The 485,640-nt window shown below is 49.2% G+C and overlaps 160 protein-coding genes across 160 annotated transcripts; 86 read left to right on the top strand and 74 right to left on the bottom strand.

The window, feature by feature from the left end:
- Positions 1 to 14,555: 14,555 nt before the first annotated feature.
- On the top strand, positions 14,556 to 14,909 carry MRS44_008447 (uncharacterized protein; the record flags this gene model as incomplete). Its single annotated transcript, XM_046284461.2, has 1 exon — positions 14,556 to 14,909. The coding sequence occupies one exon, from the start codon at positions 14,556 to 14,558 to the stop codon at positions 14,907 to 14,909; it is 354 nt and encodes a 117-aa protein (XP_046123246.2).
- A 1,409-nt stretch (positions 14,910 to 16,318) lies between these two features.
- Positions 16,319 to 17,654, bottom strand: MRS44_008448 (uncharacterized protein; the record flags this gene model as incomplete). The annotated part of the gene is made up of 3 exons (XM_046278083.2): positions 16,319 to 16,701; positions 16,937 to 17,392; positions 17,612 to 17,654. The coding sequence occupies 3 exons, from the start codon at positions 17,652 to 17,654 to the stop codon at positions 16,319 to 16,321; spliced, it is 882 nt and encodes a 293-aa protein (XP_046123245.2).
- A 22,653-nt stretch (positions 17,655 to 40,307) lies between these two features.
- Positions 40,308 to 42,030, top strand: MRS44_008449 (uncharacterized protein; the record flags this gene model as incomplete). Its single annotated transcript, XM_065620927.1, has 2 exons — positions 40,308 to 40,563; positions 40,619 to 42,030. The coding sequence occupies 2 exons, from the start codon at positions 40,308 to 40,310 to the stop codon at positions 42,028 to 42,030; spliced, it is 1,668 nt and encodes a 555-aa protein (XP_065476999.1).
- Positions 42,031 to 42,173: 143 nt separating this feature from the next.
- MRS44_008450 (uncharacterized protein) lies at positions 42,174 to 44,835 on the bottom strand (the record flags this gene model as incomplete). Its single annotated transcript, XM_065620928.1, has 4 exons — positions 42,174 to 42,199; positions 42,273 to 42,803; positions 42,887 to 43,061; positions 43,384 to 44,835. 4 exons carry the CDS (start codon positions 44,833 to 44,835, stop codon positions 42,174 to 42,176), a joined length of 2,184 nt encoding a protein of 727 aa, XP_065477000.1.
- A 424-nt stretch (positions 44,836 to 45,259) lies between these two features.
- On the bottom strand, positions 45,260 to 46,269 carry MRS44_008451 (uncharacterized protein; the record flags this gene model as incomplete). Its single annotated transcript, XM_065620929.1, has 2 exons — positions 45,260 to 46,182; positions 46,221 to 46,269. The coding sequence occupies 2 exons, from the start codon at positions 46,267 to 46,269 to the stop codon at positions 45,260 to 45,262; spliced, it is 972 nt and encodes a 323-aa protein (XP_065477001.1).
- Positions 46,270 to 48,571: 2,302 nt separating this feature from the next.
- On the bottom strand, positions 48,572 to 49,776 carry MRS44_008452 (uncharacterized protein; the record flags this gene model as incomplete). Its single annotated transcript, XM_046269585.2, has 2 exons — positions 48,572 to 49,310; positions 49,361 to 49,776. The coding sequence occupies 2 exons, from the start codon at positions 49,774 to 49,776 to the stop codon at positions 48,572 to 48,574; spliced, it is 1,155 nt and encodes a 384-aa protein (XP_046131894.1).
- A 1,297-nt stretch (positions 49,777 to 51,073) lies between these two features.
- MRS44_008453 (uncharacterized protein) lies at positions 51,074 to 52,463 on the bottom strand (the record flags this gene model as incomplete). Its single annotated transcript, XM_065620930.1, has 3 exons — positions 51,074 to 51,127; positions 51,172 to 51,991; positions 52,048 to 52,463. 3 exons carry the CDS (start codon positions 52,461 to 52,463, stop codon positions 51,074 to 51,076), a joined length of 1,290 nt encoding a protein of 429 aa, XP_065477002.1.
- A 1,014-nt stretch (positions 52,464 to 53,477) lies between these two features.
- MRS44_008454 (uncharacterized protein) lies at positions 53,478 to 55,033 on the bottom strand (the record flags this gene model as incomplete). The annotated part of the gene is made up of 2 exons (XM_046284071.2): positions 53,478 to 54,124; positions 54,211 to 55,033. The coding sequence occupies 2 exons, from the start codon at positions 55,031 to 55,033 to the stop codon at positions 53,478 to 53,480; spliced, it is 1,470 nt and encodes a 489-aa protein (XP_046131896.1).
- A 1,742-nt stretch (positions 55,034 to 56,775) lies between these two features.
- Positions 56,776 to 57,815, bottom strand: MRS44_008455 (uncharacterized protein; the record flags this gene model as incomplete). The annotated part of the gene is made up of 2 exons (XM_065620931.1): positions 56,776 to 57,453; positions 57,708 to 57,815. The coding sequence occupies 2 exons, from the start codon at positions 57,813 to 57,815 to the stop codon at positions 56,776 to 56,778; spliced, it is 786 nt and encodes a 261-aa protein (XP_065477003.1).
- A 378-nt stretch (positions 57,816 to 58,193) lies between these two features.
- Positions 58,194 to 60,327, top strand: MRS44_008456 (uncharacterized protein; the record flags this gene model as incomplete). Its single annotated transcript, XM_065620932.1, has 6 exons — positions 58,194 to 58,298; positions 58,341 to 58,437; positions 58,542 to 59,353; positions 59,419 to 60,011; positions 60,090 to 60,095; positions 60,156 to 60,327. The coding sequence occupies 6 exons, from the start codon at positions 58,194 to 58,196 to the stop codon at positions 60,325 to 60,327; spliced, it is 1,785 nt and encodes a 594-aa protein (XP_065477004.1).
- Positions 60,328 to 61,166: 839 nt separating this feature from the next.
- Positions 61,167 to 62,905, top strand: MRS44_008457 (uncharacterized protein; the record flags this gene model as incomplete). Its single annotated transcript, XM_065620933.1, has 3 exons — positions 61,167 to 61,613; positions 61,672 to 62,655; positions 62,714 to 62,905. 3 exons carry the CDS (start codon positions 61,167 to 61,169, stop codon positions 62,903 to 62,905), a joined length of 1,623 nt encoding a protein of 540 aa, XP_065477005.1.
- Positions 62,906 to 64,138: 1,233 nt separating this feature from the next.
- On the top strand, positions 64,139 to 66,828 carry MRS44_008458 (uncharacterized protein; the record flags this gene model as incomplete). The annotated part of the gene is made up of 4 exons (XM_065620934.1): positions 64,139 to 64,329; positions 64,392 to 65,792; positions 65,856 to 66,038; positions 66,096 to 66,828. 4 exons carry the CDS (start codon positions 64,139 to 64,141, stop codon positions 66,826 to 66,828), a joined length of 2,508 nt encoding a protein of 835 aa, XP_065477006.1.
- Positions 66,829 to 67,458: 630 nt separating this feature from the next.
- Positions 67,459 to 69,030, top strand: MRS44_008459 (uncharacterized protein; the record flags this gene model as incomplete). Its single annotated transcript, XM_046281179.2, has 3 exons — positions 67,459 to 67,804; positions 67,864 to 68,664; positions 68,726 to 69,030. 3 exons carry the CDS (start codon positions 67,459 to 67,461, stop codon positions 69,028 to 69,030), a joined length of 1,452 nt encoding a protein of 483 aa, XP_046131901.1.
- Positions 69,031 to 69,401: 371 nt separating this feature from the next.
- On the bottom strand, positions 69,402 to 71,171 carry MRS44_008460 (uncharacterized protein; the record flags this gene model as incomplete). Its single annotated transcript, XM_065620935.1, has 4 exons — positions 69,402 to 69,956; positions 70,022 to 70,288; positions 70,347 to 70,751; positions 70,812 to 71,171. The coding sequence occupies 4 exons, from the start codon at positions 71,169 to 71,171 to the stop codon at positions 69,402 to 69,404; spliced, it is 1,587 nt and encodes a 528-aa protein (XP_065477007.1).
- A 104-nt stretch (positions 71,172 to 71,275) lies between these two features.
- Positions 71,276 to 72,583, bottom strand: MRS44_008461 (uncharacterized protein; the record flags this gene model as incomplete). Its single annotated transcript, XM_065620936.1, has 5 exons — positions 71,276 to 71,628; positions 71,693 to 71,754; positions 71,904 to 72,247; positions 72,420 to 72,474; positions 72,528 to 72,583. The coding sequence occupies 5 exons, from the start codon at positions 72,581 to 72,583 to the stop codon at positions 71,276 to 71,278; spliced, it is 870 nt and encodes a 289-aa protein (XP_065477008.1).
- Positions 72,584 to 73,747: 1,164 nt separating this feature from the next.
- MRS44_008462 (uncharacterized protein) lies at positions 73,748 to 77,032 on the bottom strand (the record flags this gene model as incomplete). Its single annotated transcript, XM_065620937.1, has 7 exons — positions 73,748 to 74,816; positions 74,878 to 74,999; positions 75,062 to 75,112; positions 75,171 to 75,254; positions 75,650 to 76,800; positions 76,891 to 76,945; positions 77,021 to 77,032. The coding sequence occupies 7 exons, from the start codon at positions 77,030 to 77,032 to the stop codon at positions 73,748 to 73,750; spliced, it is 2,544 nt and encodes an 847-aa protein (XP_065477009.1).
- A 1,631-nt stretch (positions 77,033 to 78,663) lies between these two features.
- MRS44_008463 (uncharacterized protein) lies at positions 78,664 to 82,222 on the top strand (the record flags this gene model as incomplete). Its single annotated transcript, XM_046280068.2, has 9 exons — positions 78,664 to 79,003; positions 79,072 to 79,263; positions 79,323 to 79,493; positions 79,552 to 79,640; positions 79,700 to 80,017; positions 80,072 to 80,348; positions 80,420 to 80,508; positions 80,563 to 80,731; positions 81,225 to 82,222. 9 exons carry the CDS (start codon positions 78,664 to 78,666, stop codon positions 82,220 to 82,222), a joined length of 2,643 nt encoding a protein of 880 aa, XP_046131904.2.
- Positions 82,223 to 82,775: 553 nt separating this feature from the next.
- MRS44_008464 (uncharacterized protein) lies at positions 82,776 to 84,875 on the bottom strand (the record flags this gene model as incomplete). The annotated part of the gene is made up of 4 exons (XM_065620938.1): positions 82,776 to 83,058; positions 83,317 to 83,845; positions 83,902 to 84,404; positions 84,478 to 84,875. 4 exons carry the CDS (start codon positions 84,873 to 84,875, stop codon positions 82,776 to 82,778), a joined length of 1,713 nt encoding a protein of 570 aa, XP_065477010.1.
- Positions 84,876 to 86,101: 1,226 nt separating this feature from the next.
- On the top strand, positions 86,102 to 88,677 carry MRS44_008465 (uncharacterized protein; the record flags this gene model as incomplete). Its single annotated transcript, XM_065620939.1, has 7 exons — positions 86,102 to 86,117; positions 86,197 to 86,545; positions 86,669 to 86,893; positions 86,950 to 87,182; positions 87,240 to 87,585; positions 87,636 to 88,200; positions 88,276 to 88,677. The coding sequence occupies 7 exons, from the start codon at positions 86,102 to 86,104 to the stop codon at positions 88,675 to 88,677; spliced, it is 2,136 nt and encodes a 711-aa protein (XP_065477011.1).
- An 806-nt stretch (positions 88,678 to 89,483) lies between these two features.
- Positions 89,484 to 90,836, top strand: MRS44_008466 (uncharacterized protein; the record flags this gene model as incomplete). Its single annotated transcript, XM_065620940.1, has 2 exons — positions 89,484 to 90,574; positions 90,764 to 90,836. The coding sequence occupies 2 exons, from the start codon at positions 89,484 to 89,486 to the stop codon at positions 90,834 to 90,836; spliced, it is 1,164 nt and encodes a 387-aa protein (XP_065477012.1).
- A 3,289-nt stretch (positions 90,837 to 94,125) lies between these two features.
- Positions 94,126 to 95,219, top strand: MRS44_008467 (uncharacterized protein; the record flags this gene model as incomplete). Its single annotated transcript, XM_046284072.2, has 2 exons — positions 94,126 to 94,590; positions 94,659 to 95,219. 2 exons carry the CDS (start codon positions 94,126 to 94,128, stop codon positions 95,217 to 95,219), a joined length of 1,026 nt encoding a protein of 341 aa, XP_046131909.1.
- Positions 95,220 to 95,512: 293 nt separating this feature from the next.
- Positions 95,513 to 97,690, bottom strand: MRS44_008468 (uncharacterized protein; the record flags this gene model as incomplete). The annotated part of the gene is made up of 1 exon (XM_065620941.1): positions 95,513 to 97,690. One exon carries the CDS (start codon positions 97,688 to 97,690, stop codon positions 95,513 to 95,515), a length of 2,178 nt encoding a protein of 725 aa, XP_065477013.1.
- Positions 97,691 to 98,999: 1,309 nt separating this feature from the next.
- MRS44_008469 (uncharacterized protein) lies at positions 99,000 to 100,825 on the top strand (the record flags this gene model as incomplete). Its single annotated transcript, XM_046283618.2, has 3 exons — positions 99,000 to 99,287; positions 99,347 to 100,470; positions 100,531 to 100,825. 3 exons carry the CDS (start codon positions 99,000 to 99,002, stop codon positions 100,823 to 100,825), a joined length of 1,707 nt encoding a protein of 568 aa, XP_046131911.2.
- A 119-nt stretch (positions 100,826 to 100,944) lies between these two features.
- MRS44_008470 (uncharacterized protein) lies at positions 100,945 to 102,243 on the bottom strand (the record flags this gene model as incomplete). The annotated part of the gene is made up of 3 exons (XM_046279486.2): positions 100,945 to 101,460; positions 101,512 to 102,133; positions 102,182 to 102,243. 3 exons carry the CDS (start codon positions 102,241 to 102,243, stop codon positions 100,945 to 100,947), a joined length of 1,200 nt encoding a protein of 399 aa, XP_046131912.2.
- A 552-nt stretch (positions 102,244 to 102,795) lies between these two features.
- On the bottom strand, positions 102,796 to 104,532 carry MRS44_008471 (uncharacterized protein; the record flags this gene model as incomplete). Its single annotated transcript, XM_065620942.1, has 1 exon — positions 102,796 to 104,532. One exon carries the CDS (start codon positions 104,530 to 104,532, stop codon positions 102,796 to 102,798), a length of 1,737 nt encoding a protein of 578 aa, XP_065477014.1.
- Positions 104,533 to 105,232: 700 nt separating this feature from the next.
- On the top strand, positions 105,233 to 107,242 carry MRS44_008472 (uncharacterized protein; the record flags this gene model as incomplete). Its single annotated transcript, XM_065620943.1, has 6 exons — positions 105,233 to 105,513; positions 105,575 to 105,585; positions 105,635 to 106,394; positions 106,450 to 106,596; positions 106,663 to 106,876; positions 106,955 to 107,242. 6 exons carry the CDS (start codon positions 105,233 to 105,235, stop codon positions 107,240 to 107,242), a joined length of 1,701 nt encoding a protein of 566 aa, XP_065477015.1.
- Positions 107,243 to 108,165: 923 nt separating this feature from the next.
- MRS44_008473 (uncharacterized protein) lies at positions 108,166 to 109,670 on the bottom strand (the record flags this gene model as incomplete). The annotated part of the gene is made up of 4 exons (XM_065620944.1): positions 108,166 to 108,601; positions 108,652 to 108,913; positions 109,033 to 109,285; positions 109,365 to 109,670. 4 exons carry the CDS (start codon positions 109,668 to 109,670, stop codon positions 108,166 to 108,168), a joined length of 1,257 nt encoding a protein of 418 aa, XP_065477016.1.
- Positions 109,671 to 110,199: 529 nt separating this feature from the next.
- MRS44_008474 (uncharacterized protein) lies at positions 110,200 to 111,763 on the top strand (the record flags this gene model as incomplete). The annotated part of the gene is made up of 2 exons (XM_046284073.2): positions 110,200 to 110,844; positions 110,897 to 111,763. The coding sequence occupies 2 exons, from the start codon at positions 110,200 to 110,202 to the stop codon at positions 111,761 to 111,763; spliced, it is 1,512 nt and encodes a 503-aa protein (XP_046131916.2).
- A 220-nt stretch (positions 111,764 to 111,983) lies between these two features.
- Positions 111,984 to 112,503, bottom strand: MRS44_008475 (uncharacterized protein; the record flags this gene model as incomplete). The annotated part of the gene is made up of 3 exons (XM_065620945.1): positions 111,984 to 112,134; positions 112,195 to 112,374; positions 112,427 to 112,503. The coding sequence occupies 3 exons, from the start codon at positions 112,501 to 112,503 to the stop codon at positions 111,984 to 111,986; spliced, it is 408 nt and encodes a 135-aa protein (XP_065477017.1).
- Positions 112,504 to 114,011: 1,508 nt separating this feature from the next.
- Positions 114,012 to 115,733, top strand: MRS44_008476 (uncharacterized protein; the record flags this gene model as incomplete). Its single annotated transcript, XM_046272114.2, has 3 exons — positions 114,012 to 115,017; positions 115,074 to 115,352; positions 115,399 to 115,733. 3 exons carry the CDS (start codon positions 114,012 to 114,014, stop codon positions 115,731 to 115,733), a joined length of 1,620 nt encoding a protein of 539 aa, XP_046131918.2.
- Positions 115,734 to 116,273: 540 nt separating this feature from the next.
- MRS44_008477 (uncharacterized protein) lies at positions 116,274 to 117,597 on the bottom strand (the record flags this gene model as incomplete). The annotated part of the gene is made up of 4 exons (XM_046276257.2): positions 116,274 to 116,800; positions 116,864 to 117,179; positions 117,233 to 117,273; positions 117,324 to 117,597. 4 exons carry the CDS (start codon positions 117,595 to 117,597, stop codon positions 116,274 to 116,276), a joined length of 1,158 nt encoding a protein of 385 aa, XP_046131919.2.
- A 531-nt stretch (positions 117,598 to 118,128) lies between these two features.
- MRS44_008478 (uncharacterized protein) lies at positions 118,129 to 119,404 on the top strand (the record flags this gene model as incomplete). The annotated part of the gene is made up of 6 exons (XM_065620946.1): positions 118,129 to 118,189; positions 118,237 to 118,348; positions 118,412 to 118,577; positions 118,643 to 118,672; positions 118,734 to 119,031; positions 119,115 to 119,404. 6 exons carry the CDS (start codon positions 118,129 to 118,131, stop codon positions 119,402 to 119,404), a joined length of 957 nt encoding a protein of 318 aa, XP_065477018.1.
- A 499-nt stretch (positions 119,405 to 119,903) lies between these two features.
- Positions 119,904 to 121,946, bottom strand: MRS44_008479 (uncharacterized protein; the record flags this gene model as incomplete). The annotated part of the gene is made up of 3 exons (XM_046272740.2): positions 119,904 to 121,125; positions 121,177 to 121,585; positions 121,637 to 121,946. 3 exons carry the CDS (start codon positions 121,944 to 121,946, stop codon positions 119,904 to 119,906), a joined length of 1,941 nt encoding a protein of 646 aa, XP_046131921.2.
- A 49-nt stretch (positions 121,947 to 121,995) lies between these two features.
- MRS44_008480 (uncharacterized protein) lies at positions 121,996 to 125,838 on the top strand (the record flags this gene model as incomplete). Its single annotated transcript, XM_065620947.1, has 14 exons — positions 121,996 to 122,491; positions 122,707 to 123,212; positions 123,262 to 123,497; positions 123,545 to 123,748; positions 123,927 to 123,999; positions 124,053 to 124,174; positions 124,238 to 124,351; positions 124,408 to 124,476; positions 124,530 to 124,671; positions 124,723 to 124,842; positions 124,913 to 124,984; positions 125,038 to 125,574; positions 125,626 to 125,691; positions 125,782 to 125,838. 14 exons carry the CDS (start codon positions 121,996 to 121,998, stop codon positions 125,836 to 125,838), a joined length of 2,814 nt encoding a protein of 937 aa, XP_065477019.1.
- Positions 125,839 to 125,970: 132 nt separating this feature from the next.
- Positions 125,971 to 127,325, bottom strand: MRS44_008481 (uncharacterized protein; the record flags this gene model as incomplete). Its single annotated transcript, XM_046283621.2, has 5 exons — positions 125,971 to 126,513; positions 126,580 to 126,641; positions 126,716 to 126,817; positions 126,876 to 126,987; positions 127,041 to 127,325. The coding sequence occupies 5 exons, from the start codon at positions 127,323 to 127,325 to the stop codon at positions 125,971 to 125,973; spliced, it is 1,104 nt and encodes a 367-aa protein (XP_046131923.2).
- Positions 127,326 to 128,020: 695 nt separating this feature from the next.
- On the top strand, positions 128,021 to 128,637 carry MRS44_008482 (uncharacterized protein; the record flags this gene model as incomplete). The annotated part of the gene is made up of 2 exons (XM_065620948.1): positions 128,021 to 128,119; positions 128,215 to 128,637. 2 exons carry the CDS (start codon positions 128,021 to 128,023, stop codon positions 128,635 to 128,637), a joined length of 522 nt encoding a protein of 173 aa, XP_065477020.1.
- Positions 128,638 to 128,698: 61 nt separating this feature from the next.
- On the bottom strand, positions 128,699 to 129,547 carry MRS44_008483 (uncharacterized protein; the record flags this gene model as incomplete). The annotated part of the gene is made up of 1 exon (XM_046281181.2): positions 128,699 to 129,547. One exon carries the CDS (start codon positions 129,545 to 129,547, stop codon positions 128,699 to 128,701), a length of 849 nt encoding a protein of 282 aa, XP_046131925.2.
- Positions 129,548 to 131,108: 1,561 nt separating this feature from the next.
- MRS44_008484 (uncharacterized protein) lies at positions 131,109 to 132,730 on the top strand (the record flags this gene model as incomplete). The annotated part of the gene is made up of 2 exons (XM_065620949.1): positions 131,109 to 132,103; positions 132,154 to 132,730. 2 exons carry the CDS (start codon positions 131,109 to 131,111, stop codon positions 132,728 to 132,730), a joined length of 1,572 nt encoding a protein of 523 aa, XP_065477021.1.
- A 1,334-nt stretch (positions 132,731 to 134,064) lies between these two features.
- MRS44_008485 (uncharacterized protein) lies at positions 134,065 to 136,784 on the bottom strand (the record flags this gene model as incomplete). Its single annotated transcript, XM_065620950.1, has 6 exons — positions 134,065 to 134,468; positions 134,525 to 134,913; positions 135,428 to 136,068; positions 136,135 to 136,368; positions 136,424 to 136,510; positions 136,593 to 136,784. The coding sequence occupies 6 exons, from the start codon at positions 136,782 to 136,784 to the stop codon at positions 134,065 to 134,067; spliced, it is 1,947 nt and encodes a 648-aa protein (XP_065477022.1).
- A 1,042-nt stretch (positions 136,785 to 137,826) lies between these two features.
- On the top strand, positions 137,827 to 139,591 carry MRS44_008486 (uncharacterized protein; the record flags this gene model as incomplete). The annotated part of the gene is made up of 4 exons (XM_065620951.1): positions 137,827 to 137,964; positions 138,028 to 138,098; positions 138,162 to 138,275; positions 138,346 to 139,591. The coding sequence occupies 4 exons, from the start codon at positions 137,827 to 137,829 to the stop codon at positions 139,589 to 139,591; spliced, it is 1,569 nt and encodes a 522-aa protein (XP_065477023.1).
- Positions 139,592 to 140,677: 1,086 nt separating this feature from the next.
- On the bottom strand, positions 140,678 to 141,105 carry MRS44_008487 (uncharacterized protein; the record flags this gene model as incomplete). The annotated part of the gene is made up of 3 exons (XM_046276262.2): positions 140,678 to 140,750; positions 140,806 to 141,028; positions 141,087 to 141,105. 3 exons carry the CDS (start codon positions 141,103 to 141,105, stop codon positions 140,678 to 140,680), a joined length of 315 nt encoding a protein of 104 aa, XP_046131930.1.
- Positions 141,106 to 141,632: 527 nt separating this feature from the next.
- On the bottom strand, positions 141,633 to 144,100 carry MRS44_008488 (uncharacterized protein; the record flags this gene model as incomplete). Its single annotated transcript, XM_065620952.1, has 2 exons — positions 141,633 to 142,271; positions 142,325 to 144,100. 2 exons carry the CDS (start codon positions 144,098 to 144,100, stop codon positions 141,633 to 141,635), a joined length of 2,415 nt encoding a protein of 804 aa, XP_065477024.1.
- A 549-nt stretch (positions 144,101 to 144,649) lies between these two features.
- Positions 144,650 to 146,419, top strand: MRS44_008489 (uncharacterized protein; the record flags this gene model as incomplete). Its single annotated transcript, XM_046276263.2, has 1 exon — positions 144,650 to 146,419. One exon carries the CDS (start codon positions 144,650 to 144,652, stop codon positions 146,417 to 146,419), a length of 1,770 nt encoding a protein of 589 aa, XP_046131932.2.
- Positions 146,420 to 146,536: 117 nt separating this feature from the next.
- Positions 146,537 to 147,690, bottom strand: MRS44_008490 (uncharacterized protein; the record flags this gene model as incomplete). Its single annotated transcript, XM_046276265.2, has 3 exons — positions 146,537 to 146,588; positions 146,720 to 146,949; positions 147,007 to 147,690. 3 exons carry the CDS (start codon positions 147,688 to 147,690, stop codon positions 146,537 to 146,539), a joined length of 966 nt encoding a protein of 321 aa, XP_046131934.2.
- Positions 147,691 to 148,193: 503 nt separating this feature from the next.
- On the top strand, positions 148,194 to 150,598 carry MRS44_008491 (uncharacterized protein; the record flags this gene model as incomplete). Its single annotated transcript, XM_046272115.2, has 4 exons — positions 148,194 to 148,690; positions 148,741 to 148,859; positions 148,910 to 149,348; positions 149,404 to 150,598. 4 exons carry the CDS (start codon positions 148,194 to 148,196, stop codon positions 150,596 to 150,598), a joined length of 2,250 nt encoding a protein of 749 aa, XP_046131935.2.
- Positions 150,599 to 151,208: 610 nt separating this feature from the next.
- MRS44_008492 (uncharacterized protein) lies at positions 151,209 to 152,914 on the bottom strand (the record flags this gene model as incomplete). Its single annotated transcript, XM_046279487.2, has 2 exons — positions 151,209 to 152,301; positions 152,358 to 152,914. The coding sequence occupies 2 exons, from the start codon at positions 152,912 to 152,914 to the stop codon at positions 151,209 to 151,211; spliced, it is 1,650 nt and encodes a 549-aa protein (XP_046131936.2).
- Positions 152,915 to 153,483: 569 nt separating this feature from the next.
- On the top strand, positions 153,484 to 155,286 carry MRS44_008493 (uncharacterized protein; the record flags this gene model as incomplete). The annotated part of the gene is made up of 5 exons (XM_046284075.2): positions 153,484 to 153,850; positions 153,901 to 154,506; positions 154,563 to 154,625; positions 154,683 to 154,887; positions 154,938 to 155,286. 5 exons carry the CDS (start codon positions 153,484 to 153,486, stop codon positions 155,284 to 155,286), a joined length of 1,590 nt encoding a protein of 529 aa, XP_046131937.2.
- Positions 155,287 to 156,624: 1,338 nt separating this feature from the next.
- MRS44_008494 (uncharacterized protein) lies at positions 156,625 to 158,020 on the top strand (the record flags this gene model as incomplete). Its single annotated transcript, XM_065620953.1, has 3 exons — positions 156,625 to 156,736; positions 157,088 to 157,355; positions 157,552 to 158,020. 3 exons carry the CDS (start codon positions 156,625 to 156,627, stop codon positions 158,018 to 158,020), a joined length of 849 nt encoding a protein of 282 aa, XP_065477025.1.
- A 1,977-nt stretch (positions 158,021 to 159,997) lies between these two features.
- On the bottom strand, positions 159,998 to 160,834 carry MRS44_008495 (uncharacterized protein; the record flags this gene model as incomplete). Its single annotated transcript, XM_046281182.2, has 2 exons — positions 159,998 to 160,516; positions 160,562 to 160,834. The coding sequence occupies 2 exons, from the start codon at positions 160,832 to 160,834 to the stop codon at positions 159,998 to 160,000; spliced, it is 792 nt and encodes a 263-aa protein (XP_046131940.2).
- A 1,121-nt stretch (positions 160,835 to 161,955) lies between these two features.
- On the top strand, positions 161,956 to 162,753 carry MRS44_008496 (uncharacterized protein; the record flags this gene model as incomplete). The annotated part of the gene is made up of 2 exons (XM_046280071.2): positions 161,956 to 162,210; positions 162,310 to 162,753. 2 exons carry the CDS (start codon positions 161,956 to 161,958, stop codon positions 162,751 to 162,753), a joined length of 699 nt encoding a protein of 232 aa, XP_046131941.2.
- Positions 162,754 to 163,222: 469 nt separating this feature from the next.
- Positions 163,223 to 167,219, bottom strand: MRS44_008497 (uncharacterized protein; the record flags this gene model as incomplete). Its single annotated transcript, XM_065620954.1, has 6 exons — positions 163,223 to 163,589; positions 163,660 to 164,336; positions 164,398 to 165,584; positions 165,643 to 165,816; positions 165,871 to 166,726; positions 166,773 to 167,219. 6 exons carry the CDS (start codon positions 167,217 to 167,219, stop codon positions 163,223 to 163,225), a joined length of 3,708 nt encoding a protein of 1,235 aa, XP_065477026.1.
- Positions 167,220 to 168,502: 1,283 nt separating this feature from the next.
- On the top strand, positions 168,503 to 172,990 carry MRS44_008498 (uncharacterized protein; the record flags this gene model as incomplete). Its single annotated transcript, XM_065620955.1, has 6 exons — positions 168,503 to 169,154; positions 169,232 to 169,544; positions 169,600 to 170,111; positions 170,178 to 170,229; positions 171,214 to 172,721; positions 172,926 to 172,990. 6 exons carry the CDS (start codon positions 168,503 to 168,505, stop codon positions 172,988 to 172,990), a joined length of 3,102 nt encoding a protein of 1,033 aa, XP_065477027.1.
- Positions 172,991 to 173,115: 125 nt separating this feature from the next.
- MRS44_008499 (uncharacterized protein) lies at positions 173,116 to 174,193 on the bottom strand (the record flags this gene model as incomplete). Its single annotated transcript, XM_065620956.1, has 3 exons — positions 173,116 to 173,454; positions 173,498 to 173,803; positions 173,849 to 174,193. 3 exons carry the CDS (start codon positions 174,191 to 174,193, stop codon positions 173,116 to 173,118), a joined length of 990 nt encoding a protein of 329 aa, XP_065477028.1.
- Positions 174,194 to 175,211: 1,018 nt separating this feature from the next.
- On the top strand, positions 175,212 to 176,330 carry MRS44_008500 (uncharacterized protein; the record flags this gene model as incomplete). Its single annotated transcript, XM_046278551.2, has 1 exon — positions 175,212 to 176,330. One exon carries the CDS (start codon positions 175,212 to 175,214, stop codon positions 176,328 to 176,330), a length of 1,119 nt encoding a protein of 372 aa, XP_046131946.2.
- Positions 176,331 to 176,434: 104 nt separating this feature from the next.
- MRS44_008501 (uncharacterized protein) lies at positions 176,435 to 177,655 on the bottom strand (the record flags this gene model as incomplete). The annotated part of the gene is made up of 1 exon (XM_046283625.2): positions 176,435 to 177,655. The coding sequence occupies one exon, from the start codon at positions 177,653 to 177,655 to the stop codon at positions 176,435 to 176,437; it is 1,221 nt and encodes a 406-aa protein (XP_046131947.2).
- A 623-nt stretch (positions 177,656 to 178,278) lies between these two features.
- Positions 178,279 to 179,250, bottom strand: MRS44_008502 (uncharacterized protein; the record flags this gene model as incomplete). Its single annotated transcript, XM_046279489.2, has 1 exon — positions 178,279 to 179,250. One exon carries the CDS (start codon positions 179,248 to 179,250, stop codon positions 178,279 to 178,281), a length of 972 nt encoding a protein of 323 aa, XP_046131948.2.
- Positions 179,251 to 179,895: 645 nt separating this feature from the next.
- Positions 179,896 to 184,192, top strand: MRS44_008503 (uncharacterized protein; the record flags this gene model as incomplete). The annotated part of the gene is made up of 5 exons (XM_046269588.2): positions 179,896 to 179,922; positions 179,976 to 182,237; positions 182,289 to 182,943; positions 182,994 to 183,509; positions 183,561 to 184,192. The coding sequence occupies 5 exons, from the start codon at positions 179,896 to 179,898 to the stop codon at positions 184,190 to 184,192; spliced, it is 4,092 nt and encodes a 1,363-aa protein (XP_046131950.2).
- Positions 184,193 to 185,097: 905 nt separating this feature from the next.
- Positions 185,098 to 186,484, top strand: MRS44_008504 (uncharacterized protein; the record flags this gene model as incomplete). The annotated part of the gene is made up of 3 exons (XM_065620957.1): positions 185,098 to 185,397; positions 185,460 to 185,936; positions 185,990 to 186,484. 3 exons carry the CDS (start codon positions 185,098 to 185,100, stop codon positions 186,482 to 186,484), a joined length of 1,272 nt encoding a protein of 423 aa, XP_065477029.1.
- A 367-nt stretch (positions 186,485 to 186,851) lies between these two features.
- MRS44_008505 (uncharacterized protein) lies at positions 186,852 to 189,059 on the bottom strand (the record flags this gene model as incomplete). The annotated part of the gene is made up of 1 exon (XM_046284077.2): positions 186,852 to 189,059. The coding sequence occupies one exon, from the start codon at positions 189,057 to 189,059 to the stop codon at positions 186,852 to 186,854; it is 2,208 nt and encodes a 735-aa protein (XP_046131952.2).
- A 635-nt stretch (positions 189,060 to 189,694) lies between these two features.
- On the bottom strand, positions 189,695 to 191,237 carry MRS44_008506 (uncharacterized protein; the record flags this gene model as incomplete). Its single annotated transcript, XM_046280072.2, has 3 exons — positions 189,695 to 190,791; positions 190,848 to 191,155; positions 191,212 to 191,237. The coding sequence occupies 3 exons, from the start codon at positions 191,235 to 191,237 to the stop codon at positions 189,695 to 189,697; spliced, it is 1,431 nt and encodes a 476-aa protein (XP_046131953.2).
- A 490-nt stretch (positions 191,238 to 191,727) lies between these two features.
- Positions 191,728 to 193,357, bottom strand: MRS44_008507 (uncharacterized protein; the record flags this gene model as incomplete). Its single annotated transcript, XM_046279490.2, has 5 exons — positions 191,728 to 191,943; positions 191,996 to 192,158; positions 192,217 to 192,875; positions 192,924 to 193,010; positions 193,061 to 193,357. 5 exons carry the CDS (start codon positions 193,355 to 193,357, stop codon positions 191,728 to 191,730), a joined length of 1,422 nt encoding a protein of 473 aa, XP_046131954.2.
- A 570-nt stretch (positions 193,358 to 193,927) lies between these two features.
- MRS44_008508 (uncharacterized protein) lies at positions 193,928 to 197,871 on the top strand (the record flags this gene model as incomplete). Its single annotated transcript, XM_065620958.1, has 8 exons — positions 193,928 to 194,106; positions 194,510 to 194,684; positions 194,744 to 194,915; positions 194,961 to 195,091; positions 195,144 to 195,704; positions 195,967 to 195,996; positions 196,126 to 197,068; positions 197,120 to 197,871. The coding sequence occupies 8 exons, from the start codon at positions 193,928 to 193,930 to the stop codon at positions 197,869 to 197,871; spliced, it is 2,943 nt and encodes a 980-aa protein (XP_065477030.1).
- A 369-nt stretch (positions 197,872 to 198,240) lies between these two features.
- MRS44_008509 (uncharacterized protein) lies at positions 198,241 to 199,124 on the top strand (the record flags this gene model as incomplete). Its single annotated transcript, XM_065620959.1, has 3 exons — positions 198,241 to 198,310; positions 198,363 to 198,444; positions 198,500 to 199,124. 3 exons carry the CDS (start codon positions 198,241 to 198,243, stop codon positions 199,122 to 199,124), a joined length of 777 nt encoding a protein of 258 aa, XP_065477031.1.
- A 450-nt stretch (positions 199,125 to 199,574) lies between these two features.
- MRS44_008510 (uncharacterized protein) lies at positions 199,575 to 199,945 on the bottom strand (the record flags this gene model as incomplete). Its single annotated transcript, XM_046283627.2, has 2 exons — positions 199,575 to 199,762; positions 199,831 to 199,945. 2 exons carry the CDS (start codon positions 199,943 to 199,945, stop codon positions 199,575 to 199,577), a joined length of 303 nt encoding a protein of 100 aa, XP_046131958.2.
- Positions 199,946 to 200,487: 542 nt separating this feature from the next.
- On the bottom strand, positions 200,488 to 202,210 carry MRS44_008511 (uncharacterized protein; the record flags this gene model as incomplete). Its single annotated transcript, XM_046283628.2, has 2 exons — positions 200,488 to 201,357; positions 201,410 to 202,210. The coding sequence occupies 2 exons, from the start codon at positions 202,208 to 202,210 to the stop codon at positions 200,488 to 200,490; spliced, it is 1,671 nt and encodes a 556-aa protein (XP_046131959.2).
- Positions 202,211 to 202,727: 517 nt separating this feature from the next.
- Positions 202,728 to 206,633, bottom strand: MRS44_008512 (uncharacterized protein; the record flags this gene model as incomplete). The annotated part of the gene is made up of 9 exons (XM_065620960.1): positions 202,728 to 202,855; positions 202,904 to 203,097; positions 203,149 to 203,963; positions 204,320 to 204,368; positions 204,423 to 205,132; positions 205,182 to 205,433; positions 205,484 to 205,980; positions 206,034 to 206,408; positions 206,612 to 206,633. The coding sequence occupies 9 exons, from the start codon at positions 206,631 to 206,633 to the stop codon at positions 202,728 to 202,730; spliced, it is 3,042 nt and encodes a 1,013-aa protein (XP_065477032.1).
- Positions 206,634 to 206,998: 365 nt separating this feature from the next.
- Positions 206,999 to 208,590, top strand: MRS44_008513 (uncharacterized protein; the record flags this gene model as incomplete). The annotated part of the gene is made up of 3 exons (XM_046269590.2): positions 206,999 to 207,049; positions 207,108 to 207,177; positions 207,242 to 208,590. 3 exons carry the CDS (start codon positions 206,999 to 207,001, stop codon positions 208,588 to 208,590), a joined length of 1,470 nt encoding a protein of 489 aa, XP_046131962.1.
- Positions 208,591 to 208,920: 330 nt separating this feature from the next.
- MRS44_008514 (uncharacterized protein) lies at positions 208,921 to 210,413 on the bottom strand (the record flags this gene model as incomplete). The annotated part of the gene is made up of 4 exons (XM_065620961.1): positions 208,921 to 209,176; positions 209,237 to 209,719; positions 209,771 to 209,883; positions 209,943 to 210,413. 4 exons carry the CDS (start codon positions 210,411 to 210,413, stop codon positions 208,921 to 208,923), a joined length of 1,323 nt encoding a protein of 440 aa, XP_065477033.1.
- Positions 210,414 to 210,762: 349 nt separating this feature from the next.
- MRS44_008515 (uncharacterized protein) lies at positions 210,763 to 211,877 on the top strand (the record flags this gene model as incomplete). The annotated part of the gene is made up of 2 exons (XM_046279491.2): positions 210,763 to 210,847; positions 210,907 to 211,877. The coding sequence occupies 2 exons, from the start codon at positions 210,763 to 210,765 to the stop codon at positions 211,875 to 211,877; spliced, it is 1,056 nt and encodes a 351-aa protein (XP_046131964.2).
- Positions 211,878 to 212,592: 715 nt separating this feature from the next.
- On the top strand, positions 212,593 to 214,418 carry MRS44_008516 (uncharacterized protein; the record flags this gene model as incomplete). Its single annotated transcript, XM_046272117.2, has 6 exons — positions 212,593 to 212,733; positions 212,807 to 213,160; positions 213,212 to 213,593; positions 213,650 to 213,918; positions 213,969 to 214,238; positions 214,299 to 214,418. 6 exons carry the CDS (start codon positions 212,593 to 212,595, stop codon positions 214,416 to 214,418), a joined length of 1,536 nt encoding a protein of 511 aa, XP_046131965.1.
- A 147-nt stretch (positions 214,419 to 214,565) lies between these two features.
- MRS44_008517 (uncharacterized protein) lies at positions 214,566 to 215,872 on the bottom strand (the record flags this gene model as incomplete). The annotated part of the gene is made up of 5 exons (XM_065620962.1): positions 214,566 to 214,971; positions 215,021 to 215,061; positions 215,118 to 215,482; positions 215,529 to 215,551; positions 215,682 to 215,872. 5 exons carry the CDS (start codon positions 215,870 to 215,872, stop codon positions 214,566 to 214,568), a joined length of 1,026 nt encoding a protein of 341 aa, XP_065477034.1.
- Positions 215,873 to 220,483: 4,611 nt separating this feature from the next.
- MRS44_008518 (uncharacterized protein) lies at positions 220,484 to 225,082 on the top strand (the record flags this gene model as incomplete). Its single annotated transcript, XM_046276271.2, has 11 exons — positions 220,484 to 220,624; positions 220,673 to 220,789; positions 220,838 to 221,793; positions 221,845 to 222,314; positions 222,362 to 222,437; positions 222,491 to 222,761; positions 222,812 to 223,407; positions 223,458 to 223,899; positions 223,953 to 224,234; positions 224,290 to 224,701; positions 224,757 to 225,082. 11 exons carry the CDS (start codon positions 220,484 to 220,486, stop codon positions 225,080 to 225,082), a joined length of 4,089 nt encoding a protein of 1,362 aa, XP_046131967.2.
- A 361-nt stretch (positions 225,083 to 225,443) lies between these two features.
- On the top strand, positions 225,444 to 226,566 carry MRS44_008519 (uncharacterized protein; the record flags this gene model as incomplete). Its single annotated transcript, XM_046283629.2, has 3 exons — positions 225,444 to 226,334; positions 226,385 to 226,477; positions 226,528 to 226,566. The coding sequence occupies 3 exons, from the start codon at positions 225,444 to 225,446 to the stop codon at positions 226,564 to 226,566; spliced, it is 1,023 nt and encodes a 340-aa protein (XP_046131968.2).
- A 141-nt stretch (positions 226,567 to 226,707) lies between these two features.
- On the bottom strand, positions 226,708 to 228,677 carry MRS44_008520 (uncharacterized protein; the record flags this gene model as incomplete). The annotated part of the gene is made up of 6 exons (XM_065620963.1): positions 226,708 to 226,856; positions 226,912 to 227,011; positions 227,063 to 227,175; positions 227,226 to 227,946; positions 227,996 to 228,540; positions 228,587 to 228,677. 6 exons carry the CDS (start codon positions 228,675 to 228,677, stop codon positions 226,708 to 226,710), a joined length of 1,719 nt encoding a protein of 572 aa, XP_065477035.1.
- An 836-nt stretch (positions 228,678 to 229,513) lies between these two features.
- MRS44_008521 (uncharacterized protein) lies at positions 229,514 to 231,093 on the top strand (the record flags this gene model as incomplete). The annotated part of the gene is made up of 5 exons (XM_046276273.2): positions 229,514 to 229,762; positions 229,828 to 229,842; positions 229,896 to 230,297; positions 230,352 to 230,535; positions 230,594 to 231,093. 5 exons carry the CDS (start codon positions 229,514 to 229,516, stop codon positions 231,091 to 231,093), a joined length of 1,350 nt encoding a protein of 449 aa, XP_046131970.1.
- Positions 231,094 to 231,954: 861 nt separating this feature from the next.
- On the top strand, positions 231,955 to 233,041 carry MRS44_008522 (uncharacterized protein; the record flags this gene model as incomplete). Its single annotated transcript, XM_046284079.2, has 2 exons — positions 231,955 to 232,261; positions 232,311 to 233,041. The coding sequence occupies 2 exons, from the start codon at positions 231,955 to 231,957 to the stop codon at positions 233,039 to 233,041; spliced, it is 1,038 nt and encodes a 345-aa protein (XP_046131971.2).
- Positions 233,042 to 234,031: 990 nt separating this feature from the next.
- Positions 234,032 to 235,384, top strand: MRS44_008523 (uncharacterized protein; the record flags this gene model as incomplete). Its single annotated transcript, XM_046270949.2, has 1 exon — positions 234,032 to 235,384. One exon carries the CDS (start codon positions 234,032 to 234,034, stop codon positions 235,382 to 235,384), a length of 1,353 nt encoding a protein of 450 aa, XP_046131972.2.
- Positions 235,385 to 236,148: 764 nt separating this feature from the next.
- On the top strand, positions 236,149 to 236,774 carry MRS44_008524 (uncharacterized protein; the record flags this gene model as incomplete). Its single annotated transcript, XM_065620964.1, has 2 exons — positions 236,149 to 236,285; positions 236,369 to 236,774. The coding sequence occupies 2 exons, from the start codon at positions 236,149 to 236,151 to the stop codon at positions 236,772 to 236,774; spliced, it is 543 nt and encodes a 180-aa protein (XP_065477036.1).
- Positions 236,775 to 237,820: 1,046 nt separating this feature from the next.
- Positions 237,821 to 238,729, top strand: MRS44_008525 (uncharacterized protein; the record flags this gene model as incomplete). The annotated part of the gene is made up of 1 exon (XM_046281184.2): positions 237,821 to 238,729. The coding sequence occupies one exon, from the start codon at positions 237,821 to 237,823 to the stop codon at positions 238,727 to 238,729; it is 909 nt and encodes a 302-aa protein (XP_046131974.2).
- Positions 238,730 to 239,190: 461 nt separating this feature from the next.
- On the bottom strand, positions 239,191 to 240,966 carry MRS44_008526 (uncharacterized protein; the record flags this gene model as incomplete). The annotated part of the gene is made up of 1 exon (XM_046272118.2): positions 239,191 to 240,966. The coding sequence occupies one exon, from the start codon at positions 240,964 to 240,966 to the stop codon at positions 239,191 to 239,193; it is 1,776 nt and encodes a 591-aa protein (XP_046131975.2).
- Positions 240,967 to 241,640: 674 nt separating this feature from the next.
- MRS44_008527 (uncharacterized protein) lies at positions 241,641 to 242,162 on the top strand (the record flags this gene model as incomplete). The annotated part of the gene is made up of 2 exons (XM_046276274.2): positions 241,641 to 241,676; positions 241,728 to 242,162. 2 exons carry the CDS (start codon positions 241,641 to 241,643, stop codon positions 242,160 to 242,162), a joined length of 471 nt encoding a protein of 156 aa, XP_046131976.1.
- A 9,305-nt stretch (positions 242,163 to 251,467) lies between these two features.
- On the bottom strand, positions 251,468 to 252,733 carry MRS44_008528 (uncharacterized protein; the record flags this gene model as incomplete). The annotated part of the gene is made up of 3 exons (XM_046273844.2): positions 251,468 to 252,007; positions 252,058 to 252,279; positions 252,329 to 252,733. 3 exons carry the CDS (start codon positions 252,731 to 252,733, stop codon positions 251,468 to 251,470), a joined length of 1,167 nt encoding a protein of 388 aa, XP_046131979.2.
- An 853-nt stretch (positions 252,734 to 253,586) lies between these two features.
- On the top strand, positions 253,587 to 256,269 carry MRS44_008529 (uncharacterized protein; the record flags this gene model as incomplete). Its single annotated transcript, XM_046279492.2, has 9 exons — positions 253,587 to 253,822; positions 253,872 to 254,001; positions 254,049 to 254,407; positions 254,461 to 254,929; positions 254,978 to 255,151; positions 255,203 to 255,442; positions 255,501 to 255,731; positions 255,779 to 256,009; positions 256,063 to 256,269. The coding sequence occupies 9 exons, from the start codon at positions 253,587 to 253,589 to the stop codon at positions 256,267 to 256,269; spliced, it is 2,277 nt and encodes a 758-aa protein (XP_046131980.2).
- Positions 256,270 to 256,774: 505 nt separating this feature from the next.
- On the bottom strand, positions 256,775 to 259,257 carry MRS44_008530 (uncharacterized protein; the record flags this gene model as incomplete). Its single annotated transcript, XM_065620965.1, has 3 exons — positions 256,775 to 257,532; positions 257,637 to 259,063; positions 259,121 to 259,257. 3 exons carry the CDS (start codon positions 259,255 to 259,257, stop codon positions 256,775 to 256,777), a joined length of 2,322 nt encoding a protein of 773 aa, XP_065477037.1.
- Positions 259,258 to 260,239: 982 nt separating this feature from the next.
- MRS44_008531 (uncharacterized protein) lies at positions 260,240 to 261,488 on the top strand (the record flags this gene model as incomplete). The annotated part of the gene is made up of 3 exons (XM_065620966.1): positions 260,240 to 260,257; positions 260,306 to 260,994; positions 261,050 to 261,488. 3 exons carry the CDS (start codon positions 260,240 to 260,242, stop codon positions 261,486 to 261,488), a joined length of 1,146 nt encoding a protein of 381 aa, XP_065477038.1.
- A 652-nt stretch (positions 261,489 to 262,140) lies between these two features.
- On the bottom strand, positions 262,141 to 262,517 carry MRS44_008532 (uncharacterized protein; the record flags this gene model as incomplete). The annotated part of the gene is made up of 2 exons (XM_065620967.1): positions 262,141 to 262,375; positions 262,432 to 262,517. The coding sequence occupies 2 exons, from the start codon at positions 262,515 to 262,517 to the stop codon at positions 262,141 to 262,143; spliced, it is 321 nt and encodes a 106-aa protein (XP_065477039.1).
- Positions 262,518 to 264,498: 1,981 nt separating this feature from the next.
- Positions 264,499 to 265,023, top strand: MRS44_008533 (uncharacterized protein; the record flags this gene model as incomplete). The annotated part of the gene is made up of 1 exon (XM_065620968.1): positions 264,499 to 265,023. One exon carries the CDS (start codon positions 264,499 to 264,501, stop codon positions 265,021 to 265,023), a length of 525 nt encoding a protein of 174 aa, XP_065477040.1.
- A 241-nt stretch (positions 265,024 to 265,264) lies between these two features.
- Positions 265,265 to 266,721, top strand: MRS44_008534 (uncharacterized protein; the record flags this gene model as incomplete). The annotated part of the gene is made up of 6 exons (XM_046269592.2): positions 265,265 to 265,332; positions 265,391 to 265,463; positions 265,531 to 265,739; positions 265,795 to 265,931; positions 265,984 to 266,147; positions 266,200 to 266,721. 6 exons carry the CDS (start codon positions 265,265 to 265,267, stop codon positions 266,719 to 266,721), a joined length of 1,173 nt encoding a protein of 390 aa, XP_046131984.2.
- Positions 266,722 to 267,065: 344 nt separating this feature from the next.
- On the bottom strand, positions 267,066 to 269,056 carry MRS44_008535 (uncharacterized protein; the record flags this gene model as incomplete). The annotated part of the gene is made up of 6 exons (XM_046279493.2): positions 267,066 to 267,512; positions 267,570 to 267,699; positions 267,747 to 268,065; positions 268,120 to 268,225; positions 268,279 to 268,668; positions 268,748 to 269,056. The coding sequence occupies 6 exons, from the start codon at positions 269,054 to 269,056 to the stop codon at positions 267,066 to 267,068; spliced, it is 1,701 nt and encodes a 566-aa protein (XP_046131985.1).
- A 1,592-nt stretch (positions 269,057 to 270,648) lies between these two features.
- On the top strand, positions 270,649 to 271,854 carry MRS44_008536 (uncharacterized protein; the record flags this gene model as incomplete). The annotated part of the gene is made up of 1 exon (XM_046269593.2): positions 270,649 to 271,854. The coding sequence occupies one exon, from the start codon at positions 270,649 to 270,651 to the stop codon at positions 271,852 to 271,854; it is 1,206 nt and encodes a 401-aa protein (XP_046131986.2).
- Positions 271,855 to 273,061: 1,207 nt separating this feature from the next.
- Positions 273,062 to 274,807, top strand: MRS44_008537 (uncharacterized protein; the record flags this gene model as incomplete). Its single annotated transcript, XM_046276276.2, has 6 exons — positions 273,062 to 273,244; positions 273,295 to 273,397; positions 273,460 to 273,557; positions 273,617 to 274,121; positions 274,177 to 274,214; positions 274,271 to 274,807. 6 exons carry the CDS (start codon positions 273,062 to 273,064, stop codon positions 274,805 to 274,807), a joined length of 1,464 nt encoding a protein of 487 aa, XP_046131987.2.
- A 3,371-nt stretch (positions 274,808 to 278,178) lies between these two features.
- MRS44_008538 (uncharacterized protein) lies at positions 278,179 to 280,667 on the top strand (the record flags this gene model as incomplete). The annotated part of the gene is made up of 6 exons (XM_065620969.1): positions 278,179 to 278,603; positions 278,655 to 278,990; positions 279,149 to 279,299; positions 279,358 to 279,919; positions 279,989 to 280,010; positions 280,469 to 280,667. 6 exons carry the CDS (start codon positions 278,179 to 278,181, stop codon positions 280,665 to 280,667), a joined length of 1,695 nt encoding a protein of 564 aa, XP_065477041.1.
- A 2,002-nt stretch (positions 280,668 to 282,669) lies between these two features.
- MRS44_008539 (uncharacterized protein) lies at positions 282,670 to 286,592 on the bottom strand (the record flags this gene model as incomplete). Its single annotated transcript, XM_065620970.1, has 10 exons — positions 282,670 to 282,926; positions 283,478 to 283,634; positions 283,692 to 284,191; positions 284,253 to 284,507; positions 284,560 to 284,762; positions 285,072 to 285,309; positions 285,377 to 285,399; positions 285,514 to 285,943; positions 286,127 to 286,203; positions 286,438 to 286,592. 10 exons carry the CDS (start codon positions 286,590 to 286,592, stop codon positions 282,670 to 282,672), a joined length of 2,295 nt encoding a protein of 764 aa, XP_065477042.1.
- Positions 286,593 to 287,210: 618 nt separating this feature from the next.
- MRS44_008540 (uncharacterized protein) lies at positions 287,211 to 288,218 on the bottom strand (the record flags this gene model as incomplete). Its single annotated transcript, XM_046279494.2, has 1 exon — positions 287,211 to 288,218. The coding sequence occupies one exon, from the start codon at positions 288,216 to 288,218 to the stop codon at positions 287,211 to 287,213; it is 1,008 nt and encodes a 335-aa protein (XP_046131992.2).
- Positions 288,219 to 290,907: 2,689 nt separating this feature from the next.
- MRS44_008541 (uncharacterized protein) lies at positions 290,908 to 291,437 on the top strand (the record flags this gene model as incomplete). The annotated part of the gene is made up of 2 exons (XM_046281185.2): positions 290,908 to 291,074; positions 291,122 to 291,437. 2 exons carry the CDS (start codon positions 290,908 to 290,910, stop codon positions 291,435 to 291,437), a joined length of 483 nt encoding a protein of 160 aa, XP_046131993.2.
- A 447-nt stretch (positions 291,438 to 291,884) lies between these two features.
- Positions 291,885 to 293,710, top strand: MRS44_008542 (uncharacterized protein; the record flags this gene model as incomplete). The annotated part of the gene is made up of 5 exons (XM_065620971.1): positions 291,885 to 291,916; positions 292,079 to 292,502; positions 292,849 to 293,013; positions 293,070 to 293,128; positions 293,179 to 293,710. 5 exons carry the CDS (start codon positions 291,885 to 291,887, stop codon positions 293,708 to 293,710), a joined length of 1,212 nt encoding a protein of 403 aa, XP_065477043.1.
- A 1,547-nt stretch (positions 293,711 to 295,257) lies between these two features.
- MRS44_008543 (uncharacterized protein) lies at positions 295,258 to 297,690 on the top strand (the record flags this gene model as incomplete). The annotated part of the gene is made up of 1 exon (XM_065620972.1): positions 295,258 to 297,690. The coding sequence occupies one exon, from the start codon at positions 295,258 to 295,260 to the stop codon at positions 297,688 to 297,690; it is 2,433 nt and encodes an 810-aa protein (XP_065477044.1).
- Positions 297,691 to 299,560: 1,870 nt separating this feature from the next.
- On the bottom strand, positions 299,561 to 299,911 carry MRS44_008544 (uncharacterized protein; the record flags this gene model as incomplete). The annotated part of the gene is made up of 1 exon (XM_065620973.1): positions 299,561 to 299,911. One exon carries the CDS (start codon positions 299,909 to 299,911, stop codon positions 299,561 to 299,563), a length of 351 nt encoding a protein of 116 aa, XP_065477045.1.
- An 859-nt stretch (positions 299,912 to 300,770) lies between these two features.
- On the top strand, positions 300,771 to 305,428 carry MRS44_008545 (uncharacterized protein; the record flags this gene model as incomplete). The annotated part of the gene is made up of 4 exons (XM_046272741.2): positions 300,771 to 301,482; positions 301,535 to 302,574; positions 302,629 to 303,558; positions 303,608 to 305,428. 4 exons carry the CDS (start codon positions 300,771 to 300,773, stop codon positions 305,426 to 305,428), a joined length of 4,503 nt encoding a protein of 1,500 aa, XP_046131996.2.
- Positions 305,429 to 307,866: 2,438 nt separating this feature from the next.
- On the top strand, positions 307,867 to 309,105 carry MRS44_008546 (uncharacterized protein; the record flags this gene model as incomplete). The annotated part of the gene is made up of 1 exon (XM_065620974.1): positions 307,867 to 309,105. One exon carries the CDS (start codon positions 307,867 to 307,869, stop codon positions 309,103 to 309,105), a length of 1,239 nt encoding a protein of 412 aa, XP_065477046.1.
- Positions 309,106 to 309,740: 635 nt separating this feature from the next.
- Positions 309,741 to 310,325, bottom strand: MRS44_008547 (uncharacterized protein; the record flags this gene model as incomplete). Its single annotated transcript, XM_065620975.1, has 1 exon — positions 309,741 to 310,325. The coding sequence occupies one exon, from the start codon at positions 310,323 to 310,325 to the stop codon at positions 309,741 to 309,743; it is 585 nt and encodes a 194-aa protein (XP_065477047.1).
- A 1,693-nt stretch (positions 310,326 to 312,018) lies between these two features.
- Positions 312,019 to 313,917, top strand: MRS44_008548 (uncharacterized protein; the record flags this gene model as incomplete). The annotated part of the gene is made up of 6 exons (XM_065620976.1): positions 312,019 to 312,564; positions 312,620 to 313,058; positions 313,100 to 313,154; positions 313,207 to 313,246; positions 313,405 to 313,502; positions 313,713 to 313,917. The coding sequence occupies 6 exons, from the start codon at positions 312,019 to 312,021 to the stop codon at positions 313,915 to 313,917; spliced, it is 1,383 nt and encodes a 460-aa protein (XP_065477048.1).
- Positions 313,918 to 317,791: 3,874 nt separating this feature from the next.
- MRS44_008549 (uncharacterized protein) lies at positions 317,792 to 319,814 on the bottom strand (the record flags this gene model as incomplete). The annotated part of the gene is made up of 5 exons (XM_046279495.2): positions 317,792 to 318,557; positions 318,617 to 318,831; positions 319,128 to 319,466; positions 319,522 to 319,568; positions 319,760 to 319,814. The coding sequence occupies 5 exons, from the start codon at positions 319,812 to 319,814 to the stop codon at positions 317,792 to 317,794; spliced, it is 1,422 nt and encodes a 473-aa protein (XP_046131997.2).
- A 571-nt stretch (positions 319,815 to 320,385) lies between these two features.
- Positions 320,386 to 322,657, bottom strand: MRS44_008550 (uncharacterized protein; the record flags this gene model as incomplete). The annotated part of the gene is made up of 3 exons (XM_065620977.1): positions 320,386 to 321,504; positions 321,552 to 322,107; positions 322,296 to 322,657. The coding sequence occupies 3 exons, from the start codon at positions 322,655 to 322,657 to the stop codon at positions 320,386 to 320,388; spliced, it is 2,037 nt and encodes a 678-aa protein (XP_065477049.1).
- A 1,366-nt stretch (positions 322,658 to 324,023) lies between these two features.
- Positions 324,024 to 324,326, bottom strand: MRS44_008551 (uncharacterized protein; the record flags this gene model as incomplete). The annotated part of the gene is made up of 1 exon (XM_065620978.1): positions 324,024 to 324,326. The coding sequence occupies one exon, from the start codon at positions 324,324 to 324,326 to the stop codon at positions 324,024 to 324,026; it is 303 nt and encodes a 100-aa protein (XP_065477050.1).
- Positions 324,327 to 324,454: 128 nt separating this feature from the next.
- MRS44_008552 (uncharacterized protein) lies at positions 324,455 to 325,438 on the top strand (the record flags this gene model as incomplete). The annotated part of the gene is made up of 2 exons (XM_065620979.1): positions 324,455 to 324,759; positions 324,811 to 325,438. 2 exons carry the CDS (start codon positions 324,455 to 324,457, stop codon positions 325,436 to 325,438), a joined length of 933 nt encoding a protein of 310 aa, XP_065477051.1.
- Positions 325,439 to 338,016: 12,578 nt separating this feature from the next.
- MRS44_008553 (uncharacterized protein) lies at positions 338,017 to 338,598 on the top strand (the record flags this gene model as incomplete). The annotated part of the gene is made up of 2 exons (XM_046281187.2): positions 338,017 to 338,056; positions 338,108 to 338,598. The coding sequence occupies 2 exons, from the start codon at positions 338,017 to 338,019 to the stop codon at positions 338,596 to 338,598; spliced, it is 531 nt and encodes a 176-aa protein (XP_046132006.1).
- A 1,091-nt stretch (positions 338,599 to 339,689) lies between these two features.
- Positions 339,690 to 340,908, bottom strand: MRS44_008554 (uncharacterized protein; the record flags this gene model as incomplete). Its single annotated transcript, XM_046276280.2, has 2 exons — positions 339,690 to 340,350; positions 340,397 to 340,908. 2 exons carry the CDS (start codon positions 340,906 to 340,908, stop codon positions 339,690 to 339,692), a joined length of 1,173 nt encoding a protein of 390 aa, XP_046132007.2.
- Positions 340,909 to 341,321: 413 nt separating this feature from the next.
- Positions 341,322 to 342,882, bottom strand: MRS44_008555 (uncharacterized protein; the record flags this gene model as incomplete). Its single annotated transcript, XM_046276281.2, has 10 exons — positions 341,322 to 341,355; positions 341,402 to 341,959; positions 342,013 to 342,050; positions 342,104 to 342,126; positions 342,173 to 342,304; positions 342,354 to 342,372; positions 342,443 to 342,468; positions 342,522 to 342,615; positions 342,688 to 342,726; positions 342,781 to 342,882. 10 exons carry the CDS (start codon positions 342,880 to 342,882, stop codon positions 341,322 to 341,324), a joined length of 1,065 nt encoding a protein of 354 aa, XP_046132008.1.
- A 912-nt stretch (positions 342,883 to 343,794) lies between these two features.
- MRS44_008556 (uncharacterized protein) lies at positions 343,795 to 348,205 on the top strand (the record flags this gene model as incomplete). Its single annotated transcript, XM_046278554.2, has 7 exons — positions 343,795 to 344,032; positions 344,110 to 344,306; positions 344,354 to 344,700; positions 344,749 to 344,874; positions 344,929 to 345,412; positions 345,848 to 347,741; positions 347,799 to 348,205. 7 exons carry the CDS (start codon positions 343,795 to 343,797, stop codon positions 348,203 to 348,205), a joined length of 3,693 nt encoding a protein of 1,230 aa, XP_046132009.2.
- Positions 348,206 to 348,331: 126 nt separating this feature from the next.
- Positions 348,332 to 350,040, bottom strand: MRS44_008557 (uncharacterized protein; the record flags this gene model as incomplete). The annotated part of the gene is made up of 4 exons (XM_065620980.1): positions 348,332 to 348,688; positions 348,737 to 349,330; positions 349,394 to 349,744; positions 349,795 to 350,040. 4 exons carry the CDS (start codon positions 350,038 to 350,040, stop codon positions 348,332 to 348,334), a joined length of 1,548 nt encoding a protein of 515 aa, XP_065477052.1.
- A 981-nt stretch (positions 350,041 to 351,021) lies between these two features.
- Positions 351,022 to 352,356, top strand: MRS44_008558 (uncharacterized protein; the record flags this gene model as incomplete). Its single annotated transcript, XM_065620981.1, has 1 exon — positions 351,022 to 352,356. One exon carries the CDS (start codon positions 351,022 to 351,024, stop codon positions 352,354 to 352,356), a length of 1,335 nt encoding a protein of 444 aa, XP_065477053.1.
- A 377-nt stretch (positions 352,357 to 352,733) lies between these two features.
- Positions 352,734 to 353,569, top strand: MRS44_008559 (uncharacterized protein; the record flags this gene model as incomplete). Its single annotated transcript, XM_065620982.1, has 4 exons — positions 352,734 to 352,957; positions 353,051 to 353,153; positions 353,232 to 353,383; positions 353,428 to 353,569. 4 exons carry the CDS (start codon positions 352,734 to 352,736, stop codon positions 353,567 to 353,569), a joined length of 621 nt encoding a protein of 206 aa, XP_065477054.1.
- A 736-nt stretch (positions 353,570 to 354,305) lies between these two features.
- On the top strand, positions 354,306 to 355,197 carry MRS44_008560 (uncharacterized protein; the record flags this gene model as incomplete). Its single annotated transcript, XM_046284080.2, has 2 exons — positions 354,306 to 354,501; positions 354,551 to 355,197. The coding sequence occupies 2 exons, from the start codon at positions 354,306 to 354,308 to the stop codon at positions 355,195 to 355,197; spliced, it is 843 nt and encodes a 280-aa protein (XP_046132014.2).
- Positions 355,198 to 355,812: 615 nt separating this feature from the next.
- MRS44_008561 (uncharacterized protein) lies at positions 355,813 to 356,757 on the bottom strand (the record flags this gene model as incomplete). The annotated part of the gene is made up of 1 exon (XM_046276283.2): positions 355,813 to 356,757. The coding sequence occupies one exon, from the start codon at positions 356,755 to 356,757 to the stop codon at positions 355,813 to 355,815; it is 945 nt and encodes a 314-aa protein (XP_046132015.2).
- A 601-nt stretch (positions 356,758 to 357,358) lies between these two features.
- MRS44_008562 (uncharacterized protein) lies at positions 357,359 to 358,378 on the bottom strand (the record flags this gene model as incomplete). Its single annotated transcript, XM_046269601.2, has 1 exon — positions 357,359 to 358,378. The coding sequence occupies one exon, from the start codon at positions 358,376 to 358,378 to the stop codon at positions 357,359 to 357,361; it is 1,020 nt and encodes a 339-aa protein (XP_046132016.2).
- Positions 358,379 to 362,535: 4,157 nt separating this feature from the next.
- MRS44_008563 (uncharacterized protein) lies at positions 362,536 to 364,438 on the top strand (the record flags this gene model as incomplete). The annotated part of the gene is made up of 4 exons (XM_046269602.2): positions 362,536 to 362,608; positions 362,679 to 363,981; positions 364,033 to 364,187; positions 364,236 to 364,438. 4 exons carry the CDS (start codon positions 362,536 to 362,538, stop codon positions 364,436 to 364,438), a joined length of 1,734 nt encoding a protein of 577 aa, XP_046132017.1.
- Positions 364,439 to 365,064: 626 nt separating this feature from the next.
- Positions 365,065 to 366,912, top strand: MRS44_008564 (uncharacterized protein; the record flags this gene model as incomplete). Its single annotated transcript, XM_046281188.2, has 4 exons — positions 365,065 to 365,850; positions 365,906 to 365,929; positions 365,985 to 366,038; positions 366,094 to 366,912. 4 exons carry the CDS (start codon positions 365,065 to 365,067, stop codon positions 366,910 to 366,912), a joined length of 1,683 nt encoding a protein of 560 aa, XP_046132018.2.
- A 1,291-nt stretch (positions 366,913 to 368,203) lies between these two features.
- MRS44_008565 (uncharacterized protein) lies at positions 368,204 to 369,424 on the top strand (the record flags this gene model as incomplete). The annotated part of the gene is made up of 1 exon (XM_046283637.2): positions 368,204 to 369,424. The coding sequence occupies one exon, from the start codon at positions 368,204 to 368,206 to the stop codon at positions 369,422 to 369,424; it is 1,221 nt and encodes a 406-aa protein (XP_046132019.2).
- Positions 369,425 to 369,796: 372 nt separating this feature from the next.
- Positions 369,797 to 370,390, bottom strand: MRS44_008566 (uncharacterized protein; the record flags this gene model as incomplete). The annotated part of the gene is made up of 1 exon (XM_046276284.2): positions 369,797 to 370,390. One exon carries the CDS (start codon positions 370,388 to 370,390, stop codon positions 369,797 to 369,799), a length of 594 nt encoding a protein of 197 aa, XP_046132020.1.
- An 803-nt stretch (positions 370,391 to 371,193) lies between these two features.
- Positions 371,194 to 372,861, top strand: MRS44_008567 (uncharacterized protein; the record flags this gene model as incomplete). Its single annotated transcript, XM_046276285.2, has 4 exons — positions 371,194 to 371,250; positions 371,322 to 371,855; positions 371,903 to 372,037; positions 372,088 to 372,861. The coding sequence occupies 4 exons, from the start codon at positions 371,194 to 371,196 to the stop codon at positions 372,859 to 372,861; spliced, it is 1,500 nt and encodes a 499-aa protein (XP_046132021.2).
- A 226-nt stretch (positions 372,862 to 373,087) lies between these two features.
- Positions 373,088 to 374,520, bottom strand: MRS44_008568 (uncharacterized protein; the record flags this gene model as incomplete). The annotated part of the gene is made up of 4 exons (XM_046281189.2): positions 373,088 to 373,492; positions 373,542 to 373,650; positions 373,700 to 374,173; positions 374,225 to 374,520. The coding sequence occupies 4 exons, from the start codon at positions 374,518 to 374,520 to the stop codon at positions 373,088 to 373,090; spliced, it is 1,284 nt and encodes a 427-aa protein (XP_046132022.1).
- Positions 374,521 to 375,480: 960 nt separating this feature from the next.
- On the top strand, positions 375,481 to 377,010 carry MRS44_008569 (uncharacterized protein; the record flags this gene model as incomplete). Its single annotated transcript, XM_046283638.2, has 3 exons — positions 375,481 to 375,693; positions 375,743 to 376,083; positions 376,131 to 377,010. The coding sequence occupies 3 exons, from the start codon at positions 375,481 to 375,483 to the stop codon at positions 377,008 to 377,010; spliced, it is 1,434 nt and encodes a 477-aa protein (XP_046132023.1).
- Positions 377,011 to 377,431: 421 nt separating this feature from the next.
- Positions 377,432 to 377,818, top strand: MRS44_008570 (uncharacterized protein; the record flags this gene model as incomplete). The annotated part of the gene is made up of 1 exon (XM_065620983.1): positions 377,432 to 377,818. One exon carries the CDS (start codon positions 377,432 to 377,434, stop codon positions 377,816 to 377,818), a length of 387 nt encoding a protein of 128 aa, XP_065477055.1.
- Positions 377,819 to 378,409: 591 nt separating this feature from the next.
- Positions 378,410 to 379,326, top strand: MRS44_008571 (uncharacterized protein; the record flags this gene model as incomplete). The annotated part of the gene is made up of 2 exons (XM_046278555.2): positions 378,410 to 378,462; positions 378,519 to 379,326. The coding sequence occupies 2 exons, from the start codon at positions 378,410 to 378,412 to the stop codon at positions 379,324 to 379,326; spliced, it is 861 nt and encodes a 286-aa protein (XP_046132024.2).
- A 147-nt stretch (positions 379,327 to 379,473) lies between these two features.
- MRS44_008572 (uncharacterized protein) lies at positions 379,474 to 380,455 on the bottom strand (the record flags this gene model as incomplete). Its single annotated transcript, XM_046276286.2, has 2 exons — positions 379,474 to 380,239; positions 380,289 to 380,455. 2 exons carry the CDS (start codon positions 380,453 to 380,455, stop codon positions 379,474 to 379,476), a joined length of 933 nt encoding a protein of 310 aa, XP_046132025.2.
- Positions 380,456 to 381,097: 642 nt separating this feature from the next.
- Positions 381,098 to 382,117, bottom strand: MRS44_008573 (uncharacterized protein; the record flags this gene model as incomplete). The annotated part of the gene is made up of 1 exon (XM_046270977.2): positions 381,098 to 382,117. The coding sequence occupies one exon, from the start codon at positions 382,115 to 382,117 to the stop codon at positions 381,098 to 381,100; it is 1,020 nt and encodes a 339-aa protein (XP_046132026.2).
- Positions 382,118 to 382,567: 450 nt separating this feature from the next.
- On the bottom strand, positions 382,568 to 383,963 carry MRS44_008574 (uncharacterized protein; the record flags this gene model as incomplete). The annotated part of the gene is made up of 2 exons (XM_065620984.1): positions 382,568 to 383,553; positions 383,855 to 383,963. The coding sequence occupies 2 exons, from the start codon at positions 383,961 to 383,963 to the stop codon at positions 382,568 to 382,570; spliced, it is 1,095 nt and encodes a 364-aa protein (XP_065477056.1).
- Positions 383,964 to 386,590: 2,627 nt separating this feature from the next.
- Positions 386,591 to 387,406, top strand: MRS44_008575 (uncharacterized protein; the record flags this gene model as incomplete). The annotated part of the gene is made up of 3 exons (XM_046269604.2): positions 386,591 to 386,892; positions 386,941 to 387,252; positions 387,298 to 387,406. The coding sequence occupies 3 exons, from the start codon at positions 386,591 to 386,593 to the stop codon at positions 387,404 to 387,406; spliced, it is 723 nt and encodes a 240-aa protein (XP_046132029.2).
- Positions 387,407 to 389,765: 2,359 nt separating this feature from the next.
- Positions 389,766 to 391,364, top strand: MRS44_008576 (uncharacterized protein; the record flags this gene model as incomplete). Its single annotated transcript, XM_046284081.2, has 1 exon — positions 389,766 to 391,364. One exon carries the CDS (start codon positions 389,766 to 389,768, stop codon positions 391,362 to 391,364), a length of 1,599 nt encoding a protein of 532 aa, XP_046132030.2.
- Positions 391,365 to 391,789: 425 nt separating this feature from the next.
- Positions 391,790 to 393,070, top strand: MRS44_008577 (uncharacterized protein; the record flags this gene model as incomplete). Its single annotated transcript, XM_065620985.1, has 3 exons — positions 391,790 to 392,648; positions 392,719 to 392,727; positions 392,778 to 393,070. 3 exons carry the CDS (start codon positions 391,790 to 391,792, stop codon positions 393,068 to 393,070), a joined length of 1,161 nt encoding a protein of 386 aa, XP_065477057.1.
- Positions 393,071 to 393,244: 174 nt separating this feature from the next.
- On the bottom strand, positions 393,245 to 395,474 carry MRS44_008578 (uncharacterized protein; the record flags this gene model as incomplete). The annotated part of the gene is made up of 5 exons (XM_046272742.2): positions 393,245 to 393,707; positions 393,754 to 394,352; positions 394,401 to 395,163; positions 395,217 to 395,376; positions 395,423 to 395,474. The coding sequence occupies 5 exons, from the start codon at positions 395,472 to 395,474 to the stop codon at positions 393,245 to 393,247; spliced, it is 2,037 nt and encodes a 678-aa protein (XP_046132032.2).
- Positions 395,475 to 395,811: 337 nt separating this feature from the next.
- Positions 395,812 to 397,275, bottom strand: MRS44_008579 (uncharacterized protein; the record flags this gene model as incomplete). Its single annotated transcript, XM_046276288.2, has 3 exons — positions 395,812 to 396,719; positions 396,770 to 397,029; positions 397,079 to 397,275. 3 exons carry the CDS (start codon positions 397,273 to 397,275, stop codon positions 395,812 to 395,814), a joined length of 1,365 nt encoding a protein of 454 aa, XP_046132033.2.
- Positions 397,276 to 397,915: 640 nt separating this feature from the next.
- On the top strand, positions 397,916 to 400,071 carry MRS44_008580 (uncharacterized protein; the record flags this gene model as incomplete). Its single annotated transcript, XM_046269605.2, has 2 exons — positions 397,916 to 397,976; positions 398,027 to 400,071. 2 exons carry the CDS (start codon positions 397,916 to 397,918, stop codon positions 400,069 to 400,071), a joined length of 2,106 nt encoding a protein of 701 aa, XP_046132034.2.
- Positions 400,072 to 400,372: 301 nt separating this feature from the next.
- On the bottom strand, positions 400,373 to 403,312 carry MRS44_008581 (uncharacterized protein; the record flags this gene model as incomplete). Its single annotated transcript, XM_065620986.1, has 5 exons — positions 400,373 to 402,331; positions 402,517 to 402,726; positions 402,788 to 403,014; positions 403,065 to 403,093; positions 403,305 to 403,312. The coding sequence occupies 5 exons, from the start codon at positions 403,310 to 403,312 to the stop codon at positions 400,373 to 400,375; spliced, it is 2,433 nt and encodes an 810-aa protein (XP_065477058.1).
- A 636-nt stretch (positions 403,313 to 403,948) lies between these two features.
- Positions 403,949 to 405,444, bottom strand: MRS44_008582 (uncharacterized protein; the record flags this gene model as incomplete). Its single annotated transcript, XM_065620987.1, has 4 exons — positions 403,949 to 404,227; positions 404,273 to 404,751; positions 404,799 to 405,242; positions 405,288 to 405,444. 4 exons carry the CDS (start codon positions 405,442 to 405,444, stop codon positions 403,949 to 403,951), a joined length of 1,359 nt encoding a protein of 452 aa, XP_065477059.1.
- A 775-nt stretch (positions 405,445 to 406,219) lies between these two features.
- On the bottom strand, positions 406,220 to 410,768 carry MRS44_008583 (uncharacterized protein; the record flags this gene model as incomplete). The annotated part of the gene is made up of 7 exons (XM_065620988.1): positions 406,220 to 407,619; positions 407,669 to 408,054; positions 408,112 to 408,186; positions 408,650 to 409,591; positions 409,644 to 410,524; positions 410,581 to 410,649; positions 410,742 to 410,768. The coding sequence occupies 7 exons, from the start codon at positions 410,766 to 410,768 to the stop codon at positions 406,220 to 406,222; spliced, it is 3,780 nt and encodes a 1,259-aa protein (XP_065477060.1).
- A 441-nt stretch (positions 410,769 to 411,209) lies between these two features.
- Positions 411,210 to 412,891, top strand: MRS44_008584 (uncharacterized protein; the record flags this gene model as incomplete). The annotated part of the gene is made up of 5 exons (XM_046284082.2): positions 411,210 to 411,329; positions 411,388 to 412,168; positions 412,228 to 412,275; positions 412,335 to 412,473; positions 412,522 to 412,891. 5 exons carry the CDS (start codon positions 411,210 to 411,212, stop codon positions 412,889 to 412,891), a joined length of 1,458 nt encoding a protein of 485 aa, XP_046132039.2.
- A 585-nt stretch (positions 412,892 to 413,476) lies between these two features.
- Positions 413,477 to 414,184, top strand: MRS44_008585 (uncharacterized protein; the record flags this gene model as incomplete). The annotated part of the gene is made up of 1 exon (XM_046283640.2): positions 413,477 to 414,184. The coding sequence occupies one exon, from the start codon at positions 413,477 to 413,479 to the stop codon at positions 414,182 to 414,184; it is 708 nt and encodes a 235-aa protein (XP_046132040.2).
- A 346-nt stretch (positions 414,185 to 414,530) lies between these two features.
- Positions 414,531 to 418,264, bottom strand: MRS44_008586 (uncharacterized protein; the record flags this gene model as incomplete). Its single annotated transcript, XM_046269607.2, has 2 exons — positions 414,531 to 416,531; positions 416,585 to 418,264. 2 exons carry the CDS (start codon positions 418,262 to 418,264, stop codon positions 414,531 to 414,533), a joined length of 3,681 nt encoding a protein of 1,226 aa, XP_046132041.2.
- Positions 418,265 to 418,530: 266 nt separating this feature from the next.
- On the top strand, positions 418,531 to 419,081 carry MRS44_008587 (uncharacterized protein; the record flags this gene model as incomplete). The annotated part of the gene is made up of 2 exons (XM_065620989.1): positions 418,531 to 418,687; positions 418,768 to 419,081. The coding sequence occupies 2 exons, from the start codon at positions 418,531 to 418,533 to the stop codon at positions 419,079 to 419,081; spliced, it is 471 nt and encodes a 156-aa protein (XP_065477061.1).
- A 758-nt stretch (positions 419,082 to 419,839) lies between these two features.
- Positions 419,840 to 421,958, top strand: MRS44_008588 (uncharacterized protein; the record flags this gene model as incomplete). Its single annotated transcript, XM_065620990.1, has 4 exons — positions 419,840 to 420,030; positions 420,208 to 420,485; positions 420,535 to 420,669; positions 421,357 to 421,958. 4 exons carry the CDS (start codon positions 419,840 to 419,842, stop codon positions 421,956 to 421,958), a joined length of 1,206 nt encoding a protein of 401 aa, XP_065477062.1.
- A 210-nt stretch (positions 421,959 to 422,168) lies between these two features.
- Positions 422,169 to 423,134, bottom strand: MRS44_008589 (uncharacterized protein; the record flags this gene model as incomplete). Its single annotated transcript, XM_046273847.2, has 1 exon — positions 422,169 to 423,134. One exon carries the CDS (start codon positions 423,132 to 423,134, stop codon positions 422,169 to 422,171), a length of 966 nt encoding a protein of 321 aa, XP_046132044.2.
- Positions 423,135 to 423,581: 447 nt separating this feature from the next.
- On the top strand, positions 423,582 to 425,035 carry MRS44_008590 (uncharacterized protein; the record flags this gene model as incomplete). Its single annotated transcript, XM_046283641.2, has 2 exons — positions 423,582 to 424,016; positions 424,070 to 425,035. 2 exons carry the CDS (start codon positions 423,582 to 423,584, stop codon positions 425,033 to 425,035), a joined length of 1,401 nt encoding a protein of 466 aa, XP_046132045.2.
- Positions 425,036 to 425,092: 57 nt separating this feature from the next.
- On the bottom strand, positions 425,093 to 425,863 carry MRS44_008591 (uncharacterized protein; the record flags this gene model as incomplete). The annotated part of the gene is made up of 1 exon (XM_046276291.2): positions 425,093 to 425,863. The coding sequence occupies one exon, from the start codon at positions 425,861 to 425,863 to the stop codon at positions 425,093 to 425,095; it is 771 nt and encodes a 256-aa protein (XP_046132046.2).
- Positions 425,864 to 426,836: 973 nt separating this feature from the next.
- MRS44_008592 (uncharacterized protein) lies at positions 426,837 to 432,499 on the top strand (the record flags this gene model as incomplete). The annotated part of the gene is made up of 10 exons (XM_065620991.1): positions 426,837 to 426,842; positions 426,984 to 427,582; positions 427,629 to 427,689; positions 427,754 to 428,392; positions 428,877 to 429,556; positions 429,953 to 430,465; positions 430,557 to 430,596; positions 431,051 to 431,078; positions 431,606 to 432,067; positions 432,264 to 432,499. The coding sequence occupies 10 exons, from the start codon at positions 426,837 to 426,839 to the stop codon at positions 432,497 to 432,499; spliced, it is 3,264 nt and encodes a 1,087-aa protein (XP_065477063.1).
- A 219-nt stretch (positions 432,500 to 432,718) lies between these two features.
- On the bottom strand, positions 432,719 to 434,813 carry MRS44_008593 (uncharacterized protein; the record flags this gene model as incomplete). Its single annotated transcript, XM_065620992.1, has 9 exons — positions 432,719 to 432,739; positions 432,867 to 433,044; positions 433,098 to 433,276; positions 433,327 to 433,731; positions 433,797 to 433,907; positions 433,963 to 434,069; positions 434,122 to 434,303; positions 434,538 to 434,704; positions 434,754 to 434,813. The coding sequence occupies 9 exons, from the start codon at positions 434,811 to 434,813 to the stop codon at positions 432,719 to 432,721; spliced, it is 1,410 nt and encodes a 469-aa protein (XP_065477064.1).
- A 629-nt stretch (positions 434,814 to 435,442) lies between these two features.
- Positions 435,443 to 437,559, top strand: MRS44_008594 (uncharacterized protein; the record flags this gene model as incomplete). Its single annotated transcript, XM_046283642.2, has 9 exons — positions 435,443 to 435,544; positions 435,687 to 435,735; positions 435,783 to 435,858; positions 435,910 to 436,100; positions 436,156 to 436,190; positions 436,250 to 436,370; positions 436,422 to 436,765; positions 436,826 to 436,948; positions 437,002 to 437,559. The coding sequence occupies 9 exons, from the start codon at positions 435,443 to 435,445 to the stop codon at positions 437,557 to 437,559; spliced, it is 1,599 nt and encodes a 532-aa protein (XP_046132049.1).
- A 518-nt stretch (positions 437,560 to 438,077) lies between these two features.
- On the top strand, positions 438,078 to 439,241 carry MRS44_008595 (uncharacterized protein; the record flags this gene model as incomplete). Its single annotated transcript, XM_046269609.2, has 1 exon — positions 438,078 to 439,241. The coding sequence occupies one exon, from the start codon at positions 438,078 to 438,080 to the stop codon at positions 439,239 to 439,241; it is 1,164 nt and encodes a 387-aa protein (XP_046132050.2).
- Positions 439,242 to 440,061: 820 nt separating this feature from the next.
- Positions 440,062 to 442,565, bottom strand: MRS44_008596 (uncharacterized protein; the record flags this gene model as incomplete). The annotated part of the gene is made up of 2 exons (XM_046278558.2): positions 440,062 to 440,313; positions 440,367 to 442,565. The coding sequence occupies 2 exons, from the start codon at positions 442,563 to 442,565 to the stop codon at positions 440,062 to 440,064; spliced, it is 2,451 nt and encodes an 816-aa protein (XP_046132051.2).
- Positions 442,566 to 443,309: 744 nt separating this feature from the next.
- Positions 443,310 to 445,099, top strand: MRS44_008597 (uncharacterized protein; the record flags this gene model as incomplete). Its single annotated transcript, XM_046284084.2, has 3 exons — positions 443,310 to 443,425; positions 443,495 to 443,549; positions 443,606 to 445,099. 3 exons carry the CDS (start codon positions 443,310 to 443,312, stop codon positions 445,097 to 445,099), a joined length of 1,665 nt encoding a protein of 554 aa, XP_046132052.2.
- Positions 445,100 to 445,707: 608 nt separating this feature from the next.
- MRS44_008598 (uncharacterized protein) lies at positions 445,708 to 446,945 on the bottom strand (the record flags this gene model as incomplete). Its single annotated transcript, XM_046269608.2, has 2 exons — positions 445,708 to 446,399; positions 446,468 to 446,945. 2 exons carry the CDS (start codon positions 446,943 to 446,945, stop codon positions 445,708 to 445,710), a joined length of 1,170 nt encoding a protein of 389 aa, XP_046132053.2.
- Positions 446,946 to 447,488: 543 nt separating this feature from the next.
- MRS44_008599 (uncharacterized protein) lies at positions 447,489 to 451,489 on the bottom strand (the record flags this gene model as incomplete). The annotated part of the gene is made up of 5 exons (XM_065620993.1): positions 447,489 to 449,526; positions 449,586 to 450,176; positions 450,739 to 450,872; positions 451,292 to 451,415; positions 451,467 to 451,489. The coding sequence occupies 5 exons, from the start codon at positions 451,487 to 451,489 to the stop codon at positions 447,489 to 447,491; spliced, it is 2,910 nt and encodes a 969-aa protein (XP_065477065.1).
- Positions 451,490 to 453,946: 2,457 nt separating this feature from the next.
- MRS44_008600 (uncharacterized protein) lies at positions 453,947 to 455,877 on the top strand (the record flags this gene model as incomplete). Its single annotated transcript, XM_046281191.2, has 3 exons — positions 453,947 to 454,013; positions 454,063 to 454,630; positions 454,686 to 455,877. The coding sequence occupies 3 exons, from the start codon at positions 453,947 to 453,949 to the stop codon at positions 455,875 to 455,877; spliced, it is 1,827 nt and encodes a 608-aa protein (XP_046132055.2).
- A 3,173-nt stretch (positions 455,878 to 459,050) lies between these two features.
- Positions 459,051 to 461,342, top strand: MRS44_008601 (uncharacterized protein; the record flags this gene model as incomplete). Its single annotated transcript, XM_065620994.1, has 5 exons — positions 459,051 to 459,122; positions 459,291 to 459,373; positions 459,478 to 459,911; positions 459,969 to 460,377; positions 460,460 to 461,342. The coding sequence occupies 5 exons, from the start codon at positions 459,051 to 459,053 to the stop codon at positions 461,340 to 461,342; spliced, it is 1,881 nt and encodes a 626-aa protein (XP_065477066.1).
- Positions 461,343 to 461,687: 345 nt separating this feature from the next.
- On the top strand, positions 461,688 to 463,153 carry MRS44_008602 (uncharacterized protein; the record flags this gene model as incomplete). Its single annotated transcript, XM_065620995.1, has 2 exons — positions 461,688 to 461,804; positions 461,861 to 463,153. The coding sequence occupies 2 exons, from the start codon at positions 461,688 to 461,690 to the stop codon at positions 463,151 to 463,153; spliced, it is 1,410 nt and encodes a 469-aa protein (XP_065477067.1).
- A 4,764-nt stretch (positions 463,154 to 467,917) lies between these two features.
- Positions 467,918 to 469,008, top strand: MRS44_008603 (uncharacterized protein; the record flags this gene model as incomplete). Its single annotated transcript, XM_046269610.2, has 2 exons — positions 467,918 to 467,977; positions 468,031 to 469,008. 2 exons carry the CDS (start codon positions 467,918 to 467,920, stop codon positions 469,006 to 469,008), a joined length of 1,038 nt encoding a protein of 345 aa, XP_046132057.2.
- Positions 469,009 to 469,123: 115 nt separating this feature from the next.
- Positions 469,124 to 469,896, bottom strand: MRS44_008604 (uncharacterized protein; the record flags this gene model as incomplete). The annotated part of the gene is made up of 3 exons (XM_046269611.2): positions 469,124 to 469,484; positions 469,566 to 469,616; positions 469,811 to 469,896. The coding sequence occupies 3 exons, from the start codon at positions 469,894 to 469,896 to the stop codon at positions 469,124 to 469,126; spliced, it is 498 nt and encodes a 165-aa protein (XP_046132058.1).
- A 1,282-nt stretch (positions 469,897 to 471,178) lies between these two features.
- Positions 471,179 to 472,762, top strand: MRS44_008605 (uncharacterized protein; the record flags this gene model as incomplete). The annotated part of the gene is made up of 1 exon (XM_046270965.2): positions 471,179 to 472,762. One exon carries the CDS (start codon positions 471,179 to 471,181, stop codon positions 472,760 to 472,762), a length of 1,584 nt encoding a protein of 527 aa, XP_046132059.2.
- A 4,166-nt stretch (positions 472,763 to 476,928) lies between these two features.
- MRS44_008606 (uncharacterized protein) lies at positions 476,929 to 480,013 on the top strand (the record flags this gene model as incomplete). The annotated part of the gene is made up of 5 exons (XM_046278559.2): positions 476,929 to 477,155; positions 477,439 to 477,844; positions 477,993 to 478,368; positions 478,462 to 479,106; positions 479,166 to 480,013. 5 exons carry the CDS (start codon positions 476,929 to 476,931, stop codon positions 480,011 to 480,013), a joined length of 2,502 nt encoding a protein of 833 aa, XP_046132060.2.
- Positions 480,014 to 485,640: the final 5,627 nt, after the last annotated feature.

Here is a 485,640-nt window from a genome sequence, read left to right on the forward strand (position 1 = left end):
GCTTTTAAAGAGTTTATTTAAGAAGCTATAAGCCTTATAGCTTTTAATAAGATTTCTTTAAATACTTTCTTTAAGATTAATTAATAAGATATTTTATAGTTAATAAAAAAACATTTTAATTATAAGTATAAAAAGGCAATATAAGATTATTATTTTATAATAATAAAGTCGCTTTTAGTTTATACTTTTTATTCCCTTAACTTAAAGGTTATAAAAAAGTTATTTTTTAAAACAAGCTAATAATAGCTAATTAGTTATAAGGCTTTATTTAATAATCTTAATAACTTAAAAGAGGCTTAGCTCTTAGCTAAAAGTAATTTCTTTAATTATAAGATTATAAGGCTTTATAAAAAAGTAAAAAAAAAAAAAACCTTAATATTATTTATTTTAATCTTAAATTATTAAATTAAAAGTAATATATTTAATAATATTATAATATATTTTTATATTATACTTAATATATCTCTTAATAACTCTTAGCTAGCTTTAAGACTTTTATTTTTTTTTATTTTAATATTTATTTCTAAGTTATATATTTTTTAAAAAGTAATTAAAAAAGAAATAAAGTTATTTAATAATATATTAAGCTTAATAACTTTATTTTAAAAGCTTAAAAAGCTAGCCTTAATTATTTTAAGCTAGTATAATAGCTTATAACTAGGTATATATTAAATAGCTTAGCTAGGGCTAATATAACTCTTATATAGTTTATCTTTTAGCTATATAACTATAAAATAGTTATTAAAGCTAATATAGCTTAGCTTAGCTATATTAGCTAAGAAGAGGAGATTATTTTTTATAAAGGTAATTAACTTAGTCTTCCTAGCTTATAATATATATTATAAGCTATCTTAAATAAAGCTTAGCTTTTTTTCTTTTAAGGGCTTTTTATATAAAAGAGCTATACCTTAGAGGATAACTAATTAGCCTTAATACCTTTTATCCCTTAGGACTTTATTTAAGATAACTCTATTAATAATTTGATAAATTATTCTTTTTTAAATAGCTTTTATAAAATAACTAAGAGAGGTATTAAGAGTTATTTTTATTTTCTTTAAGAAGATTTTATTTTTAAGGCTTATTAATTTAAAAGCTCTAGTAGCTTTTTTATAACCTTAGAACCTAAGGCTATATTTTTTTATAGCTAAAGTATTAAAAAGCTACTTAAGTTATTATTTTTTTTTAATTTATTTAAGTAATAATCTTTTAATTAAATTAAATAAGCTTTTAATTCTTTAATATTATAATACTATTATAAGAGATATTTATAATACTTTCTTAAAATAAAGATTATTTATATTAATTATTAAAATTTATAAAGGCTTTTTTAAGTTAAAGAGACTTAAGGTTATTTATTATTTTCTCTCTTAAAAGGTTAATACCTTTTTAATTTATTATTTTTAATTTATTGTATTTTTTTTAAAAAGCTATATATGCTAATTTTAACCTTAGCTCTTAAGGCTTTTTTATTTTTTTTTAAAAGATTTTTAACTTAAATAATAATAAGGCTGTTAATAAAAAAATAAAAGTCCTAAGAGATAACCCCTAGCTATAATAACTATAAGCTAAGCTAAGCTTTTATAGCCTTAAAAAAACTTTTTTAAGACCCTAAGAAGTAATTAAGCTAATAGCCCTAGGCTATATATAAGGCTTATAATAAGCTCTTAAAATTTAATTAAGCTTAGTTAAGTCCTTAAGTACTAAGATAAATTAATTAATATTAAGTCTCTTAGTATTAATAGCTAATAATATATAATTATTACTCTAGGTTATTATTATATTTATAATATAATTATTATTAACTAAGGGTTATATAATAAAATTAATTATAATAATAATAAAAATAAGTTTAATAAACAAAGCCTTAAAGAATATTATTTTTTATAAATAAATTAGCTATAATAATATAACTTTTAATTAAATTTATAATTAATAACTTATAAAAGCTTATTTTAAGATTTTTTAATATAAATAAAGCTTTTAATTTTATAATAAAAAATAATATTTATTACTTAATTTTTTTTTTACTCTTAGCTTCTTAAAAGTAATTATCCCCTTAAGCTTAAAAAATAACTTAGTTATTATTAACCTTAAGTATTCCTTAGAGCTTTAAGTAACTTACTAAAAGTAATTATATAAGATTAATCTTAACCTTAAGCTATAAAGGTTACTTAGCTTTAATATTACCTTTTAATAAGGGTAAAAGGGAATTTTAAAAGTTATTATAAGTAATAAAAATCTAATCTTAATTATTATACTTATTAATAATAATAAGAGCCTTTTATTTTAATTATTAGCTATTAATTACTTAAATAATATAATTATAATAATTATATTATTAGCCTTATTATTAAATAACTTCTTAGATTATTATTAAGTTATAAATATTTTTATTACTTAATAATAAGCTTATAAGGTATTAAGAGAGGCTTTTATTATTTTTATAGTATTTAAGTAAATTATAATAAAGTAATTTTAGGCTTATTTAAATAGCCTTTAAGCCTTTACTTACCTTAATTATATAATTATTAATATATATTATATAATTTTAAACCCTAGCTCTTAGTTTAAGCTAAAGCTAAGGTAATTAAGCTTATTAGCCTTATATAATATATAAATAATATACCTAATTATAATATTACTTATAGCTAAAAAATATAAGTTATTAAGCTTAGTTTATATTAATACTAAGGATATTATTATCTTTTAAGTTTTTATAACTTAGTTTAATATTAATTATAAAGTAATTAAATATATTATATTTCTTAAAAAAAGCAATTTATTATTTATTTATAATACCTTAAGGTAATTACTTAATAATAAGCTTAATATATATAATAAGTATATAATATATCTAAGTATATAATATATTTTTTATTACCTTAAAGAATTTACATTATAATAAAAATATAATTAATTAATTAATTAATTAATATTACTTATTATATTCTTTCTTAAATATCTTAATTATTATATAATATATTCTTATATTATACCTAGGCTTATTATATATATTATATTATTAAATACTTAATTTAATTAATCTTTCTTAATTATTACCTCTTAATAATTTTATAATTACTTATATATTAATATCTATCTAATTAATTACTTATTTTACTTAATTTATTATTATTACCTCTTTTTTTTATAATTTAATCTTTTTAACCCTTTAATATTAACTTAATATTATATTTATTTATTAAAAGTTATAATTTTTAATAATTAATAAAATAACCTTATATATACTTTCTTTTATTTCTTTTTTAAGAGACTTTATAGCTATAATAATTAACTCTAAAGAGTTATTATAATACCTTTTAATTTATCTTTTAAGGTATTTAAACTAAGATCTAGCCTTAAATATAATCTTTAAGGTCTTTAAGACCTAAGGGGTTATAAGGCTAATTACTTTCTTAATAGGTATTAAAGTTTATAGCTATATATTAAGCTTTAAGATTATATTTTCTAAGTTAAGATAAATAAACTTAGCTTTTTTAAAAACTAATTTAATATTTTCTTTTATTATAATAACTTAATATATAATATAAAAGGCTAAAAAAAACTTAGTTTTAAAAATATAAGTTATAAAGTATTTAATTAAATATTTAATTTTTTAATTATAAGCTTATTTAAATAAATTAAAATACTTAATATTAAAAAATTAAAGTAAATAAGATAAAATAAATAATATATAAAATATAATAATTTTCTTTTTTTTATAATATCTTTTAAAATTAATAAAATAATAACTTTTATAGCTATTAAGAATTAAAAAATAATAAAAATTAATTAATTAATTATTTATATATTAATTAAAATATTTTAATTACTTAAGACTAATATATTATTAATTTAATTATTTTAGCTTATTATAATAACTTAATTACCTAAGAGGTTATTTTAATATTAATTAATAAAATAATATTAGCTTATATTAATAATAAATAATTAAATTACTTAGTCTTTTATATTAATTACTTAAATAATTATAATTTATTCTTAATTTTTAAATTATATTAATTTTAGCTTTTTATATTTATTTATACTTATAATAATTATTTTATTTTAAATTATATTTATTATAAAATTAATTTTATTTAAGTTTTAAATATTATTTAATTAAATATTATATTTATAATTATTTTTATTATAAGCTTAAATTAATTATAAATAATAATTAAATCTTTATATTTAGCTTTTTAATAATTATATTTATTAAAAAAATATATTTTAAGCTCTTAATATTATATAATAAAGTTATAAGCCTAATACTTATTAATAAGTACTATATTATAATTAATAATTAATTAATTAATTATTTCTTTAATAAAATATAATTATAAAAGAAATCCTTATAAATTTAAGTTAAGAATAAACTAAATTAAGATTTATTTCTCTAGATTAAATAATTAATATAACTTTAAGATCTAATTATATTATAATTAAATACCTTATCTATAATAATATAGCCTTAGCTTAAAGATGTTATAAATCTTTATAGCATATTAGATACTTAGCTTTAGGTTATTTTAAATAGCCTAAAGGGTAAGAAAGGTTCTAGCCTTTATATTTAGGTCTAATATAATTAGTAGTTATAAAATTAATTAATTAAGTAAAAGGTTAGGTATAAGATAGAAAAATATATTATATACTTAAATGTATTATATACTTATTATATATATTACCTTTAATTTTTATTTAATTAATATTATAATTTATTATAAGATTATAATTCTAATTTAAGCCTTAGCTTAAGCCCTAGGGTATTATACTTATTATAATATACTTAATACTTAAGATAATAAAGTAAAAGACTTAAGTTTAAATAAAAAAGTCTTAAAAGACTCTTTATAGTAATAATAAGGTTGTAATTATAATTAATACCCTTAGTCTTAGGATTATTATCCCTAATATTAGGGGTATTATATATCTTAAGATATTAAAAACCCTAGTAAATTATAAGTAAGAAAGTAGTTATATTAATTAAAATAAGCTTCTTAGTAAGGCTATTACCCTTAGGCTCTTATAAAGCTTAACTTAAGAAGTTTAATCTTCTAGGTTTTTAATTATTAATAATAAAGAATTTCTTTTTATTAATTAATATTATAAAATAGCCTTAAATAAGGCTTTAAATAGCTAAGTTAATTAATAAATATATATAAAAAAAAAATAATATACTTAATAAATAAGCGCTATAATTAAATAAGTATTATACTTTTTTTAATCCCCTCTAGAGTTATTATAATAAAAATACTATAAATTATTTAATTAATTAAAACTACTTATTATACTTTTCCCTAGATATCTTAATTATTACCTAATATATCCTTATATTATAATTAGGTTTATTATAAATATTATAATATTAAATACCTAATTATATTAACCTTTATAAAATATTACTTTTTAATAATTTACTTATTAATTATATATTTATATCTATTTAATTAATTACTTACCTTTCTTTCTTTATTATTATTACCTCTCTTTTTTATAATTTAATCCTTTTTACCTTTTAATATTAACTTAATATCTTATTTACCTCTTGAAGGTCTCTAACCTTAGCTATTAATAAGATAACTTAATGCATAATAGCCTTTATCGTCTTTATAAGAGACTATAAAGCCTCTAAGATTAACTTTAGTAAGCTACTTTAATGCCTTTTAATTTAGCTTTTAATGTATTTAAATTAAGATCTAGCCTTAATTATAATCTTTAAGGTCCTTAAAGCCTAAGAGATTAATAATTTAGTTACCTCCTTAATTAATATTAATATCTATAGCTAAATATTAAGCTTTAAGACTATAATTTTTAAATTAAAAGGAATAAAATTAGCTTCTTTAAAAGCCCCTTTAATATTTCTTTTTATTATAATAGCCTTATATATAATATAAAAAGCTAAAAAAAACTTAGTCTTTAAAATATAAATTATAAAGTATTTAATTAAATATTTTATTTCTTAATTATAAGCTTTCTTTAATATATTAAAGTACTTAATATTAAAGGGCTAAAATAAATATAAAAAATAAAATAATATATAAAGCTAAATAATTTTCTTTTTCTTATAATATCTCTTAAATTTAATAAAATAATAATTTTTATAGCTATTAAGGATTAAAAGATAATAATAATTATTTAATTACTTAGCTATATATTAATTAAAGTATTTTAATTACTTTAAATTAATTTAATTATTAGTTTAGTTATTTTAAGTTATTATAATAATTTAATTACTTAAAAGATTACTTTTTTAATATTAATTAATAAAGTAATATTAGCTTATATTAATAATAAATAACTAAATTACTTAGCCTTTTATATTAATTACTTAAATAATTATAATTTATTTTTAATTTCTAAGTTATATTAATTTTAGTTTTAAATACCTTTTTAAACTTATAATAATTATTTTACTTATAATTATACCTATAAGAAAGCTAATCTTATTAAAATTATAAAAATTATTTAATTAAATATTATACTTTATAATTATATTCCTTATAAGCTTAAAATAATTATAAATAATTATTAAGTCTTTATATTTAGCTCTCTAATAATTATATTTATAAAAGAAATATATCTTAAGGTTTAAGTATTACTTAATAAAGTTATAAGCCTAATATATATTAATTAGTAATATATTATAATTAATAAGTAATTAATTAGTTATTTCTTTTATATTATAAAGCTTAAAAGGAAATCTATATAAATCTAAATTAAGAATAAAATATATAAAAATCTCTTTTTTTAGATTAAATAACTTATATAATTTCTAAATAATATTATATTAAGATTAAATACCTTATTAGTAGTAATATAATTATTACTTATTAATTATATAAGTACTTATAGCATATTAAATACTTAGTTTTAGGTTATTTTAAAGGGCCTAAAGGGTAAGAAGGGTTCTAGCTTTAATAGTAGTAGCTAATATATTAAGTTATTAAGAATTAATGAATTAAATAAATAGTTAGGTATAAGGTAGAAAAGTATAGTACTTGCTTAACTGCGGCGCTTACTTATTAAGTATATTATATTATTTTTACTATTAAAATTATTATTAAAATTACTATTATTTATATATTTATATAAGCTAAGATGTTTAAACTCTAATACTAACTCTAAGAACTAATCCCTTTGAGTAAACCTATAATACTAATAACCTCTATTTCTTAATATTATCCTTATAGCTATATAGCTAAATCTAAGCTAGCTAACTTCTTTAATCTTTTTATTTAATATTATAAAAGGTATAAATATTAATATTAAGGGTTATAAGTTATATTTTATATTAGTTATTATCTTATAAGTCCTCGAGGAATATAATATTTCTATTAATAAGATTTCTTTTTTTTAAATTTTTTTAAGAGCTTTTAATAAAAAAAGCTTTTTTTTAATAATATTAAACCTTTTATAAATATTATAATTAAGTAAAAAAAAAACTAAGAAAAGAAAATTTTATAATTAAAGATTATAAGTTTAATTTATATTAATTAATTAAGCTCTATATTTAATTTAATACTTTAAATAGCTTTATTTAATATTAGCTTTTATAACTTATTATAAGTTTTTTTAATATCTTTATAAAGCTTATAAATTACCTTAGTAAAGTTATTTTAATTATATTATAATTTATATTAATAGGTATTAATAATATTATTTTAATTATTTAATTAAAAGTCTTTATAAAAAGTATTAAAATCTTATTATTAATATATTATTACTTAATTAGCTAATTATAAATAAATTAATTTATTAATTATTATTATAATTAAATCTCTTTTAATAAAGATAATAAAAACAATTTTAGCTTTTTTAAGTAATTAAGAATTATAAGGATAATTAAAATATTAATATTAAAGGCGAGAGCTATTATATAAAGGGGTTAGATCTTAACCTCTTTAGCTAATTAAGATATAACTTATTTATTATAAATAGAGCTAATTTTAATATATTATTAAAGTTATTAATAATTATATATATAAACCTTATTAATTTAAGCTTATTAAGACCTTAGGCTTTAGGCATAGAGCCTTAATTATTAAAATTTTTAAGATATTAACTAAAATATTTTAATACTTATTTTAAGTAATATAAAATTTAAAAATAATAATAATATTATTATTAATAAAGCTAAGATAAGTTAATTTTTTATACATATTATTAATAAACTTAAGTATATAATAAAGGTTATAATTATTACCTTTAAGGATTATAAAAAGGCTTTTTTATTAATTAATTAAAATCTTAATAAAAGAAATATATATAAATATAAAATTAAAATAATATATACTTAATATAAGTATTACTATAAGTATTATAGTTAATATAATAAAAAGAAGTTATATCTTAATAATTATATTTAATTAATAAGTATTTAAAGAGATATATAATATAGTTCTTAAAATTAATAATCTTAGCTTTATTCTTTAATAATAAATAAAAGTATTATATATATTAATTATTTATTTTAATAAAGTTAAAGTAAAATATATATTTAGTCTTTTAATAAAGAAAATATTATATTAATAAGATATTAATATAAAATTAAAGGGTTATTATTAAAAAAAGATTTATATAAATATATTAATAATAAAATAAAAACCTATTTTAATATAATAAACTTAATTAATTATTAAGTTAAAATAATCTATAAATAATTATAATTACTTATTATAATTACTTTACCTTATATTACTTATAAGGCTAGCTTATATAAAAATCTATACCTTATAATAAGTTATACTATAATTACTTCCCTTTTATAAAGGTATAACCTTAGGCCTAGGTTATAAAGGCTCTTTCTTTATAGCTTAGGAGCTATTACCTTATAAGTTAGCTATTAATTACCTAACTTTAATACTAATTATTAATTACTAAGTTATATAATTAATTAATATATTAAAGCTATTATATATATTCTTAATTACTTAATTTAATTAATATAAGGCCTAGTTATTATAACTTAAAATACTTAGTAATATAAACCCCTAAGACCTTATATAAGTCTTATAAGCCTCTTATATATAAGGTATAAGACTTTATTAAATTAAACCCTATATAATAGCTCAGAGGGTAATTATATGCCTTTAATATTAGGCTAAGTAATCTCTAAATTATTAATATATTAGTCCTAATTAGGAAGGCCACGTAATAGCCTAAAAGGGAAAAAAGGGATTCCTATAAGAATAATAATATAAGTAATATATATAAGTTTAAGGATAAGCCTAACTTATTAATAATTAAGAGTCTTAGAGGGGCATATTATATACCTATAACTACTAAAAAGAGCTAGCTTACTACCCCTAAGAGAGCTAAGCATTTAATCCCTAGGTATAAGATAGGAAAGAAGAGAGTATTAATATAGCCCCTAGATAGCTAGCACTAAAGGGGCATATTAAATTAATAGCATAGTAAGTAATAAGGGAAGTATTACTAATTAGAGTAGCGCGCTATGCTTTTTAGCCTAGTAATTACTATTAATAAAATTAAACTCTTAACCTTTATATTATAAGTATTAATAAGTTAGGCCTAATATATATATTAAGTATATAATATATCTAAGTATATAATATACTTTTCCCTCTTATATCTAAATTTTTACTTAATTAATTAATTTTATAATTACTAATTATATTAGACTTAAATATAAAGGCTAGAACCTTTCTTGCCCTTTAGGCTATTTAAAATAACTTAAAGCTAAGTATTTAAGGGGCTATAAAGATCTATAAGGTCTTTAAGCTAAGGCTATATTATTATAAATAAGGTATTTAATTATAATATAATAAAAGCTTAAAGTAATACTAATTATTTAATCTAGAAGAATAAATCCTAATTTAATTTATTTATAACTTAGATTTATAAGGATTTTGTTTATAGTTATATTTTATTAAAAGAATAATTAATTAATTACTTATTAATTATAATATAGTACTTATTAATAAGTATTAGGCTTATAACTTTATTATATAATATTAAGAGCTTAAAATATATTTTTTTAATAAATATAATTATTAAAAAGCTAAATATAAAGATTTAATTATTATTTATAATTAATTTAAGCTTATAATAAAAATAATTATAAAGTATAATATTTAATTAAATAATATTTAAAACTTTAATAAAATTAGCTTTATAATAAGTATAATTTAAAATAAAATAATTATTATAAGTATAAATAAGTATAAAAAGCTAAGATTAATATAAATTAAAAAATAAAAATAAATTATAATTATTTAAATAATTAATATAAAAGGCTAAGTAATTTAATTATTTATTATTAATATAAGCTAATATTACCTTATTAATAAATACTAAGAAAATAACCTCTTAAGTAATTAAGTTATTATAATAAATTAAAATAATTAAATTAATAATAATATTAATCTTAAGTAATTAAAATACTTTAATTAATATATAAGTAATTAATTAATTTATTTTTATTATTTTTTAATTCTTAATAATTATAAAAATTATTATTTTATTAACTTTAAGAGATATTATAAAAAAAAGAAAATTATTATATTTTATATATCGCCTTATTTATTTTATTTATTTTAATCTCTTAATATTAAATACTTTAATTTATTTAAGTAAGCTTATAATTAAAAAATAAAGTATTTAATTAAATACTTTATAACTTATATTTCTAAGATTAAGTTCTTTTTAGCCTTTTATACTATATATTAAGTTATTATAATAAAAAAATATTAAATTAGCCTTTAAAAAAGCTAGGCTTATTTCTCTTAACTTAAAAAATATAATCTTAAAGCTTAATATATAATTATAAATTTTAATACTTACTAAGAAAGTAATTAGCCTTATAACCCCTTAGGTCTTAAAGACCTTAAAGACTATACTTAAGGCTAAATCTTAGTTTAAATACCTTAAAAAATAAATTAAAAGGTATTATAATAGCTCTCTAGAGTTAATTATTATAGCTATAAAGTCTCTTAAGAAAAAGATAAAAGTAATTATATATAAGGTTATCTTATTAGTTATTAAAAACTAAGACTTTTAATAAGTAAATAAGATATTAAGTTAGCGCTAAAGGGTTAAAAGGATTAAATTATAAAAAGAAAAGGTAATAATAATAGATTAAATAAGATAAGTAATTAATTAAATAAATATTAATATATAAATAATTATAAAATAATTAAGAGGTAATAATTAAAGAAGGTTAATTAGATTAAGTATATAATAATATAATATATATAATAAGCATAGGTATAATATAAAAATATATTAGGTAATAATTAAGATATCTAGGGAAGAATATAATAAGTAATATTTATTAATTAATTAATTTATTATATTTTTATTATAATTTAAATCTTTTAAGGTAATAAAAAGTATATTATATACTTAAATATATTATATATTTATTATATATATTATCCTTAAACTTATATATATTACTTATTATTATTTTTATAAAAATCCTTTTTTTCCTTTTTAAGTTATAATATAACGTACATGATAAGCAAGTGCACCGGACAAGTGAGTGCACCAGCATACTGTATAACCTAAAATCACAAAATCCTAAGTCTCTAAAAATAGCTATAAAATAGCTATGAAGTTAAAAAAAGCATTTCTATAAATATAACTCTATATAATATCTAAAAATGATTTTTTAATATTTTTAAAAAAATTCGTTTATAAAGAAATAGCTATATATACAGTGCGAATATGAGTTTTTCTAAACTAGCTTACTAAGGGATTTTTAAAAAACTTATAAAAAATAATAAATACTTTTCTCATTTTATATAATCAAAATCTAAAATTATAGCTTTTTAAGGTTTTTCCTTAATTTTAGAGAATTTTTTAAAGAGATTAAAAATTAAGGTGTAAATCCTAAGAACTTTCAAAGTGGTGCACTCACTTGTCCGGTGCACTCGCTTATCATGTACGTTATATAAAGCTAAATAATTTTATTTTTTTTATAATATCTCTTAAAATTAATTAATTAATAATTTTTATAATTATTAAGAATTAAAAGATAATAAAAATTAATTAATTAATTAATTATATATTAATAAAAATACTTAAGTTATTAGAGATTAGTCTTATTATTAGTTTAGTTATTTTAAGTTATTATAATAGCTTAATTACCTAAGAGGTTACTTTCTTAATATTAATTAATAAAATAATATTAATTTATATTAATAATTAATAATTAAATTACTTAGCCTTTTATATTAATTACTTAAATAATTATAATTTATTTTTAAGTTATATTAATTTTAACTTTAAATACCTTTTTAAGCTTATAATAATTATTTTACTTATAATTATACTTATAAAAAAGCTAATCTTATTAAAGTTATAAATATTATTTAATTAGATATTATATTTTATAATTATATTTATTATAAATTAAAACTAAATATAAATAATAATTAAATCTTTATATTTAGCTCTTTAGTAATTATATTTTTAAAAAAAATACATCTTAAGGTCTAGATATTACTTAATAAAGTTTAAGGCTTAGCGCATATTAATTAATAATATATTATAATTAATAAGTAATTAATTAGTTATTTCTTTTATATTATAAAGCTAAGAGGGAAATCCTTATAAATCTAAGTTAAAAATAAAATAAAAAAGGATCTCTTTTTCTAGATTAAATAACTTATATAATTTAGGAATAATATTAGCTCGGGCTTAAATGCCTTAATTATAGTTAAAGAAAGTATTATAATTAACTTTATAGATTTTTATAGCTCGCTAGAGACTTAAATTTAAGGTATTTTAATAAGCCTAAAGGGTAAGAAGAATTCTAGCCTTTTTATTTCCTTTTAATATATTAGGTAATTAAGAATTAATTAATTAAATAATAATATTATAAGTTAAGGGATTTTTAATTATCTTACTTATCTAATTATCTTACTTATTAAGTATACTATTATTATATTTATTTATTTATTATACTTACTTAATAAATATATTATAAGAAAGTATATTAAATATATTTTATATATATATAACTTCTTTTAAGACTAAATCCTAAGATAATTAGTCTAAGGTAAGACTATAAGGTCCTAACTTTAGTCCTATTAGTCCTAGGTAGTAAGACTATTTATCTCTTCCTTTAATCCTACCTTAGTAATTATTCCGCTAGATTTCCCCGCTCGTGCTATATAATAGTTATAATAGGTTATATATAGAATGCTATACTTACTAATAGCTGCGCGCACGGGCATACCGCAAGCAATGCTATATAGGGCATTTTAGCTATCTTTCTCAGCCTAATTACGCATAACGATTTTAAAAATAGAAAAATATCATAATAGTTTTAGATACGCGAGAACAGGTGGTCTAAAATGTAATTGAGTTTGAGATGTTAGTAGGAAAAAAGGGTAGGCCGATTCTGGGGTGGGGGCTTACCGGAAGGGCCGATTCTGGGGTGTGGGGCTTACCGGAAGGGCCGATTCTGGGGTGTGGGGCTTACCAGAAGTTTGTGAACACCACCAGCCGATATTGACTAGACACCGAAAATAGACACAGGTTCGCGCTCGCGGTGCCGTGAGAAAGCCATCCGCGGCTGGGTAGAGTGCCATGGAAACGTTGCAGCTACTAGCCGTTTGTAAAAGAGCCAATCATGAAGTAATGCAGACTTCGGGTTAGCGCCACCAGGTGAGAGCCTTTTCCTCCCATACCTGACTACCGGCAGTGCCGATTATTACCTTAGTAATATAATATTCTAGGCTCATTGGCATCGAAGTTATGAGAGCTATGGCTACGAGAGCGCTGACCGCATTAATCACGTAACACATTATTATAGCGATATGTATAATATTTGTGATGCGAAATTAGAACTGTGGTGCTAATAAATTTACTCTATCGGCAGTCTACTATGCTAAATCGGAGCAACTCTTAATGACAGAGCCTGAAACAGTCGAATGAGTTCATCTGCATTGCAGTCAAAGTCTCAGAACATCACCACTATAACACACACAATACGATTGCTGGATCTTGCCAACCTTGAGCGAGTCCCTTGGTTCGTGTAATATAAACTGGAGCTAGTTGAATCGGGAAATTAGACAGTTATCTCACGTCAGGGCTAGTATAATCGCCACCAAATAGAGCTTACTAGCCAATATAACATCAGAGGCTGATAGCCATCTCTGATGTAAAGGCAATTCGATCAGCGAGAGCCGGTAGTGGTGGCATTAAAAAACTTTATCCCTCTTAGAACCCTTTCATAGCCAAGCTGGGCTCTCATTATGATGATTCCCCATCTCGCGTCTCCCGAGGGGCGTGATATTCGGGCCCTTTAGCTCGGGGCATATCCGGCTGACACCGCTTTGTTCTATTCGCAGAACTTCAATATTCGTCATCATTAGGGTCCTCTATAGCCTCAATACGGCTATTCTCGTCTATAAATACAAGTCAATACCCGGCACCAAATGGATTAACTCAATAGCTCCCAACAACACCAACATAAGAGTCAAACATATCACTATTAGAGAAAAGTCGACAAGACTCTATCGCATCTTTCTACTCTTTAAATATATCAACGCCTCTACATCAACATTACAACACTCTTCAATATGATCTTCAACTACGCCACCATCGCCTTCGCTCTTAGCGTCGCTGTCAACGCCCTTCCCCAGACATACCCCAATAAGTGCGGCGACCAAGTCTGCCCCGCCGATAAAGCCAAGTGCTGCGAAGTCATTATCGACGGAGTCGCTGAGCTTGGGTGCTTTGCTGAATGCCCACCTGTTCAAGCTCTTCAGCGCCGCGAGCAACCCACCGCCACTACTGCTGCATCTCCGTCCATTCCCACCTTTGGTCCCAAGTGCGGAGATTCTTTCTTCTGCCCTGTCGGCCAGGTCTGCTGCCCTAATGCGCTCTACCACTGTGCCGATCCTGACAAGGTCGGCCAGCAGTGCCCTCAGTAATCAGCAGATAAACAAATATTTGCGAACTTTCTGAGCCAATAAATAAGACAGTCTGTTCTAGCATTGGACAAATATTGCAACACAAAGAGGGATCGGGTTATATTTTCGAGTTTTTCTTTCTGTTTGGTTGTATTTGTAGAGGTGTTACATGAAAGACAAGATATGGAAAGGGCTGCTATGACATTTGACAAGACTTATTGCTTCCGCCGCCCTAAGGGCATAGTCACGTTATAGAACACTTTCTTTAATCGAATTCATTATACTCTTCACATGTTTCTCCCAGCTTAAGTCTGCTACACAAATGAGTAACGGGAGAGGGGTGTAGAATATACTAACACTTACGCCTTGTGCTAGCGAGTCTCAAGTAATTAATTTCAAATAGGGCTTTTTTTTTAACGCTTGCAAGACTTAGGATATACGCCAGGTGAGTCCAAGACAGGGGCCTAGAGAACCATCTCTAGCCTACCAATCTCCCAGGGTTTTCATTATTTGCCCCTTTCTAAGTCGTCCAGATCTGTAAAAAAAAAAAAAAAAAAAGGCTGCAGTTCTATAGCATCAGCGCCTTACAGAAGGGCCAACTCAGTTATAGATATCCATCGGCCATAGTGCAAGCAGTATTGACTTTGACCAGTCGCGCGGCGTACCGTATCGGTCCGGATTGGTTCAAGTCGGCAGTGGATTGGATCGTCATACTGAGCAACGGGCCCAGACCTTGACTCTATGTTTCAACTTTTGCATTGACGACTTGATGTTCGAGGTCTTCTTTCACCGCGTTAGGGATCCGTAATAGCGCGGATCCTTTGGGGTAGTTGATAACGGTCTGGAAGACTTTACCGTCTCGGTTCTCATGCAAAGTCGCGCTTGCAAAGAAGCAATATATTCTTCCTCCTGACGACTACGCCCCCTCTGAGAAGATTGTTGCGGCAATGAACTCTCGGAAGCCGATTTCGCACACCGGAAAGTATCTTGCTATTGCCGGCCCCCCCATGAGATGCAATCTGACTTCAATCGTAGGGTACGGAAGGGTGAAGTGTTTATATTCGTCCGTGAGGGCCAGAGAGTACCGGTTCATAAAATCATATGCAGGCAGTCCCGGTCTTCCACGCCGTTTGCACTGATTTACCGCCTAGCTATAATTCTCCTCTCGCACCGCTAAGTAACTCAGCTAGCTAAATAAACCCCTTCTTAGCTTTTAGATTACTCGCTTGCATATGTCATAAGTATTACTAAATGCATAATAGCTGCGTGACTTTATTTAGGCACCTAGGTGCCCATATATTAGCCGCCTTTCATTAAGCTTTAATCCGACAATTATTTCAAACTCTAATAACTCATACCACTAGGTAGTAAAAAATATAGAACTAGGTTTATTTAGCTATAGCTATCGCGTTCTATATCTAATATTAATCTTATCTTGTTCTGAAAAACTTTTGTTCTCTAAACACCCCGTCATCCTTGGCCCCAATATTGCCATATGAGGCCCTCCCCTTGTCGATGACCTTGTTTGCGTCTTCCGGCCTCATGAACTCGATTATGACTGAAGAGGCTGATTTTGTGGGTGAAAGCTTCGTAAGCCAGCCTATGTACTTGATCTCTGCAGTTGGTATGAAGGGTTTGTTCTCGAGTAGTAACCTGTCTCTGATGAACTCAAAGTTGTCCATATCCATCGAGCTAGTGCGGACGCCGTGTGCTAGGACGCCGTAGGTCGGAATGCGCACTGTGGCACCGTTACCAATCCTATGCTCCCAGTCGTCTGCGACCTGTCTGAGTGCGGTCATGTCCGCGGTGGTGGCTGTTTTGACGCTTAGGTCGCCACTTTTAAGCTGGTTGGACGTGTTCGTTGCTGCTCTGTTAGATGGCGTGATCTATGTGTGACTTGAGGCTGCGTGGGCTCATCGCCCTGATGTTGGCTATGGTGACTGGGTCCCTGATATTCACAATGATTTCACGCAGAGTTTAAACAGATGAAGCCCTCTCATCCTGCGGGTTATGCATGCTCGACGCTAGTCCTCCCCTTGCCACTATACTAGCATAGGTTAGCGCGGTGTTGGGTAGGCCATGCTGGCTCGCTGACTTCATGTCCCGAATCATTTTCATGGTTGCTTTACCGATTTCAGTGGCCTCCTTTGCAGCAGCATTTGCCTCCAAGGCCATGTCCATAATCTGCTCGACTTTGACCATGGTTTGTTGGGCTGTCGTGTTTGTGTTGTCACAGTCGGTTTTGGGGCCGTTGATGGCGCGCATTAAATTTTCCGCCGCGGTCTTTGTCTCAGTCTGACCGCTGCGTACGGCTTCGTCAACGTGACCGAGGTCGGGTGTGATCGGTATTTTGACGATGAGTGAAAGCGCTCCAATGAGTGCGATTTTAACCCCATGAGGCGCGAAGGGTTGGCCGTTTCCACTGTCGATACTCGACAGCGCTCTCTGAAGGTATTTGCTCAAATTTGTGGCGTGCTCTCGGTGATCGGTGGGCCAGACACCCGCTAGTGATGATGTTTGTTTTTCTTTGGCGAGAATGGTTAATGATGCATCTTTAGGTTCCCCTCATGTACTGTTATGTGACAGGGGTCATATGGGGCAAGGTACTTTCGGGAGCATTTCGACAATTGAGGGGATAAACTCAAATTAATCGATGAGTAACAGGGACTTCAGTTACCATGCCCAAGTTATTAAGATGCGTGCAGGGTGCGGGCAACCCCTACGTGCACCGCCGGCGGTGTAAATAGAATTATGTAATAATCGCATCGCCGGCGGTATAAATAAAATCTATTATATAAGCTAAAAAGGGGTAATAGATTATAAATTAGCCCTTTAATTTAATAAATAAAAGCTTATTTATTATTAATTAAATAATTAATTATTTCCTTAATTTTAATTTAACTTACTATACCTTTCTATTACTATATTAAACCTAATTAAGGCTCCTTATAGCTTCCCTAATAATACCTTTCTTCCTAAGGGCTAATATTACTCTCTCGAGGACTTATATATAGTAGCTAATACTTAGGTAAGGCCACGAGGTTATATCTTTATTATTAGGAGATTAAGGAAGACTCTTAATAAAAAGAAAGTTATTATCTTTTAATATAACTAAAAAAGAGAGCCCTCTCTTAAAGTATTAAATAAGTAATAATAAGTTATTTTAATATATTATATAGGCTATTATTTCTTTATTATAGTAAAGGAAAGCTTATATAAGGCTAAATAAAGTCTAAGGTATTATCTTAAGCCTAGCTTTAATTAATATAATTATTAATTAAGCTTTAATTAAGTAATATATCTAATACTTTATTAGCTCTTAAGCTAAGAGAAATTAATAATTTATTAATTTATTAATATTAATATTTAGCTAAAAGAGATTAAATCCTTTTTATATATAACCTTTAATATACTTATTATATAAAAAGATATTTATAATTATATTATATATAATAAGTAAGAGCTTATTAAAGGCTAAAGTATTATATATACCCTTAATAATTAGGTTAAAAATAAGGGCTTTTAGAGTTAAATATATCTTAATAAAAATAATAAAGTTATAATAATATTATTTATATATCTAGAGTTATTAATATATCTTAAATTATATCTTAATATACTTATATTAGATTATATATATAAGATTAATAAATATAAGATATCTCTTTTTAATATAATTAATATTAATATTTATTAATAATATTTTTATATTATATTTATTTTTCTTAATAATAAAATTTTTTTTTTTATTTAAGTTCTTAAATAATTATAATATATATATAAGCTTTATAAAATAGCCCTTTTATTTATAATACTTATAGATTACTACCTTACTTATATAAATATTATTTCTTTCTTATTTTATTTTTCTTATTTAAGCGTATTACTATACTTATAATATATTAATAAGGCGGTTTTAAGTTATTATATATTTACCTTCTTTTAAGACTAAAATAATCTTTAAGGAAAGAAAAAATAAGAGGAATTTTATAGCTATTAATATAAGATAATAGGCTTATTAATTAAAAATATCTATAATAAAAGGCTTAACGAGTTTAAGTAGTATTATATTCTTAGTTATATTAATAAGGTTAATTATATTATAGAGACTTAGCTAAATCTCTATAAAGGGAGGTTTATTAAAGTATAAGTTAATAAATATCTATATTTTAAATACTATATTATATTATAATATAAAGGTATTTATAGGCTTATTAAAAAGTATTTAAAAACCTTATAAGTTAACCTCTTTAAGGCCTAGAGGAGTATTAAGCTAGTTAGAGTAAATTAGCTTATTAAGCTTATAGTAAATTAAGCTAAGTAATATATTATTATACCTCTTTAACTCTCTAGGGCATTAATATTAGCCCCTGCCCTTGTATATACCCCCTCTTCTATGTAAAATCGTAATTTAAGGCTATAATAATAAAGCTATATTTCTCTATTAAAATAATATATATTAATTAGCTACGCCTAGAATTAACTTATTATATTATTTATCATAAAATTATTAATTTCTTCTATAATCTACTTTATTATAAGTTATATATTTGCCTATTTCTAGTATTTTTATTACTTCTTCTTCTTATTATACCTTTTTATCTTCTTAGCTATAAGAAATTTACCTATAGGGTTATAATTTACTGCTTTCTTCTTAGTATACTGAGTTGGGGGAAAGAGGTGCTAAGCCGTTTTGGGCCATTGGGCAATTTCCTGTACGTAGAAAAAGGTCGGAGGCCAAGATGCCTCCAACCACGATCATTATCTTCGTGACGGTCAATGAGAAATAAGCAGCTTTTGGGGCTCTTTCTCTGGCCAGATTTTCATTGCCATCAATTGATTATTTGCCCTTATTATTTTATATTATATTTGCCTCACTGAGAAGTATGTGAGATCCCTCTTTAAAATCCCTGAGAAGAGTCACGAAGCGTTTAAATCTGGCTGTGGTTGGTGTGTTCTGTTTCTCTAATAAAATACTTCTAAGAGTCTTATAATACCTTTATTTATATATATCTCGCTTTCTACTAGGCTAATTCCGCCTTAAGAGTCTTATAATTATTCTTAGTCCTTTCTATTATTAAATTTATATTATATTTAAAGTTCTTAGGGTTCTTATAGAGGGAAAAAAGCTATATTTAAAGCCTAGTCTTATTCCTCGGCGTATTAAGGATAAAATCTGATTATATGCGGCAGCGTTTTAATATTCTTAGTAATATTTTTAGTTTAAGTAATAGCTTAGTAGTAATAACTTATAAAAGCGGCTTTTCTATATTAATAGGCTATATTCTAGCACCTAAAAAACCATATTAGATATTCTTCTTACTTATAGCTTTCTTTAAAGCTATTTTATATACTTCTAAGAAGTATTATTTTATAATAAGAGAGGTTATTATAAATAATATATATTTATATATAAGATCCTTAAAAGCCTACTTAAAATAGCTAAAAATACTTATATTAAGTAGCTATATAATATAAGAAAAATAAAAAAGTAAGTAAATAATATATATAATAAGTATATAATATATCTAAGTATATAATATATTTTTCCCTCTTATACTTAACTTTTTACTTAATTAATTAATTTTATAACTACTAATTATATTAGACCTAAATATAAAGGCTAAAACCCTTCTTACCTTTTAGGCTATTTAAAATAACTTAAAGCTAAGTATTTAATATACTATAAAGATTTATAAGGTCTTTAAGCTAAGGCTATATTATTATAGATAAGGTATTTAATTATAATATAATTAGATCCTAAAGTTATATTAATTATTTAATCTAGAGAAATAAATCTTAATTTAGTTTATTCTTAACTTAAATTTATAAGGATTTCTTTTATAATTATATTTTATTAAAAAAATAATTAATTAATTAATTATTAATTATAATATATTACTTATTAATAAGCGCTAAGCTTATAACTTTATTATATAATACTAAGAGCTTAAGATATATTTTTTTTATAAATATAATTATTAAAAAGCTAAATATAAAGATTTAATTATTATTTATAATTAATTTAAGCTTATAATAAATATAATTATAAAGTATAATATTTAATTAGATAATATCTAAAACTTTAATAAGATTAGCTTTATAATAAATATAATTTAAAATAAAATAATTATTATAGGTATAAATAAATATAAAAAATCTAAAATTAATATGACTTAGAAATTAAAAATAAATTATAATTATTTAAGTAATTAATATAAAAAGGTAAGTAATTTAATTATTTATTATTAATATAAGCTAATATTACTTTATTAATTAATATTAAAAAAGTAACCTCTTAAGTAATTAAGCTATTATAATAAGCTAAAATAATTAAATAAATAATAATATTAATTTTAAGTAATTAAAATACTTTAATTAATATATAAGTAATTAATTAATTAATTTTTATTATCTTTTAATTCTTAATAGCTATAAAAATTATTATTTTATTAACTTTAAGAAATATTATAAAAAAAAAAAAATTATTATATTTTTTATATTACTTTATTTATTTTATTTATTTTAACCTTTTAATATTAAATACTTTAATTTATTTAAGTAAACTTATAATTAAGAAATAAAATATTTAATTAAATATTTTATAATTTATATTTCTAAGACTAAGTTCTTTTTAGCTTTTTATATTATATATTAGGCTATTATAATAAAAAGAAAAATTAGGTTAATCTTTAAAGGCGCTAGGCTTATTTCTTTTAACCTAAAAAATATAATCTTAAAGCTTAATATATAGCTATAGACTTTAATGCCTACTAAGTAGGTAATTAGCCCTATAACCCCTTAGGTTTTAAAGACCTTAAAGATTATACTTAAGGCTAGATCTTAATTTAAATACCTTAAAAGATAAATTAAGAGGTATTATAATAACTCTCTAGAGTTAATTATTATAGCTATAAAGTCTTTTAAGAAAGAAATAAAAGTAATTATATATAAGGTTACCTTATTAATTATTAAAAACTAAGACTTTTAATAAATAAATAAGATACTAAGTTAGCATTAAAAAATTAAAAAGATTAAATTATAAAAAAAAGAGATTATAATAATAAATTAAGTAAAATAAGTAATTAATTAAATAGATATTAATATATAAGTAATTATAGAATTATTAAGAGGTAATAATTAAGAAAGATTAATTAAACTAGGTATTTAGTAATATAATATATATAATAAGCCTAGGTATAATATAAGAATATATTAAGTAATAATTAAGATATTTAAGAAAAAATATAATAAGTAATATTAATTAATTAATTAATTTATTATATTTTTATTATAATTTAAATCCTTTAAGGTAATAAAAAGTATATTATATATTTAGCTATATTATATACTTATTATATATATTAAGTTAAATTTAATAAAATATAATATAAAATTAAAATTAAAGAGAAATATAATTATAAAATTTATTAAAAACTAAAATCCTTTAAGAGTTAACTTATAATAGCTTTATCTTTAATATAAATACCTCTTTTAATTATTTATTATATATCTAAGAGTTTAATTAGCTTATAGCTAAATAATTATAAGCCTAGTTTAAAGGATTTTCTAGAAACTATTATTATTAAAGGTTAATACCTATAAATACTATATATAACTTAATTTATCCTTTAATAATATTAATAGCTTTTAATATAGAGACCTAATATCATAGCTAAGTAATAGACTAGGCGGTCTAATATAGTAGAACCCCGTTATATAACTAGGCTATTATAAAAGTAAGTAGGGCCTATTATAATATAAGTAAGCGCTCCTATGCGATGCTTATTCTTAATAACCCTACCTAGGTAAGTAAATAAGTACTATAGGTTTTTTATTTATAAGTACTCTAAGTATATAAAATATACTTATTATATTTTCTTATATAATAATTACCTTAGCTATTAATATAACTTAGTTATACTTAATACCTTAAGTATATTACTAGATATAACTTATACTCCTTATTTAAGATAATATATTTAATCCCTTATTAATATAAACCTAATATAACTAGTTTATCCCTTAAGAATATATATAATTATTATATATTAATATCTTTTATTTAATAAATTACTTATATTACCTTAAATAATATTAAATATAATAGCTACTTAAGTAACTCTTACTAATAACTATTAATAGGCTTTACCTATTAATTACCTACTTATTATACCTATATAAGCTACTTTAACTAATAAAAATATAAAAAATAAAAATAATAATAAGAAGGATATTAAATAACTCTATATATAAATTATTATTATAAGTATTAAAATAAATATTATATATAAACTTATTAAAAGAATAAATAAAATATAAAAAATATAAAATACCTAGTATATAAATAATATCTAAGAAATTAATAATATAATAATTATTACTATAAAAGGTAAGGATATAAGAGAAATCTTAAAGCTAAACCCCTTAGAGAAATTTAATAAAACTACCTATAAGTTACTTATATTCCTTATATAGCTATATGCCTTTATAACCTATTACTTAATATAATTTAACTTAGTATCTAGTAAGGTCTAATACGCCGCGGGGTAGCTTACTAAGTATATTATAGCCTAGTTTAAACCTATTATAAAGAAATACTTTATTACCCTCTTTATTAAACTCTTACCTAAGACTATTAATCTTTATTTAAGCTTTAAGACCTTTAAGGCTATATTTTAATAAGTATTTAAAATAATTAATAAAAAGATATAATTTAAAAAAGAGATTAAAGTATTTTAATAAACTTATTTAGCCTTTAAATATAAAATAAAATACTTCTAATTTACCTTAAAGCTTAATTAAGATTAAAAACCCCTAATATTATTTTTTTTTAATAATCTTAAAAAAAAAAGTCTAAGTAGAATTATATAAAGAAAACTAACTTAATAACCTAATTAATTATATTAATAAAGTAATTAAGATTAATAATTAATAATTTTTATAAAAAAAAACTATAAAACCCTAAGTTTAATAGTAATAAGGCTAATAACTTATAATTTAATACTAACTAATATAAAAAAAAATAATAATACCTCTTATAATATTAAAGCTAGTCTTATAATACTTAGAGCTATATAAAAGGGCAAATAAGATTACTAAGGCCTTAAATATTATTATTATTATAAGATAAATTATATTAAGAAGGTTTATTATAAGAAATAATAAGATATTTAAGAAAGATATTATTAACCTAATTAATAATAATCCCTCTTAGAAAGTAAGAAATATATTAATATAGCTTATTAAGCTTAATAGGAAAATAAAAAACCTTAAATTATAATTTAATTAATTAAACTTATTATAATATTATAAAGTAAATATAATATATTAATAAGGTAAGGTTAAGATAAATATAAATAAAAATTAAATAAGAAAGTATTTTATAGCTAAGTAAAATACCTTAGAAAGTAATTAAAAGAAACTTAAAATAAGTAATAATAATTACTCTTAGAATTAATAAAATAAGGAAACCTTATATTAGATATAATAAATAGTAAGAAGGTTATTATCGCGGTTACTTAAAAACTTAATTAGAAAGAAGAAGTAATAATAATAAAATAAGGATAATAAATATCCTTAATATTAATTAAATAAGTAAACTATAAAGAAGCTGCTATAAAAGGCTTTAACTATAAGAACTAGGTTATAAAATATAATAAATAATTAATATTATTATTTATTATATACTATAAGGATTATTAGTAAAATAACCTTATATAATATAATTATAATTTATGCCTATAATATTAAATTAAAGTATTATAAGAATATAATAAAACCTATAAATAATAGGAATAAGCCTATAACAATAAAAAACCCTAATAAATAGATTAGCTTATTAAGGCGAGTAATGCTAATATTAACTAAATTAGGTTTAAATATAAGATAAAGAAACTATAGAGGGAGCTATGCGAGTTATATACTTAATAATAAAAGGTAAGAAAAAGCAATAAAGAACTATAAAAAAAGAAAACTATTTTTATTTATATAATAAAAATAATAATTAATACTAAAATAACTTATAAGAGAGATATATCTAGACCGCATAAGAATATATAAATATAGTAGATATATAAGAGATTTATATCTAAGCTTACTATAAGGAACTAGCTAAGAACCCGTGATATTAAAAAGTATTATTTAACCTATAAGATAATATAAGGATATACCTAATATATAAGGAATACCTTAATATCTCCTAGATATTCTATTAATATTATTAATATAAAGAATATAAGGAGAAAAAGTAAGAGTAAAATTACTTTTTTATTGCCTTATTAGCTTAATTAAATAATAAACCTTATATATAATATAAGATAAAAGGTTATTAAGTATTTTATTAATATAATACTATTAGTATTATATATATATAATATTATAAAGACTTATATTAAGCTATTTAGAAGTATAAATAAATTATTTATAAGGTAAAAGATTAATAAAAGTAAGTTAATTAAAAGAAAGTATTAAAAAAATAAGAACTAATAGCTTAATTAGAAAATAAAAAAGACTTAAAATAAAAATAAAAATAATAATACTAAGACTAGTTATATAGCTAAGATAATATATATAATTATAAAGTATATAATAATAATAAATATAAGTATAATTATATTAGCTATATATTATTAAAAAACTAAGAAATTTATTTATAAAAGAGCTATAAGTAGAAAAATAACTTATAATACTATAGAGGGCCTTATATATTATTAAAAAAGGATTAATATAAAGATATTTTAAAATACTAGTATAAGTTAAAAGAGAATAGCTATATACTTTAATAAATAATAAAGCTAAGTAGAATTTATTTAACCTAAGGATAGTAAATAGGCTTAAGCTATTATAGAGGTATAAGATAAAGCCTTATATAATAATTAACCTTAAAGGGAAAATATTTAAGTATAATAATAGAGTTATTAATAATAAGATTAATTATCTTAAAGTTTTTATTAAAAAAAAAAACTAAGGAATCTTATTTAATATTATACCTATAGAGAGCTATAACCTAGTACTTAGGTACTTATAATTACGCTAATATAATTTATATTTTAATTAAAGGACTAGCTAAGTATTTTTTTTTTAATAATAAGGTATTTTTTATAATAAATAATAACTTAGAAGATAATATAAGATCTTAAACTTTTATTAAAGATATTAAAGAAGTTAAGTAAAGATAAATATAAAATACCTCTTTACTTAAAGGAATATAATATAAATATTATAATAAATAAAATAATAAAATTAGTAAATAATTATATATATTATATAATAATTCTAATAACTAGAAAAAGACCTTAAGTAAATTAAGAGAATATTAAAAAGAAAATAACTTAAGAATATATTATTAAAATACTATATTTATAAGAAAATCTTTGCGAAAGAACTTAAAATAAGTCTATTATTATATATATATTATAATTTAGAAATTAAATTTATTAATAAGAAATAACTTAGCTTTAATAAACTTTACTTACTTAATGCGGTATAATTATTAGTATTAAAAGAATATATTAAAGAAATATTATATTATAAATATATTAAGGAAAATAAGTTATTTATTAGATACCTTATTATATTTATCTTAAAGAAAAATAAAAAACTTTATCTTTATATTAACTTTAAAATATTTAATATTATTATAATTAAGGATTATATATTATTGCCTTTTATTAATAAGTTAAATAATTAATTTTTTAAAATAAAGTATTTTATTATACTTAACCTTAAAAGAGCCTATAACCTTATTTAAATTAAAAAAAGATAGAAATAAAAAACCGCTTTTTATATTAAATATAGATTATTTAAGTACCTTATTATGCTTTTTAGACTTATGAATATACTTATTATATTTTAATAAATAATTAATAATATATTATAAAAATATCTAGATATATTTATTATATATTACCTAAATAATATTTTTATTTTCTTTAAAATAAAAGAAAAATATATAAAATATATTTATAAGGTATTATAAATACTATAAGATACTAACTTATTACTAAAACCTAAGAAAAATAAGTTTTATATATTAAAGGTAGAATTTCTTAGATATATTATTTCTTATAATAAGATATATATAAACCCTAAGAAAGTCTTAGTAATCTAAGAGTAGAAGAAATTAATTAATATTAAGGAAGTATAAGCCTTTCTTAGTTTTATAAATTATTACTATAAATTCTTTAAATAATTTAAGAAAATTATAATATTATTAATTAAACTTATAAAGAAAGATAAGATATTTATATTTAGGGATAAGATATAAAAAGTCTTTTATATAATTAAGGAACTTATCTTAAGGAAATTAATACTTAAGATATTTAATTTATTTTAATTAATAAAACTTAAAATAAATACCTTAGATTTTATATTAAGAGCCTAGATTAATTAATAAGATAATAAAAGACTTTTATACCTAATTATATTTTATTCCTATAAGCTATATAGAGTAAAACTTAATTACCTTATTTATAATAAAGAATTCCTTATAATTATTAATACTTTTAAGGAATTTTAATATTATCTCTTTAGAAGTAAATACTAGATTAAGGTATATATAGATTATAAGAATATTACTTATTTCGCGAAAATATAAGAACTTAGTAGATAATAATTATAATATATTAAATACCTTTTAGAATTTAATTATATTATTATTTATATTAAAGAAATAAAAAATAGCTAAGTTAATATTATTAGCTAATAACTTAACTTAGATATTAAAAAGATTAAAGCTAAAAAATAATTATTATATTTTACCTTAGAGGAATACCTTAAATAAAAGTTTATTAAATAAATATAAAAGTTAATACCTTTATTAAAATACCTTATACTTATTAAAAAATATAAATAATAGGTTATAAACTTTATTAATTATATATAAGGATATTAATAAAAAAAGATAAATTATAGACTTATAAAAGAAAACTCTTTATCCTTAATAAAATATTTTAAAATATCTTTAATTATTATTATTATTAAGCTATATATTATAAGAGTTTAAAAGAAATAACTTAAGCTATATAATAATATTATAATAACTATAAACTTTTATATAAAATATAAGGATATATATTTTATTATAAGAAATACTATAAATAAATTAATTAATAAATCTAAGAATAATAAAAGAAATTAAGACTCTATAAATAGTCTAGAGTTACTAAAGCACTATATTAGACTAATAGAGCCGCTTATATAATAAAATAAGGTAATTTACTCTTAGAATAAATCCTAGAATATAATAAATAACTCTTAGACGCTAAAAAAATAAATAAATAATAAGTCTTAGATAAACTATAATATAGACTTATATATAAGATATATAATTATTAGTTATATAAATACTAAGGAATTAATAAAACCTTAAAATAAGTTAAAATAATATTTATTTTTCTTAAAATAAAGAAGATTATTATAATAATTATTAATTAATATAATCTCTATGCGAAAACTAAGGCATAATACTATAAACCTTATGGGAAATTATAATTACTCTTAGTTATATAATAACTATAGGACTTTATTACTATAGATTTTATTATTAAATTACCTCTATTAGAAAAACTAGCTATTAGAAACTTTTATAATAATATTCTTATTATTTTAAATAAACTTATAAAATTTTCTTATTTTATATTTTATAGAGAATTAATAATAATAAAAGAGTTTACTTATTTTTTCTATTTTTATATTGCTAAGATATATAGCTTATTACTAGAGATTATTATAGATTAAGGACTGCTATTTACCTTAAAATTTTAGCAAAGCCTTATAAAATACTTAAGAATTAATTATAAACTCTTTATTATATATTATAAGAAAATAAATAGATAAATAAAATATATAAATTAGATATTAGAATAATACCTTTAATATTATATTAATTATAAATAAACTAACTAGGTTAAGAAGCTACTAGTTATATAGCTAGCCTATAATATAGCTATAAATAAAAATATAAAGATTATAATAGCCTATATTAACTTTAGATTTATATTAAATATATATTATTAAATATAAGATATTATTATTAACCTTAAGGTAATCCTTATTAATAACTAATTAAAAAACCTATATATAGAAATAAAAATAGAACTTAAATTTATTAGAAAAAAGATAATAAATTATATTAATAAAAAAAAAATTAAGGAATTAATCTTCTTAGAGAGAGATATAATCTTACTTATAATAAAAAATATTAAAATAAAATAATAAATTAAAAAATTTAATTATAAATATATTAAACCTTATAAAATTAAGTAAAAAATCTTAAGATATAATTATAAATTAGACTTACCCCCTAAGGTTAAGCTTTATTTAATTTTTTATATTTTATTACTTAAATTAGCTAATATTATAATTATTAAAACTAGTAATAAACTAAAAGCTAAAATTAATAAATTAGAAGAATATATTATAAAAAGTATTCTTAATATAAATAAAATTAATAATAAAATAATATATTTTATTAAATAAAGAAATTACTTAGACTTAGAAAATATATAAGAATTATTAAAATACCTTATTAATATATAATACCTTTTAAAGGATTTCTATTAGTAATTTTAAAAGAAGGCAAAAAGAAATTATTTAAACCTAATAAACTTTAGTTAATAAGATTAAAATATACTAAGGATTATATATCTATTATAGCCTTAGACTCTATTAGTACCTCTAGCTTATTTAAATTATTTATTAATTTAAGGTTTTAATAAATTAGCTTAATCTCTTTTAAAATTAGGAAATAATACTAGGTATATAAATAAAATACATAAATTAAGGACTCTTTTAGCTCTTATTAATAAATTAATAACTCTTTTTATACCTATGCTAGAGACTTATATTAAGACTAAAAAAGCTCCTTTGCTATTAGCTCCTTAGTATTAATTTACTTTGCCTTATAAATAATCCTTAATACTAAGAAATTAGCTATTACTTAATTAGTAGTTATAAGGAATATATATAAGAATTTAGAGGGACCCTTATTATATTATAAGAATAGCCTAAATAAGTATATAAATTATATTTCTTATTACCTTTAATTATTTTATAAATAGCTCTATAAGCCTAATAATAAATATAAGGTATTACTTTAAAATTAATATACTTAATAAATTCTATAAAAATATAGTAATAATAAGTTAAATTAATAATCTTAGTATTTTTAAATTTCTTTTATTTTTTAGAAATATAATTAGATATTATATTAATATATATTAATAAGAATTAAGGAAATAAAAGAAAAGGGATTAATTAAATTAAGAATAATAGCTATTTATATAGCCTTAGGGATAAAATTAATAAAGGGGAGATATTATATTATAGCTAAGTAATAGACTAGGCGGTTTAATATAGTAAAACCCCGTTATATAATTAGGCTATTATAAAAGTAAGTAAGGCTTATTATAATATAAGTAAGTGCTCTTATGCGATGCTTACTTTTAATAACCTTACCTAGGTAAGTAAATAAGCACTATAGGTTTTCTATTAGTAAATACTCTAAGTATATAAAATATATTAATTATATTTTCTTATATAATAATTACCTTAATTATTAATATAACTTAGTTATATTTAATACCTTAAGTATATTACTAGATATAACTTATACTCCTTATTTAAGATAATACGCTTAATCCCCTACTAATATAAACCTAGTATAACTAGTTTATCCCTTAGAAATATATATAATCGTTATACCTAGGTATAATTATTACTTTATAAGATAAAAGACTAATAAGTAAAGGTATTATTAAATACTTTTCTAGCCTTAGTTTTCCCCTCTATAAGGCTATATTTATCTATAATATATATATAATCTAGTATGATATTCTTCTTAATTATTTAGGTCTCTAGATTACTAGAAAAATAATAGATTTACTTAGGAATTACTTCTTTAGCTTAGGGGGCCTTAATAGGTATAGATAGCTTTAATTTAATATCTAAGTTACGTTAGAGAAAGTAATCTAGCTAGTTCTTTTTAATTATAATATCTTTCCTTTCTAGGTCTGAAATCTCCTATATAATCTTATAGATATTACGCTGCGATAAGCCCTAGCTAATAGTCTCTTCTTTAAGAAGGTAATTAGCTAAGAATTTCTCTTATAAAAGTAATAGTTTTTAAGTCCTAATTTACGCTATATATATATCTTTTACGCCCTTTTTTTAACCACGTAATATACCCTTATCTAAGTTATATAATATACTAAGAGTATATATTTTCTTACTATTTTAATTCTTATAAAGAACTTTAATTATATTATTCTTATAAGTGGCTTTAAATAAACTTATAATAAAGATTTAATATAGATTAAATAAGAATTAGAAATATTATAATAGTTTAATTAAGGTAGGATTATTAAAGCGTATTGCGAAAAAACGCATGGGAGGGGGGGTATATAGAAAGGCGGTGAGCGATATTATATAATAATATCTATAGTTAAGTATTATATAAAGCTTTATAGAAGGTTAAGGCCTAATAATAATAGTTATTAAAAGAGTATCTTTTATATATAGAGGTATTTATTATAACTCTTAGTCTACTTTATGCTTATAGCTTAAAGCCTTTATTAGATTAATATAAGCCCTTTTAGTTATATTATTTCTATTTATATTAATATCTTAAGTGCCTAAAAAGCCCTTAGATTATAATAGAGCCTTATAAGCTATTTAATTATATAATAGCTAACTTAATAATAGTACTAATAAGTATATAATAAAAGCCTTATATATTTAAGGCTATTAAGAAAGTAATATAGCTAAAGGTATTATTAAAGTATTTTAAGTATTATTAATATAGCTATAATATAAGGTTAAAAGTATATCTCTTATATTATAAGTATTTATTATAGGCTTTTATTTAAACCTTTATAATTATATATATAATAATATATATATTTACTTACTTTATAACCCACTTATTATCCTTATTAAGATCTAAGATTATAGTTATTATAATAATATATATAGAAATATATATAATAACCTATATAATATCTTCTTTAATAGCTATAATATCTCTTTTAATAACTAGACTAATAATCCTTATTTTAATAAGTATAGTCATAGCGCCTATATTATAAGTTAATGACCCCTATGCTATATTTTAATAATATAAAGAAGTATAAAAGGCTTAATATATTATATTGCCTTAAGGAGCTATTAAGATTAATTAATAATATAAAAAGGCTATATAGCTATTTATATATTATTTTAAAGTAAAATATAATTAATATTATAACTATAAGTAAATAAGGAGGTATTATAAAAAGAGAAATAATATTAGGGATTAAACTAAGGAGGAAATAATAAGTTATTTTAATTAAGATAAGATTAAGGCTAAGTAGGTTAAATATAATATAAAGTAAGAGATAATAAAATAGCCGTTTATTTAGTAATAAGGGATATAATATATCTAGGATATTATTAAAAGAAATTATATATTATAAGAGGATTATTATAGAAGTAAGAACCCCCTCTTTTAATATTTATAAAGTTAATAAGAGATATAATTAATATATATTATTTAAAAAAAATATTTTTTAAATATATCTCTTATAATCTAATAGCTTATATTAATAAAGTTATAAATAAATTATATTATTAGGTTAAGTAGGCCTAATAATAATTAATTATATAAATAATAAATTTATTATAGCTAAGAGATTATTATTTTTCTTATTAATATTATTAAATATAGCTATTTTAATTAATATTTATAATATAAATCCCTATATTCTCTAAGGCTATAAGGGTTAACTAATAAGTAATTATCCCTATAATTAATAATAACTAAATTATGCCTAAGATTATAACTAGCTAATTCTAATTTTAATATATTTTATTTCTAGCTTAAAAGTTATATATACTTTAATAGGGGTTAATATTAGGGTTAACCCTTTATTATTACTATTAAAGATATTAATTCTAATATGTAATATATTACTTTTTCTTAACTTAATATCCCTATAGGCATAATAATATAATAATAAGGGCCCCTTAAGGAAGATATTAAGTATTTTAAGCTCTTATAAGGGCTTAAAGATTCTAGGTATATAAAGTATTAGAGGTAATAAGATTATTTAGTAATATATATTAAACCTATTAACTATATATAGATAGAGGCTTAGCTCCTAGATAAGGATTATTAAGGCGCTGCTTTTATTATTAGTTACTAGTAATAATATGAAATAGCTAAGATATTTATATTTATAAGATATATTACCCCTATTAATATTACTATATTATTAATAAAAATATAAAAGTCCTAAGAGTTTTAATACTAGCTTTAATTATAATTATATATCTTTATAATATTATTTAATAAAAAAATAAAGCTTTCTTTAATAAAAAAAGCCCTATTTTATATTATATATATTAAAGAAATTTACTTAAGAGTTATAATATTAAGTAATATAAGAGGAGATATTATATATTCTTTATAGCCTTAGGCAGATTAATATATTATTAATAAATAATTTATTATATATTAAATAGCTATATATATAGTAAGTCTTTATATCCCCTTAATTATATATGTAGATATTATTTTAATAGATAGGGGAGGGATATCTCTTGCTTATATATATATATAGATTAGGCTTATATAATAGATTTTATTTATACCGCCAGCAGTGCACGTAGGGGTTGCCGCAGGGTGCTCGGTGCGTTATGTAAGGGGCCTAGCTAATTAAGGAGCTAGAATCCCACTTTGATAAGATAGTTTAATTAGGGAGTTATATTAAGAGATATCTTTCTAGTGAAAGTGGACTATGGGCAATCACAGGGGTTATAAGCTAATAATAGGGCGAAATAACTACTTTTAGTAAAAGTAAGAGGAGCGATAGGGATATAAATTTTATTAATAGTTAATATTTATTTTTACTTATAATATAATAAAAAAATAAAATAAAAGTAAATAAAGTTATAATAGCTTTTATAAATATAAATATAAGGTAAGCCCTTAGGAACTCTAAGAAATCTTTAAAAAAATAAAAAATTATATATAATATTTTTATAATAATTAATAAAAATAACTTAGAAAAGGTACTTAAGTTTAAATAATAAAAGAGTTATTTTAAAAAAAACTATAAAAAAGTAAAAAAAAAGTTAAAAGATTAAAAATAAAAATAAATAATATATTTAATAAGTAAATATATTAAATAAATAAATATCTTAAAAATCTTAATTCTTAGGATAAAAATTATAATAAAAATACTATAAATTATTTAATTAATTTAAATTATTTATTATATTCTTTCTTAGGTATCTTAATTATTACTTAATAAATCCTTATATTATAATTAGGCTTATTATAAATATTATAATATTAAACTCCTAGTTATATTAACCTCCCTTGGTTATTACTTCTTAATAATTTAGCTATTACTTATATATTAATATCTATTTAATTAATTACTTATTTTTTATTTTTTATTATTCTTTTCTTTTTTTATAATTTAATTATTTTTATTCTTTAATATTAGCTTAATATTTTAATTACTTCTTAAAGGTCTTTAACCTTAGCCCTTAATAATATTATTTTATATATATTTCTCTTTATTACCTTTATAAGAGACTTATAGCTTTTATACTTAACTCTAAGTAATTATTATAATACTTTTTAATTTATTTTTTAAGGTATTTAAATTAAGATTTAGCCGTAAGTATAATCTTTAAGATACGTAAGACCTAAGAAATAAAAGATTTAATTTTTTCTTTAATAAGTATTAAAATTTATATTTATATATTAAGCTTTAAGGTTATAGCTTTTAGGTTAAAAGAAATAAAACTAACTTTTTTAAAAGCCCTTTTAATATTTCTTTTTATGATAAGAGTTTTATATATAATTTAAAAAGCTAAAAGAAACTTAGTTTTTAAAATATATATTATAAAGTATTTAATTAATTACTTTATTTCTTAATTATAGGCCTTTTTAAGATATATAAAATATTTAATATTAAGAGACTAAAATAAATAAAAAAATAATATAATATATAAAACTAAATAATTTTATTTATTTTATAATATCTCTTAAAATTAATAAATTAATAATTTTTATAAGTATTAATAATTAAAAGATAATAAAAATTAATTTATTAATTAATTATATATTAATTAAAGTATATAAATTACTTAAAATTAATCTTATTATTAATTTAATTATTTTAAGCTATTATAATAACTTAATTACTTAAGAGATTATTTTCTTAATATTAATAAATAAAGTAATTTTAATTTATATTAATAATAAATAAATAAATTATTTAGTTTTTTATATTTATTACTTAAATAATTATAATTTATTCTTAGTTTTTAAGTTATATTAATTTTAACTTTAAATACCTTTTTAAGCTTATAATAATTATTTTACTTATAATTATACCTATAAAAAAGCTAATTTTATTAAAGTTATAAATATTATTTAACTATATATTATACTTTATAATTATATTTATTATAAGTTAAAATTAATTATAAATAATAATTAAATTTTTATACTTAGCTCTTTAATAATTATATTTCTAAAAGAAATATATTCTAAGGTCTAAGTATTACTTAATAAAATTTAAAGCTTAATATATATTAATTAATAATATATATTAATTAATAAGTAATTAATTAATTATTTCTTAAATATTATATAGCCTAGGTAGAAGTCCTTATAAATCTAAGTTAAAAATAATATAATTAAAAATCTTTTTTTTTAGATTAAATAATTAATATAATTTCTAAATAATAATATATTAAGATTAAATACCTTTTTATTAATAACTAAAGGTCTTTTAAGAGATTATATATATACTTATAGTACGCTAAAGACTTAAACTTAAGTTATTTTAAAAGATATAAAAAATAAAAAGTATTTTAGCTTTATAATTAAATTCTAATATACTAAGTAATTAAAAATTAATAAATTAAATAATAATAATAAAAGTTAAGAGATTTTTAAGAGATTTACTTATTTAAGATATTTACTTATTAAGTATATTAATTAATATATTAAATATTTCTAATAAGTAAATAAACTAGTTAAGTAAGTAAATGAAAAATCTCTTAACTTATATTTTTTTTATTTAATTAAATAAATTTTAATTACTTAGTATATAATAATTTAATTATAAAGCTAAAATACTTTTTATTTTTTATATCTTTTAAAATAACTTAAGTTTAAGTCTTTAATATATTATACATATATATAAAGTAACTTAAATAATATTATATTACTAATAATATAATATTAAATTTTAATATAATATAATATAAAAATTATATTAATTATTTAATTTAATAAAATATATTTTAACTTATTTTTAATTTAAATAAAAATAAATTCCTTTCTTAGCTTAATTATATTATAAAAATAACTAATTAATTATATATTAATTATATTAAATTATTAATTAATATATATTAAGCTTTAAACTTTATTAAGTAATATTTAATACTTAAGATATATTATCTTTATAATATAATTATTAAAAAGCTAAATATTAAGATTTAATTATTATTTAAAAATAGTTTTAACTTATAATAAATATAAATATAAAGTATAATACTTAAGTAAATAATATTTATTATTATTCTTAGACTTTATTTTACCTAAAGTAAGAAGTAAAATATACTAATTAATATCTTAATAATTTTAATAATATAAGCTCTATGCTTAAAGCTTAAGGTCTTAATAGGCTTAAATTAATAAGGTTTATTTATATAATATTAATAATTTTAATAATATATTAAAACTAACTTTATTTATACTAAATAAGTTATATTTTAATTAGTTATAAAAATTAAAATCCTTTTTATATAATAATTTTTTTTTAATATTAATATTTTAATTATTTTTATATTTTATAATTACTTAAAGATATTAAAATCTTAAAAGATTATATTTTTATTATTTTTATAAAAAGAGGTTTAATTATAATTAATAATATATTAATTATAAGATTATAATTAGTATTTTTTATAAAGACCTTTAATTAAAGAATTATAATAATATAATTAATACTTATTAATATAACTTTTAATATAACTAAGATAACCTTACTAAGATAATTTATAAGCTTTATAAAAGTATTAAAAGTATTTATAATAAGCTATAATTATTATTAAAATTACTATTAAAATTATTATTATTTATATATTTATATAAGCTAAGATATATATATTATATATTTAATTAAATAAATTTAATTAATTATACCTATAAATCTCTATTTACCGCTAAGTCTAGCGCTAATACTTTTTAGGTTTATAAAACTCTAATGCTAACTCTAAGAACTAATCCCTCTAAGTAAACCTATAACGCTAATAACCTCTATTTCCTAATATTACGCCTATAGCTATATAGCTAGATCTTAGCTAGCTATAAGACTTCTTTAATCTTCTTATTTAGCGTTATAAAAGGTATTAATATTAATAATAAGGGTTATAAGTTATACTTTATATTAGTTATTATCTTATAAGTCCTCGAGGAATATAATATCTCTACTAATAAGATTTTTCTTTTTTCTAGCTTCCTTTTAAGAACTTCTAATAGAAAAAGCTTTTCTTTAATAAAATTAAACCTTTTATTAATATTATAATTAAGTAAAAAAAGCTAAGAAAAAACAAGGATATTATAATTAAAGATTATAAGTTTAATATATATTAATTAGCTAAGTTTTATATTTAAGTTAATACTCTAAAGGGCTTTATTTAATATTATTTTCTATAGCTTATTATAAATACTTTTAGCGCCCTTATAAAGCTTATAAATCGCTTTAATAAAATTATTTTAATTATATTAAAAGTTATATTAATAAGTATTAGCTATATTATTTTAATTATTTAATTAAAGGTTTTTATAAAAAATAGCTATTATAATCTTATTATTAATATATTATTAATTAATTAGCTAATTATAGATTAGTTAATTAATTAATTATTATTAGTTATAATTAAACCTCTTTTAATAAAGATAATAAAAGTATAATTCTTTAAGATTTTAGCCTCTTTAAGTAGTTAAGAATTATAAAGATAATTAGAAAGTTAATATTAAAGGGAGAGCTATTATATAAAGGGGTTAGATTTTAACCTCTTTAGCTAGTTAAGATATAACCTATTTATTATAAATAAAGCTAGTTTTAATATATTATTAAAGCTATTAATAATTATATAAATAAACCTTATTAATTTAAGCCTATTAAGACCTTAGGCTTTAAGCATAGAGCCTTTATTATTAAAATTATTAAGATATTAACTAAGATATTTTAATCCTTATTTTAGGTAAAATAAAGTCTAAGAATAATAATAATAAGTTATAAAAATAATATTAATTAAAGCTCTTTAAAGTATTATATTAATTATAAAGCTTAATTAATTAATATAAATTAAACTTATAATTATTAATTATAATATTATTTTTTTTTAATTTTATTTTATTTAATTATAATATTAATAAAAGATTTAAATTTATTAAAAAAACTTTTTTTATTAAAAGCTTTTAAAAAAGAATTAAAAAAAATTATATTAATAAAAAAATTATATTACTTAAGGACTTATAAAATAATAACTAATATAAAGTATAATATATAACCCTTATTATTAATATTAATATCTTTTATAATATTAAATAAAAAGATTAAAAAACTCTTATTATTAGTAAAGATCTAATTATATAGCTATAAGTATAATATTAAGAAATAAAAATTATTAATATTATAAGTTTACTTAGAGGGATTAGTTTTTAGAGTTAATATTAAAGTTTTATAAAGTTAAAAAGTATTAATATTAGGCTTAATAATAAATAAAAGTTTATAGGTTTAATTAATTAAATATATATAATTAAATATATAATATATATATCTTATCTTATATAAATATATTAATAATAATAATATAAATAATAACTTTAATAATAAAACCTTATTAATTATATTTACCTCTTTAAGTCCTTCCCCTAGTTGCTCTATAAGTAATAAAGCCCTAGTAATAGTAATTAGCTTAAGGACTTATTACTTATATATACCCTAACTGCTCCTCTTAATTAATTACCTTTTTATATAAAAAAGTAATTTTTTTAAATAATTAGTAAAAATAGCTATAAATATATAGCTTATATATAAAATTCTATAGAAGATTAATTAAAATAATAAAAAAACGTTTTTCTTATTATATATATATTTTAACTTAATTATAAAAATTTAAAGTAATTTTAATATATAAGACTAAGTTTTTAAATTAAGCTTATATAATATAATAAAAATATAAGTATATTTTAACAAGTTTAAAAGATATAAGAAATATTTCTTATATATTCTTTACTTATATCTATAAAATACTATTAAGAATTATTTATAACTATTATATTAGTTTTTATAAGTATAATTACTAAGCTTATATAATAAAACATTTATTTAATAAAACTTATTTTAGTTTATTTAAAGAGCTATATAGCTATAATCGAAAACTCTATATGAAAACTATTTTTTCTTAATTAATTATAGAATTTTTAATCTTACTAAAAAAAGGTAGTCAGTTATAGGGGGTGGTCAGTTATGGGGGGTTTGACATTAAGCTTAGACTATGCTTTCGTCTCGATACCGAGTTAGATACTTTCTTTTGCGAATTTTTTTAGCTTATAATAAATAAAAAATAGCTCTATAGAGATTAATTAATTACTTACTTTCTTCTCTATTATTTATATATATATCGCTAGATGCATCGTTATGGTTGAATTTTGACAAAATAAAATGCCTTTGTCGCGCGAATTCCATCAAGCCCCCTAGGACTCAAGCCTAGGGGGAGCCCGATTCGCATGTCCCATGTGTCCTGCGTTGGGGTTCTCCTGAGAACGGGCTAGACTTCGGACTAGAAGCACCGGACGCCCCGGTGGCAGAAGACTTATCTAAAAGGGGTAATACTCGGACTCTGCTAGTCAAAGGCCCGGTGGCGTCGACTGTCCCCGTGCTTCCCCAGAAAATCGGTACAGAGACTGCAGAGTCTCCCCATGGGGAACATGAGCTACCAGCCGTGAACCAGCTCCCGCCTCTCACGACCTGGACGATCGTTGTTCTTCATTGTCTCAGCCGATCAGCTGCTTTGTCGATCCTTGGCGAGGGGACATGTCGGTCTGACAAACTTAATTCCTCCAGGTGCTCGATGCCTCTGTCCGAATAATTCCCCTTCGGTTCTGTGGCGAGACTATCTTCCCATCAGTCGACTGGGCAAAACAGCGTCGTTTGGAGTCGGCAGTCATCCCAAAGCCAGCAACACCACATTGATCTCCTTCACTTTCGTTGACCACCAATTCATATATATATGTGCCCCAGATCATCGAAAATAGTTTTCTCCAGATCGACACCACCCACCTCGATTCGGATTCGAACCTTCTTCAACATTGAATTGCCTGACACCACTCCCTACACGATGGAGAAGCACGATTCGCCCTCGGTCAACCAAGTTGAACTCGAGACGACCTTGACCGAAGTTGCCAAGGTAGCGACAATCCATAACACCAAGCTCCAAAAGGCTGCTTTGGAAGGCACTGCCGATGAACACGAACTCAGCATTCGTGATGCCATCCGAGCCTATCCCCAGGCCATCATGTGGGCGCTTGTGTCGTCTACCTGTGTCATCATGGAAGGCTACGACACGAACCTCCTTTCCAATTTCTTTGCCTATCGTAAGTACTGTCTCGAACGTGAAGATGCAAACTGGTTGCTGACTGCGAACTCTAGCGTCGTTCTTGATCAGGTACGGCCGATACGTGGGAGTTACTCCAGAGACCCCAACGGGATACCAGTTGACCCCGGCTTGGCAAGCCGGACTATCTCAGGGCGGAGGAGTCGGCTCTGTGTTTGGCTGCCTGATGTGCGGCTACTTCGTGTCCAAGTATGGCTCTCGACGGGTGCAGCTAGCAGCTCTGGCTGCCCTCACTGCCTTCATCTTCGTCGTCTTTTTCGCCCCCAACTTGCCCACGTTGGTTGTTGGCGAGATTCTCTGCGGTATCCCATGGGGCATTCTCGCCACAACGGCCCCGGCCTACGCTTCGGAAGTTCTACCACCAGTTCTCCGGACCTACATGACGTCGTATACGAATATGTGCTTCATCATTGGCCAGCTGATTTCTGCTGGTGTTCTCAAAGGACTCTCCACGCGCACCGATGCATGGGGCTACAAAATTCCCTTTGCCTTGCAATGGGTCTGGCCCGTGGTTCTCATTCCTCTCATCTGGATGTCGCCCGAATCCCCCTGGTATCTGGTCAGAATGGGCAAGCTGCACGAAGCCGAAGAGTCTCTGCGCCGCCTACAGTCGTCAAAGGCCACCAACGTCGATCCTCAGAAGACACTTTCCACCATCATTTACACCAACAACCTCGAGCAGCAGTTGCAGGTCGGAACCAGCTACTGGGACTGCTTCAAGGGCTTTGAGCTCCGCCGTACCGAGATTGCTTGCGTCGTCTTTGCTGGTCAGATCCTGTGTGGAATCTGCTTCGCCTACAACAGCTCCTACTTTTTCTCCCAAGTTGGTCTCGGAACGAGCACGACCTACTCTCTTGCGCTTGGAGGAACCGGCTTGGCATTCTTTGGCTGTCTGATCAACTGGTTCGTCCTCATGCCAAACTTTGGCCGACGCACGATTTACGTCTGGGGCATGGGCGGCATGTGTTTTGTACTCATTCTCATCGGTATTCTCAACGTCTGGACTCACATCTCGGCCGTCGCCATGACACAGGCCTGCCTCACCCTCCTTTGGACTTTCATCTTTCAGCTGTCTGCCGGCCAGCTTGGCTGGGCTCTCCCTGCCGAAATGGGCTCGACTCGTCTTCGACAAAAGACCATTTGTCTCGCTCGCGACTCGTCTAACATTATGGGCACCATTGGCGGCACTCTTCAGCAGTACTTCATGAACCCGCAGGCATGGAACCTCAAGGGTTATACTGGGTTCGTCTGGGGCGGTACTTGCTTTTGCATGTTTGTCTGGAGCTACTTCCGTCTGCCTGAGACCTGGAACCGCTCGTACCACGAGCTCGATATTCTGTTTGCGAAGAAGGTGCCGGCGCGCCAGTTTGCGACTACCGTTGTCGATCCTTTTGATACAACTGTCATTGATGGCATCACTGGTAAAATCAACAACGAGGCCGTCTAATTCCTCGGTGTACAGTCTAGGGTATGAGTTGATCGGAGCTGAGCGTGGATATCTTTAAGGAGAGGTGGGGGTAAGCTACCAGAGTATAGCACAGAATAAACCTTTTATCACTGACTGATTGGCAAGCTTACTCATTCATTAATTTATTCCGGGTACTGCTGAAGGTAAGCTAGTGACGTCAGATACAAATATTTAACCATAACACGAATTCAGAGCTTTTAGTAACGTTCAGCACGGCTCACATTGAACGCCGCTGAAGGTAAGAGGTTTAAACCAGGAAGTGTATATATAATATACTATGCAGTATCCAGATGAGTACACCAGAAAGGAAATCTCCTGTTCCGGGTTCTTGATGGCCGAAACATGGGCAGCACGTACGGGAAACGACAACAAGTTGGGCAGCCACACTTTGCTGGTGGCATCGTCGTCTAGCACAATGATCATGCTGGGAGGCAAGCCCATGTCTCTTGTAGCCTCTAGGACAGCTGCATAGCTGTCTTTCTGGGTTACCACCGCTTTTGAGCCCGCGCTCTTGAGGTAGCTGGCAAGCTCATGGATTGTAAGGGCAGGATTGAGTGGGTTCACGACGATTTCCTCCGAAAGGGCACCCCATATCACAGCGGGAACCTCGATGCTGTTACTTGCAACGACGCTGAGCACGTCTCCCTTGCTGAGGCCACATCGGGATTGGAGCAAATGGCCGATGTACGGGGTCAATGTGAGTAGATCGGAAAAAGTGTATGAGCGTTCAGTCGCGGCATCAGTTAGGATCACTATGTTTTGCCATTAATTCGGGCTCCGTCGTCACAAGGGGATGCCCACCGGAAGCTAGACAGATGAGTAAGTGTTAACGTACCATGCGAATCAGGGAACTTTCGGTTGGGTCGACGGAACAGAAAGGTCCAGAGATCCGTCTTTGGGAAGCTCGCATCAGCGCGCGTGTTTTCGACGGCCATTGCCTTTGGTTGCCCGGGATGGCCCGACGTTGAACGGATGGATGGGATATCTGGCGCAGATACAATCGTACCATTCTGCAAGGGTTCGGTGGGTTTAATGGTTTGCGGGGATTTTGGTCAGCAGCTAGCTACAGCCGATCCCTCGGTTCGAGGATGGCCGTGACGGTTTGCGCGGAGGATCCGGACCTTGGGGCTAGAGGCTGAATTAGGACATCGCCGAGTCAGTCCAAGTTACCGAGCATGCTGCTTCACGCGGATACGTCACTATGTCCAGCGCCTTGCGTCGGGAGATATATCATAGCAGATCTTCGTGAAGTTACCTAGGTGGCGATTCTGGCACAACGCACTCATCCTTTCCCATGGTCACTAGCCCTTTCAATCAACTTGATACCCTTACCACTACAAATCCAGCACCATGTCTTCCAGGGGCGTAGGTGCCAACTCCCACTATCCCGTCGCCATCGTGGGCGGCAGCTCTATTGGGCTCATGTCGTCCATCTTGCTCTCCCTTCAGGGCGTCCCCCATATCCTCTTTGAGCGACAGCCGAACACGGCCATCCACCCCAAGGCTACCAACCTGAGCCAGCACACAATGGAGCTCCTGTTCAAGGCCGGCGTGGGCGAGCAGGTTGCCAGTATAGCGGCCCCGATCGAACGTGTCGCTTACACCGCGTGGTACACCAGCCTGGGGCCGCAGGAGGGCACCTGGAGAGGCCGCTAGATCGCCAAGCGCGCCACCTCTCGCGGAGCGGAGCATGCAGAAATGGTCCAGAAAGGAAGCTTTGCTCCTACGTGCATCATCCCTCAGATCCGGCTTGACCCCATCTTGAAACGCAGGGCTCAAGAGCTGGCGCCCAACAGGGTCTTGTTCAACTACGACGTCCTGGACGTGGTGGAAGATGAGACGGCGGATCGCGTACGTCTGACGGTGCAAAGAAGGGACACCGGAGAAACGTTCCACATGACCTCTGACTACGTCGTCGGTACAGATGGCGGTCGCCCTATGCCTGAGAAGATTGACGCCAAGTGGAACGGCGAAACCGACATGGCCGAGATGCTGTCCGTCCACATCAAGGCTCCGCTCTCCGTCTATCACCCGGACCATACCGTCTACATTTCCTGGTTCGTGAGCCCAGAGCTCGGGGGCAGCATCAGCACCGGGTTCCTGTACCCGCTGGGCCCGTAGCCGAGCAGCCCCGAGACCGAGGAATGGGTCTTTGGGTTCGCGCTGTTCGGCGATGAGAAAGGCAGACGCCTGGATGAGCAGGGGGCGAGGGCGCGTATCAAGAAGGTGCTCAAGGTGGATAATGCTGTCATCGACGATGCCGAGGTCCTCAGCATCGGGAGGTGGTTCCTCAACGCTCGCGTAGTCGATCGATACCGCAGCAAAGGCGGCCGCATCTTTCTGGTAGGTGACGCAGCTTACAAGGTTCCTCCGTGGGGTGCCTTCGGCCTCAACAGCGGCTTCGGCGACGTCCACAACCTGATGTGGAAGCTGGCGCTCGCCGTCAAGTCGCCCAAGCAGGACTGGAATGCCCTGCTGGACACTTACCAGGACGAGAGAAAGCCCATTGCAGACTTTGTCGCCCGCACCAGCCTGGCCAACATTCGAACGCACAACGGCCGCATCGACGTTGCGCTTGGCGTTACACAAAGAGCCACCACTGAAGAGAACGTGAAGGAGTTGGAGACCTTCTTCCACGGGTCCGGTCCTGAGGTTGATGCGAAACGCTAAAAGGTGCAGGAGGCCGTTGCCTCCATGGATGGAGAATTCAAGGCCTATGGCTGTCACCATGGCTGGTTCTACCCGAGCGTTGACAAAAAGGGCGAGGGCAAGAATTCGTACCATGACGGGCAAGTCGATAGCAACTATGAGCTGAAGATCTCAGAGTATTTCCCCCAAGCTGGATGTTGTGTCGTTCGATGCTGGCGATGACGGCTGGGAAAATGTTGACAGGTCCTGGGAGACACAGCGCGGTGTTGGACGCACTGGCGCTGTATTGGTTCGGCCAGATGGCATCGTTGGTCTGCGATTCCCAGATGATTCCTTCACGCAGCGACCAAGTTTCTCCAACGGCCTAGACGCTTTGCGAGATGAAATCTTGCTTGTGTAAAGTCATTAAGCAGTAGTAGAACTAGCTTTAGATAACAAAGAGTGGTTTTAGAAATCACAGTTTAACACTGTTGTTGAATATAAGAAGGAGTTACTGAATGGACTATAAAATCATACTTGAGACCTCCCCTGTAAATAGAGGTGATGGTCTAACTTGTGTTTACTTAGTCAATGCTTGTACAAAGGAACGTGGTTCACTATCGTAATCTCGCCTAATCAGCGCCCCCCTTGTCTGATCATCATGCTCAGAGGTAGTCTCTAGCAACGGGTCCAAGGAGATATCTGTTCCCAGGTTGCCACACAGGCAACTACTTGGCTCGATAGTGTGTGATTCATCTTGATCGTGCAGAACACTCTTGGACGCTGGAGAATGGCTTGTCCGTCGAGAAAGGAAGTCACCGCTTCGAGCGCTCAGGCCACGACCCTCAACACGCTCTTCCACAGAGTTCAGGTTAGGTGTGAGCAGCCCTCTAAGGTCGACTGGGAAATCCGCATCATGGACCAGTCGACCCCTTGAGAGACTCATGTCCAGCCCCAAGACTAGGCGAAGATACAACCCTGGTCGGAAGGTAAAGATTCCCACCCAGTTAGTCCCCAAGTTCATCTTTTGTAACCTCGGCTTGTGTACTTGGGCGAGGTTGACGATATGGCGGATTATGGCCGTGATCCAATCGATCCCTTCGTATAGGGTCCTATATGTCGTCATACACTCAGAGAAGACACTGAGCTGAAGCTGCGTTGAGATGTAAGGCTGCTGCAAGCCGTCCATTGCTGGTGGCGATAGCTCCGAATCAAGCAAGGTGAGCAGGAATGGCAAGATACTGAACCCCATAGCCGAGTAAGGTATCCATCGAGTAAGCTTGAGGTGAAGCAGCTCACGTCGGGTTTCTGAAGTTCTCAGTGGGCCTCTGGCCAGCGGCAAAGTCATACCGGGACCTCCAGCAACCAAACAGAGCGCTTCGTCATGGCAAAGGTTGATGCGAGCGGTGTGGTAATACATGAACATGAGGTTCCTGTATAGAGTGACCGACTCATGTCTGCTGGGCTTTTCGATTTGCAGCAGCGCTTCCAAGTCGGCGGGGCCTTGGTGGTCTTGCAATCTCGAGGCGGCCACCAAATACCAGTTTCGTAAATCTGATTTGCATCTGTAAAGCCGAAGGAGAGACTCATAGTGCTCTTGCTTTGTTGATGGTTGCCCTGTGGTGGGTACAGAAGCGCAATAATGTCTGTGAGCTTGATAAAAAGCAGGATAGTCTGAGAGAGAATCTCAGCAAGTTTGGACTTGGTTGGGAGATCATAAACCCTCGATCGCTGGAGCTCATCCTCCAAGTCATTTGAGTCAAGGAAATCATGGCTGAAGCTGAACTGGTCTTTAGTGATTTGCACTGGGCGTTTTAGCAAGAGGCCCACGGAGCGGTCTCGAATGATGCAACACCACTAAAGCCTCTTCAAGAGGTTCTGCTGTTTGGAATGAGAGGTAGGTTCTGAAGCTTTGTAGAGATGGGCTTCAGCAAGTTTCGCATTCCCGATAGCGAAGGCTAGCCAAATAGTATTCAGCTTTCCCGATGGCAAAAGTGAAGCTGTCGAAAGAAGGATTGAAGCCTGGGCGATGATGAAAGGTGATGCTTCACTCTGCAAGTCATGGAGCAGATTGGCGCGTCTTAGGAGTCTAGCTCGCATGGATTGAAGATCTGGGTAGCCAAGAGATAAAACGGTGTACGGAGTAAAAAATGGGGAAGCTGCAAATAGCATCGCCTAGAGTAGTAAGAGAGGGATCTTTTCCTTTGGAGAGTTTTCATCTGCAGTGTCATAAATGTCCCAGAAGTCGCCTTCATTGACCACTGGCAAGGTTGGATGAACGTGAAGAAAGTACTGGCGAATAAACTCGTCAAGGAGAGGCCGGACTGGCACTTTCAGACACCCTTGTAGCTCGAGAAAACTAAAATCTGCTTGTGGAATCTGGTGAATGTTAGTGCCCATCAGGCACGAGTAGTAGCAGTAGACTACTTATGCATCGATTGGCGATGCCCTTGTCAAACTCAAATATCCATATGGTGGTTTCCTCAATGGAAGAACCATGTGGTCGCCTCATACGCGCTCTGGCTCAACCAAGATCATGGGGCCAGCTGTGACGGTCAAGATGGTAGATTCTCTGGCTGCTGCCTTCGTCTCGTTCTATACTTTAGGTCTCTCCCGAATTCCTTCCAATTCCTATTAGCTCGTATTCTCTATATATTTAATTTCTATCTTAATATTATTAGGAGCCTATATTATGCTTTGTGCTATGATCTATAATTTAGTTCTCGCTATATAGAGTGAGTTATATGCACCATCGAGGTTTAGGATGCCATAGATCTTATTAACGAGGGGTAATGCACTCATATTTGTGACTTTTCCTAGGTCTTAGGGAATAGGCTGGTATTTTGCGCTTTTGATACGCAGGAAGGTATCTCTGAGGTATTGCCGAGTTGCGTGGTGTAGCCCCAGAATTCGGCGGACCAGGCTCTTAGTGCAACGAGGTCGCCATAGTGGTCTAAAAAAGCACCGGGTGATGAGTTAGACCTTAGATCACTACTTCACTAGCCTGTCCGAGAGTCAGGCGGCGTGGACTGGACATTTTGTGGGGGCGCGTAGTAATGTTAAATGTTTGCAGAGAACATTTGCTTCACAAAGGTCACGTCCGGGTGTATACATGTTTAATTTGGCACGGATTTAAGTCTTTCAGGCATAAGGTATGGAGCTACGGAGTAACCTAGAGTCCCAGACAGCTACTTCGTGTAACTGTAGAATCCAGCTTAGCTCATTATCTTATCTTATCAGTACAGCTGTGGCGGGGTTTTTCAGGCTTCTCGGAGATAAGGTCACATCAGAAACAAGTCCACGTCACGGGACATATCCATATTCCGCCATCTCTGGTGTACTGCCAACAACTCAAAATCCCTCAATTACCAACGACAAAACGCTCGGATCATGCTAGCTGCGTGCCTCCCTTAGCAACCACTTTGCAGTATGAATCAAGACGTCGGCCTCGACCCTCCAGGCTCACCGAGCTCACCCAATCTGTCGGGTGGTGGCCCCCCATCTCAGCGCGAACCTCAAACACCACCCGACCAAACCGCCACTCCGACCCACCATACCCACGACGTGAAGCTTCGCACAGACGCGGTACAGCTATTGGTGTCGACGGAAAGTCACCTCTATGATACACGTCGCGTGGAACTCGAAGATTCCGCTTGGCAATGCAAGGGAACAATGAACGACGCGTCAATTCAGGGGCTTATAGAGGCTGTCAAGAATCGACGAACAGGTTCACAATCGCACACCAGTGACAAACCTGAACCTGCGCCGCGTTCCTTTCAAGGCTTCGAGCGGCCACTCGGGACCGGAGGAAGGCATGCAAACAGTTAAGCGTCAAGGATTGGTTGCATTGGGCTAGTTTTGGCCATCGCTTGTTGTTGAAGCTTCAATCGACTTATCTTCTGCTCTGCGCCCTGAACAACTCTTGCAACGACGTGTCGGAAGACGATGCAACGATCTGCATCGCTCCCTCGCCCAGCTGTACTCGTCTCGCGTCAAAAAGCTCCCCGAGCGTAGCAATCAGCATCTGCTTTCCATGTTTGCCTATAGTGATGTTCTCCAGGATGTGCACCTTTCCAGAGTTGACCCTAGCGGATGCGTCAGAGCAGATAGTGAGGCACTGCCGTGCACTGTCAAACTCCCTCGCGAGGCTTTGGGCCTCCTTGCCCGAGCTTATCGTGTTGCTCTGCTCAGGCGTCACCTCAACCGCCTGTAGCCTAGCCTTGGTGTCTTCTTCGAGGGCTCGAAGTCGGCCCAACGTGTCACTGAGTTTGTCGCAACAATCTTTCAGCGTCGAGAAGGTCATGATGCGCGCATGGGTCAGATCCTGGATAGATAACCCTGCGGACGTAGTACCACGCGTTGCCTCCCCTGTCCCCACTGGCAAGAGCCTTAGTCCGTTGATATGTGATAACACCTGTGAGCAAATTTCAAGACACTGCTCGGTTGTCTTGCGTTCATTTCGAAAGCGCTCTATGTCGACGGGTTCCGCTCTGGTGGGGATGTCGTTTTGTCTGGCCAAAGTCTGCAATTTGACGGTGATCTCTTCGAGATGGTCCTCAAGATCTTGCTTTGTGTTACGAATCATGTCTTTATATTCGTTGAGAACTTGGAGGGTAACCGTGCTTGATCGTCTGATCGTCTGGTCAGCCAAGTAGCTGGCACAGGGAAATGGTTATCTTACAGGTTTGCATCGGCGAGAGCGATAGCAATGGTGGCTTTATACCCAGCCAACATCGCCGTGAAACCATTGATGTCATTGTCCATGTATCTGAGCCTTGCCCAGTCTCTGAAGCTGGTGTTTCCCTGCCCCCCAGAGTGTTTAGTGCATCTGTCTATCAGGTTGCGAAAATCCACGCAGGCTTCAGTACACCGCTCAAGTGGAAGCTTCAGCGGAACGAGGATGGAAGGTTCACGTCCCGCAGAACCTTCCAGGCAATGGAGGACACCGGCGAGGGCGTCGAGCTCGTCTACCAGCTGCCGAACAGACCGGGGGTGGTCCCTGAAACTCTGGACCGTCTGGTAAAGCACTTTGCTAGACTGGATGGTGGCGGTAACAATGGCTAGAAGCCCAGAAACGACACTTAGCGGGTCCGCCATCACCAGTTATCATGTGTCAAGAACGTGAGGGAATAAAGAGTCGGTCGGCCTCCCGCATGGTGATCACCCCTCACTGTTGGTGCGGCCACTCCTTGTCCATGCAGGTTTGAGGCGACACCTATCACTCTAATCTGTATTGGTCAGCTGTGACTCGGTGGATCTTGCCTGGCCATATCAAAGCCCAATCCTGTTGCCCACCCGCCATGATCATTCCGCTTTCGCTCACGCTTTCTCACTTTTGGTAAACGCCGATTGGCTGTCTCGCAGATATCCAGACCAAGCAGCCACTAACCTAAACCACGTATTGTCCTTAAATTCGAAAATTATGTGTGACTGGCTGAACGAGAGGCCGATAAAGCCAGCCCGTGGCAATATTGAACAACAGGGTAGCCAGAGGCCTCGTCTAGACACTTCCCTTTAGTACAAGCCATACCCCTTTTCATCTTCTGATATCGGGGAAATGTCATGGAACTCCTATTAAGATTAACCTTTCCACCACACTTCCATAGGGACCATCGTCAAGTTAATCCCATATGACCTTAATCTTCCGCATGTGTTGTAGGAGATCGTCAAGGTTTTACGCATATTCCAGTTTCCCTTCACCCATACGCTCCTTCCTTACTATGCCCTCTTGCATCAATAAAACCAGCTCACTGTTGCCCCTCTTATCGTCATCGTCACTGGCCATAGACTCGCCCGAATTGGCATCATAATGGGCCGCTATCGCCTAACTCCCGCCCACTAGAGGCCCAGTATAGTGGTTCGTAAAATTCAGACCATTTACGGGGGTTCATGCCTAGCGTACGAGGGCGGTTATGCCGCACTGATCGGGCATAGCACCGCAAAAGAGGATATGGATATGCTAGAACTCGTAGTTAAGAGATAGACTCATATCGAGGATCTTCTACTTAGTAGCAGTCAGAGGCCGTCAGATATTAAGCCTGCGTATCATTCTGACGCTGATGTCAAAGAAGAGCGGGACGGGGGGATAAGTAGGAGAAGGAGGCTCCATCAGAAGCCAAAATCGCTGACCGAGAGAACTGAGAGGGGAATTGAACGAGAGAATGGAAGAGGGTAATGATTTATTGGTTAAGGGCGGTATCAATAACACCACTGAGTCGGTACCTGCCTCGAGCTATCTCTTGTATCACACAATCTTATGATTTTAAATCCACTTTGTGCTGTAATCATTCTGGGATGTATAGGTAGCCCTTGCTTTAAGGGTGGAGAAAATGGAAGCTAAAAGAAGACTCTAAGGCCCCGTGACGGCTATGTACGACTATCTACCAAGTGATGTCTAACTACCCGTAGATGAACCGGATGGCAGGTCCTGGTTTGGAAACGGGTTAATCTGTACTGTACGGTCAGAGTAAGACGTGGAACTGAGCTTGTGACCTCCCCCCAACGATCGCTGAACTTGGATACGTCTTGATCATTAGGGATAGGTCTAGGACGTGAAGGAGTGTGGTCCTGACTTTGAGATTCATCGTTCTTGCCGTATCGTGTGACCGGTTTGAAGGCGTCCTGGGAAAGCTGCCGTATAGTCTCGTTGTCGAAATGCCCACCGATCTGCCGCTGGGCCCACCCAAATCCGGTGTTTTTTCCATTTATGGTCTTTTCGTTCGCCGAGGCTAAGAGTTGAACGGTCTGATCTCCAGTGGCGTAATTTTCGATTACGCTCATGTTTTGTTGCAAGCGCATTTCGGCCCGGTTGCAGATATTTATCGATTGGCGAGTGGTTTCCAACTCACTTCGGAGTCTTTCGAGATCAGCTCCATCCTCATCAGTCATTGCCAATTTTGACTTGGCCATCAACCGGTCCATCACCTTCCGCTCGTATCCTTCTAATTGTTCAGTAGCAACTCTGAGGCTTCCCGTGCACTCCTGCAAAGATTCGTTGACGATTCTGTTGGGTAGAGGGCCGGAATCTAGGATCCTTTGTGAGTCCGTGCCTGTCCCAGCATAGCTGAGCTGTATCTCCTTGATATGATCTGAGAGCTGGCGACAGATTTGAAGGCCCTTCTCTGTGCTAACTCGCTCATTCTGTATACGACGTAAGTCGGCTGCATCGGTATCAGAAGCTGGCACAGTGCGTTCGATCATTGCCTCGAGTTTCTCATTGATGCTCTCGAGATGAGCCTCCAAATCATCAGTAGCGTTCCTGATTAGCTCTTTGTGATCCTCGAGAGTCTTCGTCGTGATAGATGACACGCGACTAATAGACTGTTAGAAAGCTCGTCCAAATATCCACGCAGATATGCAAAAACTGACAGGCTTGCATCTGTCAGGGCGATATTGATCGTAGATTTATAGCTAGCCAGCTGCTGCCGGAAGCCATCAATATCGTTACCCATGTACTTCATCTTAGCCCAGTCGCGGAAACTTGTTCGATCCGCATTGGACCGCGCGCAGCACTTGGTTAGCTCTTGGCCAAACTCCTCACAGGCTTCGCGACATCGTTGCAAAGGGACACCGAGTGCTGAGAAATCCACGTCGGTAGCAGCGCCAGCGGTTTTCATGAGCATTTCCAAGACCCCTCTCAGAGCATGCAGTTCTTCAAGGAGATCACGGACTTTCTTAGGATGGGTGCGGAAAGTGTTGACATCATCGTAGAGTGAGACGGTGGCCTTCAACGCAAAGGTGGCAAGTGCTAAGATCGCGGAAGCGAGGCCCACTGGCTCTGCCATCTTGTTGGTCGTCTAGTGAATATTTGGAAAAGGGTGCGTAAGGTGACAAGTGACCGTGGAAACCACTCTATGGATTCTCGAACCAAAGAGGAGGATAAGGGTATCGGTGCAATTTTTGATAGTATGAAGGATTTGCCTCATCATGGAGGCCATTAATAATCTTTATGCACAAGATTGTGGGCCCCGTATCCAGGACTCAACTGTTAGAGAGGGCTTAGTGGTCGGTCTTGCCGCGCGGCTACGTTCTGCTATCACCTGTGACAAGAGCTTGTGGATGCATGTTGGGCAAAGACAGTGGTTAAACTTGGTTTCCGGAAGGCTTGCCTGCAGTCCGTATCACAGCACCCCCACCCCAACCAGTCATGTTGCGAAAATGTCACACCACCGGCGTACTCATGCTAACGCACTCAAGTTTGGTTGTTCTATCACCCAGCAGTCTCCGTTGAGATGCACAACGAGATCTACGTCGCACTCTTTCTCTCCCCTTCAGTCACTCAACTCCGTTTCATTATTCTGTCTACATCTAATGCAGAACGCGCTGCTCGCAGAGCTTTCTTGGAGCACAGCTTGCAATCAGTCAGTGTCTTGGCCTACCCTCCCAAACGAAACCCCAGCGCATTGTAACGCCCGCCGCGCCAGGCGACCCACTTGGCCATCATAGCATGTCCGTGCGGGGCTTCCGTGCGCTTCAGGGGGACAGTACCGCGTTTGCCTCAGGTAATGTATAAGAAAAGCGTTGAAATTATTATAATTATAATTTCTTAGGTTATAAAAAGCTAAGTAGGTAAAATAGTTATATTATATCAAAGCTTACTAAAATCAGAGTAACAATAGCTATAACGAAGGATAAAGGATTCCTTTGAGGTACCCCGCTGAAAGGCCTGGGGCATATGAGCCCGTTGGCCCGAACAAAGCCTGCATGTGCGTGCTCACCCGAGCCTGAAATGCACCACAAATTTTACCAAGATATGAGATATTTGTAATTAGTAGCCCCCCCTTAAGCTAATCAACAGGTCAAGTGCATGGTGCCACGCTGACCGCTGTCGATGTCAGCGTCATTCTGCTCATCAGACTCGACAGCACCTCTTCTTGACCCATCGCCCTAATAGCATCCTCCTCGTCCAGCAGGAGATTCCAAAGTAGTGTCTCGGTATTGACAGCCAAGTCAAGAAAGGCATCGCATGCTCTGTTCAAGTTGAGGGTATACTCGAGTCCATTGCCGCCAGCATTTGTGACACATTTGAGAATAGACCAGGCTCCTTGCTGAACGGTCTTTAAGAGCTGCGCCTCGACCTCGTTCTTCGTAGCTTTGAGTAAATCCACGGCAAAGTGGTTTGTGTCAGTTGCGGCATCCCTTAGAGCTTTCTCATTCTTCCAAGATACGACGTCGGGCCAGCCTCTGCGCTGGAGACGCAACATTTGCCGCAGGATCAGCGATACGTCGTTACAAATCTCGCTCAAACCACTAGAAAGCAGAGTGTTATAACGCATTCCAGGTGAGCTGCCTGACCTTTGGCTCGAAATGACCCGCTTGGCACAGTTGCACAGTTTAAGCAGTGCGTCAGAATAAAGCTCTTGGTATTCTGGTAGATATTTGGTGCAACTGCGTTTGGTTGAGCGTTGGTCGGGACTTTTTGGTGGAGGAGAAATAGGCGATGACCCTATTATGGTATATTATTAGTACGGGTATGATGCGTTGCGACGAATATCAGGACGGCTTGGGGTATAAGTGAAAATTGTCACTCACCTGAGAGTGATTTAGAAATCTCCATGCACCGACGTCTCATTTCAGCCATCCATGGCTCGTCTTTCCAATCACCCTTCAACATGCCGCAAGTTTCAGCTCCGATCAAAATCTGCAGCTGCCTCAGAAGACTGGCATGGGAGTGGTAATTCATCGCGTGGCTTGGATGGAAGCCATTGACTCTTGGAATGGTAATGAATCCACGCCCTTCTGGAGGACGGACCCTCACTTTAACGGGCAACTTCGGTGTACTACCAAATCTCTCCCCGAGCCTGAGACTCTCAAATTTCCAGGCGTCTCCCTTGCGGTTATCGGACTTGCCCGCCTCCGGCAACCATATCTTGCCAGCACAGAGCAGGACAGCGGGCTCCTTGTCGCAAATGATCTGCGTTGACGCGCGAAATGACTCTTTAAGCTCGTCATTTCGGATTCTTGCAATGTCTTCAGATACATACGGCAGCATGTCGACGATGGTTATGTTGGTCCGAATATCGAGGGTCCCACAGGATACCGTCCTGAAAACGTCGTACAGGGCATAAAGGGACTCACAATCTTCGATCACGGTGTCGAGGCCCTTCTCAAATGGGTGATTATGTCGGGGTTGCTGTAGGGTGATGGCGATGCCGCCCTTGACTGCTGGGCCTGCAAGCTTTGCAGTGGTTTTTATCTCGTTGCTAGATCGCCCGAGGGACTGTCCCAAAGCCTCGATGCGGGAGACATGATTAGAGTGCCCTGTTTGATAGTGATTAACGGGCTCGAAGAGTCGTCGAATTCGGTGGTCGATAGCCACATCAAGGCAGACTCTAGGCCTTGTTTCCGAACTCATTGGATTTGCTTTGCGAGAGGATCGCAGTAGGAAGGAAAGAAAGGAAGAGGGGAACACATTTCAAGTAAACGCGGAGGAAGGTCAGAGCCTGATGTGTCTCTTGGCACCGAGTTTCATGTCGTTCCGTCACACCAACGGTCTATTCCGCTCTAAAAATGGATGCACATCCTGCAGGGTATCGTCATGGCACACCAAATAGCCGCCGTGGCTGCAAGATTCCCTCACGGTTCGCTCTAACATTCACAATGCACATGCGGCCCATCGAGCCAATTATTGCCCTGGCCTCCCACCCGGCTGCCTTCTTGAAACCCAATGATACGAGATTCAAGTAGGGCTTAGCAATTTTCCACCGCCATTAATTCTCCTCGTTCAACACCATACACTGGAGAAGACACAAAGCAAATGGCGAAGAAGCAGCCGAACAAACAGCGACGGCGTGTAATATGTCTAGCCTTTTTCAAAAGCCCCTCCAATCTTGTTGAGCATTGTTTGGAAACTGGGCATCAAGCCGATCAGTACTGTCAACAATGCCTCGAATGGTTTGGAAGCAAGGAATATCTGGCGCAGCATAGAATTGACAAACACTGAGCCCCGCGCAGTCGTGCCATCACCGAACCTCTCTTCAGTAGCGGACATAAGTGCTGGCACACTTTTATCCCGCCCCATGCCTGGATTATATACTTCTGGATACTGAGAATACAAACGCTCGTCACCGCTGGACATAAGCGCCGTTTACCATCTGCTCCTCGTCACTTGCCGTTCGCAAGACCGCCACAGAAGGGAGGGGTATATTCTGCTAGATGACCTGAGCAAGGAGTCTCGGAGTGGAAAGAAGTAAGCTAGGATCTTGAGGCAATATCTTCCTACCCCTGTTTGTGAATCCTTGTACCTAAAAAGAAAGGCAGTCGTTGTTGATTGAGAGATGGCAGGTATTGAGGGTGGGAGTAGTGAAGCGGTATTAATCTGCGCTATTGACCTCTTCACCGGAGAAGTATTGATGAATTTCCTCGTTGAGCCATGGGATCCCATTCTTGAATGGTGCGGCCATATAAATGGTATAATACCCTCAAGTATGTCGATAGCCGTCACTCGTCGGCAGGCTCTTGACGGCCGGGAGGCAGCGCGCGAAGAACCCCGGAAGCACGTCAATGAGTATACCGTGCTTGTGGAATAGTCTATATAACGATCTGAAGGCTCTACGAGTGGTACACGCCAGGGTTATCGATATTGCCATTGTTTCTACTGAAATTTCTTTCGGTAAGACTTACTGTTCCCACACACATAGACGTCACCGCAACCCTGCCCCCAGTGCGCTTCAACTCAGCCAAGGCTGTGACAATCTGACGCGCGCCTGTGCAGCCCAGAGGATGCCCGAAGGCTCTGGCAATGGGAACATATTAGCATCCCAACACCGTGATCTGCAGCAGCTCCAACAATAGTGACTTACATGGCCCCGCCTGGCGGGTTGACTTTGCGTGGGCCCAGTTCAAGCGTGTCCATGCAGTAGACCAGCTGGAGTTTCAATCAGCTCACAGATGGGGAAAAGGGGGGACGGGGTCAAGTGTCCTACCATGTACGCGAAAGCTTTATTAATCTGAAAGATTTCAACATCATCCTTTCGGATTCCCACCTTTGCCAGGAGCTTAGGGATAGCATAGACTGGTCCGACTCCCATACTTCGTGGCTCCAGTCCCGTCACTGTGGACAGCACGAACTTCCCCAGCACTGGCTGTTGAAGCCTCTCAGCTATATCGCGACGCATAATAAAGCAGAGCTGCCGCGCCGTCGGTGATCTGGGCCGCGTTTCCACCTGTCGTTGTGGTGGGTGGCCACTGCGGGAATGCCGACCGGACTTTGGAGAGAGCCTGCTTAGTGGTGCCGTAGTGGATACCATCATCATATTCGGCAAGCACGTTGCGCACCTCGCCGCTCTTAGGATCTATCCAGCTCGTGGCAATAGGCACGATCTCGTCTGCAAAGAAGCCTGCCTTCTGCGTCGCCTCTGCCTTGCAGAAGGATGCCGCAGCCTGCTCGTCCTGTCTCTCACGTGTGATGCCAAAGTCCCGTGCAACGTTTTCAGCCGTCCAGGGCATGGGCTGCGTGACATCTTGTATGGTAGGGTCTTCCATGAACCTCGATGGGAAGACAGGCGCCCCGTTATTTGGGTTGCAGCTCATCCTTTCCGCGCCAACGGCGATGCCAATGTTGATGCTGCCTACCGCGGCTTTCTGCGCCACGGCCTCGACGGCTAAGAGACCCGAGGAGCACCAGCGGCTGACAGTTGAGATTGCGGTGGTGGCAGGGTAGCCGGCTGCCAGGGCAGAGGCGCGCGTGACGAAGGGTGCGTCTTTGTGAAGCAAGTTGCCCACGACGATCTCCTCCACTAGATTGGGCTTGATTGCGGAAGCTTGTCGGACGTGCTTTTTTTTTTTTGTCAGCTAGGACCTATATGCAGACCACAATGTGAATGTCTTCTCAAAAGAAGATCTCACCTGTAGCAAGGGAACCAAGAGTCCCTCGAGTTGGGTGTGTTTAAGGAACCCTTTCTTGGCTTTGGTCAAGGGTGTACGCATTGCCTATGTTATCACCTTGCGGTGCAACAAGTGTCAGCACCCATGTTTAGAAGCGCATAAATAGTCTATGGGCACAAGATGGCATTATCACCGATACTAACCACATCACTTGGGCTCTTGCCAAAGATGTGAGCTGACGAAGACTTGCCACCATCTTTGCCATGGAGTTGGTGAGATATTCGGCTGAGTCGTTGGGTTGCGGAAGACATTTTTGCGGCCACGGTAAACGAGACTGAGGACGTTGATCAGCGTTGAAACTTCCCTCCAAGTAAACGAGAAAGATGTCCGAGAAAGATGTCCGAGCGATAGTGAACGAGGGATAGGTCCAAGGGTGCTAGTAGTCTATCTACTTACAGGAAGCGGAGAAATTGAAAAAAAAAAAAAAAAAAAAAAAAAGAGTGCCACATGGGATCCAGCCCCCCTTTTGGTGGGTGAGGTCTTAATATTGAAAACGACCTTGCTCGCTCTCTAAGAGCCTACACGTATTGTATTTGACTCCGAACACTCGACCAAGACACTCTTTTTGTCCGATTACTTTGAAGAGAGAAGCAAGTCTCGAAAAGAAAAAGAAAAGGAAACCCATCATCATGCCATCCAACCTGCCCGTCCAGGTCCCCGTGACTGCAAGCAAAGTGGCCCTCGCTGCAACCGCTACTATCGCTGGAGCTTTCTTTGCTCCACCAGGAGAAGGAGTTTGGCAAGCGACTACAGGATAGAATTCGTACGCTAGGCAGGACCCTTCGCTGCATCACATGCTGGAACTCGCAGACCCCGGGGCAGAGGCTCTGTGGTTTGAAGGACGAAGATGGAGTTATTCTGAGCTTATCCTAGGTGAGTGTTTGCATTTCTGAGAAGCCATGACAGTACCGACGAGACGGATATGCTGACATGGATGATGCAAAGAATCCAACAAGCTTGCTACGATACTCCATCAGAAAGGAGTGGTCGCTGGAGATGCTGTGACGCTGTCCCGCTTTCCCAAGACTCAAGACAAGATGGCATGGTCCCACATCTCCACATCCCCACGTTCACACACCCGCCTCCCTCCAACTTCGCATCCTCCCTCACCTTGAGACGCCACGCCACAGCTGCACAGCTAACCCCTCACAGCCGAAACCCTGCAGCATTGCTTCCAGATCGCTCGGCCCAAACTCGCCCTTTGCACCCCAGATCTGGCTTCCAACATAGCCGAGCTCGAGGGCTTCGACCATACCTTCCATATCTTGTCACGGTCATTGTCATCCTTCCCTCCCCTGGAGCTCCCTGCAGAAGCCTGCGCTGCCGCCAACATCTTTCAGCTACGTTCTACGCTGCTGCCTACGACGCAGGGCCTCGGCCATCTCGTCTCCTCAAAGATGTCGGAACTCTGATATTCACCTCGGGGACCAGCGGGAAGCCAAAAGCCGTCGCTGTCAAGAATTTCCTCCTGGTTGTCGTCTCAACGCCATTTATCGTTGACGCGAAGAATGTGGCGAGATATCTGCCCCTTCGTACATTCTCCTGCCTGCCTCTCTTCCACACCACCTGTCTGTTCACCGGCCTGTACTATTCCACAGGTCTTTCTGGTTCATTCTACCTAGCCCGCAAGTTCTCTGCTTCGCGTTTCACCGCGCAGCTAGTTGAGAGTGGTGCCACGCGAATGCTCTACGTTGGAGAGCTCTGCAGATATCTCGTCGCCCGCCCCCCCTCGTCATTCGACCAAGCCCATCGATGCATAGTGACGCTCGGGAATGGTCTTCGCCGCGACGTGCGGATCAAGTTCCATTAGCGGTTCCGTATTCCTGAGTCCGCGAAGTCTACCGCTCCACCGAGGGCATCACCAAATTCGACAACTTCACCTACCGCAAAGCGGGAGCAGGCATGATCAGCTTTGCTGGACCGGTCAAGCTTTACTCCGAGAAAGATTTCCTCCTAGCGAAATATGATCCTTCGACGCAGTCGCTATACCGGGACCTTGAGGCTGGATTCTGCGTGCTGGCCAAGGCTAGAGAACCAGGAGAGGCTATCGGCCGTGTTCGGTCCATGGATTTTTACAACAAGTACTATAACGATCCTGCCGCTACGCAGCTCAAGCTGGTATCCAGCGTTTTTGAAAAGGGAGGTTTATTTCAGCGAACTGGTGATATGTTGATGCACCAAAAGTCGGGATGGATTCGCTTCATGCTCGGTCTGGAGATACTTTCAAGTGGCACAGAGAGAACGTCGGTGTCAGCGAGGTTCAAGACCACATCAGCAAGCTTCCAGGCGTGCAGGACTGTTCTGTCTATGCTGTCAAACTCCCAGCATAAGGTGCCAACGTCATTCTCCCCTTTCCTCACCTCTTCGGCAAGGCTAACGGATCTTAGATACGATGGCCAAGCAGGCGCTGCTGCCATCACGCTCGCGGATCCCCAGGCTAAGACGGAGTTTGTCCAGCAGCTCTACCCATCCCTCCATTCCAGCGGTCTGGCCTTGTATTAACTACTTAAGCTGGTTCACTTTAGACTAGTGTAAGTCAAGTCGCTGTTCCCCCCTCCATAATGTGATGGTTGCTAACTGTTCCCCAACAGTATCGAGACCACTGCCACCTTCACGCAGCCAAAGGCAATCCTGCAAAGCCTCCCTTGTAGCCCCGATATCGATAATCAGCAGTATAGCCTTTTCTGGCTCAACGGCGAGCAGTACAGGAGAATCGATACGGATTCTTGGGCGCAGATTGAGTTAGGCAAGGCACGGCTGTAGCTGCTGATGCTTGGCGTAGAGGAGATGTGTCGCTGCATTGTCTAGTGTGCTTGTTTCTACTTGTTTAGATTTAGATGGCGCCGTCGTTTCGTCAAATGTCTGGCTCTAATGTCAATCTTGATTTCCTTGACACTGGCTGCTTAATGGTTACCAATGTCTCGCAACAAGAACACCCACCAGCAGGACAAATGTGGTTACCGTCCTCAATGCTAATACTGTAAACGTTGAACGATCGATAAATAAATAGTATATGTATATATCTAACCTATAGGTTATTATAGGACACAAGCATGCGCTTGGATCTACTCAACACATCATTCATTTTATCGCATTATCTCACATGAAAAGAGCTCTCAACCGATTGGCTTATTACACGCAAGTTGTGGCGAAAAATTCCCATCCCTTAACATTCATAGCACGCACTGTCCTTGTGACCTGTACGTAGATACTCGTTATGCCCACCACTCTGGTGCCCAACCAAGCAACCCACCCCCAGAACCGCCACTGGCTCCCTCCATCATTGCCCAGACTCCCACATTGCCCACTCCTAATCAACGATTGCCAACTGGCTAGTGAGAAAATCCCCGATGTAGCGGTCCCCACAGACTCGTCAACAGGCTAGAGTTGCTCGACACCCATCGTGGGATCTCCCCGCAGGGCCCCGCAAGCAGCATTTTGGATTGGCGGCAGAGAAAGTCAGCCGCTGTTTGCCTGGGGAGGTGTAGAATGAGATATAAGACTGACTTATGTTCTCGTTCTCGTACAAACCCAGACAAGCCCTTCCAGTCACGTTCACATCGTTCTCCTTTTTTTTTTGCCATTATTATCTACGGCTCACAATGGCCCTCTCCAGCTACCTGAAGCAGACCGAGGTATCCAGAGATTCTCTGTATCTCTATGGTCTGCTAGCCCTACTAGCATCCCCTCTCATCTGGCTCGCAGCAGACTATGTACGCATTCTTCGTCTGAGGCGGAATATGCCACCGGGACCCTTTCCACTGCCTCTGGTAGGTAACTTCTTCCAGCTTCCAAAGCACCAACCATGGATCGAGTGGGAGACATGGTCGGATACCTACAAGAGCTCCATGATCACAATCTGGAATGGCCATCGACCTGTCATCATCTGCAATGACATCTGGTCAATCTCAGAGTTGCTGGACAAGCGTGCTGCCATCTACTCTTCCAGGCCACATCATGTCGTCATGGGCGACATGATGAACATGTCGGAGACGAACCAGGTCTGCCAGAAATATGGTGATGCATGGAGGCTTCACAGACGCCTCATGGTACGTTCCTCCCTCGATCTCCCTGATGCCTCGTCTTTGCTTTCTAAGCCTCGTATAGCATACCATTGTTGGGTCCCAATCAGTGCGAAACTATCGTTCGCATCAGTCCAACGAGTCCAAGGTGTTGCTTCGAGACCTGCTGCTCAGCCCAGACGACTTTGACATGTCCATCGAGCGATACTCGTGCTCAGTTGTCTCCATCCTCGGATGGGGTCGTCGCATTGATCGCATGAACGACGCAGTCGCACAGGTAGCTCTCAGCTTCATGGAGGGCGTAAACTTTGTCGTCCCCGGCCTCTACATCATGGAAGCAATTCCCTGGCTCGCCAAGCTGCCAGAGTGGCTGTATCCTCTGCCTTCCATCATCCTTAAGAGCTCCAAGCATATGCAGAGGTACTTTGCAGCCCTAGCCAAGGAGGCAGCTGCCAACTCCACCGAGGACAATTTCTCAAAGAGCCTGCTGGCTGCTCAACGGGAGCACGGCATCACCGACGAGGACATCAGCTCTCTCACAGCCAACATGATCGGCGGTGGCGTTGATACCACTACGAGCTCCACGCTAACCCTGATCTTGGCCATGTGCGTGTTCCCCGAAGTGCAGCGCAAAGCGCAAGAGGAGCTAGATCGCGTCGTGGGCCAAGACCGCTACCCCGAGTGGGCGGATGAGGAGCACCTACCTTATATCCGTGCTGTGGTGAACGAGACGCTCCGCTGGCGTACTGTCACCATTCTCGGCGGCATCCCCCACGCGCCCATCCGCGATGATGAATACAACGGCTACGTTATTCCAAAGGACACCGCCATCACTGGCAACCTGTGGGCTATACACAGAAACCCGCGGGAGTTCCCAGAGCCAGACGTCTTCAGACCAGAGAGGTTCCTCGATGGGCTGGAGAGGCCATATCCTAACAAGAAAGGACACAATGCCTTTGGATGGGGACGGCGCCAGTGCAGCGGCCAGCCGCTGGCCGAGCAGGGACTGTTCATTACCATTGCCCGCATGATTTGGGCATTCAATATGCAACCTGGCTTGGACGAGAACGTAAGTTTGCTCAAGACCTATCGCCCATGGATCTATAGCCACACTAACGAGGTTTCAGAATCGACCAGCGAAGCTCGACATCTTTGCCTACTCGGACTGTGAGAATATGCGCCCTGAGAAGTTCAAGGCCCGCTTCACCCCGAGAACGCAACAAATCAAGGACTTGATCCTTCGCGAGGCTGCTGAAGCACGAGAGCTGTTGAGGCCGCTCGATGGCGAGACAGCAATAACCATGGCGAGCGTTGCCTGAGAGGTGTGGGCTGTTTCAAACATGCTTCGTTTCCTTGACAGGAGTGACGCTGAGAGGGATGCCATGAGACGAGATGTTGGTTTATGGAATGCCGGGATTTTCGGGTTTGATTTTCCTGTTTTCTCAGTCAAGCCTAGATCCACAGAATCCAGGCCCCAATAGCATGGTAGAGAACTATTTCCAGATTACAATGATCAACAGTCGATGCTGAGGATGTAATCTTACGGCCTGAAGTCTTGGAATCTTGCATACCTATAGAAGTTGCATCCATATTGGCTGTCTACGTAGATAAAAGCTTGGAAAGAGATGAAAAACCCTTCAATGAGTACCATACATAAATTTTGCACCACCCGTGTAGGCTATTTGCCAGACGGTCTTCTGGCTCAGTTATCCCATGGAGGGTCGGACTTCAACTATAACAAAGACCACATTGAGGGAGTCCAAATTTTCTGGTAACCCCTTGACTGCTGTTTCGCTCCCTATCATCCCTTCAGATGGAATTGTAAGGGGGACTCCTGCTCGACGACGCTGCCAGCGTGGCCTGTTTCTCTTGGCCAGCCTTGACAGAGGTGTCGAATAGAGAGACAGCTGGCAGAGAGATGCAGCTGGTCTCGCCGAGGGGGCACCAAGTGGTCCAAGCTGATGGCCTTTGGCATGTCTGGCACCGAGGGGAACCCCACAAGACACACCACGCATCACCTGGCTGCGCCTGGTGTCGAGCTTCGAGATATTATAGCAACGCTTTGCACCACAGCAGGGCGCAAAAAGCCTGAAGAGTCCTCTCCGGGCCCTCCCGTCAGCGTCTGGTCTTTTCTGGAGCGAGCAAAGTGTCTCAACGCAGTGGTTGATAGACTTGGGCTTTTGCCAGTGAAAATCATCCGTAGGTCACGTTCCACACAAAGAACCCCTCTCCGCGATAATCTTCCCGAGCCAGTGCTGACTAAAGGCAAGCGCTGTGCTCGTGCCGGCACATGGACAATGGATGTAGTCATGCGTGTGGGGAATCGTGGGGCCCCGCAAGATGGATCTTGTCCGAGTGCGCCGTGGATGTGGGGCAGTTTCGAAACAGCGCCTATTAACTAACCAGGTAAGTTAGCTTGGTGCAGTTCATGTATGATGCATGATCGGGCAGGACAGGAAGGTGTGATTAGAGGCCTTGATATCAACCCTCCTCACCACCAAAGAGAATCACTCGGTCTTGCTTCTCACATGTGCACCATGAGGTTTATCAACATGTCTTGTCAAGACCAAGACCAATCAGAAAAGCCCACCCGTGGGAGAAAGACACGCAGTCGAGCCTCCAAGGCGTGTCTCGTCTGTCGACGACGCAAAGTCAGATGCAACGTCTCGATCGTCGGAAAACCCTGCCTGAATTGTGCCTTAGACAACGAGACCTGCCATATTCCAGAAAAAGAACCTTACCGGTATGTTTCACAGGCATGCTGTTGGGCTGAAAGCTGATGGACCGTTTTGCACCCCCAAAAAGGCATGTTCCTAAGACGAGCGAACGCGCAACCTTCAAGATTATTCAGGAGCACAAGGACCTTGGAAATCAGTCAAGTAATGGTCATCCGCATGACTGTGACGCCAACTCAAATCGCGATCCTCAGACTGCAAGCACGTCCCAGGATAAGGATGACAGCTCGAGCATGGCTTCCTGCGAAGACAATGTCAAGCGTAAGGCGCCCATTCAAGGTAGGACCCGCTCAGATATACTCATCGCTCTGTTACGGTATCCAACATGTCACGCCGGCGATTCGTACGCCTCCACCCCACCTCCACGTCAATTTGACGGCCCTGGTTCCTTTGGACAGAGTACCCTTCAAAGGAGGGTATTTGCCGCCGAAGTTCCGTACTCAGCATACTCCTTCGTGGTTGCATCGAACCTGCCAGACATGCTGCCAGAAGATATCAACTACCTCGAACTCAAGGGATGTCTACGGATCCCTGCGCGGAAGCATCTTGACGAATTCATCAAGCAGTACTTTCGATACGTCCACCCTTTCCTGCCGCTCATCAACGAGGCCGTCTTTTGGAAGATGTACTCCGGAACCAGCCAAGGATTGGGCCCCAAGATGCCACTGCTGGTCCTCCAGTCCATGATATTCGCGGCCAGCGCCCACGTCTCTTCCGAGACCCTCGAGAGCCTGGGCTTCTCGAGCACCCGTATCGCCCGGCGTATCATGTACCAGCGAGCTAAGACCCTTTACGATCTCGAGACCGAGTCATCACGTCTCCACATCGCGCAGGCGGCACTGCTCATATCCTACTGGTCTCCATCGTTCGCAAAGGCAGCCAGCAGGCCAAACACCACGTGGCTCAGCATTGCCATCGAAAACGCAAAGTCTGTCAAGGCCCACATGTCCGGGCTCGAGTCTGCCGTCGTAAAGGATGAGTCCCAGGAGCAGAGGCGCTGCTCACTGAAGCGGCTCTGGGGTTGCTGCATCGTTCGAGACAGTACCTTGTCCATCGCGCTGAGGCGAAGCTGCCAGATCACAGCAGCAGACCGCAACTCCGAGGTCAAGTTCGTCCTCAAGTATGCGGATCTTGAAGAGGAATTGTCCCGGTCTGAAGTGTACGATGCGCCCACCAAGAAGTATCTTATCATGGCCTTCCTCCACCTAGCCGAGTTGTGCCGCAGGATGGCGCATGTTTCCAAGCTGCTGTTCCCATTTGAGAATGGCGCTCCTGAAGACGCCATTCTCGCCTCTACGACGGATGATAAGCAAACAATAGGAACGTTCAAATATTTTTTGTCGGGGTGGTGCGACACGGCCAAGTTGTGGCTTCAGTGCCCCGATCCGGGTGATAAACCCAAGCTGGTGAACAGTGAGTTGTCGCATTCTTCAGTCGCACTCTTTACCAACTTGATGTACATTTACTACTAGTATGTTGATCCTAAAGCTCGGGAAAGTGCAGACACACCCTGACAGCTGACTTTGTCGAAAAGCTCCCTGAGAATTGCTTTGGCCAACCGCCAGCTGCTGGCTTTTGCAGAAACGCAAACTCCTCATGGCAGACTGCCTGACACCCACACGCACAGAGAAGATATCCAGGACGCACAAACTGGAATCAGCTGGTGCATAAAGACACTGGCTGATCGGCAGCTCATAAGATTTCTCCCGGTAAGCGCGTAAGTCATTTCACAAAAAGACCACCGTAACTACTGCGCAGCTCACATCCACCACAGAATCGCTTGCTCCGCCTTGCCACTCGCCCTCCACATGATCAACGGCAGGCTCAACGGATCGTTTCAAGACTCCAGGCTAGTCGTCCTGTTTCAGGCCATGCGGACGTACGAGTACCTATACGACGGTGTGGAGTGGGTTGCCGAGACTATCAAGCTGATCATGGGACAAAAGCAACTGGCCCACCTGCTGGAGTCTGCGCTATCAAGAACTTCCTTGGCCAGTGAATCTTGGGAGAGCTTCCTTGCTTCAAATCCGACGGGCTATCTGAGAGTCGCTGTGACGATGGACCTCAGCTTTAGTCAAGGCCGCTTACCTGAAGAGAACGACTTCCCTACCAGACTTCGAGATGTCGAGGAGAAGCCAATTCCAGCGACTTTGTTGAAAGGAAATTTGACAGTCACATCTTTTCAACCAGAATGTCCAGCCCGAGACCCTCTAGCTGCTGAAACCGCCACGCTGGAGACCACGTTGGCGAGCCCCCTTGACCTGGTCCCACAGAGCGATCTTGCAAAGGCGCCGAATGAGGGTTACTCTGTGGATGATCTACTGAACCTAGAAGGGGCGGATGTAGTGATGGAGCAGAGTCTCGATTTTCCAGACATGTGTTTGTCCATATGTGACGAGACGGCGCTGGATCCCTTCTTAATCTCTCATGCCAATGAAGGACTAATGGAGAACGTGGGCGACGAGACATTGAGTACCGAGATGTTGGATAAGTCTGATTGGTTTTGAATGCTTAGCATCATTCTTCTTGTATTACACTCTTGCTATTATGCTCTTGGTATGGGCTATCACGCGTAGTTATTGTCGAGAGAGTCCCTGACACCCCATAAGCGAGATTGTATCAGGGTGTTGACACCAGCAGCACTTGGTGTCATTTCAAAGGTCAGACTAACCTTGCCTTTGAATCAATGAGAGATTTTACGATTGCTTGCTTTAATCAACAACGCTTTGCTTACCCTAGGTCACCAGCTACTGCGTGCAATACTCAGAGGACGTGGGAAGATTGAGAAGTAGTACGAATTCTGACTAGCACCCTTGACAAATTCGGGACTCGTATTCCGTTCAAGGGTAGAGGCTGACAGGACGTAGGACCCATGCTTGGGAATCGTAGAAGGATTTCATGTTCAGTCCACATTTCAATGTGGGACTCCTAGCTCCCCACACCAAGATCTCTCCCAAGTCCCACTTCTCAAGCTCACCCCCAGGATCCCGTGGGGCGTAGTTTATTGACTTGGCATCTTCCCACCAGAGCCTGGGCGAGCACTTCATTAATCGTAGATGAGCCTCATCAGGGCGATACACTGATCACCCACGAGCAACGCCACCCACGCGCAACGCTACCCGCCATCTGCCTTCAAGATGAGTACCGTCGACTTCCACGCCTTCAGCAATGTGATTGCGGGAGCTCTCCGATCGTCTGCCCATCTGGGCCACGGGATCAATCCCTCAACCCGCGAGCCCCTCTGGAACGTCCCCATCGCTACAGCCCAGGATCTGGAGGATGCTGTCTCTGCAGCCCAAGAGGCCTCGACAAAGTGGTCTTCGACTCCGTGGGAAAAGAGACAGGATTGTCTGGGCCGGGCAAAAGTCTTGCTCGAACAGCACAGGACGAGCATTGCTCAGTTGCTGTCTCTTGAAGGCGGAAAACCACCGCAATTTGGAGATCTCGAAGTCCAGCACGCCCTCGACTTTTTCAACTTTTACTGTATGAACTCCTGAACAAATTTGCCGTACGCCGTATCTTAACATGAGTTCATCTGGTAGCCACGTTGCCCCAACCGCAGCCAGAAATCATCCAGGACGACGCTGATCTTCGCCTCACGTTGACCTATGGCCCCATCGGCGTTGTGGGCGCTATCTGCCCATGGAACTACCCTCTCGTCCTCGCAGTCGGCAAGATTGTCCCCGCCTTGCTTGCGGGCAACTGCGTCATCACGAAGCCGTCGCCATATACCCCCTACAGCATCATCAAGTTCACCGAGATAATCTGCCACATTTTCCCCGCGGGCGTGATCCAGGCCATGCACGGAGGCGATGATCTGGGGCCGAGGATGTGTAACCATCCGGCCATCCAGAAGATCAGCTTCACTGGGTCAACAGCCACGGGTAAGAAGATCATGGCTAGCGCGAGCTCTGGCCTAAAGAACATCACTCTTGAGCTAGGAGGTAACAGCGCAAGTATCATTTTTCCAGATGTCGATATCGATATTGTCGCGCCCCAGGTGGCTCTTGGGTCATTCTTTAACTCTGGCCAGCTATGCGTTGCTAGTAAGCGGGTCTATGTCCATAAGGATATATATGATGCTTTCCTCAGGAAGATGGTTGAGGTGGTTAAGTCGTGGAAAGTAGGGTCTCCAACTACGCCTGGTGGCGTGATGCTGGGGCCTGTGCAGAATGAGATGCAATACAACGTGGTGAGATCCATTCTGAAAGATTCTATAGACAAGGGATACAGGTTTGCTCTAGGCGGGCAGCTCCCAGCCGACGCTTCAAGCTTCATTATTCCCCCATCCATCGTTGACAACCCCCCGGACGATTCTCTCGTTGTCAAAGCCGAGGCATTTGGTACGTTTGATACATCTATGTTTGAAACTCGGCCACAGAAGTTCTAATTGCCCTTTCTCAGGACCTATCGTTCCGGTTCTGTCCTGGTCAGACGAAGACGAGTTGCTCTCTCGAGTGAATAACACGACGACCGGCCTTGGAGGAGCTGTCTGGTCGTCTGACATTGACCGAGCACACCGAATCGCCTCTCGCATCCACGCCGGGACTGTTTGGATCAACAGCTTTGAGAAACCTCTTCCTCAAGCTTATCTGGCGGGCCACAAGGAGTCGGGCGTCGGTGGTGAATGGGGGAGGCACGGCCTCCTGTCTTTTTGCAACCCCCAAATCTTTCACTACTACAAAAGTTCTGTGGCATCTAAGCTGTAACACTGGTCATTGTAAATCTAGGAGAGTTACAAATAGTACCCCTTGGAGCATGCATGCAACCCATTTTTGCAAGCCAATGTCAGGCTGTAGCTATCCTTGTTCTCGTCTGTACTCTTCGTCAGAGGTCTCAGAATAAAGTCACTGTGTGGCATGATCAGTATCATGGGCATGACAATAGTCCAGGCCGTTAGGAGTGGCAGAAGTCCTAACTAAGCCAAGATAGCAAGACTAAACCTCTCTCTTTTTGTAGTCCCATTACTTAGATCCATTATCTAGTAAAGTAAAAACTCCAGATATGACTCTAAAAATCTATTCATCCCAACTTTGCAGTCGCAAAATCTCCAGGAGCCCTTTCTATTTGCCGTTCAAATCTACAAAAAAGAAGCCCCTCGCAAATAAAGCTCTACTGCGCCTCCACTAATAGCCTTCTTACCCGTCTCCTTCACCAAGACTTGAAAGACGACCTTGTTATTCTCCTTCCACATTTCGGTCTGTAGGGTCTGCCCAGGAAGAACTACACTTGTAAATCTGGCCTTCACACTCCTGTATGACCCGTAGGTCTGGAAGATATGCTTCCCAGCAATGCCGAGGGAGCAGAGCCCATGCAGAATGGGCACCTTGAAGCCACCCTTCTGACTGAACTCGGGATCAATATGCAAGGGATTCAGATCTCCGTTGAGCCGGTACAGCGCGGCCTGTCCTTCGTGAGTCTTCTCCTCAACCATGACATCCGGCGCTCGCGAGGGCGGGTTGTTCCTTGCCGTTGCGGCTCCACGGTCTGCGAGCACACTGTCGCCGCCGAAGCCGCCTGACCCACGGACAAGCACAGTAGTCTCGTTGAAGAAGACTTCTTGGTTCTTGTCTGTAACGGTCGTGAAGCCCTGGACCACCATGGCGTCTCTGCCCTTGTCGACGACCTGGATGAGCTTGGGGAACGTGCGCAGCTCTCCCGAGGGGGAATGGGTGAGCGGATCTCCAGGTACTGATCCACGTGGAGGAGCATGCGTTGGTCGTAGCCGAGCATGAGGTCTTCCATCTTGTATGGGAGCTTTGCGTTGAAGAAGGGGATGAGTCCGAACACTGGCAGAGCCGTGAAGTCCTTGTGGCCTTCCCAGACGAGCGGGAGGTTGCTGTGATGGGCACCAATAGAAAGGGCATAAAGGATCAGGTCGCGTTCAGTATAAGTGTAAATGGATCCTTGGGGCTTTGCTTCTTTAGCTCGTCGGATGTTGGCAAGGACCTTCTCGGCAGAGGTGGACTGTCACACTTCAGTTGAGCTCCTTGTGCTGCGAAAAGGGGTAGAGATATAGACTTACCTGGGAATTAGACGCCTCACGGGATATAATACGCATATGATCTTCTACACTGGTAGGATACGTAGGCTGAGAGGCGGCAAAGCTTGACAACTTGGCCAGAATGTCATCGAGACTTGTGCCATCGGTCACAAGAGACCAGCCAGGTTGCCTCTCCCACCGCGTCTTGCCGAACCAGCCGCTGCCCACCTCGTAGACTCCCCCTGTTGGGTCAGAAGGGGCAGCGTCGCCAGAGAGAGCAGACACAAGAGGTGCCACGTGGTCCGGCTTGAGTGCCTTGGACACTTCGTCACTGAGGATGCTCTTGGTCATGTTTGTCCCAGCGTTAGGGGCAATAACGTTTGCTAGAATATTATGCTGCGCGCCCTCACGAGCCAGCGCCCGTGTGAGGCCTATGATGGCTGATTTCTAAGAGGTCAAGCGTGTCAATAGTGCCTGCAGAGATGTATAGGGCCGACTGGTACTTACAGCCGCAGCGTAGTTAGCTTGGCCAAACGAGCCGTAGATGCCGGTCACGCTGGTGGTGTTTACGATGCGCCCATGTTTCTGCTTGACAAAGTACGGCCACGCGGCGCGACACGTGTTGTAGGTTCCTTGAAGATGGACAGAGAGAACGGGGTCCCACATGGATTCACTCATGTTGTGGAACGCCTTATCCCGCAAGATGCCAGCGTTGTTGACGACCACGTCGATTCTCCCAAAGGCTTCGATTGTAGCCTGGACGTGCTTCTGGCCCTCTTCTGCAGAGCCCACCGTCCCAGCGGCGATGCCGCCCATTTGGTGGATTTCGTCGACGACGCTCGAGGGGTCCGCGATGTCGTTGACCATGACGGACGCGCCAAGTCGAGCAAAATGTAGTGCATACGCACGTCCGAGGCTTAGTAGCTCATTAGACAATCTGGGGAGCTAGGAGACGTTGGGGGGTGGAGAGCTCACCCTGAGCCAGCACCTGTTATCAGGACGGCTCTGTCCTTGAAAGAAATGGATGCTGGATACTTTTCGACGGGCAGTTTCAGACCAACGTTGAGAAGATCTAGAAACTTGTTGGGACCCGATGGATACTCTGGTCTCTCAAAATCAACCACTCTCGACCACCCCTTGATGACAGCTTCAGGTCCTAGGGAATCGTCTGCGCGCAGCAACAAACCGCCTGATCTCTGCCAGCGCAGCTTAGCAACTCGACCGCCCCCAAGTTCATAAGCGCCTCCGTTCTCTGTCTTGTTTCGCTCGTGGACCAGGAACGAGACGAAGGCAGCAGCAGATGCCTCGTTGTCAGTAGGGCCACCTGGGAGATGGTATGTCAGCCATCTTTTTTCTCGGCTCTGAGAAAAGCACAGGACGTTTCATACCGACAGGGAACACGACGTTGACAAAGATGTTCTTTTTGGCGCCTTCTTTGGCGAGAGTGAAACTATAGCCAATTTGCGAATGATTGGTCGCTTTTGATCCTCGAAGTTAGAGGCTGTTTGAACCGACCAAGTGAATGTGAGGGATCAACTCACTGCATTCGACAGCCTGTTGTGGGAGTCCATGAAGAGCAGCGAGGGACGACACGTTTACCACGCGGCCATATCCCTGCGCTCTAAAGTGCTTCCAGGCTGCGTTGATGGTCTTTGTCTCACAGTCAGCTCCACCGAACCCTTCATGCTTGACGGTGCCGATCTCTTGATTACCTTGTAGCTTCCCTTGATTTGAACGTCTTTTGACACATCCCAGTCACGGCCATTTACACCGACAATGCTTCCTGTTTTTGGACTATAAACGGCTGCGTTGATCAAGATGTCAATCGACCCAAGGGCGGCAATGGCGGTTTCGATGATGGTATCGCCAGCCAAGACACTGTTCCCGTTCGCTACCGCAGTGCCACCACGGCTTCGAATCAACTCGACGACCGCCAGAGCATCCTATCCATACTGTTAGCGACTATTGTAATAACCGCAAAAAAGGGGGAAAAAAGAATGAAAGGCTAGGAACGGTCCCAAAGTCAGCCTACCTTGCCCCCATTGCGTTCATCGTTCACAAAAACGGAGGCTCCTATCAAGATCTCCGGTTAGTTGGAGGGGTTAGATGCCTAACATGGGTCTGGACTTTACCCTGTGACCCCAGGAGCTCTGCGCAAGCTTTACCAAGCCTATATCTCGTCAATAATCAGGGCAAAGGTGAAAGGACGACGATGGGCCTTACCCGCTGCCTCCTCCTGTAACGACGGCAACTTTTCCCTGAAACTCACGACGAGACATGTTGTAGAGTATTTCTTTTTAGTATATCTTAGTGTACACACTTGTTCAGCACAAAAATATACGTCTAGAGTAAAACACGAGCCCCAGCTAGAAGTAGTTATGATGTTTCTGTGGCAGCGTTTGTGGGAGAAGAAAAGGGGCCCCACGTGCGTGTGGTACGGACGTGGGGCCGTTCTCAGGGGAGCTGGAACTGCCCCGCAAAGTTAAAGTTGACGCTAGATGCTGCCTTGGGTAGGACGTCCGGCATGTACGGAGTGTTGAGGTGGTTCAGCGCTTGTTGCCTGGGGAGCTTGGGACTGCTAGTTGAGGGCGAACCGTGTAGAGTAGCTGTATCTGTACATGCTCTATCAGGCTCAAAAGATGGCGGCCCCACATCCAAACGTCTTCAGAAAGAAACATGACCTGCCCTGATTTTCACGTCCATATTCCTTCCTGTGGAACCTCAAATGTGCTCCACCCTCTCTATCTCGGCCGATCCATAGCCTCATTCACATAAAACCAACAGCCAGAGCTACTGCGTGCTCTGCCTGTCCTCAAGATAACCCAGGGACGCGTCCCAACGAATGATCCGCAAAAGAGTATGACTTGACCAGTTTACCTCGCAGAACGCCATATTATTAGTGGACCACATCGACCCCTCTACTAATAACGTCTCGATGGCTAAGTCGAGAGACTCTGATGTGCCCTTTGCAGTGCCTCTGGTTTGGACCTCACCACGATGTAGCGTCTAACTCGTTCCGTCTGCCCTACTTCCATCACAACTCAGCCTCTGAGTTCCGAGCCTACCTCTACGGCAGTGGACTTGGCCGCTCTAATGACTTCTATCCCGGCGGCGGCAGCTACGAAGGGGGACACAGTTTTTTTTTTAACGATGCCTACTTCCACCTCACATCTTTTGCCTCTGCACACACGCGGTGGGAACAGATCAAATGAGCATCATGGTCGAGACCAGCAGCTACTACCACCGTTCCGAGAAGCGAAAAATATAACAAAGGAAGAGATGCGTCCTGGCTGGTGGCCATTCCTGGAAATCTGAAGCGTCTTGTAAACAAATGGCAGAGTTCGCACCGTTATCATTTTTTACGTTGGATAGAATCAACAGGCCCAAGATCCAGCCCTGTGATTCTCTGCGTGTGAAATAAACGAGCAGGGCGGCTTTCAAAATCAGAGATCAGTCACGCTGTCGCTCATGAGGCGGAGTATGTGACACAACTTTCCCGCCTTCCACTTTCCCACCTCCTCTAGAAGACTCACGAAGTCGACCAACACCCTCCTAGCTGAGTTGAGCCCTCCCGGAAGCACCATGCTGTTGAAAGAAACCGGCCCGCCCATAGACACGAACCGGACAGCGAGCGAGCTCTTGGCTGCGTTGGAGGACGAGGACACGTAGCCAGCAAAACCCTCCTCGGCAAGCTCACTCCAGTCGACGTCTTCCAGCAGTTCAAACGGCTCTGTTTCGCCGCCCTCCTGCAGCGAGTCCGGACCTACCAGGAGGTAGAGGCCAAGCACGAGCGCGGCGTTGAAGATTGCATCCTCTGACAGGAACGTGGTCCCATCGCTGACTTTTCTCCTTGACATGGCTGCGTAAATGTGGGCTGCGTGCAAACACGCCCGCCTTGCCGAGGGACTCTGCGCCCAGCCTACGATACTCTCGAGTGCCTCTTTCCCAGCATGGATACCCTCGCGCCCAGCAGCAATCTCCAAAATATCCATGTTGGTCGTAATGCTGATGCACATGACATGCCAAAACGAGACGTTGTTTGGATTGCTCCGTACCAGGTCAGCTTTGTATGTTGTGTAGATGTCTCTCAGCAGTGGCACCAGCAACGCCCCGGCTTCATCTTTCTGGTACAGCTCTCCTGGAATGAGAGGGGTCGGTGTTGGGTCCTGCAGGAAAAGTCGATATTTCACGTCAGTAAGCCGCAGCCACACGGCCGACAGGAGCGAGTATAGTCCGATCGAGCTCGACGGGACGTCTGCCGGTAGGAAGGTCTGGTTGGGTTGAAGGTTCAGCATGCTGGGCTTCATGCACTGGCCGGCCGAGTCCAGCCTCGCCCACCGATTCGCGTCAGGGGCTTCAAAGAGCGCTGTCGAGCACGGGGTGTAGAAGCGCATCGTGTCTAGGCGGATTATGGGGTGAGTTCCCATGCCAGAGGAGAAGAACGAGTCCACCATGATGAGGCAGGCGATCAATCTGAGAGAGCACCACATCAGCACTGCTCTAATTAAACAACTGCATCACGTCAGAGTACATGACAGGGCAGTCTCTGCGTCAGCCCGGCAAGTGGGCTTACCTCTTTGTTGACTCAACTCTTGCCCAAGCCTTCCAGGCTGAGTTGTCTGACCTTCCTTGGGGGAGCACCGAAGCAAGCGGCGGTCCTTTGCCAGCCTCAAAGAGACCATTCTGCTGTGCAACCTGTTTCAAGTCGTCCATGATTAGGCAGCAGTCCACTGTACAGGCGAACAAAGCCAACGTACCGAGAGAACTTTGGAGTAAAGTGCGTGAGTCTGCTCAGAATGAACACGTTCCTACTGCTGTGTTAGCGTACTTTGCACCCCGAGTCGGCCACCGCGATCGTGTACAGACCTCCATGGCAGCTGCGCATGACAGCGCCAACGTAGATGATGCCAGGACGACAAGCAAGGACCTAGAATCGGATCTTGACCACGGCTTGGAGAGAATAGTGTTACAGTTGCTCATCACTTTCTGAGGTAAAGTGTCAATGTGCTGCAATCTCGGGTGTCAAGTGGGCGAGATGGAGAGAGCAGTCTTGGTCATGAACTCACTGATAAGTGTCTGGCAACGAAGCCACGAGTCCTTGCCGGGTCCAAGTGAAAAAGGCCAATCAGGCATATAGGAAACACAACCATGTTCGGGCTGTGTTTAGGGGAAAAGGTCGGTTTATGGATAAACGGCATGAGCGGGTGGAACCTGTGGAAGTAGATTTCGATGCAGATTTCCAACATGTCGAGGGTGGGAAAACGTATCTCTTGAGACAATCGTGCCTGTTGTGAGAAATATCAGCACACCGCAACAAATCACTCACGTTTCTGCGCGGGTATTACCACTGAAGGACACTCCACCCCGTACTCTTGACTCATGCTCATCCGTCGCTGGTCGTCGAGCCTACCTTCAGCCGACTTGGGACCGGCGGCAACATAAGAGTCGTCGGTATGTTCAGTACCAGAGAAGAGATTGCTGCCTCTGTGGGAGACAGCATCTGACCACAGTGTCTGCATAAGCTGCCAGGGCTGGTCGCCCCTCTTGGGCCACAGCTGGGCCATCTCAGCAAAGCGCTCGTCGGGAATCTCAGATGTGAAGCTCGCGGTTTTCCTCCTCCTCTTTATGGGATGATCCAGAGGGGCAGTGACATCGAAGCTGAGTAAGGGGTTATTTCCCCAGCTACGCCAGTCGAGATTTGGCATCGCCAACTCTGTGTCCAAGCCGGGGAGCCAGTCTGGTTCAGCGGGTGGCCATGTTCTGTCGGCATACTGCCCCAGGAGATGGCCCAGGTCCTGGTCCGATAGAGCACTGGTGTCGTGGCCGTGCAGACTGTCGCGTCGAAAGGTGGTTGCGGGTTGCGTCTCGTCGGGGAAGCTCAGGTGGGCGGTCGCGGAATCTACACTGTTGCTCATGAGCGCATCGGGTTCGGCTTGGCTGTGAGCCATGGAATTGGAGAGCTCATGATCGGCGATGGAATTTTCCGAGATGGGCGGCATGGCGTATGAAAAAGAGAAGCGAGCTTGCATCTCGTCATCTTCCTGGCCAACTCTCGGGGTCGTTCCAAGACGACCCAGCGTGATCGGATTATGAATCTCATGGCCTAAGGGGGGTTTCTCTGATTGCCGGACATCGTGGGAGGGAGTCGGGGACGCGGTCTGTTGGTCCAGCGAGCCGAGGTCAGCCCGGGCGGAAGGTTCGGGATTCGGAGCAACAGGAATCTCCTGAGCATTCGGGATGACGATATCAGGGTCTAAAGCGTCGATGCTAGAGACGGCGGCATTGTTCGGGGCACTGTCAGAGCCACTGGGGGCCTCATCTACCCCGGGCTGCTGAGGGCTGTGACGGGACGAGCGTGAGGGCGAAGACGCGGAGCCCAAGGGCCACACAACGACAGCGTTGCCAGTTGGAGATTCGGGGTCGTGTTGCCTCTCTTGCAACCGCACCTGGGTTGATTTGGAGGCGTTCTTGTGGCCCTTGTCGTTGTCGCCGTGTCCTTTTAGATGCCGACTCAGAACGTCTCTACACGTCGCACACAGCAGTCAGCGTCGGCGCCCACAGGCAAGGTCAGGTTGTCACAACATACCCTCGCGAGAATCTCTTGTGGCATTTCTGACATTCAAAGGGCTTCTCACCCGTGTCTGGCAGACTCATCAGTGACTTGCTGCAAAGACGGCCACGGACCGGGATGGTTGTGCAAGACACATGCTACTCACGCGAGCGCTCATGGCGCTTTAGATGCTCAATCTTTGAAAAGCTGCTGTCACAGTATGAACAAGTTCTGGTTGGCATGGAGACACCGGCAGTTCGTCTGTGTTTTGAGAAGGCCCAGCTAAATCGATTCGCTCACGCGAGATGAGGATAATCCAATCGCTGCAATAAGAGATGAGGGAAGAAAAGCGAACGGGGAAAATAGGGGGCAAATAGGGGGAAAGGATAAGTGACCCCGGGGCCTCAAGATGATGACTATAGAACACAAGAGTCCTATTTTTACTTTTATTTTATTTTGCATGGAGAACAAGAAGCAAGAGGAAAAGGAAGAGGTGAAGAGGGGAAAGCCCAGCACTGACGTTCATAAAAACGGCCATCTGCACCAATGACTAAGGTAGGTCAAGTGCCTCCCCCGCGCTATCCCTTTCCTTCTTTTTCTGGGGAAGTGCGGGGTAGAGCGTCGCCGGATCTGAGGTACAGACTCTCTGGGCAAAAGTCCGCTGTAGGGTCAAGTCACCTGCTGACTAGCTCGTTGCGGTCTAGCTCAAAGCGCCCAAAACTAGAACAACCTGCGATTGGCTGTCTAGTCCCCGTCTGCCTCCAATCAGCGTCTCGCTAGCGCTCCACTCACGTGCATTTGTGATTCGCTGCTGTACCGAGCAATTGGTCGCGTCTCCGTCCAGTGACGAATGAGTTCTCCCGTGATTTTTGTGTCCCAATAATCCAAGAGCAACTGTTGCGGCTAAGCCACCGACGCCTGGAAAGTCCAGCATCTATTTGGTCACCCGCTCGACAAGTTTGCAATCTCACCTGCACTGCGGAGTCCTGTCAGCGTTGTCACCCTAAATGGCATGCGCTCTCACAAAGCCAACGATGATGATCTCTAGGGTAGGTACACGGGGCACGTTGTGTACCAACGATGGCGATCAACCTGAGAAATCACTCTGTTAGCATTGGGATATGATGCTATGATGCGTTGACATTGTGTTTTGTTGATATCAGTTGAAGCCCGACCGTGGGTGTGATAACTGAGCCAGAAGCCCACCGAGGAAGCCCACCCGGAAAGATGTAGAGAGAATCACTTTGCCTTTGAGAGGTGCAGGGTCAGAAGTTCCGATCGAAAAGAAGCCCTCGAGTGGTTCGAGGCGGAAGGCTCAGACTGTGTAGTAGAAGCCAAGGTGACGAACACCAAGGCCCGAAGTGGGAGCCTCATCACCCTGATATTTGACCTCTGCCCCCTCGCCTGACCATCTTGAAGCTGAGAGCGTCAAATCGTGGGGATGTTCCACTTCAGGCTAGCCCCTTTTAATTCGGTGGGGGTTCAAGTCTGGGGTTGGTGTGGTGACTTTGTGGGGTCGAGTCTGGAGGGTCCCACGGACCCACATTCACCACCGGACTACCGAGAGGATTCGGCTTCGTGTTCGGGCCCGGATATGGGGCACGACGGCTCTGCCAGGAGGCAAATGGCAGACTCAAAGACCCTCAGGACCCGTCTCTTTTTTTGCCATCTCTCTCAAATAGACACTGAGTCATTCCCGTCTTGTCTACGCATCAGTTTCTACCACACCAGTTTCGATCTTCTGGCTCAGGTATCCCATCAAGAGCCGGGCTTCAACTATATAAAAAAAAACCTACCACACCAGTTTCAATGGCCTCCATCAACGGCCTTGGCTCCCTTGAGGACAGCGTCCTGGTCCTTCCACCTGATGTGTCGGCCAGTGCTTTCCGTGAGGTGCTGTTGGAGATGGCCAAAGTTGTCGGGAACGACAATGTGACCGTTCATACACGCCAGTCCATGAAGCCGGACGAGCAGGGTCATTACTACAACCTTCCCAAGGAACATGACTTGTTCTACGTCTTGGAGAAGGAGCATTTTCTCGCTGGAGCCGTTGTGTGCCCTGGGAGCACCGAGGAAGTGAGTGCTGTTGTCAAGCTCGCGAACAAGTACCTCGCGCCACTCTGGCCAGTGTCGATAGGCCGCAACCTCGGTAAGTCAGCCGTTGGCTCCCATGGCTAGCCTCAACTCAGCAATGGATGCTGACATCTTTGTGACAAGGATACGGCGGTGCAGCCCCTCGCCTTCGCGGGAGCATCGTCCTTGATCTTGGAGCCCGCATGAACAAGGTCCTTGACGTCAGCAGCCGAGATTGCACGTGCCTCCTTGAGCCCGGTGTCACGTATTTTGCCTTGTATGAACATCTCCAGAAGAATGGGTTTCAAAACCTGTGGATTGACAATCCCGATCTCGGTGAGCTACTTGAGAGAACTCCGCTCGCGTTCCCCACAATGTGCTGACCGAGTGTCCAGGTGGGGGCTCCGTCGTTGGTAACGCCCTCGAGCGCGGTGCCGGATACACGCCTTACGGGGAGCACTTCTCCTTTCACTGTGGCATGGAAGTTGTCCTGCCCTCTGGCGAGGTGATGCGTACAGGCATGGGCGCCCTGCCTGGCAACAACACCTGGCAAACGTTCCAGTATGGTCAGTCTTTTTCTCATCTCTTATCCACATTCGTGCCACTCACATGAGAGAATTATAGGTTATGGTCCCTACCCGGATGGCATCTTCACTCAGTCCAACTTTGGAATTGTTACCAAGATGGGTGTCTGGCTCATGCCTGATCCTGGTGTGAGTTGTTACTTATGCCCGATTTCTCAAACACAGTGCGTGCTGACGGCATTGTCCAGGGTTATCAAGCATACCTCTTCTCGTTCCCCAAAGAGGCAGACCTGCCTGAGATCGTAGAGCGTGTTCGTGTTCTTCGCATCTCTGGTGTCATCCAGAATGCTCCTACCATCAGAAACACCCTCATCGACGCTGCCGTGTATGGTCCGAAGAGTGACTACACTAGTAACAAGGACGTGCTTTCCAGCTCTGAGATCGACGAAATCGCCAGGAAGATTAACGTAGGCCGGTGGAACATTTACGGCGCCATGTATGGACCGAAGCCTATGCGAGATGTGCAGTGGGAAGCTTTAAAGGCGTCCTTTATGCAAATTCCCGGGGTACGTGTTCTTGACATTCTCCTCCACGACTTCACCCTCTGAAACTTGCTTTAGGCCAGATACGAGTTTCCCAAGCCCAGGGCAGAGGGCGAAAAACGGACCGTTCTCCACATGCGGGAGGAAACCCTCAAGGGTTTGCCCAACACTTACGAGCTGGGCTGGCTCAACTGGTCGTGCGAGAGGGGGTCTCTGCTTGGCTTCTCTCCCATCTCGCCCGCGACGGGCTTTGACGCAAACAAGCAGTGCGAGATGGTCAAGCGTCGGTTTAAGGAGTTTGGATTCGACTATATTGGAACATTCGTCGTCGGGTGGCGAGAGCTACACCACATTGGTATGTTTGACAGGATCACCATCTCCACCCTTGAAGTTGGATCAGAGCTGACGCATCAAAAATGAAAACAGTCTGCCTGACATTTGACAAGACCGACCCCAAGCAGCGTAAGAAGGCTCACCGATGTATTGAGCTCCTGATCGACGACGCGGCAGCTGAAGTGAGCTTCTTTGAGACGTGGCCGGACTGAGCACCAGCTGACACAGACTCGCAGGGCTACGGCGAGTATCGAACTCATCTCTGCTACATGGATCAGATCGCCAGCGTGTACAACTGGAATGGAAATGCCGCACTCAAATTCAACCAGCAGCTCAAGGACACGCTGGACCCCAATGGCATCCTGGCTCCAGGGAAGAGTGGCATCTGGCCAGCCCGCCTGCGAGGTAGGGGATTTGAGTTGAAAAGGAGTATCGAGCCTGGCAGGCTATAGCTTTGGCTGCCACGGTAGAGATCCAGATTCGGACAACCGACTCGGGATCATGAGTGCCGCTGGGCGAGATGAGGTGTGAGTTGTGGGGCCTACCTACCGAGGGATGTGGGGAAATCAGACATCGTGGGGTCGCGGAGAGTAGGTAAGGTACATTGCGCTGTAGGCTCATTGAAGAGTACATCTACTTAGAGCATGGCCTAGCCTTAAGTACCTGGGCTATCCCAAGGCTCTCCGCCCTCTCTTCAAGTTAGCTCAGCTCTGTCTTTTCCTGTGCAAAGTCAAGTTCCCGCCTTAGCTTTCATCTTCTTAGTCTGCAGCGCAACGTCAAGTGAAACCATCCATCGTGAAGAAGATGTCTTCTCTCCCAGCGTCGATGCGAGCTGCAGTGGTTGTGGCAAGTTCTCCCCCTCCTGGGATCATGTCCACTCCAATCTGACTCGAGCAAGAACAGCGCTCCAAGGGCTGCTTCAAGTTCCAGATCACCCATGTCCAACGGCCGGAGCCGGGTCCGACGGATGTGCTCGTCCAACTCTCCGTGAGCGGCGTCTGCGGCACAGACATGGGTTTGGCGACCGGCGAGCTGGGCCCCACGCGAGACATCCTGGGCCACGAGGGCGTCGGCTACGTCATGCAGCTGGGCAGTGCCGTGCCGTCGGCGCAGGTCAAGGTCGGCGACAGGATCGGTATCTCCTGGCTTCGCGACGTCTGCGACGTATGCGAGTTCTGCCTTCACGCGGGCGGCGAGACGCGGTGTAAGGAGCAGCTCAACTCAGGCCGCAAGAGGGACGGCACCTTTGCCGAGTACGCCCTTGTGCCGAGCCGCTACCTGTTGCGCATCCCCGCCCACATCACCGTGCCCGACGAGCTGATCGCCCCGATCCTGTGCGGCGGCGTCACTGCTTACGCCGCGATCAAGAATGCCGGCGTCGTCGGCGGAAAGTGGGTTGCGGTTTCAGGGGCTGGCGGCGGTGTGGGCGCGCTGGCGGTTCAGTACGCCAAGGCCATGGGCTATCGTGTCCTGGGGATCGATGTGGGCGATACAAAGCGGGATATGTGCCTCTCGTCCGGGGCAGATTGCTTTGTCGATGCGGCCCAGAGCCAGGATTTACGGCGGGACGCTGAAGCTGCCATGGGACAGACGGGTGCTGAACTGGTGCTCGTCTGTGCAGCTTCAGGCGGCGCATATAATGCAGCGTTGGGCATTGTCGCGGCCTTTGGCACCCTGGTTAGTGTTGGAATACCGTCCCCTGACCAACTGGTTTCTTTCCATCCACTGCTTCTTATCGACATGGGCATCAACATTGTGGGATCTGCGGTCGGAACAAAGGAGGACATCCTGGAAGCCATTGGGTTTGTTCAGAGGGGTCTAGTCAAGCCCGTTGTGAATATTCAACGCCTAGAAGACCTGCCTGGGCTGGCCTCACGGTTTGGAGAGGTGAGTTGAGGTTCTAACTCGTGTCTATTTTGCGAAATTAAGCTTGAAGCAACTCTGGCTAACAGTTTTCTTTTCAGTATAATGGTAAGGCGGTTATTAAATTTGAAAACTCTTCTAGTCCCTGCAAACTTTAACCGCCTGCATCGAGAGGTTGTGTCAGGCGGAAACACGCCATAATGTGGTGTGCTGTACAACTGCTACGACTACATAGGTCTTGTTTAAGCTATAACTGCTAGGAAGATATATATATATATATATACGCGACTATCCCCTCTGCTGATATAAACCCAGCACCACCGGTTTATCCCTCGGGAATCCCACGATTATCACACCACCTGCATCGACCCGTTGCGTGAAAAGCAATCTCACTATGTAATTACATCTTTGGCAAGCCATCCATCTCAATCCGTGGCAAATCTGCTGTTGCCCCTGATCCTCTTACCGTACCTAAAGAACAGATATGGGAACGGCAGCATGGCAAGCGTCAGGAAGCCAAGGAGAGATGAGGCCCACTGATATCCGAGCTTGTCGTACATCTGGTTCCCGAACAAGGGGAATGTGGCTAAAGCGGCGACTTCCTGGTTAATAGGTTCTCAGCTGACTGGCCGGTGTCTGCGATGGACTCACCTGCGAACAGACAGCGCACAAAAGCATTGGCCGCAAGTGCGCTCGCCGCATAGAGGGGATACGCGTCGACCTGTGCCTCATCGTCAGCCCCAACCTTTCGTCCGCGCCCCCACACGGTCCACACAGCACAACTCAAGGCACTGGGCTGTTGCGAAGCTCTTGGCTCGACGACACTGCTTACTAGGAAGGTAAAGATACCGGTAAAAACCAGCAGATTCCTGCAAGAATGCACAGTTAGTGGCATAACTCGTGCAGTGTCCATGGTAGAAGTCCAAGAACACCACCCTTCCGAACCCCATCGGTGCTGGTAACCGAGACAGCACTAAGTTGTGGCGAGCTGCCGTCAAATTCAGTGTACAGAGGTCTTTGTTAGACCGGGAAATAGGCGCCCACCCTATATCCCGCTCGCTGCCATGCTGGCGGACTGGCGTGTAATTGAACGACAAAGGGCAATCGGAGTGGGGGCCAGCACTCACCCTGCACCAAATATGCTTGACCCGATGATGGGCACGATCCAGTGAACATGAGGGAAAGTTGTCCATCCGAAGGTGAATAACCCAATGGTAACAAGGAATGAGCCGCAGATGGCGGGTGGGAGCCGAAATTCGGGCTCGCTGGACACCTGAGTACCCGTCTCTTTCTCGAGGTGAGCGACAAGGCAGCAGCGAATGCCGTGAAACATCGGGTCCGCAGCCCCGGCTATGAGCGTGCCAACTAGGATACCCAGGAAGCTGAGGCCGACCTGCCACAGGTTGAAGTCGTGGGCGTTGCGGAAGACGAGGGGGAAGGCGCCGAAGAAGAGGTAGAGAATGCCGAGGAGGATGGCGGAGAAGACGCACAGGTTGAGGACCATGAACTCAAAGATGAGCAGCTGGAAGGGCCGAAGGAGAGAGAGGCCGATAGTCCTGGCAATGGACTTGTTGACTTTTTCCATAGGGGCTTTCCAACGGTCGTCACCAGTTTTCTTTCTCCTCGCCCTAGCCATGTCACGGAGAATGACGGGGTCTGCGGCCATTGATATCAGCAATCCAGCAGCAACTCGAGGATTAATTGGCACTCACGATACGTCTCTGGCACCAGGAAGACGACCAGAACGAGCTGGATAAACGCCCAGATGAGCAGGACGTAGTACGTCCACCGCCAGTTGACATGAGAGTTGATGAAGCCACCCAAGACCGGGCCTAGGGCGGGCCCAAGAAACTGGACCAAGGAGTAGAACAGCATGGGGGCCTGTAGTTCATCGCGGTTGAAGAGGTCGCTGACGGTGCCGCCGGAGACGGCGAGGAAGGCGCTGCCTGCCAGCCCGTCGAAGAGGCGGGCGACGAGCATGGTGGCGATGTTGTGGGCGACGGCCTGGGGAATGATCCAAAGGACGTACAGAGTCCAAGCGATGAGGTATATCAGGCGACGGCCAAAGAACTCGCTCAGGGGACCAAGGAACATGGGGCCGAAACCGATGCCCAGCACGTATGTGGAGATGCCGAGCGTCGAAACGATACGAGAACAGTTAAACTCTGCGTCCATCTGAGCGTACGTGGAGCTGTAGATGGAGCTAGCAGTTGTGCTGGGACAACGTTGGTATGACTTTTACATCGTATACTGGCGCATCGTATGCCGGCGGAAAAGGAATCACTTACAAGCACAGGCCCGCCCCTGAAAGAACGCTCAGGATCAACCATTTGCGTGCCGTCTTCATACTCCGTGGAGACATGGGGTCGGCATCGCCACCGTCAAATACCACCTCAAACGGGTCCTTGTCATTCGGGGTCCAGGAACCCGGGGTACCGGCTCCCCCATTGGCGATGTTGTTGTTCTCACCGGGGTAGCTGTCGCATCGGTATCCGTTCTGGGACACTGGGTAAAAGACGGCGGGAGCCGTGGAGGGCCCGATGTGGGTGCTTTTTCGGGCCCTGGTAAGCTCGAAGGCATGGTCCTCCGATTTCTGCTCCATATTGGAACTGGTGTCGGTCTCGGTGGTGGCTGGCGTGGTGCCCTGTCGCTTGACCCTTTCGCCATCGGCCTCGGCTGCCGTCATGATGGTAATATCAGGGTGTTCAAGCCCAGGTTTGGGTCATGGGCTTTGTGCTTAGAACCAAGTGATGAGTGTTCTTCTCAACGATACTGAAAACAAGGGAAAGCAAGAAGGAAAGAGAAATCAGGCTTGGCCACTAGGTGGTGATCCAAGTGTTGTGGTTTGTGGCCCTCAAGCTCGAATAATCTTCCTACAGATACCGACCTTATAAGGGCTGCGAAGTTCATTGCATTTAGATGGACTCGCATAATTTACGGTCCGAACAACAAACCGGATGGCTCTCAGGTCGTGTCAGACAATCCATACCTGTTCAGCTGTTCATTTACCACCGAGGTACGGGATACTGTGCTTGGTACGCGCTCCGACGATGACCCTGCAAATTTCCGGGCTTCGCTTGTGGTCCGGCCTGTGGCGCCGAACGAACGTGGGGCTCGGCCCGAACTTGACATCGAAGGACCATGTTTCGGAGATACTGAGGTATCGATCGATGACAGGGTACCGCTCCCAAAACACCGAAAGAAGGGAGCAGGGAAACCGTTCTTTATTGTAGCGGGAAGTCAAGGGCAGATTTAAAAGCAGGTCCTCGTTGTTCGGTCGCCTATGAATCTCCAGTATGTGAGACGGGGCGGCTCAACCCCAATTCGAAAAGGGGGTTGCAGACCTCGGAGGAAGGCATGTCTGTACTATGTAGGACGCCAATACCATTCACGCCTCTGTACGATAGAGCCTTTGTCAATGTTCCTTTGTGAATTATCTGAACGGCGGATTCCTCCTCAGGTTTGTGATGGCTTCGATCGCAGAGCTTTCACCTGGGGAATCCAGATGCCTCGGCCACATTGGTGTGAATAAGGGAGCGCACGGACCGCCAAGCCGGCGAAGTGGGCCAGTTCCAGCGAGGTTCAGCCAGTTCTGGGTGCCCAGAAGTAGGGCTCCCCGCAAGACCGGTTGAATCAACCAAAACAAAACAACCACAACTCCATCAACTTGAGACCGAACCCATCGTGCCCTACGCTTGCACGCACCGTTCAATCAACAACATTCCGTCTCCATCAAGGCTCTCGAACATGGAGCTTGGCGTCCCCAAGAAGCCTTCCTTCAAATAGACGCTTATCTGGATGAGCTATTCGATGGAGGAGAATAATCGGTAAGCTGTTTTGTCTGGTTTCCAAAGAGACTGTTGCGGAACCATTGTCTCATTGGCTTGACAGGTCTGTGACCGCTTGCCAGCGATGCCGGGACCAAAAGGTGAGAAGGAAAGCATGATACCGTGCCCAGAGCCGCACTGTCGCTGATCAGATTATCGCCTGTCACAGCTAAAATGCAGTCGCCAACGGCCGATATGTGTGCGATGCAGACGGTTGGGCGCCTGCTGCATCTATCCGGCTCTGGCAGACCGCAGACGTACCAATCCGGCTCGCCGATCGTCAAGGCCACGGACCTCTTTGCACAGCACAACAAGGCGTGCTCTTCACGGAAATAGCCCTGGCTCTCTGGATCGGGACGCTGAAGCCAACCGGTCTCTGGTGGAAGAACTACAACGTAGCAAAGTCACTACGGAGTTGCCTCGCCAACCACAAGATGCCACAGGGGACCAGGGCCACCTTTTCTCTGCCACTAATTCCCAAGATGAAGTTCCTTATCTGGACAAGCTCCCCAATAGCTTCAATTTCGAGGTATGTTGTACGCCATCTCCTGATTCACTACGCCAAAGCCTATAACCATCCCCAGCCCACCACTCGAACAACAGACAGGGCTAAGTATCGCGACTCCATGTAGTCATACTCGACACACCTCAGGAACACCGGCCCATCCATTTCGAGTGCAAGCCCGGATCGAGGCAGCGTACCAAATGCCTGTTCGCCGCTCCCTTCACGGGCTGTGGGGCTTTCTTTGCTCGAAATCTACTTTGCCAGAATCTACAACGCTTCACTTCTCTTTTGCAAGCCGATGCTCTTCCAGGAATACATTGAAGGGAAATTGCCAGACTACCTACTGAAGGGGATATTTGCGCTGGCTTCGCTGTAGGTCCTCTTTGCTACTTGACATGACCAGGAGGCTAACTCCACGACTGGGATAGATTCCTAGCCCCCCAAAATGCCGGCGATGCTCGAGGTGACATGTCCGAGTTTTCCGAGCTCAGAGCCCTGAGTGTTTTCCACGTGTGCAGCGTGCCATGGGCAGAGGACTCCATGAGGGATGTTATGGGACTGATCATGCATGAACCGACATTGCACATGGTTCAAGCGCTGGAATGTCTCACTCTGTACTGGTTCGGGCGTGGAGACGCGTGGAAGGGGGATATGTGTCACGGTATGATCCTCTCGAACCTTCTGGGCACACACACTAGCTAATCGTCTTGTTTCCTAGCCCTGGCGTATCGCAGCTGCCGCGCTTTGGCATACGGCCAGAGAAATAAGGGTCGCAGCGCCAACTCTCCGCCTCCGCTACATGCAGAGCTGGAACGACGGTGCTTCTGGTCATGCTGGGCTTCCATGTGCATTATTGCACAGCCAGAGCCGTATCTCAGATCGGCCTGGCTGGAGACGGAAGGAATCCCACTGCCAGGACGGATTGACAACACGTCAGTCGGTTGGAGAGTTGTTCTCGGCGTAACCATGACCACGGAGTGGAGGCCCTCTGTGTCGGGCCAGAGCCAAGACGCCACAAGGTGCCTACCATTCTCTGCGTCCTTGGTGAAGGTGGTGGGAGTGTGGTAAGCTCTGGTTATAGCCAGTCAAGTACCCAGGCTAACTTTGAGTTTAGGGCAAAGATCCAGCAATTCGTTGTTGAATCCAAAAGACTGACAGTCGCAACGAAGTTCGGGAGATTGTCCGATCTGTCGTCACTTGCCTCGGCTATCTACCAGGAGTTGCCTCGTCAGGATCACCCAACGTCGGCAAACACCACCTTCACAGACACCCACCTTTTCCACATGTTGGACGCACTGTGCTACATGTGCCAAATGGCTTTGCACTCCACTGTTGTCCCTCTGTTTTCTGGCTCATCGCTCGATCCAGGGGCAAGGCCCGAGGAAGTGCGAAACAGTGCAAGGAAGGTTCTCACCTACGCACAACGATTCGCGACATTGCTCGACTCCTATCTCCGAGCTCCACTTGATGTTTCCTACATCAGCCCTCTCGTTGGCTATGGTGCATTTATTACAGGAGGGGTCATCATCGCCCACGAGATGGCAATTCGGAACAGCTGTTCTAGCGGAGATTCATTCCGGTGCTCTGCAACTTCAGGGGGGGCTGGTCTATCGACTGTGCGAGCCATTCTTGACCTTTTGGGCGCGCTCTCTGTGTATTGGAGAGTTTTGCAAACTCCTGTAAGTCTATCAACTTGTCTCATGTCTGTCCTCGCTCGACCTTTATGCTAATGCTGATTTCTACGTTGCATCTAGAGGGAAAGGCTTCGTGCAGCTCTGGCACAAATCCCAACTGAAGCCGCATGTCAAAGCGCGCCGATGGCTGGGGCAACAAACATACCAGAAAATGTTGTCACGGATCATGTAAGGAATCAAGCCCTGGTCGGATCCGATCTTTCCGTACTTCACCAAGGTGGAATGCCGCTGCAGCCTTTGGCAACGATTGATAGTGCCGGAGTCGGGGCCCAAGAAGGCCTTGCAGGCTTTACTCCGATCTCAACCGATCTCAGGGGGCAGGATATCGACCAACCCAAAGATTCAATGGAGGACCTGAATCTGGACCAACAGGGACTGGAGTGGTGGAACTTGACTTTCGCAGAGGCTGGATTTGCGCATTTTGAAGGGCTGGAGCCCTTGAGTGGTTTTTTGGGGGGGTGAAGGCACAGTTCCAGAGCAGACCCGGCTTTGACCCAAATACCGACTGTACCGCAGCGGGAGTCTGCAGTGGGTGGCATGCGGTGTTGGCGTTGATATTCGGTGCAAACGACGTCTTGCATGCCCACTTTAGTAGCTAATCGTTGCACCGGTTGGTCAGGATTTACGGTACAATACAATGCTAGTAGTACTGTGTATACACAAGGCCTTTAAAAAGAGGATGGCCTGAAGGGCCCCTGAAGCTCCCGAGGTTCAGCACCTATCACTTGAGGCCAATTGCTAGGCTTAGAAGGCGAGGGCGGCGGAGAAAATCATTGTGCAGTCACGAATTGAACAGGGCACGCGCGAAAGAAGAATCATTTGTACTAACTACTTGGCTATCTACATTTGGAAGTCGAACTGCTTGTTCTTTCCTCCGGCTTGTTGATATCTTGGGAAATGACGAAGTTGTCGCGAAGGGGTGGAGCGTTGGCATGTAAGGCCCAACAAGACGTACCATGTCCGATATTTTCCCGCCATGGTAATTAACCCCGCCTCCAACCCAAAATCCCGAGCTCTAACCCCGACCGAATGGCGCTCGGCCCGAAATAGGGAGCGTTTGCTAGTACATCGCTGTTCCGAACTGGTCTTGACTCGATACGCAAAAGTTGGATATAAATGGGTTGTCCGCGTGAGCTCTCCTCCACATTCACGTCACCTCCACACTTGGTTTTGGCTCGCGATCCTGACTCGACACGCACGTCTCCTCTTCACTTATCTCACTCACCCCTTTCATCTCCATACTCGACACTTGGCAGTCTTTGCCCGCCATGGCCTTCCTGATGAAACATTTCTTTCCGCGTGATAGCTCCTTTGGCTACGAAGCCCTGAGAGCAGCCGCCTACAGCAACTACGGAGGCGCCGACGTGGCAGAGGTCATCGCCATATGCTCTCTCATCTCTCCCGGCGACGAAGAGAGCTGGATGCGCGAATGGAGAGTGGCAGCCGACCGCGCTGTTCGCGGTGCCGAGGCGAGTTTGTCCGCGGGCAACAACATGAGTGCGCAGGAGGCCTTCCTACGCGCCTCTAACTACTACCGGACGGCCGAGTTCTACCGACGACGGGATCCGAAGAACGACGAGGTGGCCGAAGAGCTGACCCGGCTGTCCACCGAGAGTTTCACCTCAGCCATGAAGCTGACAGCGCACAACTTTGACGAGATCCGGATACCATACGAGAAGACGATACTGCCTGGCTTTTTCGTCAGTCCGCCTGGACCTCCGGTCCCGCGCCCCACCATCATCTTCAACGGCGGGTTCGACTCGGTCAAGGAGGAAGCATGGTTCGCCATCGCAGCGCCAGCATTGGAGCGCGGGTTCAACGTCCTCGCCTTTGACGGTCCAGGGCAAGGCGAAGCCTTGAGACGTCAGGGCTTGGTTTTCCTGCCGGATTGGGAATGCGTATTGTCCCCCGTCGTGGACTACGCTCTCAGCCGGCCCGAGACGGCACCGGACAAGATCGTCATCTTCGGTTGGAGCATGGGCGGCTACCTTGTTGCGCGAGCCGCTGCCGCTGAGCACCGCGCGGCCGCCATCGTTCTCGACGACGGCGTTTTCGATTTTGGAAGCGCCTTCCACCAAGAACTGCCGGGCCCGGCCCGCTGGATGCTCAACCGGCACTGGGACTTCCCGATCGAGCTTATGACAAAAATCATGATGAGCCTCTCGACAGGCTTGAGATGGGGGATCCTGAATGCAAAATGGACCCTGGGGGTGGACTCGGCTGCCGAGGTGTTCCGTGAGGTCACCAAGTACACCGTGAAGGGCCTGGTCGAGAACATTACGACTCCGATGCTGATTTTGGATGCACCAGATGACCATTTTCTAAAGGGGCAACCACAGATCCTGTTTGACAAGTTGAGGTGTGAAAAAACCCTGGCCCAAATTACAAGAGTCGAGGGTGGAAGCACGCACTGCCACCAGGGAACCTCGTCAAGGCTGCACCAGGTCATATTTGACTACCTTGTGCCAAGAATGTTTAAAGCTTAGGTATTGGAGTTGTTGAGCTGATCCAACTATTGCAAGTTGTGTGTAATATACTATAACCTTAGCCTTCAAGGTGCGCGGCGAATCTGCCGGTTCTACGAGAAGCATCACATCGTCAACCTGGCTCGCAACGTGTGACGATCGTGGGGTCCCCAGGGGATAATCCGGTCGTGCTGGGTTTATGTTAGCAGAGGGGATACTAGCGTTATCTTAAATAGGGTATAAGTCACGTCTGGTAATATGCTCAAAGGTATTGAGTGTAACTAAGTTGTATTGATAGCTGAGGTAGCTCGTATATAAGAAAGTGCAAGTGAGCGTGTTCTATATACTTAAGTGTTTAGCCTTGGGCCGACTATGCTTGGGAGCGATGTCGTTCCTGGCCCGCGTCGGTCCTAGGCCGACATCGGTCTTATGTCTTGTCGGTCTTCCTCTTGATAGGTCCGTTGCTTCCTTTGGGTGTGGAGGCGACGTGACGTAACCGCGAGGGTCGTAATAGGACTAGCGACAATGAGGAGTGCCTTCATAAATTCCTCGCTCACGAGAATGCCATCCTTGGGCAAGTCTACAGTCCCGTTAGATCTGTAGGTATGAAGGTCGTTCTGTAATTCGACTGAGAAAAGGGTACCAAAGTATTGGTGCGGGATGATTCGGATGTCGATTGTATCTATGCTGGGTCTGATAACAACGAGATCTAGGTCTACCGGCCGGATGGCCACTATCTATCTATCTTCTGGCGCAGCTATCCCATAAAGAGCTAGGCTTCAACTATGTAAAAGAACACTATCAACACCTCATAGCATCATAGGCAGCTGCAGACATTCTGGCAAAGAACCGAGTTTGACTCAGAGGTAACGCGTCTCGCGGTAAGCCAGGTGTACTCAGAAGTAATCCGGGATCCAGGACGGGAATACAGGGTAGAGGCGGATGAGAAACACTCTCGCTCAGTGAGCAAATGACGATAGGGGATATCGGATGCCATCTTGCCCGGGAATTTGCAAGCCAGGGGCGGGCTGGCTCGACAGCGTACACGATATCGTTGGAGCCAACGTAGTTTCTGCTGAATGTGTTCTTTATTATAGTTGAAGCCCGGCCCTTGATGGAATAACTGCGCCAGAAGACAGAAGACAGGTCAAGGGCTCGAACAAGCGGTGGGGGGTGGGCTTCCGAGCAACCCAACGGAAACAACACAGGCGTAACTCCAGGAGGGCACTTCTTCTTAGCACTGGTATTACTATCTCAATTCAGGAGAGGCAAAAAGTGGATATTCAGTGAGGTGATTTAGCCGAGGACAAAGAATACGGAACGTCCGTCTAAGTTTGGGATCGTCGTCATAATGGTGTGCCAAGCCAGAGCTGAGCCGTCTTGGATGTGCTTGGCAACCTTGTGGTCGGAGCTACCGGCTCAGTGACGTTGCAATGCCTAGGGGAGACAAAAAACACGAAACTGGCCCATGAGCTTCAGGATAGCCATAACACCTTTAATAATGTCTTAATTCATATGAAGATTGACCAGATAATACTTTAAGATCTGCTATTGATGAATATTTAGATTTTAAATAATATTCTTTGTGGAAAAGTAGTTAAATCAGTGACCAATGTCAACACAATAGCGGTGATTTGGTAGCGTCCGTCTCCTGTTTTTTGTTACCCAGAGGAATGCGTGATGAGCTGAGCCTCGGCGCTGAGACAAAGTTTCCATCTAACGCCAGCCCCAACTCAATTTCTATCCAGCCAAAGCTGAGCCTAGAGAATTCGTTTGAGGGACATCGGCGTTGCGCGATTGTGTGGCGTCATTATCGAACGCTTACCGAAGCTGGTTCATTCTGCTTTGGCGTCATTCGTCCTGCTTGTTATGGGCAAAGCAAGATATCTGGAAAACTATATATGATCTACAATCCCCCCTCTTCATTCTTTCATAATCATCACAACCACCAATCACCCCTGAAATACAACCTGAAACAACTCATTACAATCAGACCTCTTCAAAAGGATATTCTGCCAGAACAACCATAAAGACCCACTTCTACCCAATCCCGACAAGCAACTCTCAATCAACCACACAAAACAAACACTGAAAACCACTTCAATATTCACAATGTGCCTCCCCGTTCCACGAAGACAGCCCCGCGGCGTCATGGTGGGCCCTCGTCCAGTCACTGTGGTTCACCACCATCATCACGGAGGCCATATGGGCGGAGGACGTATGGGTATGGGAGGTCCACGGATGGGCGGCCCTCGCATGGGTGGAGGAATGATGGGAGGAGGGCGACGTATGGGTGGACGTCGCTGCTGAGCGCCTTGCTTCTAGCCTGAGTATCAGCGGCGATCAAGAGCTTGAGATACATGTTCTTTTTGTGTATTATTATAGAGCTTTCAGGATGGGAATCGAATGTAACGCGTTTTATTTGAGTAAATATCGTTCCTGAATATCGTGTTCCTTGTCATGGACCGTTAGTTGCGGAAACATAAATAGAGGAGATTCTCGATTGATATGAATGCGCATTAGATAGTGACAAAAATTGATATAAAAGTGAAAAACACAAGATTTCGGAAACCATAAGTACGCTCTGAACATTCAATACTATTTATATCCATTATAATGGGATATTCCGGCGTGATGGGCGTTGCATGATGCTGAAGTGGCGCTTTATGATCCCGAAGTGGCTGTGTATCGGATCGGAAGCCGGGGGGGCAAAGCCGATCCGATCCGGCTTGATTTATGGAACGAGTCCGAAGCCAACGCCGGTTTCGATCCGGCCTCCCGGATTGAAGTTTCAAGTCTTGTGGCTCGGGTGCGCAATTCATCAGTCACGGAGGCATCTTTCCAAAGTTTTACCGTGGCCGTTAATCCCTTACGGTACCTGGAATACTTTGACTGAAATCTCTTTGGTTTTTGACTCCCTGAAGCTATTTGGAGATTTCCTGTAGTATAGAAGTATGGAACGAAGCCTCGTAGATCTCTTTAGATAACATAGGCTTCAAAAGTAAATATATTAGTATTAATATGCCGATATATCGTAGTTCTCTTTGTATCTCTTGTTACTGGTTAATCTTTTACTATAAAATATCAGCGAGGATACAACTTCTAACAGTGACATTTTCATACTGGGTGGAGTTGGCGATCCTCCTGAAGCAGCGCGGCCCGTTGCTACCCTTGTACCACACCATGGCTGCATGATACCCGAAGACATAAAGAGTTTCAACTTCGGCTAAGGGCTTCCCGAAAAGCTGCAATTAAGAGGTCTCTTGGTCCTGTCCTAGCGTTAGAAGAGATAGTCTTGGTCCTTCCTCGTGCCATACATATTTAACTTTCTATTCCTTCTCAAGAGCAGGCAAAGTCCCATATTAGCCTCCTCGAAATTACAGCCTACTCATTCTAAACCTACGCCTTTAATATTCCATCTCAATTACCATTACCTTACGTCAACATGAACTTCTCTCCTTCGTGGCTCAAGGCAAGTTTTTTTCGCCCCGGAAAGAATAACCAGCATGGGTCTAACAGTTTGAAGGTGGAGGAAGGGCTGGGCGGTACCCGTCCCGTGCTTAGAGGAGACGCGGAGGAGATGACTTCTCAGTTCGCCGGTCTCCAGGCTCTCCTGGCCCCAGCCGATCCCCAGCCGTACAGCACAGTATCGACTCAAGACAACACTTACGAAGGCACCAAGTATCGCATCTATAGTCCACACCGCGAAACCAACGCCCAAGACAGGCTTCCCATAGGCGTTTTCTTCCATGGCGGTGGCTTCGTCCTGGGAGATCTTGAGACTGAGGATGCGCTTTGCCGAGCAATTGCTCAGAATGCAAACACTTTGATCATCAGCGTGAACTACAGAAAAGCGCCAGCCCACAAATCACCAGCACAGCTGCAGGACGCTCTCAAAATGTTCCAATGGGTGTGTTGCTCTGATCTTATCCCATGAGTGGCCGAAATGTAAACGCTAACAACACCAACACCAAAAAGGCATACCACAATGCGACGGCTTTGGGTGGTGAACCAAACAAACTCTATACCATTGGTACCTCGGCTGGTGGCGCCCTTGCCTTTGCAGTGGCACGCAAAGTCGCACTTGGCTCTGCGGAACTGCCCAAGGACGCCGTGAAAGGCATCGCTGCCTTCAGCCCGGTCATGTTCCACCCGGATAATGTGCCGGAGAGATATCACTTACAGCATACAGCATTCAAGGACAACGCGAAAGACACCCCGATCATCGACGTGGCATCCCTGATGTCCTTCTTCAATGAATGCAATGCGAAAGCAGACGACACCGACTACTTTGTTGGCCTCGATCAAGCCAGTCACGGCCTTTTACCCACGACGTATATAGTGACCTGTGGTTTGGACCCTTTGAGAGACGATGGGAAGATCGTGGCCGGTTCGATGAAGAGCCAAGGCGTCCATGTCAGAACTGACCATTATGACGGTCTGCCGCATTGTTTTTGGATGTTCCCTACCCTACCTGAGACTAGAGAGTTCCTGCGAAATGCCTTCTCGGGCGTTAAGTGGGTTATTGGGAACATGTAAGAGACTGATGTGATCATAAGAATAGCGGACAAGAGTGAGCCTGGAACAAACATCGTTTTCATCTTGCATTTCAAGATCTCTTTGAAAATGTGTGATGTCTCTGCTACTGACCATCCGTCTCGCATAACGTGATTCTGGGAAATTTCAACCCTGAGATACGATGTCTCAGGGTCTCAAACACCCAAACCTCGCCACTTCCGATAATCAAGGTACATGGCTCTAACTCTCGCTTCGGGGCAGGGAATCATCTTGGGACCGGATGTCGAGTAGATAATTGAAGTTGACCTCTTAGATTAAATAAGAAGTTCTCCTTCATTTTCCTGCCCTAAATCCCATGCAGGGTGTCTCGCATCTACGGTGGGGAAGAGAGGAATATCTTTATCGAATGTCTCAAACATCAGTGTCCTCGGGTACATGGGCAGTATCAGATCATCCATGCCTTGGAGATCGGTGCTCAAGCCAATCATCGGCTCGGTTCCGGAGCTGATGGACGATAGAGAGTTGCCGTTACTGCAACTAGGCAACCTTCCCGGGTTTATGAAGGGTGCATGGTCCAGTCTGGGTAGCCTGGTACAGTCCTGCTGCTCCTCGTGGGCCTCCTCCCTTTCTACCGCGACAGGGTAGTCCGTCGTTGTATCATCATGGACAACGCCGAAAAGCCCTCCAACGAGGATGCTCTGCCGTTCCATCCTGCGAGATTCCATCTTCTCGAGATACAGGCTGCATGCTGTCTGGAGATTATCGACGATGGCCAAGTTCCTGCTCGCCACAGCATCATGGCGGCCGAAAATGGCGAGCAATGCCCTTGCACAAGATAGGCTCTTCTCAAGGGGGAACAGGCGGCTCATGTCGCCGAGCTGCGCTAACCCAATGACCAAGGCTGCCATGAACAGCGAGTTGACCACAACTGGCAACCGTTTTGGAACTTCCTCACTCGTCTGGAGCACTCGAAGAAGGTCTACGGTGCGGATGGCGGAGTCAACGCAGGCGCGGGTCACAACCAAGTCGGAGGAAGACTCGGCTACTCCATTCTCAGCTTCGAGTGGATCGTCTGCAGCCACCTTTGACAGGTGTCTAGATACGTTCTCAATCAAGAAAGGTCGTGCGAGGAGCATTATCGTCCAGTAGTAAGCCTCTTTTAGGTGAAAGAGGCCAATGTTGGGAATCGTCCTCCCTCCGTCCACCTCGATAAATTGAGTCGGTTGGATATCATCAACCGCCAAGCCTGTAAGAAATTTGTTGGTCCATTGCCGGTGGTGTTCGGTTATTCTCTCTAGGATATCCGTCGAGACCATGCGCTTCGAGTATACATCGGTGAGAATGTCCTCGAAGATGGCGCATAGGTCATTGCAGGCAGAGTAGTTGGCCTTGGCAGACGTATCTCGTGTCTCGTGCGTCGAGGGCGGGCGACCAAGAGACGCACTCATGAACAAGTCAAGTATGCGTAAGGCTTTCCAAAGCTTCTCGCGTGCCGTATAATCGGCCAGGTCGAAAAGGGCGTTGATGTCACGCCGATGGATACCCAGTGCGTAAGCAGCACGCACCGCAGTCCCCAAGTACATAAAAGCTGCGTTCCTCCGCGAGGCCGCCAGAAGGTACATGGTTATGAGGATATTGGCCCGAACAGTCGAGAGACCTGGTTCTTCCATGATGCCCGAGATAGTCAAGAATCGCCCGTAGTTGAAGTATCGCTCGGCATCGTCGTCTCGATCGTCTGGGCAGGCCTGGGCTCCGATGGCGAATATGAGGAATAAGATGGCGCTCACTGCCTTTGGCTCCCGTCCGTCATCTATGGCTTGTATCCATCGAGACCAAACTTGGTACAGTTCCCGTTCGTCATATAGATTGAGCAAACAGTTGGTGGCGCGTAGATACCAGGTGATGAGATACTGGGCGTCGGCTGGCTCAGGTCTGGTTGGTGGCCGGCTCACCATCTCTAGGATCCAGTCTGACTGGTTGGGAGGTGTCGTCTCAATCAAGAGGTGACCCAATGGATCCTCTGCAAATTGGCAGGGCCCTAGGGACTCGCGGACCAAGCGACGGATGATTTGTAGGAAGGCAAGATTGGCGGAATCGCCGATGAACATGACTTTTCCATGGCCATCTTGGATCAGCCTTGATACCTGTGGGATGTGGGTGATGTCGAGGCCGTTGAAGCCGTGCAAAAGAGGACTGCTACTTGAGTGGGCTGCAGCAGAAGGCTCCTCGTGGCTGGCTGTCCACCTCAAACCAGACAAATTGTCCTGAGCGGGGATGTCGTGGACTTCGGGAAGAGCCCCCGGTCTGCTGATGATCGGGTTGATGCTTGAAAGCCGCGGCGAAGAAGTGAAGGTGCAGTCATCGGAGACATGGCGACTGCGACAGCGTCCGCACGGGTGGCAGCCATCACAGCGTTCCTTGCGGCGTTTGCAGTTGTCACAGGCCTTTGCGCACCGGCGACGCTCGCTTCTTTTGACTTTCCGCGTGGGCATGGCAGTGCTCATAGTTCGGATATTGTCGTTTACGATGGGAAACAGCGTAACAACAGGGGCGGTCTGCTCATCGTAGGTAGTGTTGGATGCTGGGGACGGGGCAAACGCGGATCCAGCACGGCGTTTATGGGACGCCCGAGTACCAAGTGCCCGTTAACCGACATGGGTGCTCACTTGCTGTATTCCTAGGCATGGATCTAAGCCAATTACTGTTAGTCTGGATCAGCCCGTTGTGGTAGCAATAGTGCACAAACAGATTGCCATTATAGTATCCTGATGCTCTGATAGCACTCTAGCAGTGGGTGGAAGTCCCCGCGCAAGTAACTCGGCAGGGATTTAGTCCCACAAGCTCCGAGTACTGGTGACACTCCTACGCTGCACTCTCTTTCTTGGCATTACCAGGCATCGTGGAAGCTGCATTTTACGATGAGATCTGACTGATTTTCCGCGATCAAGTAGGATACATGCGTCTAGACGACACAATGCCACGAAATGCTATGGCATACTCTGCGGGCTACTGTAGAAGCCACGGGTGATGTACTTGACTGAGCCACATAAGAGATGAGGGGGCGGGTACTGGAGTGAACTTGAAGAAATCAAGAAATCAATCACCTTTATCGCCACTGGCTGGACCACTCAACTTTCAGGTACGCTACCCCGGAAACGGCTAGGATCCTCGCCACTCCGGGGTCTGGGGTCTGGGGGACCGCCCTCTGGGGGCGGGGTTCTTGGCCAGCATGTCTCGCAGATGAGAAGCTGAGGGGTATCCCGATCCCGGATTTATCAAAGAAGGGGTCCCGACGAGACCCGGCTTCCGATCCGGGGTTCTGGCAAGTGCGTCGCTCCGAAGGGCCAGCGCCCCCATGACCAGTGGGATTGTGTGTTGCCCTGCGTTCATTGTCGACTAGTTAGTCCTTTCCCTGCTTTGGATCTGTCTCCCTTGTGGGTTTACATTTCCGAAATGTGCATCGGGAAGAATGTCCACGTACTTTGCGGGCTGGCCCGAACAAGCAAACACCCCCCTAACAAGCGTTTCGGATCCAGTTCAGCGAGGCCATAACTGCAGTGAAATCTAGACTCGGCGTGTTAGTCTCGACCTTCTCCGGTGATGTAGCTGAGACTGCTGAGCCGATGAATCGGCGTGCTAGAATCATGGTCTCGGACACACGTCTACATGACAGTTTACATGTATATATGTAATGTGATTTCTTCGAAAATGCTCTTCTTCCCAACTTCCAACCAAGCCTTCATTCAATCGTCACTTCACTGCTGCGCTCGAAATTCTCAATTCAGAACCCCATTCTCAAAGATGACTCCGAGCCTCGAAGCGACCTACAAAGCCACTGCCGCTGGCACGCAACGGGAATCAGGTCTTGATAATCCCTCCAACTGGGTTCCCGTCTTGGAAAAGCCGGTTTACAAACCTCGCAAGCTCCGAGTTGTTTGTGTCGGAGCTGGCTACTCTGGCTTGATGATGGCGTACAAGTACAAGCACCAACTGGAAATGAAAGAGCACATGGATCTGGTTATTTACGAAAAGAACTCCGACATAGGCGGAACATGGCTGGAAAACAGATACCCAGGTGTGGCGTGCGACGTAGGTGCTACCAAGTAAAGCAAAACTGGATCATGCCAATTAACATCCATCCCATCCAGGTTCCAGCTCATATTTACACCTTCCCCTTCGAACCAAATCCCGATTGGACTAGCTTTTATGCCGCGGGCCCAGAAATTTGGGAGTACATCAAGAGGACCACGGATAAATATCAACTCGATGAGCGTGTCCAGCTGAACAGCAAGGTTACTTCAACCATCTGGGATGAGGCTTCGGGGAAGTGGAGGATTGAGGTCAACCAGAACGGAACCGTCATCAAGGATGAGGCAGATGTGTTAGTCAATGGGTCCGGCATCCTCCATAAATGGCGTTGGCCGGAAATCAAAGGGCTGGACTCTTTCAAGGGCAGACGACTACACAGTGCTGCTTGGGACACATCTTTTGATTGGACCGGCAAGCGTGTCGCCATTATCGGCAATGGTTCCTCGGCAATCCAGATCTTGCCCAAGATGCAACCAGCGGCGGCCAAGATTGTCAACTATATCAGATCGCCCACTTGGATTTCGTCCAACTTCGCGGCAGAGCTCACTCCTGAAGGAAAGAACTTTCAGTACACTGAAGAGCAGAAGAAGGAGTTCCGGGAAAATCCCGAAAAGCTGCGCGAGATGCGCAAGCTCATCGAGCATCACTTCAACCAATTTTTCTACGCCCTTGTCGTCGATACTCCTCAGCAGAAAGCCGCGGCCAAGGTGTTTCAGGACGAAATGCAAAGAAGACTCAACCACGACCCCGACCTCTGCGCCAAGTTGATCCCTGACTGGAAGGTGGGCTGCCGCCGACTTACTCCTGGCGAAGGCTATCTTGAAGCACTCCAGGAGCCAAATGTGGCCATAGAGTTCTCGGGCATCAAGAAGGTCACCGAGACTGGAATTGTGGCTGCAAATGGTTCCGAGGAGGAGTTTGATATCATTGTTTGCGCTACCGGCTTCGATGTCAGCTTCACCCCATTCTGGGAAGTGGTTGGTAAGAATGGTGTCAAGCTTGCAGACCAGTGGCGGGACGATCCAGCAGCCTACTTTGGTATCTGCGCTCCCAACATGCCAAACTATTTCATTTTCAACGGACCCAACTGCCCGGTCGGCCATGGGAGCCTGTTGTCAGTTATGGATTGGACAGCCAACTACATTATGAGGTGGATCAAAAAGATCTCAACGGGCGATATCAAGTATGTACCCTCACTCTTACCTCTACTCATACGGAGATGCTCATACTAAATCTCAAATAGGTCTGTCACAGTCGATACTGATGCAACGGCTGACTACAACGCCTACACCCACGAGTTCTTGAAGCGAACCGTCTGGACAAGTGGCTGCCGATCCTGGTACAAGAACAACAAGGTGGACGGCAAGGTAACCGCCATGTATGCAGGGAGCATCATTCACTACAAGGAAATTTTGGAGAGCTTCAGGACTGAGGACTTCAACTTTGAGTACAACAGCCGGAACAGATTCAGGTTCATGGGCAATGGACTCACAGTCCTTGAAGAGAAGGGGGAGCATCTCGGGTTTTATGTCAAGTAGAAAAGAAGGTTACCTGTAGTGAAACTTGGAAGTTATGCTCTTAATACATTAACACTTCTTAATATTCTCCTACGGAGGCAATTCTGTAGCCAGAACCCCGGTAACTCTACGCCCGACTCTCATCGCCCGATGGACATAGGGTAGTCTGTCGTCTCAATCTTCTCCGGGTAGACCAAACCACCCTGACGACGCACCTCATCCATGACATCCATCACAGCAATAGTTTCACTCAAATCCATCTGCCTTCCCTCCTTCCTCCCTTCAACAATGGCAAACGCCGCCTCATCAGCCTCCCAGAACATACCCTGGCCCTCACCCTCCGGGTTCATGAAAGTCAAGAATCCATTGAACCAACCACTGCCCTTGCCGGGACCGGGCTGCGTCCACTTCTTTTCTTCGACACTCCCGTCGTTGAGTACGATCCTTGTAGTGTTGGGGCACTGTGGGACGTCGAAGAGCTGCAGCTCGCCTAGCTCTCCTTGGATCCGCACGCAGGGTTGGGGCTTGGGATCGCTACGAACACTTCCAATCCGGATGGACGTTGTAGCGATGGCGTGGGCGTCGCCACCAGAGGCAACGTCTCGGGGAAAAGTCAGAAGAATGGTGGTGCTCTCGTCCGCAGATGTTTGCTCATACTATTGCTATTAGTACGCGAGGCCTTGAAAGTATATGGCTCAAGAACTTACCTTGGTAATAGCAGCAGCGACCTTTGGGGGAGTCTTCTTAGCCTGGGTCTGCCAGAATACCAGGAACGGCCAAGTAAGACTGTAAACTCCAAGATCCAACAACGCACCGCCAGCAAGATCTGCGTTCACCATTCTGTGCTTTCCATCGCTAAAGTTGGCCTCGGGGGATAGCCTGGCACTGGCATCTGAAAACACCCTGTAGATCGTTCCCAGCTTGCCCGAGCTGATAGTCTCTCTGACATAGTTCGTCAAGGGAAAGTATCTCGTCCAGAACGCTTCCATCAGCAATAGACCCTTCTCCTTTGCTATCTCCACCAGAATACGCGCCTGCTTGGCATTCACCGTGAAAGCCTTTTCGCACAGCACATGCTTGCCGGCTTCTAAGCAAAGCCTGACATTCTGGTAGTGGTGTGAGTGGGGGGTAGCAACGTAGATGATTTCAACGTTGGGGTCCTTGACGAGTTCATCGTACGAGCCGTAGGCCTTTGCAGTCGAAGGGGCTCCAACATCCTTGAGGAAGGATTCGGCGCGTGCGGCTGAGCTGGATGAAGCTGCTGCGACGACGGTGTGCTTGATGTTGCTGACGTCTCGAGTCTTGGGATCAACTAGGAGATCTTTGGTGCTAGGGCTTGTCAGTCAATGGCTTCATTTTTAGCGGAGATGAGCATACAATGTAATTGAGATTGCACCAGTGGCAAGGATTCCCCAGCGGATTTCACGTGGAGCTGCCATTTTGTCTAAGTTTTCAGATAGATGGGAGGACAGAGGAGCAGTAACTAAACAATGTCAGGGGACATTATGTTGTCAAAAGGATCTTTCTCCTGAAAAGGCGCGTCGTCGCCCTTTTTAAAAGACGAAGCCCCTCACTCCCAGGGGTTGCTTGGAAGCCCCCCGCCGCTTCTTCGAGCCCTTTGACCAGCCCCTCACTCCCGAGATTGAACCGATTTTGCCGTTGTCAAATCAGCTTGCATAGAGTTGTGGGGATAGAGTAACCGGCCGAGAGTCCGCGAGAGCTAATGCCATATCTCCGACACTCCGCGAAAATGGTGCGAGGGAACCTCAAATCCTGATGACGTCGACAGCTCATTGTAACCGGCCGGCTAAATTCAACCATCCAAAGCAGATGAAGCCTGGGCGAACTTAAGGAAAGATAAGAGTTCGGTGTGACTCATGGTTAATAAATCATCAAAATCTCTTCTCTTCCAGGATCTAACTCTAAACTCTGGTCGTGAACGCCATACACCTACCTACCTATTTCCAGCTACTAACTAGGACATTCCTTTGTCACACAAGGCCCATTTGCAGCAGCCGGTTCCCAAACGCAACTAGATAATAGTCCCCATATACCAATCCATGGTTGGCATACCGCCTTTTAGAGTACTGATTGTTATTAGCCGTGCCATATTTTAAGATGCCATCAAACGTCTGGAGAGTCTCATCTTCCACCTCGATGGCATTGATGGATCCCTTGACCAAACGCGCCTTCTCGGGTGCCTGTGCAAAGCCCAGCAACTGCCTGACGATGTCAATAGCTGCTCGGCGGTACCGCCCGGCGAGGTCGTCCTGGCCCAGTGCCGCCATCGCCTGGGAGAGCACTAACAGGCCGTTGGCAGCGATGGAACCGGCCGAAGAGTCGCGGAGAGGACTCTCACTGTCGTTGATGGGCGCGTCAAAGTCCCAAAGCGGCACGTAGCGACTATCTATGGGTAGGCATTCGGGGGCCGTCTCTAACCGGTACAGGAAGTACTCGGCGAGACCGCATGCTGCCCGTACGAATATCCTATCCTTTGTTGATATGAACGTCTGTGCATAGCCAAGGATGGCCCACGCCTGGCCCCGTGCCCATGTAGATTCGTTGTCATAGCCCTGGTGCGTGAGACGAGCCTTTAGTTCGCCGGTTCGAGGGTCGATGTTGGCGACGTGACAGGTAGAGTACCATGGCCCTGTGTAGCATCTCTTGGACAAAGGAATAGGCTTCTCTTCGCGGAGATGCGACCGGAGCAGAACGTTTGCATGCGAAGTGGCTATATCGTAGAGTTCCTGCCCGTCAGAACAGTGTTCAGCAGCGTAGTAGAGTAGGTCCAGGTTACACAGGCTGTCAATGATGATGATCATATTCTCTGTCTGGTCGCGGATTTCAAGGTTCTTCTTTAGCAGCAAGTCCCAACTACGGATCGCCCCCGAGGTAGGGACGTATCTTGCGGCTAGGCTCCGTGCAGCGCGGATAATGGAGTTGAGACTCTGGACATTCCCATTGAGCTCCCAGTCCAGCCTCAAGGACGGCATGACGATGAACCCGATGTCATGGGTGTCGGTACGGTTAGCCATGCAGTGGAGTGGCCTGGTCCAGGTGTCACAGAGGGTTTGAAGGTGCAGCCGGATTGTCTCGATACTGATGTTATCCGCCTTTGGTGCGTCCTCATTGGAGATGCAGATCTTGCGAGGAAACCTGATGGTGCGCTCGAGCAGTAGGGATAGTGTGCCTGGGAAGAAGCCGCAGGTCCAAAATTCGGCCTCGCGTAGTGTGTAGTTGCCAGAATCTTCTCCCTCCTGGGGCACGTACTCGGGGAAGTAGTCTGGGAAGCGCTTCTCCCCCATCAGAGACTTTGTCGCCGTCCGGTAGACCTTGGCGAGGATATTCTCGTCATAGAGACCGGCAAGTTCATCACCGATACTTGCGCCTTCAGTCAACTCAGGACCGCTCTGGATTGGTCCATCTGGTTCCGTGGGAGAGCTGATTGGAGTAGAATTTCCTACCAGGGAGTCCTCGTCGCTGGCTGGTTGCGTTTGCGGAGATTGGATCAAAGGAGATTGCTCTCCAGGAGGCTGCTCATGTGGAAGCTGGGGAAGCTGTGGCGTCTCAGGCTGTACTATCGGGGGGACTTGAGATGAGAAAGGAATAGGATTCTCGAGTGATCCTTGATGATGGACAACAGCGACTGGTTGAGCTGGCTCTTGTTGCAGCACAACCTCTGGCAACGGAGGCTCCTGGGCAATACCGTTACTCTCCCCTTCGGACATCTTGCTGCCTTCGACGTCTTCCGTAGGGATTGAGCTTGTAAGAAAATAATGCAGACAGAAAGGAGATAGCTATAATAGCTTTGGGGAGATATTTGGGGCTTGCCAAGTCAACGAAGTCGGCGAAATCAAGGAGCACGCGGAAGCTGGGGGCCGGCTACTTGATGCTTCCTGTCCAGTGGCTCTTATTCAAAACGAGAGCAATTCGGCTTACCTATCGAATCTCCCCGCTCCGTATGCCCCCACTCCTCCGGAGTTGACATGCTCCGGGGTCCGGCGCCATTGCTCCGCCATCCATGGTCCAAACGCCGACGCCAAGCATCCTACGACGATTTCTCCGCGACAATTCCTCCGTGGTCATTGCCCCGAGAAGCATCCACCTGCAGTTCAGAGTGGTATTCGCATCTCTGGGATGGTAGCCCAGCTCTGCACCGAGCAAGGCAAGGCCTGGACTCTGCGGGGAAGCCGGGGAAGGTCGCCGTGTGACCGCCGTCGCTGCCCCATAACCCCGGACGACAACGGCGGGGCCCCGCAGGCGCGAGTAGAGGGGTCTTGGTGATGGAATATTAAAACTCCATCTCGTCCCACCACTGCCACAGATTCTTGGACGATCACCAGATCCCGCAGCCAAAAACCCTGGGCCTCGTTTCTATCCATTTCCCCTGTTCACCTCAGAACAAGAAAGCAACACGGCTCGTCAAAGATGGCGACTCAACCGCACAAGGCCAATGATGACATCGCCATCCAGCCCGCCCCGGCGCCAGAGCAGGAGAACCACCACCAGCCACCTCCTCCGGCGGACGATGCGAATGTTGGCCCCAAGCAGGTGATCAAGAACGGCGTTGTGGTGAGCTCCGCCACAAAGCCTCCAAAGAGGGATCTCCGACTTGCCTGGCTCTACATCTTTGACTGGTACCCTAGCCACTACAGCAAGGAGGAGATTGCTCTTGTCAAGAAGCAGGACCGCATCATTCTTCCCCTCATGTAAGTCTACATTGTGCACGCCAGCCCGCTCCACTTGGACCCAGCATGCTAACCGCAGTAGTTGCTTGCTATGTAGGCTTTCCCGACAATATTCTCAACCTCACAATCTAACCAGTTCTAGTCTTCATCAAGTGGCTTGACCAATCCAACATCACTAATGCTTACAATTCGGGAATGAAGGAGGACCTCAACATCCAGGGAATCCAGTACAACCTGTTCAGCACCTTCTACAACATCGGCTACCTTGTCCTCGAAATCCCCTCCATGATGATCATCTCCCGTCCAAAGCTAGCACGGTGGTACCTCCCTATCTGTGAGACACTCTGGTCTATCGTCACCTTCATCCAATCCCGCAATAACAGCGTCGAGATGATTTACGGCATGCGGTTCCTCATGGGTCTTTTCGAGACGCCTGCCGCCACTGGCTCCCTCTACCTTCTCGCGTCGTGGTATCGCTCAGACGAGGTATTTAAGCGCGCAGGTGTCTGGTATGTGTCTAGCAACATTGGCGCCGCCTTCGCTGGATATATGCAAGCTGCTGCGCATGCTGGACTTGACGGAAAGCTTGGAATGCAAGGATGGTCGGTACCCGTTCCCCTTCTGCTCATGCGTATCGATCTAATGTTTCCCCCTTCCCGTAGGCGCTGGGTCTTCATCGTGGATGGAGTCATCAGTCTCCCCATTGCGATCGCTGGCTTCTTCCTCTTCCCTGGTCTGCCTACTAGCCCTCGCATCTGGTGGCTCAAGGAGGAGGAGCAGAAGCTCGCCATAGCACGCATGCAGGACGACGGTGTCAGGAAGAGCTCCAAGATTGGCAAGCGCATGCTCAAGCGTGTCTTCACTCATTGGCACTTCTACTTCGCTGTGGCTACCTACGTCTGGTAAGTTGTCATCCACACGTCATGGAGATGCACTGCTAATCACATTGACTGGCAGCTACCAGCTCACAACCTGGGTTGCTGGTCAGATGGGTATTTGGGTCAAGTCTACTGGTCAATACTCGATCGAGTTGATTAACATCCTGCCCACCGGCACCCAACTTATGGCCATTGTTGTTGGAATTCTTGTTCCCCAGTTCGTCATGTGAGTCCCAGTTCAACTTCCCTGTGCTGGATTCTGGGAGACAGTGCTAACCCCCGACTCCTGTAGGGTGTACCCCATTTGGATGCCGGTCCTCTTCACCGGCACCGTCCTCATCTTTTCAAACATCTGCCTCCGGATCTGGTATATCCCCGTTGGTATGAAGTTCGCTGCCTGGTTTCTCATGGGTTTCAATTCTTGCGTCACCCCAATGCTCTTCCCTTTCGTCCATCTTATCATGAAGGATGATAATGAAGCCAAGAGTTTTACGACTGGCGCCATGGTTAGTTGGCCTCTTTGCTTTACATCTCGGGGGGACACGGGAATCCTTAAGCTAACAATGTGACTTTCTTTTCGATAGATGACTGTCGGCTGGTCCTTCTTCACCTGGTACAACGTCGTCGTGTTCCCCGTCACTGAGGGACCCCAGTGGACGAGGGGCTTTACTGCTAGCATCTGTCTCTGTGTCATCTGGGTCTCCTTGTTTCTGACTGGCTACGTGCTGTGGCAGCGTGATATCAAGAGGGGCCTGTACAAGCATGCCATCGAGGAGGAGGAGAATGAGGAGATTCTCAATGAGAAGGTCGAGCAGGTTCAGGCAGAATCCACCCACCTTGAAGAGAAGGAAAAGGACAAGGAACTAAGATAAGAGGTTTAATCGCTGGTCTCTGGAATATTGCCTTGATCCTGGCTTGCATTAAGTTGGTAACTGATCTGTGGTGCCTTTCAGGTCTGGGTTGGCACGCATATATAGCTATAGCCGTGGGTCTTAGTAAAACTTTTCTTATTTTTAACAACTAGCTTTAAGAGGTACTGGCACGATGGTGAAGGCAAGGCAGTCCTTGTGGCGTGATTCCAACGTGGGGCGACGACGGGGCGTCTCTCAGAAGACGGGAACATGAATCTTGAATTGCCGGGCCTAGAATGCCTCAAGCTCTCTCCTTTCCCGTTATGAGAATCGATTGGTCGACTCCAAGCTGCCATTCGACTCCCTCCTTCACAAAATCTTGCCCGGTGCAACTCCCGGCCCTTGCTTTCTGCCAATTGGGAGGCTTATGCGCAAGCCGCCAGGCCCTAGCCAATCACAATTGGTTCGTGCTGACACGCGACATATCGGAGAGATATCGGAAGCCCTTTGTTAGATGTTATCGGTAAGAGGTTATCCCGCCGGGTGATTGAAATGCACCGCACTGATATGGAAAGTTTCCAGTCTCTCATTAATATAGACTACGAAATCTATCTTTCTCTCTTGCTATGTGCATTCTCCAACAGGTGGTTTCTCTCTCTTCCAGGAGTGGTGCTTCTTAAAGATGAAACATGGGTTGCCAATAAGTCGACATAATAGTCTTGGTAGGACAGTGGCCTGGCATCTTAATCAAACATAAGTTCAATAATAGAACATAAAATCAACTTTCAATTAAGGTGGTGTGGAAATAGCTGCATGCAATCGGTTAGGGGTGAGGCGTGAGGGCACAGAAGTAATGCCAATCTTGTATCTTCCTTTTTGATAAGAAAAACAAATGAATATTACCTTTTTCCTTCATCCAACTAGAACCAAGGCTCAAGAACATCTTACTTTGCCTGCTTACCCAAAGCCGCAATAACCTCCTTGCCTCCTCGAACCCCCGACCTCACAGCACCATCCATATAGCCCCTCCATATCGGCGACGTCTCAGTCCCAACAAAGTGAATGTTTCCAAACGGCTCAGAGATAGACTTGCCCGCTTCGCCGGCCAAAACCCCAGGCCGCATGACCGGACCGGGAGCTCCTCGCGCCCACTCATCCTTGGTCCACTCCTTCTCTATGACGCTGATCGGATCAGGGACATTGCCGACGACTTTGCCGAAGGCGGCACGGAAGTCGCGGAGGACAGTCTGTTTCCTCTCGTCCGCTGACAGCTTTGACCATTTCCGACCTGGGTCTCCGGCGTGGAAGCAGGTGATACTGTACTGGCCGTCTGAGGGAGAGCAGGTATCACGGGTGAACGCGATAGGGCCGTCGGCGGAGCTGTACTCGCCGGAAAGGTTGGGCGCATGCCACCAGGGTTCGTCAAATACCAGGACTGTCTTTGAGTAGTAGCCCCCTCGGTGGACTCGCTGAGGGCTTTCTTGGAAGATGGAAGGTCAGGGTCGAAGCGAATCAGCGGGTAGAGCGGCGTGGGCACTGAGACGATGACCTTTTCTGCCCTATAGGAGGTGCCGTCGCTTGTTTCGACGACACAGCCGCCATCTTTCTGAGTGATGCTCCACACAGCTGCGGAGACCTTGACGCTGCCGGGGTTGAGTCCTTCCACAAGTCGATGGCAGAAGGCTTGGTTGCCTGTTAGCCAGAGTTAGCATGAGATAAGGTGGCCAGAGCAAGGTATCACTCGCCTTGTCGGTTCCGCAGATACTGTCCTCCTTCTTTGTGGTCAGACAAGACATTCTGCAATCCGGTACCGCGCTTCAAAATATCCAAGAAAAAGAGCGCGCTGAGCTCGTGGCTCTCCACTCCTATGAGACTTCGAGTGATGGCGTTGATGAGCATGGACGCTCCTGCGTCGTTGAACTGATCGGCAAAATCCCTGACCGTGATTGAATCGAGATGTTTGGCGTCAGGCCCCTCAGAAGGATTCTCGAGGTCGCACTTCTCAGCGTACTCTCCAATCGTAGCCAGAAGCTGTTCGGCTTGTTCAAGTTGATCCGGATCCATCTAGATGGTGTTAGTTGGTGCCTAGCACAAGGGACGAGGAACTTGCCTTTGCTAGCATGCCAAACGGAATGGCATGAACTTCTCCCTCGTGGTCCTGATACAGGCTGACTCCTCCTACGCGCTGCTCAACGAGGTCGAATCCAAACTCAGTGACCAGGCCGTAGATCGCGGACTGGCTCGTATCGTTGAGCCAGGCTGCGCCCATATCAACAACGCCCTTGCCATTGGAAGATGCTTTCACGGACAGCGTCTTGCCGCCGACGTGGTCCATGGCTTCGAGGACGATGTATGATAGACCAGCATTGTGGACTTCTCTTGCAGCTCTAAGGCCGCTCAGTCCAGCACCGACGATGATGACTTGGAAGGGTTGAGAATCTGATGCCATGATGCCACTGAGTTCTGTGAAAGATGATTGTTGAATTTCTTAATGGATTTAGGCTGATTGAGAGAGATGTTTTGGCCCTTATATACGCCTTCGCCAGCAACCGAGTTCAACTTGGTAAGTTGCAGCAACTGTCATCGATCTCCCGAAGCTATTCTTATCGAGCCGCTATCTTGCCGATGGACGATCAACAGCCACGATTCACCCCAAGCCGTCCACGGAATCCGCAATTCGAAAAGCCAAGAAACTTAGCCCAGTCCCACAACGTTAAATATTGTGACGAATGACGATACGTTAGCGTCATATTCCCCCACCATCGCGGCTAGATAAGATACGAGATTTACCTTAGAGATGGTTGCAAGTGAACAACGGCCGGAGAAGCCGTCGACCTCGGATGGGACCCTCCTCAACAAGCCCAGCCGGGGATCTTTTTTGATCTCAGTTGCTACAAATCAGGCGATTTCTTTGACGATATCCAAGCAGTATCTTGCCGAACTCGACCTTGAACGCCCGCTATCTTGGCGCCGTCACCATGGCTGCGAGCTCTGTCGCCTCCACCGGGGGACCACTCCCACCCCTACGCCCAACTGCCCGGTACCCGACCGCATTCAGGCTCCGGCATGCCCGCACAAAGACCGGATGCCTTACATGCCGCACCAGAAAGAAGAAGTGCAACGAGGCCAAGCCATGCTGTGCGGACTGTCTGCGCGGTGGCCTGAACTGTATCTGGCCGCGAGAGGTTGGCTCGGACTTTAGCCTCGAGACCCCTAGTCGAGAACTGACACGAGATTCTCCCGATGGGATTTTACGACAGCTCTCCGCCGTCAAATCGAATGCCGCATACACCTTGACTACAGAATCTAGTCTGTTTTTGCAACACTATCTCTCCGAGACAGCGGTGCTCCTTCCAGCAGGGACCCCCGCACAGAACCCCTTCATTGTTTATGTTCTTCCCCTAGCACAGAATGATACTCTTCTCATGCATTCGGTGCTGGCTGTGAGCGGCGCACACCTAGCGTATAAACTGCAAAACGCGGCTAGTGTGGAAACTGCAACGAGCCGACACTATCTACACACGCTAAGGGGAGTTCAAGAGATGATTGCCGGCGGCCAAGTCGACGAAAGGCGTTCCATTCAACGGTTAACGCTGATTCTGGCTTTCTTGTGCCAGTACGAGGTAGGTCAATTCGCAGATGCGAAGCGACCAGAAGCTGAACGGTTGATCTTAGGTTCTGACGAACGCACCCACAGCTACGCTGTCACTACATCTCCGCGCCATCCGACAACTATTCCTCTGCCTGCTTGAGAGAGGATACAACCCTTCAATACCGCTAGACGAATTGGACGATTTCTTGAGCTTTGTGTATGAAGGGTACACATTTCTTGTCTGCTGCAACAGCATCACTCCAACTTCCGAAGAGAATGATTTGCTGCCTTACGAGGAGTCACTGCAAGCTCTGAGACAGTCCTCTTGCTTTGGGTCCATCTTTGGTGGCGCTCATGGACTCTTCGAGCTCATTCCCCACGTGCAAAACCTGTACCTCCGTCGCCTGACCGAAGAAGCCTTGGAGATGACGAGCCCCTCTCCCGAGTTCCAGGTCTTATACGATGAGTTGAGTCGCCTTATTGAATCTTGGAGTATGGAATCATTACCTGGGTCAACCTCAACAACCTTTGAAGATGCCCATGGCACCCTGGACTCAAATCAGCGGAGCATGGCTGCCGAAGTTATCCGCAACGGCCTCCGCATCTACCTATCCACATCAATATGCGGCTCAGCACCGCCTACTCCCGAGACCCTAGACTTTATCGAAGAAATCGCAAAGACCGTCGTCGATACAGCTGCAGTCCTGGAGGACTCGCCATATGCCTCCCACACGGTCTGGGCTCTGGTCATCGCAGGGTCTTGTTTGATGGATGAGGAGTATCGCGGCAGACTTGCCGAGTCTCTGACCCGGTCACGATACAAAATGCGACATCTATCGGCTGTACGCAGGGTCTTGGAGTTGATGTGGGCTGATGATACGGAGACATACGGACCTTATGGGTTGCAGCTGATTATGCAGAAGCACGATGTGTCTCTGTCGATTATGTAGGGAATAAAAGCAGAAGGTGATCTGTTCAGACGCACCTTCAACATGCCTAGCTCAGTGAACGCCCTGAGGGAGGCTTAGCGCCGGCCCGTGACGCAAGAAACTCCCAATGTGCTGCGTGCAAGATGCCCAGCTGCTGCCCCCCCTTAGCAGTGTTGCCACTATAGCGCTTAGTCTCGATGCTTACGGCCAGCGGGTACTGCTGCAGCAGCCGGTCCACCGTCTAGTTGAAGCACGGCGCCATATCCGGGGCCAGCGCCTCATGTGATCTGTTGGTTGTCGGATCGCGCTCGGGCAGCAGCTGGAGGACGTAGTCAACACGGCTAGCGGCGTCGGGAAAGCGCTGATACGCTGAGTCGATGTTGGTCGTCGTGCTGTAAGACGTCTGGGTCAGGGTCAGCTGCTACGAGACAGGAGGCACAACTGCGACCTACCAAGACAGAAACTCCAAAATATCCTGGCCCAGGCCATCCCGCATATCATACACAAGCATGTCGAGTAGCGGGGAGTGCACAAGTTTGTTCCAGGCCGACTCGTCGCTGAGCATGCGGGAGCAGTCGCTGGACCGGGCGGCGATGCACAGAGCGCGGCGAACCAGCTCCTCACCACTGGCGCTATCATGCCGTGTCTGCTCGCTTCCAGTGCTTGTTGTATCGTCAAAAGAACATGTATTCGTGCAATCGGTCGAACTGGCCCGTGGCCTCGAGGTGTTCCTCTAGGGCCGCCTTGATCCTTCGCGGCATGATGCAGTGTCTGCCCGCTGGTGGTACGTCTCACATTACCCAGTCACCGAGAAGCTCAGTGCTTTTGAGACTCTCCAACCTTCACCGACATACACACAAGGAGAATTTGACTGAGTAGTCTCTGGCTACCGCACTTGACGTCGACTACTACCTCAACAAACACATACCGCTTGCCCGAGACGCATGGTCCAAGTACGGCTTGACAAAATGGTCGGTCGTCAAGCTCAGCCCCGACACCGGCTATGCACTACAGACCATCATGACTTGGGATAGCCCGCAAAGTCTCGGCAAGGCAATGCAGGAGGCGGGCGCCGAGATCATGGGCGATCTCAAAAACTTTAGCACCGAGCAGCCAGTGGTCATCCAGGGAGTAATTGCTGCTGGAAACATGGACTGAAGAATTGAGTTCCACGGAACAGGAGTATGGCATGTCAAGGAGAGGTTAAAAGGTCAAAGGCGAACAAGGCATTCAGCCAATACCCTCTGCTGACCTAGTAGCTCAGTGATAGGCATAATACCACAATTGTTTCCTAGAGTCGAGTCTATGGGGGCGCCAATAATTGTCTCATTAAGCAGTCCCTTTGTCCAACTATGTAACAAGCGATATGCCAACCAAGCTGTGATGAAGGGATTCCGTAGTTCTGAATCGGATGGGCTGGAGCGAGATGTGAATGTCATCAGAGCCATCTAAAACACTCAGATGGTTAATAGAATGTCGATGGCTACCGGACAGCTCTCCAAGAACGCCTATTACATAGTCCGAGGCTGAGATCATCGATCGTCTCATGATTCATGGCACACTGCTGGCCTAGATCTTAATCAAGGTCCTTTGTGTCAAGGGAATTACCAATGATCCCAGAAGACATGTGGCGGAGCGGGCTCCCAAGGTGGTCCTTTGTTAGACCGACTGACAGACCATGTCCAACTTGCAGACCGGCCGACCGGTAACTCTAGGGCATCAGACCGATGGACCAGAGCCGCTTGTCGGATTGAGTGACCTGGACCGGTCTGAGTCGGGGTGCTGTCTCGGGCTGCCATTGGCCCATTGATCAGCTCGAGCAAGCGAGAGCGAACGGTCTCTGGTCCATGGTCCGAAAATGGTTCTCCGCCAATGCAGGCGCACGTCACATGAGGGCTAACCAGTTCGTCAGGGAGTACCTACATTATGTCCGACGCTCTGACTCGTCATAAAGCCGATCTGTTAGCGGATCCGCTTGTTTATGTCCGATCTGTCGCCTCTGTACGACGTACTCCAATTTCCCCAGCCTTGCCGAACAACCCCATGGGGGACTAATTAGTCAAACAACAAGATTCAACAGCATTCCCCGTGGGGGGGCCATACTCACGCGATTTATCAATCTGGGTGCGTAGATAAGTCTGGCTGAAACCCCCTATCATCTACTTGCTTTTCTTGCCATCATTCTCATTGACCTCCATCAAGGACTCTTATTCGAAAGCACTTCTATTGCCGTCCTCATATCTTTCAAGTCTGTTTGACAGTGGTCACCATGTCGGATGACAAGAGTCTCAACCAAGCTGGCATTGATGACAGCAATGGCAAAACTACCACGTCCGATACTCCCGAACACGTCGAAGATGGCTTCTCCAACGCCCAGATCAGCTATGACAACAACGGAATAGCCGGGATCATTCGATCTCCCTACGTTTTTGGCGCTGCCCTTCTTGCCTCCTTCGGTGGTTTCTCCTTTGGGTACGATCAGGGGGTCATCTCCATTATCCTCACGATGCCTCAATTCCAACAAACCTTCCCCGAAATCGCCCCAGGCCACTCTCGATACGGATTCAACACTGGCTTTATGACGGGGATGTTGGAATTCGGGGCATTCGTTGGCTGTCTGTTCTTCCCTATTCTTGCCGATCGATACTCCCGCAAACTGGGTCTTGCTGTAGCTACGGCATTCTTCTGTGTCGGTGCTATCATCCAGACGGCTGCACACAACTATGGCACCCTTGTGGCCGGACGTACTATTGGTGGCGTTGGTGTTGGCACACTCGCCATGGGAGCACCTTTATATATCTCTGAGATTGCACCTCCCAACCTGAGAGGCTCTCTCCTTGTACTTGAAGCCATCTCGATCGTCATTGGGGCTATCATTGCCTATTGGATTACATACGGCAGCCGTGATATTTCGGGTGACTGGGCTTTCAGATTGCCTTTCCTTCTGCAGATGGCTCCAGCCCTCGCGGTTGGCATTGGCATTCAGTTCTTCCCCTTTTCCCCGAGATGGCTGGCCATGCGTCACCGCAACCAGGACGCCTTGGATTCCCTTTCCAAGCTTCGTCGTCTCCCTGGAACCGATGCTCGTATTCAACAAGAATGGAAGGGTATTATGCGCGAGGTTGAAATACAGGAACTCCTGCTGGAGCGTGAGCATGGTGCCAGGACTAACCCTGTCTTGCTCGAGTTCCAGCAGTGGGGTGATCTCTTCAAGCCCAAGTACATTCGACGCACGACTGTTGCGCTTGCTATTCCGTTCTTCCAACAGTTTTCGGGTAATTATGAACAGCCTTGGAGTCTCTCTTTTGTCCTTTGGCTAACTTGTGCATAGGTATCAACGCTTTTGTATACTACGCACCTATCTTCTTCGCTGCGCTCGGGCAGGATTACGAAATGTCTCTCATCCTGAGCGGTATGGTCAATATTTGCCAGTTTGTGGCGGGTATTCCTACTTTTCTGTTCCTTGACAAGGTTGGCCGACGCAAGCTTGCCATTTTTGGAGGCATCGCGATGGGTATCCCGCACATCATCATGGCCGGCATCGTCAACAAGTACAACAACAAGTGGGTCGACCACCCGGGCATGGGCTGGTTTGGCGTAGCTCTCATCTGTAAGTACATCTCACACATCGTTTTTACTCTTTACTGATCATCTAGATATCTACGTTCTCGCTTACGCTTCGTCTTATGGACCTCTGGCGTGGACACTGCCTGCAGAAGTTTTCCCTAGTTCCAAGCGAGCAAAGGGTGTCGGAGCTGCCACTGCCATGGTGTGGCTTGCAAATTTCATCATCGGCGTGGTCGTCCCCGAGATGCAGATCAAGCTTGGTTGGGGTACTTATCTTTTCTTTGGCTGCTTTTGTTTTGCGGCTTCTGTCTTTTCTTTCTTCCTCGTTCCCGAGACTGCGGGCAAGAGTCTGGAGCAGATTGCGGGTGCTTTTGGCGATAGACTCGAGGATGAGGAAGGTGAGTTGGAATCACGGGCTCACTAGAGTTGTTGATGTACGGAGGACCTTTTCGGGGTGTGCTCATTACAACGTGCAAATAAGACAAGTGCCTCAACTGGCTAAGTGAGAAGGATACCAAACCCTTTTGTACGAGTAATGTAGCTAGCTTGAATATTCCAGCCCTAGATGTGTTTTCTGTCGAGAAAGCAGTCCCCAGGCGGTCACATGGAAGATGTGGCGTGAGTAACCAAGAGCCGCTGGGCATGGTTCGGATGGCAGGGGGTTGAATCCTGTTAGCCATTCTTCGGCCAGCGGCCATTCAACATCCTTATTCCCTTCTACCTACGTAGGAAACATTTTGCGTCCTTTTTGCGCTCACAATACCAACATCAAGGCCAATACAACCAGGCGTCGAAAGAGTTTGGCAGGCCTTTCGGAGCTAGTCAAGTCTAGCAGACATTTTGTCACTTGGCGCAATCCTACAAAGCAGAGGGCAAAGGGGGATTGACTTGAAGCCATAATAATCAGCCAAACTGAGGTAGGCGTAGATCATGTATGTTCCAGTGATGGAATCATGAATCTTAATTAAATCCACACTACGTGCTTGATACCGCTGTCTAGACCCTCTCTCAGACTGGCTGTAAGAGTCCATTCGTCGCCTCGTAAGCCTCCGATACGGTACATTTCAATCCCACCTCCCTCTTGTCCCGCTACTACAACGTAATTTCCATCATCACTAAGCCGGAACCCGCGGATCGTATCGAGATTGGTCCGTACGTGTTTGGTCTCTTGGACTCTTTTGCCATCGTCCGAGAGAAGAATGATGACAATCGTATCACCTTGCGGCAGTTCTGTGGGGACGTTTTTCAGATGCGGTTCGCGGTTCGCGATATGTCTTTCCCATCTGTTGCTGGCATACAAGACGTTTGGGATCTTGGGGTGGGGAGAGAGTTCGGCCGAGTCCATCATGAATTGGTGATCGCGGTGAACAGTCGGTGGGATGATGTTAACCGAAAAGCCGTCGATAGGCTGGACGTCGGTGGCAGGGCAATTCGACAAATCAAAGGCAACAACGTTATGTGAGAGTTCGCCAAGGACATACATGATTTTCTCTGTCAGACATTAGTTGGCTGTACCCTGTGGTAAGTCAAATACAAGAGAATCTGTTGACGTACCATCAGGTGTGAAAACAGCGTGTCGAGCACCCGTTCCAGGGGGGCATTGGAGCCAGCCGCATACTTCCAGTTCCAGGTTGTTCCGAGCCAAAATCCATACGCGATCAGTACCTAAGTCAGGTGCATACAGCAGTCCTCTCTTGTCTTCAAGCACTTGATGTAAATGACATTGCTGTTGGCGACCTTTGTTAGGGCCGTGCCCAGCCGCTTTATAGGGAAAGTCGAGTAGGAGCTCCGTTCGAGATACATCCTTAAGCCTAAGCCCGTCGCTTTCGGTGATGGATACGGGATATAGAGCAGCAGATCCTCCAAGATACTATAGAGTATAAGCGTGAAATGCAAAAGAAATGAACTCTAGTCATTACTCACAGTGCCTATCGCCAGGGCGGACTTGTCTTGCAGCGTGATAACTAAAGAATGAGCATGGCTTGCCGAACGCAACAGACTCGAGTTCACTTACTGTGTGCAGGTGCACCTAGGGTCGGCTGCTGACTCGTGATGCGACAAGTTTCTTGTGCATGGTCGACTTCGAAAGTGAACAAGAGACCAGATTCTTCGCCTTCTGACAGCCCGACCAAACGATCAATGTTTCCGTGTGAAGATACAGGTTCTGCCCAGGAAACATTGTAAGGTGCTGGATAATTGGCGAGAACCTTCAGCTCGCCCTTCTCAAGGTCAACGGCAACCGTGGTAAAGTTGGCCCTGTCGCCCGAGAGCAGAAGCATGGGCTTCATGGTGAACAAAGCGGTTCGCTTACAGAGAACGGAGCTAAGTGATGTTGGTCAGAGTCTAGGGTAAGGAGTGGTGGGTGTCAAAGCTGAACTGACCAAAGCAGCAGCAGCAATAGAGATGTGAAAGTGGCCCGGAGTCAATCATATTCATGCTTCTTGTTGAAATCGGTTTACAACTGAATGTCATGAACATCACACACCGTCCCCTACCGGACTTCACCAGTGTCTAAACCCACTCACCAAATGACAATTCTGTTACCGAGGCAATGCGGGCCCCAATACCCACATCGGACATAATTCTTGGGCCCCAGAAATCGGCCGACAGGGGAGCAGATGTCCGATCGGGTCCACCTGTTCACTAAAGCCATGCCCGATGACATATGTCCGACATTTGGGATCACCCATGTCGTTTTTACCTAAAACGACAACCTCTTTGACGAAAGAACCAAGGTTGAGACTTTTACATCTTTCATATTGGCTCTTCTTCCAGCTTCGGTTGACCACGGCAGAGAAACAATAATCACACCTAGCATAATGGCCCCTTCCACTCATTTCACGCTCAACACGGGCGCCAAGATTCCCGCTGTTGGTCTCGGTATGTGAGAGTTCACGCGTGTCTCAACAATTATGTACTTCATTCAGTGCCTAACAATATGCGCGCGTTGATAGGAACATGGCAATCGAAGCCTGGTGAGGTTCGTAAAGCTGTGGCTTACGCCCTCCAGGATGGGTACCGTCATATCGACGCAGCACTGTACGTTCAAATTTACTTTAACGGCCAGCCCAATCCAGTTTCACTCAAGTTGACATGATACAGTATCTACGGCAACGAGAACGAAGTCGGCCAGGGCATCAAGGATAGTGGAGTGCCACGTGAGGAGATCTTCCTTACCAGCAAGCTTTGGAACACCCACCAGCCCAACGTTGCTGAGGGACTACAAAAATCCCTTGATGCTCTGGGTGTGGACTACCTCGATCTCTACGTAAGTCTGATTGTTCCTGGAGACCGTCAGATTACTCCAAACCAGGCTAACAACTTGCTCACCAGCTCATCCACTGGCCTGTTCGACTGGTTCCCGTAAGCACATTATCTTCCGGCTTTTAAACTATTGAGGCTCTAATCGCATCGATATCTATAGAACGAGACAAGTGACCTCCTCCCCGTGAACCCCGATGGCACTCGATCAGTTGATCGATCCTGGGACCAGAGCGAGACCTGGCGCCAAATGGAAGAAGTCTACAAGTCCGGCAAGGTCAAGGCCATCGGTGTTGCCAACTGGTCCATTCCTTATCTTGAGGAGCTTCGCAAGACGTGGAAGGTCGTCCCAGCCGTAAACCAGGTTGAGCTACACCCCTTTCTCCCTCAGCACGAACTCCGAGAGTATTGCGAGAAGCTGGGCATCCTTCTTGAGGCTTACTCTCCTCTTGGCTCCACTGGTGAGCCCCCTAATTTTGTGGCGCAATTGATGACACGGGTGATGGAACATTGTTGATCGAGACTAATGGATTGAACCTTGTAGGTGCACCTATCATGTCGGATGACGAAATCCAAAAGATTGCCGACAAGAACGGTGTATCAGCTGCCACAATTCTCATCAGCTACCATGTCAATAAGGGTGTTGTGGTTCTTCCCAAGTCGGTAACGGAGAAGCGCATCTCCTCTAACAAGGAGGTCATCTCACTGTCGGAGGAGGACTTGGCTGCACTTGACAGCTTGGCCAGTAAAGGCAAAGCCAAGCGTATTAACACTCCTCTCTGGGGCTTCGACCTGGGCTTCGCTGACTGGTATGGACCTGTGAAGTCAGAATGAACTGGGCGTGGAGACGTAGCAATAGGAACATAAAAGGAGAATTGAGTATTTATGCTTCAACTCATTAACCACACTTTTGTGAAATGCCATATCATCTGTAACTGTCATTCAATATTATCTTGACCTTTGTGATGTGTGTGACTTTCATTCACTCATCTCAAGAAAAGATGTGTTGTTCTCACGCGAAGGTGATCACGGTAGGTTTGATTATGAACAAGACCGAAACATCTTTTGGCACGTATATCGGGGAATCTAATTAGTTCTAGCTAACATAAAGGTATTAATAGCTGCATAGAATACGTCCGCAATGTCATGCCTGATGATCGCTCAAGAGGAGTCATCAGCGGTCAGGAGTATCTAAGGGAAAGGAACCAAACAAAGTTCACTGGAGACATGGCAGGATATATTCCAGTTCGTAATCACAATATGCTAGATCGCTAGCGTCTTCTCATCATTATCGCTTTTGACTAGATACTCAGAACCATGGAGCCAAACATATCTATGCAGTATAAGGAGCTTGAGTAATGCCTTCCTTCAGAGCCTTCAACCGCATCGCAAGCAACTTGGAATGGAATCGAGTGTAGGGGAGGTAGCCAACAAAGATCCAGAGATTAGGCACACCGGTCTCCCTGTACGCGGTCTTGAACTCGCCCTCATCGTCAATACCCCAGATAGGGGTGACTTGATCAGCAATCTTATCGCCCAGTGTGGAACGGACCGAGTCGATTGTGTTGGTGAAGCCAGTTGCAAAGACGACCAGGTCAAAGTCGCGCTCACGTCCGCCGCTCAGGATAACCTTGTTCTCAGTGAAGCGCTCAATGTATCCCGGCTCAACCTTGATGTTGCCGTTGATGATGTGCTCGCATGCACCAGCATCGAAGTAGAAACCACCGTTTCGAGTCTGGCCCAGGGTAGAATTGCCGGTATTACGTTGGCCACGCCACGTGCGCAGGCCACGAGCATGCAAAGCATCTAGCAGGGGACGGTCGAGATCCTCAAGAATTTTTGCGTTGCGCCTACCAAACTCCTCTCCTGGACCAGTGGGTGTGGCAAAGAACAGGCGATCCTGCTCCTCTAGATCAGGGCGCTTTTGTTCAGCATCAGGGCCGTAGTTGCCAATGATACGTGGGACAGAGTGAGTCAACGACATGATGTAAGTGGGGGACCGTTGAAGGAGAGTGACGTCGATACCACGTCGAGCGCAATCATAGGCGGTGTCAAAGCCCGAAGAGGAGGTTCCAACGACGCAGACCTTCTTGCCGACGAAATCGCGAGAACTGTCGTGGGCAGTCGAGTGTCGGATAGTGCCCTTGAAGTCAGACATGCCAGGGACATCAGGAAGCATGGGAGTTCCGCAGAGCGAGGTGGCCATGACGACCTGTTTGGGGTGCAGTGTGCGGGCCTCCTTGCCCTCCTTGTCGATCACAACAGTCCAGTTGCCCTGTTCATCCTGCTCTGCCTTGGCGACTGATGACTTGGTCCAGACGTTGAGCTCCAGAGCAGAGGCGTACCACTGCATATAGATGCCCTGCTTCTGGGAAGGGGTATAGGTGGGCCAGTGCTTGGGGTAGGGGAAGTAGGGCAAGTCGTCAGCCCAGTGAGGAAAGTGAAGAGACAGGTATTCGTATCGCTTCTTCCAGACATCGCCAATCTCTTCGGCGTGGTCAATAATGAGGTTCTTCATCCCCAAGGCGTTGAGTCGAGCAGCCAAAGCCAGTCCACTGAGCAAGCGTTAGTGATGTAGAATGGGCTTGCGTAATGGGGGCACATACTTCTGACCACCTCCAATGATCAACACTTCAGGCTCGACGGAGTCGACATCCTGAGCCCTCTGATTCTCCCAGCTGATGGCTCCAGTCATGTGTCCGTCAGCGGGAGGAATCTCAGGGAATTGCTTGAGCTTCTCCGCGACGGTGTGCAAAGTGTAGAGCTTCCAGCCATCCTTTGTCAGAACGGCGTTGGCAACAGCCGAAGCATTCACAGCCTCCGTCTCGAAGGAGACGATAAACTGCAATTGTGCGTAATCGGGGTACGGTCGGTCGATCTTGGGAGCAGGCGCAAGGAACTTGAAGTTGGTTGCTTTAGTTGTAGGGAAAAGGTCGGTGGCGGCCTTGAGGATGGCAGGCCTAAAGTTGAAGGTGCGATAATCCCAAGTGAAGGAAAGCTTGTCTCGCCAAACACCTACAAAGCCAAGTTAGCCAGTGATCAAGTTATTGTGGTCTCACAGCATACCATAGTCTAGGAACAAGTCGGCAAAGCCTTGAGCATCACCCTTGGCCAGGACATTGGAAAGGCTGTCAACAATGCCTTGGGCTTCCTTCTGCGGATCGGCATCGGCGGGGATGTCGATGCCGAGGACATCGGTAGTGGGGAGCGCATGGTTGTACTTAAAGTCGTACATGTAATCATCGGCGACAGGGGGTTTGTCATTGACCTCAAGCTTGACCTCGGCAACGCCAACCTTGTCCTTGAGGTTGGCGAGGTTGGCGAGGTCGGTCTTGGTGTCAATGCCAGACTGGGGGGTGTTGATGTAGGGTGCCATGGCTGCTGCTTTGCGAAAGAAGATGATGGTTCAGACAATTCGAACTGGAATGAGCAAACCTATAATAAATCCCAATCTTCTCTTGATCTTCAAATCCATTGGATTGCTCAATGGCCACTTGACATGCCCAAGTCTTGTCAAATCCGATGGCGTAGAGGTACCACCGGACATAATCGAATTTGGAAAAGCGCCCACAACTGGTCATGGCGTGGATTTGCCCCAGACTCGTGACCCAATTCGTCTACCCCCGCCCATCATCTCCGGTCCGTCCATTTCAGCAACACATCATCTCAACACGGCCGACACCGACGACCGGAGAAACTGTGTATCAGCCCATTGCGTCGGACACAACATGCGACGCCTCCGCGATGACGATGACGATAGGTCCGAAGAGGGATTCAGAGCCCGGAAGCAGCGCAAACAGCGCCCGTGTTTCAGTTGCGCAGGTGAGACGAGCTTTGCTGGTGTCCGAGCCGGGCATGGGAGGCTGGCTAATCTGGGGAACCTAGAATGTCGGAGACTCAAGATGAAGTGTGATCGACAAGGTAAGCGGCCATTGCCTAACTCTTTACCGCGCATTGTGAGATTATCCAGAGGCTAGAATAGTGCTACAGTGCCATGCTCGAATTGCCTTCGCCGACACCGAGTTGAATTTTGTGTTGCCGCTACGAATAACCCAGGGACCTCCAAGTCAGCTCTACACTCCATCCTCTTGTGTAAATCAGATGTCATTGAGCTAAATGAGACTGCAATAGCCAAGATTCCGCCGCACAGTCTGGGCACCAGAAGGATTCTCAGAATGATCAATTCCAGGAGGCCCAACAACCCGAACCTCAAGGTCGCGCAGGTCTCCAGGATCAGCAGCAAGGATACCAAGGGCCTCTCGAGACGAACACAACTCGCCACGAAAATTCTCAGCCGTTTGACCCGAACTTGAATCAACATACCATAAACCGTTCGCATCACGTCCCTTCGCACTCCAACGCCGGCGATCCCAACCTAGTCAACCCTCTTACTCTTCTTGCCCATGCGCTCGAACCATACACTGCTCAGGCTCCCTCTCCTCGTACTCCGGCTTCGGCGCCTTCTGGTAGGCTGGAGGAATCTGCACATAGCATCAATACTGGAACCAGTGCTTCCAGCAACCCTGCCCGCTATGCTGTCGAGGATGACCGGGAAAACGGCTCTTACGGCACTTTGATGCTGGGAAAGAGAGGTCGATCAAAGTATCTTGGCCCTACAGCAGGGAGTGAATGGTTGAAGGAGGTAATATTCCCTTTTATTTGATTAGTTCAAGCAAGCTTACTTGTCGTAGTCGGAAACACAAGATGTACCAGACACACCATGTATGACGCGTGCCCCTTCCCCAGCGCTCCCTCAAGACTTGCTTGCCACCCAGCCCAGTGTCTTAGGTATTGGTACTACCATCGTAGGCTTTCCCTTCAGTGCGTCGCCGGCTCATATCAGTACTCGGGAGCTGTTAGCTTGCCTGCCGTCGAGAGACGAGGCATGGACCTTGGTAGAGTCATACTATCGCTATTGCGCCTGGCAGTGAGTATTGCAGAACCGAAGACCTAGTTCGTGGCTAACAAACGCAGTCACAATGTAGCTCCCAAGCCATCGTTCGAGAAGACATTCGATCGAGTCTTTAAGCGTGCAGAAAGCGGTTCCTCTTCTCCGCCCATTAATGCCCAGGAGATCGCGCTTGTCTTCATCATCATGGCCCAAGGAACCATGTTCAACATCGAGATGCCCAATTGTGATTCTTCTGCTGAAGAATGGCTACACCTTTCGGAAAGAGCGTTAGTGAAAGGAGAGTTTCTGTCAAATAATACCGTCGCTGGACTGCAAACTCTGGTGAGCTTGTATTGAACCTATGGCTGGCTTTTGATCCACAGCTAATGTTGTAGCATCTAATGGCGCATCTACGATTGTGCGTAGAATCCTCCAACCACTCTTTCAGTGCTGACTTGTGAGCAGGCAACTTGATGAAGGCCGACGCGGTGATAGTGCTTGGCCTCTATGGGGCTTGGTCATGCGTTTAATCCAAGCGGTATGCATTGGTTTTCACTTCGGGCACTGGCCAAAGCTGACAAGATTGGACAGATGGGTATGCATAGGGACGGTGATCGCTGGAATCTGCCTCAAGATGTTGTCGAGGAGAGACGTAAAGTATTCTGGGAGTGTAATTCTGCCGACATCTTTCAGGCGCACTGCTTCTCACGGCCGTATGTCTATAATATCTGTATGCATATATGTCAATCCTGTTCCAATGCTAAGACTAGATACAGATCCGCCATAAATCCCGAGCATTGCGATACCGCTTTTCCATCTGAGCCTGTCAGACCCAACGGGGAAAAGAGCTATTCGATCCTCCGGTTTGAACTGTCTCAAATTTCCTCAGAGTGAGTCTGCGTCTTGCATCGTCCTTGGGTTACAGTGAAAGCTAACTGGACCTCAGGATTCTCAATATGGCCATGAAGGTGCGGAGGCCAGCATATTCCGAAGTCACCGATCTAGACCTCAGACTGTAAGGACTAGGTACTCTACAATGACATGTTTCCTAAAGCTGAATGACCACAGTTCCGAGTTTGAGCACAACATCCCCTATTCTCTCCGCTGTAGAGCAGCACTCTTGGCTACTCCGTCCCGCTACCCTCAACTCGAAACCGCGATCAGTGCCTCTCCAGAACCATCTCGCATGTCTCTTACCATTTCTTTCCAGGTCAGTCGCTTTTTTCCCATGGAAAATGCCGCGCTCACCTGAAATAAATAGCAAACAAACCTCGCCTTGAATGTCTCCGAGACCATCATCAACCTTCACCGACCCTATTATGCGAGAGTACTCCACGACGCCGACCACGGCGAGTCGGTATACAAACCGTCGTTCTACATTGTAATTGAACGCTGTGCCGTAGGAACATGTGTCAAGCACCGTCAACCGATAACGAGCTAATAATGAGCAGATAATTATCAGTATTGTCACCGACATCCACACTCGCTTCCCGGCGGTCACCACCAGGCAGTGGAACTTCTGGGTGAGAAAGTGTATCTTTTTGCCATGTGCTAATAATGCTTACATTTACTCCAGTATCACGTCTTTGGTTCAGCCTTATGCCTTGGTACCTTGGTCCTGCGCGACCCGGCCAACGTCATGGCTAGTTTCGCTCTTACGCAAATCGATGCCGCCATTAGCCTATTCACCTCACTCCTCCAGCATGGCGCCCACCCTCTGCGCTACAAGCGTAATTTGCAGTGGCTTCTGAATTTGCGCACTCGTGCTTTATCAAAAATCTCCTCGGTATCCGCTTCGCAGAGGGGCAATTCGCGGCGAGACACCGATGCGGTTGGACAGAATGATGGTGAGGACGCCGGCGGTGATAGAGAGGATGATGAGGATGTTGAATTGCTCGGATGGCGTACCAGGCTTATTGAGCGTATGGGTCAAGGACACCAAAAGACGATCAGGACCATTCGCCTTTCTGAGACCCCATATGTGTCACCAAACATGAACGTCACGAGTACGTCTGTGAATAGTTTCCATCCTCAAGGCCAGATGGGACTATCCGATATGGCCAACTCGAACCCATCTCTGCCTGCGGTGAATCTTGATTCTACAAATGAACTAGTAAGGTGTAGCCTTGGGGACTTCAACGTTCTGAGCTAACATGCTTCACAGCTTCATGACTTTTGGGATCCCGTGCTTCTGCAAGATGTCTTTGGCCCTTCTCAAGATCACCAAACTGTAAGTCAAGCCTCTCCCGCTTACAACACTTGTCATTTGTTTCACTTTGCTTTGAACACTGGCTTCTCGGGTCGCTTACACTCTTTACAGTCCTTGATGAATACATGGTGGGACAACATGCCCAATCCATCTCAATCACGGGGATGATCATAGACTCATGATGATATCGATATGAAAGGGTGCAAAAGGAATATTCATTTGCCTTAGAATTCTGCTTTTGATGATAAGAAAATCCAGAATCGAAGCTGGCCAATGGTCCAACACTGTTCATTACCTATCCTAATGTGCCCCATTCACCTTGGGTGTCTCCAAGATGGGTCGGCCTTCGTCGTCAAAGTAAACAGGGACACCATTTCGGAAAGAATACTGCAGAGCAGTTGCGATCTTGGCAGCCTCGTATGCATCTTCCGGTGTGCAAGTGAGAGGCTTGTCGTCGAGGACAGCAGTTGCGAACTCGGCAAGATCGTTCAGGAAGGACTTGTCGTAGAGGACAAACGCATCGGGAGTAGTGGCTGTTCGTACGCCGTGGGCATCACGAACCTCGACGCGGTTAATGGTCGAGTTTCCGTTGATGACAGAGTGTGCCTTTGTACCGCACACGCGAGTGGTGCTTTCAAAACCGTTCGTGAGGGTGCGCCCCAGGTGGGAGGTGAGAACTTTGCCGTTGGCGAATTCAACCAACGCCCATCCGTTATCACAGTCACCATACTCGGCGAGCTTTCCATATACAGCCTGTTGTCCCATCGCAACAACGCGGTTGACCTGTTTCTTGGGGTTCGAGAGTCCTGACTTGACGTCGAGGTAGTATCGGCCGATATCGATCTAATCAGTCACGTCACCGTCAGCGATGCTGCCTTGATTAAAAGCTGTAGAGGTGGGCCGACCTACATCATGAACACCCATGTCTACAAAGATACCTCCAGATTGAGCGGAGAAGGTAACAAAGAATCCTGGAAAGCACGGTCAGTTTATCCGTTGCGCAAAAGGAAGGCAAATGTGAAGCAGGGCTTGTTAGAAAACTTACCAGTAGGATCCTGTTGATCGAGGCAGTTGGTTTCGACAGCGTGAATCTCGCCTAGTGAGCCACTTTCGACCAACTCTTTGGCGGCACGGTATGAATCATCATCTCGATGCAAGTTAGCAACACGAGTTGAGGCCCGATCAGAGACATTGGTACAACTCACATCGTCGGCAGAAAGGAACAAGGAACTTGAGCTCAGGCTTGGACTTTGCCTTGGCAAGGACCTCTTCAGTAGTGATGACATCGACAGAGATGGGCTTCTCGCACATGACATGCTAGGAGCCTGTTAGTAATTCCGGCGAATTCAACTGTCCGAGCAAATACTAACCAGACCGAGATCAAGACCCAAGATGATCAAGGGAGCATGTGTAGCGGTTGCTGTAGAGATGAGGACAGCCTGAGCACCGCTGTTCTTCATACAATCCTCAGGATCGGCATAGTACTTGACAGTGGGAGGCAGGTTCTCAGCCACCCACTTGTCGCTACCCGGTTTTGTGTCACAGGCCGCAACTAGCTCAATTCGAGGTTGTTGGAAGGCCAGGATACGAGCGCGAATGGCACCGAGACGGCCGAGACCAATCAAGGCAATCTTGAGACGAGGTTGCGAGGCCATCTTGCGTATGTGTGTGTGTACGTAAGTGTGGGAAGCACGAGAAAAAGGATAGAGGGAGGGTGCGTATGGTATGATACAGGCAAATTCTCGAACGATTCGAATGCCCCAGAAACTCTTTTATTATCGTCGGTCGATGTTCTTTGTCAACAAAGTTATCGGGCAGATCGGACAGAATCCGGGGTTCCGCTCTGTTTCCCCCGATCTGTTCCCCAATCCCGGCGAAAGACGAGCGGCATCTCCGCTTGTTTGTGGGCAGTATCTAACTATCTTGGGCCTCTGGAGGTCAGCCGGAGCATCTAGAACACCTTAACCCCTCAGATTCCCCTCAATCATAGATGTCCGACTCCTCCTTTCCATTAGGTTTCATCCGACGGTTGAAGCTAGAGTCTGCTATGTCCGATCTTGGCACCCACGCTAAATCACTCGCACTAACCTTGTTGAACAGAAGACAGCCACCTCAAATCCACCTGAAGATTGTTATGTCCGATCTACGATGCCGAGGACTTGCATCGTCCAGAAGCTGGCTTTCGAGACTACTTGAATGGCCAAGAGTGGGAGCTTGGTTGCAAGAGTGTGTTGGCTTGTATATTGTCCAGACTTTCATGATACGCGCGACTATGGCACACTGTTTTCCTGCCCCTCTGTCACTCTCTGGGCCAAACTCCGTGAATTGCAACAGAACTCTACAACAAGCCATGACGGTGCAAACGATCCCAAACAAAACAATATTCGTTGTCAGCGGCCCAGCTGGCTCCGGCAAGTCGACAGTCGCAACCTACGTCTCTCAGCAATCCGTAATCCCGTATCTTGAAGGGGATGATGTACACTTTCCCTTCTCTCTTGACTAGATGTCTATTTCTCCAGCCTTGTACTGACTTGACTTATACAGTTCCACCCCCCAGCCAACATCGCCAAGATGGGCAATGGCATACCGTTGACTGATGGCGACCGATGGGACTGGCTAGTCACATTACGCAACGCGGCTACTGAACAACTAAAAAGTTCAAACGCTGTGATTGTGACCTGCTCTTCTTTACGACGCAAATATCGTGATGTCTTCAGAGTGGTACCTTATCATGACCCAACCGTGCAACTATGTTTCATCTACCTCAAGGTTGGCGAGGAACAACTACAAGCAAGGGTTAGAGCACGTGGAGGCCACTATATGAAGGAGACTATGGTACGCAGCCAGTTGGAGGATCTCGAAGAGCCTGCCGGCGACGAAGTTGATGCAATCACGTTTGATGTGCAAAGAGACCCGGCGACGGTCTGCAAAGATGTTTTGAATCGGGTTCGGACAATACTGCATTAGCACAAAAAGACACAAGGTGGTAGTAATTCAAGTCTAATACATGTCCGGTGGACCAACTATGCTAGATAACCGCGATACTTCCTCCATTCGCGCTGATCTTACTTCCAGTGACCCATCTACCTTCTCTACTGCATAGAAATCCCACCACATCAGCCACATCCTCGGGCTTTCCTAGGCGTGGTATGACTTGCTTTACCACCCAAAACTCTTGCAATTCTTGCCACACCTGTTCACCATACTGCTGGACTCCTCCCGTCTCTGTCAAACCCGTGAGCACGCTGTTGGCCGTGGTGCCAGCCATGAAGTCGAAGGCGGCATTCTTTCCGCCAAAGGCATTGGCATATGAGCGAGCCATAGCCTCGTTGGCTGCTTTGGTTGAGGCGTAGATGGCAACGTCAGGCTCGCAGTTGACGCTCTCGGCGCTACTGAGAAAGATGATTCTGCTCTCTTTTCTGAAGTACCGTCTCTTGACCAACTCATCCACCACCAGTGCCGGTGTCCGAATGTTGCAGGTCAACAATTTGTCCAATGTCGTTGCCTTGAGCTCGCCAGGGAAGGTGCGGTCTGTTATCGCGGCATTGTTGATAAAGATGTCCAAGTTGCCGTCGAATTCCCTCTTGATGGCGTCCGCTACCTTGACGTGTGCTTCCGGATTTTCCAAGGAAACGATTTGGTGAGCGATTTTTGGAGGCTGGATGTTCAAGTGGGCATAGCCAGACTCGATCTCGGCACGCAATTCATCGATATGCTTGCTGGCACTTGTAGATGTGGCCAGGATCCCTGCACCGCGTTTGGCAAGATGCAACGCAATTGCATAGCCGATGCCTCTGCTCGATCCTGTGACAATGGCCACTTTCCCTGCGAGATCTTGCCGTTGGTCAAGAGATGGTGGGCTCTGATGGTCTGTCATCTTGCGTTCAAGGGTTGTTGGCATGAGACGGGCGCTGAGTCTCTCGTGATGGTGGCTTGTCGACCTATACTGAAAAGCCAATATCCACGTCTGATAAACGAGGTCGAAACAGGCTTTTATGAACCCATCCACTCCTGTTCGAGTCGGACTAGTACAACTGCTCGGCCGAAGAAAGATGTTGGCGGGGGTGGTTTTAAGTCCGATGCAGAAGACCGGTGACGTCGGAGGAATCTGAGCGGGGTAGTGAAGCGTTGTTTCGTTTCTAGCTACCACCTCAAGCTCTCCTCGCTTCAACCTGGCACTGTCTCACAAGACGGTCAACAAAATACGATTGAGAATTATCTAATAAAGAACACTTCTGCTTAGGCATCGCTAAGGTAGGTGCGGAAGACGGCATCGGTCGCAATAACAAAGGGCAAGACTATCCATCTTTTGGCTCAATTAACCCATCAAGGGACGGGCTTCAACGATAATAAAGAACACATTGGGGCACTACTATCAATATATGACTGCATCAACGTAACCTGGATATCTCGGCTCCGTATGACTGTTACTATAAGAATTCAAAAACAAAGAAGATGAGTCTTGCGGTACAAGATACCACCTTCGCTTAGACCCACGTTTCCTTGGGTAGGTAGATTGAGACTGGATCAGACCTCACTGTCGAGCTTGCCAGTTATTTAAACCTCCATCACACTAACCAAGTAACTGTCCAGGTGTAACTTAAAACAGTGTAGGCATCTAATTCTTCTCAGGCCGTGGTCGAAGTCGGATTGCTTCCACACCACGTCAAAGGTTTTGCAACAGGCCACAGCCTAGGACCACCAGATACGGCAACTCGCCGATTTGTCAACGTCTATTTTCGGAATGTCAACAGGGCACGCCGCTTTGAGGGCCAGGGCAAGATACTTGATCGTTTAGAGATCTTGGGTGGCTTTTCCCAGTCCAAATCATAATGATGGTGGCAGTCGACGCACATCTTGTTACCCTTGCCTCATCACTAAGGAAGCAGGGGCGTGTCGAAGGCTTGTTGGATAATTGCTGGTATAACTATATAGCGGACTGGAAGTTAGGTAAGTCTCCTGAAGATGATAATAAAACTTCGGTTATTGTTGTTTTTTTTTTTTGTTGCAATCTCGTGAACTTGGTGAGGCTCCAAAGGAAGCCACAACGATAAAGAACGGGGCTTATCGATACATGCTGGCGGTTAAACCCAATCGAAAACCACCATAACGTAGAAACAAAACCACACAAGCCAATCCATGGAACCCCTTTCAATCTTGGAGCTCTATTCCGCGGCTCTGAAGACGCCATGTGATTGGCTTTTTCGTATTCACCGCCCCGGCCTGACTCATGTGCCCTGCGCCCCATTGGCCCAGAGCATACGAGGATTTCCTAATCGGGCTTTTGACAAGATCGTCGGTTATGCAATCCTGCTTCATGTCACCCGTGCAACCAGGCAGCGACGGCTGGAGTGGTCTACGTGGAAGGTATAAAGGAAGCTCTCGGGCTCATATTCCTCTCCCCTCTTCTTCATCTCCTTCAACGTACCGAGTTTGACATGATGGACTCTCATTCCTCGCCCAGCATGGAAGACGGCGTCATGGGCCAGGGCCTCTTCATCGGGCTGTTGGAGATGCTCTTCCCAGGCCTGACATACCTTCCCTACCTTGCCGCCTTCAGCTTCCTTGCCAAGTACATCCTCGAGTCCTGGTCCGAATCCATTACCGCCCGTTTCATCTCAACCATTGAGATCCGTGCCCAAGACGAGACATATAACTTCCTCATGAACTGGGTTTCCCGAAACAGCCTCTCGCAAAACAACTACCGCCTGCATGCCTCCACCACCCTTACCAACGAATGTTTCAATTGGGGTGATGAGGGGCAAGAGAAGCGTGATGTCGACAACGACGACGAGGGCGACCCTGTGGCGAGACAAGTCAGTGACCTGCGACCAAAAATATCGATGTATAATGCCAAGCCACTGCACTGGACGCCGGCTTTTGGGACGCACTTCTTCCGCTATGAGAACCGCATCTTAGCTTTCACGAGGTCCCTCGAGAGCGGGAACTATACCTCCATGCCCCGACAACCTGAAAGGCTCTCCATATCGTGCTTTGGACGAGACGCCACGGTGCTAAAGCGACTGCTCTATAATGCCCGCATTGACTTTCTGGAGAAGCAAAAGGGGAGAACGAGTATTTTCAGAGCGACCAAGTTCAGCGACGACGATGAGATGTCATGGACACGATGCATGTCGAAAGCGACAAGGCCGATGTCTACCATCGCACTTGAGGAATCTCTCAAACAGGGCCTAGTTAAGGACCTTCGCCGATACCTCGACCCCCAGACTAAGCATTGGTATGCTAATAGGGGCATCCCTTATCGCCGCGGCTATCTCTTCTCTGGCCCTCCAGGCACCGGCAAGACAAGTCTCACTCTTGCTGCGGCTGGCCTAATGGGCTTGGACATTTACATGGTTAATTTGAACTCTCCCCGCCTGGATGAAGACAACCTCGCCTCGCTCTTTCAGTCCCTACCCTACTCATGTGTCGTGTTACTGGAGGATATTGATGCCACAGGATTGACTCAGAAACGCGGCATAGAGACGACGAACACGAGGTTTCAAAGGCGGAAGAAGCGGGATCGAGAACGCATCTCACTTTTTCGGGTCTGCTCAACACCATTGATGGTGTCGCGGCTCAAGAGGGCCGCATATTCATGACTTCAAACCACACCGAGAACATCGATCCAGCGCTTCTCCGTCCGGGGAGAATTGACTTTACTATCAAGTTTGGGCTAGCGACGTCGGAGACGGCTATCACTCTCTTCACTCAGATGTACGATGCCCCGGGCTTGGAAGGTGAAGATCCCGGAGCGGAGAGGAAGGCCATCAGGAGAGACGAAGTGGCTGCGAGCACGTCTTTGAGATCACAGGCGCTGGAGTTTGGAAAGAAGATTCCCAATCTGGCCCTTAGTCCTGCTGCTATTCAAGGCTTCCTCTTGACACATCAAGAAGATCCCGATGGGGCTATTGCCGCTGTAGATGAGTGGGTACAACAAACCATTGCTGAGAAGGAAACCAAAGTGTCTACGCCCGAAGAGGTTTCTGAGTCTGGCGAAGAGTCAGACTCTGAAGGGGATGATGTCGGTGATGAGGGCTCTGATGGTCAGCCTTTTTGATGACTATTGGATGTAGTTAAGAGTGGTTCTGATAATAGAACAATATCAAACGTTGTGAAGTCGCATCTATTGGGTTCTTTGTTATTGTCGAAGCGCGGCCGTCAATGGATAATTGCGCCAGTTGATAGCGAAGTCGCAGCAGAGTTACTGGTCTAATTCGTATAGCGTCACAGCAGGACATCACGGCCTCCGAATATACCAATGCTTCATTGCTTTGTAGGTCTATCTCAACACACATGTCCCTGCTTTTTTCTTAGTTATATACCCCCTACAGTCCATCGAGTCGCATCCAATGCCTAATTATCGTAGTTACGAATTCAGGGATCCAGATAAGGGTATGGATAAGGATATGATGTATGACCTTGTGGCAATATCCCGTCGGGTAACCTAGACGGCACAGTCAGCGTTTTACTTCCGAGCCAGTGACGAGATAGCGGCTACACTGTCATTCATGGAAGCGTCCCAACAGCAGTGTTGCCTGGCGTACCAAGCGACAGAAGTGGTGTGTCAGCTTGGGGATATCAACTCGAACGGAATCACAGCCTTCTCAGATGACGTAGTGTCCTTATCAGGGGCTACGCTAGGTGCCGCTACCACTTTAACGGGAACAACGCTGGAAGAGACGTTTCCGGTGGCCAAGAGAGAATCACTGCTTTGACAGGCTTGCGTTATGGGATTGAAATCCCTGATGCGGGAGTTAATGGTGAACTAAACGTGCTTCCAGTTCGTCGTCGAGTGTCCATCCGATGACAACAAGCGACCGGATAGTCTGAGGGTAGCTGTACCTTGACAGCAACAGTACCCCTGGCAGAAGGTCGCTTCGCTGGGAACAAATCATATAACCACAAACCGAGATGAGACAGATGGCATAAAGTAGGGTAGTACAAGGGATGACGACATCATCAGCCATGGTTGAGGCACTTGAGCTTTGGGGTTTTTCTAACCGAGCCAGAAGTTACAGTAGACTATTTCAGAATACATATGATCTATGCTATATCTAACTTGTGGCTAGCTGAAGCCCAGGGGTCGCGAGTATGAAGCCACAGGCGACATTGCCCAAGAGGTTAGCTGGTATGAGGTGAATCCTGAAGCGACAACCAGGGCCAATCATGAAGCTGGTTATTATAGAATTAATAGATCCCTCAAGACCTGCAATTAGTGCCTACCTAAGACAAGTTAAAACCGAAATGGAAGGTCGGTTAAAACGGGCTGCCCATTGCGTAAGCTGGGCCTCGCCTCCAGACCTCATATATTTCATTCCAAACCTGTCGTGAGGCTCCGTTCATGGTTTTGAGCCTCTTCAAGGGTCTAAAAAGAAAGTCCTCGTAGACTTCCTATTTAGACTTGGGCCATTTCCAGAACATATTAGCACCTTCGGTGTCTGCAAGAGGATTTCCCTCGCCCTGTCTAGCGCAGCCATACTGCTCGTTAAACCCACACTTGGTGTAGAATTCGTCCTTGCCCAAGGCGCTAACCACGGAAGCGCAGATCCCCTCGACCTCGGCCTGTTCGAGTCCCCACTGCACAAGCTTCTGTCCTACTTTCTTCCCCTGCAAGTCTGGGCGCACTGCTAATCCTTCGAGGTACCACGTTTCAGCGCGCTTGCCGCTCCATATGTCCTCGAAGTAAGGGTACGCCCGCTCTATGATGTCCTCTTCCTTGGGGTCGCTTGCGCGGTTAGGCCAGATCCAAGCATGAAGCTTCATAGCAACAGAAGACAGAGGCTTGAGCAAGTTTCCTGGACAATGGCTTAGCTTGGATCAACTAAATGCACCATGAGAAACAAGAACTCACGAGGATCCAGGGCCCAACACTCCAGCTTTCGGCCACCGTCTCCCAATCTCGCCCATTGCGCAATCCCAGCAATAATGTCCCGACCACTATCATCCTTTTTCACGGCGACGAGCCATTTCCATCGGTAGTCCCAAAAGTTGACGCGTGCCCGCCGCAGCCAGTATAGGTCTACATCGTCAGGATGCTCGTTGCGATGAGGGTGTATAAGCTCGCCAAACAGGTTATCCTCCCAAAATGCCTGTGCCATCACGTGGGCAATCTCCGGGAGTTCCGAGTAACGTGCATCGCGTAAAACAATCTCAGACATGTCTTGCACGAGTATCCGTACCAGGTGAATGTTGTTGTAGGATCGATGGTGAAATGGTGCGGCTGGGGAGCGTGTCGTTCTCCTGATGATGACCTTTTATTTTCACATGCATCTTCTACATCCACCGCAATGCAAGTTTTAGGGGACTTATACCCTCTTCAAGAATTGGCCAGTCACTCGGCAAAATTCCACTCCCTGACCTGAAGTGGTGGCAGTGCGCGATTTCAGGGATCACCCATCATGTAACTGCATCCGACTGGACCGGGGCGTTTATGCCCTGGTCACCCGGCCGCTGCCGACCCTGGTGATGGATCCTGCAAGCGAAGTTGCCAACGTCGGAGGTGTTTCCGCGAGTCTGGCCACGCCCATGGCCAGGCTCATCAATCAACTTTTACTTTTCTCCCATGCTAATTAGCGGAGCCCTTCGACATGGCTGTTGGCGCTAGAAGACGCTGCAGCTGGTGACATGGAAAGTGATGAAATGGAAATCTATTCTATGAACACATGCTTTTCCCGTCCCTGTAAACCTTCGTCCCATCCAGCGCGTTCGTTACCTGTTGACCAGCAATTCTACGATTTATGTGTGACCCTCGTACGTGACCTGCCACGCAACCTCCTTGTTGATAATCATCTCCTGACTACCAGTCCTGGAGATTTCCTCTTCTTCTGATATGTTGTCTCGAATAGTATTCCCGTAGTTATTCGTCGCCGTCGTTTGCGTCGAGACTTGGTCCGGCCTCCAGTTGTGCGGTCGACCACGGGGCTCGCCATCGGAGTGGTGGACCCTAACGGAGGTCGATGTAACCCCAGCTGCCGCTGCAGACGTGGTAGCCTGGGAATGATCGTTTCCTAGTGACTGGAGTGCGTACACGTTGCTTGATCCGTATATGCTGAGGTCGAAGGCAAGCGGAAAGCCCATGCCTATGGAGAATGATTTCAAAAAGTTCTTCAAGTTCGGCACAGTCGCAGAAATCAGGGACCAAGCGATCATCGTTTGCTGGAAGAGTAGACTGTTCGTGACGGCGAATTGAGGCTCGGTCGCATCTGGGTACTTGCTGAAATATGCCAAATGAATGGCTGAGAGGGCGATAAGCGGTATGCGGAATGAGAAGGCCATGGCGACCTGACATTTGCGGGCAAACGACATGCTGACAGACCAAGACAGTTGCACAACGAGGAGCCAGGTAAAGATCTCGGTCAAGATATCGATCGTGGTGACCACGGCCCAACGCGTAACCTAAAGTTGATCTTGTGGTTAGGTGTCTGATACCGGGGTCCCAGGAGTTACATATCTCTTGCATACCTGGTTGGGGCATTGCTTGACGTTGTCAGGAGTCAACAAAGTATCGGCGCGGCAGTTGACGAGAAATGCGACGGAGGACCCTATACCCCATACTACACTGATCACCATGAGGCCAATACAAAATATTCTGTTTTTTCCAGTCTTAGTGCCGATGATGCGAAGAACGAGGGCGAGGACAGAGCATTTGGCGAGGCTCAGGGACAAAACGCAGAGAATAACGGATGCGAGAGTGGACTGGTGGTGGATGTGTTAGCTGGTGAGAGTGGTAGCGAGCCACGGAGAGGCTCACTTTGGAAGATGTCGCCCATTGTTCCGGCGAGGTGATGGAGTTGTACTTGGCAAGGCCATGACTCAAGCCAACGAATATGGCAATCGACTGAGCTAATTGTAAGACCTAGGTGACCACCACTTGGTTAGCATCGACATCAAATGCGCCTCAGATGAAGTCAGTCCCTTACCGTGGCTAAAGCAATCAAAATGTCATCGAACCCGAACATCTGGTACTTGATGTATGCCCTTGCAGTCGCCACAAGCGCGCTGTAGATCAGCGACAAGATCGTCACGATCCACAGCTGTCCGGCATGGTCGTTGAATGTAACAGGCGAGAACCGATGTGAGCCGTCCTCCGGTATTCCTATTCCTGGATTCATGGCTGGGGGAGAGCTGTTGGTCGGGTTGGAGAGAGGCGACGAGTTGACGGCATTTCACAATCGAGAAAAGCGTGGAGCAGACATTCTCAAGCGACAACGCAAGAGTCTTAATTTGTTTTTTTGCTTTCATCATTGCGGCCTGGCTCATCCAGTCAGGTCGGTACAAACAACTTCGGCTTGACAGGTGGTGAAAACTCCGACGCCCGTTAACGAATGTTCAAAGGTTCGAACTAATGCTGCAGGACGACGCCACTGGTATCCAGGCCCCTGGAATCAGGTCAGACAGCGGCCTATCCTCGTCCCGGTTAAATGCAGAGTTTGCCTTTTTCATACGAGTCCAGGGTGTGAAGGATTTTCTAGTTCATGATGGAAACGGGGGTGCGTGGGTGCGTTGCACCATGTTGCGCCAAACAAAAGCAACAAGATCCATCGTGTCGGCTGTTCTGCTGCATGGATTCGCTCGAGTCTTTACGGAACTTTAATAAGACATGAACCAACTCCTCCGAGAGTTCCTTCGCTTAGATATCCCGTACCGGACACCCGAAAGTCGGGGAATAACCGTGCTAATCACTGAGGGCATGGCGATCCCCCATCTGGTCATAGCTCCGGGCCGTCCAGGGCGACCCAACCACCGGCATCTGGAACTCTCCCGACAGCTTTGACTTGCTTTTTTACCCTGAAGGATGCCCCCTTACCACCTGCATGATGCTACACCATGGTCCCACAACTGCCTGTGGCACAGCACAGGGACCAGGATGAACACGCCGTGCACCAGGCAATGTGGGAGGACTCGAGCTGATGGGTCAGATTCACGTCCGGGTGAAGATGCCGTGATCCCTACCTGATCATTGCAGTTCCTCTCGTTGTGGCTGTCTGGTCATGCATGACTACCGTGCGATCCCCCGTTCTTGCATGACTTTCCCGCGCAAAGCCGGTTGCAGCTTCATATTCACCTCGTTCGTTCTCTTTCTTTTCTTTCTTTTCTTCAGTTATTTCTGGTAAAACTCGGTGCTGTCACAAGTCACCGGGAAGCATCTACAAGATGTCAATTGGCGACAAAGAATCCCCCGGCGCCCACGATGCTGCCATTGGCCTCAACGAAGACCATGTTGACGAGAAAAGAGGAAACGCGGCCGACCGCGCCGACATGTACCGTATGGGCAAGGTCCAAGAAATGAGGGTTCGTACACGCAGCTCTTGGTATTTCTTTCCGTTGGAATTGAGTTGACGTGACGTGGCATAGAGAAACTTTCGCTTCTTATCCATCTTTGGCTTTTCCATGATTCTAATGGCGTCGTGGGAGTTTTCTCTGAGGTAAGTCGTGCTCCCAAAGGCGCCATGGGCCGTTTGTCAACTGACCAAGCCTGCTACTCACAGTGTTTCTACCATCGGACTTGTCAACGGTGGCACCGCTGGATTGATCTGGATGTTCTTCGTCTGTTGGGTGGGCTTCCTGCTGGTGAATACGTCCATGGCCGAGATGGCTTCAATGTGAGTCGTGCCCAATCTCCAAGACACCCCGCGACACACCCATGTCCGCATTACTGACGCGGACCTACAGGGCCCCGACGACCGGAGGTCAGTATCATTGGATCTCAGAATTCGCGCCGCCCCAACACCAAAAGTTCATTAGCTATCTCATGGGATGGATGTGTGTACTCGGCTGGCAGACTTCGTGTGCCTCTTCATCCTTCATTGCTGGCACCCAGATCCAAGGCCTTGTCGTCCTGAACTACCCGAACTACGTCCCCGAACCCTGGCACGGCACACTCCTTACCATTGCTGTTGCTGCTTTCTCGGTCCTCTTCAATACTTTCCTGGCCCGGAAGCTGCCCTTGATCGAGGCCCTGGTCCTCATCATTCACATATTCGCCTTCTTTGGTATCCTAGTCACTCTCTGGGTTCTTTCCCCGACAGCCGACGCCAAAGCTGTGTTCACTGAGTTCACTGATGGTGGAGGCTGGGGCAGCCTGGGTGGATCGACTCTCGTTGGTATTCTTGCGGGCATTCTGCCACTACTGGGTGCAGATGCTGCCGTCCACATGTCCGAAGAGCTGCGCGATGCCAGTCGCACACTACCGCGTTCCATGATCATGACCACAGTCTTCAATGGCGCTTTCGGATGGATCATGGTCATCACCTATTGCTTCTGCATTGGCAATCTCGAGGAGGTCATCATGTCACCAACCGGCTATCCCTTCATGCAGGTCTTCTACAACTCGACCAAGTCGGCGAGCAGTGCTACCGCCATGTCATCCTTCATCGTTGCCATGACCGGCTTCTCTAACCTGACCATGGTAGCTACGTCGTCACGTCAGCTCTTCGCATTCGCACGAGACCATGCTGTTCCATTCAGCCCTTGGTTCTCCAAGGTCCAACCAGGATGGGACGTGCCTCTCAATGCCATCCTGACGACCTTCCTCATCTCGAGTCTCCTTTCTCTCATCAACATCGGCTCGGCTGTCGCACTGAACTCAATCACATCCTTGGCGACAACATCACTTCTCTCCAGCTACATCGTCTCCATTGGCTGCATGATCTGGCGACGATGGACCAATAACCCCCTTCTCCGTGGAAAGTTCTCCCTCGGTCAATGGGGTCTGGCCATTAACATCGCCTCCGAAGCCTTCCTGATTGTCATTTTTGTCTTGGCCTTCATGCCTGGCAACCCTAACCCCACGCCCGCAGAGATGAACTGGAACATTCTGATTTACGGCGCTGTTGTCGTTTTCTCCTTGATCTACTACTTCTTCCGTGGAACCGAACGGTATGAGGGTCCTGTAGCTTACGTGAGAAAACTTCAGTAGTCAGGACCGAGAAAACCATAACTGTCAGAGATAGTCTGAGTTTAATAAAGGCTGTGAGAAGTTGGTCTCCTTCATTGGATAGCTAGTGAAAAGGCGTCGAGGCGCCAGTCACCTCCGTCACTTACAAGATATAATAACATGCTTCTCGCAAGGGTGACCCATGGTAGGCCCAGGCCAACTTCCCTTTTTAATAGACAAAATCGTTATTGTTCACACGTTCTCTCCAGTCATCGCAAGAAGAAGGAGATGGACGAAGGTGTCATAGTCCAATGTCCTAGCATCATAACGGAACCTGGGGTTAGCAGAAGACTGATTGTGCAAAAACTAATCATCACTTGAAGCCGTGTTTTTAGGAAAGGAGGCTTATATGCAGCCTCAACACAAGAAACAATCGGTAAATTCTACGAATACAGCTTATTTGGGCCTCCGAATGAAGAGGCATCCGACTACTGAAAAGATGGCTGTGAACATTGATCGTTGGTCATTGACTACGAGAAGATGGTCAGGAACCAAACCTCTCTGGATCAAAAGTGGTTTCAGAACTCAAGCACACCACTTTGCATAAGCTCAAAGATCGTGGTGTGTGAAGCGGTCTGGAGCTATACAACCTGGTGATTTCGTGGGGATCCCATTCAACGGGAAAGCTCTTTATATAATTAGGCAATTAGGACTAAAGAGGAACATTGCCTGTTTATTGGAGAAGCTCATATCATTAGCAGTATACTTACCGGACTAGGGTTCCAGTCTCCAGGGTGGGATGGGTGATATCTACAGCTTACCTAAATGGCATGCATGGGCAACAGGTACCTAGTCAACATGCCATTAGAGCTGCACAAATAGAAACCTTGTCAGACGTCCAACTACTCTGTCCTAGGGATGCAATCCTCACATCGTCCCTATGTGAAATCTAACATTACGGAGCATAGTAAGTTTCCCCGAGCACTAGCATTATGGACGGAAGGAGACAGCATTGGGATGCAACGTTTTGGTTCCTGTAGACTCGAGACTACGTGGACACGTTTTGCTCTCTGTTCATTGAGCTACTCGCATTTTTGGACATTCAATAGGTGCCATCCGTCTGCCGACCTAAGCCACGTCAGGCACCTCCAAGTCATAGGCCAACGTCTCTGCAGCGACAGCTTCCCGAATTTTGTTGACCCTATACCCGAGATCAGTGCTTAATCAATGATTGTAAGAGGATAACGAGAACTTACACCTGATGAGCTGGGTGCGGACCGTAAGCGAGGACATCCGCTTCGGTATCCAACACAGCGATCAAGCCGAGATCGAAGCCTTGAGCACGGTGCGCAGTGCTGGCGAGGGGAGGCCCAAACTCGAAGGACCTCAAGCCTGGCACAACTCCAAGCATGGCCTTACCAGCAGCGCGCATCTCGTCGATGCTTTGCTGAGGCACATTGGGCTTCAGCTTGAAGAGGACTGCGAGGGTTAGTACTAGACTTTGGGGTCGTAGGTGGCCGTGAGGGAGGGTACCAACCGACGTGGTAAATGGCCATGTTTCTGAACAATAATTGTGATCTTGATAGTATTAGAGAGGTCTTGTGCGCATTGACGGTTTGATAGGGAGGTACCTAGGTAGACAATGTGAGGATGGTTTGTGATGGGTAGAGGAAAAATAACGCATCTGTCATTGGTCAGAGGGAAGCCGAGTGAGGGGTCCACGTCCCCGACTGATTCCGCCATCTTCTCGGAATTCTATTGGGGAGATTGATGATTCATTGGGTCATCTCGAGGTTCGAGTATCACAATCGGGGGTCTCATACTTACAGGCGAGTTAAACCACCGATGTCCCGACACCAATCTGTCCATATGTTGGTGACATTATACCCTGTTATCATCATGTGTTGGCAGCTATGTTCTTTGAGATTGTGGCTGATAGGCTCGTTTTAGACATGTCATTGATAACAAGGAGAATTGAATATCACTTCTGAGGTCTGGTGCTACATGATGTGAGAGACAAATCAACAGAACGAACCCTAAGACCTGAAAAGCAAAGATAATGATTTTCCTTGGAATTTAACCCTTATGCTAGTCTAGTGTCGGCAGACAAAAGCTCGAACAAGGGCCCAGCCAGACTCTTGTCCAAAGCCATGCTTTGCAAGTGTGCTAACTTGGAGGTGTTGCTCTGCTTGGACGTAACAACCTTCCATACCGCATCCTTGACAGCGAACTCGACTTGCGAGTCCAGAAGAAGCGCTTCAACCTCATCCTCAGGCGAGACCACGCTGATTTGGGGATCAGATCCCAGCTCGATCCTAATCTCATCATCATATGGGGATGTGTCAGCGAGTTGAACTAGTAGACCACTCTTGAATGAGCCATCTTGAAATGAGGCAGCAGCGCCGCTGTTTCTTTCAACGCGGACAGAGGCACTCTCGCAGGGAGCATTGTTGACGAAGACACGAACGTCCTCCGGTCGGATATCGTATACACCAGGGAAGCGAAATGCCCACAGCTTGCCCCAGCCCTTGGTGGTAACTCGCCCAGCGGCTTGCTCGTACTGAACATGCATTTGACGGTGTCCGGGAACAAGGCTGTCAGGATCCTCCACTTTCTCCATAATGCCAGTGGCATCATCTCGGGGATCCTCCCAAATGTCGAACTTCCCATCAGCACCAACTACGACAAGGACTTCGAGGCTCTCCGGGTTCTTGCAGCCGTTCTCGGGTACCCGAGCATGGTCGAGGGGATAATAGCTCCTTCTTCAGCCAGGACAGGGTAAGTGGTGAGGGCTCGGTGCAAATCAATGACACGCCCTGAGCTGTAAACTCTGCCAGAAAAGATGTCGACGAAACGGCCGCGTTTCTCAGGCAACCAAGCTGTGACCTTGGCAAGATTCGTTTTAGGGTCAACGGGATCGACGATAGGACATACAATCAGCTCAGAGCCGAACTTGTACTGGTTCAAATGCTGATAAGCCTCATCTTCCATCGGGTGGTCCCAGTACATGGGCTGAACGAGGGGCTGCGGGATGAGGAGCGAATTGGCCACATTGTGAGAATAAATATAGGGAACAAGCCTATGACGCAGCTGCATTGCTGAGCGCATAGCCTCACGAGCTTCTCCACGATACTTCCAAGGCTCCTTGCCAGACCACCTGCTGTCGGAAGAGTGAAGGCGGAGCAATGGGGACCAGGCTCCCAACTGAACCCATCTCGCAGACAGCTCGTCATCGCGATAGCCGAACATATGACCACCGATATCATGACTCCACCATCCGTAGCCAATGTTGGAGGCTGTTGCTGTAAATTCGGGCTGGAAGCGGAGGGAGTCCCAGGTGATGATAGTGTCGCCGGAGAAGCCCACGGGATATCTGTGACTACCCGGGCCAGCGTATCGTGAGAAGATCAACGGCTGAGTTTCCTTGGTGGTCTTCTGGTGATCAACATAGTTGAAGTGGTTGAGCAGCCACAGAGGGTCGAGACCTGGCACCTTGGAGTGCGGACCTTGTTGCCAATCAATCCACCAAAAGTCGCAACCCATGTCCTCAAGGTTACGGTGAAGCACTTGGAGGAATGCGCGCATGAAGTCAGGGTCTGTGGGGTCGAACAGGATGGGGGCGTTCTCAGAGGTATCGTGGCCCAAAACAGCGGCCATCTGACAGTAGATTTCCTCGTGATGATGAATGCCTTCGTGGGGATGGTCGTTGAGGGTCATGCGCAGTCCCCTCTTGCGTAGCTCGGCAGCGAAGCCAACAGGGTCAGGAAATAGCTTCTTGTCCCATGTGTAGCCGGTCCAGCCAGCATGAGGGACCTCGTCGCCATGGACCAAGTGCCAATCCATGTCGATGACGGCGACTGATAGCGGGATCTCTTCCTGCTGGAACCGGTCCATGAGTTCGAGATATTCCGATGCGGTGTATGCATAGTATCGACTAAACCAGCAGCCCAGGGAGTATCGAGGCACGAGCGGTTGACGACCAGAAATGGCGTAGAAGGAAGCCATCGCACCGCGGTAGTCTGGGCCGTAGCAAAACAGGTAGCCGTCGATGCGGTCTCCTTCACGACGAGGGCTCACAAAGCCATCATTCTCAAAGAGCATGGAGTCGCTGTCATCAAGGGCCGAGTAACCCTGACGCGACAAAATTCCATGGCCCATGTCACATCGTCCGTCAACAAGATCCAAGGTTCTGGACGTACCACCGAGGTTACCTCCCTGCTCTTGTCCATAGCGCCAGTAAGAACCCCACAGGGTCATTTTGCCCACTATGCTGGCGCTGAGACCATTTGTGCTGAATCGTTTCTTGTCGTAGGAGAGATGGAAGGTGGAGGAGATGATGTCGAGCTTATTGTCGGCCTCGACGACGCGGAACTTGGGGGTGGGCAGGTTACGGTTGACAGCAAATGTTGAAGCGCGGTCTTCGAAAACGCCGTCTGCCGCCCACTCATATCGCAGAACACCCTCACTGATGACCGTGAATCGCCATTGAGACCTTTGGACAATCGACTCGGGGCGCGCGACCGGGTTGTAGTCTGCCTGACTTGGGCTCATGATGAAGTGAAGGCTATTTGCAAGACCAAGATCTTGCGACTTTGCGAGAGGCCTAGGGGACGATAGCCGCCATTCTATTATATCTTGCCATCATGACTGAAAACATCTGGTCGACCCGAGTGACGTGATCATCTCGCTCTACATTTTGGCATAATCCGCAGAGCCGTAGATGAGCGTTCTTACTTGGGACCAAAGAGGCAATGAACTAGCGATGCGTGATTCCAACTGGACCCGCTCGTTGTCGGGCGCTCGTCTGCAAGAAGCTCCATTGGACTGATGTCGGATCGTCTTTGTACATGGTGGTGGCTCGTTGTCGGATCGGAAACTGAGATGTTGCGTATGCGGATTTATTTAAGTACCTGGCCTCGTCTTCTAATGCACGTGGGGCAACCTACATCTGACGCTCGTGATTGTCAATCTCGAACTTCCCTGCCATTTCTTGGGACGTTTCAATTTCGGATCGACTAAAGGCCAGTGAGCCTTTGATAACTCACCATCAACCTCTCTCTCTCTCTTCGGTGATACCCCTCAACTACGGGCCGAGCACAAATGCCCCGCATAAGCCCCATGCAACCCAAGATTCCGATCCGAGTTCCCCAGGCATGCGATGCTTGCCGAGCTCGCAAGGTCAAGTGCAACGGTCAGCAGCCTTGTCCACAGTGTGAACATTTGAACTTGCATTGCAAGTTCTCGGGGCAAAGAGACAGCGCTGGCGGCAGCAAGGCACGACCGGCGCGTAGGCGAAATCGGGTTCTCGCGCAGCTGAGGAGCACACAAGCAGGTGGCCGACCAAGGCTTCGCGATTTGCGTGCTTCTATCGTGGTTCCATCCTTGGCTAGCTCTAAGGTGGGAGCATCTAATCCGTCACTCGTAGCAGTGATTGAGGATAGGGCCAGAGAGAGAACATGGCTTCTGTCGCTACTGCCCTTGTACGAACAATTGGTATATGTTATGAACCCAGTCATAACATGTGCCGAGTTGCGCGAGTCCATTGGCCGAATACATGCTGAGCCTGAAGAACATGGAGCTTTCGTGTACGCTGCCGCGGCTGTTGCCATACATTCCACACCGCTTACATCGGATCAAGACTCCCCGCAAACACCACTTGGTCTTGGTAGTGGTGTCTTTGAGTGCCGTACGGAGGCTAGCAGGTATAACCAGCTAAGGGACATGGTTAATAAGAGTTTTGCTGCACGCTTCCAAGGCCACAGCAAGGATGCTATGGATCATCTTGCGCAGCAAGATGTGACCGTACGCAAAATCATGACCTGCGTCTTCTTGGCTGTGTGTCTGATGGGTCTTCGACGCAAAGAAAGAGCTTTTACATCCCTTAGAGAGGCAATCAACATGATGCAGCTCTTGCCCTATGAAGAAGGAGACAAAGATCTCCCACGAAAGCAGCGACTGTACTGGCAACTGTTCATCCACGAGCGTTTTGCTGCTATTGCCCTTGGTTTACCTCCTGTACTCACGACATGTGGATATCCACAGCCTGACGTGACCCTTCCGACATATATTCAGACGGGATTTGGATCGCTATGTCGGCTGTTCAGCATCCTGGATAACGACTTCATGCACTACTGGACAAAGTACCAAGGCAGCTCCGAGAAGATGGGCATCATGTTCTGGAACCCTGAGCCTCGCCATGACGAGATAACGGCATCATGGATTGAGCGGAAGCACCAAGAGCTTGACGCACATGAGCGCAGCCAGCATCCAAATGATATCGATATCTTGTATAGTGTCGAAAATGACCGGGACAGTTATAGCAGCGCAAGTCCTGAAGACACCGGGCCCAGCTGGTCCACAAACGTTTCTGAGTTGCAAAACATTGATCTGCAAGTAACAAGACTATGGATCCGCACACTCTTATGGCAATTGGCTGCTTCACGCATGCTCCTGAGCAGCAGCCTGCGCTCAACAGCCCACCAGGCCATGTCTTTGACTTTTCCTGCACGAGACGTGGTCATCCAGCTGCGGGATCATGTTGGTCGATTGGGGAGTAAGACTAGTTTCAGTCCCCATGGTTCCGGCATCCTGGACAAATTATTTGAGATTACCAACTCCATAGCTGACGTCCTGCTTTTGGTGCCTAGAGACCAGTTGGATTGGTTTTACCACGGAAACGAGACTGGACCAAGCAGTGGAGATGTGGAATTCGGACACAAACAAGTCGGGGGTCAGTTACGTCAAGACTTTGAGTTCTTGGTTCATTTTCTATTCTCATTTGGTCGGATCGATCATATCCAAGGGAAGATCATTACGCAGAAGTATACATCTCTGGGGATGCAGAGTTCGGGCTTAGAGCTATCGGTATAATGTTAACAGCTATTGGAATTCTCATAGAATAGATGCAAAATAGTTGCTTACTGGCCAACTCCCCATACATGTTGGTTACACAGCAGGCGCGTGTCCAATGGGGCACCTCTGTAACTGCTAGAGGGCTAGCCAGGTTGCCTTGCGCGCGAAGAATGGTTTCAGGCCCATCCTACTTCGTTATAGGAGTGGCTTAGAACTGCGCGTAAGTTTTCAATGAAACGTCCAGGGGTGTTCAGGCATTTGGTTGGTAAACGTGCATCCCAGTGACATTATTCCTTTGTTTGCATCTAGCTTTCTTACAGCATCACAGCCCACGCAGCAAGTGCCCAAACAATTGCCAACATACTAACAAGGCTTTTTGGCGCAGCAACACTGGACTCGGGAGTCCAAGTACTTTCGATCTGAATACAGCTCATTCGTCCAACAGTTTTGTTGACTACATTTTTGCTGTTGGATTTCGCCATGAAGAGGGTGAGTACCGGGGTAATCTTGTGCACTTCATCGTACGCGGATTGAGGAAAAGGACCCCCCTATTGCAAGATCAAGAGTTAGTAGGTGCACTTCGAGCCAAGGCAGATATTTCTCACATCCCAAGATCTGAATGAATAGAAAAGTGGTGCCAGGTTGGCAGATTTGGGCAGTATAGGCCAGCAGTCGCTCGTGGCGTTTTCCTGGCCCTCAATGTTGGTGAGGTTGGAGAGGCTTATGGCAAAGACGCTTCTTCTGATGCCTTCGCCCGTGCCAGTGTAGTTGTTGCATGCGCTGATATTGCTGTCCTCAAGCTCCCTCTGTAAATCTCGACAGATACCATCAACGTATTTGTAAGTGAGTGCGGACGCCGCGACCTCTTGGATGCCGTCAATGCATTCCGGATCGATAATATCAGAGCAGGTGCCTGTGGTGTTCTCTGGAAATGTTTTCCCAGGAGGGTCGAAGAAGACAGCGCAACCGTGGACTTCATCCAGCGAGACGTTCTGGGGGTACCCGAGATAGTAGACGCTAGTGAACAACTCGTCACCCTTCTTGGTGGTGGAAATATTGACTCCTTTGACGATGGAGAAATCCTCTAGGGCATCTGGGACATCCGGAATGCGGGTCAGCCCGATGTCGAGGAATGTGTCGTTCCCAACCTGGCAGTGATGCTCATCATTGACCACAGGACATTGGACCGCGTCGCAGCCGACAATGATATCGTCTAGTTCCTGAGCAAGCGCCTGAGAGGCTAGTATGAAGACGAGCAGTGGGGCGACGAGGCCTGTCGGTGAGGGCATGTTGACAGAGCCCTATATCTAGTCATGAGGTGGGCGACAAAGTATAGTCGATGGGTCGCGCAAAACGGTAAACGACGCCTCAGCCAGAAAATCGCGAGATATCAGCCCCTTTTCAAGCACGTTAAGTGGGAAATTGGATGGTTAGCTGACAGGGGTATGCCACGTCTGTGAGACACTTCAGTCTTGGCCTGCCAAGATGGGCTAACCTCTTGTAGGAACAGGAGCACGGGAGCAAAAGCTGGCTCTGGTCCCTTGGTCATTATAACCGTCAGGAAATAATAAGGATGGAACAACTAGACGTACATCTTGAAGAGAAAAGGTCCAACAGTAAAGAATTGTAGATTTTCCAGCTTGAACGTTGACGCTTTTACAAGCAAAGAGGGAAATACCTCCGATCCGAAGCGAGCTTAGCGCTCTGCATGGACCTCACATCATTTTTCCTTAGCCCAGGATGCAATTCCGAGAATCGGCCCATGAGCTTTATTCCAACATCACCTTTAACCATGTGTCTCTGTATTACGGTCCGCCAACTGGCAAAAGAATATGATGAGACCAAAGCCGAAAGCATAGCTTCTGAACTTAATCACCATTTATCAGCCGTTCGATCGATCTTATCCAAGTCGAAATTACTTGCTCGCACCACTCACTATCACATCACGCCCACAAATCAACGTACGGCAAAGATCCTGTCCATACAATCGTTGGACTCGGATCGCATCAATGCCGTCTATGAAAGATTCAGGTTTGACTTGGAAGGCTTCTGGACGCCCTCTGATACCTCGGCCCATGTGGAATTACATCGTCGGCTAGCTTGCATCGTCATATTCCTAAGATCCGAGTTGAACGCTCCAGTCTTGGTGCCACCGCGCATCGCCCGCTTCTTCGAGGGCCAGAAAGATTCTGAACTTCGGCATGCCGGGAGGAAGTATATCAAGATGGCCCGTCGACTTGGCAATATCGGATCGGTCTTGTGGTTGCCCCTGGATGTCCCGGTTTCTACGTGAGTGAATAACCACCGTCCGAGGTTGAGAGCCTAGTTAACAAACTTAGATACGAGAGATATGTCAATATCAACGATGAGGAGATCTTTCCTCACCTCAAGGCTATTTTCTCAGGGGCTCCAAACCGTGATGAATTTGTGCGAAACCTGATTCTCGGCCAACTCAAAGGTATGATCGCCGCTCCCCTTCACTCGTCCTCTAGCTCATATGCAAAATAGATCCCTCTCTGCCATTATCATATCATAATCTCTTTGTCAACTACGCCGACTTTCTAGCGGATACGGATATACTGCTCCTTCTTCTAGAAGCTCTTGGTGGACACAACGTCCCCGATACTCTTCTACGGAGCGTGACTTCTCCTCAAAGGCGGTGGAATGCAGCCGGCGAGATACAAACTACCGATGCCAATCAATTTAGTCTACCATCTGAGTTGGTAGATGTGTTGTCAGATAATGCCCGGCTTGCCCAGTCTCTCACTTCTGTATACATCAAGAAGCACACACTCGACGATGGGACTGTAACATGGTCCATTGACCCTGTGTCTAACCCCCAGCTCTTTTCCACTCTTCTACCCGAGGCAGCGGAAGCTTTAAGGAGTGTTGCCCTTAAACTCTTGTGCTTTGCTTGTCCACCTTGCTACGAAGGCAATACCGCTTGGTAAGAGGCCCTTATCAACAACGTCAACCCTCAGTTACTAATACCTGCTGCGTAGGTCCCCACAAACCAAGAGTCTGGTATGGGACTTGATGCATAAATTGATCCAAGAAAACAACAAGATCGCCATCTCACTCAAAGATCAATTTCTCGATGCCCTACTCTACTTCTCCGAGCGGGACTCTTTCTCGATCCGTTGCCTAGCTACCCATGTTGCCAAGGCCTTTTTGCGGCCCTCGATGCCGTATTACTTGCATGCTTCGGTGACATTGTTCCAGAGTATCTTGTACCGCCTTGAAGGGGATTTTATAGAGTCAGATGCTCACATACGCCATTTTCTCTGCCAAACTCGCCGTCCTACCACCCGCAGGGACCACGCATTAAAAGGCAGACTTCACCTCGTTGTGATCGAGAACAAGATCCAACGCCACGACAGCGATACAGCGTTACGCATCTACGAATGGAAGGCGGAACACCCGCCTTCGAACCTTGAGCTTGAAGTCACACGTCGCCTCCAGGGTGTCGCGGCGAGTTTCTTTCAGTCTATGGGCGATTTTGACAATGCAAGAGAATCACTGGAGCAGTATTTAAATCTTGGCACTGTCCAGCCCATCCGAACGACGACACGGCGTCTCATCGTCGCCAGGCTAGCAGACATTTATTGTGAGATCGGCTGGTACGACAAAGCAAATGAACTTCTCGGAGCAGAGCTGGAGAATATGCGAGAACCTGACAAGAAGAGCCGGCCCTGCCGAAGACTGCTGTTGGCATCAGTGGAAGCCAACATTGGACAAGGCAGAACAGATATTGCTGCGTCGACTATCCAAGGCCTAGCTGCCATCGAACCAACGAGGCTAGAAGAAATGAACGACCAGTTACTGCGTATGCGAAGACTCATGGCCACCTCTCGCGTGGCTCACCAAAAAGGTCATTTCCAAGACGCTCTTCATCTATGGAAATCCACGCTGCAAGAAATGGAACAGTTCACGGCATTCTATGCCAAGTACGGCTTCATCCCGGTGGTAATTCATCTTTCTATCGCCCATGCCCAAATTGAGTTGGGTGAGGTGGAAGATGGCAAGAGGTCATGGGACATCGCGGCAGACATGCTCAAAAGCCAGCGGTGTGAATACGGTATTCCCATAGTGGCTACGAGGTGGTTGAAGAACGTTGCTGGAGCAATCCACCAATTAAAGGGATGGCCGTTGAGGGTGATGCTGCCTGGCAACAAACCCGATCTCACATGGGTGTAGGGTAGTGACGGAGCACACCAGACTGCTCCGTTATGAGAAGCAATGAACTCCCTAGGAACTATCTCATCGTGATAGACCTATAGTGACTATCTAATATGAAGTATTGATGCAATTTTGACAAGGTTAAAGAAAATTTGCGGAGTGTATCTTGTTTGAAGCATTTATAAGAGGTTGGTGTCTAAAAAGACCGCAAGTTGAAAAGTGATTTTCCAGTCATGGCAATCTAAGATATGATATTCTAAAATTCCCAAACTTCACCTCATGTGATCCACACTAGCCATTATCGATCTTCAAGAGTGTAAATATGACATGATTCTCTTCCCGTCGGTGTGGATTACGCGGCAATGAAGTCCAGAGTTCCTCATCTTCCCACCTGACCCCCAATGCCCCCATCCTAAAAAGCACCGTGACTGGCGGGATGAACGAGCGAAGAGTGGGCCGGAGGAATTAGCTTCTCACCGTGAGAAAACAAATGTGCCTCAGATCCCTGTCAGCGGGGACTGCTTTCAGCTAGCTGGTTTTGATGGCTGGGCATGAATTCACGCTGGACTTGGAGCTAGAGAGCTTCATAGTATGTATTCAGTGTTGACCAGAATACCTCACAGCCAACTCATGAGGCATCCGAATCCTTCACCAACAACAGAAGACTGAAGTTTATCAAAGCAATGAAAGCCATTCCCCAGAACGGAATTCCAACGAGATTGTTTGCCAAACCCCATCCCAAAACAGTGCCCCCGACCGTTGGGCCCAGGATGCGAGCAGCACTTGATGTGCTTGAAGCAAAACCATGGATTGTGCCCAGTAAAGATGGGTCGGGGCATGACCCGTCAACCAGCATCATTGTTGCTGGCGTAACAAAGACTCGAGATACCACATGCAACGATAGTACAGCCGTCATGCAAGCCCAGACAATGACATAGTCATCCGGTAGTAGAGTCAGGTAGGGTAGTATGCAGTAAACCACAATGCTGAGTGGCAGGAAGATCCGGTACGACCTCAAAAGGCCAAGTCGGACACTCAGTTTTGGAAATAAGAATAGCTGCAGGGGAATACCGATAGTTCCGATTGTGCTCGTCGCCATGGCTACTTTCTTGGTAGATAACCCAAGGCCTCCAGAAAATTGAAAGGGTAAATCGATTTTGGAAGGATCTCCCCTAGGAGTTGGCAGGAGAACAATCAAGGCCGAGTTGAATGTCGCGACGTGAAGAGCTTGAAGGAAATGTTGCAACAGCGTCAAGCAAACGTTCCTGGATAAAATCGAGGTAAATCGGGCTGGCTTTGCACTGGCTGATTCCGAATCCACATCCGTTGCCTCACGGATCTGTTCAGGCTCATCATCTGTAGCAATAGATTGGTAGGAGGGCTTGGCGTTGCGCCTCTTGAGAATGCCCCCAAGGAGACCCTCTCCAAGCCGTCGTCGCTGGCCTGGCTTGTCGTGCCGAAGCAGAGGATGAGTCTCGCCCAAAGCAAAGATAACACCAAATGCTGATGTGATCAATAGAAGAGCGCAAACAACGTTGGGGAGTGCATAGGGGAATCTGCTCATCCACTGAACGCCGTCACGGCCGCCGAAAAAGGAGCCTGGCCCGAATAAGCTTGGCAGCGAGTCGATAGGGTTGGCTAAGACGCCGCTCATCAGTGGTCCTACAATGTTGCCAACATTAAAACACATTGGTAGAAGAAGGAATGCACGAGAGCGGTATCTGCGGAGTTGAAAAATGTGAGTCTCAAGGAACGGAGCTCATGGGAACCAGCATACCTGTTGTCGACAACAACCTCTGACACCATTGTCCTGAGAACGGTAACATTGCCATTCAGTGCACCGGCTAGCATCCTCAACAACATGGCAGACCGATATGTAGTTGAGAACCCCATGCCGAGTGCTGAAACCGCTGAACCTAGGAGGCCAATGACGAGAACGCCCTTCCTCCCTAGCACCGGGCTATCGGCTGCCCGTCCCCACCACATCGATGTTACGCATTGAGAAGCGGCAAAGGCTGCAGTCAGATGCCCGGCCTGCTTCGCGATCGACGACGCATCCAGGGACTTGTCGAACCATTGTAGCTGGTAGAAGAGATATGCTGTGAGAGACCGCTCACTGATTGGCTCAGCGAGGCGGACCAGCATTATGACAGCTAGTTGGCCTTTGCTAGGCATGGATGCCCAGGAAACGGATAGTGGCATTTTTGCCTCATCGGAGGATTGTGTCGTCGGCTGTTGGGCAATTCCATGCTCAGAATCTGATCGCCCTTGCTCATGGAGCATGAGTGGTGTGTCTTCGTCGGGCGTGGCCCTAGCGTGTTGATGGCCATACATTTCGATGTAGGTACCCAGCAACGATAGGCTCTGATGTTGTTAGGGAGAGAAGTGACAAAGGTGAAAGACGGATTAAGTGAAAACCATCACCATCTCTCAACCGCCAAACTTTTCGCAAAGCCCGAGCCGACGGGGTCGTCCCTGGCCTCCCATCGGACCGGCAACCACTAGCGACATCGGACATGCAGGGAAGGCAGACTTCTCACAGTGAGAGAATGACCCCTAGTCAGAATCCCTGTCTTTGTAAACTTATCAGATCTTTCTTGTGGGCTCCAGGTGGAGGCTTGGGTTCGCGGCGTACCTCGTATAGGGCTAGTGTCGGTGGTATTGCCCCGTTGGCTCTTATCAATCTCATCTGATTAGGTTTATCCACCTCTGACTTAGTGGAGCAAAACTTGTTAGTTACGATTTCTTCGTTTGGTTCAAAAGCAGTGTTTTTTCCTCGACATGATCGACATCCTGTCTCTGAACAACACCACTCCCGACACTGGGCACTCTCTCGCCATCTTATTGCTCTTCGTTATTCATCTCTACCCCTGTTTTTGTCTTGTTCTCCCACCCTGGCCACAATGGCTCAACCTCCATCCCCGAGCTCTTCAAGCTCAAATATAGAGCCTGAGAATGGCCTGGCGCGACCCTATGGAGAGAAGATCGCAGGAGCAGTAGTTGAGGCATCCGGAGAGTCAGATGACTCCAGCTCTGATGGCCGTCAACCGGTCCCCCTGTCCTGGAAGATTGCATCTGTTGCCCTCGTGACGGCGATCGGCTTCGGGTCTCAATGGAGTTCAGGCATCACTGCTGCCATGAAAAGCACCATTAAGAAAGAAATGGGCATCACTAATACGCAATTCTCACTCTTGGAAGCTAGTGAGGACTTCATGGTCACGGCCCTCATGATGGTGAGCGGTATTGTTACTGACCGGATTGGAGGCGCTGGTAAGAGGTCTATTAGCATCATGGTGACATTCTCTGATAACATCTCTTAGGTGCCATGCTGTACGGAAACTTGATCTACTCTGTCGGCTCGATTTTGGTTGCAGGCGCAGCTCAAACTCGTTCCTACAAGTTCATGATAGCTGGACGAGTCGTTCGAGCTTTGGGCGACATCGCAACCCAGATCGCCCAGTACAAGGTATTCTCATCATGGTTTGCCCCCGGAAATGGCTTTGGGTCGACCCTCGGCTTCGAGCTGGGCGTCGGAAAGATGGGTGCGTTTGCCGGCAAGTCATCCGCCAATATCATCGCCAAGAGGACCGGGAACTTTGCCTGGGTATTCTGGGTCGCCGTCTTCATGAACATCTTTACCAACGTAATGACTGTCGTTTTCTATTGGTTCACCAAGGTGGCCAACCGCAAGTTCCATGGCATCAACGACCCGGCAACTGGCGAGAAGCTGAGCGAGAAGAGCAAAAAGTTTGAGATCCGCAAGGTGCTCAAGTTGCCGTGGTCCTTTTGGGCTGTCATGGCCTTTTCTCTCTTCGAAACAAGCACTGCCATCGTTTTCCTCCAGAACGCTACTGAACTCGCTGAACAACGGTTTGGAACTGACTCTATTGCGGCTGGTTGGTATAGCTCGGTCTTGCAGTATGCTGGTAAGAAGCGAAAATGGTCCCACCAGATCACATCGGATGCTAATCTCTCCGGGCAGGCTTCTTCGTTGTTCCTCTGCTGGGTATTTTCATTGACCTTTACGGACACCGAATTTCAATCTGTGAGTACCAAGTCGACACCTTTACAAGAACAATTCCATGCTAACCAAATGCCCCAGTGGTTTTCTGCGGCCTCGGAGTCTTCACGTCCATGCTCCTCGTCAACTTTTCTGGCGCCGTCAAAGGAACAGCGGCATCCTTCGGTGTCTTTGCCTTTGCGTATTGCTTTGGACCTACTACTATCATCGACAGCACTCGTACATCTATGTGGGATAGCACAGTATTTGGCTCGGCCTACTCGATCAAGATCACATTGAACAATGCGTAAGAGAAGTGACGACCATGACATACCAAGTTGCTAACTCGTATCACAGAATGAACATCATCGTGCGAGTCATCACCGGAAGAATCCAAGATGCTGACAACAACTCGTACGATAGAGTCACTATCGTCTATGTCATTCTTGCTGGATGCTCAGTCGCTGTCTCCTTGATCCTTGGTTTCGTGGCCTGGCGATCTGTGGATCTTGGACACTTGCAGTGGACGAGGAAGATGCGCATTGCTCGAGGCCATATTCTCAACTCTCGGAAGCAGAGATTCTACGAGGAGAATGGAGGCAGGAACAAGAAGATCTCTCTCTTTTGTTTTGCTTCTCTGATCCTTTTGATCCTGGGAAGTTGGTGTGGTTACTTCTGGGGCATTGCCACTGGAAACAATGGCTAAAGGGGGATGCGGATGGCGTTCTGGAGACACTCTGTTTAGCTTGGATCTGGAAAGGATGACTACATGCCTCCTGTTGCATAGTTTCATCGAACGAGGGAGCAGAACCCAACCTTTGATTTCAAAAGCAATTTATTAAGGCATCGTTGGCTACTATACTTGACCCTCCTGCTAGTCCGTCCGCCTGTTTTGGGATGCCACTTGAGCTTGCACCTTGGGCAATAATAAGTAGCGCTGTCTTCGGTGCTGAGTTACATTAAAACGATTAATATTGGCCTGAAACTCACCCCGAAACCTTAGAATTAAGTTTAATTGAGGGTCAACTATACAACCTCTCCTCATCGAGATCAACGAGGTTACTATTACTCCCCAGTACTGTCAAGGCGATGTGACCTAGTCGACAGTCAAACTCAACATTACCCAACCCGATACCCACTACCTTGGTGAGGCAAGATCTCCGTAGGCCGTCAAGCAGTTCTTTGCACACCTTTAAAAGTTGGGAGTCGGGTCTTCTGGGACAAGTGCCTGCGTTGGCGTAGAGTGAGTTTCCGACTACCGACGAAAGGTCATCTGTCCTTGCTATGTGTCGGCTTCCTCGACTAGGGAGTGCCGTTGGCGCAACGGTTGAAACTCAGCCAATGTCATCGCCTGTGCAGAAAATGTTCGACTGCTAAATGCATCATAGGAAATGCACACTTTCATCATTATTCGGGCATATAATCACGTTCTACTCTTCTACTGTTCAGTATGAAAGGCTTCACTCCCTAGGGCATGCTTCTAGGAAGCAAAGATTAGACGGTACGGTTCAGTTTCCACAATAACATATTATCAAAAAGTCGTGCATGAATGCCAGACATACTGACAGAAATTTGTGGAGCGTGCTGCAGTTGATGAGGTGCTGATGCTGGAAGAGCGCCGGTATGACCTACAGCTGGCGTTGCACGAGTTGCTTCAGCTCTTGCCGTGACACTGTTCCGGCCGAGGTGTTCAACTGATTGTAATTACAGCTACGGAGTAGTAAGTAGCTGTATCAGCTAGTAGGTAATCTTTGAGGATGGGCGAGCGCTACCATCACTTAACAGGGATCTAAGCCGACCACGGCCACGATCTATATTTAGTTACAATAATGCGAAAGCAGGCTTGCACTGAGTTTTCTGCCGAATCGGATAGTGCCCTAGCAGTGGGACTCAGCATGTGACTCGAGCCATTCATGGCTGCACTCGTGCAGCCCAAGAGGCTGCCGAGGTTACACTGCGGAGCTGGTGGTTATGCTTCCCTGGAGGCAGCCTGAGACACAACCACTCCTCGGGGGACTGAACATGTCAGCGACGTTGGGCACCCATGGTGCCCCTCCTTCCCCGAACGATGGAGGAGAGGCGGGCGGCGCCGCCGTTAGTCCTCCCGCAGCCCGATAACTTAAATCCCACTACACTCGAGGTCCCCCTGAAAATGGGTTGGATGGTAGAGGTAGAGACTGATCCTCGAGTGCGAAGCCAAGGCCGACCTCACGGCTTGAAACTTGGCAGAGCATGAAATTGGCGACGTCAGCAGCAATGACGCCGGACAGGCTTCTTGTGTGACAATGTACGTCCTGTAGTTTCCAGTTTCTTCTTCGGTCTGGTGCTACAGGCTGTAGGCACAACGATAACCAAACGATCCAGCCACATCCCAAAACGGTCGCCCACGTAGGTCCCACGTGAGCGGTGATGAGGTTGAGTCACAGCTGTGTCTGGTCTGCCTACCCGGGCATCTCTTTCTGCGCAGTTCTGTCGTTCGAAGTCAACGGCATGCTACATTGAAGCAGACAAACAGTACGCTTCGATCGAATCTACTTATCAACTGAATTTCTTTATCAACACACTCATTGACCTCATCACAACGATACGCCATTCCTTCGCCATCACTGTTACCACTGCCGTCACCAACGAAGTCCCCATGTCCGACACTCTTTGCCAACCCAATCCACGACGACACGGACGACAACAGACGGCACATCCCAAGCAAAGCTGGTTGCGGAGGTTTGAGGAGAGACTTAAAGAACTTTCTGAAACCTTGAGTCGAAAGGCGAGGAGGTAAGCTGAGAAAGTCGGAAGAGCCCTTGTCAGAAAGGCCGCTCTCCGAGAGTCGATCTGCAAACAACGGCGACGCTCTTCGGGCGGCCGCAAACGCCACTACCGTCGCGGAACGAAGCCACCGTCGTCGAACCTGACCCATCTGGTTCGAGCGATAGTCGCGAGAGAGATGTCAGTAAAGCCCTCTCGGGTTTAGACATCAACCAAAAAAGGACATCGACATTGCCATCCCATATATTCCAAGTGATGGTCGCAATAGCGATGTCAACGAACCCCTCTCTCGCCCAGAAGGCTCCAAGGCAGAGCTTGCATCAAGCCATAGCACCTCTGAAACTGAGAGTCCTGGCACGCCGCCGCAGTCGTCTTCTTCGGACAAGCTACCTGATTATCTCTTTGTGGGATCGTTTGTCCGGAGAAAAGGATCGAAGCATGACGCCCATCCTTATCTCATCATCCGAATCGAAGAGCACGAGAATGGAAAGACAATCATTTGGGCATGTCTTTGCACGAGTCGTCCCAAGCTCAAGAAGCTTAGAGAGCAATACGAGAATCGGGAGAAGAAACATTTCATCTACCTTGGGGGAGAAGAGGCCACCCAAGAACCCTTCGAACCCGGTGTGACATTACATTGCCAACGAAGCCCGAACTCGACATCCAAGGCGTAATGTCCCTTTACACCTACCTCGAACTTGACGAGTACGGCCCTTTTAAACCTGACGATTTTAAAACATTGTCAGGTCAGCCGTGCCACTTGACTACGTCAAGTTTGGACGAGGTTTTGAACCAATGTAAACTACATGGTTGCAAAAAGAGTCCTCTGCGAGCGTCCCCGCCGCGCAACCGGAAATACCCATGAAGAATCTTCGAGCTGTCACAAGTGTGCCTTGGGCCCAACAGGCCCCTCCTATCTCCAAGCGTCATCGCTGTCGGAGATAGGAGGAGAGAGCCAAAGGCTCACTGCACACTTCGTGTTCAGCACGTGGACCGCCGATCATCTCACCAGATTTTCGACAAGGTCTTGACCAACAACTCGGATACCCTTTTGTTCATTCGACATGAGTAGCCAATCTCAGAGGTTATGGCTTTGCCAATATGGGCGATTCCATTATTACTACCGTTGATTTCGCCACGGCAGTTTTCACATCGTCAAGGATGAGAAAACACGCCCTGATCCAATTGGTATCGAAAACGAATACATTGAAAAGAAAGAAAATAACCTTAGATCCGGAAATGAAGGATCTACCACTATCAGCGACGGTTTGGCCAAAACAAACCAGAGACGATAGAAACGCAATAAACCGGTTGCGCTGGAGGGCTATGTATTGCATCACATGGGACACATTCGCGGGGCTGTGGTCATGTTTTACATAAGGCTTAAGGGCCATGGCCTAGATAATTAAAGGCTGTTTTGCTGTGAATGTTGGCTAGTTTTTAGATTGACAATCAATAAATCTTTTGTCTGTCAAGTGTTCATTACTCTTCTCCATGTCCGCTCTGTTCCTCTCCCGTGTGCGCAATGGCGACACCACCGACAAACCTAGTTAAATGCCCTTTCGGGAATGGTTACGGCCGACGGATGGTGACCTAGTGCCACTGCAGGTCTAGACTGCTGAGGATCCGCGATCCATGCCGCCAGACACATAGTGGACTCGTACTGGACGACCGTAATCACAGTCGCCATCACTCCTTCAAGTCTTGTGCTGGATAAAGTAGTCAATCTTTAAAGTTGGTGAGCCGGCCAGGTGATATAAATTCTTATCAACGTCGCTATCGGCGCTTGACTTGGCGCCGTAATTGGACATTAATTACAAGTGAGGCTATCACGAGATGGTTTTTTGGTGTCCGTGCATGAGAAGGTGGAGGTTTTGCTGCTCAGAAATGAACTCACGTGCCCTCGCACGTGCCAAGCGCTGTGCGAACAAAAATGATTTGAAGTACCAAGTTCGCAATGACTGTAAGACACCCTGCCAGCTTCGACGAATAAACAAAAAGAAATTTGGAATTTCGGGAATAAAATAACCGAGGCTATCAGAAATGGCTTGGACAATACCAGCCAGAAAGGATGGAAACGAAATCAGGCTGCTTTGTTTGGAGGCCACAGAATTGCACACTCATTGGCACGCACGGGAACAGAATTCCATATGTGCACTTACTTTCGTTAACGCACTGACTTTTAATATATATTTCCTGCATGAAATAGACCTATCCTAGCTCTCAGAATCTGACTCCAAGATGAGCTCATGTGCTTCCCATGGCGCTTCAAGCTGTTTGGAGGAACAATTGGGTATGCATTTGGAAAAGGGAACCTCCTTGTGAACTAATCATTAGGCGGTTGGAACCTACTAATACACCAGCTGCCAACACGCCGGTGCAAGGGCCAGGAGCAGACCACGAGCCGCTACAACGCAACGTGTGAGGGCAAGCTGGCCGTCAAAGGTCATCACGACCCTTGCGCTGTTATGCTTCGTGCTACGCTGTTTTAAAATATTTGGGTTTCATGTTGTTAGGCATGAATAACTATGTGCTTTGCTATGATGGCCAATGCCAGTAGGCATCGACATCAACTAACACGGTCGGGATCTGAGATGCCGTGGCCAAGGACTATATCCGGTAGATATGGTAGGGCTATAATAGTTCGGTCCCTAACGGCTCCCATTGTCATCTTCCGCCATAGTTTCTTCATCGTCAGTGCAGTCTTCCCAGTCCTCCGAATCACTTGTAACGGCACCAGACTCGTGATCTTGACCCTCGACAGAAATTCCACTATCTTCCTCCTCCCCATGTCCATGCTCTATGCTGTCGCCAATAACATCCCTAAACAGTTCTGGCTCCATAGTGTCTCTAAGAGAAGTGCCTCGACTGAAGCTTGCCTCAGTGCCCGTCTGCTGAGAAGACCCCTCAGCCTGAAAAGCGCTGACGGCGTCTTCGAACGAGTCCAGAGACATTGTTTCGAGAGCTTTGGTTATTGTCTTGGACTGGGCTTGAATGATCTTGGAACTTTCTTCCATATCCTTGACAATTTCGATGACTGCCGGTTCCGTGATGGCATCTAGTTCCTTGATACGTCTTGCTAGTTCCTCGTCAGGCCTCAGCCTCTCATTCGCACGGAGTTCTGGAGAGTCCCTTGCGTCGCCTGGATGACGGCGATGGTGATGAGACTCCTAGGAATCTGTGCTAGTCTCAACCCCCCTTCGAGGTGCCGGTACCTGGCCCGGTGCGGTCGACTGAGGAGCTGACGGTATAGGTGGAGTTGCTGGTGTTCCAGAGCGCTGGTGGCTGCCATCGCCAGGCGAGGTCCTGTGGGTGGTTCCAGTATTATTGTCCACGAGATATGGCCTTCCTGAGGCACCTGCTTTGACTTCCCATCGAGCTGGTACTGGTGGTCTCAGCCCTGGAACGTTGGTCGGCACATGGCGAGGCGGTATTGGCGCCTTGAGCACTCCCGGAGGTGGCGACTTGTCTATGGACCATATGTTCATCGTAATCATCATCCCTGGCCTTCCGACCTTACCCCAGATGCTTGGCAGGATTATCTCACCATCTGGGCTCATCAAGTCATAATGTCCCTGTACCACATGCGGCCCAAGTACGTCCACCTGGATAAAGGCCTGTTTGATGAGCTCCTCCATAGCCTGGGGACCAAGATTAGTAACGCTCTCCCGCGAGAATGAGTGAAGTATTGTATATATGCCAGGGAAATAAAAACTTCCTTCCAACTGCATCTTTGAACCGGATTGGATCCTCCTGCTCTGGCGTTAGAGACGATGAAACTAGATTTTGATCACCACCTTAATATTAGGCCACAATGGCTAGGAGAAGTGTACAGATGGATACGGCAGCGAAATCTTGCTCAGTAGCCTGGCCTTGGTTGTGTGGCATCTTACTAAGAAGCTGCAGACAGGATGACTTGATACAAACTTAATTTGTTTATAATATATATAAATAAAGCTTGCTAATATTTGTAATTATATTTTATGTATTATTTAGCCTATAATCAATTGTTAATACTCTTTCTATTTAACTAATGTAAAGGAAAATGGTAAGCGGACTTTAGAGGTAGGTAGACTTTTAGTAAATTTTATTAGTACCTAGGCAGTGACTTGCCGCTTGGGCACATGGCGAATTGCCTTATTTAGGCATAAACACGCGGTCGGAAACCTCATCGTGGAGATTGCCGTATTTGGTTAGCCAAAGCTTGTTGGAGTGTGCAGGTTAATCAAGGCGACCATATTCTAAAGGGGACAACTACACGACAGACGTGCAAGTCGGCGTAGCGGAAGCTGGCAAAGGAACGAGCTACCAAGTTCATCTCTTTAAGTACTCCTTGTCTTGATAAGCCCACTCTTCCCTCAGTGTCCCCAGCCAACAAGTGGCAACTGTTCACCTCCTGTAACTTTTCTGTACACCGCAACCAGTCCTCATCATGTCAACAACATCCCCAAAATGGGCCTCCAAATCCATTGGAATCCATTGTGATATGGGTGAAGCGTTTGGAAACTGGGCAATGGCATGTCTCCCTCACATCATACTTGACATACCATGATTGGGGCTTTATCAGCTAACATTTTCTCGCACCTGACAGGGAGATGACGAGGCAATCATGCCGTACATCTCGGCCTGTTCTATTGCCTGTGGTTTCCACGCTGGCGACCCTCTGGTTATGTACAAGACGGTGAAAGCGGCCAAGAAACACAATATCAAAGTTGGCGCGCACCCGTCGTTCCCCGACCTGCAAGGCTTCGGCCGCCGAGAGATGAAGATGGATGCCATTGAGTGCGAGAAAATGGTCATCTACCAAATTGGCGCCTTGAAAGCGTTCCTAGATATCGAAGGTCTCCCATTGTCGCACGTCAGCGTACGTATCATGGTCTGATCCAGGCCCTGTTCCTTGTCTCTATAGATGATACACATGGTATGAATTCTCTGAACATCAGCTAACCCTCACGCTCTGCAGCCTCATGGCTCTCTCTATGGTGTCATGTGCAAGGACAAGTCAATCTGCGAAGCTGTTTGTCGGGCCAGCATTCAGTTTACTGACTCGGCTGGGCTGCCAGTTCCTATGATTGGAGCACCCAACACCATCATGGAGAGCACATGCGCCGAGATGGGCATCCCCTTTGTGCAGGAGATCATTGGGGACCTGGAGTATAACAAGCATGGTGATTGCATCATTTCACGCTCCCACGAGCGTCCGGACCTTGCCGCACTGCGGTCGCGGCTGGGTTATGCTTTGCGCACCGGGGCTATCGAGTGCAAGGAAACGGACGGCTTTGTTGATCTAAAACTGAGCGCCGCGCCGCTGAGTCTTTGCATTCATAGCGATACTCCGGGGGCGTCTGAAGTTGCTGCTGCAACGAGAGAGGTTGTGAATGCCTTCAATGAGGAATGGCGCGTTTAGGTGATGGTTACGGGATTGTTTCTCAAATTCTCTAAATGAATTACCGAGATCCAGGCATTTCAAATATACCGTTGATCGAGAGGCTTATCACTTGCCAACACCAGTGGCCACCTGTATCTTACTCGCGATATAATGCTATGATGTGTTGATATTGTGTTCTTTGTTATAGCTGAAGCCCGCTCCCTAGCGGGATAACCGAGCTAGATGATAGTTTATGTTACTCGCGGCCGATCTGCACCTGTTGCTCTGAGAGGTAAATGCTCTCCGATGAAGGGATTATTGAGAGTCGTGTAAGGAATCAAGGCGAGAGAATTAATGGAAAACATTTTCAAGCTGGAATTTTTCTATCGGGTGAATGGATCTCACGTGTGGCGTTTATTCGTTCACAACAAGAGTACCTCCCTTCCCAGTTGATGGACATTAGAAGCGCGACCAATGTGTAGACTAAACTCCTTGCCGTGGCTTAACCCTAATAGGCAAGGACTAGACAATCTCCAGGCGTAACAATATCACCAGGCAGAACGGTGGCTGCTTTGACCTTGAGACCCTCATAGCCTGGCGGAGTGCAAACCTTGACCTCCATCTTCATCGCCTCCAGAACGAGCAATGTCTCACCCTCAACAAGAATCTGATCTTTCTCAACGAGGACCTTGTACACGCTTGCATGCATCGGAGACTCCACCTGTTGAGCTGCTGAGGCGCCTAGAAAGAGTGTCTTAGAAACATTGTCAAAGATTGGAATAGTCTTGTTACTTGCCCTGCTCTTCCTCGTCCTGTGAGGCCAACTGATTCTGACGTCTTGCCAGCTGTTCTTCTTCCCATTGTCTGACCAGTTCCTTTTCTCTAGTGCACATTGTTAGTCACCGGCATGTCCTCGCATCATGGGAAGGACTAGTATATGAATACCTGTTCGCCTCGCGTTCACTGGCCTCATGCTGCTTAGACTTGAAAGCTGCAACCTCGTCCTTCATATCCAGGCAGAACTGCTGGTATTGCTCGATATCGAAGGTGGCTTCTTGGATGTCGAAAACGAACTGTCCAGCCTGAAACTTGGCGTACATGTCATCGAACTCGTCTTCAGTGACTTGGTAGAAGGACAGCTGGTCGAAGTTGCGGAAGATCCAAGGTTGGTCGCCGAAGCTGGCCCTGTTCCGGCAGAACTGGTCCCAGCCCGGGATGGTTCTAGCAAAGTTCACATAACCGCCGGGCGCGTCAACTGGGTCGCAGCACAGGTACGAGCCGCCAAATCCCAAGCCGCCGGCCGGTGATGAGGTACGCGAGGGGTTGAACTTGGGTACTGTGAGCTGCGAGCGAGGGTCCAGCGGGACTGCCAAGGGTGTGCCGCTGAAGAAGCCGACGCCAACTACCAGGAATCGGGTCTCCAGGACGATGCGCAAGACATCATCTCGGGACTCGAGGCCGTTGGCCTTGGCAATGAACTCGATGGGGTCTGGGAGATACGAAGCATACGGCCGCTGCAGTTTGATGTACTTTTCAATCGCTTCCCGATTGGCCCGGTCATCAAAGACCATGGGCAGCCGAATAACACGGCTGGGTAGCAGTCGCTTGCCGCTGTCGTTGAGCTGCAGGAACAGTAGAAGTCGCTGGACCAGTTCCGCTTGTGGGATGATGAGGCTGTCGTACTGCACCAGCCAGGCTGATAAGAGGGAGAGGTGTCAGTATGGGTGCTTCTGCTAGGGCTAGCCGCGACAAGGGCCAGGTTGACTCACCACACCCCATGGGTTGTACCAAAACAATACCCGGCACCTGGGCGGCGCTCACCAGTTCGACTAGTGCCTGGACCTTGCACCGTACACCGAGATCGAGGGTCTGGGGGTAGTCCACCAAGAGGAACTGGTCACCTCCCTGGCGAATAGTGGCATCTTGAAAACGTGCTAGAATCCCTGTCGTGGAGGCACTGCTAGTACTTTCCGTCAGAGAAAGATCGGTCACTGGCCTCCCCTGTACCGATTCTAAGCTAGAAACTTTAGCAACGTGCCGTAATAGGGCCTCTTGACACTTGTCGAGCTCAACGGCCTGTTGATAGTCAACCTCGACAAAGCAAAACTTGCTCCCTGGCTTGAGCTGTCCAAGCTTGAATATCTCTCCCTTTGGTACAACGTGAGACGTTACAAAGCCACCAAGGGAAGGGCAATCGGCGGGGAGAATGGCGGCCTCGTCTCCGGTCCAGATGACGCCGCCAACGGGGTAAGGGTAGTCGACCGTGTTGGACGGATGGGAGCCACCTTGACCACCAGATGTCCTGGACCACTCCAGCTTCGGTCCAATGAGGCGGATGCCGACACGGGAAGATTGATGCGACACAGTCCATTCGCTTGACGTGACAGTCCTCCAGTCGTTCTCGGTGATTATGTCTGCGGACCCGTGGGGACCTCGAAGGCAATAAAGTACAGACATGTCGTATTGCGGTACAAGGTAGCGAGGAAGCTGGAATGGGACGAATGGTGATAGCTTGGTTGAGGCCACAATGTCGATAAAGTCACCAATCGCCAGCGGCCGGCCGTTCTGCCCACCCATCCCGATGACAGGGCTCGTTGATTTGGAACCCAGTCGTGGAGCAATTCCTGGAAATCCGCCCTTGATGGCGAGATATGAACATGCTCCAGAGGTGACGCCACCAAGCTTCAAGACTGAACCTGATGGGACCTGTAGCCTAGTCCACATAGGTTGTGTCTTCTGATCGAGTGAAATCTCAATGTCAGCACCGGCTATAGCGACCACGGCCGCATCGTGGAATTTGATAGTGGGCCCATTGAACACAAGTTCTAGCATTTCAGTGCCTTCCTCATTGCCGACAATCAGATTCGCCACTATCGAGAGTCAGTACAGTTCCGCAGCCTTGGGCACAAGTTTGTGGTGGCAGCTCACGTCTGGCGTGGAGAGAATCGGCGGGGCCCGAGGGCGGAATACCGAATCCAACACCCTTTCTCGCTGGGTAATCCTGAATAGTGGTGTAAGAGCCTGGCGAGAGGATTTCAATTGCCGGATGGGTAAATGAGAACGAGTTGAGAAATGACGTGGTGGTATTGCCCATTCGAAAGTCTTGATGCCGTGGCCATGTCAGCGCCTGATCCTACCACGGGAAAGCAAACTTACCGTCCGAGTCTAAGATGGCCTTGCAATAGAGAAGATTGCTGGCGACTCCCTGCAATTGGGTCTTCTCAAGGGCTTTAGTAAGGACATCGGCTGCCGAGGACCTTTCGGCACCGTAGGACATGACCTTGGCGAGGAGCGGATCATATAGCGGCGATACCTTTGTCCCAGACATGACCCATGTATCGACTCTGATGTTATCCCCATCGGGAAATCTCACTTGCTGAAGCAACCCTGGAGAGGGAGTAAAATTCTTGATGGGGTTCTCGGAATACAATCTGGCCTCAATAGCGGCGCCATGAGGTCTGATATCGCGGTAGAGAGACAGGTCGAGTGGAGCTTCGGCCTGCCTGAGCATCATCTCGACCAGGTCAATGTCGAAACGAAGCTCGGTGACGCCGTGCTCGACCTGAAGCCTGGTGTTCATCTCGAGGAAAAAGAAATCTCCAGTGGCGTCGTCTACTAGGTACTCGACTGTACCGGCCGAACGGTACTTGACACTGCACGCCAACGAGTGGGCAGTCTCGAGCAACCTCTCCCTCAGGCCTGGCTTGCCATCGACAAAAGGGCTCGGTGACTCCTCGATGACCTTCTGGTGTCTTCTCTGAATCGAGCACTCTCGTTCACCAAAGACAACGCAGTCACCTCGGCCGTCGCCAAACACCTGGGCTTCGATGTGTCTGGAGACTGGGAAGTATCTCTCGAGAAATACGCCGGCGTTGGAAAACAGGGTCTGCCCTCTGCTGACCACTGCGTCGTAGGCGGACTGTAGCTGCAAGCGGTCGTGGCAAATTTGCAAACCCATGCCTCCGCCTCCGGCCGTTGCTTTCATCATGATCTGGCCGCGGCAGCTAGTTAGCTGAGGTCTTGTCGAGTATTTGGCCTCAAAGGTACAGTGAACTTACCGGGTACCCAATTCTGTCTGCCTCGGCTTCGGCCTCTTCGATCGACTCGACAAGATCCGATCCTGGCACAATCGGCACCCCAGCTTTTGCGGCCAGGATCCTTGCCTGGTCCTTGAGGCCGAATGCACGGATATGCTCGTCAGAAGGCCCCACGAAGCGGGCGCCGTGCTGTTCGACATGGGAGGCAAACTCTGCGTTCTCCGATAGGAAGCCGTACCCTGGAATGACGTATTGTATCTTGAAGGATTCGATGACAGCCGTGATTTCCTTGATGGAGATGTATGATGAAACCAGGGCCGCCGCATCCGCTTCAGACACGTGAGGACTCGCGGAATCTTCGCTGGTGTAAATGGCGACGATGAAGTATCCAAGCTTTCGTGCCGTGCGCAAGATGCGACATGCAATCTCGCCACGGTTGGCGATGAGGAGGCGCTTTGCGGCAGTCATGGTGGGTAAACCAGGTTAATTTTGCGAGAAACGAGACTGGCAATTTGTGCTGGTATCACTCCGAAGCCAGGGAGCAGGAGAAGTAGGGGGTAAAAGGGGTAAAGGGACCTTGTTGGGGCTGGAAAGCAGAGGGTAAGACAGGGATAATGAAGTCTTGGTGACGCCGCCAGCGTATAGCAGACTCCTCTCCACTGACAATGAGGTAGCTTGAACATGGGGAAGAGGAACGTTCTACTTGGATTAAACCGAGTATGGCAATCTCCACGAGCGAATCCACTTTTAGACATTTGATGAATTCCACGAGGCAAGGTTAAGGTTTCACAGAGATCTCGGCAGAGCCAAGCACATTCTAGAGGGTAGCAACAGATGCTTTACTGATTGAAGACCGAGGTTTTGGTCTCTCAATCGACCTTCCGGGCCCGGGTACTGAGTGGGAAAAGGGCGTTGGAGACATTCATAGGGAGGTGTATGCCACAACTTCCCCCTCATTGAAGCTTGGAGTGCATTAATTTGCCACGTTCCAGCTAATTTTCCAATTCTCTTCACGGCCTCGTCAGCCGCCGTCTACTTGCTGTAGAAATGCAAGGGCTTTCTCGCAGTCTTCGCATTCGTCTAAGGTCCAACCTGTGCCCACCCATGTTTTGTTTGCGTCTATCTCCAGAACATGGCGTACCCTCCTCTTTCCCGATTACTTCCCTGTGACGGGACTGGCGAAGGTTCTGTCCAGTCTTGATAATCGTGGACTGTCGCAAGTGGGGCTTCAGCCAACTGAACTTGGGTTGAACAGAGCTATCCGAAATAGGAAATCTCCACGACCTCATCGTCGGCTCACTGATCTATCCACCCCTGATCCTGGGCTAGCCCTCTTGCTGATCAGGCTCGGAACCGAGCTAGTCTTATTAGGATGGTATATTATTAACTCGGGTTTTTTTCGTTATCGGTGCAAGGGACGTGAATAACACTATCATTCAAGCAAGCTAGACTCTATCAAGACATCTAAACGATTAAAGGCGATTCATGATATTCCTCAATCCTGTCGGCCACCGTTGTACGCAGTCTCTTTGCAACCTGCCACAATATAACATTCTAGTTGCCCACATAACACCACAGTAACATCGCATTTTGCATGCCTTTTTTTCAGCTTGACTCTCACTTGCCGCCCTCATAACGTCCCTCTCGTCGAAACTGGCCCAGGACGAAAACCTTAACCACCGTCTCAAAAACTCAGCCTCTCTTCTCAACAAGCGACCGAGGAACAGCTTCACAGGCCCACCTGCTTGGCCATGGCGCAGCGTAAGACGACATTCAGGACTCCAGCCAGCATTACTAACATAGTCCTGCCCATTCTAGAGCCGACCGAACTCGATCTCGCCAAACTGGCCCCAGTCGACGACGTACCTCCCAAAGACTTGGCGACCGGTCAGGTACAGCTCGTTCAACTCGGCCACCAAGCTGCTCGCCGCGACATTGGATTTCTGGGCATCATTGCCATTGGCTTCAATGTCCCAAACAGTTGGGTGGCCATTCTTGCGAGCTTCTCCATCGCCATCGCTGCTGGGGGCCCGGTCAGCCTCATCTACGGCACTTTTATCTCTTGCGCCTTCTACGCCTGCGCCGCCGTCACCCTCGCCGAACTGGCTAGTGTCTACCCGACTGCGGGAGGGCAATACCATTTTACGAGTATCTTGGCCCCGGAGAAAGCGAACCGTTCACTTGCATACGTCTGCGGCATCCTGTCCAATCTGTCATGGACAATAAACGCAGCAGGTATTACCCTGATCGGCAGCCAGCTCATCACGGCCTTCCCGCAATTCTACAACGGCTATATCGCGAAACAGTGGCATTTATTCCTTCTAAGCCAGGCCCTTAACCTATTCGCCCTGTTGTACAACTTGTTTCTGCTCAAGCGCACCAACCGGATTCATGATGCTGCGTGTTAGTATCTGCATTTCTACGTTAGACCCTGCAGCCCCCTGCTAACTCATCAATCCTCGTAGTCATATTAACTTTAGTGACGTTCGTCGTCTCATGCATTACGTGCCTGGCCCGGAGCGAGAAGCAACCGTCTTCCTGGGTCTGGACCAAGTTTGAGGCCAACACAGGTTGGTCCGCCGGCGTATCATTCTTGACCGGGCTTACAACGCCGTGCTACATGTATGGCGGCCTGGACGCTGCCCTGCACCTTGCCGAGGAGACCCTGAACGCATCGTATGCGGTGCCCAGGGCTCTCATGGCTACCATCGGCATCGGCTTCCTCACTGGCTTCGTCTTCTCAGTGGTCATGGCATACTGCATCGTTGACTTGGACAGCCTCCTCGGTGAGACGTAAGTTTCAGTCTCAACCCTGACCTAAAAAGGCGTTTTCTAACGTGGCTAAAAGCGTGCCCATCTATCCGCTCTGGCGCGTTGCCATGAAGTCTGATACCGCCGGCACGGTGTTTCTCGTTGCTGTGACAATTATCATAGTCTTTATCCTCATCGCTGTACAACAAACGTCATCCAGACTGCTCTGGTCGTTTGCCTGTGACCGTGGCGTCTTCATGTCTAAGCAGCTGTCGTCACTATCGCCGTCTCTTGGCAGCATCCCGGCAAATGCCCTGATGTTCAACTCGATTCTTGTTTTCATCTGTGGCTGTCTGTACCTGGGCTCAACCACTGCCTTCAATGCCCTGGTCAACTCGCTTCTTCTCATGCAGATGATATCGTTCGCTCTTCCAGCAGCTCTACTTATATATCAGAAGCGCGATTCCAGGCTGCTCCCTCGGAATCGACCATTTAGGGTGCCTGAACCCGTGGGGTGGTTTTGCAACATTGGCACCGTGGTGGCAGCGACCATCGAGACTGTTTTCTTCTCCTTCCCCACCGCTTTACCTGTTTCAGCGGGAACAATGAGTAAGACAGGCCCAGAAGAGAGACCTAACTTCCATGCAAAAACAATGGGCTGACCAACTACTGTAGACTACGCTGTGGCAGTCCTCGCTGTGATTGCCATCTTGGCTGCAATTAACTGGTTTGCGCACGCAAGAAAACATTACCAAGGACCAAGAGTGGAGCTTTCTCTTTGAGCGGTGCAAAGCGCGGATTACTGAATAGTGGCAACGCATTTGTTGGCTCTGTTATACTATTTACTCTTATGTGTGACTTTCTCCCCCTTCCTACATGTATTTATCATTTTTACGGTTATGTACACGGGAAAGAGGATAATTAGATAAAGAGCTCTTCTCTGATTGCCTGATATACCAGCGTCAACTCCCCAGGCAGGCGCCCAGAGATATCGGGCTTGAGAGTTATTCCGAATAAGATAGAAGATCTGCAGCAAATAATAATAACGAGCGCATCGTCACGCACAGCTAAGCCAGTCTCAACAATTACCAAATGCCTCGGCTCCAGCGTCCGTTCAAGAGGTGATGACTAACTAGCGGCGTCCGTGACGAGGAAATCGAGATAAGACCCTTGAAAAGGACCAATGATGATGAATGCGGGGGAGCCGTCCAACCATCATCCATCCCTTCCATCCCTTATCTTTCCAGGCCTCCCGCCCAACTCTTCCTTCAACTACAGTCAGGGGCTGGGGCCACGCTGACTACGTGCAATCAATCATACTCGGCAGAATGGGTGACGACCCTTCCTCTACAGCTATGTTGTCGGTTGAAAGACCACCGGAAGCACCACCAGATGCAGCATCGTCGCTTGTAAAAGCACCGCAGACTGCGTCGCAGACACAGCTAGGGACGCGGAAACGGCAAAGGAAGTGGCACCCCCGCGTCTTCACAGGGTGTTTGAATTGCCGTAGGCGGCATGTGAGATGTGACGAGCAGACCCCTTCCTGCGCCAGCTGTAGCCGCCTGTCCCTGTCCTGTGCCTACGACAGCGACAATCGCTTTGGCAAATTCGTGTTTAGGGTTGTTGGGCCGCCAAGGGACTGCAGACAACCCGTGGCTCGGCCTTCTTTGCCATCCACTGAAGAATTTCAGTATGCGCGAACCCCTCGCAGGGCCTCGTCCGACAATAATCTTGATCAAGGCGCCTCAAGATTCGGCGACGAGGCTTCGTCCGGCCCAGCTACTCCCGCCAGCACATCTCCGCAACACGACAATCCCCCAAATACCGAAGGAGAAGTTGACTCTAGTTTGGTCGTCGGATCTGACCACCTGGCTTGGTTGGACGACATTCTCCATCTCTGGGAGCCTCAGTCGCCTTCTTCGTTCAGCGACATGATTTCCATGCCTTCCCCCACAGCAACTAGCCTTATACTGCGGCAAGCTGTATATTATAACCACTTTCTAACTGACGTCGCCACCATCCTCATCGTCTTCGATACAGAATCCAACGCCAATCCTTATCGCATATTTCCCCAGCTCGCAGGGGCATCCAATCTCCTTCAAGATACCATGGTGGCCCTCGGTGCCATGCACCTGGCCAATCTACCTGGGACTCGGGACAAGGCTGTGCATTACCGGGCAGCCATGGAAGTCTACGGCTCCGTCATGACGCGCCTCGGCGATGTCCTGCATGGGCAGTCTTGTTTTGAGCTGGAGCCTCTGGCCACGAGTCTCCTACTCTGCATGTTCGAAACGATGTACTCCACGGACTGCACCTGGAAAGTCCACCTTGCAGGCGCCGGCCGGATCCTTGAAGCCATATACAGCCCCGCCCTGCTCGGTATGACGGGACGAGGACAGCACGGCTGTAGCGCTGACGGCTCCGGCCCTGACTTGGTACGCCCCATGCGTCGGTTTCTAGCGTCACTCCTGGCTTATCTTGACGTTGCTGGCGCTTGTGCCACAGGGGAGGGCACTGTCATTCAAGGCGACTACTGGGAAACCTTGGGCGGCGGGTGGGAATACAACCTCGGTGCCCCGAGTTTTCATCCTTGTCGCACTCCTGCAGACAGAATCCTCGCCCAGATCCGCCATTCTTGGTCCCGCCTCATGTCGGTGCAGGCGGCCATCAGTGCCTTTGCCAAGATGCAGTCCAGTGGAAGTCTCGATGTCTCCCAGGAGAATATGATGCGCGATGACCTTGCCTATCGAATCTCGAACTGGCACAATAGTACACCGGATATCTTCCTCTACTTATCCAAAGATGGCGGAAGGCAGAGTACTCCTATGGACCACAGTGAAAGCCATGAGGAGCTCCTAGCAGCGGCAGCATGTGTTGAGTGCTACGCAATGGCCTGCAAAGTGTATCTTGATCGCGTCGCCACCCAAAAACTTAGCCGTGCAGCTCAAGATCCCACCATTGCTGCTGCCACCAGTCGTATCCTTACTCTGACCTCGACCTTTTCAAGTGGCCTCACCCGGCTTGGGTACCTTTGGTCCGTCTTCACGGCGGGCACCGCTACAATCGAGGAGGGGGAGAAGGCCAGCGTCAGGGAGTTCTTGACCGACATGAAGAATTTCGGGTTCAAGGCAAGTACCAAGATCGCCGCTCTGGCATGGATCGCTGCTTTGCTAATAACAAAGGATTTTAGCATGTCACACGAGCCTTGGATATGCTGGAGTATGCCTGGCTACAGTATAGACTCTTTGGCGAGGCTGATTATGATGCCTTCCAAAAGCTGGCTGCTACTGTATTGCTTCCTTGATTTTGCTATAATAGTTGGGGGCATGGCGTTGTACTTAGAAGTAAGGGAATTACGCAAGGTAAGAATAAGGCTGTATACTGATTTTATATTACTTAAAGCGCTTAGTAATTTGTGTGCAGTCTCACTACAGCCTTTGCGCACGTCGATGTATCCTGCATGGGAAGCTCATCTCGAGCATATGTAACCGTCCGTTCGCCACTCCGGCAAGCTTTCTGCATTGTTTGTAGCTTACATAACAGCTCACTTTCTAGGAGTTTTATACAAAACAGAAGCCAGAGCACATTTTGATAGATTCTACCTATTCAGAGTTTAGAACGAAGGTGAGCGTTCTCGTAGCCCTGGCAGCGCAATCCTGAGTTGTTTATTGACCCGAAACACTTCCTCAGCAAGCTCAGGGTAATCAAGATCTGACTTTGGCCGCCTTTCCATGGTCAGTTCCTCCTCCACCGTGAGAGGCTTGCGTTCCCAGATGTCTCGGTAGATGTTGTGATTGGTGATAGCAACCTCCGAGTCGACACGGACTCGATTTTGCGCGCTACTCAAGACGGGCAGTGGGTTTGGCTCTGGAGGAGGAGAATCCGTCTCGGCAAGTAGAAAATTGAAGAGGGCCTCTTGTTGATCGTCGCGGAGTTGATATACGCGATGAGTCTGACGACGTGGCTGCTGCGTCTTCGGCGCCACGATCAAATACTGCCACACCCCCAAGGATACGATCTTCAGCCCAGTACCCAACAATGTCGGCGACGCCCTCGGGGTAGATGTCTGCGTCGAGATATGCGTGATGGTTGAAAAGGGTTGGTCGCGGAGGCACATCGACGAGCCCCTCTATAGGCGGCATCCTCCAATTGACGATGCTGTCTATATCTCCTTGATGCATTCGTAAATCAAGTTGAAATAACAACACTCCGACCTGATGAAGTGTCACTGCCACAAGCTCAACTAAACGCACGTTGAAGGACTTGGAGCCAAACTCTGCAACCTGGTAATCCGCAATCACCTAAGGCACGTTAGCACCGGAAGATTAGACAGTATACAAGCATACCTTCGGATCAAACATCAGGATCTCGGGATTCCATTGTTCGTAATAGTCATGGTCTCTCTCCATGGCACCAGGGCACAGTTCATCATGATCTGAGTCTATGGGATGCTCGCCAAACACGCCGGGGTATCTACGGTCAAAACAAACGTCTCCTGTGGGAAGGCCATCCATGATTTGGGCATACGTGAACTGCACGAGCTCGGTAGACAAGACATTCTTGATGGCGCTATCCAGGGCGTTACGATGGTGGTCTGAGCGAACATGTCCAAATGGAACCCGTTGCGCATGTGCAACGCAAGCTACGCGTCGTAGCTTCTCGGTGTGGGCTTTGAGTTCTTGGGAGTCCATGATGCAGAGTCAAAAGACTGAATATGAGGTTTTCGAGGGTGGGAGCGAAAATGCGACCTCAGCAGCGATAGGTCCCGTGGAGGCTGGGGCCGCTTTATCCTGTCGCTGTGGTGTGTTAGCGGGGGCTACATGAAGTCCGGGTATTCGGAGCACTTTAACCGCGTGTCAGTAGGATCACGGATGCTTTGTTACTGCAGTATCTAATACCTCAGTTATCCCATAAAGGGCCGGGCTTCAAATCACAAAGAACACAATATCAACGCATCATACATAACACAGCATCATATCCCAATGCTAAAACAGTGACCTCTGTGCTTTGTACAATATCTAGTCTCCCGATTAACCGCAAGTGTCTTACTTTCACATCGACGGGGGAACGGAACAGCACAAGAGTGACTTGAGGGTGGCTCCGCTTCATTGCGTGGTCATCACCCTGCTTGTTGTGGATATCCCGGCCTCTTGCGGCTTAACCAAGGAGGTCATAATAAGTCTTGGGAAAGAAGAGGCAAGGGATAGCGTCGCCACGTGGGCCGTTAGATAAGCTACCACCGTATCTTAGGTAGGTACCATATACCGACGATTGGGCAGCATGGTCCCTAGACTTTCCCCCGCGTGTGCGGTGATGGCGATGCGGGGAGCCCGCCGACATGGCGCTTAGACTAACCCCTTTTTTACACAGGTGACTACTAACTATGGGACAAGGCGCATCAAGATATGGCAAGAACAACTGACCGCCCCGAACCGGGATTTGAAGCGGTTAAGCTAACTCTTAACCATTTATCCATGAAGAATATGCTACATGCCTATGTGCTATGCTCTCCGTTCTCGGCCCATTAATATCTAGCTCCATGCCAATATAAGAGTACCGGTAATCACTCTTCTCCTGCTCTAGATGAGGACGTCTGTGTTTCTATTCCGATTCTTTTCGCGCTCCCTGCCTGTTACAAGACGTACAGGCGTGTCTATCTTCTCCTCTAGACCATTCTTAACCCCCTCTCGCGCCCTTCAAACACACAAGATGGAAAACGTTCAGGTCCTCAGCAACGATGTCATTTACCACATGCTCATCAACCTCACCAAAGATGAGGTGATTACTTTTCAAAACATCATCGAGCAAACCTTTGAAGACTTCTCTGTCGGTGACGAACGCCAGTATCAACCCAGTCCCAGCGCCACATCTCGTCCAAATGGGCAACGAACTCTCTTCCGACCCTTCACTTCGGACTCTAGCGTCGGCGTCAAGTTCGTTGTCGAGCCTGCCCCTAGGCCTGATGGTACCAAGGATCCCCTACATGGTATCATTGTCATAGCAGATGGGCAAGGCAACGTGACCGGCGTTCTCGGTGCTGAGGAAGTAACCGGCTATCGAACGTCGATGAATGTCATGGTGCCCTTCTCTTGGAGGAGACATGTCGACAATATTGTCATCTTTGGTGGTGGCATGCAGGCTCTATGGCACACCCGTCTTATCCTGACCTTGAGAGGATCCGAGGTCAAGGCTATTACCTACGTCAATCCAGTTAAGGATCAGATCGATGACCTCATCGCCAAGATTTCCAATGAGAATGAGGCTCGTTGGAAGTCTACCTGCTCCTTCCACTTCATCAACACCACTTCCCCAGACTTTCAGCAACAGATTGAGGCTCGCCTGTCCGACACTGACTGTGTCTTCTGCACCACCCCCTCTAGGAAGCCTCTATTCCCTGCTCGTTGCCTAACTCAGCAGAGGAGTGACGGCCGCCTGCCACTCATCTCCGCGATAGGTTCCTGGCAGTCTGACATGATCGAGTTGGATCCCGGCCTGCTGCACCACGCTATCGCCACTAACAGCGGATACAACCCTGTAAGCGGAGAAGCCAAGGGAGTTGTTCTCGTCGATGACCGCGATTATGCCCTAGAGAACTCGGGAGAGGTCATCCAAAGCAAGATTGATGCCGAGGACATGGTCGAGCTTGGCCACATCATTGCTCTGAGGAAGGGAAGGATTCAGCCTCTGAACGACAAACACGTCGAGGACGCAACCCGCTTCATCTCGGAGGGGTTTGTAGTTTACAAGAGCATTGGTGTGAGCCTTACTGACCTAACGGCTGGCAATGCCATTCTGGCTCTCGCTCAGAAGAAGCAGCACCGTCTGTAAAGGAGTCGATGTAGAATCGCTCAAGTTAAATAAGGTCATGTCATATTAGGGTTGAAACATCTATAACTCAACGCTGTGTATTACGTCATGCTCGTGTTTCCTATCTACTGCTTTCCCTTCCATGCGGCGCGTTTGCGATAGATATCCTTGCGGAACACTTGCTTAAGATCAGACACCAACTTCCCGTCCACTCCTCCAGCCAAGGCAGCCTGAACAGCACCAACACCACATAGATCATTCTTTCGATCGATGAACCACGTAAGGGTAAGGCCTCCTCCCCAGGTAAGTGTATGAGCACCGTACCATCCATCAACATCCTCCAGAGTCAAGAGACCTCCCAGCCCGTAACCCACTTTTGTCTCTGGGTCAACACCACAACGGAAGAAGATACCTGCAGGGCCCGCCAGTGCAGCCTGGTGACCGGCCGTTGATTCGGGAGAGAGATGATTTTGGAACATGTCGTCAACGGTGGCGGGTTTAAGAATCTTTCCGTCGTTGGCGAGCAAGGATTTTAGGATTTTGATGTAATAGTTGCCGGGAATGAACATGCCATGGCCTCCAAAATCTCCCCTGCCACGAAGATTCATCTCTCCGCCACCACCAAGAACGGCACGACCAAGACCCTCCGGATCGTCAGGATTCAAGTCGACCAAACGATCCCGCAAGTCTTCTCGAGTGACTGGAAAAAACTGAGCGTCTTTCTTCAGTCCAAGGGGAGCCAGAATGCGTTCGTTGACGTGCTCAGAAAGTGTGCGCTTGGTCACTCGTTCCACGATGCGACCTGCCCAGTCCAGCCCAGGCCCATACATCCAACCTCCTCCTGGTTGATGTGCAAGTGGGTAGACAAAGAGCTCTTCGACTGTTTTCTTTCGACCTGGCTCAGGAGGGGAGAACTTTTCACGCCACTTTCCCATAAGAGGGTGCAGAAAATCGTAGGCAGTTCCAGCGCTGTGTGTGACCAACATTTCGAGAGTAACAGGGCCAGCGGCTGGTTCCAAGTTAGGTTCTTCCTCTTCAGAGAAACCTTTGAGAACTTGCTTTTCAGCCAGCTCAGGTGCGATGGTTGACAGATCTCCCTTGAGAGACAGGAGGCCTTCCTCGACGCACTGTAGAGCAGCGATTGTGGCAATCAGCTTGGTTGCCGAGGCCAGAAACAAGACATCGCCAAGTTCCTGAGGACGCTTCTCTCCGGACAGTAGAGTGCGCTGCCCCATCGCGTTGTTATACACAAAGTCGCCATTGGCGTCGGTGGCATAGAGAACAGCGCCGTTGATCTTGCCGGAATCAATGGCGGTTTGAAAGCTGGTTTCGATGTCTTCGGACATGACGGTGATGGAGTGTTGGTCTTGAACTTGAAGGTAAATGTATGAATATAAAATGGCTTGAGGTGAATGTTTTGGAGGGGAGGTTGATGAGCCGAGAAATTCCAGACTTTGACACGGCAGACCGCGATAGATATACTTCCCGCTCCGCACGAGATCACCGGAGCATGGTTATTCACTCGGTGCATGTTTGACCAATCAGAGTGAAGAGCTTCCGAACAAGCCAATCAGGAGCTTGGATTCTTAGCTTCCGTGCCGGGCCTCCCTTAGCCTCCGGACTCCGTATCCGGATACCGGCAGATATTGTTGTCTGACCACCGAAGGATTCATCCCGGCCATGGAATTACTTACTAGAAACCGAAAATTTTGAGGTCAATTCAGAGCGAAGGTATAGCAGTGTCTACTTATCGATGGATAACCCGTACTACGGCTGATGCCTTTGCTCGCTCTTGGCCTTTTCCAAGCAAGCAATGTCAGGTCAAAAAGATCCCAGATTTCCCAACCTTACAAGAGACAGAAATTTTCCTCGCAGTTCGACTGACATGTGTCAATGGATTTCTTTGTGGGATTATAATTCAATCTCCTCTCGTTCTGAATTCTTTCTACTTCAAACTCTCCATGCCTTTTTAATCCTGTGCATTTCTCGCTGCCAACATGCCAACCACCTCTTCGGTAAGTTTTTCTACCATCTCCAACCCCGGATCATGATCCGGATTGACTTCAGCAATCGTCAGTCCGCCAACCTTTTCACTCGTCAAAAATACCCTCAATGCACGCATCATCTCTTCAAATTTTACGCCGGTGAAATTTGGCACGTTGGCCAGTGGAAACATCTGCGGATCAATGGCATCCACATCCAAATGTACCATGATGATATCAACGTTATCGTTGAGGTATTCCAGTGCCTCTTTGGCCCGTTGCTCTGGCTCGCGGGCCACCGAGGCTGAGCTAACAACTTTGTAGTTGTTGTCGAAGAGGTACGCAAAATGCTCCGGCTTGTTTCCTGAAAACGACGTGTTGGTGCCGAAGAGAGTCATGTTGGAGGCGTTGCAGACCGGCTCGCCAGAGGGTTGAGAGAATTGCTTCATGCTCTTTAGTGCCCCCGGAGTTTGTATGAGATGGGTCATGTTCATTCCTGCGAAGGCACCGGTAGAACTTGAATCAATTGGAGATGTCAAGTCGGTGTCGGCGTCGATATAGATGAGGCCGACCCGCTTGGGAGGAGACTGCGAGTCTGCATGCTGCCAGAAGGCAGAAAGGATAGCCGGTAGCATGCAACACTCGCCACCAAGAATGAGCTGAAAGGGGGCCTTGCTGGTAGAGGGGCTGAGATTCTGTGAGATGGCGCGGTAGACTTGTTGGCATACTGAGATATTGAGTTGCTCATTACGCACGCCTCCAGGTGAAAGGCTTGTGATTGAGTATCTTGCAGGCGATTCCAGTGCGTCATGCTCTGACACAGACTGGAGTCCCGCATCTCGAAGCTTGGATGCAATGCCCACGTCTTGAAAAGCTTCAGGAGCCTTGGACTTGCCAGGGATGATAGAGCCACAGTCTGCCGGAACGTAGGTGATAGAGACTGAACGAGAGGCCGCCATGATGACTAAACAAAGAAGGTACTAATTGAAGTTTGAGCTCTGAATTCGTCAGTACTATGGGCTCATTCTGGTTTTATAGCCATCATGCGATCCACAGTCCACGGTCAATGGAAGGGCGTGGTTGAGTAATTGTGGTTTTGTAACCCACGTTCGAGCGAGCATCAATTGTCAGCATTACGCCTTACAATGGACCTGTGTCTTGATTTTGGTTTTCGCGTCGTTTTAGCTTAGCACTGACTTGGAATACCATTGCTTTAGCCCGTCAATGCCCGCCTCATTATGTTCAGGGCACTCTTCCGAACTCAAAGGGAGGATGAGGCGTGAAACGACAATGAATCCAGCAACACTGTAGGGTACGGCCGATGACAAAAGGTGGAGCACTGAGAGAAGAGAGAAGAAGTACGTACCTTTTTCTACCGGTTAAGCCTCGGCTCGGAGGATGATCAGCGAAACTCGCCCCCTACCCCACAATTCACAAGCGGGGCTGGCAAGAGAAATCATGACGACATGAAACGGGCAAGCGCGTCAGAAACACAACCACGACGCGATTGTATCTTAAGCCCGACTTGAATCAGTAGTTCGGGCCGAATTGGGGACAGTGATCAAAGGCCAATACTTTTTATTTGCAGGCAAACCGTAGCCACTATGGCCTCAGATCAAGGGCAATGCCAGGTAAGATCCAATCATTCTGAGATACGACGGATGCGGGGACTGACCACCAACAGGCTCTACAGCTCTCTGATGACCAGAGATGCCAGAAGGAGGCAACTCACGCCGATGGTCTTTTTTGTGGATTCCATTCTAAACAAGTCTTTGCCTTGTATAAGGGTTACAAACGACGCAATGCCCTCCTGGATACTCTAGACAACGAGGCCCCCAAATACCTCAAGAACGCTCGGGAACCCCTTGCCAATGATAACTTTGAGGCAATCGAGGATGAAAGGACTCTACGAGAAGTCCACTCTCATCTCTTCGACAAATATGTCTTGCTAGGAAACGTAATTGACGCACGAAAGCTTCACCACAAGCATTTCTACTCCCTCAACGTCGATTATGGCCACCAGGCATACATTGACAAGCTCATCAGCCAACGTCACATTGTTCTCAAGGCCATGCAAAGGGTCGAGAAGCGAACCACTCAAGTCTTGTACCAGAAAGAGAAATGGTTCGCCTGGGTTCGCGAGGTTCAGGAGGAGGAGGAAGCCAATGATGAGAAGGAGCAGAAGAAGGTCAAGCAGGAAGCTGCACTGTTTAAACGCCACGTCAAGAAGCTGGAGGGTAGACTCGCCAAGGTGCGACAGAAGGAGGAGCAGAAGCGTCAAGATGCGTACCTCGAAGATGCATACAGGGAACGCATGGCCATGGCGGCTGAGGAAGACGATGAAGCCTGGGATCCTATCGAAGACATGGGCCACCTCAAGCGGAGCCGTTATATCGATTTGATCAAGCATTTCCTCTGGCTGAACACGGTGGAAGAGGGGGAGGAGGAGCTTCCTCCGCTGGAAGAGATTCCTCCTCTCGAGCCCTCACCCCCTCCTGAGCCTGAGACGCCCTCCAAGAAGACGAAGAAGAAGGCAAAAGCCAAGGCCGCCAAAGCTGGCCGCAGCTCTGTACAGCCATCCAGCGAGACACATACAGGCCAGGGAAGGCTCATCGCAGCATTGCGGGAGGGCAAATATCCTATCCCCGGCGCTGAGCTACCAGAGCCGGACAGGAATAACATTGAGACCGAAGAGGAGATGCGAAACCGGCTCAGCCATGGAGTCAAGAAGAACTATGACAATGTCTGGGGCTTCCAGATCGTCGGGACACTGGAGAACCCCTACGAGACCCACGAGAAGACGGCACCAATGACCAACGACGAGATTGAGTCAACCGTCAGCGACATCAGACAGATCAAGCACCTGCTGTTTTGTCGTCTGCTTCTTGGACAAGCCTCCATGCTGCCTGCCGCCCTCCGTGCCAACAGCGTCGAGGAGTTTCTCAATGACCCTCAGGTCGCTGAATCAGATCTGCGAGATCTCTGCCTCAAGGTCGAGGAACCTACTCTGCAGAACATTCGAGATGCGTGTGCAGACTTTGCCCGCGGCGATGAAGCAGAAGAGGGAGAAGATGCCGATGAGGCTGAAGAAGAAGACGAGGACGATGAAACCTTTGAAGAGCTGCTCAACGGCGATAGCCGCTATAAGAATCTCCATACCGAGGACTGGCTCCTCGAAAAGTTCCTTGGCCAGCTGGAAAAGAAGAAGCCATCCAAGAAGAAGAAGAAGCAAAAGTCAAAGAAAAAGACAAAGGTCACCGTCTGCGGCAAAAGCATCTGGAACCACGCCAGCGAGAAGGCCATGTCTCGAGACGGCTGGCTTCAGTTCTCGGTCATGGCCAAGGACTGTGATCTGAAGCACGCCATCCAGCTCTGTCGAAACTGGAACGAGTTCTCTGATCTGAACCTCCTCACCTTGTGGCAGTATTTCCCAGCTTCGAACTGGGTCTCTTGGGGTAACAACCGGCTCATCCAACAGCTTCAAGAGCTAGGCTTCTTCCCTTACTTTGTCGATCTTGAGGCCCAGCAGCATAGCCGGTACAACCAGGTTGGTGGCCGAAGCTCAAACCGACGCCAACATGACATTGTCGAGACGCGAAACATCATCGTCGGGCACATGAAGCGCAACGACCCCATCACCCGCCGCTTCCTGCAGTACCTGTTGATGCGGACGGGAGAGCTGCTGATCATGGTGCGAGATGGAAAGACAGGGCGTGTTATCACCGCGCCTCCCGAGGAGCAGCTCTGGACGTATCGCATGAAGCAGGGTCTTGGAAGGGCCTCCAAGAATGAATGGCGCAACGTCTTGGAGGTGGGACCTTTGTACTTTGACATGACTGACATGCTGCGAGAATGGCGGTTCGGGTTCGATGACTACTACGACGTCTTTATCTGGGACTTTGTTCCTTGCCAGTCATCCCTGGACATGTACAATGTTGTAATCACAGTACGTTTCCTACTCAACCCTAGTATTTGCACAGCTGACAGATCACCATAGGAACTGCGAAATGCATGGCGCATCAAGCATCCCCGCGATGTGTATCAGCACATGAAACCGCTCTTGACCACCATGACAAGAGAGAAGGATACGATGCGCACTCGTCTGATCAAGCCCGACGAAAAGGTGGAAAGCCTTTGGGACACCATTATGGACGAGAGGAGTGAATTCAGGCTCTTCGACATTAAGGGGCACAGTGTCAAGTGCCGCACCGGCACCGAGCTGGACAGTTCACCCTACATGTTCTACAACGACGTCAATGTCCTCGAGGATGAGATCCTGTTTCCAGATGAGCTTGTTTCGAACAAGAAGAACGTGCCCTTCCGGGAGATCAGGAACGGTGTTAGTCGCATCGAAGACGGTGTTCTGCCCAGCGCTATCCGCCACCTCGAAAAAGGCATGGAGGCGTTCACTATGGGCAAAGATCCCATGAAGGCCCTTAAAGCTGTCAAGGATCGTGACAATAACAGTATCTGGTCCATACCCAAGGTTTGGGAGACTGGCCTCAAACAAGCTCGCAAGGAAACGCTCTCGGACGCACGACGCAGTTTGCTCAAGCGTACCGGCCTGTCTACCACTCAAAAGAGCATGTCTCTTGACCAGCGACTGAACATATCGGACCCCATGGAGACGATGGAACGAGATAGATCTTTCGGTGAGTCAGCTACTCAAACTTTTGACAGTGACACTAACAAGACATACCAGGTTTCAAGGATTCATTCCACGCAGGAGACCTTGAACCGGGAAGTAACGAGAACTGGGACCAGGTTCAAGAGAGGATCAACGCCATGCTCGCTACTCCCCATGCCGGTCCAACTGACTGGGTCTGGTTCCTCGCCGAGATCCTCGACTGGCTCGACCTGCGAGCAGACTACAAAGACTACACTCATGACCCCGCTTTCCCCTGGCCACACGGCTTCATCATCCAGGATCTAGTCAAAGCCTTTGCATTAGTGGCCATGTTCTTCCCAGAAGCAGAAGCTGCCACACTCGTCACCCAATTCATCAAGTCCAAGCAATGCGACGACTTCAGAAACACTCTTCTGTTTGACCCCAAGGAACGAAGCAAGACATTGCCTGATCGCAGATCTCGGACGAGTTACAAGTTCCGTGATCCCGCTTTCTGGACCGAGTGGAATGAGTTCCTCAAGACCAAGTCTTTCTACGCCGATGTGTATCCCTTCGACTGGAGTCTTGCAATCCGCCCCATTGTTGCTCGCTGTTAGTCAAAGCCCCTATCCCCATTCGTGTACCATTACTGACAGCTTAAAGTGTATGTTGCAGGAGTCATTGCACCTGCATATTTGCAAAACGACTCACAAGTCGTCTTGGGGATGGCTACAGCTAAAGCCGAGCCTCACCGTCCCGGCAAGCTGGATTTCTTCATCAACTACGAAGACCGCTACGATAACTTCCCCATGGTTTTCCCTCCCTCTTTCGTGCACCCGTCCAAGTGGCCGCATGTTTTGCCCACAGCAGAGAGCTTCGCCGAGAAGAACGAAGGCGCCCGGTTTGCCCTCATCCGTCTCTGGTCGGCCCCGCACTTCTACCCTCTGATGGTCGGCTTGGGGAACCGACAGAACACCAGCTTCCTCGACAGCGCGGGTCGATCGTGGGAGTGGAAGTTTGTGCCCAAGGACATGCCCGGCAGCGAGTACAGCGCGCACCACACGACGGAGAGAAGGCTGCAGTTGCTCCAGAAGCAGTTTGAGGGCCATGTGATAAGCCGTGCCGACTTGATCCTTGTCATGGGAAAGGATGCTGATGAGCTGCTCAAGTACTGCACGGCTGTCACGTTTGCGATCCAGACGAAGCCGTGGCTGAGGGAGATTGACCTGTGGAAGAGTTTCATCAATGTCGATTTGGAGTTTCTGCAGGGGCTGGACCCGTATTGGTTGGACTAAGAGGGTGAAGAGCAGAATGGATGCTTGCCTGAGCGATACGAAACAAAATGGGGTGCTTCGTGTTCATCGTCGGAGGGAGGCATAAATAAGCTGAGTCCATATCTCGAGAGCACGAAGTGTACGAACCGTAAATGAATCCTTGTTGCTCCCACGCAAAGGTTGCAACTAAGTGCTGATGGCTTAGACTTAGAAGGAGATGACGCCCTAGAGAGATGTTACCCTCCACTGCTAGTTCAAATACAGTTCTGTGGTCATGCCTCGTGAAGTCATTCGAGTCGCGGCTTCTAATAGCTCAAATCTCACCAGGTGCCTGTTGTTTTGGAGGCTTGGAGTCCAGTAGTTCAACATTCTAGCACGCGCTAGTTGGTAGGGCTGGTGCAAGGTGTATTCTGTGGCTGATACTGGCATCCATTGAAAGATGATACCCAAATGATACCTAGCTGTGCAAGGCTGAAACCCGATTGACTGGGCAAGGGCGCAAGGCACAATCTCAGGCGCCATTTTGTATCCTTCTAGCCAGAACCTTGTCTAGGCAACAGAGGCAACAACAGCCTCGAGCTAAGAAAGGGCGTGACATCGCACCATAGGCGAGGAGTCACTGTCAGGGGCGAGATAGTACGCTTATGCTATACTTTTGCGGAGATAATTGTAAAAACCGACAGTTTATGGATCACGGCTTCTTATAGCTGTAGGTTATTAAGCGCAAGGCACAGGAGAGTTGGTTATAAGGGTAGGCAGCAAGCACTTAATAAGCCACTGTGACTGGGCTGTGCATTGCTCAGCCCCGCACGTGGTGGATGTCACAACTCCCCCACCTTGTCCCTGTCAGATAGATAAAGCATCTCAACTCTTTCAACCCCGTCCCAGCGCCCATCGCAAAGAAAAAACAAGACGCTGTAGTAGCCATGGGGGAACGTATCATCATTCTCTACAATGACTCGATCGACTCTGATAACTGGGCTGCCCAGAGAGCTGTCATCAGAGCCACGTCCAGGGAGTCCAATACGCGCATCATCTGGATTTTTGAGCCTCGTCAGGTATCTCTGGGCTTGAACAAGTCGGCTGAGCAGCAGAGCCGTTGTTTAAAGCTCATCATCAAGCATTTCCCAGATCATGGAAAGCCCTTTAAGGTGCTTCTCGGTGGTCTTTTGACTGAAAAGGATGTGCAGAGCGTCCCAGGACTGAGCGAGGAGGACAAAGAAACTGTGAGTGAGGACTTTGTTGGATGGCGCAAATATTGAGGCTGACATGAATTCTTCAACCACAGCTTCGCTTAGCCATCAAGCCTGATTACGGGCCCGAAGAAGATGCATTCTTACACAGAGAACTTGTCGCTTGGGATCACGCAGCGGCGCTAAATGAATGGCTTCACGCTCCTGTCGAGGTTTTCATTGATCTCGACGGCTTTGAAGAAGTCCACAACCCAGTGAATCTCTTCTTCCACCGACAAGAAGAGCTGGTCGCCCGCAGCGAGAAAGAACTTCTTCGCTACGGAAACATCATGGAGGAGCCACTACCGCAGCGACTAGACAGCCTCAGAGAGTGGTATAAGACCTGCACAAAGACAGCAGAGAAGGAAATTGGAGGCGTCGGAAACTCAGTTAAGCAACTCGAGCTTGACTCACTCTGTGAAACCATCAAATCTGCAGAGAGCGTGCTATTCCTCGGTGGCGCGTCTCTCGGAATTCTTCAGCGGTTCATCGACAAAGGTGTCGCTGACAAGGTCAAATGCCATCTGCAAATTGTGAGTGCCCCGAGAGTCGTTTCTCCCAAACACCTTCTAATTATAGTATACAGGGAACATGCGACCTGGCTCTTAATTTATTCCCCAACCAGTTCAACATTGCCCTGAACCCCACAGCCGCCGAATTCGTCTTCCAGCACTTCAGCGACTTCGCCGATTTTATCGTAGTCCCATCGCATAGCGCACAAAATGCCCAGTACTCTCTCGTCGGACTTAAGAAAGAAGGCGGTCCAACGATGGAAAGAAGATGCCTCGGCTTCAACTGCGGCGAAGAGCCCCTCAAGATGGCAAGAGACCAAGTATCACTGGACAAGAACTACCCCGACAGGAAAGCACCCATGTCAGACCTGACAGCATTCCTATATGCCCTCAAGCCCGGGTTCGGCGACGCGAAACAGGGCTACGTCCAAGTTGAAAACCAAAAGGGCACGCTCATCTTCAGGAGGAGTGACTCGGGCATCAAGATGTACGATCTGGAAGCGCCGATCAAGTTTGAAGCGGACGAGGTTGTCGCTCTGCTGGACTCGCTGGAAAAGGACAACGCCTAGGATAACATTGGCTGGGAAATGAAATTTTTGGTACCCGTCTTGTAATGATTCGGTGAATTATCACGTAAGTTAGACAAATGGGGTAGTGCGCAACTTTCTTCTTTCCTTGTATCTCCTTGACTTTTATTGTCCTGGACCATTTCTGTCTTGCTCGGTCTGCTAAGCTTTCTGCTGCGGAATGGGAAATGCTTTATACCCATATAGCTAATTTCAGCTTGTTTCATGTTACTGCTGCTAGAACGGTTGTTATTTCCGGGCGTGATAGCATAATGACCTCGATGGATAGTCTTGAACGGATATTCAGTCATGTGCTTATATGCTATGAAACGACATGACGAGTAATCTACAGTTCTACCTCCATCCACCGTCATTCCGCCAAAGAACTATCCCTCTTCACAGCAAGGAAACTCAAACTCCACAGTTGTCGGATATTGCTCTCCGTCCCCGAGGTCAGGGCACCCAAGGGCGAGAATTTGTAGCCTCCGTTGCTGTACGTCCAGCTCCACACTTCAGACTGTAACTGGTCTGAGTTACCTTCAATGAGATCCCAAAGGTAATTGTATGCACTCCTCAAAGCATTGTAAACTCCCTCGTCCCGGCAGAATGAGGGAACGTGACGGATGAGACAAGGGGCACGCTTCGCATGGCATGCGAGGCACCTTTGTAGCTGTCTTTCTAAACCCTTTGCCATCAGTGCTAGTTGCCAACCCCAGATGACGGTTCCATGGTACGCCGAGTTGGTGAAAATGCCAATCAAGTCGTCATCGCCGGAAAGAGCTGGGTTCGCAACAACTGCTCCCACTGGAGTGCTCAGGCCAGCAGGAAATGGTCGAAGAATAGCGTTGGCGGTTGCGTTAATAAGGGTTGTCAGCTGCTCGTCATCCTCAGAGTCGAGGAGGAAGAGCCGGAATGCTGTGTCCGTATGGGTTACAGCAATCTTGTCTGGGGAGTCGACAGTTTTGATGGCGAGGGCATAATCGACGACCTTTCCAGCGGATGAGTATTTATGAAGGGAATCAGCGTGAGTCGGACCATTATAGAAATCACTCTTTCTCGTGTAATCTTCCAAGAGAGATGTGGCCTTGTCAGTCGTGATGTTGTACTGGAACAGTGGCAGCGTCTTTTCCTCCCACACCTTGGCTCGCTTGGCAGCAGCAGCTTTCCATGCCTCTGTTTCGGCGTTGTTGGGATAAACATCTGGCATGCCTGCCAACTCCGAGATGGCGTATAGTGCTGCTGGCACCAGCGCGCAGTTCACATCAAAGGGGATTCGAGCATTCCCCAGGCCGGATGGGGAATCTCTCCACTGTCCCGTACCCTCATTGTCTTTGAGCTGGATTAGGTTCTTGATAGATGGGTCCTTCTCGAAAGCTTCGGTTGCCTTCATGATCTTTTGTGCGCCGACGTAGCTGAGGCCTCTCCAGGTCAAGTCTCGATTCTGAGCGTTCACCTTGCCAGCTTTGGTGTCTAGCAACGGCTTGACTCTATCCGACGAGGTATTAAGGTACCTCGCCATCAGGATAGGCAGGAAGTAATCTGTATCGACCATGTGATAGTCAAAAACAGCATCGGTCGAAACAATGTTTTTCTGTAGATTCTGAAACGTCGCATAGTCGCCGATGCTCTCCTCATGGCATACAGAGCCGTCCTCTCGGTTGATACGTTCTAATACGGCTCCAATGACAGCCTCCATGGCGGAACTATTGCCGGTGCTAAGCACAGGTTCGAGAAGAAGGGCTGCAATCATGCTGTCCCGACCAAAGTAGGTCAGGAACCTCCAACCACCAGCGAGAAGCTTCTCAGTGTACGAGAAGAAGGATAGAGACTGGACCTGTGATGGGTCTTCCTTAATCAGAGATTGAGACTCCTTGTTCAAAACCTTCTGGGGGCTCAACTGCTCCATCTGAGGGTAGTTGAAGGAGGCAGAGAATCGGTAAAGCCCTGGCTCGAAACGCGCCGTCTTGTCGTGGACCTCAACCTTGCCCTTCGAGCCCTCCCAAGGCTCGAGCGACAGGGTTGTGGTGGTCGTGTTGTCCAGCCAGAGCCGAGAGAACTGAACACCATTCTCCTTTACCTTGGTGACTTTGATGGCATCTTGGAAGAGCGGGTTGAGGTTGCCCCCTTCGGTGTAATCTCGAATGTTCCTGACGCTCCCGAGAATAGCCAGTGTGAGGTTTGCCGAGGAGTTGAGTGAAAGGACACCTTCAACACCCACAAAGGGGTAGTCCGACTTGTCGTTCTCTTGATGCACGGAAGCCAAGGGTATCCCAAGGGTAGAGTTGACGAGCTCAATAGCTAGACTGCCCTTCTCACCGTTCTGGGGCTCGAAGAAGGTGCATATTCCACTATTTCCAGCAGGCCATGCCACAATAAGCCGTGGGGTGGTGATAGAGAGGTCGCTGCCTGACACTGGACTGGTGACAACGACCTGCGCATCAACATTGCAGTCTGAAAAGAAGAAGTTTTCGTATGGAGGGTCGCTAAGGTGCTGGCTTGTGACTGGGCACGAGTCCTTGTCGCCGACAACGAGTGCGGAGAAGAGTGTGAGCCACGACGCTCGGTAGAAGAGTCGCATGGTGAACCGCTGTCAATCGAATTCGCTCAAGCTGCACGATTAAAATTACCCTTTTGAGTGTCTTGCTGGAATAGAGCTTATAAATACCCAATGTGTTGGTCCCCTGAGTCAGCGTCATCGTGCATACGGTTGTGATCCTTTGACCGTTTAGGCTGGATATCGCGACCTTCATCAGCCTGCTGTCCAATCAGCCGTCTTACTACTCCCCAGCCCATTTTCGATCTGCACGGATGTGACACTGGCTGTGGCTGAGGTCTGTTCACGATGAAAAACAGGGGTCTACGCTTTCGATAGCAAGGTCTCACTGCCTTCATCTTAAGATGGATCATGCGGCATAAAACGTGGGTTCAATTTCTCCATCACGGCGATTTTGACCATGTCGTGGTCTTTTTTTAGTATTGAAGGTCAGCCAGGAAGGGCTATCGTGGACACCGTACATTTGCAATAGCAGGTTTTTATGTACTCTCGATGGAAAGTCCCTCGCGAGTCGTCACAGTCGCTCAGTCACTGGCTAGCGCAGCTTCTAAGGGAAACGGAAATCTAATCCGTCACAGCGTATGAACCCGTTTCATCTCGCCCTTCTTTTTACTCCATGACAATAACAAAGCTCATGACCAACTAAGTAGTTGACAAGTCTAGTACACTCCAGGCAGAATCCTCCACTTGACAGTCTTCTTGTACTGGACCCAGTCGTCCCCATACTTCTCGGCGCAGGCAGCATCATCTCTACCCTCGCGATGGATGAGCATGAAGGCGAACCAAGCTGAGTAGAAGTAAGTGAAGAGCATTCCCCATCCAGCCACGCCATCTTGGGTCACGACTCTACCATCAAGCATCTTGGTGATGCCAACACCCGTGACGGCGCTGCCAGCTGGGAGAATGACATACCCAGCGATTCCGGTGGGCAAAGAGAAAGGCAGAGACTGCAACCAGTCGCCAAAATAGTTGATGTGACGAGCCATGCCCCACCAGCCGCCAGTGAGCAGCCTGGTGCCTCTCTTGGTCTGGATGTAGGTCATGTTGGCAAAGGCTGGGTGATCAGGGTTAGTGCGGAAGAGGTTCTTCTGAGAATTGGCCGCTCGGAAGATGTACAAGCCCACGGAAAAGACGGCGGCAATGGCGGCGAAGTTGAGCCATCCCAGCTGAACAGGGTAGACGGATAGGTAACGGCACTGAGTGGAGTAGAGGAAGGGGACCCAGACGATATCGCCAAAGCCGAGCATGAAACCCAGTCCGTCGGTGGTGATATCCATCATGCCCAAGAGTCCAGACTCGGCGTATTGGCCCTCAAGCACGTAATAGGACTGAACCAGGGCGATGACGATGATGCTATCGGAGATGTATCCATAGGTGCGGTACTGCTTGGCAATGTATGCAAGATCAAGCAAAGCCCATCCAGTAAGGCCAGGGCGCATCTCGAGCCATGCCTTCAGATCGACCTCTCCAAAGAACGGGAAGGTGATGCGAGGGTTGAGCTCACGACCGATGAAAAAGTCGTAGATGAGGTTGCCGGTATGTCCGCCCTTAGCGAGCTCACGCATCTCAGGGTTTCCCTTCTTGACGTTGAAGCTGTCGACGTAGACATAGATGGAGATGATGAAAGATAAGATGATGTTTGCGTTGAGGAGCTGGAGGTAGTTGTCGGTGATGAAGGTCCAGACGGGAAACTCGGCGCCGTAGATGATGGTACCGACGGCACAAGCGGCCAGTTGAACGACGGTAGAAGAGAAAGCTGCAATAGAGTGTGAGCTATGCCTTGCAAGGGGAGTTCAGGCAACTGAGCCATACCATTGAACCGATACTCAAGAGGACGACCAGACTCGCGCAACTTGGTACCATAGACTTGCTTGGCTGGCAGCACCCGGTAAAGGAACAGGCTCAAGAGGTAGTAAGCGGCCAGCCAGCCCGAAGCCTTCCAGCTGCAGAACCCCCAAATGCCATTCTCTGGCCAGGGAATTTGGTCCCTCAGCTTCTCCCAGGTCAGAGTGCGAGGGTCCAGGAGGGCAGGCGCCGGACATCCCGAGACGTCGTTGCAACCCAGGAAGAGGACGCTCATCAACACGGGAAGGCCAAAGACGATACCGGTGGCGCCTAAGCTGTTGAGATAGAGTTAGAATGAGATAGCGAGAGATCGGGATAAAGATGTACTCACGGGCCGCCGAACTCGTAGGTGGTCATGTTGGGCAGTCAGACCGTGATCACCAGAGTTGTCGGCGCCAAAAAGGAGGTTTCAAAGAGTGCTGGATCAATTTCCAACAAGGCAAAGACTGACGATGCGAGATTGAGGGACTTTATCAAGACGAAATCAAAGAAACAAGTGTCTACAGGAAATTTATGCTTGATCCTTCACTTCTTTGTTCGGCCGGGACCTAAAGCCAAGCAAAAATCGGCCCATGGAGTTGGCATCGGAACGACGTCTCCCGGCCCACAATTAATCTGCCTCGTATTCGTTCCCCGCGATGTCACCGCTAAAGGCCTTGCTCTGATTGGCGAGGACCTCGCATCCCCTGTAGCATCCACTACGGCTCGCTAACGTTTCAGTGCCGATTGGCGCGGAGACCACAACAAAGGTGCCGGGTAGGATGGAAAAGATGACAGGATTCGGTGAGCTTGTACGTGTCTTCAACGTTATTTCTTTACAATTAGAATACAGAACTGACAGATACAACTATTTACCGCCCAGTATTCGGTCAATCTCTTCCTTGTGTGACGAAAAGTTGTCGACCAAGTTGTCCCACATCTTGGGCTCATGCTCATGCTTCTTCCCGCTGTTCCACGCCCATTCAGTGATTGTAAACTGGCGACAGCTCTCAAACATGAAGGCGATAGCACCCTTGGAAATCTGCATCTCGGGGGGTGGCTGAGCCGAAGCAGCCTTGAATTCCTACATAGAGTTAGATGTCTAGTTGGGATCTCATTTAACAGAAAATACTCACCTCGTAGGCCACGCCGTGAGGCACAAAGCCCGTCTCGAGTGACACACCACCAGGTTGGAACTCATCAGAACGCCCGCCATACTCGCCATAGATGAGTCCCATCAGCTCTGAGGCTGCGTTCCGATGGTAGTAGGGAGGCCTGTAGGTATGTGAGGCGACATCCCTAAGTGACCCCATGTCAGTATTAGCTTTCAAACAGACGGGGTCAGAAGCAAACTAACCATCGGGGACTGAAGATTAAGAAATCGAGCAGAGGCGCTTGGGGATCCCGCGACTTGGCCGTCAGAACGCAAAAGATGGAAGGATCAATATGGTCGACAGAGATGGATCCAACGTTGATGAACTTTGTCAGGTCGTACTTATACGGCACGTAGTTTCCATGCCAAGCAATAACATCAAAGGGGCAGTGGTTCTGCGTGCTCTTGAAGAACTGTCCGCCCAGCTTGTAAACAATCTCCCAAGGGTCGTTCTGGGTCACGTTATACTTGGCCTTGGGATGCAAAAAGTCTCGAGCGTTGGCCATGCCGTTGGATCCAAGCGGTCCAAGTTCAGGAAGCTCAAAGTTTGACCCCCAGATCTCGAGCAGGTATCCTCTGGTCGGACCCTCGACCGAGACCTTGAACCGTTGTCCGCGCTGGATGACACAGATCTCACCAGGCTGAACATACAGGGGTCCAAATTCGGTTTGGATGTCCAAAGCACCTTGTTGGGGGACGATCAAGAAGTCTCCATCAGAGTTGACAAAAGCACGGTTCTCCATACTCTTGGTTGCGGTAAAGGTGTGTGTTGCCAGACCTTCCCTCAGAGTGGGATCGCCAGAGCCGGCGATTGTGCGAATTCCAGACACGAAATCGGCGCCATCGACAATGTCAAAGGGAAGCTTCGAAAGTTAGTTTTGTATCCCCAACAGAACTGAGCGGCTACATACCCAGGCAAGCTGTGTTGGTGAGACCTTGACCTTGGGGTTCAAAGGCAAGAAGCAGCTCTCAGTTCCCTCAACTTGTGGCAGGTCAGTCTATCAGAGAGTGGTTAGCACGGTTCTCAACCGAATAATTGTCGTCTTACAAATCCCTGATGTGCCACCGCTGGTCGCGCTCGGTAGAGCCAAGAGTTCTTGTTTGCATGTCGAGCAGCGCCAAAAGACGTTGTGAGTTGCTCAGCGTAGAGGCCGAATCTCACCACACGAGGGCTGTTCTGGCCTTGGGGGATGGTTCCGGGAATAGCTTCAGATTCAAAATGGTTATTGAATCCGGCCTGGTACTCATAAGGATCATTCTTCCTTGTCGCAAACGAAGGGATTGAACCATCCTTCTGAGTCTCAGCCCAGTGAAAAATGTTTTGATAGTCGTACTTCTCGGCCATTGTGAAAGCTATTTACCCGGTCCTTTGGGATAGATCGGTGTATGTCGTCTGAGTAGAAGCAACCGAAATATGACACCGTCACGCTACCCTCCTCATATACCAGCATCCTGCTAACCCGAGCCGTGCTTACCATTCAATCAGTCAGATTGGATTATCCACCAGGGGCGGGGTACAATGCGGGGTGCATGGTTCGGAAGATTCGTCGGTAGATTGCATCCGACCGCGCATTCTTGGAGTTTTGCTCATTGCCATACGGAAGATGGGATCGGGTCTTGCCTGATTTAGCAGAAATGATGCATTTTCATTTTCATTCTACTCATTCTTTGGAGCTTTGATAACGACCAAGACTTGGGGAAATTGCTTGAAATGCCTGGGTGCTTTGGTCTGACGAGACGGTGAGAGGCCAAGATCTGCAAGTCCCGTAAGCGGCCCTCTGTGACAACACGTAACACCGCATGGGGCCTCGGCAATTGACTCGACTCCATTATTGCGACCCAAGAGAAACTTTAACGAGAGCGAAACACGATTTCATTGCTCGTCTTGAGCGTTTTCCTTTCTGGCACAGCCACCATGACAGACTCTCTTGTTACACTCCAGACGTCATCCAGCACCCTTCAAGGGGTCCAAGACGAGCGGTTTGGGCGACCCGTCTGGCATTTTCGGGGCATTCCATATGGCCGCATTCCGAAGAGATTCCACAAACCGGAATATGATGCGCTCCCAAGGGAACTAGATGCGACGAGATTTGGGTAATTGATGAATTTCGGCCGGTTTGTTTCTCAGTTCAGCTAATCCCCGCACCTGTGATTCAGTCCGCAATGCCCTCAGCCAAAGGTCGACGTTGGCCACCTACTTCGTCTGCCTCGAAATTTGGAGAGTCCAACCATTGAAGAAGACGAATTCAACTGTTTGAACCTGAACATCTCTCGCCCAAAAGGCGCAGACATAAAAGGCAAAGGGCTTCTACCGGTGCTCGTATGGATTCATGGTATTGCTTCTAGCCCCGAGACATGGATTCAGGGCTGATACAGCTCCAGGAGGCTCTCAATGTGTGACATTTGCATCAGCTGCGAGTCCAGTTTGCGGTGGGCAGATCTCTTCTAGCAATCTTGTTTGAGCATTAAACTGATTTGTGCACTGAGATCCCACAAGGTTTGTGGCCGAATCAGTCAACAGCGATAAGCCCATCGTCATTGTCACCTTCAACTACCGCCTCAACATCTTTGCCTTTGGCGATGGCGTAGGAGAAAGAAACCTCGCCCTCCAAGACCAAAGGCTGGCTCTTCAATGGGTATCGGATAACATCCGAGACTTTGGCGGCGATCCGGTCAGTAAACAGGCCCCCTTGCTCATAACAGTGCTCGACGAGGCTAAAGCTGTTCCCAGGAGAAAATTACACTTGCCGGTGAAAGCGCAGGTGCTGTGTATGTGCACGCTCATATCTTATCCAAGACGGCCCCGAAATGCGTCCGCCAGGCCATATTGGCATCGGGGTCTCTTCATTTGTCGCCTCCCCAACCGCTGGAAGTTGGCCAGGGTCTTTTGAAGCGGATAAAAAGTGAGCTACACGCCAGGGGGGACACAATACACAATGGTAGTGCAGATTCGTTAGTCCAGGCATTGATCAACTGCGGAGTAACCTCCATGTGGCTTCAGGAAGGGCCCGACCTCAATGGTTGGGAGAACAGAACGGAAAACATCGATGGAATTATGATATCCGATGTGGAATACGAGGTTGGTTCACCGCTACGAGATCGAGAAGTTGTTGCTGACTTGATGAACACAGTCTGCTATATGGAGGAGCGGCGTTGATCTCCTAAAGCCAGGCGAGATTCTTGAAATCATACGCGCTTGTCACCAAGGCTCCTCTAAACTTGAGGAACTTTACCACATATACCCAGAGCGACCGACCGCCTCTAGACTAGGAGTCCTCGATCTTATCAACGACACAAGATTCGCCCTCCCCGCATTAGAGATTAGCAACACATGGCGCAAAAACAACAAGAGGGTTTACCAGTACATAATAGATGAAGCCAACCCGTGGCAAGCATCTAGTCGCGCTCATCACGCCGTGGATCTCATCTTTTTATTTGGTGGAATCGATCTCTCTTTCAATCCTGGAGCTGACAGAGTTGGGAAGGAGATGCGCCAAGGGTGGTTGACGTTCATGTACGGCGGCAGTCCATGGTCAGAATCATCTATCCAGGCCTTTGGACCTTATGGAGCTGTGGAAGAGCTTGACATGGCGAGGTACAGGGCAAGGCGCAGAGTTCATTGCTTCGACTACTTGCGGACAATGGGGGCTGCGCAGTGTCGGTTGTTGAGTGGTAGACTTGGCGCTGGCAGGGTCAGTTTGTTGAATTGATTTATAGTCTGGTACTATCTCCACGCAAGTTTCGAATGACAGTCCAGATTCCCCTGGCGTCGTTGTTCCGCGGAATATGAAGAATGGACGGTAGCTCAATGTGACGCAAATCATGATCAACGACTTTCAAGAACACCTCCGTCAACTCAAAGATTACTGTGAATTACAACCCCTCTTTCAACAACTGCCTATGGTCCTGGAAAGTAGGATTGAGTCCTGGCCCCTTGTGATGACACGTCGCCAGCATACCTCCGATGGTGCCGAGAAGAGCCGGGTAAGAATGTCTCTTGATAAAGTCGCGTACTCTTCGGCCAAGATATCTATGGACGAATCACAACCTCTCTAAAAACAACAATCGCTTTGCGAACACATCCAATTCTGTATCACGACTCCACTGGGATAGTCATTCCTATTCGCCATCATGGCTGCACCCATTTCAAGCCCTCAATGTGTACCTTCGTCTGATACTGATGTTGGGTACGCTGATGGAAAGAGAGTGGGCGATACTATCAAGTATCCAGATACGCCCTTCTTCCGAGGACCTCTTCAGCCATCCAGACTTGAATGCGATGTGGTGGAACTCGAGATCTCCGGAAACCTCCCTAAGGACATCAACGGCACCTTCTTTCGCGTTCAGCCTGATCCTAGGTTTCCTCCCGTGTACGAGGAAGATGTCAACTTTAGTGGCGATGGAATGGTCAGCGCAATCCAGTTCCGCAATGGCCACGTCGACTTCAAGCAACGCTATGTGAGAACCGACAGATTCAACGCCGAAGACAAACATCGAAAGGCCATGTTCGGAAGATACCGCAATCCATACACCGACAACGAGATGGTCAAAGGGATCATTCGAACTGTTTCAAACACCAATGTGTACTTCTGGCGCGGTACGCTCCTGGCCTCGAAAGAAGACGGACCTCCTTTTGCGATGGATCCAGTTACCCTCGAAACTATTGGTCGTTACGATTTTGAAGGCCAGATGAAAGCCCCCTGCTTCACAGCGCATCCAAAGATGGATCCAGACACTGGGGAAATGGTTGCCTTTGCATACGAAGCTGGTGGCAACGGCCACGACGCTTCTTGCGACATTGCGGTCTGGACTTTCGAGCCCGAGCATGGGAAACTGACGCATGAACGTTGGTACAAAGCTCCATTTTGCGGCATGATCCACGACGCTGCTTTGACCAAGAATTACTTGATCTTGCCCATGACTCCTCTCAAGTGCGAGTTAGATCGTCTGAAGAAGGGTGGCAATCATTGGGCATGGGACCCGAACGAAGACCAATACTACGGAATTGTGCCTCGAAAGGGTGACGAGGACATCATCTGGCTGCGAGCAGACAATGGTCAGTGTTCCCTTTAATTAGTGACTTGATTCACATATTGACAAGAACCAGGCTTCCATGGGCATGTTGTTGGGGCATACGAAGATGAAAACGGCCACATCGTGTGCGACTTGACCGTAGCCGACGGCAATGTCTTCTTTTGGTGGCCCCCAGATGAAGCAGCGGCTGGACCTCATTCCATGCAAGCCAAGGCGCGACAGAAGCTGATTTCAGACACTTTTCGTTGGGTGTTTGACCCGAAGAGCAAGACAAACACAAGAGTGACACCTTTCAAGAAGTACGGAACCAACGGAGAGTTTTCGAAGCAAGACGAACGCTTCCTCACAAAGCCCTACAATCACTTCTGGCAGTTACAAATGGATCCAACTCGCCCCTATGACATTCAACGCTGTGGACCACCAGCTGGTGGGCTATGGAACGTCCTCGGCCACTACAACTGGGAGACAGAGATCAAGGACGTCTACTTTGCCGGCCCAACTTGCACCTTTCAAGAACCCGTCTTTATCCCCAGAGAAGGATCCAAGGATGAAGGAGATGGCTATCTCGTCGCAATTCTCAACCACCTGGATGTTCAAAGAAACGACATTCTGGTGTTTGACGCATTGAACCTGTCGCAGGGCCCACTCGCGGTGGTGCATCTGCCACTTCGGCTTCGGATGGGACTTCATGGAAATTTTGTGGATCAGCGGGAGATTGAAGAATGGGAGAAACGGAGGAGCAAGAACGGGGATGTTGGACCGGCAAAGATTGCAACTGAACCGCTGCCTTGGCAAGTTGAAGAGGCGAGGGCCGAGAAACGATGAGGGGCAGTCAGTGTGGGCATGGCAGATGGAATGCCTGGGGTTAGAACCACCAAACTGTTATCACATTCGCTATTATCCAAGTCAATTTACCGGATCTTGAAACCGAATTAGGCATCTAAAGAGTGGCGTAGCTATCACATGGGAGCTCCAATACTCCCGATTATCCCCTCCATCGCATCGGCTCCATCGACCCGATGGCAACGGAAATAGCCTCGTCAGCCGCCGCATACACGAATGACACCGAAGCGCGGGGTAGCGCCTTGGCAAGCGGGAAACCATCTTCCAAGAACCTGTATGAATAGCCACTCCTCCACCGGACGAATTAGAGCACACCTCAAATCCGTGACAAACACTCTACCAATCAATACAATGGCCGACGAAATCAGCGAGCTCAAGCGCACCGTGGAACTCCTTCGGAACGAGGTTACTCGGTTAAGTGGTAGGTACAGTTTGACTGTGATATTACGTACTGGCTGACAAGGTATGTCAAGACCAGGAGGAGATTCGAAAGCTGCAGTACAAATATGGATACTACTTGGACAAGTGTCTGTATGAGGAGGCAAGTGACCAACCGTCAGTGTTATAAACTCCTACTAATTGTGTAGGTGGTAGAGCTTTTCTCCACCAGCCCAGATGCCTACGTGCAGTTTCTAGGTGGACGGTACTTGACCAAAGAAGGAGTCAAGAGACTCTACATTGATCGATTCTCCAAGGGCTTTGTTCAGAGAAACGGCCCCGTACACGGCTTCTTGCTTGATCATCCCCAGATGCAGGGGATCGTTGACGTTGAGTATGGCACAAGCTCAGACGGGATTGTCGCTCGAGCCAAGGGTCGCTTTCGATCATTGATGCAAGCTGGTGTCCATATTAGCCAGGCAGAGAAGCATCCGCGAGGATTCTGTCAGTGGTTTGAAGGAGGCATCTATGAGAACGAGTATGTCAAGGAAGCCGATGGAAAGTGGCGCATCCTCCGTCTTCGATACTTTCCATTCTGGCACGGAGATGTCGAGGATGGATGGTCAAAGAAGACGTCGGGTTTTGTTCCATTCCCCAAGAAGACGTTTCCTGAGGATCCTACGGGACCCAACGAGATTGTATCGTCGGATCAGCAGATGCTCTGGCCGGATACGAGGGTCGTCCCCTTTCATTATCAACATCCCATTACTGGGCAGCAGGTCAAGGATGAGGATATGCAGGCTCCTGCTTTTGGAGAGGCAGCTAAGGATGCACTTCCTGCTTTGAAGCTAGAGTAGATATATTATAGATGTAATCTTTCTTCTGAACTCCTTCGTGCTGAAAACTTGGTGTCCATACTGCCAAGGCTCCGTTCCGTGATCATACAGTACCTATCTCCTTTGCCACTCTACCTCCACACGCCATTCAATCCGGGCATATAAACCATTTAGCAGACCTCCACTGCCACATACGACCATACCCACTGGAAAACTCAGGATCCCGTCTGATCTCCCATGTATAAGCCGGTGAGGGGTGGATTAGTAGTTGGATCGGTGACGACCAACGAATCCCCACTGTTGTATGTTTTTTGCTGGCCTCATCGCCTGTGATCTTTTTTTCGGCTGCCCTTATTTTGAAAGAAATAAGGATGAAATATTTCAATTAACCTTGTCCTTGTGAAATGACTCAACCGTGACATGAGCGTCAAACTCCCTCCCTCAACCGGGACACATCCTGTTCCGTCTCATCTAACAGTAGTCGTCTCTACCCGCGCCGCCATCATTGCAGAACCTGTCACAATGGCTGATGTATCGAATCCACCCATGACCGCCTTCGCCGCACTTGAAAAGACCATGGTAGATGTCGTACTCCTCGCTAGGGTCGCTAGGGTCTCCAACTCTCGCAAGCTCCGCGATGATCTCAGCCTTGTAGTTACCTACGTCTCAAGCGTCAGGACCAGAGTTGTTTTTAATGAAGCTCCGAGTCCGTTGGGGGAAATCTTACCTTGCCTTAAAAGGTTGTAACCACAGTAGACCAGGCCATCCGTACAAGCTGCGGCGATTGTAAGAGTTGGGAAGAGAATTGCAGAGACAATGGTGAGGGCGATGGGCTTGACCATTTTAACAAAGTATACCCGAGGAGAAGGGGACTGCTGAGGTTGATGTGATAGGGAAGTGTTGACTTGTTGAGAAATCCAATTCCTTCAGGCTCTCATATTTTTATATGCTGCTTTGAACGAACGGTTCCTCCTGAAGCACACCTAGTTAGCCTATGTGCCTTGGCTCCCTCTCAGTGCCGGCATTGGCGTATATCTTGCATATCATCGGGGTTCGACGTCGGCGATATCTTGTTCGCCGATTACCTTCCCGCTGACTGGCGTTCGTGCTGTGCACACATGCAGTCAGCCCCAGTCGGAGGGCAGATTGAACGGATGATAGGTCGGCAAAGCCTCCGATTAATTTTTTTTGATAATGAGCTACTTGTGCGCAGAAAGAAAGAGATTGGGCAATTCATATCAGGGTTGGCATTGACGCAGCACAATGGAGATGCTTTTGGGGTGAATTATGCCTAGCTGCGCATTGAAACCGCTTGTCGGTATTACCTAGTCGGGCATCAAAGATGGGGGTACGTGGATAGGAACTTATCATAACACAAAATGTCTTATCCACCCTTCGCAAAGTGTCCCGGTCGCTCGACTGGACCTCTGCAAACCGCACCTGATACGCGAGCCTCAAGTGTCAATCTATCCCGCTCAGCCACCGTGTTTGGATCCTTCCGCACAAGTCCCATTGCTATAAGAAAGAAACAAGTCGCTTGTAAAGCAAGAATGATGCCAAGGGCGATGGTGATGCAAACCAGAGCTATAGGAAGGCGAGCGACCTGTACGGCTCTGCGGGTGCTCTCCTCCTCATTCTGCAGAGGCTCGAATATGCCGGCAAGATAAGCCACGGCCATCTCACTGACAGACACGGATACTGTAGACGCTAGTTCGGACACATTGCGAGAGATGACGGCGGCCAGTCGAAGACTCTCGTAGATTTGGTTCTGGGCAAAGTTGAGCGTGAGGGGATCGGCCACGACATACGAGGGAGCGTCGTCAGCCATGGTCGCGATGAGTGTCTCGGGGACGATGGTTCCGTTTTGTACAGAATATGTGACGTTGTACACGTTGACACTGCAGTCAAGAAGAATCGAGATGGCACCGCCAACCATCTTCACCACCTCGGAATCGCTCGACAGGTGGGTCTCGGTCTTGTCGACGACACTCCAGATCCAGTAGTTGAAAGGATTGGGAGTTCTGCCGGGTCCCAGAATCACATTCCCAGCCCACGCTTTAGCGACAGAAAGAGAGTCGTCGCCGGCGCTCTCGTCAGGGGGGCAGGAATGTACGACCCCAGTGTCGCTATTCCTGCTGAGTCGTAGCCTACACTCTTTCCCTTTTGAACTGCATTGTGTGCTGACACCAAGGGTCTTGGCTGAGTAGTCGAGTGCTCCGTTGATGTCCTTGGGCGCTAGCAATGCGACTTGGTTCTGTACAAAGCGTTAGAAGTTGCACTATTCGCACTGCATCATGGAAACCCACCTGACTGTCGTAAAGAACTTGATTCAAGCTGGACGCATTGTTGACAGTCTGGATACTCTCAGTCGAGTTGGTGAGAACGAATCCACCAGTAAGAGGTTCTACTCCACAGGAGTAAGACACACCGTTTGACATGCCTTTCGTATCTAGGCAACCGTCTGGTAGGACCCTTCCGAAGTGCTGCATGGGGACTTGAACCGGAGTGATGATGTCGTGCGTCTCCATGGAGGCGAGGGCAGCTAAAAGTGTAACAAGCCCTGCAAACAAGAGGTGCGAAAATGCAACCACTGAGAGAATTGAAGTCGTCAGGGTGAGGTATTCCCCGAACTCGCTTCTCGGTCCACCTGGAAAGTGTCGTAATAACCCTAGACCTCTGATTGAAGACTCAGTCGGCTTGCAAGCGTGCCAGAGAGCCATCAAGGCAGTCATGGGGCTAGCGAAGAAAAGATGCGAAGTAATGATGCCTTGCTCATCTGAAACCGTCGACACCCCGTGGTTCCGATAGCGGGACACGCTCGCACGGTAGCCAACCCAATAAGAGCAGAGCTTCATGATGTGACCAATATTCCATGGCGCGACGAGAGCAGCTACCTGAAGCGGTACCAAGAGACGCGTCGCTTCGTATAGCACTAGGATATACTGGCTGTTTGTATCCACAGAGTTTGATCCGAGTAGGGCGATGAACGTCACAACAGTAACGACCAGCGGCACAATAGAGAAAAGCCATAGCCGTCTGATGTCCGAGTAGGCTCGCCGTAGGTCATCGCCAGATGAGTCTTGTTGATGGTCCAAATTGTTCACCATCGTCGTTTTATCGTGTCGTGCGGCCGAGGCTATGGGTGCCAACGTAAATTCGACGTCACTGTCGAGGAGAAATACTCCCCCCTTAAATTGAAGGGCCAGATCACCCACAATATCTCATCATTCTCAGATCAGCCATTTTGCCGCATTCGAGGTGTGATTAAGAATCGATAGTTAAAGCCATGTTTTGTCTGATTCGTGACATGTCCTCAGCCTGCTTCGCCAAGATGCTTGTACTGGTCTAGAACGGCTGGGCAAATAGCCGACCTCAGCTGAAAGTGAACTTTGCCCCAATCAAAAGATTTGTCTCGCAGAGCCAAACTCAATCAAGAGTCAATAGTGTGGCAAATACCAAATGAGGATGGCGTCTAGTTGCAGCCTCACAGCCTGATCCTAACCACAGGTTTGAGACCAGCTCACTATTTCACAAGGAGAAATGGTGCAAGTAATAATAGATCAGGAGCAGATATGAGATTCACAAACGGGAAATCGAGGTTACATCAATTCGTTGCTCTGAGTACTATGGTTCAAGTGGGAGCTTAAACAGCTTGATTGCATTGGACCTGCCCACAGCCTGCTTTTGGTCCTCGGGGAGTTCTGCACCCTTCCACCAGTCTTGGGCTTCTTCGATTGTGTCATATGGGTAATCTGTCACTATTATTAGAAGGCTGCTCTTCATAGAGCTCAGGGACATACCGATTGAAAACATGCATCTGTCAACTCCTAGCTGCTCAACACAGAACTTCATCACGTCGGTGGAAAAGTTGCCCGAGGTGGTGATGGAGATGTTGTGCTTCAGATAGTAACTGTAGTCATGCTTCGATGGCCTCGTGGCCTTCTTGACGGGCTTATTGTACCAATGATCAGCTCGCCAGAGGTTGAATGGGATCCTAGTATAAGCGTAAGCAGAGTAGATGTCTCCGGAGTAAGTAAGAACATACCCTTCTCCCATGTGCCCAATCACCACTTGTACTCGGGGAAATCGATCAAAGATTCCGCTCGAACACAATGCGTAGATGTGGAAGCTAAGGTCCAGGTGAAACTGAACAGCTGCTCCAAGAATCTGCTTTCTGGGTCCGAATTTCCCGTCTGGCTGTAGTTCCACATCGATTGGATATCGGGGGTGCAGATAAACTGGCACGTCCAGCTCCTCAACAGCTTTCCAAAAAGGAAGATACTCTGGAGTATCGTAGTACTTCTTCACACTTGAATCAGGCCCTGCGCTCTGGAAGTCGTTGATCAATGCGCCAAACATTCCCAACTCTTTGACGGCTCGCTTGAGTTCTGCCGCTGCTTCGGTGGCGTCATGCATAGAAAGCGCAGCCAATGCTCCAAATCGCTTTGGGTTTTCTGCGACTTGCTTTGCCAACCAGTCGTTCGACCTCACAGCAAGATTCGATGCTTTCACGGGGTCTGACTCTCCCTGGCAGCCTGGAGACGTGAGCGAAAGCAACATGTAGTCGACGCCGTTGGCATCCATCGCCTTCAGACGTTCCTCATGAATATCTGCCAGCTTTCTGGTGAGAGCATGATGCTGAGTTTGTCCTTTCTGGTTGGGGGCGTAAATGTTGGCGGTTTGTGAGAGCCATTCCAGGTCTTCGGGATTGACAACTGCTTCTTCGATGGCTACTGTTCCTTTTGCCATTCTTTCGGTGAATAGAGTGAGTAAATTGAGAGGTTTGTGATGGAATTGGATGGAAGGATAGACAGGCAGACGAACATAGAGTACTCGGATATTGCTGAGTTGCTCATTTGTCTATAAGCTTACAAATGTCAACTATCGGTAAATGTATCCTCCTGTCTGGGAATAGTGCTAATAATGCAAAGGGTATCGGATCGATGATTCCGATGGATTTTGCCGATACCGAGAGGGGGGGGGCGAATATTGAAACGGGAGAATGGACTGGGGTCAAGCATCGGCTCTGAAGAGCATGGCACTAGGACATCATGAACTGGCTAGGCAGTGCTTCGACAACAAAGTTCCGATTAAGAATACAGTGGCTTGTTCTACAACTCTACTTTACATCTGTAACTATCGGCTACATTGCATACAGAAATCAACCTCTCTCATGTCCCTGGTACAAAGCTACAATCAACCGTGCTATCAACCACAGAGAGCATCTCGTCCAAATTCGGAATGTGAAAGTCTGGGAAGAACGTCCTATCGTACTGTTAGTCTATACCAACACTGTGTCAAGTAGTCAAGTGCACTCACGGCTCTCCCTGCTGAGCAAAGTCTAAGAATATGAGACCAGCGGGCTGATCATCAACCAGATTCAGCCCCGGTTCGCTGCTAAGAACGCCAAATTCCCGTAGCTGAGCTATCACCTCTGGAAGTAACATTTTTGTCCAAAAGACCTGTTCCATACTCTGCAGGGTGTGAAGACACGTTTCAACATTTCTCATGTGAATTGAAGGGTCAGAGAGTTTCAGACCAAGGAGAAAGACCTGCATATCCTCGAGAATCGATCCACAATCGAGTAGAACCAAGCTGGATAGCAAGCCTCGCTCTCCGAGGAAGAGAATCATCTCCAGTGATTTTTGTGCTGCATCCAGACACCTGGCACTGAAATCTTGAAACGACTTCTGCTTTGGGCTCTGCCCTATGTTGTCCTCTTTAAGAGCGCTGTAGAGAAGGAAAGGCCGGGTGGCATAGATCATGGCACTCCAATATCGGAGGTGCAACACCGCAACTGAGCGCACATGGAACCTGGCAACTTGGTTGGGGTGGCGGAGGTGGAATGGGATCTCAGAGTACCAGTTCTCGAGGTCTGAAACCGCCTTGGAGACGGCGCTTATTGAGATAGGCGCCGACTTTGCTGTTGGCTTTTGATACAGAAGCCTTGTCAGACCTCGTCGGAGGTGAGCTAGTTGACAGGAAGTTTCGAGATAGTCGTGCGGCATGCTAGACCCTGGGCCCAGAAGCTATCTCAGTTAGAATGGAACAAATCAACAAAGTGTTCAACGAGCGTACCTGCTCACATGGAGACTTGGGTAGGTTCGGGATGATGCTTTGATCAATGGCCGGCGGGTTCCCATAACATAGTGAAGTGTCAAGATCGAGGATGTAGAGTGTGGAGAAGAGTCTCAAGTCGATTTGTTCTTGCAAGTCAACGCGAGAGCTCTCATCTCGAACATGCCATCCAAGTGTGAAGGCCACCCTAGCAGCCGCACCGATGTACACATATGCCGTGCTTCCAAACATGGAGCACGAAAGTGCAAGGCCCTAGATTCGTCAGTCGATGCAAATGAGGGTAAGCCTCAGATCAATCTTACGAGGAGGCAGAGGGCCCGGACGCTATCCGAGTCGGCATCATCAAACAATGCAGGAACCACAGCCTTGGCCAAGGTAAGATATGTGACCGAAGGCCTCATGGCCGTATCCGACCACTCCTTCTGCATCTCACTTTCGCATGTAATAGCAAGGATCGAGTACAAGCTACATAGCGCAGCGGGAGTTGCAGCCGTAGCATCGCCAGCATATATCCGATCCAGGGTGGCATGCAGCTGCTCGGCGGAGAAGAGCCAGTACACGGCATGCACCTCACGGAAGAACCGAGCTATGCAGTTGTTGCAGAGCTCTCTGTGGGGTAGGTTGACCTGACGAGGAGTCCGCTTCACTCCCAGCGATGACTCGGGTAGTGGGGGAGGGATGGAGGGTGAGGCTGTGAGGGGAGCAATGATGTCACTATTTGGAGTATTCGGCTGACGAGGCTGTTTAATGGACCGGACTGCAGAGTGAAAGAGGTATGACGAGCTTGGTCCGACATGTCCTGGCTAGTTGTCAGCATCGTCAAGCGATATGCAGCATGGATCGTGTACTCACTCTGAACACCTTTCGAGTCGACTCTTACCCGTCCAACTTCTTGATAAAGCTCAGAGATCTCGTTCGTAATGTCTGAGCTCTCATTGACACTCTCTGGTGCGGTTGATTGAGGACTGACGATCGGATAACTGGGAGTGATGCCATCGCTTGCTGAGGGTGTAATTGGGTTATCCAAAGCGCTGTTTTCCAACGATTGCACAAATGCTTTCAAGTTGGGCAGATTGAGTTCAGTGTTTGGCAAAAAATGCTCAAGAATCTGTGTCATATAGCGAAACTCTTCTTCAGAGACGCGGTAGTATGGACGCTGTCGTCGCCGCGATGGGTCCAAATGACAGGGAGCCGAGATGCTGGCACAAAATTGACAGGGTCCGGGAACTGCATGTCATGTTAGGACCCTCGCTCAGATCAAATCGTGAAGCAATTGTGAGACCAACCTGGATCAACACACTTCACGTGTCATTGTTACTTGGTCAGCCTGTCGTCATCTCACATGTTAATGCATATTGGCCTCACCTTTGTTTTCCTCGCCTTGCACCGATCGCAGCTCATGGCCGCCCGGCGCTTAGTCCTGCGCTCACTGGTCTCTTGAGGTGTCGACATGTTCGAATAAGCTGCATCAAACCGACGTCCATGGATGGGAAGAGCGTCCTCCATCAACCCTCATGAATCTGAAGCCTTACCCGTCTCCTCCCCAGATTCCCTCGGCCCGTATCCAACTGCCGCGCTCTTGGTTTCACTGCATTCCCCCGCAAATTGAAGCGGGGGTGGCGGCATCATGGATCTTAGATCCGTTGCCGTCTTTGGCTTAAGCCATGTCACATGAATTGCCGAACACCTCAACATACATAATTAACGAGTAATAATAGCGCTGGAAATCCGGGGTGGCTCCTCCATTGTCTCGTTAGCCAGCGTTTCTCTGCCTCTCATCACTTCGTTTCCCCAGGATCATATCATCAACCGACACAATGCCAGCGCCACTAACGCTCAACACCCCCAAGATGCTCATCGATGGCAAAGTACGTGCATGAGTCGTTCCAGCCAGTGAGACACACGTTATTGACACCTCTTGGCCAGTTGGTTGGGGCCTCAGACGGAGCCACTTTTCCCCTCTTCAACCCGGCTACTGGTACCCAGACTGCGGAGGGTAAGACACCACCATCTTGGCATTGCCCACTGGACTCGCTGCTAACGCTAGCCTGCGTCGATAGTTCCTGAAGCAACCGAGCAAGATGTCAACACGGCTGTCGCTGCTGCGAACCGCGCATTCCCCGCCTGGTCGGCTCTCGATCCGGCCAAACGTGGCGCATGCCTGAAGAAGCTGGCCGCCTTGATCAGAGAGCACAACGATGAGCTCGCTCTTCTTGAAGCCCAGTCTATGGGTCGCCCTGTCGACGACTACTTTGAAGGCTTTGCAGCGGCTGGCAATTTTGACCACTATGCTGAGGCCTGGTCTCAGATTCAGGGCACCGCCTCGCTGAACACGCCGGGATATGTCACGATGACGCTCCGCCAGCCGTATGGAGTTGTCGCTGCCATCATTCCCTGGAATGTGCCTGTGCTGTTTTTCTCCAGCAAGACCGCGCCCGCTCTCATCGCCGGTAACACAGTGGTGCTGAAGACGAGCGAGAAGGCTCCTCTTGCTGCGGCCAAGGTCGCTGAGCTGGTTCACAAGGCCGGGTTCCCTCCAGGTGTCTTCAATATTATCCATGGCCACGGCCTGCCTTCTGGCGCTGCGCTCGCTGCGCATATGGACGTTAGAGCCCTGAGCTTCACTGGCTCCGGCCGCACTGGACGCCTCATCCAGGAAACCGCTGCCAAGACGAACTTGAAGAAGGTTATTCTCGAACTTGGTGGCAAGTCTCCTGTCATTGTTTTCGAGGACGCAGACCTTGAGTTGGCCGTCAAAGACACAATGCACAGTGTTCAGTTCAACAGTGGACAAGTCTGCATGGCCAACTCGCGAGTTTATGTTCAAGATAGCATTGCCGATAAGTTCATCGCCGCGTGCAAACAAAACCTTGCTGCTGTCAAGGCAGGCGACCCAACAAAGCGTGGCACCGTTCACGGTCCTCAGGCCGACAAGATTCAGTATAACAATGTTCTCAAGTTTATCGAGGAGGGCAAGAAGTCTGGTACCCTTGCTCTTGGAGGAAATGGCAACCTTGATAGCACTGGAGGTTTCTTTATTGAGCCAACCATCTTTCTTAACACACCCGAGAACGCAAAGATCATGAAGGAAGAGGTCTTTGGCCCTGTCGTCAACATCAATGTTATCAAGACGGAGGAAGAGGCGATTCGCAAGGCCAACGATACAGAGTTCGGTCTGTACGCCGCAGTCTACACCAAGGATATTGATCGCGCCATGAGAGTTTCCAAGGAACTCAACTCTGGTTATGTCGGAATCAACTGCACGAGTCCCAGCACTGCGAAGGACTTGCCTTTTGGAGGATACAAGGCTTCGGGCCAGGGTAGAGAGGGTTGGCAGCATAGCATTGATAACTTCTTGGAGACCAAGAGTATCATGATGAAGGTTGGGGCGAGCGATTCCAAGTTGTGAGAGGAGGTTCAGACAGAGCGAGTTTATAATGAAGTCATGCACAAGACATTTTGCCCATCATTGATCCAGTGACTTCCAATCTCTAGGTGACCACGAGCTACACAAAATTACAAACACGATGTTAGTTATTGGGCCAATCCCTCCACTTCTCATATCAAGAAAGAGAATGTTGAGCACAATAGTAATGAACATGGGTCTCAAGTCAATAGTTTGTCTCATGACTTCGTTCTTTCGCAAACAGGGCGCTGGATATAGAAACAGAAGCGTTCATTGATTGATGCAATGCTAAATCCGATGCTGAATGAAACTACAAAATGCTATCTGCCCATCTCAGTTTACTACCGTAGCCTTTGCTACCCCTTGATCCAAGAAAGTCTCAGCCTTGTCTGCAACTGGACGTGTCTGCTCCTCAAGGACGCTATCAAAATTCTCCTCTGCGTACTTCTCAGCGTCAAACCCATGGATCCAATCCTCCCTGGGAAAGCCAATGCTAGAAGGGTTCTCCTTGACCTTGGCCCAGTCTGTCTTGTGCCACAGATCGCGCGTTGACTCGCCAGTCTTTTGAACGGCTCTCACACGATCGTATCTACAAGTACTTGTTAGCTCTGTCTTGAGAGTTTCTTTCAACAGGTTGGGCTCGTCTTACCTCAAGCCTTGGTGCGTTCGCAGAGCACCGGGGACATTTCCCTTGCCTGCACGCTTCAAGCAGACTGCAATTGTCACTCCATCCTCCATCGCCTGAGTTGCACCTTGAGCACTCGTTGGCAAAAATGGGTGAGCTGCATCGCCGAGAAGAGCAATGCGGCCCTTCTTGCTGATCCAAGTTGGTAGGGGATCGCGATAGACCAGCTTCCAGTCCACAACAGACGGCGTCTTCTCGACAATGGCTCGACAGGTCGGGTCCCAGTCCTTCAGCACCTCCAACACCTCTTCAACCTTGCCAGGGAATGACCATGACTCGTCAATGTCGTGATCGTCCTTGTGTGTCAAGACCCAACAGCAGTCCTTGCCGCCCTTAAGCGTGGAGAAGAGGAAGTGGCAATCCTTTCCGACCCAACCGTTGAAGGTATCACCATTCTCACAGAACTCCTTTGTCCTTGGGTCCTTGATCATGTCCTTGTTTGAGAACCTGTAGTTCACTGATCAGCATGAATTCTTTCATGGGACATCAAGGTCTTACCATGCTCTCCATACTGCGTAGCCGCTGCTCTTGGGCTTGTCGAAATACCCCAGAACAAGCTCCCTAGCCTTTGAGCGGACACCATCGGCTCCAATCACGACGTCGCCAAGAATCTGAATCATCTGTGAGTAAGCCGCCTTCAGGGGTCAGATCCACAGGGTATCCAGCTCACCTTCTTGCCACTCTTGAGCACAATTCCAGCGCCCGCCTCGGTCTCAAAGTACTCACTCACCCGCTGGCCAAGGTGAATGGGAATTTTGAGCTCATCGCGGGCGTAGTTGAAGATGACCTCATGCAGCTCACCTCTGTGGCCGTTCAAGACGGGCGCATCAGGGCTGGGAGGGGCTCTCTTCTGGTGGTAGACAACCTCTCCGGTGTCATACTTGTGAATTCTGAAGCCATACTCCTGAATGTTGATGCAAAGTGGACGGAGTTTTTCCACAATTTCTCCGTCAGACCATCGGTAAAAGATCCTTCCGGCATTGGCGCCAAAGGAGATGATATCCCCAAGGACCTTCAGTTCAGGAAAAGATTCATAGATCTCAACATCATGACCTTGTCGGTGGCATTCAATGGCAGCTGTCAAACCGCCAAATCCAGCGCCGACAATGATGACCTTGATCCCTGACTTTGTTGAGGACATTGTTGTGATGAGTTGATCGAGTATGGTTGGATATGACCCTGGCCTGTACAGAACCTTGCTTGCTGAGAACTGATATTAAAGCCAATAAATGCAATCTACATAATCTCGATTGCTCAAGGATTCGGGTATCAATTTCCTCTATTGCCGAGGGGGCGTTTTCGGCGTCTGTCAAATTCCCCTCACTTCGGAACCATCGCGCCGATGGAGGCTGGCTTCTTGGCAACTCCATGACATTGCCGAGGATGATAGTGCGAAGGGAGGGAACTTGGTATGATTTACTGATCAATTAATAGATAGGGGTCTTGCTTTGAGGTGCATTATCTAGCACAGCGCAAAGACACGTCACATCATGGCCTCCAACCCTCAGTTTGACAACAAGACCACTGGCACGGAAGTAGCCGCAGCCTTTGGCGATGAGATCCGCGGAAAGAATGGTGAGTCTGACTCTATTCAAGAAGATTTCATTCTTCTCACAGCTTTTGATGGTTTGTAGTCGTCATCACTGGTGTCAGTCCTTCCAGTATTGGTGCTTCTACCGCCCTGGCAATAGCATCACAGGCTCCAGCCACGCTAGTCTTGGCCTCTCGCACCCAGTCCAAATTGGAAGCTGTGGCTGCTGAGATCAAGGAAAAGCATCCAGCAGTTCCAGTCAAAATTATTCTTCTAGATCTCTCGTCAATTGAGTCAATCAAGACAGCGGCTGCTGAGATTGGCGGTGCCTTGGATCACATCGACCTCTTGATCAACAACGCTGGACTCAACCTCCAAACACGAAATGCGGTCACAACTACTGGCGGTATCAAGGTCGATCAGCAGCTCTTCACAAATCACGTTGGTCCATTCCTGCTCACAGAACTCCTCCTCCCAAAGATCATCAGCGCCGCATCAAAGGGTCCAAAGGGAAGTGTTCGCATTGTCAACGTCAGCAGCCACGGTCATCGCTTGTCTCCAATCCGCTTCAGCGACTACGCATTTGAGAAGGACCTCTACAATGGGGTTCCGGAAGAGGAGAGACCCCCAACTGCCGTTATCCCAGGGTTTCTCCAAGCCAAGGACGGTTACCCCGGGTTCATTGGTTACGGACAGAGCAAGGCAGCCAACGTGCTTCACTCTGTGGAGCTAACGAGGCGGCTCCAAAAGGCTGGAGCCAACGTGTCGGCACTATCGGTTCATCCGGGAACCATTGACACGGGTCTAACCCGCAGTCTAGACACCGAGGGGCGAGGGACCATGGGGGGAACAGCGCCAGGGGGTGTCTGGAAGACGATGGATCAAGGAGCCGCAACAACTCTTGTCGCTGGTTTCGATCCGAAGCTCACTGAAGGATGGACAAAGCCGTACTGGTATTTGGCTGACTGCCAGCCAGCTGATGAGAAGTTGGCTGCTCATGCTCATGATCCGAAGGCGGCGGAGAAGCTATGGAGCGAGACAGAGAAGATGCTGGGTATCAAGTCTATAGTTTGAGGTTACCCTAAAGTACTACGAAGCCACAATAGATGTTCCATTTCTTTGAGATCCAATGTTTCACTCTTATCTCAGCAAGTTTTATGACATACGTATCGTAGATTCTACCACTCATACCGGGACATGAATCAGGCCACTTCACAGATCTTTACAGGATGTTATCGAGATCCGAAGTAGCATTTTTTGCTTTTGCGAAACCCTGAGGGTCACGAATGCCTGTAGACTCATAATTGCGGTGAACCGTCAACCAACAAATCCGCCAAGCGAAGCGAGACCCCCCTTGCCCCAGATCCAAGATCCGTCTCCATCCCCCCAGTGGCGTTCCAAGATAAACACACGCGTATAACCCATGCCCTCTCGGTAAAAATTGCTTAGAAATGTCAAATACCCCATATGACTGAGACCTCGTGACGCGCCCAAGTTCCTTGTCTCTACTCCATTGCCATCGGATCAATGGTCCCTAGCGTGGCCAGCCTCCTCCTGCACCCCGCACGTCGGGTAACACTCGAAATCTGCCTTTTTTCATCTTGAGCGAGATGAGTTGGTCTTTTCTCCACTTCCCCACGGGGTATTGCATGTCCCGGGAATGCGTGCGTTGGACACGGTCCCCTCGTCTTGAGATGGAGTATGTAAGGAACGTGCTCCGCAGATCCTTGACCCTTCAGTCCTCAGCATCATCAACTTCATCAAAGAACAATACATTGAACTCGTTGCAATGTCGGATCCCTCTAAGGATACCATCCGGGCGCACTGGAAGTGCTTTGTCGCTTGCGGCATCATCGTCCTGTCCCCCTTCCAGTATGGACTTGACTTTGGCTTGATCGGTGGCCTTCAGGCCATGCCTGGGTTCCTCAAGGTCGGTGAAATCAGATCACTCATGTTTATTACCTTTGAGAAGATCCTATGATACTGACAGGTAATGTTTGCAGATCTATGGCTACCGAGCTCCCGAAACCGCGATCGGATGGAACATCTCGACTACACGACAACAACTCATCTCATCCTTGATGACCCTTGGTGCTTTCATCAGCTCCAGTCTTGCTGGCTTCGTCGCTGCCAAGCTTGGTAGAAAAATGTGCCTCTGGATCGCATGTCTGCTCTGTGCGGTTGCCAACATCATCATGATGACCACAACCCACATTGCCCCCCTCTATGTCGGCCGTCTTCTCATCGGTCTGGCCAACGGTTACTTCATGACCTTCTCTCAGCTCTACATTCAAGAGACTAGCCCCGCCAAGTACCGAGGTCTCTTCCTCAGCATCTTCCAGTTCTGTACCTCGTTTGTGAGTACTCTCCACGATAGGGTTATGATGTTGATACTAACCACTTCATAGGGCACCCTCATCGGTACCATCATCGACTGGGCAACTGCGAAGCGACCCGATAGATCCGCCTACCTCATCCCTCTTGCCATCATCTACGTCGTGCCCGCGTTTCTTTTCGTCGCCATGATCTTCATCCCCGAGTCCCCTCGATGGCTCATTCTTCAAGGCCGCTACGATGATGGTCTCAAGTCACTCAAGTGGTTGAGGCCCGAAAATGCCGATGTTGATAAGGAGCTCAACGAGATTCGCGACGCTATCAACAACGAACAAGAGACCGCTAGCGGTGTTGGTATCTGGGACATGTTCAACAACCCCATCGACAGACGACGAACTCTGCTGTCTATTGGAGCTGTGGTCTTGCAAGCCGCCTCTGGGTCAATGTTCATCATTGGTAAGTACTCGAAGCCGATATCCAACACGCAGGGACAGAACTGACCATCTTGACAGCTTACAAGGCCTACTTCTTCGCCATGGCCAAGGTTGACGATCCTTTCGCCATGAGCAACGTCCTCAGCATGGCCGGTCTCATTGCCATTATTGCAAACTCCTTCATCGTTGTTCGATACGGACGTCGTCGTGTTCTCCTCACCAACGGACTCATCATCTCGGGTTGCTTCCAGCTTATCATCGCCGTCACATATGACAAGAACCCTGGGAGCCACGTTACAGGCCGTGTTTTGGTCGCCCTTTCGTGCCTGTACATGATGGCCTACAATGTAAGAGCTCTTTCAGTGATGAGTTGCACGCTTCTAACTGATGTTTCTAGGGAATGATTGCCTCCTACTCTTGGCTTGTTGCGGGAGAGATGCCATCTCAGCGCCTCCGCAGCTATACCTTTGGCGTTGCCGCCGCTGTCGGCTTCCTTGGTGCATGGCTCATCACCTTCACTGCCCCATACTTTATCAACCCAAGCTCGCTGAACTGGGGTCCACGATACGGCTACATCTGGTTCCCCTCTTGCATCGTTTCCGCCATCTGGGTCTTCTTCTTCCTTCCCGAGGTCAAGGGCCGCACCCTGGAGGAAATCGACGTCATGGTAAGCGCTTGTCCCATCCGTATTCGACGATCAGCTCAGTAAGCTAACACAATTCTCCAGTTCAACAAGAAGCTTCCTGCGAGGCACTTCCGAACCCACAAGCTCGAGGGCGAAGCCGGAGGCGAGGCCCAGGGCAAGTCAAGCGTCGAAGTCGAGGTCCACGAGGCCGAAAAGGTTTGAGGTCACGTCTCACAGGTTGGGGACCAACTTGGGGAGATTTGACATCAATTAATGTTTATTGGAGCCACCTGCATGGCAACTGGGATTCTATTAGTTCCATGAGTAGTAGTTATCCTTCTTTCGAGCACTTGATCCTTAAACCCGTGATTAGTAGTGCAGCTTTCTTGTGGAACTTGTCCTGCTATGTGAATCGTCGTCTTCCCTGATGTCGACAGGAGAGCTAGCAACTGTAGTGTGCGTGGTTTTAATAATGCCACCATCGGTTGCTCTATCTCGGATCTCCATCTCAATGTCGCTGTCCTGGTCACCAGCCTCGATTTGTGTTGTATTGCCTTGCCTGAATGTCCCTTGGGCCCCTGATAGACCATTTGAGAACTTGACCTTGGTCGTTCCTCCAGCAGTTTTGGACTTGTCCCCTGTTGACGACTGTCGGTAGTAGATATCGTCGGAGCCATGTCGTCCGGTAGACCGCACAATCTTTGTGATCAACTCGGCCATCTTCATCTCAATCTGAAGTTTAAGAAGGTAACAGACGGGGTGGAATGACAGGTACCTAGGTTATGTTAGGTATAATGCTATAGGAAGAGTCAAGTCTGACTTACACCAAGCTACTCTTCATGGACATGAGGCCAACCAAGACGACCTGAAGGGCGATGTCAGTGTCAACCATTGAGAAGGAGTACATCGATAGTAACTGACATCCAATGACAGAGATACAAAGATAAGAACCAAGTTCATTCGGTAAAGAGGGGTGTATTTGGTTAGACCATTCTCAATCAGTCGTGACCGAACAAGATAAATAAAGTAGCCGTTCAACGCCCCATCGACCAGGGCAAAGATGACCTTCTCGCAGCGGTCCCAAATCTCGTTGAGGTGTACCCACGTGTCGTTAATCTGGAGTCGTGCCGGCATCCAAATGATAAAGACGCTGATGTTGATTGCCAATATGATACCAAAGACAAGCCACTTGAGCTTCGCGGCTTGCCCAGGTACCACCATGAGTAGGCCAAGACGGTTGAGGATGATCTGGAGAAGGAACTGGACTTGCAATGCCCAGAACAAGGCTAAGAAGGTTAGATGGGCACCAAAAACACAGGTCAAGAGACATACCGACGCAGAAGTAGAAGCCGAAGCTATGGCTGATGTCAGTGGAAGAAAGGAAGAAATATCAATAAAGCATCGACTTGCCTTGGGTCTATGTATTGTCGTTGAAACCCCCATGCCAGAGCACCAAGCACCATACTGCTAAACCACACGGCCCACACCATGGCCACATATGCCGTGAGCCGTCGAGCACGCTTCCATGACCGCCAGCTCTGCTTGCCAGCCTTACCCGCCGAAAAGACTGCAACGCCAAGAGAGAAGCCCCAGAAGATGCTGGCAGTATTCATGTCAACCTCGCCGGGAACCTCCCGGACATAAGAGTCCGGGATCAGATATCCGTACTTGCCCATCGTTCGTTGGTGGATAAACGAAAAGTGGACGAGAACGGGAATGCGAGAGGATCAAGCTTCAGCAAGAAAGAACCGGAGGGGGAGAAAAGCAAAGTTAAGTTATTGTCTCGGCCCCCTCAAAGCACGGGACTCTTTGGCATCCAGAGTCAAAAGCTTGGCACGGTGAGTTTGAGCAGGGGAATGAGATCAATGTCATGCTCGACGGCTGGCGCATCATCCAGCCGGCAGATGCTAGCGATGCAACATAACTCGCATGGGATGGCGTCGTCGCGTGGCATGTCCTGCAAGGGTCGGGTACAAAGCCGAGCTATTCACGACCAGCGAATTCAGGGCGGAATCGCCTCGCCGTTACGCTTCGGGTAAGATCGAGGGACGTCTCAGCTCGATGCCAACGACAAGCCGTCACCCCGCTGAAGCAGTAGATCATCCCGTTCGGGTGAGGATCGCCCAATACGACACGCTACTCCATGGGCACCCCAGGCCTAGTCTACGGGGAAAATTCCTGGGGTCTCGGCAAGGATTCTAATCAAAAGGAAAACTGGACCGTGGCGCTGGGCCAGTGACAAACCAGGCTAGGGGACTCGCTGCTAAAGAATTCTGATCTGCGGGCCATTACGAAAGAGTCGAGACGTAACCTATCAGGCCCCCATGCCTTTCACTCCAGGTGAGATGAGCTGTCCGAGCGCAGAGGCACGACTGACTCAGTGACAACCTCCAACGAGATCTGGGCGTTGTACCATGTCGACCCGAGTGCATGATCTGAGCTAGACAGCGCCAACAGACATGCGCCATTGAAAAGATCTGCGCTATCCCGAGTCGTGGTTGGTTGATTCAGTGAGCTACCGCAAGGTCCCTTTGCTTTCAGCCTAGCTCACAACGTCCGCTAGACGCGCTGCCCAGGGACGTTTTAACGCAGGGGCAGAGCCAAGCAAAACACACCGAGGTGCTTGGCCTTTGCGGGAGCTATTAAGAAGCGCTGACACCGAGATCTCGCCGTTTCGGCCGCTCCTGATTCCCGTTTGTAATGATTACGCGAGGGAAATAGCAGATGCTAGTTCTCTTGACACAGAGGCCGTCAATGCTAGTCTTAAATTGCCACGCGGTTTGGCAGGCTATTGAAGCTAAGGATCCAGGGCAAATGTAGACAGAGGAAAACTTGAGGCTGCTCCTTCCGTCTCCTGCTTAGTTATACTCCAGAAGGAGGATCGAGAACGTAGATCTCGTGTTTTTCTTCATGGGCTCATACCCTTGGGGTCAGGTGGTCTACTCAGCTACTGACAGCTTGACGGGGGGTTCCTTGCCATGCAACCCTACCAAGACTCCTCCTTCCATCATCAGTGCCCATCATTTCAGAGTTTGGTTGCTTTTTACATGCTGTGTTTAGAATAAACCAAGCACACTCACTCGGCATTGACGGAAGAGGAGATGTGACAACAGGTGGTAAGCTGACCATTTATTGTAGCAGAAGCCACCACGCTGCTCTATGTAGAGCCTAAAGACGCCTAAATCTTTCTTGAAACACTGACCTAGCCTGGAAGATTTGCTAGTTTGAGCTGACAATAAGAGCCGCCGCCACGTGGTTCACTAGAGCCTCACACATCAGTCATGCACATGCCAACCTCGGTCCACACAAGCTCGCGCTCCTCGACGTTGATGTTCCTCCCACACCGAAGATAAAGTTCAGGCATATGTCAATCATAATCAATAGCACAACCTCCTTTCCTTGTCGGATGATCATCATGACTCGGCAAGCAGATACAATGCCACCTCAGTGTGCTCCGTTCAGGGTCTTCGGGAGTCGGGAAGTCACATGTATGCCGGAGAAGAGGGAGGTAATAGCAACCCCTCCTGTTAACAAAATCGTTACAGATAGCGCGATTGGCATGCATTCAACGCTCGAATAAGTAGTAAAGTAGGGAGCTCCCCTGTGTGACAGTGCTAACGTCACATCGCTATCCAATACTACTATCTAGGATTCAATAACCCCCTGTGGATGGAACCCCGCAAAATCGCTATTCCCCAGACTGGAATCTTTTGTCTGCCATGCAAGAAAGGGCCCCATGCTATCGGCAGAAGGCTAGACACGATAGTAGTGTGGAGGTCGCTCCAATCGTTGGTTGATGCGGAGGTATTCCCGCATTGTTCATTGTGCCTCTACATATTTTCCTAGATCATCCCAACTTGAGCCTCTTGGGCTGTAGTTGCGATGCTATTTTTTGGCAAATATGGATGCAACAAAGGTGACCGAGAGTGTAAACCACTTCAGAAATTCGCAACAGTGCCTTCGAACCTTTGGTGACTCTGCGCGTTAAAAGTAGGCATTCGACAAGCCGAAGTGAAACTCCATTCAGCTAGTCAAAGTAGAGTATGACACCCTGGACCAGAAGCTCATATTGTTAATACTGGTAAAGTCGATTGTTTTGTATATGAAAGAGGTACGTCTAAACTCATAGTCTTTTATCCCAGATATCAAGCCATTATCTTCGGCATTCAGAGTTCAGCGAGGTGGTCCGGGCATTCCATCTCAGGTCTCTAACCGACAGGCTCAAGATGTCAATGCATTTATCCTGGTGTGTTCAACATTTCACCTAACGGGTTCGGGCTTTCAGTTTGTACAGGAGTGCCATTTGATACTTGATCCGTCTTCGTACTTGCCGTTACTGGGGGCGGTAGGAGTTATCACGTCGGGTCTACCCTCCACTATTTTCTTCTTACTCGAATAATATGCTAGGCCGGCCAGAACTTAGAGTCATGAACATTTTCTAGCTTCATAAGCCTTGACATGCAAGAAGACATGGGATTCCCTCAACTCAGTACCTTAGGACTATGTATCGGCCGCTTTACGTTGTTTCATAGCAGTAAGCTTTAGTTCCGTTCTGTATTAATAACTAAATTCGTTCTCACTATACCCGATGCATTACTTCGGTGACGTGTCACAATGATCAACCACAATGTCTCGGCTTGTTTTCAAATTCCTCCAAATGAAATGTAAGCGAGCTCCAAATCTCCACCCTCAGCAGCAAAGCGCTTTGCTGATCTTCGGACTTCGGAGTAGAGATAAAACAACTATGGTTGTGTTGGTCTCAGAGTCCATGGCGGCATCAAGATATGGAACTTGTTGTCTTGATTTTCTTCCTTGACGGATAAATATGACTCGCTCTCCCGCATGATTTCAGTCAAGACCATGGTAAGAACTTGTCACTGATTTGAGTCTTCTTGCCTTACCGCTCTTTTCACATCGGCACGGCCAGCTTCTTGGCCTCGCTTAAGCAACCGACAGATCCGAATGGCACATTGAGAATATACGCATCAAAAAAGTCACTTGCCTTGAGCCACGAATCCGGCTTCAAGTGGATTAAAAAACAAAAGTTATAGGCGCCATTATAATGCCTACAGACATGTATTGAGTATGGTTTAAAAGGGCCTAAGTGTATACAAATAACAACACAAGTACCAGATATTCCGTGTTAGTTTGTTTCTCCTAGCTGGTTAGAGGTGTGATTGTGATGGTACAATTAGCGAGGTGGATTTTATTACTGGGTTAGTTTTCTACGAGTGATATTAAACCTCGTCAGTGAATCAAAACAACTATGATGGATAGACCCATGTTTTCAGCTCTCTAAAAACTCGATCATTTTCATGATATGATGTGTCTTGGTGGGTATCAACTGTGCTCAATGTCTCGGAGCTTAAAATTGCTTAGTCTCGGGTAGGTTGACTCTGGAGGTGGATATGTCTGCACAACTTGCATTACGCATTTATGAAAACACATCTTATCTTGCTTGCTTATCTCCAACACCCATACCCGAAGCTACGCGCGTTGAGGCAGCCAAGAGTGTGCCATCTGCTGATTTCTCCAATGCAAAGCAAAGACGCAAAATCTAGACTATTGAACCTAGCAGCCCAGATCGCCAGCAATAGCGCTCCCTCCCGCGTTAGCGAGCGGAAGCTCCCGCTAACTGTCAATTGTGGGAGTTTCGATAGCTCCCTGGAAGCTGCATGAGGCGCGTCCCATTGCAGCTCAGCTGAGTCCCAGCGTCAACGTCCCGCCCAGTAATATCGCCTACAACCTGCAGCTCTAGCCCTACATGCTTGCTTTCTTCCCCGCTGCGGAAACGCCGGCTGATAGCTGAAATGCCTGCTACTGGGGAAAAAGTCTGCCAATACGAGGCCGAGTTCGAAAAGGGCTGTCTGGGGTGAGCCCTCAACGACGGCCTGGCCCAATCGTTTTCGAGACATTGAAAATGGGGACTCGTCCACAACTGGGTTCGGGCTGAGCTGAATTGCCCAGTAGGGAACACCATGCTGACAATCCCGTCCAGATAGGCATGGCTCTCCCTGCATGACGACGCAGAGCATACGGTGTAGCGGGTCGAGTGAGATGGCTTCGCCGCTGAAAGTCTCGATACGGCAGTGACTGAAGCTTGACGCGCAGTAGCCAAGAGCTGAAGAGGCCGCTAGTAAATTGGCGAATGACAGTTGACGCATATCAAGATTTTGACTTGGAACCAGCGGAAGTCGAATTCTATTTAACCACCCATCTCGCACCCTTGAGGTTGACTCGTCTATTTTCTGCATCAGAGTGTTACCAGCTCTTCTAATCTATCCAAAATGTCCATGGATTCTCAACGCCCTCTTCAGAATGGCCATGCCAGGTCAGAGTCTGACAGGGCAGACGAAATTGCCAAGTTGAATGAGCAACTTACCAGTGCCATGTACTTATCTGGTTTTCATGGCGATGCCCTCATTGGAGTAAGTTATGCGGCGAGAATCTTGAACTACAACGCTAACTTTCGACAGGATAAGCAGAAGCTGAGCGTTGGCATCCTGAATGACCTCAAGCGCATCTTTACATTCGACAATGCGCCGGACATTATCGACATCATCGTCAAACTCTTGACAGGGCGGCGCGTGGATGTAAGTCTTTTCCTACGCTCGTATAGTACCTACGCTAACTAGAGACAGATGAAAACCGGAGCTAAGCTCGTTGCATCCATGTCAAATGACAGCAAGCTACGAGGAAAGCTCATCGAGGGTTCAGTCAAGACCAAATACGAGCGAATGCTGCACCCTCCCTTGACGTATCTCGGCTCAGCGTTCAAGTACAGAACAGCCGACGGCAAGTTCAACAGTGCTCTGAACCCCCAGCTTGGTCAAGCTGGTGCCCCCTACGCCAAGACAGTTCCCTCCAAGACACACCCCTTGGGAGCTTTGCCAGATCCAGCTGATCTCTTTGATCGTCTCATGGCTAGAGATGAGGGAGGCCGCAACAGTGGTTCTGGTTTGTCTAGCATGCTCATCTACCACGCCACCATCATCATCCACGACATCTTCCGAACAAATGATAGCGACAAGAACATCTCAGATACGTCCTCGTACCTGGACCTGTCGCCCTTGTACGGTTTCACGGATGAGATGCAGCGCAAGGTCCGTGACGACAAGTACAAGCTTGGATTGCTCAAGCCCGACACTTTTGCCGAGGACAGACTTCTTCGACAGCCTCCTGGAGTGTGCATCTACCTTGTCATGTACAACCGTTACCACAACTACGTCGCCACTCAACTTCGCCGCATCAATGAGAATGGGCGCTTCTCGGTGCCACACAAGTTCGAGGCGGCTCCTCTCGCTGGCTGTGCCAAGGAGTACGCCAAGGGCGAGCATGCGCCGACCAACGCGGAGCTGACCAAGTATACGGAGGCTTGGAAGAAGCAAAAAGCTTCTGAAGAGAAGAAAAAGTCTTCTGAGCCTGAAGAGAAGACCAAGGACGCTATTGAGTTTGAGAGGCTGACCAAGGTACTTCGTGACAAGCTCGACGGTGCTCTCGGCGTCGCCCAGGCAGAGCAGACTCTTGAGGCTTGGATCAAGGCTCATACCGATGCTTGGAACAAGCTCGACGATGACCTCTTCCACACTGCCCGACTGTAAGTTCACATCCCACCCTTCTTCTCACTCTGATTGCTAACACAAGATAGAATCACTTGTGGCATGTACATCCAGATCTCGATCCATGACTACCTCCGCGCACTCATGGGCTTCCACAACTTCAACACAAACTTCACTCTAGACCCTCGCCTAGACATGAAGGACCACAAGAACGTATCTCGCGGCCTGGGCAACCAAGTCACAGTCGAGTTCAACCTGCTCTACCGATTCCACTGCGCCATCTCTCTCAAAGACGAGAAGTACGCCGAGGATTTCATGCAGCAGTACTTTGGCAAGGACGGCTCATGGAACGCCAAGGATCTCTCGCTCAAAGAGTTCATGGAGGAGATGGGTAAGGCTCGAGCCAGGGATGCGGGTATCCCACCGAAGGAGCCATGGGAGGAGACCTTTGGTCTTCCACTGACCGAGGAGTTGTGCTTCAAGCGAAACAAGGTTACTGGACTGTTCAGTGACCAGCAGATGATTGACGAGCTGACAAAGGCTATGGATGATCCTATCTGTGAGTGTGCAGCTTTGCATCTCTGAGTCTCGGCTAACCCATTATAGCCAACTTTGGCCCCAGGAACGTTCCCAAGTGCTTGAAGGCTGTCGAGATCCTCGGCATCTTGCAAGCTCGCAAATGGTAAACCTCGAGCGCCACGCAACTGACATGTCCATTACTGACTTCAACTACAGGGAAATCGGCACGCTCAACGACTTCCGTGACTTCTTTGGCATGGAACGCCACAAGACCTTTGAGTCTATCACTCGCCACAAGGACGTTCAGGACGCTCTAAGGGACTTGTATGACCACCCCGACAAGGTGGAACTCTACCCAGGTGTCTTCTGCGAGTCTGATGGCAATATGGGTGCCGACCCTGGCCCGAGCGATGTCGACTCGGCCTTGTGGGCTGCCATCTTCTCGGATGCCATCACTCTGGTTCGATCTGACCGCTTCTACACTGTCGTAAGTCCAGTACTCAGTCCGTCCTGTTGTCACTCTACTCACCAAACCAGGACTGGAACACCAACTCTTTGACCAACTGGGGCATGAAGGAGGTCACTCCCGACAACGACGTGCTCAAGAGCTCCATGTTCCACCGCCTTCTCCAGCGTGCATTCCCCGAGTGGTACCCTTACAACTCTATCCGCTTCTTCCACCCCTTTTACACGGCCCAGAAGAATGCCGAGCTTGCCAAGCAGCAGGGTTTTGCCGACGAGTTTGACATGCAGGTCAAGACTAAGGCGACCAACTGGTTGGGAAAGCCCACTGCGTTCGAGTACGACACCTCTGACTCGAACCCACGACGTCCGTCGAAGCCTGTGTACTTGTTCAAGAAGTCAGAGATCAAACAGATTCTGGAAGACCGCTCGGATAACATTGTTCACCCAGCTCGTCTTAGGCTGAAGGACTTCCCGGATGAGATTGCTGCTGTGCTGAAGCCTGGCCAAGGAGCCAGCGATAAGGATACAGTCTCGACGAACAACACCACGCCCTCGGATCATGAGGCTATTGTTGGGTACCTGGTTGATCTCATGAGAGACATCATCAAGCGCGAGTTCATCATCATGGACAAGAGCAAGGGAGTGTATCAGCTTGATGTCGTCCGAGAGTGAATTCCACCCAACCGCATCAACATTAGACCATGCTAACTGCATCCAGTTTCGCCATCCCCGTCGTCACCCGCTATGTCTCCGACTTCCTCGGCTTTGGTCATCTCGTCCGAAGCGACAAGAACGATAAGGCCCCGTACTCCGAGAACGAGGTCTACCAACACATCACCAACTGCCAAGTCTTCCTGTCCTACAACAGCGACGAGACCAAGCTTCTCAAGAGACGCAAGGCCTTCAAGGACTCCATGACCTTCCTCCTCAACCTGACCAAGCAAGGCAACATTTGCAACGCGGCTCGCTGGCCCCCTACGCGCTGGATCCGCAATGGACTGGGATTCATTGCATCCTGTGGTAAATCCGGGTCAAACCCCATGGAGGCTCTCGGGTTCAAGGTTGCTCAAGATGTTCTCAAGAATGAGAAGAACGCTGGTAGAGCTGCTGCTATCCTTCTCCTGACCGGTCTTGACAGCGCCTACAACACTGTTCTTGCAGTAAGTAACCCTCCGTGATCATTCTTCAACAAGGGACTAACACCGAGTGACAGTTTACCTCCGTGATGGACACATTCCTCCGAGAACTCTATGACGGCAAGCCAAGGCCCGGCTCTGAGTCGAAGCATCCGCGATGCGACTGGCTGGACATCCAGGATGTGGCTTTTGACGACAGCAAAGATGCTCATGACTTGGTCAAGAAGATCGTGCTCAAGGCGCAGAAGGCCAGCGTCAAGTTGCCCATCATCCGCAAGGCGACCGAGCCCTTCACATACAAGAGCGCGGATGGTAAACTGGAGACCATCGCCACCGACTCGACTGTTGTCTGTGACATTGTAAGACAGCCAACCCGAGTTTCTTGTTCCTTTACTAACATGAGTCAAAAAATAGAACAGGGCAGAGAAGGCCGACAAATCTGGCGGCGATGACGAAACGAACTACCTTTCTTACTGCTCAAGCTTCTCCGAGGCATTCTACATCAAGTACCACCCCAAGCACGTTGCTGCTCTCAGTCTCGTCACCATGGTCAAGGTTCTCGCACAGCTCAAGAACTTGCGACGCGGCCATGATACGCAGGGCATGAACAAGAAGATCAACGTCGACGCATCTTCAGAGGGCTACTCTAACTACATGGCTCCCATGCGCATGTCGGAGATCCAGATGAAGGTCGAAAAGATGGAGGATGGCGCTTCCGAGGAGGAAAAGAAGGAGCTTTCTAGGCTTTTCAACGAACGGCCCATGAGGCCTGCCATGTCCACTTACCTGACGCCTGAGTGGGATGAGATGCTCCCCTTCCCGACCAGTAAGCCCCCTTGAATGCAAGCAGAAGCAACGAAAAGACACTAATATCTCGACAGCATGGAAACTCCGCTTCAACGGCTACGGAGTCTCAGACTACAGCAACGACGACTGGGCCGTGCTGAGAGTCTACAAGCTCCGAGATGACATCCAGCCCATGTACCAGCCCAAGGGCCCCAGCGACGTAGGCGGCTCCTTCGCCACTCCAGTGTGCGTCTGCGAAATCGCAGGAAAGCAATGCCACTGCAATGACAAGGACAAGAAGGAGAAGGAGGATGGAGAGGACCACAAGGACGGAGACTGCAAGAAGGTTGATCCGTCGGCTCCCCCTTGTGACCATCTCACCATCCACAAGCCGGCAACCTCGGGATGCAAGCTGGCCTGAAGAAGTTTCTTTTTGAGACGTCACGAGCTTCCACTGATGACGAGGAACTCACTCCATGTGAAATTGATGGCAAGTCATAGGCTCGGTCCACGAGTTCAGCCTCCACGTTTTCTCCACTGGAAATCTCGCCCCCTCCAAGTTGCGGGGTGATTTGAGTTGTGGCTTTTGTGTGGAGATTACTGCATTGGGCAAAGGTCACCGCGGAGTTGTTTGCAGTTTTGTGATGAGCGTGTGGTTGAGAAATGTATAAATGATATCTCAGTTCTGTTGTAATGTAGCCATTAATCAAGTTTCTCTCACAACACATTCAACTTCATCTTTGAGCATTTGGTTTTATTTCTTTTCTCTGTGTACCTTCATCATGCCTCACGCACAAACCACAACCAAGACACCCACCATTGACAATGTCGAGTTGTACGTCAATGACGGCCTACTAGCTCCCAGCGAAGTCACCAAGCTTCGCGTTTCTTACCCCGATGAACCTCTCGAGGAGCTCTACCAACGCTACATCACAGAAGGCTATGTCTTTGTGAAAGGTCTCCTGCCACGAGAGGACGTCCTTGCCGCCCGTGAAGCTTACTTCACGTCAATGGCACCCAGTGGAGTTCTCAAGCCCGGCACAAAGACCGTCGATGGCATCTTTGACGACTCTGCCGACCCAGCCGATTATCCCGGAATCGGAGCTGGCAGCTTCAAGAACTCACGCCCAGGCGAGACAAACAAGGCTGAGATTTTTGTTGATGCAGCACTCAAGGCGCACACTGAGCCTTGGTACTCTGGATCCGAAGATGGAAGCGTGCGAGGATTCTGCAACCATCCTGCCTTGAAAGACTTTGTCGCCCGCCTCACCGGCTGGGGAGATGCTACTCTCGCGGTTCGCCGCACTTTGTTGCGCAACAACACACCTGGTAACAAGGCGATTGGTGTGCACTACGACCAGTCCTTCATGCGTTACGGAGAACCTACAGCTATGACGGCCTGGGTTCCTATGGGCGATGTCAAGGTCGACGGCGGAGGCCTGATCTACCTTGAAGGGGGCGACAAGCTGGGTGCAGACATCGAGAAGGACTTTGCCCGCAAGGCAAAAGCTGCTGGAATGAACGACGAAGAGATGCGAAATGCCTTCAACTCCAACATGATGAGCACTGGCTTCTTGTCCGAGGGACCTGCCGACTTTGGCAGGACCTATGGGAAGAAGTGGCTGGTCAGCGAGTATGAGGCTGGAGATGTTGTTTTCCACACTCCTCACATGGTGAGTTGATTGACACACATGAAACAGACAAGTACTCATTTAATGACCAGATCCACGCCTCTACGATCAACCACGACTCCAGCGGTCGCATCAGACTTGGTACAGATCTGCGGTTCGTCAACTCGAAGCGCCCTTGGGACACAGTAAGTCAGATACAGCTTGTGATTGGGGAGTCATGCTAACATGTTGAAAGCGATGGAACAAAGACTACGAGTTTGGCGACGGGCTGTAAGCTCTTTGTCGAAAACTTGAACATCTCTGAAAAACATCCCTCGAGAGTTCAACAGGTACAGCCGTGTGCACCACGGTTATGCATAGCGTCAAGATCGAATAGATGATTACATTTTTTTGGCATTGCTATCTTACATGAGCTTCATCTCTTCTCAAAATTGTCCATTTCTTCCCACTCTTTCTCCAATGTCTGGATCAATCTCCTTGTTTTCCATTTGATGACCTCATCAACCTTCTGGAGATATTGTACTGTGTGTGCTCTCTCGCAAGGTTGGCGAATGCAGTAGCCACCTGTCGGACTGGTTAGCAACCATACACCATGTTTCTTTCAAGACGCGAACCATACAGAGTGATAGCATGTGCGCTGGTAGGTAGAAGGCATTAAGTACATGCTCGTTGGATAAGGCCAGCCCCATGAGAGTGCACAAGTAGGACGCGATTCGTTGCTGTCCAAGATCAGTAACCCCTAAATGCACTCGATGGGACACGGATCCTACCTCCCAGTCGTGTCTAAGCCTGGCAGCATGGTACCCGATGTTGGGGTTGACCGTGTTGCATTTATGCAAACATATAATGGCTTTCGCAGCATAGTAGTATTGCATGGCAACAACTGTATTATCCTGTCAGTCATGGAACACAGGGGCAAAGATCAAGACCTACCAGGAACAGAGGCAGCGATACAAACAACAGGAAATGGTCTGTCCTCCTTCAAGTCCGCCGGCTTGTAGTAGATGGGTTTGAATGAGACAGGCTTCATCTCATACCACTGGTTGACCTCCATCTCGACAAGCTCCCATGGCCCAGGCGAGACACCGACTGCTTGTTTCTCAGAATCATTCAGTGGAAATAATAGCTTCATCATCTTGGCAAACAGGTAGACCGCACGATTGGCATACGCAGAGTCGTCAGTTCTCCGAAAGACGGTAGATCGTTCAAAGTTCTCCAGGCATATCTCAACAGGTTCTCTGCGAACCAGGTACACATAGATGGTCTGCCTTAGGTGCACCCAGCTTGCAGCCTCAGCTAAGCCGCCTTGAGTAACGAAGCGCGCAACAGCCTCGTGATTTAGGAGGTTTCGAGTTCCGCTGAGGTGGTGGTAATCCGAGTCGGACTCGTTGTCGTACTCTTCATACAGCCGCGCGATGACGACGGCAGTTAGAAGTTTCGAGTCCCATGTTTCCGGTGGTCGCGCAAAGGCTTCGATGAGTAACTCGATGCATCGGTTGTGATAGTATGTCCCTTCAAGATCGGACTCGGAGTTTGAGCATCGAGCGTCGTAGCGGCTTGCAAGGGCAAGGAGGCCATTCATGATCATCGGTTCTTGAAAGGCCAGGCGTGGTACTTCGAGTGTAAAGTGTCTGGCATCGTCACAGGCATCTGACTGTACAATGTCAGTACTGGTAGGTCTCTTCCAAGCACCTGGTACTTACAGAAGGAGCCAACTTGTGTATGTAAGTGATGAACAAGAATGCTTGCCTCTCAGTGAATCCATATGTATCTTCTGGGTTGATACTTTGGACTCCCGAGCTGTGAGCTGAAGAGGGTGTTTCAGGGGGAGGTAGTTGCGACGGAGGCGAGTCGCCTAGGATGTAAGGGATCGAGGAAACGGGGTGGTTCAGGGGTTGTTGTAGGGGTAAGAGACGGGTGCTGCCGGATGATGGGGCCTCGTAAGGCGAGGCAATACCTTCACCATGGCTAGTCAATGGAGCCCCAAAGTCGGAGTTCTCGGCGTAGCTTTGGGGAGAAGCAATATGTCTTGGGTCATCTGATCCGTGGCCTTGTGCTAATCCCCCTTTTCCTGAGCTGGATTGGTTATCTTGGTTCCTTGAAGCGTCTTCTGGGATAGAAGTCCCTGAGTTAAGCGGCGAACGGAGAGAATTGCCGCTTGTTGGGGAGTTGGACCGAACTGGATCGACGAAAGTGTTGGGCGACTCGGACAGCTCGCCGTCGATGCCTTGAGGTGTTACAAATGAGACTAAACAAGATCAACAAAATTCTACAAGTACTTCAACCACCTCAACCTACTGGTAGATGGCACTCTGGTCCATGTCCTCGACTGCTCGGCCACCTCCCGATGTTCTCGAGTATAACTGTGCTTGAACTGAATGTCATTCTCAAAGCGACACTCCCGCCCTGATTCAGCGCAGGCGCCACACTGAGACGCCCCCGGCTGAACAACGCATTTCCTATGCCGCCTTCTACAGGCGTTGCAGCATCCTCCTCGCTTCATCCAGTCGTCTTGTTGATAGGAAAAATTGGGTATGAAGGTATCACGAGGTGGGGAGGAGGGGGCGGATGAGAGAGGTAAAAGACCCCGCGGGGAACATGTCCTTGTTGGGTATAGTTTCTCGGAAGAGGGAAAGCCCGCTGGTCCAATTACGTGGGGATAAATGGTCATGATGGACTGGCCCCTGTCACTCAGATGAAGGGTTCGTCTCGTCTCCAGGTTTTATGAACGAGTCTGTGCATGCTGAGCTTGCATTCCTTAAGCTAAATGGATCTTACTTGTCGCCAAATAGACTTGAGAGACAAGACGCAGCAATGCTGACCTGAATAGTGGATTGTGTTCATTTGGCTAACCTGGATTCAAGAACCCACGGGCCACACCATTGTCAAGGCCGGCTATTGTTTCCCTTTCCATGGCTCAATTCTGTATCAGCCGAGCTCAAGGCGTTAGATCTGATAGCAGCTGAGACACTCTCTATCAAGCTCTCCCTTTGGCCTGCCTGATACCAGAGCGCGCCCTCGGATTATTTCTCGGGAAACACGACCCGGGTCATCGCCGGCTAAACGGTTAAAATGCTCATCCATGACGAAAGTGTTATCATTTCCTATTTAGACGAAAATATTACCCATGTTTGACTCGGCCCAACCCGTGTCAACTTCAACGTTGCCCGCGGATTCACCGCTAAACTAAACTCTGCAACCTAAAGACACTCGACTTGGCCATGTCGACAACGGTAATAGAGACTCAAAATGAGTCCATTGAGCTCACTAACTTTGAGCATCGCACGGATAGCGACAGGAAGGGAGGCGTTGAGGAGCTCGCACAACGCCCCACAGCCTCAGATGAGATTCCGCCTCCCAATGCCCAGGCAGAGATAGAGAGATGGAATCATCCAAGGAGCAACATTGCAAGACTGGCCTTTGCCTTTGTTTCCTTTATCATCGCTGGGATGAACGATGCGGCCGTCGGTGTACGTATTGCCCCCGCACAATTGCTCACTAAACTTGGGAAAACTGACATGAATCCTTCGAACAGGCCTTGATTCCATATGTGAGTTCTTATCACTATTAAGTTGATGTCTCTCACATCCTGACGTGATATAGCTGGAAGAATACTATGACCTCACCTACACCGTCGTCTCGTTAATCTTCCTGACGCCGTTCGCCGGCTATTCAGTCGCCGCCTTCACCAACGCCCGAATTCACGTCAAGTTTGGCCAGCGAGGCGTGGCAATCATGGCTCCCATCTGCCATATCATCACTTTTATTGCTCTGGCAGTGCATCCTCCCTACCCTGTCCTAGTTGTTTGCAACATGGTCAGCGGTTTCGGCAATGGCCTGACTGATGCGTGCTTTTGTGCATGGATTGGCAAGATGGACAAGGCAAACTCAGTCCAAGGCTTTTTACACTCTTGTTACTCTCTGGGTGCTCTGTTTGCACCTCTGATTGCTACTTCAATGGTTGATACGGCTAAGCTGCCGTGGTATACCTACTACTACGTCATGGTGAGAATTTATGCTGCCATCCTTACATGAACAGGCTAACGATGCGGCATGTAGATTGGCATCTCAGTCGTCGAACTAGTCGGTCTGACTGTCACTTTCTGGCATAAGACCGGCGAGGTATACCGAGCTGAACATGTTCGTGAGAACGATTCAGGTGGCGCTGGAACCCGAGAGGCTCTGAAGTCTAGGGTGACATGGCTTTGCTCACTCTTTTTCTTTGCGTATATGGGAGTTGAAGGTATGTATCCTTGAATCCTCTATAAATCCCTTGCGCAGATCTCTAACAAAATTTCCAGTTGGTCTCGGTGGCTGGGTCGTCACCTTTATGTTGCGAGTACGGAAGGCCTCAGCCCTCGCATCCGGTGCCTCCAGTTCCGGCTTCTGGGCCGGCATGGCCTGCGGTCGCGCCTTTCTCGGTTTCGTCACAGAGCGATATGGCGAGCGTCTCTGCCTTTCCATCTATCTTGCGATCTCTGTTGGCCTTCAGTTGGTATTCTGGTTGGTGCCCCAGTTTATCGTCTCAGCTGTCGCCGTTGCATTCCTCGGGTTCTTCTTGGGTCCCATGTTTCCTGGAGCCGTCATGATGACAGCAAAGCTACTCCCAGCAAAGATTCATGTCTCTGCTATAGGATTCGCCATGGCTATTGGTGGAACGGGTGGTACAGTGTTTCCCTTTGCCATTGGTGCGATTGCCCAGAGCAAAGGTGTTCAGGTGTTGCAGCCCATTATCTTGGCTCTTATTGTTGTGGTAACGGCAGTCTGGCTGAGTTTCCCACGGATTCCGAAGAAGGATTGAAAAGGAAAGCTTGAAAAGGCTGCATCGTGAAAGGGGCTTCGTACGGTTCAGGGTAGACGCCGAAATGGGTCTACTCACCATGCAGTTTCGCTTTCGGGGGTAGTTGACAATTCGAGGTAGAGGCTTTAAACGGAAGGATCCTTGTTTACCTATGGATACCTATTGATAGAATGTCGCAATGGAATAGGAAAAAATCGGCGAGGTTGTTTTCAGATAAGTAGGGCTATCCGTTTTGAAGCCGGTGTTTTTCACTTGCAGAGGCTTTCCTCTCATATGCTGATTGTCAAACATATAGCAAATAAGTAGCTACGTTTCATCACGATATTGGCATCAAGAGTTCATGCTAAAAGACGTCGTTCGTTGTCGCCTCATGCTTCCCATAAGTGGACAGCTCTCCGATCTCCCTCCACGCATATCAGACTTAGAATCATGCTTACTTGACGCGTTTGACTCGAGTACCTAACCTGGCGCGATGTGATTTACTCAATTACTCGTAGATCATCGCAACTAAGAAACTTAAAAGATCACCAACCTTGTTCAATTCACGCTGCATCCCCGGATTTACCATCCCCTTTATATCGGGTAGAACCCCGATCCCAATACCACCCCCACAATCTGGGGGTGGATCATCTCAGGCACGAAGACCAATCACCAACGCCACGAGTCCCGAGATTTTCGGCCAAACTTGCCATTTCCAGCCTTCGGAATTCTCAACAGCGAGTTCCATCGGCGGAATCTCCGTATACCTCGATTCTCATTGGACTCTGCGGTTACTTATTCTCACGGCTGACCGACTCTCATTGCTTCTTCCTCATTCATCCATTTCCTTTTGCCCGTCCCAGTCTCTTTCAGCTTTCCACAATGTCCAAGCCAATCGTTCTTCAGCTCGGCGACGATATCCGCTGGAACCATGAGCTCTACGACGAGTTCAAGTCCCAGTTCGAGATCCGTCGGTCTTACAGCATGCCCCGGGCCGAGTTCATCCAGGCCCTCAAGACAAAGGCCTTTGGTGACTTTTTCGCCATCTACCGCCCCTTCTGGAATACGGGAGGTGAGATGGGCAACTGGGATGACGAATTGATTTCATTATTGCCCTCATCTTGCAAGATCTACGCCAGCGCTGGTGCTGGCTTTGACTGGGTTGACACGGCCCGCCTGGCCAAGCAAGGTATGTTATGTCTCAAGACAAGCAATAACAGCTACTAATATTGTCTCAGGCGTCACATACTGCAACGCTGCTGCTGCCTGCACAGAGTCAGTAGCCGATGCAGCAATCTGGCTCATCATCTCCGTCTTTCGACAATTGAGCTGGTCCAGCATCGCAGCCCGTTCAGGCGACAAGGATCAATTTATTGACGCAAACCGGAACCTGGCCCCCATCTCTCGAAACCCCAGCGGTTTCAGCCTCGGCATTATTGGCTTCGGTCGCATTGGCCGACGCATCGCCGAGAAGGCCTACAAGGCTCTCGACATGAAGATCCTGTACAACGACGTCATTCAGATGCCCAAGGAGGTTGAGGAACCTCTCGGTGCTGTCTTCCACAAGTCTGCCGACACTCTTCTAGCCGAGGCAGACTGCGTGTTGGTCGCCACACCATTCGCCGGAGAAGCCCTGCTCAACAAAGAGGGTCTGGCCAAGATGAAGAAGGGAGCCAAGCTTGTCAATATCGCCCGAGGCAAGCTCATCAACGAAGCCGATCTCGTTGCCGCTCTTGAGAGTGGTCACTTGTCAGCTGCTGGTCTGGATGTGTTTGAGAATGAGCCTCACATCAGTCCTCAGCTGGTCAAGATGAAGAACGTCGAGCTTCTGTCACACAACGCCGGTGCTTCACTGGACTCGCATATTGGTTTCGAGAAGCTGGGAATGGAGAACATTATTTCTTTCAACAAGACCGGAAAGGCGATTTCACCGGTCAACGCTCATCTGATTAAGCAAAGCAAGCTGTAGATTTAGTTATTTGTACTAACAAAAGGGATAGGCATGAAAACATGGATCAATAAAGGAACATCTTTTTCGCAATATTAACCCTTCTAAACTGATCGCCAATCATTTTTCTGTTCATCAATATTTAATGCTTAAACTCAAACAAACGTCCAGCCTACAAAGCCATCTTAAAAACCACAGCTGACAGTGAAACACGACGCTGACGGAACCACTTTACTCAGCCTCAGTCTTTCTTCACAACACTCAGTGTAACAACCCCATCTCAGGTGAGAATCCTTCAGCGATAATCTGATGAATCCTTCAACAAGGTAGCCGCCCAGTGGCTCCAGACTGAAACGACTCAAGTCGCCCTACAGCCCAAGAAACGAGCGATGCTGCTTACTTGGGTGATCTTATCCACTGTTTCAGGCACCCATAATATCACTTAGTATTATGCGCAGCAGTCGAACCAACTTGGTCAATGCATCCACTGACGAGCCATCTCAAAACGGAAGGTCATCCATAAGGCTGCGTCGCGGATCCATCAGATAAATTCGGCCCGGCTCAAACAGGCCACGGGTTGAGATGAAAGGAGCAGGGGGTTTAAAGGTTGACTGCGAACAGTTGGTTTCGCTAGGGAACCCTTGTATGAGAACTGTGTCAGCTTCAGAGACTGCAGCGAATCGATTCCTGTCACTGGAATGTGTCGATCGAGCTTGGGCCAATCCTTGTTTCATCCTTCACCTCAGCTAGATTATCAGAGGTTTCCAAGATCCCGGTGACATGCCCACACTCGAACGTTTCCGGTTACAATCCCTGGGAATATCATCGGGGACAAAACGTAGCATGGAATGCGTATAGCCCGTTTGAAACAGTTCTGCTTTCAGGTTTGGGTATATAGTCCTCTATAGCATCATGGTTAATTGAGCTCAGTAGATTCTTCGTTTCTTGTGCTTTGTACCTTTCTTTTACCTTTTCTTCATTCATTCATTTCTTCAGTCGTTCTCTACGAGAATGCGTCCATTCTTTGTTTTGGCTGCCCTCCTGGGCACTGCCCTTGCCGCTCCTTTCCAAACCTCACCCATCTTTCGACGCCATGAACTCACTCCCAAGGGTTTCATCAAAGTCAACCCCGGAGGTGCAAATGATGTGTCCATGACCGATGAGAATATGCTTAATGGAACGTATCCCAAGAATAAAACTCATGCCCTCACGCGCCGCGCCGCTGAACCCGCGACCTTGCCTCTTAAGCTTGTCAACAACTTTTCTGGCGGAAACGTCAGGGCCTACATCTCAGGCTTGGATTCTGATGGGACGGTTGTTTTTATCGGTGCTGATGGAGGCCTTGTCTATCCTCGCTCTGGAGGCTCCAAGATTCCTGTGGAGATCACAGATAACATTGCGATCCCCCTGCCGCCTCAGGGTGAGACACTCGACTTTACCATTCCCATCTCGATGAGTTCCGGTCGCATATACTTTGCAGATGACGATCTGCACTTCTTCATGGTTGATATCGGAAATGGAGATGGCTTGGTTCAGCCTTCCACAAATAACTTGCAAGATCCCAGCGCGGGCGTCAACTGGGGCTTCGTAGAGCTCACTTATACCAATGGTGTGCTTTACGCCAACATTAGCTACGTGGATTTTGTCGGTATTGTCCTTGGTATGATGCTCTCTTTGACAGACGGAAGCACTCAGACTACTGCTGGACTTGTCGCCGACGCTGCTAGCAAGATCTGCGACGACATGGTCAAGCAGAAGGACGCCGATGGCCGAGCCTGGACGTTTCTGTGCATCGCCAATGCTCTAGGAGATCCGATTCGCGTCATATCACCTGGAAACCAATACGATCTCGAACCCATCACATTCGAAGACTATTGGACTTCATATGTCGATGAGGTCTGGAAGAAGTACTCGACTCAACCCCTCACAATCAATACTCAGACCGAAGCTGGTAGTGTCAGCTGCCGAGTCTCGGGCGAGGAACTCGTTTGCGATGGCGATAACCGCGGATACGCCAGGCCCAACACCAAGGACATCTGGGGTTGCAACAGTGGTCCTTTTGCAATCATCGAGGGCGACAATGCCATTCACACTGCCGTTGTCCCTCGACTCTGTGCCGCCTTTGTTCGCTCCACCCTCTTGGTCGACGGTGGCGATGTGCAGCCGAGTCTGGGAGCCGACTCTTACTACAAGAACGATCCTACAAACCACTACAGCCGCATCGTGCACTCCTACGAGGTCGACGGCAGAGGCTATGCCTTCCCTTACGATGACGTTAACCCAGATGGCAACGAGAACGCTTCTGGTGTGGTCTCAGGTACACCTAACACTTTGACCATCTACGTTGGTGCTCCGCCATCTTAAGTGAGGGGGACAAAGAAACGCATTTTCATGACTTTTGGAGGCTTCCACATCTTCTTGGCTTGTTTGATACTTCTTGGATTGCTGGATCTCTCCGAGGCTTCGAGAGCGAAATGTACACTAGATTAGCTAGGATCAGCTTATTAGGTCCATGTATATACACGTTGATTCAATTGTAAGATTTCCATACAACAAGCTGTCGAAGGGTGCCTGGTCCAACATCAAGCCTCAATTCTGTAGCCCTCAGTACAGTGCCAACACTTCTACCACTTACTCTTGCCCAATGACTTCCAAAAAAGGTAATATCTCCCTTGAGCTTCTTGTTCTCGTAACCCAAACCTCTGGCGTACTCCCACACAACGATCTGAAGAGGATCTGTGCGAATGTACTGATGTGAACCTAGGGTCTTACGAAGGTCTGATAAACGTCTCAAGAATTAGGCAGCCAAACACTACAAAAGTATCCTCACACACTAGGAGAACGCATGTTATACGCTTGATCATGCCAATTGGGCAGCCACATTCACCGCTTCAAGCCATGACCAATGATAGGGAAACTACAGATTCTGCATGCGTGCAAAAGACCAGTCGGTTTCAGGAGTTCTCATATTTGGGTATTTAAGGAAAATCTCCCCCTCACTTCGTCACCTTCCCATCAGACACGCCCGTCAACAGAAAACAGCCCTTCGGAAACACACCGAAGGACCTTTGCAGTTGCACCCGCATCACGACACTAACAAACAACCCACAACCACATCAACCGAAAAGATGCCTTCCTGGCCCTCTTCAACCTCCTCTCCCGAGAACAATGAGGACGAGATGCCATGGCATGCAGCAGTTCTTCCGGCCCTAGGGTTCGTGAAGCTAACTAAGATGGCCATGGTTGTTTCTCCAGGGTGGGAAAAGTACGTGGAGCCCCCCTCAACGCGTATCCTCAATACAGCCAACTGGTGGTGTACCTGGATGCGAAGGTGCTTGATGAGAACAGTTGGGCGTGGAAGAGGTTGCAGGAAGTTGATCCCGACTTCAGAAAGATCCGGGCCATTCGCGACTACACGGTCACACTACCCAACTATGAGCAAGCCACGACCTTTCCCAATGAGTGGAAGGATGAGACCTTCTTCCATAATTGGATGTGTGTCAATATTCAGCCGCTGCTTATGTGTACCAATGAGGGAAAGCTGGAGAGGGCAATTCACGTCCTCACGAACACAGACTACGTGGCGAGATGGCAGGCCGAGAAGAAGAAGCGCAAGGAGAACCTTGATAAGATAGAGAGGCTACGAATAAAGGAGGAGGAGAGGCTCGTCAAAGAACAGAAGAGGGAGGAGGAAATACGCCTCAAGGAGATTAGGAGTCAAAGGATGCTCGAAAAAGAGGAGAACTACGAATAGATATCCATCGTCTTGATTAGCAAGACGGGGTAGCTATGCTATGGCGAGCTGATCAGGTGTGGTGGCGGACACACCAGGCCGCGATGGCGAAAGCTTAGAGGCTTGGCTAGGGAACAGCCGAGCAGCCTTGCCTCAGGTCATGAAGCCTTCACTAGGAAGGACTTGAGTGACATTTCCTTGATACTCTTCCCTGGAGTTTTCTGGAGTTTCTTTTGACTTCTTTTCCATAGAGAAACCTATGATCGCAGTTCAACACGGCGACGAGGCCATTAATTTACGTTCCTTCTAACAATTAACCTCGCCCCTCTTTAATTGATAATGTGCTTATACCTAGATGGAACTCTCGGCTTCCTCGTTTCGAGTATCGTGATTATTGATAATACATCTCCAAAAAACGAATGAAAAAAGAAAATACTAATGATATAGCTCTAGTGTCACTGCCGCCCTCGAACGCCAATACGGGGAGTTTCGGGTACCTAATAAGTGAAGACATAATTGATGATGAGAGATGGTGTAGTTATAGCCCGGTATGCACGTAAGTAAATACATCCATTGTCACTTCTAGCTTGAATGTACTAATAATAAGTTGTTTGATAATATCACATGGCAAATGTTCAGATGTGAAGCAAAGGCCTCATGAAGGTCTGTCAACGGCTTGACTTGAACAACAACACAGGACGGAATCGCCAGGAGCACACCGACTGTACGTTCCAAGATGCCAATTAAAGAAACACGTTCGCCGCTCCACAGGATGATGATCAGTTTACAAGCTCTCACACCACTGACCAGCTTGTAGTCACTGCTGTACATTTGCTTGTACTTTCGACCAACGACAGCACAACTGCAAAATCTGTGTACTCTCAAGAAACACATCACTTCCAGTCATTCTCAAGCTTTGATATATAAGGAAGCTCCCGTCCTGGCTTCACGCGCTGCTCGCCAGAGACACCTTGGCACAAACGCATAAGCTTTGGACAGAGACCAAAGCATCTTGCCAGTCCCACTTCCGACACACCCAAGTCAGCAACACCCAACCAACCGCCACAATGCCTCGCTGGCCATTTTCATTTGCACCACTGGAGAACAAGGACGATAGAGCCCCTTGGAATGCCGCCATCATCCCGTATCTCGAACTCAAGCAAGTGTTCGACTTAGTGCCAGACATCCACATTAGCAAGGCAAAGTATGACGACCATCATGAAGTCAGCTACTTTACCCAATTCGTCCGGCTAAAGCTTTATCTAGATGCTAAGCTGCTTGACGAGAATAGCCGTGTGTGGAAGGAGTTGCAGGAAGCAGACCCGGGCTTCAGAAAGATCCGACACATCCACCACTTTGCGGTTTACGACTCGGACGTAAAAGAGGATGGCTTCCCCGAGGAGTGGAAAGACAAGAAATGGTTCGCAAACTGGGTCCGCACGAACGTCATGACCCAGCTTAGAATTCTCGACGAGGAAGCATTGAAGAGAGGGACCGACGTTATCCTGCACACGAATTACGTGAAGAAGTGGGAAGCCGAAAAGAAAAAGTATGAGGACGACCTTGAGAAACAGAGGCTGGCGGGTCTCTCGAAGGGGGAGCTCGCCCTTGAGAAGAAGCAGAAAAAGTGGGAAGAAAAGCTAGCCAAGGACGTGAAGAATCTGATCTATGATACATCAAAAACACTGATCGAAAACTCCAAAGAAATTAGGGAGAGCCTTGATAAGGAGAAGCACGCCAAAGATCAGAAAGAAGATTGGGAGACTCGCTGGGCTGCCCATATGAAGCACCTGGAACCCGAGGGTACAATAAGATCGAAGGAGATCAGTGAGAGGGTAGAGTACGCTTATAGCCAGTCACTTAGATGGGAAGCGAGGAGAAATCAGGAATGTGAGAAGCTGCACAAGCTCTTCAGAGAGCAGGACGAGCTCTTCAGAGAGCTGAAGCACTACGAGAGTTTCCTCATGGACCCTTGAATTGGCATGCCTTGAGTGGTCTCTACTTGATTTTCCTTGGGTTTTGCTAGAGTTCAGTGTTGAGTTTTTATTCATAGACAAACTTTGATCGCTGTTTGATATAACAGCAAGCCTTTTAATGTGCCTTGACTTAAACCTATATGATTCTCTCCCTTTGCAATTGGGCAAGTGCGCGATAAACTTTCAAATTCTCTCGTTGACGCTATTGTCATCATTGCCCATAATGCACTTCTTCAAGAGAGTGCCGACCATATGGCTCTTGTGTTGCCACTCTCGAACGCTAGTCGGGCGACCTGTGAGTGAGTGGAGGAAGACACAGCAACTAACAGGGATGGTCTAACAGGTTATGCAAAAGAAATAAAAGAATTGTCACTTCGAGATTGGATATGTGAAATGTAGCGCGTCAATCATATCATACAGGCTCAAAATTCGCTCCTTAGATCAATAACCAGACTCTACAGTCAATTCATCACCTCCAATCCGCTCTGAAGACCTCTAATGGCCACCATAGCACCCCACGCACCAGGATCAGGCGGCAACTCCGTGCTGTCTCCAACACCAACATACGTCGCTCTTCCAAGCCGGGGCTTCATCGTCTTTGTCGCCTCGGCTCCCTGAACAGCAGCCTCGACACCACCGACGAAGCCAGCTTTGGCGATGATCTCGGCAAAGGGGATCAGGGTGTCCATGACGGTGCGGTCTCCTACCTTCGCGGGGGTGTACCTGCTCAGGTTCTCCAACGCCAAGGAAAGGGCTTCACTCCAGAGAGCGATAGGACCCTGTGATCGAGCCATGTGGCTGTTCTTCTCGACGGCTGTTCTAAGGGAAACAAAGAAAATGCCGAGAATGCCACCAAGAGTTCCACCCATCTTGCTCTCAACAATGTCCTCGAGCTCTTGAAGAACAGCAACAACTGAACCCGGTCTTGCCAAACCCTTGTCCAGGGCTTGAATCAGCGATGTCGCTCCAGTCTTGAGCGTCTCTCCGCAGTCACCATCACCCATGACGGTATCCCACTTGGTCAGATGAGGCTCTGCCTGGATAATTGCATCGCAGGCACTCCGCAACATTTTTTCCAGGAGATTAGCATCAATCTTGAGGTCCGTCTCATCATTAATGATCTTTTCCGCCTCCTTAGGCGGTTGCACGATTTGTTCCTTGCGACTGCACCGTCTGGTCTGTGACCCAGCCATAGACTCCCAGAACGTGTTCGTCTTTGTGTCAAAGAAGTCCAGGATGCGATCAACAGAGTACCGACAGTTTCTTGCCGCAGCAGAAACATTGATGACAGATACGGAAAAGGCGGGCGCATTGAGAGATGTCTCCAAGAATCCAGCACAAGTGCGCGAGGGCTCGATGCCCCATTCGTTAGCCAGTTGCTCAAGCACTTCATCGAGAAGGGCTCCCAATTCCAGATGAGAGATGCCGCCAAAGTTACTGATCAGAAGAATCGTCTTGTCCTTGGGGGTAAACTTGACATATCCCCGTGTCGGGTCATCCTCATCCAGACAATGCTTGAGGATCTGCCGCACAAGCTCTGGCGTAGTGGGGGCTGGTGATAGCTTCATGTAACCCGGCTCATTGTGAGGACCAGTACCAAGCTCAATCTCGTTGACAGCCAATGCACCATGCTCAGTCCTCCCAGGCACATGACAGTGGTCGAGGGTAGCAGCAATGGACACAATCTGCTCCGAGAATGCAACGCCAAGGTTGTAAACGTCATCTAGCGAGTGTCCAGCACCTGCAGCTCCCCCCATCACCTTGAGGACGCCGATCTGTCCTGCAAGACCTCTCCGGCCCACTATTCCTCCCCTGCGACCGACCGAGACGTCATCCCCGCAGATGATCATGCGACACCTGTGTCCCCTGGCAATGGCCTTTTCATTGGCGAGTCCAAAGTGGAGGCAGTCACCGGTGTAGTTTGTGATGACGAGAATGGTTCCTTCGTCGCTAGGGACGGCTTCTATGGCGGCCAGGATCTGCTTGGTGCTGGGGCTGGCAAAGATGTCGCCTTGGACGGAGGCGGCGAGCATGTTCTTGCCAACGTATCCAATCCATGCAGGCTCATGGCCGGAGCCACCACCGCTGACTATACTGACATTGGACCGTCGGTGTTCTGTATCGTAGACAACACGGTTCGTTTCGTCGAGTCTGAGGGAGGTGTTGTAGGAAATGATTCCTCGAAGCGCCTTGTTGACGAGGCCCTCGGGAGAGTCAAAGAGATGCCGTGTAGACATGGCCGTAGGATTAACTGTGATGGTGCTTAGAGATGAACAAGGCACACTCAGACAGAGAAGACGAGATAATCAGCCCATTTGTGTGCTTTAATAGAACCATCGTCGGTGTTACTCTCTTGATGGGACGGAGCCGACTCTCCAAGTCAACTATTACCACCGGAACTGTACGCGACAGAGAATTCCGGTCTTCCCAAGCTCTTGCCCGTTAACAAGATACTTCTTCCTCTCACTTGTGTCACTTTACTCTCTAAAGCCATCCTGGTATCCCGACTCCCAAAGGCTAGGTCTGCCCAGATGACCTCCCCGGTTATCCCAAATAGGAAATCCGCACCCCACACCAGCCCGGCCCCCGTCGATCGGCCCCGGTTCGGCTTACTCCGAACACTCATCTCGGCACGACATTACCACGACAGCAGAGAAGTTCGGGTCGGCAGAGCAGAATCCTACCCCGGAATTCCCTTTTGGAAGATGGTCTAGATCATCCTTGGGCGGGGTTGGTCAGTCACATGGCTCCTCTCTTCCTCTGAGTCGACGGCTTGCCCAATTCTGCGACATGGCTGGGTCACCACGAGTATTAAAATTGCACAGGAAGCCTACCCTTTTCTTCACCCTGAGACGAGAGGTAACAAGAAAAAAAAACAAGTCGCTTATCCTTTCCCGAATCCGAAGCAATCATGGCGCCAAAGTGGAGAATTGCAATGGGCTGCGATGTGAGTTGTCCCATCATCTCGTCTTTGTAATCAGAGCTCACCTTCTCTCAGGAAGCAGGAATTTCCTATAAAAACGCCATCAAACAAGACTTTGAGTCCGACGGCCGCGTAGAAGAGGTCCTCGACGTCGGCTCCAACCACCATGCAGATAAAACCCCCTATCCACTCCGCGCAGCGGAAGCAGCCCGTCTAGTCGCAGAGGGAAAGGCAGATCGAGCACTCCTCATCTGTGGTACAGGCCTGGGCGTGGCCATCTCTGCAAACAAGGTGAAAGGCATCCGGGCGGTAACGGCCCACGATAGCTTCAGCATCGAGCGAAGCGTCAAGAGCAACAACGCGCAGGTACTGTGTTTTGGCGAGCGCGTGATCGGGCTGGAGCTTGCCAGGAGATTAGCGACCGAGTGGCTAGACTATGAGTTTGATCCTTCGAGCAACAGCGCCAAGAAGGTGGACGAGATTGTGCAGCTGGAGGCGGTGGCGGCATAGTAGTAGCAAATAATTGTACGATACCGGTAGTTAGACACGGCTTCATTCAACAAAGGCAGCATGGACTTGACTTGACCTGGCTCGAGAGATAAGATGGAATCTGTGTGAATTAAACTTTTGCGGGGTGCCTGAGATGTCGTTTTCGGACTTGATCAGGGGGTTGGCGTTGCTGGCCAGCCAACCAGACGACTTTCCGTGTCTTAGATCCCGGCATGCCAAAAGTGGAATCCGGGTGGTAGTGACACACCTTCGGTTCGGTCTCGGGTCGGACATGATACGACCTTGTCATGCATCTCGCTCGAAGAGGTCTGCTCAGAGGAGAGTCGCACAGAACAAAAAATGTGTTGTCCTTGATGACCAGGATGTTAGCTAGTGGGTAGAACTCTCGTCCTATCAATGCACGAGGACCTCCAAGCTGTACCTTGTCCCAGTGTTCTCCTTCCAACAGCCAGTCTGTGGGGTGGGATGTCTTATTGTTTAGGCCTTGTGATCACAATACTTGCTCCTGAAGCGTAAGTGAGGTAAGGATGATATATTGCGCTGATGGAGAAAGTTATAGTCCCCCTAGGGTACTTGCTTAGAGGTCATTGTGCACTAGTGGGATACGGAATTCAGCCCTGGCCGACGCTTTCCGACCTACAGGGCCTCATCAAAAAGGAAGGTTTATCTATGTACATGGGTATGTTCAGAGGGGGACATTTTAGTGACGAAACAAGTAACATTATATTGGGAAGCTATCTAAATCAAAACACTAGGCATTGGCAATTTCTCCTCCTAAACATTCCTCCGAGGTTTTCTTGGTCATTAAGGAGGACAGGTGCCGGCGCGACATCCCCAGCCGTGTATTCGTGTGTCAACAATAGATCGCAAGTTACTTACAATGCCCGCAATATCATACATTTTGTGTTTAGTCGGAACCCTAGATGCATCATCAAGACTCTTGAAAATGATCGTTTGTTATATGTAAAGCTTGGCTGCCAGGTGCTAGCCGACGAAGAGCCCGGCTTCGATCGGGAGCGGGATAAGGGGCTGCAAAACAGCATGTGATGAGGTTTCGGCAAAGCTGAAAGCTTATCAAGGGCTTCACGACTGGGAACTGTAAGAATTATTGTAGATGATTTGTGCAGGGAGATTTTCGAGGCCTTGATCGCATATATTCTGTGTTGATAGGGGTTATAAGTACATGAGAAAGTCTGAAGATACTACTGTTAGTTCACAACAAACTGCGAATAAAGCCTCTGAGCAATCTGCTCTTCATCATTTGTACGACCGAAGCTCTTCAGGTTAGGGATACATACATGGTATGAGGCTACCTAGTCGAGGATCGTCCTAAAGAGACCAGCGCACTCTTGCCCTTTGACTTCACAACTGGAACGAGGGACTTTGTCGCGCGTGAATTACAATGTTCATCCAACTAGCAACTTGACGTTTACAATGTAACTAGCTATTTAGCGTCGTGAGAAATGCAATAGATCTAATATCGTAGCTAGCTGACGAGGACATTATCAAATTTGGTCCTCCCTGGATCGCCACAAGTTAAAAAGGTGGCATCACTCCAAGACAATTGCACTTACCATTGGTCTATAGGATATGAAGAAATAAGGTTGATAAGCAAATACAATGGTCCGGATACAATTATCCTAGAGGAATTGGTAATAGTCAGCTGATACTCCCACACAAAGTGATAACTCGCAGAGTACTTCAGCCTAGGTAGTATGCAACAGCCATAGCAAGAACTTTAAATATCAATTCTGACTCTCACGACCGCTCTAAGCCCCTCCAACTCCAACCTGGTGCGATTAGCGGCTATTGTTGGACGTGTATTTGCAATATAGCCAAGTGTATATAGCAGGGGCATTAAGGCTCTCAGCTGGTCATCAAGCAGAGCCTCCGCCGGATAAGACTAGCCATGTCAAGTAGTTCCTACATTGGGGGCCTCAGCCTTTTCTGCTTTTAGGGACGGCAAAGGAGCGGTGGTACTACCCTTGTAGGCACTTAGGCAGCTAGAGCGAGTCTGGTTCCCGTCAAGCCATGAAGCCCCTACGTCATTGTGATTGGCGAAGAGTGAGCAGTAGGCACGAACTACTCCATAGTAAGTCAACTTATTGGGGTTGTGGATTTTAGTCTGGGTATCTGTATAAACCCTGTTTTGTTAGAACTATTTAATGGTTGTTTTTTTTTTTTTTTTCAACCAAAAAAGAAAAGAAAGAAGAAGAAAAAGAAGAAAGGAAATGAAAAGAAAGCCCCTCCTCAGTCTCTCTGCTTCCCTCTAGACACATGTACTGGCCGTGACCCCTGAGTCGGCCCTCTGACATACCTATACAAACTGTCCAATCTACTTACCCAAGCCTTAATTCCTTTCGTTCCAATATCTCGCTCTTGAATGTCGCGTGGTTAATAGTTAACAGACCGACTCGCTCCCAATGAGCAGTCGCGCCAATCGCCGACTGCGGCATCTTTTCTACAATGAGCACATAGACGCTGTTGCCTCTGTCATGCGAGTCTGGCAATCGACCCAGCACAATGCCTAGCCATGACTCCTCAAGCAGCCTTCGCCGTAGACTCGTATCGCACCCGCCCTCGCAATCTCCTGACGAGGGAGCCCTGCCTTTTTGAGTGAGCGCGAAATCACCTTCCCACACGTCGTCCCCAGTACACACAGTGCCTTTCCACTTCATACCCTTGCCTCCGGATTCTTGTCGCTCGTAGAACCGGGCTCTTACGATGTTCGCCGTGATATCAAGCATATGATTCTGAGAAAAGACGGAGCTGGACCGGCTCTCCTTGGCCGCTGCATTCCTTAGTCGACCATAATATTCACTCCAGGGCATAGGGGTAATGCCGTCCGCAAGCACGATGGACACTTCCACGTCAAATCCGTCCTCAAAGTCGATCCCACTACCCTCTCTTAACGGAAAGTCTACTACACCATGCCACCCCGTCCACGACCAGCTAGGGAACCCGGGGCGTCGGACGCCCGGAGACTGGAGGGTCCAGCAGAGACCATTGAAGAAGCCGGCAAGGGCGAGTCCGGTGTTGTCGCTGTCGCCGTCGTTGCTAGTGGCGAAGCGCAGTCTTCTGGAAAAGTGTTTCCTTGAGACACGGAGGATGGGCACGCCGCAGACGTGATAAACCTGGCTCTTCTCAAGGGTGGCATATATCTAGAGGATACCCAGCATCGCATTCAACGCATCCGACTGATACGTCAGCTTTCGCCTCGTGTACTTGGCTAGCCGATCGAATAGGTCTCTGCCGCCCTTGTCCCTAGACGCAATCTCTGGCTGCCCGCAGACCCATGAGGGCATCATCAGACGCCTGTCCAGCTGGCCCATCTGCCGCTCGACGCTATCGGGGAGGCGGATGGCCTCACAGGCGAGGAGGTCACAGCATTCGAACGACATCTCGGTCTCCGAGAAGAAGAGGCGGCGGCGAGCGAGCAGGCCTTCCTGATAGGTCCACCCCCGCGTCATCCAGGCCGAAGATTCGATTTGGTGCGCGGGATCCGGGGGTATCAAGGTGATAGCGTGGCCCTTGATCCGTACGGAGGGCTGTGACACTCGGGGGCATCGGCTGCTTACGCCAGGGAGGCCAGAGGACGATGCTTGTCCCGCTATGGCTACCAACGTCACCTCGGCATTTGCGTACACCAGGACCATGCTCTGAAGCTGTTCTTCCTTTACCTTATCGTCCCCTTCCTGGAGGATGCAGTACCTATCCACCCACAGGAACCCATATCCGAGCCCCAGCGCCACAAGGATGGCATCTTCGACGACGGCCTCGACACTCTCTCCTATATCAACACCATCCCGTGGGAGATCGCTGGCGCCAAGTTTCAACTTGCTCTTCTCTCCTGAGCCGGCAGCAGGAGTAAGACCCCATACGTAGCTCAGAGCCACATAAGAGGAAACCTGGTCACCCGGCCGGACCACCCTTCTTGTCGTGCAATCAATGAGACGAAAATGCGGCACGCGGGCCAGCGTTCGAGGGTTGCACCGCTCCGAATGCTCCTCGCGACAGCACGCAATCCAGGCCTTGGCAGCGGCAAAGTCGACTCCGTCTTCCACCCGAGCAATGGTAATGGCGCGTTTCTTGCGTTCGCAGTTGGAACCGAGCCGGCCGATAAAGCCCAACTTGAGAAAGAAAGAGGCGAGCATATCTCTCCAATGATCTTTCTGTATATGTCGCATCGAACAAGGAACAACACCGAGTAACATATTGTCGATCCAGCGATCTGTGAAGCGTTGCCATGAGACTAGCCGGCCGTGGCAGAGCCATCTTGCTGTGCTGGAGAATGCGACTAGGACGAACTGACCGTCATCATCTTCTTCTTCTTCCTTGATATCTCCCTCAGCAGCAACTCGCCAACAAGGACTGACGGCCGCAATCAGTCGACACATGGGGCATTCCCTCGCCTTCCAGGTTTCGTCTATTTTCTTTAGCTCTGCAATGACACGCCTTGCGTGGTTGGTATCTTGGACAGAAAACGCTTTGTCTAGGTCTATGGAGTTGCACTTTGCCAGATCGAGATGTTCTTGTTGCGCGCCCAGTGGCAGGAGGATTTTTCTAGCGAATTGATGTCCGAGTTGCAAGAATGTTATTTCGTTGCCAACGTCTTTCCCGAAGACTAATGAACGCGAGCATGCGGAGCTGCTAGACGAAGGTCGCCGTTTCAGGCTAGCTCGTATATTCAACGATTCCCCTCCTTCGTGTGGCAATCTGAGATCCTTCAGGTCATCATCTGAAGAGCTGTGTTCAGACTTACCAACGGCTGCAGCCGGCTCGTTGCCTTCGTCTAAATCACTTCTTTTGCGCAGCAGCGACATGATCATCGTATCACCCATCTTTCTCGCGAATTCCATGGGCGTACGTCCGTCCTGGCTTCGTTGGTGCACGTCTAGATCTTCCCGTTCAAGCAGAAATTGCACGAACTCGTTACCATACTCCCCTTGGATGGCCCGAATGAGCGGCGTTAGCCCCTTCTCGTCTTCGGCATTGGGATCTACCGCCTGGAACTGGAGAAGCCGCTGCATAACCTTCTTCCGCCCGTCAAGTCTTCCAAAGGACGTCACCTCTCGGAATTGCGCCGGAGCAACAACCCATGAGAGAAGGCTTCGCCCGGCGGTATCCCTTGAGTCTGGGTCGATGCCATCAAAGGCAAGGAGGAGGTCGGCTAGGTCCGAGTAGGCTTCTTCGCATACCGCTGATAGTAGCGTCCTCCCCTCAAGATCTGCGACGTCTGGGTCGATGCCTTCTGCCCGGAGCAACGCCCCAATAGTTTCGACGAATCCATTCCCTGCTTTGATGCCTAGGCGGGAATTGTGCTCTGCTGTGAAGGCCATGCGCAGCGGCGTCCAGCCTCTTATATCCCGAGAGTTTGGGTCAACTCCTTCAACCGCCAAAAGCCTCTCAACGATGGCCGTGTGGCCTCTCCAGGCGGCCATAGCCAACGGTGTCCGGCCTTCAACATCCCTTTTGTGTGCCTCTATCCCAGGCTGGGAAAGCAACAAGTCAACCATGCCCATGTGTCCGCCCTCTGCGGCCAGTGACAGCGGCGTACTTCCCAAATGCACAGCATTCACGTCGAAACGTCCCTTCTTGAGAAAGGTCTTCACCACGTCGGTGTGGCCCTTGCTAGCAGCCACGGCCAGTCCCGCACTCTTGTCACCAAAGCCCAAATCTGTCCTGGGATGCTCTAGGATTGCCTCGACCAGACTCACGTGTCCATTCTCGGCCGCATAGTAGAGCGGAGTGTTGCCCTCCTTATCTCTAGAGTTGGGGTCGATTCGAGCGTCAGCAAGCAGCCTCCTGACCACGCCATTGTAATTACGAGCGTAGCCCTTGCCCGTCGCTCGAGAGAGCGGTGTTCTCCCCTCGTCGTCTCGGCAGTCTGGGTCGACTGCTTCATTCATGAGCAGGGCTTCCACCACGTCTTCGTGTGCACCCACTGCTGCCAATGACAGGGGAGTGCGTCCCTTGGCATCTTTATGGTTTGCCTCGATCCTTTCGTCCGTCACCAGCATGTTGACAATGTCTCGAAGTCCGTTTTTTGCCGCCAGGGAGAGCGCGGTGCCATCGTCGTGGCTTTCGTCCGGCCGAACGGCCTCAGTGTCAAGCAATAATCTGACGACATCACCGTGTCCTTTCTTCGCTGCTGCCATAAGCGGCGTAAGTCCTTCCAATTCCTCGTCTCCGCTGTCTAAATACATAATATTTAGGTCAACGCCGTGCGTTTTAAACAAACTCTCGACAAGCTTCGTACTCCCGATACTGGCTGCGGCAACCAGCAGTTCAACACCAGGCTCGTGGTAGTCGGAGCTTTTGTCAATGCCGTACTTATCGAGGAGCCTGAGAGCGATGCCTTCATACCCGTTTCGTATGGCCAATCCAGGAACTGATTGGTTCCAAGGAACCTCGGCGTGAGCGTCAATACCATCCACTCGCGCCAGCATCTCCGAAATCTCATTGAACCCATTATTCAACGCACACGCAAGAGGTGTATTTCTGTCATGTCCATATGTTCTGTTTTGTCGTCGTGGTCGGGGTGGCTTGGCCTCGGGTTCAAGTCGGATAGCTGCCCGCACTCTAGGAGTACTCTCACCACAGCCACATGGCCGTATCGCACCGCGTACCACAACGGAGGGGCTCTGTTCAGGTCTTTCCAGTTAGGGTTCGCACCACGCTCGAGGAGTCGCGACACGGCAGACACGTGGCCGTTGTCTGCGGCGTGGGACATGGGGGTTCGACCTTCGTAGTCTCTCGCGTCAACGTCCAACCGCGAGTCCGCCAGAAGCACCTCAAGGATATCATCGTTGCCTGCCTGTGCGGTGTACGAGAGCGCCGTACGGCCATCATCATCTCTAGCGTTGATACTAGTAGACCCGTCATTTTGGGCGAGAAGCACGGCAACGAGGTTGGTCGCGCCAGCGCACGCCGCAAGATGAATCACCTCTGCCCTCTTAGGGTAATGTTGGCTGCCGGATCCCATGACCTGTATCTGGGCTCCGGCTTTGTCGACCTGCAGGGCTCCCTCCCACCTCGCCCGTTTGCTAAGGAATTCTCGGATGACTGTGTCAGACAGCAGCTGTGTGCTGATGCTTTGAATGTGCTGTCCCCAGTGGCACGTAGCGTAGCGGTACAGTGGGTTCAGCCGCAGCCGCTCAACGAGGTCCTCATCTGTCTTGCAAGCGCCGCCGTCGGATCTTGCCAAGAGATACTCGGTGCACGTTCTTCCCACGTCGGCCTCGGCAAGTGAGAGATGCCGGCGGAGATAGTCTCGGGTCGTTCGGCCATACAACTAGATACAGGAAGTGCCGTTGATGCAGTCCGGGCGTGCGAGCCCGCCGCAGGACAAGACAACAGATTCAACGCCTGCTGGACTGTCCTCGAACCACAGCCCAGGGGTTTTGTCGGTGGATATCGCCAACGCCTCTTGTAGTTCCGGTATAGAAAGGGGTCGCTTCGCAAATGTAAGCCACGAGAGACAGCGCTCCGCCAGATGTACGCAATGGGGATCCTGCAAGGCGATCTTATCCAGAGTGCTACGGTACACATAGTCATAACCGTCAGGGCCGGTTGGCGCCGGGGCTATGAAACCAAGTCTCTCGGATGGTGGCATCGATACGAGGAGCTCGAGGTAGAGTTTAGCCAGCAAAAACCTAGAAGATAATGTCAGCCGCCCTGATCAAGGTTCCTTGTCAAATCGGAAGCGCATACCGTCCGTCTGCCGCTATCACAGTTTTTGAAATGACATGCTTCCGACTCTCAAAGTCTGATGGCAGCTCATCGGTCAGGTACATTTCCAAGTCCTGCTGCCGTGCACGTATTTCAAGCTTCGCAGTGTTTTCGAACTGGTCTTGAATCGCCGGGGCCGGAGCCCATCCGCTTCGCCATGTCACCAGCACGTTCAAGGCACCCTGTTCCCTCTGAACCTCAGCCAGGAGGGCGAGTAATGCTATACGGGAGGTTTCGGAGCATTCGTCCAGCGCGTCAAGGATAAGAAAAACCGTCGAATAAGTTGCATGACTCGCGATCTGTTCTTTTAGATAGCGGGAAATGCTCGCCTCGGTGGGCCTGGTCCAAGGAATCCAACTAGAGTCGTCCATCCATGGCGGACTCTCCGGCCTCTCTGAAGGCAATCGTCTTGAAGCGAGCTGCTCTGAGATGCAGAGGGCTATATTATCGTATGTTTGCTCCTCGTGCCGTCGCGAGTCGAAGAAGATATAGGCAATGTTGGTGGCCGCCTGTTGACTCTGCTCCTCGATTGAGACGTCATCTGGCTCATCCCCGAGAAGTCGATCCTCCAAGTCTTGGACAAGAGCGGAGGCTGCAACAGACTTGCCGGCCCCAGGCTCACCGAAACAGAACAGCGTCTGCGAACTAGATTCGAGCCATGTCCTGTACTCGGCTGATTCCAACAACCAGTCAAGTGTTCCAGGGTGCCATTTGCTGGCATAGTCAGCCAGCTGAGGGCTGTAGTCGGTCTTTGTCGGCCACTTTGTACCGGAGTCTGAACCCATCGAGACAGCTTGAGGCAGCAAATGCGATGAATTTTTGATTCGAAATGGAGGCATTCCGAGCTCTACGGCAGGTAATATTTAGGCACCTAGGTGGCGCTGTGTAGATGCCTAAATTATGTCAGCAAGTTCTTAAGGGATGCCTCTCATACACCCACAGCCGGCTGTGCATTTAATATCAGATTCTTACTTGCATAGCCGGCTGTGCGTGTATGGAGAGGGCCTGGAGGACTGTCTAACTAGGCTTACGACGTTGCTTCTCTCTTCACCATAAAGTAATAACGCTTAAGATATCAGTTTTAGTAACTTAAAAGTATATATTTATAATAAGGGCTTCTTTTTATCTACTTTATTTTAGTTAAGATATTTCACTAGGGACGCATTCTAACAAGTAGCTAAACGTAGGGATGCTGCTTAAATATAGCTATTATATTAGATTTAGTTTGTATCTTTAAAACTATTAATGGTGGCTTGCGGCCTGCACCCAACGCCTAGGGACAGGCAGGGCGCCGAACCGACACCTCTCCGCCCGCGGACAAATTAAACGACTGTGAAGAGTCTCCCCCCCCCCCCCAAGGCAAAAGAGAACACGCTCTACTTTTTTCACAAGTAGAGATGCCTATAAATCTTTACGAGGGCCCTGCGAAGTGCCAAATGGCTCCGCGGAGTAGCTATATGCAGACATGTATTGCTTGTTCTTGGCCATCAACCGACTTGCAAACTAGGCATACTTGAAACTCAACAAGAAAATAATATAACTCCCCCCTAGTGCCCCTCGTTCTCGATCCCCTGCTAACCAGTGATGGATTTCTGTGCAGTTTCCCTGGCAGCCTGTCCCACCTCGGTCAGAAGCTGGGAGACACTCTCTGGAACACTCTGACCGGAATAGCCGCCAGAAATCTCAAGAGTGATAGTCTCGACCTCGTCGCAGACACGGCCATCGATGAGTGCCATACGGCAGAGCGTGAGGATTCCCTCGGCAAACATGGCCTTCTTGTACGCCTGCCTCATCGTGACCGCAGCGCGGTTCTTCATCTCATCGATGAGGAGCAACAATTTAGTCGCTCTCTCCTTGAGGTCAACAAACCCACCCAGAAGCGCAGCCAAGCCCTTGTTGAGCCCATCCGTCGTCACTTGGAGTGTAGGCACCTGCTGAGCCAGCTGCTCCAAAGCAACGCGTCTGACATTGAGCTCGTTTTGCCTGTTCATCACCTCGATGAGAGAGTTGTGCGCTTTCAGCCACTGCTCCTGTGCGTTGTGCAATCTTCTCGTCTCTTGTTCGATTTTTCGAATGTTTCCCTCCACGTCGCCGAAAACAAAACCTCCGAGAAACTGCACCTGGTTTTAGTTTGAGATCGCTTGGCGGGGTTCATCACTCTTACCGAAAAGCCTTCTGGAAGCTGGTTACCTGTGTTCTCTCTCTCATCCTGGGCTCGTTGCAGGGCATCTGCAGCCTCTTGTTGCTGTCGAGCCCATACTTCGACGTCTTGCTGACTCCGCTCGGTCTGATGCTGGTTGGCGTCCATCTCCATCCTAGTCTGCTCTAGTGCTCCCTGGATATCCCTCTTCAACTGCTCGATTTCATCTGTCTGAAAGGAGGCGACCTGACATTGTGAGCACTAAGCATCGATGGCGGACTTTGATGTCACCTACTTGTATATGGATACTGCTCAGCTGCTCAAGGCCGGTCTGGGAGGCCGCCTGGCAGTCACCGAAAGCCCGGGAACACTGATCAAAAATGGTCATCTTTTGTACATCGTCGTCCTGCCGCCCATCATAGTCTCCGCGAATGAACACAGCAAGCTTGTAGAGCTGAAGAAGGGCTATCTCTAGCCGGTTGACGGCCATGTTGAGATGTTCCTTGACTGTAGAACGGAGCGTTCCATCTTGGGCGGCCAGCTTCTGCTTGCAGATTTCGAGTCTCCTGGTCAGTTCCTGGTAAGGACCTGGCGAGGCAGCGAGAACTGAGGCTGCTTGAGAGACGTCGGGCAACGCAGACACGAACTGAGGGAACCCAAATGGGGGTTTTGCCACAGCCCAAGGTGATGCAAACGCCATGATTGCTAGAGTTTGAGTGCTTTAGAGAGATAAGGAAAGCAGTGTATTGAGAGAAATTGGTTCAGGAAAGTTGAACGACAAAGGTTCAAGCATCCAAATATATGTGTTGCTAATACGGTCGCACTGAAGAGTCCGATAATTTTCCTGTACTTGAAATTGTATAGCATAGTCTCTGCCTTTGGACCTGCTCGCCATGCTCACTTTGTGACTTTCACAAGAGATTCCAGATCCAGATGTGCGGGGATGCTCTAATGCAGCTGAGGAGATAGTCTCTTCCAATATAGGTTTGGGTTCCGCTAGTCGCATTCTTAGCCAGCCAAATTTGGATAGTTCTGTATCGTATCCATCAGCTGATGGAACTATAGTTGTTTTGTCTCAGCTCTCAGACAATATAGCTAAGGTGGGGTCGCTTGCATAAGACTATTGGATATGTGCACAAGCTGGTATCGGCGCTTAACCAAGTTGTACGGATAGAACGGTCTCGATGCTAGACCACTAGCGAGTAACGGAGGTAGAAACAATTTCTAGAACTTCAGCTAGCCACAGAGATGGGAATAACCTCGACGCTAGGTTTTCAGCCAGCCAGAGTAATGAATTGAACAGACAAAGGCAAAAGTCTAGATCGCTCATGCAAGATGACGAAAAACACAGCCCAGAACCACCAACTGAGCATGGGAGAGGCCTCCATAAAGAATGCAGGATGTTACCCTCGTGTGGGTCAGTCTTCTCAAGAGAAGTCGATATTAGCTGTATAAATGCTTTGCCTTCGACTGTCCGAGCACAGAGGCCTACTCTGCAATCATAAATCTCTCTTTTCCTATTCCGAAAGATCAACGTTCTCGAAGCAACCATCATGGCTCTCTCTCCGCAGCAAATTGACCTCTTGGTGAGGAAGGAGGACGCTGGCGCCGCGGCTGAACGCATGATGCGGGAGACGAAGAACTCCCTTTTGTTCCAGTTCCGATGGGAGGACCTTCTAATGTCAAGTCCAGTGGCTCTAAATTGCATCAGTGCTTGCATAGTTGCTGCAGGCTCTCCAGATGCCAATGTCACCTTGACGCCTCCCAGGGACGGTTTCAAGTACTTGGTGTAAGTGTTGTCTTCCAGATTGCTGAAACAGTGACTGAACTCGACGCAGTGACTTTGGTGGCAAGTACGGACTCCAGGCCAATTTGGTGAGGTGCACCGACTTGGGTCGATTCGCCTTCATTGAGACAGAGTCGAGCATGGGCAGGATCAACATGTTGGCGCAAAGGTTCCACCAAACGGTGAGTGCGACGAAAAATGAACAGTTCAAGATGCTAATTAGCTCTAGTTTGATGATATAATGCAAATCCTTTGGAACCCACAGGACGCAAGGAGGATGCTTCGAGTACAGTTGGATACATTGTGCCGTTCATCTTTGGAATGCGTCGAAGCTGCCAAGTCAATCGATGGGAAGTTTGAAGAGTGGCTCTACCATGCTTGTGAACTTCACCTAGCCTGTGTCGCAACGCAGGCTTCCAACGAAGACCAGCTGTCTGTGAACGAGATTGAATCGGCTGTCACCAAGGCATCCATTGATTATCGGAAGCAGACTGGGGATGAGGCCAAGGCTGCAACTAGGAACCTGGAACAGTCCTTGGACGCGGTAACTGAGGCATACAAGAAGGCCTCGGATGATTTCCCCACTGGGTGAGTATTGTCATAAGCTCCAACCATGGCTGGACTTGGGCTAACATCTTCAGTTGGGATATCCTTGGTGAGCGCATTGTCGAACAGCTGGCCGATAGCTTGACCACGGCCTTGAACCAAGCCATTCCCGCCCTGGTATCCAACTTGAGCCCTGCTGCAAAGGCTACAGCGTACACCGATATGGCGAAAGACATAATCGGGAGGGATGGCAACAAGAATGCGGCGTCCAACAATAGCGTGGCGCCCACAGCTCCGAACGCTCCGAGTGCGACTAGGCCGAAGGATGCAACTGACCCTGCTTACAACCAGGTTGGGCGTGACCTGATTTATTGGGATCTTGTTAACGCTGTCTTCATTGGCACGGACGGCGGTGTCGACTGGGACAAGGCGAAGGGAGAAGCAGGCCAATCCACCGCATTTGCGGCCAAGATGCTGGGTAATTCGCAACGACTGTTTGCCTCTTTGGCCACTTCTGCAGAGCCCAGTCAGCAATACAAGGTAGCTTTGGAAACAGTCTGCAAGGTTAGTCATGTATCACTCACTGCAAGTATCCAAGCTCATGCTCATTAGATCGCAACTGGTATTGTCGCCGAGCTGGACAAGGCCAAGGACATCACGTATACTGTGCCAGCAAAGGATTCGGCTCTTGTCAAAGGTTGGCAAAAGGACTTCCTGAACGCGTATGCAAAGGCAGTCGAGCTGAACACAACCGCGAAGTCTCTCCCAGGATCGACTGCTAATGGAGTAAGTTTTCCCCTAGCACCGCATATGACGCATGCTAACAAGGCGAAACAGAGCGTCGTGCCAGCCAGAGGCGTTGGCCAAGATACTCAAACAGCTCAGATCCATTCCAAGACCACACAGGCCCAGGCAGTTCTCGAATCGGCCAAGAATCGGCTCAACGCTGCATCGGCAGCCTTGACTACCACTCAGGAGACCTACCAGAAGTCCACTGCACTTCTTGGTGAGCAGCAGAACAAGTTGGGTGAGCTCAATGCCTCGCTGGACCGCCTCAAGGGTTCGAACCTGAAGATGGTAAATATCCCCATTAGCTATTGCAGTCCGTAAAACGTTGACTTACCATTACTTTCAGGATGCAATCAAGTCGATCCTCGCTCATTGCATCACGTTGGTTATGAAGCTCAAGAACGAGGTTACAAATCTCGTGCGGTTCTTCAAGGCCATCACGACAATCATCCAGTTCGTCGCTGAGAAACATGCCAACCCATACATCGAGACTATCAAGGTGATCACCAGCGGTGGTGACGATCCAGGCGAGTCGTACAAGCTCGGAGCGTATACGTTGACGGACCTGCAACAAAGTGTAAGTCGATCCCCCTATATTGGAAACTTGGCTGACAACTCTCTCAGTCGTGCTTCAACAGCATTATCACCATTCGGTCTTACTACTCGGTCTTTGGTGACATTGCTTCCATGTGGAATCAGGTCTCGCGATCGTCCGTCTTCCCGGGACTGCATATTATCGACCAAATTTCCTCTTTCGACCCAAGCGAAGACTCTAGCATGGTTCGCAGGAGAGCAAATGAGCTCCAAGAATGGTCAAAGAGGGCAATCGACGATATTTCGAGGAAGGCGAAGGACGTAAGAAGCGACTTAAAAATCCTTGTTCTGCCACTAGGCTAACGCATTTACAGAGACAAGCCAAGCTCACGGGAGCGATGGAGTCGCGTGTGGCCGAGATCAGCGAGAAGACCAAGAGGCTTCCATCTGCTGCACCTGAGATCTCCAAGGCCATCACTTCTGGAGCAGAGACAGCTCAAAAAGCTGCTCAGCAAGGGATTCAAACCGAAGCAGACCAGAGCCTTCTGGTGAAGCTGCTCGCCAGGGGAGAGGCGTTCTGAGAGGCGCTCGAACACTGTTCAGCATGCCGTGGGTTTGGTTTTGCCATGCGATCTTCTGGCTCAGTTAACCCATCACGGGCCGGGCTTCAACTAGAATAAAGAACACATTATTAACATATCATAGCATTATATCCCAATACTAACATAGTAGCTTTTTTTTAACCTTCTGCTGCCTATAGTAGAAGACTTATACCTAGCTGCATCATCATAAAAGGTTAAACCTCTCATGGGGTATTTAACTACTCTAACCTCCGTATGAGAAATAAGAGAGGATTATCCATCTCTACCTTCTCAAGACTGCAGTTTCTCAACACAAGGTTTTGCCATGCAATGAGTCCTAGATGGGCGATGTTAAGCATTGAGTAAGGGGTCTTATTCAACCATGTCGTTGAAGTTTGGCAATTTGATCAATGTTTTTACTCAATATGGATCGGAGTATTGCGAATACTGAGCTCTCGTAAATACACTTATCTCATACAAGACACCATCTCCCATCTCCTGTTTGTCAGCTGATCCCATTCATGCTCCCAGAACCACACATGGCCGATCCTCGATATTCCACCATGTGAGTGCCTCTCAACCAAAAGCACACTGAGTCGACCCTTTCCCGACCTCTATCTAAGCTGTCTCGTCCAATGACGATGCATTCGGCCCACCTCCTCAAGCGATCTTCTGCCTTCTTTCCCTTCCAGTCCTTAATAAACTCCGGATACTGGTCCCAGATCACGTCCATTTTTGTATCTTGATCGACCCACAAGCCATAGATGTCCTCCCAGTCGCGATCCTCTGGAACGCTCGTGTCTTTCTCAAACGAGAGCTCCGCCACACTCGTCCACAGAACCAACAGCGAGAACTGCGTCTCCGGCACTAGCAGCGCGGCAGGTATGTCTTTCAGGCTAACCATTGCACGTGTATCTCCTCTCCAATTAGGGCTCTTCCACCGCGACGGTTCATATGCAGCTTGCGAAGGCTTTTCTTCATGGGCGATGTGCTTCAGAATAAGATTATCCTCTCCCGTGTCGCTGCTCACAATGTGATAAAACTCCAAGCCGGCAGTGGGACCCACGAAATCGCTAGGCTCGGCCCAGATCTCTCCTACCCAGCCGACCCACGACCAGCTCGGAAAACATGCCTGGACCGTCTTGACTACTCCATTCTCATCGCCGCCTCCGACCTCGATACGACAACGTCCCGTTCGTCGATGCGGCCGTTGTAGACAGCACGGCCAGGCAATAGTGACAGCGAAAAACTCTTTAGGCAAGCCTAGAGGAACTCGAACCCAGTTACCTCTGTCACAGCCCTCAAGACTCCCCCTATCGCGTCGAGACCGTCACTCTCGTTGGTAAGGTCTCGCTTCAGGTAGTTACCTACAAGTGTCTGATAGGTCATGTCGAAACTCTTTGCTGAGGACGGGTTCCAAAGATCCTGTAGAAGATGGCTATCGAAGGCCGGGTCGTAGATGACGGTTTGTTTCTTCTCACGCCATTGAGGGAGTTCCCAGCATGCATCTTCTCGCCAAGTTGCTTGCCGGCATTCCCAATACACTTGTTCGGGAGTAAAGATGAGCCAACGCTGTGACAGCATAGCCTCTTGATAGGTCCAGCCGCGCGTAAACCAGCAAGAGTCTCCGACGAGTTCGCGGCTTGTTCGTATCGGTTCATGCGTTTGAACAAGCCATGTGGGCTCGTTGTCAGTGTCTTGGTCGCCTCCGATCAAGAATGGCTCCTCTTGTTGAAACCGCGTCCCGGCCCGGACACCTGGCAGACCGCTGAATGCATTGTCTCCCGCCGCATTGACAATAGTAAGAGTTGCACGTCCGTAGATGATGTCCATGCGTGGCACAAAGTGCATCTTGTCAGTGACCGAATCTTGGATGATACACAGACTATCAGTCCAAAGATACTTCTCTCCGACCCCTCTTGTAACCTCGATCGCATCCGCAATGGTCTCTGGGGTCCACGATGCCTTCAAAGCGCCCTCCTTTTTGAGTTCCCCAAGCGTAGCATCCGTTAGGGTGCGGAATCTCTTTTTGCCCCAGACGTAGCTTATCGCTACCCATGAGACTTTCTCAATATCTTCCACCTCTACAATAGAGTATGTCTCGACGTTAATAAGACGAATGAATCGCAGAGAGCATGATCCAAGTGGAATTCGTCCAGGCTGGCAGTTTCCATCGTGAGTCGCATCGCAGAAACTCTTCCACTTTCGGAAAAGTCGCAAGTCCGCCATAAGGGGTCGTCTCCTCCCGATGTACGGTTCTGTATCCGGCCACGACAACGGGTCATCCACATCAGCATTATCAGCAGTATCGAAAATGTCAACCACCCTCGCAATGTGCTCTTCGCATTTTTGAAACTTGAGCTCAGGCTCAAGCCATTCCTCTGAGTCATCAGGATCTTGCACTCGGATCCTTACCCGAAGAATCGACAGAGTTCCTCCCGTATATGTTCCGTAAGATGCATCTTCTTCGTAAAGCCTCCATTTCTCTGAAAGCTCCGTCGGCCAAATGGTGACACCCGATGTCGATAGGTCTATGTGGTCGAGAGAAACGTACTTCTCTGTGGCCCATTTCTCAAAAGCAGACCAAACCTTTTCACAGAGGAGACAATTATCCACAGATCCTTTGATATCGGATAACGTTTGCGGTCGCCTTCTCCCTGAGACGCGATTTTCCCTGCCTTGGTCGCTTTCTTCTTCGTCAGTTTCTTCAGCATCGCTTCCTGCTCTATCATCTTCGTTTCCATCTTCCATCTCCAAGTCGAGAGATGCCTCCACGGCTGGATCCTCATCAGACCTGTAGGATGCAATCAGTACAAAGCTTGTCATGCAATTGGTTTTGAAACAGACATACCCTTCATCGTCAAGTTGGATAGAGCCAGATGACGACTCCACGTATCCCATCTCATGCATCCCGGCACGGGTACAAAACATGCAGAATTTCGACATTGCAACTGTGGTCTTGAGTCTTTTGACCTTGGGAGATGCCATGTGAGCCATTTCTGACCCGCATAGGGCTGCAAACTCAGCGCGGACGAAAGTACAGAGCACTTAATTAAGCAAAGAATTTGGAGCTTACAGCAAGATTTTATCAAGAGTAATAAGTCTAGCCTCGAATGTAGAGTAAGGAAATAAAGGTCAAAATGTCGGGTCCCAGGCACACCAGGTCATGAAGATGGAGGTCGGGGAAGAGATGCGGGCACGAATATGATCCTATGATATCTTGACAGGTGGGTCAGGCTCACTGTTGTGTGACAAGGCTGCCTGGTTCAACGAATGGAGCATCGCCAGTTGAGTTTTCTCAATTGGCAGTGAGGCTTTGGTTTGCTCCATTCACTCTTCGTTCGTTGCTGGCGAACAACATGCAACGAGTCAAATGAGAGCTGAGGAGTCAGTGCTCTTAAATAGACTATTATGGCCATTGTCTGACTGCTTCATTTGCCGTTTTGGGAAGCGCGCATCGAAAATACCCAAAGATCTTTATCAGGTTTTGTCAGTGCACGATGAGTTGACAGTGAATCAGTCTCGACATTTTTCCATTTTCGCCTCAAACTTGGAGTTTCGCTCAAAACGGCAATGTAATAATGCCTTCTCACGGTTTGCCAGATATTGCCATTGCAGGAAGAATTTAATAGCATCATAAGGTACAATCTCTACCTTGTCCTCACCTTTCTCTCTCTTCATCTCAACTTCGCATCTCAGTTCAAGCTTGCACTTCATCCATCTCAACATTCCATACTCTGCACGAGTCATTGTGCATCCGCTTCACTCAATCATCCTCCCTTCCCAAGCACTACCGTTTCGTGGACATCTCTCGAAGCCCCAGAACTCTCCATCCTATCCCCCGACTTGATTGTTGCATCAACCAGCTTGTACGTCCAACTCCTCAAGTGTACGACTTTGCTAACTGAGTGAAAAGCCCACCCAGCATCCCTCACCTAGATCCAGGCTGCAAGTCTTGACAACCAGCACCATGCACGTTCAGAGCAAGGTAAGCTGCAGAACCCCAACGCTTAATCGTCACCACTAACAACACCAGTACGAGATGCATTTCCCCTTCTTGCGTCTCCCCAGGGAGATACAGGACGAGATCATCAAGTATCTCTTGCCGGCCATGGTTCTCCCAACGACCGAAGAACTTCCATGTTACAAAGACAAATGGGGCTTCCCGGGAACCTTGGAGCGCATTGAGCACAAAAATTGCGCCTATCTTCGTGATTCCTGCAAACAAATCAGGAACATTGTCGACAGAATTCGCCCCATCAGGTCAACCCGTGGCTTCCGTTTCGATCCCAAGCGCGATACGCTCAAAGTTTGGGAGATGACAATCCCCGACTCGGACCCCTATGGGGACGGGCACTGGGACTGGTCGATACCAGCTCGCAAACTCCTCACCGTTTTCCCGTCTGCACGGAGCCCGATTAATGGCGAGTCAACCGGAGTGTCCGACCCAATTTGGGATGAGGATGATAACTTCGATATGGAATTCGACATGGACACCCTCTCGGAATATTTCCCAATGATTGAGGAGATCACCCTGGTGATTCAGTCTGCCGGGTGGGAATGGCACATTGACGGGTTCCAGATGTATGGACCAGATGTTGTGGACCGCAGACATTTCAATGACGACTGGGGCCGCGCGAGAGTTGGGAACCTCCGTGATAGGGATGCCGAAGACCATTTCATGACTCGAGGAATCAGAGGCAGCACCCCGTACCGCTGGAAAGGGTGCGGTTCCAACTTTTTTTGATCTACTCGATATGCAGACTATCGAGCCAACCAGACTTTCCTGGTACGCACCCTACATCGGATTCTACGGGTACAGCCGGGGCACATATTCCATGGGGGGCAACTGGCCAGGCTTTCGTTACTACACCGACACGAAGGAGGTCGAGTTCAGTCCTTTGTCCTTTTCCGAGATCAGCTTCGCAACCGACAGACAAGACACGCCCAAGCGCGAACCCGAGGGTGGACGCGATGCGCAACTGGTTTCGCGAGTGTGGATAATCCGCCCTGGAAGACCAGCGCCTCCTGTTGAGCCACATCATTGCTGGGTCAAAATGGAGGAGTGGGAAGAGGGCGATCCGGACTGGATTTGGCAAGTGGCAAACACTTGGAAGATGGTCAGCGTAACGCTCTCCTCTTACAACATTGACAACAAGCACGGTCTCCATCTCAAAGAATACGAGAGCATTGTTAGCTCCGAGAACTGGCAGTTGTAGTTGTCTTACAGGGAGATAACTGGGAGGCTAGGAGTTTGGGAGAGCTGGGGCTCTTGCTAGTATCGGAGTAGATAGCCAGCTCCAATCTACTCATCGCTGACTTTGTTGCTCAAGATACCTCACAGACTGGCTTCCTTGTGATTTGGCATGGTGATAGGTTGTTCGTAGGCAGGCTGGCTGTTGAACAAACGAGACACCAGTGCAGATGATTCATTAGCTTATCCTACCCTGAGGACAATTAAGAAAGGATCATAAGAATTATAAAATAATAAGTAACAAATATCTAAATATTGATTTCTATTATGCTCTTACTTTGCTTATTTTACTATATTTTTTATTAATTATATTCAAGAGAGTTCAGTATCTTTGCCGTTCTGTTGTCTCGTTAGTCTGTTGACCCGCGTGGCGGTGGACATATCTAGCCAGGTGCACGAACAGAGATGGAATATACGCAAGATGGACAAAGATTTGATTCTTTTTACCCTCCTCTACCACTCTAAAATGACTTTTCAAAGACCTAGCATGCCAGTTACGTGGCAAACCCTCCGGCACGACGGCCATTCCTTGCAGAACGCTAACAACAATTCCCAAGCGACAAAGTTTCATAAAGTCCGTAGCTCCCTTCGCGGAGCAGATCATCCACAAGATCGGTCTACAGCGAGCTCTTGGCAGCCTCAACCCGCTTCTGGGCTAGACCGCCCAGCTTCTCAGCAGCGGCGCCGAGGCTCCGAGGATCAGCGCCTCGGACCATGGCCTGGCCGTTGACGGCGACCTGGTTTCCCTCCTTGAAGAAGAGAAAGGTGGGCATGGCGGTGACGCCGTAGGTGCGGGCGACGTCCTGGACGTGGTCGACGTTGACCTTTGCGAAGGCAAGCACGTCGGGGACGCTGTGCTTGGTGGCGAGGGTCTCAAAGACGGGGGCGATGGCCTTGCAGGGGGGCACCAGTCGGCAAAGAAGTCGACGGCGACGTAGGTTGTCGAGTTGAGCAGGGATTGGAGCTCCTCAGATGAGTTGATGTGGTGGATCATTTTGGCTGTTGACGGGTGGCGTGTGAAGAGGTCTAAGCGGTATCTTTTGCTCGGGAGATGAAGAGATGGAGGCTTCTTTTCGAGGAGGATTTTCTTGCGATTTCTTGGCTTGTTTCTTGGATCGTTGAGGCCTTCAACTTCTTTATATTTTCCCCTCGGCAAATGCATGGATCACGGCAGAATCCCGCAGACCAGCTTTGAAATCCCGAGTCCACGTGACGTTACGCCATTTGCGCAGCTGATTCCTCATTCTGGCTGTGTAAGCCACAGCTAACAGCCACAGTGATCATTATGTAAGGATGCCGTAGCCGTGGCGCATTGCCGAATGATTTGTGATTTTAGTCAGCTGTCGGCGACCAGATTTGAAGTACGCCGAATGATTCCAGAACCACCAGCAATTGATACCGGAGCAATCTCTCAGCCATGGGGAAGATAGGGCAACTAAATAAATTCAGCTAGCCTTATCGCCTTTATTGACTACTCACGTCAAATCACGCCACCTTTTTCACGACTAATATGATCTGACGGCGCAACTATCTCTTGCTGTATGTCACTCTTATTTCTACTAAATTACCCTAGACCATTCTGCCACTTTTTGTCCGCGACTCAATCAGGTCCCAACTTGTCTACATCTCGTGTGGCTCCCCTCCTGAAACCCTCGCTTCTGACAGACTTGACAAATGACAGATCCGGGGAGCGCTTCCGTGTGCATCCCCCTCACTCTTATCACATCGTGACAAACGGTAACAGTAAACCCACCTGAGGAGTAACAGGGAGGCCACTTTATAACCTTGCCGTGCGGGAAACCCACGATGCCCCTCAAAGAAGGCTCAATGCCCCCTCAAAAAAAGCCACGAGACCCGTCACGACAGGCACGACAGACGAATTGATGTGTCGTCAATGACATGTCTGCTCCAGACCCCAAGATGGCCCGGATCAACGCTCCGCCGAAAAGAGATTGGGTTTTGCTAGCCTCGGATCAAAGTTGCCAGACACCTGGCGCTAGTTGACCCCATCACGGACATGATTTCCGCTAAGAAATAGCCGATTTGCACAGAAGACAATGCATACAATAGATCGATCAGGTACGAGACGGAGGCGGGAACGCATGATGGCCATTTGAGTTTTTTTGTCGCAAGAAGAAATAGGGGGCAGGAATTATAAGGGGATCTGACACAACCAGTTACAAATGGCCCGCCAAGGTGTTTCCATTTGTCCACTAAAATCCGGCATTATCACAGAGAGATATAGTGGGAATGGTCCATCGTCTTGCGGCGCAGAATGACGTGCCCCCTCTGGTTGGACAAGGGAGCTCGGCTGTCCCTAATCGGCAGGTGGGGAGCCGCAAAGGGGAAATGCTTGCGTCGGTCGGGCTGAGAGAGAGGCAAGGCAAGGTTGTCCGCGGATCGCATCCCAGACGTTACCCTCCGTCGGTACCGTCGCAGACAAGAACGGTGGCTTCGGCGGATGACTCGGACCTTTAAGGGAACATTCTTCCGCAAGTCTGCAGCGTGTAGAACGGCCGCCGCAAGAGCCACTAGAAGGGCTATACAGCGCATGATAAAGATTTCCGTTCAGGGCCACCGTCGTCTTGTCGCTACCCCCTGTGGCCTGCAGGTTTTGTCTCCGAGAGGTCCAAGAGCCCAGACCCTTCTTGGTAGGTCGAATCGAAATCTCGCGCGCCGAGGCACGCCACATGGGCGTTGGCCAGGGCTTTGTAGCGTCCCCACGTGGTGGGGAAGTTTATGTGGAGCGATTTACTCGAGTCAGCAGTCGCCCGGCCAGAGTTCCCGAGTCAGTCAGTCCATAAGAGAGTTAGGAGGTTCGAGAGAAGGTCAAAGCAAAGCGAAGCCACAAGGGGGTGTGCGTGCTTGTGCTTGTGCAGCGGAATTTATGCCGTACCTACGTAAAGATACTCGAGTGCTTTGACATTCATATCGCGGAAAGGAGGCAGACAGATAGATATGACAAGATAACAAAGATGGTCACATCTCAACATGCAACAAATGCTTCCATTTTTCTTCTCTGCCTTTGCCACCCCGTAAGCCATGTCGCCACCCTGGCCCTCGACATGCTGCAGCCGAGCAAATCTGTTGGTTCGTCGGCCTGTAGCCACCCTCAAGGAACTCGCGGGACGCCTCTGCCCATTGGCCAACCCGAGGTCCGTGGCGCCCACGGCTTGATTCGGTTGACGGAGCAGAGAACGTGGCACCATGTCTCGCTCAGCCGCGATAGCGTTCTTTTTCTTCTTTCTTCCTTGTCTTTTACCCCTGGGCCTTGGCCTGTACCGTTCCTGTGGGACGGGCAGGACGTCCGCGCAGCCCCGGCCCATTCACAGCTCGCGATTATCGGCCGAGGACTGGTGATGTGCCCAGTCAAAATGCGAGTCTGGAAGCTCCAGAAGCCCAGCTCTGGCGTCCAGGCTAAGCCGACTAGTGAAGAGCTGGACTGGCCGGATCAAGGAAAGCCCCTGAGGGTCCTGCACCCCATCCCAAATAAAAAGTAATGAGGCCATCCCTCTCTCTCGCCCACCCCCGCGTTGCTTGCTTTGCGCATTTCCTTTTTCTCCTCAAAAGAAACAGTGTCTTTGCGGAGAAGGACGAGCCATGCGTCGTGGTAGCATCGTCAACCCTCACTGACGCGACACACCCGCCGATCCCCCTCATTTTCCGAATCGATACCCGTTGATGATCACAATATTGTCGAGTCAAGAGTTTTGATCGTTCGTTCCTTCGTAACTACCAACCATGTCGGCCTTTGTGACAGAGATATGGACGTGGTATGCGTTGACGTGGGTGATTGTCATCTGTAGGATGTACGTGAGATATTGAGCCTCTTCCACTGTATTACCTAGCTAACCATGGCTTGCGCAGGATATCACGACGCATGCTACTCGGATCCATCAAGAAGCTCCAAGTTGAAGACTACCTGATGCTATTTGCCATGGTCCGTCCGCCCCTCCGATCGAATGCGCGAAAGCGAATCCTCCCCTCGTTCTAACACGCCGAAATAGATCACCGACACGGTCCTCATGGTCGGCATGTCGATTGTCTCTCGGACGAGCAGCAACCTCATCGATCCCAACGATAAGCATGTCATGTCCCAGGCAGAGATCGATGAGCGAGTCCGCGGATCCAAATGTGTTCTCGTGGTTGAGCAGATGCAGATCATCACCATCTGGACGATGAAGTACTGCTTGCTGCTCATGTACAACCGACTTACGTACGTGATCTGTGTGACGTTTCCTTTGAGGAATTGCGACCCTAACGTTCTGTAGGATGAGTTTGCGACAAAACATTGCCGTCAAGTTTGTCGCCGCCTATGTCACACTCGGACTTGTTCTTATGGAGATTCTCTACCTTGGAGTTTGGTGCCGACCCTTTAACCAGTTCTGGGCTGTGCCTCCCAAGAACAGTACGTGCCAAACATGGTCCTCTGTGGGAGATCAATTGCTAACGGTCATCAGCCCAATGCGCCACCCAGACAAACCATCTCATTGTCAACACCGTCCTCAACATCTCGTCCGATGTCATGATCATCTTGATTCCCATGCCCATCTTCCTCAAGTCCCAATTGCCCCTGAAGCGCAAGATCGTCCTCATTGGTGTCTTTGCCCTGGGTGCCTTTACAGTACGCCGTTCTGCCACCTGACGTCTCGGATTGCTCACTCACACTGTTTCAGATCCTTTCCGCCATCCTTAGCAAGTTCTACAGCTTCAACGAACCCTTTGGCTCCAACTGGACCTTCTGGTACGTCCGAGAGTCGTCGACGGCCCTCCTCACGTCCAACCTTCCCTACATCTGGACCCTCCTCCGCCGTCTCTTCAACCTCGGCTCCTTCAATGGCTCGTCCTATGGCAAGCGCTCGACGAACCCTTCGACCGCCTTCCGATCCAACTTTACCAACCACCGCTCCGGCGTGCGCTCCCAGGTCAGGGCCGAAGGAGGCACCCTGCACCGCCTCGACAGCGAGGAGCAGATCAACGCCACCTACTCAATGCCTCTCAAGATCTACCAGAAGCACGAGGTCGAGATCAGCAGCGAAGAGGCTGGTCCCGAAGATCGACGAAGTCCTCCGGGCGTTGTCCCTCGCGACTTGGAGGGTCACAAAGACCTGAGCACACGTAGTTCATCACGCGACGACATGGAGACTGGCTCAGAGAGGTCAGCCGTGGGCGTCGTCAAGGTGTTCCACGGAGTATGAAACAAAGGGGAAATGAGGACCATTTCTGCCTACGGGATAAACTTGCGATTGTTTTGTTTTGTATAAGTGATTGAAACGTGAGGGTATCATAATGACTGGAATGGATACCCAATAATGTACAAATATGTTTAATACATAAACCCTGTGCCCATTGAATGGCACTGATAGAATAACAACAGCAATGTCGCTACCCCTGTTTCTCTGAGTTGCGGTAGGGACCGTCTGAGGTGAAACGTGAGCAAGGTCCGTCTATTTCGTCTATATGGACCCTGGTTGAACAAGATTAAAGGAAAAACATTACGTCGTATCGTTCGTATCGTCAAAGGTTGTGTAGTCGAAGGTGGTCAGCCAGCGCAGTAAGGGCTCTTCTTCCTGATCCATTCACCCCATCGCCAGAGTACACACGGGACGAGCAAGCAGAGAAACATGGCCGTACCAGCAAGCAGACCGTTTCCCCAAGCAATACCCAGCTTTTCGTACATGGCAGGGGCAAAGAGGGGGAAGCTGAAGCCAGCCATGGTTCTAACGAATGCTGCTGCCCCAGTAGCACTGGCGGCGTATCGTTCGTAGGAGTCGACGATGTATGTTTGAGCGCATTGGAAGGACTGAATCAAGCCTGCTGCGAAGATGGCTGCACCGATGTTGGGTATAATCCAATGGAGTTGGAGATGTGCTGAGACACCGTATAATACCAGACCAGCTGGTGTTACAAGTGCCGTGGGAAACATTAGGGGCACGCGGAATTCGGGTCGGCCGGGGTGGTTGTAGTGGTTCTTGAGGGTAGCGTAGACCTGCAGATCAACTGTTAGTAACCTTTATGGTAGGTATGAGCAGCATTGGAGAGTTACCTTGTCGATCAGAGGTCCAGAGATCTGAAGACCTATCACAAACCCAACGCCTAGGGATAGATAGTTTAAACTGGCTCGGCCAGGCTCTTGATCGTATTGCTCTTCCCACACCATGGGGAACGAAGCAAGTCTGGAGTGGTGTCAGATGAGAAGACATAGCCCGAGGAGGATACTCACACTAGGTACATGAGTCCATAGAGATAAGCTCTGTACAACGCCGTGATCTGAATAGCTGGCTGCGTAAACAACATGATGAACGGCCTCATCAGATTCTTCCGTAGCGACTGTAAGAACGTTCGATCGGGATTCTCAAACTCGGTGTGCAAGGCCATGTTGCCAGTCTCCTTGCGCAGCTTGTCGGCCTTTTTCTTGAGAATCTTGGGAGGGTACGTCTCGTTCAGGAAGAGGAAGGCGAGGACTTGGACGAGGGCGTCGGCCATGGAAACTACCCAGAAGACCCAACGCCAGTTCATGTACTGGGTCAGGTAACCTCCGGCTGCCAGGATGTTAGTAGATGTTAGAAGTTGAGATAATATTGTGGTATACTTACCGATAGGTCCAACAGCAGGCCCAAGGAATGGAGCAAGACTGTAGATGGCTGTTGCCGTTCCTCGTTCTTCAGCTCTCCAACAATCACTAAGGACACCTCCTCCAAGCTATCATGCCAAGTATTAGCGGAGTCAACATCAAAATGGCAAGTCAAACTCACAGCTTGTGGAGCACTCCCACCAAGACCACTCAAGAACCGAAACACAAGGATCTGGTTCTTGGTCTGGGAGAAGCCACACACGGTGTTGAAGATGAGATAGATCATATTCGCAGACTGGAGAACAACAACCCTCCCGTACATCTCAGACAAGGGTGCCAACAGAAAAGGACCAATGGCGTAGGCGAGCAGGAAGATGGACATGATGAGATAAGTCTCAAAGTCCGACTCGATGTCAAACTCATCCGCCAAGTCGGGCAAAGCCGGGGCGAGCATGGTGGACGAGACGGGGGAGATGAAGGTGAAGCAAGAAACAAGTATAGTTGAAAGCCACTTCTTGTGCTTGGTCCAGTTGTGAGGGTTGGCAGGATCCTTGTTGCCATCCCAGGTCACCTTTGCGTCAACGAGTCAGCACATTGCATGGAAGGCGTGCTAGAAGCTCAAGACAAGGGGGGGTTGGCTAGGCGCTTACTAAGTTGGGGTCTTCTTCTGGTGTTTCTAGAAGAGTTTCCGGATCCGACTGCTCCTCTAAATCGCGCACCGGACCGTACTGTTGTTGACCAGCTTGATGTGCAGCATCCGGAACTTCGAGAAGAGAGGGCATTGGTCGTGGACGACGTAGAGGAGTAATGTCGGGTGGATCATGTCCCTCTCCCTCGTCCATCAGCCACGGGTAGTTGTGGCGTGATTTCTCATAGTTGGTGAGAACGTCGAACCTAGGACTCCAAGACCTCCAGATGGAAGACCGGGAGTTGGCTCGGGACAGAGTATGGATGCTCATGGTGGGTAGTGTAGTAAGAATAGCGAAGGTGTTATTCTAGACTGAGCTGCAGTGCAGGGCACAGAAGAGAAAAAAGGGCGTTTGTGAAGAAACGAGAGAATGGTGTTAACGAATGAATCTGTGTGATTGATGCTTGACCTGTCTCTCCCTTGAAATGATGATCATCACAGCGGCATTTTATCTATTCATGCCAGAGCATCAATCCATCACATACAAGCTGGCAATCACCTCCAGCCCCCCCATCCCATCAAGATCCAAGATTACGATCAAGGCACAGCCCTTCGCTAAAGGAATAGAAAAGAAGAAAAAGGGTCCACACGCGCCATCATTCCGCATCAGCTCTCGTGGCGGGTCTAGCTGCACCGCCTAAATGCCATGCCATGACCAACGCCGATGCCGTCATCAAACCCAATGAGATGCGCTCTTCTCGCATAAATGTTTCAAGAGCACGAGACTGACAGGCTTTTGCGGGCCTTTGAAACAGCTGTCACTGGTCGTCTCTTTGTTACGCGGCCCCGCAACGAAGCTCCATGATCCCTGTCGGTCATCATGACAGATTGTTCGTCATGGTGGTGGCTGATGGCTCTTATCACAGCCTCTCTCATGCTCTCGACATCCTATTCGTCGAGAAAGAGATGCCAAGAGGGACAGATCAGTTAAGGTTTGCCAGAGTCGATCTTGGCCCCGTTTCAGCTGTTCTAAATATGAATGCCCTCCTCAGCTGCCGCTGCCGTGGAGGCATCTGATTGGGAGCGGTATTCCAGTCTTAAACGCGGGTCACGTTAGGCTCGACGGCCAAGCATTTCTTGACCAAGAAGCTAAATTCGACCCCGTCTGCCACTTTACAGTACACTCGGGATGAGCCAAGTCCCCGAGTCTACCATCCTGCCCCGGTACAGAAATAAGCTTGTCTGCATGCTCTACCGAGGACGTGAATACCAAGACTCGATGATCGACCTCAGCCTTCTGCCACAGCATTGGCAATGACGCGTCCACAGTCCTACAACTTTGCCCGACTCACCTTATTCAAACCGTCCTGGCCCTTTCACTCTATCTGTACCCAGTGGCTGGGGCTGCTCGCGTGACGTGAGTGGATGTCATTGTCCCCGCGACACTTTCTCGACGATTCCTGTGTGAGAAGGAAGACATACGACATGTTGCTATTCCGGGCAATGCCCTCGATTCCTCTCCCAGCGCCTTCTTCTTGGCGGGTAGGACCCTACGCGAGAGAGGCTGAGCGAGAGAGGCGAAACGTGCTGGCCTCGAGAGTCTGTGAATGAGGATGAACACCATGACCTAGATGAGCGGAATTAGAATGGTTGGATTGTCAAGAATATCTCGTCGTACAAGGAATCTGTTCCATCTATAAAACGATGCATCTGCACCCGTGAATCCATCTGGGAATATCATCATCAGTCCAAACCAACACTTTACTCTTCAACATTCGCTTCACCCTCAGCCCTACAACTTGGCAACTTACATTCGCTCTGAATAATTACACTCCTACACTCGCTACCCACACTCTACCTCTCAAACTCTCTTATCACACGCTCTTATCTCACACACTCCTCTTGACTCTACCTGACTCAGCAATGGGCTCCATCCCAATGCCAAGCGCCATGAGAATCCTCGTCTGCCCTTCCGGCTTCAAAGGAAGTCTCGAGCCCGGCACGGCGGCCGACTGCATTGAGGCCGGCATCCTCGCCGTTGAGCCTCACGCCTCGGTCCGTAAAGTCCCGCTCGTCGACGGGGGAGAGGGCTTCACCCGCGCCATCGTCTCGGCGACCGGAGGCACGCTCCGCCAGGTCCCCGTGACTGGGCCCGTGGGCGAGCCCATCTCATCCTTCTTTGGCATCTTGGGCCGCTCCGGTGGGGAAGACGCGGAAGCCTGCACTGCTGTGCTGGAAATGGCTGCTGCCGCCGGTCTCAGCTTAGTGCCCCCCAGCCGCCGCGACCCCGGCAGCACCACCACATTTGGCGTTGGGGAGCTCATTCTCGCTGCCCTAGACGCTGGGGCCACCCGTATTCTCATCGGATGCGGGGACTCTGGAACCTGTGATGGTGGTGCGGGGATGCTCCAGGCTCTTGGCGCGACTCTACTCGATACCAACGGGCGCTCTCTGCCAACCGCTCGAGGCGGTGAATCCCTCCTTGCCCTCGACTCCATCGATCTGTCTGGGGTCGATCCTCGCATCTGGAAGACCAAGATTGACGTTGCTGTCAACTGGCACAACGTCCTCTGTGGACCTGACGGCGTAGCCAACGTCTTTGGTCCGCAGAAGGGATCTACCCCAGAGCAGACTCAACGTCTCAGCCTCGCCATGGAGACCCTCGCGGGCGTAGCCAGCCGCATCCTCTGCGACAAGACTCTCCGACTAGCCCCAGGTGGTGGCGCATCGGGAGGTCTCGGAACAGGTCTTCGCCTGGTTGGGGCGCACCTTCGACCCAGGTATGAGATTGTGATGCAATACATCAACCTCCACAGCATCTTTGACGAGTGCGACCTGGTCCTGACGGCCGAGGGTGGCATCGACGACCAAACCCCACGGGGCAAGATCCCCGCAGAGGTTGCCCGCCTGGCCAAGAAGCACGGCCTCCCCGTCATCGCCATCGCGGGGACGATTGGGCCTGGCGCCAGGGTCAACTACGACATCGGGATCGACGCTTTTACTTGTATCATCCAGCGGCCCATGACATTGGACGACGCCGTTAGCGAGGCCGAGAAGCTGACCAAGGAGAGCGCAGAGTCGGTCATGAGGATTGTGGAGGTTGGAAGGATGCTGGGAAAGACGTATTAACGATTAATGATTACTGTATGTTCATGACTAGCGCAAATGCCTCAAATATTGACCCCATAATGAAACACTGCCTCCCACCGTTGGTGATACCTTGCAGGGGAAGAGTCCAAGGGGGGACTCGGGGGAGAGAAGATGACGCGGGGAAGATCCCCTCTTCTGCGACTCCTATTCGCCAAGAGACCCTCGGCAGTCAAAACTAGCTCCATGTTCACTCCGCAAACTTAATGTTTAAGCTTAACCTCCTTCCGTAATAGGAAGGGTTCTCTCTGCGGGCGTACGGGAAATGCCGCATATATTTGGCGTCTGTATGGGCACTCGTTGGCTCCAAATCATCCCCAGATCAAGCGTAGGCGACCAGATTGCTCCCTCTTATCGAACCACGTGCTATCGACCTTGGCTGGCCCTCATTCGACAGTGGCCTCTTTCCAGAAGAAAAGAACCACCCCGGGAAGGTTTGGTGGCCAGATAGAGTTCAAGCCCGCGCCAAATACCCTGGCTTTTATTGTTTGACATGATGCTCTGATTGGTGGACGAGGATACATGGCTGTCTCACTGCCTTGGCGACTACTCCTACTCGGCTGATCTTCGCTCCTTGGCGCATCATTCACAGCTTGGCTGTTGGTTCCTTCTCGTCTAGTCGTATGAGAGCCAAGGACGGCACTTGGCTCGGAGAGAGCTAAATGACTGATGTACAAGGTTTCTGAGGGGAGATACAAGGGGGGTCATCTAAGGGCGTCCCCCCTTGTACCCCAAGTGCAATCTAGATAAGCGCTACGACCAAAAACACGCACCAGAGCAAGGGGGGACCGCCTGGGGTAGCAGGATTCTAGACCGTCTGGAATCTCGCAAGCTTCGAGATGTTCGCCCGCACGACATGCTTGAACTCCATTACCCCATTACTCCGCACCCCACATCCCGGGACGGGTCGGCGAGATTTCCGGGGAGAAAGACAAAGAGGGTTAACGAGAGTCACTGGGTTTCAGTAGGAAGTGATTGACACTGGAGGGGAAAGACGTTGGAGCCGGACGGGGAGTACATAATGGCTTCGTCTTCCCCTCGAAAAAAACGGTTTCTCTTCTCCTCAAGGCACTCAACCGTCTTGACTGCCCTCCTCTCCTCTTCAGAGTCAGCTAGACACTGCTGCATCTTATTCTCAAGTCTTTGCATCATCAACATCATCTTGACACATCTCTGATTGTTCATGACCATGGCTACTACTGCATACGATGAAAAGACCGACGTTCGTCGCGACGTCGAACCTCAGATCTTTCAAGATGAGAACCCAGAGAAGCCTATCCCCAAGGTCGAAAAGGTTGATTACTCTGGCGCTCACGAGAAGACGGACCCCAAGGAGATTGCTCTCGTGAAAAAGCTTGACCGATGGATGATGGTGGGCCACCTTTGCGAGATATGCCTTGAGTTGGTTGCTTACATGTGTAGCCCATGCTTTGGAGCATGTACTGGCTCAACTATCTTGACCGAAATGCCATTGCCCTGGCTCGTCTCAATGACCTCGAGAAGGATCTCAACCTCAAGGGCACAGGTACACGATTCCCTTGCACAACTCCTTATCAGTGCTGTACTCACATGCATTCCCCTGTCTAGAATACCAAACCTGTGTTTCCATCCTGTTCGTCGGCTACATCCTCGCCCAGATCCCATCCAACATGTTCCTCACCCGAACGCGCCCCAGCCGCTACATGGTCAGTAACCAAGCCATCTGCTTGATAAAACACCCTCAGAAAACTAACCTAACTCAAAGGGCGTCATGATGATGCTCTGGGCCGTCGTCAGCGCTCTCACCGCCGTGGCCAAGGACTTCAAGGGCCTCCTCCTCACCCGCTTCTTCCTCGGTCTCACTGAAGCCCCGTACTACCCCGGCGCCGTCTACCTCCTCTCCATCTTCTACACCCGCAAGGAGGTCGCCACCCGCATCGCCATCCTCTACACCGGCAACATCCTGGCCACCGCCTTCGCGGGCCTCATCGCTGCGGGCATCTTCTACGGCATGGACGGCCTGGCCGGAATCGCTGGCTGGAAGTGGCTGTTTATCCTGCAGGGCGCCGTCACATTCGTCATTGCCGTCGTCGGTTACTTTGTGCTGCCTGATTTCCCGCAGACCACCTGGTGGCTGACGCAGGAGGAGCGTGACCTTGCGTACAACCGCATGGAGCTCGACACCGTCGGTAACAAGGGTGAGACCTCTACTTTGGAGGGCCTGCGACAGGCTGCTAAGGATCCCATGGTTTGGGTTTTCTGCTTCATGGGTTAGTGCTACCTTGTCCCCCCTTCCCACCAGAACTTGCTAACAACACATGTCAGCTCACCTACATCTGGCCGCCAACGGATTCAAGAACTTCGTACGTTAATTCTGAGCTCAAAAAACCAGGTTTCGTTGAGCTGACGTTGAAATTAGTTCCCCACCGTGGTCAAGACCCTCGGCTTCAACACCACCATCACCCTTGTCCTCACCTGCCCACCCTACCTCATCGCAGGCGCCAGCACCATTATCGTCTCGTATTCTTCCGGAAAATTCAATGAGAGGACGTGGCATATCACTGCATCCAAGGCCGTCGCCGTGATTGGCTTCGCCGCCGCCGCTGCCACCCTCAACACCGCCGGACGATACGTGTGCATGGTTATCTTTACTATTGGCACCTACGCCGTAAACAGTCTCATTCTCGGTTGGTGTGGCTCCGTCTGCGGCCAGACCAAGGAGAAGAAGGCCGTGGCTATCAGCATGGTGACCATGATCATGAACATCAGCTTCATCTGGACGCCCTACCTCTGGCCCTCTAGCGATGAGCCCCGCTACGCTATTGCCATGTCCAGCAGCGCCGCTTTTAGTATCGGTACCGCTGCGCTCGCCTGGGTGGCCAAGGTTATCATGATTAGGCGAAACCGCAAGCTCCGCAGCCAAGAGAGTGAGGCTACCGTCTTTTACGTGTACTAATCACGAAATCACGAATCTACGAAGATGGAATCAAGCGAAGAGGATGTTGGAGTGCGGAGGAATCCCTGGAGGGGCCATGGGGAGCTGGAAGATAGGACACTCCTTGACGTTATGTTGATATGAACCACTGGCAAGACGCCATCGACTGAGCTGTCGCCAACCAACAGTTTGTACAGTTGTACATAGCAAATCAAATCATTGGATTCAACAGCGCATACCAACCTCCTGAAGACCGTGCGCCCCCATCTGTGCATCGTCGTGCAGCCAACACACATCCCTGGGTATCACACCCTTACGGGGAATCCACCATGGAGGTTTGTTCACCATGCAGGTTGCAACCACTGTGGACCCGAATCTGTATGAAGGATCGTTCGAGACCCTGCTGTTCTAGAAGTGATCTTCCATTATACGTCGAGCCTATTGCGGGGAAGGTAGCATCAGAAGTCGGCGACCCCGAGACACCCCGGCATCTCAAGTCTTGGCTGTTGGGGAATACCACAGCGAGGAGATGCCATCCCCTGCTTCCACGGAGAAAGTGTTGCAACTTGTTGACCTACCAACCCCCCTTCTTATGGCATGACGTAGTGAAACCTCAACCAAACCCACCATCCCCCTTGGACCATGTTGGACAAAACTCCCCGTCTGCGGAGTCGGTGAGGGGTTCACCTTACCCGGTTGCTCCCGATGCAACCTCGCATCACGAAGTGCCGATCTCATTCGCTGCTCCCTTCCTATACCAGGCATCAATTAGTCAAGGGAACCTCTCAGCTGCTTCACTTAATCTCGCAAACCTGCAACTCTATCTCCATCCTTAACCCGTCTACCCATGTACTGTACGCATGTCTCACGGTCAGGCCGAAGTTACCCCAGAGAGTGAATCCCTGGGTCTGACAGCTTGCAGGTGTTACGTCACACCGAGATGGTTTTGAGTCTCAGGGATGTAGATCCAAATTGTGCCGTTGTTGTTGTTGTGTCGCCGGATAAGGCAGGTCTTCTTGCCATGAGGGTTGCTCGCTTCAGGTGTTCTTTCTACACGGGGGAGCAAATTTGCTGATGTTCACGCCTTCTCACGATCGTTGGCAAGTGTCAACACCAGGCCAGGTGACCTTTTAAAAGTGAGAGATGAGCTATCAGCAGTGAGGGTTCTTGTCATATTCGTAGGCACAGCGAACGTCGAATCCGGTGGTGCATGCTGATCATCAAGGTCTGTACCCTAATGCACGTTACTAAGCATGAATCTGACTGAGTTCCCCAGGTTCTCCCCGCTTTCACTATGTGGACCAAAACAAAGCCCGGTTCATCTCTGGGGGTGACTCCAGGGGCGGCACGACGGGTATGGCTTGCTTCAAGTTGGCATCGGGGATACACGGAAGGCGCAAGTGTTAGTGCTCTTCTACCCGAATACACCCTTGACGCGAGCCTTATCGTGTCCTATGTGTCGCGTATCCCGTTAGATTACGCGAAGATACTCTTGGGTATGAAATAACTCGGGTTGGCCAATCCACTACTGGCAGAGGCTCTTGGCAATACCGGACCTGCAACTTCCGGGCTCTGGCGCCGGAGGAGGACGGAGAGCGGCCGCCGTCGACAATGATATGGTTGGCCATAGCGTCGCCGGCGCTTGGGGGTCTCTGAGACGAGTCAGTCTGGACGACGTCCAGGCACCCTGTAGAACCCTACTCCGCGGACGTGGTATCTGCCGCATCTTTATCTGTTGGTGTGAGATTGCTCCTCCTGCAATCCCTTGTCTGGAACAAGATCTAGATGTTGAGTGAGACCTATTCCAAGGGGTAGTATTGGTCAGCGCCGACCTCCCACACGAAACTTTCAATAGTACCTCTGGCAAAGGCAATAGTTTAGGAAAGCATAAATAGTGGCGTGGACGAGGCGCCTTCCACGGTGCATGAACCCACCTTCCTGCCTGTTACATGAGGCTGATACGCGTGAACCACAGAGACCTAGATCTGGACCGTGGCGGGAGGATTCCTCCGGGGACTCTTCCGATAAAAGTGCGGGAGCGAATGTAAATATCTGAAGACGTTTTATGTCGTTGGGCTCATTATCTGGATCAAGATCGACAGCGGGGTCTGAGTCGGGGATCCCCATGCCACGAGCGCCCCCGTTTCCGTTGTTTGTGGAGTCTGGAGATGCAGGCAAGCCCGGGGAACATCTCTGGTACATCAGTGCGGGCGCAAGAACGCTGACTAGGGGTGTGTCAAGCCCACAGGGCGGAGATAGTGCCCCAGGTTGATGCGTAGACCCAATGGTGATCTGGGGACTGACAAATTGAGGGGGGTTTAATCCAGCAGTTGGGGAATAACCATCACAAGCGGGCGTTACGACGGGGGTTGAGAAACTGTACTTCCTCTTTCTAGCAGTGATCACGTCAGATAGTTAGTTGGAGGACGGAATCCATCGGAGGCGGTGGCTTGAACCATGTTGATGGTTGTCGTCCGTGGTCACTATCGTTGAAAGAGTCTCAGATTCCAGGGGCAAGGGAGATGCCTTTCGTCAGGGAGCCACGCAGCGAGGCCCTGCGTGGCATGGTTGGTGTTCATTGTGCCTTTGAGCCGTTGGGTCTGAGCTGAGAGCCCTGCATGTGTCTGGCAGACTTGTGGGCCCCTATTTGATATGAACCTGGTTGTAGTCACAGGGTTTGAGGCCAGCTTGCTGATCCATCAGTCCCGCCAAAGAGAGTCTCCAGTGAATAAGGGAAGCGATAGAGCCTGTGCTTCTCAGCCAGGCAGTCTCCTTTGTATAAAAAAGCCCACTGCACCACCACCAAACTGCCTTCCGGGAAGAGTTTAAGCCGCGTGCCTGGCACACCATACCTACTCACGGCTGGAGGCACCCCGATGCTTTCCTGAAGAAAAGATCAGGTGAGAAACCCCTTGATACCTACTATATATTTAATGCCTGCCTGACTTCGACGTAGATAGAGACGTCCAATTTTCCATCCGGGTCTCTCATATAAAACATCCCAACAGACAACACTACTTGGCCCTTATTGCGTTCGGCGATGATTTTTCTTTCCATAGTTAGCCTAGAATAGCCTACTACGCAATGCGAATATGAAATTGCATTATTTCCTTTCCCGCCCACGATCCTGAGTAGTTGCTGCTTTTACCTGAGCCGGTAGTAAATTCGTGAGCCAACATGACATGTGAATTACCAGTTCAGGTTTCGGCCCTCGATAACTAGTTTTCTTTTTAAGATTTGTCAAGGTATGTAATAAGACGATTCATGCATGTTGCACCTATTGAAGGGTATGTTGGCCGGGTTGAAAATGAGGCTGAGCTGACTGCAGCCTGATCTTCAAAACAAGGCTCTCGCATACTCACGCACATTCAAACTTCTGACTGTCAACCGCTATGTCGTTCGGGTACGCTATAGGCGACGTTATAGCCGTCTTGGGCCTGATAGGACGTGTCGCCATCGAGCTACGCAACTACAAGGATGCCCCCTCGCATTTCCAGCAGCTCCGTGTCGAGCTGGACCTTGTCCACAGCACGCTGCAACATGTGTTACGCCTAGAGCCAGAGAGCGAAGAGGAGCGTCAGACCTTGGATCAGATTCGGGCAATTGTAGTTCATTGCTCGCAGCCTCTACAAGGCATGGCCGACAAGATGCGGTCCAAAGAAGGCAGCCTCGGCCATTTCCGGACTACGAGAAGCCTATCCAGCATCGGAACAAGACTCCACTGGTCCATGGTGGCTCAGAGTGATGTAGACGCATTCAGGAAGACTATCATGTCTGAGATGGCAGCTATCAACATCCTCTTGAGCGTGCAGCAATTGTCCGCACGCCCCTCGACTGGTGGCTAGAGTCAAGAGCTAAAGTATTACAGGACTCGGGTCAAACACCTTGCATCACAATCACGCTGTATAGGGACCTCCCAGGCATCGGCAGTAGAGAGACACGCAAATGCCATCGCTGACCATGCCACGTCCATCTTGAGCATAGCATCAAGAACGCAAAGCACCATCGAGGTCCTGGCAGCCAACACAGCCATTCAGGCGGAGACGTCTTCAAGACAAGCAAAAGCCTTGGACCAAAACTTGAAGGCTATCGAGACCAACATCGATGACCTATCACGGAAAACTGGAAAGACTTCAGCAATGATCCAGCGTCATGTCAAGCGTCTCTTTCGCCTGATGCAAGACATCAAGGAAATGTTTACTCTGTGAGATTTCCCAGTCAAGTGTAGCACATTTTAGCACCTTAGCAACTAACTTGGTCATTCGATTTGCAAAATGCTCACAGGAAATGCGGGAGGCAATCGGTCGAAACACGTAGGTCTTCCTGACAATGCTGAAGAAGGTTGTTAACCATTGGATATAGCCGCATGCTTCTCGCCATCACTGGCCAGTTGAAACGTATCATGCGCGCTATCGAAGCTATCCCGCTGCATCTCACTCTTGATATCGTAAGGCTTGATGACGCTCACGGAGAGAGCTGGCCCCTACCGCTGCAGGCATGTCGCACTTGGAATGTGAGTCTTGTCTGTAGGAAATCACTCTTAAAAAATCAATAAGAATTAATCGCAGCAGGCATTTTGCGATATGCTTCGGCTCGTTGTATATGCCAATAAGAGGCCCGGAGCAGATTTTATCGTGCAGAACCGGTTCTCCATCATGATGGCACAAAACGGTATGGAACTTAATGAGAGAGTCTGGGGGACTTTCATAAAGCCTGGGCTTCACATCGAGCAGGCCATGGTTGTCTCACGAGCTGGCTGGGAAGCCGAGGAACTTACCACCAGTCAGAGGCGAGCGACCAGAAAACCATACGATCTTCTAGCTCAGTTAAGCCATCCAGGGCCGGGCTTCAACTATAATAAAGGCAAAATTATCAGAAAACCACCCATTGGTCCCCAGTTGCCCCCCATGCAACTCGAAGAGGAACCTGAAGCCTTCCGCAGGGTTAAGTTCTACCAGGCCTCACAGCCTATTGAAAACCTTGGAGACGCCCGATACCGATTGGACAAAGACGCCAGGGATCCAGCTGCGAATGCATTCTTTGGGTTTACGTGCCTCCAGGATGGGGAAGAGCGCGGCGACGCTGACTTGTTCCGAAGGGCAAAGCAGCACTTAGAAATCGCTGTCACATCAGGTAAAAGAACCCAACATACACAGTTTACGCTCGCCATGAAACCAGAACTGACACTAAGATACTATCTAGATACTTTGAACTTTGAAAATTGGTACCTTCTTGGTAGAGCATGCATCCGGTTGGGAGACTATAGAGAGGCCTATGAAGCTCTTCAGCAGGCTGCTTGGCGTGGAGGCCGGTGTCCCTCAGTCTGGAATACGATCGGGGTGTTATACTTCCAAACTAACCAATATTTCGGCTCACTAGATGCTCTCGCCAGAGCTAGTCGCTTACGTCCGAGACTGAGTGAGATCTGGTACAACCTGGGCGTTTTAGTAGGTCTCCCCATGCTGGTGTCCATCAAGGAACTGACACATATATAGTCCACCCACTGTTGTCAACCTAGTGATGCAGCAGACGCCTTTCAAAAGCGCATTGAATGTAATCCGGAATTGCTAGATTTTTACGCACAACTCCGATCTCTCAACAGCGTAATTTCAGGAATGTCAGCTCCTAATAGTCAAGTATCGAGTAATGACTTAATGACTTGATTGTCTATATGTATGATAGCCCGCTACGGATGCGTTACGATGGGGTCCCAGAAGCTGAAGGGGACAACCCCATACGTGAGAGGGGAATATTGGAAGAGGACGATTACAGCGACGATGACAGTGACTACGAGGATAGTGACTACGAGGACAGTGGCGGCGAGGGTGATGATTCCCGGACTCGGCCAGCTGAACCTTCTGTCTCGGAGCCGATGGCCTGACGTATTATTGGTTGTTGGAAGGGAAACTGTTATTGGATGATACCCGGGTAGTAGACGGATTAACGACTGGCAGGAGAGATGTGATGAGTGCAGTTGAGATGAGGATGGGGCTCGATGGGAGTTGATGGGCTCGGAGTTATAAAAACTTAACAAGGGAATGAGAATGAAAAGAAGAGATAACGAACAGAAATCCGAGGCATTCGAGATTGATCAGAGGCAAGAAGCTGCAAGGTCGGATCTGTGGTGGCTCGCTCATGGTGTCTTCCAGGCTCCCACACATCAAGCCCTCGCAGCTGCTAAGCCCTCCCAAGCCGCGCTTTCCTTCAATAACGCGATCCGGTGCTGCCCGGTTAGCTCAATCGGTAGAGCGTGAGACTCTTACGAGTACACAATCTCAAGGTTGCGGGTTCGACCCCCGCATCGGGCTATTCCTATAACATGATTGAGAATTTCTTTTTTGCTGGTTTGTTCTTTTTTTGCTGACCTTTGTTGAGGTGTGTGGGCTTGTCTTGTCTTTGTTTGGTCATGGGCGGCGGATTGGACATGATGGCCGAAGGTGTGAACTCGAGTGGTGATAAGGAACGACGGCGAAAGAATCGTCAGGCCTGACATTTTCTCTGCTATCTTTGACTTATTCATCCCTCTTTCTACGATCCATTCATTTTTAAGGGAACTTTCTGAGCCTTGCCGTTCTCGTGATACTCTTTAAGATCTGGTAAGGGGCACACAACTCAACGTTTGCCTCCAAAAGACCGTCCATTCCTACAGCCTTCAAAATGATGAAGCAGCAGAAAAACCTCCATAGCCGCCTCCGAAGTGTGTGGTTAGTTGCAGAGGTCCTGTCGTTCGGTTAGAATAGAATCACAAAAGAGTACTCATACTTTACGTTAATATTTTATATAATATTTCATGAGTTTATCCTAGTTTTATGTATTTATCACCCCATTTTCAGTAAATGTTTTTAAATCATTACCTAAATTCTCATAAGACAAACACTGTTCTGTCAAAAGGGCCAAGGATGCAGAGTGTCCAAATCCTTGATTCTATATCCAAGGCCGTCATGTCGCCGAACCTCTCACACTGTAATAGTCCAACAAAAACCTGTCTCGACTTGCCTCACGAGTTCTGTGGACATTCCCTCCCCCAACCGACCAAAGCCTGCTGATAACCTGCTGAAGCGTGGGCATACTGGGTGGCTGTTCTATGATGGCGGCTGAACAAGCACCGTGGAAGTTGGTGCCCAAAGCCCTGAACTGCAGCGATGTGATCAATGTACCGCATTCTCATTCTTGTTGTTGAATCGGCGGATGGCTACCTCGCGGTCAGAAACGCTCACCTGCACACCTCGCGTAAAGAAGCCAGGAGTTGCGCGGCGAAACAACGCTCTTGTCGGGTAGCTCCAACGTTGTGAGCATGCCACGACGAAGGCAGAGAAGGCGCATAAGTGGCGTGATGGTGGCTTGGGCAAAATCAGTCCCGTAATTGATCCTTTCGGTGTAGGCTTGGAACAGAAGTGGGTTGAGCAGAAACAACGGTTCAAACCCATTCTAGACAAAGGATATGTATTCCTGGCGGAGTTTCTGCCCACAGGGAGAGAGTGGCTCGCTGCCTTTTCCACTCCCGAGAGAGTCAAGACCGGGACCGAGGAGTCGCTCCATGCTGATCTTGCCGAGCTCGTCATTTAATTCGCCGCCAGCCTTGATGGCATCGCAGGCGTCTTCGTTGTAGAATATCTCAGGATCAGCGGGTTCCGCTGCAACATTGTATGTGAAAGGCCACTCGTGTCGCCAAATAAAGTTTAGAGGCCCCAAGAAGGCCCGGATATGATTCAAAAATGGCGTGGCTGAGATAATGCATAACACTTTAGGGTCGAGTTCCAGGGCGAGCTTGTTGGTCGTGGAGCAAGGGCTTTTCGCGGCGTGGCCCTTGTCATATTATATATATCACCCAGTCGAACTGTGCATTACGAACGAGAAAAAGACGATTCTTCTCTCCGAAAGTTCTAGGCAGATCGGAGGGGCAGGGGGGCATGGCGATTGTCGATATTCATGTGTTGTTGGTGGTCGTTGGTGGCATCCTCGTCGTTGGTGGGGAGGCTCTTTTGGTCGGCGATGTCAACTTCGTGGTTGAGAGCGCAACCTTCCTTGTCGATCTTGCCCGAAGCGTCACCGTCGAGCGTCTTCGCGTTCTTGCATCGAGCCATGCAGCGAATGGCGGCCGTGTAAGGTATGAGGAGGATCTTTCCAAGGATCTGTCGTCCTGCGTCCTTCGTGCGATATAGACTGTTCGTCGATCCACGCCTGAAGTTCCTTCGTGCCATCCAGTATGGAGTCCTTCAGACCTGGTTCAATGGGGTGCAATTTTGTGCCGTAACGCATCGCGACCTTGAAGTAGGAGTCGAACCAATTGATGAGCTCCTTGAGGATCTGATGACACACAGAGCCAGGGCAAAGAATGATGTTTGGCTTGATGTGTCTCTCGTGTTCGATGAACGCCAGATTCACCGCATTTGACACACGCTCGGTTCAATGACAGTGTAGCGGCGACGCCGTCCCGATTTGCAAGGTCTTGCCAATTCGCACAGGCCAGAGTGTGTAGTCGATTCAGATCTTCTTGTAGAAGGCCTCAAGATCCCTGCCATTGGGAAGAAATGTGCTCCTTAGATGACGTGTCATCCGCACAATCTCAAACGCGATATCATTGTGGTTCTTGTTGGACTCCTGCTCAGAGTCCTTCCTGGAGTCTTGTCGGAGCCTCTGTCGGGGCCCTCGCCGGGGTCTTCCCTGGCGCGTATGCCCGGGTTTCCTTACCGGCGGCTGCGTAGAGCACCTCTCGCAGGATTTGATGTTCCTCTCCCTTGGCGATTTGGTTCAATCCGACGGCCTTTGCATCAATCGAAGAAGACATTGCTGCCTCCAGGAATTTTGGGTCAGTCTCCAGGTACTTGTCATATTCCACGTTGAAGATCTACTTCAGCCAGCCCCTGAACGGGTTCAACTGGACTGGGTCAAGTGGCGTGTATACGATGTTCGAATGCTGCTTGAGCTCGGCGACAAAGCTGGCGGTCTGGTTCATCTGGGAAATGGCCTCCACAATGGAGTCATTCACGTGGTCGCCAAGAGTCAAGTCATCGTCCTTGATGCACTTGCCGTTGGCAGGAAGTTCCCCTCGATATGATTGTGGGAAGACCTTGAAGAAGTCGGAGACCGTCGCCATCTTGTCGAGCTGATCTTGTCGGGCGTCAAATCCTGCGCTTTGCAAGGTTGCCTCGAAGGTAGTGTCGTCGAGGCTGAATCTGACTGACGCTGGCAGATCAATGTTTGCCTTGGCAGCAATCACTTCTCCGTCAGTGATGAGGCCGAACCACTCGGCAGGCTTTGGTTTCGGGCTGGCCGGGTGGGTCTGCTGCCGTGATCGTCGATTCTTGAATGCTCGAAACACAACCATAGCAGCTTGCCAGCTGTTATGGCTGTGCCCCCACAAGTCGTTAGGCCCCTCTGCCACTGGATTGTTTGAGAACCTCTCTGGAAAGGAGGCCAAGAGTCGGTAGATGGTTGCAATGTGGGATCAGATGGCACCCAATACCCTCGAGGGTGGTAGAAGGTGCGCGGACAATAAGAACAAGTCCAGTGGTCATCTTGTCGAGCGTCGTCTTGTCTGTCGCCTTCTTGTCCGCCGTCCTCTTGCCTAGCAATGTTCCTGGCGTGGAATAGAGCAGTGCCTGCAACCTATGGAAGATATCGTTGACTTTGAGGGTGGCATGGATCATACCCGCGGCGGTTGGATGACCCCTTCTGTTGTCCGTGTAGATGCTGAAGAGGGGACAGGCCACTTTCGTCACTGCAGAGATGGTTAGCTCTTATTCGTTCGCAGTGAAACAAGGTGGACATACCATCGCGATCCAGCCATGTGTACAGCTCCAAAGTGGCCTTGAGTCCCACCAGACCAGCAACCCAGGGTTTAGAATCATGGGCGCCGTGGTTGAGAAATGTGACACCAGGCAGCCGATTGTCCACCATTTCGTGTTCGGCGATCTGTTTGGCAAGACGCTTGGTGAGAGAACGGACAGGTGGGCGAACGAAATCTGACAGTTCGCTAAAGGAAGGCAGCAGAGAATCGCGGTGCTGTGGCAGCCTCAACTGCCATTCCTCTTCCGTCAGCCTCTTTCTGCTGTCCTTCCGAGGGATTAGCCGAATGCTCAGTGGGCGTAGACCTCGGCGGGCGGGCGGGCGACAAAGCAGGGAGGTTCGTCAACAATCTGTCGTCATCTTCAGGTTGATCCTGCTCCTCGCAATCTGACTTAGGCGGCACACTTTCGCTGGGCGAAAGGGAAGCTTCTGTCCTTTGGACGATGAAGATTGCACGGCATGTGTATTGCTCTTCCTCCTCTTTGCTGGTGCTGACGACTTGGTGGGCCCGCGACGTTTAACTGGTTTCCGCGGCTGGGTTGCTTTCCGCGGCTGGGTTGCTTTCCGCGGCTGGGACTCTGGCGGTTGGCTTGACTCCGGCATCTGGGTCGTCTCCGGCGGTTGGGTCGACTCCCGTGGCTGGTGTGCAGATCCCGAGGGCTCGGCAGGCGACTTTGGGCGGTCCATCGCCCGGTAGCGATCAGGGGCGCGCTTGACGAGAATATGTGGTAGAACTAAGAGTCATTAGCCAAAGAAGAGCAGGGGATGGGCAAGAGGGTAAACAAGGGACGGAAGACTGACCGAGGCGTGAGGAGGAGCCAGGCCTGGTATGGATGAGTTGAAAACGATAGGTGCAAGGTTGTCAAGGTGCTACGTTGAAAAACGTCTCCATAAGTACGAGGCGCCTCTCCTCGGAGCGGGGGAGTCTGCTTACTGACATGAACAAACTGCCGAGACAGATGAAGGCTGCCCGCTGGAGCTCATCGAGAAAAAACCTCTTCTCGTGGATGCTGAGGATGTGGGTTTCGGCCTTCTCGGAACGCGCGATGACCTTGTCAAGAAGACAGTTGCGAAAGAGGAGGGAAGAAATGGTGATGCGCATCAAGAGGAAGAGGGAGAAGAGAATCAAGAGAGTGGAGAAGAGAGCCCGAGGTGAATAAGGGGAAATGGAGAGAAGAGGGAAACCGGAGTGAAGAGTGGGCGGTGCCGCCTGGAGAAATCGTTTGTTGCACAGTACTGCAAACGCATGCTGGTTGCCTGAAGCACGATCAAACTTGGTATCCACCGTTGGCACCCGCGCCTGCCTGTTTTCGAAGGGCAAACGGAACGACGTTCCGCTGCGGTGCCCGACTCCGGACTTTTGATGACCTTGGGCAAGTTTATGATGATTTTAACACATATGACTGAATAAGATTAGTTGATTTTACAAGAATTTTAAGTAGTTTTAGGCATAGGTAAATCTAAGAATCATCCAGGCACCCGCGTCGTCGAACGACAGAAGTCTGGTGTGAGCTCCAGGGTGGCACGTGACCCCTCTCACACAAGGAGCACAGTGCCCCATTTCCAGCTGAAGACTGAAATCGAGGCCATGCGTCCGTTCAATTCCAGCAACGGTGCCCTGCTCACCCCTGTTGGCAGATAAGTCGCGGCTCTGGTTTGCACCAATCTAACAAAAACCACAGTCACCGCGATCGGAGTGTTTCCTGCAACCGTTTTCCGCCGCCCTATTTCAAGAACAAGTGAGCAACCCTTCCTCCGACCCCAACCACTCTCGCCAATGTTCACCACACATCCCACGCCTTGGCAGACCATTTCGGCGTTCAAGTCCACGATTTTCCTGCAAATCCCAACGGCAAGAGTACCTGACAACCCAGAGGAGATACAGTCTTGAAAAGACACCGACGAGAACCTGAGCGTGATACGCATCATGTTCCAGACCATGCGAAGCTTCCCAAAACGTTTTTGCACCTTCGATCTCGACCCAGAGCAGCCCCATGAATACACCTGGGGCTTCCATCACGAAGACTGGACTCGTGCATCTGTGGTTTATTCGCAACACAAGCGACGTCGGTTCGCGAAGATGTCAGATGAGTTCAAGACCACTCGGCAGAACAGCAACACGCCATCCTGGCTTTGTCCCATACGAAGAACTCAGACGCAAAAAAGCTGCGAAGCAAGATTTGGTCAACCTTGTCGTCCGCCAGGACATGAAGAAATGAGGCGCGGATCAGTTTCCAGCACATGCCAACCTTCGAGGGCGACTAAGTTCTGGACCTTGCATCTTGCAAGCAACTTGTCGTCCTGCTCAACGATTTACCTCTTCATCCTCCTGCTTTTTCATCGTCGGCAAAGGGCAATATCGACTGTGCTGGCCGCTCTGGACGCAAGAGGGTGCACCAGGCATGACGAATGAACAGGCCATAAAAGCAGGAAACACGCAATGATGATGGAAAATATTAAATCAGAAAGCCATAGATTAGATAGAAGCCCAAACATAGTAAAATAGTTTCTTAATTGATACATAAGAGAATTCGGCGTAGGGCCGTGACGGTAGGGGAAAAACCTCAATCGGATACAAAACCCCTACAAAACTGTTGGACAAGATCAAAACCTCTTTGGTGGCAAGGGAGGAGCCCTAGTTGTTTTGCCGACGTAGCCCGTCCAGCTTGAAGCCTCCAGGCTGCAGCTTTTGGAAGATTGAGTCAGGGTCAAACTTTGCTGCGACTTGCTTCAAGAACCTCTTGTTTTTCTCCCCGTAGGAAGCAATTACGTCTTGTTCCAAGTGCGCGTAGTTCATATACTTGAACCGATGGTATCTGTCGCCTGCAAGCTTCCGGATGCCCTCGTTGAGCCTCCGATATGTGTTCAACACCTCGCGGTCGAGGGACTCATCATCCCATGCCATGGAGAGCATAATGTTGATGAGCGGCTCATCGGGGCCTTCAAGACCCATCGCATTCGCCGTGCCGTTGCGGGCAGCCCAGTTCCGCATGCCGGGAGTGATGATGTTGAAGTCGAGTCCAGCATCAACTCTCTTGGAGATATCTTCGGTCGTCTTGATCCAGAAGTCGACCACGGACTTGATCAGATCAATGTCAAATTCGATAGCTTGAGTCCAGCCGGCATTTCTGCGACCTCTGGAGTCGATTGCCTTGGCTTGTTCGTCAGAGAGATCAGAGTAATTTGCTAGTCGCAAGGTGTCGACAACACTCGGGATCGAACGAAAACTGTCGAAGACTGGCGGGTCTTGGACCGGCTCTGGATAGGCCATGAAAGTAACACCAACGACGGAACCGTTTTGGCGGGCAAAGTCCACATACAAGTGTGCCTTTCCGTCGGCGGGCAGTCTTCGTATATAGGTATCATAAGCGTCCCAGAGGTCATCGAATGTGTCTTGGGAATGAATCCGAAGACCACCCCACATGCCGTTGTAGTCATAAAGTTTGGTCGTAAGGCTGACGACAATGCCAAAGTTGTGGCCTCCACCGCCTCGAACCGCTCTAAAGAGATCTGGGTTGGATTTTGCGTTTGCAGTGACAAGTTCGCCGCTGGCGAGAACAATATCGAACGACTCGAGGTTATCCGCAGCCCAACCTCGGACACTAGCCAAATTTGACAGACCGCCTTCGTCAACCGTTAGCATATTGGGCTCATCGACTCGTTCGTCCTTAGTACTCACCACCAAAGGTAAAACCTGGAACGCCGACGCCAACATCCCGACCACCTACGGCGATTAATCCTTGGCCTTCGAGAAGCTTGAAGAGCGGGCCCCATCGGACACCCGGACCAACTATCAGGCTCCGGCGGTCTTGATGAATATTAACTTGGTTCAAGTTCACTAGATCAAATTGGAAACCCCCATCAATGCTTGATCCTCGAGAGTTGTAGGAATGACCGCCTCCTTTGATGGAGAATAGACAGCCAGCTCGTTTGACGTGAACAATTGCAGCCTGGACTTGTTCGGCCGACGTGGGCTGGAAGAAGCATGCTGGGTCTCTTGACCGCTGTTGTTCGCTCCAGTATGATTCCTGTGCCTTTGCATAGGCAGAGGAAGATGGACTAATGAGTTGCTCTGGGTACAGCTTGGCGACAGAAGAGCACTAAGGCTATTATTAGTACTGAACTGAAATAATGAAGGCACAAACTGAGACTTACTGCAGCCGTACATTCCCCCCTCGTGGACACTTCCGGGGAAGAGGCAAAGACGGCTGAAACAGCAACTGCCGCTAAACATAATGGCTTCATCTTCGGGGAGTTGATGGATACTTGGAGTATCGGGGCGTATCTTGAGTGTTCAAGGCGGGCTCATTTGTTTAGAGATGTGCATCTACTCTGATCCGACTGAGGCCTCATGTCTTTATACACATTCCATCATTCTCTGTAGAGCCATCTGCGGACCCGAGCAACCCGTTGTATTATGGTGCCCACTCAGCAATGACTTGTCCGCGGCCTCCGTGCAGGGGCCTTAATGTACCTGGGGAGCCTCAATTGAACTGCCGATCCGGCAACGCACAAATGCAAATCTTTCCGGGACAGCCGGAACTTAATTTCGACGTGTTAACAAACACGTCGCATTATTGACTACGAATCTCTCGAACGGTTCGGTATTAGCATCACGGGCTCCGCGGGCACGCCAAGACGCAGTCGAGTTGTGACGAAACGTCAAGACAGACGTTGAGCTCCACAGAGGACCTTGGACAGCTACCTACTCAACCGTCTGCCCGAGGGACCGAGTTATACTGTTTGCACCACTACCCTTCTAACGACAGATCGACTTACAAACTGCAACAAAGGTGGCGCGCACGGTGATTCTTGTTTCTCAAGATACGGTAGTTGCCAGACTTTGGCGGAATCGTGCTACAGCCCAAGCCAGTGGTGAGCAGAGTCTCGCCATCACCAACGACGCGTTCTCGCATCTTGTTCTGAACGAGCGACATTACTCAAAGAATTCCATGTACGAAAGGCACAAATTCATCCGAATGATCAAGCGGGAGAATCTTGTTCTTGTTTCAGCCGCGCCGATTGCCGACAGCACACGCGACATGGTCAGATACACCAAGCTCATCCGGGATCCCCGATATCTCTTTGAGAAGGACGATTAGATATCTCCTGGGGCCTGGTGCGGCGGCCGGTGCTGGGACGCCCTGGTCCGCGGTAGGCCGAACGGCAAAAGCTCAGTATATCGCATCTTCTTCCGAAGGACGAAAGATGTTTGGCCCGAATCCACATCCTTTAAGCCTCGAAATTCTTCAGAGCAAGAGTACCTTGATGCAGTGAGGGCCGGACGTCCCATTTTCCTGCTCAACCCTGGCCTCTTCGAAGCTTCCGCGAAGCAAACAAAGTACTCGGCCCATTTTTGGTCGTAGGCAATCCACATCATCCATCAGATAGCCATGATTCCATCACCAGATATCGGACAACGCCTGTCTCTACTCTCCAATGAAATCAACAACCACAAGCTGACTTCCCCGAGCATGCGTGTGGTGGCGTATATTCAGGGAAATGGTGCTAGAACAATCAAGAGGCACAAGAGAGGTCTGCCAACTTCACTCTAATCCGCTAAGTTAGCTCAAAGAGAAAGGCTGAACTCGCCAATGAAGACGGCCCCTTCACTCCCACGACTTCTGGTGTCATAAAAATGTCCAGGGTTAACAAAGACGACCCAACCGGCGGCCTCGATTAGCATTTTTCACTGACCCGGTATGGTCTATAGATTGGATTTCCATCGGACAACTTGAACCGGCTGCGGTTCATCATCTGGCAGTCACTAAAGTACGTCGGGGTGCTGGCAAAGGTAATCGAAAAGTACCACCACGGAGAACGCGTGCTTGTCTACACTAACAGCCCGCTCACGTCTTGGCAAGTTGCCACCCTTGCCTGTGAAACGATTGCAAGAAACTAACTTTACTGAAGCATGCTCAACGCCGTTATGACTGCGTCAAATATCCCCGCCATCTGTTGCTACTCTCTGGAACCTTCTATCTATTTGTTATGTAGTTTGCTAGGCTGTTTGCCTATGTGGCTTGCCGATGATGCCTGCCTGTGAATGCAAGCTAGGCCGCCTAGCTAGGGATCAGTTACAAATACCCGACCCAGCTACGGCTGTGACCTTGATCTCTCTCCTACACACACCATAATAAATAGAACAAGTCCATCCTTATGCCGCAGAAGAACAATGATTCGCTATCTGCCATTTTAATGATAAGAATATATAATACGGCGCCCTGCTCACATCGCTTTAGCTCAGCGCTTTCGGTGCCAACTTCCGCCACGCTTGCTCGACTGCCATCATCGTTGAGCCGCCACCAACTGTTCTTATACATATACAAGCCATGGGCAGGCTCTTTCGAGCTGAACAGAGCGAGCACGTCTATATAATCGATCTCCACCTGCAATTCTTATACGACTCTTTTCTGGAGGCATCGAATCTGGAGAAACACGCCCACACGCTGGCAACACAGGCCGATATTGATGTCCGGATCAAGGGTGACTACGACTTGTATGTGCATACGAGATCATGCGGAAGCTCTTCGGCCACCATGCCAGCAAGGATCCCCGACTCCGAGTGACATGGGACAAAAAGGACAACCCTCTTATTACTCGTGAGGGGCTGTTCTACTCTGCACTGGCCCAATTTTCCATGGAGAACCCAGATCACGTTCAACATCTGGAAACGAAGGGCAAAATCGCCCACATTACAGCATCTTGGAGCCCTGGGTCCGGGTTGACGAAGGAGCACGTTGATGGGCTTCTCCTGAGCCTGGGCGAGGCGGGCGTGAAGCTTTACAACTTTGTGCTGGATATCTTGGAGTGGAGCAAGCTTGAAGGAGAGGTGGTAGAGGAAGAAGAGACACAGAACTAAGCGGAACTTGAAGATGAGGATACAGGGTCGAATGGTGCGGACACGACCCAGTCTACCCTAACAAAACCAGGCAGCAGTCGTGAGAAGAATAGGAGAGACGTTGGCAAGTGGCAAATTTGAAGTGGTTCGGTGGTGGGAGGATCCTGGACTCTTTAGACCTAGAAGTCCTATCAGAAGCGTAAACTATCGTCAAGATTCTTCTGGTTCCTTTACTCTGCACAATATTTATATCTATTTCAGGAAACTTTCAAGTGGTGCTGAAGAGGCATGAATGTCCCGGTCTTCCAGGGTCCGGTCCAACTTGCGAAGACGCTTTCCCTTCAAGTGCCTGTTTGCCTAAAAGAGAGCTACAACGCGGTCGTAGGAGGACTCTTGCCATTGATTGGTTTAATGAGAGGCTGTGGCTCGTCAGAAAATTCACTACAACTGCTGTTCGTGGCTTCCACGATGAGTGAAGACAGCGGTACTTCTCTCGTCACGTGCGTACCACGTGAGTTCTTCGCGTCCCCAAGATTTGAAGGCTGGCAGGAAAGCTTCCTCGCAATAACATCTCTAGCTATCTCTTGAGCTTCGCATTGAAGACTCGGAATCCATTGTTTCATCAACCCTTTCCAGCCATTCATCAAACTGCCGCTCCGCAGACCCCACACCCATCGCTTTCACTGTCGCCCCATGCCCGCCTGGTCTGCCAAGACCTCGAGTTGCTGCTTCAGGATCCTAGAAGCCCGCCAGCTGGCGCCGCCGATAACGATTCCTCCCAGCCTGGTCGATGCTGGGATACACCCGAACGCATTCTCCCGCCATCCCCTGCCATTTCTGCACTACTTCAAGCTGGCCACACGAGGCAGATCGCGTGCAGATGTGAACCACCCACGACGTGCCGTGAACGGCAGGCAACAATCGATCAAGACTCCCGCTATTCCCAACACCCTCTTGTTTGATGCCGTCAGCCTCGAGGTCAACTCTGCGTTGATTCATAGGCGGCATCGATACTTTCTCGACTCACCACTCACATCGTCGTCTGTCCCCCCTCCCCACACCGCGTTTCCATTGCTCTTTACATGGGTCAGTTCCAACATATTGGCACTGGTGTGACTCCAACGGCAAATCACACGCTCCAACCTCAGCCCCAGTTCGTCAGCCCATCAAAAGAGTCCTCCTCGGTGGCAAACCACCTTCGTCAATACCGGTAGGCTCGGCTTCTGAGCCGAAAGCCCCTCGGATCAGTAGTGTCCAAGTCACCAATGGCTCTCCGCGCCCGACCGGGGTACTGTTTCTCCATCCTCGCTCTGGCACACTACTCAGCAGTATCCAACCACATGCACTGACGGTGTAGCCTGTAGGCGCGTTGAGCGGGTCGCCTGTTGCTTTGGAGATCCCCGACTCGGAGCCAGCTGCGGAAACTGACTAGGACCTGGAGTCTGCCGCAGATGTCAATCCCAGCGACGTTGCCACCAACAACGAGGTCGATTTCGACTATGAGAGACGTTTTGGGGAATATTTTACCCCGATTTACTGTTCTCTGAGGAAATTGACCCTAGAACCATCCGCTGGCCACGCCGCAGAGCAAGACGCCGTACGCAGTCTCGACCACAGTACTGGCTTGTTGCATCTGACGACTCTGGTTTGCAGATGCTGCCCAACGTCCATGTGGAGGAACACGGGGACGATGAGTGGGCTCTCCCCTCGTCGTGCGTGTCTGTTGATGACGAAAACGATCTTTCCATCCACGCACAGGGAGCTCAGCCGACGAAGATGACCCGCTCGCAGTGGAGGAAGAGGCGGTTAACGCTATGGACATTGGCAAAAGCGTTGCAAGGCGTCCGAAGGGTGTGAGCGTGGCTCGCCTAAGGAACACGCCAGCGCCAGCGCTGGAGACGGCAACGTCGTTGTCAATGGCGGTCGTTTTTTTTCGCCCCCCTCTGAAGCCAGAGTTCGGCAATGCCGGGTCCGGGATCTCCAAAGTTCTTTACCAGTCGTGGATTGATCAAACAAAATTCTTTCAGATCCTCGAACGAACTCGTGAGGCTTGGCAGAATGACCACGAGGCACGACACATGGCATATCATGGCGCTCTTGTCAAGGACATATTCGGCCAGGACGACTGCTATTCTGGTATTTTCCGTGCATTCCCAGATGTTGACTTGAGCCCAGCATTACAGATCGTCCTCTCGTGGGGAAGTCGTACCCGGAGGGACAGCAGGGGTTTTGTTTCGTCGTATATGATGAAGTTCAGCAAGGGGGGAAGAACTGGGAGAAGTCGGTCAGATTGATGCTGGATGTTGCCGAACATGAGTAGATGGATTTCATGACCAATGCTACCGACTTCCATTCGCTATGCGACTGGGAGCACTGTAGCAACCCATACCACCAAACTCTGGCTTCCCACTCTCGAACGACCATCAAACGACCATGCTTCAACGACGCTTACGACCAGGTGAAGCAAGGGCTCGCGATTCCCCATCACTGTTCGGTTCACGACCCCCCATGCCTTCTGCAGAGTTCAATTGCATCGACTGAGGAAAGATTACTCAAGGAATAACCCACCTCAGCCTAACATTCGCAATTTGAGAAACGCGAACGCGATCATGGTCCCCACCACGGTTCATCAGTGGATTGGGAACAAGCGGCAGGTGGAGAAGTGTTCCAGCCGCCTTCGATCGAAATTGATGATGTGCCCGTGGTGGAACTCCCCCAGGAAATGAAGTTGTTCCAGAAGAACTTCACAGAGTCGGTAAAGGCGTTTATGATCCAGCACACGAGGCCGGCGCTATAGCGTATTTGGGATTGGTTGAAGGCGCATGCTGTGACGGGGGGCAGGTATGTAGTGTGATGGGGTTCAAACTGGGTTATATTGCGAAACTGGGATGGGATGGGTTCACGTGGAGTCATGGGGTTTCTTTCGGGTTCAAGTCCCTTTGTCACTGGGTGGGTCAATGATTCTGACAGCTGTGGGTGATAGAAATAGGTAGGATGAGATTCTTCGGGAGTTTTTGCCAATTGGGACATGACGCGGTAATGGGCTTAATCAATTCATCAATTAGGTTTGTCAAGATTCCTCTTCTGCATCCTTGTTGTGTCCCGGAAAGCCTCCTCGGTAGTGTAGCATCAAGGCGCATCGTCTCGCTCTCCCCGGTCCATAAAGCTGTACGATCTTCTGGCTCAGTTAAGCCATCAAGGGCCAGGCTTCCTATCATAAAGAACACATTGTCAACACATCATTTTGAAGAGTCTCAAGGGTTCAGACTGCATTGACGTCCGTAGCTAGACAGACAAGTCAAGAGATAAACGAGACACCAAAAGGTTGAAGAGGGTTACCGAATTCATCTCAAATATCATAAGGAAATTAAATCAAATTAGAATAAAAGTATAAAAATTAAATCATAATATTAATAATACCTTAGCTCTTGTTTATTTATTCTTATAACATCTTACTTATCATCTTTAGGAGAGGTTGAGCCAATGTATTTACACATGTCGTGTCTTCTTTTTGCCTTGACCCGGGTGCTAGCCCTCGACGCTAAGCTTGGCGAGGTAGTGTGCACTCTGGGGAGACAAGACTGGGATTGCAAATCCCACCAAGCTTGTGCAGTATGAAACTCGAAAGGGCACAGCCTGCTTTGGAAAACTTGGCCAATGGCTTTAGCGATTGCTGCTGTTGAAACACTGAGAGTGATTGGTTGAGAAAGTGAGGCGAGGGCTGCAAGTATGCCTTGGTGGCTGAGCGACATCAGGCTGAGAAGTCATCAACCGAGGGAGGGGTTTTCTCTCATTATCAACATTTTTCTCCCTCACTTCAACCTCAGGACACACCGAAATCATGGCAGAACCTATCTCTTTGATTGCCTCCGTGGCCGGCCTGCTTGATGTTTCCCTCCGCTCGTCCAAAGCCCTCCATAGTTTGCAGTCCCAGCTGAGGAACGCACCCAACTTGATTCGGGCTCTGTCCAATGAAGTTGAAGATCTCAAGGCAGTTTTGGCTCGGGTTGAAGACACAGCAAAGGCTTCAAAGGCCAGCGGCCAGCATGTCCCAAACATCGCGGCCACCGTAATCGATCTTGAAGCGCAACTGCTGAAGGCAAAAGTCATCTTGGCTGATCTGGAGACCTTGACCAAGAAACTCGCAGCGGAAAAGCCAACATTGAAGAGAATCAAGTGGTGTTTGAAGCAGTCTCAGGCTTCAGAACTGCAGACTGACCTCAAAGAAGTACGGACCAAAATCAACGAGCTTCTCGTGGCGCACAACAGGCAAGTAGTCCAATTCCGAGCGGCTGTATACTCCATGACTAACTCACGACGTAGCTGCATTTCGAATCGGATTCATCTGGAAGTTTGTGATGTTCGTCTTGAGACGCAGAGGCATCAAAGCGCCGTCATCCAGAGGCTAGACGCGAGCTCGCAGGCGACAAGCAACCAGCTGATTTCGGCTCAGCAAACCATCAACCAGAATCACGCATATATGGTTGCAGCACTTCAGACCCTTCAAACAAAGACACCAGACCTGCCACCAGGATGGCACCAGACTGTCCTCGATCAGCTTTCTGCCATCCGTGAGGAAACCAAAGCCAACCGAACGCCGGCTGTGATGAAAGGGGACACAACGCAAGGCCCTTTTGTTGCGCAAAAGAATCCAGCAGAGACGAAAACCCACCCAGTCACAGGTCAAAGCGAGTCTGCATTCCCTCCAGGGTTCATGAATTCTTCGTTCTTTATCACGCTGGGGATGATGAAGTCCGGGTGCCAATCCAGTTGCCCATGCAGATGCCACTCTCCAAGGCCAAGTCTCTCTTGGAGGCTGCCTAGAGTACTTGACGCATTCATAGGGTCTCTTTTCATCGGTTATACGAATAGTCCTATGGCGCCCTCGAGTTGCAACTTGAAAGAGTGCTCCAAGGCCCGATCCATCAGACTCAGGCTTGCATACAGCTTTCCACTTTGGTTCCTCAACCACACCGTCCACATGCTCATCGAGGCATCGACAGCAAGACCCTTCACTCTTGCCCTCGTGTCATACCGTCGGATCGGATATATGGTTTCAGATAAAAATATTCTTTTCCAGGTCAGCCGTGGAAGTCTCTCTGGGGTGCGAAAAATTCTTCAGACCAATCGGGCAGCCTTACTCGATACTGCTTGGGATGGCCGCACGGTCTTGTTGGCGGCTCTACGGGGAGAGGGTTCCTGGGAGCACAAGCTTGAGACGATTAAACTGCTCCTCCAAGCCGGTGCAGACCCTGACCAAGAGGATGATTACGGAAACTCAATGCGGCTTGAGATGGCCAGACGGATCACAAAATCTCCAGGCCGATATCATCAGCTGCAAGAGCTCTTTCCAATGTCCAAAAGTGCTGACATGCTTGAGCTGACATTTCTTCACAAGATCATCGTAGGCCAATGTCACGTTGACCTTGCCACGACGTTGCAAAGCCGAAGTCCAGATATTCTTGCTCAGATTGATGTGCCAGATATCATCGGGGAGACTCCGCTGATGTACGCCGTCCAGCGGGGCCATGTGGACCAAGTCAAGGCTCTGATCGACGCTGGCGCGGCCGTCAACATCAAGAAGAAGACTGGAGGCTCGGCCTTGAGTCGCGCAGCAAAACCGGAAATTGCGGATCTGCTTATCAGGGCCGGCGCGGATGTTCACGCAACAAACAGAGATGGTATGACCGCCCTTCACGTATCAGCTCAAAACAATCGGACGAAAGTGATCGAAACGCTACTATCCGCGGGTGCTAGGGTCGATGCTCGGATTTTTTCTACTGGGTCAACACCTCTCCACTACGCTGCGCAATATAACCGCCCCGATGCAGCTCGACTGCTGTCTAGACGCGGCGGAGATATTGACGCGAAGGACAGCTTTGGAAGATCACCTCTGAATGTCGCCATAAAGTTTAACTCTCACAACACGATCGCTGCTCTGCTCGAGTTAGGAGCTGATCACCTCCTCCAAGATCATGGCACACTTTTCCTTTACCATGCAGCTAGATATGGGGATAAGAAGACTTTGAGAATATTGCCGAGTTTTGAACTTGGAGGTATTGATATCAGCGCCGTCAACCAATATGGACGGACGCCGTCGGAGGAGTTTGAACGGCGCTCCAAGATTTCAAGCAGTCTTCGATCAGCGTTCCATTCGTTACTCGAGGTCGTCAGTCGGAACCAATCGAGTGAGGATACTTCGGAGGGCCAGCGTGGCTCTGACGACGAGACATTCGTCGACGCGGCTGAGTTTCTATATGACGGAGACTCGTAGAATTAACAAAAAGCAGGACGACCTTTCAGTGAGGTCCCTTGGACTTAACCTTGAGGGTGGTTGGTGTTACTGAGTCTAGGCTTACCTAGGGGAAGGGGTATATAGGGTTTATTTCTTCTTCTTTTTTTCTTTGTTCTCAGATTTCCCTACATTTTTGTCGGTAACATGAGCACAACCTGGTGTATTACGTTTACCGCGAATCAACCATCAGAACTCTTGCGTCACCACAGCCGTGGATGTTCCTCTCCAGGGTTGTGATTTCCGAAGTAAAGCCTCGGATTCCCAAAGTAGTGCTCTTTGTCGCCACTCTGACCTACCCTAACCCTCCTACGTATTCCCGTCTGACCACTCAGAGTCTTCGAGTAGAACCTGGGGTAGCGTGACAGGGGACGAAGTCATCCGCAACCCTCTCCGACATGTTACCGACCAAGATCGACGTGGCAACCCCTGGCCAGTCCAATAGATGCTGCATCAGTCACACTCCCTCGCCAAGTTCCTTGCTGCATTCCTTCAAGAAAAATGAGGGGTTCTCGGCCGGGAACACGGGGTTGACAGGAGTCCGTCCGTCGAAGCTCCGCGGTGGTGTGTTGAAGTCGGCGGATGCCATGTCCGAGAATGCGTTGTAGTTGATTTCCGCTCCGCGTCGTGAGAGTCAGAAACGGGAGGTTTTACGAAGCCAAGTCCGCATCGTTGTGTGTGTGTCGATGCAGGGATATCGACCAACTACGAGATTAAGAATGGGGCGGAGGTTTTGCGTATTGGGACAACTCACGCGATGCTGATGTTGAACGGAGCAATTATCAAGCCCGGATACCGTTCAAGATTCGCGAGCGGTTGCGAATTCCCATAATGAAGACACCGAGTTGCGCTATTTGATCATCGCCAATCGTTTACCGCATTCCTAAGCGATGCGGGAAGTCGAACCGACAGGCTAAAAGCGGGTAATCTACTCTGTACAATGGAATCTCTAAATAGAAGAACATCTTCATGATTGAATAGAAAACACGCGTATTGGCCCGCGGGTTCGGGAAACGGGTCTCTCAAAGAGTCCGACGTCGACAACATCAATTAAAGAACGGTGGGCCATGGGGAGACACATGGCGATTAAGCTCATGGCATCACGAACAGTGGTGCCACCCGACCCTCCAGGGCGACGCTATGTGGTGATCTTTCTGGTCACCCGGCCAGGGGGTCCCCAGCCCATTGGTCGCTCCTCAGCCCTGCTCGTCAACCCTGGCTTTTAGCGCCTGGTGGACACGACTGAAGGGGGGCCAGATCTGTCCGAGGACCTCCAAGTCCCCCGAATTTTGGCGTCTGCGGATTTCGGTTCTTCTTTGCCCGACTTGCGCACAGTGTGTAAGCGGACATCGCGATATTCCCCTCAAGCAAGGCCAAGCAAGGGGTGTGGGTATCTGAAGAGGTATTAAACCATGCAATTCCCTTTGTATATAGAACTGGTAGGAAGGACTGTCATTATCGATCGTATACTATCATCCAAGCCTCCTCTCCTCGACAGCTGCCATCTCCAAGTAGAATGGTTGCAAACCTGGGGTTCGCGGGGGGTATCGTTGGTATATACAAGTCGGCTCATCCAATGCCGTCCTAGAATTCCGCTCCGGCGGACAATTCAGGTTTCTTGAAGAGAAAAAGATGGCACTTGGCAGGCGTGTGATTGGGATGGGTGGTCTGATTCCAGATCAGAGTGTCGAGTAGCGACATCAAGAGACGTCAAAAAGGGCCGTTGGAAAATGTGGGTTGCAAAGGAAAGGCCGGACGTTGTTCCTTTTCAGAGGATCAAAGGCCCTTTCACTTGGTCGCCGTCGTATATGGCTCTGGGCTTGATCCTCTCTTGATCTCATCGTCGTGAGAACTAACAGGAGACTGCTCGCACTGCTCTCGGGGGCTGCTCTCGGGCGTTGGGAGTCGGATACAAGTGCAGTGTCTGAGCAAGGCCTCGCATCTTGCAAGCCTCTCCAGGAGATCTTGATTTGGACGTCTGCGCTTCCTTGGAGGAGCGGGCGTGCTGGGGGTGCAAACTGCTTTGAGCTTTGATGGTGAGTCTTCTAGAGATTGCCATTGACTGTCGAGGTGCCTTTACCTTGATGCAATTGGAGCATGGGCTCTTTCTATCGCACTTCTTCTTCCTTTGCTGGCAGAGAACACAAGCAAGAATCCTCTTGCCTGCCGCCTTCTTTGGTTGATCTGGGTTATTTGACGACATCTTGGTGGATGCTCGACCGTACCGGTCCACCGAATTCGAGACTGTGTCGGACATTTTTCGTATACGCTCTTTCCGAGAATTCGCATCTACGGGATTTGCGAGATGCTAGTTTTACAGAAGATGTCGGCTTTAAAAGTTTAAGCAGCATCAGCTTAAACTTTGGGATATCCAACTACCGTCTGAGCCCTTGGATGAGACCCCAGGATATCACGAGGGTCCACCAGGCCAGACCTTGATGCCCCATCAGGTAACAGATCATGCAACAATCCAGTGCACGGCTAGGTACAGGGGTGGAGAGATGTTATTGGAGGTTCGCAGTCCTCGAGGAGGGGTGGGCTCTGCCACACCCGGGCATCGGGTTCTAGATACGCCCCGAGGGAAATCTCCACTGTATCGTGACATTTGTTGTCGAGCAAGGGTGTCAGCTCGGAGTTGAACAATGCCAGGGAAACACTTTTCCTGACGGGTCGTTAGAAAACGCCGCTGGACCGCTGACACTCGTCGCTTTCGCATTTCGGATGTTGCGGTTTGCTTAAGCCCGCCTCTCCCTGAACTTCATAAGGCGAGGCTCCTCTGCGACTTTAAGCTCATGAGACATGGTTCCCAGTCCAGCTTAAGCACCCAATAGCGGATCCCGTCATATTCTTATTCTTTGGGGTACAAGGGTCCTTTACGACCCAGAAACCGAGTTTTCGGATGAGTCTACTGATGCACCAGTGAGGCCTTCACTGTCGTCCACCACTTATACGGACGTGTAAGCATCTATAGTTCTCACTCCAACTACAACACGAGCCCATCTACTAGTACTCTTGAACTCTACACATACCTTTACTCAAGATAGCTGTCTACTCATTCCACAATGGCATCCAATTCCCCGGAGGGCACCACCTTCCCGCCGGGAGACATCAATCTTGACCCAGCCGCCATACAACCTCCCAACCCTGAGACACATTCCAACATGGGGACCGACTCGACCGCCAATGACTCAGCATTGAAGGATACATCTACCGGCCCTGAAGCACGCAAGGAGACCGACACCCCAGTCCAGACAAGTACGGAAGATGAAGATGAGGACTCGGAGCTGGAACGCAGGCACAGCATCGTGCGTGACCTGGCACGACAGTACACTCACCAAAGCCAGATGTCCTCTGTTAGCGGAAACCCCTTTTTGATGGAAGATGAAGAAAGCCCCTTAAATCCCAGAAGCGAAAAGTTCAGGGCCCTCACCTGGGCAAAGTCAGTGGTCAAGCTCCTTCACGACAACGGCCTGTCATCTCGAAAAGCTGGCGTCTGCTACCAGAACCTCAACGTCTTTGGCTACGGGCAGCCTACCGACTACCAAAAGGATGTTGCGAATATCTGGTTCGAGGCAGCTAACTGGCCACGACAGTTGATGGGGTATGGAAAGACGCGGATTGATATTGTTCGCGACTTTGATGGTATCGTGCGGAATGGAGAGATGTTGGTGGTTCTTGGACCCCCTGGTGCTGGATGCTCGACGTTTCTCAAGACCATCAGTGGAGAGACAAGCGGTATTTACGTGAACGACGATGCGTACTTCAACTATCGAGGTAAGCCGTGGCAAGTGTGCATCTGTGGACGGCAAGCTAAATGCAACGACAGGAATCACGGCAGAGGAAATGCACATCCAGCATCGTGGTGAAGCCATTTACACGGCCGAAGTCGATGTGCACTTCCCGCAACTGAGCGTCGGCGACACCCTCGATTTTGCAGCCCACGCCAGAGCCCCAAGAGATGTTCCAGCTGGTATCGACAAGGAGACCTTCGTTCGCCATCTCCGTGACGTCGTCATGGCCATGTACGGCATCACCCACACAGTCAACACCCGTGTTGGTAACGAATACGTCCGCGGCGTGTCCGGCGGAGAACGCAAGCGCGTAACCATCGCAGAAGCTTCACTCAGCGGCGCCCCCCTACAATGCTGGGACAACAGCACCCGAGGTCTCGACTCTGCCAACGCGGTAGAGTTTTGCAAGACCTTGCGCCTTCAGACGGAATTATTCGACACTGCGGCTCTTGTATCGATTTATCAAGCCCCACAGGCCGCGTATGATGTTTTTGACAAAGCGTTGGTTCTGTACGAGGGTCGACAGATTTACTTTGGTCCTACCAACGAAGCGAAGCACTATTTTATGGATCTCGGCTTTGACTGCCCAGCCCGTCAAACAACACCCGATTTCCTGACGTCCATGACAAGTCCCCAGGAGCGAGTTATTCGAAAAGGCTTTGAAGCTCGCGCCCCGAGAACCCCAGACGAGTTTGCAGCAGCCTGGAAGAATTCCGCAGCCTACACCAAGCTTCAGCAAGAAATCGAAGAGTACAAGCAAGAGTTCCCCATCAACGGACCTGAGGCAGAGCAGTTCCGACAAATCAAGCGTGCCGTGCAAGCCAAGAACCAGCGTCTCAAGAGTCCCTACACCCTGAGCTACGGACAACAGACGTCTCTCTGTGTGTGGCGAGGCTTCAGGAGGTTGGTCTGCGATCCGGCTTTGACGCTCTCGATGCTTTTTGGAAACTTTTTCATGGCCTTGATCGTTGGAAGTGTTTTCTACAACCTGGATCAGTCGACGGGTAGCTTCTACCAGAGAGGTGCCTTGGTCTTTATGGCTTGTCTGTCGAATGCTTTTGCGAGTGCCCTGGAAGTACGGCAGATCCCCCCCCCTCTTCAAAGACCTCAATACTAATAGTGATGCAAGATTCTCACCCTCTACTCCCAACGTCCCATCGTTGAGAAACACAACCGCTACGCCTTGTATCACCCGTCAGCAGAAGCAGTTGCCTCTATGCTCTGTGATTTACCGTACAAGGTCCTGAACGCCATTGTTTACAACCTCACGCTGTATTTCATGACCAACCTGCGTCGAGAACCGGGAGCCTTCTTTTACTTCCTCCTCATGACGTTCCTCGTAACGCTCTGCATGTCGATGATTTTCCGCACCATCGGTTCAGCTTCAAGGACTCTTTCGCAAGCCATGGTTCCCTCGTCCATTCTCATCCTAGCTTTGGTTACGTTTACTGGCTTCATCATTCAGATCGACTACATGTTGGATTGGTGTCGATGGATCAACTACGTCAACCCCCTCGCATACGCCTTTGAATCGCTCATGGTCAACGAATTCCACGACCGAAAATTCGAATGCAACGTCTTTGTCCCCGCATACCCTGACGCAGACCCAATAAATCGCGTCTGCTCGACCGTTGGTTCCGTCCAGGGCGAGCCAATGGTCGACGGAGACGCCTACATCAACCTGTCCTTCAAATACTACCACGCGCACAAGTGGCGCAACGTGGGAATCGTCATCGCCTTCACAATCTTCTTCCTCATAACCTACATGGCCTTTGCCGAATTCGTCAGCGCCAAGAAGTCCAAGGGCGAGGTTCTCGTGTTCCGAAAAGGCCACAAGCTCGCAGGAGGAAGGGGAAACGATGCCGAGTCAAGCCCAGCCGGTCGCGGGGCCATCACCGAGAAGGAGGGTTATGGAGAGGGACAGCCTTCCAACTTTCAGTCGACTAGTGTTTTCCATTGGAACAATGTGTGCTATGATGTCAAGATCAAGAGCGAGAACAGGCGGATTCTGGATAACGTTGCTGGTTGGGTCAAACCCGGTACAATGACGGCTTTGATGGTACGTCTTCCTTTTTGAATGTGTAAGAATTGCTATTTACATGTTGTAGGGCGTTTCTGGAGCTGGAAAGACCACGCTTCTCGACTGTCTCGCTGACCGAACGAGCATGGGTGTCATCTCAGGAGACATCCTAGTCGATGACGAACTCCGCGACGCATCCTTCCAACGAAAGACCGGCTACGTTCAGCAACAGGACCTTCATCTGTCAACTACAACCGTTCGCGAAGCTCTCAACTTCTCTGCTCTCATGCGTCAGCCAAAGCACATCCCAACGAAGGAAAAGCTAGCCTATGTCGACGAAGTCATCAAAATGCTTGACATGCAAGACTATTCAGAAGCAGTGGTCGGAATTCTCGGCGAAGGACTCAACGTCGAACAACGAAAACGCCTCACGATCGGTGTCGAGCTAGCCGCAAAGCCCCCAGTTTTGCTCTTTGTCGACGAGCCAACGTCAGGTCTCGACTCTCAGACATCGTGGGCCATTCTCGATCTGTTGGAAAAGCTTGCCCGAAGCGGTCAGGCTATTCTATGTACCATTCATCAACCTTCAGCTATTCTCTTCCAGCGCTTCGATCGACTGTTGTTCCTGGCCAGTGGCGGAAAGACGGTTTACTTTGGCGACATTGGAGACCATTCCCGGTCCATGATTGACTATTTCGAAAAGAACGGCGCGGATCCTTGTTCGCCAGACGCCAACCCAGCTGAATGGATGCTTGAAGTCATCGGAGCAGCCCCAGGCTCAGAGACGGAACTCGACTGGCCCCAGGTTTGGAGAGATTCGCCCAAACACGCCGCAGTCCAGGAACATCTCAAGGAGCTATCCCACCATCACATCGAAAAGGACACAGATACATCCTCATACGATGAATTCGCAGCCGACTTCAAAACCCAGCTTGTCCAGGTTACGCGTCGTGTCTTTGAGCAATATTGGCGAACGCCCTCATACATCTACTCCAAGGCAGCCCTCTGCGTCCTCGTGGCTTTATTCGTCGGCTTCGTCTTTTACAACGCGCCAAACACGACTCTCGGCTTGCAGAATCAGATGTTTGCCATCTTCCAGATCCTAACCGTGTTTGGACAAATGGTGCAACAGACCATGCCGCATTTCGTCATCCAGAGAGATCTCTACGAAGTGAGGGAGCGTCCATCAAAGACGTACGGCTGGCAGGTCTTTATCCTGAGTCAAATCATCGTTGAAATCCCCTGGAACACGGTCATGGCCGCTTTGATGTACTTCTGTTGGTACTATCCCATCGGACTGTATCGCAACGCAGAGCCTTCTGATGCCGTCGCTGAACGAGGCGCCCTCATGTTCCTGCTGCTTCTGGCCTTCATGATTTTCACCTGCACCTTTACCGACTTTGTCATCGCGGGTTGCGGATCAGCAGAGACGGGCGGCAACATAGCGAACCTGCTCTTCATGATGTGTCTCATCTTCTGTGGTGTCCTCGCACCCCCAAGCTCCCTCCCTCGCTTCTGGATCTTCATGTACCGCGTCAGTCCGTTCACATACTTAGTGTCTGCCATCTTATCCACAGCCGTGGCGAATACAAAGGCCGAATGTGCACCCAACGAATACATCCAGTTCCCGCCACCATCAGGACAGACTTGTCAAGAGTACATGGATCCTTATATGAGCAAGGCTGGCGGTTATCTGACGGACCCCAACAACACCAACGAGTGCACCTACTGCACCATCGGCGACACGAATCTGTTCCTTGCTGGCGTTCAGTCTGACTATGCAGACAGGTGGAGGAACTTCGGTCTGATGTGGGTGTATATCATCTTTAATATCTGCGGCGCATTGGCTCTCTATTGGCTTGTCAGGGTTCCCAAGAACAAGAAGGGCAAGAAGCAGAAGAAGGAATAGGAGTGGTAAGGGGCTTGAAGCGCGCAAGATCGCGGCAACATAGACGGGTTCATTGTTTTGTTTTATTTAGTTACCATAACCGTTACTTTCAGCAAGTGTATTTCCTAATATAATAACCAAAAGATGGCTGGTTTCCCATGCGTTGACGACTTCTTTTGGTAGACTTGTGAGCGACAAACTAGGATCGGGCGTGATTTACATCTAGCTATTTGTTACCATCCAGGTCTTGGTGTTTTTGTCGACAAAACAGAATCAGGCGCGATTTATATATTGCTATTTGCGACGTACTTACCCTCTGGTAAGCGAAAACAAAACCTTCGGGGAAAGAAGAACATTGATCACAGTTGCTAGCAGGTAGATATCAATAAGTAGTTCATAGTAACTAAATGCATTATTCTACCACACCTGTTACTCCTTTCACTGTGTGCGTAATTAATTATCTTATTATTGCGAAGATAAGACTCCTCTATCCTATAGTGGGTGATACCTACTCGTGTTTTGCAAGGAGAATATCGACGCAGAGCATCGCCGCTTTTATAGAGGGTAGCTTAGGCTCGCCTCAGGCGCAGCTCAGCCGGTCCTCACCCCAGCTCAGGCGCCCCACCCAAGGATCTAAAAATACCTTCTATGCAAGCATGGGTATCCAAAACCATAACCCTCTAACCCTAGTCGAGCGCGCAGTCATCAACCTGGAGGTGCTAACGGATGGGTCTGGGAGAGTCTTATCTCACCAGGAAGGTGGGACAGCTGTACTGCCCAGAATGTCTGCCCAGGATTCGTTTATGTTCTCTATAAGAGGGCGGCGCTGTCGCCTGTCGTTTTCAATATCAGAGAGTTTATCCGCGGCAGTTATCTTGCCTTGCCAATTTTGTTCTCCTACTCTTGCACGAGAGATTGCCCCGAGAAGAAACAACATATCTTACTGTATATGTGTTCCTTGACGATGTGGTTCATGCCCTCTTTATTGAGGAGGATTATGATAATCAATAATGACTAGGTATTTGACGATGTATATGGATAAAGACGCGACAGTCTGACCCGTGAGCTGCCCAATCTCAAGCCATGATCATTTGCGGTGAAAGGCATATCCCTTAGTCCACGCCATATGCTCTAAGGGTATCACACCTTGAAAAATCTAGTTTCAGACGCATGATGACATTCTAATTTCTATTTGCTAGAAGATCGCGGTCTCATGCTATCCTTAACTCGACATGACATAGTACGAACTAAGGAAAACGACAAGTTTCAAGCTCCTGGGGTTTGCTCATTCCATGGTACTTAACCATAGGAAATACCTAAATCTTACTAGGTTGTAACGGTTATGCCAATGACCGCTATACCATAGGGCAAAAGATTAGTTAATAATCGCATTGGTTGCAATTATTATAGCACGCAACAGCTCTTTTAAGCACTATACGGGGGACCAAGCCGTGACACTACACCTTTCTACGAGGTCATGAGGATGAACCGGCCAAGGTCTTGATTGACTCTTCGAGACCACTTGCTCTCGCGCGCTGTGCAATCCACATTGTCCCCGCATTCTTGTCTATTGCCTTGATCACTCTCAACCTCACCGGTTATTTCATTGGAGATGAGTTACAAGGCGACCATGATGAGGATGACCTCAAGCTTGGGTTGCTGCAGATTGGCGCTAAGGTCCAAGTAAGTTTCCAGAGGAATGGGTGGGCTATTCTTGAATCTGACCATTGTTCTATTGTTAGGAGCTCCTCGTAGTGGCGAGTTTCGGATCTGTGATATTCCATGTCCTCCGATCCGAGCTGGTGTGTGGTGATGGTGTACCGCTTGGCCTCCTCGTTTCAGGATGGACTTTTGCACAGGTCAAGTAAGCACCTTTACGGAGAGGGAAGCATCCCTTGCGCTGACTCATTACTTTTCCAGCTATTTTTGGTCGGCCGAATTCTGGGGAGGCATGCGCTGCACCCAGATCATGTCTCGAAAACAGCGATGGAGGCGACGTGGTTTCGTTGCTCTCGTTTTGATTGGAGGCTCATTGGCGCTCCTTGCTGGTCCAGCGACTGCATTGCTTATGATACCCAGAAGCCAAGATTGGCCTGTCGGCGGTGGAATATTTTGGCTAAATGGTGAGGACTGAAGATTCCCTGGCTGGACTATTCATAACCGTATAACTAGGGAGCAACGACCAACTATGGCCTACGAATTTGGACGCTGGATATTACGCTGGCGTCAACTGTTCAGATCAAACTGTTTAGTTCTTAGATAATAGGTGTCCTGCAGCAGGCTTTCTCCCTCTATATCAGCGTTACAACACCTGGTATAAGCGTCAAAACACGGGCTATTCGTTTGAGTTGCGTGATTCAAATCTTAGGAAGAGCATGTATGCGAGGCCGTCACTAATATCAGATGCCAATACGTGGTCATTCACGGCTCATGCGGCCACTGCCACCTTACAGGATGCAATGCGAGGCCTCCACAACGACGCCCTCGTATATATGAGTGCTACTCACCCTCAAGAACCTCCCTTCCCAGGCCACTTGATGTGGGCAGAGTTGATGCGATTCGAGGTTGAGACAAAAGTGCCCGCTGTGCGCGTGCTCTGTGAGCCTCAGGGTATGCTGGACCTCTCAGCCGACAACCTGACCATGAAGTTCCCCAACATTGCTGCATATGATGCGTATTGGTTGGGCCGACCACCGCCGATGCAAAGATCCCCCTTTCCTGCGCCTAAAGTAGATCTAGTCGATATTCTGGAGCCTGTACAGCGGCACCTTTTCGCGCGAGGCATCTTACACAACCAGAAGGCGCTCCTAAGCGATGATATCTTCAGCCAAAATCGTTCGACGCTCATCATCCCCGTCGATATGAAGGAACACAGTGAGTCTGCGCTTGGCCTGGCTATGTTCTTTGGAGCTGCGTGGAATCGAACAGATGTTGATGGCAACTTACTGCCATCAAACTCGGTGGCATGTTCTGTCGATGCTCGGTGGGCCAACGCGAAGACAGTGATGGAAATGACAGCGAATACCCAACTGGATCATGAGTATACGTTAGGCAGGGCGAGGAACTTGGTTGAAACTGACTTGCTATTCTCGCATCTCATCGGATACTATCGCTGGAAGCCTCCGCCGATGCCGGTGGTTAGAATGTCTCCTAGCTGGTACGACTTACTAGCACCTGTGTTGCCCGATGCTCAGTCATCTGCAGCGGCCGGACTTCCCTGGATGCCAGCCTCAGGATCGAAACAAACCGCTCTTGAACCGGTGTTGAGCATGACTTACAAACCGGTCGACAGCGGACAGACGGAATTTGAGGGTCTTCTCGCCACGACATTGGCAGATGGCCTATCTCGTTGTGGCCTCATACCAAACCATAACGGCAGCCGCTTCCTTGAGGCCTGGCAATTTGGTGCTTGGGATACTGAGAATGAAGACCAGGCAAGGACAATGATTCGAAAGGGAAATCCAGTGGAGAGCTTTCCAGAACCATCGATTCTCAAGTCTGGAAATATAACCCGGATGGAGATGAAAGCTACTTATAAGGGCTACGTCATGTCTGCGACAGGCTGGTTCGACTACCTCTCCATCGCCGCACTGCTGTTCCACGCTATCATCGCGCTGCTGCACACTATCCTTGTGGTCTATCACGGCAAGACAAGTGGTGCATGGGATACAATTCTGGAGCTGGTCATCTTGACATAGATGTCGTCGCCGCCTCAGGAATCTCTCCTCGTGAGCGCGTCGGCCGGCATACGATCGTTCAAGACGGTGAAGCTGGTCGCATGGGTCGAAGCGCCGCAACAAGGAGGAATAGGACACGAATCGGGAGGAGAGCTTCAAATGAGATTCAGGGATCATATGGATCATCGAGATGCCGACCTCAAGCCAAGCGTTGGGAAGGTGTATGGTAGTTCGGTGACTGAGGATGAAGTGCGACGTCTACATCGAAGGAAGGTGTGATTTTATATCCAGGTTTCATTTGGCTTATTGGGGTCAGCTTTGCCGTTTCGGTGGTCAAGGCGGCGAGGTTCTTGAGCAGAAGGTTGTCGATCTGGTAGTTCTTGAGGAAACTGTTGGAGAAAAGATAGACTGTTTATTGAAGGACCTGCAGCAAAGGTTGCGTCTGTGATAGCTGCTGTATAACATATAAGCAACTGTAACTCTTCTCTTTCCTGTGAGGCCCGTTACGATATTCCGGTGCGCTATTGAATCTTCGCTCGCTTAAATAGCAGCAAAACTGATCAAAGCATGACTAGCGGTGCCTTCAAAAGAGAAGAAATAGCAATACTACTCTCAGGATAACTGCCGTTGAGAGATAAGCCCTGGCCTTGTCATGGCTAATCCTGAACTCGGGACCCGCCGTCGCTTTCTTCGGTTCCGTTTCGAGGCCCCAAGTATAGGATATCATGCAACACCTGCTTCCACGCACTATCACCACCATTTTCTACATTTTCCAAACGCCACCAGTACTTGACCTTCACTAATAAGCCTCTCTCACCACCATCATCCGTCCACATATTTACTCTTAAACCTGTCCAGTTCTCTGCTTTCGCCCTCGCCTGTAGCTCCTCCATAGATGAAAACCCGGCAGGAATGATGTGCCTTGCGTCTCCGAATTCGTTGGCTTCATCTCCTGTAAGGGGTCGAACGGTGTAATAGCTGGCTTTGGTTGTAGTCGCCTCCGTGCCTTTAAAGTCCCAGCCCGCTTCTCGGAGAATGCGCTCAACTATTTCTCCGGATTCATCCAGATATCGAACAATGGTGTATCTATCTTGAGCAGCGTAGCTAGGGTCTTGCCGGCATATCTGGCGGCAATCTGCAGAGTAGAAGAGCCCCTTGTCTCTATTATCCTTTGTCTGTCGATACTGGTGGTAGATTTCGCATAGGTGCTTGAACAAGGGAGAGGTTTCGCTGAGTGCCATGGTGACAGATGTGTAAATTCAGCAAGTAGGGATATGACAGAGGGGTGGGTTGCTGTTCTTTATACGTATGTCTAAGCACGTGATGTAAGATTTTAGCTGTTTAATAAGTAACCGAGGTCTACTTGTTGGAATACGAATCGTCGATATGAGCCATTGAGGTTACGTTAGTAGACATATGCATCTCTTCATTGAAGTTTGTATAGGTATCCAGCCTATCTGGAAACATATTTACAACCAGACTGCCCTGATCTAAGATGCGCCCTCACATCTTTGAAATTATCAAATTCCTCGTCTCGACGCTCTCACGGGGAGGTGCGTCAGCTTCTGCCAATGGGTTCTCCACAGATACATGAGGATAGTCTCAACCCGGATGTTAGCCCCAAATGTTTATTAGCTGGGCAAGCCTACTTATATCTCGCGTTGGACCCCGATCGACTGTCGTATGTCATGAACAGGAACGGTTCATCTGATCGCTGTTTAGGCAACCAAAACCAACGCTGATTCTTACTGTGCTTTAGACTGTATATCTCCTGGTTCCACGTTGGGTATATCCTGTTAGTGGCGACAAGGTCGGTTGGGCCGATCGAGGTGTAATCGCATATCGTAGGAGGAAGGCGGTTCTAAACCCAACTGGTACCATAGAGCAAGGGATCTAAGCCTGGATACTTGTCTAACGCATATTCCCGCCTTTGGTCTCATAATGATACGAGTATGAAAGCAGGCTCTGTCTCTGTGGTTGCGATTGGTTATAAATCCTCCTCGGTGAGAAGCTGAATGATATCAGTAACATTGCACAATGTCCTACGAATTGCGTGGCGTGATCAGTGCTCCGCACGAGTTCCGGGCGCTTTAATCTCCATAGCCTCTTTGTCTCGCCGCCTTGCCACGTACCTTTCCCTCAGCTCGTTACTGGCAGTCTTGAAACGAGCAGAATGCGGATAAACAAGCCAGCGTCTGACACACCCGCGCCGGGGCATGTCTTATGAGTAAGCACCTGGCCTCAGTAAGCCTGATTTGACTGAAATGGGCCTTAGTGACGAGATATACTCGGAGTCTTGGAACGAGGCACTTCGGAGGTGCGAGAGCACGCTAGAGCCCTAAGACTATAGCCGTACTTTGTAGGTCTAGTCTCTTAAGAACTTCCGCGATGAGTTGACAATGCTTCTTACCAAGCACCCAGACAAACGATCGAGGGTTATAATCGATTTAATCTATCCCACCTTAGATCGCTATAAGAAGTTTGCCTAGAACTTTGTTAAGATGATGGAAAAGTTAGTTAACACTTCTATGATATAGGGTCTTCTGTTTCTCGTTTTCAAGGTAAAACCAGTCACTGAAGGCCGTCTTTAATAAAATGCTGAGTATGTTGCGTCAAGCTCGCGCTGGCTAGTTCGAGTACAGGCCCCGTTAGCCCTCTCGACCTCATTACGACGTCGCTCAAGAAGATCGGCTACAAGCTTCGAGCGATAAATATGTTCAGTGAAGGCATTACTGACTTTGGAAAGGTCAAGGATGATACTTTTGAGATAAAAAAGGAGATTGTCATCTTATAGTTGTAGATCATTATGATCTTTCGCAACGAAGGACGGGAAGACGAAGGCAAGTTACACCTGACCAGCCAACGGCTTGGCCTTGTAGTCGAAGACTTGTGGCTAATGTCATCACAGCCCGACTCGGACTTGAGGAGAGTGCAATGCAGACCCTAACTGCCAAGCTTGATGCCGTGTATAGAAATATCGACGCCGCGGTTCAGCGCATCGAAAAGGTGGCTGAGATGATGGAAAGACAAGCGCGTACTTTGTACGACAGAACCATCTACAACCGTCTGTTGGCACTCGAGGTGTCTAAACAGGAGAGTGCCACTTTGCCATGCAACACGCTCCCTGTGGCCGAAAACCGTCGATTCTATGGCCGCCAGGACATTCTAAAAGAGCTCGACCGTTATCTGCAACCTGCAGATACCACCACTCCCCTTTCCTCCATCGCGCTATACGGACTCGGCGGCATCGGGAAAACACAGACAGCGCTTGCTTACGCATACCAAAAACTCGACGACCTCGACGCAGTCTTCTGGATTCCGGCAGAGAACGAGTACTCTATCCAGCAAGGTTTCAGCAAGGTTGCCGTCGATGCCCTTCAGCTCGAGAAAGCACGGCCTCGGGCTCATCAGGAGAACATGATACTGGTGCTAAACTGGCTTCAAAAGACATATATGACAACACAGCTTTCCTCGCTCAAAGTCTAACCGTATTCTAGCCGCCAAGTAGCTTCTGATATTTGACAATGTTGACCAGCACGACGTCCTCGACAACTGCTGGCCTGCTTCCCAACATGGCGCTGTTCTTGTTACCACTCGAGACGTCCTCGTAGCCACGCTTCCCATCGACACTGGGCGCGAAGTAAACGAATTCGGAGTCGAAGAGGGAGCGGGGTTTCTACTTCACATGACGCCCCAGAGAGCACGCGCCGACGGCGAACTAGAGGCAGCCCGGGGAGTGACCAAGCAGCTTGGTGGCCTGCCTCTTGCCCTCAACCAGATGGCGGCGCTCATAAATGCTAGAAACTATTCTATTAAGGACTTTGGTGCGCTGTACTCCAAAAATGAGCAACGCCTTCACAAGCAGCGGAAGAACGGCTGGAAGTACATTGGCTACCAGCATGGCCTTGACACCATGTGGGAGATCTCATTCTCCAACCTTAGAGACGACGCTCGTGCCTATCTGGGGGTCTCGAGTTTCTTCTCCCCGGTTTAGTACCGTCAGAGATATTCACAGCCAAGGAAGTTGAAGCACTCACCCCTTTGCTTTCGTTTTATGAAGATGAGTTCAGGTGGGTGATTAACTTCTACAGAGGCAATGGTATGCTGGCTGACAAAATCAAGCCTTAATAATGCTCTCGAAGAACTAACTCATTATGCTTTGGTAAGAAAGAATATCGAAAAGGACACATTTCGGATTCATCGATTGGTCCAAGCAGAATACCAATCCAGGATAGAGAACCCGCAGGAACAGTTTAAGGCTGCTACTCAATTGCTGCTCAAGAAGTTGAATGGGTTCTATATGAGCACTATATCCCTCAGGTTCTCTCGCTTGCTCGGAACTATAACGAGTCACGGGCTAAGCCACGTCCTCTCCGCCCTAACATAGACTTTGTTAGGCTCCTTACTAACGCTGCCAAGTATGTTATCAACCCTTGGGGGCTAGTGGCGGGCTGACCCTTGAATAGTGCGATCCACGATAACGACACAACCAATTCTGTTCCTAGGTTGCTTTATACCGCCGACTTCGCGTTTTATGCATGCCCCAAAGATAGACAAGACCGCCTACTCTAGGCATTCCTATAATCCCTACAGTGCATGTACTATTTCTGCACATCCGAGTTTAATAGGTCTGAGAAGGAAATGAGCGAGGGTCTTAAGATACGACTCGAGCTGCTTCCCCACAACGACTTGCTTCTTGCACTCGCTTACAGCTGGCTCGGAATAGCCGTAGGCTGCCAAGAGCGTTACTCGGAAGGCCTTGACCTGCTTCTCAAAGCTGGGAAAGTGCTCGAGGGCCCAGCTAGGGAGGTTCCCAAGAGAAAGCTCATCTAGGGCTATAATACTTCGCGCAACTACTATTGCATGGGACGATACGAGGAGGCCGATCGTCTCTTAACGACAGCATTAGCGGATGCCGACAGGCTCCAGAGCTGGTACATGCAGGTCTAGTACGTCAAGAACCCCCTCTACCGTCATTCAGTGTTATTGCCAAAAGACGCATGTGTTTTCTAACAGGTCTCAGTGGCCATCTCACCTTCGCTTCCCTTCAAACGAGAATGAACCGACTTGGGGACGCAAGAAGCCATGTTGACAAGGCCAAGAAAATCCTAGAGACCTCTGGTATTGCTGCGCGCTTCAGTTGGCTGAGTTCGTATTGCGCCTATCGCTCAGGAGATGTAGCGATGAAGCAGGGCCGCTTTAAGGATGCCATGTAAGCGAATGTCTTCTTAATTACCAGTAATGATAGGTTGCTAAGCACTCACGCAGCGAGGAGACGGAGAAGGCAATGGCTATCGGGAAACGGGTTAAAGTTCCCCCAGGTATCCTTTGTAGATGCACCCATGCCTACTCAAAAGTTTTATCAACTGATCCTTCGCGGAGGGAGGAGTCGGAGAGGCAGCGGTTAGAAGCTAGACGGTTGCGATCACAACTGCCGGACGGTGGTGGCGACTTAGATGATGAGAGTGATGCTGCCTTTGAAAGGTTTGTTAAGATGGATCATCGATGAAGGAAATGCTATTTAGAGGGATATAGAGAATGAAAGTACAAGTAGTCCCTGGGTAAGAGTCGCACGTATGTCAAGGTGCGGCCGCAGGTCTTACTAAAATACCTGTCAAACAAGAGGTGGCATGGCCATTGTCAGACACCGAGTTACCACACCCCAACCATCTGGTTATCACGCAGCTGCTCCCACCTGCAATACCTGAAACGATAACCCGAGCCAACCTGGCAACAACGTCCAGAACCTCGGCTGACGAGTTGATGCTGAATGGATTGAGCTCCTGCTGTAGATGTTGTGTATGATTGCGAGCCGTTGAAGGCTTGACCCATATCATCACTTCATCTTCTGTATTCGTGTCGTCGCTAGAAATCCAGACAGCACAGTCAATAGATGGTCCAGTAGCTGAGAGTACCTCTTTGCCGCAAGGCGATATAGCGACTGCTAGAGAAGCGGGAGAGGTTTTACCGCGGTTTCTGCTGCCCAGCATCATAGATTATTAATGTCATGTTGGAGCTGCCATGTGTATGGAAGTCAAGAGATAAAGGGGGTTGCTCTGGCGGTGCGATGAAGCAAAAGGTAGGCAGGCATTGTCTAGCTTATATGCTCGCAGCTGAACCACATGAGACCCATGGGCTGTAGGAGCACATACCGGTATTTTCCACTGTCTTCCCTTGTTCTCCAAGATCAAGGCGTGCCGGACGGAGTGTCAAGGGCATAACGAAGGGCACATAGGAAGAGTGACAAAGTCAGGGAATAGCTAGCAGGTAGCTAGCTAAGGAATCGATGAGAAGTCTGTTGATTCTTACCCTTTCTCCTTCCTGGAGTCCTTGGGCCTCTATATAGATCTCCTCTACGGCGGACTCCGCCGTCAATCGGTCCATCTCGTACGCCATGAGGCCGGCTGCTCCGCTACTGGCCCCCTGCCTCTTCGATAATGCCTTCATCACGACGCATAGACCCTCGCACCGGTCGGGATCTCCGTTCGGTGCTGTGGTCGGCGTTCTCCGACTTTCGTATGTGACACGGAGGAGGCAGACACGCAACCATTTCCTAATCGTGCCAATCATTCTACTGCCGGGCTACACCTATGAGGCTGTGTTAGATAAACTCCATCCTCGGTTTATCTTCTCGTATCTCATTAGGGATCCACGATATTCGTTGGTAAGGCAGAGTTCTCGGAGATGCCAGATGAGGCAGGTCTTGATGACTATTGGGTTGTTGACGCATGACGCGTCGTTTCCAGTTGGTCAGATAGGATCGGGTAGGAAGTTACCGCTTAATGAGCCTCGAATTATTCCCGGCTAATGTAGGTTAGAGAGGAATAGCCCCTTGTTGAGGCGCATAGCAATGGGAGCAAGAGTGACGATATTAAGAACGTTGGGAATTTTGGTTATTCAGCTAGTTAGGATATAGTACTTATACTAATAAATAACGAGTTATAAATCATAATTATCTCCGCTTAGGCAGACCCTGAAAGGGCGCTTAATAAATGTTCTTAACGATTAGTATGAGACGAAAGCAAGGCAGCTTTTAGGTTAACCGATGAAGTATGGGCAAGTAGAAGTGAGGTGTAGTTAGGAGCAATGTTACACACCATCAGGAGAGCTTTTTAAGCAAGGATGACGGATGACATAAGAACCACAGTCCACTAGGAACCCTGACCACCCTAATTAGAAGGACTCAAGAACTACGTAGAACTTTCTTAACTAACCAGAAGAAGAAAAAGCTAGATATTTATCATATATTGCCTTACATCTAGACATTACGGCAAGGCATCTATCTATCCATAGGTATATAGCAAAGAGGAAACTAACTTAGCGGCTCTATATATATTAGCAGTCGAATCCCAGGAATATACTATGCTACCCTTATTAATCAAGGTCGTATTTAAGTATTATATACTTATTATTCGTCTAAGGATACCTAGCCGTTATCCCGAGGTGCAAGCATACGCCTCCTAGCTCACGCTCAGAGATATAAACTCCGCTAACCACCGAGTCTTCTATCTAATGCCTTTTCACCACGACCACCCAGGGCCACTTTCCTCCTATACTAACTTCCGTCTTAAGGAATTAATAAGCCGGCATTTTTCCTTCCGATTGATCTCGGCCGCGTAAGGGCGCCTGGCCATCAGACTGACCCTATGACGTTCCAGCGCCAACGAGGCAGAATGAGGTAGTCTATCGTTACGAATATCGGTTTACCTGCGTTCTATAAGAGTGGTAGAGTAACCAGCTTTCACTAGATTTACTATCTATCTACTCAATATTCTAGATCAGTAACCACAGAGGTCTAGAGCTAAAGGGTTTCTCACCAGCTAGCATAAAATAGATATTATTACGAAGTCAATATAAATTCTAGGATAACCTCAAATAGGATAACTAGTAACGAAGTTTATCCCCAATTCATTAAAATAAGTGTCGAGCGAGCTATATATAGTAAATGTGCGAGTCTCTATGAGGTTCCTATGGGGTCATCCTATTCTTATCAACTACCGGGGGCTGAAACCAGAACTGCCGACCCACATCTCATATTAGCTCACCCCGAGCTCACCGGCTCAGGTAAAAGCGGCGACTACTCAGGATCGTGGGCGAGAAAGGAAACAGTGCAAGTCTATATTCGCATTGCGTATTAGGCTGATTCAGATATTTCTATCCGCCACTCGTCCACCAAACTAGTCACCCCTTTCAGTGATTTTCATCTCATCGAGATGATGAGACTCCTCTCTGCCAAACGAACTGCCCCTTTTATTATGCCTGTTATTATTTCATCCTCTCGATGATAAGATTCTTCTATCCCACAGTGGATAGCATTAATGGTAAACTACTTAGGATCACGCCTCATTCACATTTTGCTATTTGTGAGCTACTCTCGAAGAAGGGGAAAGATCTTTAAGGAAGTATAAGGGGGTAGTTCTTATTGTCCAATAAGCCAAATATTCAGACTTCACAATCGCGAGCAAGCAGTTAGAGATTAACAAGTAGTTCAAAGTAACTAAATGCTAACCCATTTTTTGAAAAGCAGAAAACAACCTCCGCCGCCACTCTTCCACCAAACCGGTCGCCCCTTTTGTTGTGTGTGATTTTCTCATCACTGCGATGATAAGATTCCTCCATCTTACCATGGATAGCATTGCTCACTCAGTCGCCCCCTTCAACCACCTCTCAGTCACCCCCAGCCATCCCCCTCAACCATCCATGCCATTCAAAGCATGTCGCGACCCTTGCCTGGCATCACATAGTTGTAGATCCTGACACCGTTGGGTAGGGCAGGGCAGTTTCCCACGACGCGGTCCATGGAGAGCTCCTTGCCTGGCTCCCATCGAAGAGCAATCCTCTCCATAGTCTGCTTGGTGAACTTGTCAGCAGTGGTCGGGTTTGCCATCAGGAACCGTCCAACAGCAGCGTAGAACTGCCCTTCGAGGTTCGACTCGGGCATGTCCATCCCGGACCAGTCCATGCGAGCTCTGGGGTACTTGCTGAATCCAGTGAGCTGGGTCTGCTGGAGAATCTCAAAGGCGCAAATGATTCGATGCTGGCCAGTGATTCGCTCGTCGATCGGGGGCACTGTGAAGTCAGTGGACAGGGATTGGTGCAACTCAGGAACCTCGATGATCATCGTGGCTTCCTGCTGGGCCAGCTGAAACTCGTCCTGTGCATCGTACGTGTGGTTGATGTACATGGTGACCCATCTAGGCGTCTCTGTCTGTCCAATGTGGTCGAGTGATTGTCGAGCTCTGTACAGGGTCCGAATGTCATCAGGGAACTCCACAATGACCCCACGGTGGCAGGCACCGTAGAAATCTCCTCTGCCCGCGCCAAGCCGATACGAGGTGACCAAGGCATCGAATTCCGAGTTGCCAGGGTCGTTGAACTTGGCAAGTCCAGAGGCACGGTCACCACGGGAGTGGGATGAGTCGCAAAAGTCAAACGTGTTGAACCCGGCATGCTGAAGCATATCGCGCACCTCTCTAAAAATTCATCCATGGTTAGGCAACGTAGGCAAAGGGTGGCGATAAGAACGACTTACCGTGCAGACATAGGATCCTTGACGTAGATCAAGAGGCGGTGCCCCTCAGCCTTGATGTTGGTCAGGCTCTGGATAATGATGCCGATCTTTTGGAGCAAGGCATCGGCTTGAGCCCGGCAGGCCATGTAGGACTGCATTTGACGTGGGGTGATGCTTGCCGCCAGGAGGTTGATGGGGTCCATGATGAAGTGGGAGTAGCCAGGGAGAAACACGGACTGTAAGGGAGTTCAGAGAGTAAGGGAGCAGATTCGATCGAAGAATAATCTCATCAACGCGATGAGGAACGGAACGTCCCTTTCAGAGACAAGAAGGATGATGAAAAGAAGAGAAAGAAGAAGAGTCTGAGGAGGGAGGTCGAGGGCGTTATATACCCGAGAGAGGGCGTTTGACAGTGATTCACAGTCGAACGGATCAGTAAGCGAGACCAGCAATGGCCATCGAGCCTGGCAAACAGCCGATATCAATGGAAAAGATTCTGATTGTTCTTATTCAAATTGGGCATCGAGGCCACCAGCTGTTTGCACTGCTGGCTATCGATGAGCCAACGCAACTTTGTATCACCAGGGTAGTAAACAGCGAATTCGGCTCCCTGTAATGTGAAGGACAATACAACAGAACGCCATACAACAGTCTTGGTCTCATGGGGCCGGAGGCCCAACCAAGAGCGTCTTCTCCCAGAACCTGGGTTGGTCGGAGCTTCTTCCTCTTCTGAGGATTCAGTGGTGTCGTTGACAGCGCCAGACTCGCCTGAGGACGTGGGCGACTGAGGAGGGGGTTGGGGGTCATGGCCAGCGGCTAGATGTCGCCTGGATCCGAAGACATCTTGGTTCCGGTTGACTTCTCCTGATATCTTGTGGGGATGTGCCACCTTCGAGATGATGTGGGTGGTAGAACTTCAAACCCACATGTTGTTCGCTCATTGGCAGACCATGCTGCGGGTTGCCTCTAGGGCCTGACGTGTATTGTCAAGTTAGCCTACTTACCTTAACCAGATGTTTCCCCTTCTCCCCATTGGCCGCTGAGCGTATCGTGGTTTTGGCGCAACCAGCAAGCACGATCAGAGTGCCCAACATATTCTTCTCTGTTCCATGGACCGCTTCTGATGGAGAACGCCCACCACGTGCACAAAGTCCCTACACGAACGATCCAGTCGATCGCCCTCTGCTACCAGCAAGGACAAGAGCCAATCGCGGATCATATTGACAGACGTCTCTCGCAATCCATGAACGGCGTGGTTCTACACAGCCTCAATGGCCGAATAAAACTTGCCTTCCCTTTCGATCTTAGGCTTGTCCCCGTTCAACTGATTGACCATGCCTCGAGGATAATGCCTAGGCCTCTAGCGAGTGTCACCTAAAGAGATACATAGCCATAAAACAGCACGAGACACCGAGGAAAACACGAGACAGGACTCCATATTAGCTTATCCTTCCCTCAGGATAGTTAACAAGGTATCATAAGAAAGAATAAAAAGGCTCTAAAGTATTCTAATTATTAGATAATATTTACTATGATTTTGTTATATTTTAGCTAAATCTCTTTACAATATTTAAGAAGTATTTAGTAATATTCTTTGATATTCTGGCGTTTCGTTCATCTCTTGGTTTACGTGCCTGGCCACGGACGTTCATCTACCTGGTGGGAGCATCTGGGTCAGGTCCTGCGAACACGCGGCCATTCGCAATTCACGCACCAACCTAATGGACATGAATTTAATTACGAAAACAAGTACATAAACTAAAATGGTCTCAAGTCTTCGTGCATATATATCAAAATGCATCAGACGACTCCTGACTGTCCGCAATGACTGAGTGGCTCAGCCCGGTATTGAAATTGAATACACTTTTCTCCTTGGGATTCTCCCGAATACCAGAAGATTCTGGATCATGTCCTTGGCCAAACTGTCTTCCAGGTGACCATACCCGCCGCTCCACTGGTGGCTTGCCAGCAAACACAGGTGAGCCAGAGGGTGCGTCGTTACTTGGCTTTTCAAAATCCTGCGACCGTTGCGGTGAGCCTGAACATCGACAAGGCGAGCTGGTGCTGGTTCGACCCCTCGAGGTGTTTGGCGTCGGTGTGGTCTCGGCTGACGCAGTGATTGTGCTTCCGGAGAGCGGTGCCGAGTCGCGACTTTTCAAGCTAGGACGGCCACCTCTCGAAGATCTTGGCCGTGGTGTTGCGATAAATCTCTCATGGCGCCGCAGGGTTGTCGTTTCTTCAGAGAATTCATGGTCCGAAGACTGGGCAGTTGAAGCCTCAGCATCAGAAGCCTCGGCGACCGTAGCGTCTTGATCAGGAATTCCAAGGGATGACGTAGCCAATGACTCCCTGTAGTCGGAATCGTTGGGATCATCGTTGTCAATCGGCGGCTTCTGAGTTACGGGGCTTGTCTGTTCAAGTTCGGTCTCGATGGATGCCTGCGTTGCCTTGATTTGCGAGTGACGGGTGGCAGGCAGCTCCTGGGTCAGATCGAGAGCCACCAACTTCTCCCTGACAACCCGATCGACTTCATTAGATAGAAACTCCCTCTCCGATGAGCAAATTTGGTGCATAAGCAAGCCCAAAAGCAATGGTGTTACCTTTTGATGAGCCGTGTTGTCAAGCTCCATGGTGGCGTGGTCCTCTAGTAGGGCCTGAACTATAGGCAGAACTTTTCGACGTCGCTCGGTGGTCTTGTGACGACGAAGCATTACCTCGCTCCATGGGCTTTGAGTAGCTTCACGGTCGAAACTTGACCTGCAGTGTACATGACCCCATTGCTCAATGTATGAGGATATCAAAGGTTTGAAGGCTCGCACAGCCCAGGTGTGCGTGTTCTCCAAGATGATCTGAAACCTCACAACGTCGACAATTTTGGTCATGTCGCCGCTCCAAATGGTTCGCATGATCTAAACACTCTATTAGCACAAGTGAAAAGATAGATGGTTGCACTCACATAACCCTTATCACGCTTTTTAATCATCACCTCTTGCGTGTCCCTACGGCTACAAGGCGCATCAAAGTTCTTGGCAAAGTACATGAGCCAGACCGTAACACGGGGCCCGATGGTCGTCACTACCGGAATCGGTGGGATGTGTCCGTGATCCGGCAGCTCGACGGCGTACTGCGCTGAATCTTGGACCAGTCTGATGGCGCATGCCGCGGCATTAGCGGCCTGGCAACACACTACGCGTCCAGATCTTCCCTCTATCTCTTCCTCCTTTTTGTGCTCGATAATGAGCCAAGGATAGCATTTGAGATTTGCCTCCATGGGTGGTTTCTGAAAAATTCGAACCGGGGTTGGCTGCAGGCCAAACTCATGCAACTTCTTCAAAGTTGACCATGAAAAGGGCTCCATGATGGATGTTTCTTGATGGCGGTTCCATTGCCGAGCCTCGCGATCTACTACCGTCGGAATTCCGATCCGAGAGTCAGAGTGGTATATGGGCAGGTAGAACGCCTGATCTGGTTTTGGGCATTTGAGGCTCTCAAAGGACCCAATGCCAGGGGTGCTATTCGTCTTAAATAAGTCCCACAACTCATTGGTTTCTCTTTCATTCGAGTCAGTTACAGTATAGGAGGAGAATGAGTAACCGGGCACACCTTTTCACGCCGTCGTAGTAGTAGTTACATCGAGAGGCTCTTGGTATTGTCGTCAGCCCCAAGTGTTTAACTGTAGAGGGATGGTTCGTGTACTTACCGTCGGGAATCGTCTTTGGACACCGAAAGACTATCGCTAAGAGGCTCAAAGAAATGTGTCTCGAAAAAGTTCTCCCATTTCTTTTCCAAGTAGCCGCCATTAACTATACTGGTAGCTTTATTGAAAGCATTGCTGGCCGCCTTCAAAGCAGGATCTATGTCTGAGCCGTCGCTTGGGCGCTTGATATGTCCGTTAATGGAAACAGCATCGAACAAGTCTTTGTGACCACGGAATGGGCAGGAAAAGTCCAGCATGCATCTCCGCACGCGCCCTACGTGCGGAGGTAGCACTGTGTCGAACAAGTGTATCTCTTCATCATAGAAGATGTTCTTCTGGCCGAGCTCATACCGGTCCCAAGACATGTTGAAAAGGTGATGGAGAGGACGAGGAAAGGAAAATTGGGGAAAGGTGAAGGGCAGCTGACGCAGTCCTTGCCCCCTCTTTTTGTCTCGACTGCCCAGGTTGATGTATGTTGGTTGATCGATGCATCTTACAACCAACTGCATAGCATCCCGTTTCAGCTGGCGACTAGCAAGGTTGTCGTTGTATGTGATGTGGAGAAGGGTGCGGCGATATGCCCAGATGTGGTGTGATCTCCGCGCCCGTATCGGCAAAGGTAAAATGACAAGGGCTTGCGTGATGAGATGCAGTTGCATGGGGTTATTACCATTATTGCTCCCTACAGGACTGAGAACAATTACTCACGAGATGGACCAGGCTCATTTAGTTTCTGCACAGGGAGATTCAGCCATATAGTGCCAGCGTACCAAAAGGAACAGACTTATCAATGCGCGCATTCACACTTAACTGCTTTGCCACCTTGAAGTAGCTGTTATAGGACCTGCCCGGACTGTAGCGCCTGTATAAGCTGACTCTGAGGACATGAATAGCGTCTATGAGAGCGCGACCATGTAGAATAGTTTTCACTTGGACGGGGGGTAGAATACAGGCCGAGCCTTGGTGGAATATCTCAAAGGAAGAAGTCACATGTCATTTCTGCTCAGCTTTGACGCAGCACACAGTTTCCTTGTTCACGAACCGAGACTACTCTCAAGGCATGGTCGGTAGGCAGACATCAATACTACACATTTAAAGGGTCTCTCTTGTTACCTCAAGAAGTTGAACGGCGTCGTTGCGCGTCCTGTCTACCTTGGTATGAAGGGGCATCAAGCAAGCCACAAACTTGTCTCCTACTCGGCGGCTCCTCGTATTAACCCCTTGCAAGGAGTTACGATACTTATCTCGGCCGACAACTAGGCATAAACACGCACCCATCCACTGCGGCAGAGCAAGTTCAATCTCCACGCCCGCGACAAGACGAAAGACTCCACATCACACAATTGAACCGAGGGCGTTCCTCAGCTCCCGCTGCAATGGCCGATCGAGCGAAGCATAGACTACGAAAACGACACCGTCATGTATTAATGAATGTGCTTTTTGCTGTTGTGGCTGATGGCTTCTTGTCATCATTGTAGACAATAATAACGACAACAGTTCCCCAGAAGGCAGCTACGTATGAGTCTTCTACTGCAGGCAGCAGAAGGTTAAAAAAAAGGCCAATGTGTTAGCATTGGGATATGATGCTATGATGTGTTGACAATTTGTTATTTGTTATAGCTGAAGCCCGGCCCTTGATTGGTTAACTGAGCCATAAGATTGTGTACCAGAACGAACTTTTTGTGTCAACTTTCAATGCCCTTCTCGCCATCCCCTGTCCAACCTGAATATCTATCTGCCTGTGAACCACGATGTCCAGTAGCTGCGGCCTTCCTGTGCTGTGGACGATGCTACAGGAGCCTCTTGCGGATCTATCACGACCCTTCCCACCATTGCAATCTTGAAGTCTCTAGCGATACCTCCGCCGTTGATCCCCTCAGCTTCATCTTCGATCATGACCCCGTCGGCGTCAACATTGTCGTCGCCGTCCTCAAACCCTTCACCCTCATCATCAGGAGCTTCAGTCTCATCACCCACACTTACAAGAACCACCCCATTCTCCAGTGGCGGCAGCTTTCCGTCAATGTGATCCATCGTCAGTTGATGCCCAGGCGCCTAGCTTAGGGCGATAGCTTCGATGTTTTCGTCGGCAACCTTGGTGAAAGCCTCATCAAGGCAGCCATGTGAGGTTAAACGATATAAAGACAAACCTTACATGCAACATGCCAGCTGTTCTGTTCCCAATAGAAGATAAATACCCTCCCGCAGCGCCCATTGGCAAAAATCTTCTTGACATCACTTCGCAAGCTGCGTCATTGAATCACTGGCGTCAACAAGTTCTTGACGACGATAAACCAACTCCTCAGACAAGCACCCCTCCCTTCCTTTCGCCAGGTCGCCTACAACCCATAGAGCGATTTCAGTCAATCCTCAACGTTCGCAGGAACCGGGTGACCCACCTCTGCTACTTTCAGAACATCAAGCTTCGTGCGCAGGACCGAGCAGTGGGACAATTCTTGGATCAGGTGTACCATAATCCCGCTTTCACACTTTGAGAGAACATGGAAGGCTCTTACAGGTTCACACAAAACACAGTGAACATGGGCACCAATTCATCTTCCCAGGGGTCTGCTGGGCCATCAAAGACCCCCAAGCAAGCAATGATGGACGAGATGACAAAACTCATCCGTCAGAACCGTGTGCCTGAAATGGCATGGCTACTTCTACAAGCCTGCCCTGGAGATTGGGACTGCGGTTGGGGTCCACTGGTGCGCGGCACGCTTACTCGTGCAGTAAGAAAGGAACTGCCAGCAGAGGAGCTCAACGAGGCGGCTGCTACCATTCGCTTCCGGTGGGAGCTGGCACAATACGCTGACCATCTCGTCAAAACTTTTGGTCTCCCAGTCCCAGACGGAGAAATGTGCATCCTTTGGGATTTTGGAAAATGGCGTTCGGAGCTAGCAAGTGGACAACACAGGCATCACAGCTCTGTTTGGGACATGGTGGTGCAAGGGGGGATAAAACCAAACTTGTTGGATCATGACGGATATCCATTTGACAGGTTCCTCCACTATGTGGTGGCTGCGGTTACCTTGACGAACCTTCCGGAGGATTTGAACAGAGCTTTGGCTACCAGATTGGTCGAATACACGGCTGGGGAGCAGGGATTCCTGCAACAACGAGCCCTAGCGAGACCTGCGACTTGAAAATGTGCCAGAAACTGGTTCAAAGAAATTAGAAGGAAGACAAGACGCCTGAGGTAGACCTGTTTCTAGGCACAGAAACAAATCAAAGTATTTCTTTTTTATCTTCCTAGACGTCCTAAGGAGATGACTCTCAGCTCCCGTCTGCTCGTAGAGATAGTTGATCCCCCCATTGACGGGCCAAGAAGGACTTGGTCAGTTTCTCCACATCCTGGGTCCTCAAGATCACGACAATGTTCAGCTCAAGTGTCAACTAAAGATTCCTATTTCGGATTCGCGTAGCTCTTAGGATGTGTAAAGATGGGTTTAATGACACGGCCCTCAAACATTGTGCCCTGAGTCAAGGGATTCGTAGCCAGCTTCAGAAACGCTAGTAAGAGCATCCACATGGAGAACCTTGTCTGTCTGTTCCCATAAATCTCTTTCATCTCGCTCGAAGCCGTCTTACTCTCCTCATTCGTCAGATGATCCAGGAAGCTGACATGAAAGATACCACCCGTGCGTCTTTTTTTTCCCATTCTGTTGACCTCACCTCTGGGCCATTGTTAACCTGACACGGTCAGAAGCTCTATTCATCGCTTGAGAACCATCCAGGCGTTTGGCCAGCCACTTATGACACTTCCACTTTCTAGGTTTAGGATATGTCGGATAATAATTATGAGAAACTATGGGATTAGGTACCATATGTGATAGGGCTTAGACAAGAGCTCTCCCCGGCTCCTTCAGGAACAGGCCCCTTGATCTTGGACAGTATGTGGAACGTGTCTAGAGGACCTCTCATGCGCATGAAATCCCAATTGACATAATGGGTAGATCCCATGGGACAAAGAGCGTTCTTGGCATTAATGATATCGACGAACAAGTTGGGATATTCCAGCATGACGGCATGGCTGCAAACATCTTCAAGGTCCGTCCAACAGGCGTATATCGAACGAAGTAGCCAATACATCCAGACGGTTGTGGGGGTCCTTGAAGCGTAGAATATCATCAATGCGATCGAAAGCTGTAATGGATTCGCAAAGATTGACGACGTTGACGTTGGAAACGTCTCCAAGAACGTTTTTCAAGGTTATAAAAGCTGTTAGTTATGCCCAACTGATGGTTTGGAGTAACCTACATCGAGGTCAAATCGAGCAAATACCACGACACGCTGGTTTTGTTCCTGGGCTGGTGCAGCTTTGCTACAGCTAACTTGAGCCTACAGGGAATCATGTCCGCCGTGTAATCCAGTGTAGCCATAAATGGTTCGGACAGGACAAAGTTAGTACAGGCAGCCATTTCCATCCGTACAGTGGAGACCGGCTGGTTGATAGCGGGTGGTTTAGACAGCTGCTTCTGTGTGGCCTTTTATGTACTGGAAGGCGAAGTCGGATTTCGAACGTTGAAGGAGCCGATGCATGTTGTAACGGCTCGGAACGTTAGCTGTGTTGCCAAGAAGGCAAAGGTGCTTCGTAGGGAGAGCAGGGTTCTCATCGCACACAGGCGCCGTCCGAATATGTTTCCATGATGGGATCACGTTTCTTGGAGTTGCCGAGCCATGCTGGCCCTCACGGGTAGCGGCGCGGCGGGCGCACTTGGGGCGAGCCGAAGCCGAGGTTGCCTGGTTCAAAGTCGAAGCCTGAGTGACAAGAGCCAGCGTTGGCTTGCTAGGAGGAGGAAGGGCACAAAAGCTGGCTTGCTCCTTGTTGGCTCCGGGCGCGATCTGACGAGCCTCGTTAGCAACATAAGGGACTGTCGCGTTTGGAAACGAGTCCCTCGATCTGTTGTCACCGAACCTCCATGTTGCGCTGCGGAGCCTATCCTTTAATGGCATGTCGTTCTTGACTGTCGTCCGTTCCTGTTTGCAACGTTAGCCAACATTGGCCTCATTCGTCTGCCGTTTGGATTGGCCCTTGAAGACTTACTTCCATCTTCCTACGTTGGCCAACGCCTTTCCCTGTTACCTAAGGGCCTATCTATCTCCCCCACCTTCGTGATGATGATGCAATGCAAGGCTGGCGGCCATGGCTGCAACCTCTTTGGCGGTGGAAGCGGCCCGTGTCGCTACTTTGACAGCGGTACTGTCGAGGTGGCCGCCCAGTTCTCGACGGTTAGTTGAGGTGATGCAGACATGCCTGGTGAATCCCGGTATGTCGGCGGCGGTGCCGTGATTGCGCCGTGGGAATTGGCAGAGTGAAAGACCATCAGATCGAACTTGTCGGATAGGCCCTCTGTCTCTTGCTCCCCGCAGTTATAGATGCTTCCATATCCGCCAGCCTAGAGAGCAGAAGCCGCATTCTTCAACGGGCTCTTTGTCTTCGAATCAGGCCTGTGTCCCCAGGTTTCTCTTTGTTGAGTTGGGTGGCGTATTTACCTTCGCCACTGGCGGCGAATTCTTCGTAACCGGGATTGACAAAGGCGGCGTCTTTCTGAGTGTTCCCAATTTCGATTTCGTCGTGACTGCGAAATGCGTTCTGAAGCTGAATGTATAAAGCCGTAGTGTAATGGGGGGTGGTCGGCTTTGAAGGTGCGATGCTACAGGGTATTCGTCAGGCGAGTTGCCAGGTTGTCTGGGCCATGCGGACAGCTCTTGAATGGCGACTACTGAGTTCAATGCTATGAATGAGGAGCGAGATCAAAGTTCAAGCTCCTGTTTGGTGGTAAACGCGACAATGACCTTGAGGGCAGCAGCCGTCACCTTGGCACGTGAATGGTCACGTGCTACCCGAAATGCCCTTCCATCATCCGGGTCTCAGCAACCCCAGGCCTTGGCGCCTGCGTGACATGTAGAAGATCTCGTATTCCCCAGAATGCCAAACTATGATCAATCGCAAACACATACGAGGAGACAAAACGTCAAAACCAGGCTTTAACAAGACGGAAACGGTCACAAGGCGGGCAGAGTTCATTAATTGCGGCTTCGAAGCGAAGAACAAACAAGTGCAGAACAATCAAGCAGTCTCTATTGCTATTCATCAATGCCATGGTATATATACACTAAATCCACATTCAAATCCACGCTTACAGCCTAGCAGAAGCACTTCCACCTGAGCAGCAGCTCTTACCACCAAAAGCCAGCTGGCTAACCTTGTCAGTCTGATCTAGCGCGCCCTTCTTCTCAGCCACCTGGGTGGGGGTGATGGAGTAGCTGGGCGGCACGTCCATGCAGGGGTTGTTGGTGAAGAAGTTGCGAGGCCGCAGGAGCAGCGTCATGGGCTCGACGGGCATGATGGGGAAGTCCTCGGGGGCGGGGATGTGCGTCACGCCGAAGGTGTGCCAGAGGACGATGTCGGTGTTTTCGGTTGGCTCGTTGTTGTTGGCCATCCATTGGGGGAGACCCATTGAGGGCTCGCCAGAGGTCTGGGGGACGTGGCGACCAGCAGGCCAGAGCTCATCGTCACGGTCTAGAAGGGTCAGTATGCGTATAGATCATTGCGAGTGGAAGGCAACTTACAAGGAGTGACGTGCACGGCGTGGCGGGCAAAGCCAGCACGCTTCCACACCAAGCTACCAGGCTTGGGCAGCAGACCAGGAACCTCTCTGCTCACGAGCTTGTAAGAGACAGGCTTCTTGCTGTAAGGGTGAAGCTTGGACTCGTTGACCATCTCCCATGTACGGCTCGTGGCGCCGTTGTAGTCGGTCTTGGCCTCGCCGCTGGTGCGAAGCTTGGTCTTCTTGGCGTAGAAAGCATTGCCGTAGAAGTTCTCGGGACTGCCAACAGGAGCATCGCTGGGGACTGTATCAACCATGTTGACCGTGTTGTTTGTTCCGTCAATCATGGGGTTGATGCGGAGACAGAAGAGATGCTGATGGTTGTGCGCGTTGACCTGGGGGTACACCTCAGTGCCCCAAGGACCAGCATCCTCACCAGGGTTGAGAGAGTAGGTGTTGAGGATACCAGTGAGCTTGATCTCAGGCTGGATGGTTCCGTCCTGGTGGAAGACCCATTGGCAAGCATACTCGTAGTTGGCGGCAGTAAAGATCTGCTGGACGATGAGCTTGCGAGCACGGGTGACGGTGACGGAGTCATCTCTGAAGTCAGTGTGCTTGAAGAGAATACCGTTGTCCTCCTCGTGAATGCAGATGGCGTTCTTGATGGTGCGGATAGAACCATCGCGGGTAGCAAAGTCGGCATCGAGGTAGTGAATGACACCCTTGCAGTCGCAGCCGAGAGCCAGAGAGTTGGTAAGGTAACCAGCACCGTATTCACCGAGATCAAAGGCGTGCTTGCGCTGGTGAGGGTGCTCGGGGTTGCCATAAGGCACAACCATCTCAGAGAGCGAAAGACGGTAGAAGACGGGACGCTCAATGCCCTTGTCGTTGAAGGTGATGTGGTTGAGAACGATACCCTCCTTGTAGTTGAAGCCAATGTGGAACTTCCAGTTCTGCCATGACAGCACACGGCCGTTCATGGTGAAAGAAACACCCTCGGGCTGGGTAATGTTGATAGGCTTGATATCCTTTCGGTATCCGCCAGCAGCCTCGATAGCACGGGGGATGTAGTCAATAGGCTTCTGCTGGCTGAGAGGACGTCGGACCTTGGGGATATCGATGTGGATGATGGCCTTCTTGGCGCCGTCGAAAATGGGGCAGAAGTCGAGGGGATACTGGTACTGGAAGGTATCCGGGTCGGGGCGGTAGTACATGAGGGCTTGCTGGAGGCGAACAGAGTTGCCGAAGCGCTCATCGTAACCAATGGTCCAAGGATCGCAGTAGACCTTGTGCATGTCGGACGCGGGGATGCCAGAGATCTCACATTGCTTGATGACCTCGGGATCCTTTCGCATGATGGTCTCGACCTGGTTGAGCTCCTCGGGGGTGATCTAGCTATGTTAGACAAGGCTGTTGAAGAGCGCGATAGCACTTACAATAGGCTGAAGACCATCCAGCTTCTCCCACTTGGTCACCTTCTTGACCTTGAGGTCAACAAGACCATCATAGACCTTGCCGTCAGGAAGGATGACGACAACATCAGCAATTCGAGCAGGACGGTTGCTGTCGGAAGGATGCTCGAGCCATCGAAGCATCTCAGCCTTGCGAGGCTCGTGCAGAGAGACGACGTTGAAGTAGCATGGTCCGGAATGGTACTTCTTGACAATGTCGACGGAAGCCGAGATCTCATTGGCAGAGAGAGGATCGAAAGGGTGAGGGAGTACCATGGCTGCTGCTGTTGTCTGAGCTGTGATGATGTGTCTGGGCAAGATCAACAAAGAAGCAGACACATGGCTCCTTGATATACTTTTTAGCCATGCCTCCTCACGAGCCGGTCAAGCCTCAAGTGATGCCTCGTCTGGGAAGCCATAACGTCGATACCGACTCTTTTTTCCTTATCGGGCTTATCTGGTCAGGAACTTGGGAAGCAAACATTACGGCAACAGGACAAAGTCAGAGAGACAGACGGCACTTGTCGTGTGGCTACCTGATGGGGACTAGCCTGCGGGGGATACTGCTTGATCGCGGGGTATGAGCCGCACGGATAGATAAACCGAATTGGTCTCTAGCGGGTTGATAAGGGTTGGAGGCTGAGGAAGAGTGAGAGATGGGTGAGATGGCTGGATAGTGGCGGTTGAGCCCCCGCTGCCATGCATCTCGTGACGGACAAGATAGCCGGTTCTCATTGATCAATTGATTCGTGTCTGACCCTCCAAGGGGACCAATTGAGGGTCATGTGGTGGCGGGGCCGAGCATCTGGGACTCTCATGAATTTGTTCAAAAGAGGCATCGATACCCTTTAGCTCACCAGGTCGCGTAACACGAGTCGATTGACTGTATCAGTGAAAGTGTCGATTGACCCGGAATGTCTTGTCAATTGACTGACAATGATTTGACTCTGCTCATCTTGTAATTATCTGCGATGGCCCCGGTTCTGTTATCCATACCACGTCTCCCTCCTCTGACGGAGGTCGCCTCCTCGTCCCGTCGCTGTTGAACGGACTGTCCTTCTCCTCTACTTCTTCGACGGTCGAATTCCTCGGCTGCAAGGAAGAGCTCGGCTTCGTCCCCAGCAGCTCCGCCGGGTATGACTTCCGAAACCCCCAGCGCAGCCAGAGCTTGACTCTTGTCCCGAGCCTGAACCTCTTCCATCGGATCCGGAGCTCAGATCGATCGGTATCTCGTCTTGCGGGCGCATACCTCGCAAACAAGAGCAGAAGCGGCAAAATGAGGATCCAGCAGATTGTGCCCACCCTCAGAGCTCCCCTCCCCACCATCATCCTCCGAAACCAGAACCACGATTCGACGAAGCCGAGAAGGAACAGACTCGGAAAGACGACGGCGAGAGCAATAACCCACGGTTTGACTGAAGATTTCTCGTTCAGCCAGTCGTTGACGGGATCATCACGACTCGTGCCGGGCTCGAGATTGCCCCAGTACGAGTCATCTGTGGCCGTCGGGTTACGGCAGTCGGCCAGGTAATACGTGGCGAGCCAATCAGACGACGCGTCTGCGGCATTTATCCGCACGGCGCCGTCAGAGAGGTACGCCGTGACCTGGGTGTAGACGGCTCCGTTGTCGTGTGTGCCTGTTCTGCTGGCGAGGCTGGTCGGAGAGAACTGAGAGCGGACTTCAGAGGGAATCATGATTCTCGTTCTGGTCGAGACTGTGAATGGCGTCGGGCAAGATGCAGGCGCGGTGTAGACGATGCCTTGGTAGTAGTACGTGAAGGGGCCGTCTAGGCTGATTTGGCTCGTCGTGAGTAGGATGTCTGTCGAGGCGAATTCCCCAGGTTCAAAGTATCGCATGACAATCTCGAGGCCATTGTAGCTTCTCGTGAACGTCGTCTCTGAGATGGCTTCACCAGTTGGTGCGACGACAGGTCTGAGCGGTAATGTTGAGGTCCTAGTAAAGGCCTCATCCGTTGTCTTTGAGATGACATAGTTGGAAGTGACGGTGAATTGAGCGACTGCAGTTGTCGCCAGCCACAGACCGACACATGTTCTGATTGAGAAGGCCATCCTCATTAACGATGCATGTTGAGAAATGAGGGCGTCCAAGGTATGAATACCATCTTAAGGGACCACGTTCCGCATTGAATTCCGCGATCGGCAACAGAGAGGATCCGCCAAGACCAAGGCATTCAGCTTTGTTTGCGTTTCATGACAATTCCGCCTTGCGAGTTTAAAGATGCACGTCCATGTTTGTCGGGCGACAAGTGAAAACATAGCCACCCTTGGCATGCGGTGTTGAGTGAATGTGTTGGTGTAGGGTAAAGCCGTGATGGTGAGAGATCGAAGACATCACCAATGAGGGACAGGATAAGACAGGTCATGATGCCTTCATGTTTTATTCAGCTCAGCAAATCGTACATACTAATGGTTATTTCCTTTTTTACGCCTATTACCTTGACGTGTTGTTCGTAGCTTGCACAAGACGATCTAATTCCACTCCCTCTAACAACTCCAAGCCTTCCCGCACCAAGGAAAATGCCACATATGCTAACAAAAAGAAAACACAAACTGATCGAAATCGAACATCGCACTCTATTATCGTACTAAGGATTCTCGCTCCTTTCATTTACACTCTGACCAGAAGGTCCAAGACCACCAACGCTAGCCGCCACGATACCAGGCATGCCCACGACAGACATCATGGGCGAAATAGGCGGTCTGTTGGAAGATCGCGAAGATCCTCTCCTGCTCCTGACCTTGCTCCTAGAGCGAGACTCGGAGCGATGACGGTGGAGAAGCATCAGCTCACGAGACTTGGCCATGGCATCGCTGAAGGCCGCCATGCGTCCGCCGCGGACCTTCTTCAAGAATTCGAGATCATCGCGGATACCAAACAGCGCATCACCCAGGTCGTAGTCTTCTGGGTTTGTAGGGGTCTCGTCGCCATCCTCAGGTGACTTCTTCTTCCTCCGCAGGCGAAGCCACTTGGGCCACAGCTTGACCAAAACATCCACCATAGCCTGGAACCAACGATCGGGGAAAAGACGGATGAGCACACCAATAGGAATGGAGAAGAAGCCCAGGACGACAGAGATGGCCCACTGGGGACCATTGAGGCGGACCACCACAAAGGCGTCGCCTCCAACGTATATGATGATGAGCTGGCCGCCGACCATGATGGCCATCATGAGCATGAAGAGGTGGTTGCGGTGCAGGCCCTCAAAGATGTTGAGACGGTTGTCGATGCGTCTGCTGTTGACGAGCTTGAAGATTTGCATAAACACAAAGACGTTGAAGATGAGGGTTCGCAGTTCCTTCTCGGGGTAGTCGAGGAACTTGGGGCCTGCGAACCAGAGGACGAAGCACACGATGAGCTGGTAGATGGACTGGCCGATGATCATCTTCCACATGGTGATGGTGATGAGAGGCGCAGTACGGGGCTCAGGCTCGCGGTGGAGAAGACTTCCGGTGGGGGGATCTGTAGCGAGGGCGAGAGCGGCAAAGGTGTCCATGATGAGGTTGACCCAGAGAAGCTGCACCGCGTTGAGAACTGACGTCTCTTTGTCATCCGAGACTGCGGAGATGAAGGTGATAAAGACGGCAGTGATGTTGACTGTGAGCTGGAACTGGAGGAACTTCTTGACCGAGTCGTTGATGGCACGTCCCCAGGCGAGGGCCTTGACGATGGAGGAGAAGTTGTCGTCCATGAGGATAATGTCTGAAGCTTCCTTTGCGACTTCAGTTCCGGTGATACCCATCGAGAAACCAACATCAGCAGCCTTGAGAGCTGGCGCATCGTTTGTGCCGTCACCAGTAACAGCAACAATCTGACCCTGAGCTCTAAGAGCCTTGACGAGAATACGCTTATCCTCAGGGCTAGAACGAGCAAGGATGTGAAGGCCCTTGACGACCTGTGCCCGTTCTCGCTCGTCGAGCTTCCGGAACTCGGAACCTTCCATGACGGCATTCTTCTCCTTGACGTTTTCCTCGGTAAGGATACCACATTCGCGTCCAATAGCCCTGGCAGTCTCGACGTTGTCACCAGTGACCATCTTGACAGAGACCGAGGCGGTAGCACAATCTTGAACAGCTTCGGGGACACCCTTTCGAACAGGATCCTGAATACCAACGACACCCATCCATGTCAGGTTGTTGACAAGATCCGTCAGGTCAATCTCCTTGGGACCCTCATCCTCGTTACCCAAGCTAGGACTCAAGCTCAGAACAGGCGGCCACGACTCAAAGTCACGGTACGCAAGAGCCAGAGTTCGCAGAGAGTTGGTAGCATACGCAAAGATCATGTCTCGAATCTCCTCCTTGTGCGAGTCCGAGAGTGTTTCCGTGCTAGGGGCCTTTGTAGGATCACCAAGAACAGTCGTGCACTGCGCGAGAACAATCTCGGAAGCACCCTTGATGAAGAGACGGTACTTGGGCTTGTCCTTGGTCTGGCCGGGGACTTCGACAACGGCTCCCATGCACTTGCGTTGCGAGTTGAAAGGGAAGAGGCGCGTCACGGGATGGTTCGATCGTTCGACAGCCAGAGGACCAAGACCGAGACATCGACGAGCCCAGTCGAGCAGAGCCGTCTCGGTCTTTGTTCCTACAAAGCTCTGCTTACCGTTCTCCTCAGCCTCGAAAGCTGTAGTGTTGACAGTGATGGCCGTCTTGAGAAAGGTCTGATACTCGGGGTCGAGCTTTGATGAGAGCTGGTTGAGAGAGATCAAGTCCGTGCCTTGAGCCTCGTCCTTCTTTGCGCCCGAGCCGTTGTCTTGCTCAAAGTTGGATTCGCCGAATACCAGTTGACCTTTCTTACCCAGAGAACCAGCAACAACCGTCATGACATTCTCGGTGAGGGTACCAGTCTTGTCGGAGCAAATAACAGTGGCGTTTCCCATAGTCTCGCAAGACTGCAGATGTCGTACCAGGTTGTTCTCCTTTGTCATCTTCTTGGTGGCGAAAGCAAGAGATAGCGTCACGGCGAGAGGAAGTCCTTCGGGAACCGCAACGACGATGATGGTGATGGAGGTGATCAGGATTCGGAGAAAGTTCTGGCCCTTTTGCTCGCCGGTGTCGTCGTTCTTGGGAAGTCGGACCAGAAACTCGATGAGAAGGACAAAGAAGAGGAGCAGACCAGCGGCGCTTCCCAGCTTTGCAATGTAGCCTGGAACAGTTAGTGATGTACTATATACCGGGTCATATCAACTTACCAGCCAGAAGATTCAGCTTAGCCTGCAATGGGGTCAATCCTGGGTCATCGCGCAGAGACATCATAGTCTTTCCATGGCTAGACTGCTGTCCAACCGCCGTAACCAGAAACGTTCCAACTCCGTCAAGAACCTTGGCCCCCGAGATGATAAAGGGATCAAGCTTCTTAAGCTTGGGCGAATCCTCGTGCAAGAGCGCATGAAGAACAGCATCCGCAGGAACCTTTTTAATGAGATCCGATTCTCCAGTGGCTGAAGACTCGTCGCAGCTGAGATTGTGTCCACCGATGAATACACCGTCCACGGGAATGACATCACCAGGCTCAAGGAGCATGACATCTCCTACCAGGACATCGTGGATCGAGATGGACATGGGCTTGCCCGATCGCGTCACCTTGACGAGACGATCCTCCTTCTTCTGATTCAGCTTACGGAACTGTCGTTCCTTTTGCCAATCGTTAAGAGCACCAACAACGACGACAATCGTGATGGCGACAATGATGGCGACGCCTTCCACCCATTCGATCTTGGCGCCTTCATGATGAGTAACTCCAAATGTCTGGTACAGACCCAGGGCGAGCGATACGACGGCAGCGATGCTCAGAAGAATAAGGACGCGATCCTGCAGCGCGATCCAGGCAAGTTCAAGCAGCGACTTGGACTTTGGCTCCGGTAATCGGTTAGGCCCGTAGACTCTTGTTCTGTCGACAAACTTATCCTTCCCATGCGAGTCTGGCTGACTAGGCTGCGTGTCGCTATGTTCAGGCGCCTTGGGGGAGTAATCTGACGGGCTGGTCGCTGCAGTCGCGTCCTCAAAGGACACCGAGTCCGAGAGCTTCCCCTCGTCGAGACTCAGGCCCGCGCGACTATCTGTTCGCAGGCCCTTTTCGAGGCCGGGGAGTCCGCCGAGCGCCGCAAAGGCCGACAGGTTCTTTGGGTTGATGAGCTTGGAGAGGTGGCCAGGAGAAAAGGCAAAAGGGTTGTTGTCGACATTGTAGAGGTGCTCCTCGCCCGGGTCGGCCTTGAGGATCTCATTGATGTCGCCCTTTTGAGCCTGTCGAAAGACGTGGATGTCGCGATCGTGGTCAGACCCGACCTTCGTGGTAGGCGAAGAGGACCACGATTCGGACCTCGACTTGGACGGGGGCACGGCCAGGGTGTTTGCGTCGTCGAGGGGAGAAGAGATTACAGAGGCTGGATTGCCTATTCGTGAGGAGAGCTTGTCAGTATTGATTGACGAGAGTCCCGCGGGCGATCGCACTGGAGCATTACCGGCATCATCGTTTCCAGCGTCAATTGCAGCAGTGTCTACCGTGATGGTGGGCGCGCGAGGGCGCCCTGCCGGCTGGGGAGCGCTGGAGTCCATGTGAGCATCTGGCGGGTGAATGAACCTTTCAGGTCATGGAGTATGGCAGTGTCTGTCTGTGAAGATGAGATGGGAGAAAAGAGGAGAAAAGAGTAGATCAGAGAGAGAGAGAGAGAGCCTGGGGGCGTACGAGAGAACAGGCAGACCAGCACCTTGTAAATTGCACATTCACACGTCACAACCTCCGATGATCAAATCACACCACGAGCCTGGTCTGATGGGAAAACAAGAGAAACGAGAAAAAAGTGCAGAAAACACAGCCACAGCCACGTCCTACTCAAGCGCAATGCCAAGTTCTCGGCGCTCGACGTGATTGGCGTCTCACGGGGACTCAATCAATTCTTGGTTTCTGGGAGAGCAGATCACGGCGTGGACCGTGAGGGGTGGTCCAATATCTTGGCAAAAGGTCTCTCTTACCTACTCTACCGGGCGAGTTTGTGCAAAAGTGCTGATTGCCTTGAGGACTTATGGATACTCGCTGTGATGGCTAGAGCCTAACTGAGGCATATAACGCGATGTCCCCACGGGTAAGCACCGCATCTGTAAGGTTCTCTCAACGGCTGTTAATGACATCTACAACAATCACTCGATCTCAAATGGCACGTTCCAGTGGCAACAGAGAGAATATCCTTGGTCATTCGCCCTGATGTGGCCATTCGCCGATGTGGCCATACCGCCAAGACCAATCACTCCAGCGACCTTGGCCAAGACCCAGCAGAGACGATGTCAAGCCCGTGGGTCCCGCCACTTCTTTTAAGCTTATTATGTCTCCTCAGGCGCTAGATGGAAGTACCTAACAGGTTGGCCTCTAATTCATCTTGTCTCTGGGTCGCACATGACGGCCTGATACGCGACACGAGACGGGGCAGAGCTTTGGGCAATCACAATCTCTTTTCTCTATTCTCTTTGCCATTTGGACGACCTGCTGAGACACGACACTCGTGCTACTCGTCTCCTCACGCTAATTCAGCACAGCCTCCCTTGGTATGTCGGTGACGCGGCGTGATTAGCTCCAGGTCCCACAATGTGCAGCTTTCTGCCCAAGTGTCAGTTGCAGGGCGCCAGTGACATTCAACGTTTCGTATTGGTAGAACGGAACCGCCCATTTTACTGTACCGTTATTCATCATCTGTAATTTCGCACATCATGTCGAGCAACCTGGTTATCCGACCCGCAACGCGCCAAGGTATTGTCACTGTCAAAACTTCCCGACACCAATAACTCATGTAATTCCAAGATGTCCCGATTATCCTCGGCATGATGCGTGCAACTGCCGCTGAGCAGTGTGCCTCCTCCAACGTGAAAGCTACTGAGCAGGACCTCCTCGACAACATCGACTTTGGAGACTCAGACACCTCCAATCCTCGTGGCCGCTTCACCAAGATCATCCTTGCCGTGGCACCAGAGGGCATCGCCGGCATGGCAACCTACTTCCTCACGTTTGCAGCCTGGCTTGGCCGATCGGGAGTCTGCCTGGAAGATCTCTACGTGGCCCCAGAGTACCGCCGCAGGGGCTACGCGCGGGATCTCATCCAGGCCATCGCAAAGGAGGCCAATGAGCTGGGGTGCTCTCGGATGGAGTGGCAGTGCTACAAGGATAACCACCGGGCTCTGCAGTTCTATCAGAGCCTCGGGGCAAAGGTCATGGATCCGATAGCCTACCTCCGTCTCGACAAGGAGGACATGGAGAAGCTGGCAGAGGAAAAGACAGCTTCCTTCCTGAACTAGCTCTAGTGGCTGTCGTCCCCTGCCATTTATTAATTAAGCTTATTTCCCACATCTTGATGCTGCATATCACGGCCCATGTCTATGGCGTGACGTCATTGGCTATGTTCAAACAGCATGTTTACATCCATGGCAAGGACCACCACGGACAATGCAAAACGCCGAGGGCGGAAGGTAAAGTCCATAAAACAAGCTTTGATCTGACGTGTTTATGAGGCGGAGCAGAGGCTGTGTTTTTTCAAGGGGCAAAATTACCGGATGAGGAAACCCGTGCGACGGATGGACAAGTCCGGGAGTTGCGGAAAGGGGCAGGTCAGCGACTCGACTCAAGTGCGACAAAACATGAGAGTCAAAAGGTTTCTGTGTTAGTGTGGGGCAGTGCTCGATATTTTGTGTGAGCATTGAGTTTTGATTCCATCACAAGGTGTTCAAATCCCTCATGGTAGAGTTTATAAGCCTCTGCCGGTTGTCCGCGATGGCCGTCATCATCTTGTGATTGTAATAAAACTCTTCATTTCACGAGACAGCATAGCCACTCGGCAAACTCATGAGGTATCCATCAGCTTATCGGTCTCACTTTCTAGCTGATGTCTGATACCCTAGAGGCTGTCCAATTGTGACATGAAGTCGAGCAAATTCAAGCGAACCTGGTGAACCTTCAACTATGGATACTCGTTCAAATGAAATGTTAGATTGGAATTACATGACCAGTATTTGGCTCAGATATTTCATAGTATGCATGCTGTTTTTCTAGATGATTGCAGGTGGCAGTTCTTGCTGTTGAGCGATCAGTCTATATGGCCGCCTGAGGTGAAAGTGTTCTTCACTCACCACGATTGTCGATCTTCCTGATAGGCCGAATGAGAGCTAGTTACAGTACCTATCTGGAACACTGTTTTAGATATAATGACAATATTCGACGTCAGCAGGCCATGAAATAGTGCACTACTCACTGTGTCCAGCCACGGGCTGATATTGCCGCTCATTGAGAAGCTTCGCTCAAGCAAACTGACAAAGAAGACTCACTTTCCAAAAGCATCATTCGTCTATAAGATATCTAGGTACAGTTTTATCTATCCAGGTGGCACAAACTCCTACTCCTTGGCCGCATCCTCAGCCACCTTGACCTCAGGAGCAGGTCCCCTCCTCAACCAAGGCACCCTCCCAGTAGCCGGATCCATAATACAAGCAAAATGCGTAAACCCGTTCGAAATCCTCCTATCCATCATCCACTCCCGCAGAGTCTCCTGCTTGACAGAGCTCTTGTTGTCATCCATGACAACAGCCTCATCATCGCTCGAGGCTTCCGTGCTGCAGTGGTCACTCCACTTGTCGCTGATGACGTCCATGCGGTCGTTGGAATCTCGGAGCCAGAGTTCAGGGTGGGGGGTTACTGGTTCGGAGCGTAGTTCTGTGCCGCATCTTGTGGCATCGCACGAGTCGTGGTTTGTCTGTACGATGAAGCGGTCATTTTCTCGGAGACGGCCAGTAAGGAGGTCTTTTTCGATGACGACGGCATGGTTTCCGTCGCATAGGGTAAGATAGCACGGTGCACTCCGCACACTGGCGAGTTGCTTGGCGCTTTCGACGAGAGAAGATGCCGTCTCTGTCTTTTGCTGATTGAAGAGTGTGTGCCGTAGGATAGAAGATACAGAAGGCCGGAAGCCAAGAATAACGAGGAGTTGATGCTTCTTAAGATGAGAGTTGTCGCAAAGATGCAATGGGCGATAGTTAAGAGAGAGAGACAAATTCTCCCTTCAAGTAGGTCAGCACTGAACACTTCAAGGCACAGAGTACATACTTTACTCCTGTCAACACTCCCATGAAGCCAGCATATGTAATCGACGTGGCAATGACATGATCTGGATCCTTGGACGAGTCTACATACTCGAGCACAACCACCAAATCCCTCAACGGATCCAACCCCCAGTCAAGAGTGCGAAAGTGCATTAGACGCTCATCCTGCACTTGCTTCCCCTTGACCTTGACGCAGCCAGCTGTGCAGCCCATCATGACATCCAGAAACACGTTGAGCGCCACCACGAGAAAGAGATCGCACCGAGCAACCTTGGCAAATCCTCTTATCTCACGCGTTTCCTCTTCATCGTGCACGCGTCGTAGAAACACCCTGGCGAGAAACTTGGCGATCCGAGCAAGCCACTTGGAACCCAGCATCGACTCGAGCAGCTCGTCAAAAACATGGCCAAGAGTACGAATCCGAGGTCCAAACGTAGCAGCGACGTCTACATATCGATCCTCAGGTGATCGGGCGAGGTCGATCCTGAAAGTTGGAATGTCGCTGTCTTGCGGCATGGTTGGTGATGGAGTCATGTAGATTATCAGATTGATAAGAAAAAAAAGATGTGCGAGGGGTGGGCGTACCTGAGAGATTTAAAGTGACAGCTGGGGCTTTTTCAGCTTGACACATCCTGGTCTGATTCCAATCTCGGGACAGCTCGGCCGTGACCGGAGATAAAATAGTGGCCTTGGCTCTGTTGAAAGAGACCAAAGAGGACAGCTAGACGAAGCAGCTAGACGGGATCAAGTAAAGGACAAGAAGCATGGGGGACGGAGGCACGGAGGATCTAGGCCATCCGACTACGGTGGGAGAGAAAGGACAGTTGTGATTTAACAAAGAATACAATATGGCTAGCCCGGATCAGCCGGGAATAATAAACCCTCCAATCTGTTATCAATCATTGCAATTCGTGACATCTTGATTACACTCAAGCTTCTGGCTTCTGGCCATATACAACGTGTCTATACAAGTTAGCAGTCTTCAACAACACCAGATGGAGTCACTTACATGGGCCACCAAGCGTGGATACGTCTGTCCTTCATATCCGTCCTCACCTTCGTCAAAAACACCTCTACCTGCTCAGAACTCCATCCCAAGGCACGCGTAAACAGTGCCATGGACAGACCCGACAGCTCGCCAGCGATATTGTGACAACACCAAAAACCCAGCTCCTTGTAATGCGGATCCGCCGGCCACCGGTTCGTAGGCCACCTGTAAATCACCTCGGTGACATTGACGAACCCAGCATCAATCATCTGCTGCTTGTACTTTTTCGCGCTCTGCGCACCGCGACCAAAGACGTTTGTCGCCTCAATCATGAGACTGGACCACTGATCAATGTAGGATCCCTTCTTGAGAGTGCCGTCGTCGCACTCGGCGGGAAAGGTGATGTCCTGACACTCGATCCATCCTCCGGGGTTAAGGTTGTCGAAACTCTGCTTGAAGAACTTGGGCCAGTCGCCGATGGAGCCGACGAGCATGCGGCCGTAGATAAAGTCGAACTTGTAGCTGTAGGTCCATTCGTCTTCGAGGTCGTCGACTTGGAATGAGAGGTTGGCAGGGAGGCTGGGCTGGTGAGTGAGGGGATCTCATTGTGATGTTAATGCAGGGGGACGTACAAGGTTGGTTGGATAGGACTGAGATCAATGCCAATGACCTAGCAAGTGTCAATATTGACTTCATCATGAATAGTAGAGTGTCGAGCTATACCTCTGTTTCAGGATGCTCATCGGCTGTTCGAGGTTAGCAGAATACTACTTCAATGAACAAGATACCTACCAAAGTCGATAGCCCAAACACCAGTTCCAGTTCCAGCATCCAAACATCGTCGAATAGGCTTGTCGTCCTTACCAATCGGACTCAGGTACAGCTTCCCTCCAAGCGTAAGCGTGAACAAATGATGCTGAAGATCTAACACACGTTAGCAAGATCCCCAATGCAACATCACCATGGCACTAACCTAGACGTTCTTGCTCGGACTGATCGCATGCCAAGCAATTAGCACCATGAACCAACACACGCATCGAGATAGACCCTTGTCGCTCTTACCGAATCGTTGGGGAGTACGTAATTGACTTGAGAGCAAAAGTCAGCTCATTGTTCTCTCATGAGTATCTGGCAGACTCACTCGACTCCCTGAAGGAATGATATGTCCGCCCATTCTCGGTACGATACTGAAGAATGCTGGATCGCATCGATGCCGTAGAACTGGCAGCATCGTCCTGCACATGAAGATCAGCGACAAGCGCCGACGAAAAAGGTGACCCTGGTCAGTCGCTCAAGACCTCACTTACGCCCAGTGCCGAATCGTTATCACCAATTTCTTCATGCTCCTGGGATTGCTTGCTCAGTATCCACTCTTATCAATACGGCGCGTTCACTCTCACCTCGGCCTCGATAGGCTCATCCTCGGTGGTGGCAGCTGCTCGTTGCTCAGGCTTGGGACTACCCTCTTGACTCCCCTTCTCCGACTTAGGAGTGCCCGTCATGACGAAATCGCGCTGTAAAACGAGCGAAGAGAAGATCAAAGTCGACAGTCAATCAATCTACTCGGGTCGCGCGTTCGTCTATCGACGTGTCAATGTCAGATTGCAACAAAGAGCAAAAGAGGTCAAGATTTCCTCCCCTCACGCGATCGATCCAATGTGCAAGTACTGTAATGCTAATAAACGAACCGTTTGCGTGCTAGACCCAGTTGTCCTTCACTACTGGAATAACTGTGGCCCTAGGGTTCCTAGCAGCTTTTTACTAGATGGGGTGTTTAATTATCCGCGCCTCTCAAAGACGTACGACGAACACGGTCGCAGAGAGGGGCTTCAGTGACGCGTTCGATGCAAGCCGAGGCTGCCCTTCTTATCCGGGGGAATGCCTCTACAGGGAAGGAGATTCGTTCGTGACAGAGGACTGTGAGCGTCCCCGGCCCATATCTGCCCATCGAGCTCCCCGTCTCGCCCCCTGTCTCCTCGGGGAAGCCTTGCCACCTCTAGACCCCCAAGCCAGCCATTCGCAGAAGGACATTCCACTGTGGTGCACGCTAACGAGAGGCTTGAGCGGCACGCACCGCCGGCGCCTGGGCCTCCTCCCGACCCAGGGCGTTCTAGAGGCCTTTAGCGGGCTGATCTAGTGAAGCTCTTCCGTCCTATCGGGGCGCTCGAGTTTGTGATGGCGGCTCACTCGGCGAGGGGATCCTCATCAAGTGCTGGGCAAGTCCCACGCTAAGACATTCCAGCTGCGCGAATGTAACGAGGGGATTAGTATTCATTAATCCGTCATGGGAGGAGAGCAATCCTCCTCTTTCTTGGCTTTCTCTGCGGCTCAGCTTCTCCAGCCCGTGACCTGGGGATAGAACCATCAGCAGCCCTGTATCTCCACTGTGAGACATCGCGGAAACGGTTCCCAGGATGAGCTCGGTCGACGGATTGCGGGGTCTTGTCGATGGCGTGCGCCCGTCAATTGCCATCGCTGGGTTGCTGGTCGGAGTCTTGATCTTCTGGTCGGGCATCTCAACATGGAGGCAGTACAGTCGTCTTCGCGACTTTAAAGGACCTCGTCTTGCTGGATTCTCGAAATGGTGGCTCATCAGGACTGTCGGCAGTGGTAGGGCTTACCTGGACTTCTGGGAGGTTACCAAGAAGTATGGTAAGTTGCGTCGCATTGTCCTGACAGTTGCTTTGGTAGTCAATTGCGCTTCAACGAATGCTAACAATGCGCCGCAGGTTCTATCGCCCGCGTCAGTCCCAACGACCTCCTCACCGACGATCCCGACCTTATGAAGCACATCCTCAACGTTAGAACCGAATACCGCCGCTCTCCTTGGTACGATGGCATGCGCTTCGACCCAGCCAACAACAACATTCTCTCATGGAGGGACGAGGATGAACACTTTAAGCTGCGATCCAAGATGTCCGCCGGGGTATGCTTCTCCCACAAATATCCTCGCGCACGAACTGACGGTTACAGTATGGCGGTCGCGAAGTCGAGAACCTGGAACCCAAGATCGACAAGAACATCCTCGCACTCATCAAGCTCCTGCACAAGTACGCCGACGAGAATAAGCCGGTCGATCTAGGCCGCCGAGCCCAATTCTTCACTCTGGACGTCCTCTCCGACTTGGCTTTCGGCGAACCGTTTGGCTTCTTGGAGACAGACTCGGATGTGTACGAGTACATCAAGACTACCGAGGAGACACTGCCCATGGTCATGGTGACCACTGTTGTTCCCTGGTTGGTCAAGGTCCTGAGCTCCCCGATCTTCAAGAGCCTTTTGCCGTCTGAAAAGGATCGGCTTGGGTTTGGGAGAGTGATGGGGTGAGTTATCGCGGCGCCCCATGTATAACAGGACTGACGATCTCCAAGCATCGCCAAAGCAATCACTGCCGAACGGTTTGGACCCGATAAGAAGGTTCGGAAGGACATGCTCGGGTCTTTCGTTGCCCATGGACTCACTCAAAAAGAGGCCGAGTCGGAGATTTTGCTCCAGATGTAAGTCACTCCATCCACATTCCCTTCGAGCAATCGCTTACAATGCCGCCTCAGTATCGCCGGTTCTGATACCACCGCCACGGCCATCCGTTCAACCATGCTTCACATCATCACCAGCCCTCGCGTGTACAACAAACTACGCACCGAAATCTTAAAGACGACATACTCGGAGCCAATCATCCCAGACTATATCGGTCGCGAACTACCCTACCTCCAAGCCGTCATCAAAGAAGGCCTCCGCATCTTTCCTCCCGTCGCCGGCCTCATGTCAAAAGAAGTTCCACCCCAAGGAGATACTTGGAAGGGTCAATTCATCCCTGGTGGAACAAGTGTCGGATACTGTGCCTGGGGCATCTTCCGTCGCGAGGATATCTGGGGATCCGACGCCGGCGAGTTCCGCCCCGAGCGCTGGATCGAGAGCCCGCCTGAAAAGATCAAGGAGATGGAGAGCGCGCTTGATCTCATTTTTAGCTATGGACGATGGCAGTGTCTGGGACGGCCTGTGGCTCTGATGGAGCTAAACAAGATCTACGTCGAGGTGAGTCCACTCTAATCTCGCCATCTATAACCCGACTCCTACTAACGTTTGACGTTGAAGTTACTCCGACAGTTTGACTTTTCCATCTGTGATCCTACAAAGCCTTGGAAAGTCTTTAACTGTGGCATCTTTTCTCAGTCTGAGCTCTGGGTGCGGGTAGAGCCTAGGGTTACTGAATCGTAATGCATAATGAGCTCATGGTCGAATCGGTAATGTTACTGCTAATGTCAGGTCGCTTCTGACTGTCTATAGTAGAAGCTAGGTGTTTATATCTGGTTAATGAACCGTGCATTCATCGCTATTTAATACTTACACCCGCCCTTGTCAATTGATCAGGTAACATCTGCGTGCACATTGTGAACCCAAGTTCGTCCCATATCGGGAAAGATGTCTTCTCAAACAATGCCCAAATGATGCTTCTGATCTTGGAGTTAGAAACTAGGCCGACTTGTCCTCGCTGTGACAGCCTTTAACCGCCAGGACTGTTGGCTGCATGTCCCACCAACGGCCCAACTTCAGGCCAGCACGTCACCTGATACAAGGAGGTTACCAGTCTTTGTTTCATTAACCGCCCAAATTTTGACAGCATCAAAAACACAGCACTATCGAAAGAGCCATTCAGCCATGTCGAAAAGTCCCGAAGCAACCGCATCAGATCAAAATGCAACCCCCGAATGCAAGATCTGCCAGGCTTTCCTCGAGGCAGCCGAAGAAGTGAGATCCCTCAACGAGAAGAAACTCGCTTTTTCCTCAAAGTACACTCGAGAGCATCGATCTTGGAATTTTAGAGCTGCCGAGGTACACAACGGGTGCCAAGTCCACCTCGGCTTCCTCGAAGCCCTTCTAAAACTAAACGTCGAGACGAATGCCATGGACTACTCTATAAAGAAGCATACTGGCATTCAGCTATCCGTAGGAAGTGAAGTGGTGCTTCTTCACAACTGCTATGATGGAAAATCGATTTTGCGAGCGCCACAGCTTCTGCTCATCAACGACCTATCTCAAAACCCCGGCATTCCTCTGGGACGGCCGTTGGACCGTTTCATCGACCCAGCTCTGATACTCAAGTGGAAGCGAGACTGCGACCAGTATCACGGAAGCAAGTGCCAGGACAAAAGCACGCGTCTCCGCCGTTCGCTCTCGTTTCTTGTTGATACGAAGCACATGTGTCTCGTTGAACCCGCAGATGGCATGGAGTATGTCGCTTTAAGCTACGTCTGGGGTCAAGCACCCATACTCAAGACAACTCGAGCCAACGTCGATCTCTTACGACAGCATCATTCCCTAGAGCAACTTGGGGATCGGATCCCGACCACTATTATGGATTCCATAAAGCTAGTGCCCTTACTGGAGGAGCGCTACCTATGGATCGATTCCCTCTGCATCATCCAGGACGACCCAGTCTCTTGTGGTCAACAGATCAACCAGATGGCAGCCATCTACGACAATGCCACACTCGTTCTAGTCGCAGTAGACGGACAAGACGCAGAAGCCGGTCTGCGCGGTCTGTCCCAGCCAAGGCTTCTCAAGCCTATCCTTCAGCTGACACCCGAGACGCGCTTCACCGTCAAAGGACTTCCGTACCGTGCTTCAGCCCCTTGGATGACCCGTGGCTGGACCTTTCAAGAGAGTATATTCTCACGGAGAAAGATCACCTTCTACGACAATACTGTGAGGTGGACATGCCAGTGTTGCACCTTTTGCGAGGATATCGACGAGGCACCTGATAAAGCACGTTCAACTCCCCCGTTGCAGGCTTATGGTAATAACCTCCAAACATTCAATGCACTTGAACTCTCCAGGGCTCCAAACCTGCGCCTCTTTGCCGACCTGATTTCCGTGTACAACCAACGATCATTCACCTTTGAGGAAGACGTAATGAATGCTATTTCCAGTACGTTCAGCGTCATGCAGCAAGCTTTCCCTAGGGGCTTCATCTACGGGCTGCCCGTGTCCTTTCTCGACACCTTTCTAGCGTGGCATGCCTTGAACTGTGGTCTGCGTCGCCGCAAGGGGTCGCGTCAAGATGCCGCTTGCCCATCAAGCTGGACGTGGGCTGGGTGGAAAGGCAAACTGGCTGGAGGGGTCAGGAGGAGACTCAACCAACCCAGTGCCATATCTCGAGTGATACCAACACTAACATGGTATGTCCCTGAAACGCCAGATTCCCCTGGGCGTCTTATTCCATTTCAGAATGATGCGTATCACTACCAAACCCGCTTCATGGGGGAAAAGGATAACCTCCCAGAAGGGTGGAAGTGGCATCGTGGAGATTACTATGAGCACAAGTCGTTCCCCAAGGTTGAATTCAAGCACCCAGTCCCGATATGTGAGCCGGGGGGCAAGGAAACTCAAGAAGTTTCGTAAGGTCGATATCTCTGTGCAGATACACATCAGGCACGACTCTGGGCAGCCAAACCTCGCAGAGACGGGATTCCAGAACCAGAAGGGAGTGAAATAACGACTCTGATAAATGATTCTTGGAACAAGGATATACTCTTCGAGCACTCGGCTGTGCTTAATGATAATCAGGGGGCTCTAGTCGGAATTCTCTCCATAGACTCGGATGATGATTATGGCCGCATATGGTCGACTGAATCACCGGGCGTTGCCATTGACGTTGTGGAAATATCTCGAGAAGATTATTATGGCGAAACTGGAACATGGTCCTTCTGTAATGTTCTCTGGGTTGAGTGGGAGAACGGGGTTGCATATCGGAAGGCGATGGGAAGGGTTGAGAGGGACACCTGGGAAGGATTAAAGAAGGAGGAGATTTCTCTAGTATTAGGGTGATTGCTCTATGAGGAGCAAATCCCCGACCATGTCATTAAGCCTGGCGAAAAGCACAACACAGTCACATTTCCACCTTGAAACCAATTCCAACCATTGCCTCAAACGTGTCCACTTCATGCAAATCCCTTAGTACGAGTACCGGAATGCAATCTTTTCCTTATCCGTCATATCCGACAAGGCGAGTGCCTCATTTTCCTCCTCTGTGGCGGCCGAAGAATGAACGACTCCATGCAACCTATCCCTGCGAGAGTTCTCCCGTCTGCACAAAAGTCCGTATACAGAGATGGACACTGCCGAAACAACAAGACAGATGAGGAGCCCGGTATATCCTTTCGTATAGTTGGGCGCGTCATTCTTCTGAAAAACCTGAGGTCCAATAATATTGCCCAGACAATAGGAAAAGAAATAGACAGCGTTCATAGTGACCTTTTTTGTATGGCCAGAAACGTTGGCCATAGGTACTGATGTGGACATGACGTACGACTAAGAAACTCGTCAGTTCTGTCTACTGTGGAATCGGCTAATACTTACCCCCCAGTAAGTGTAGAAGACATAGTACGCAGCCAGAAGGCCTGTCTGATTATCTCGTGGTAACTGCCACATGAGGATAGCACAGACCATGGGAACAATATTGGCCACGGCAATAATGGTGCACCGCATGTTTTTGAGCTTGGCACAAAAGACAGCAAGAATGATTTGCCAAGTCGTCGCGACAACTCCAGTTGGCATACCAAGCAATGTCGTAATGGGAACCGAATACCCAAGGCCAGACACAATGATGGAAGAAAAGGTAACGAGTCCACCGTTGGGGATGTTCTGTGCACAGGCAAATAGTGCAAGCAGGTATGTCTTGGGGTCGACCAAGAGCTCCTTGATCTGGTACCACTTGACTCTCTTATCTTCGATACCGGTGTTGTTCTTCTGAACTCGGCGGATGACGATGTATCGTTCTCGGGGAGACAGCCACCAGGCGGACACGGGTGAGTCGGGTAGGAAAGCAAGGACGGTAGCGGACCAGAGAACGGTTATGCCTCCGAGGACGATGAATAGGAGGCGCCATTGGGCCAAGTGTGTATGGGTCTGCGAGATTGCGTACGAGATGATGCCAGAGAAGACTGACGAGAACTGGTTGCCCGTAGTCAGACGCCGGAGTTCTGATACTATAACAAAGCACTGGGGTTATCGTACCTGATTGTACCAGATTGCCACTCGGACTGGTTGTTCCCGATTTGTGTACCACATGACAGTGAGGATCGACGCAGTAGGGAAAGCCCCTGCTTCAGCGCAACCAAAGATGAAACGAACCGTGGCAAGTCCAGCGAAATTGTGTGTTGCAGCACTGCAGAAGAGGAGGACAGCCCAGGAAAGAATACAAGCAGCCAACAGTTTTGCCACCGGCAGCCTCTGGATCAAGATGGCTTGCGGGTACTCGAAGATCAGAAAGCCAAAGTAAAAGATGCTTCCGACCCAAGAATATTCATTACCGACGAGTTTGAGGTCATGTTTCATGCCCATGATGGCTGCATTGGAGATGACAACCTCGAGGGAAAAGTCAGCTTTGGTAAAAGGCTTCTTGCACAATGACCAACCTTATCCACGGCACTCAGAATGACAGTTCCTGCAATGATGGGTAGGACGATCAGATCAATCTTCCAGAGAACTTTGCGCGCTTCTTTAGCAGAAATCGGGACGTCTTTGATGGCAGAGTCGAGGTTCGCCAGAAACCTGACGGCTACATCTTCACTCAGATGGACGTTCTCGACATCGCCGGCTTCACGGTCCTGCTGAGACACGGCTTTCGACTTGGTCATTTCAAGAGCATCCTTGTTCGACATGGTGAAAGTTTTGACCTTGATTAAATAAAATGGCAAGTAAAGAAACCACCGAAGAAGTTGTGTTCAAGCTCAAGACCGCAATGTTTCATGAATTATATACAAAAGGCCGTGCCGGTCACAGACATAATCCCCCTCTCTATCAGCGAGTAAGTTGCTGTCGGCACCGAGGATCCGGGACAGGTAGTTGACGCCTCCACGTCACATAGCGCCCCGAACGACCTTATCATTTGCGGGGGCAAAGCTGGTTGGTTCCCCACGCGCAATCCAGGGGCCCAAAGAGGAAAATGCGGAGAGAAGATCGGCCGTTCTCAAACTTCGGCGATAGCAATAGTTGGTGTGTTACCGGCACGCCATAGTTAATACACTACGTCGCTGAGGTTGCCGGTAATGGGGGCAGAGAGATGACAGATCACTTGTAAACCTCAGGTATAGCCCTAGTTGGTGTACTGCCGGCAAGGCACAGATAAACGTGACGGTGACGGTAATCAGGACAGAGATAAGACAGATGAGTCTTAAACCTCAGCTTTGGAAGTACAGTACATAGGTAGTTGGTAACCTACCGGCCCGGCACAAACAGTGCGACCATGAAATTGCCGGTAATTAGGGCGGAGATAAGACAGACGATTCTTAAGCCTCAGCGATAATCATGGCTTGCGTCCTACCGGCACAACATAGATAATGCGACGCCGAGGTTGCCGGTAGTTTGGCCGGTGATGACGTACCTCGTTCCTTGGTGCCAGTACATCAAAAAAATATAACAACCGCCCTTTGTCCCCCCTGCGTGCTCTGTCCAACACCGGTCGCCGTGCCGGTCAACGTCATGACGGCATCAGTGGAGGAGAAGTGTCTCAGCAATTCTTATCGACAGCCAGAATGACGTTCCCTTCGGTTAATCTCTAGCGACCGCCGCAGCAAATCCTATAAAATGATTTGGTTGACTCTGACATTGACGGGAAACTCATCTGTATCGCAACCGCCACCATGAAATCGCTGTCTCCCCAATTCATCAAGCCCTGGCTTCCCAAGTCATCCCCTCCCCCATGCATCTTTAAGAACGCCACCATTATTGACCCTGTCACCGGCACCTCTACTCCATCCCAACACATCTTCATTCAAAATGGCACAATTGCTGCCATTACTTCAGACGACACGACGCTCCCGGCAGAAGCCTCAGAGGCTACCATCATCGATGTTGCTGGCAAATATATCTGTCCTGGCCTCATCGACGCCCACGTCCACATCGCCGCTGCACCAGGTGACTCGGATTTCTCAAAGGTCATGTCCACACCGGAGCACGTCTCCATGCTCCGCATGACCTATGTCTGTCGCGACATTCTCGCCCGTGGCTTCACTACTGTCCGCGACTGTGGCGGCGCCCCGTATGCCCTCAAGCAGGCAACAGAGGAATGGCTGGTCCCTGGACCCAGACTTTACATCAGTGGTCATGCATTGAGTCAGACAGGCGGTCACGGTGATTTCAGAAGCTGTCATGACCATACACACTGTGTATCCGGGTTTGTCTCCGGACTTGGGAGGGTCTGCGACGGTGTATCGGCCTGTCTGGCTACAGCTAGAGACGAGATACGCCGAGGAGCAGACTTTATAAAGATCATGGGCAGTGGCGGAGTCGTCAGTCCGACGGACAGACTCGAGGGCAAGCAGTTCAGTCCAGAAGAGATCCGAGCTGTAGTTCTAGCTGCATCGAATCATGGGACGTACGTGACATGCCATGCTTATTCGCCTGATTCCATTCGCATCGCTATCGAAAACGGCGTCAAAGGCATTGAGCACGGTAACCTCATCGATGAGCCAACAGCCAAGCTCATGGCGGAGAAAGGATGCTTTCTCACTCCAACACTCGTCACATATCAAACCTTAGCGGATCCAGCGTTGCCTCAATTCTTGAATGAGGATTCACAGGCAAAGAACAAGAAGGTCCTCGCCATGGGAATCAACGCCCTCAAGATCGCTAAGAAGGCAGGTCTCACCCTTTGCTACGGAAGTGATCTTCTTGGACCACTTGGGATATACCAAACCCGGGAGTTCAGCATCCGTTCAGAAGCTCTGAGCAATCTTGACATTCTCCAAAGCGCAACTATCAATCCCGCAAGGATGCTTGGCGAAACAAACACCTTGGGCCAGGTCAAGACGGGGTTCAAGGCAGACTTGCTGATTCTAAACAGCAACCCACTGGATGATATTACAGTGTTTGAGCGTCAGGAGCAGGAGTTTGTGGCGGTGATCAAGGACGGCCGGGTATGCCTGAGTCGCACTCCTCAACTGTCAGGGCTTCTTGATGCCTGGAAGACATTCTAGATAGTAATCTACAAAAGTTGATATTCTCACTTGACCTACTGTACTCATTCCTCCCCGGATCAGGCCCGGATGTACAATTTGAGAGTCTGTGCCCTTTGGATTAATTATTGTAAAAAATGATGGTATTTTTTTTAACAACAAAAATATTATTTTACTTAATCTTTGCCCTATGTGTATTAATTAACTAATTTAAAGCTTTTATACAACTACTTAGCCTTGGTCACTTTCTAAAATCCAGATCATGACATCCCTTGATATTGAAAGCAAACAGACCATGGCCACAGCGGAGACAACCCCCAATCTCTGCCTCAGGCACCCCCGCCAGCCCAATAGCATCACCGCCATTACCAACGGCAGCAACAAAAACTCAAGCCATCATGTCCGACTCCAAAGATGGCTCGGCGCCCGACTCGCTAATATCGATGGAGGATGGCAAAAAGTACTGGGAGGGCATCGAGGCCGACGTCAACGGCATGCTGGGCGGTATCCCCTCAGTCACTAGAATCGACCTGCAGGGCTCGAGGACGTTTCTTGCGAGGTTGGGGATCGGCATCAAGACTGGGAGGAAGATGGTTTCTAGGGCGCTTGAGGGCGGAGCAGGGTGGGTGCATTCCTAGACGCGGGCTATCGGTTTCTGCAAAGAGCGGTCGAGATTTTTCAAGTTGGAGTTGCTAATCATTCTGCAAACCAACAGTATCGGCAGAGTCACTGAAGGACTTCTCACCCAAGTGGCTGAAAAGGTGGACATTATCGAACCCATCACCAAGTTCACAGACGTTCTGGAGGGCAAGCCTGGGGTGTGAAATATCTTCAACGTCGGCCTTGAAGGTTGGAAGCCCGAGGATGGAGTCAAGTATGACTTGATTTGGGCGCAGTGGTGTGTCGGCCATCTACCAGACGATCTTCTAGTGGAATACTTTGAGCGATGCAAGTTTGCTCTGGCGCCGGATGGAGTCATTGTAATCAAGGAGAACTTGAGCACTAATGGTGTTGATGTTTTTGACGACCTCGATAGCAGTGTTACTCGGTAAGTGCATGGCCTAGTGAGGGATGAAACTTTAACAAGAATAGGGAGGATGAAAAGTTTCTGGCTTTATTCAAGCAGGCTGGTCTGCAGGTTGTACGATCTGATCTCCAACGAGGATTCCCCATGGCCGGCAACACGGCTTTGATGCCCGTCAAGATGTATGCGCTGAAGCCGGCGGAGGGTTGACTATAGAACAAAAAGCTCGAGCTAATGATACCACGATGACCTCGTCTCTCGCATTTTTGCATTTTTCTGTTTGCTAACAATTTTGACCGCCACCGGTTGACGCGTGTCACCGCCGAAAGCCCAGCTCGGCCGTGACGGCAAACAACCGACTTGGCAAAAAAAGCACCCTCGATTAAGGTCTGAGGCGGTGCACTTGGCATTTGATATTGCAAAAGCAGGGGACAGTTTGATGAATCCCCAGGGCCCAATAGCGCATTGACCTAACACTTTTCGTAAAAAAGGGCTGATAAAACTCAGCCAGTGTAAACAAAGCCAGGTGAGGCCATCTGCCCTAGTCCAGAAAAGAATCTTGGCCGCTGACGTGCTCAGCACAAATTTTTCACCCCCAACTCTCTCATTCACCATCTTCCCAGAAGGCCTCGACTGACGTCCAAGACCCTTAGGGACCGTGCGTCCAATGGCGGGATCCTTGGCGATGCCATATTCACGGCCAAACCGCTCTCTTTTCGAGATGACGTCTGGATAAGCCGGCATTCCGGACAAGGATGACCCCCACCGACGGGCCCACCGCTGCCGAGCACGCCATCCGCTTCAGGAGAACGACCATCGGCTGGTCGGCCTTTAAATAGAGGACTTTTCTTCTGCGACCTTTGAGTCACCTTTATCTGTACGGGACGTCGGCGTGTCACGCGAGAAGAAGCTCAAGAGATTCAGCAACCTTGAATACACATCCAACATGCCAGATTCTAGCGATAACCCCGAGGCTGGGTCAAAGGAATCAGTTCCTTCAACTTCTTCCATCTCTCGACGATTCACTGCAGAAGTTGATGTGCGATGGGGCGACATCTTGCTTCTCGTCTGCTTCTTTGTCGCCGGTCTGGTTGACAGTGCCGCTTTCAACTTGTACGGCTGTTTCGTCAGTATGCAGACAGGTTTGTACCCCTTCACAGCATCTTGAACGATGGATACTAACAACCCCAGGAAACACCATCTTCGTCGGCCTAGGTGTCAGCGGTCAACCCGAAAACCTCCCCGGAAAAGCCTGGTCCCGCTGTTTCCTCGCCATAATCTTCTTTGCCATCGGCGCCCTCTTCTTCTCCAACTTCCACCGCTACTTTGGTCCCCAGAAGCGCTGGGTCCTTGTCACGTCCTTCCTCATCCAGTCCGTCCTCACCGGTCTCGTGGCCCTCCTCGCCACTACCGGTGCGGTCCGAAACAGCCCCAATGACAGGACCACGACGCACAAGGATGGGTGGATCATTGAGAGGGTGCGCAACGACTTTCCCTACTCCGATTATGCGCCCATCATTTTGCTTGCTTTCCAGAGTGCGGGACAGATCGTTGCCAGCCGAGTCCTCAAATACAACAGCATGCCTACGGTTGTGCTGACAAGTCTGTACTGCGACATGATGAGCGACGCCAAGCTGTTTACCGCGCCCATCACCGACAACGCGGATCGGAACCGACGAGCTACTGGAGCCGTGTTGTTGTTTGCGGGAGCTGTTTCGGGTGGTTTCCTGTCCAAGTCTTGGGTTGGATTCGCTGGTGCTCTCTGGATCGCTGCATTCCTCAAGCTGTGCATCAGCTTTTCGTGGGCTTTGTGGAAGCCAAAGGCGGCAAACAAGTAGAGGGGTAGAGTTGAGAGTTGTGTGATACCCCGGGAGTTATATGGACATTAGGAGTTGGGAGCGATAGACAAATGATAGATAATTGTTAGACAAGAAGATGATAGATACATAATTACTAGATCTTTCGACAGCTTGAGTAACCCGCTGTTGGGCCTCGGATTTCTATTCCATCCATTGATCCATCGATGTCAGCATGGGCCGCCATTTACTCATCGCAGTGTTCCATCATGTTGGAGAAGTGGCATGTGAAGGCCTGCCCTGCTTGGGCTTGCCTCCAATCCTCTATCATGGTCTTCTGCAGCAAGATGTGCGACCGAATTGAACCAGCTGGCTTTTGCATCAGGTGCTCAAATCACTTTAAACTAACTATGAAGTTGTAATAAAGTAAAAGGTCATGGGACAGGCTCATTTTGTCGTTGGTGTGTGGTTGGAGGAGCAGTCCACATCGGGTGGAGGATCTCGGTCTTGCAGCATGCAGGCCGCGGCGATCAATGCAACCCACCGAAGCATCACTGTAACGCAGCGAAATGCACTGGAACAAGCGTGACGAGGTCGCATTGTGTGTTGATGGATCTATTCATTTCTTCATTTTTTTTTCGCTCTAAATTATGCATTCTAAATAATGTTCTTCAACTCTTGTCCAGCCCGGAGCCGTCTCAAGTTGTCGGCAATCAAGCCCTCGGAGCCCTGTGGTCGCCCGCCAGCAGCGTGCGGCGACACGATGACGTTAGGCGCCTTCCAAAGTCTGCTCGGCTCGGGGAGAGGCTCCGTCTCAAAAACATCAAGAGCAGCTCCTCCAATCTCTCCCTTCTCAAGAGCATCCACAAGAGCATCCTCATCAATCGAGGTGCCTCGTCCGACGTTGACGACCCACGCGTGCTTGGGCAGCAGCTTGAGGCGCTCGGCGTTGAGCGCGTGGCGGGTGGAGTCGGACCCGGGGAGGATCATGACCAGGGCGTCCGTCTCGGGGAGGAGCTCCGCCAGGCTGTCCTCGCCGTACACCTCGATGCCGTCACGGACACCCCTTCGGCGCGCGATGCCCCGAACCTCGGCCCCGAGCCCGAGGAGGTGCGGGGTGAGCGTCTTTGCAATGTTGCCAAATCCCCAAATGAGCACGCGAGCGTCGCGCAGTGTGGTAAAGGCTCCTGCAGGTCGATCGGGCTGTGGGCCGCCGAGGTGGCCTGGCCACTTGCCCTGGAGCTGATAATCGCGCATCTCGTAGAAACGGCGCGCCGCGTTGAGGAGGAGGCCGAGGGCGTGCTCGGCGACTGTGCGGTCGTGTAGGCCTGAGCCGGTGGTGACGGTGATCTTAGAGGTGTCGAAGCCGGCGCTGAGGACGTCGTTGGGACCCGCGGCGAGAGACTGGATCCAGCGGAGGTTCTTCATCCGCGCAGCGGCATCCTTGAGGTTCTCGGCGCTGTTTGTCCAGGTGACGAGGGCCTCTGCGTCGATGAGGTCCTCGGGGATGGGCTTCTTGACGTCGTAGGGCTTAAGCTCGACCGAGAAGCCCTCGATGCTCGAGACGTCGAGCTTGAGCGAAGTAGGGTAAAGCAGCTTCATGGCGGGCAATTGAATAGAGAGTCTAGAGGTGGTCGCAAAGGATCTTGTGTTTCTCAAGGCCCAGGACAACCGGGTGCAGGCAGTATATGTACCGATTCGCAACAACGGGCGCATCATGGGGGGATTCAATGGGATCGGAAAGAAAGCCGTGAGCCAAAAAGACCAATGGGCTTGTAGATTTTGTCAGGTCCCGACGCCGGAGGAGCAGCTACCCCGCCGTGGGGGCAATTGGGGGGTTGATTTTGGTGATGCTTAGCGTTGGAGTTGAGGGTCGCGATTCGTGTCGGCTTGGGATCCCGCGGGAGGACAAGCTAAAGACCCCAAATCCCGCGGGGGAATTATGATTAATAATGGCAATTCCATTCAATCACGGCCTATAAGTAGCATAATCCCTCAGCTCATTAGCTTGAATAGGTACGGTGATACGTGAAACCGAGAGCTCATCTGCGTCCGACCGAGCCCGGAGGGAGGAGCTCCCCAATGACGTCACAGACGATGCCATTTATGTCAAGAACCGCGCAGCGTGTTGGTCAAGTTACTCGGTCAATACGGTATCTTTATGAAAATCTGACTTGCCAAACTTTCAAGTGACAAACATTTGTTAGAAACCAACCTGACTTCCCTGACTAGCTAATCTCCCCTCCGAGAACAAAACACCACTACCAGAAACATCCACAACCGGCGTATTCCCATCAACAGCCAGATTCACCTTGATGAGACACTCCCTCCCAACTTGAAGACCCTGCCAGACCTCAATGCTCGCCTTGTTATCAACCAACTCAAGAAGACCCTCATCACGCAAAAACTCGGACAAAGGTCCCGCAGCACTTCCAGTGGCTGGATCCTCAGTTGACATGCCGGGGCTGAAGAATCTCGCTTGATAAGTATTTACAGATGCACCCTCGCGGTCATCCTTTGCAAATAGATATAATCCATAAGCGCGTTCATCCGCGAGTTGGAGCTGTTCGAGGAGCTTTTCTCGCTGCACTGACGCACGCTCAAGCGCTGCGATGGATGCAACAGGGACGAGGAGATGATGAGTAGTCGATGTAGACATCACCCGCGGGATGACATCCTGTTTTCTGGATACACTAGTCCCGGAGGCTAGTCCAATATCTTCAGGCCCCAAACCGATAGTTGCAGCAAGCTCAGGCACATTTGGATGTCGTCCATGAGCCTTAGGTGTCGCCTGCGTAATGGAAACAGAAAACTCAGTCGGCTCAGCTGAAGAAACCCGGCTCTTTAGAATCTTGACCGGCGTCACAGATCCTCCTAGCTCCTGATAAAAGGTAAACTCCTCGACACCTTCTCCCTTGCTGATCCCCGACTTCGAAAAGTCCAACAGTCCAGCATGTGCCAGATACCACCAAGCTCCTAGGATATTATGACCAACTCCAAAGACCTCTCTCCCGTCTGGCAGAAACGAACGTAGCTTGTAGTGGGCTTCTGGGAGAGATGGGTGGAGAAAAAAGGTGGTTTCCGAGAGGTTGAATTGGCGCGTGATCAACTTCATCTCAGTATCGCTGAGCTCTCCCTTCAAGTCGTTGACGACTGCTAGAGGATTACCCTTGTAGGGTGTCTTTGAGAAGACGTCTACCACTGCAAACTGGGTCTGCGCCATTGTAGGTCTCGAGTTTGATCTTCTTGAGGTCGGTAATAGAAAATGATGCTTGCTCGGAGTCTGATAGATTAGTGGTTGTCCAATTCCAGGAAACTGGGGATATTCTATTTATACTAAATCCAAGTACTGAGGATGTCGTGATACTGCCTTGATTCTACGAATTATTAAGTGTCATGATTTATCAGCAGGTAATCAGTCGGGCATGATGACCCGAGGTACGAGAATTACTCAGCTCAGATGGGGCCAAGCTTCATGTCAAACCAAGACACTCAAGTCTTAATTCACTGCTGAATGGATAAAGACAATTGACTTTATTTGGAATGAATTTTTTAGATTATGGAAAAGTAATCATTCCAGGCATCTTTCTGGGTGCCGGCCTAGGGTAGAGGTGCCGCTGACTTGGCCAGGTACCTATTTGCCAAACATTTCTTGGATGCCTAGGATAAGGGTTAGAGAAGAGTCCGTGAAGATTCATTTTGGTTTAATAGGTGATTCTCTTATTTTTAGCGTGCCATTCAATTGAATTTGTGTCAAATAATCATGAGAATTTGCTAAGGGTGGTTAGTCGCACGTCGAACATCCCCATAAAGACCACGACAATGCTCAAGGGCAGAGCATTTCAGGGCTAATAATAAGGGTGCAAAATGATCTGAAAAGCTTTTCCGCTTTAATTTGCCCCAGACTGATCAGGTAAGCCTTGGACATGCGGCTACTGTCAAAGACTCAGCTGTTTTTGAGGTCTGGTTCCTGTGCTATCTGTGCGAGATTGCTCTGGAGCAGTCACTGCGCTTTTCTTATCTATATGCGCTACTGTTAAAGAAGCTATTTTATTCCATTGACATATTTTTTATCGAGGCTGATACGTCCGGAACTTCCGACAGTAACTCAGTTCCTGGGAGTCAAGGTCGAGTGTTGGGATGTTGATATTCACCAGCGGTGGGTTGCATGATATCAGGCTCAGAAGAGGGACCTAGAATCAGGACCCGCGAGGGAGGTCCTGAGAATTGTGTTGTTGTGAGATGAGTGGCAATCCATATCTAGGATAAATGGGTGTTGGTGTTTGAGCCTGAAGAGGCGCGTCACCTTCATCTAGTTAAAGGTTGTGAATTTCACGATTCCGCCTCGATTCTTGTTACATATTGTTGTTACCTTATAAATCACATTATCTCTACTTCATTGTGATCTGTAGCAATGAAAAGATTGAGGAAAGTAAAAGTTGGACAAGAATCAACTGCTTGGAGACGATGGAGGCAAACGAGCTGACACAACCCCCACAAGCACTCGAAAATTTCACAACAGCCAAGCCAACTAGACCACCCATACACCGGGATCTCCCAAATGAGCGACGGCCCAATAAGCTGGTCAATTGGCTCATCGCCGATGACAAGGTCCTGTTCCAAAACGGAAGGCGAGTAAACAGCGCTCTTCACATGGGTGCCTCGAATGGACCACATCCTCCCGGAGAGGCCGATCTGTCAGTATTGACTTGCAGAAGCCAAGAGGCGATAGTCCCAGTCGAAATGGATCTGACTTGGTGAGACCAAGAAGTGATTATCCTGGTGAGGCAAATCCGAGAGCTATTCACCAGGTTAGCAGGCTGGCAGGTCAAGTGGATGACCGTAATGGGTACACGACCTAACGCACGAAAAGTCAAATCCAATTAAGCTTAAACGATAAGAGGACAAGATTGTCGCTAGGACGCCGTAGCGTCCTGAGTGTCTCTGGCCACAGCATACGACGGCGTTGGACGACATATGCCGCACGACAATGGGAACAAAGCTGTCAAGGCGAGCAGAGAATCAGCTCGCTTCTCAATGGCAAGTAACCCAATGGTTCGTGGGCTAATGCAAAAAACTAGGATGCCCCAGACGCCCCCTCGTAAGCCACGCCCCATGCCCGTCGAGATCTCGGTATCCCAGCCAAGGTGAAGCCGGCAGCTTGGCAGAGGACGCGTTCATCCCACCATTGGACCTTTCTTACCTGAAGGACCTGAAGTGTGCGCATCGCCAAGAGAAGCCTCGGTCACAAACTTGGCGTGGGCTACAGCGTAGGTTATCTGAGGCTGTCTTGGCTCGGACGGGCTTCAAGGTAAATACATCACGTTGTCGTTGTAAAACGCCACTGAGGCGTGGGATCGACGGTGGTATGAGGGACTATCTTGATGGTCCAAACATACGGGAGAAGATGTGTGCTAATCTCTAGCTTGGAAGGCTCTTCTAGCTTGGGATATTGGGTCTTGTTGATCCTCACGCGGATGAGAACCATTTCGAGACAATCCGAGCAGTCTCCATCTCGGCGATGACGACCGTGGCTCAGCCCAGGATCCATAAACCCAAGACGGGCACTCTTTCTAGAATCATCAAGGCCAAGAAGATAGTTGAACTCTACCATCGACAGACGAGGAAGCTTGGTACGCGGCACATGCAAGATGGGCCGACAGGTAATCACTCCTCGGTGTCCCCATACGCAGTGGGCGCACCTTGGCGCGGGATTCTTGGCGCGGCAAGATGGCGAACCAGAGTGTCAACGTGCCGCCGGGAAGAGCTTGTGGGTGGTCGAGTGTCGAAGGGGCTGCAAGCGTGTCGGGACGTTGCGACGAGGGGCGGACTTCTTGGCGCGCTGGAGAAAGGAGGGGAGGAAGAGTGGGATTTCCCTCCGAGGAACGTGGTAAGCGATCTGGATATCAGACTGTGTAAGCTCGAGTCGAGGAGCGGACGGTTGACTAAAAGAGAAAGGACCGTTGACTCTTTCTGTAGCATGATCCCTCTCATCTTCCAGAAGCCAATTACACCCGCACATTCCCGTAGGTATCAACAGAGTGGTAGCACATGAAAGCAAAAGTACACCCGTAGTCCTAACAGAGTAGAAAACCCCTGCTCGATCTCCAGGCTTGGCAAATCTGGAGTTGTGGGCTCAGAGCGAACCGCCCCGTACACGTGGAGTGATTCCAGATCTCATTGGCCCACACCGCAGAGCCTCTCCCGATCTCTTCATTCAACGACGATAACTGATGCACGTGGGTTGTCTCTGGCACCTGAAGGGCTCGGGGAAGATGGTGACCCCTGTGAGATTGTCAATCCCCTGAAGGATCGATTTGCGCTGGTTCGCTTCAACCTTGGGCTGCCCTGTGCGAAAACGTCCCATCCGCCTTGACCCTTCTCCTCTGCTCAGACACTCGTCTCCCACGTCTTCAGGTCAGACCCGATGAGTCCCCATTTTTTACGGTTGAACGTCTCCATGTCTGATGCCATCCGTCAGTGCGTCGTTCGTTTCGTAGACGCTATCGCAACGCGGACAATTAAGCTAGGATAAGGACCCTGCGTCTGTTCATCCACTATCGCGAAAAGACTCGGGTTCCGTTTTCTTGGTGCTTGCTCAAGAGGTCCTTTGTTCAGTCAGTCTTGGCTTTCTGCGTGTCGAGTCACATCCGAGAAAAACGCCATATCCGCACCTCCCTTGTCGCCTCACCCGTCTTGGGCGCATCCCGCGAATGCAGCAGGGCGCAGGACAGTCGTGTGCTTCAAGGCAACTCTGTGGGCTGTCGTCGATCCTACGTCCTTTGTCCAACGCCCGTTTGCTATTTGCGGGGGTGTATTCGTCAATGGCAAAGTTCTACGTATCTGTGAAGAGGCAGAATCTGATCCTCAGGATGGACTGCCCGAGTGGACTCCGTCTCAGCCCATCCAACGGGCATCCAGGACACGAGCACGAGAATACCACCCCGTCGCGTGCCAAGTCCCTCCATTCTCGCACCCTGTCGCGTGCCAAGGCTGAGAGATCCGTTACTCTCGTCCTTCAAGAGCCGCCAAGGCTGGAGAATGCATCTCAGCCTGGCAATGTCGTCCGAATGGGTTCACCGAGCTCGACGGCTAGGCTCACACACCTCGACCAACGGGAGCGTTCTACCTGCATGTGGCCCCAGAAGCATAATAATAAGCTTGTTTGCCAAGACTGTGCGCTTCACACCCCATGAGGTGCTCTCCTGTCGTCCCCCGTCGATATAAGGACCTGCTGTCATCATGTTGGATTCTTCTGCAAGCAACCATCAACCACTCTTCTCTTCACTGCCTCTTCTTCTAGAAGCCTTTTGACACAAAAGGTTCTTCAATTTTTTAATTGTTGGCACGAAAAAGCCCGAGTGATCGGCCACCGTCGCAATGGTGCTTCACCAGTTCGACTACATCTTTGCCCTAGGCACAATCTTTTCGTTCCTCGACGCGTGGAACATTGGTACGTGCCTATTATTCCCGGCTTGCTTCCTTGAAGCTTCCATCAACCTTCTAGTTCTAACCCACTTCAGGTGCCAACGATGTCGCCAACTCGTGGGCCACATCGGTCTCGTCCCGATCCATCTCCTACCTCCAGGCCATGACCCTGGGATCCATCCTCGAGTTTGCAGGATCCGTCGGTGTCGGCGCCCGAGTCGCTGATACCATCCGAACCAAGGTCGTCGACATTGACCAGTTCGAAAGTGATCCCGCCCTCCTCATGCTCGGCATGATGTGCGCCATCATCGCCTCCTCCCTGTACCTCACCTTCTGCACTCGCATCGGTCTTCCCGTCTCGACTACTCACTCCATCATGGGCGGTGTCATTGGCATGGGTATTGCTCTGGTTGGTACTGACGGCATTCACTGGGCTGAGTTCGACAAGGGCATTAGCTCTGGTGTCGTCTCCGTCTTCCTCGCCTGGATCATCGCCCCCGGTCTGGCTGGTTGCTTCGGTGCCATCATCTTCCTCATCACCAAGTATGGTGTCATGCTTCGAAGCAAGCCTGTCTGGAAGGGTCTCTACCTCACTCCCATCTACTTTGGCATCACTGCTTCCCTCCTTACCATGCTCATCGTCTGGAAGGGTGGTTCCATCTCCATTTCCTTCACTGACGCCGAGACCGCTGGTCTGATCATCGGTGTCGGTGCCGCCTGGGCTCTCATCATCGCCATCTTCCTCCTGCCCTGGCTGTATCGCATCGTCATTGTTGACGACTGGCAGCTTCGCTGGTGGCACATCCCTATGGGCCCTCTCCTGCTCAAGCGTCCCGCCCCCCCTGCTCAGCCTGAGGGTGCTGAGGGTGGTATCAAGGATTTCTACGAGGGTCACCTTACTCGCGAGGAGCTCGAGGATCTCCGACGTGCTGGCCGCCAGGGCAGTGACGAGTTTGAGCGCGCCCAGGAGCAGACCAGCAATGAGGGCAAGAAGGTCTCTGAGGAGACTCCCGAGGCCGTCGCCGAGCCCGTCGAGGTCAAGGAGAAGCGCAGCATCATCGGTCCCAAGCCCGAGGCCCCTTGGTACAGCGGCGCCATGATCTTCTGGTACCTCAAGTTCCTCTTCCTCCAGGGTGTCGACCAGGACATCATCAACATGCAGAAGAAGAAGAGCATCCTGACCGGCGACCTCGACGAGATCCACGCCAACGTTCCTCACTACGACAACCGCGCCGAGTACCTCTACACCTTTATGCAAGTCATGACTGCCTGCACCGCCTCCTTCACCCACGGCGCCAACGATGTGGCCAACGCCATCGCTCCCTATGCCACCATCTACCAGGTGTGGCGCTCTGGCAGCATCGAGTCTAGCAAGACTGATGTCCCCGTCTGGATTCTGTAAGTTGCTCGACATTCACACTCATTTGATCAGAGGTTAATGATGAATAGCTGCTTCGGTGGTGCCGGTATCGCCCTCGGTATCTGGACCTACGGTTACAACATCATGCGCAACCTGGGTAACCGCCTGACTCTGCACTCTCCCTCTCGAGGATTCTCCATGGAGCTTGGTGCCGCCATTACCATTATCCTGGCCACCCGTCTTAGTAAGTGTCATTAACTGTATGGTGTAGTGCATCACTGACCATCAACAGAGCTTCCCGTTTCCACTACCCAGTGTATCACCGGTGCCACCGTCGGCGTTGGTCTTTGCTCTGGCACTTGGCGCTCCATTAACTGGCGCATGGTCGCTTGGATCTACATGGGCTGGATCATCACCCTTCCCACCGCCGGTATCATCTCTGGCTGCATCTGCGGTATCATTGTCAACGCTCCTCGCTGGGGCTACGCCGGCTAAGCCATTCACCTACTCACTTCACTCATTGATTAACGTATACCCCCGAGAGCGCTGCATGGAAATACCCTTGGAGGGGACGGACCGAGGATAGCTGGACTGGTAGCTCTGGAGGTGACCTTTTCTTGAACTTACTTATCTATACATACATGTACGGTACAGAGAACAGGGCACATAGGCTCAATCTCATGTCGTTTACCCTGCCCAACGCGGCATCTTAATGAAAAGTTGGTGTATTACAACGACGTCGTTTGGCAATTAGTGTGAGGGCGTGGTGAATGCCGTGTGAGGAGGCATGTTCGAGGACAATGGGCGTTTACACACTGCGAGTACACGTGCTCATTGCATCAATAGACGCGTTCGTTCACGTCCAAAAACACTCGTCTAGACCGTTGACACTGGCAAAAGCTGACGACAATCGGCTGCCAGTGTCAATACGCAGTGCAGTCGCTGCACGCAAACGCGACCCACGCTCCAGGTATTTCAAGCCGAACTTGCTCCCGCTTTCTACCCAACTCCTTCATCACCCTCATTTCCAACCCACTGCCTGCAGACGAGCGAGACTTTTGCCATTATTGGACGACTCCCGCCTACACCTAAGTTCTGCCACCGCGTACTTGGTATTCTCGATGCCTGTCTTTTTGCTGGATCTACCCAACGAGGTACTGGACGGCATCGCGGCCCTCCTCCGTAGGGAGGACATCAAAGCGCTGCGATCGACTTGTCGAAGGCTGTCGCTTATTGCTTCCCACTATCTTTATTCCACACTCTATCTTAGCTGCCACGACTACGACCTGTATGTGTTTGAGCTCGTTGCCGCGAACCCTCAGCTCATCGGCAGAGTGAAGGAGTTGATAGTCGACGACACGACCGTGTCCTCCGCCCTCCTTGATCGCAGGGTCTTCCGCCACATGGCAAACCAAGCCAGTCTTTGGCCGCTCAGAAAGGTCGCATATTTCCCCAATGACAACGATGAGCCATGGGATGCGGATGGTCGAATCTGGCCTTCAACCCCCGACGACGAACTCCATGCTCTCTTAGTTCAGATTTACCAGCATCATCACAGCAATCGGCTGTCTCGAAGTGATATATCAGCTCTTCGAGAAGCCCTCCCAAGAATGACTGCACTACGCACCCTCGTCCTCACGATCCGCACGGCAGACGACACCCCGGCAGAAGGGGCCCAGAGCAAGTGGAACTCAAGTCCAGTGGTGAAAATCTGGAGACAAGTAGGCCAGAGACGGCGTGAACGCCCACCGTTTGCACCCCGAGTTGATTGGTGGCATCCAATTGAGGATGGCGACTTTGATTCAGATCAAGTGTTTGGACTCGATTGGCTCAGGGACGGTTTTGACGAGCACATACTTCTCAACGGAGCACCCTACGCGCCCGATTACCCACGTGTCCAGGAACTAGTAAGTTGTAACATGGTCTAAACTTTGACTTGCCATGACTGACTCTATGATACAGGACTCCGACGATGAGATTGAAGCTGTGAGCCACGATACCATTCACTGACCAACGTACGATTGCTGACCCGGAGAAACAGGACGGACATGTCGCGCGTTCGGATGACGGCAGCGAAGCCCAGGAGGTGGCGCCTGTAAGTCTTAGGACCATCCAGCCGACAGAGAATGGTTACTAACTCAATGATACAGACTCCCCATATCCCAAACAGCTATCTCACTCCCCAACCGCAGACGATGATTCCCACAGGAGCCCGAACCTTGCGCCGCGAGAGTCGGGGGCTACAGATCGTCCTCGATGTGCTGAACAACCCGATCGCCCAATCCCGTATCGTCGAATTCAGAATCGACAGCTCTCTCGATACAGTATCGAATGTCCAGCAACCTGGTCTGGGCATCAGGTTGTTCGATTTCTGGCCACCACCGTTCGCCTTTAGACTTGCGACTGGCTTTTCCGGAACCTTCCTTACCAAATGCCACCTGGTCATTGCCAACGGCCGAAATCATACAGACGGCCAGCAAATAATCGAGCAAGGACAACTTGGTTCGGTCCTAACAGAGATACCACGACTCCAGGAGCTGAAATTGGAAGCGCACAATATGGCTCTGATCGGGGCCATACCCGACGGCCTCACCTTCCACAACCTACTCCGCGCCGATTTCGCCTGCGGACTAGTATCCCGGCTAGAGATACGGCAGTTTCTCAAGGCGCACGGAGAAACGCTGGAGGAGATTCGTCTGAGTTATTGCAGCTTGGATGACGATGATCCCAGCTGGGCGGACGTCGTAGCTGACATCATGCGACTCCAGCGAAACGGCAAAACACATCTTCAGACGGCCGTAATCACTTCTGCCTACAGCTCCATCCCCTTTTCCGGCTGCGGATATAACAGGACAAAGACACGACCCCCTACTGGGGAGGAGACATATTCCTGGACGATGGGCGTACACGAAGATGTTGTGCCCTGCCCCACGGCAGATCTTGGCCACGAGGCACTCCCAGAACCATGAGCAATCTTATGGGGCTTTACAGAACGAAACTGGCGATATGCTTCATGCGGAAGATACCTGATGTCTCGGTGCTTTGCTTCATGTTTAGCAACCGACGTTTGATCTTCGGATCACTTCTCATGTCACCAGAAAGCAGCCAGGTCATCGCTTTCTCCGGCCCGGTTCAGTCAACCTGTTTGTCGCACTTGGACTCTTCGTCGTCTTTTACCATTCCGCTTGGTTCTTCCACGTTCGGTCGTCTCGTATCGCCGAATCGTCTTGTTCTATCCTGCGCGATTTCGTGTCATCGTCACTGATGATATCCCCACGGGCTCAATGACTTGCACATGCATCGAGAAGCCTAAGCTTGATCTCAAGATCGCTTCTGTTATGACCAGAAAGCCGGTCAGCTCATTGCGCCTTCGATCACCCAGCTCGTCTAGTCTATTGGTCACACTTTGACCTGCTTCTACTTTCGCTATTCGGTTCTGGTCTTGTCAACCCAGTCATCTCTTCACGCTTTGATGTTGAGTCCATTCCACGTTGCGATCGGATTTCCGCGCCTGTCTTCTTTGCATTCTATTTTCTTGTCGTCTGTCTTTTCTTCTCTTCTCACTTTCTTTTCTCTTTTTCCTTTTTCTCTATTGTCGTGTTTTAATCTCGTTTTCTTTTCTCGTCTCTTCGCCAATCGCTTCGCGTTTTTACTTTTGCCTTCTCTTTCTCAATCGTTTCCTGTCATCGCGTCTTGTACAATAATGTATCACCAAGGGATTGGAGGTTTAAGGACAGCTGCGTTTTATTTGCCATTCGACATTTGCTTAATTATTGCGCTGCTCACAGTCAAAGCTCTGCCCATGAAATGACCACACGCGACCGTGTTACGACCATGGCTTTTGTTCCACCACGGTCGCATCATGAACTGCAAACGAGGGTACCGAACACTGCACTACCACACTCAAGCGCCTGCCTGTTCACTTTCGCCTTTTTTGGAGGCAAGTGAATGAACAATGAATTACTACCCAAACAGGAAGTGTGAATAGAACATGAATGGTGAATGCGCTATTCTTTGAGCACCCACAGCATGGCATCAGTGCGACAATGCTATTGTTCATGAGAGTGACTGAACGGGAAGTATAACCATCAACGAACATGTAAACACAACTTCACTTCTCCTGAATAGAAGAATTCACAGATGGTATTAATTTGATCGCCTTCCTCTCTTCATGAGCCTTCTCCATCCACCACCATCAACACCAACGAACCATCGAGAACACAAAACACCACACTCATCATCTCACAACACGCAGTAACAATGCGATCCCTCATCGCACTCTCGGCCCTCGCCATCTCCGGCGCTTGGGCCCACGTCATCATGGTTGAGCCTCACCCCTTCAACCTCGACACTGCACCCTTTGTGCAGGTCGATCCTCTCGGCCCCGAAGCCCCCTTCCCTTGTCAAGGCCGCACCCAGCACGCCGAGCAGGTCACAAAGGTGACTGCTGGAACCACCCAAAAGGTCAAGTTCTGGGGCAGCGCTGTTCACGCCGGCGGATCGTGCCAGTTCAGCATCTCCCACGGCAAGGATCCCTCCAAGGATGTTGAAGGATGGCGAACCATCTACTCCATCATCGGCGGATGTCCAGCTGAAGCCCAAGGCAACATCCCCAGCATCGCCAAGGACCCCCAAGGTCGTGAGCACGGCCCCGAGTGCGGCAACGATAGCGGAAAGGAGTGTATCCGCGAGTTCGACATCCCGATCCCCAAGGATATGCAGAACGGCCCTGCCGTCTTCGCCTGGACTTGGTTCAACAAGCTTGGAAACCGAGAGATGTACATGGTCTGCGCTCCTATTGAGGTTGTGGGAGGAAAAGACGACAGTTCATTCGTCGACACTCTGCCTCCTCCCTTTGTTGCCAATATTCCGGGACAGTGCACCACTGGCCAGGGCGTTCTCGGATTCCCTGAGCCTGGTGACTTTGGCAAGGTGCTTGAGCCTGCGAGCCAAGATGAATCTAGCAAGTGTCCTGCCGCCGCCGAGCCCAACTTCAAGGAGCCCAACTTCAAGGAGCCCGCCGGCGCAGTCGCTGCCCCCAAGCCTGGGTCTCCTTCGAAGCCTGCATCGTCAGTAGCGGCTCAACCCAGTGTCCCTGCTCCCGAGAAGCCCAGTGAGGGCGGTGATGTTGTCTTTATTACTGCTCCCACCGGTGCGACCAGCGCAGCCGGTACTCCAACTCAGCAACCTGTTGCACCCTCTGCCGGTGAATCAGCTCCCGTCGCTTCTTCTATCAACAAGCCAGCTCCTTCCAGCCAACCTGCTGTCAGTGCCCCAGCCCCAGCCCCATCCACCGACGACTCTTCCTCCGGCAGCAACCGTCCCTGGTGGGCCGTTGGCATGGAGCTCTGCCCCGTGCCTGGACAGCTCGTGTGCATGTCGCCAACCTTCTTCGGTCTCTGCAACCGCGGCTGGGCTCTGCCTCAAGCTGTTCCTCAGGGGACAAAGTGCCTTGATGGCCAGATTGTCGTGGACGTGTGAGTGAGGGTCGAATCTTGTCTGAGACCTTGTTTCGGGTCATGAGAAGGCGTTCGGAGTTTTAGGGGAAATTTAAGCATTAACTAGGTGTTTTAGGTGATAAATAAACATCATATGATCAAACAATACACGTGTTCGCCTTCTATATTCGTGATGTGCTATCTTTTGCTTATTGCTGACTGTGATATCTGCCTTGGAGGTTACACAGCTTCTGAATCATTACCCCAACAACTTGACCGCAATTCCTCGGCACAACTGTAGATCGCCATTTACTGTGCATATTTAAAACTCAAATTGCATTCAAATCTGACGTGAGCATTCTAAAAACTCAAACCCTTCAACTCCTTGCGCCGACGTTCCCAATGAACTTCATCTTCAGATCCCCACAAGCCCGTTGATCAGCTTCTCTGCCACCTTCTCGTTAATCTTATCCAACTCCTTGCACGCCATTATCGATAGGACAATCGTGACGGTGAAAAAGTCGTCGCACGGTACAAATACCGAGACCTGTTTCTCCATTGGTCTTGTAATGCCTGCACTCCCGTACTTGGCAAGCTTACGTTCCGCCCGGTCGTAGAGCTCATACGAACTACCCGTCATCTGGTTCACCTTCCACTTGAACTTGCCCATGTGGGGTGTCTCAAAGGACCAATTCCCCGAGAGGCTATTCTTGACCACCATGTGCTGGTTAAAAATGGAGAGGTCAATGGTTGTCGTCGTAAAGTGGATAGTTGCCGTGCCGATGATGTTTTCGGGAGTTGGGGGACCTCGGTAGGCAACAAAGTTGGGCTTGTCGTCGCGCTTGGAGATTGTGTATAGAGGAGGTGCTTCTTTGGGTGCTCCCTCTGGGATGATCAAGAATAGATTGCTGTCCTCTGAGGAAGGTCGAATTGAGAGTGTACGAGATCCATCATTGGCAGCTTCCGAGAGCGAAGAGCCGTACAGGAACTTATTGAGGAGATCTCTCATGGTTGCGATGAGTGTGAGTGAATGGTTGGCTGTCGTTGAAGTTGTTTCTTTAACGCAATGTCTACCAAAAGAAATACGAGCAAGGCCGAGACTCTCAGATAATTATATACTCTTTATAAACCCTCGTCTACAAGATGCTATTCGTGGCATCCCCAAAACTATAAGGCTGACCCCGACCGGCGATCCTCCTCAATTCGCACCAAACGATGCGCCAGCACTGCCCCCCTGGTTAGTGGTGACCCGACCCGTCGCACAAGGCTGAGCGGGTGGCGATTACGTGGGCCTTGACGATCAACGGAACAATTTATGGTGTGCTGTGCCATACTCGATCAGGCAGCTCGACCTTTATACGGAGTACGAGAGGTCGCTGATTCGCTACGGCACATGTCAGCATGCTTTAAACCCATGGAGCAATGCCCACGAAACAGAATGGGCATTTGGGGTCAGTCAGCGGCATTCAAAAGTGCGTCCATTTCCCACTCTCTCTGCTCATCTTGCGATCACAACAGCACTATTCCAAACTTGGAGCAACCAGGCGCTGTCCAATCACATTCCCACTCTGTCAGATCCATCGCTCATCTGCCAAGGCACACCTGAGAAGCTTGGTTGGGACAAACCCTTGTCGCGGATAGCCTCTCACGACGTGGAGGGAGCGGGGCTTCAAAAGTCACCCCAAAAAAGCGGCATATCCTTCAACACTCCGCTCTTCCCTTCCCTCCAAGGTAAAAGTCATTACTGTATTCTTTTACGCCTCCACAGAAGATCACTCGCTTCTTCTTTGGGTAATACCGAGCGCCCAGACAATGCCGGGTGTTCCGTCTGGCAAGGGCTGTGATGCCTGCAGGAAGCAGAAAAAAAAGGTTCGTTTCGTCAGCCAAGCACAGTAAAACTTCATGACGGCTTTGATTCTTTCTAACCTGTCGATCTATAGTGCGACCAGGCAAAGCCCGCATGCTCGAGATGCGCGAGGCTCAACATCCCCTGCATCGGCTCGGGAAAGCAGCGATACAAGTTCAAGGTCCAGACGTTGGAGATCGGCTCAGACAGCGGAAGCCCACAGATCGTCGACACGGACGAGGGCACGTCCAGTAGCAGCTCCCAGAGCTCTTCGTCCCCTTTGAGCTTCCAGGCTCTGGTGCGTACGCCCAGCAGCCCGACAAACACCATTACCAACACTCTGATATCACGCCTGGAGATCACCGACCTGCGGTACGACATTACCTGCTACGGAGACTTTCTACGTCACATCCCCGCCCGCCTTGGTCGTAACGAGGCCCTGGATACGTCTGCAGATGCCTTGGCTACCACGTTTTCCACCCTCCACAGACCACAGGGCCACCAGTCGGTAGACGCCCTTACAAAGTATGTGCGCGCACTCAAGTCCCTACGAGTGGTCCTTAGCGATCCCCGCAAGGCCCGAACCCCAGAGACCATGTGCGCCGTCTACCTCATCATGATCTGCCAGGTGGGTGTCCCCTTCAGCCCTACGGTTCCTTGGCTAACGCGTCTCAGGGCTGGCTCGGCAGGGAAGATGATCAGCACACGAGCCATGGAGAAGGCTTGGCATATCTGCTTCGGGCGGCGGCCCAAGAGAATTGGAAGGCCGGTTTTGAAACGGAGATGGTCCTAACATTTTGTGTGCCAGTGGTAAGTTTCAGTCCCCCCTTTTTACATCACCTAACTAACGGATTCCACAGATCATAGAAAGCATCACAAACCCCAAAGTAAGACTAGACAAATGGTTCTGGGACATACTCGACAACTTCCGAAGATCCAACCCCCCGACGAGTACCGCAGAAGGCGCCCAAGCACGAAACGTCAGAGAAAACTCGGGAGGAATACCAAGTCTCCGCATGCGGAACCTCGGCATGATCCCAGACTTTATAAACCAACCGGAGCTACACCGGATGGAGATAGCATGCGCCTATCACAGACTGCGTCTAGACATGGAAAAAATGTCGCACATCGTTCAGGCTGTTAGCTTGCCTCCTGGGTCTTCGCCTACGGTTATGCAGCTACGGCTTTCACGATCTTATTACTCGGCGTACTCGGTGTTGCTTTGCATCATCATTATAATCAACCACCTCATGCAAGCATTTGACCCATACAGCTTGTCCCTGGTTTCAGAGGGGGCACTGTTCTGCAGCGAGGTCATCACCATGGCTCACAACATTAGCCAATACCGACCACTCGGAGCAAGCCACGTGCCGTTGACTCTCGCAATCGCATGGGGAGCAACAGACGAGCCCATCATGAAGGGGCAGCTAGAAGCACTGCTCTCCGAGTACCAAGAAGACTGGACGGTGACAAAGTGGCTGACGATGGGATACTGGTGGAGGAGCAAGTTTGCAGAGCTCCGTGAGCGATTGGCACCAAGGATCCAATCTCAGGAGCAGGAGTTGGCGTTGATCAAGGAAGGTGAAGCGGCACATAATCCTGAACAAGCTCCAGAGCAGTGCTGTGTTCAATGAGATGGGTGTCTGCATGATAGTCACTGCGGGGCGGTGACATACTGCCTGCGGGCGGTTGATGTTGATATGTATCATGACTGGGATTGGTCTTGGGGAGCAATAAAGGAATATATCAGGAGTACATTGGGGTAAACAGGTAGGGGGCATATAGATTGGACCCTGGATAAAACACGGTTTCAATTCGCTACAGTAAGGGTTGTGAAGTGCATGCAAACACAGTCTCTGTCTAAGTGTACCACGTAGGCTCAGGATACTCCCCAAGCAAGTGATACCTCCCCAACTCCCGATTCTTATAAGCAACAGGATCATGCAACGTATGCGTCCTAAGATCCCTCCAGAACCGATCCAACCCAGCTTTCGAAGCCGTAGCCCTCGACCCCGTAACCTCAAACACGCCAGCCGTGACCTTGAGACCAGTGTCGGTGGTGACCACCTTGAGGCTGGCGACCCATTCGGCAAACTCGCCGCGCTGCTCGGCTGTGACTTGGGATCGGTTGGTGGAGTACTTGGCGTAGATTTCGTCGGTTTTGGCGATTACTTTTTCGGCTAGGGCTTCGGCTGCGCGGATGTGGGCGAGGAAGTTGCCGTAGGTGGAGAGGATGTAGAATTCATCAGTGGCCTTTTCCTTGTTCTGGAAGTTTATTAGAGATTGGTCTCTTTGTTCAAGTTGTGGCACTTACGTCGCCTCCGTAAGGCCAGGCTCGGGTACTCTTGAGGGTATACTGAGATGCGTACTCGAGAGCACCAGCAGCAATACCCAGGTACAGGTTAGCAAAGTTGAGCTGCACACTACCACAGAGTTAGTAAGTACACTTATATCTCCGAGATAAGTACTTACGTAGGAAGAAGCAAGCTGGCAAAAGGAATAGCCAGAATGTTGGGATCAGGCTTCTTGGCCTCAGCATCCCATCCAAGGGCGTCACTCCAAGGAGCCGACACATTCTCGATGTTGACACTTCCAGACTCTGTCAACCGCACACCAATATTATCCCAGTTATGCTTAAACTGGATGCCAGCCTGCTGTGTAGGCACGACAGCAAAGATGTGCTCTTCCTTTTCTCCGTAGACGCCCTCCAGGACGGTCAGATCTGAGATGACGCCTCCGGTGCTGAAATTCTTGAAGCCGTTAAAGACGATCTTGTCACCATCAGAGGTAATCTTAAGATCGCTGTCACGGGGGTTGACGGCTCCTCCGACAAAGTAGTTGTTGGTGATGATGAGCTTTTGCGCTCTATCGGCTTGCTCAGGGCTGCCGACGACGTTGGCGGCAGTTGCCCAGACAAGATGATAGCCCAGCAGCATACCAATCGAACTGTGGTTATATCAATATATATACTAATTCAAATGGTAAAAGTAGACTCACCCATCCTTCTTAGCAACCTCACGGACAGCCCTAAACCCAACACTCCAAGGTTGCTCACCACCGCCATACTTGGCCGGACCAAGAATCTTGAGCAAACCGGAATGCTTCAAAAGAGAAACTTCAGCCTTGGGAGACTTGTTGGCCTGCTCACGGACGACAACGTCCTTGGCTAGCACATCGGCAACATCTTGGGCACGCTTGATCCATGCCTCTGCGTCCTTGGGAAGATCCGACCACTGAGCCTCATACTCGGCGTAGACGGCAGGGTCTGTACTCTCAAACGTAGGGGTAGCCATGGATAAGGTGAGTTTGGGGAAGGTATATAGGTGAGGGTATTTCGGTGAGGAGACTGGGCAAAGCTATGCGAGTGGCAACCTTCGACTTGTGGAACTTTATAGATGTTGGGGGGAGCCATCAGCCACTCAACTTCGACTCCTTCGTGCATGGCATTGCGTTTCTCGAGGTCTGCATCTCGTTATTCGTAAATGCAGGGTCCACGCGGCTCCGATCGACCTCGGCACTTTCAAGGTGAGCAAGTATTCAGCTGGTTCATGACGAATCTTGATCTACAGATGGTGTCAGGTACACGTGGGATGCAGACCTCAGCTCCAGCAAGACTCGTATGATCTACGATTCTCTGAGAGGAGTGAATTGATGTTATCATTTGAGGGATGTTGTGATTGGTGTTGTGAGAGTTGACGTCTTATGGAGCTAAAATGGTGAGTGATAGATTCGGCAGTGTTCGGTAAAGGTTGACTACCCTGGTATTCGTGAAGGATGGAAAGATCTTATCAGTAATTGCGGGACTTGATGTATCTCATAACATCGCTATTACTATGCCGGCGCCTGTTGTTGGCTTGACAGATGCAACTCATTCTGCTTACCTCGACCCACCCCCCTTTCCTATCAATACAACTTATTTCTGTCGTATAAATGAATCCATATACTCTATAAAATCAAAAGCTCTTTACATAAAAGTCCCGAGTTTATTTCGTCCAAGAATTCTCCCTCATCATCAGCCCATGATAACCAAGACCTAGCTGACCCACCTTCGCGAGCACGCGATCGGGGTAGCATTATTGTGCAAGCCGGTGACCCGACAATCCGACGGCACTCGAGCTTCCCCTCAATTGCGTAATCCTAGATAATAGCTCTTATCAGACGTAAAGAGATGACCTCCATCTTGGCTTTATGAGGTTATTCCTGCAGCTTCTCTTGAACTTCTGTCTCTACGTTGAGGTCAACCAACCAACACCATGTCTACCGAAACGTCTGCTGCGGCTGCAAAGCCCAAGAAGCAGCTAATCATCAATGCTTTTGTAGAGTCTTGCAGTGGTCATCAGTCTCCAGGTCTCTGGAGGCACCCGGATGATCGCTCCTGGGACTTTAACAACATCAGTCACTGGGTGAAGCTCGCGCAGTTGCTCGAAAAGGGAAAGTTTCACGGCATCTTTATTGCCGATGTTCTCGTGAGTTGAACCAGACTTATCTCATACTTCGTGTAACTGACAATGAAAGGGATCTTATGATGTCTACAAAGGACCTCGCAACCCAGATCCTGCCATCATCTCTGGCGCTCAATGGCCGGTTAATGAGCCCCTAGCCACTGTCCCTGCTATGGCAGCTGCCACAAAGAACATTGGCTTTGGTGTGACTGTTGCGACTACTTACGAGCAGCCATATCATCTGGCACGCCGTCTGAGTACCGTGGACCACCTCACAGGGGGACGGCTTGGCTGGAACATTGTGACGGGCTACCTTGACTCTGCTGCCAGAAACTTGGGGCACACAGAGCAGCCTAGCCATGATGAGAGATATGCCATTGCCGAGGAATACGTGGATGTCACATACAAGCTCTGGTAAGACATCTTTCTAAAAGTCATTGGATTTCAACTGACCGTCGCAGGCAATCCTCATGGCGTGACGATGCAGTCAAACTAGACCGCGAAAAGGGAGTCTACACGGATCCTTCTCTCGTCCGCCTCATCAACCATGAGGGAAAATACTACAACGTCCCAGGCCCTCACATCTGCCAGCCATCCCCCCAGCGCACTCCCCTCATCCTCCAAGCCGGCACCTCTAAAGCCGGAAAGAACTTTGCTGCCAAGCACGCAGAAGCAATCTTTGTAGCTGGGCACAGTCCTGCGGTGGTTGCCAAGAACGTGGCAGAGATCCGCGCCCTGGCAAAGGAGCAGTTTAACCGAGACCCTGCATCTATCAAGTTCTTGGCCATGTTCTGCCCCATCATTGGAAAGACGCAAGAAGAAGCAGACGCGAGATATAAAGAGCTCGTGAGCTACGGTTCTGAAGATGGAGCGCTGGCTTTGTTTGGTGGATGGACGGGTATCGACCTTGCTCAGTACGGCGACGACGAAGAGCTTCGATACGTCGAGTCCAATGCGATCCGCTCGGCTGTCGAGTCGTGGTCCAAGTCTCTACCGGGTGTGCCAAAGTGGACAAAGCACACTGTAGCAAACCACATCAAGGTCGGCGGACTGGGAGCCACGGTGGCCGGAACACCGGAGCGTATTGCCGACGAGATGGAAAGGTGGATTGACGAGGCTGACATTGACGGATTCAACCTGTCTTATGCACTCCTGCCTGCAACATTTGAGGAGGTTATTTCTGATTTGCTGCCTGTGCTGAGGAAGCGAGGTCTCTTTTGGGATGACTACGCTGTCGACGGGGGAACTTATCGGGAGAACCTGTACGGGAAGAAGGGTCTTGCGAGGCCTCCAGCGGATCACCCGGCAGCACAGTATCATTGGACCAAGGATCAGGCGTAAAGGATTCTATAATCAGATTCATGACAACGCAAATAGGTTGCATTTGCCTTGCCAGCTTCAACACTCGGTGCCTGACCGGGGCAGACCCTTGTGCGACTCAACATGGTGCCCCTGAATACCAATAGTAAGCTCGTAATATATACGATTCAGCCTTGTGGGGTACGTCGCTGCGTATAGTACGAAAACTGTCGGTTAATAGACGATCCTATGGAGGCTGAGTCAGGATGACAGTTGACCATTACTACACTGGGCATAACCAGCCGCCAGCCAACCGCGTGTCAATTGGGGATTCTCTCAACATGATACATCGACACGGAGAACTCTTGAGTGATCTAGTATATTTAATGCGCCAAGAGTAATTGAGCTGAAGAAACTGCATCCTATCTTCTCACTGCCGCATCAACTTTGACCTCCTCTCATGATGCTCTCCCAAACCAAGTTGCCCTTCCTCATCCACGACATCATCTCAACCTTTGCCGGTCTCACCTTCATATTCAGGCCAGAAGCTCAACTCTTACCTCTCACACCATCCGCCTCTCTCATCCTACAATGCTACGGTGGTCTCATCTTGTTTACCAACCTTATCGCCTTTGTCTTTCTGACCAGGCCGTTTGACGAAACCTCACGCCTCGTGGCCCTTGCATTCGCGTTTTGGCACTGCTGGCCTACACACAGAGCTATAGTTCGGCTAGTCTATGGGATCGAGACCAAGGGAGAGCTTGGAAAGACGCTGGGAGGTCCAGCTGTTCACTTGGGTGTTCATAGTGTTCTCATTGCAATGTTTCTCTGGTCCGGGTTGATGGCATAACACAAAAAAGGTTCCAAGTGTTTGAATGGGGGGGTATGGGCCTCTTTGATAGCTCGTGCAAAGCATAGAAACTAGAGTACAACTACAGGATTCAGGCGGTGGAGGATTAGTGAAAATAACCTACCAAATAGTGACTTCAGGTTGTCGAGCGGAGGTACTCCCCTTCACAAAAATCCAAGCAAAGTTCAGTAAACCAAGCCAAATATACCTAGAAAGCCAAATCCTGTTCTGGAGTCGTCACTTTTGCTTCCTCAGCCAACAGAACATTCGAACTCAAGCATGCCATTGCACCCATAGAGGCAGCCAATTTTCCTATGACTGCCTATTTTCACTTGGCCCCTAGACGTTTCTACCGCAATACGAGAATATGTTGAGGTGGGCCGTGTAAGCAGGAGGCGAAGCATGATACAGACAAGCGGCGCTCCGTTTTCCCAATATGGGCTGTCAAGGTCAGCCCTGCATAGTAGCATGACATCACAAGCTCGGATATTTCATTGCTCAAATGGAGACCAAGAGCCCTCTTGTAAGCTATAAGACTCATAGCACATCTCATCGATCAAGTTTGCTATTGATACTGCTTTGCTATCCATAATGGCTCCTCTCATACCGCGCGTACACCTCTTTGAAATTGATGACCAACCATGGTGAGTTTCGAAATCGACCATCTTTATAATCTTCAAGCCTTCTCACATGATGCCAGGTTCCCACCCTCTCTGCGTGTGATAGTTCAAGCTATCCTCACAAAGACATGGTCCATGAATCTCCCCATTCCTAGCCGATCCCCAGCCCAAATCGCAGCGTCAAAGTTGATCCAGCACCTGGATTCGTCCCTCTCATCGCTGAGATTCGTCGATTTTTGCGCTGGGGCCGGTGGTCCGTCACCGCTTATTGAGCGACAAGTCAACACATATCTGCGCAATAGTAACCGTGAAGAAGTCGACTTTGTTCTGACGGATATCCACCCAAATATTGACGCCTGGGCACGCATCGCCAGTCAAAGCCCACGTATCACGTATGACAGCCAGAGCGTGGATGCATCTCGGGTTCCTAAGAGGCTCACCCAGTCCAAAGATGGTCGAGACGTCTTTCGTCTATTCAACCTGGCATTCCATCACTTTGACGATGATTTGGCTCGACGCATTCTGAAAGACGCAGCTGAACGGAAGCAAGGCTTTGCTATATTTGAGCTCCAAGACCGCAGTGCCTTGAGCTTCATGGCAGACCTCCTTCTTCCAATCGGTGTCATTTTGTCAGCACCTTACTACGCCTCGAAATGGAGGGCGCCATCCGTCTTTATCTTCACATGGCTCATTCCAGTTATACCCTTGGTCTTGATATGGGATGGGATTGTGTCTTCGCTACGTACAAGGGACCCGGGGGAGGTTGAGGCGCTGCTTCGTAGTTGCGGTGCTGATGCAACTGGATGGGAGATAAGAAGCGGAAAGGAAACGTTCTTGTGGCCTTGTGGGCACCTCAACTGGATTATCTGCCAGCCGGTAAAGAAATGATTCAAACATGGTTTTTCCATCTTTATTCAAGCTATCCCTACCTACTAGGTAGACCTTCCTTGCAACTACAACATACAGAACCATCAGCCAGTAAAACCTAATAGTGTTCTTAAAGCCATCTCCCTCTCACTAGTATTCACACCAACTCTACAAATCCAGCTTCTGATCCAACAAAAACCTCACAAGCCCCCTCTGCAACGCACAAGGCGCAGCACCCCCATGATCCTCCCCCTCAAACTCCCACTTCCAAACCCCCCGCACGTTGGGCGACTCCTCCATCCTCGCCGCCAGCTCCAGCGCGTTATCCTTCATCCTCCTCGCCGCAGCCCACTTTTGCTTGCGGTTGAACGTCTCGTCAGAGTCGCCGGGCTGCCGGATCAGGGTCTGCTCGGCGCCGCCAAACATGACGAGGAGGCGTGGGGCTTTGCCCGTGGGGGGTTCGCGCTCGTGGAAGCGGGCTTCTTGCTCTCGGACGATGCACTCGTGGTTGAACCAGATGGATGGGCTTGCGGCGATAAATGTGTCGAACGCCTCGGGCTTTGTGAAGAGCGCGTTCAGAGTGAATAGTCCGCCATAAGAATGCCCAAAGAGCGCCCTTGGTCCTGAGTTGACCGGCGCATCCGGGAACAAAGTCTCATCGACATATGGCGCAATATCACTCCGGATAACATCTAGAAAATCGTCTGCTCCTCCAAACGGACCCAGGGTAGGTTTTCCATCAGGTCCAGGGGGAATATCGTATGTCCCAGCTGAAGATGGAATGGTGAGATCTCCCGTTCTGCGCTTGTCAAAGACGCATGTCTTGTTGGGATATCCAATAGCCACAATGATAGTTCTAGTATGGTTTGTAAACTCTAGACGGCGGACAATATCCGTAGCCGTAAAGAAATAAGCATTCCCGTCAACGACGTAGCTATAAATCAGTCAGCATCTTCAACAGTAGAGTGAGGCCTTTTGCTCACATTGTGGAGACGCTTTTCCCAGCGTCATGCTCAGGTGGGATCCGCTCCTCGCTCCAACAAAGAGGCCAAGAAACCTGAACAAGGTAATCACCTCTCCGCGTCGGAAAGAGAAACTGACACGAGTTGTGAGCGTTTGCGTGCTCAAAGGCCAAAGGAAGCTGCGTCATGATGGCGATGATTTTTGATACAAAACAATGTTGAAAGGTTTAAGCCAGCAGCTCCTGCACGATGACATGTCGAGCACTGCCACGCTCCCCCATGAATTGCATAATAGTCGACCCATGCATCACGGTATTGTATTGGCGGAGAGTAGCTCGTCCCTTGGCAACCCGCGACTCCCTACCCAAACAGGACAAGTCGTTCCGCTCGCTTGAGTAATCATAACGGGATGTTCGTTATTTGTGATAATCAGATAAGATTACGCCCGGAAACGAGCCAACGGGAGCGTCAGGTGTGGATCGGGCAGGGACTGGGGGAACCCGATCTCGGTACGAACATGGCGAGGATGAGGTAACGTTAAATGATAAAAGCGTGGGTATGGTTCGCTTCCAGGCTGTTGGTTGTGCGTGGGATTCAGAGCACGGTTTCTTCAACCATGGCATCCTCGTTCGTGTCAAGAACAAACCTCTGAAGTGCAGACATGACTTTCTATCAGATCAAGTTACCGTCGCCTAGCCGGGAGCGAAATGACATGTCACTGTAAAACAGTTAGACGTCTTTCAGCATGAGGTGCACGCGTTGATCAAGAACTCGTGTCTGTTCGATTTCTCACTCTAACTACCTAGTTGCTGTCCACATGATGCGCATAATCAAGCATCCTTCTCGAGGCCGACTAGCTTGATAGACTCTGTCCAAAGCTTGGATGCCTTATCTTGGTCGTAAATCCACTCAGCGTAGCCGTCGTCGACAGACATGTAATCCGAGTCTGGGCGTACTGGGCCAGCCTCGGCACAATCGTACAGGTACTTGCCGCCCTTGCCCTCCCAGTCCTTGCTTACCGCAGCATAGACGGTGGTTGCGGCACCTTGGGCGACGCTCTTGAGCCGCTTCTGAAAGCCCGGATGGTTTCCCATAAAGTCCTTCATTTCTTGAGTCATGTACTTTGCGAGGTTCGTATTGATGATGCCGGGGTGCAGAGAAAGAGCATGTAGTCCTTGGGAACCGTAGCGCCGTTCGATCTCGTTGGCCAGGTAGATATTGGCCGTCTTAGCCTGGCCGTATGCGAGCATCGGGTCATAAGAGTCCGGCTCGTCAAAGTTCAAATCTTCAAAGCGAATTCCTCCGGCGCGATGACCCGTTGAAGAAAGGGATATAACGCGAGAGTTGAACTCGGGAGTGGATGCGGCCAAGAGGGCAGGCTTAAGGAGCTGGAATAGGAGAAAGTGGCCGAGATAATTAATGGCAAGCTGCGTCTCAAAACCATCCACCGTCTTGCCCTTCGGGGAGAACATAACTCCCGCGTTAAGGATCAAGAGGTTTAGCTTGTCGTTCTGGGCAAGGAGGTCCTTGGCCGCCTTTCTCACCGAGTCAAATGAGTCGAGAGAAATCTCAACCACATGCAGCGGCGCATCGTTAGCATCCGACGCCTGGATATCGTCGATGGCCTGCTGGCCCTTGGTACGATTTCTAGCCCCGATGTAGACGGTGGCTCCGGCCGAGTGGAGAGCGCGGGCTGTCTCAAGACCAAGGCCTTGGTTCGCGCCGGTGATGAAGACGCTCTTCCCGACGAGTTTGCCAGAGAGGTTCTCATCCTCGATGATTTGAACGGCAGTAGGACGGGCGTCGTTGGGTCCCTGAGGGTCGGCGTGAGCTTGGGCATATCGAGACATGATGAAAAGGATAGAGTTGATTGTGAGAAGATGTGATTTGGATGGATTGATGTGGTGATTGTTGGCTGGCACTTTGGCGGGCAGAAGGCGCGTACTTATACAAGCTCAGGCTATGGTCTCTTGTTGTCACCATGACGTCTCTGTCAGCCACAATATCAAACACGATAATAAATACATGGTAGCGTTAAAACCTAATGCCGAGAAAGGTTATGCTCTCACAAGTCCGCTCAAGTCCGCTCTCCGCATCTGGTTTCGCAGCACTCGCGTCAACTAACGTTACGGTAAAGTCAGCCAAACCTTGTTTAGAGCTATTGTCTTAAACATGTAAGTCAGGCCACCATCAGGGGCTTAGTTGACCTCCTTTCCCCACTGCAATCGGCAGCAGCATCATATCAGGCCCCCTGCCAGCAGATCTTGCGTCTGGATACCACAGTGCTCATTAGACATCCTCTATTCATCTCCACTCATCACCTTCACCGACCACTCAGCCAAGTGTGCCAAATCCGAGTCCTCAAGTATACTCATGACACAATCCGCCAGTGGGCGTCCCCAGCCTCGGCAAAACCAATATGCTGACGAAGACCAGCGAACCAAGCAACAGTAGTGCGACAGGATGATGACGGCCAGAGGATGACGGGCCCTGACCAAGTCAAAAAACGCCTGGGAAACCTCGGACGGCCAGATAAAGAGGATCTTGATATCCATAGAACAAGACTCGCTGGCAGGAGACTTATCAAGGTCGGCAATGCAGCTGATGAGGCGCTCGAGAGCCGACGTCAGGGCCAGTTGGACAAACGGATCTGAGTCAAGGCCCATGGACTTGACTACTCCATCGAGGTCGGATACCCTCCGCAACAACTGCTGGAGATCACCTCTGGCGTATTGAAAGCCACGCCGCTGACTAAAGATGGCTTGTAATGGTCCAGTTCGGATAAGATCGAGGGATGAGCGCATAATTGCCATCATGCCGTTGATCACGGAGAATATATCGACCAGGTTCAACAGCGCAGAGCAGCAGCTATCCTGATGGTGCTCACAGTTGGGGGAGAATGCAAACTTGCTGATGACGAGGAATATGGATGAGACCCAGAGAGCGTGGCAGTTTTGCCGAGTGACGGCCTGCCCAAGGGTCCCGCGCAGGCCTCGAATGGCCAAGCTCTGCTGCTTGTTGGCGAGGGCGAGATAGTGCGGCCGCTTGTCCTTGTTTAGGTACGCCAAGTGGAACGAGGAAAGGGCCATGATCATGCGCATGAGGTAGGGGTGAGAAAGACCCTCCCGCGGAATAACGACCTGGTATGTCGTCACGGCATGTCCCGAGAGGATGGAGCGGCAGGTCACATTGGTGTAATGGAAGATGAGCTCGGCATTGGATAGCCAGCACTCGGATGCATCAGCTGGATCTGCCGATAAAAACGGGAATGGGACGAGAGGAGTCCCTGTAGGAGAGGCCAGCGGTCCACTATCCCCTAAGGGTGATTGTGAAGGCGGGCAGGTCTGTGACGGTGTCAGTCAAGGAAGTAAGCCGAGAGATACCCTTGGTGGCTTGCCTTAGCGTCGTCATTAATGGAGGAGCAGTCATTAACCGGCTGTTTGAGGCTCGCATCGTCGAGGCTGCAGGGTATTCGGTGTCGGACGCAGGATGTACAAGGGACCTTTTCGTCGCACTGACACTCTGTTAGGAGGCGAGGCTGCACCGATAGAGATGAGGAGTACCCTCCTTGACCTTTCTCTTCTTACACCGCAGGCAGCCGTTCCGGGACTTTCGGAACCCAATCCGTTTCCTAGGCCGGCCTGGGATGGTCTGCACCGGCGGGGGCTGTATTAGCGAGTTCTCGGATTCGACCATGGCGCTACTGTGTAGAATTGCGACACCGAGGTGGGCTCTCGGATTTCTTTATATGTAGTTGTTAGGCTGAGTACATTGACCCTGTGCGGATCCTGCGGAGTTTGGTTGCGGAGTCAGGATCCGAACCCGACGACGACACCGAGCTGTGAGCAGGGAATAAGGCCGCTAGACAGCCCGGATTTCCCTTGTAGACGTTCATCTCTGGCATGAGCAAGACAAAGAGGTGGAGGACACTAATCAAGACTCTTCTAGGTTCCTACTCTATGCCATGACTGTATTGGTTTAATCCCGATCTTGGCTCCCATCTCGGTGTCCGGCCCAGCTCGGTGTCCGGTTCCCCTCGGACTTGGTTTGCCATCATCTTGATAGCTGTACAGGTGCTTCATCGATGATGCAAAAGTTTGTTTAAACAAAACGAACCGCATTCATCACAGAAGTCGACAGATCCGGGCTCTGGTCATCTGCCCAACGTCAGAAAAGTCATGTTTAACAAACGAGTTTTAAACGCGTGCTTGCAGCTAATCTCGAAACGATTTAAGCAAACCAAGGCTTTCTGTACCCATCAAGCTCATCAATTACAGCCAATGAAGGAAATTCTGGGTCAAGAAATCATGGACCTCCTGACTGTGCCAACAATGACTGGTAATCTTGATCGACTAGTTGCGACAATGTCTGCTTCGTCCTTTCGGCAATGTGTTTCCCAAGTGTGCTTCCCAGTCCTCCAACGGTGCTAGTAGACGGCATACAATGAGAGATAAAAGTATTATACGCCGAGGCTACCGGAATTGGGCTGATACCAAGCAAGAGTGTCTGGAGTCTGGAGCTCCTTGAAAGACTCATTCACAGCCCAGTCATGGTCGGCGCCCTGCACTTTATAGGGCTTTCATGTCTAGCAATTGGAAAGTCGACAAAATTACAGTCGGCTGGCATAATAGCACAGCCTTTTGTGTGGAAAAAATAGGCCTGTTGGCTGGATATCCATGATCAAGATATACGAAGGATGGGATGATTAGGTCAAGAGTGTCGCTCAAGACTCCATAGGGACATCAGCATCCTAGCAAAAAAACCATGGCTACTTGTACTACCAGATAACATTAACTACCTCCCTAATATTGAATTAGTGATACAAGATGAGGATAATCTCCCCAATACGACGGTTGAACACCTTCCTCACTTGGAACAATTATGAATCTCCTTGAGTGGCACAAAGAAACCGCCGTACACCGGTAAAGCCAATTATTCATGCATTGCATACATTAAAGTGCATAATTTAACTCAGCTGCCCCGGGCTTATTTTGTGGGGTAAACTACCCTGCACTTTCACCTCGATTTATGGCCGGCAGCCGAACCGACACCGTCATGCCGAGGTCTCTTATCTACGGATCGAGTCTTAAACAAGATAGCCAACCTGGGCCTTTTTTCCCTCCTTTTCATGACGAAATTCATTCTGAAGTTTACATCCAGGCCACAAGGTATATTTGGAGGCTCATTCAGCGGACTCAACCCCTGACGCAAATGCCGCTGAGCTAATGCCGCCGAACCGGATGTCGGTGGTAACAAGCTTCAACGCCGACCAGACGCTGCTCGCGTGTTTATTTCAGGTTCGGCCCAAGCGGGGATGACAGTCAGTCTGCTGCCAAGCTCTGCTGCCGTCTTGGCTTCTGCATGGGGATGATCCAAGGCGCGCGCCTGATTACGCCGGCAGGGACCCCTACGGATGCAGGACCGAGTCAGGCTGAAGCCGAGTGAGGTCATTCTTCAAAGGTGTCAACTTCGGGCGTCAATAATAACTTGAAATACGATAGGATGCGAAAAAAAATGGGCACTATGATCAGCTCAACATCAAGTCAACTCAGGGACCAGGTAGCTGGGAATGTGCAGTGGCGCAAGACACCCGGAACCAATTGTACGACGGATCACAAACGGTGAAAGGATCCGAATGAAGAGTGATTGATTGGAATGTATACGACGAGCGCATATGTAGGCGTGGGCACGGGTGATGTTTTAATTCAAGGGGTGTTGGTGGCTTACCCGTTGCGTATTGCTTAGCCTCGCTGGAATGGAATGACCTCTTTTTTGTTTTGATCTTATGTCTTATGACGAGCTTCCATATCGAGCCAGCAAAAAGCGTTCTTATCATCCGTATTCATCCTTATCAACTTGGACGGTAGCAATCTCTGGGGTTTATCGATCTGTGCTGGGATGGTTGAGAAAAAAAAACACGGGATACATGCATAGATATTCTTCTAGTGGATACAATTTCAGCCCGTCCAATCCTCGATCAGGCCTTTTGCATGTGGCCCACGGCTCTGATCAATCTCTCTAGCGGCTCTTCTTGGCGGTGGCCCTCAGCTTGCCGTCCAATGCACGTGGGAGTTGTCGCATCATTCTACGGGACCCCATGTGATTGCTTTATCCAAGATAGCGTTCTTATTGCACTTTAAAATGCCCGTATCTGCTGTTTCTTCCCATCCCGTTCTGTTGGGTTTGAAGTGTCTGTCCAGTCCACAGCCTCTGCTGGACTCTCTCACCACGACACAGCCACAAGCCCCTGCATGTTAACGAATTGGCTTTTTTTCTTCTACTCCAGCTGACAAGGTTATTACGTCCTTGTCTAGTCCGACGTCATGGCCAACTCGGCCGATAATATGACATGCATCCTGCCGCGGCGATGGCTGCTGCTGCTCCCCACCCCGATAAAAGCCCACACGCGGCCCTCGCCAGACAATGACCCTTTGACACCGCTGCTGCTCGAAAAGGGTTTACTTTTACCTCTTGCATCACACGAAAACGACGACGAGATGGGCTGCGCTACGCAATTCACAAAGAAGACGCTGCCCATGGCTTTGGCTCTGCCGTGGGTGGCCAGCATGCTCATGTCTTGGATCCCCTTTACCAAGATTGGTTTGTGTGAAGCGCCCACGTTCCTGTAAGTTTGATCAATCGCAAACGCCTGAATCATTACTGACGCCCTCAGCACTCTCGCCGCTGTCGTCAGCACTCTGGAGGTTCTCAGCATCATCGCCGTCTTCATCTACACCTCCATCTCCCCAGCCGCCCTCAACGCCGAGCCCGTCGAAAACGGCCGCTCCAGCACCCTGCAGGAAAAGTTCCTCCGCGCGTGGTTCTGGTTCCTCTTTGTCAGCCCTCTCGTCTCGAGCATCGTCGTGGTGTTGATGGCGAGCGACATTTCTTGCGACGAGGATGAGGACTTGGATGTGCACCAGCCCATCTGCAAGGTTGGAATTCGACTGATCAAGGCTACTGCCCTTTGCCGAGCTGCAATTATGTGAGTCTACACGATTTCTTGATGCTTCTCGTCTAACATTCACAGCGCCATCTTCCTGTTTGCCATGTCTTCGTGGCTGGATTCACGATCACCCAAACCTATTGAACTTAAGAGCCCAAGGAAATCATCCAAAGATACCCCCGGAGAGAGCTGAGTTTATGGCATCAATCTCACTGTAAATCGATACCCAAATGAATTATTAGATATGTCTAGATAACGAAAAAAAACATCATCATACCCAAAATGCCCCCTTCGGCCTCACCGCATCTCTCAAGAACTCTAACCAGCCCTTGCAATCTCACGATGCCCCTTCTTAGAATCTAGCCCCGAAAACAAAGACACTAACGTCAATAACGCCCCTCATGTCCACGTCTTCGGCAGTTGTCGTCGTCATCCGGGGGTTTTCCACAACCCGAACCGTCCCCCACATCCCGCCTGTCGTCGTCACCACAAGGTCTGAGCGAGACATTGTCGCAAGCAGAAGGACGCATGCCACGGCAGAAACTTTACAGGGAGCCCAAGTTTGGTTCAGCATTTTCACATCTCGCGAAAGGATCTCTCGCAAAACTCGGGACCAATCCCGAAGCTGAGGATTCCTTTGCCAAGAATCTGTTGGGCTCCACTGGTAAGCAGGAAAGGAAATCAAATCACTCAGGGCCAAAGCTTTTTTCAGTGTCAGCCCTGCTGGGCAGAATCACATGTTGGCCGTAGACGATTCGTGCAGAAAGTGATGCGACTTGAGACGATCATGCGGTTTGGAGACTTGCAACTGGCTTGAATTCTCAGGCATGTGTCAATGGATTGATGACTGCCTAAGGACTCAAGCACCAGGTGCATCCATCGCCGTAGATCAATATTTCTTTGCTTTCTTTTGACTGACTTTCATGGAACTTGTTGTTTAGCGCCTGTGCAGCCAACACACAGGTATCATACGATTCCCAGCAGCAGCTGAACGCCTCAGGGCAATATCCGAACGGCCCACGACAAGCACGGTCCGAACATTTTCGGGAATCCTTCGACCGGCTAATCGACCCTTACTTCACAATGGCTGCAGGAAGCATCATGAGCTATTGGAGTTAACATGTTCATTTCTTAACTCGGCAAATCAGAGCTAGGGCTAGACTCTCCAAACACCAGGCCGTGTCACGGCATATTCCCATTTCGACGCCCATTACGTTGACCCATGTCATTACTTTAACGGATTCGTCCTTCAAGCACGATTCCTTCGGTCTCTCTAGCTGGGCGTAACTTTGGCGCCTGAAGGATCTGATCTCGCCGCTGCCAAGCAAGGAAGGATTCAGGCAACCTGATGTGTATCCTTGCGAAGCCAAGGCTAAATGATGAGCGAGATCTTCCCGAGCCTGCGCCACCCGAAATAACCGGCTCGAAACTACATGTCTTCTTCTGGTAGCCTAAAACGGTGGTGTTGGTGTTCAAATGCTTGACCAAGGTTATGGACAGCGTGTTCAAGACCCTGCCTTCCACTTGAGCAATAACCATGAACTGGGCCGATTGTTTCGTAGATAGAAGTATAACTAGGAACTTCAAGACGACGTAAGGGCACTAAGCTCGCTTTCTTATTCTCCTCATACCTACCTAGGGGCAGGTATACCCAAGGGGGAACTACAGACAGGATGACCCAGATGCAGTTGAGTTCCACCAGTTTCAATATGTACTTAGCCTAACGGGGCGTAGTCGTGTCCCTGAGGCCCTCCACCCATGCATTCGACCATGAGATGAGGCCCTGACGTGATGCGCGGCCAGACTGCACCCCTTCCCCCAGAGCATTTGATGGCATGCCATCCTCTTACTCCGGCTAATGGAATTATCCAGTCGAGTCGTTTCTCGGGGAGGCACACACGCGTCAGCTGAGTGCCCACGGCCGCTTACAAAGGTGATGCGCTCAACCAGGAGAAACTCAAAATGTAATCTGACAAGGAACCCCAGCTTTGCGGCACCGTTAACGCACCGATCATAATGTGATCTAACGGCCAAATCCTTTAAACGGTTAGCCAGGGGAGAAGCTTCTAATCAATTAGTGTTTGGGTAGTTGGGCCCCCTTAGCTGCGGCGCTTATCTATCCTCCGAGCCGGATCACGGGGTGATTGACGAACAAGCGGTGAAACGAATGGCACATTAGTTGCCGAGGTAATCAAGTTCTTTGATCTATGCTCCTTTTAGAGCAATTCACGTTTAGTAACATCTCGAGCCTCGCCTTGACAGCCAATGGTGGAGAGTCTTTTCCCATGCTTGGTCGCTCGCTTGACTATCTCCAAGCACGCTTCTTGAACAACCCCCATGAGACACCATATTGAAGGCAATTCGGATCAAACACTTATAGAATAATTACAGAGGTAGGTTAGCTCATCTCACGGCCTTATTGGGTTGTTCTACAGGCTTTGTAATCATGGGGTTTTAGCCTCAAGCCATTGTCTCCGAGTCATGTGCGACTCTACTCAATAAACACCTCACTTGACCACTATCACAAACTCAAAACTTCATCCAAGTTCAATATGCCTCACAACCTGGCCTTGATGTCCCTTCCAGATGAAATATTACTAGAAATCTTTGCGCTTTTCCCCAAGCATCTACTCCTTCGTCTAAGATGCGTCAGTCGCGCGTTCGCTCTCCTTGCCACGCCGGGTGCGTTTCGAAGCCTCCGACTTCGGGCCTATCGCGATGAACCACAACGCTTCATACAAATTGCCACGTCTGAAAGGCTTCGGAATAATGTTCGAGAAGTCACTTGCGATACTTGGAGTGGTCCAGATTTGGATAGACGAACCATCTACGATATAGAGGCTGTTCAAGCCTATTCGGATTTCCTAAACGCGCTACCTTATATCGCCTCGTTCAGGAATCTTGAGGCTTTTCACTTACGATTTGGTACCGTCCAAGAAGAGGCACGGATCATCCGAAGCACAGTTATTGAGCGTGTCTTTCAAGATCTGGCAGGGATCTCGCTTGACCACCCATTTGGCGAGAAATCTCACCCATCTCTTCCTATTGACCCTCCTACTCCTATTCAACTCAAGACTCTTACAATATCCAACCTGGAGGACAGCATAAATAATAAGCTTGTCAATTCAGAGGCATTCCAAGCTATCATCAGCTCACCATGTCTCGTTGACCTCCGCCTTTACCTCGCCACCGATACCAAGAGCCTCACACAGTCCTCCAGTAGCAAGTGTTCAGATCAGTCCGACATGTTTGACTCACTCCCATATACCTGGCTCACACCCTCGATTTCTGGAAACCTTCGGGTCCTCTCCCTCTACTGCCACAAACCATGGGGTTGGTTCCCAAAGATGGATTTTCGACTTGTTGGCGCCGGCGACGGAATGCCCAACCTCAAAGTGCTCGCTCTCGGAAACTATACATTTAGCCACGAGTGGCAAGTTGAATTGATTGGGTCTCTGGCTATAGAGAAGCTCTATCTCGATGGCTGCGCCATTCTTTTCCAAGCCAGCAAATGGAGGGGCATTCTGTTGGATCAGAGCGAGACTGTGCTCCAAGGCTCTGATGGGAGAGTGCATACCTTCTCCAATAGTGGCTACTATGTCAAGCCAGCGACACCGCGCTCAGGACGTGTAGCTGAGGCCATCCATGGAACCATTCGTTGGCATCATCTACTCTCACATTGGGCACAGTCCATGACCAACTTACGAGTCTTTAAGATGGGAAAAGGGCACTGGGATGATATCCCGAACGAGGCTATCGATCCGAGTTACTATGAGAGACTCCATATGGCGAGCAGTCAAGAAGCTGCAAGTCAACCTTTTACTCATCAGGGCTTTCGGCGATTTGAGTACCCGTCTCCAGGAACAACCGGTAGTGGCATACAGAAATACGGCACAGGCGCTTCTGGGGATGGCGAAGACATGCTCAAGTATGCATACTGGACGGAGGAGTACACCGACTATGATGAAATATGGAAGAGTAGAGAAGATGAGCGGAAATCTGTTACAGAGGAGCAGTGGCATAGGAAGTATGGGCAAGATGAGTGCAGGAAACTCACAGACGAGGATAGGGCGAGAGATGAGGCAGCATTGGAAGCGATGATTTCTGCGGTTGATGCTAGAAGAGCACGCATGAACACATTAGGAACTTGAAGGGAGGCACAGAAAGAGGATTTAGAAGCAGATTAAGGCCGAGTGTGTTCTCAGACTTGAGCCAATGGGCATGAAATCGTTGATAGAGCGGCAGTCGTTAGCAAGAGGACCTCGAGATGCTCCAGACACCTCAATTCGATGTAGACAAGATAAACTATAAGCCCCCTTTAAACTCGAAGAATGGCATCTGCAGACCTGAAAACAATAGTAATGCCAAGATGGTGAACGTTCCACTCGGACAAGGTGGTTGTTCAGCTGAACTCGCCACCTCGGCTAGTGATTCATCAAGTTTCCCCACTCGAAGCGGAGGTGCGATATTTCATCTTTCAACATACTCAATAGCCCTATTCATTTCTGCCGTCTTTCTAATAGCGCCTGATTGCACCCTTTTTCTCTGGAGACTTGGAATTCAATCAACTATCACCATGTTGATACGACTGGATAGCCTCACTGAGCAAGCCCGGCTACTCATCAATAGCCGGCTAGACGACCTCGACTCGTCTCTACATCAGCAAATCAACAAAGCCATCCACTCCCATCCCGAAACCGCATACGAAGAATTCTTTGCCCACGATACCATCACCAAATACCTACAAGACCTCGGCTTCCGAGTCACAAAGCACGCCTACGGTCTCAAGACCAGTTTCGAAGCTTCACTCGGCTCTGGCGGACGGCAAGTCGTCTTTTGCGCCGAATATGATGCTCTGCCAGGCATTGGACATGGCTGTGGTCATAATCTCATCGCTACGGCATCCGTCGGCGCGTTCCTTGGTGCAGCTCACGCTCTAGCAACATTAAAGATCCCTGGCCGTCTTCGTCTCTTGGGAACACCAGCCGAGGAAAACGGTTGCGGCAAGGGCAAGCTGATAGAAGCCGGTGCTTTTGATCCTCCCGAAGACGTCGCCGCCGCCATCATGGCGCACGCGGTCCCTGCATCACTGATCGATTCAGACACAGGGGTGGCAGGCCTGAGATTAATCTCAAGTCACCAATTCCGTGTTGAATTCAGAGGCCATGCGGCACATGCAGGCGGAGAACCATGGAATGGTGTGAATGCCCTTGACGCTGCTGTGGCTGCGTACAGCAACGTGTCTCTTCTTCGACAGCAGATTCATCCTGATGAACGTATCCACGGTGTTATTGAAGATGGTGGCACAATCCCTGGCGTCATTCCTGATTACACTCGGATGCACTGGAACGTGCGAAGTCCAACCATGGAACGAGGGGAGAAGCTCCTCCAGAGAGTCAAGGCTTGTTTGGAAGCTGGTGCAGCTGCAACAGGTTGTCAGATCAACTACATCTTGCAAGTTCCCGGTTTCACGTTCAACCCTGTCCTATGACTAACATGTTTTAGTTCTCCAACGTACATGGACCTGAGAGTCAACCAAACACTCTGCAAAACCTACGTCCAAGACATGGCACGACTTGGACAAACTGTCGCCTTGAACATGGCCGAGCCAGCAACAGCCTCGACAGACATGGGCAATGTATCTTATCTAGTGCCCAGTTTCCACGGCGCTTTCACCATCACTTCGGATCCTAATGTCGCCATCCATAGTCCCAAGTTTGCCGAAGCGGCCAGCACTGATGAGGCTCATGGCACGGCGATAAAGACAGCCAAGGGGATGGCAATGTTGGCGATGAGGGTATTGATCGAGGAGAATGTTGCAGCTGGGGCAAGGAGAGATTTTGAGACAGATAAATAGTCTGTTAATGAGGGTATCAACTCTTCGGGAAACACAGGAACTGGTCATCTTTGGGGGAAACACCAGAAGCAACAGTCTTGATTTTGTTCATAGCCAGGCCTTATTTCTATGCCCCATCATTTCTATCCCGAACCCAAGTACTCCATGATAATCAGAACGCCAGCCAAACCTTGCTCATCTCATGAAGCTGATCAAATCCGCCATGTCATTATCCAAAATCTCCATATTCCCAGCCCCCGTAGGATCAAAATTCAAAGCATCAAAATCAACCTCGGTATCCAAACTAGAAAAAGGTCCATCAAGCCCATCGAAAACAGTATTACTAGGCAAGAAATCCAACTCAGGCTGCGCATCACCTGAATTATCAACATTCAAAGTGTCAAAAATGTCCCGGCCGGAGCGGCTGAGCTCATGTCTGTAGCTCTCGACGGCTGCTTCGGCTTTTTGGCTAAGCTCGCCGACGATGGCTCGAAGGCTGCGGAAGGAGGCGTCTTCGATTATGCCGAGGAGCTTGTCAAATAGGTCGAGGGCTTTGACTGCTAGGTGTTGGTCGACGTGGATGAATTTGTGGCCTGGGTTAAGGGTCATGTTGGCGAGGATGATGATGAGGGCTGAGAAATGGGAGCAGCTACATTGCCTGGAAAATGTTAGTGAAGGATGAGGTGTGATAGGTGCAATCTTACCAGACAAGGCACTCGGTTGGTGTAGCCTCTTGGAATAGCTTCATACACCCCCGACTAATATCAACACACTTTGTCCAACCATCAGGCAAAGGCGGCTCCTGATCCTTCATGCCGCACTTTGGGCTCCCATAGCCCGGATTCCAGTCCCCAATAGCAGCACGACTAAACGAACTGATCCGCTTAACCCAGTCTGCATTGTGGCTGTATATCCCATGCGTCATGACTTCTGCCAGCAGAAACGCGTGGTGCATCTTGGTCATCTGCACAAGCTGACTCGGACCAACATTCGCAGCGACATTGTCGATGTGAAAGACGGCTGGGATACGCTCATACCACTGGTCCAGCATGTTTTGGAGACGGAGAACTCTTCGTTTGCGCTCTGGGCCGCGGACCTTGCTTGCGCGGTTCGAGTAGAGAAGGTCATACACTTTACCCTCAATATACGCCAGCTCGACTCGTCTTCTGTGGTAGTTGAAGTGAACCTGGCCGTTCTGCGTCCATATCAAACCAGCGCTGTCCTCAGGCGCAAGACTTGGCAGTGGAATATCCACATCGTCGTCAAACTGGCAAGACGGGGTGGTTGCCCTTAGACAAATGTCCTACCCATGTCAGTCAAGACCTCACTCCGAGGAAACCTGTCGACCTACCTTGTCAAGAGTGTACGCAATCCAGAAAACACGAGACCGCTGCTCTGCCTCAATAGCCGGAAACAACTCTCCCGCGTTGGAAGAATGCAGCTGCAAACGATGCGCCAACCTAACCGCAGTACCAATAATGACACTCGCAGGTTTCGGATCGCGACTATTCTGGAAGAGCATAACAATCCCAAGAAGAATCTGAACACCTAGCAAATCCTGATCGCGCGTGACAAGCTCCGAGACAACAGTTTGCGCATTCCTCAAGCACACATCAGCTCTCTCGATATGCTTCATCTGCGTCTCTCCAAGTGCGAGCTGTGGCGTGCGATACCCAAGAGCCATGACGATCTGAATAGCCGCCCAAGTCGCCCTGTCGCGGGACTGAGGCTGGTTATACCAGGTATGCAGCATCTTCATAAACACAGGCTGATGAAACAGCGGAATAACCGTATTAAACGTGTAAAAATAATGGTCGACAATAGGCAGGACCTCGTCCAACGGCGGCAACATCAACGAGTCGGGCTCCGGTCCTTCGTAGATGCTTGGGTTGACAGGGTCAAACTTCCACGAGTGGTAGGCCGATCGCGCGATTCCAGCGTGCATTTCATTTTCCGCCGAGATGGCCTCTGTGGCTTCACTTGAATGGCTCTCTGGAGACTGTTGAGCGACTGAAGTTTGCTGTGGCTGGGCATCTCGAGCGACATTGAGGACGAGCTGGAGTTGGGCTTCAATACGGGCTAATCTCGACTCCAAAGCCTCTGTGCGACTGGGACTATACATGATGAGCATTCACTGAACAATCCCTTAAAAAAGAATGAGACATACTCTTCCTGCTGCTGCGGTTTCGTCCCTGCTCTCACCCTCGCCGGATTGGCCTTTCGCCGAATAATGCTCGTCCGACAGTCTGTATTGTAAAGAATACAATTCGAACAGACAGGCTTGAGCATGTCACACTTGATCTTTTTCGTAAAGCACAAGTCACAGGCTATTTCCGGTCAGCATAAGTACACCCGCGTGATTGAAGCACTCACCTTTGCGACGGTTCGATCGCGTAGGATCTGTATCTTCCGGGGAGGTCGTCATAGCTGTCATTTCCGTACCAAACAATCTCTTCTCAAATGAATGAGTAAAGAAAACAAAAGACTTTATTTACGGTGTTTAATCCCGATCTTGGTGGTTAATGAATGGGTTAGATTGTCGGCACTGGAATACGAGATCCCCATGAGCCACGCTTACAAATCCACACACACCTCGCATCACTAGCCTCTTTGATCGACGGCCCGAGCTTGCATCGAAGATCTGAGGTGATCCTTTTAGCTGAGGCTTAGCTATTCGGACTTGTGGCTTCTCGGATTTGAAGAAGTAGTAAAGCAAATGTAGTCTATATTCTATGATCTATCTCTGTCTATACTCGATACCGCTAAGCAGACTTGACAGTCCCGTAAGGAACCTGAGGTCCCGAATACTGCACAGCCCGCACAAACTCCATCTTAGGCCCATCCTGAACAAGCTTCTCAAACCAAGCTCCCATGTCAGCTGCAAAAGTCTGGAACGCCTCGGGGTCGCTGAGGTCGAAGGGCTCAAAGCCCCGTCCGACCTGGGATATCTGAGTCTGCGCGGCGACCATGGCAATACCGAGATCCGTCTCGATGGCCTCGACCGGCTTGATTGCGCCTTGGACGCGACCTTCGATGATGTCGGGGACGAGACGGGGTTCTGCGATTGAAGGTCGTGCAAGAGTGACACCGTCCACAACCTTGAGCGCATCAACCATGGCCCCAACAGACCTCATGCCACCCGCAATATAAGTCCTCATCTTATGCCCAGGATCAAGCGCCTTGGTGATAGTGGCTGCCCACTCAAGAAAGAACCCCTCCCGCCTAGCAGTGCTCTCCTTCTTCCACGCCATGTCCATATGCTCATAAGTACCGCCACTCAACTCCACAAAGTCAAACTCCAACTGTTCAAGCGTCTCGCACAGCTCCCGCGCCTCATCAGGCGTGACACCGCCGTCCTGGAACTCGACGCTGTTGAGCTTGGCGCTGACAATAAAAGTAGGTGACACGCGCGCCTTGATGGCTTTTGCAATGTCGGATACGATGCGGAGGCGGGACTCGATTGTCTGGGGTCCGTATTCGTCGGTGCGCTTGTTGGTGGTTCGCGAGAGGAATTGGGAGATGAGGTAGCCGTGGGCGGCGTGGAGTTCAATGCCGTCGAAGCCGGTCTTTTCGAGGTACTCTGCAGCATGAGCGAAGCCTTCGACTATTCTCGCGATTTCTTCTTTTGTCGCAGCATGAGGCTTGCCAAACGTCATTCCCATCTTGGGTTCTATACACTGTTAGCCCTCTGATCGCAAGAACCTTCAATGTCGCACTCACCAAGCTGAACATCAGACGCAGAAATAGCGTTGGGGTTAACTCGCGCCTCGATCTGTCGTCCAGGATGGTTGACCTGGCCGACAAGCAGACTTCCATCGGCCTTGGCCCCCTTTGCAAGCTCCTTGAACTTTTCAAAGCGCTCGCCTTCGTACTTCGCATCAATAGGAATGCCCATGTCTCCAATATTGCCCACAGACTCAAGATCAATGTCAATGTTTCCAGTGACGATAACGCCAAAGTTATTCTTGCCCTCGCCCCATCTGCAACACCGTCAGTCTCACAACCATACACTTTTGCGTGTCTACATACCGCTTGTAGAGCTCAATCGACTCCTTGGTAGGAATACCCCTCTCCGCAGGCGTCTTGGGGCTCCACGTAGCAAGCATCTCGGCCATGGGACCCTTCATGAACCTGTTCTTTGCGACTCTGCCAGAAGGGTGAAAGCGAAGCTCCTGGGCCAGAGGCTCAGGGCTCACATCTCCAGAACCATAACGAGGGGAAGCCATTGTAAGAGATTTAAAAATGTCGTTTGTAGGTGATTGATGGATTGTGATGTTTGTGTGTCTCGTTCAATTGTCGCTTCTTCTCTCGACATTTATACAAGATCGCATTGTAGAGTTCTCATCACCGTGGAAGTTTCGTCGTCTGCCATTGTCCTCCACGGCGTGTATCCCTCCTGTGTCCTCCTCCATGGCGCTCCGAGCCAGAAGCTAGCTCCATCCAACCTCTCCACGGGCTGTCTCGTCGGCGGTCCATCCCAGCCCAAATCCTCCTCGGAAGCGGAAATAACCCTCTTCTTGTCTGAATCCCCGCAAGACCCAATAATACACCGACCAGGGCCATCGCCACGGCGTTCCACGGAGGACCGGACCAACATTATTAATCCAACCCCAAGATTCATCCGCTCGGCATCCGAAGCGGACGAATCCTCTCATTCTATTCGCCAGAGATCATCACCACGGCTGAATCCTTCGGCAACTCGTCCGTGATTCGGCCGTTTTCGTCAGCAACACCAGACTCCTTCTCAACACTTTACTCCCATCTTTCCCGTTCAATGGGCGGACGCTGCATCTCGCCCGTATTGCCGACCGTGTCTCTAAATCCTCACTTACACTCAAGTCCATTGTTCGGCCGAATCAACAAACAATGGGCGAACCATCAACGAAGCGGCGCAAAGTCCGTAAAGGCACACGCAGCTGCTGGGAATGTCAGTAACACCAATTAATCCTTTACTGACAGCTCACTTACTCTTTCCAGGCCGTAGACGCAAGATCAAGTGTCAATTCAACAGCGACGAAGATGCAGTCTGCGTGGGCTGTCTCCAGCGCGAGACGACATGCATCTCGCAAGAGTACGTCCAGGAGCCTGCAGCTCCCACACAGGACAAGCGTCTCGCCCAGCGCCTCGGACGACTCGAGATGTTGATGGAGAAGCTGGTTGACAATTCAGTCCCTGAGCCTTCACCAGCCCGAAGAGTGCACATCCCTTCGCCCTCCGACTCGGATGAACCGTCTACTTTCCGCCGCTTCACGCAACAAGCGGCTGATGTGTTCGACTCTTCAGTCGTGGACAATGCACAGCACATGACATCTTCATTAAACCATTCCGATACATCTCTAACATCCCTTCCCGATTCAACCCCCATCGTCCCCCCAATCCGCTTCCCATCCCGCCTAGCAAAAGCAAATCACATCTCCCCCCAACTACACGCCCTCTTCCCACCCCAACGAACCCTGTACGCCATCTCCCAGCAGAGTCCCGGCGCACGCTTCGTCCTCGCAGCATTCTACTCTCAAAAAGATCAAATAGACGGAAAACCAGAACCTCTTTCATCTCTAGCCCAAATCCCAGATGTCACCAGTCATCCCGCCATCCTGGCCAAGCGGCTCCTCCAGCTTGCAGTCTGTCTCCAACAGATGCCCGCCTTCTTCGACGGGAGCACCCTAGGTCTCAAAAAGTCCATGGCAGAGACCATGGAGGAATGGGTCTCAGTAGCATCCAGGCTCGTCACGTCAGACGACGACTTTGTAGGATGCCTCGAAGGTCTAGAGTGCCTCATTATCCAGAGCTTCTACCAAAGCGACGCGGGCCAACTGCGCAAGGCATGGATGACATGTCGTCGCGCCCTCAACATGGCCCAGCTCATGGGGATAGATCGTCGATCTGCAAAGTCGATCCGCTCTTGCGATCCATCCTTTGACCCCAGACGTCGTCCATCTCCAGGTGTAATGTGGTTCCGCATTAACTGCAACGACCGCTACCTCTCTCTCATCCTCGGTCTCCCCATTGGATCCCGCGACAACTGGTTCGCTTTAGACGATAATATACAGTCCGACGCACCTAGCGACAAGCTCGGAAAGGTTTACGCCGACATTTCCGGTAAAATCGCCGACAGAAACGAAATGACGGGCAGCGAAGCATACGCCCTAACGCAGTCAATCGACCTGGAACTTGAGAAAGCCTTCAAGATGATGGACGTCCTATGGTGGAAACTCCCGGATATGGCCATATGCTGCAACTCATCCGACACATCCGGCGACAACATGTCAGTCGTCAAGCTCCAGATCCGTCACTACTCACTCCTCATCCTGCTCCACCTCCCATACCTTCTCCGGGACCGTGGCCAGAGACGGTATGAGTACAACCGCGCCACATGCATGCAGGCAAGTCGCGATGTGTTGGCCCGCTTCCTCGAGTACCGGACTTGTTTCACGACAGCTATCGCTGGTCGACACGTCGATTACTCTGCCCTAGTAGCAGCCATGACACTTCTCCTAGGCTATCTAGGCTGGCGGTGGCCTGGGTACGAAGCCCAACGAGCCCAAGATCGAGAATTGGCCGAAAAGGCGCAAGACAAGATGAACGAAATGGGAGCCATGAACAACGACAGACTCTGCATCGAAGCAGCCGACACAATTCGCCAGCTTCTCCCCATCGTCCAGAGACCTACAAACGGAGAAGAGAGAAACGTCCATCTCAACATCCCCTTCTTAGGAACAGTAAACATCAACCCGGGCCCATCACCTCCACCATCCACATCAGCAGGACTGATGCCGACACCCACGGGCAACACAGAAGGAGCCCTATCCTCGGAAATCCCCTTCTCCTTCTCCCTCAACGAGCCTTCATTCACGCCACAGCCACCCGAGATCAACGACATTTCAACAACTTGTCCTCTCGAGAATGCAACCCCCGACTGTGTAACTGCTGAGTGGCCATGCTTCACAGCTGATCCAGAGGATTGGGCTCTGCAAGGAGTAGATACGACTTACTGGTCCATGTTGAACAGCAGCATAGCATGAAAAGATATAGAGTCAGGTAGCCAAGCATCGGCGTCGTGTTTATTAGATTATACTGTATACCCAATTTCATAACGAAACCCGACAATGCAAGACCCGAATGTTAGGGTCGGATAGTCGCAACAAAGGAACAGGCCTCGTGCGGCCAGGGGTATCTCCATGTCCAAGTATCCTTGGTATCCCTCCTGAATCAACAAACGCCACAAAAGAGATAGACACAACTCCAGTATCCAGTTAGTGATTAGGTATAACATGTGCCGGCTCGAGCATTCGCGCGTCTCGGCCGCATTAGGTAGAGAGCTCTTCACTCTCGTAGGCCTTCTTCCAGGGCTTCGTGATCGATAGTTTCACTCATCACCCTGGACGGCGCGCCCTTCCGCCGTTGTGCTGTCCAGTATCTCTGGAAGCCAGGAATGGCCCCGGGCTGGTTGATACCCGGAGCCCGGTTTATCTCCTTTTCTCTCTCAGGCTTCGAGGCCGTGGTACTTGGGCCTCCCCATGGCCTCCAACCAACCCACTTGCCCAGGCTCGTAGAAGGGCTACCCTGGGGCGTGATAGAGGGAGTAGGAGAAAGAGACCGGATGGTAGGGTTAGAGACGGTTCGCGAGCTGGGAAAGGCATTGAAGGCGTTGAAGCTGTCTCGAAGCGCAACCGAACTCCGCTTGGCGGCTCCACGAGCAAGTGTGGGTTGCGCTATGACACCCGTCACAACAGCTTCGGCACCACCAAGGGGCCGAAGAGTAAGTTGACTAGGTCGTGCCTTCAGCGTGTGAATGTCAAGGCCACCTGCCAGAGACATGATGGACTCGTGAGAGAGCGCTCGATGAATCCGAGGGCGAGGCATAAAGTCGTCCTTGGAATCCTCGGAGCTTTCGACGATCGAACTGTCGTCAGCTGAAGGCGTAGTTCCAAGATCTGGCGTCTCCATCCGAGGCATGAGCGAATCACACTCTCCTTCATCTTCTTCATGAATAGTATCATCATTATACTGATGCCGAGGCGGAGTGCCAGGATCAAGCTGAAGAGAAGGAGCCTGAAAGCTGAGAGCCGATATCTCAGACGGACCCTTGCGGTGAGCTCGCCAAGTGGGTGACATAGGATCGAAGCTCGTAGTGGGCGACGTGGGGATATCGCTGTCCGCAAAGGAGGTATCGAACATGGAATTCCGCTGGTTCGACCGTGGGGAGCTTGGCACAGATGATGTAAAGTCGGATGTCTGCTCCGACATTAGCGACCACCTCTGCTTGGGCATCGAGATGACCGAGTTGGGCTCCTTTGTGGTGATAGAGGCAATGGCGGGCATTGCCGGCCCGGGGTTTAGACTCCAACGGCCCGATGATGATCTCGGGGTGGAGGTGCCTGAGCTTGGAGGGTTAAAGATGCTGGAGTTCAAGCTTGAGCGCTTTCTCCTCGTCTTGCCCTTGTCAGGCTTGGCGGCCACATGGTAGTGATGATGGATATGCAGCTCTTGGGAAACTCGGGGAGTAGAGGGCATAAAGCTCTCGAGCTCAGCCTTGAGCGTCGAGGCGGAGCTGTCAGGAACAGGCTGATGGTCGAGAAGTTGCTCACGCAGAGACTGAATCTCGTCGTTGGAGTTGAGCAACATCTCCCGCAACTCAGCGATGCCCAACTGAAGGTTGGCATTGTCCTGGAGGAGGTCACGCACGAAGTGGTTGACAACAGGATTGCCAGGCTTCGGGTCCTGAAGCGTCTTGGACGCAGCAGCACCCTTTAGTCGAGCAGCTGCCGTACTGAGCTGCTTGTCAACCTCGCGCTGACGCTCCATCCTGCCAATAACCTCAGCATGACGCTCGCGCTCCTCACGGGCTTCCTCTTCCATCCTCTCGAGCTGGTCCTGCATATCCAAGATGCCACGCTGAGCCTCCTTGAAGCGCTGAGCGTGAGACCGAGCATCTTCCCTTGTAGACCTCAGCTCCTGGTAGAGCTCATCCTGCTCCAGCTCCATCAGCGACAAGTGTCGCTCCGCATCTTCGGCTCGGGCAGCAGCAGACTCGAGCCTCCGCACGGCCTGCTGGGACGAGAGGAGGCTGGCCTCGAGGGCCTTGATCTTTGTGTCGGATTCAGAAACGGTGTTGTTGAGAAATTCGAGCTGGTCAAGCAGAGTCCTGTTCTCCTCAATCTTCAAGGCATTTTCGGCCTCAAGCTCCTGCTTGTCCATTTCTAGACGCTCTATCCGCTCGGTCAGATTGAGGCGGTCCCTCTCGGCGTCAGCCATGTACGCTTCATGCCGGGCTAGCAGGGCCTATAAATGAAGAGGTGAAAAATTAGCAAGTTTTCCAATCAAGAATGTGCAGATGCGTAAGTGTGTGTTCAGCGACAAAGGGCGGCGGTGGAACATCTGGTATGCGGTCCAGACGGGAGCCAGGGAAGCAGAGCGTGATGTGATTCACACAAGGAATGCTTCGAAATTGGGGGTCGTGTGCCTACCTGACCAAGCTGAGCGGCGGTGTGGACATCCTTCTCGACGGTCTCGAGTATGTAGCAGTTCTTCTTGAGGAGAGGGCATTCGACGCGGCCGCAGCAGCATGTGAGCTCCGGAGTGTGCTCTGGAGTATGCTCCGGCCGGGGGAATCCGGCCTCTCCATGATGGCGGGAGCGAGGATGGAGATGGAGAGGCCTCAGAGTGTTGCAGATTATCTATCGTAATCGAGAGCAAGGTTCGCGAAAGGAGGCGAAAACGGCGGAGAAGGCGGCGGACGTAGTGGTAGGAAACATGATAGACGGGTGATGAATGAGTCGAAGGCCAGGAGGTAGGGTTCGAGGGGGTCAGAGCATGCTTGGCCCGCCGGTAAAGATACACGGGGACGGAACCAGGCGAGGGAGAGGAGAGTCGAGGTTGTTGAACAACGACGAACTCGTCGAAGAAGCCGCTTCGCTTCGCTTCGTTTGAATGGAAGCGGTGGTTGAGGCCTGAACAAAGAGGGTCTTCGTACAGGCAGTTGTTGTGTGGCTTGGTATGTGTGGCTCGCGCGTACCTAGCTTCGGTGGGTGTGGGGTCTTGTACCTGTATTAGTGGGTTGCTCGGCGCTTTTGCATGTGCTTCATTTGCGGTGAATGTCAACAAAGAATGAACGAGTCGTGAATAACATTTCAACGACGAGAAGGATGGGATGAAAGAGTTTTTATGTATGCGGGAGAAAAAGAAGAGATGAATCAGGAAGATGAGGCCGCAGAAGAGGCCAGCCAGCCCGCCCCCATGATCCTTGTGATCTTACTGATCCATGGCTGGCTTTGCGCCAGCTTGCACCACCTGGACAAAAAAGCCTGGCCGCAGACTGCAAGGTGGCGTTCACAAGAGCAAGACAGGGGATCTAGCGTGTTTCTTTCTTGGTCATTGGGGTGCTCAGGGGTTCGTGGTGGGCTCGAGTGTGTTGACATTGCAGGGAACCTACGTGTTGGCGATGCGTTGGTGCCCGCGTTCATAATTTCATCTGCCCTCTTGATTGGACCGTGTGTTTTGGGCGCCACATTCTTATCTTCCCTTGCCCGTTTGGGGTAATGACGACACGCTTAGCGCCGACCTCGCGATTTTTGGCGGATGCATGCGTTGCCACGTGACTACCATCTTGGGCTCCAGGGTAGCCGTTCACGATGTCTGGCCCTGTTGAGTAGCCAAGGGTTTTATCAAGCACGAGAAACAATGTGATAATTTTTAAAAGAATATGATTCACTGATTTTCAGAAACCCAGTGCCTGGCACATGCTCAGCGGATCTCACTGCCGAGGACGCACATCTCAAAGTGGTTCCTCCCGCGTTGCCGAACCTCCCAATATCCACTCCCAAGACACCGCTTGCCCAAACCCCACAACCACGTCCTTTACACATCATCAACTCTCCACGCGAAGAAACTTCACCGCCCTTAGTAAGTTGTCAAATCCGGCGACACGACATCCTTGGGGAACGAAAACCTCGTCTCCACAAACACCTTTTGCATCGCGTCCTCCCTCGCCTCGAACTTGTAGTACACCTTGTCCAGATCCTCGAGCCTGACGCGGTGCGAGATCATCTGCGTTGGGTCGAGGTCACCACTCTGGATCATGGCGAGGAGTTCTTTCCAGTACTTGTGGACAGGGGCTTGGCCGTTGCCGATGAGCCGGATGCCTCGCTCCATGAGGGATCCAATGTTGAAGTGGTTGGTCTGTGGGGTTAGGTGCGAATGAAGTAGGAGGATGGAGATGCTTACATATCCGACGTAGACGCCTGTGACTCCGCAGCGACCATAGTTGCGTACGCCCTCAATCATCTCATTGATGATTTCACTCGTATCTGTCTCAACACCGAGAGATATTTCCAGCCAGTGCATCCAGCCCTTGGCATACTCACCAGCCGCACACTCAATCGCGCAGTCAGGACCACGTCCACCACAAAGGTCCTTGAGTCGGCTAACCACAGTCTCCTTGTTGGTGACTCCGTGAGACAAGTGCCTGTAGTCGACCAGCTCTAGCTTATCCTTGTGCTTGGGAGGCCAGTTGTCTTTGATGAAGGAGAGACGGGGTTCAGTGTCGATAAAGATGACTTTGCTTGCGCCTTCGAGGATGGCAAAGATGCCAGCCATTTGACCGATTGGGCCGGCGCCGAAGATGGCAACTTCGTCTTCAGGGTAGACGGCCGTGTCTTTCACAGCGTTGTACGATGTGGCCAAGACATCGGACAGATACAAAGCTTGACATCCTGTCAGTAGAGTCGTGAGGTTTGGGAGATGAACTCACCCTTCTCATCAGGAACATCCGTCGGAATCTCGAGCAAATTCACATCCCCCAACGGCACACGCACATACTCAGCCTGTCCGCCAGCAAACCCACCCGTAAAGTGGGAATAGCCAAACATACCCGCCGTCCTGCCCCCATACATGGCCTTCGCTGCAGTGTTGGAGTTTGTCTTTTCGCACTGCGATGACAGCTTTTGCTTGCAAAAGAAGCACTCGCCGCACGCGATCTGGAATGATGCAACGTATCGCTTGCCTACCTCGATGCCTGTGACGCCTGGACCGATTTCATCTACGACGCCGCAGAATTCGTGGCCGAGAATGTCGCCTTCGTTGAGCTGGATGACTGTTCCATGGAGGAGGTGTAGATCTGAACCACAGACGGTGCTGCCAGTTACTTTGAGGATAACGTCGCGGTCCTCAAGGATCTTGGGCTTGGGCACGTCGACTGAGATCGTTAGTAGTTGTGTATGCGAGAGTGTTGTGAGCGTACCCATCTTGACCTTGTTCTTGCCCATCCACGCCAACGCCTTCATCGTCTCACCAGGTTTACCCGTCTTATCATCGTACGTAGTTACATCTTGCTGTGTAACGGCATTGTCGCCGTGTCCGATGACCTTTTCGGCCTGATACGCTGCTTGAGAAGCCATTGTTGCTGTGAATGTGAGTCAGTAACAACCGTCAAGTAATGCGCGACCTGCGCTCTCTTTATCTGTCGCGAAAGCATCCACATTGAATACACTCGCTTATACCCTCAATAACATCATTATGCTCATCACAATGACAAGGGCCGTCGTTCTGTTGCGTTCTGTTGATGCATCCATGACGATCGAGTCCTCGACGTCATTGACTTGGAGGGTCCGGGGCTTTTGCACCGGCCTATCAGTGACACTCAAATGGAACAGATTGGGTTTGGACCAATGTAATTACAGGGTGTAGGGATCTGTTTTGTTAAAAGGTGAGCTTTTTTGCCACCTGTGATCTGATGGGTTGAGAGCTCTCTTCCGTGTAAGATGATTCAAGGAGATATAAGTCGGGCAGTTGCCACTTGATGACCTTCTTGTACTGAGACCTTTTGGATCTGATGATCCCTAGGAAGCAAAGTGAGGTCGGAGGTAGAGGTACGTATTAGTTAGCGGGAAATAATATTATAGACCCTTACACCCTGTAACTAACTTGAGGCTCGTCATGATTAAACAGTTTCCTATTCTCCCATGTGCAAATTGCATATGACGGGATGATAGGCATTGGCGCGATGTGTTACGCTGTGTTATCATCTGATGTGTACAATAAGGTAGCTAACCAATTGACCTACCGTTGGACCCCTCGAAGCAGTTTCCTATTCAGTATGTACTCCGTCGCAGTAAATGCCGTTCTGAGCAGTGTTCCCGGTAGCCCCCTCGTCATCCAGGGCCTCTGCAGGACTCACAGCACACTCATTCCCTCTTGAAGCTGAGTCTTTGTAAGCATCTTGTTGACTCTCATCAGCTCCGCGCTCTGAGACATGGCCGGATCTCTTCCCATGCTCGCCATAGCCACCACCGTCTCTCCCTTGCAGTAGTAGGCGATGAACTTGTTCTCGGTCGGGTCACCCTCGAGAACAATGTCGTCGAAGCCGGGTATAGTGTTTCCGCAGTATCGCAGCTGAGCTCCCAAAGCCGACCAGAAGATTGGGATAAAGTGCTCGGGCTTGCTTGATGGGTTGACGATGTGGCTCGCGACGATGCGACCGGACTGTTGCGCCACGTTCCAATGCTCGATTCGGATGTGTGTTCCATCGCCTCCAGGCCCATGATAAGGGAAGGTAGCAATATCTCCAATTGCATAAACATCCTTCAAGCCCGCAACGGCGTAGTTGTCATCTGTCTTGAGAGAGCCATCCTTCTCTAGCTGAACGGACTTGTTGTTTTGCAGGAACCCGGTCGCAGGAGAGACACCGACACCAAGAACCACGAGATCAGCATCCAGCTTGGTGCCATCCTTGAGATAGACAGCACCGACGTTGGAAGGATTGGATGTGTCTGGCTCGGCCTTATCGACACTTGCGCCCATGTAGAACTTGACTCCTTTGCCCTCGAGCGCTTTCTGGAGGCCTGCGCCAACCTTTTCACCGAGGACTCGCTCGAGAGGGACCTTTTCCATGCCAACGACGGTGACTTGGTTGTCGCTGCTTGTCGCCACGGCCAGCTCAATTCCGATGAACGAGGAGCCAATGACCACGATCTTCTTGCCCTTATCGCCGATCGCATTGACAATCTTTCGAGTATCATGAACACTCCGTAGAGTAAAGATGTTGTCAAGGACCTTGAATCCTTGAAGAGGCAATCGTCTGGGCGTTCCGCCCGTAGCAAGGACCAGCTTAGTGTACTCAACTTTCTTGCCATCATCAGTCGTGACGTAGCGATCAGAAAAGTTGACATCGGTGACCTCGCTCTCAATAAACTCGACAGATCCGCTCTCATACCAAGACTTGTCTCGCCAGGTGAGCTTGCTAAGGTCCGTCATGAGAGCCTTGCTCAGCTTGGTGCGATCAATTGGGTAGTAGCCCTCGTTGGAGATGACGGTCAAAGGACCCTTGTAGCCCTTCTCGCGAAGACCTTCGACCAAGCCCAAGGTACCCGAACCTCCTCCAACGACGACGACCTTATCCTTTTGAGCACCGCTGGCAGCTGCGCACTTGATGTTGGGCTTTCTTCGCGAGCCTTTGACGGCCGCCTCTTCGCCCGTGAGGTACACGGCGCCGTTTCGCTCAGCGACTTGGAATACGGGCAGGTGATCGAGGGCCGGAGCATCTTCGACATCGCCGGTTTTGGCATTGAAACAGGCTGTGATGATCAGTCAATATAGAGCGATTAATGAGACATGGCGACGTACCTCCGTGCCATGGACAGGTCAATCGACCCTCACTCGTCAGCACGCCCTTGACGAGAGGAGCGCCATAATGAGTGCACTTGGCACCAACAGCTTGGATATTTCCCTTGACATTCACGAGCAAGACCTTGCCATTCTCAATGCCCTCCACCTCGACCTCCTTCTTCGCGCCAGGCGAGAGGTCGAGGGACGAGAGGTCCTTGATCTTGTATTCCTGAGCCATTGGTCTGCAAGTGGAGAAAGGTCGCGATAAAGCAATAGGTCGTCGAGTTTGTATACGAAAGACTTGAAGTAATCTGGGGTACGGACGCATCAAGACGTATGCGAGACGAAAGAACAGTTGAAGCTCAAGGGACGCCGCGAGAGAGCATGTGAAGAAGTGAGGAGAACTGCAACATGGCGCAATCAAACGGGACACGGCAGATGTACCGTTCCCCCTCACTCACACTGACTGAACAAGAGGGAAGCCAGGAATGATCCATGTTGTGATAATGTGGGGGATGACAATAAGACGAAGCTGACTGGTCGAAGCTATCAGAGTTGCATGTGTATGACGACGATGAGACGTGGTTCGGATCGTTCCCTTGGAGGGGACCATGTAGGCGTACCGATAAGGCTTAGTTCAATTCGAGAGATTCCATATCTGAAGGAGCTTATCCCCAAGCCAGATTAGCTCATAATTTGTAACTGCCATGATGTCGCGGGAGTGGGAGACCGAGAGTGGGAGCCGTCCTTGCTGCGCCTTGGCCAAAACCCGTACCGATTCAGACCTAAAACATCATAAGTTCATGATGATAAACCCCTAGAATGAGGCAAGTTTATCTCATGAATATGTAAATGTTTGTTAAAGTGATGTCTACTTTTCCCAAAGGTTCATAAAAATTATCCTCAACTTAGACAAGATGGCCCGTCCCTGTAAGTGGCCGAACGCGTTCGTATACACTTCATTTCCTTGTGTGACAACTCTAGCATTGTCGCTCTGACGAATTGTCTCCTTGCCATCCGTCAGGGAAGAGATCCAATGTTAAAGCATCGAAGAGGAATAAATCGTCAGGCAGACTAACATCGGCTCCGTCAAAGCAGACCCCTCCTTCTGGAGTCGAACCAATTGTTCCGACGGCCCCGTTTGTGATAGCATCGAGAAATGACTCTTCTACATCACATCGATCTTCATTTTCTCGCGAGGACGACATCTCTTCTGTTCCCGTAAGAGGCGTCGCGGCCTGCCCGTTTTCCCGTCCTTGGTCCTCATCAGGCCCGCCCGCTTGAACCGCCTTTGCAGCCCGCTGCTGCTTCAGCTTCAACGCCCGTTGTTCAACAAAATGTAGCCAAGCACGCGCGTAATGCCAGTGCTTCGATAGTCCCCTCAGAGCCGCCATTAGAATCTCGAGGATGTGCAGCGATCTGGCCGCGACGATGGGCTTGCTCGACCCCGCCTCGTGGATGATGTGGATAGTTGCCGTGATGAGAACGTTGGTGCTGTACAGCCACAACGTCGATAACGCATCCTGAGGCAGCGTCTCAAAGATGGCGGCGATAGTCTTTGCGGAGTCTCCGCACAGCGCAGGGTCGTTGCACTGGTCCGGCCGCACGTCCTCGGTGCTCTGCTTTGGCAGAGGCCGATGGAGCAGGATGACAAAGTTGTTGTAGGTGAGGTGAAGGATCGACTGCCACGTATCAAGCGTGAAGTACCTGAGCTGAACCTTTGAAGGAAGTTGGAGGATGAACTCTGCGAGAGACTCGTCGGCCTTTCTCGTCGCTCGAACGCGGTCTTCGGGGGAGGATCTAAGAGCCCAGCCCTCTCTCATCGCCCTTGATATTATGACGCAAAGCTTGGTTTGGTATATAACAAAATCCTTCTGCGCGTTGGGAATCCCCTCAAAGTGGGAATACTCGAGATCAGGAACATCAGAGTCGTCTAGGTTGCTGCTCAACATTAGCAAGTGAAGTTTATGGTCCTCGAGCAGCGGTACCTTACATTGCCTGCGGTCGACCCGACGACAGAGCCGAGATGGTGTCAAACTGGAACAGAACCCACCATAGCCGCGTATAGACTCTCTTATGAGCCGGCAGCATCCTGGACCGAGTCGCATCGCGATGCATGCCAAAGGCCATGGCTGTCCGGGCACCAATTCCAATCCAGTGCCACGCACTAATAGCAACCTCCTCGAACCCATCAGAATGCCACGTCATCAAGAGAGCTGCCTGCACATAAACAAGCCGATCCGTCTCGAACTGGTAGTCAATCAGAGTCTTGGCCCTGCGGAAAAACATGGGCTTTAGTGAGTGCATGCTCTCATCGTGGGACGACAAGACATGTGCCCCGACGAGGAAAATGGCATTCATCAGAGCGGAAGACAAGGGGTTCTCAGGGTCCTTGCCCTCGTACTGCACCATAAACTCTTCCTCGTCGACTATGGGCCACCCGCAGTTTACCGAGTCAAAGTATGCTCGAAGTAGTCTGTCGGCCAGTTCCTTGTCCGGACGTTCAAGGATCTCGGGGGGCACAAACCGATAGTAAGAGGCCCCTTTGACTCGCATCTGACTGTAACCCAAATGGACACTGCTCTCATCGCCGGCCCGGGGGAAATTCTGACGGACGAGGTAGTGACAATTGGACATGCCAGTGCCGATGAAGCAAACCCGAGTCAAGCGGCCGTAATCGGCTTCCTTCATGTCGTGACGGCCGAGAAAGTCGGCCAAATTGCTGGCATCATGTTCGCCATCCTCATTGCCAACCAACCTCTGAACCGTGTCGACCTCCAAGGGTGAGCTCGAATCTGTCGCGAGCTGGACGGGCGTGGACTCGCGGGGACGAATTGGCACTGGCGCAAGCCGGGCAGCCACAGGTACCCTACGCTGTTTCTTTGGATAGATGTGGCAGCCAGGTCGGTTTCGAGAGCTGCAACCCGTACAGGGAGGTCCCTTTTCAAGGATATCGCAGCGAATCTTGAGTCGGTGACAATGAGTGCAAGCCCGCCCATCTGATGCAGTTAGCTTAGCCGCAAGGACAATCGAGGGGCAGGGATTCGGTCTCGGTGGGTATAAGAAGACGATTGATGCTGCACTTACTTACTCTTCTTCGTCCGTTGGCGGGGGACATTGAATTCCCGGTTTCAAATTCCGTCCCAACGGATTTGCGCTTCATGTCCGACAGACGTGGGCGCTGTTCTGTTGGATTGAACGGGAGTTCCTGTCGAGGACGGAAGTATCGAGGCGACAAGGTATCAAGACGACGGAGAGTGCAGCGGTCATATGAACGGCGGTATGAGGTTCGACGGAGGTTGAGCTTTGAGAGACGGAAAGTTGGACCAATGAGCCGTCGACTTTAGCTATCGCACGGAAGTTGAGTTGTGGGTATCGGCAACGGGACTTGGCTTTTGGTTATGGCCGAAGTGGCGCCCTCATCGGGATAGTCTCCCGAGTTACTTACACGAGGTTGAGTTGTCAGTATAAGAGGCAGAAATGGCTTGACACCCAACATACTGGCTGTAAGAGGGCCCAAGACACATACAGAGTTCTTAAAGTATCTACCAAGGAAATTATGACCGATATATCCCTTCCTAGTGGCCCCGGGCATGAACCTGCGTCCAAACGACCAGGGGTCACCATAAACGCCGTCGATCCCATCGACTCCAAGGCTCATGCGACTAGGTTTTCAATGGTAAGTCATGGATAGCGCACGGTCCGTGCCGAAAGTGCGGTGCTAATGATTATTCTAGAAGCGAAAAATACATGTTGTCGTAGCAGGCCTGGCCTGCGCCTTCAACGGCAGTTTTGGAACCTCGATGCCTTCGGGCGCCCTCGATGCTATATCAAGTCACTTTGGAGTTTATGACCAGGTACAGCTGACACTACTCAACTCACTCAATCTGGCCGGCTTCGTTGTTGGACCCCTCTTCTTTGGACCCTTGAGCGAATACATCGGGCGCAGGCCAGTCATGATATCTACATTCTTTGGCTACCTCGTTTTCATGCTCGCCTGTTCTGGAGCCCCCAACTATACAGCCCTCTTGGTCTTCCGCCTTCTCTGCGGTCTGAACGCCGCCGCCCCCATGGCCGTCATAGGTGGACTTTACGCCGATGTGCTCGACGACCCTTCAGAACGCGGTACAGCAATGTCCCTATACCTAGTCATCAGTGGAATCGGCCCCCTTCTAGGACCCTTCGTCTCCGGTTTCGCCTCTCAAGCATCCTGGAGATGGGCGTTCTGGGCCGCCACCCTAATTGCCGTCCCGACACTCCCGCTGGTGTTGACCTTGCCCGAGACATTTGCGCCGGTTCTTCACAACAGGGAGATTCAAAAGCGCCGAAAGAACGGGGAGGAGGGCGTTGAGGAGTCCCAAATGACAGAATTGCACCCGTTTGACGCCCAGGAGATATTCTTGCGTCCCGTTGTCATGATGGCTACAGAGCCGATCCTTTCACTCTCATCTCTTTATTTGACATTGGCGAACTCGCTATTTTACATCTCTTTCCAGGCATATCCACTAGTATTTGAAGGTACAACATCCTTCTAATCACTGACATTGGAGCTGCTGGCTGATACTTCATTCCAACAGGCATGTATCATCTTCGCACCGAAATTGCTGGCCTCACCTATCTACCCAGTAAGTTCAATCTCTACTGATATGGAATATACTGATGTTTGACCAACACTCTCTCAAAGTCGCTCTTGGCTCAGTAATATCTTTCCTGGGGTTCATGGTCTACACACCGTGGTATGATCGGTCCAAAGCAGCTGGCAAGCCGTGGGCCCAACGAGAAATAAACCGTCGTCTACCAATCGCCTGTTTTGCCGCTCCTCTGTACGTCAAACGCGAAGCCTCATAGAAACAAAGTCTAACATGTCCCAGACTCGTCATTGCACTCTTTTGGTTTGGTTGGACATCCAAACCCTCAATCTCACCATACGTCCCAGCGATTGGGGGATTCTTCTCTGGCGCTGGATTCCTCCTGATATTTATGAGCATGCTGAATTACATCACCGACGTGTTTCGCGCGGCATCGGCATCGGCCCACGCGGGAGCCGGATGCATGAGATCCCTTGGCGCCATCGTCATTCCGCTCGCGGCTGGTCCCATGTATGATCGACTTGGCGTTCACTGGGCACAGAGCCTCCTTGGGTTTCTCTCACTGGTCATGGGGGCTATACCGTTCTTTTTTATGAAGTATGGAGAGAAATTGATGCAGAAAAGTAAAGCTGCTCAGAGGGTAGCAGCATAACAGGGGGATGAGCGATGGGCTGAGTAGTAATGAGTAAAAGGTGGCAGGCGTATATAGATAGAAGCTTGAGATAGAGTAATTAGGAGTAAAATAAAGTTTGAATTGGCTGTTTATAAACCTCCCATCAGATATGAAATCTGCACGCCACGTCTCTGCGTAGCACCGTCATTCCGTTGAGGGATCTACTCCTAATTAATGACCAAGTCTCAATGATCTTGCTGAGCAGAGGTGGTCCAACAGCCCCACATGAAGGATCGTTTCTGGCGTTGTCATGATCAGGGCATTTCGAATTTGTCATCTTCAAAATTGGCTGACAAAAAAATGAGTAATGCTACTTGGATCTTCATAAGCGAGATGTTCAAGTGTCTGTGGAATTACGTAGGCATCCCAACGAAAATGCAACCACCGGCGGATGATCTTTGTTCGGCCGAATAATCCTATCCCCGTGTAATCAACATTATGTTTCAACATCTGGGCTCGAAACATTTGGATGGAGGTGGAATAATTGCCTGTATATAAACTTGCTGGAGATCTTCGTATCAGTCCGTAATCAAGCGCCATTGTTTCTTCACACCCAACATCAACATGGCCCAGGACCAAACCATCCATCGCACCGCAGAGCAATCTGCGCGAGACGCTGTTGCAAAGACAATTCTAGCTCGGCACAGCACTCGAGCCTTTTGCACAGGCCGAAAAGTACCTCTTTCCATCCTCGAGGAATGCCTCAGCATAGCCCAGCATGCGCCCTCGTCGACAAACATCCAACCGTGGCGCCTCACGTTTGTATCTGGTCCTCCTTTAGAACGCCTGTCTGCATCTCTCGTCTCAGCCTTCGAGAACAAGGCCGAATTGCAGATCCCCGCGATCCCCGAGTCGTACCAAAGCTACCGGTCTGAACTAGGTCACCACATCTATGGGCCTAACGGATACAACATTGCTCGCGAGGACACGGAGTCGATGATGAAGACTTTGATCAGCAACTTCAAATTTTACAACGCCCCGATTGTTGCCGTGGTCTGCATCGACAAGGAGCTGAACAAGTCTGATATTCTCTCCGTGGGGATCTACCTCCAGACGTTGCTCCTGCTGTTGACCGAGAGAGGGCTGGGCACACAGGTGTCTGTTGCTCCGGCCGGTTATCCTGACAATATTAGAAAAGAACTGGGGATTGAGGGAAAAATGGATATCTTGTGCACGGTGGGCATTGGATACGAGAATGAGCAAGAGCACATCAATTCTTTAAAGATGCCGAGGGACGATTGGAAAAAGAGTGTAAAATTTGTGCTAAACTGAGGACTTTCATGTAAGTCAATCGCTGATATCAACGAGACAAATGCCTATGGGGTCAACAGGAATAGCTTGGTTAGTACATCTGAGGATTGAAGCCGCAGACACATGGATACATGTGAATTTGGCAGGATAGTTGGCTCGAACATGTAGAATTAACTGAACACGGCAACCGTTTAGAAAGATAAAAAGGCAGTGGTCTCGCGGGTTTCACCCTGCTCATTCATGGCCCATCCATCTTGGAATCTCAAGGTTCTGTAAACCCATGATTGCGATTATCAACTCTCTCGAAAGACACAGAGCTGCAAAATGCAAACGCCCAAAAAGAAGCCCTGGCCCATGTCCCTGATTGTTAAAACTTGAGAGCTATCTCGGGAACGTCAAACTCAATATAAATCACCCGGTTGCAGTTGTCCAGCATAGCAATCCCTGACTTGTTACAATCCACCGCCCTTTCCTCAACCGGAACATACGCCTCATGGTACCTGAAGCGAGGCCGGTACTGAGGAGGGACCCAAAGCACCGGTAATCCTTGGACTGTGATCCATTCGCCGCCTTCGGTCATTTGAACTGGGCGTTTGTCCTCCTCATCCTGAATTTGGACCTTGTCGATCGAGCAGTTTCCCATGGACCCTTGAATGCAATAGCTACCACGGGAAGTGCGAAGCAAACCATGATGAGTCGGATGCCATGAAATTGTGCCTGGGTGTCCATTGACCACCTGTATGCACTCCTTCGCAGCCCAATCCCATATCTCAAGCCTTTCCCATAAGGCTAACGCCAACCACAGCCCGTTTGGGGAAAACGAAATTTCTGGGAAATCATCATACTCATACAGAGGGCTCGAAAATGTTGATATCAGTTTGCCGGTGTGCAAGTCCCAGATCTCAACGGTCTCACTCCCGTCGGGTGCCAATGCCAAGATGTTAGTTGACAGTGAGAAGCAGAAGCCCTTGAATTCGTGTTGAATTTTCCACGTTGTCGTGTCCCAGATTTTGATACTACCAGTACCATAAAAGGCTAGCCACCTGTCGCAGGGTGAGAATTTCAGGATGTCTGCCAGCTCGTCTTCCGATCCTGGTAGGGGTTTGCGTAGATTGAAAACATATTCACTCGTCACTGAGCTCCATATTCTAATGACGTCGTCGTATATCAGGGAAGCAACCCACAAACCATTCGGCGACAGAAGCAAGTCTTGGGGCCACTTGTCTGGGCCTGTGTCAGAGTCCAGTGGCGCTCTCACAGTCGGGTCCCAGATCTTGATTGTCTTGTCCTCGCACCCTGATGCCGATAGTCTGCCGTTTGGGGAGATGGCCACCGCCCCAATAGCATCGCTATGGCCGCTAAACACCTGGACCGTGCCTATTATTGTATCGCATAGGTTGACCGTGCCATCATACACATTTCCAAAAGCCACCATTGTTCCGTCCGGTGAAAAGGCAAGGCTCCGCGGGACAGGGGAGTCTGCATCGCAAAGAATGGTGAAACAAAAGCCTGTGGTCAAATCCCACATTTCGATATGGGGAAATCTAGTTTCGGAGACACATACCAGCTTTGTGCTGTCTGGGGAAACCACCACATAGTCATCAACTAGAATACAACCATGTAATGTGACAGGATCTGTTTCCAGATTGTCCCAGGCCCAAATATCGAGGCCTGTCTTGCCTTTTGTATATGTGATGATGGTCTGGCCGTCTGGCGAAACTGCAACGGGCTCGGCAGGAAGCTTGATCGGGTCCAGGAATGCTCCGGTGTCAAGATCAAACTTGATCAAGGTGCCCGCTTCATCCACCCACACCGCTATGTTGCTGCCTTTTATAAAGGCAATGACTTTTGACATCTTGTTGGGCATCGTGAATGTTCTTTGTGGCGGGCCTCCATTGAAAGGATCCCAAATCTTGAGTGAATAGACATCGAACTCTTCTCCTGCAGACGCGAGAATGGTGCTGGGCCCGTTAGATATAAAGGCCAACTCGAAAACCATCAAAGGATGACCCGAAATGGTGTTCAAACATGCTCCTGTGTATGGATCCCAAATTTTAATGGCTCCTTTCTTATCGCTGGACGCAATGATCCTGCTGTCGGGAGAAAATGCCAAGTGGTAGACTCCGGAGTCGTGTCCCTCAAGGGTAAGCAAGCATGCATCCCATTCAGGTTGCATTGTCGGTTTTCTCTTGATCCATTCTGGTATCATCGACTCGAACCTCTCCCGCACCCAGCTGGAAGTTGGACAGAAGATGAGTGCTGAAACGTAAACCTGCAATGGGGCTGTCTCTATTCCTTGTCTGTTGGCAAGGGCAAATCGCCGAGCATCACGAACCAGGGACGCCAGATGGTCCCACTGATTGTGTGCCTGAGAAAAGTTAGATTAAGCTTATCTAGTTATGGCTTATCCTATGTACTTACCGCAAGAGCTTCAAGCTTTCTGATGGAGGCAATTCCTTCGATGCCGTTTCCACAAAGACCAAGGGCTTCAAGCCAGTAGAGGTATTTGTCTTGAAGGAAAGTAGCGACATCATTTGCATCATTTTGGTCTCGATCTTGTTTCGAAGAAACCCATTCGTAGAAATGGTCAAGCCAGCGAACACACGCGTATCGCATCGCAGCAAGAGGGTCTGGCACTGGGACCTCGATTTCGCTGATCAAAACTCCTGGATTGCGCAGGCCATAGATGTTTTGCCGTAGGCCAGTAGCCATGGCCTCGACTGATCGAGAAAACAGTTGATGATGGCCGTCCCCCATGCCAGATGGAAACATTCCATCAAAGGCATTCTTGTTGTCAGTGAGAAAGTCCTTGGCTGATTGATGAACAAAGTGGACTGTCTCTGCGTCTTGCTGGATAGTCAAGAAAGACCCACATAGCCTGACAAGTTTTACGAGTGTGTCATGGTTGGCAAGGTTGCCCTTGAAACCTGCAAGCATGGGCAGTTCCTGGAGCTGGAGTGGTCGGTATGCAAGAAACATAGTTGCCAGGATAGCCTTGCATGACCTGGAGTTCCTGGTACCCTGAGTGTTGACCTGCCTCCACATCCTATCGTAGAGGTTGGTCAATCCTTCGGGTACTTGGTTGAGAATGTCCAACATCTCAGAGTTGTCCTCCAGCTCCTCATCCTCTTCTGCGTTCAACTGGTCAAGGGCGAGAGCTGCCCAAAGAAATGTACCATTGGCTTTTTGTTGCATCGTTTCTTTGACCTTCTTGCGCAAGTCTAGTTCGGAACTGAGCTTCGCAAGGTTGTCTATTTTGTAATCGATGTAGTTAGCAACCGCTTTGGATACGAGACCAGCGTTTGCTTCGAGGCTGATGTCAAGCCTCCCGCCAACATTGGCGCCTCCCAATCCACGTTCGATATCGGGTAGGTTGCGGCTGGAGACAAGCCACTTGATGTGATGAAATTTGGACGTCGTGGAGACAATCAAGTTGAGAAGTGAAGACAGAGAGCCGCTCTCGCACTCGTCAAGTGCATCGATGACAAGACAAGTTGGCTTGGAATGGTCATGCAGTATGTCATCCAACATATCGCACAGGGCATGCCATCCATTTGGAGGGTCGAAAGTCAACTTGCCTCCATGATCCCACTTGTTGCGTACATGCCGAGTTAGAGATGTGTCCTGGACCACAAGGAGGTAGATGAGGCCTCGCAGGACCGATGTTGCGTTGTTGATTCTGGAGTCGGTAGCTTGGCAGAAGAAGTAGGATAGAGCAAGTTGAGATTTTTTCAACTCGTCGATGAGACCACAAAGGAGCATGGTCTTGCCCTTTCCCGGGTCGCCCTTGACCCAAAGAAGACGATCATTTGTTCCCTGTCCCCATTGCTGGAAGTTGGAGTCCTCAAGAACCCAGTTGCACGAGCCCTGCACTAACCCTCCTTTGTCATTCTCGATTCGCGTCTTGTCCATGCGTGGGTCGGTCGTTCGTAGACCTCGAAGACATTCGTCGTTGGCTTGTCGTCCTTCGTGGTTGTGAACCTCCGTGTACGAGTTCCCAACCTGAACTCTGCTACTCCCTTCGGCATGTACGGACCCGGCCGTGTTGGCTGCACGCCCATCGGATGCGCTATTCGAGTGTTTGCGTTTGAGCGATGCCATGTTTGGTTGGGCGATGTCGAAGAACGTGGTTAAAGGACAGCGTCAACCAAAGGACGGTGACGAAGGAGGTCGTCGGAGGTCAGCTCAGCTCTCAGCCTGATCAAGCAACGGGAGCTTCTTGTTGGCTGCCACGGCGCTTAACGAACCAACCCCATTGGCCTTTTCTTGCCTTCCTCGCGTCGTTGCGTGAGACCTCGAAACTCTTGGCTAATAAATCCCATCGGGCTGTCATAATATCCCTCTTCTTCTCTCTTTCCAGGACCATCATGGCCGAAACCTTTGGCACGGTGGCTGGCGCACTAAGTGTTGCGGCGCTATTCAACAACTGCGCCGACTGCTTTGGATACATCCAGATGGGTCGTCGTTTTGGCCGTGACTTTGAGCGATGCCAGTTGAAACTCGACATCGCTTGGTCCTGCATTAGTAGATGAGGTGAGGCCGTCGTTGTTAACACGGACTCTCGTTTCGCAGCAGATGGGCCAGATGACATTACTTCGCAACAGGCCTGGAGATGGAAGGAGTTGGTGACGGGCTGAGCCTTTTGGCTGTTCAAGATGCGGCTTCTGACACTGATGGTCTGCTTGCTGAAGTGGTTGCAGACAAGATGGAGGCGATTGCGTCAAGAATCGAAGCCAAGGATATTCTCGTGAAGGAGACGGCGAGGGTGAGGGTTGGAAATGAATGGAGTGAGAGCGTGCTGAGTCGAGGAGTCCCTGTGATGGACAAGACTGAGAACAAGGCAGTTGATATCACGGCACGTGGTAGATCAGCTGTCCACATAGGGACCGGTTTTGGCGGGCGCGGCATCTTTGACTGAATCACCCATTCTACAAGATTGGTGAGGAGAAGAGGAAGTCGATATCTCAGTTACCAAGTCAAACTTAGCAGGTGGTTTCAAGGCCCGACGAACCGAATATCATTGGTTACGAATGTCGCCTGACTCTGGGGACCCGGGACAGACAGGAGCGGATGCTTTACCAAGCCCAATCCGCCCCATGGCCGCGGACTTGCACTTCTGCCTGGGTAGTCAAGCTTGCGTAACATGGGGCCGGCTAGTTCCAGCACGGAGTGGGCTCGAGAAGAGGGAGAAGCATGACGCTCATGGATATGTAATCAGATGGTTAGATATAATCGTTTTATGAATCCGTAAAATTTGATGCAAATGTTTGAGCTTCTTCACGCCCATACACTTCGTGATAGCTCCTTTCAGTAAAGCCCAGAGTCCTATGCCCCTCTTGCAAACACACTCACACAACCTGTTGGCTCCAGATTCGACGGCCCCAACATCCACTCGCTTGAAGAACCAGGGGGGTCTTACTTTCTGCTCCTTTCATTTGTCAGTGTCTGCGGCTGCCTGGTCACAATGTAGGCTTCCTTGTACGAGGCGTGCAGGTATTGGAAGCAGATATTGGGGGCCGTTTTACAACCAAGGACGCTGGGACTTGACGGACCATGGGCACAAGAACAGTGCATTAAATACCAGTCCATCTGTCAGGACAGAATACAGTGTTGATCCAGGCAATTTATCCTGATTCCGCGCATTCGTTGGTCTCAAAGCCCTCTAAATCCCCGATCATGTCTTCATCCAGACGTTCTCGTCGTCTCTCCCCAGAAGAACTCATGCAGGCCGTATCAAGTCTCGCCCAGTATCTCTCTCAATCCGAGGCACAATTCAGCATTAGCGGCGGTGCGGCGACATCAATCTTGCGCATGCAATATGGCTTTGCGCAGCGCGTCACCGACGACATCGATCTTGTCGTCCAGCCGTGAGGCAGCATGACGGCCGAGAGCATTTCGCATTGGCTGCTGGAGAACTTCCCCACGGCATTTGTGGCAAGGCGGCAATTTGATGTCACCACTCCAGCAGTCACCATACAGAGGCATGATGGCTCTTTAAAGCACGTCGAGATTGAAATGTTTGACGTTGGGGCCTGGCCCAACAGGCCTCAGTACAATCTCGATGACCCTGACAACGATTTTACCGTGATCTCGGTCAACGGGGTGGATGTCCCCATCTTCAGTGCGCGCTGGCTCCTCAGGGAGAAGATCGTCACGGTGTTTGAACGTCAAGGTACGAGAAAGGAGGAAACCGATCTCGACGACATCTCTATTCTCTTGGAGACGGTCGATGTCAATGAACTGGACCTCACCGACCTCGAAGATGAAGTGCAACATGCGGTTGCACAGCTACCGGAGAGTTTCGAGCTTCTCTCTGAAGGTCGTATGCCCAGGGGTCTTTGGCAACCCCTGGGTTTGGAATGAATACGCAGAGGTGTACTGGGCTTTTAAGGAACAGCTGCAGTACCTTGATGCAGATCTTGAGAGGCACAACTTTGACTGGGATCCAAATAGTCAGGTGTGGTATTTTTCTGGCGAAAAGAGCCACACATGGTTCCACGATGTCGGTACAGGAGACTTGATGTTATGGACTTAGATCCATACGCGAAAGCCTGCCGTTGAGGCCTTAGTTAGATAGTCTTGTCGAACATTAATGCACTGCGCTTCGACACCCATGCCTGCTCATTTAAACTATATACCTCTTATTAAGAAATCTTTCATATTATGGCTAATTAATTTTCTTGTCTCACTATCAAAGCGGAAGCACGCCTCAACTGCTGCTGGGGCCCAGTTCTTGGTTGTTTGCTGAAACCATGATGCTTGACTGATCACCCGAACAAACTGATACCTTTCCGTTACCCGAACAATGAAATCAGTTGCTTTAAGAGGCCACTTACGTAAAAATGCCAACACCAGTTTGTCTCACAAAAGTTTGCCCTCTTTCATAGATGCCTGGGCCTTTGAAGATGGTACTCGGAGAAATATTAATCAGCACTGGATCAGGCCCCCCAACCCTCTGACAACTCATCCCGTCTTACTCAAGGCAACTCAGTTCTTTCAAGTCCACATCATAACGAATATGTCTTCCGATCCAATAGAAATAATATCCGAAGCTTTGGGTTCCCTATCTGCCATCCTATGGGGGGATATGGCAGTAGGTAATCTTGGTGTCGGATTGGTCTGCGAGGTAGGTAAAGTCTCTTGATACAATGCCTTGATGCCGATGCTGATTTGCCAGAACTACATGCTGGTAGTCGAAGATGCGAACCTGGATACTGCAGCTCAGAATTTGAAGCAAAGAGGCTTTCGGGAGGCCCCTTGGTCTTATGGCTCCCGTGACGACCCAGCCTTGTACACAGACCCCAAGGTGCAGCAGAGTCATCTTCGGGTAGCCCAGCAATACAGCAATCTCGACAAGCACTCTGTACGGTTTAGATTCCCGACAGATGATCAGGCCAAGGCAAGGGTTGTGCTGTTGCCCTGCTCCTACGCCCACATCGCCGTCACGCCAGAGTCTAAAAACAGATTCACCACCAAGCCTCAAGACGCTCCCTCACTCAAAAGGAGCAATATCCTGTACCCGGACGCCGAGTTGCTCCTTGAGAGTTTCGTACGAACGCTGGTAAAGGAGCCCAAAATGGGTGGATGGGTCTCCAGCCTCAGGATGTGGGCTATTACCCACCTGTACGGAGATCTGATGCTTGGCGACGATGTGCTGGATTCGTGCGACGACGAAGAGGCCAAGGCTTGGTTTAACAAACGTATTCGGAGATACAGTGGCGGTATTGACAGGGTTACGTGTACGAAACGACTGGGGAAAGTAGGCTACGACGAAAACCTGGCCAGGAAGAAATAGATTGGTGGAATTATGATGCATTTGGCGGCGTTTAGAAGCGTGGGTTAGCGTATTTGGGCGAATCTAGACTACTTCTATGTTTGATTTCATTTCCACTAGTCACAGAATGAGATTCCCTCGATAGAAATTCTCACAGAGCGCATATAGCTGCAACTCTGCATCAGCGTAGCTGCAGATATTGACAGCGAGACCGAGCTATCCCTTCTTCATTCAAAAGCCGACTTGAACAAGTTGACCCCCCGTTACGCCTTCCACCCCTTTGCCAGTCGTGACAACAAAAAGGCTTCTACCATCCTTGCTAAATACGGTGCTGGTAGCTCCGGCAAGTGTCCCGTTAACAAGAATACTTTGTTCGCCATGCGGAGTGATCTTGATCAACAAGTTAGGGAAGCAACCAACAAACGCGTTCCCATCCTGATCCAACGAAAAGTCATCAGGGGCAATTTTCGTGCCAGCCGGTGCTTGCCATATAACTTGGACGTCTCCAATCTTGTTGCCAAATTCATCGATTTTGAAACGCCCAAAAAGCTGACGACCAGTGTTGGTAAAATAGAGATAACCCCGCGAAATCTTGAGACCGTTGACACCAAGAGGATAAGGCCCGGTGGGGATAGCGGCCAATAGGTCATCTCGCATGATGACTTCTGAGGTGTGGGCCTTTGTGTTGATTCGCCAAATCTCGCCTGTCCAAGAAGCTGCGCCGAGAACAATGTGCTGGTGGTGCGGTAGGGGAGTCATGCCGTTGATAACACCGGCATCTTTGCCCTCAAGAATGGGGCGAACGGATGGGCTACCATGGTGGGACTCTCCACACTCTCGAAAGTCGACAAGCAAGATCTTCATAGACCCCTCCTCAAAGTAAGTTCCTCCGTCATAGATGCCTCCAGAAACGACAAAGAGGTCCCTCTCAACCTCTGCGATCCCGGTGAGGGCGTCAATATCTTTGACTTTGGCTACGACGCGGGCCTCTGGGATCGAGGGATCCACAGAGTATATGTCGCCATTGCCAAATGTGGTAAGAATAAGATTTCCGTTGGAGCGCAAGGCGATGTTTTCGATCCAGACGTTGGGGAGTTCAATGAGCTGCCGTGCGTTGATATTGGCAGCCTCGGGAGTAGAGGAAAGAGTGGTGGCATTGAGAAGGCCAAGCACCCAGGACCCAAATGTGACATGCATGATTGCTTAGTTAAGGTAAAGATCCTCAGAGTATGGAAGAATGGCCTGAAGGCTTCAGATATTGGAGGTCATACTTGGCACCGGTGCGCGGTGGCCTCTATATAGCAACAGCCCGGCCCTCCGGTGACTTTTGGTTCGACTTCTACTCATAATTCTTCTAAACATTTGTCAGCTCCAGCTACAGATTCTTTCTCAAAAGATTCCTCCTGCCCTGTGGGATTGGCGTAGAAATCATGTGTCTCAAGTATAAGCGATATCATGGCACGACCAAAAGAGCGGGTCTCATGGAACGGCACCGTCGATTTCAAGCTGACGCCCCTGGCCATGCTCCAATCAAGCCCCATCAAACTCACATCGTCGGTAGAGGTTATTAATAAGCCGCTTGTTACTTAAGAACCTCAGGTGCCGTTCCATGGGAACTCATCATCCCTGTTTCCTATCATCGTCATGGCGCCGTCTCCTCAGAAACTACTCGAGTATCACCCTGAGTACCGAGTTCTTGTATGCACACAGTGTCAATACGCCATCCAGCCCCGGGCCATCAATAGTCATCTTAAGGATATACACAAGATCTACAGATCTGCACGACATCCATATACGGCTTATACCGCCAAGTATAACCTATGTGAGCCTGGGGATGTCGTCAAGGCTCGAGTCGTCGACTTTCCAGTTCCCTACTTGCCAGTCCTTGATGGCCTAAGATGTCTCGACACTGACTGCGAGTACTTGTGCATTTCTACCAAGCGTATGCAGAAGCATTGGCTCTCGGAACATGAACGTCATGGCTATCCAGATATCGACTGGGCTCCGGCGCCGTTGCAGACATTCTTCCGTGGAAACCTGCTGCACTACTTTACGAGTATAGACAATCCTAAGACAAGAGTGAGTATTCCGATACATCACCACTTGCACCTGGCATAACATGCAGTTCATAGGGCAAACGTGAATGCTCCCAGATAGCAAGACGTCCAACAGGGACGTTGGGAACCTCAGACCAAAACCTGCTCCAGCACTTTCAGACAGTAACATGCAAGACCCTTCCCAGTCAGCACGAGCGGATATGGCGTCTTGCCGTCCCCAGCATCGCCGAGTACAACCCGTTCCTCATGCATGCAGTGTTGGCCTGCTCATCGCTCCACCTCGCAACAAAGTATCCATCGGATCAAGTTTACCTCACGCTAGCACACAAACATCAAAATAAAGCCATGGTCCTATTCCGAGAAGCGATTGGCCATGTGACTGAGACAAACTGCGAAGCAATCGCTGCCTTCTCGCATCTTCTCGTTGTCTACGCTTTCGGGGCTGAGAGGCAGGAAAACACACTCCTCCTCACTCGATCTTGCAGCTCGGATCCGGATGGTCTATGTAGCTGGCTATACTTCATACGGAACGGATGTTCTCTGGTGAATGGATACAGGCACGTCATTGCAACTGGCCCGCTCGGAAAGCTCGTTCAAATATGGGGAGAACCCGACACAGAGGTCAGCCAACAAAAGGCGTCTGAAATCGCGGAAAAGTTGATGTCTGTCATTCAAGATGAACATGGCATGTGTTGTCCTACCGAGTACGAGATTCTCAAAGACGCGGCACACAAACTAGGACATGCATTCGCGTCTGCCGATGCTTTGGGCGATGGCTTCGACACTTGGTCCGCAGTTCGCAACTGGCCGACGACAGTCTCGATCGAGTATACTCGACTCCTCGCAGAAGAGAACCCAGCTGCCTTGGTATTTCTCGGATACTATTGCCTTCTTCTGAAGAAGTTACAGTCGGCCTGGTACATTGCGACGTATCCGCTCCAACTACTATATGTCCTCAGGGGCAAGCTGAATTCTGAATGGCATCATTACATCGAACCCCTGATCACGGAATGGGAGCAGTCACGTACCCTCACTTTATGATCAATAGAGGTTTTATTATGAGTAAAAGCGCAATATTATGATAGCTCAACGAGATGTTTACGACTTATCCACATCAAAACACAATGCATGCATCGTCAACATCAACCTCTTCCTGTCCTCATCCCAACGCGGCGGCCGCCCAGAACACGTTTCCTGCGACAGCTCTGTCATGACAAAATCCAAATGCGTCCTGACATCCTTTTCCCAGACAATAGGAATGTCTCCACCATGAGTCTCATACATGAAGTCCGCCTTGATCATCAAGCTCGACATCTCGTTCTGCGTAAACCTTCTAAGCTTTCGTGGGCCTGTCTTGGGAACGCGCACATCGTCAAACAGATCGACTGTTCCGGTTGATCTGGGATAAACAACTGACAGAATCTCCAATTCAGGCAGCCCAAACAGAGCGAAAGGCATGTTGAGGCCCATCTCCGCAACTGGGAGAGCAAGTGCAATGTGCCTGACACGGCTCCAGTCATCAATCGTGGCCCTGGAACAGAAATGGAAGAAGCAGTCGCCGCCGATATATAAAATGTCGATTAGAGGATTGTAGTCGCGTCGTACGGGGAGGTTTTCAAGGGCTGTTTTGCGTGCTTCTTGGCAGACGGCCTTGAGTGACGAGTGGTGCTTCTTGACTGTGAGCCTGCTTATACCCCCCCGGGATGTCATGCTTTCTGAGAGGACGCATACACCCGGTTTCTCGGAGGTCAGAGGGAGAGCCAGCTTCCAGATCTCTTGGCGAAGTTCGAGTGGAAGCCTTGGAAATGGGTGGAAGGTTTGGGTGGGAGGAGCCCCAACAGTATTGTCTTTCGGTGTAGGGGTCGACATTGTGTTGACGGTTTGCACAGCGATACTTTGGTAGAGTGATTGAACCCGTTTATTTGGTTGTTGTTCTTTAATATCCCTTCAATTGTCTCTCTGTCTGCCTTGGTTCCCTCCGTGGTTGGTTAGAGACTTGCTGCGCCTTCTCACAGCCGCCACGAGATTTGTGCCTGACGCAGTCCAGATTTCGACACCCAATCAATGCTAGCAAGGCACCAATAGCCTACAAGAGTAATTATAAAGTACATTCCCCTGTCACGTTCTTATTAGCCCATGTGCCCTTAGACTTAAGCGGTGGTCGTGGCTGCCCTTAGTGATCTCAATTAGGCGAGGAAGCTCAGTGTGGTGTTTGACTTTGCTCACTCTCTACTTAAATAAAAGCTCGGCTCTCGAGTCCTCATTCAAGGCGAGATCAATATTGGTCTCTTTGGTTACGTTGATCTCAGAGCCAGGATCCGCGCACCCCAGAAAGTCGAACTTTGAACTTGGTGGGGTTCTATTGAGTAAGTCTTTCTTCGTATCATGACAGACAAGACGGTGGGTAGAATATCAGGTCAGCGTTCGAATTTTCCATGTTAGATGTATAGGAGACCAAGGACTTTTCGTTCGGGATCTCTATATAGGGGAAGCGGCGGTCTCAATGCCAGCCTCAAGATGGAAGTTGATAGGGGCAAACTTCAGAATTCGCATTGACTGCAGAGAGCGAATAGAACAGAGTCAAAGGCTGGCTTCATGTCCCCTGTACTAGTATCTTGTTCGCATGCGTAAAACCAATCTATCCACTCTTCAATGACCTTACTAGAGGCCAAGGGGACTAAGCTAGACTCCTCAGCATGATGAAAAAGTTGGCCTTTCACTGCAACCACAGGTAGAAGTGCAGAATGCATCATGCTAATGGAACTGCCGTAGTAAATTTCTAGCAAGCTCTCGGCACCTCGGCAATTCCAGCCCGACCAGCCTCACTTTCCCCTATTGAGTCATGGCGGTTTGTGGCCTCACAGCCTGATTCCTACGAACTTTATCGAGCCTGGCGGTGGCTTGGGTGCATTACTCCGCCCGGGGCCAACTGGCACCAGAACTCGGCGACAAATCAGGTGCCAAATTACATAACGAGGCACATTCCAAGGTGATTGTGATTCCTCTCGTCTCAGCTGTCTTCCCCGCCCTGTTTCCTTCTCCTCTGTTCTCGAACCCCAAAGTTGACTTTGTGGGACTCCGTGACCGCACAATCCATCCATCGTTGGATACCCCCACCGAAGCCATGGCAGAGGTGCTCGGTATCGTAGCGGGTGTCGCCCAACTACTTGACCACAGCACTCGAATCTTGGTCGCATCATCCAGCCTGTACAGCAAACTCAAGAATATCCCTGATGAAATCGATACCCTCAAGAAGAACACACAGCTCTTCACTGATCTACTCTGGATGATCAGCAGCGACTTCGACGGCCCCATCAATTCGCAAGTTCACTCTCTGCATGTCACACACCGAGTCACGTCAATCCTCCACGACATGATGAAGGAATCTGAGGACCTCGCGCTACTACTCGAGGGCCTTTCTGCCAAGAATTCTAGCCCAATGAGACGCAAGTGGTCCGCTGTCGTCAGCGCCACAAAAGAAAAGGAAATTACAGAGAGGTGCTGCCGAATCGAGTCGTTCAAGTCAACCCTGCAGTTGTGGTATCAGCACCAAAGCAACGCAAGGCTGCGGAGGGTGGAGCAGCAACTGTAAGTGCCAAATCACCCCATATGGCTCATATCCTAACATCCTCAGCTCACAAATCACAATTTCTCAGAATGCTACCCAGATGAGCATGGGCCTCCTCGCTCAGAAGGTACGTTTGAACTTCGCTTGTGACTTGTCACTCACTACTCCTAATATCTGACATGGAATTCTAGTCATCTACCGTTATAGACTCGAACAGAGCTATTGCGAGGCGAATCGACTCTTATGGGGACCCCGCCCCCTCTCCTGATGGCCCTCTTAGGCATTGTCGGCGCCGGCTTCAACGCAACGGCGGCTTTTGCGCTTGTCGTCCTTCCGGTTCGAGTGCTTACTTATCCATCTATGGCCTCCAACTCTTCTACTCCCAGGAGAGCTCTCACTCGCCGAACTGTCCTTATCAAGGTGTCTCAACTTCGTGGTCATGCGGCGTGCGTGCGCTCAGCCCAAAAATCCAGATGATGGTTGGAATCCAGCTTGGCGGATGGAGTTTGTCGATGGTCGGAAGACTATCCCCCCACAACGTGGTCGACGATGAAAAGTCGCCGGCATTCATTGCTCTTGATGAAGCTTTGGAAGCCCTGAGAGCAGTCAAGTCACGGGCACCCAAGTTGACTCCAGAAATCGAACCAAGTTGGGAATATAGAGTGGATAGATTAAGGCTATCGCATACTGGGCCCGTTTCTACCAGTCTAACTGTGCAGGAAGAAGCCAAGTCACTCTTCTACATGCTCTTGCAAAAGCTTCGTGAAGCATTTGAATCTGGCACGGCTTCTCCAAGCGACCACACGCCTGATAACCAAACTCTTCTTCACGTATGTCACCCGATTGCTTTTTTTACTTTTTCTTTTTTTCAATTCTGTGCTGAGACAGTGGCAGAGATTTGTTATAATTGCGATGCAATGTGTGGGTTTGCATGAGGTCCTTTTCCATATCTTAGATGATATTGTGAAGCTCCTTGTGGCTGGTAATGCTGATCCGAATGCATGCACGTAGGTCAACCTTGCAGGCCAAGGGCGGCCTTCTCTTTCATATCGGAGCTAACAAAAAATACAGATACTACGCAATGGCATTTAGAACTCCTATCTGCTATATGTCCTTGTATTTGAAGAGTAATGTGCATCATCAGCATAATCACCTGGATAGGATTCTTATTAATCACGGATGCAACGCATTCCATATCTTGCAAGGGGTGAGCCAACCACGTCTCGTGGGACTGTTTAAGAAGAATCCCACTCTCCTAGAAGGTAAAATCTATCCGCCGTTTGGCTATCCAACAAAGCGATGCCATACTAATAGACAGAAGATCACGACCAATATCCCGCCTATGTCGCCACGATACAAAGATCTGAGGAAAGACTTCGTCTCCTTTTGATGCAGAACAAGATCGATCTGAAGACAAAAGCGCCGTCTATTTTGAGCCTTGCCGTTGGTTGGACTGCTGGTCTGCAAATTCTACTGGATGCAGGGGCCAATCCAGAAGACGCCATCTTCACAGCTCTCTGGGAGTATCATCTCCCAAGCATCGAATTGCTGATCGACAATGGCTGCTCATTGTTTGACCTTGATCGCTACAATTTTTTTAATGTAGCCAGAAAGTTCGATTTATTATTTTTCGCTGCCGAGTTTCCAGCCTCTTCGGACATGGTCTGCCTGTTGGTCCAAAAATTGGTGGAAAGGAGACTGGAACTGCAGCAGCTGGCATGGAGGGAGCTTCCCGAGACGTGTTTGAGGAGCCTTGGACTTCATCAACACCATCATTCCCCACTATCGCCTGACTACAACGCTCTCGAAGTATTTAGGCAACTCGAGGCTCATAAGGTGCAAGTGCCCAGGCCCCTCTGGCCTGGGTCTTTGACCACTCTCTACCATCACCCTGGCATGACATGCACTTTGGCCGAGAGGCTATACGATGCCGGATTTTGCAACATCAATGAACTAGATGAGAAGGCCTATTCTCCTCTTCTCAAAAGAATATTGTATTTTGGTTCTCGGAAATCCATCTTGTTAGCTCAATGGTATCTGAGAAAAGGGTGCCAGCTACCTCGACCGTTGGCATATATCGACTTTCTTGACCGAGCCAGAACATTCACAGGCTATATTTCCGAAAGCGTCTGGATTACGAAAGACGCGAGACTTTTCGGGCCTTTGAGGATATTCCAGAAACTTCACCCCGAAGGAGTTGAGCAACGTGATAGTTGCAGCTGTTGGTGTAGTACCGCGGGCTGCACTCCAGTTGGAATGGTCCTCAGGCGAAGTTTTAATCCCTCGGTCTCGTCCAAATTCACTCATCGCCAACGATGGCTTTTCAACTTGGCCAGATACTCCTCTCTAGGGCTGTCCCTTGACAGAGACACATTTGCAGATGTTTGCAGGTTGGAGGTTTTTGATCGCCTTGGCATGGCCCATACTTGCTCTCACTATCACTGTGATAACTACGACGGTGACAACGACAGCAGCGAACGGAGCGAAATCCAGGAAGAAGACCACTACCTGAAACAAGCATTGGACTCTTACCTTACACTATACCTCAGTCTCCTTCACTCTCATACAGAGCGTTTCGAATCATTCTGGATCGCGTGGTGGACTGCACTCGACAAGTTCTTACCCTTCGAACTGGAGGACGGAGACCCTTATCACCCTCCAGAGTTGGACAGTGTTGGTGATCCTCGGAGTTATGATAACGCTCAAAGCCGTGACGGCTATGAGCCAAATGTCGAGGCCATCACGGCCTTCATCACTGACTGTGTCACGCAACTCAATCCTGAGAAAAGAGCAGAGTTTCTCGGTCAATTTGAGCTACCTGAGCATGAGCTCAATTTTTATCGCCGAAGGCTTGACTACGACAGCTTGGTCGACGACACTGATGGGCGTGGGGATGGTAGTGGGTGAGAGAGAAATTGCTTCCCCATTGGGGTACTTATTCTGTGGAAATTTGTGACATTCTCCAATAATATAAACTCGCTAGGAAATTTCAAGTCGGAAAGCTATGTCACGACAAGCCATTCTCCCAGCTAAAGTGGGATTGTATCTCAACCACCAAATTTCACGTACAACACTCGAATCACACCTCTCAAGCTTTAAAACCCCTCAGCAGTCTACTTTCTCTTTCAGTATATCTCCGCTTTGTGTGTCTAGATGGTGGTACACGTGCACCAAGGAACTCTACAATTCTTCCCGCAACACTGGCGCAGTGGGGGAGGCACCACTGAAGTAGTGCTCAGACCCTTGAAGTCTCCATCTCCAGACGAAATTACTTTCTCTACCATCTAGGCCACTATTTTAGCATTGGGATAGAATGCTATGTGTTGATATTGTGTTTTTTTTTTTGATATACTTAAAGCCCGGTCCTTGATGGGATAACTGCGCCAGAAGATAGGTAGTCTACGGTCCAAGGAAGATCCACGGCTGCATTCGTAACGGATATAAGGGATTGAACTTCAACAGTGAGATAAACTGGACCGCGAAACTAGGCCAAGGATAAGGATATCCCTTACGTAGGTATGTTGTCCCATTTCTTTGAATTCGGTTATCTGCACTCTCTCTATTGTTGGATGCATATAGTCCACTGTCAATGACGAAGAGAAGGAACATAACAGCTAAAGAAATACTCCCTAGATGGCAAAGAAGCACAAAGCAAAGAAGAGGATCGAGGATTCAATCAGCCGAGGTAAGATCGAATTGCTAAAGAGAGCACTTGAGTCACGGTGTCACCGAGGTACTAGAAGAGTGAAGCACTTCTGTCTCCTTAAAGTCTTAGACAACAAAGAGATGTATTTGCATAAATAATTGCACGCTGTATTATGCTCTTAATCTCATTCTTAGGCTACAATATATCTAAACCTTCGCTCTAGCTAGTATCTCATAAATTTGTTTTATCACGAATCAAAATGTATGTCCTCCAACACCCAGCCTAAAAGAGCCACCGTCATCTCGAAATGGAACAACCCCGAGCCCAACCTTCAGCTTCGTGGCAATTATCTAAACGATTTCAGTCGGTGTTAACCTGCATCTTTACTGTTTCAAAGGAATTTTCATGAACGGGCATGCCAACGCCAGGGCGATTCAGCAGATCATCGGCCATCTCAACCGGGTTGGTCAAACTCGTCACGTCGATTTCAAACTCCTCAAGGTGAAGAACATTTACCATGATAACATCGACAGAGTGAAAATCACTAAGTGGATGGTTCAACTTTTGACTGAGATCAATCTTCCGACATGGCTTGACTTTGAGCTCTTGGAGATTTGTATCTGCAAGGCCATCAAGGATACTTGGCATATACCATTTAGCCGGTATTCATGGGTTATGCAGCGAGAGATGAGCAAGCATGACTTAGCCTACCGTTCAAGCCATGTTGAAATAATGGGGCATATGTTTTCAATGATCGCCCGAGTTGTGCTGGAGGCCTCCGATGAGGAACGGCGATTCTGGTGTGACAATGTCAACGATGTGGTGGAGGCTACCCGACGCCTTTGTCATCCAAAGGGGGGTACACTCCGTTGCCCTGGCTGAGAAGTGGCTGGCTCTCGGGACAGACGATCTTCAGAAGAAGTTGAGCGTTATCTTTCAGGATCAATGTTCGAAGATAAAGGAGGCCCTTGAGAATCCTAGTTTTTCCAGTCTGAATGAAAAACTTCGTGAGGTTGTCGTGTAGCGAAAGGAACAGGGCCATTCTGATGATACAGATGTCGTGTGGCTTAATATTGAGCCTGAAGCCGACCATTACGAGCAGGTAGACGATGACGATTATGATGGGAAGGACAATGGCAAGTACGGGCGCGGCGATGGGAACGACCATGGTAGTGGTGGCACAAAGCGCAAGTGCAGCAGCTTCACCACTCCGCTCTCAAAGCTGAGCAAGGTTGCTGCCTCTGGGGCTAAACGGCAGAAAGTGTCCAAGACGGAGACGAAGGCCATTTGAGAGCCTGCAATACCGTTCGCTCGGGCTCTGGGTCCTAGGCGCGGACGCGGTGGGCGTGATGGAAAACTTGCCCACGGCCGACATTTGGCGTCCGGCCAGGATTACTATGAGTAAATACTCATCAGTATATCATCATATTTCTACATAATGATAGGATGAGAAGGTCTAAGGCGAAATAAAACCCTTTGTAGTCTTCTCTAAGAGTACTCAATCTTTATGCTAAGACTTGTCAAGTCTCTTCTAATTAGATGAGTAGGTAGCTAAGAATTAAGATGCCTCTGTCCATCCGCCAAACAGCCGAACTGGTGCAGAAAACATCTACTCTTTACTCCTGTTGGGCGATTCACAGCCTTGGGCACATCTTTACCTCAAGCTTTTCCATCGGAACAGCAGCAACCCACTCTCGCCGCTTCGGTAAAGGGACTGGCGTCCAATTGGTTTCTTCATTCTTCTCAAGCGTTGAACGCTGGGCAGGGTTGCTGATCTCAAGATGAAAGTTGCGGATGACTTGAGAGACAGAGATGTACAACTCGAGGTATGCGAAACTAGTCATGGTCAATCGTGTGAAATATGATGGCCGGTTAGTGTGTTGACTCACTGTGCTCCCATGCAAATATTCGCGCCTCTTGAGAACGGGATATAAAATCGATCACGAAGTTTATCCTCGCTCATCCCTTGGCAGTCATTTGTCAACCATCTGTAGGGGTTATACGTCTTTGGATTCGGATACGCCGTCTTGTCATGTTGATACCAGATAGGAGATGAGGTGAGGACCGTCTGCACGCAAAGTCAGTTTTGAAACCAACGGGCTTTGCTTGTTCACATACCCCTTCAGGGATAAACTTTCCATGCAGCTCAATGCCCCCTGGCGGCACGATTCTCGGAAGCATCGCAGCCGCGGCGCCGGCCCACCTGATGCCCTCTTTCACGCAGGCCTGAAGACGAGGCACACTTTCCAAAGTCGTCATATCGGTCGAAAAGGAGACGGCCGCCAAGTCCTCATATAAAGCCTTCTGGTAGTCTGGGTTTTGGGCGAGAGCCCACAGAATGTGAGCAAGCGTCGCAGATGTTGTGTCAGTCCCCGGTCCGAGATTCTCCTTGGCTTCTGAGAGAGCGGTTTCGGCGTGTAGGCCGGAGTTGCACAGAGACTTGATCAGGTTGGGAGACCTAGCGGCAGGTTCTTCAAGCTCAGAGTCTTCTGAAAGAGCCAACTTCCATGAGTTCCGGCACCACTATTGGTGGACTTGGTAAGCATGACTTTACGCGTTTTTTGTCCTTTCGTGATCATCTATCTCACCTGCTGGAATTCCGCGAGTCCTTTCGTGTACGCACTCCTGACGCCAGTAACACGGAAAATTACTCCCTCAAGTTGCTCCAGCAGCTCACACAGAAGGGGAAAGTTGGTCAACTAAGGAACCGCCAGAATCAGCATCGGAAATCTCGAAAAGCGGCAGGAAACTCACGACTGGCATCCAGGTGGCCTTGAGGTCGTTTTTCGCGACCATTTCCAGCTCTTTGCCGCTCGCCCAAGAATCGATAGCCTCAATCGACTTGCCGAATGAAAAGGTAGCTAACTCAAGAGTAAGTTGTTTGTTGAACTAGGAAATCGATAGTCTACTCACACATGATGTCCGCCTCAAGCGCTCGGGATGCCACAGCCAAGTCAACATTCGGGCCATTATCTCGGATCAGCTGCACGAAGCGATTGACGTGAGACGAGATGAGCTTCTCCAGCTGCGGCACCTTGGTCCGGCTGAACAGCTGGCCCATGATTCTTCTCCGCTTTGCATGTTGTTCCGGGTCTCTGTCGAATGTAAGTTGGCGATTTCACGTATCAAAGGAGGTGAACTTGCGTTATAGAGAAGAGGGCAGGGTGCCCGCCTTGAACGAATTCGCCATATACCCTGGGATCTTTTCTAAACTTGCTCCCAACCTTGTGCACAGTCTCGTAAGTTTCGCGAGAGTAAAAAGACACTTCATTGGGTCCAATTCTAACAAGTGGTCCTTACTTTGTCAGTGTGACCGCCAAAAAGACTACCTATCTGTCGAGAGAGATTTACCTAGCTTCTCGTGAAGTTTGGGTAGGTCAATTGTCACTGTTCCCTTGTACTCCTGTGGAAAGGCCCAAGCAAGCCTGGAGTAAGCCGCGCCAAAGCCCGCATTTGGGATCTTGGATAGAGGCGAAGTGTATACTCGAAGCAAGTTCTACGCGCAATCAGCTTAGCTTGACCAGAATTTTAGCATCGGGTCATACGTGAATAACCACGGCCGTGAGAAGGGCTCCCGCCAATATCGGGACACTAAGAAGAGCCATGTTGACCGAAATTGTTTTCCGTAACGACAAAAGCAGGAAGACAGGGGCCCTGGATCTGATCTTATGTCAAAGATGGAGTCACATTTCACGGTCCCGCTGAGACAATGACAGGATCAGACCCCGAGACGTTTTGACAGCTAGTTCAGCCACTAACGTCTTGAACCTAATTCCATCTGGGATCTTCAGCCGTTATTCTGGACCTTTATGGATCTAAAAAAACGAATAAACCCCCAATTTCTCGGCCAGGCAAGCCATTCTTGGGTCCTAAAATACATCGCACCATCACCTCGCCTATGACGTGCTTGGCACCTGCGTACATGCAACGAATCGGGGGCTGAGCACGGTGATCAAGACCCATATGTTTCACGTCCCAAAGAGTGCGGAACGGTGCCGAAAGTGCCGGGAAAAGAGGTGTTGTGTTACCAGGCGTCGATGGCGACTTCCCGGTTCGGCGAACTTCAGATCGGGCAATTTGTGGTATTTTTTTATAAAGTGCTGATAGGGATTGATAGGGAGGTCCGGAACTTTGATGCTCCTGCTTTTCGCCCTTCCAAACTCAAAACGTTACATCCCAACTGCAACACCATCATCATCTATCAAACGCATTCTCCTCTCCTGGCATAAAAACAATGGCCAAGCCCTTGCAGGAAGATAATCCGGACATTTTGTCCGGCGAGGAAGTGGGGACGTCATCAGACCTCGATGCCAACGCCTCTGACAACACCGTGCTGGTTCGTTTTTTGACCGCCCCCTTGCCTGCATGAGGCCCCCCAAGCTGACGCAATACAAAAGAAAAACCTAGGATACAAGCCTGTAAGACATTGCTCATTCTCGTGCTGCATGAGGCTGGGGTCGGGAAGCTGACCCTGATAGGTGCTGCACAGAAGCTTCAACCAGTTCCACAACTTTGCGACTACCTTTGGTTAGATCATACACCCCATCTCTAGATTATCCACTGACCATACATAGCTGCTCTCTACTTTATCGGCGGTGTTCGCGTCACCTTTTCTACAGGTATTGCAGCCGGCGGTAACCTAGCATACTGGTCAGTGACCCTCAACCTATGAGCCATTTAGCTTGACTGATGATCCATTAGGACAAGCTACATTGTAACATGTGTCTTCACTTTCATCACTGCGGCTGTCATTGCAGAGATCTGCTCATCTCTTCCCCTGGCTGGGTCCATCTACCTTTGGGCAGCTGAGGCTGGCGGTCCTCGATTTGGTCGACTCTTTGGCTTTGTTGTTGCATGGTGGAGTACCACTGCCTGGACTACGTTCTGTGCAAGTACGTGAATATCATACATGTCGGTGATTCGATCTCGAGCTAACTGGTCATCTAGGCAATACGCAAGCTGCAGTTAACTACATGCTCTCGGTGAGCATCAACCTACTGGATTGGACTCCTCCGGTCCATTTGCTAACCAATCGAGTTAGGAAATCGTGGTTTTCAACACAGACTTCCCCTCTGACTCAACCAGTGTCAAGTTCCGTGCCGTGCAATGGATCTGCACCGAGGTTATGCTCGCCCTCGCAGCCATTTGGAACCTGCTTCCTCGTAAGCTTCATACATCCAACCCCCAACGAGTTCCAGTCTAACACCTACAAGCTCGATATTTCAAATGGATCTTTACACTCTCCAGCAGCGTAGTCGTTCTAGACTTTGTACTCAACCTCATTTGGCTGCCCATCGCCACCAGCAAGACGATTGGATTCCGGTCTACTCATGATGCCTTCATGACGACTTACAACGGCACTGGAGCCCCTCCTGCGTGGAACTGGTGTCTTTCTTACCTTGCCACTGCTGGAATCTTGATCGGCTTCGATGCCTCGGGCCACGTGGCTGAGGAGACCAAGAATGCCTCCATTGCAGCTGCCAGGGGTATCTTCTGGAGTACAGTTGTCAGCGGTCTGGGAGGATTCGCCGTTGTCATCCTCTTCCTCTTCTGTGTTGTGAGTTGCCCTTGGCCTTGACCGAAATCATGGGGGATACTGACCAAACTTTATTAATAGCCCGACGCCGAGACGCTCTTCTCATTCGGTGGCGCCCAACCTTTCGTGTCTGTTTACGCCGCTATCCTTGGAGAGGGTGGACACATTGTGATGAACATTGTTTGCGTTATGGCACTGTGGTTTGTAAGTTCCTCTTCACCCAGCCCTATCCGAAAGCGAGAGCCTAACCAAGATAGAACACTGCAATTGCCGTCCTCGCCGCCTCTCGTCTAGTCTTTGCTGTCGCCCGCGATGGAGTCCTCCCCTGGTCCAGCTGGGTCTCCCGAGTCGTTGCAGGTCAGCCCCGTAACGCCGTCCTCGTCGTCTGGGGCGTTGCGGCAGTCATCACTTGCACCATCCTCCCCTCAGCAGTTGCTTTCACCTCGCTTGTCTCCGCTGCAGGTGTCCCCTCGGCTGCTGCATACGGACTGATCTGCCTGGCACGACTCTTCCTAACGCCCAAGAACTTCCCCAAGCCGGCGTGGAGTCTGGGCCGACTGAGTAAACCATTCCAAGTCATCGCAGTCTTTTGGAACGGCTGGGTGGTTGCAGTTCTCTACTCCCCGTACATCTTCCCTGTTTCTGGAGAAACTCTCAACTACGCACCCGTCATCATGGCCGGCACAACTATCCTAGCCTTGCTGTCTTGGTGGTTTGTCCCTGCGGAGCGGTGGCTACCGAGCCAGAGGATCCAGCAGACATTGGACGCCGACAAGCATGCCAAACAGCAAACAGACACACAGGCCGAGTCATAGTCGGCTGTTAGGGACCCTGACTGGCAAAAAAGTGCTTGGGTTAAAAAGTATTCCTGCTGGAAGAATGCGAATGGGGTGTTGAAGGCAACCTCAACCACATGTATCTCGAATCAATAGTAGTTGTTCAAGTAGGAAATAACAGCATCAACACTCTCTCTTACCTACTAAACCCTCATCCAAAACATGCATAAAACGCGGCTAACACTAATCATTTTGCCATCTCTGAATGGTACTGCGTTAAATAGTTGCTCTAGCACGGGCACTTGAGAGTAGGGTATGTGACTAGTCGTGTTCGGTTGACGCCTAGACATCCCAAGACCCTCATCCCTCTATCCTCAGTGAAATGAAAGTGTAGAGCCCTGACTTTATCTCAAATTCCTCCGCTAGAAAATTTGTCTCGAGAACTCCTGTCGTTCGACGTGAATGTGACCTTGTCATGCGTAATCACGTGATGAGCAAATCCAACAATTCCGGCGACGCCTCAACTGATTCAACGTCACTGCATCACCAACCTCACAATGGATCCATCAAGACCGCCTCAATTACCGCCAGTACGCCCGGTACCCATAACCCGCGAACTCGTATCAAAACTCACACATAATGATGAAGAAGAGGACAAATACAACAGGATGCTGGTCATCCGAGACCTCAAACTCCCCAAGCTGAGGCGCATCCACCCAAAGCCTGCGATGGAACCCCTCGGCCTCCTGGACACTCTCCCCCCAGAAATCCTCCTCTGCATCTTGGAGTACCTCGACTTTCAATCTCTGCTCCGCCTCACACAGGTTTGCCTGCGAGGAAAACAGGCTGTCGAGTCGATGCCCGCATACAGAGAGATGCGTCTGTACGCGGGAGCTGCCCTCGTCGCACTAGGCAAGACTCGTCTACTACAGCAGCACTCGGCTGCTCTCCTCCGCCAGACGCTCCGCTCGGGCTGCTGCGTCTCCTGCTTCGACTATGGCGGGTTTCTGTTCCTGCCGACGTGCGAGAGGGTCTGCTTCGAGTGCATGAACCAGAACCGAGGCCTTCACATGATGACGCTCAACACGGCAAAGAAGTGCTTCGACCTGACCGACAGGCAGCTCAAGAGCATACCCACCTTGTATAGCATCCCCAACACCTACAACGTCAGGAACTACATCTCACGGAAGCGCATGATCCGCCTCGTGTGTGCCAAGCAGGTCAAGAAGCTGGCCCTCCAAGTCCACGGCCCCGAAACCTTGGCCAAACTCATCCCCAAGGCCCCGCCCCGGGGGATAGAGAGGAACTCGGCCGAGACCAAGGAGTACTGGATGCTTAGAGGGTTCCACGAAGCTCCGCTGGCGCCAATAGGACGCGATCTATCCATGCTACCCATGAATCTAGAACTCCCGGATGACGAGTATGGCGGAATGGCATCCATACGCATACCCTACCTAATCAAGACGCGCTACCGGGAGTATGGCCGCGTCTGCCGGGGGTGTCGTCTGATAGTTGACCTCTACGCCAAAGATCGCCTCCCAGACGACGTTATAAGAAGACTAGTTCCACCAGGTGTTCCTAAGTTTGCCCCGCTGGTCGGGCACATGAACCGGTTGCGCCCCGAAGGGGCCTTTCAACATCACATCTGCTGGTGCTTTGGCGTGAAGCAACTGCTAATGCAGTGGGGGTATCTTCCAAAACCGCAAGTTAAGGAGTCTTGAAGAATAGACAATCTTCAACTGCCCTAGCTCGTTGAAGCTACCGAGAGCCCCATGATCGGGCCGCGCACCCTGAATCTCCGCTGTGTTGTCACCCTGGGTGAACATGGGTGAGGTGTAGGTGAATGTACATTCGCAGCACATGCCTTGACGGTATCATGTTGCTGTGGGAGTGCACCAAGTGCCGTCACCACTGGCCTAGCGAGTCCACGTTGGAGGCCAAGCGACATGAGTTGGTGTCTAGTAGGAAGATATGATGAGCACCTCATCGATGTATCCCGAAGGGCCAACATCACTGGAGAATAGGTTATCTGTGAAGTTTGATGCTCTCATTGTCCCGTAATCCTGGAGGTCTGTGGCCCCTGAATGCCTAGTTGGCCATGTATTTCGGAGAACTTGGCCCCTCAAACAAACTCAATATCTTCTCCTTCCCACACATAGACGAGATCATACGAATAGGGCTTAGGGGAGAAAAGGAGGGAAGAGGTCGTCGTGTCCCAGACGAATGCGCCCCTCATTTCTCTAGGTATAGGTAATGAGCAGGTAGCCGTATAAGAGCAGAGGTCTTGCTCGTCATGGCGCTCGATCACTCGCAGCTGTAGTTAACAGAGTGCAACGACCAGCTTGCAAACATTAAATCTACATCTAGTAACATATAATCAATCAACTCATGATACAATTCCGTCATATCCATTCCATCATCACCGTGCCCATTCCCATATCATGCCCAGGCCTTCACTCCGCAAATACAGAACCATCCGCCCCGGCCATTACTGTCATCACAGCCTCGAGTATCTTAATAGTGGCATTCGCAGCCCACGGCTTAACCCACAACTGCGGTCTGTCGTCGCGCTTGGCTGTTTGCCCCGGTCCTCTTCTGGCTACCAGGTCGTGCCAGTGTGTACTTGGCAAATGCTCGTGCCAGAGCCTTCTTGCAGCTGAGCTTCTGACTACCCACAAAGCTGTCCACCGTGACCGCAATGGCACGGTCAATATCCTGCGTTGAGCAGTATTCTGACAGTCGCATACGGCAGAAGGCTTCGCTGATTCGGATGATGGCCTCAAGATGACGCACCTGGTTTCGTTAGCATGCTGATGCACATTACAGTTAAGCATCTAGGGACATACCGTGATGGGATAGGCACCGGTAGCAAGAGATTCTCGTCGCATGTCGGCAAACAGTCGTGCAATCTTGTCCTCGTCCACGTGGTACAGCTTCGGCGAGCAGTGCTCTCGGGCGTAGAGAATATACTTCCTCAGCAGCTCCTGGGGAATCTCACCCTCCGCCTTACGGATACCGGAAGTCGCCTGGGTATCTGCTTGGGTATCGTGCTCAACCTCCATCGAGTCTTGCTCCTGCTGGCTTAGAGGATGGCTTCGGCTGTGTGATCCCACAATGAAGCGCGCCAGACGCTCATCCTCAGCTGGCTCAACCGTGTCGCGCACGACACACAAAATATCGAAACGCGACAAGATGGGCTCTGTCAACTCAACGTTAGAGGAGAAGGGAGCTGTAGAGTTGTATCGACCACCGATAGGGTTGGCAGCTGCAATGACACCGCAGCGGGCCTGCAGAGTAGTCACGATACCAGCCTTCGAGATGGAAATGGTCTGCTGTTCCATGGCTTCGTGAATGGATGTTCGATCCTGGTCGTTCATCTTGTCGAACTCGTCGATGAGGCATGTTCCTCGATCAGCCAACACGAGAGCACCACCTTCCAGAGTCCATTCACTGGTGAGGGGATCACGGCGGACACTGGCCGTCAAACCGACAGCACTGGCACCCTGACCCGTGGCAAACACAGCTCGGTGGGCCGTCTTCTCGGCATACTTGAGGACCTGCGACTTGGCTGTACCAGGATCACCCAGGAGAAGAACATTGATATCACCTCGCAGATGATGAGCACCCTTTGTTGTCTTTGCAACACCGCCGAAAAGCGACAACGCAACGGCCGTCTTGATATCGGTGTGTCCGTAAATGCTAGGGGCGATCGAGTTGATGACCTTGTCCACAATGTTGGGATCTCGGGACAGCTTGCGGATCTGATGCTCGTCCTCCTCAGTCATTCGGAAACCAGCCAGCTGGTCATGCGACTTGACGACGTTGTTGGCCTCCAGGATAGTGGCAAACACAGGGAAACCATTGCGGTTGTTGAGTTGAGCATCGTAGTTGTTGCGGTAGATTCCAGTAACTTCAATCTCCTCACCAGGCTTTGCCTTGTCGATGAGATCCCACAGCAGGATAACCTCACGCTGTCGCGGCAGTCGACCAGCAGGCACCGTGCCAGGAGACTCCTGGAGAGTAAGCTTCTGGTAGTTTCGGTAGACAGTCTTTTCCGAATTGAGAGTAAAGGGGCCCCTTGACTGGCAGCTCTGGCAGTAGGTAATCTTGACTTCGACGTTGGACTCCTGCTGGAAGGGTCCCAGAGTAACACCGCACTTGGTGCAGTCAAACTTGACATACTTGAGCTGAGGGAAGACACCTGACCGTCGAGTAACCACACCACTCACTCGCACCAAACAGTTGAGGTGCGATTGACGAAGCTGTCGTAGTGTGTAGTGGACAGGCAGATCAAAGATTCGTACGTGAATCTCGGAATGAATGCGCTCGTAGTCGGGGTAGTGAAGGAGAACAACATCCATGGCGACTTCATCAAACAGCTTGAGCATCTCTGCGGGCGCATTGGCAAGGAAGTAAGCCAAGATGGCCTTGCTCTCGGAAAGGTGCTCGTATGAAACCTCGAGGGACTCGGCGTTGATCTCACCGAGCGTTCGAATGCGGTTACCGTAGACGGAAGAACCAGATGTATCGGTGTAGGATGTGAGGAAAGCCTTGAACTCGCGCTTGATAGTTCTCTGGACTGAGGGTTGTGACACCCACTCGGTCAAGTTGGAAGCCTTGACATCACCAAGGGCCTCCAGCGACAATTCCTCAGCCATGATATCCGTGTCCATCATGTCGTCGGGATCCTCGTCGTAGTGGTGACGGCGACGCCGAGGTTGGGCAGTCAGATCGATATCGGCATCGTCCTCATCTCCAGGCAGGAAAGCAGCTGGAATCCTTTGTCTCCGTGCGACTTCGCGATCTCGTCGATTGAGCTGGGCCTCGAGTTGTCGTCGAGCAGCCAGGTCCATGTCGCCATATTCACCCTCGTCATCTAGGCCGATGCCCTCGTACATGTCGTCCTCCCTATCTCGGTAATCGGCCTCGAAGCCCTCACGGAACAGGTCGACGTCATCTTCAGCCATCTCGTCCAAGTCGTCAATGTCGTCCTGGATCTGGGCCTCCTCCTCAATATCGTCATCGTCCTCGACACCATGGGCCATATTGAACTCGGCAGGGGGGACGAGGGCATGGGGCTTGACCCCAGAGTCATAGGGGAGGCGGTATCATCGCCGCCGGTTCGCGATCGCTTGCGACTCGAGCGCGGAGCGCTGGCAGAAGGGTGTAGCGGGGAACTATTGGGGTGTTAGAAGCTGTCCCTTCACAGAAAGGGGGCATCTTCAAGGGAAAGTACTTACCTCATATTTGCTAGCCCCAATCAAGAACGTTGAGCCAAATGATTGTTGCGAAATGGTATACAGACACACAGCTGAACACGCAGAGAATTGGTGTTGAGAATGTCAAAGAGTGAGGGGCTGAATTTGCCAGGATCGATGGTTGGAAGGGAAACGAGACGAGGGGACAACGGGACCAAGTGGAGGCCAGCGACAAGGAAGCAATTTCGCGTATCACGACGCGACTTGACGCGTTAATTGATTGTGGCTGCTAAGCGCATTGGGTCGTGTACGCGTAAAGTGCTTTTGGAGGGTGGAAATTACGGACAAAAATATGACATCAGCTTTGGTCTTCATTAGCGAAGGAAGTGTCGCCGCTATTACTTCGCCTCACCAAGCTTCATCGCCTCCAACTCTACCTCACCCTCCTCCCTGTATCTCCATCACCCATCGACTCTGGGGAAATCCGCCATTCATTTCCATCGTTCCTTTCCATTTTTGTCATCTTCTTCATCGAATTTCCATCTCAATCTTCCTACAACACCCATCACCTTCCCTAATACCACAGTCGCCATGTCGACAGATCCTCCCTCAGCTTCCGCGCCCGCCCAAGACGCCCCTCAACAAGCTGCTCCAGCGCGCAAGGACAGCTTCTCCGCCAAGTCAGAAGACTCTCAAACTGCAGCCGAGTAAGCGCATGATGCCCTGTTCTGCGAGTCAATTACACTCGTGGCGAATTGTTAACTAACACTTCCCAGATTCATCCGTACCCAGGAAGCTCTTGAAGCTGATGCCCGCGAGGCTCTGCCATATGTATGCGCTTACCCGCAAACCCCCTCCCTCGACACCTTCCACTCACGCGACTTTAGAGCATCGAATCCTGCACCAAGATCCTCGGCCCTCTGCGACAAGCCGTATTCGCCTGCCTGACATGCAATCCCGCTCCCGCAAAGCCCGGCGATGACTGGACGCCCGCCGGCGTCTGCTATGCATGCTCCATCCAGTGCCACGGCGAGCACACCCTCGTCGAGATCTTCCAGAAGCGAAACTTTACCTGCGACTGCGGCACCAAGCGCATCCCGTCCACGAGCCCATGCACACTCCGCCTGAACGAGACGACCAACACCCGAGGAGTTCATTCGGAAGAGCCTGATGTGAATAACAAGTACAATCACAACTTCCGTAACCGCTTCTGTGGATGTGAGTGCGACTATGATCCTTTCCAGCAGAAGGGCACCATGTTCCAGTGCCTGGGCCTAGGAACTCACGAGACTGGCGGTTGTGGCGAGGATTGGTATCATCCGGGCTGTCTCGTCGGTATGGGACCTAACTGGTTCGAGAAGATGGAGAAGCCTGAGAAGAAGCCAGCTAAGGAGGGTGAAGAGGGTGCCAAGTTGACCACCATCTCGGAGGACAATGAGGATCAGCCAGATGCTGCCCAGAACGGTGCCCAGGAGAACGCGGCCGAAGAGGAGGAAGACGACGAGGTCCCTATGCCGCCAGGTTTCCCCGATGAAGATGCCTTTGAAGCCTTCCTGTGTTACAAGTGCGTTGACGCGCACCCCTGGATCAAGCGCTACGCAGGAACTTCAGGCTTTCTTCCCGCCGTGTTCCTCAACCAAGCCGAGCCTGCTCCCAAGACCGAAGAGGCAGTAAACAAAGACACGACGACCGCTGCGGCCGACACAACCGAGACAAGCGAAGCTCCTTCGCGCAAGCGCAAGGCAGATGACGATGCGGAGGATGACACAGAGGCCAAGCGCGTAAAGAGCGAGGCCCAAACCGAAGAGCAAGCTGAAAAGCCAGTTGAGCAGCCAGCGGAAAAGCCAGCTGCTTCCTCAGCAGAGACATCCTCTACCAATGGCACACTCCCCTGCAAGCTCAAGAACTTTCCCCCAGCCCCTGAAGGCCAATTCTCCCTCTTCCTCAAGGAAGGCTTCCGCGACGCCTTCTGCCGCTGCTCTTCCTGCTTCCCGCTCCTCAACCCTCACCCCCAACTCCTTGAGGAGGAGGAAGTCTACGAGCCGCCCTTGTCCGATGACGGTTCCCAGAACGGTGGTAACGGAGGCGGCTCTCACGGCAGTGGTAGTCTCCTTGAACGCGGTGAGAGCGCGCTACGCAACGTGGACCGCGTGCGTGCCATCGAGGGCGTTATGGCGTACAACCACCTCAAGGAGAAGCTCAAGCCCTTCTTCCAGCAGTTTGCCGACAGCGGCGAGACCATCGGTGCCGAAGACATCAAGGCCTACTTTGCCAAGCTGAGAGGTGACGAGCAGGGTATCCAGGAGGCCGGAGAGAAGGCAGCCAGAGAGGGTGGTGGTGATGGAGAGGGAGATAATCGAAAGGAACAGAGTGGGTATTGAACGATGAGATACTGATGGCGTTTGGATGATGAATTTGGCAAGAATATCAGGGCGAGCGAGGCAATGTTGGTGACGGTTGAAAGGTATATCTCTTGACGAGATTCATGTATGATTAGTGTAAACTACAAAGGGCGTGTCATAGTCATTCTAGGCCGAACAGATCACGGCATATTTGATTGCATTTTCCACCTTCAATTCTCACTTCCCTGCCTTTGAGCCTGCCTATGCTCCAAATCCCACAACTACACATACACGACCCTGCCTACATCTACAGCAAAGCCCAGTGAATATCACAGGGCCCTGTTCCAGTGTCGAGGCGTCTCTGTGAAGGTTATGACGCCCTCGTTGTTTCATAGCTACTTAGTGAAGACACGGGGAAAGACAGTGTTCGCTCAAGTAAAACTATCTCAACGGCAATGTCTCGACCCTCACCCGCCATCCAAGTCTCAAACAGTTTCACGTTACAAAGTAGTCCGCAAGATGTTCCAGGGCACAGCCCGTGGTCTTCATATCAACATTGAACCCTATCCACCCACCCCTATTGTACATTTCCATCCAGTCCTGGGTATCGCTAAATCAAAACATTCCCATTTTCATCATGCCTCACTTCACTGTCCAGTGGACCCCGTACTTGACGCTGCGCTCAGCGGCCTAGGAGGAAGCACCGGCACACCGTGTCCAGCCGCCGAGTCCTCGCGCTGCATCGCAATGCCACCCATCATGCTCATGCCGATTCCCATCCCCGGCAGTGGCAGCTGCGGCGGAGGGCCTTGGCCATCGCTGTCCTCGGCTTGACTGTCTAGCTGTTCCTGTGCCGCCTTAAGGTCCAGTTCGCGCAGACGGTCCTTCTCAGCTGGGTCAATGATGTCGTCGTCGTCACTCCAGTAAGGGTCGTCATCCTCCAGCTCTGGCATAGCCATGCGCTTCCAGAAGCGCAGTTCTTGCCTGACTGCCTTCTCATCCACAAGTCTGTTCCAGCGCGCCTCGTCCTCATCGTATTTGCACCGAAACTCGCGCAGGCTCTCGTTGGCGCGCCCCGCATGAGCCTGCATCTGCCAGATCTGCTCGCGCAGGCGGGCGTTCTCCTCACGCGCATCGGAAAGTTGTTTGCGGTAGGAGCGGTGCCAGGAGGCGACGTCGCTTACGTGCTTTGTCTTGTACTCGTGGAATTGTCGCAGAAGGTTGGCCATGGCGCTGGCGTACTGGGAGAGGAGCTTCGCGTTGGCGTCGCGGCTAAACTTGGCCTTTTCGAGGGACTCGGTTAGGAGAGAGATGAGGGCGTCGATATTCTGTTCTTGGCCTATACAATGCCATTAGCACAATGCCAGGTAGAAGAATCTCGCGTGAGGGGTTTGCGGCTACACGTACCATTGATGTCGTCCGAGGCGCCCTCAATGACTTGTTGGTTGTTCGCACCGTGGGTCCTGGCCCTGTTCCTCACTCTTCCCAGCCCGCTGACAATGTCCTCTGTAACCCGGCGGTTCTCTGCCAGCTGGCGGCTGAGCTCCTCGACCATGCCATAGATGTAGTTCAGCTCAGCCTGGTGACCCGCGGGTGTCGGCACAGGCATTCCTGCCGCCATATTCGTGCCATTCATACCGTTCATCATGGCGATATGCTGCTGCTGCTGATGATGTCCAAAAATCTGATGCTGCTGGGGCTGCGGGGGGTACTGGTTGACAGGAGCCTGTTGGTACTGCTGCTGGTACTGTTGCTGGTGGTGTTGTTGCTGCTGCTGGTAGTGACGCGCCGAGGGTGTAGAAGGCGACGGCGCAGGAGCGGGCGATGACGGCGAAGATAGAGATGGATCGTGGGGGTTTGGGCCTTGGGGTGTTGGAAAGCTCATATCTTGTCCACCCGGGAACCTGGGTCTTGAACGTTTATAGAATGGTCTTGGTGTGTTGGTTGCGAGATGGAGCTTCCGGTGTCTTTCTTTGGGTTAGCCTGGCGTTTCTAGCAGACTTTGGTACGTCCTCAAATGGACACAAGCCTCGATCGATCACTCTAACTCGCGCATTATCATTGTGCCGGCTCCACGTGAGCTACAGCCAACACCATCAATGGTCATCACCAACACACAGGCAATGATACTCAGTAACAGTCCAAAAAGATGCGTTTCTATGCTAATTTTACTTTTCCTCTTGACTTTTTCGTTTCTCGCATGCTATCTCTTGCTCCACACATTTTGAAAAATCCAACGCCTCATGATACTCCGTAACCGCATCTCACGAGAGACTCATCTTCGCTAAACGAGTGACCGAGCAAGGTAGCGACCGTCACAAAAACTGTATAGAAATGTCGTGTCATGTACTTCGTTTCGTCGTTGCCGTGCATTGCACACATGTCATAACCGGGAAAGAATGCTCAACTCCTGTCCACCTCGATCCTTTTACTCGGGCGTGTCAACCTCCATCCTGTCCTCTGGAGGCTTCGTCTCCACGGCAATTGTGTCCTCGATCTGCGACGTCTCATGTGTCGACATGGACGCCGAGTCCTTCTGCTCCAAGGCTGGCGGAGGTGGTCCGCTGCTACTCGGAGGTCCCCCCATCCCATTGCTGGCAGATAAACGATACTCGCCGTCAGCCTTGCGCTCAATGATGCCTTCGTCCAAGGCCCACTGAGCCAGAAGGCTGTCAACGCCAAGCCTACCCCCCTCGCCCTTCTCCATGTGCCGTCCCACATGTTCCGTCCATTCGTCCCAAGATGAGGGCCCTTCAAAGACGCTTTGACAGCCTTGTTTTGGGCAAGCTGAACGCTGAGGCGGGTGACGCCGCTGGACAAGACAACTTTGCTGCATATCTTTGACGTGGGTGTCCCATTCCGTCTGGATTTTGCTGTCGCCCTTTGCGATAGCCCGCTTGATTTGGAAGGGCGCGTGCATACGCCGCAAGTGCTGCGTGAACAAGTCTTTTCGGTTGAACTCGTTTCCTTTACCGTCTGCGGCGCTCTGCGGACACGAAGAGCAGCGGTAGTATTGCAGGCACAGATGCTGCGAAGCAATGTGTCGCTTCCATTCGTTCTTTGACCCAAATGTGCTTGTACAGCCTGCAAACGAGAATGCGCATGGGAATGGCCTGGTGTGAGCGGCAGCAATGTGCTTTCTCAGCGAGGAAGAGTCCTTGAATGGCGCATGACTGCAATGGTTGCAACGTGTGTCTTGTTTGGGCAGTGAACGACGCGGCGCCTTCGCTGTCGGGTTCGTGCTTCGAAGTGACAGAGGATCATCACCAGTAGCCTCATCGCCATCGTTTTCGGCTCTTATTTCAGGCATTCCGTCGGGGAGAATTGTTCGAGGACGGGGTGCATGCTGGGGCGTCTCATCGCTCCGGTGTCGAACATGGCTCAAGGCCTTCAGCTGCTCTGCGGCCTCTTGCATCTCTGCCGAGTCTTCGACATCATCCTTAGCCTTGGGTCGTGGTCCTGATGAGTTGGCATAAGTCGCCGATGTAGGGCTTGCTTGCGATCTATAGTCCTTCCGTTCAACAGAGCCCGGCGGATCTCTCGTGGCCGAGGAGTGATAGGCGTGTTCGTGCCCGTCGTCACGGCGGATACGCGCGGGTGTGCCAACCGCATGGTCCCTCGCTTCGAGAAGAATGCGACCATCCTCGACTTCCTTAGCAGACGGTTTGATGCCAGAAGAGCCAACCAGTCTATGGTAAAGATGAATCATGTTGTGGGAACTTATGTACCCCAAGAAACAGCACACCTTATCATGCTGCACCACGTTCCAGATAGAGTGCGGCATGGAAATGAGGAGCATGGTGGGCGGGCCCAAGAACATGCCTTCAACTGCAATCTTGTCGCCAAGAGGTGGTGTGTTGTGCAGCCACTGTGAGAAGAACGACATGTCCGGGCTTGCGTCGCCAACGAATGTGGTACAGACGAGAACACGGTGCTCCTCGAATCGGAGGTCGACGACAGACTCTGGGTCAATCAGTTGCTCTTCACGATCCCGATTACCCTGTCCATCCGTGTCAAGGCCATTCTGCGAGCCCGTGCGTGGCCTAGAAGTCATCGGCGCGAGGCTGAGACTTTGGCCCTTCCCAGGAGTAAGCGGGATGAAGACGGGGTGTTGAGAAGATGGAGAGTTGGCCGTGCTGCCGTTGGCTATTCGTGGAGCTTGGCTTGATTGCTGTTGCTTCAATGATAACACTTCCTCGTGTAGCCTCTGTGCCGTGAAAGGGCGGCCAGTGTTAAGCTTGTTCAGAGCCTCAACTAGATTGGACGTGAAGGAACGCTCCGAGCCGTCAGAGGGACTACGATCTGAGGTGCATGCTGCAATGGCTTGTTTAACGCCATGGCTACCAGCCATGCGAGGGTCCGGGACAGAGCAGGTATCAAGCAGCAAGAGGATATCCGACTGGGCATCCTCAAATAAGCAGCGGACGCCATCCCACTTGAGCTTTGCGGCATCTTCCCGAGCATTGCTATCGAGAGGCTGTCAGAGGCAGGAGGCAAAGCACATCTGAGAGAATTGCCAACTCACCAAGCCCAGTAGAGCTGGCCATCGGAGCCCACGTAGCCGTGGCCAGCATAGTAGATGATGAGAAGATGGTTGGCTCGGGCGTGCTCGAGGAAGCTCGCCATCTGAACCCCAAGCTTAATGCTGGGATTGGGCACGGTGGGAATATGCCATCGCTCAGTGCGAAACTTGTACTGCTTCTGGAAGACTTGCTCGAGGGCGGCCAAGTCCTCGTCAACTGACTCATCTTCTTCCCACCTTAGCAACAAGACGGAGACGTCGGTGTAAGGGTGACGCTCGGTCTGCCTCTGGATAAGCATGGCCGCATCTTGAAGATGACGGGCGAAGGATTCAAAGTCATGGCGCTCTGACAGAGGGGCAGGAGCAGGGGCCTCCTGGACTGGATAGTGTTGTTGAGGCTGATATCCAGGTCCTATTAGCAAGAAGTAGATGCATAGAGCTAGGAGGATCAAGAGCTGACCGATTCGTGGGGGTACTGGGAAGGCTGAGGCTTGCTGGGAGGCGTGGCATTGACCTTGGGGGCCAGCTTTCGCTTTTTGCTCGAGGGTTCCATCGACAGAGAGGGCAAGGCTGCGAATTGAATCGAGGTGGAGGCTATCGTCAGCAGGTAAGGTCGTCGGTGATCATTGATCCGAGGTCAAAGTCGGGAGCTGCGACCGAGTCGAAGGCAGGCCCAGCAACGCAGAGATGGCGGGGGTTGAAAAGATTCGTCTCCTATCAAGTTGGTTGGTGAGAATGGAGGAAGCGGTGTAATTGGCAGACGTCGACGAAGCGAAAACAGAAGTCGATGCTACTTTACGACGCGGAGAATCGAATCGGACGATACGGTACGAAGAAGGGCAAGGGGACAGCAGGACAGAAGGAGAACACCAGGAGGGAGGTCAATGGAGGAGAAACAGAAAAGGAGCTGGACTAGGCCACAGAGAAGCAGAAAGTCGCCGTCTCAAGGAACAAACAAACAGAGAGGAGAGAAGAAGAGAAGGGAAGAGGGAATAAGGCTGGCGCAGGCTGGAATTGGGGGGCCCAAGGCTCGGCGAGGCTGTCGCGGCCTAGGCCAAGTATGTAGACGTGTGGGGTATTTGGTGGTCTACCATTGGCGGATAGCCGAGGGGAAGATGGGCCGGGGCTTTCCTCTCAAGGTGGGGACAAAACGAACAGGAAGGCGAGAAGAGCAATCGGACCAGAGCCAACGGAGAAGGAGCGTGAGCGGAGCAGCTGCTCTGCTTCGAAAACAGACGCACAGTCGGAGGGAGGGGCGGCCTCCGCCTTCTCGTCAGCCTCTCTTTGGACCTTGTCACCTGTTGTGAGCAGAGCTGAGCTGTTCGCCTCGCACAAAAGGACCACCACAAAACCACAAGCAGCGTACAAAGCAAGGCCTCGATCAAGACTCACTTTTCTTATGTCTCTTGTCTCCTGCCTCTCAGCTGGTTCTGCCCGTCTCCAGTCTTAGCTAGGGGTCGAATTGACGGCTGGAACCAGAGATTGGATGACTGGCTGCTTCACGGAGAGCTTGATCAACAGAGGAGGAAGAAGAGGAGACGGCAACATGCCAGAAGGTCGACATTATTTCTGTACGGCTGCACAACTCATCCACAGCTCGCACAGCTCACTCTCACACAAGACTCGACACAGCCGGCTGATTACGGCTCTTCAGCCAATCCGAGCCTCAACCTGCCCTTTTTCCCCTCCATCCTCACCATCACACGCACCGGCAGACTCGCAGAGACGCTACGAGGAACCCAGACCCAGCATTGCCACGATCCGGGGGCAGCCCTGTGTGGGCCGCGTCTTGGGCCCGGAGGGTTTTCTGTGGTTTTGGCTCTAGCTGGTCGGCTTTCAAAGTTTCAGCAGCGCCCGCCACTCAATCGTCTTCCCAACAGTCACAGCTTGTCGTCTCTTTTGTCCATCTTGGCAATTGTCCTTGATCAGACTCGAGGGATGGCATAAGATATCGAAGCCAAGGGCGATGTCGCAGTGAGCTCTCGAAGTGGAGTGATGGCGCACCCCTCCTCAACCCCGGCAGGCCTCTTGACGGCGGGCGACAACTTGTCAAGACGGCTGTGGACAAGTGCAGACGGGAGACGCTTAGTGGACGGCGAGGAGGAGGCCAGAACGCGAAACGGCCGGGTCGGCGACGAATTGGACGAGGTGGCACAAGAGGGCCGGTCGGCAACCTTGCCCTAGACACGCGCTACGGTAACACTGACTGCAGATGCACAACTTGTGTTGCCAGTCGTGAGAGGCCATGGGCAAGGTGCATATCATGCTCTCTGCCAGACGCAATTCGGTGAGAGGTCCAGCCTGTCTGAAACCACAATGACCCAGACCTATGGTCATGAGGCCAGGTACGGCTGCAGAGGTTGTCGCATAACATGGCTGGCATCCTGCTGTACAAAGAGGTGCGCCAGCATCTGTGAGATTCAGCCAAAAGGCTCGGCGTGGGCAGGGCTGACACGTTGTAGCGAGGAGCAGCTACGAGGTAAACACAAGGTATCCGTACGGCGCGATACCTGGGCTGGCATGTCTGAGAGATGCATAGAATCAACCGATGGCATCAACTTGGGTGCAAGCAGGTGGAGACTTCGTATTGCTCTTGTCTGTCTGCCCAGGGAGGATAAAAGCTGACGAGTTCGCCGTGGCTTCCGCTCGCGACATGATACCCAACTTTCTCTTGAGAAATCTGACCATGGGAAATGCCGAAGGAATGCTGACGAGTTTCCTATCCATCCGAAGTGTCAGCCCGTGAGGCGGGGTGAGCGGCGGATACGGCAACTGGCTGTGCCTTGAGCCGCGCCGCGCCAGCCTGACGTTGGTGAGCAAAATAAACACACAACCCGATAGCGAACTGAACCCTTGCTTGCCGTGTTCCACCAAAGCATGTCTTGATTCTAAGGCTAAAACACGCAGCTCTTTGTTGAGTTGACTCGGTTGTGAGGCAGCCTTTGCTCAACATCGACTATCCCGGCACTTCAACTCCGTACGGGTCCGTCTACAACTCCCAGGTTGTTCGATGGAGGCAAACGAAGATCTCGTGGACACTTTTGCGTAGCATAGACGGGCTCCCTCATAGACACCAAGGATTCAGGATTCAACCGCCTCTCCTGGCCCTTGATAAATGTCGCGTCCATCCATTGACCCCAAAAATGACGAGACAAGGCTCGGGTCGCGGTAGTGTGGCGAAGCACCGCCACAAACAAACCCGCCGTTCCATCCCCGTCCACAGGCGGACATCCAATCAGGAGCTTCAAGACATCTCGTAGCACTCGGTACTGACAAAGTATCCCTACCCTCGGCCTTTCTATTTCCACGCAACAAATCCCATCCAGTCTTTAGGGAAATCCCAGCAATGGAGGATGCATCTAACGACGGACCTGCCCCTTCCCGTTGTTTCCCCCTTGTCGATCACGGATGCGATCGATCTTTGTCTGCGAACCACGGCGTAGAGACTCTTTAGTGAGAGGCACGAGGCAAAAAGGCCAAGTCTTTTGAGGCCCAACCGAGCGGACTGCAATCATGTCAAGGGCCTTGATACGGAGAGACGAACGAGAGCCAAGACCGACGAGCCTACACAGCCACTCTCCTCCCGTCTCGTGTTCTCCACAAACCACATGAGATTTTGCCTGCAAGATATCTCGGCATGCCAGTTTGGTTCGCTGCCCACATTCACGGCAGTTTCAGACAAAGATGTAGCCCACACTCAATATCAAACTGAATTCTAGAGGCTTCTCTTCTTGGACCACCGTCACCAATCAGTCTCATTAGTCGTGCGGCAAGCTAAACAACGGGCGCTACTGTCAAAGAGCTGTCACTGAGAGAGGTCCAAGAGCTTGAGCTTCTGTACCAGTTCTGTACCTTCGCTGTAACTCAGAGAGCTACAGGGGTCCAGGGGCGCTAACTGTCCCATGGTTCCCAGCGAGCTACCCCACTGAAAATAGAGTCTCCGGGTTGTCCGCTCACTGTTGCGTCACGGCTCCCAGGATCCCTCCATCGACCTGATCCAAAAATGGGCAGGAGCGGGGCTCACTGCGTTACGTAGTGCTCTGTCACTGACGGGAAGGATCCATGGAAGCCTGCCTGCCCACCTTAAGCCCAACCAAAGAACGACTGCAGCTCCAACCAAACTCGACTTCTCCAACAAACACCCAAGACTCATATCTCAGCGCACGAGACGTGATCAGGCCCATTGTCTCTCAGCGCACCATTCACCTGATCTCGGCTGTCGTTCACGTTCACAGCGATCACTAAACCCTTACTACGCCCTTAGCGCGACGTCGTCATCTTTGACAGTCATATCAATAATCTGCCCCTCGAGAGATTCTAGTTTACCGGGCGCAAAAGCGCATACCAACCACCTTTCCGCACCCATGGATTCTTATGGGGTCAGGAGGAAAGACACAACCAAGGGGCCTCCCCTTCGAGTTCTATCGCTCGGTAAGCGCCTCATCTACCACCTTGGAGAGCCCTTTGCTAACCCGCGCAGATGGAGGAGGCGTCCGCGGTTACTCGATCTTCATCATCGTCCAGGAGCTGATGCACCGAACCTTTGTCGAAATGGAGGGTCGCGCTCCCAGGCGACACGAAATTCCCAAGCCATGCGATCACTTCGACCTCATCGTCGGTACTGGCACCGGCGGTCTCATCGCACTCATGCTCGGCCGACTGCGCCTCGATTTGGAAACATGCAAGGAGCTCTACGTGCGCCTCACCCGCATGGTCTTTGAGACGGACAAGACGATTGCTGGAATTCCTTATCGATCGACCCTCTTCAAGGCCAGCAAACTTGAGGAGGCTATCAAGGCTGCAGTCCAGGAACATACTGTCAAGGAGAGGGAGGGCAACGACGGGAGTGAATCTGACCTCGTCAACCCGCTCAGCGCCGCCAGCTATTCTAGCGCCGGCGCTCCGCGCCGAAATCAGAGCAATGCCAGCACTATCAGCTTCAGTGCTCGAAGCCCCGCCGCCCAGATGGCTCATCGGCCAGCCTTCAACTCGAGATATGGCGATCCCAACGCACGGCTATACGACCACAGAGAAAACCGCACCAAAACGTGAGTTTCCAAGACTATTTACCACACCAGGACAGCAATCGCTAATTGTTAACAGTGCTGTGACGGCAGTATACAAGGGTTCCCCGCGAGGCTCGCCAGCCGCCATGCTACGATCCTACGACTCCCGAAAAGAACCAGCCCCCGAATACGATTGCAAGATCTGGCAGGCTGGCCGAGCCACCTGCTCTATCGGTCTCGCGTTCAAGCCCATTACGATCGGCCAGTCGGTTTTCCATGATGATGGTGCGGGTACATTCAACCCTAGTCCCGAGGCGCTTGACGAGGCTGTGGTCAACGAGTGGCCTGGGCGCGAAGTGGGCGTCTTCGTCAGCGTCGGTACCGGACGTCGACCTAGAGGCAGTGACGCAAACTCTCAGATATGGTATGAAGGGTTCCTGGGCGATTATGCTGATGCACGAAGAAAGTTGATCGCAAAGATCGAGAACTGCGAAAAGATCCACGAGTACATGATGCGGGAGCACCTGGGGAAGCGTAATGTCAGCATCGACGCCTACTATCGCCTCAATGTGGAAGTCGGAGTAGGCGAGTTCGGTATGAACGAGTGGACCCGACTGGGTGAGATTAGCACAGGGACACGACGATATCTGTCGAGGGAGGCGGAGCAGAAGATGATTCAAGGCGTCTCGTCAAAGCTCGCCAAGATCCACAGAGCCAAGCTGCGTCACGAGCGAGCGCCCCAGGGAATTCCGGAGCTGGTCAAGTCAACGTCAAGCACGTGGGAAACACCACTGGCATTTGAACTCCCCGGAGATATTCCTACAACGGTTCCGCTCCCTCACAGCCCGGCGAGCCGGTCATCGTTCGAATCCGGATCAGATAACCTACAAATCCACAGCAGCAACCACGCAAGCTCCCCTCGAGCCTCCAACGAGCGCATTCGCCCGGGGACATCTAACTCGCACAACTCTCCTCCTCTGGGTCCTCGTGTGCCCGGAAACCCAAGCGCCAGCGCACCCAACCTTCGGCCTGAGGATCGTCTTAATGCTTCGTTGCCGCCGCCGCCCCCACAGTATCGAGATACATCAGGGCAGGACCTGATTGCCATCATGAGCCCTGACGAGCATCCTCGGTCGCCACCAATGAACCACACGATGCCAACGAGAATTGAGCCTCCGCCGCTGCCACCAAAGACACCGCTCCCGGAGAGCCAGCAGCAGCAGGGTGGCAGACGGCCTCCAGTAGTCCCCCTCCATACCCGGTCGATGATGACGAGCCACCACCCGTGAACATGGCTCGCAAGCCCGACTACAGGGGAAGATGAAGTTGCTGAATGATGAGATCTACGTTTTTGATACGTCTTGTTTCACGAACAAAACTGGAGAGATGGATTTTTCTTGAACCCCTCGACATGCTTGGGTCCGGTCGAGATAGGATTTAGAGCCCCGACAGGAATGGCGTTGAGGTCGGGGACACGACATGATGTTTTTTTTTCTGTTTCTGCACAACTAGATACCACCTGGGTTTCTTTGCCGCGAATTTGAAAGTACATGATTGAACGAGATGGAGGATGACAATCGGGCTTCTTTTGTATACCACTCGGCTACCTACATGAATATGACATGAACAGTGTGCGCTTTCTCATGATAGAACAATCACTCGAGACTGGAATAGTACGATGTGAATCCATAGACAAATCTGTAAAATGCTATGAATAGTCCTTCTTTCTCTATCATGCGCGTTCCTATGTATAATATGACTTGTAAGCGAGTCTAAGATCTTGATCAGCATCTACGTAGCGATTCGTCATGAGCCGAGCGTCCCGCAAGTCGTACGCCAGCATGAGATCCGTGGAGCAGCAGGCGCCTACTGCGAGCCAGGACCAGGGTGCTGGGTTCCATTCAGATAGCCAGGGGCTGCTCCTCAGTCATAAGACAAGATGGAATTTTGCCTGAACTGCACGACACCTGCAGCGGGATAATTAGGTGCGTTTTCCTAGTGGAGTTGTTCCAAGGGTTCGGCCGCTACTGATAGGGCACTCGGGGAGATTGATGGGCTCGAGGCATACAGTAGTAGCTTGAGGCTTTTTGCTGGTCGGCAGTTGAAGCCGAGATGGGCAAGCCGGGTTCGAAGTGGTAGTTTTGCTAGAGATGTTTAGTGGCTTGAACTGGTGCGGTTGTTCATAGGTGCTCGAGCCTAGATGAGACGCTGGTCGTTGAGGTCGTGGATCGGCATGACGGTGAGTGCCGTTCGGCAGTGGTGTTTGCCGCCCGTGTGTGTGCCCTTGCCCCGCCAAGGCCAAGACGCTCATTCTTACATGCAGCAGATTCGGCGTCAGTCATCAGGCAGCCTATGCAGTGTGGGTTGAAATAAGAATATCCAAGCCTTGTTTTTCATTTTTCACTGTGACCATGTGTGTTTTCCCTAAACATGATGACAAGAAACAGCATAATCTGTTCAAGTGATAAACCCAAGCTTGCTCCGGAGTACCTATTCATCCATGGCGGACCAGGAAGTCCAGATCAGCACACGCTAGGTAGAGATGAGGGGAGCGGCACTCTCCGTGGACCCCGACAGGACAGGGTCCAGAGCTCCCAGCAGCTCTCAAGCCTCTTTTTCTTTTCACCTCTGATATGTGTGATGAAAGGGGTCTTTTACAGCATGCTACGCAGTTTTGGGCAAAGGGTTATGTATCAGATAGAGTGATGATTTGGGTCTACTGCAACCTAGAGGAAATCTAGATTCCCGCCAACTCTGTGAGTGAGGAAACAATTCGAGACAACAAGGCTACAGTTCCTTCACTTCGTACCTACCTCTCTAGGTAAGGGACTCATTGATCAGCTCACTCGCTGGTTGGGTACGTAGAAAAACGTCCGGCTTATCTCCCCATCGGCATCCACGACGTGACGTGTGGCCCTTGCCTTTTTTTTTACCTTTCCACTCATTCAAGTCGAGCTACTTTCACATGGACGACAAGAGTACAATCTGACTGGAGCTCTCCTCATCGCGCGCGCTTCCATCGCTCCTTGGCTAAAGCAAGGCACCCTGTCTACCTCGGTGGGCAAACACCAAGGACCTACAGTAGCTTTGCCTGCCCGTGTGCTTGGGTGCAGTAGCATTCATTCTGGACTCGCGGTGGCTTCCCCTCCTTGGAGGTTAGCCAAGACCTCTTCCCCCCCCCCGTGTCGTGTCTTCAATTGCCGAACCCGCCCTGTCACTGACGGATGGAAGCTTGGGTACGAAGTTACATCCGATCCTGTCTCGACGCCCAGACTCTCCTTTCATCCATCCCGTCCTCACTTTCTCCCTCACTCAACAACAAAGTCTCTTTTGCCGGTGCCATCTCGCATCAGAATCACAAACGAGTTCGCTCCCCAGTTACACGCCAAGCCGAGGGGCACAACGGCCAGGGGCACCCAGACGTCATTGCATCGTCGTTGATCGACCGTGGGGGGAGGGACAACAAGCTTTGGAATTTGTCACCTTTCTTTGTTCCCCTTTGTGCGCCAAATTTTGAAGCACCAGCAGCCCCGGGGGCCCCGAAAAACCTAGAGACCTTGTTATTTGCGACGCTGGGAATTCGATTTTTGGAAGAAGGGTTCCGGACACGAACTTGATCAGAGAGTGAAAGAGTGTGTGGACGACTTCAAGCTTGCATCTTACACCGGAGACGCACCCCGTAGGCAAGCCAACGCGATCTTGGGGAGACACGAACCAACAACACCTTTGACGCCCTGCAGCAAGACCCCCCAAAGCTCACCCAAGAGCTTCAAGCAGCGCCACCATACACGCGACTGGCAACTGCTCCGATTCCAGCTATCCCATCTCCGGCCTGGTGAGCCGCCTTTGCCGCGTTGATCTCTAGCCAACATCGTCCAGACTTGTTCTGCTTGAGCTTCTGGTCCTCTTCCATGCCGACTTGAACGCCGCCGCCGCAACCTGACCTGACGTGTTTCTTCATCAATCTCACCACGGCTCACTCACGGCTGGTTCATCTACCCGTATCTTCCATCTTGGGACTCATCAGCGCGCCGCTTTTGACTTATCACCTCGCATCACTCCCGCCGTTGCCTCGCATGAGCCACCACCGTCCTTGGCATCCGCATCTGACCCAGGAACAGCGCCTCGATCTCGACCTGGTCCATTCCTGCCGGAGCCTTGGCCCGCCGTCAACCAACGACTCTATCTAACACTTTTCTTGAACTCTTGTCGCGCGTTGCATTCATCTTTGACAAGACAAACACGACTTTGTACTCACTTAGGCGAGACCACGCTTTGATTCCTCGCTTCCACTATCTACTCCGAGCTCTCCGACTCCCTAGTCTTGAATATCCCGGTGCCAAGCCCGCGACCCGGTCCCGCGTCACAGCCGGCACAACGGCGACGAAGCGGCATCATGCCGGGGGGTGGAAGCCATGCAGGGGCAAGCCGGCCGCCGGCGCGCTGAACGCCAGACGTCATCATGCACCGAATGTCGTCGCCGGAAGCAAAAGGTACCGTCATTTCTCACTTTTTCGGCTTTGGCCCTGTCCCTGTCAGATCGTTTCGGCGCCGGATCGTGTAACTCTTTCCTTGGCTCCATGTTGTTGTACATGTCGGCAACCCAGCTCGTGATTCCCTGATATCTGCACTTGTCCGGCAGTTGTACCGATACGATATTCTGCTTGTCCCTGCATCTTGGAACTAACTAGTCTCGCCTCAGTGTTCACAAGGCCAACCGTGCACAAACTGTCTTCGCCGATTTCCCCAGCCCATCTGCGAATACAAGGTCAAGTCCTCAAAAAGGTGAGTTATACTTGACTCTTCTCTAGGTTTTAGCCTGGGTGCTATTCTCTCGAGCGTGCTCTCCCCTAGTATTGACGATCGAAAGGCTAACGCCATGCTCCTAGATCTTCTCCCCCTACCTACCTCCAGAAACCACCTCCTGCGTTAGCCGTGCGACAAGGACCATACGCTCACTTGAATCCTGCCGATGTTCAGGAAGCCATTATCAATCTAGAGGATGCCTTGTCAAGTTCTTCATCTGGCAGCTCCGCTCAAAACCCCCATTCAAAGATCAGCGCCTGGGTTCCGTTCAAAGTTGTCTCCAAGGAGGTTCAAGATGAAGACGAAGCCATACTCAAGTCACTTCAGGTCATCGTGGAACACCGTCTAACCTTGGCTAACCGTATCTATTTGGACGAACGAGCCGAGACCACAAAGGCATTCTTGGCGCACCACGAAGGACGGCGACCTGTTGGATTGCCAGTCGAAGGCTCCATGGAGCAACTACGATTATTGCCAATGGAACCTACTAATCTGAACAAGGAGTTGGTACGCATACGTAAGTTTGATCTTTGCGGTACGCTTCCGTGGCACGACTGACATTTCCTGATTTCAGACCTCCAGCTGCTATGCCGCTTCAAGTGCTCTGTAGATGGAAACCCAGACCCAAGCAATGCCTTCATGAAATACTGGGTTCCCTGCTGTGTGCAAGACCCGCTTCTTCTACAGATTGTTCTATTCACATCGTCATGTTTCCTCTCAGAGACAGGACACATCCCAAAGATAATAGCAATGATGCACAAGGGCAAGGTGTATCATTTGCTCAACTCACAGCTTCGAGACGAGGCCAGCCAAACCAGCGACGCGTCAGTTCTCGGCGTCGTACAAATGGTTGCTGATTCTTGGTATTGGGGCGCCACGGCTGATCTCAAAGCCCACATCAGAGGTCTGAAGCAGATGATCAGAATGCGAGGTGGCCTAAGTCAGCTTGGATTGCATGGATACCTGGCCAAGATGATTATCGTGTAAGTTGATGCTAACATTCAGAGGCATGAGCATCAGCTTCGTGCCTCAAGTCTTGGTTGTTCAGGAGCTGACCCGAGATAGTCACGACGTTGTCATGGCACTTGCCCACGAGATCGATCCATGCATCTATGGTCATCCTGGATTCACGTTCCAGGATCCTATCATGGTCCCCTTCAAGACAGCCTTGAATACGCCTCTCATCTTCGGATGGCCCACATTCCAAGGATGCTCAAACTCTTTGCAACTCCACCCAAGCACAGCTCAGATTCTTGATGACATGCGTTATCTGTTTGACGTTGTTCTATCCCTGCCAGAATTCCCCAGCCCGGAGGAACTTGACAATGTTGTAACAACAGCTGGTTGGGTTCAGGACAGGATATCTGACCTTCCAGATGACGCTCCGTCCCGACGATCACCAGAATATCGCACACCTTCTCGATCAAGCTCTGTCGAAAGCCCGGCAAAGTCACCAGGTTCCGCAAAGTCCGACAAGTCTTCCCCGCCTGTTGAACTTCCAGATATGATGTATCGTGTCGTCCGATTAACATCACTGATCTGGGTTCGGTCAATTCTCAACCGCTCTCCAACCAGCACAATGTGCTCGGAGCGCGATGTAATGATAATCTGGGGCTCAGTGTGGCAGGCTGGTCTACCCTGCTGGCAAGCCGTGATCGGCATCTTTGTGTGGATTATACTGGCGCTTGTTCCCAGCTGTCACAAGACACCTGCTGGTCGCTTCATGAAGACGCTGATGGTTTCCACTTTCATGTCGATCGGGGTTGACAATTGGCACATCGCCATGGATATCACCAGGACCGCTTTCAAGCTGCAAAGATGGCTTGCAGGAGGCAGGATCCAAGCAGGCGAGAAGGGTCTCAGCGGAGGGGAGACTGTTGTGGACAAGTACGGATTTGTCATGAAAGAGATCCTGCCAGAGATTCAGCTCCCAACCGACGACGAATGATGGAGGACCAATCCGTTTCCCTGCAGCTCGAGACCCGAATCCAAGACACGGCAGTTCCCGCCTGCATCTGACGTGGGCAACCTGAATGGCTTCAACGCTGAGCGGGCTGAAGAATGCAGCCATTCAGGTGTCGACTATGACGACATGTTGCAGATCGACCAACGATATAATGTAAGCAAGCGCTCCACTACAGCATACTGTGAGACCCCGAAAAGCGTCAAATACTCGCGTCCTCCTCGACGATCCGATGCAGATGGCTGCTTCTTCCCTTTTCCCCCCTGTCCATTGACGGTTGTGTCGTTTTGAAATTGTACTACACTGCATTGTTCTCTCGACAGGGTCACAATGTGTGACTTTAATCAACTTCGCAAGGATATACCAAATGGGATTGTCCTCCTTCCGGGACAAGAGGGCTATGAGGAGGTCCTTGACAGATGGAGCGTGGCCTGTGTAAAGAGGGCGGTACGTACGGAGTATTGTTTCACTATTTGTCTACCCTGTGGCTAATCGCCTTGTAGGCTGTTGTTGTTTTGCCTTCGAATTCACAAGAGGTTGCTACTGCTGTGAGATTCGCAGTTTCGAACAAGATAGTCATGACTGTCTGTGGTGGTGGACACTCTTCCAGTGGGACCTCTTCTTCTGAAGGCATGGTCATTGACCTGAGGAAGATGCGAAAGGTCAAGGTCGACACGGAAGCCATGACTGTCGAGTTTGAGGGGGGTTGTCTCTGGAAAGATGTCGACTTTGCTCTTGAACAATATGGACTGGCAACCGTCGGAGGTGTTGTCAACCACACAGGAGTTGGAGGGTTAACGCTCGGCGGAGGTCACGGATATCTGACACCTCTCCACGGACTGACCATCGACAACATGATTTCCGCAGAAGTTGTTCTTGCCGATGGCACCATAGTGGAAGCCTCAGAGGACAAGGATTCAGATCTCTTCTGGGCTGTTCGAGGGGCAGGGGCTCAGTTTGGCGTTGTGACCCGGTTTGTCTCACGCGCCCACAAGCAGGGCAAGGTCTGGAGCGGTATGTTGGCATATTCGGCTGACAAACTTCCCGATTTGCTTTCCGCTGTGAACGATCTTCACCAGCAACATACCTCAGAGGGCCACTGCCTCGCCCTGGGGATTGGCTTTGGGCCAGACGGCACTCGCATCGTTTCTGCGATACCCATGTTTCATGGCTCCGAAGCCGATGGGAGAGAATACTTTTCAGGTCTTCTCAGAGTTGGACCAATTATCGACAACACCTCGATGATGACGACAGCGCAGATGAACACTCTCATGAACCCCATCATGGAACACGGCATCCGGCGCCTAATGGGTTCAGGGAACGTGACAATGCCGCTGGACATCAGGTCCATGTTGCAGAACGCGGAGGAATTCTGGAAATTTTGCGAATCTCACGAAGGCATGGGTCATTCCGCACTTGCCATCGAGTTCTTTCCGACGGATAAGATTCGCGAGGTTGCGCAGGATGCCACGGCATATGCCAACCGGGGAGACTACTACGACGCCATGACGATATTCGCGTGGGAGGATGCAGCCCACGATGCAGAGGTGCGCCGTTTCAACCGGGATCTCTGCAGACGCATCCGCGAGACGAATGGTTACCAGGCGGTCTCTGGTGGTCACTGGAGCAAGGGACCTGTCGGGGTGTATATCAACATCGAGGCGGATAGTGTCTCGCCCAAGGACGCCTGGGGCGTGAATCTGCCGCGGTTGAGGGAGTTGAAGAAGAAGTATGATCCACAGAATGTGTTTCACAAGTGGCATGGCATTGCAGAGACGACAGAGTCTATATCATGAGGAGAGATTCGGGTATAGAAGGAGGGTGAAGATGGCTATTCAGGCACTAAATGTTATTTTCAGATAATAGGAAATTGCCAAGCAAGTTATATTAAGTCTCAAAGTACTGTGATGTTGGTCTAGATCTTTGTTACCTTGTGTTTGAAGTGAACAGGAATGGGTTGGCCGAGTGAAAGTCATGACGAAGGAGCACCGGTTAACCCGCTCAAGCCAGCAAAATGTCCATATGCCTCTAGCTCCTCTATGAACAGGAATTAGGGCTGTTTCAGACCCGTTTCATTCTGAATAGCAGCCAGTATGTGCTTGAGAAACTAAGGGTCCCGTCAACGGAAGCGTTTATGGATGACAACTCCAGACGTCTGGGGAGCACAGCTCAATCTTGCATTCAGAGCTGATCCAGATCCTGACAGCTGATTAAATGCACGGCATATAAGGCGTTCCAAGTCCCTTATTATATAAACTTGATGGCGATTACTATTGACCCAGGCACTTGTCTTCTCACAGCGACAAAGGGCGTGTCAGGCAAGGTAGCAAAGTAGGCAAATTTCAAGGCCAATGTTGATGTTAAACCTACAACACTTACACGGCATATGTTGGGTCTCAGAGTTTACGCCAGCCAAGGGTGTTTATCTCGTTCATCTCATCTTGCGGGTGCCCTGCTGCGGGTTGTAATGGCCATGAAGCGCTGAGGGGAGGCTACTCTGAATGTCAATTTCTATGCTAGCGAGCCAATTTTACGCATACTCTGTTCTACCTCTTTGCCCCGAGTCCAGAAGACAGATATTCCTTTTGCATTACACCGTATCGTTCTCGTGAAGCTTCTCAGGTCGGATGTGCTGTGTTTCTTACCAGTAGTCATTCGTCTTGAGAACTCGGGTTTCAGGCGGGATCCATCAATGATGGATGCCATCTCCAGACACCTAGAATGCTTCTCAAAGTTACAATACTTCAAGAAATAAAGGAGACGACAGAATGGCAAAGGTGATCTAACTCTTATAGGCAAACTTACTTAAATATACTAAAATAATATCCTAATATGATCAAGATATTAGATCTTTTTTATTTATTCTTCTATTATTATGACCATATCTCCATAGTTACCTTTAGGCAAGGATAAGCTAATCTGTCCTCGTGTTTCGGTGTTTCTCTTGACCCGCGTGCGTGGTTAGCCATACCCATGTTGTGACGCCTATTGCCTGCTTACCCACGAGGTCAAGACTTGGTGTTGAACCACTCGCTGGAGCATCCATACATGCCAACCAGTCACCTCAGGGTTGAATAGGGTGTGTTTACTATATTTACTGGCAGGAGGCAGCGGTGGACGATGCTTCTTTGTTGAAGTAAATGCATCTCTCCATCTAGAGGCTCGGAACTGACGGGAACTAATTCCATTGCTGACGGTATGGGACCTGGAACGTTCATAAAGAGAGCGCTGACAACGTATTCATATCAATATCGAAGTAGTCAACTCGACTGGAACATGATAACTATATGGGAGTGTGATTACTGAACAAGTACCCAGGACACGGAGGAGGAGGGGCATTGTCCCTGGGAAGAAGGGATGCACTTGAGATCCAAGTACACCCTATTCCTATGTTTATGATAGCTTCAAATGCTCACCATAGCTCGAATGTTTGCGAGAGTGGACTCATTCGTAACGCAACGTTCGCGAAGCCCTCAGGAGTTGGCCGTCTTCCAGGTGTTCATGGACATCTAGCCAGCCTTTCTTTTCTGGAAGCACAAGTGAAGAGCCAAATGCCCGTCAGAACTGGTCTTTACAGAATAACAAGGCAGGTTCGGCCTCAAACAATACCATTCAAAAGATCAAGTTGGGATCTTTGAGCGAACATGATGCCAGTCGTGGGCAGGCGAGATAACAACTACGTATCAAACCAACCCTAACCGTTACTGTCTTGTTAATTTCCTGATCTTTCAGTTAGGCCCCGTTTCCCATTAGCGAGGAATAGCAAACATAGCTCCCAAAATGTAGGCGGGAGCATTCACCCCTTCAATTACCCTAGGCACACATGTCTGTTACCATCTGGTCAATCAATGCCCTCCCCGAGCAACATGGAATCTAGCAAGCTGCAAACATTATGACTAAAGAAAATGATATGAGCTCATCCTGTGTGGTCCGCGTACTCTAATACAGTAAACCTGGGGTTACCCATACACACTTGACGACGATCCCGGATTCAGTGAGCCATACCACCAACATACATGCGGTCTCACTGACAGATTGTGGCGTGTTAAATGAGCACAGCTTTGAAACCAGAATCGACAGAAACTCCCTTAACTTACGAATCCGGAACTCATGTCTATCTTACGGGTCGTTTTGTTTCGTATCTCAATACCTATGTGAGAATACTTGCCAGCCCGCCTAGTTCTCGACGAAGGTGTAGGGTAGCCCCTGCACTCGGTCACAGAAAGATCAAGACAATATACCTGAAATATTAGTTCTTTTAGGATATCTTTTTTATTATTCTTAGAAGAATCCATATCAATTTTTGAATAATGCTTTAGAAAAATGAGTCCATCTTCATTGCTATTCTGGCGTATTGTTTGTTTCTCGACCCGCGTGCCAGGTTCGTTCCAAGATGGACTTCCAATAGGATTCAAGACACACGAATCGCATGATTAACCAGAAACGGCGCCGACGCGAAGTTTACAGCGATAAGCCTCAATGGCGATTAGGGAGCACAGTAGCTTAGATTGTGGTCCCCATCCGTCGCACCATCGAAGTTGCGGAAACTGCCGTGGCCACACCTCATATCATGAGACCTCACGATGGCTGGCGAGCAATGCTTCACACCGATCGAGAACCGGTCGTGAAATTGGTCTGTTTCTCGCCAGCGGGGAAAGCAGGCAGGTGACATGCTAGCAACCCACAAACATTGTTTCCCTGGAAGAAGAGGGACGACAATAGCGCCCGGGCTGACTAGGTACAAACGCCACCCCTTCCTTGTCTCTGAAGAGGGGCTTTCATGGGCTCACATGTTGTCTCCCATTACTACTGCGCACTACGGACTGGGTTCACAAAGGTATTCTGAGCTGAAGACGTGGGGAGGCAACTAGGGCTGAGCTGATGAGGGGGAATCAGTCAAAACGGGGCGTCACAATTGATGATGTTGGGGTTAGTAATTCATCAAAGAGACAGGGACCTCGCGTCCAAGAGCGTGGTGGTGGCGCTTGTTGCGTGGGGACTTACAGTTGCAGCGGGATTTGTCTTGCCATTCATCGCCTGAAGATGCTGCATGAGATGATGCAGGCCGGCGGCCACCAGAAAAGAGGCGCCCGATGCGATGGAAAAATACCAATCCAGTTAGAGAGAGAAATATGCAAAGTGATGGACCAGGGGGGGCGAGAGTGGAGGGGGGCCACAGAGGCACGTCTTGGACGATATGACGATATCGTGAGATTGTTTACTGGTGAAAGTGGTGTCATGAGGTTGGGTGCGTAATCTTCTCCGATCAAATATTGGGACTGGGGGGTAGCTTATACGAATAATAAACAATCGGTGGAGTAACGAGATGAGATACACGTTCTCTTTCGTGGGGAGATATTACATGGTACCACGTAAAAAGAGTCAATGGGGATAATGATATTGGTGAGATGGTCCTGGGTGGATGGATCTATCCGACAAGAGGCATGTATGTATATCCTTGGACCTTGTTGTTGGTGGTGAAGGACTAGGACCAGGCCTCCAACACTTTAACCCTCCCTCTTCACTCACCTTGTGGCATACCGCGCTTCGACGCTCGGATTCCAATGCCGAGCAAAAAAGAGGGAAATAAAATACAACTGTGACAGTTGAGACAAAAATGCAGCCATCGTCACTCGCGTCGTCTTCAAGCCTCAACTAACTCCGTGTATGCACCGCACAGCCGGGATCGCGCGCCTACAGCTACAGTAGCGTAGCCGCCTCCCATGTGCTTTGTCTCCCCTCCAGGGGTTGGTTCCAAGGTGAAGAGGGCCTGTCTTCCAGGGGGGTCCTCATCGGTCAAGGACGGGAAGCCCGGATGGTCACCCGGCGGCCGTTGGGCGTTTGGATAATGCTGCATGTGCAGGATCAGGATCACCAAGGCAAGAGAAAAAAGATGGTTCTGGACTGCCGAAGCTGAAAGGATTTCCCCATGGCAGTTCAGTTGGTTGGCCTCACTGCACACGCCCTCTCCCACTCACCCCCGGCAGGAGTGCCTGCTTTAGGATGTCGGATGCGCTGCTGCGGACGCGGGTGCGCTTCTTTTTGTCTTCGATATTATTTGCTTTTTGCTTCCATGCACAGACACACACGCGCGGGATGTTGAAAGGTCTCTCGGTGTATCGGTGACTTACGGGGGGCTCAGCTGAGCTTGAAAGTGGGTGTCGTGCCCGGAGGAGGCTTTCGGAGGCGGGGCATCGGTCGACCCGACCGGGATGCCGAAGACGGTCCGTAATCCGGAGGAGGTTAGAGGAAGGCGACGGTGACGTCGACATTGGATCTTCTTCCTTTGTTTTGCCATGGAAGAACCGTAGAATAGAAGAAATCGATCCGGTTCGGCGATTTCGGTGTTATTGTCAGCTACGGGTATGGACATTGCGGGGCTTGATGGAGGGGATTGGATGAACCCCGCCTTCAAAGAGGAGGGGATTGATGGGTTGTATCTTAATTTTTTGGGGTTGGGGGTAGAAATAGACAGTTGCAAGAACCAAACATCAAAGGGAAAGCTGTGATAGCTTCGAGAAGTTTGTAAACAACCTCAGTGTACTGACAAACTGAGCAAGATGGCACCTATCGGCGTAGCCATGATTGGCGGCGGCCTGTTCGCCAAGCAGGAACACATGGTGCGAACCCTCAATGAAGAGAATGTGGGAGAATATACTGAATGAGTCTTTAGCCGGCCATCATGAAGTGCGACAACTTTGCCCTCAAGGCCATCTATTCCCGCTCCCTCAAGTCGGCCCAAGAAACGGCAGCTCTCAACACCCGGGAGTCAACACCGGACCTCTACTCGGCCGACTCCGGACCGGGCAAGTCTTACGATGACCTCCTCGCCCGCGACGACATCGCCGCCGTCATCCTGGCCCTCCCGATCATGAGTCAACCCTCCCACATCGAGGCGGCACTCGCAGCCGGCAAGCACGTCCTCGCCGAGAAGCCTCTCGCACCGACAGTCGAGGCGGGGAAGAAGCTTCTCGAGTTCTACCGTCGCACCGCAGAGGCCAACGGCGCGACGTTTGCCATCGCCGAAAACTTTCGCTTCAAGCCCTCCTTCGAGTACGCGGCGGTCGAGGCGGCCAAGCTCGGTAGCGTCCAGCAGTTCAACGTGAGGGTGCTGGGTTACATGGGTGCCGACACACAGTGGTACGGCACCGCTTGGCGGGCGAAGCCAGAGTACCAGGGCGGGTTCCTGCTCGACGGCGGCGTGCACTTTGCGGCGGCCACGAGGATGCTGCTCACCACGCGCGCCGCGGACGTAAGGGCGCAGACGGCGCAGACCCAGCCTCACCTGCCGCCCATCGACACGGTCAACGCCGTCGTGCGGCTCGAGTCCGGAGTTAGCGGTGTCTACCAGCAGTCGGCGGGTTCGAGGTTGAGTGCCTTTGACTTTGACTTTTCCTACGAGAAGGGCACGGTGAGTGTGTCTGGGGACAAGGTGACGGTTACGCCCCTGGAGGGTGAGGCGATCGTCAAGGAGTTTGAGAGGACCAGTGGTGTAAGCGAGGAGGTTGAGGCGTGGGGGAAGGCGTTGGTGGCAGGGAAGCCAGATGAGAGGCAAAGTGTGGAGAAGGCATTGGGAGATTTGGAGTTTTTGGAGCAGATGTTTGAGAGCGGTTCCAATGGGGGTGAAAGCAAGAAGTACGAGTTCCAGTGAGAGTCTTCTGAAAGTGCACAATGGTTGGACGGTGTATGCTTGTTGGTAGGCCTCAACTCAAGACCCGTCATCCTGGTTCATCGTTCCTCTAGTGAGTCGCCCATATGGATCTCACTCATAGCTTTGACTTGGCCACATTAGCTTCCTCGTCCACAACAAGCAGCTTCTCTAGCTCCCGCCGCAGCGTGTCTGCCATGCCCGCCTTGAGCGGCCTGCCCGACTCACGATCGACATAGACCTGCACAAACTCTCCGACCGCCTTGACCTCGTCGACGCCCTTCTCAAAGAGGGCCATCTCGTAGGTGACGCTCGACCGCCCGAGCTTGTTGACGCGCAGCGTCAGCTCCGCAACGGCAGGGTACGCGATGGATGCAAAGTAGTCCGTGTGGGTGTGCACGCACAGGCCAAACTCCTTCGCCGTTGGGGGATGAAGCTTGCAGTGCTCGATGAGATAGGCGTTGAGAACCGAGTCAAACCTGGTTTCCTTAGCAGCTCTTCTTCCAAGGTCTACCTTTCCCTGGAAGGACCACGAGACCAGGCCAGGGATCGTCACTTACAGAAAGTTGTAGACGGAATTGTTCATGTGGTCATACATATCATTGTCGTTCCTATTGGTAATGGGAGTCAGTCTATTGATACTCGTCTCCCAGACCCTCCATTCCTTTGGGGCTTTTTCACGATGCTACTCTGGCAACATTCCGCAGCTGCCAACCGCTAGGTCAAGGTCATGATTGTTCCATGCATGCATAGCCCGACAGAGGAAACGTGCAAAGATGCTCTAGAGCAGGAGGCGTAAACTCACCATCGCGTGCGGTACTCGAGCATGAAGCGGTAGTCCTCTCTCCTGCGGGCCTTGAGCTGCGCCGGCGATGCTGCTGTTGGAGCCATTCCTGTAGAGGCCGTGACCGTCAAGACAAGCTCACGCGATGACCTTGAAAAGCTGGAAAGTCCCGTTCTAGGCCCGTCGGATCTGACAATGTCCGATGATAATCTCTGTCGACCAAACGTCCGGTGGTGCCGTCTTGGCTCTTAGCCAGAGAGAGAGGCGTGAAGTTAATCGACAATACAAAGTAAAACAAACACCAAGAGACAGAGATGCCAAGGACGAGACGAGGGATCTAGATGTTTATCATCTGAGATTGAGATTTGTGATAGATGATCAATTAAAAGGAGTGAGGGAGTAGCCGAACAGAGATGCCTGCCAAAGACAAGAGCACCTAAAGACACAAGAGACGATGCGCGTACAGCAGCGAAACAAAAACTTGGAAAGGATGAGGTTGGCGATGAGCGGGAATTCCGAGGTTCTGGACATGTGCCCCGAAAGGGGAAAGCCGAGGCTCATGGATTGAAGCTTCTTGAAAGCTTGGATGAGATGCGGATTTACAGCGGGTTGGCGGCAGGCATTTCCTCCTCCACCCACTGGCCTTCCTCTACAGAGCCTTGGGGCTAGGCCGGGCATGGCGGGAGGGAGCCTCTCACCTGGGGAGGCGGGCTGCTGGGAGCGCCCGATCCAGCGGTAGGGCGCTGCAAGGCCAGCGCTACAGCACGCCATCAGTGGGCTCGGCGGGGGATCTTCCAGCGGGGACAAGGCCTAAAACCATTTGCCGGGCCAGCGACGGCGTTAGGCCTCAGCGTCTGGCTTGTTTCAGAGAGCGGCATGGCTCTTTTGGCGGGCAGAGAAAACTGTCATCCAATCTCTCTCTGGCAGATCCAATACGTACCCGTGACCGCCCGGATCTACTGGGGGTTTATTCCCGAAAAGGGTTCACGGACCGTTTCTGCCACACATCACCGCCTACTTTTCTGCCGTAACCTAACCCACAAACTGCGATATCTGATTATCACCAACAATTTGCGCCCAGGCAGGACGAGACCGACATCCGCAGGGCAGAGCCTCTCCTTGTTGTCGGGCCCACGAATTTCGCATTCAGGGCAGATCTGTCTTTATTGTTTCTTACATTTTGACTTTGGCGCAGCACTCCCTTTGCGCCTTTCGCCCGCATATCTCCTGTCGTTGCCTGCCGCAGAGCGCCGCGTCCCTCGTTTCGTCCCCCGCTGTGGAATGAGGGCTGCTGCTCTCCGCCTCGGCCCGTTGTCCTCCATTCTACGCAGATCAAGGCATCTTCCCAGAGACTCGTCTCTTGCTCGACGCGGCACGCGCCCCATCGAAATGGTCTCGTCCTCCCCCAAGCCCTCGTCGCCCTTGGACGAGCTGGATGTCGCAGCCGTCGTGCAGGGCTTTGATGCCCAGGGTGAGCAGGGTCTGAACCAGAGTCTCAGACCGACCCCGGCTCCGAACCACCCAGACTCCGAAAAGTCCCAGTCCCAGTCCCAGACAACCACCAACGGAACCACCAACGGCAGCGCTCAGAACACCAGACGGCCCAAGCAAAAGAAGCCGCAGAAGGTCCCGCCTACCGTCTCAGACCCCGACCTGCCCCTCATCACTCCCGTCGGAGACCCGTGGCCCCGACCATACCATTTCGAAGGTGATGGTCTGCGCCGCGTTGCCCCATACCACTTCACCTACAACACCCATTGTAAGGAGCGATGGCGTAACCGGCCCCTCCTCGACATCTACGAGGCCGAGTTCCGGGACCGACCCCTCCAGTACTACTACGATTCCATGGTTCGCGGCACCATCTTTGTCAACGGTCGCCGTGTTGGTCCTGACTATGTTCTCCGCAACGGAGATCTTATCTCTCATACACTCCACCGTCATGAGCCACCCGTTACGGAGGATCCAGTCCAGGTTATCCATGAGGATGAGGACATGATTGTCATCAACAAGCCGGCCGGCGTGCCTGTTCACCCAGCTGGCCGGTACAACTTCAACTCAGTCATTGAGATTATGAAGTCTGAACGCGGGCAGGGGTTTCTGCCCTATCTCTGCAACCGCCTGGACCGTCTCACAAGTGGCATCATGTTTATCGCAAAGAATCCTCCCGCCGCTGAGGCGCTCGGCATCAAGATCAAGCAGCGAACAGTGAGAAAGGAGTACATTGCACGTGTTATGGGCAAGTTTCCAGACGGCGAGGTTGTCTGTGACCAGTCCATTCTGCAGATCTCACCAAAGTTGGGTCTTAACCGGGTTCGCGCAAATGGAAAGACTGCCCGAACAGTGTTTAAACGCCTGGCCTATTATCCCCCTCCAGGCGGAGAAGAGACAGAGGGAGATGAGCGACCCAAGACACCAGAAGAGGAACTGGATGAGAAGCATCACCCTTGGATGAACAAGAGGGGTTATTCTATCGTCCGATGTCTCCCAGTTACGGGCCGGACTCACCAGCTTCGCGTACACCTTCAATACTTGGGACACCCTATCCAGAACGATCCCATCTACGCCAATAGGCGAGTCTGGGGCTTCGATCTAGGACAGAACGATGCGGATGGAACACTCAACACGGACGAAGACGTCGTGAGTCGCTTGTCTCGTATGGGCAAGGACGAGGTTGCAGATGCAGTAGCCTACTACGATGCCATGGTGGACAAGTACGAGCAGCGGCGGGCTGAGAAGATGACGGGCGAGCTCTGCGACGTATGCCAAACGCCTCTGTACTCAGACCCTGGCAGCCACGAATTATCGTTGTGGCTCCACAGTCTTCGATATGAAGATGCGGGCGGAAGCTGGTCGTATGTCAGCCCGCTGCCTCGGTGGGCGCTCCCACCAGAGGGCATGAGTGGACCAACGACGGTTGGCGGGATGGAGGAGCTGGTGGAGGCGGTAAAGGACGAGAATCCCGAGATATCATGACAGGACAATTGTCTTTAGGGTCATCCATGCAAACTACCTTACAGAACCACAAGGCAGCGCAGCGCCACCAGATAGACCACGAGGGCGCAATCTCGTAGACGCGCAGCTGAGCTCCACCCCTGGCAAGACTTGTCGGGATACGGGGTACTCTATCGGTCGGGGACTCGCTCGCTCGCAGCCAAGACCCCATCCATGATGGACTAGAGGATGAAATCCGATCCTGGCTCCAGGAACCGTGGACCGGGTTGCCCAGTGGATGCGTGTAAGCCCCTGCAAGCGCCGCAGGATACGTGAGCGGAGCAGACGACGGCCCTGCCCCATCGCCAAGCTATCTAGTTTTGCGCGAGCATTCTTGCCCTTGAGCTCTAAGGTGTTGAAGGTTGAGATAGGGCAGACGGACAGTCGGACAAGAGTTGGTAATCAAAAAGCCTGGGCGGTATCAGGTGTAGTTGGGCGGATGACTGTGGCTTCGGATTTGAGCTGGTCCCGCCCTCGCGGTAATCGGTGGGCGAGGCAGACGAGACGACTTGAGACACGGCAGTGGGACTGGCGATGGCAACAACGGGCGGCTCTTAGAGGCCAGATGGACGTGAGAGTCGCATTGTGAAGCAAGCCAACAGAGATGAAGGCCGCTGGCCCGGAAATGCTATGCTCCGCGAAGGCGTCTAACCTCGCGGAGCAGGACCAAGCCCCGTCAGAGAAGAGCCAGAAGGAGGCATCTCCAGGGTCTGAATGGATTGGGCATGTCCAGATGAAGAAATATTACGGAGCCCTTTGGCAGAGCCAGATCAAATCTCCAAACCAACCCGGGACGAAGCCCGCGTGGCCCAACGCATTCCACAGTTGACCATGAGCCAAGACCGTCCGGGCCGGACACGGATGGGGCATGGACGGGAACCCTTGGGAGATTATTTGCCAAGACCACGATGGACACGACGATGCCATGAGGATCAATTCAATAGACCAGAACCGGGCGGACACATCCGCGGCGGCCGTCTTGGCCTAGAGAGTTGAAGCAGACGGGGTGCTTTTTAGGTCGAGACTTGAGGCTGGACCCTGGATGATCACTGACTGGGGGAGACTGGATTAGACTGGCTAGATTCCGAGTGAGATGTGAAAGGGACAGTCCAAAACGCCCAATCAACCCTGAAGCTGAGCCATCACGCTGCATGAGGCATTGGTCATGGGGTTATTGCGCACCGCCGAGAGGGCAGGGTCATATCATAACTGTCTAGAGCTCAACAGACTGTGATTTAAAAACAAGCAAGGGCAAATGTCCCAAAATGGGCATTAGACCCTGAGAGCAGGGCCCCGTCTAAAACAAAACAAATCAGAAACTCGGTAGCACATGGGTTTAATCAGCAAGGGGCCCATGGAATTGTGGCGGGCGATCAATGGACCACCTCCTCCCAAGCACGCAAGCCATCAAGCCCTCCGAGTGGTCCCAAGGTCTTTCCTGTTGGAGTCTTATTTCCTGGGGTAAGATACAAGTTCAGAAAGAGAGAGAATTGTTTGCTTTTTTCTTCGCCTCTTTCTCTCCACGGATCCGCCGCGCGTGCGAGAAATGTGGGCTTCTTTGGCTTTTTCTCGGGCAGGGCACCGGGCACCCACCCTTGTTCGCAGAAAGCCGATTTCGTCAACGGCAGCCATCTGGGCTGGTTACCACGTTGCCGGGTCGCCTTTACTGTATGTTTGAGGATTGTGTGTCTTGTGTGTGTTGGTGGCGCATCTCATCACGGAGGATTCTACTCTGTCTGGTTGGGCATCTAATAGACCCTGTCTCCTGGTGTTGGCTATTGAAGAGGGTATTCACATCTTTACAAAGACATGGATGATTGAGCATGCCTGGGAGGAGGGGAGACGAGGGGGCGGTAGAAGCCAGCCATGGGAGCAAGGGACCCTTCAAGCGAACGTCATGATGTACGGATTCATTCATGGAAGCGGCATTGGACACGGCAGAGAGAAGTCAAAAAGGTACGGAGAGCCGACTCAACCTCAGCTGAAGCTTGCAGAAAACGGCTGCTCGAGGCGACCGAAATTACCGAAATCTGGTAACTCATTCCCGCGGTACAGTTTCCCGTCCATGTCCATGCGCTCGGAGAGGGCGTCGGGTTACTATTCTTTCAAAAAGGGTGCTTGCTCCGTCCCGTGATGGATGACGCCGCACCCAAAGATGACGCCATGGATGAGAGTTTGCCGTCCCGTCAGAGCAAAAGCAAATCAAAGAAGAAACAAATCAAGGCGCCCGCCCCCAAGCCCTCTTTTTCCTTCGGCGAACGAAAAGAACATTCTACTCAAGCGCAGCCATCATGCATGGAAACAAACTTCCCAATCAGCGCGGGCGGCGGCGGTGGGGGGTTGGGTTTTTTTTACCAAACAGAAGCATCGAACAGAAAAAAAAACGGGGGCTACGAGACGGTTACCTCCCCACGATGGATGATGGTGATGATGGTTGAGGCTTTGCGTGCAACAGTGCAGTAAACTCGAGTCCGGTGCCGTCTTCGCCATGTGCGATGCCGGCCACCCGCCCGATCTCTGACCCAGTCGCCACGAGGACAATCGCGTAGTGGAAGCTGGATAATTCCGAGCTTCGTCCATCGTTCTGGAGGAGGGGGGCGCACATGGCTGCTGGTAGGATGGAAATGTTTCGGGGGACTTCTGTTGTATGTATGGATGAATGGATGGATGGATGGATGGATGGATGGACGGCCGGGGGGCTACTGTACGAAGGGAGGAGAGGCAATCCCTTCGGATCACTGCCATGCGTTATCAAGAGGAAAAAAAGCCTGCTTCAGGAAATGGGCGCGGCAGAGCGCTCGCGCGTGCATGAGGCAGGGGAAAGACAAAGATGGATGGATGGATGGACCATGACTGGCTGTCACTCTGTACGTATGATGATGCCTGATCTGCAAGGAGATGCGGCTGGGACGCTGGGATATCTCTCGCGCCTGTTGACGGGGTCCCTCTTTCGCGGGGAATCCGAAGAGGGGATGCCATGGGAAATTTTGTTCCCCATCCCCCATCCCTCCTCGATGCCAATGCCATGTGCAAAGGCACAGCAACAGACCGCCAGATGTGCAGTGATGATGACATGGGGAGGAGTGGATGATGGGATCGACGTCCTGGGACTGGCTCTCTTTGCCGGGGGACCGTGTTCATGCTGTAGAGTGAGGTAAAAGCATGGAAGATAGTTATCCGTAGGTAGTTACTTGCATCTTGACCAGACCAGACCGCAACGCTCCCACGTTTCTGCTGGTGAGATGGCCGATGTGTTGCATGTATCTCTGACCTGCAAGGCGCCTCACGCCTACGCCTACGCGCGCATGGCTTTACGCCCTACACGCTAATGAGTACAGTACCGCCTGGTGTTTCTTACTGCAACTCAACTCTCCAAGGGCTCTTGCTCATCACTGCTACTGCTGCTCGCCCAGGTAGGCCCTCTTCCATGCTCCCCGCTATGCCCTCGAGGGAATGGTCGACCTGCTATTCCCCCTGGTCCAACGTGCTCCACCAGCTAATTCTCATCCCAAAACTCCACTCTTTTCTTCTCCTCCCCTCCCTTCTACAAGGACAGGCCGTCGACCGCACGACGCGCTACTCGAAAGCCACCTTGGTAGAGCCACGGCCCTCCTTCTTCTGACGACCGACCCACGCCCTCCTCGACTACGCCGGATATCGGCTAGGTCTCCTGCAAGCGGCCCAAGGCCAAAGTTTATTCTCGCAGCGCTCACAGTCGCAGTAGCAGCACCGCACACCCGCCTTGGAGAGGGGGCCACGACGGTGTCATGGCATTGCCCTGGAGTTCTCCGCTAGGCGCTGTAACCCGTCGACCATGGATCCTGATGGGCTTCTAGGGCTACGGCCTGCCAGCCCCGGTCTACCTCCAGGGCAGCCCTCCGCACGCCCCCGGGAAGGCCATCAGAAATCTGAGACATTGCACGCCCTTTTTGCCCTTCTTACTGGTTGCTGTTTCTCTCTTCCTCTCAGTGGCTTCTGGGACGGCAAGGCATATGGCAGAGACGCCATTTGCTCCGTGCTCTTGCTGCTCCACCGCCCAAGTGACATGTAGCTTATTGGGTTACTTGTCGGCTTCTATCCGTACAGGGAAGCAATCGAGAAGCGGCGAACTGAACTCTGACTGTGGTAAAGGACGGACATAGGCGGGCATGCGCGGAAGCCTTGTACCTGGCCGTACTGCATACGGTGACAGGAGTGGGCATGGCCTACAACCAACGTGCCTTGTCTACACCTACGGTACAGCGCTGTTGAGCGAGCGAGCGAGCGAGAGCCCAGGACGAGGATGCGATACCCACTTCGCCCACAAAGCCTCCAGTATCCGTGGTCCGTCGAGCGGAGCCTCTCTTCTGGAGATGCGAGAGGAAGGGAAGGGTCCGTGAGCTTCAGTGGGGACCCTCTCCTCTGCTCTGGTCTGCTCAACCTCTGGAGCCATGATCCATGGAGGATGACCCAAGTCCCGCCATGCCCATGGCCCGGATACATCCCCAGCCAGAGGACAAGCATTGTATCAAGACGCGGCCAGGCCAGGCCAGGCCAGGCGCAGCCAATTCACCTTGGGCATAACAGAGCAGGTCTAAAAAGAGGGCAGGACAGGCAAGGGCAAGGACAGGGCTGTTGAGTGCATACGGAATACAATCAATGGCTTCACTGCGAGACAGACAGACACTCAAGGCAAAGACGACAGGAGCTGAAGTCTACTGCTCTGTTGCCTCCCCGTCCGGGCTTGATCCGGGAGACAGGACGACGCATCCACAGAGATACAAGCCACCCCCGAAGGTTGCAAGAAGGTTGGTCCAGGTTTCTGGTCTGGTCTGGCGGGCTTCAAGGGACACACCACAGACACAGACACAGACACCTCACACATGGGGGAGACGGTACAAGCTCGACGTATCTGGTACACTGCCGTGGCGCACCGGACCGCGCTCGCTCAACCAGACTGAGGGGACCCACGCTGGACCTAGCCTTGCCCCCGATGGGCGATGGCGCATGGCCATGCCACACTACTGGGGTATGCCCAGGGATCCAAGGGTCTCCGAGGATGGTCCACCACCACGAGAGAGTGCCGTAGGTACTCCAACGACCAGAGACTACACGCCAGAGGCGCGGAGGAGGGAGACGAGGCCAAAATGCTATAACTAACACCCCTGGCCCGTCGAGGAGCCCAGGTCGATCAACTAGCTGGGCCGATCTCCATGCGAACACTTGCTCCAAGGCTCTTGCTCCACAGCTACGAATACCCTGCCTGCATCATCTAAATACTCCAACCTGGGACCTTGGGATTCTTCTCTTCTTCTCTTTGCTTTTTCGCCAGGAGATCTCTTGGAGACTTGACATCTCTTATACACCTTGCACACCTACCACCACATACAACACCAACACCAACAACAAGAAGCCTTGGCTTATATCTAGTCGTCTGCCCCCGGGACTTGATATGACCCAGCAGATCCCCATGTCCTTTCGTCGAACAACCTCAGACCTCTCCTCCCCCGTCGGCGACTCTTCACCAACACACTACCACAACACCAGCAACACCGACAACATGGTTCGCTCATCTTCAGCAGAGCCCGCCAAGACCACCAAGCGGAAGGGTATGTCGATTGACCTCTGCTCGTTGCTTTTGGTGCCAAAAGCAACGAGGGACAATGACCATTGATCAGCACTAACATGAACCCCAATTCCAGGCACCCGAAGCGTCTCTACCCTCACACCCTCACAACTCGCCCGCAAGCGAGCCAACGACCGCGAGGCTCAACGAGCCATCCGGGCCAGGACCAAGGAGCACATTGAGCGTCTGGAGCGCGAGCTGGAGGAACTCAAGAGCAAGCAGAGCCGCGACCAGACCGTCCAGGAGCTTCTGCGCCGGAACAAGGCGCTCGAGGAGGAGCTCATGCGACTCAAGGAGACCATGGGCGTGTCCATGACCTCGTCGCCCTACTCCACACCAGGTACGAGAGAGAGGCGGCAGGTGTATGAGCATGCGCTGATAGCAGCAGTCTACGATGATAACCTCAGCTCCGGCAGTGGCGCCATCCCCAGCCCTCGCGGCTCACCCTTCCCCTCTGGCGACTACAACTCCCTCCCCGACTATGGACAGCAATATGTCCCCCTCCCCAATAACTGCGAGTCATGGGCCAGCACAGTTCCCTGCCCCGTCCCCTCCAACGTCTCCAGCCCCTCATCATCAGCCGACGACTACAGCGCAGGCTACATCCCCACGAGCGTGCCAGCCTCGATGCTGCCGTCCAACAACACAAGCACGTCTAGCATCAACGCAGTAGGCCACAAGGACGTGATCAAGATGGAGTACGAAGAAGTGGACCATCACGGTACGATCCCCCAAGGACTACCTGATGTGCGCCTAGGAGAGGAGGCTAATCACGCTCAGTGTCTAGACGCCGGGTTCCGCCTCAGCAATCCCTCGCTTCCGCCCGCCACCCCCCATACCTACATGCAACAGCAACACCACCACCAGCATCAGCAGCCCGCGTGGAACATGTATCCGGTCTACTACCCCCAGGCGCAGTCCTCGGTTCACTGAAGGGCCACCACACGCCGAGCTCCCCCGGCAGCTGGCCGGTGCCCGTCCTGACGACAGCGCCGGCCTGCCGCTTCGACGAGCTCCTGGTGGGCTTCCTTCAGGACTGCCGCCGCATGACAACCGCCGAGTCCATCTACCAGACGTTGGGGCCGGCCGCCGTGGACGTGCGGTCTCTGTTCCGGAGCCACGACGCTCAGGGACAGCTTCCGTGCTCGCCTCACCCCATCACTGACCTGATCCGCAGCCTGGTGGACATTGCGGGCATGACGAGGCTCACCGAGAGGATTGCGATTTTTGCGCCTCTGCAGACGTTGGTCTGCTGGCTGGCTCACCCCACGGCCGAGAGGCGAGCACGCGTGGGCGACGACTACCTACCGCGAGAGAAGCAGCTGTCGATCCGGCACCCTCAATGGATCGACCTCATCCTCTGGGGCGCACTGCGCGAGGCCATGATAGACCAGCAAGAGGCGTACGCCACGGAAGAGTTCCAGCGGGTCTACTTTGACTCATTGCGCCTCATCAACTGGCCCTACCAGCCGCTCGACGGGCTAGTGACGGATCCCCAGACGGGCCATGTTGGGCTCACGGATGCCCTCATGGCGCACGCCATGAACGGGGCCAACTGGCGGCTGAGCGAGGCGTTTGCCCAGCGGTACCCTGAGCTTGTCGAGCTTGTCGAGGTGGAGAGTCAATGACTCTTTCATCCTTGATCCTTTCTCTTCTCTCCTCACGACATGTTTCTTTTTTGATCTTGACATTCTATCTCTCTTGATAATGACGGATCACATGCCTCGGCAGATTCTGTGGGAGAACACGGCACCACATTGTCGATCACAGGAGGCTGGACTCTCCGCCGCGGCAAGTCTCTTCTTGTTCAGTTGATGAAGCATCCACATAACCACATATTCCCTTTTCATGTTTCCTTTCTGTCAAGAGGCCTGAGCAACAAGAGGCCTCTACTGAAAAGCATCCAATACTATATCATATCATATCACGACGCTAGATAGAGGAGGAAGACCCACTACCTACTACCAACACCAACACACATCACCACCATCACACACACTTTCACCGAGAACACACATGGGCACACACACACACACACTTAACGGCCGGGGAACATGTACTGCATCTTACATCACATGCCACTTTTATGCTATGGAGTTGTCTAGTTTTGGCGCGTCTTTTATCTACCGGGACGGGGCGTGCATTGGGAAACAACTACGGGAACTATGGGACCTTTGGGGGGAAATTGGCGACACGGGGTTTTTTTTAGAGAATTGGATCTTTATTACTCTTACGCATCATTCACTGCTGATTACGCTTTGTTGGGTCTTACTGGGGAAACACAAAAAAAAAAAAAAAAACAAGGGTAGACAGATACCAAGCAGCCAGCAAAATGAGAAAAAAATATCATGGGTACTCAATCAATACCGGAAACTTGACCCGGGTCTCCTCCCCCTTGACCTGAATCTCGGTGATGACATTCCAACTGGCGGAACTCGAGCCAATTGGTGAAATTGTTGGCAAGGTGTAATATGAAAAGAGAGACGACGAGGCTCTCTAGACCCAACTGCTCTCAACCCAACCCCGGTCTCTTTCATCTCGATCGTCTACCGTTGGCCGAAAGAGCAGGGATTCTACTTGAGAGAGGGGGATCCCCCGCCGTCTGAACTTGTTTCTGGTTACTTGTCGGAGGTGAATCTCCACTCCGGCAGACCGGGATGTTTAAACTGGATAGTAATTGTAACTAGACAGGATGAGGAAAGGTAGAGCGAGACGAAAGACGCTAGGGCTCGTGGATTGCACGAGCTGGATACCTTACAAGGGGGGTATGATCAGTGTCTGGGTGAGGGGAGGGCATCAAGAGTGGGGATTATTGTATCCCTTAGAATGAAGGAGAGGGAAATCATTGGGGGCTAGTTTCTACAGTCAGAGTATTGGATAACAGAAGGGCAAGTGAAGCTGTACAAAGGACACACGTAAGAGTCAAGAAGTTTGGGAACCCCCATCTACGACGCTGCAATGCTACCCACAAAGCATGGGACAACTTCCTTCGAAGCTTCCATTCCTCGCCCCCCCCTTTTTACGTTTTCGATAAACGTCTTTCATTGCTTCTTCTTGTCTCGCCTCTCACATGGCAAAAAGAAAGATCGATGACAGGACGTGCGTGCCGTTGCATGCACGCGCGCGTGGCGAATATCAGCACGTGGCCCGGTCGGATCTGAAGATCATGACATTTGGCCACCCTTTTACAAAGAGACGGTGACAGCTCTGAGGGTGTTGATACGGTCGCCTTTCTTCGGGTGTCCGCTAGTTTCGTGAACGAGGGATGTTCTGATCAGTACAGTAGAGAGAGATGCATGAGGCAAAAAACCACGGCGTTGGACCTTCGGGATGGGCGCAAAAAGCAAGACGCCCAACCTGTCGGCGCGACAGTTCTACTCTCAAAAGTAAAAACGGAGGGTGGAACTTCGAGAAGCTGGGGGCTCGGCAACCTAGAGGAAATAATGCTCCGATGGGGTAGTGTACGGCGTCAAGGGTTTCCAACGTTCTTGTCTGTGTGTTGCGTGTTGGCTGGCCGGTCCTTCTGGGCGTTTACCATATACGGTAGAACCACAGCTGAGCTTGTCCAAGCCATTTTCATCTAATAAAACGGCATCTGCCGTTTCCACTGCACGTCTTCCGCGTATAGTAGAAACAGGAGCCAACGCGGGAAGCGCCATGGCGTTGTTGTGTCTCTAGATTACAGCATCTCGATTCCCTCACCACACCCAAAGAGAGAAAAACGCAAAGTAACGCCGGCGGCAACGGCCCTGTTGTCGTTGACCTGTGTCACTCACTCACTCACTCATTCGGCGGTAACAGTCGGTCTAACATACACACAACACACACCGTTTCTTCGTGTATGCAGACATTCATATGCAAGAACCATTTTCCACCAGAGAGAGACATTCTCCAAAGCACAAGATAGGGGAAGACCGAGAGAATCGCGCAAGAGCCATAAAAAAAAAATCAGACCGTCAACTGAGCAACTCTTGCAGCAACGCTCGGTGCCATGTGCGTATGTGGCTTACAGGGAAGCACACGAGCATTCTTGCGTCTCTTGTCTCTCGAAACAAAAAAGAACGCAAAAACCTCAGAGATGTTTGACCTGCATAATCGCGGTGAAAGATTTGGGGTGCGTATACAGCCAGGGCTAGAAAACCTAGAAGGAGCCTGGAAAAGAAGGGTATTGGGGGGTGTGTACAATTTTTGCTTTTTGTCCAGTTTGAGGATCGAAGCCAATGCAAGGCGAATCTGCAAGTTAACAACGCGCGAGGATGGCATCGGCACGTGTTGTGTGGACTGAAGAGACGGGAAAAGGGGGGGCGTGTGTGTCTCTTTTGTTACAACAAGTCGCAATAGATTCATCCTGGTTGGACCGTGTGAGTGGGAATCAAAGAAAAGAGACTCCAAAAGAGTTGATGAGGAAGGGTCGTAGAGTTTGACGCTAGAAGGATTGCTGATGCTTCCATGAAGAAGGAGAAAGAAGCAAAACAGAGGGAGAGCGTCATTGAGCAAGGGGGGAGGGAGGGCGGGGAACGGCTGAGTGAGACATTGATTCAAACTACGTCAGGAAGAAGAAGGAGAAGAAGGCAGAGAAAATGATCGAGAAGAACAAGAGGTCAAGAGAAAAATGGTGATGGTGTGCTCATCAGCGTGGTTTTCCGTCGTCTTGCCCTTTTCGGCCATCGTGAGGATGCAGACACACAGACACTTCTCTATGTCTCTGTATTTGTGTCTGTCTTGTCGGTCTCCCACTGTAATTACCAATGTAGAAAAAAATGTCGGGCAAAGACGGGCAAGACGGGGATAGTCGGCAACCGGCAACGGGCCCAAGATTCGCCGAATCAGGGGGGCGTGAAGTCGGTGATTCCCCGACATAGCAACCAGACCGGGGTGACTGTATGTGTTTTGTATCTTAGACGCCATCCATCGAAGGACAGAGAGAGATTAGACAGAAAAGAAGACGGCCCATTTGTCGATCATCGGCCCAGAGCCGACATGCAGTAGCATCAGTTGCAATGACAACGACACAACAGCAACCAACGTCAAACACCCCCTTAGAAAGCAAGTCATCCGTACTGTAGGATTCAAGATGGGGATCTCCTCTGTGCTGAACAGTTGGGATCATCCCTGGCGACTTCTTCCCCCTCTCCGCTGACCGGGCTCAGAAAGGCGTGGCTTGCAGGGATTGCCTCTCCAGGGATGCCGTCGATCACGGCGCTAGGCAGGGGAGGAGTTCACTGCCTGGGGGGTACCTGTTCTGGCTCTGCACGCGTCAGGCAAAATCACGGTGAAGAAGGAGAGTAAGATGCATTGAGCGAGCGAGGGATTGACAATCTCTCACAATAAGCATGTGAAGTCGTCATCTGCCGAACCGCCCCGGTTGAACGGCCGATTCAATCATCCCTTCCCTTCTCAATGCGACTGAAGCAAGAGCCATCAGGGGTCAGAGGGGAAACGCCAGCGTCCTGCAAGCCATGGCAGCAGGTGCTGAATCTGGCAAAGGGGAGCAAGAGTTGCGGTAGCAGTGAGCAGGCGTGTGGACCGATTGCTCGGAGAGGGACCCAATAAGGGACTCGCGACAGGGCTCCAACCACGTAAAAGCCACGAGGCAGTCATGGAGCAGAGAGGGTCAGTGACAGAAGACACCGAGACGGCAGAGGGGGAGAGTTGACAAGGTCCTGTTCAGCTCGGGCACAGACAATTGGGTCATGGGGTACTCTGCAGTAGAGGCTCCTCCCCTTCATCTCCATCTGTATGCATGGAAAAGTCCGTGGAAGTCTCCATTTGGGTCAACCCCCAAATATCCGCTACGTAAAAGCTTGAGATCGAAAATCCTCCATTGGTCGTGATCCGCGACCGACGAGATGAGGTGCTTCGCGCCCGGTGAGGCTTGAGAGTGACGGTGACGGGTGGCTTCAAGCTTGTTCGAGAAGGAAAGCCAAGACAGAGTTTCTTCTCTTGCTTCTCTTCTTTCGCTGTGTCCATGTCCATGTCCTTGGGTTGCGCTCACACCCTCGCCATCCTCTCTCCCGGCACGTGGCCAAGAGACGCTTGACTGCAAGCCACGAGTTTATTGCTGCGCTGCGAGGACACGGAGAGAAGGGGACTCAAGTACAGGATACACATGCGACACTAAGGTCAACATGGCACCTCGTAGTTTTAGACTTCAGGTCCGCAACATCATGTCTGTCTCTCTCCCACCACACCCAGCGGCAAGCCATGTGGACGTGACACGCGTGTGTGTGCGTGTGCTGCGCTCGTGCTGGGGCAGACCCGGCTTGGCCTACTGCTTGCTTGGAGCAAGCTTCTCACGCACGGCACGGTGACGGTGACGGTGAGTGTCGAGGTGTGGTCGGTGACGTGCCCCCTTTGGTTCGGGAAGATGTAGGCGGTCAAGGGGGAGGGAGCACGGAGCAGACAGACAGCACAGCAGGGAAGACGGTGAGTTTTCCGAGCCGTCACCGTTTGATTCGGGAGCCTGAATTCCGAAAGCCCTCTAGGTGGTGGCTTTCCCGGTTCCCGGATTTGTCTTGTCACCTTGGACGGATTAGCCGCCAAGGGCTTCGAGGCTAACAGTCATGCGCTGGAGATCTCTCCGGCTGCGAGGCGAGGGAGGACATGAACTGATGACTTTCCTCCAGGCGCCACCTAGACTTCGACTCGGGGTAGAAGCCTCATGCTGGTAATTCGAGATTGGGCAAGTCTCGACAGTATCCGAGAACCCGATCACCAAGACGCCCGCCTGCCTTTTGAGATCATCTCAGGTGGGTTCCTTATGCCCCATTCTGGATACAGAGTCCACTCTGTCCGTGGCTGAAACCCTCTTCACACCCCATCCTCAAGGGCAACAACGCAGGGCCATGCTCAAGAACCGCATAGCCGGGAAGCTGGAGAGCCTTGTGCAACCTCACTATGCCACCAAGATGTGAGAGCCGGGTCGGCGGGTTGGACAGCTAGCGGTTTCACTCCGGGCGCCTCTGCGCCAGCCCAGCCCGGAACAAACCCCAACCAACTGACTGATACCATGCCGGCTCAGCGACAGCATCAAGTCTGCTCGGGTAACTGTTTAGCATCATCGCGGGTCTCTTCCCGGAGCCAGGCCAGGGCGCCCGCGATCCGGGGTTCATCCTGATTTAGCCTTGGGACGCTGAGCTTTTGTGATCTATCACGTCCCTTCGCTCCTCATGGCTTTCAGCGAGACCTCTTGGCGCCGCGACGGACTCGGGCGCGAGGACCAGCAGGCGGGACTCTAGCATGAGATGGCCAATGC

Source organism: Fusarium solani (assembly GCF_023522795.1).
Source record: "Fusarium solani strain SB1 chromosome Unknown bctg00000005, whole genome shotgun sequence".
Lineage (NCBI taxonomy): Eukaryota > Fungi > Ascomycota > Sordariomycetes > Hypocreales > Nectriaceae > Fusarium > Fusarium solani.